General features: G+C 37.7%; 18 protein-coding genes and 2 long non-coding RNA genes across 66 annotated transcripts in view; 10 read left to right on the top strand and 10 right to left on the bottom strand.

Moving 5' to 3' along the window:
• Positions 1 to 14716, top strand: part of pdxkb (pyridoxal (pyridoxine, vitamin B6) kinase b) — a 17590-nt gene extending 2874 nt beyond the window's left edge. For both annotated transcript variants that reach the window (XM_079617412.1, XM_079617413.1), the window contains 10 exons: positions 5072 to 5176; positions 8565 to 8648; positions 9182 to 9216; positions 9341 to 9426; positions 9610 to 9655; positions 10680 to 10791; positions 11049 to 11185; positions 11273 to 11339; positions 12924 to 13604; positions 13946 to 14716. In XM_079617412.1, coding sequence (XP_079473538.1) covers positions 5072 to 5176; positions 8565 to 8648; positions 9182 to 9216; positions 9341 to 9426; positions 9610 to 9655; positions 10680 to 10791; positions 11049 to 11185; positions 11273 to 11339; positions 12924 to 13036 — 785 coding nt within the window. In that variant the 3' untranslated portion in view covers positions 13037 to 13604; positions 13946 to 14716. The remainder of the gene's footprint in view (positions 1 to 5071; positions 5177 to 8564; positions 8649 to 9181; positions 9217 to 9340; positions 9427 to 9609; positions 9656 to 10679; positions 10792 to 11048; positions 11186 to 11272; positions 11340 to 12923; positions 13605 to 13945) is intronic.
• Positions 14717 to 19020: 4304 nt separating this feature from the next.
• agpat3 (1-acylglycerol-3-phosphate O-acyltransferase 3) lies at positions 19021 to 40430 on the top strand. Of its 9 annotated transcripts, XM_079616876.1 has the most exons (11): positions 19294 to 19499; positions 23347 to 23383; positions 29102 to 29160; positions 29422 to 29660; positions 31107 to 31276; positions 32476 to 32637; positions 33728 to 33881; positions 35240 to 35342; positions 35963 to 36038; positions 36122 to 36320; positions 38120 to 40430. In XM_079616876.1, exons 4-11 carry the CDS (start codon positions 29483 to 29485, stop codon positions 38209 to 38211), a joined length of 1134 nt encoding a protein of 377 aa, XP_079473002.1. In that variant the 5' UTR covers positions 19294 to 19499; positions 23347 to 23383; positions 29102 to 29160; positions 29422 to 29482; the 3' UTR covers positions 38212 to 40430. The 9 variants fall into 9 exon arrangements, with proteins under 9 accessions (XP_079472998.1, XP_079473004.1, XP_079473002.1 ...); XM_079616872.1 differs by lacking the exon at positions 23347 to 23383 and having other exon boundaries at positions 19021 to 19499; XM_079616878.1 differs by lacking the exon at positions 23347 to 23383 and having other exon boundaries at positions 19236 to 19499; positions 29425 to 29660.
• Positions 40431 to 41323: 893 nt separating this feature from the next.
• Positions 41324 to 44128, top strand: dleu7 (deleted in lymphocytic leukemia 7). The gene is made up of 2 exons (XM_079616871.1): positions 41324 to 41978; positions 43352 to 44128. Exons 1-2 carry the CDS (start codon positions 41679 to 41681, stop codon positions 43556 to 43558), a joined length of 507 nt encoding a protein of 168 aa, XP_079472997.1. The 5' UTR covers positions 41324 to 41678; the 3' UTR covers positions 43559 to 44128.
• Positions 44129 to 109809: 65681 nt separating this feature from the next.
• On the bottom strand, positions 109810 to 118475 carry LOC306999899. The gene is made up of 3 exons (XR_013797933.1): positions 118298 to 118475; positions 110393 to 110576; positions 109810 to 109940 (listed from the first exon to the last, which is right to left on the bottom strand). It is a non-coding gene; the product is annotated as an uncharacterized lncRNA (long non-coding RNA).
• Positions 118476 to 118778: 303 nt separating this feature from the next.
• On the top strand, positions 118779 to 124012 carry spryd7a (SPRY domain containing 7a). The gene is made up of 6 exons (XM_079615004.1): positions 118779 to 118981; positions 120010 to 120811; positions 121213 to 121329; positions 121423 to 121589; positions 122553 to 122655; positions 123215 to 124012. Exons 2-6 carry the CDS (start codon positions 120703 to 120705, stop codon positions 123310 to 123312), a joined length of 594 nt encoding a protein of 197 aa, XP_079471130.1. The 5' UTR covers positions 118779 to 118981; positions 120010 to 120702; the 3' UTR covers positions 123313 to 124012.
• A 737-nt stretch (positions 124013 to 124749) lies between these two features.
• kpna3 (karyopherin alpha 3 (importin alpha 4)) lies at positions 124750 to 146146 on the top strand. The gene is made up of 17 exons (XM_079615102.1): positions 124750 to 125044; positions 132258 to 132302; positions 137293 to 137382; positions 137471 to 137500; positions 137651 to 137703; positions 138160 to 138255; positions 139541 to 139626; positions 139740 to 139826; positions 140364 to 140533; positions 141329 to 141373; positions 141791 to 141922; positions 142005 to 142133; positions 142313 to 142417; positions 143019 to 143090; positions 143176 to 143338; positions 143511 to 143605; positions 143933 to 146146. Exons 1-17 carry the CDS (start codon positions 124976 to 124978, stop codon positions 144029 to 144031), a joined length of 1566 nt encoding a protein of 521 aa, XP_079471228.1. The 5' UTR covers positions 124750 to 124975; the 3' UTR covers positions 144032 to 146146.
• Positions 146147 to 147067: 921 nt separating this feature from the next.
• ebpl (EBP like) lies at positions 147068 to 154413 on the top strand. Its single transcript, XM_079617416.1, has 4 exons — positions 147068 to 147507; positions 147602 to 147671; positions 151866 to 152004; positions 152178 to 154413. The coding sequence occupies exons 1-4, from the start codon at positions 147127 to 147129 to the stop codon at positions 152407 to 152409; spliced, it is 822 nt and encodes a 273-aa protein (XP_079473542.1). The 5' UTR covers positions 147068 to 147126; the 3' UTR covers positions 152410 to 154413.
• arl11 (ADP-ribosylation factor-like 11) lies at positions 154407 to 155735 on the bottom strand. The gene has a single exon (XM_079617417.1). The coding sequence runs from the start codon at positions 155573 to 155575 to the stop codon at positions 155045 to 155047; it is 531 nt and encodes a 176-aa protein (XP_079473543.1). The 5' UTR covers positions 155576 to 155735; the 3' UTR covers positions 154407 to 155044.
• A 2018-nt stretch (positions 155736 to 157753) lies between these two features.
• On the top strand, positions 157754 to 170939 carry rcbtb1 (regulator of chromosome condensation (RCC1) and BTB (POZ) domain containing protein 1). 2 transcript variants are annotated; one of them, XM_079616068.1, is made up of 12 exons: positions 157754 to 157930; positions 160175 to 160375; positions 160526 to 160676; positions 160892 to 161058; positions 165301 to 165459; positions 165577 to 165684; positions 166280 to 166422; positions 167548 to 167738; positions 167837 to 167963; positions 168055 to 168206; positions 169349 to 169479; positions 169713 to 170939. In XM_079616068.1, exons 2-12 carry the CDS (start codon positions 160250 to 160252, stop codon positions 169851 to 169853), a joined length of 1596 nt encoding a protein of 531 aa, XP_079472194.1. In that variant the 5' UTR covers positions 157754 to 157930; positions 160175 to 160249; the 3' UTR covers positions 169854 to 170939. The 2 variants fall into 2 exon arrangements, with proteins under 2 accessions (XP_079472194.1, XP_079472193.1); XM_079616067.1 differs by having other exon boundaries at positions 157754 to 157985.
• Positions 170940 to 171746: 807 nt separating this feature from the next.
• Positions 171747 to 186599, top strand: cdadc1 (cytidine and dCMP deaminase domain containing 1). The gene is made up of 9 exons (XM_079614651.1): positions 171747 to 171948; positions 172817 to 172917; positions 173327 to 173504; positions 174492 to 175073; positions 176159 to 176208; positions 176285 to 176454; positions 176812 to 177001; positions 177135 to 177189; positions 185741 to 186599. Exons 1-9 carry the CDS (start codon positions 171846 to 171848, stop codon positions 185803 to 185805), a joined length of 1494 nt encoding a protein of 497 aa, XP_079470777.1. The 5' UTR covers positions 171747 to 171845; the 3' UTR covers positions 185806 to 186599.
• Positions 186590 to 196865, bottom strand: cab39l (calcium binding protein 39-like). The gene is made up of 9 exons (XM_079614652.1): positions 196425 to 196865; positions 193341 to 193475; positions 191467 to 191631; positions 191050 to 191168; positions 190634 to 190802; positions 189231 to 189290; positions 189079 to 189144; positions 188862 to 189005; positions 186590 to 188257 (listed from the first exon to the last, which is right to left on the bottom strand). Exons 2-9 carry the CDS (start codon positions 193440 to 193442, stop codon positions 188078 to 188080), a joined length of 1005 nt encoding a protein of 334 aa, XP_079470778.1. The 5' UTR covers positions 193443 to 193475; positions 196425 to 196865; the 3' UTR covers positions 186590 to 188077.
• A 1848-nt stretch (positions 196866 to 198713) lies between these two features.
• mcf2la (mcf.2 cell line derived transforming sequence-like a) lies at positions 198714 to 267113 on the bottom strand. Of its 28 annotated transcripts, XM_079614622.1 has the most exons (35): positions 266824 to 267113; positions 266011 to 266157; positions 235223 to 235306; positions 230703 to 230817; positions 227363 to 227453; positions 218419 to 218538; positions 218187 to 218303; positions 216713 to 216862; positions 216469 to 216593; positions 214985 to 215099; positions 214469 to 214588; positions 213070 to 213261; positions 212580 to 212771; positions 212251 to 212410; positions 211695 to 211747; positions 211226 to 211305; positions 211070 to 211136; positions 210530 to 210645; positions 210372 to 210441; positions 210193 to 210285; positions 209430 to 209522; positions 209219 to 209344; positions 208916 to 209137; positions 208572 to 208664; positions 208367 to 208445; positions 207950 to 208006; positions 207706 to 207864; positions 206598 to 206690; positions 206261 to 206326; positions 205312 to 205389; positions 204921 to 204995; positions 201400 to 201509; positions 201200 to 201312; positions 200121 to 200224; positions 198714 to 200030 (listed from the first exon to the last, which is right to left on the bottom strand). In XM_079614622.1, the coding sequence occupies exons 1-35, from the start codon at positions 267002 to 267004 to the stop codon at positions 199951 to 199953; spliced, it is 3936 nt and encodes a 1311-aa protein (XP_079470748.1). In that variant the 5' UTR covers positions 267005 to 267113; the 3' UTR covers positions 198714 to 199950. The 28 variants fall into 28 exon arrangements, with proteins under 28 accessions (XP_079470748.1, XP_079470770.1, XP_079470775.1 ...); XM_079614644.1 differs by lacking the exons at positions 266011 to 266157; positions 266824 to 267113 and adding an exon at positions 261350 to 261832; XM_079614649.1 differs by lacking the exons at positions 266011 to 266157; positions 266824 to 267113 and adding an exon at positions 247773 to 248163.
• Positions 267114 to 268935: 1822 nt separating this feature from the next.
• On the bottom strand, positions 268936 to 292553 carry tubgcp3 (tubulin gamma complex component 3). The gene is made up of 22 exons (XM_079616069.1): positions 292264 to 292553; positions 291510 to 291617; positions 290759 to 290826; positions 290558 to 290641; positions 290248 to 290459; positions 287257 to 287423; positions 286251 to 286363; positions 282947 to 283072; positions 282680 to 282748; positions 281932 to 282064; positions 281635 to 281801; positions 280006 to 280116; positions 278547 to 278655; positions 275942 to 276131; positions 275675 to 275810; positions 275504 to 275572; positions 273350 to 273485; positions 273155 to 273243; positions 272946 to 273077; positions 272704 to 272844; positions 270820 to 270936; positions 268936 to 269597 (listed from the first exon to the last, which is right to left on the bottom strand). Exons 1-22 carry the CDS (start codon positions 292337 to 292339, stop codon positions 269436 to 269438), a joined length of 2715 nt encoding a protein of 904 aa, XP_079472195.1. The 5' UTR covers positions 292340 to 292553; the 3' UTR covers positions 268936 to 269435.
• A 1477-nt stretch (positions 292554 to 294030) lies between these two features.
• atp11a (ATPase phospholipid transporting 11A) lies at positions 294031 to 363091 on the top strand. 5 transcript variants are annotated; one of them, XM_079615864.1, is made up of 32 exons: positions 294031 to 294522; positions 322756 to 322878; positions 324509 to 324598; positions 324687 to 324767; positions 324862 to 324969; positions 327048 to 327176; positions 327706 to 327809; positions 328168 to 328218; positions 328817 to 328881; positions 329441 to 329522; positions 329988 to 330138; positions 330563 to 330760; positions 330849 to 331022; positions 331684 to 331850; positions 334356 to 334427; positions 335604 to 335677; positions 338002 to 338105; positions 340012 to 340193; positions 344361 to 344612; positions 344689 to 344869; positions 347102 to 347204; positions 347327 to 347472; positions 347763 to 347822; positions 348805 to 348932; positions 350609 to 350744; positions 351323 to 351346; positions 353896 to 353961; positions 354063 to 354166; positions 354260 to 354425; positions 358941 to 359062; positions 359800 to 359879; positions 361206 to 363091. In XM_079615864.1, exons 1-31 carry the CDS (start codon positions 294484 to 294486, stop codon positions 359849 to 359851), a joined length of 3534 nt encoding a protein of 1177 aa, XP_079471990.1. In that variant the 5' UTR covers positions 294031 to 294483; the 3' UTR covers positions 359852 to 359879; positions 361206 to 363091. The 5 variants fall into 5 exon arrangements, with proteins under 5 accessions (XP_079471990.1, XP_079471989.1, XP_079471991.1 ...); XM_079615863.1 differs by lacking the exon at positions 361206 to 363091 and having other exon boundaries at positions 359800 to 360319; XM_079615865.1 differs by lacking the exons at positions 359800 to 359879; positions 361206 to 363091 and adding an exon at positions 357461 to 357560 and having other exon boundaries at positions 358941 to 359081.
• A 29379-nt stretch (positions 363092 to 392470) lies between these two features.
• Positions 392471 to 394598, bottom strand: sox1b (SRY-box transcription factor 1b). Its single transcript, XM_079616128.1, has one exon. The coding sequence runs from the start codon at positions 394097 to 394099 to the stop codon at positions 393077 to 393079; it is 1023 nt and encodes a 340-aa protein (XP_079472254.1). The 5' UTR covers positions 394100 to 394598; the 3' UTR covers positions 392471 to 393076.
• An 18591-nt stretch (positions 394599 to 413189) lies between these two features.
• LOC307000691 lies at positions 413190 to 472698 on the bottom strand. Its single transcript, XR_013798058.1, has 3 exons — positions 472386 to 472698; positions 414586 to 414689; positions 413190 to 413686 (listed from the first exon to the last, which is right to left on the bottom strand). It is a non-coding gene; the product is annotated as an uncharacterized lncRNA (long non-coding RNA).
• Positions 472699 to 481180: 8482 nt separating this feature from the next.
• On the bottom strand, positions 481181 to 506783 carry arhgef7b (Rho guanine nucleotide exchange factor (GEF) 7b). 3 transcript variants are annotated; one of them, XM_079615870.1, is made up of 22 exons: positions 506140 to 506517; positions 504641 to 504721; positions 499449 to 499533; positions 498993 to 499126; positions 498561 to 498762; positions 495049 to 495137; positions 489047 to 489141; positions 488866 to 488961; positions 488638 to 488760; positions 488326 to 488464; positions 487499 to 487558; positions 487247 to 487393; positions 486862 to 486948; positions 486271 to 486349; positions 486062 to 486195; positions 485241 to 485462; positions 484932 to 485025; positions 484183 to 484272; positions 483208 to 483375; positions 482713 to 482812; positions 482513 to 482567; positions 481181 to 482402 (listed from the first exon to the last, which is right to left on the bottom strand). In XM_079615870.1, exons 1-22 carry the CDS (start codon positions 506302 to 506304, stop codon positions 482280 to 482282), a joined length of 2568 nt encoding a protein of 855 aa, XP_079471996.1. In that variant the 5' UTR covers positions 506305 to 506517; the 3' UTR covers positions 481181 to 482279. The 3 variants fall into 3 exon arrangements, with proteins under 3 accessions (XP_079471996.1, XP_079471997.1, XP_079471998.1); XM_079615871.1 differs by lacking the exon at positions 483208 to 483375 and having other exon boundaries at positions 506140 to 506783; XM_079615872.1 differs by lacking the exon at positions 495049 to 495137 and having other exon boundaries at positions 506140 to 506339.
• Positions 506784 to 507633: 850 nt separating this feature from the next.
• On the bottom strand, positions 507634 to 527321 carry eif5b (eukaryotic translation initiation factor 5B). The gene is made up of 24 exons (XM_079615600.1): positions 527148 to 527321; positions 523435 to 523554; positions 522266 to 522344; positions 521479 to 522133; positions 520115 to 520326; positions 519886 to 520036; positions 519709 to 519801; positions 519540 to 519626; positions 518768 to 518836; positions 518352 to 518662; positions 518160 to 518267; positions 517974 to 518084; positions 517175 to 517242; positions 516070 to 516211; positions 515863 to 515994; positions 514428 to 514610; positions 513294 to 513455; positions 513053 to 513184; positions 512765 to 512896; positions 511056 to 511132; positions 510811 to 510975; positions 510158 to 510296; positions 509882 to 510043; positions 507634 to 508804 (listed from the first exon to the last, which is right to left on the bottom strand). Exons 1-24 carry the CDS (start codon positions 527279 to 527281, stop codon positions 508697 to 508699), a joined length of 3732 nt encoding a protein of 1243 aa, XP_079471726.1. The 5' UTR covers positions 527282 to 527321; the 3' UTR covers positions 507634 to 508696.
• A 372-nt stretch (positions 527322 to 527693) lies between these two features.
• lipt1 (lipoyltransferase 1) lies at positions 527694 to 529634 on the bottom strand. The gene has a single exon (XM_079615599.1). The coding sequence runs from the start codon at positions 529454 to 529456 to the stop codon at positions 528338 to 528340; it is 1119 nt and encodes a 372-aa protein (XP_079471725.1). The 5' UTR covers positions 529457 to 529634; the 3' UTR covers positions 527694 to 528337.
• A 5871-nt stretch (positions 529635 to 535505) lies between these two features.
• On the top strand, positions 535506 to 572361 carry pnpla6 (patatin-like phospholipase domain containing 6). 4 transcript variants are annotated; one of them, XM_079615184.1, is made up of 34 exons: positions 535508 to 535574; positions 541109 to 541191; positions 545173 to 545229; positions 545966 to 546053; positions 546196 to 546373; positions 547054 to 547194; positions 547333 to 547492; positions 548492 to 548572; positions 548846 to 548974; positions 549065 to 549145; positions 549258 to 549387; positions 549932 to 550006; positions 551535 to 551638; positions 551845 to 552012; positions 552161 to 552238; positions 552917 to 553122; positions 553430 to 553561; positions 554164 to 554287; positions 554399 to 554588; positions 554805 to 554954; positions 555545 to 555608; positions 555689 to 555857; positions 556562 to 556744; positions 556849 to 556967; positions 557560 to 557716; positions 557836 to 557952; positions 558161 to 558230; positions 566501 to 566617; positions 567827 to 567975; positions 568149 to 568301; positions 568490 to 568606; positions 568702 to 568789; positions 568866 to 569026; positions 570708 to 572361. In XM_079615184.1, exons 2-34 carry the CDS (start codon positions 541147 to 541149, stop codon positions 570786 to 570788), a joined length of 4062 nt encoding a protein of 1353 aa, XP_079471310.1. In that variant the 5' UTR covers positions 535508 to 535574; positions 541109 to 541146; the 3' UTR covers positions 570789 to 572361. The 4 variants fall into 4 exon arrangements, 3 of the variants coding, with proteins under 3 accessions (XP_079471310.1, XP_079471311.1, XP_079471312.1); XM_079615185.1 differs by lacking the exon at positions 566501 to 566617 and adding an exon at positions 560061 to 560177; XM_079615186.1 differs by having other exon boundaries at positions 535547 to 535574; positions 545176 to 545229.
• Positions 572362 to 576716: the final 4355 nt, after the last annotated feature.

Raw genomic sequence — 576716 nt, 5'->3', positions numbered from 1 at the left:
TTAATACCATTTTGTGGCTCTTTAATGTGTCCGACAGATCGCTGTAGAGCATCGGTTAAAGCTGCTCATGAACCGATCATCTCTTCCTTCTAGTTCATTTATAGCATCAAATAAACATGAATGAACATAAGAAGAAATGTTGTTTTAACCGCGGAAAGGCGTCAGTACACTCCGCTTTTCAAGTTAAAATCCTCTCATGTTAATTTACTAACTCGCCTGACTGCTATGTCGGACAAAATGGCGGATGGCGAAGTATGATTGGGCAGATCGCCTGTCAATCAAACTCCCTGCGACGGGTCTATTACTAGAACCAGCTGGATTCTTTTTGGCACCTTCTTTTACAATAACAGTTGTGGTATTATCTGAAATAGATTATGACATGGTAAAACGTGTTAAACAGCGCAGTCAGAGTACAGGTGTGTGTTTTAAAATAAAGTTAATGTCACAATACAGCATATGCACAAACAGGCACTGAAGGACGAATCACTACAGATTTCAAAAACATAAGTTAATGTGTTGTTCAAGTTAATTTTCAGTTAACCTGACAGGCAGCCCCAAAGAACAGCTGCACTAACTGATCAGCCTATGAACATGTGATTAAACGCATAATTATAATCATTTTATTATTTTAAATAATTGGCTAATTTGCTGCTCTACAGTTTGTTGTGTGTAACATGATTTGGTAATACTTTACAATAAAGTTAATTAGTTAATGTATTAACTAACATTAACTTACAATGAGCAAAACATTTGTTACAGTATTTCTTAATAAAAGTTAATAAAAATAGAGCTGTTCATGTTAGTTCACAGTGCATTAACTAATGTTAACAAATACAACCTTTGATTTTAATAACATATTAGTAAATGTTGAAGTTAATATGAACTAAGGTTAATAAATGCTGCATAAGTACGGTAATGTTTATTCTTAGTTAACTTAGGTAGTTAACTAATTTTAACATTAAAGACATTTTTATCCTAACGGTAATTTATATGAGTTCATGAGTTTTAATCACTTGTCGGATATCACTTGTTTCAATGCACCCTAATGCATTTTCACATTCAGAGTGATTTTCATCTGCAAATGCACTGTAGTGCCCCTCGACCTGCTAATGACAAGAGGACAGAAACAGATGCTTCATTCAAGTGCTTAAAGCATATTGCATTCACATGTTGTGACAGTTCATTTTGGTGTGTGTGTGTGTGTATTTGGGAGCTGTTAAACAGACAGCTGATCCTTGTACCTCAGAAGGGTAGGCATGTTGTGATGTTTTCTTCTCTTTGGATTGTACTCTTCCCTTATGGTTCTTTAAAACATGTCCTGTTTTATTTTAATTGAGAACTTTTTGCCCCCAAGTCTTCTGAAGCAAGTTCATGAGTCTTTTCTGATTCATAAATTGCTATTTTGGGTTGAATCTTTTCAATAAATCACAGCTGGTTCACAAAATAGGTCTGAATGACTTCTGACTGATACAGTTCTTAACTCTTTCCCAGCCAGCGTATTTTTAAAAAGTTGACAACCAGCACCAGATTTTTGATTTTCTCAATTTCATGGCCCCCTGAATATTTTGTTGTATGAATATCTGAACATGCAAAATACATTAAAAATTATAACAAAGCCTCTGCTTTAAAAAACAAAAACAAAAAAACATGTTATTCTACTTTCATGCATATTTTTTTATGAATACTTGGTTGTGGGTAAGTTTTATTAAAAAAGCTAAATTTTGAACAGAAAGCTGAGAAAAAAGTGTTTTTGTCTGAGACCGAATCATTTTCAGGACGATGATCAAAACATAGGAGTAGATCCATAGACTGTAAAAAAATATGGACGTAGTGTCCGTGATGTCACCCGTAGGTTTCTGGAGAGCATTTTTTAAGCCCAAAGTGGGCAGAGCCGGCCGTCGCCATCTTGGCAGCATGTCACTCCCGGATAACTGAAAATGGTCAGAGGCGGGATTAGCTGAGGTGACGTGATGCTAACAGACAGCAGACAAACGGCTAGTACTGATATCCACCTGTCACTCAAGTGGTCTCGCCATTAATTATGAAGAACTTTAAGGCTTAATATAATTTAAAAGGTAGCAGGCTGTTAACATATTTGTTATAACATATTAGACTGTTAACATGCTGTAAAGTTGGCCATTTTAAAATGGTGGTTCTATGGGATTGACTCTCTTTTGGAGCCTGTCTCTAGTGGCCAGTCGATGAATTGCAGTTTAAGTCACTTCAGTGTTGGTTTCAAAAGAGACCAGAAGGATGCGGCTTGAGTAGATCGTGTCCATCAACCCCTCCAAAGCTTGTGCAGTCCTGTATCTCTTGGGTTTCACATTTCATCGGTACTGTTAAACCGTTTTGAATTTATATGCTTTTCAATAATGTTTGTTGATCGCATAATTTTACATGTGCATTGTCTAAAGCATTGCTCTATCGCTTGTTTCTGCATCTTCTTCTCCCGTGTTTTGATCCAGAGGTTTTGTACTATTTCAGAAGGTGTATAATAATGCCCCCTACCGTATAACAGTGAAAACATAGATTGCCGGAAGATTGTCAATGGCGGGAAAAGAGTCAATGGTCAATAATGACTTACATTTTCTCAAATGATATGTTACACAAAGCTATAATATGAAGGTGTAGCCAAATGTACCACTGTTTAGCTATTTTTCATAGGCGAAATCCAGCCATTTCAGTGGGAATCCACGCGAGCAACAATTTTGATTGACGGTGTAAGATTTCCCCACTCAGATTTTTGCAACTGGTTGAAGTTAATCGCGCAAATTTGCTGCGTTGACCAACTGAAAGCCACTGTGTTTGAAAGTGACTTCAATGTGAGCTGTGTTTCATACATCGCTACACTATTGATAATATGTGCCCTTTTTCCCCTGCAAAGTTTCACTGAAATTTTGCTAATTTAACCACACCTTGACTTCAGAAGACTTGGAATACAGTGCATGATTCATATAGGCTACTTTTATAATACTTTGCAGCTTGAAATCTCCATTAATTTACAAAAGATCACAAATTAAGGATTTTCTGTATTTTTTTTGTTAATTGTCCCTTTAAAGAAATTTGTGTGAGAGAGAAAAACCATTGATATAGTGCTATAAAAGTTCGCTCTGGTGACCCTGAACTGGTATATATGGTGTCACATGCTACATTTCTCAAACACTGTTTCTGGACCAGCTTCTCATAAACACATACCACGTCAAAGCACATAAGTTAGAGTAACCCTAACTGGCCTCGGATCAGTAGTCTAAACAACAACGTGGCACAACCCACTGTAGGCTGTTGCCCTGTGGCTGGCCTCCCTCTCCGCTCGGCTGCTTTCACCTCCTCAGCGCTGTAACATTGTCTTTATCCACTTGAGTTTGGGTTTATTAAGCCATTTAAGCCTATAGAAGGAGGGACACAGACTAATGCCTCTCTGGCTTACTTAGCATTCCCAAACCAGCAGCCGTTGTCAGCACAGCTAACCAAGTGCCAGGGGACACATGGCTGATTGAAATCATGGGTAACTGGTTTGAGGAAGCGGATGGTCAATTTGAAGGTACACTAGACTACAGTTGTATCGGTCTCTTTTGCGGTCTCCTCTTTTCTGGTGCTTTAGAGATGAACTCAGCGTATTGACGTATATTTATTTTATTCATTTATAAAGCACTTTAAGTGCTGTATTGATCATTTATATATATGGCCAGATACATTGGATATTTCCCTTCTCTATTAGTATGAACCTTTTTTCTAATTCAAACATAATACCTTTTTTCTATAGCATGTAATCTTTTTCCATTCTTCCATAATGCACATTAATGTTATGATTGCAAATATTCACTACCAACTATTACATTTTTTTGGTGGTTTAATTACTCTATATTTTTATATAAAAGGATTATATAGTTATGATATTAGCCATTTATTGATTGTTAGCCTTTTTTTTTAAAGTACCACTCAAATGTTTCGGGTCTGTAAGATTTTTTTGTTTGTGAAAAAAAGAAGAAAAAAAAACTTATGCTGCCCAAGGCTGCATTTATTTGATAAAAAATACAGTAATATTGTTAATATTATTCCAATTTAAAGAAATAACTTCTGATTTCAATATATTTTCAAATGTAATTTATTCCTGTGATGCAAATCTGAATTTACGGCATCATTACTCCAGTCTTCAGTGTCACATGATCCTTCAGAAATCATTCTAATATGCTGATTTGATGCTCAAGAAATGTATTGTCAATGTTGAAAACACTTGTGCTGCTTAATATTTAATTTTTTTCAGGGTTTGATATAGAGGTGACGGTGTGTTACAGCATCCATTGACCTTTGTCTAGTTAATGTACAAACATTTTGGTTTCAGAAATATAGGACTGAGCCATTTGTTTTCTTCAATCCACAATTAGAATGAATTTCTTGATGGTAAATAATGGCCATTTACTCTGTTAATCAGCATCTGAAAGTACATTCTTCCTGTTGAGGTGATCTGCAAAACTGGGACCTTTCCTCTAGGACTTTATGGTTTGACCTTGGAAATATATTTGCAGGTTGTGACATCCAGAGCGTTATCTCTGTTCGGAACATCGATGGGCGCAGCAAAGCCTTATGGGTAGGAACAGCATGCACCTCACACGGCGGCTTCTGAATGCTGATCGTGATTTGGTGTGAAATCGAGTATCTGCATGATACGTGCGGGTGAAGCGTTTGGGATTAGAGAGCTCTGTGGTTCCAGCGGAGAGGCGTTGCAGAGTTGCGGCAGCAGGAAATGATGACGGCAGACACCCGTCTTATCGCAGATTCCCCATCGCAGTCATTTTCTCCCCAAAACACACACATTAAGGCGACAATGATGCGTCTTTTTCATCCAGCCCCTCAGGCTTTCCTCTGTCCTGTTTCTTAGCAACAAGAAGCATGCCGGTGACTCACCTGAATTGTGACATCATCACAGCTCCCGCGGCAGCACCAATGGTCTCTGACGAAACGACGGGACTTTTTGTTCGTAACCCATACATGTGCAGGGGCAGACAGATCGGACTCTGGATTTTTGAGATGTGATTTGTATGTGTCTGACCTGTGATCTGTCATTACCCAGGTTACTCTCACTGGAAGGGGCAAGTGTTGACTGCAGATGAGCTTCACGTGCTGTATGAGGGGATCAAACTCAACAACGTCAACCACTACGACTATGTACTTACAGGTCAGTTCTTTGACTACCAGTCATGCCAGTGCAACTCTGGTCTGTCACACTTCTGTGGATATTATTTGCATGCTTAGTCATTTATTGAGCCCATAGGGAGGAAAAAAATTGTATGATATAGTTTCCTGTTGGCATCAGACTCTCATTTTCCAGCACTTGGAGCAATGTACATGGGTACATGTGAGGGTACAATGTACATGTGAGGCCCTAGAGGCCCCGAGGGCAGGTCAGCGCCGTATCTGTGCTCATAATATCATATACATATGAGAAAGGCTCTTTTGACTTGGAGCTGTGTATATATCTTCAGCTACAGGCTGGTTTGACTCTGTGGACTAGAGAGAGTGGGGAAAGTGTGTTTTAATAGTTTACATGCATCACAGGAGAATTCTGGTCTTGGTCAATATTTTCACACTTTGCGTACTATTTTGCATATTTTTTCAATATTTTCACACGTTTTGCTTTTAATTTGCATTATAATTTTACAATATTTTCAAACTTGGCTTACTATTATTTATTATTATGAATATTTGTTCAATATTTTCACACTGCGTAATATTTTGCATTATATTTGTACGATATTTTCACACAATTTTTCATAATTTGACAATATTGACATATTTCATCTCATTGTAACTACTTGTAACCAAGTGCACTAACTATTAGTGGCAAAATTTTTGGTTTGTGCTTAAAATGACACCATAGTTGTCATTTTTGTAAAATATTGATATACTCTACTGTTTAAAAGTTTGGGTTTTTTGAAAGAAGTTTCACCAAGGATGACAAAAACAAAAATATTGTGAAATAAAATAATTTTTCTATTTGAATATATTTTAACATTCATCTGATGTAAATATGAATTTTCAGCATCATTACTCCAGTCTTCAGTGTCACATGATCCTTCAGAAATAATTCTAATATGATGATTTGCTGCTCAAGAAACATTTATTGTTGTTATTATTATTATGTCATTGCTATTAATGTTGAAAACAGTTGTGCTGCTTAAAATTATTGTGGAAGCCAAGATACATTACACAAAACATTTTAATATGAAATTATGAAAATGTATAATTACTTAGCAAAGTTTTCAGTATGGGACAAATATTTTTATGATAGATTTTCATAGCTTAGACGAATAAGAATAAAACTATAAAATCTATGTATAAAATGTATTTGAAAATGAGCAAAAAATAAATAAAGATATGGTAAAGCGGTTACAGTTTTAAAATGTTAAAATTAGTTTTAATAAATATCAACCCCTGGATATAAAAGTGCCGGTCATTGAAGAAGCTCCAGGAGCAAACCTTCAACATTGGGGCATTGAGTGTTGCATATCCAAGCACCCATTTTCTTCAGAAAATGTAAGTCTTGTGTTGAGTTGTCTGGAGTGAGAGGAAGTGAACACATCTCTCTCGCTCTATAGCGGCGCTGCTAACAATCCTCACCGGGAGACCGTAGAGGACACATGGTCATAGAGTCACAGGTCTCGCACGAGCACCACAGACTGAGATGTTGTGCTCTGCCGAGTGTGTCTCTGGTGCACGAGCTCTCCTTTATCATCACCTTGAGAGTAGAGGAAAGCACAGAATGGGGAAATGGGGAATGGAGAACATGGGAATAGAGAGCAGTGAGGGAAGAAGAATTTATACATGCAGATCGCAGTCCAGTAGAGCCACATTTCACAACGAGTCGAATAAATGACTGATTTGAAAGAATATGCTTATCAGGATTATTTTATTTCTTGTCATTTTTGTTATTAGTAATGTTTATGTAGCAAGGATGCATTAAATTAAGAAAAAATAATAATAATAATTAAGCAGCACAACTGTTTTCAACACTGATAATAGCAATAAATGTTTCTTGAGCAGCAAATTAGCATATCAGAATGATTTCTGAAGGATCATGTGACACTGAAAACTGGAGTAAAAAAAAAAGAAACTTTGCCGTCACAGGAATAATAACACATTTAAAATGTATTAAAAAACATAAAATGTATTATCATATAAATAGAAAACCGTTATCTTAAATTGTAATAATTTCCCAATATTTCTGACCAAATAAATGCAGGCTTGATTATCATCAGAGACTCAATTCAAAAACATTTAACTGACCCCAAACTTTTGATTTTAACATCAAAATCATCAGACTGCTTTAAAATGTCATGTAGAAGTGTTTTTCTTGCGTTGACCGCTCTCTATAATGAGCTGATTTTGGTAGTTGTCAGTGTGCTCATTATTCTGTATCCAGTGACCCTCTATCATATCTCATGCCTAAGCACAGTTTATAATGCAATATTTCGAATGGCACCTGTAATGTTGTAACATGAGTTTTTGCAGTCTTCTGCTTGCCTCTCTTGCGTGTGGCTTGTGTTGTCGCAGTGCGATTTATTGTGTGACACTATGATATTATAGCAGTGAAGGTCAGATGCGTCACACATAGGATGCGTTTACCTGAGCCGTCACATGACCAATAGCTTGAGGAGTGGCCCTGGGAGTATCAACGCTGTCCCACCTCAAATAACTTTTGATATATTTATTGACACTTTCTCTGAGCATGCTTGGTGTGTTTATTGAGTTCCAAGTCTATCAATAACTAGGACCTATTATGCTTTTTTTTACATTTATCAACTTTATTTAGTGTAATGTTGCGGTTTGAGTATGAAAAAAGTCAGCAAAGCACAAAGTCACTCCAAAGGGAGTTATTATCTCTATGCACACTGGACTCCCTGAAACACCTCCATTTTAGTCTTGAGTTTTCTTCCTGGAAACGAACACGTCGCAATATTCCTCATATAAATAATTCCAGCCCAAGGCATATGCAAAAAAAGGTGGCGAGGCCTGGTTGAGTTGTGTTAGCAGTGTGTTGAAACTTACGGTTATCGTAAGGTGTGTGACATTTCTGAAACACACTTGAAGCGATTGACCAATCACAACACACCGATTCAGTTGACCAATCAGAGCACGTTGCGCTTTCAGAAGCAGGGGCTTCATAGAGATCGAAACTAAACTGAGCGTTACTGACAGACTGCAAAAAAAGGAGATGCTGCAAAATCAAGACTTTGTAAAAAGCCTCTTTAATACACACATTATTACAAGGTATATTTTGTTTTGGTCTGTCTTCTGAAATAAAATAACTTCAGCAGGATTGCAAAGTGTTTATGCCCAATTCTGACACACTGTTTCACCCGCAAATTGAGTGTATTGAGTTGTATTGTATTGTTTCCACCTTGACTGTTTTAAAGTTGTCAGGCAGAAAGAATGAGAATGAGCTGGTGCCTGTGCTGAGTGCTCAGTTTTAGTACTTCAGGCAGAATTTTGGTCTGGAACGAATGGAGTCTCAAGAGGAAAACTAAATTGTTGATAAAAGCTCTTTTGTTTCTCCATTACTGCAGGTTACACTAGAGATACATCATTTCTGGAGATGGTGGTTGATATTGTACAAGAGCTGAAGAGGGCCAATCCTAACCTGGTATATGGTGAGTGTTTTTCAGTCTCTCTTATCCTAGTAAAGATCAGTACTTTTTATGCATTATAAATGTTTTTTTTTACAGGCTTGTCTATACACTCTCGTTCAAAAGTTTGGGGTATGATTTTGTTTTTGAAATAAATTTAATATATATAAGAATCCTGGAAAAAAAATTATATCGCTGTTTCCTCAGAAATATTAAGCAGCAACTGTTTCAACACTGATAATAATAATAAATGTTTCTTGAGCAGCAAAAGAGCATATTATAATGATTTCTGAAGGATCGTGTGACAATGATGACTGGAGTAATGATGCTGAAAATTCCTTTTAAAATACAAAATAGTTATTTTTAATTGTAATATTTCACAATATTACTGTATTTTTGTAAAATACAAATAAATGTATGAGCATAATGCCTTAATGAGCATAAGAGACTTTCTTCAAAAACATTAAAAGATCATAACAACCCCAAACTTTTGAACGGTATTGTTCATTAACCGTGTACATTAAAGAATAACTTGTTTAACTGTGTTTCTCTGTCAGTGTGTGACCCTGTCTTAGGTGACCATGGTTCAATGGTAAGCTTGCTTGTGTTCTAGATCCTCTCTCGCTTTTTTTCTGTTCCATTATGTTCATTATGCAGGAAATAGAGTTAGGAGTAAGCTGATGTTTATTTTTCATAGTACTCTTTGTCTTTTGCAGTATGTTCCTCAGAATCTCCATCCTGTCTACAAGAATAAAGTGGTACCTGTGGCCGATATCATCACACCCAACCAGTTTGAGGCAGAGTGAGTAAAATACCCTCCACTCAACACTTTTGTGTGTGTTGTCGTGTGATTGGATGTTTCTGTGCTGCAAATGTCAAACCTCAGTGGTTTTCAGTCAGACTGCTGACATAAGAGTAATATTGTAGCGCCCTCTGGTGGTCAGTTGTGGCTTTACACTCTCTTCACATGTGCTCTTCATTCCAGGTTATTGACAGGGAAGAATATCAGCACAGAGAAAGATGCTGTTGAGGTAAGTACACACACACACACTCACACACTCACACACACAATCACACACACACACACACACACACACACACACACACACACACACACACACACACATATAAGAAATGGAACTCACAGTAGGCTTATTAAAAATGAGGGAAGCAGAAAGCAATGTCTGAATATAAATTAGATGCTCTAACTGCAAATGATACACAAACCACTTTAATTTCCAAATGTTGTATGTTATGTTATATTATTTGTTAATAATAAAGGTATGAAAATCATCATCATTATCACCAATAATAATACAAATAATAATGTTTTTAAATGATTGCTATATTATTATCTTAAAATTATTCATGTTTTATGTTACAATGAATAATAAAAAAATATTGTTATTATTAGGTGCTAATATTAAGGTAATAATAATAACATTATTATTCTTATTAATAATATTATGGTCCTAATATTTTAATAATTATAAATAATTATTACTAATAATTATTTTTGTTGGTGTTGTTACTATTATTATTAATCTTAATGTATGTGTGTGTGAAGAGAAAGGGGGATTATATGTATTATTAAAATGATAACATTTGAAAATTATTATTTTTATTAATATAGTAATTGCCTTAATATTATCTAATAATTATTAATATATAATTACTAATTATAACAATTATTTAACATTATTATAACCGTTATTTTGTTACTATTATTATTATCTAAACATTTAATAATAATAATTATTATTTTCTTTTAAATTACATAATATGTTATTAGTATATAATTATACTAATTATGGTTGAGCTTTGTCTCAATTTTCAAAAGGTCTCAAAAATACAGACAGCCTGTTTTCAAAGGGTTCACAAATGTTTTCCTAATAATAAAACAAATATTATTACTAGGAAAACATTTGTGAACCCTTTGAATACAGGCTGTCTGTATTTTTGAGACCTTTTGAAAATTGAGACAAAGCTCAACCATCAACACTATAATGGAGATCCAGTAAATGTGTGTGTGTGTGTGTGTGTGTGTGTGTTCAGGTGATGGACCTGCTGCATAAGATGGGTCCAGACACTGTGGTCATCACCAGCTCTGATCTGCCCCCTCGTCTCGGAGACAGATTCCTGGTGTCTCTTGGCAGTCAGCGCATTTGTAAGTGTGTGTGTCCATGTGTGCAGAACAGTGGAAGATAACGTGACAGATTTCGACAGATGACAAATCATGAGAGCTTATTGGAATGCATGTGAATTCAAATATTTTGATATTTATTTATTTATATATATGTATTTATAGCTTTGAACCACCTTCATGTGGTTGTGTAGCCTAGCGGTTGAAGATCAGGGCTGGTTCATGTGTGGTGAATTCTTGTGAAGAACGCAGACATGAACAAAATAGCCGTGTTTCCGCAGTGATGCCGGACGGTACAAGGAAGACCCAGCGGATCCGAATAGAGGTGCCGAAAGTGGATGCGGTGTTTGTTGGGACGGGTGATCTATTTGCTGCTATGCTGTTGGCCTGGACTCACCATTACCCAACAGACCTGAAGGTAAATAAATCATCATGTCATAAACGCATCACAGTGATCATGCAGCGCAGTAATAAAATGCTGATTCTGTCTTGTTCTCTTTCTCAGACGGCATGCGAGAAGACTTTCTCCGTCATGCACCATGTCATTAAGAGGACTATATCTTTTGCCCATGGTAACACAGCAGCCAAACGTTGTTTATGTTATATGTATGTGCACGTTGTTACAATGCCAAAATTTGTTATCAATATTCAAATTACAAGTGAAAACCGTGGCACAAGGCCTTTAAGTAATTGCTCAAGTAAACAGTCAGTAATAACACAAAAATACAAATAAACAAGCAGTGCGTGATGATTTCTAGGTATCTTGCAGTAGTATGAAGCACTTAAATCTTTTTAATATTTAATTAAAATGACAAACTCAATAAAACCATAGGATATTCACTCATATATTTGTTTGGTTTACTGTTATGGCCATTGAAAAGCCTAAACATGTCATTCATCCATCACTATCATTGTTTCATTACGTATACACTCTACTGTGCAAAAGATTTGTATTTTTATTTTATATTTTTAATGAGCAAGGACACATAAAATTGATCAAAAGTGACAGTAAAGAATCATGCAACTGAAGACTGGAGTAATGATCCTGAAAATTCAGCTTTGTCATCACAGGAATAAATTACTATTTAAAATCTATTTAAAAAGAACAGTTCTTTTAAAGGGATACTTCAGGATTCAGCATTAAGCTTTGTATCAGTAGAAAACCTGTAGTATTTTCAAATTACCGTGCTTCCCTCCCTCATGTCCCCCTGAGACGAGAGATTTATGTATTTTTTTGTCTGTAATAAATCCTCAGATGACGCAAAAATCGCCATTTTGCGTCATCTGAGGCTTTTTTGGCCAGAGGCTAAAAATTACAGCCAGTAAAAGGCGCTAGATCCGCATTTTTTTAACCCGCCCATAGAGGGTGGGATCTACCTCACAGAATGTACAAATAGTGTCAGCCATCTTTTTTTTGGAAGCTAAGCTAACAGGCTCTTGTTCTGTGGAGAAAGCTGAGTAGTAGCGGTTAGCATCCTCTTTTTCCCGGACATGTCCGGCCGTCGAGATCGTCCAAAATGTCCGGGATTCGGCTTTTGCTTTCTGCAGTCGCCATTCATTGTTTACATGCACACCTTTTGTTTCAATCTAACTGAATTCATTCCGATTGGTGAATATGAATGTAGTGTTTACATGAACGCTAAACAAGTGATCGGTTAATGTGCGTTTTAACATTGCTAAGAAAATTCCCGCTCCTCCGTGAGAGATACGAGACCGGCGCGTCTCACAGGTGTCGCTCATCAGTAATCACTCCACCGGCCTCGCGTCGTTCTCCCGCGGCAGACTTGTCACGTAGACTCACTAGTTAAGTAGCCTAGCCTAGTTGTTTAACTGCGCTCTTACCGGTATACCGCGTGGCCTCGTTGGGCAGTGAAGCAAGTGCATTCTTTCTGGGAGTTGTTGTCTTTCATCCACATGAGCCACAAATACATTTTCTGGCTTTTCTCAGTCTAGAAGGCTCCAAATTCATAAATAATTTCACATTTCTACTACATAAATGACCCATTTTAAATACAAATACAATGTTTTTACTGTGTTTTTGATCAAATATATGCAGCCTTGGTTAGCCAAAGAGACTTTCAAAAACATTTTTAAAAAAATATTATATTGAAATTGTTCCATTGAAATGCTTTCCTCTCTTTGTCTTGTATGTTCAGAAATGGCAGGTCCCGGTAGAAGACCCAGCCCGGCTCAGCTGGAGTTACGGATGGTCCAGAGTAAAGCGGACATAGAGGATCCAGCCATAGTGATGGAGGCCACCGTTCTATAGAGCCGCCACACGCCACGTCTCATCCACACACCTCACCCTCCGCTCACAACTGCACAATGTATAGATGTTGTACATTTTGATATGTAATGTGACATTGCCTTAGAATCTCAGCCAGAGCACAACCGTTTCCATTCCCAAGAGATTCAGCAGGGCACGGCCAAACCGGCGCGAGGGGGAGAGCGATCGCTTGCGCAGAGAAAAGAGAATGGGAGAGATGATCGGCCTCTCGTTCACGCTCTTGCAGTCTTCACCATCTCTGTCTCTCTCTCTCTTTCTCTCAAAGCTCCTCAAGAACTCCGGTTCGTCCTGCACATAATGCCCAGTCTCTGACATTTCCAGTCCAGGTCAGTTATGTACCTAAAACTGCCATCGATCTAGCGAGGACCAATTTAGAAATGACGTTAATATAGATGTGACGCTTTCTACACTCTATGATTTTGAGTCAGAGCTGTTCAGCAACAAAAATAGAAAACAAAACCTCAAAAACTCTCAAGAAATACCCGAGTCATGTTTTTACTCGATATCAAAAAGGTAAAAATAAGATATTTATTGCATAAAAGAAAAAGAAGTCTATTTTTAGGACCATTAAGTTTTAGTGCATTATGCTATTAGTTTTATGTCAGTTAAGTGTAATAATAAATAATATAATTATTTTATTATAATATTATTATTTTAGTGAGTTACGGGTATTTTTCTCCCCAATTCTCAGTAGCTTACTATATTGTGAAAAAATATCATTCTCAAATCTCTTTTTTTTTTAAATTATATTATTTTACAATTTTGTTTTGTTTTAAATGTATATAAATATTGTATCCGGAGAGGATGATTTTCATCATGACTATTACATTCTTTTCAGGGATAAAATGTGATTATTTGTCACAATACAAACAACATTGGTCCTAAAAATAGACTTTCTTCATGCAAAGTTTAATTCTGTATTTTTGTCGTTTGAGAATTACCCAGAATGCTTGGTCTTTTGCTCACTGCGGTTCGTGATAAGATATCTGTATCTGGAAAAGATATGTTGTGGCCAACCTGAAAAATGCAAGTAAGTTGTTAAATATGTATTACAGACCCAAAGCACTCATTTGTGTGAGAGTACAACTTGTGTTAAATGTGTATTTTATTGTTTATTTAGTTTTTTGCGACTATTTTCTCCCAAAAGGGGAGATTTTACTGAAGAGATGCGCTGCTGTATTTTGTGACTTGTTGATGTTTTTGGTGAGATGTACTGTAATCATTTTTGGCCTTGCTCATGTGTGTGATTTAGTTCTCTACTTCCATTGATTTCGTTTTGCATTGAGCATTTACAAATGCAGAACTTCTAGCATTTCACTTTGTTTGTTTGTCAATGTAACTAACATTATCATCTCATTTGCTTTGAACTGATTGTATTTGCATTGATAATCTACTTGTTGGTACAAGCAGAAGAGACTTTAAAAGTAGTTTTATCTTTTTATTTGATAGTATTTTCATATCTTAAAAGGAAAAGACTTGTATGAAGTCTGAAGTACTGGGGAAACGTCTTAAAATGCCTTGATTAAAAGTAGATGTGTGTGTGTGTGTGTGTGTGCTGGTCTAGTGACCTGCGACAGGTTCTCTCTCACTGTGCCAGAGAACATGCGGTCTCTTGGTTACAATGCTGTGAAAGATAATAAAAGGCAGATGAGTTATACATTTAATCAGACTTGCTCTCCTTTGTTTTGATAGGGAGATTGATTCAGGCGACGTCGTCTTTTCTTGTCTGTTTATATTTTGATTTCTCAAGTTTTATTTTTGCTTTAGTTTTGACTTCTGTTTTACACCTAACTAATGCTCTTCCAAAATTATTCACATTTCTTTAATCCATGGGTTCATTCTTTGATCATTTTTGAGTTGCATTTGTCTTCTAACCACTCAAAATTCCTTCTGAGTGAATCTCACGAAAACATTCGTGTCATATTTAACCCCATTCTCAAAAGAAGGAACGAGAAAGACAGAAACAGGAAAAAGTTGAAGAAAAAAAAAACCTATAACTTCACTTCTTTATTATACAATAATTGTTTACGTTTAATTGGTGGAACAAAAAAGTAGTATACATGTATACATATTTTATAATATAAATGTAATCATGATTATTAATACTAATTTAAATAATATATTTTTGCATTACCATAATGACATACTTGATTATCATGAAAATAAATAAAAAGATCATACAAATTGTCTAAATGTAGCATTTCAGGCCTACTAAAGTGCAAAAAAAAAAAGTTTTTTTTACAAATTCTTGTGACTTAAGTAGCCCTGACTCTTGACTTTAAGTTAGTGTTGGATTTATATATATATATATATATATATATATATATATATATATATATATATATATATATATATATATATAAAATAGCAATCATATAATTGGCTGAATTTTCTTTCAAGAAAATGTATCTTTTGTTTTTGGAGTGAAATATATGACCCAGTGTTGTTCTTGAGAGGTTTCATGAGATTCACCTGTTTTCATCCATTTCAACCACTATCTTATTTTCCATAGCAAAAAAAAAAAGAAAAAAAGTTGGCCATGTGCAGGACTAATCAGGGGTCAGCATTGCTCTGAGGGGCATGTGCTTCAGCTTTTCGTGAGTTCCTGAGCTGTTATCTAACTTCTTATGTGTACTTGTACATTGTGTACGTGTAAGTGTGAATGACAAAAGGATGGTTCTACTGTGAGCGTGCGAGTTTTGTGTTCTCTGAAGGAAAAATGAGGGTGTGAAGGGATAAACTGGGGGGAGGGGACATAAATAAATAAGAAGAGCCAAGTTTAGTTTTTGTGAATACTGACAGTGAGGTGGTATTCAGATGATCATGATATCACAGTCTCCAAGTGAACTGTACTGCTACCATTTGCTCTTTGTGTAACGGAGGCCAGCTATTTGGTGTCGTGACCCGGGTGGGAATGAGGTTTAGGGGGGTGAGTGTAATGGAGGCCAGCTATTTGGTACATTTGGTGCCATGACCCGGATGGGAGTGACCTCTAGGGGCTGAGTGTAACAGCTAGTAAGAGCTGCATGAGTAAACCTCACTTCCCTGGCCTCAAGAGGCGTGCTAGTGACTGATGCTAGAGACTGCAATATTTAGCGTCCTTGTAAGCGCACCCACCTCCCATGCCAGAAGTGTTGTTTCGAATCCTTCTCGGAGTGGGGCGAGTAGAACCTGAGGGGTTACATTTGGTGCCATGACCCAGATGGCAGTGATGTTTAGGGGGGTGAGTGTAACTGACGCCAGCTAATAAGAGCTGTGCAGGCAAACCTCACTCCCTTGAGCTCAAGTGGTGGACTAGCGACTGAGTCTAGAGACTGCGGTCTTTAGCATCCTTGTTAGCACCCCTGCCCCCCATGCCAGAGGTGTTGTTTCGAATCCTTCTCGGAGCGATGCGAGTAGAACCTGAGGGGTTACATTTGGTGCCGTGACCCGGATGCGAGTGAGGTTTAGGGTGGTGAGTGTAACAGAGGCCTGCTTGTAAGAGCTGTGCGAGTAAACCTCAATCCCCTGATCTCAAGAGGTGCATTAGCGACTGCGGTCTTTAGCGTCTTTATTTGCATGCCTGCTTCCCATGCCGGGAATGCCGTTTCGACTCGCGCTCGGAGCAGTGCGAGTAGGATTGGTTACATTAGCATTCGCGAAAGTGCAACTAAACAGGTTTAGTTAAGGGCAAAATGGCTACTTCTGCTTGAAGATGCCTTGGTGAGCAGTCGATCTTATCTTCTGCTGAAAAACATGCATGTTAACAATATTTAAAGATGTCAATGATGTGCTTACAATGAGAGCCTGCTTGTGTTTACTGTTAATGGAACAACGAGTGTGTTCTGATATAAGAAAACCTGTCGGAACCTCATGAAGACTAAAAAGAAAAAGAAAAAAATGGGTAGCCAAATATTTTGACTGTTATAGCAGTGATGTCTAGTACATTCCCTGAGGGAACTGTGGTGAAGAACTTTTGAGACGAACTACATTTTTGTTTGTTCTGTAATGTTTGTAAATTGTATATCGGTCTGTGGAAATTATGTGTTGTCTATTGTAAGACTGTGGATCAAAGATGACCAAATGACGCTGAGCTCCTTCTAGTGGACGGAGCTTATATCGTCTGGGGAAAAAACTATTCCACTACCATTATTTAGACTATAAGCAAAATGATCTTTAGTATGTAGGTCCCTTATTGCCGTTCTTTTTTAATCTGATGAGTGTAAACAATGTCCTGACTCCATATGATACGGTTATATATTGCTTGGACCTATACCTCATCATGTATATGTCATTTCCTGTTGCACTGAGTTTTGTATGATTAGCTGCCTTCCATCACAAGGCATTGAATGCCTTACAACATGTACAAACGCATTTCAGGCCTGCTAGTGCTCATCTGTTCTTCACGTTAGTTGCTGCTTCCGTAGCTCTGACTCTTGAAGTGAGTGTAGGATTTATATTGATAGTTTTTTTAAATGTCATTTTTGTTGAATTTCACTTCCACACAGACAGAATATTTCCAGAGGCTGTTTGTGATGTAGGATGAAACATCTCTAGAAAATGATGGAATTCGACAGAAATGATTCATTAAGTATTGGAAATCATTTCATTTGTAAAATGAGTGTTTAAAACCACTGTGCTTGCTGTAATGTACTCTTGTCCTCAACAGTTCTGTTTGATAGAAGATGCTACGGCAAGAGTACATGAGAATACACTTGAAAATGTGCCCTTCTCACAGAACGCCAAATATGAATTTCAGTGACATCATAATGGGCAGTATGACATGTTGCCAGGGCAACAATTGGATGCACCATTCTACTTCTCTGTAAATATGTCTGTCTCTCTTAACAGTTCTAATAGTGACATGTCAGTGCTTCACGATTCATTTCGATTCCCTTTCTGTTGACATGGTTGGTAGAGAAAAAAAAAAGTTTTTGTTCTTTCTTTAGTTTTCCGTTCTGAATGGGGTCAGAAAAGACAATAAAAATAAATGTTTGGTAAAGTTTTTAGTGCTTTGTTTTCAAATTCTGAATATTTTATAATATGTAACAATAAAGATTGTAGTGTACAAATCCACATTTATAATGTATGTATGTTATAATGCAATAAAGAAAAACAAAGTATTATATTAAATGTTGTCTATGTGTGTGTCTATGTCTTTCCACCATCTGCGTCAGGTTAAGGCTGCTCTGAGAAATGTCTGCTCACAATTCGGTGTAAAGACACAATGCATCATAAAAGCCATACTAAAATTTTGCAGCTCTTCAAACTTTTTTGTTGTCATAATGAGTGTATATTTCATTTTCATTACTATATATTCACAATTTCATGATCAGAAATTAACAATTTCCCCGCTCTGATGCTGCTTTGGTTCTGTCTAAATATAATATGCATCAGTGCAGCCTTAAACTTGGTTGTTGTCATCATGACAGTGTATATTACATTTTCATGTGTATATATTCACTATTTCATGATTAGAAATGAATAATTTTGCCGCTCTAATGGTGCTTTGGTTTTATATAAATGAAATGCAGCATCAGTGCAGCAAACTTTTTTGTTGTCATAATGAGTATATATTTAATTTTCATGTGTGTATATATATATATTCATAATTTCATGATTAGAAATTAATCATTTTACAGCTCTGATGCTGCTTTGGTTCTAAATAAATGAAATGCAGCATCGTGCAGCCTCAAACTTGGTTGTTGTCATAACAGTGTATATTTCATTTCCATGTGTATATATTCACAATTTCATGATTAGAAATTAATTTTGAAGCTCTAAAGCTGCTTAGGTTCTGTCTAAATGAAATAAGCTCTAAAACTTTGTTGTTGTCATAAAAGCAGCTTATATATATATATATATATATATATATATATATATATATATATATATATATATATATATATATATAAATGTCAATTATTTTTTCATTCGTATATATTCACAATTTCATGATTAAATTTCGAAATATATTTCCTGCTATTGAATCTCTGCGACCTGCGTAAATGCATATGCAGCCTCTGTGTGCAGTAAACGTACCTTTTTTTGTCCATGCAGGAAATATATGCAACTTCTAGTCGCCTTTGCAGTTTAAAGTCAATTTAAGGAAGACTAATTAAACGTCTAAAACACTTACAAATGTATTTAATTCTCCAGAATTGACTTTATTGATAAGGTCAGCGTCTTACAGCAGCCTGCTGAGGATGAGAGAGAGGAGTGGTGGAACTACAAAGCGCCATTGTTTCCAGTCGAAAAGCAGAGTAATCGGACAGGAAGTCCCATGGCTAGATGCAATGTGTAGAGTGTTGTGCGTGGATGGATAACGACACACGGACACAAAGAGTAGCGATCATCTGAGCAGTGCACCAGAAGCGAAGACACCAGTTTCTGACAGCACTATCGCATCGCATTAAGCGGAAGAGCACGAATCCTCCACGCAGATCCACTGATGACATTTAAGCAGGTAATGCACGCGCATGATGATGATGACTGATCTCTAAACCCGATTAATAACCACCCTGACACTGCTGTTATTGATGTTGACAGGCGGATGCATGCGTCCGCTTATTTTGTTATTTTGCATTTGTATTGCAAATGCATTTTTGACATTAGATATGTGTGCGCGTGCGAGCGCTCGAGGTGCTCCCTGTGCTGCAGTGGCCAGTTTATAGCAAGAGCGTGTTTATTAAGCTCCCTGCTTAGTAACCAATGCAAGGCAGTTTGACAGCGCAGGGAACACCCGTTTAAGACAAGCATCTTTGTCCATTTGCATTAGAGGGCATCTATCTTGTTCATTCAGCAATGATTTGCATTTGAATAGCTTTAGATTCGTTGAAGATAAGTGGTGTTTATGACTCGGTTGCCGTGTGTCATTCTCTTGAATGCCCCGACCTGCGTGCACGTCATTGTCGTGCGATTATCGGGGTTACTAGAGTTCAGATGCAATGCTGGGCTTTTGCCTTCAGTTTAGTTGCTGACTGGCTTTTACTAATGCACAGTAATTACCATTAGTCATGTTTTTATATCATTCTGGGAGTATTTTATTGGTGGTGGATAATATTGTCTGTAATATCTAAAGGCTTTTTTTTTTTTTTTTTACATTCAGAACCCGTTTAAAAATGTATATCAGAATTGCCTTGACGAGTGCTGCGCGATTCAGGATAAATAATCTTTATTTCATATTTTTTCTTTTCTTTTTTCAAATGAAGATCACGATTCTGAACAGACCACTAAACAAAATAACAAGTAATTTACCAGAATATTAACTGCTCCAGTATATATTTAAATAGTTTAATTAATTTTAATGTTATTTATTTATTTTAATCGGTTTGTATGTATGATTAAATTACACGCTCATTGTTTCATTACTGGATGAATCAGCTTTTTTTAAATGAATCTCTAAAATTATTAATTGACAAATACATTTTTAACGTCACTTGTCGCCACCTACTGGTGTAACGATGTAATTGATACAATCGTTACTTGAAGTGTCAAGTTACTTTCAAGGGGTGATTTTACTCTATGTTGGTCTCTGCCGTAGACGTCAGTGTTTATATCTGAACTATAAACTTTTATCCTAGTTCTACTGTGATCAATTAAATATTTGTAACAGAAAAAATACTGTGTGATTGAAAATATTTGTGAATCTGTTTCATACCTAGCCTAACTGCTCTCTCTGTCTCAGCGGCAGCACCAACACAGTTATATTTCTGTGTAAATTTGTCAAAGATTTAATGGGACACAGGAGAATGGTCTTGTAGGAATAAGATCGCGTGGTTATCTGAATGAAGATCGCGATCTTTAACTGATTAATTGTGCAGCTCTAGTTAACGGTTCTCAATCATGAATTACCGCAGTGACATTTAACAGGGAACGTTCTCTCAGAACTGTGGCTAATGTTTGGCAAGGTTCTCTCAAATGTTCTAAACAAACGGTATTCCAGTAACATTAAAGTCGTTTCACGATACAGGACTTTTAACAGGATAAAAGTCCTGGATATAGGATATTTAACTTGCTAAATAATATCTTTCGAGCACCGGCGTCTCATCGTCGCTTCTCCCAGATTGTTGGCAATTCAAACATAGCAATCATCACTCACGTGTACGAGCACTAATTTACTTCGCATTTGGCGGGAGATTTCCACTGTCGGCAAGTGGAAAATCAGAGCTAAAATCTTGTAGTGTGTGGGAGGCATTACGAAACGGGTTGGTTCCAGTGAATCAAAAAAACATATTAATCACCCAGAGCATGTTCTTGAATTATTTACTGAATCGCACATTAATTCTTTTATTATGTCTAATTTGAAATTAAATCGTTACTGTTATTTTGAAATTCTTGTGTCACTGACTTCTAGTATTTCACAATTGACAATTGTTTAAAATTTGACAAAAAAATTGTTAATGGAATATTTATATTATATCTATATTTTACTGAGTGTAATTAATTTATACTAAAGTCTTAATCTAGACCTGTCGTTCTTTGCCAGCCGTATATAACATGCACAATATTTTCGAATCCATGACCAGCACTTTTGCCATCCCTTGATGAGCTTGTGACATTTCTTTAATTTCGTGGTAAAGTGGGTAAACGCATCATTGTTTGCACTTTGCATTCATGTACTCTGTAATATTCATGTTTGTCTGTAATATTGCTGCTGCGTGAGATCCTGCAGCAATAATCACTCCAAAGCTGTGGCGCCAGTAATGAATTGGCTCTGAGATGTAATCGAATCAATTATGCATGATGCTTTTGATTAGGTTCAGTTAGAAGTGTACATGTATAAAGTTGTTTCAAATAATATATCATGTTTGTTTGTTTTTTTACAACATTTTGTTTGTTTCAGAACAATGTAACATATTTTTAAATAGAATATATATATTCATTATTCTTTTGTCCCAATGGGTGTATCCATGACACTGCTTTGTTACTGCGTTTTAACCTTACCTTTAATCCGATACAGCTTGTTAATTAAACCTAACACTATTACTTTGCACCTGAGGTAGATAACAGCGACCTCATCCACCGTCTTGATTGGGGGCATGTATTCACATTGTTGTTGGGAAACTTCGTTTATCTCGATTAGAATGTGGGTCAGAGGTTTTTAGCAGCGAAGCCTTGACATTATCCTCTTAACAGCTCTCTGCTTCCTTTGGACAGAAAACAGAGCGTATTTATCTTCTTGCTCGTGAAAAGGCCCTGAATGACATCTATTATAATGGCTTTGATTTTGTTTGTTTCAGCCACGGGAGTTTGTTTGTGATGTCCGCTCGTCTGTTTCAGGCTAGTCAAGTCTGGGAGGTTTTAGATACAAAGGAAGTAGTATTTTAGTGCGCTATCAGTTGATGTCATCTAACACTGTAAGTGGATCAGTGGTGAAAATAATTTGAATGCTAATGCCAGTTTTACTTCAGTTGTGTGTTCAATGAAAGATTCTTTGCAAAAGTCTATATCTCACCACAGCAACCCAACTGAAAGAGTTTCATCCAAAGTTTCATCCAAATCAGGGCCTGGTTTTCGGTGCGGGATTGCGCACGATTCTACTCTTTCTCGCAAGGTTGAAGCGCTTAATGTGAGAAATTCACACAAATATTAATTCAATATAGCAGTGTGGGTTGAATGAGTCAAATTAACTGCAATTTCACAAACAGCACAAGAATCAGCGACACTGCGTCCTGCACTGTTTTCAGTTTCCTTATTTGTTATTTGAAATTCAATTCAATGATTGCAATCAAACTTCCTTGTGCCATTGTATGTCGGGTAAGCACAAACTAGCATCCAAATTGAATGCTTTTGCATTTCAGTAAAAGAAATGGCTTCCTAACAGTATAATTATGATTAATGATTCAGCACATAACTGAATAATTGTCATGAAGAAAAAGGAGCATAAAAGTGTATTCTTCGAAGGGATTCTGTGAATCTACTTAAACTATCTATTTTAGAAACACAAATACTTTGAGTGAGCAAACATTTAGGTGAGATAATTGTAATTTAACCTCCCCCATAAGAATCACCTAAGGGGAGGATTTTTCTAAATGAATTTCAGGCCCTGCGAATGTTGTTGAATTGCTGCTGCATTGTTCACAATGTTGGACAGGCCAGTGCTAAGGTTGTTAAAGGGACAGTTCACCCCAAAACATTTTATTAAACCGTTCCAAACCTGTATGAGTTTCTTTCTTCTATTGAACACAAAAGAGTGACGGTAGCCATTGACTATTATTGCAGGAAAAAATACAATGGAAGTAAGACAATGGCTACCGACAACTGTCTGATAAACCATTATTCTTTAAAATATATTTTTATGTGTTCAACAGAAGAAAGAAACTCATCCAGGTTTGGAACAACTTGAGGGTGAGTAAGTGATGACAATTTCAATTTTTGGGTGAACTATCCCTTTAATGTGCTGTGAGTTGAGGTTGGGAAGGAAGGGAGAGCTGGATTGTGCAGTACAGAACAAGTCCAAACACATTTGTTTTTTTTGTTTTTTTGCTGTTTGCTACATAAAAGTGGTCTGTTCTAGCATTCTTGCGTGACTAAGAATTAAATGTATGTACAGAAGAAACTTTCTCAGCCTCATAAAGTTTGGGAAAATGCAAGATATTTTTTTTACTCTGTAATGTTGATAGTTATTATGATAGTCTTAGTTTGTCCAATACTGAAATCATTTTAGAAACTGTTTATTGCTCAATCAAGAATGTGTGCCTAATATTTTTAAAAAAAAAAAAAACTATATTTTACTATGGCAAATGGCTCTATAACTTTTTGGCTATTTAATGGTTTGAGAATATGTAAATAATTAAAACCTTTAGAATGGGACCGTGCATTATTAAATTGTGTCCTTAATTGGGTTCATAATAATATCTCCGTAATGTCTTCTTTGAAACAACACAATGGTGAGTAAATAATAGGTCAACTATCCCTTTTAGTAAAAAAGTGTCACCGCTTACCCTGCTCACCCCTGCTATTTCACCAGTTGTTTAAATCATTATTAGAAGTGTTTGTTTGCTTTTGTTTGCATGTGTAAGACCGATAAGATTATAGATTTAGACATCTTGACCTCAGTTGCAGTCCAGTAAGCTGCTTTGGTGCGATATGGCTCATATAGGTTTTATGCTACAAAGTCTGTAAAAGATGTCGAAGAAGGCACTTTAGCACCGGCTGTGCACAGGATGTTGCACACTAAAGAATGCATGGACTGAACTCTCTGCCAAGGTTTTCTCATTGATTACAGTACAGCAACAAAAGACCAACTCACAACACACAAACTTATGACAAAACATAATTACCACCATTTTCACATTTTGATCCATTGCTTCCCAAAAAAGGCCAATGCCTTCATTTATCTTTCTGGCTTTCTCTAGTAAGTACGACTCTTTTTCTCCTTTCTGTCCTCATATTTCCCAGGTGGTCATCGCATCAGAAAGGTGACTTATTCTTTGTTCTCTTTTCCCCCTGTTTACGGATGGAGGAGCACTGAGGTATTTCACCGAGACCAAGCCAAGGTCTTTCTTATAAGAAACCTCCACAAGTTCTTGGATGCAGTTATGCTGACCTTTCTGAAATTGGAAGAATTGAGGAATCTGAGTTTAATGCAGGTTTACAGGGTTCACCGGGATAGTATAATCAAAGACGGACGGACACAAAGATAAAAGCAGACAGAGGAAATAATGAGATAAAGCAAGCAAGAGAAACAGAACGTATAAAAAAGGAAGCACCCAGGGCTCTGTTGCGTGATGTGTAGGCCTGTGGCGCATTGTGTTGTCCGTTTCTGCCAGTAATGCAGAATGCCAGTATGGCTTTGAGCCACAACCTGCCTGATCATCTTTGTCACCATCTCATCTAAACTGGACTCAGGGTCTGGTCAACCTTGGATACCAAGAGCAAGTTCACAGATGTACAGTAGGCCAAGTAGAAGCTTACCCACCATGATATAACACCCACCACAAGACACCAGAACCACTACCAAAGCGTATCATGCCTCCTTGTACAAGCTCATTTAAATGCCGAAGGTTGGGCTTGTCCCTAAAGGCTCCTCCTGGTGGCTCACCACTGTCCTGTCCCACTTAGCTCAATCCCGTCCATCCCATTCTCGCTTGAGGTTGATGTAAATGCGATGTGACATATCCAGGGTGCTGGTCCAGAGTGCTAATCATTGGTAATCTAATCCAGAGGAGATTAGACGAGAGGAGGGAACACAGGATGCTGAGAACGGCTCTCTTTGGCTTAACAGAAGGCGGCCGCTATGTCCACGCTATGCTGTAAGATTGTCGCGTCTTGCTAAGGATTCGTTAACTACAACTGTGTTTGGAGTTTGGGATTGCAGTTGGTAACATCCAGTTGGAGTTCAGCATTGGAACGGAAGACTTTGTCACTTTTTTTCCGTGTGGTTTTGAGTGGCGCCGCCTTGTTTATGGGATCTAGTTTTGTTCCTGCTTGCATCATCATAAAAGTGATTGTCCTTCTGCGGGATTAGCATTAGCATGTGGCTGTAGCCACAGTGAAACCGATTCTTGCGCCTCGTTCAACTTTTTTTTATTTCTGGGGCTAATATTTCCAGGAGCACTTTCTGCAGTTTCACTGACCTGTCTCCAAGCTTGTCGAGAACAGAACTGTCGGTCCGTTTTTGAACAAAACCAGAGGAGGTCATTTCATAATTTACCTGCTTTGAAGGTCCCATCACCAAAAGTGGAGATGCTGAACCAGGGGGCTGTGATGATATTCACAGGGGTCTGTGGGGCGTTAGTGGTCATGGCAGTGGCCTACTACGCCTACTGGTGAGTCCGGCTAATAGTTATCCACCTGCTGCTTATGTAAAGGGTTATTGGATTGAGCACAGGGAAAGGTCAAGTAAGATACTCTTCGCCTAAGTCTTTAATTTGTTAGTTTGTAGTTACTTGCATGCCTGTCATATTTGACATCATTTCACTCACTATGATGACCACCTGTTGCTCAGTTGTATCTAGAACGACTGAAAGGTCACGTGGAGTTTTATTCTTTGTATCTTTATATTCTTTGTTTATATGACTTTAAAGCTTGCAAATTTTGGCAGATTGCAAATGTTGTTAAATGTATCTGAAAATTGGGCCACTGTGGAAGTTTATTTGACATCTAAAGGCTGAAGTACAAACTTACTTCTTATTGTGTATATTTTGAGGCAGTGTTGCTCTGTGCGTTATGTTCTCGGTTTTTCTTTTGCACCCCGTAAGCTTTTAAGCTTTGTAACCTTCTTTTTAGAGGCACATTTTTGGGCATCTTGGAAAAAGATGGCCCCAGGCTGTCTAGTGAAGCAGGCCAGACAGCTGTTTCCTCCAAAGCTGGTTGATCCCTCCATCTCTAATCCCTCCTCCCTATCTCCTTTTATATTGCTGTGTAGTCCTCTTGCTACAAAGTGAATGAGGAACCAGATATAAATCACGATGCATCTAGTTTATTTTAGTTAAGTGGTATCTTTACAGTAATAACAAAAAATGTAAGATCAATATTTTACCCAAAAATTTTCCCATTTATGTTCTTTCTTCCAAAGAACACAGAAGGAGATGTTTGGCAGAATGTTAATGCTGCTTTTTTTCAGTAAAATTGTGAAATATATATCTTGGAATAGGAGCTGTTAAACAAAGAAGCACCTTTTGATACACATGTTGGTTTTAACCAGGGTTTAGCCTGGTTGCAAAAGACTCTAAAATTGTGTAATTCACACTTTGTTTCACCAAATAGTTGTCTCGAAATATCTTTCTTCATCCAAGGGAACTAATTCCCTTGGTGCAGTAGCACACTCAGTGTGGCTGTCGTCTGTAGTGTTAATGATTTCAGTTGGTGGAGAAAGCGGTGTTTCTTGTTGGCTGAGCCAGTGCTCTGCTCCGACAAGTTGATCAGGTGATCCCTCAGATAGCGCGGACACACTCCCCCTCACACACCTAGTGCAACTCATTAACTCGCATGAGGGGTTTTGGGATTCAGAGCACTCTGCCGTTCCCTTGTTCTCAAACACACACACACACACACACATTTTGGTGAGATTCCAAAGTTTGCTTCAAGTTCGTGCAGTGGTGGCCAGGAGGACAGAGTTCAACTCTTTCCTTTCCCACCCTCTCTCTTTTTTCGTCTTTCAGTCAGTCTCTCTGTCCATACTAGAGTCACAGTTAACTTAGCACACTGCCAGTGGATCTTCATCTGAGGTTAGTGCGGTTTGTGTTCTGTTCGTCTTGGTTTATATGCTGGTAGAGGAACCAAAGCATTTTTGTCGGTTTAAACTTTTACTCGCTGGTCTCTTTCTGCCCTCATGTTGTAACATGATTGTTTTGTTTGTTTGAAATGGCAACACATAGATTTGGCAGATTTACTAGCTAAATGCTAATTCACTTTGACTCGATGACAGCTTAGAGATATTAGCTGGATTTATTACATTTTCTGAAGACATTCTGAGCTACTTGCCTGTGCAAAACTTGACAAAATACTAAGGTATTTTGGGTGGTTGCCTGGGGCATTGCTATATGGTTCTTGTCTTAATTTTTTCTTCGGTACTATAAAGGTACAGAATGGAGGTAGATTATAAATAACCCAACCACTTCCCCCATGTTTTACTTGCTAATGTATCAGATGTTTTTGCTGCTGTCATATGCTTTTTTATTATTATTAATGTTTGCACAAAGATACCATTTATTGCATTTTTGTTCGGGTCAGGCAGAAATGTGCAAAATTCGAATATATAACAGTGAAAAGTACATTCTGGCTACAAAATGCTTCAGATGGATATATTTTTTTTTTATCATTGTAAGGCATCATTCAAACTAAATCTTATGACTCCAAATCCACCATAACCTTTTTGCTTGCTACTCGCTCACAACAGGGGTTTTATTTTACACACACAAAAACACCATCGAACAGACTGTGCTTGTCAGATAATGTTGGACTGAAAGTATGGGCCATCGGGCAAAACCAATGTAATTTCATCATAACAGTATTGCACTTTGTAATGATATTAGTTATTGTAGTAGGATGGTTGACTGAACTGAACTTTGTTATCGGAGCAGACACAGATAACACTTTATTTTAGTGTCCTAGTTGTTACACATAGTTATTGTAGTAACTATAAATGATGCATAATTACATGCAACTAACCATAAACCAACCCCTATTCCTAACCCTGACCCTATAGTAAGTAGATGTAGTTAATTATCATTACTCAGTATTTAAATGTATATGTACTATGTTGTAACACAGACATCTTAAAAGAAAGTGTAACCCAGTCCCAGACACATAAGCCTACTAACAGAGAAAAAGTATAGTATTAATGGGTCAGACGGGCCACCGGCAGGTTAGCGAGACGGACAGTTCAAGTAGTTTGGGAACTTCATCCAGAGTATCAGATGAACGAGCTGAGCGACTGGTTTTCTGCATTAAGCTACAATCCTCTCTTTTCATTTGGTTAAGCAGTGCTTTAAAAGATTATTTGGGCAAATAAATTTGCTGAAACGCTTATTTTGTTGGAAGTATTTGATATTAATCCGTTGCTTTCTCTTGCAGTTGTTGTCTTGTTATCGGATTAAGCAGTGCTGGAATATAAAGCTTGATAAGCTTTCAAAATCAATTTGAAAGTGGAGACCTTTAGATCCAGTTCTAGTGTTTGTGAGAGGGAGATTTAGTACGTGACAAATCATGTTGAGATGCTGTCGTGTTATAAAAGAGCGAGAGATAAAGTTGGGGGGGGAAAGGAGCCGCAAAAACGAGGCAGTGTCAATGCGAGAGAGAGCGAGAAATTGGGAAAGAGAGAGAAATTGGAGGAGGTAACTGGAGCTCCTCCAATTGGGTGAGAGGGTGTGTGTTTGCGTGGGGCATGTGTAGTGCAGCTGTATGTGCGCACTGTGCTTCTGCATGTGGAATTTTTGGTGCCTAAGGGTCTGTGGTCATGAACTCTCGCCTACTTTACGCTGGATCTTCGTATATATCGGGACAGGATGTGGAAGTAAAAATACACAGGACTAAATGTGATATTGGTGACGGTTGTATGTACTCACGTCGACTGGGGCTGTCATGAAATCTCTAAATGCGCTCTGTCTCCTTCTCTCTCAGGTCGGTGGTACTAAGTGAAGGGCCGTGTAAAAGAGGGTTGTAGAGAAGAACCCACTGTGGTGAGTTAAACATCCGTTCACAATATTGACTCGTATAACTGAGATGATTAAATGTATTATTAAACATGAACACGAGAGAGTACCTGGATTGACTGGTACATGAGTTTATTTGTAATGCAAATGCTTGTAATGTGCTAATATGCATGCAGTTGTTCATAACCGCATGATTGTGAGTGTGATTTTTGATATTATGTTAATATTTTGTGCATTACTGTGTCTGCTGCTTAATGATCTAAGTAAGTTTGATTTGTTCTCTTTCAGCAGTGTGTGTGTGTGTGTGTGAGTGAGTGATTGAGCGTGTGTGTGGAAGGGGCTCTCAGTCATGGGTGTGGTGGCGTGGCTGAAGAGCCTGTTCGTACTGCAGCTCTTGATTGGCTTCGTGTTCGTTGTGAGCGGCCTCATTATCAACTTCACGCAGCTCTGCACCTGTGTGCTGTGGCCCTTCGACAAACAGCTGTACCGCAAGATCAACACCAGACTCTCCTACTCGCTATGGAGCCGTGAGTTGGTTTTGTCGCTTCACACATTTTGCATGTGTTTTTACAGACGTGTGTGAATGAGAAGTTATAGTTGCTTTTAAAGGCATTTATTCCAAATCTAGTATATATAGTATATTAATAATTAGCACTTAATGCGTTTTCTTTCCATTGTTTAAAAAAACAAAAAACATTTGTCATATCACTTTAGTGTTATGCTAAGAAATGTAATGTTGCATTCATTTATTTATTTGCTTTCATGAGTTGTGCAGTGCAGGTTACAGGAGAAGGAGCTAACAACATCATTCTTATGCAAAATTATGTGGCGTTATGGTGTTTGTTCGACACTTCAAACGCACAGACTTTTGTACATTTTGCAGGACTGGTTTTGCATGTTACATGTATGATCAGTGTTTCGGTAATACATTTAAAGGAACACTCCACTTTTTTTGGAAATACGCTAATTTTCCAACTCCCCTAGAGTTAAACAGTTGAGTTTTACCGAGGAACTGTGCTGCCGTACCAGCAGGCGCAATGATATTACGCAGCGCCTGAAAATAGTCACTAGCTCGGTAACTTCCAAAGTGACCGGCACTAAGTTTGTAATATCATTGCGCTGCTGGTACGTCAGCACAGCTCCTTGATTATAACGCAGGAATGGAAGTATAGTTCTAGTCATATTGGCCTAGAAAATCTCAACTTTTCATTTTCTGTCGGTCTTAGTACACAACGTAACTACAGAAGACTCAAGTTTTAAATAGGAAAAATATCGAAACTCTTTGGTCTTTTTCTTGAGAGAGATGCTAACGGTCTAATCAGATTCAATAATCTATGCTAAAAGTGCTAACGCCAGACCCAGAGATTGACTGAATGGATTATAAAACGGTAAAACACGTTAGGATGAAAACAAGTAGGTCTTTAAAAAAAAAAAATAATAATAATTCTAATTGGTGATTTAAATTCCTGTCCATTTATTTTTGTTTAATAGGTAAAAGTTTTAACGTTTATTGCTCAAATAAAACCACACCGATCAGCATTTTAAACGTTTAGATGTCCCAAGTTTTCCAGCACTCAATTCAAATGTATTTGCATTTACATTTACGTTTATTCATTTAGCAGACGCTTTTTATCCGGAGCAGCTTACAAATGAGAATTATATAACCCGAAGCAATTGATCCAAAGGAGGCAACAATTTGCATGCTGCTTTTTACGATATAGATCATTCTAATTCATCTAGCATCATTACATGTGTCGAATAATGACACTTTTGTTTTGTCTTCTGTAGAGCTGCTTATAGCTGAATTGAACTGAATCAACTGAACTGACATTTTTAGAGCTGCTTTACAGCAGAACTTGAATTTGTCTCCTGTTTGATGAAGCTTGCATCATTTATTCTGTTATTTTTCCTGTTTATATCTGTAAAGCTATTTTGACAACGGGGACGTGACTTTTATTCTACTTTCCTAACAGAGTTGGTGATGTTGTTGGAGTGGTGGTCTGGCACAGATTGCACTCTGTACACCGATCAGGCCACAGTGGATAAGTTTGGTAAAGAGCACGTCATCATCATCCTCAACCACAACTATGAGATTGATTTATTGTGTGGCTGGACCATTTGTGAGAGATACGGCGTACTGGGGGTGAGTCTCGACGAGCGGTGAAGACAGCAAGATGAAGGGTGGTGTTAGCTTTGAGGTGTAATAGTCGTGTAGACCTTTCGACTTCAAATGCATCCCAACTGAAGTGCAACCTCATAATGTGTGAGAAAATTGTGCTCATGATGCGCAAAGTTTTCCACACACGACACTTTAATTTGGATGTTATAATGTGGCTGAGATACTCCTATTAGTAAATAAAGCTTTAAATAAAAATTCAAAAAAACTCAAAAATGTTCATAGTTCATTGAAACTAGTATTGGGTTTCACAATGCATCGTAATATATTTTGTAATGAAATTTTGGCTGAAAATGTATTCATGAAAGAGCATAATTATGCTAAATGCAGTACAAGAGACATCTCTTATGTAGGGGTTTGGCCTGTGATGGCTATTAAACGATAACTCTAACTATATTAACATGCAATACCATAGATGAGAAAGACTTTACTAAAATGCAGTTAAAAAATAAAAACTTATGAGACAAAATATTTACAGACTGCGGTACAAGCCTCTACTACGAGCTTTATTGCTTGCGGTTGCCAAATGTCTCAAGATTAAATCCCTCCAATCCAAACTTTTCCTTTAAAAAGGATAAAAAAAAATGTAACCATGCGCACTTGCAGTCTAATAAATGCACTTGCGCAACTTCTGTGTGACGATACAAAGTCTTTTATGCTGTTGTGCGAAAGTGGAATAATCAATTTAACCAATATGCAGCATGATGAAACTGTGACTACGTTTTCATTGACTGAAACTAGACTAAAATGCCCAGGCATTTAGTTGACTAAAACTTGACTAAACAAAAACATGACAATGTTGACTAAATATGATGAAAAGTACATTTGACACAGGACTAAGACTAAATTCAAAAAGAGCTGACAAAATGAACACTATTGCCCGTGCAACTTTTCTAATATTCATATAAGTTTTTTTATAAAAAGATAAAATAAATAAATATACAACTTATTTATTTCAATTAATTAAAATGTTTTTAAATAGTTTTAGCTTTAACACTGCTTTGTTCTATATTTAGTAATCTTATGCTAAATCCCAAGAGATTAATTTGTTGGATGTTGGATTTAGTTGTTTTGATTGAGTGTGTGATTTGAATTTTTCCTCTATCCTCTCTGAATCCTTTTTTTGCATTTTCTATCCGCCCTTTATTTTCATATTTCGTATCCAGAGTTCTAAGGTTCTGGCTAAACACGAACTGCTGAAAGTGCCTCTGGTTGGCTGGACGTGGTACTTCCTGGAAATAGTTTTCTGTAAGCGGAAGTGGGAGGAGGACAGGGAAACTGTCTTCAGTGGGCTGAACCGTCTCCGAGATTACCCAGAATACATGTGGGTGAGTACACTGACCGTTCTGGATGCTCTAATGACCTGATAATCAAGCAGAGCTTTGACAAGTCACTAAAGTGATGTGTTCAGAGTATTTGCTTATTTGTTTATCACATTTGAAGCTAACCAAATCTCACTCACTCACAATTTTTTAATGTTTCAGAACAATTGAATACCCTTGATAGGCATATTTTAGGTAACCTGCGCTTTAGACTTATTGTTTTTCTTTGTTTTTTGGGGTGGTTGAATTTTTGGTTATCCTTTTTACGGTTTCCTTTAAACCATGCAATGTTGCAGTTTCTAATAAAATTACTTGACAAACCCAATTCACATTTGGAGCTTAGTGTTACTTTAGCTCAGTAAAGGTGCATTGACACATTTAACCAAGGCTCAGAGATTGCAGATAAATAACAGAAAGCGCAAAGAAGCGTGAATGCAAAGTAAAACTTTTCCCCTTACTCCATTCATAAGAAAAAGTTTCTCTCTTTTAAAGGTATATTATAATTATAAAACCTAATTAGAGGCACATGGCCATGTCTTAATTCTTCATTTATGATTCCTGGCATTCGTGTTTGGATTATGTAGTTTAGTGGGTTTATGTACACACGTTGACGTGATTGGTTACAAGCTAGTTTGTGACGTCAGAAACACCAGCGATTTCAAACCGTGTTTTTGAGACTGTCTTTGGATCACTGCAGTTTTAAGGAGAAAATACTCAGCAATGGTGTTGACTCGTGAATTTGCACATGGTTCGTCTTAAAGCATATTAAAAACACCACATAGACATATAAACAACATTAAAAGCTTGATTTACACCACAGGGGGGCTTTAAACATTTACCTATTTAAATCCAAACAGCAAATTTTTCTATGGCTGGGCAGTGTATGTTTGAGTAATACGTCAGTGTTACTCGGTGTATCTCCAGCGGTGAGGTCACTTATGACGTGTGGTACGATTGGAAGTTTCCGTTGGCCGAGATTACGAAGTGATAGGATTACTCTGTTTAACACTGACCTAAGGGTAACAATCCTCTGGTGTGTGTGCGTGCGTGTGTGGGTTGTGGTGTGTGTGTGTTGTGGTGTGTGTGTGTTTGGCAGTTCCTGCTGTACTGTGAAGGAACAAGGTTTACAGAAAAGAAGCATCAGATAAGCATGCAGGTGGCTGAGAGTAAGGGTCTTCCGAAACTGAAGTACCACCTGCTGCCCCGCACCAAAGGATTCACCACTACACTGCAATGCCTGAAGGGAACAGGTCAGACGAACGCTTCCACACACTCCATCACTGTCATAGAGATACTGTTTACACAGAGCTACTATGCGTTACCCTGTTAAAAGAGTTCATTGCTTCCTGGGTGAGCGATGGGCACCAGGACATGAGTTAAGAAAATCCAAGTGTCCCTAAAGTGTCCCAACTGAGAATGCTCTAAACCACAAATGTGCTCAACAAATGTGTTTTCTGGATTTTCTCCACCCTGGTGTCTAATACTAATGTTCAAGTACCAAGTATTCCTAGAATGTACATGTTCCCAGAAAGCTCTTTGACATGTTGCCATTAGAGAATTCCACCTCGGTGATCGAGAGACTCTTGTGTCTGTCACATGCGTTCTAAATATAGGCTGTGAGTGTAGACTATATTTTTAGCTGTACACTGCCGTTCAAAGGTTGCTCACTAAGGCTGCATTTATTTCATAAAACATTCAGGAAAAATTTAATGATTTTTCTGCATCATTACTCCAGTCTTCAGTGTCACATGATCCTTCAGAAATAATTGAAAAACATTTTTGTATTATTATTATTATCAATGTTGAAAACAGCTGCTTAATATTTTTGTCAAAACCTTGATACACTTTTGATCAATTTATTTAATGCATCCTTGCTGAATAGAAATCTTAATAAAAATAATTATAATCTTACTGACCACCAACTATTGAACGTTGTGTAAATAAGAAACTTAAATTATTAGGGTCCAGTATTATTTTGTCAAAAGTGTGTCCTCTTTAGGTATGAAGCAATGTCATGTCATCACTACACGTCATAATATGATGCTTATTACAATTATTTATGTTTGATGCATGTGCGATATTGGGATTTTGTTCCATGATGCATTCTAATTCTTCAGTAATTACTTTTATTTGTCGTCATTTGCAAATTGGTTGTTTCAATATTGTTCTTGTTCTAATGAGTTGACTGAAATGGATTTGTGAGCTTGTTTTGAATGCTGATGATGCATCATGAATGTGCAGCCACGCTTGCACTGGTTTTCATACCAATTATACTCTCTTGAGCTTCTTCCCCTCTTATCCTGCCATGAATACTACGCAGTGCTCTCAATCTTTAATTACATTAGAAACGTTATTTACTTTAAAGGAGTTGCTAAAAATTTGCCATTCATTGCTCATCTTCATATCCAAACCTGTATAACTGGTTTCCTCTGTGGAACACCAAAGATGATATTTTTGAAGAATGCTGGTAACCGAACAGTTTTGGTCACCATTGACTTCCATTGTATGAACAAAAACACATGAGAATGAGTGAATAATGACAGAATTTTCATTTTTGTTCAAAAATTCCATTACATCACATCTAAATGTATTTGTCCTGTTTCAACAGTAAAAGCTGTGTACGATGTCACGCTGAACTTCAAAGACAAGCAGAACCCAACCCTGCTGGGAATTGTTAGCGGGAAGAAATACAAAGCAGACCTGAGCGTCAGGTGAGTTTTAATTGGGTATAATACATTCGCTTCTTTACTTGCATAATCTGAGATTTTAACTGAGGGTGGATAAATCAAGATAAATGACTGTGAGTCTAAGATTTTCATTCTCAAAGTTTGGATTGTTTTTTATCTTACTGCTGCTGGCCTGAGATCTCCTTAAATATTTGGATAAAGGTTGTAACTAAGAGGATCTGCACCTTGTTATTAAAGGGATAGTTCACCTAAAAATTAAAATTCTGTCATCATTTACTCACCCTCAAGTTGTTTCAAACCTGTATGAATTTCTTTCTTCTCCTGAGCACAAAATAATATATTTTGAAGAATGTTGGTAACCATACAGATGATTTACCGCATTGACTTCCATAGTGTTGTTTTTCCTACTATGGAAGTCAATGGGGTCCACCAACTGTTTGGTTACCGACATTCTTCAAAATATCTTCTTTTGAGTTCAACAGAAGAAAGATTTAAAACAACTTGAGGGTGAGTAAATATTGACAGAATTTTCATTTTGAAGTGAACTATTCCTTTAACCGGGTTGTTCTGCATGTGGTTACAGCGCCCTCTATTGGTGTGTTTTATGTGCTGCTGTGACCGCTCACTGTTCTTTCTATCCGCAGGCGCTTCCCTGTGGAGGAGATTCCTGATGATGAAAAGGAGTGTGCTAATTGGTTACACAAGCTCTATCAAGAGAAGGTATGAAGCGAAGTCTTTAAAACCATAGCTCAAAATATATCGTTTTATATGAACATGCTTGAAACATAACCCTCTCCTTCAAGGATGCGTTACAAGAGCACTATGAGAAGGAGGGCAGTTACCCCGGTCCCACCATCATACCCAAACGTCGGATTTGGACTCTGCTGAACTTCCTGTTCTGGGCTACTCTCCTGCTTTCTCCGCTTATTAACTTTGCCTGGGATGTCTTTGTCAGCGGCTCTCCCCTCCTCATCATTGGCTTCATGATCTTCCTCATTGTCGGTCAGTTGTTTTCTTAATGGGATATCGGAGTTGTTTTAAAATGTTGTAGCTTATTTATAATATCCCCATGAAATAAAAATGATAGTTTACATGGGCTCTTAATCCATATCTGATAGCTTAGAGATCTGTGTGCTGGTGTACACTTAGATGACAAATGAGCTTTCAGTGCTAATTCATATTTAAACTAAACTATCTGCTGATTTTGTTTAAAGTAGTGATGCACCAAAATAATGTTTTACCAAAAACAGTGAAATTATTAATTTAGCTGAACACCAAAACCGAAAATGAAGTTTGGGTAATTATTAACTATAATTTGGTTATTATTTGGTTAACTCGTCATGCTGTTCAGGTTGTCATGTTCTCAGTTGAGACATGTAAATCAGTCGTAGTGTATATACTACGTTACACTGGCGGGTTTTTTATGTTTTTGAAAAAAGTATCTTATGTTCATCAAGGCAGCATTTATTTGATGAATATTGTGAAAGATTATTACAATTTAAAATAAGTGTTTTCTATTTGAATATGTGTTAAAATGTAATTTATTCCTGTGATGGCAAAGCTGAATTTTCAACCTTATTACTCCAGTCTTCAGATTCACATGATCCTTCAGAAATCAGTCTAATATTCTCTACATTATAAATATGCCTTTGTCTAGCAAAAATCCAGATTTATCTGTTTGTCCTCATTTATTCTGATTATTATAATATTTTTTTTATATTTTCTTTATTCCCACTCATTTATTGTTTACCGTAGTTTAGGGTCCAATTCTTACTATGAACTAGTTGCTTATTAGAATGCATATTACTAGGATATTGCCTGTTTATTAGTACTTATGAAGCACATATTGATGCCTTATTCTGCTTGACTACAGGTGAAACTCGAAAAATTTGAATATGCACAAGTTATAATTTTGATGATTATGGCTTACAGCTTATGAAAAACCCAAATTCAAAATCTCAGAAAATTAGAATATTACATGAAATCAGTATAAAAAAGGATTTTAAATACAGAAATGTCGGCCCTCTGAAAAGTATAATCATGCATATGTACTCCGTACTTGGTTTGGGCCCCTTATGCATGAATTACTGCCTCAATGCGGCGAAATAAATGAACTTTTGCACTATATTCACATTTTTTGAGTTTCATCTGTATATTCTACATCCCTTAATCCTACCCAATACCCAATCTTAACAACTACCTTACTAACTAATAATAAGCAGTAGGAGTTTATTGATGCAAAAGTCGTTGTTAATAGTTAGTTAATATTGAGAGTTGGGACCTAATCTAAAGTGTGACCAACTATTTTTGTTCACATCCTTTTACTTGGTGAAAAGAAATAGAAATGTAGTGTGTAAACTTTCTTTTTATGACCCAGGTAGATCGTACTGAAGACGTTGTGAGTTGGTAATATGATGGTAATGAGATTACGGAGATACAATGTTGTAGTTACATCTTCAATTAGCAAGTCATGAAATTACCAAAAAGTACCAATATATTACGCAGGCCTAACTGGTACATCGTGTGTTAGCTGGGAAGGATTCGCATGCAGGTATGAATGTTAAGTAAAGTGGCATGGTACTTGTGTGCGTGTGAACCATTTTTGAGAAATATATCAGCTTGGTTCAAATTCCTAAAAATTTGGGTTGCGGATTAATGACCATGGGAAAATGTGAGTCCCATGGCCAAACCATTTGAGATCCACAGCGGTATGGCATCAGTTAATGAGTTCTGGATGAGAGATAAGAGTGAGAAGTACACTAGTTAATTCTTTATCCCTGTCACTGTTTCTCTCTTCGCAGCTTCTGTAGCAGTTCGCCGGCTCATCGGAGTAACCGAAGTAAACAAGACCGGATCCAGCTACGGCAACGTAGAGGCCAAGAAGGAGAACTAAACATTTTCATCGTGTCAACACCATGTGGCCACTGTAACGCTCACCCTACGGTCCAGCCTCAGGCACAGAGCTGCCCTGTGTGCAGTTATCCTTCTTTTTACAAAAAAAAATCTAATAAAAAAGAAAAAAAATGAATGAAATATTAAAAATCTCTTCAATGCAGCATTGGGAGGTATATAGGGATATAACTATAGATATAACTTAAACACGCTAGTCTAAAAACATTATGATAATTTTTATGAACCAACTAAATGGGAAATAGAGGAGAAGAAATGCTCAACAGCTGCGGATCGATGCCGATATGCTTGTCTCCTCCGGCGGAGAAAGATGAGATGACCTAGACTAGAGAGACCAACCGCTGATTCTAGTCACCCTATCAGTGACTTTTACCTCCTGTTTAGCCCCGCCCATTTTCCCCAAACAAGCCCACTTGCTGTCCTAGTTCCCTATTAATATTTATCACCTCCGGAAGTGCTTTGTAACACTTCCTTCTCTGCATCTACACTATCAGCACCTCCATATCAGTAGCCGTTTCTTCACAACGTTTCTCTTTGGATCTTCACATGAGGAGTCACTCGAACTGATTTTCTATGCTCAGAATTTCACGTTACGGGCCGGCAGTGCATGCTGCAGTTGAAGAAGACAAACAGCCCAGCCAATCAGAGACGAGATGGTCATGTCACAGTCCCTAACTAACAAATGAACTGCTGTGGATCTTTGCCGGGTCTATTGCAGCTGGAGTGACATTGGTGGACAACTGTTATATGACCAACTTGACGTTAATAGAAATGTATTGAGCAGGGTTTCTAAGGAAAAGTATGTCTTCTGTAACTTTACCTTTTCACAATGGTGTCTTATCCCACTCCATCACCATTGCATTACTGGGTATACTGAATAAGCAATACATGTTTTCTACCAATGTACTCCTATATACCTAGAGCAGGGGTATCCAGGCTCAGTCCAGGAGGGTTGCTGTCCTGCAGGCTTTAGCTTCAACTAGCTGGACCCTGCAGGACAGTGGCCCTCCAGGAGCAGGGTTGGACAGCCCTGACCTAGGGCACCTCTTTAGTCAATTTGAATTTCCAAATAATTAAAGGCCCGTGGACTGAGATTATTTTGCCCACCATCTCTAGTCATGTGTAACTAATGAAATATAGGGGTTAAAGAGTGAGATACTGAGAGTAGCTGAATGACCAAGAAGAAAACGATCAGTTCTGTCAATAAACAAAGATTGTGAAACCTGTTTAGTGTGATCTAATGACACTAATGGTTTGTAAATAAACTTTAGAAGTTTCTTCTTGACCCAAACCCATCTCATTTAGATCCACTCCCTCTCCCCTCCCTTCCCTTCAATGTGCAACTTTCATGGCGCAACAGGAAATGACCCATGCAAGCCTTAACGGAACAGAACAGTGCAGCTTCTGTGTGCTTGGACAGTCCCGTGTGGTTGTGAGTCTCACATATTGTGCAGGTTTGCTGGTCCTCAAATCATCCTTCACTGTGAGATGCACAACATTCATGTAGGGATTTGAAGATGTGGAATTCATAAGATCTGTGGAAGATCTGCGTGACACAAGTGTAGCAGATGTGGTTTATAATTTCGGTCAAAGACCAAAGTTCATGAAACTAAAATATGGATGTACCAGGTTTAGTTTTTACCTGGTTGAAGGAATAGCGAGTTTACGTGTTTTTTTTATTTTCACCAGTTATTGCTGAGAGACTGAATTTATTAATTTGACTGAAAGCAGTGATTGCCACAGCTGAGTTTAGAACGTTTTTAGGAGATGATGCTTTTCATGTATCTGATTGGTTTGCGTAAAAAAAAAAAAACATGTATTAAATGGTTGACATTTCAGAGTAAGCTTGCTGATCTGAGATCAGTGATTATAGTTAAGACCACTACGGACAGGGTAGGACTCTGAGCCATGATCAGTTCCTGTGCTCTAATGCTGTTAATGAATGTGTTACCTGATCTGAGGCCAGAATTACCTCTGCTTGTAATAAATGTTGCTACTATATACTGCAGTGTCGGACTGACGAGATTGAGTTTGTAAAGTACAGACTAAATGGCCAGCTGCTAAACAATATAGAGAGTGTTTCTGACTTGCATTTAAGTTAAATCCCTTCTCGAAAAAGGCTGAGTAGAACTAGAATTTTAGTCTGTTAAAATCACCAACTTTTTTGTATTTTCTTCCAGATTAATTAAAGCATTCACTGTATGATTGGAACTGGATTTGTTTCATTTCATACTATGAATAACCAGGTAGTCTATAGGAATATAATATAATGAAAGATGCATTAACTGATTACACCTTGTAAAAAAAAAATAGAACTGGAAAAAAAGTCTTGGTTCGCTTATCGATTACTGGAATATGTCTCTGCAGAAGTATAAATAAACCAACAATCAACATTTTTGACACGCTTGACTGCATGTTATGAAATCTTTTGATCCAAAAGCTTATGCTTCAATGCCTAAAATAAGTTTTGTAGACAATTTAATTAGTGTGTTATTTCAAATGTGTAATGACATGAAATGTGTATAGTAGTAATAAAGAGTGTGTCCACATGTTTGACCCTTTAGTGCCTGGAAAAAAATGCTGATTAGGGACTTTCATTTCAGACGAAGTCTTAGATTTACGTTTTTGTTGTGAAATGCAAGCACTCCGTCTGTTTAGACATCGTCAGCTGTGATCTCTTCCTCCAAACGCGTGACTTTGGTTGCATCAAGTCATGCAAGTCTGCTTTTCTTCTCTTTTTTTTAGTTTTTGCGAAATAGAAAAAAATACAAAATAACAGTAGAGCCAGAACCAACAGCCATTGTTATTCATGTATTCAGCAAATATGCTGTTGCAAAAAAAAAAAAAAAGAGTAGGCCTAGGATATATTATAATTTAAAGGGATAGTTCACCCACAAATGAAAATTCTGTTATAATTTACTCACCCCTCAAGTTGTTCCAACCCTGTATGAATTTCTTTCTTCTGCTGAACACAAAAGGAGATATTTTGAAGAATGTCGGTAACCAAACAGTTATGGACCTCATTGACTTCCATAGTAATCACCCCACCCCCCTAAGAAACTGAATAAAATCATGCTTGGAACAACTATCCTTTCAAGGGTTTAAAATGCTAACTATGTTTCTTTCTTGTGTGTGTTTATTGGAAACAAACGGTTGTATCGCCCGTGTTGGTGTGTGAAACAACCTCCCCACCCCCCGTTAACCGCTTTCTGAGCAACTCAAATAAAGGAGGCAGGACTATCAGGTCACATTTGCATATGTAAGCAAGTGCTTATCACTCCAGAGACAAAACAATGGGGAAGTCGTTGAAGAAACAGTCTTCGCCAGCAAAAGAAAAAACACTTAAAACCGTCCATTTGTCACGTTGTTTCGACCAGAGCCTCGTATCTCTCGCATCATTTGTGTGACACTGCTCAATGCTGCCGATCTGTCGGTGACCAGGTGACAGACATGGGGCTCTGCTCTTTAACACATCAGATCGATGCCTTAAACATCCTTCATGAACTGCGAGCTCACGATACAGCCAGTAATGCAGATGGCGAAGGCCAGTGTTCAGGTGCTTTAGCGGCCGGTAAAGTCGCGGTTCGCCCGGGCGATGTGATGAAGGAGCCCCGCAGGATGAAGACTATCGCGGAGAGAGCTCGAGAGAGCTGCCTGACACGACTGCTCGAGATACTGACACAGCTCATATCTGTCGAGGAAGACTTTATAAAAGAGGTTTCCTACGAGAAGAGTTTGCTCAAGCGTAAGGTAAGATGTTTTTGTGTTTCTGCTGTAGTCTATGTAGTGTACATTTTGTGTTATAACGTCACAGTTGTTGTCAAATGATTACGTCTATCAGGATTAGTCGTTTATTTTTATCTAATAGTAAACCCAATGAACTATTAAATAACGCAGTGGACGTATTGGAATCAAATGCATTCGAGGCAAATGAAAAATATTTTATTTCAAAAAGGCTTTTTATACAGTAACGTTAGGTGTTTCCACACGTGCTGACTAGCCTACAGTATTTTGGTTGAATTGTGATTAAATATGGGCCTATACACTCAATATTGTCATCTACGGTTCCACGAATGAAGAATCTTTATGAACCTTTCCATTCCACAAAAGCTTCTTTATATAAAAAGTCTAATTCAGGTTATTAAAATGTTCACACCAAGTCAATGGTTCTTTTATAGCATCTCTGTGAAAATCCCCTTTTGGAGCCTTTATTTTGTAAGAGTGTGTGCATACAGGGGTGTAATTTGTGGGGGGGTTGGGGGGGAGATAACCCCCCAATCGGTCTTTGTCAGGTGACGTCACACTCGCGATACACGAAGTGCATTATGGGCGTAACCGCCATTTGTAAGGTATCGATGCTGGGGTATTCTGATGTTGGAGAATTGTGTTTTTCATTCTTTTTTCAAACTAAAACATCCTTAACATGACATTATCATCATCATCAATACAGCAAACCTATCTTTGCTATTACTACTGTGTCCTTCGGTGGGAATGTAAATAAATCCTGTACACAGCCGTTTATGAAATGTCCGTGGGCTTTAAGAGATTTATAGTTTTTAAATTGTTCACTGGTATATGCGCTTATACCATAAACAAGATAGTTGACAATGTCGAAGTATGAGGATGAGGAAAACAATTCGCGATCAGCACTCCAACTCACTGCAGTCAGCTCATATATGGATCTATGTTCTGAATGGATGACAATTTCTCCAAATAACGGTACCTGCCATATTTATCGAGTTTATTGCGGTACGACCTTTTCTCAGTTTTCTTGTGCTTCTCCAGTTTTGCGAGTTATTTACTTGTTTTCTCTACTATTGTAATCTCTTCAATGCTCACAGTCAGTAGCGATACCTCAAAAATGGCGGCGCGGTGACGTCACACACAACAAACCCACGTGTCTGACAAAGACCGATATTTAAATCTATGCATTACAACCCCCCCCCCCAATATTTATACCATGATCACATGAAAACCCCCCCAATGTTCAAACCAAATCTACGCCCTTGTGTGCATATATACTGTTTATAGTATGTGGATGCTAAACTCATCTGGCTTTACTTGAATGTGATTATATCTAGGCTCTTTTACTAATTAATCATATTTTTTGTCCTTTCTTTCAGGACAGTGTTGAGCTGAAGAACATATGCTTGAGAATGGCTATTGCAGAAGGTAGTTCTTGCTCTAATAGAGATCTGAGGGAACTTCGGGACTGTCTTCGACATATTGTCGGTAACCTGCTCGCATGTGTGCGAGATGAAAACAATCTGTCGTCCATCGTGACCACACGCAGACTGAGGGAGCTATCTAACTCCTTCCCTGATATCTGAAGATCGAGAGATTTGTGAATTCTAAGGAACTACCTCCAGCTCGTAAATAAGAACACACTACCTTTTCTTAGAAAAGAACCAAGCCAAGAACTATCTGTGAATCATCAATAAATGTGAAATCAGATTCTGATTGAAGGTGTTGATCTTCACAAGAAGTGTTTTGCGATGAAAGCTGTCTATATCTTCAGCTTTTTGAGAGTTGTCTTCATGTTTATTGTTTTGCGTCAGTTAGTACTCGAGCCTAAAAGGATGACAGAACAACATTCTCTCAACGCATGCCAGTATCATGAGTCTGTGCTCCGCTGACTGTACAGGTAAATCAAGTCTAATAGCTGCTAGTGCTGAATTCACTCTCAACTCGGCGTCGGCGGATGGAATGGCTGTCACACCTCGGGATGGTCTGGTGTGGCCGCCTTTGTCATCTGCTAAAAAAAGAGTTAAGGAGTGTATTGGGGTGGGGGAGGGGAGTGTATAAAATGCATGTTGTGTTTGTGTATTTGTTGAATTAAAGGATTATGACATTACAGTGTAATTATGTTACAAATAAAATAATTGTCAGTGTTACAACTCACCTTGTATGTCTTAAATATTTGATTATGAATTCCAGGTTTTACTTCTTTTTTTTTTTTTATCATTCCAAAAATGAATACACTAATCAGCCAAACCAGGACCTCCTAATATGCTGTTGGTCCACTGCGTGCTGTCAAAACAGCGCCGATCCTGTGGGATCTGGCACCAAGACGTTAGTAGGAGATCATACCAGTCCTGTAGGTTGCGAAGGGAAGCTGATTAACTTGTTGGTCCAGCACATCCCACAGATCCCACAGAGTTCTGGGGAATTTGGATTCGAGAGCTACACCTTGAACTCTTCATCATGTTCCTCAAAGCATTCCTGAACAATATATGATGTGTGGACAGGTGTGTTATCCTGCTGAAACAGGCCATATCCACCAGGGAACACCATTGTCATGAAGGGGTGTACCTGGTCTGCAACAATGTTTATGTAGGTGGCCCGTGTCAAATTCACAACCACATAAATGACCGGACCCAGAGTTTCCCAACAGAACATTGCCCAGAGAATCACACTCCCTCCACTGGCTTGTCGTCGTCCCACCGTGCATCCTGGTGCCATCACTTCCCCAGGTAAATGTTGCACATTTCCTCCCGTAACCATCATTGACATTTTGTGTGACTTGCCACAGTAGACCTTCTGTTGGCTCTGACCAGACAGGATAGTCTTTGTTGCCCTCGTGCATTGAGTTTTGGCTCCCAATGCCCTGTCGCCGGATTGTGGTTTGTCCATCCTCACCACTGTTGATAAATACTCACCACTGCTGACCTGAAACAACCCACAGGCCTTGCCGTTTCAGAGTTACTCTGACCCAGTCGCCTTGCTGTAACAATTTGGCCCTTATCAAAGTCCCTCAGATTTGTATTTATTTTTCTCCTGCATCCAAACACGTTGATTATGAGAACTGATTTACCATCTAATCTTCCCAGACCTTAATATTTAGCTTTAGATAGATGATCAACGATATTTGCTTCACCTCTGATATACCAGAGTATATACATAATGTTTTGGCTCATCTATATCATTTTGCTTTGTGAATCTAAGCATGTATTGAATCATGTCTTGCCACTAGATGGTGCACAAAACCAGCTTTATACTAATTTATGCTATCTTGAGCCCTAGTCTGAAGATTTGGGTTTTACATTTTACATACACAAAAAAGTATTACATTTTTACTAGTGCTGATCAATTATGTTACACTTATGTTGGCCTATGTACGCATTAAAATAATAAAATCTAAAATCAAGAGGGAATTACTTCAAAGAAATCTAGCAAATTATGTAAAATACTGTTTAAGAAAACATATTTCATGATGTTATGTCATGTAGTGTTGGCCTACATTTAAAAAGGACTAGCTAGTGAATGTATTAAAGGTCTAGAACAGTGTTTCTCAACCAGGGGTCCTCAGAAAACTCCACAGACGCCTCAGGATGGCATAAAAGTATATTAATTAATTAATTATTATTATATTATAAAAACTAGCGTAAATTAAACCTAAACTAACTGAAACTAATGTAAATGAAATGTGTATACATAATTCAGTCAAAAAGGTTGAGAACCACTTAGGATGATGAATATTGTCAGTATCAAGTCTGATCAATAGAGGGCGCCATTCACACATTTAATGTGTTTTGTGGTTTCACAGAATACGACTCAAATTCAAAATCTCTCAGATTTGGGAATTCATTATTAGAGGGAATCATGTGTCATCTGTTTCACATCTGAAATTGTGCGTGGAGCTGTAAAGATTGTCCTACTTGTGAGTAATGACAGCATTCTACATTAATTTCAGATTTTCCATCCAACAGAGGAAGTGTTGATGACCACTTAAAACTGAATTAAAAACAGCCGAGTCAATTAAACGGGCAAACTTCTCATTTTACCTTGTAATGTCCTTCAGTTTTGGAAACCCATTGAAGACGGTTTTCTACTAAAGATCTTCTCATCTGAACCACTCTTAGAAAAAAAAGTTCTATATAGGGTTCTTAACTCAATTTGAAAGAACCCTTTATACCAAAAAGGTATAGGAGAAGAAATGTCTTAAATTATTGCATATTCTCATGTTTAACAAGTATTTTTTTCTAGTGATAAAGTGTGTTTCTAAATAAACAGCCTATAGTTCCAAGTCAAAAGTTTAATTTTCTTCAACAATTTGTTCCCCCTTCAAAAAATCACAAACTTTCTGAGGAGAAAACTTTTCTTTTGTGCCCTGTCTGAGGCTGGTCTCTCACGACGTTGTTGTTTGCTGTTATTTAGCATCCACATCCACAAGACCGACTGAACTCGGCAACCCCAGGCTCATGGAGGTCTGGGTTGAACCACTGTGGGCTCCTGACAGGCCAATGGGGAGCCAGCGCTGTGACTGTAGACAGTTGGATAGCTGGGCTATTATGTCACTTCCTGGGACATGGCAGAGCAGACCCAGACAGATGAGTAAAAGGATGAGTGTTGTGTGAGAGGAAGATCAGAAGGCCAGGCGCTGTGTTGGGGGTCCGTAACTGCCTGTCTTTGTCTCTCTTTCGCCCACACTGTCTTTTTAGACATCGTCGACACTTCATTCTAATGTCTTTCTTGTGTTACTTGTGTTTGAGTGTCTCTCAAGCTTCCCCTCTTGCATCAACATTTTTTCCCTCATCCTTTTCCCTCTTTTTATCTCCACCTGATAGGAGTTCATACTAATTATTAAAAAAATATATATATGTAGGCCTATAGTTGAGACTGGGGCTAGTTGACACACTTTTTAATCTATTTCTGTTTTGGTATATACATTAATGGCTAGATCTTAAAAATACTGAACATTTCTACCATTATTGTCCACAAAATAAGATACAGCTGGGTACGTTTTGCCAATGTAAAGCTTATAGGTTTTTCTGAAAAATGTAACAAATTTATGAAACATCAGCAATGTAAAAAGTAATGATGCAAAATATTGGAGTCAGTATTTGACAGTAAATACTTTTATACTAAAAAAATCTATATTGAATAAAGGCTGTTCTTTTGACCTTTATATTCATCAAAGAATCCTAAAAATATGTGTCAATAAAAATACTAAGCAGCACAACTGTTTTTAACATTGAGAATAGTAATAAGTGTGTCAATAATAAGCAAATCAACATATTATGATTTCTGAAGGATCATGTGACACTGAAGACTGGAGTAATGATGCTGAAAATTCAGCTTTATCATCACAGGAATAAATTATATTATAAAATAAATTAAATTAAAATAGAAAACAGTTATTTTAAATTGTAAAAATATATGTAGGCTGTATATTTTTACTGTATTTTTTTCAGATAAATGCAACCTTAAGGTGACATCTTTCAAAAACATTAAAAAATATATTTTAGACAGTAGCATGTATTTTAAAATCTTGGACTTATATATAATTTCTACCTTTATTGGGCAGAAAATAAAGAAATGTAACTGGGCAAGTTGTCCCAATAGAAAGCTGCCATGAAATAGCATATTGCAGGTTTTTCAAAATAAAGCGAACAATTTATGAAAAATCAACAATGTTAAAAGTATCATACCTAAATATTCCATCATAGAAATTAATTAATTTATAATTAAATAAAATGTGACTTTTGTTTAAAATCTCTTTCATTATGTTCACAAGCAAATATGACAAAAATATGCTATTAGAATTTTAGTTTAGACAGAGTTCACAAATTATTCAACATTTATAAATTATCCAAATTTATTACAGTTTTGGTGTTTGGAACCAGCATACAAAACCATTGCAATGTATGATTGTTAGTGATTGTACAGTTAGTAAGGTACAGTCATTGTGACAACTTCCATCTTACATCAACGTGCCTTCGGTCTCCCGTAGCATCTTGTACACTTTCTTTTTTCTTTCCACTCTCATCTTCCTCCGTTTTCACATGGACATGATGTGTGTCTTCCTGTGGGGTCACGCTGTTCCCTCAACTTTTTCTTTCTATTCATCGCTCCCCTCTTTCTTTTCCCTGATGAGGCCAGATGAGGACTCTGGGTGGTTATGAGAGTAGTGGGTGACTGGAAGTGTGTGTGTGTGTGTGTGTGTGTGTGTGTGTGTGTGTGTGTGTGTGAGAGAGAGAGAGAGAGAGAGAGAGAGAGAGAGAGAGAGAGAGAGAGAGAGAGAGAGAGAGAGAGAGAAATCTCACCCTGCGAGTGGGTGGTGGGTGATGACCCCTACTCTCCAGCTCTGTGTGTGTGTGTGTGTGTGTGTGTGTGTGCGTGTGTGTGCGTGCGTGCGTGTGTGTGTGTGTGTGTGGTGGTGGTTTCGGCCCCTAGACGACTATCTCCGGGGCTCAATCTCACGCTGAATAGAACCTCCACTGTGTTTCACTGCGGGGCTTTCCCGCACGCTTCAGTCTCAATGTATGATTCATTATCCAATCAGAGGGAGGGTGACGCATCCGTGAGTGATCTTATCGAACCCTGGTGCCCACGTTCAGCCTTCCAGATGCTCCCTCTACTAAAGAAACCGAATTAATGGAGTTATTTTTAGTTCTGAGAACCTTAAAAATAGACTCAGAAGGGTGTGGTGGGACCTCTCACGATCACGGCCTGAAATGGGCTTGAAGGAAGTCACGAGAACCTCCGTGACTTGTGTGTTTGGTGGTTTGAGATTTGTGATGTTTTTGCAGTGCATTTCATTTTTTAGAACAGAAAAAGTGATCTCTCTTAGTGTTTAAGTACATACCATAACGTTCAATCTTTATCTTGTAGATATTAACTGTACTTAACTCCTTCCCCATCAGATTTTTGTTTTAAGTTGCCAGCCAGCACCATTTTTGATCATTTTCACAAAACTTTCATGGTCCCCAGAATATTCTATTCTAGCTTCATACATACAATCTTTTTTTATCAACACTTGATTGTGGGTAAGTTTCATTAAAAAAGCAACACATTTTGGATTGGATTCAGAATTATGATCAAAACATGGAGTAGATTGAGTCCATCAACACCCCCACAGCTTGTACATTCCTATACCTCTTCATGAGTTCGGTATTTTATTTGGTAACATTAACCAGTTTAGATTGATATGCTGTTTAATGTTGATGATCGCGATAGCTTACATGTGCATAAGCAATGTTTCACTTATAAATAACGTCAATGGCAATGAAGCATGGTGTCATAGAAGGCAGAAAATTCTATAATGGCACGGAAAGAGTTAATTACCTCTCAGGTCCGCATTAGAATGGCAATTCATGCTAATCACTTTCATTTTAGATGTTCATATTCTTATTATAATTTATTCTTTATCATCAGTCAACAACTGTACAATGATCTTTTACCTAAAACTTGATGTTTTCATATCATACTCTGAATATTATACCCTTTAGGAGAGCCAAATGGTGATTCAGTTTTTGGGGATTTTGTGTTCCTAAGCAACAAAACGGCACAGCACAGGTACAGTTGATGCCTTTTATCATCCATAACTATTTTGTTAGCTGTGTGTCACATAAGTTTCAGTTAAACAACATGTTTATTAAAGAAGCACCATTAGTTTGAGCCCCTTAAGCAATAGTATTAACATAACTACAGTCAGTCTCTTGGGCACGGTGAAGAATAAACACTTTTCAATGGTTCTTTGAAAGAACCCTCTTGCTATGAAGAACCGTATTTTTATATTCTTCATATTTTTTATTGTGAGACCTATAAGAGAGATTGTTTAGAATTGTGAACTATTTGTGTATTGTAATTATTTAGATGGTTTGTGTGTAACCGTGTTACAAAAAAAAACTAAATTCCATAAAGTTGTGACTCCTAAGAATTAATGTCATCATTTGCCATTTTTTCTTCTTCCAGTTTTTACACAAATTAACTTTAATCATGTTAACCAAGTTACAATTTTTTAAGATAAAGTTTCCAAAAGGGTTTTTTTCACAGTGAAGAACCATTTCCGGTTCCCTAAAGAACCTTTCAGCGAACAGTTCTTAAAGGAACCATGTTTTTCTTTGTGTGAAGAACCTTTTTCCACTATAAAGAACCTTTTGTTCCGTGGAAAGGTTCCATGGATGTTAAATATTCTTCATGAAACAATCAATGCCAATAAAGAACCATCATTTTTAAGACTGCATTGTAAGAAAAAATAATCAAACAAATATTTTCATCCAACTTATGTGAAGTTTATCAGTGACCCTCAAACCAATTTTTGAATTAAACTAGCTAGCCCTTGATTTAAACTCATTATGGTTTGAGTCGGCTGGTTCTTGAAGTTGTTAAATTACATTATAGGCTCGTCAGATCTATATTTGTTTCTGGGTTCTTTAAAGCACTTTGTGTAAGTTTCTCCTTTGACGTCAGACCCTTTCTTGTTGTTGTTGTTGTTTTAGACTAGCTATCAATACTTGCTTTGTGGATTTGAGTTTTTCCTTCAATCCAAAGCACACGTATTCCTCTGTGAAAGTTACGAGATAGTAACGTTCCCAATAATTATGCTATAGACTCATTTCCCATCAGAATGGCCTCTGACTCTTTTGTGAGTAAGTCGGTCATTATGAGAAAACAGGAAGCTGATGGCCAGTATTGTGCTTGGACTCGAGGAGGGTCGTCAAAACACTTCTGTAAATGTTTTAAAAAGGAATTTGTGGCTACAGTGATTTATTTGTTGTTTTTAAGAACAATTAAAAATGACTAAAGTCTGAGTTTTCAACTTCTAGTCCAAGTGGAATATACGTAGGCCTATAAAATGCGAACTAAATTAAATATAACTTTAATTCTCATGTCATTTCTAACTATCGACTAATCTTTAACATTCTACATAACGCTTGTATAATGTATTATTATATTGTTGAAGTTATTATCAAATATACTGAGGGTCCCTGTATCAAATCTGTCTGGTTAGGAGCCACTTTTTGAAATTCAAACTAATTTTTATTTTTGGGCTTAATAGCTTTTTTAATGGATATTCTTTTTTTCCAATTGGGATTAGGAGAAACCGAGTCTAAACTGCAGCCGTAAACTGCTTTCCGAGTTATTTGCTTCTGACTTGACTCCGTTTGTGAGGGTCGCACATTAACAACAGTTTGTCTTGTCCGTGTGTGATCGGTTTCATATTTGCATTATAAAAGCGGTGCACTAAAAATGCAAAAAGAACGACACAGTCATAGTCGCACAATTGAGATTCATTATCAGCGTGAGTCAAGCGTAGGGAAGAACCCTTTTCTTTGCTGGAGAATATGATGTAATCCAATTCTGAGGTCATTCCGTGGTTGCCATGACATCACCTTGGGAGCGTGAATTTGGGGTATCAAATCAAACTGTCAATCGGTTTCAATCAGCCTATTAACCTTCACTGAATCTCTTTATTTCTTATTGTTCATGTGTCTTGCGTTAAATTGAGCCTTCAGAACATCAAGAAACCTCATTCTGGTTACAAGATGTATCATTGTCTGACTAATCTGACCGCAATCCTGAGGTTGTGACTGCAAACTCTTGTTTTGAACCACAGACTAAAATTGAGCTCAGCACCTGTGAAGGGCTTGAAAAGTTTCCAGGCATCTAATTCAAGAAGAAAAAAAAAATGTTGTTTGCAGAATCCCTAAATGTCGATGTCGACTGGAGCTATAACATCTTCTACTTCTTGTCATTAGTGCTTTGTCTAAGTCAGAGTCTGATAAATACTCGGTTTCCATTAAGTTTCAGCAATTCGAGGCCTGTAGGAACACCCGTCCTACAAATGCAAAGTTTATCATACGCCGTTCAAAGTTCTGCTTTTACAACCGTGACTTATTTTTCCACCTCTCTCGACCATTGCCGTGTAAAGAAAGCAAATCAGGTTACAGCAATCCTCTTTTTGGATTATTTTCTTAGGGTTTGGGTGTTATAACTCAAATCACTCCCAGCCTCTCTCTCTCTCACACACACACACACACACACACACACACACACACACACACACACACACACACACCCGCAGGCTTAACAAACGTTAGAGTATAATTTATCTCACAGTTTATATTGCGTACACACCAGCGTTCAGGTGTCTGCTCTGAAATAAAGCCTTGGTGTCAGAAACGATTCCGGATGGGATTCTAACACACTCCATGTATGTGCAGTGCTGTGTTCACTTAACCTCATGCAAGAGCATTTAACTGAAGGCTTATGAACACTCAACATCGCCCCTTGCCCCTCTTTCTGACACAATTGGACCGGCTGAAGGTGTCTCCTGGGAGACATTAGTCAGTGAAAAAGCAAATACTCCATTTTGAAACCATGTTTTCAATTTGGAGGCACATGGTTTGAATTAGGGTCATGCTTACTGAGGTGGGTGAGTGGGAGGGTTAGCCTCGGGACAGAGGTGAGCGAGAGCTTCCTATACACCCACAGAAAAACACACCCACTTCTACACTTTAACTATCAGCTTTGTTTCAGTTTTTAGGGACTTCTGGATCTAAGACGGTTATGGTTATTGATTTAATTGAGTGGTGCAGCTAACAAATTAAAGGAATAATTCACACAAAAATCTAAATTCTGTCATCATTTACTCGCCCTCATGTCGTTCCAAACTTGTGTGACTTATTTTCTTCTTCTGAAAACACAAAAGAAGTTACTTAAAAAAAAAATGTTGTCAGTGAGAAACCCCACTGAAATGTAGAACGACACAAGGGCAAGTAAATGGTGACTGAATGTTCATTTAAACTCTTGTGTAAAAATCTGAAGTAAAATAAATGTTAACTATTTTATATTTTAAAAGCTTGCACTGCAATACGATATATAGATTTTATGTTTAGCACGGATTTGAAAACTGATTACTGAGACCCAGAAAAAAAAGCTTTGAAAAAGTTGTATATTTTTCATGTAATTACATTATTAAGAGCATAAGAAACAAATGGAATTTTTTTCATTTTGAAAAATGATATTTCATTCATATGTTATGCTATGTCCACTGTAGAGTAGCAATTTTTCTCCATTCACCAATACATTTGTAGGTTTCTGGATTCTTTCAAATATTTTTCTTTATGAAAGATATAATGGAATGAAGTGAAATACCATTTTACTTTATGCAATATGTGGGTAAAATGGCCATAAATGCCATTCCCATTCAATACAATATCCTGTAGCTAATTTGCATATAATGTGTTACTTGGGGCAACATGTCATGAAAAAATAAGTGTAATAATGGTAGTTATAATTGTAACATAATAATATCTAATATTTCATAGGAATATATAATTTCTTTCCCTATTCACTTGTTGTGTCACCAAAAATGCATGATTAACATGCTTTAAGTCCTGGTGTCCACTACAGCGAACATGAAATCAATGCCCTGTTTTGTAACAGAAAGTCGTATTTTGATTAGAAACCATATAACATTTTTCCTAAGATGTTGATTTATGACAAACAATTTGAAAATATGTCAGATTTAAATGATAATAACAAAATATGATCATATTTCCATAAGAGTGCTAAACTTGACCAGCACGTTAATGTCAGTCTTTAAGGAGAAGTTTTTTTTATGGTGAAACCGCCAAACATTTGCTATATCTGAAAAGCCCTAAACGTGCTCTTTACAGGACACTAAAATATAAAATACAATGTCCACTACAGTGATCAAAAGTCTATTCCTGGGTCCCAGGAGGATATGTAGCATTATTGTCCATGTAAGCTGCGCTATTTTGACTTGGTAAGTTGCTCCAAAAATCAGTTATTTATTATATAATGTTACATGCAATGCTGTATTCAATATACAATTTGATAAAATATCCAAATGAGGATGTAAAATGGTGTGCCATTTGAAGAGAACAGTTGTAATGACAGACCAATATCAATCTAGTGGTATTAAAGGCCTACATTTTATGTAGCTACCGTTCCAAAGTTCAAATGCAATTTCTATTCAAAGATATAAATTATAAACAATAATTTCCAGTGCATAATGCTATATTATTAAAAAGTTGCTGTAGCCTAGTTGCTAAGCCACCCCATGTTGTAGCCTAGTTTGTAAATCCAAACCTATTATTTGGTTTCCATGAAGATTTTCATTGCCTTTTCTAATTGGCAACGCAAACGCTTTTGGCATCTAGATTAAATTAAATTGAGGGATTAGTTGTTGTTGTTTTACCCTAGTGCTACTCGTTTGGAAAAGTTTTCTGATTCTGAAAATAGGAAAGAGGGGTAGTCTGGAATTCTTGGATTACATCATCCTTTATGATGTCATCACCATTGGGTGACTTTGGCACGTTACCGAACGGGTGAAGTCAGGCAGAGTTTTTGCTCTCGCTGCCCAGTGCACATCATTTAAAAACGGAGCCTCGGGGCGTATCAGTACGGGCAACTGTTAACCCCCATCCACTCTCCTTTCCTTTCATTACCTGTCTCTTCAAGGGGACGGTCGAGAGAGGGTGACGTCTTCGTTTTTGAAAAATAAAATGGCAAAAAAAAAAAGAAGAAGCCATTGTAAGCCTGCGTTTTTCTCTTGGGGCACATCATAATGATTTGATTTACTGGCGGTCATTTGATCAACAGCGCGCGCTCCACTCCCTAAACACACACACACACACACACACACACTCCTCCCAGAGAAACTCGCAGAAGGTACGCAGGCTGCCGGACATCTCGGGACTGGAATCACATTCATTCTCATTTCGCCGCGATAGTGTCAGCTGGAGGCAGGGGAGGCACGAGCCAGGGCCATAAAAACTACCTCACTACCTTTTCCCGCCATTACCTCATACAGATCACATCACAGCCAGTCAGTCCTTCTCCAGTCTCCGCCCCGCCGAGCCTGCGCGCTGCCGTATGTTTGTAATGATCCAAACGATTGATTGTCACTTTTTTTGCCGGTCCGGCTACTTGACAAATTAGTAAACTGGGAAGGAAATGGTTCGTCTTCAAACTTGAAACATACAGCAGTTTTCAACAGGTTTTTGGTTTGGGTGAGTAATTTGCATATGCATGTCAAGTTCATAAGCAAGTCTTCACGTGTCTTAAGCAACCAAAGTAGGCCTACACCTTCTGCATTTGCGTATCCTTCCATTAAGAGACAATGTTCTGCTTCAAATTTCCCTCTCCATCTGCCTTTTTAACCCAGGGAAAAATTCTGGTTAACCCCATCCATGTAAAATAGTTTTAAGTGATACACTTTAGGGTGGCAAATCTGTGTTTTTAAGAAAAACAACTGATTTTATATTTGACAATTTAGCCATTTTTATTATCATTTTATGCATTTTGCGCAACAAAAGCATTCAGTTAGAAGTATATAGCTTTGAAGAAATGTGTTTAAGGTCAAGAGAATATATATATATAAAAAATAAGCTGCATATTCAACACACTCATCATGGCAATTTATATGTTTTGGTGAATTGGCACCATATTGGTGGATAATTCATATGATGATCTCATACATTTTACTGTGATCCGCTCCCTTCACATGAATCACAAATTCATACAAAATCGCCACCTTGTAAAATAGTTATCGGGTTGCTTGGCATATTTAAAGACAACATGAATGGTATGGGAATAGGCATTCACATTCTAGAGAGCATTTGATTGGATAAAGATCAGTGCAGTGCAGGTTGAGTCATCTGTGTTTTTGTACAGTAGCATAGATGGCCTAAAAACATACATGGGCTAAAAAACATAGGCTACCTTTTGGAAAAATTATTTTCATAGGGTCTTCAAAATATAGAGCTAAATGAAACTTCAAAATAAATAAGCCATAAAAGAGAACCTCTGGTTACCACACAGGGCCGTGACCTTAAGGTTGAGAACCTCTGCTCTAACAGTCATCAGATCTTATTTTTTTTGCCACCAAACCTCTTATCTCCCTGTTATAAATCAATTGCTATCCACAGACGTCTAGTAAGCTTCTTATTTAGTTTTGTCATGGCCAGTTAGTGGCAGTTAACTGTGCACAGGCTTTCATTTGGCCAGCCAAACACCCCCCGCCCCATTTGGTCATTTGTCATTCACAGTAAATATTTTGTCAGGATGCTTTTTACAGATGGCTGTTTGTTTTACAGCGACAGCAGAGGTCAATAGAGATGGCTCCACGAGATGAACTGGCTCTCTCCCTCGAGACGTGCGTTCTCCGTGAGGCCCGGTGATAGATGAAGTGTGCGCGGGATCGGTTCGGGCCCGTGTTCAATCAAACTTCGTGGCTTACATTGGGTGAGGCACGGGCGCTTTATGGGACCTGTTTTATGTTCTATAGGTCGTGGAGCGTGGCATTGTTTGTATTGGTGAGTGCTTACTGGATATTAAAATCAAGATGATTGGTCATTTTGCATGTAGTAAATTCAGTGTCAGTTTAAACTGAAATGATTGACATATCTGTTGATTTTCCAGGAGACCATATCCATTTTCACATTGTCTACGCTTGTAGTTGGCGTATGTGTTTCAGATTTAACAGAATTTGGATTCCATACAATGAAATCTAATAGAGACCTCAGTTTAGTTTGTCCCCATTTAGTTTGTGTAGAAAAGAGCAGGTTCACTGAAAAATAGGTGTGGAAACAATTTTCATTAAAAAATCACTAGTAAATTGCAAAATTATTGACAAGAAAATGTATTGAATTAAATGGGAAATTGACTGAAATCTTGTTTTCTTGTAAAACATACTCCAATAATCTTTATGTAAAACTCTTTTATTAAAACTATTTTTTTATAGTTGGACATTGTATACAGTGGACATGTAAATGACACTTTTCTCTTGTTCAAGCTGCTTTACATCAGTGAATCATTATTTTCCTGTATATCACTGTGAAGCTGCTTTGAATCAATCTGTGTTGTATAAAGTGCTATAGAAATAACGGTGACTTGACATTGTGCCTAACCTCTCCTTTTGTGTTCCATGGAAGGAAGTAAGTCACGCAGATTCGGAACAACATGATGGTGAGTAAATGATAACACAATTTTCATTTTTGGGTCAACTTTCCATCTAATCTTTCTTTCATGAAAGTTTTCAAGGATATTAGCAGTACTGAAAAGACAACAGCAAACACTGCATAAATCAAATGAAGTAGTGAAGGTAATAAATTTAAAAACGTTTCTTTTCATCAGAACGGTGTTTTGCTTACTGATTTGATTTATCGTTTAGTTATCTTTCTTTCTGTCTCTATCGTAGACACACACACACACACACACTCACACACACATATACATACACACAAGCTATCATGAAAGCCAAACACACAAGACCATTGAGGTGTTTTTTGGGATCAAGCCACATGCAGTGATGTCACTGTGCTTATTCTGAGTCTTTGCTCTAATGTATGCTGACTTAAGCAGACAAGAACACACACACACACACACACACACACACACACACACACACACACACACACACACACAAACTATACCGTTTACTATAAAACTTATAGCTATATGGCATGCAGTTTAGTGGAAAGGCGGCCTTCTGAAATTGTTTTGAGAAGATTTGTGAAAATAAGTATGTTCAGGCTATATGTCTTTGTACTAGACATTTGATTATTTTGTAAGGTGGTCAGAGACCGCAGGGATAATTATAACACTTTTTTTAACTCTTTAGCCTTAAGCTAACATTTTTCTCCAAACATCAAACATTTGAGTAGTCATTACCTGTGTCAAACAAATTGTATTAATTAAACAATAAGTAGACAAAGGTTACTTTATTTTAACAGTAACTGAAATAGCTCTATAATGTAAAAATATTAAATTTGTACTGGTCTAAAGGAGACTAACAATCATACAGGATCATTACGGGTTTTTTTCTTGCAAATTCCTAACAAATTAGACCCAAAAATGTATAAATAAAATTGTGACCAAAAGAAAATTGCTTAAGATACTTTTACTCGATCAAATAATTAAAAAATATAAACTTTAACTGCAACTTTCTTCAGTTCTGCAAGGAAGAATTATGCATGCATATACCAATATGGTTACAGTAAGTGTATTCAATTATTGCTCAACATTTATTGAGCATTACTGTTATCCTATCATGGATTGTCCTTCTTGAGGATTTGAACCTACAATCTTTGAGTTACCAGCCCAGATCCATTACACAACCCCCACACAGTATTTCTTTCTACAGCCTTGCATATTTAATGCACATTTATGCTGTCTTACCAAATCATGTGGCATTTGTTTCATTGGTGCATGTATTGTGCTTGCTTCCCAGACACTGAAGTTAATTCCTGGCTTAGACTAACCAAAGTGTTTAAAGCACATTAGTGGTGGAGTATTTTAGACCAGACAATCACGTAATGACCAAAAAAGAAAATGATTCCTGGGAGGTTTTCTCCGTTTACCATTTCTTAACTTAGACAAAACACACACCATTTCATTTAAAGGGATAAGTTACCCAAAAATGACAATTATGTCATCATTTATTCATTGTTATGTTGTCTCTTATGTATTTGACTTTTTTTTTACTTGTGTGGAACACAAAAGGAGATTTGTATCAGAACGTATGTAAGCTGTACTTTTTTTATACAATGAATGTGAACCCCATCCACTTAAAGGAATAGTTCACTGTCATCATTTACTCACCCTTAAGTTGTTTCTTCATACAGAAGATAGATATCGTCATATCTGTAAATAGAGAAAAAGTTGCTCTGTATACTTTGTATGGTGTGGGAGTAGCATAGGGTAGTGGATGTCACAAATAGCAAGAAAGGTTGTCATGGAGCAGATAAATCTCGAATCACCCGCTTTAAAAAAAAACGCAGAACAAAGGAGAGTCTGCTGGCTAAAAGAGAACGTGAACGAGCTCGTAATAAAACCAGAATCAATATTAGCTTGGCTTTTTGGAGATGGCGAGAACTGAGGGATTTGAATTGTTGTAAAAGCGACACGGAGATGCAGTTTTTATTATTTTATTACTCGATGGGTGAGTAAGGTATTTTATTGAACAGATAAATATGTAACTCTCTAATAGAGTTCATTGTAAAGCATTATATTTGTGAACGGTCATTTAATTATGGTTGTTGTAACGCTGTGCTGGAATTTATTTTCAAGGAAGTACCGTGTCTATTAAAGTGTGTAGCAACAGTAACGTCTTCAGAGTCAGCTTGAGATCCTTTCCACCTAAACTAAACTGGTTATATCTCTCAATCCTATATGTTTTATAAGAAGAGCCGAAGCACAACCAAAACAATATTATTCCGCAAAATGCATGTTTAAAAATATATATATATATATATAATTTCGTAAAAGCAGTGCAAATGTCTATTGTATATTTTCTCTATTATATTACGTTAATAATTGATGTTTTTCTCAGTTGTAAAATCCATGTTACTGCAACTTTCTGTTAATCTGAAACGAGGAATTATGCATGCACATACTGGATATGGTTACAGTGAGTGCGTTGTGCTTTATTATTATTATTCAACATTATTTGAGCATTACAATTTCCCCCTACGTTTATGTTTTTATATATTACGTCCATAATTAAAGCTGGTAAATGTGCTTCAGTTGAAATGTTGTTGTAAAGTATTTCAGTAAAATATCAGTTGCAAGTTGTAATATTTTAAATTCTCTCTGTCGTTCTCATTCTTTGTTTTCCCAGCAACACTTGAATTTTCTTTTTACTGCACTTGAGAGTCCACATAACTACTCCAGTGGGAGTCGGACTCGCTGTATGTTTAGTCTACTGTATGACCAAAAATGAGACAACAAGCATGCAAACACTCACATATTTTATGCACAAATAGAAATTGGATTAGTACGTTTAATTTACCAAGACATTCACATTGTGCAGGGTAGTATTTGTGCATGTGTGATCAGCGCGTCTGGCTGTGCTGCATGTCTTTGTATTCAGAGGTGTGTAATGATGACATCATCCTCCCCTGGCCGGCGTTGTGGGGGTTATTTTGACAGTCTCCTGTGCTATTGTTGTCGCAACTGCCCACAGATTAGGGCATGTCTTCTATGGGCATGAACGTTGGGCACAAACTGCCTCATGTAAGAGGTTTTACTTTTTTGGTTGCTGTTATGTATCTATATATTTAACATATCTAATACAGACACACATAATTTACTCAGTGGTGCTGTGAGTCTGATAAAATCAGTTTTTATACCAGTCCGAGATCCAAACCGAGTCGGGGTCCTTCCCTCTGTTGTGGGGTCATGTTTGGCAGGGGTGGACAGAGGTTCCCTGTCTAACACTTGTATGCTGTAGGGTGGCCGCAGATGTGTCAGTCCCACGTATGAATCATAGTGATTTAGACGTGTCTTTTCAATCCCCCTGAGTGGCTCATTCAGTGAATTAAGAGCAAGGCGTTGAGACAATCAATTTTATCACAATGGGGCCCGTTCCAGGGTGACGTCACCGCCTACTCACGGGAGTGATTCGGAAGAGGGGAACAGAAAAAAAAGAGATTTTACCATGATAGCCAGAGTTTCAGCTAAAATACCATAGTTTATAGTGAATCTCAACTTTTTTTACTTCAAGGCCCCTCCATTGTCCCTTACACACACTCACAATTTCTACCCCATAAAATATTGTAGAGCTTTGCATAACTAGAAATATATATATATTCATTATAAAAATAATGAAATAATTAGAAATATATATATATTTTAGTTGTTTTAGCTTGTTTTCATGCTTGTTTTGTCTACTTTTAAATCATTTTAAGTCATCTTGAGGCCCTAGTGCCCGGCCCCCTGGTTGGAAACCACTGCTCTAAAGCAAGCATCTCTAGCACTTGCCCATATTGAGTTGAGGGATTTGAATTAAACCCTTAATCGTAAGTATTAAATATGGGGTGTAACTTATCCCACACCGTTTGTGTTACAGACATCTTTGATACCTCAAATTAATCCGCTTGTTATGGAGAAGTATACTTTTATTGTTTTGCATGATCAGACATACTATTTTTGCCTTCCAGAAAATCAAATCAGCTGGAAAAAAAATAAATAATATATATATATATATATATATATATATGACTTGAATAGCTTGGAGATTTTTAGATGGATTATATTGACCGGGGTACGTATATACACAGTTTCCACAAAAATATTAAGCAGCACAACTTTTTTCAGCATTGCTAATAATAAGTGATCAAAATAACAATACATTTAAACCTGTTATTTTAAAGTGTAATAATATTTGACAATATTACTGTTTTTACTGTATTTTTCAAATAAATGCAGCCCTGGTGAGCATAAGAGATTTCTTTCAAAAACATTTTAAAAAATCCTACTGACCCCAAACTTTTGATTTGTACGGTATATATAAATGTGGGTATATATATATATGTCTACATTTTGTCTGAGAGAGGAATAGGAAAATCTACAGCTCTTATTGGTGAGTATTCCTTTGGAATCCAGTCGTCGTCTCATTCATACTGCTTTATTTAACACGGGTCTGGAAAGCATAATGTCAGGGAAACATCCCTCGCGCAAGTTCTCAGAGTGTGTTATGACATCACTCCACCCCTGCAAAGGTGAGATGGGAACCTTTGTGTAGGACTAACGGGAAGAATGTCTGGAGTGTTAGTCTGGAAATACTTGGGATAGTTTCGCTGGCGCTGTTTCACAAGAGGATGGTGCCCAGCCGGTTGCATTGTTTGGGATGACCTCAGTGGAATGTTATTAAGGAAATAATTTTTTTATGTCGTTTAGGACATGAGAGATACCGGAGTTTGAAAGGTGTGTGTGTGTGTGGTTCCTGTTTGGACTGGAGTATTTAGACGGTTAGTCATACACGCCGGCTAAGACCTCACAGAGAGAGACCTAACAGTAGTATATTGAGATGTTTCATGTCTGCATATTTGAGTGATAAACTACTTTCATCACATTTCCATTCAACGTAGCTGTGAATCAGAGACTGGGGACTGTAAGGTAACGGGACGCTGCTAGACATCCAGTATTCTGGCAGACAAGGGCAGAGTCCTGTTCCTCAGCCCACGGAGAAAGCTCTTAGTCAGGCTTGGAAAAGCAAGGGGGACTCCCCACTTTTCAAAAACCACAACTGCAATTCCATTATCCCTGACTGCTGGTTTCTGAAGTCTTTTAAGACCACAGCAAACAGCAGGTCAGCGTAAGGCCCAGATTTGGCCTTTCTTATACGGCATGGATTGTGTTGATTCAGATGTGTTCAGTTATGTTATGTGATAGACTTTGTTCTTTCTTAAGTTGTTAACTGAATTAAAAGTGGCGTCACTAATCACTAATCCATCACTAATCCATATTTATAGACAGTCAAGTCAAATTGTTAGATATTTTTCTATTTTAAATCTACTTTTTATTTAAAAATGATTGGAACGATTACCGGTTTCACAATAAACCACGATAAAATGTACTGACGGTTAGTATTATCGTTTAAAATTTAATTATCGTTAAAACCGTGTTCGCTTATCGCGATTTTAATAACTCACTGTAAATCCTGTCCAGCCAGCAACAGTCTGACGTGGGCGCAGCGCGTAATGTTGGGTTTGTTTTATTCGAGAAGGAATGGCGGATTACAGTAACCGTGCTCGGGAGATTTTTCAGCCTTTTAAGAGAACCAAATCTGAGGTGTGGTCATATTTTGGCTTTTACGAAAGTCCTGAGGGAAACTTAATCGAGGATGGTCACCCTGTCTGCAGGACAAAAAGTCGCTGCAACAGAAACACTTCAAATCTGCCGAGTCATCTTGTGTGATGGTCACCCACTGTTGAGAACGCAAGGCAAGTTAACTTTGACCTCAATACCAAAACTACGTCTGGGAAATAATTGGGCACAAAATGTTGTTTTAAAGGGCACCTATTATGGAATTTTGAAATTTACCTTTCATGTAGTGTGTAACATAGATCTAAGTGAACAAAAACATCCTGCAAAGTTTGAAATATGAAAGTGCACCGTATATAAAGTTATTGTCTTTCAAAAGTAAGAGTCGACTCGGAGTCATTTTTATGAATCGTTAGAAGACCGAAGCTTTTTCTCTGACTAGATGACGTCAACTTGTCAAGTTATTTGAATACGATACGCTCACTTATTGCGCTCCAAGGCCAGGGAAACGTCATGGCGACGAGACGCTGTGTTCTGAAGTGCGACTCAAGTGAAGTCAGCATTTGAAGACTAAGTGGCTACAATTCATATATATAACTATACCACAGAAGTATAGTCCGAACCTTGTGCTTTGTTCGCGCCATTTTGAAGACGATTGCTTTACCAACTTAAATGCAATCAAGCTTGGATTCGCGAGCCGGATGATATTGAAGGAAGGTTCAGTTCCAAGTGTATTTGCATCAGCTTCCTCCTTCGTATCACAACCTGTAAGTGTTATTAATAATTGTTGCTTTTATGTTTTATGTAGCATGCTTAATAATTATTTTGTTTGTTGTGTAAGCACCGTTTAGCTTCTAGGTCTTCAATGACAATTGTATTGAAATATGTGAAGTGTTTGTCGTTGTTTTCGGAGTTGTCTTATAGAATAGATTAATACCTCGAGGCTCGTAGTAACATAACTGCATTTTTTTTTTTTTTTTTTGTAAAAACGTTATGTTTATGCATCGGGCTAATGCAAACAAAGACTGATTGTGCTTTTACAATATGAACTCTGGGCTATGCTCGCTAACATAACATTATATTCTTTATCTTATTTTTAGTTTTTTACTACAAACTAAAGCAGTGGACTATAATCATTATTATAACACAATTTAATTGATAAAAGCATCATTGTACTCCGTGTTAAACAATAAGTATTATCTCTGTAAACACTGCTGGGTCATCTGACCAATCAACGATTAGCGTCGCGCAAAGGCGGGGTTTGGAAAAATGAGTCGTTGAACGATTCATTTGGGAGTCGGTGAGCAAATCAGGTAAAAATAAATGCATATTATACGACAACAAAAGTGTTTTTTGTCATTGCATGCATGTAAAACTGTTGTTGGGGACTCCCTAAACAACATTAGGAACATTTTAAATGTCATAATAGGTGCCCTTTAAGTTAAAATATTTTATCTCACTCACTTAAAATAAACGTGAAGCTTCCGTGAAGAGAAGTTTGCAGCAGGTGGCTTTGAGCCTAAGACGAACGAACAAGAGTGACATAAGGGATAATAATAGATTCATTGTACACTTATAACACCGATATTTGTTATGAAGAAATGTCATGAACTTGTAATTCCAATGAAAAGCATGGTAACTTAGACACTTAGCTCATGGCAATTTATATGGAAACAAGCTTTAAGAGCTTTCCATCTTTACTCTCCCCATGTTACGTTGCATTCGGAGATCGATTACTTTTGACTGACAAAATTCCAACCACCAGAAACACTAACTGATAAAGTGAGTCATACAAAACATTTCTTTTTAGTAAACTTTGTATACACAAACAATGTAGTCAATGCTGGAGTTCATGTGTAGAGCCCCTGGTGATACTTCGAGCACAGTTTCATGTTGTGTTGAGCCGCCTTAGTGTTTTAAAAATAGCGATTTTGATGCTATCATAGTAATGCCCCTAGGCTAGCACTCCCATTCAAAAGGCATTTTGACCGAAAACGAAAATACGGTCAATCTTAAAAGTGGCGTTTCCATTTTAATTATGCTTTTACGCGAAAGTTTGACTCGGGTAGATTAACAAAAAGAGCCTAGGCTCAATTTTGGTGAGAGTTACCCTTTAATGTTTAGTGTGGTTGTGCTATTTTTACTCCCTGTTATTCTCCAATTTTTTCCGTCGTGGATTTATTATTAGTAAAAGATTGTTTTGATTCTTTGCCACCTTATGCGACAAAACACGGAACCCTAAAAGTGAAAAAAGATGGACTTAAGGCTTTCCAGTTGCTGTTTCTTTCTAGACCTGGCGTGCTTTACCACCTTCTCCGATCACTCCCTATGTCTGTTTTTTTAACTAGCCTAACTGTGCGTTCACACCGCCGGCGGCGAGAGCGTCAATGTGGCCGGAAGCCATTTATTTTCAATGAGAGCCGGCGGCGAGCTCCGTCGAGGGCGGCGCGGCGCGTCTTGGATATCGAGAGCGGCAAGAAGAGTTGAAATCAAGTCAACTTTATGGTAATAAGCTATGACGCAACCAATCGGAATGTAGAAGTCCTCCGCCTGAGAGGATACCAGAGAACACAATCCTGTAAACTTTGGTTCCGAGTCCGACCACATTAGTTCCTAAGCAAAATGGAGGAAAAGTTAATTACTTCTGTTGCGGGGTTCCCGTTATTGTACGACTTGTCCCTGTTTACATACAGGGGCATTAATAAAAAGAACAACGCATGGAAAATGGTGTCTGAAATTGTTGGGGGTTTGTTACTTTCACATTTAAAATATTTAATTAGGTTAACTTATACCCTACGTGTGGCCAGTTTGCACAAAATAGGATATTGATTTATGTTCAGTTCTTATTTATTTTGCGGCTCCTTTAAATAAAGTTTTTTTTTAAATCACGCATTCTAAAATCTAGGTCAGAGCGTCCCCGAATCTCACGGTGTCCGTGGCAGGGCGGCGAGAGTGAATTTTGCCGCTCTCGCCGGCGGCGGTGTGAACGCACAGTAAATGAGTGGAGCATAGCATGCATCCCTGGTATCGGTCCTCAAGAGGATTTAACCATGTTTGTGGAGTGGGTGTTGGTGAACAATGGATCGGCTTTCACCATCTGCCCAGAGGAGGACATCACTATCCCCACTCCAGACCCAGAGCCCAGCCAGACACCTTCCCCTCTCTGCACAGAGCGAATGCCAGAGGCCACTGCAGACAGAGAACCTGCCGCGATGTACAAGCCAGACAAGAGGACTAAGCCCAACATTACCCTGGACCCTGAGCACCACAGTGATTCTGACCTGGTGTGTGAGCCGGCAACATTGTCCTTCCCCGTGGGGCTGCTCGTAGTGTATGAGGGAATGGAGGAACGCCTACACTATACTGCCACTGAGTTTGAGCTGCAGCTGGCCTCTGAAGAAGTTTATCATTATGAGGAGATGGAAGAGGTTATTTCCTTGAGTCTCCCGTCCCCGCTGGTCCTGCCCAGCTCCAGCCGGTTGCATAAACATAGCCCTTATGTTAAGACTGTCATATTAGTATGACCTACTAGCGTTGAATCAAGGGGCAATCAGTCTTAGTTTCTATTATCAAATTAAACCAATCTACGTTTTTATATAACTGAACTTAAACAGTTATGAACAGTCTTAAATAAAAAATTGTGATGACGAAGTTGTAAGACTAGTATCAACCGTTTATGCAACCGGCCCCTGTGGTCTCCGCTGGTCCCGCCCAGCTCCAAGTCTCCTGTGTTTCCTAGGATCCTGCCCAGCCTCCCTCTCCCACCTCCTCTACCAATAACAGCCAGTTCCTCTTCCTCGCCTCCGCTGTTTCCCTTCAGTCCCTCTGACTCCACTGTGCTCCGTGGATCTGCCTCAGGCCTTCCAGTCTCCAGCTCCGCCTAAGCAGAAGAATCCCTTGGCTCCACCTTCAGCCACTGGGTCTATCACTCCACCTTGGTTCTGCGTCCAGTTGGCTCCACCTTGGCTCCTCTCTCCCTCGGCTCCACCTGGGAACACCACCCTTACAGCTCCTCTGGGCTCCCTCGTCCCTCCGGCTCTTCCTTGGTCAGACGTCACTCTGCCTATGCCACGGACTTATGGGTCTCCGGCTACGCCTCGACCCTCCACCCATTCGGCTCCACCTCAGACGCTTGTCATTCCGCAATGCCTTTGTCTCCTGAACCATCGGTGTCGTGTGGTCCCATCAACTCTCCGGCTCCATCTGGGTCTCCATTTCGATCGGCTCCGTCTATCATCCTCTTGGTGACGACAACTCCACCATGGCACCTTCCTCCCTTGACTCCTCAAAAGTATTTGGGTCCCTGCCTGGCTGCTCCTGGCTCCTCCCACCATCATTGCTGCTTTTGGTTAGAGTTCAACTATAACAGACAAGAAGAAGTCTTGGGGTGAACTTTTTAAAATATTTTTTACTTTGTCCGTTAAACAACCACTTTGCAACCACATAGTAATGGGCAAAATATAGCACAGTGTTTTGCATGGGCAAGCACAACTCACATTGTCTAGTGCTTAACAGACAATTAATGTATATGAATAGAAATGTTCTGAAACTCTTAATTCATATATTTTATTATTTAGATCCGAACTGATGTTTTTATAAATGTGTTTATGAAACTAATTTTCAGCATAATTTCTGTAACCTTAATCACCTTATACTTTGCTCAGATATTTCAGTGCGCATTGCTTCAGTATTGTCATATAAGCCAAGAAAATATATATGCTTATACAGGTTAATCCTTCACTTTTTCCCCCCCACAGAAACTATTTTTTACGATAGGAAACAACAATTTATGCACATTCAGCTGGTCTTTAAGATGTAAAAGACTGTTAACGCCATTTTCAGAGTTGGATAAAAGAAACAAACAACACTCTTGAAATGATTTGCGTTGATAGCATGTTTAATGACAGCATCAGAGTCTCTCTGCTCTCTAATTTTTGCAGTGCGTGGTCCTCTTTGCGTCTCCCGTGGGGCATTTGGGTCTGTTTGCTAGCACTCATAATTGCAGTGGTGAAAGAGAGAGAAAGAGAAAAAAACTTGCATCAACAGTAGACACGAGAGATGTAGAAAAACAGTAATTAGAGTTTGAGATGGCAGAGAGCCAGTTAAGACTTCAAGTCATTGTGGACAACATCTTTATGTCATATAGATGTACAGACGTATACAGTACATTGGTCGGTCAGTCAGTCTCAAGCCTCAAACATTTTAATCAAGAGGGAAAATCCAGTAAATACAATAAATAAATAAAAAATCGAGTAACTAAAAAAGTCAGTAACTAGATCTTGCTAAAAAAAGCATAAATAAATCTTTACATGAGGCTTCTAATAGTAGGCCACTAATACAGCTTTCCATAAAGTTACAGACATTGGAATACTGTGCATATCTTTACACTCTTAGAAAGCGAGAGAGAATGGTTGACATTAAGCACGCTAAATCTCAAAACTCCTCAGGGGAATAATGCCAAACAGAGGAGAGTCTGCTGGCAAAAAGAGAACGTGACAGAGTAATAAAATGAGAATCAACACTGGCTCGGATTTTCAGAGATGGCGAGAAATGAGGGATTGGAAATGTCGTATAGAAGTGACGTGGAGATGCATTTTTTATTACTCAACGGTTGAGTAAGGAATTTTATTTATTTTCAAGGAGATACCGTGTCTATTAATGGGAACAGCTAGTAATCTTCAGCTAGTCAGCTTGAGATCCTTTCCATGGTTATATCTCTTAAGCCTACACTGTAAACAATTATATGATCAAAATGTTATGACAACATATGTTTTTTACATTGCGTTAACTCATCATAATAAGTTAAGCAATTTTCAACTTTTATAATTTCAACTAGTAATTCAGCTTTTTTTTTACAGTGTAGTAGTGATTGTTTTATGAGCAGTCTCTCTCTCTCTCTCTCTCTCTCTCTCTCTCTCTCTCTCTCTCTCTCTCTCTCTCTCTCTCTCTCTCTCTCTCTCTCTCTCTCTCTCTCTCTCTCTCTCTCTCTCTCTCTCTCTCTCTCTCCAGAATATCAGTTATTTAATTTTTTTTAAACATTTGACCATATCAGACTGGCAATCATCAAATCAAAAAAATTAGTGTTTTGTTTTTACCGCTAAAGGGACAACATATTATATAGTGTACCTTTAATTAACACTAATTCCATAATTGACCCCTTAATGGAACCCTTAAGAGGTTCTTATTATGACAGAATCCTTTATGGAACCTTTTCATCTAAGAAAAGAATTAAGTTTGATCATGTAAAAAAAATCCATATTCCAAAATATTCACTTTTGGCATCACTGTTCATTCCCTCATAATAAAGTTATTTTTGGATGAATAATACTGGTCTAGACTTGATTAACTTGATTGTAGTATTGTCTATGATTAACTTTGAATTCAGTAGATGAGGTGCAAATTGGATGGAATCATTTTGCAGGCTTAGATCAATTTTGAACATTATTGTTCTTTGTTTCGTTTACACACATCCGATGGAAATTGCTACCTGCTGTATCCGTCCAGAAGAGCCGCTAACTGAAGTCTGTGAAGACATGACTCATCACCAATCTGCAGTCCAAGGTAAGTCATAAGTGAATGCAATATAACGCCTCAAAGAGTAACATTTGCCAAGTCCAATTCAAATATCATCACATTGATATATACTACAGCTCATAAATTTGGGATCAGTACGATTTGAAAAAAAAAAGAAGAAATTCTTACTTTTATTCAGCAAGGATGCATTGAAGTGACAGTAGAAACTAATAATGTTGCAAAAGATTTCTTTTTCAAATAAATGCTGTTCTTTCGAAATTTCTATTCATCAAAGAATCATGAAATTTGTTTTATATCACGGTTTCCAGAAAAATGTTCTGTTTTCAACATTGATAATAATAAGAAGAAATGTTTCTTGAGCAGCAAATCAGCATAACAGAATGATTTCTGAAGGATCATGTGACACTGAAAATTCAGTTTTACCATCACTGGATAAAACTGGGAAATAGAAAATACTTCAATTTATTTCACAATGCTTCTTTCAAAAACAGTTAGTTAAAGTCGGCATGAAATCAAAATTGACCCTATTTACTTTGTTAGCAGAAATTACTAGTCTTGTGGTGAACAATTAATCCGTGCAAGTTAATACACGGGAAAAAAATTGTTTGCCGAAGTTATCTTTAATCAAAGTCTGAAAAATTACTTCCGGGTCTGGAATGGTTCTTTTTCTGATGACATAGGCTTGACGGCTTGGGTTGGTTAATCGCTTAACCTCTCCCCTCAAACCGTTACTCTGCTATGGGCTATGAGAGATGGAGAGGAGGAGCGCTGAAGTAAAACCCTGCCCTCTCTTCAATATTCCCTTTCACTCGGAAATGCATCACAACACTTGAGAAAAGTCGTTTGCATCTTCCGGTTCACTTTAATAATCTTACCTCAAACTTATGAACATTATTGTGTATGTGTAATACGTTAAATATATGCAACTCAATTTTATATGAGATCTCTGACAAGCCTGATATGTTATGTGAGTCTCAGAGCTGCTGATGAAATAAGAAACATTAGTTTCATTGGGAATCGCACAATAAATAACTGATGCGTCAGCCAATGAAGAACGAAATCAGAAATGACTTCAAGTTCTTCTGTAAAACTTCTCTGAAACAATTTCACCTTTACATGATCATTCAGTCCAGCATGTCTGACCTTAAAGGAGAACTCCAGCGCAAAATGAACCTTTGGTCTAATTACACATTGTTACCTAGTCAACCGTTATCTGAGATTTGTTTTCATGATTATCGAATGTAAATAGTTTTATCTCTAAAAACAGTTTAGCCTATAACGCTAGTATAACGCTAGTATATGGGGCGTAGAGTAATGACAAATAAAAATCGCTTGTTAATACCACTAACAAGGCTCAAAAAAGCCCCACACTAACACGGCAGCATAATGAGGGTCCCTATCTTCAAACCGAAGCATTGAGAACTTTGACAGTGTCCAGACAGTTTAATAAGAAGATATTTTATACATACAGTCAACTTCACGTATACAAGCAGAAGCCATCTTAGAAAAACAGACTCGATCAGTCAATCAACGAAACGCCGATCTAAATGCGCTGGACCATATGAGATTCTACACAGTTCAGCGCATTTGGATCGGCGTTTCGTTGATTGACTGATCGAGTCTGTTTTTCTAAGATGGCTTCTGCTTGTATACGTGAAGTTGACTGTATGTATAAAATATCTTCTTATTAAACTGTCTGGACACTGTCAAAGTTCTCAATGCTTCGGTTTGAATGTAGGGACCCTCATTATGCTGCCGTGTTAGTGTGGGGCTATTTTGAGCCTTGTTAGTGGTATTAAAAAGCGATTTTTATTTGTCATTACTCTACGCCCCATATACTAGCGTTATACTAGCGTTATAGGCTAAACTGTTTTTAGAGATAAAACTATTTACATTCGATAATCATGAAAACAAATCTCAGATAACGGTTGACTAGGTAACAATGTGTAATTAGACCAAAGGTTAATTTTGCGCTGGAGTTCTCCTTTAATTACTGTTAGAGAAACAAAAAAGACTGACTCCAGATCAGTCATTCGTATTACTGCCACAGCTTGGTGTGTTTGTGATGAGTATTTCAGATACTTAGATGGCTGCAAAAATGTCAAAGGGCTGATAAACTGGAATGATTTAGTTAATGGCGTGGACTGGCTGCTATTTTGTGAAGGTGTTGTGGTGTAGTTAAAGATCTGGGCTGTTTGTAGGTTTGAACTCTGCTAGGGGCAATTCGTGAGCTGTCATCATTGTGCATGAGCAGGGCAGTAAACCCCAGGTTTCTCCTTTAATAAGCCTACTGTACGTCACTTTAGATAAACGTGTCTGCTAAATGACTACTGCAATGTTTATGTCCTTATATATACATTTTGTATTCAAGCAAAGGCTTTACACTGTAAGTATCCTCTCAAGTTGAACATTAGTTTATTGCTGTGACACTTGAAAAGCGACTAAGCCTTACTGGAAATGCGAGGTGACTGTTAGAGTAGCCGTAATAGAGGTCAACCATGTGGTTCAGATTGGCTTAAATACCTCACAGATGATTAGTCTAAAATACTAGACATTCTTTGTCAAATTGTCCTGATGATTTCCTGGCTGCACAGTGTGAAGCGCGCCACAAACACGAGGCCACAGTGTTACAAATGCATTAGCACACCCCCTCGCCAAGGGCCCCAATCAGCATTCCTTCCTAAAAACACTCCATTCTTCCTGCCCATGTTTGGGAGAGAGGGGTAGGGAATCCCTCGCGATGACTCATCGAGTTTCTCCGACTGTAAGGGGAATTCAATGGATGGAACCAACGGAACATGACTTGTTCATTTGTGAATTGAAGCAAACTCCCTGCTAAGTCATTGTGTGCATTTTTAAATGGTGACTGCTTGCTACGGCACAAACTTGTTTCTGTTGCTTTGTTGGCAGAATACAGCAGGGTCCAGTAAATGTCAAGTATTTCTAGTAAGAATTTAGTATGTAAATGTAAGATTTATCTTTATAGTATAACTGTATTAATCACTATAACTGTATATTATATAATACTCAGTCACATATGCAATATACTATAATACCATCTAAATCTCTTTAGTAAGTAATTTGATGCATGGTATAAAAAAAACTTTAACTGTAAATAATACTAGTTTATAAGTAAAATATATATTTTAGTGTGTATACTATATAATCACATGTTTTATATAGAATTATAAACTATAATTGTATTGAATTAGTATAGAAATAAAAAAATTATACATATACTCTATGGCGTTCAAAAGTTATGCTCACCAAGGCTGCATTGATTTGATCAATAATACAGTCAAAACCGTAATATTGTGAAATATCAATACAATTTAAAATGACTATTTTCTACTTTAATATATTTTAAAATGTATGCAAATTTTCAGCACCATTACTCCAGTCTTCAGTGTCACATGATCCTTCAGAAAACATTCTAATATGATTATTTGATGCTCAATAAACGTATTATTATCATCATCAGTTTTGAAAACAGTTGTGCTGCTTAATATTTTTGCGGGAACCGAGATACTTTTTTTTCAGGATTCCTTGAAGAATAGAAAGTTCAAAAGAACAGCATTTATTTGAAATATATATTTTTTGTAACATTATAGATGTCACTTTTGATCATTTTATGCATCCTTGCTAAATAAAACCATTAATTTCTTTTAAAAAAATCTTACTGACCCCAAAACATCATATTTTATATTACTAAAGTGCTAAAGTGTTTCCCCCCCTCGTACATATAGAAGTAAATATGGCTGGGAAAACTAGCCAAAACTGGAAAGCCAGTTTGACTTTTAGTTTACAGTTGTCTGCATTAGAGCACAGTGTTCACTTCAGGAGCAAATATCTCCAGAGGCTTTTATTTGTGAACATGATATCAATAACGGAGTCATATATTCTGTCCAGCCCTAAAAAATTAATTCCTACAACAGCTACAGAAGGTAAGTACAATCCTCCTGATTACTCTTATGTTTCTCTCTATTTCATTCTGTCTCTCTCCTTCTGCCTCTCTCTCTCTCATTTTCCACACTTCACTTCTTCCACTGTTAACCATAGTGGATTCAAACACAAACAAACAAGCAACGCTAACGATTGCAATCACCACTAATTTGGAGGCCCAGCTCTCCACCCCCACTCTTCTCCAGGACGCATATCATCCCACAAGCCCTTGGGGCTCCAGATGGGTGTAGTGGCTGTCGTGAAGGGGAGAAAAGGACAGAGGAGGTGGTTGGTGTTTCTGGAGAGAGTGCAGATCTTTTCTCTCTTTTCTTTGAAGCGAATGTTCATAGTGCAGATCTGCTCTTTAGATTTTATGACAAAGGCTGGTTTTAAATTAGAGATCTCATATAAGATCAGCCTTAGGATTGGATCAATGTTAAACCACAACAAAGCTCACTTTGAGTTTGCATTGTGTCATACTGCATGCGCAAATCCTGACCGGAGACCAGTGTAAAATTGCCCCAGCCAAAAGCATAAACAGAGGACGGAGGAGGCAACGGAGGGAGTGGCAGAAGTTGTCGTAATTGGTGTAAGTTTGGAGGGGTTGCAGCCACGCCGCTGGGTTTTGAAAGAGTGTGCAAACGGAGCCCTGTCATTTACCAGACGCCCGTTGGGCTGGGCTGTGTGAACGCAACTCACAACTGTTCTCTAATTAACTCCTGCTCAGAGAGAGAGAGAGAGAGAGAGATGAAGCACTGCTCTGCCAAAGCTGACTGAATGCAGGAGAAAAGAAAAACACTCAGTTTGGCTGCTGTTCGTTTGATTCAGCAAAGTTCACGGTGATGGTCAGTGCAGGTTGTCGGGTTCAGGTTGTTTTTAGTGGTTGTTTTCATGTAATTCTGATTCGGTTCTCACATAAGTGCAGCTGTGTTTGAACTTTAAACAAACAAAGAGTCACGGCATATTCTAGCATTTCTGGCCCCAAAGAGCTGAAAGAATGGCCACTAACACATTATTTTAGTGCACATGTTACATTTACTTACTATAGTAATAACAGTAAATTATGTATAATTATACGGAACTCACCCTAAATCAAACCCTAATCCTAACCTTGACCCTAGTAAGTAAATGTTGTTCATTAATATTACTCCACCCTTAAATATGTAAGTGCACTGTAAATGGACACCTTAAAATAAAGTGTAACCTAGAACAGGGTGCAAAATATTACTTGGTTACAAAATCTTGTATCTAATGAATTAGTGAATCATTGTGTTGAACTGGTTCATCTCAAAGTTTCATATGAGGATCATGTTTTTTTTTTTTTACTGTGAGTCGGAAGTTGTTTCAAATACTCGCTGGTGTCTGAAAGTGAGCTTTGAGCTGAAAACTCGTTTAAATGTCTTTAATGTGTAAGTTAGCTGATAGCCTGATATGAAAACATGGGAAATGAGCAGCGGTGTATGTTGACCCTCTCTTTAGACTCAGATAAACTCCGCCTTTGTTCATGACCACTCCTCAAGCCCCAGTTGGCCCGCTTTGGACCAAGGTATTTTTTTCAGGCCAAAAAGCCCTTGTTGTTGGCCCTGAGGACGCCTCGAGGAAGCCTGATCAAGCCTCAGAAGTGACAGTGGAAACGCGGCTGGCCCTGGCACGCACTAGCATGCTCTCCTTCAATGGAACGGCTATTGGAAAAAGTAACTTGTTATGGGAAAAGTGTGGCCTGGATGCCAGCAGAACTTAGCCCCGCCCACAACATTTGAGGTCGGGAAGTTCGGTCTGGACTTGATCCGTTGTGGAGCAAGTATGCTCGAACCAATCAAATTGTCAGGGCGGGCTTTATACGATGATGGACAGATGATTAACAGTAAAGTAATCATCCATGTCACCAAAAAGCGTTTGGGTTGAATTCGTCAACAACAAAGATGGCTTGAGATGTGTAGTAGATTACGCCATTGCGTTGGTCGGTTATAGAAGATATCGACAGCGCATTCATTTTAAAAGAGGAACAGAGAACCGCGATCAAGGCATTCAACATACGTCACTTACTCCGTTGCTCTGATTGGTTGTAGGTCTATCCAATTGAGTGCAGAGGCATTTTCTTTCCTGGTTCGGTTGAAACACGCCCCATAATCAAAGCCCAATGCAGGATCAGACTCATATTCTGACTAGCTAGGCTGAAAAGTGGGTTCTACCGAAAATGATAATTCTGTCATTATTTACTCGGCCTTATGTCATTCCAAACCTGTATGACTTTTTTTCCCTCTGCAAAAAATGAAAGAAGATATTTTGAATAATGTCGGTAACTAAACCGTTTCGGATCCAATTGACTTACTTCGTATTTTTTTTCTTAAAAACAACGGAAGTCAATGGGAACCGAAACTATTGGTTACCAACATTCTTCAAAATGTGTTCCACAGAAGAAAGAATACAGTTTTGAAACAACACGAGGTCGAGTAAATAATGACAGAATTTTCATTTTTAGGCAAACTGTTCCTTTTAGCCGAGAGTGAAGCTGAATCATATTTAGTGTGTTTTTTGCAGATCTGGCAGGAATCAGTTTAAGTCTTATCTTTCACACATGCACACTCTTCAGAGTGATGTCATTCCTGCTGGGCTTTTCAGCAACTCCCCTGGCCCATGTTAGGCTCGGGATCAAGCTGGCCAGTGTCAAGCTTTCGTCAAACGTACACGATATGCATTAACTACATCAATGAGGCTAAAAGCTGTTGAAGTCAAGCTCTGTTCAGCAGACAAATGAATCAATCCAGTTCATCTGACAGACACGGGCCTCTCTTTAAGAACTATTGTGGGACAGAGTGACAAGAAAACGCTTTGTGTTTGATTGACACAAGGCTCGCTGGCCTCACAATGAATGGAGAGGTCAGAGGTCAAACTCAGGCCTCCATCTATTGCCACTTGCAAACGAGATGAGCTCTGTCAGGGAACACTGTCACCACGGTTTTCGGATAGCGAAGAATGACCGTCTTTGTTCCGACACTGAGAGAAAACGCTGCATCTTTTTGGCGCATAAGAGGTCCTTAGTGTTCCTGTTCGAGCACTATCCCTTCTTCCATCTTTTTCACTTTCGTTCTTATCAATCCTCCTTGTTAACAAGAGCAAACATTTTCATATCAGAGTTTCTGTATGGATTAGCATTAGCATTGTAGCTCAGAAACTGTCTACGAGAGAGATATTTTTACAAGTGTCTGTAAAGGATACATTGTTTTTTTGACGGGACTGTTTATAAACGTGTGTGTGTGTGTGTGTGTGTGTGTGTGTGTGTGTGTGTGTGTGTGTGTGTTTATGTATGTTTTCAACCTAGTCATAAGTTGCCTTGAGAAGAAATGTGGTTAGAGGTTGACTAAATGAAAAACTAAAAAGTGTGGAAAAAAGTATTTTTGTTTGTTTGTTTTAATATTTTTTTTCTTAAAATTGTTTTCTTCCTTTTGCATATTAGGGTTTGGGTTGGAACTAATCATAAATAGCTTTATTTTTTAAACAATATACACCTTTGAAGAGTCTAGGGTCTGTAAGATTATTATTATTTTTTTTAAAGTCTCTTATGCTCACCAATGCTTCATTTATTTGATCTGCTGATTTGCTGATTTGCTTCTCAAGAAACCTTTTTTATTAATAATCCTGGAAAAATACATTGACACAATTGTTTGATGAATGCAAAGTTCAAAAGAACAACATTTTTTAAATATAATTTTTATTGTAACAATATATAAATGTTTATTGTCAAATTTGAACAATTTAAGGCATCATTGCTAAATAAAAGTATATGAATTTCTTTTCAAAAATAAAAAATCAAATCTTACTGACCCCAAACTTCTGAACAGTAAGTCTACGCATGTTATTGTTTTGGTGTTTGTATGAACTTAGCAATATGTGATCTACAATGACAAAACTAAGAATGAAGGAGGGGGTTTTCCAAAGAAATTCTAATTAAAAAAATCTATAGTCCATCCTTTATTATATTTACACAGATGTCTCATTTTGGCATTTCCATCCACAGACGAGACCAAAGCATTCCAGCAGAAATTCCCTAAACTCTTCAAAGCCTTGACCGTAACTCCGTGGTCAGAGTCATTTATACCTTGAAGAGTTTCAATGTTTTTGGAGCACTGCATATTAATGATAAATGCTTTAGTTTACTAGCTGCTTGTGTTACTGAACTTCAAAGCCGTCTGGATTACGTTCTCCTCCTCACTCCGTTCTCCTTCCCTCCCCTCGCCTTCCCTCGCTCTTCTCCTCCCGGCTGGAATTCTGTGTAATTAGCATGCCGTTAATGGTCCGTGCGATTAGAGCCTTTTAGATAGTGAGGTTTTACACATTGGCCCAATCTAATCACTAACAGGCGTGTGGATTCGTTCATTTGAACCATGTGCAGAAGTTGTGGAGACTGAGAGAGAAGGTCAGATGCTCTTTAGTAAAGTGTAGACATGGTTGTCCTGGTTTTCAGACAACATGGTATTTTTCACAGAAGAATTACAATGCAAGATGGAATTTTAAGTCTTTTCTATGGAAATTTCTGGAATCTTTCTTAAATTGAATGAACAGAGTGACACACCCAACATTCTGACCTGGTCAAAATTGTATCGTTCATCGGGATTATAACTATATATATATATAGTAGCTATGAGAGAGAGAGAGAGATGGAGAGAGAGAGAGAGAGAGAGAGAGAGAGAGAGAGAGAGAGAGATATTACTGTGACCAGGGAGAAGTGGAGACAGAGCAACGCTTCCTCACCGGCTGTCCCAACTATGAGGACATTAGAGGGACTTTTTATTTAAAAAAAATTGAAATACTTTGCCCTAACTTCACAAAATTAAAAAACAACAGAACACAATTTCAATATCTATTAGGTGAAAAAAGAGATTGTATCATAATAGTGGCAAGATACATCGATGCTTGTCACAAAAAGAGAGAGAGATGATGACTAATCAGTGATGCGCCCACACACACACACACACACACACACACACACACACACACACACACACACACACACAATCACTTACACACTGAATTCTAAATTGTTCACAGAATTCTGAAATGTTCATAAAAAAAAATATTTTTTTATGTATGTATGTAGTGTACATGTATGATGATTTACTATAAAAATTAGAAATGCTTTGGCAATAAATTCCATTGGCTTTCGGATTATTGCAGAGAATAAGCTCTGTGACTCTACAAAACTTCATGATGCTTACATGTTTTGATTCTTACAATCTCTCTAGTCCCATTTAGACACTTGTTAGCAACCGCCTTTTACAAGACAAGAAAAAACCTTACAGAAATCACAAGAGGGTATTTACTGATGTACAGTATAGTCAACATATCAAAAAAGTTCATCAAAATTGTCCTAAAACAAGACCAGGTATTGTTCAAAATTCATGTATAACTTTGATGAAAGGTTTTGATCCACTTCAAATGTTGACTACTGTATTTTATATCATAGAATAAGCATGAAAATATCTTGAGCTTGTATTCACCTCAGACCTTATTTGAGTCATTTAACCAAAAACCCTTTAAAAACCCATTGATTTCAGGAAGTGCTAAAATGCTAATTCGTTTTTTGGGTTATGGCCTACAAAAATACGTCATCCCTGCAGCTCTCTCTCTCTCTCTCTCTCTCTCTCTCTCTCTCTCTCTCTCTCTCTCTCTCTCTCTCTATCTATCTATCTATCTATATCAATAAGTGTTAAAATATTTTATTATGCCAACATTTTCTCAAAGCAGGATGGACATTTTCAGAGCAGCTTTGCTTCATTTACATTCATTGTTGATAGCAGATTTAATATTGGTTCCTTTGACTCAGGGTGACAGATGCTGTAGAATCAGGAGTCCTGGCAGCGATGCATCTCCCTTTCGTCCGCTCACTGTATCGCTCTCTTTGTCTCCCTCTCTTTTTCCCTTTTCCCCCCGTCAGTCCAAAACCTCCTGCTCCCCTGCTTGGCCCAATCTGGAGAGAGTTAGTGCCATCCCAATGGACCGGGTCAAGCAGCTCTTTTGTGCTGGTCTAGGATCAGCTGTGTTTATCCCAATCCTCACCTTACAGACTTGAAGAGAGGCCACAGGACTGATCACAAAACGGTTTCAAGCGAATCTCCGTCATGGATCAGCCGTTGCTCGCTGTGTCTCAGTGTCACACCGAGGAGGACAAAACGGACTCGGGTTTTTATTGCTTTATACTCCGTGTACTGCTTGATTTAGTAACTTAAGGGAATAGTTCACCCAAAATGACAAATCTGTTATCATTTACTCTCATTATGGTTTCATAGAAAAGGAGCCATTAAGCAAAATGTTCACACTGCTCTCAAATTCAATGGACACAGAAGCTCCGAACATTGTTAATAATCTATATTATTCAAGCACTATTTTCCAAGTCTTGTGAAGCCATACGATATCACTTTATATGAGGAACAGAGTGAAATTGAAGTGTATATATATTTTTATTTTTATTTTAGAAAATGTGCAGAGGAGGGAAATATTTTTAACTAATAATGGCGAAAAAATTCCTCACACACAGCTTCAGTAACACATGTTGTTTAAACTGCTTTTGTTGTACTTTTTATTGTTTTTTGGGTTGTTTTTGGAGTTTGACACCAGCCCCATTCGGTTTCATTGCAGAAAACAGAGACTAGGCAGAATTTAAAGGGATCACATAATTAAATGATGTCATCATTTACTTCATGTTGTTGACTCTCCTCTGTGTAACATATTTTTTTTTTTTTTTGGTCCATAAAATAGAAGTCACTGGTAACCAAAGTGGTTTGGTTACCAACATTACCACAAGTCAATTTTTGGAATTTCTCTTTTTTTGGGGGGTCAACTTTTAAATAAATTACACAATTGTATTATTTTTTTTAATTATTATTAAAGAATTGTTTCAGAAGACAGTGAGTGTGTATTCTCCATACAATTTCATAAACTCTGGAAATGTTTTATTTTTTTAATCAAATCTCATGATGATGACAATAACAACAATTACAGTACAGATGATCATCTTTATATTTTTTGTATCATTGCATTTTTCAGGATGTTTCATTGACAGTGTAACTGGCAGCAGATACTTCAATGTCCACAGGTTTTAGCTTAGCTGTCTTGTGTGTGTGTGTTTTTTTGTTGCTGTCTGTTTGTACAAAACTGAGGAAATGGTTAGCGAGAGACAGTATCACCCCTCCCTGTGCCTTGCTATGTGTGTGTATGTGTGCGTGCTTGTGCGTTTGCGCGTGAGTGTGTGTGCGTTTGCGCGTGAGTGTGTGTGTTGACTGTTAGTCCGTATGGCAGAAGAGTGGCACTGAGAAATGTAATTAAACCAACCCACCCCCTCCCCATCACTATCTCCAGATCTATGTATCCTTCTTGCTCTCTCCTTCTCCTGATGTCCAGTGTCTTCCCACTTTCCTGTCCTCTTTGGCATACTGGCCTCATTATCTTATCATTAGTTGTTTCTGATCAAACTTGGGGTTAGGGGACTTTTAAGATCCTTAAAGGGATAGTTTATTCAAAAATGTAAATTCCGCCTTAATTTACCCACCCTCATGTTGTTCTAAAGATATTTTGAAAAATATTTTGTTTTTTTATGTCCTTACATTGAAAGTCAATAGAGTTCACTGTTGGTTTGGACCCCATTGACTTTGATTATATAGACAAACACTGTTAAAACGTTTTTTTTAAAATATATATCTTTTGTGTGTGTGTTTTACTCACCCTGATGTTGTTTCAAAGATATATATAAAAAAAATGTTTGTTTTTATATCCATTCCATACATTGAAATTCAGTGCAATCCAATGTTGTTTTAGCCCAATGACTTTCATTATATGGTCAAAACCCGTTCAAATGTATTCTTTTGTTTTCACTCACCCTCGTGTTGCTCCAAAGATATTTTGAAGAATGTTTTCTTTTCCTTTTTTATGTTCATACAGTGAAAGTAAATTGAGTCCATTGTTGTTTTGGACCCCATTGACTTTCATTATGTATACAGAAAACAGTCAAACCAGTCTTCAAAATAACTTCTTTTCTGTTTCGCAGAAGAAAGAGAGTCATAGACTTACAATCAGGGACGTGCAGAGAGTTCCTCAGGGGCAGGGGCTCAAATATAAAAAGGGGCATATATATATATATATATATATATATATGTATGTGTATGTATGTATGTATGTATGTATGTATGTGTATGTGTGTGTGTGTGTGCTTTGCATCACAGAAATAAATTATATTTTTAAAGTATATTAAAATAGAGAACCATTATTTTAAATTGTAGTTTTTTTCTGTATTTTTGATCAAATAAATGCAGGCTTAAAGCGCATAAGGGACTTCTTTAAAAAAAAAAAAAGTAATGTGTGTGTGTGCAAAAATGTTAAAATAATAAATTCACCATTTAGTGTGTTGTTGTCAGGCAGCCTGCAGTAGGCCTGGGCTTCATTTAACAAACTATGATAGTTTCATAATGGTAAACGGTGTATCAATATAGACTAAATAGCCTACAAGTGACTTGAATATTATACTTACCATTAATGCTACTTTTGGTGCTGGTTTGTAGTCAATTAACATCCATTAGGTCAACGACGGAGATTCAGATCACTTTAATGTAAATTCGTCTGTCCATGTAATTTTCAAATGATTTATTTATAAATGACCGTCCAATGATATTTGAACTTCTTGTGCCAGATGACGATTGGTCGGTGTATTATGCATGACAAACAGGCTTCAGCGAATTAAGTAATATTTTAAAATATGTGTTATGTGGATTTTTAATTGAATCGACACGCAACCTTTTATTATAAAAAAAATAATAATAATAAAAAAAGCTTTTCTTTTTTCTTTTTCTGCCGTCGAGCCATACTCACTGAAAGACGCTCGAGAGCATCGGTTCCCAAGCAGACTGTGTGGGATACCTACGTGTACATTTTCATTTTAAAACGCATAACTTTTGCTACGGTTATGCCTGCCGTCCACACACTACTCCGGAGTTTTAGACCCTCTAAAAAGGAGACCGTCAGTCAAGACCGAAGCAAGACACGCACAACTTGACGCAAGTGACGCAACCCATAGCAACGCGTTATAGCAACGACACCTCAGACTGACAGAAACGTAAAAATAAACGTGAATTTAGGCTACTTTAGTCTTGTACACATTGTCATGTAAATTATAAGCAAATGCATTTTGTTTTATTGACCACAATATTATCAATGATATTTGTTTGAAAAGGGCACTTTTGATTAATTTTGAAAAAGGGCAGGGGCTCGAGCACCCAAAGCCCCCCCCTCTGCACGTGCCTGCTTACAATGAAGGATGAACAGGAGCTGTATCGACGGACTAGACAATGGACTCATGGGCCCGTAAACAACCATCCAGAACACCCTAGCAACACACTAGAAAACAGTCAGAACACCTTTGTAACAACATAGCAACGCCCTGGCAACCATCGACAACACCTGAGCACTGTGACAGTGACTTCTGCACAGGCAAGGACTAGTTCGCTTCCATTGTTGTCTTCTTTGTCCATTTCTTCCATCCCTCTTTATCTATCACTCTTGCACGGATGAGTGAAGCAGCACCTTCTCTGTTAGGGTGTGTGGAGAGAGAAAGAGAGGGATGCAGGGAAGGAGGGAGCGGGAGGAGGAGAGGGGGGCAGTGATGACACTGCATGGTGAAGTCATACTCCATGACATCATCCTCTGGAGCAGAGCCAGGAGAGCCAGCAGTCTCTCTCTCTCTCTCTCTCTCTCTCTCTTTACACGCTCTTTCAGAAGGAGCTGGAGTAAAACTCTAGGAGTCTTTTGTTCCCCCAATCCCCCAGCACAAACTGCAGCCCCCTCCGTCTCTGTCTGTCTGTCCGTCCGTCTCTTGTAGAGCCTCGGGGCTTGTGCTTGTAGATGAGTTCTGGCTGCAGCACGATCGATACAAACACGGCAAGTTGTGTGTCCCTGGTTTCCCTCTGTCTACATACACACACAGACACTCAGTTCATTTACTACTCGCTTTTATGCAACATGTGGTTTAGAGCTCAGCATTTTGTGAAGTGCTGAAGTTCTCGCACACACACTCTTTTTGTAAATGAAATGTCTGTGATTAATGTTAACGCTTCCTGCCTCGGTTTTCGGGAGATAATGCGAGCGAAGCTGGCCGGTGCAAAAGCCGCCGCCACAATGCCAGGGTGTTTACGAGGGCATTGCCAAAGGGTTCTGAGTGCTTGGACCATATTCAACCACACGGCATACACTTGCAATCAAATACCCAAGAAATATTAGTTCACAACAGTTAGGTTTTTTTCAGGCAAAATTTTTATATCTGCATGGTCGCTTATTAATATGATCATAAGCTCCACAGCACAAATGGTATAGGGTGAGTTACACACATAAGCTTAAACTTCGGTCTATAGTTTTGTTAAAACCATAATATGAGAAAGAGTGATGCATACGTGCCTAATAATGATTATTGCCGATGTATATAAAACAATAGATCTGCTTCTCACTCTGCATGTGTGCACACAAAGACATATAGATCAACATACTGTATAGTCAATTTTTTTTTCATATATCATGTAATTCAGTGGGTTTTGTGTGTCATGTTTATTGATATTGTTGATACTTCTCTGATCATTTGTCCACATTTTGTGCCCTTTTGTCTGCTTAATTACTAGAAGATGTAAATGAAGAGCTCATAAATTCGTTGAAAGTAAGGTAGGGTTACTTGTTACATTTACACTATAATGTCCAAGTTATTTTATCAAATAAATGAATAATGTATGTAATTGGTTTACTGACAAATGCAATTGAAATCCTCTCTTTTTCTATGTTGGGTATTATAGTTTTTTGTTTTCTGTTGATGTCCACATTAATGAGAAAAACATTTGGGTATACGTGAGACATTGTTTCTCTGATTTAAATTTTTATGTAAATACCCTTTCCCCATTCAAAAGTTTGAAAATGTATATTTTCAGAGTATAAAATTTAGTTTCTTGACTAAAAAAAAGTGTTACTTATACTTTGCATAAAAATAATGATTTCGAATAATTAGATACTTTTATAGTTTAGAAGGATGTGGGGGTTCATGAGGTGTATGCTGTTGTTGATATATTCAATTTGATTTCAGACATCATCAACAATACCCCTCTTTCCAAAATCCCACCCTCCAAAGACATGTCTTGATTCTAAAGAATATTGTGCTGCTCTGTTTTTAGATCTTTCAAAGGCGTTTGACACAGTTGACCACTATCTCCTGTCTCAGAGATTGGTGGATATTGGAATGTCTCCAAAAGTAGTCAAATGGTTTGATAACTATTTGAGTGGCAGAACACAAAGTGTTCATGTTGATGGTGTGTCCTCAAACTCATTACTTATACAAAATGGTGTCCCCCAGGGGTCCATTTTGGGTCCCATTTTATTTACTATTTATATAAATGACTTGTGTCAAAATGTAACAAATGCCGAGTGTCATTTTTATGTGGACGATATCATTTTGTATTGTTCTGCTCCAGCCTTGACAAGTGCGAGGATCTGCAATCTGCTTTTAAAATTATTCAGAAGAATCTTCAGATATTGAGACTTGTACTAAACTCAGATAAAACTAAAATGATGTGCTTTTCTAAATCAAGGAAAACAGAAGATGCTTGTCCAATTGCTACACTAGATGAGAAAGTAATTGAACGAGTATCAGTCTATAAATATCTTGGTTTCCTTTTAGAAGAAAATGTGTCCTTCAAACAGCATATAGAGGGTCTAACAAAAAAACTAAGAGTAAAGTTGGGTTCTATTATAGAAACAAAGGCTGTTTCTCTTTTAGTACGAGAATAACACTTATACAAACAACATTTATGTCAATGCTGGATTATGGTGATATTTTATACATGCATGCAAATAAATCTTCTTTGAAAATGCTGGCTTCAGTATATCATGCAGCACTAAGATTTGTAACTAATTCCAGTTTCCGTACTCATCATTGTAGCTTGTATGAGAGTGTTGGTTGGCCATCTCTGCACAATCGCAGGCTGGAGCACTGGTATATTTTTCTTTTTAAGGCCATACTTTGTAAACTGCCTCCTTACTTGTGCTCTCTTTTGACTCTTAAAGTCACTACCAGGAAATGTAATCTTAGATCATATATGGGCAAATCATGAAATCTCACAAACGCGAACTGTCTTCGGTGAAAGTGCCTTTAAAGTTTTTGCACCTTTTTCCTGGTATAAATTGCAAAATCAGCTAAAATTTGACTGTTTACCGACAATGACACAATTTAAAATGAGGATAAAGGACTATTTGAGTACTAAATGCACATGTGATGTTACTGAGCGCTGCTGGTGATTATGTTGAGATTATGTTAAATTGCCAAAATGTATTTTTTTGTTAAATGTTTGTATATGTACTTTTAATATGGAACTATTATTCTGCTGTCTTGGCCAGGACTCCCTTGAAAAAGATATTCTGAATCTCAATGGGATTATTTCCTGGTAAAATAAAGGTAAATAAATGTCAAGAAACCTGAACCTTCAGAGAGCAACAAACATACAGAGCCCTGAACTGTCACAGATGCATGTCATTTCTCATGACACTAATCAGGTATAGGATCGTTTTATGCATGATGTCAATACGGTTCTGTCAAATAAATGTTTGTTTTCGTTTCTATGGTCCACCTCTTGGTCATGGATCATGTCAATTTGACATAATGAGTAGCATGTTCACATTATCAGCACAGGGATCATGCTGTCAAACCTGTTCCTCAGAATGAACTTGCAAAACCAGATCACCAAGGGCACGTCCACAGAGACCTGCTATGACGATGGTCTCTATAGCAATACAGTCACCAAGCACAGTTTGTCTGATCATTTGTGTCACAAGATTGCAAAAGTGTTTTTGTTTTTTTTCACAGTGATGCCTTTTGGTTCCCCTTTCAGTGAACAGTTCGTAATAGAACCTATTTTTTCTTAGTGTAAAGAACATGTTATAATCTAAAGAACCATTTTCTTCTATAAAGAACCTTATGTGCATTGAAAACTGTCCATGGATGTTAAAAGTTCTTCATGAAACCATAGATGCCAAAAAAGAACATTTAAGAGAAAGTAAAAGAGAAAAAGGAAGCTATAGTGCACAGACAGAACGACAGCAAGAAGACATAATACAAATAAAGTAGGCCCTAAGTGATTAAAAATAAATGTATAAAAAGTGCACAATAGACAATGGGAATGAGAAAGTGTAATTTCAGACCAACCAGCCCTGTTTAGGGTTCAGGAAAATCATAAATGCATTGATCAACAAATATTTTATGCAAGGATGTAAGTGTTGTAGTGGTTTCTTATGTAGCAGGCTAAAAAAAAACTAAAAATTTGTCAGTGCCTCTTGTATAATGCTTTGTTTTCGCGTTACTAACATGAAGATGAACATTTTAGGTCTTGCATACCATTGGGCCTTTTGCTTAGAAAGTGAACCTGGTTAGACTGCGCTACAGGACAAACTCTCACAAACCTGTAATTTCATTTCGAAATGTCCGGCTGCTTTCTGCACATATAATGATAGAGAGAAAGAGAGAATGTGCTCAATGTGTCGTGTTTAAAAAGTAGAGCCAAGATCTGAATAAGATCACATGGGGGGGGAAACAGGCTCGAACACAGAGCTCATCAATAAAGCTCTTGTTAAATGCTCTGAAGCATCAAATAAGTCCAATTCTGCACACAGAACCGCAGTTATGAGACAGGATTACGAAAACCCAGATGTGCTTATGCACACAAAACAGAGAGCAGTAACTAATGAATGCAGACATGACGATTGTATGTGTGTATATAATGTAAAGTGTCTTTTGATATTACATATAAAACTTTTAAAATATTAGTATACAAATTAAGTTAGTTATAATAATTCAATGAAGTATATTGTAATTATGTGTAATAAAAATAAAATAATCTTTATAGTAATAATGGTAATACTAATTATCACTATTATTATGCATAAGTCGTTTACTGTATTATTAGTTCACATTTTAACTTGGTGTGATTCATTCTTGATGGTGAGTCAGAAAAGATATGTGTGGTACACACAAGAGCAAAAGAAGTCACGGCTAAAAAAAAAAAATTGTATTTTCACATAAATTTGGATGAATCAATAATGTAGCATTATAGCACCTAATTTATTTCCACTAATGTTTTGTCAAATTGAAGTTCATGGAAAAGCTTGCATTTAACATTCTTAGAAACAGAAAAGAATAGGGAACAAATTGTGTGTGTGCCTGTGTGTGTGTGTGTGTGTGTGTGTGCGCCTGTGTGTGTGTGAGTGACTCATTATTGATTGTGACTCATGGGTGCAGTACTTTTGGATGAAGAGCTTTCAAAAATACACGTAGACAGTGCTCAATCCATGTCACAGTTAACAATGCAACCACTCCGCATGTCGATGCATTTCTAACTTTTATAACTCAAACACAATTTACAGTCAGGTTGCAAGAGTCATTCATCTACATCTTGCATTATGACTGTTGTTAGACCGTCATTACCATGCTTCTGTAATTCTTCGCTCATAAACTTGTGACCGATTCATTTTTACGACACCAATCACAGCTTATCTCTCTGTTTGTGTCATATCAGCATTTTCGACCAGCGCCACCGGGCCCCGTGAATAAGCATATCCGCAGGTTCACACACTGTCTGGTCTCTCCTCGTGTTTTGGTGTGTTGGGTGCGTGTGGGAGGAAAGGCAACAGGGTGTGCATGTGACCAGCAGAAGAGTGTGTATCTGAAGTGCTGCTGGGCGAGTACAAAGGGACATTTACGCCTGTGTCCACCGAACACAAAGCAGAGCCTTCAGTCTGCAGGCTGGAGAGAACTCGCCCCCTCCTACTCTCAGACTCAGCACATCATCCACACCTCTCGCTTTCTCTCTGTTTCTTACGCTTTAATCCCTAATGTTGGTTCTGGTCCATCCGAGCATTCGCCACATACACACACACACACACACTCCCCCTCACTCCCCCATCCCTCTGACTGACAACACAAAGCAGTTGTGGACATTGTACACAGTGAGCGGCGGTCACACAACAAGACAATGAAGTGAAACTAGAAAAGTTCATCAGGATAATGTTGTCTTGACAAAACATACACTATATTCTGGGTTAAAGTCACCATGAAATCAAAATGTACTTATTTTTTTTAATAGAATATTGCAGTATTTATTATAAATGATTTATCCGTGCACATCTTTTTTTTTTTTTATGCATGTTCAGTCATAATCTTTAATTAAAATAACTTCCCCTCCGCCTTGCTGCAACATCTCTTCTCTGATGATGTGTTTACTGGCGTGAGGGCGGGGCAACCTGTCACTCACATGACATCACAGCAATAGCAAACCACACCCATCCAATCAATTCCCCATGGACAAAATGAAGTCCTGCCTGACATTTTTTCTTGTTCGAGAACAAATATGAAAAAAAAAAACATCATCGACTTTTTCTGTAAAATGGTATCCAGTTTTACAACTTCATTGACATGACAATAGTACACCAAAAATATTTAAAAAAAACTTTACATCTCAAATAACTTTTAACAAATGTAAGTGCTTTTATAAAATGGTAAGCTTCACATTTTAAATGATATTTGGCCCCATTCACTTTTTTATTTTTTCATTTTTTAAGATGATTTTTAGTGGATAAAAGGGTTATACAGACAGACAGAGGAGAACTAAGCCAGTACTGTATTTATCAAGGGAATCTGATCTGGAATCTGCTAGTCATTTATGCACGTGTGAAAGATACAACCAAACCCTGAGTCAGCCTGGTGTTTGTCAGAGGTGGTCTCACTGATTTTACCCACTGTCCTCCACATGGCTGTGCTGTGGGCTGCTGTTAACATCAGTATTGTGGTTCTGGAGCCACACATGCTGACCCTGGATTAGCCTGGACCTGCATGTGACTGTCCTTCCTGATCAGGAGAAACTAATCAACGCTGGTCACTGAGTGAGTATGAAAAACACACTTCATTGAGAGAAAACTCACTACTGACCACAGCTGTTCTCCATACATTTTGCAGGAACAGGACTTACACTCCAGTTCTGACAGATTGGCACATTTGGAAATTTGTAATCGAGATTAAAAGTGAGGTGTATTTAAGGCCTATAACACTTCCTTGAAATGGATAGTTCACCCTAAATGCAAATTATCTCATCATTTTGACCTTTATGACTTACTTTCTTATAAGAAGCATTATAGATAGATAGATAGATAGATAGATAGATAGATAGATAGATAGATAGATAGATAGATAGAGTTGTTTATGTGCATTCTGAATATTGTGTATATATTTTTCTATATATTTTATATCTATAGCCTATATTGTATATGTTTGATGTTTTGTTCACTTCATATTCATCAACAATATTATTGATCTGACTGTACTGACGCTGTTGTATGAGAACTGAACCTAGCTGGATGATGACATCATTTTTTGCAGAACTGATTTATAGATTAAACTAACTAATTTAATAATTGATGATCTTTACTTCGGAACTGAATCAACACTGAACCGACTTCAGCTGAACAACAGCAGAAATGCATACTTTTTCTGTTATCACTGTAAAGCTGTGAAACAATCTGCATAAGTGACTTTTGTTTTAAATTGTGTATAGCCTACTTTATTAAATATGAAAAAAACGATATTGCACTGTATCATGCTGTGACAATAAAGTGGTTTTATTTGATGAGTTTTAAGGCAATGTTTAATGCAATATAGTATGACCTCTCTGTACAGTTACAGTGGCCATAACTAGCCCACAGAGACCCTTCACGTACCATTATATAAGACAGGTTAGAGAATATATGACCTTTGACCGTATTCCTAAACAGTGGTTGTTTTGTTTTAATGGCAACCAGGCAAACTCAAAAGTCTGCCACTATAATTATCTCTCTCTTTTGTTGTGTGCTAGAGTGGGTTGCAGGCTGATGGAGGGTGATTCAGTCTGAACTAAATGACTGCTCTAACAGAACGGCACCAGTGACCTTATGGAAGCATCATCATCTCACCCTGTGGCCATCTGGTAGTGTGATCCTCTCACTCACACACACACACACACACACACACACACACACACACACACACACACACACACACACACACACACACACACACACACCTCGAAAGCATGCACACTCACACACACACTCTTACAACACACAGAGTGCTATAAACGTGTGAGCTCATATACATGAGCAAGAAGAAAAACACATGCTTACACACTATATTTTCCCTCCCCCTTGAAGGCAAGCACACACACACTTAGATAAATGTGCAAGAACAAAAACAAATGCTTATACACAAGCATAAAATCATACAAATACACACTTATTTACAAGTATGTAACTAAATATTGAATACCGAGGGTGAGCAAATGTCAAATCGTAAAGGAATAGTTAATTCAACAATGAAAGTGTTATTATTTACTCACCTTCATGTTGTTCCTATGGCTGTATGCTGTTTTTTCCGTCATGGAACATAAAAACAAAAAAATATGTTTTTGCATGGTATCAAGTAATATTGGATGAAGATAATAGCCTATTAATCAGACAAATTTCAGTCTGTTCCGTACACACAGCTATATGACTTCGGGTTCTGAAATTAACGGGGGCTTAGAGCAAAAATGCCACCAACATGAACATTAAAGTTCATTTTGTTGCAGAAAGTAAATTAAAAAAAAGCCCTGCACAATTAAACTAAAACGAGTAGGCTACAATTGTTACGATTATAGCGAAATGTGAAATTAATCAAAAGCGTTGATTGCAACGATTTGTATTTACGTGATGTTTTTTGCAGGACTGTACATTATAACCAATCACACATGTATCTGTTGAGCACGTGACTGAAATGGCCAATCAGAGAAGTTTAGATTACCTACCGGTGAAGAAGAAAACCACTAAACACTTCTGAAGTTTTTTTCAGCGTGTACTCTTGATTTATGCAGTTTCGCGAATTCTCTCATCATAAACATCATACGTGCAAATATGATGTAAACAAGAGATTCATTTGGCAGTGTAGACAGCTTCGGACTGAGGGAGGGAGGTCTTGAGAGAGATCAGATGACTTGTTGAATGTTGAATGGACTACTTTTACGGTATGATGATATTTTGTTCTTTTTGTCAATCCGTGGTCAAATTGGACGGTCGAAAATACCACTGAGAATTTTCTATAGAACTTTTGTTTTCTATAGATAGAAATGAAGGCATATGGGTTTGGAACAAGAACAACATGAAGATGACTTGGCCTAAATAATGACAGAACTGGATTTTTCTCTGAACAATTATATAGGGGTTCCACTTCTAATGTTAAAGGGATAGACTAGTTCACCCAAATTTTTTTATTCTGTCATCATTTAGGCTACTCAACCTCATGTCTTTCCAAACCTGTAAGGAACACAAATTAAGATCTTTTTGATGAAATCTGAGAGATTTCTGTCTCTCTATTGACGGCTACGCAACTAGCCTACCACTTTGATGCTTCAAAAAGTTCATAAAGAGATCGTAAAACTAATCCATATGAATCAAGTGGTTTAGTCCGAATAGACACAATCACTTTACATGATGAACAGATTGAATTTAGGTTTTTATTCACATATAAACATTCATCAACACACATCAGTTGTGGTAAACGGAAGATCAATCATGTTCGCTTGATGTGTGAGAGAAGAACCAATGAGGTTCATTCTTGTGTTACGCACTGAGCTTTCGCAAAAACCAATGAGGTTCATTCTCGTGTTACGCACTGAGCTTCTGCAAGAACCAATGAGGTTCATTTTCATGTTACGCACTGAGCTTTCGCAAGAACCAATGAGGTTCATTCTCGTGTTACGCGGCACATTTGAGCTTCTGCAAGAACCAATAAGGTTCATTCTCGTGTTACGCAGCACGTTTGAGCTTCAGCAAGAACCAATGAGGTTCATTTCCGTGTTACGCACAGAGCTTTCGCAAGAACCAATGAGGTTCATTTTCGTGTTCTGACTGAGCTTTCGCAAGAACCAATGAGGTTCATTCTCGTGTTACGCACTGAGCTTTCGCAAGAACCAATGAGGTTCATTTTCGTGTTACGCACTGAGCTTTCGCAAGAACCAATGAGGTTCATTCTCGTGTTACGCAGCACGTTTGAGCTTCAGCAAGAACCAATGAGGTTTATTCTCGTGTTACGCAGCACGTTTGAGCTTCAGCAAGAACCAATGAGGTTCATTTTCGTGTTACGCACTGAGCTTTCGCAAGAACCAATGAGGTTCATTCTCGTGTTACGCAGCACGTTTGAGCTTCAGCAAGAACCAATGAGGTTCATTCTCGTGTTACGCAGCACGTTTGAGCTTCAGCAAGAACCAATGAGGTTCATTTTCGTGTTACGCACTGAGCTTTCGCAAGAACCAATGAGGTTCATTCTCGTGTTACGCAGCACGTTTGAGCTTCAGCAAGAACCAATGAGGTTCATTTTCGTGTTACGCACTGAGCTTTCGCAAGAACCAATGAGGTTCATTTTCGTGTTACGCAGCACGTTTGAGCTTTCGCAAGAACCAATGAGGTTCATTCTCGTATTACGCAGCACGTTTGAGCTTCAGCAAGAACCAATGAGGTTCATTGTTCATGCGCGTCAAGCAGGTTTGGATGAGCTTCTTTTTATGTTCAGTTCACTAATCAATGTTTATTTGTGAATAAAAGCCTAAATTCAATCTGTTCATCATATAAAGCGATCGAGTCTCTTCAGAAAATTTGGACTAAACCGCTCGATTCATATGGATTCGTTTTACGATCTCTTTATGAACTTCTTAAAGCGTCAAAGTGGTAGTTGCGTAGCTGTCAATGGAGGGACAGAAATCTCTCAGATTCCATTAATATTTACTTGTGTTCTGAAGATGAATGACATGAGTGTAAGTAAATGATGACAGCATTTCTATTTTTTTGTGAATTAACCCTTTAACGGTGTGAGTTGTGCAAAGGAAAAATGGACTAAACCGCTCGATTCATATGGATTAGTTTTACGATCTCTTTATAAACTTTTTGAAGAGTCAAAGTGTCAGTTGGACAGAAATCTCTCAGATTTCATCAAAAAATCTTCATTTGTGTTCCGAACATGAACAAAAGTCTTATGGGTTTGCATTACGACATGAGGGTGGAATGGGTGAACTAACCCGTTAACATGCAAATGGGACAATCATTCATTGAGTATCAGAAAAGGAGATTAAAAAGGCGTATTAGAGATCAAGTTCTAATTATAGGATCTTTTACATCTACTAGGTGGTCATTTTTGTTTCATAATTCATATATTCATATATTAGATGTACACATGTACTATTCCAAGCAGAAGCTTAGTTAGAGCTGGCATGTACAAAGAGTCTCTGAATTCATTCATAATTCATCTTTCATTTGTTACCGCCACCTATGCGCTTCTGTCCAGTTCAATGGCTCCACCAGAGTGTCTGCAGCTAGTAAAGTGTCATCATGTCTGTCTGGGTTGAAAACATGTTCGCAGGGTTAAGCGTTGTGTGGTTGGCATGCCTCACCATCAAGTGCAAATGATTCGGATGCCAGGAAAGCATGCCCTGATCTGCACCAGACACGCAGACACTCTGATACATACACATGCACAAACACGCGTTCACACAGCAGGTGCGCAGACTGGGTCCAATGGGCCAGTGGATCAGGGGAGGTGAGAGAGGCAATATATGAGGAGTGTAAGTGTCTGGTATTCACTCTCATTCGCTTGGAAGCTTTGTCATGCAGTCAGACAGCAGCTGGGCAGGGTGCTTACAAACAGCAGTGTGTGTGTGTGTGTATGATTTAAACAGGACTCCTGTGAGTTCAGTTTTAATTTGGCCAGTTCAGTAGACACAATTCTGAGTTCGGAATTCACGATATGGCTAGGGCATTGGACACAAGTAGGACTTGTTCCTCTATTGACCTACCTCTATGAAAGAGAAAAGGACAATAGCTCACCCAAAAATGAAAATTCTGTCATAATTTAATCACCCTGAAGTTGTTCAAAACCTGAATGAGTTTCTTTCTTCTGCTGAAGACAAAAGAAGATATTTTGAAGTATGTTGGTAATCAAACAGTTGACGGGGAAAAAATACATGATGACAGACTTTACTATCCCTTTAAGCCTAAAATCCTAAAAGTTGAGGATATTTTTCTTTCAGAACCTGCAATTCCTCCAGAATTTCCTTCTATAATCAGAACCTCACTGAAGAGTAAGTTGATGTATTTGATTGTTGCTCATTTTTTTAACCAGAAAACTTAAGAGTTGCTTTTTTTTCTGTAGATTTTATTTACTTTTTTTACTGTTACAAATTGTGTTTGTTTGCATTAGTGCTAGGTCATAAGATGTCTGAGTGCAAACACACTCACTTTCTCCATAAACTCGTGTTGATACAAACCTAAAGCTTGGTCTGTAAACACCTGCTCTTACTTCAGATGTCCAGCAGATTTCAATTTAGGACAGTCTCTATTTCACTATTATTTTTGTTCTCCTCTTCCCCTCTTTTTATTTCTTTCCGTTTTGTCAGATGTTTTGCACTGTACTGTAAAAAAAAACACACACACAAAATTGTTCCACTGTTTCCTGACGTTTGCTATTACCTTATCTGACCATTAAAATGATTCAGATTTTTTATATTTTTAAACTGTTTACATTTATTTATTTATTTATGTATTTACTTGAATAAGCTCTGTTCATTGAAAAGTTATCAGTGACCATTTGGGCTACCAGTTTAATATTATTAAATATAATTATTAATATCTATTTCAGGCCCCGAAAACAGGAGGCAGATTTATGGGGTAATAGCCTACTCATTAAATTACTCCGAAAATGTACATAATGGCAAGTTCACAAACTCAAGATGAATACTTTCATGGGCCTTCAAACACAAGACCTGCTGACACCTCAAGGCCTGTCCTGACCCGTCTGCTCTTAGAGAAGCCAGGAAACTAGGTAGATTAAAATTAAATAAAGAATTAAATCCAATTAAAGGCATGGTCATTGAATGCAGGATTGGGATTTGCAGTGTGTTAGCATTTACATTTTTTACTCTTTTTTTTTTTTGTTTACTATGCATGTATATTTAAAAGTAAAAGTGAGGAGAATTCAGCCAATTGAGTCAGAATATATTTTTGGCCATAGTATTTAGTACATACGCACACACACACACACACACACACACACACACACACACACACACACACACACACACCCTTCTGAATTCCCCTCTGTGGCCATTTTCTTGTTTGGTTTCACAGGGCAGTCGAGAGAGCCTGGATACAGTGAGGATCTGTGAGAAGAGGCAGAGGGATATGTAATCGAAGAGGGCAGCAACTCTTTATAAATAGGCTTGGGTCACTATCATTGTAAAGTGAGGAGGAATCTGATCCTAGATCAGTTTGCCCATGACTTTCATGAACACGGGCACACCCAGGATGAACCCAGAGAGGTGCAGACAACCGTTTTGCTTGATGGTAAGAGAGAGACTGGGAGCATGAGGGATGGATATGAGGTTATAGATAGACAATCTGTGTGTGAGGGACAGCCTCACTTCTTTTAAATGTTCTTCTGTGACAGGTGTGAGACACTGAAAAGAGAGGGTGGTGCAAAACTTTTTGGATAAGATCACATTGAAAAGGTATGTCAAGCCTGTATACTTTAAATAATAAGTATAGTTTGAACTTAATGGATGAATAAAGCACCTAAAAGCAGATAGGTCTAGACCAGTACAGAAATGAATTACAGTTTCATCAATCCAACTTTAAAGCGGGAATCACTTTGGATAAATGACCTTAAGATGCATATTGCGCAACGGTTTTTTTATATATATAGCCTATATAGTTCGCATGACACTGCAAATATGACAGTGTGGACACAAAACAGTCAATGTTTTAAGCTTTTTGTAATTTCAGTGTCTTCCATTTTAACAAGCGGTAAAAAAAAAAATTTTTTACAACTGACTTTTTTTATTTAAAGCCACATCTGCATACATTTAGGTTGAACTGTCCATCCCATAAATCAATTTTGACTCGATATGAGGACATATAAGCCTTCATATAATTACACTGATCCATATACTATGCCAGAAATTATTTAATTGTTGTTATATGTTTGACTCAAAATGTGCATGCTTCTCGATGCAGCTGCCTAACGAATATAACAACATAAAATAGCGTAAAATATCACACGGATTTTACATTACACGAAGAGACGCATTGTCTATAGGTGTATTTACTTATTGTATTAATTGCAGTCACTGTTAAATCGCCGGAGACGGAAAAGTAGGATATAAACAAGCTTAATATCTTTCGATTGCTCGTATATCACATCCAAATCTTTACGACACTTCTAAAATACCAGTCTTAAATACCCTCAAACGTAGCTAACATGTCTTCGTGATTCAGCGTAAAATAATATAGTTTCACAGGGACAGACACGACATCATATTCATGGCATTCTCATTAATACAATTCCCTGCAAAACTAAAACTCATATTTATTTTAGCGGGCAAAACTCAATCATCTAAGTTCAATTATAACTAATAAACAAGTGAAAACTATTAATTTTTAAATGGGTTCCAAAAAGCCATTCATTTTGTAAAACAAACAAACATTATCTTAAAAACATGTTATTGTTTTAATCCACTGAAAAGTCCGTTATAAGTAACAGTTAGGCTATTGTTGCGACATGGTGTTCGTGTAGCAGAGAAGTTTCATAGAAATACAAAGCATTTTGACGTCACAGTCCTTCCGCAAAACGAATTCACTTTAGTTCGTTCAATTGGGCTATGACAGGAAAATGTAGCCTATATTATTTGTCTGAAAATACTGTTGGTATTTTTCACACGCAGATTTCTCACATCTGTCCAGTTCATTAACTAAATTATATACCCCGCTTTGATCTCTTCCTAAATAAATGCTGAACTCTAAACTTCGATGTTTGTCATTTCTATGATTTCATATTTTACATTGATGTGCATTTTTAAGATCCGATGTGACTCAGTTGTCAGTTTACGGGCAAACACGTTTTCATCATTTTTATTTATTCCAAAACATAGGGGGAAATGATCACATAGTTATGTTAAACTCATGTCAAACTTTAGAGATTAGGCTACAGTTTTCGTAAACTGCTGGAAGAACATACAATCTAAACGATCCTCTTAAACATTGGATGATCGCAAATTATATTTAATTTTCAATTTTCTTAACCTGTTGCATTAGAATGTAAACGACCAGCTATTATTGAGTATCACATAAGCATTCTTCTGCTGGGATCCTCGATACTGTGAGGCAAATGCAGTCAGTTTTATGTCAGCTTCTTTGGTTCTCCTCAATAAGTTTTCTAGCGGTCGCATCAGTTTGTTGTCTTTAGGTCTTTACCACCAAAAATGTTGTCAAAAGTATAATTTGCATAAAGGAACACGTTTGGTCCTTGGTTGTGCCCAGATGGACATTTGCGTCCATATCGAGACAGCTCTCTAAAAAGTTGTCCAATACATCCAATTTATCAGAGAACAATCTTTATTAAATGAAAGACATTTAATTGTTGCACTCCAGTATGAAAACTTTCACACTTCATTTCAAAGTGCGTTTTTTTAATTGTTTTCAGCTAAGGATCTCCATTAAAAGCTGTGAAATAACCTTGCGGCGTAAATTACACCTCATTATTGTAATATATAGGCCTATACACATAAATTGTTGTTAAACATTGTAAGGTTATAAATAGGCTACCCGAACTTTCTTTCACGTTTCTACCTGTATAGTTTTCTAACATGATGGACACCTTAAAAGTTGATCTCTGGGTAAAAAAAAAAAGTTCAGTCGCTGTTCAGATGCAGATATGTTTATGAGCTTACTTCTTGAGTTGTAAAATTTCTTAAAAAGACCCGGTGGCGCATAAGTTTTGGGCCAAGGTCAACATAGCTAAACTCAACAGGCCCTGGTACACTGTCCCCTCCTTAAATGCCCCCTGCTTAAATATGTTTTTTAAATCACTCTTAAAAAAAGAATAAAGGCTGACAAAATATAGTCTATTTGTAGAATATATTTGATCCATCAGCAAAATGCTTTGTTTAACTATCAACAACTCCTCACAATGAAACTGATGACAACACTTTGTGCAATAGCCTGAGCCAACACTCAACACACAGATTTCAAATAGCTAATCTGAATTAAATCATGAAGATGTCTTTGTTGGGTTTAATTACTTACATACAACAAATGTGTTATCCAATTGAGATAGCCTATCTACCGGACTCTTTATTGGTCGCGGAGCGAGGCAGAAAAGCGACAAGCAAACTCCGTGATGCAACTCTGTTGTAACTGGAGAAATGGTCCGGTTGATTCAGCTGGACACACATGCATCATACATAAAGTAATTCAATTTACAGCAAACTATACTGTATACATGCATGTATATATTGAAACTTTCTTTGAAAAGCCTAGCTTTATGAATACACCATGACAAGATTAAGGCGTTCCACCAGAACTTTGTCACCTACAACTGGATGGTCACCGTGCACTGACAGTAGCACTGATTAGCCTAAATATAAAAAACAACAACTGTAAAGCATGGTAAAAAAAAAAATTACGTTACCAAAACATGAATACATAGGCTATATTGTAAAATGAGGTATGCACATATACACGCATAAGATATCCGTTTTCTCTGTCACTGCTACTCGAGCTTTGTCATCACAGCGCTTTGATGAAGACTTGCCTGGCACTTCGCGCTTCCGACCCCAGCGCGCGCACATCTTGCCCCGTACGAGTTGAGCTGTACAGTGAGTGGGGGACACGTGATCTCATCTGATCCCGTCGATTTTGTTATAGGGTGGAGGGTCTGGGTTTTGTGTACATAAGGTCGTGTGCTGCTCTCTCTCTCTCTCTCTCTCTCTCTCTCTCTCTCTCTCTCTCTCTCTCTTACTCCAAGTGCCACCGCTCCGCCTCCTCTTTTCGCAACATTGACGCAATGTATAAATGCTGGAACAAAAGGACAACTTCCTTGAAGCTTGGCGTAATTGCAATAATAGAGATAGAGAAGGGCTTCAGTGACACAGTGATGGGAGTCCGGCTTTCTACCGGAATATCTTTACCGCGGCTTCTTTGACTCGACGTACACGTTAAAATGGAATTGCACTTTCCAGGTTATTCCAAGCCTGAAGTAAGTATCACAAACAAGCCTTTTCTTTTCCACATCCAATCTCTCCAGCTCCGCTCGCGCTGCCCTGCTTCATAAGAGGAAATACGACGGACCGCGCTTGTTGTTGAGTTGCCATTCACAGTGTGTTTTCTCTCGTGTTGGCTGTAGGCTACGATTTAAATGTTTGAGGACGAAAGTTGCCGTGTTGTTTACGATTAATTATCGGGCTTATCTAAAATGAATGTAGGCTATATGTATAAGCGGAGGTGAACAACCAAAGCGCGGGTCGCATAGTTATTAGGTCTGAAAAGAAAGGCGCTAGTTTTTTGAATGAATGTTTATTTGTGTTTCGCGAAGGGTTTCAACAAAAGGCGTTGGATGCGCTCTCGTTGGGGGGTGAGGGAGGGGGGGCTGAAGTAACTCGCTAATGTCAATGACACTTTCCACGATTAATTTCGCGGAATCGCAATGGTTGAATAGCATATCAAAAGAGCGATTGGAGCGCGTAGCCTATGCATACATCACCGAACACAAAAAGCTGTAGTGAAAGCCAAGCTGTGAAGTGCCGGGTTATTATATGCAACTACAATAAAGCTGCATTCCTCTTCCATTCCGCCGCTACAAAATTATACGAGGATGTGTTGTGTGTCTCAAAACCAATATATTCTCACATGTTGCTCATTCGTACAGCTGAGTATGAACAGGCGCGCTTTATTTCAGCGGCCAAACGATGCCTGTGCTATTGGTGTAATGCCGATCCGATACTTTGCGAACAAAGGACCGGGGGAGAATTTCGTGAGGTGGAGGACGACAGTAGAAGAACGGGTAGACTGTTTACAATAATAACAGGATAGCCGTGACGTCGAGTGATAGACAGCGCTCTCAGCCAGAGAAAAAACTTCTGAGGCATCAACAACATTCTAAATTTGGACAGGGGTTACATCATCGAAGTTAAAGCTGCTGGGGGGCGGGACTTCCGGTTGGATTTGAGTTCGTACCGCTGAAGTGGCTGCTGCTGTTTCTGTTGCGTCTTTGTATCTGTCGGTGTCTGCACAATCGCCTCCCTTTCACTGCCACAAACAGAGTAAATGGTTCATATTTAGTCCAGTTGCTCTGCTGACGAGTGTACAAAAATGTTTCGAGATGCTTGTTAATGGCTTATAATAATGTCGTGTATGTATTGTGTGGACCATACTCACCACATTCAAATGATCAAAACGTTAACGCAGTCTAACTTAAAAGAACTAATGAACTCATATAGGTTACACGACTTCAGCAGGGCTTTTTTTTTTTTGCATTGATCTGTGCATTATCTCTGTCAAAACGTTTCGTTTTTTTGCCGGTACTCTTCGTAAAAACCCCATAATGATAGATAGTGGCATGCATTAGACAGGGTTGATGAAATACCATGTAATGACTTGCTACAAAGTGAAGACAGTTCACTAACTATAAAATCACTGAATAAAAATCAATCTTATGTCATACATTTAAATAGACATGATAAACAAGATGTTAAATTTACTGAAATTGTGTTGCCGGTGCACACAACTACATGGTATAAAACGCATACATTTATATTTTATGTCTGATACGAAATTGTCCAAATACAATAGGCTATATATATTGCCAAAAACATAAGATGAAGTGTGCATGTGCAGAATGAATTGTTTGCTCTGCTAACAAGTTGTGAGGAATATACCTGACCTATTTGGTGTGCATGCTTTCTATATTGTATAAAGCCTTTAATTACAGAGTTTTTGTATTGTCTTGTAAAGCCATGTGATCAGAGACCATTCAATTTGGTAAGAAATCGTCCAGTTTGGGTCTCTAATAAATGAAGTTAAACCAAACAAACCAGCATGAGTCAGTGGCTGTGTCTTGTTAGGCCGGCCCACTTAACAGGGGTCGAAGGTTGCTGTTGTATTCTCAGACTTGACTTGCAGGCATCTATTGACTTTTGATGGATGTTGTTACTTAAGTGTGTAGTCTCTTGCCTCTGTAAAAGGGGGGCTGTCCCCTCACATGCTCCCACCCCCTCCCTCATACTAAAGAGATCACAGGGGTGCAGCTGCTTCAGACAGCTTTGGGGTGGGGTGGGGGTCTGAGACCCTTCAATGAGAGAACAAAACCCTTTCATAAACACACACACTCAAGTTCACCCCTTACAACTGCCCCTATTTTCACACCCCTACAAAAAAAAATGTTTGACAAGTGGAGGGTGCAGGAGTGCACTGGGTGCACAGCAGACGTACTTATACACTGCTAATTAACGAAATGTTAGGATCATGAATAAATCGAAAGGCAAGTTTTCTTGCCTTGCTGTATTTTACTGCATCAGCTTTATTTGGGATTAATTTCTTAACAGTCAGAGATTATCCAAATATTACACATGAATGAATAACCCACCGGGTCAATGATTTAATGTAGAGACTGTATAATCAGATATTGCATACCAAAAAAAAAAAACTACAACAAAAAACTCCACAAAATTTCTACTTTCAGTGATACAACAATTGTAGTGGGCCCATAGCCTATGCTGACTCAGCACATTTTCAACCAGGTTATTTCTTCTTTTACACTGATATCCTCTTCGACTTGTAACATCAATTGCCATCAAACTGAAAAAGATATTCTAATTCTAATCTGATATATTCTATATATAATAATATGTATTCCTGTTAAAGACAATACATATGCTCCTCACACCAAAAAGGTAACTCACAGAATGAGTTTAACTCACAAATAAAAATTCTGCATATTTTCATTGAAAGTATGTAATTTGCAGCCCTGTATTGTGTGTCTATTGTTAGGGGTGAAATGTGAAGGCAGAGGGTTTAATTTGTTTTAGTTTCAAACAATGAAACAATGAAAGAGGGTGTGTTAAAATTCAGTAGCAATATCTTTTTTTGTCAAAATGTTCTTGCATTATGAGAAAATTCACAATATGATACCAGAACCATGACAGGAGTCCTGAATTCAGAAATTAGTCAATAGTGAACTATAGCTATATAAAATGTGCGGTGAGACAGGGCCTTAAACTTCCAAAAGCATTTGCTGTATTTGGCTGTAATCCATGCTGAAACAGCCCTGTAATATTTATATAATCTATGTAACATTAATAAAGTTGAGGTCCATGATAAACTTGATTTTTGACACCTATTATTTAAAAAGTGGATTATGAATATATGTTCAAGCTATAAAACAAGCCTTTGGGAAATTATCAGTAGTACACATTTTTTGGCAGCACGGTGCCATGGGGGTAATGTAGATTCAGTCGGCTTATTTGAGACTTGAATGTTAGTTATAAATCACACAAGCTACAAGGAATGGGGTAACTCTTGTGTTGGTATGTCCAACTACAGAGTATCTGTGTGTGGATATAAGTGGGCAGCATTAAGATTTGGGCGTTCAAGTGTGTCACAAAGCAGTTGCTGAGAAAAAACCAGGTCATATCTCCCTCTCTTTCTGAGTAGAAGGATATTTTACAACACCACTGAGACTGAACTATCAGTTTGCATAGGGCGTATACAGAAGAACACCTTACATAAGTTTCTCTATAGGGAGCTGGCAGGGAAGTACTGGATGAAATAGCTTAAATGACATGCATTAGATAGCCAAGGGCTAGTATACTTTTTTATTTTTCGAGGCTGTATCTGTCCAGATTTGTGTGCTTCCCCTCAATTGGCAGATGCACACGGGGTTTCTATCTTCTAAATGCATACACGTCTTTTGTCGTGCACTTACAGAGAATAGCTATAAGATTGTTGTAGGATGAAAAAAATGTTTCTTCCAGTAAAATCTCTCTATCTCCCACCTTCAAAACCGCTCTCTAAGTCCATGTTCCCGGCATGCACATGCGAGCTGGGGGCGGCTCTTACCGATTTGAATGAGGAGAGTCACTTTTCGGCGCCATTTTCGAGTGAGAGGCGATAACATCAACACTGAGCGCGCGCACAGAGAGGCAGCACGCGACGATTCGTCTTAAAATTAAGACTTGTTATCTGAATGTAGGAAAACAGCACGATCGGACCACGTTTAGAGAGCAAAATCGCCTGCGATCTGATGCCGACGATCACAGAAGTGACCAGTACGGACCGATTGTGAAGGAGCCGAAGGAGAAAAAGGGGGGCTATCTTTCAGCTGCGTATATGGAAAACCTGCGATTTTTAAAAAATAATACGTAAAAATAACGCTGGATGCGGGGAAAAATATAGAAAAATTCTGGAAAATACCAGAGGGTCTTAGGATTGGGATTCAGCGCGGTGGTGATGAAGATTGTGTCATTTTGGTGTTTTTTCATGACGCTTTTTGAGCGGGAGTAACGGACGAGCTGCTGCTTGCGCAGATACACAGTGTTCAGTCCGAGTCTGATGATGATGCATCAGACGCTCAAGATTATAGAGAAGAGACATCAGCCATCGGATCCGGTAAGATGTTTGAAACGGTTTATTCATCGAGCTTGCCATAAAAATACTTTGATTATAAGTTTTTTTTTTAATTGTTGTGAAACTATCTCGATGCATGTTGTTTTAGGGGGGAATAATTTGCGCCATTTTATACGTCAAGACGAAAACCCGTGTTGATAAAAAAAAAAAAAAAAAGTTACTTGTGAGTTTTTTTTATCGTGACCAGACGCTGTCATAATGTAACGCTCGATTGAGATGGAAATAATGTTACATCTAGACTTAATGGACAACTATGGTATATGTGACTTTTATTAAAAAAACACACAAAAAAACATGACTTATGATGTAGATTAGAGTCTCGTGCTGACTTGCGTTACTACGTGGATCTTATAAAACGTCAAGTGTTGTGTTAATAGGGTATTTTGGTGTTTTTGTGTGCATCTGGCTAAGGAGCTAGGAGAGCAAAGGACGCGATTTGTCTGCAAGAGAAAGAGATTCTTGCTTTTCAGCTTTTTTTCCTCTCTTTTTTTATGAAATGTGAATTAGAGTTCAGCAGTGTGGTTGCAAGCACGGCAATTTCACCTTATGTAAGTTGGTAGAATTACGCACGGCTTTAGCTTATTATTATTATTACCCACGTTTATTCTTTCCCGACCTACAACAGAAATCTGCATTGATATGTTTATTGACAGTTTTCAGTAGCACCACTTTTATAAAAAAAATACATATTTTTCAACTTCTCTAATGAGTGTCAGTGTATTTGTTTTCATTTTTAAAACAATAAGTAAGTTTTTGTGCAGTTTTTTACTGAACTGGATGGAAAAGGAAGCATTGAACTACTGTGGGGGTGGAATTGAAAATGCAGGCCTGTTGAGAAAAAGCCTATGTCAGTTGCAGAATTGCTGAGGTGTGTGTTCCTCTCCTCACATTCATTCTGTGTGTATGTGTGTGTGTGTGTATTGGGTGTCTCTTGGAGGGTGTGCCGCACCTGGAGATTCAAATGAGCCAAGATTATCGGACTTTTTTCACGCATGGTTTTTAGTATTGGTAAATTTTGATAGTCATGCCATATAGGCAAACAAGCCATTAAACTGTACTTTATACAAGAGATAATTGTTTTGAATATTATTTTTTAACAGACCAAACAAAAAAAACCTACAAAAGCTTGCCATTATTTTTCCAGCAGCTTTAGACTTTGTCAAAAGTGTTATTATGAGCAAGACTTTTTGTTTTGTCTGACTTTAATACGGTGTAAGTTGTCCACCCACTGTAACAATATTTTTGAGGCCAAGTTTGACTTTATTCAGAGTCAGAATTGATATTTCTTCGGTTATTGACTGTTATACATTGTGTCAGAGTGACAATATAGCTGACTTGAATAACTTTTGAGTGGATTTTTCTTCACTCACTGGATTGTATTGCTGTTATGAATTATTGAAAGACAACATGCAATAAAAATAATTAATATTTCTGAATTCTGATAGTTTTAAGGAGAAACATTGATCATATATATATATATATATATATAATATATATATATATATGTGTGTGTGTGTGTGTGTTGAGCTTGAGCAGTAGCGTTAGCAGTATTGTTTTTATTGCAACAAAAAAATCCATGGTTTAATGTAATGTCATTGCATGTTGCACTGCTCGGTCACCAATGTTTTTTTGTTTTGTTTTTTTGCCAAAAAAAAGGGAGGAATTCTTTATATCTGTCAATATCTACTTAATTATATAACTATATGATTACTGTACACTATTTCGAAATTATAGTATGTTTCTGTAGTAGATTTATTGTAAAATTGGTAATAGTTCATTATTACACACATTCACTTGAAACTTAAATTCATTAAAACATGAACCCAAAATAAGACAATTAGCCTAAGTATATATATATATTTTTATAACAAGTGACAGTAAAATTTTCATGTTGTAATATGGCTTCCAGTGAACTAGATAAAGAATATGAGGAATGTATAAAACAGATATTGTCATGGCGGCATGTCTCAGTTACTGCTTGTCCAGCCACCACAACAACAACTATTCTTTCACGACTGAATACTGCGCCTGTTATGAACCCACCCAGTCTCTTCATTCACGCCCCATACAAACAAATAAATACAAGCAATTATTTACAAATGCAAACGAACAAAACAATAACTCACATTTGAATACATTTTCCACAGATATATATTTGAATGTCACACTATAGTAACTTGTTAGTGTGTGAGGATTGAAAATCCTTTCCCCCCCTTTTTGTGTGTGTTAGTAATTTCATGTCAGTGTGCAATTGTGGTCATGAGGTGATCCCTCAGTGGTCTATTGTGAACGAGCAGACGCTGGACATTATGACGATGACCCACTTAGACCACTTTACAGTGAGTTTGTCTTCAGTTTAGGACTAAAGGTTACAGCATTATACAGGGCTTCTTGCATTTCTTTGATATCAGCCAGCCTGTTATAATATAGACTCAAGATGTCTGCTGATGTGTGTTAAACAAACTACCTTGGATAATGATGTTATAGCTAAAGTTATAGGTGTTTGACATTAGATAATAAAGTATACAATAATTAGAGGGGCCTTTAAAAAAAAAAACAATAATCTCTTTAGCACCTTTAAATCCTGTTTTTCCATCTTTAAAAAAATCCACCTTTAAAAAATTCCTCAAGGCCAAAGATTGTATTTTGATTTTATTAGTCAAGCCTGTAAGTCATTTTTATGAAGGGCAGGCTATGTATTATTAACAGTGTTATATTTTGTAAAACGCTTATCTGTCCCTTCAAGATCCATTTGCAGTATTTTCACCCAGTTGCAACAAATTTGTCACAAAGTAGAAATTCTCCAAATTTTGCTGTGATAAACTTTGATCTTAGTGGGCGTTAGCTTGTTCCCTCTTGTGTCTCTGTCACCGTGACATATTAGTCAACCATGATAGTTCATTATGACTTGTACTAGTTCATTATGATGTATCGTTCTCACAATTATAACAGAATTTAGACATATATATATATAACCTCTTGGCCCAAGTCCACATGGAAATCCTCATGTGTATTTGGTGGCAGCAGCGTGTCTCATAGCTAAGACCACTGATCCTGTTGGTCCCTGTGATTTGCCCTAAGTGTTTAATGCCTTTTCTACGCCTTATATTAATGGTTATGTAATATTGCATTTGACTCAGACCCATCCCACACCATATTGAAAACTAGTAGGTGCAGGGCATGCGAGTTGTCTTCATGCTTTAATTTTTATTGGCTTCTTTTAATTTGGATGCCTTGAAATGGAACAGCTTTGTCCAATGGCCTCAACTAAAATGGAGGTAAATATTTCCCCCAGTTATTACAATAGGTTATGCCCATAGCATTTAGTATACTGTATGATATTTTTTTTGTGCTTTAAATTAATTTGAGGCATTATCACCGCCGGTTATATTACTCATGTTGATTATAATAGTTTTCACATTGTGTAATCCTTTGGTTTTTAAGCGAGACCATTTTTTTTAGTAGCAGCAGTATTATCGTGTCGATAATATAACCAATTTTTTTATATCGATGCCCCTTTGCTCTGAATATGCCTGTAAACATTGTATAGTGACTCTTTGAAGTACTGTAAATGCAATAGCAGAACTGGTCCCAAAATTAGTTTGAGGTTTCAGTTGTGTGTGTGTGTGTGTGTTGTTAGCTCATTTCAATGTGCCCACAAAGTTATCGAAGGGCCTCTAAGATTCAAAGAAGTTGGTTGATGATATAGTTACTTTCAAGTAGTAGCTTGAAGGGAAAACAAGACGAGTCACTTGGCTGTTTGATTATCAAGAAACCTGAATGTTGGGGTGTTCGCTTTTGATTTCATAGCTTCACTCGCTGGTAAACCGATGGGTATGAAAAAAGGTTTTTGGGCCTAACTCACAGGGCCTCAGTTTGTGTGTTTGTTTGCTCAGCGAGATCAGAGGCAGAGGACTCTCGATTCTTGGTGGGTGTGTATCTGTGCGTGTCCTTTTGTAAACGATCATTTAGATGCGAAACACAGAAATGAAAATCTTGATCTGAGTGTCAATTACAAAGCTATCTGCTAAGAGGAACACAGCGCCAGCCGAGCTTTCTGATGCCAAACAGCCAGAGCTCTTCATTGTAAGCTCTTCTTAGTACTACATGTGCTGCCAGGCCTGCTCCTATCTGACGTTACCAGGGCAAATGCACTTGTTATGGGGACTGGCACTGTATACCACCATTTAAAGTGCTTGGTGTGTTTTTTTGTGCTAAATTCATATGCTTATGAGACGACTTGCATGTTGCTTTTGTGCTGTATTGTTTCATGTAGAAAGGCAATATAATAATCTAAAGCTGCACTGCCCGTCTGCACACTTTGTAAAGAAGAAAATAAAAAATGAGTTACCGTACTTAAAAATACCATCTTTAGTGCCAATTAAGAGTCAGACATTCAGCGCCTTTAAGACAGACCAAATAATAAAATAGTGACATCTTATGAATTGTATACTTAAGTATAAATTGTGCAATAAAAAATATGTAGTTTAGTTAATATTGTATATTCAAGCAGGACGTCCTGTTCTTTATTTTGAAAAATAGTGACAAGTATAATTATTTACACTATTTTGAATTCATTTTCTTGAAATATTGTATTTTGTAGTAAATTGAGCATAGATGCTTTCATGAGTACACTCACAAAGATGAAAACTAAATGTCAGATTGTTTCCTTCTACCCCATTGGGCAGGTCTTGTGTGTAGAAGTGTGCTTTCTCTCTCACACACACACACACACACGTATGTGCTGCTTTGCCTGTTACTCTTGTAAAAGCAAATGAAATTATAGGAGCAGCTTCCCCTTTCTGTGGTAGGAAGTGAATGTTTCTCTGCTAACTTCTGGCATACGAAGTTACAGGGAACAACGCATCTAGCTGCAGCCTCGTAAAAATACACTAATCAGACTAACCCCTTCACGTCACCAGGGTATGTCGTTTTGGTTATCAAATAAATTATTTTGTTTATTGGTTGAGTATGCTGTATTTTGTTTAATCTAGGTACACATGTACATTGTAATGTAACGGTCAATATAAATGACTTGAATGTATAAATGAACTTTATTCGGATGGGCTTCTAGGTTTTATTACCCTACACGTTCAGTCACTGCGAGTCATTTAATATTGAGAGTGTATTTCATGAAAACCATCATTGAGCTTTATGCCTTTATGAATTTGCTATTGGTCTAGTTCTCATTAGTAAGTTAGTTTAAAAAATAATGAATTTATAATTATATGTTTCTCAGTAATTAGGCCGAAATGATTACTCTTTTTTTTTTTTTGTTACATTGCTTGAACATCTGTGTGCTTTCAAGATGTCCTGTAAAAGTTAGTTTATCAAAAAGTATGCCAGTATTAGAACAAATATTACATTTATATTTTTTGTGTGCATTATTAAAACTTACTTTGTGACATTTGTCCTTTATTTTAGATATCCTTTGTATTTTTGATGGAGATGTGTTGTTCACACACACACACACACACACACACACACACACACACACACACACACACACACACACACACACACACACACACACACACACACTATATATATATATGTATATAATTAAACCACAGATTTTGTGATTTTTAGAAAACATCTCTTCACAGCCTTGGTAGTGTTCCTGTTATTTGTTGGGGATGGTAGAAATTTCTCTCTCTCACACACACACACACACACACACACACACACACACACACTGAGAGAGAGAGAGAGAGAGAGTCACAAATCATGACACGTAAGAATTTATCTTAAAACTAGATTCTGCTGCATTCATTTAAATATTTTGTATAATATATAAGCACATAATTACACCAGTCCAGTAGAATAATACACTGCATGCTATACAGATGGTATGGTACACTTTCGTATTATTATTTTTTTTTACCTGAAATTATATTTTAAGAAACATAAGAGCCAAAATTTGTGCTTCATAAATATCATTTTATTTTTGTTTTCTCCAGGAAAGGAATGTAACGCACACGGCATGACAGTGAGCTGTAATAACGTCAAGTAACTGTAAGTACACCACCAACTGAAGTTCTAACTGTATTATTGGGTGTAAAAATACAGTGTAAGAAACAGGCGGATTTCTGATATGCAAAAAATATATATATAGAGAAAAACGAGTTTTTCTATATCCTCATGGATTGTCTAACAAAGAAAAAGCAACGATAAAGTGAAAGGCATACGGACAGAACAAACAACACAAGTAAATATTATAATGTGGGAGGTTACAGGCTTTGTCAGGGAATGCTTTTATTCCCCCCCCCACATAACCTGTAATTTTAGCCTTATAGACAGCAGATGCTCCATTGTCCTCTTGCTTGTTACACCATAAGTTTTTTGTCAGTATTGGCTCACCTGGTACAAAAGCACATGACCGTATACTGAGTGGAACAGAAACAAAAACAACTAACGTCAGAAGCAGAACATGAAAAATATTGTAAGTTAGTCATGCCTGAAGTTATTGTTATTATTAGCCCAGTTATTTTGCACTTTGCACACAAGACAATTATTTCTTACACTCATCACATAAGAGTCATGTCAAATATAGTTTGACAAAACATCAGAATGAAACCTGGTTCAGCTTACTCATATGGCTCTTTAAAAATGCATGTCTTGACTGATTTGAATTACATCTATGAATATACGTGTAAAGCTTATATTGAATATGAAAATATTTGTAGAAAGAAAATGCAGCTCAATTAGACTTCAGTAAATTGCTTTCTTGAATGAATACACTCAGTTCATATGTTTTAACAGTCACTAAAGGTTTGGATACAGTGCACTTTTTAATCATGGTGCACACTTACCTGGCAATCGTGATTTCATCAGTGAGAGGCGGGCAGGTTGTGTAAGAATGGTGTGAATATCATGTTTTTCTCAGAACAGGTACCGTATTATCACATCTGACCAGACAGTTAAGATTATGCAAATAGATTTAGTGCTGGGTACTTCTCCAGAAAAATCCACTCATCACCATAGAATAGAAATGTGCTGTTAAAAAAAGGAAGAAAGTTAAAAATATATACACTTATTGAGCAGGAATGTTACATTCATATAACATTTGTGAAAATAAAAGTTTGATATCTTTAAAAACAGATGCTCATTTAATTTGTGCATTTTTCAAACTCGAAGCTTTTCATGATCTAACTCTTTTAAACCTGGAAAACAATGCATTTGACCTTGAAATTAGACAGCTGCGTATTTTTAGGTTGCCAATTAAAACAAAAACAAAGAAATATCTTTACTTGACCCCTAAAACGTTTTAAAATGGATTACACTTGTACTCTTTTTCCACACATGAAACATGTGCATTGCAAAAAACCATACGTGAGACATAACAGCCCACATAAAAGCCTGAGGAAGTCTCACGTTTTTATCAAAATCGCAGCTTGTCATTTTATTCATATCTTTCTATTTTATATTCTAATGTTCTGAGCAAGCATGACTCTTTTTTTGTGTCAGTATCATTGTGACATCGTTTAATTACAAAATGTAACCACATTGACACTTATGACTCGTTGTATTTTTGTTGGTCCTGTGTTTTCAGATTGCGAAAGGAGGGCCGTGTATGTGCGGCTGTGTGGGCGCGCGCGCCTCGCGTGAGTGCGTGAGCGCGCGCTCTGTGCGGGGCCTGTCGGTACTGTAGCAGCACAGAATGGTTTGTGAGTTATAACGGGGGTGCAGGCCGTACTGTGCTGCGGCAAGAACAACAGGACAGACGCACACAAACGGGTGAAAAGGACAGAAGGAAGGTGAAGTAGGCCAGAACAACAGCAGCAGCAGCTTTACCACGTGTGCCAATGAGTCTCCTGAACTTGGCCGTGTGACTGACTGGCTGCCTGGCTGTAGCAGCACGTAAATATTGGAGTCAAAGCACTGGCGAATCCTCCAGTATTGACCGTGCTGCTGGAGTTAGGCGGGCCGTTTACCGTCTGTGCTTCGGGATCCAGGAGAGCACAAGAAGACTAACGACTGACTAATAACATGCTGTCCAAATGCCGGTGTTTTTATTCTGTTTGACGTTTTAATGCTTCTTTTTTATTTTCTCTTGAGAAGCGATGACATGAAATTTGATGAAGCTGTATAATTGTTAATGTATAATTTTTAATTGGTCCGATGCTTCTGTAAAAGTGATTTTGAGCTCGTTGATAATTTATGTACATTGGAAAATGCAATGAGAGGAAAATACAATTAAAAGCATTAAAATCACAACAATTGCATCACGCCAGATTAATTGCACAGAGCTGCGCCGCGCGCAAATTTAGTAGGTTTTTTTTCTCTAAACTGTTTAAATCTACCACATTTCTCAACACGTTTTAACAAACAATACATAGACTGTATTAATAAGTTCCTGATGACTGTTTTGCACGAAGCACATTGCTGAAAACAGTTATAAAACGTGTAGTATACAGTGTTAACATCATCACGTCAGTAAATGTACCTTCCATCTTTTCCACATTTTGAGTAACGCAGCATCGCCATCTTCTGGGAACTTTAGATGGCTGGAGGTTTTCATATCGCCCCTGTTTCGTTTTGAGTTCAGATTTAGAGAAGGGGGAATCATAAAGGGGGAATTTTGCACTTTTCGCTGGCTTTATTTCTCGTTTCTTTCCCTTTGTAAGGGTCGTTATAATCTAACGTATATATGTTTACGCTCCCTCTCCGTTAAAACGCTTGGTTTTCTCCTCAGGCGACATTGCAGAAACATCCTTCAAATGTCACTATTAGGCCAAGATTAAGGAAAGGTCGCGTTCATCCGGACTAATTGCACATAAATCTGTCAAATAAGCAAATGAAAGATGATAATGCGTTGTAAGAAATGCTTATCCTTCTAAAACTTTGGAGGGCACTTCCGACTCGAAACACAAAGTTGGCCTATAGCCGGGATACGACTGGACAAAACCCGCAGAGACGCGCCTGCCCTGAATACAATTTAGCCACAAATTCAATTAACTTTATTCAGAAGCGAGTTAAGAACACTAACTCTAATATCTGGCCACATTAACACTCGCTTGTGTGAATGTACCTGAACCTGACAGGGCTCCGCTATCTATCTCCAGCATACTTGAGGTGTTCGTTACATGCATGTATTTCTTAAAAGAAACCTTGATTATGTTGGACGACGAAGCGCAGTTTATAGGGTCCTCACATTTTTGACGACAGTTATTTCTGCTTAAAGATAATAATAAAAAAAAACGAACATGACCATACATGTGTTAAACACAGCATAACACACGCACACAGGCAATTTCTCTATCTATGAGCAAAGGCGATCAACTCATTTAAAATCGTCTGTGGCGTTTGTTTGAGACTTTAGTGAATATAACGTTGAAAGTTTAAACAGACCATATACTAGTATTTATCTTGTATCATTACACAAACTGCTCTAAAACAGCGGTACTGATTGTCCTTAATGGTTATGTGTATTAAAGTCGCACAATAAAGATAATCACTACTAATTCAGTTCGTAAAAATGAATAGAATTTGCCAAAAAGGGTAGAGTTAACGTTACTTGTGTGCATCACTGATAAACATACATTAAAACAAATTTATAAAAGCATTTTATCCTCATTGTGATTGGTCACTTGGTTATATAACCGATTTTTTTTAATACCGAGAAACTTTGGTGTTAAATGTGATATGCCTTCAACATAATCTAAAATGGATTCATTAGTCGAGAGTTGAAACAAACGAGATGCCCTTATTTGACACATTACGTGTACGTCCATTTACATTGTACATCGGGTTACATAAAAGCAGGTACGAGTGAAATCAATGAAATTGTCGAATGTCATCATACATCACAGACATTATGTGAACCGATAAAAAATAGGGCAGAGACAACGTCACTTTCTTCAGCTTTTACGTCACTCCCTTCTCATGTCACCGAGGTTGTTTTTTCCCTAGGCTGAGCTAGCCTGAATACTGTACTTCAGAATACGCACTGAACAATTTCTGAAGCGGAAATTTATAGTGCACCAAAAGGGCTGCACAACTTTTTCTTCTGAATAAGCTATTCTTGGCAGGTATAGGCAGTGGGCCAAGTCTGTTTTTCTCCTTTAGTTTTCGATTTGATAGATCTCCTCCAGGGAACTGGTTAATTTTTTATAACTGGCTTTATAAATAGTTGTTGAGCACATTACTGCTTGTTTCCAACGTCAATTGTTGCACATTAAAAATATAACGTAGATATAATCTCGCTAGCTAACCACAAAATGTTAGCCGGAGTAAGAACCAATCAAAGCTCGTGTTGTTACCTTGTCAACTTGAGTTGACCAATCACGTCATTATTTGAACCGGTGCCCGAAGACCCGGATGTGAACTGAACTCGCGGGCGCGGCGGCCGGTCAGTGGCGAGTCCTCCGTTTTTTGGCTACAGAGTGTATGGCTGCACCACACATCGTGGAAACGGTAGGTAACTGATTAGCACTAGCATTATCCGAAACATTGTAAAAAGTCTGAATGCATTGGTCTTGGCATATGTTCGCCGAATGCTACACACGTGGGTAATGCTAAGCTATTTGTCGTTTTAAATGTAGTATACGGCAAGTTGGCTAGTGTTAGCACCTGAAGTAACTTTGTATGGTAGGATCAGCTTTTTTTTCTGTGGATACCGCAAGCTAATTATTTATTTAACTGTGTGTTGTAAAGAGTTTATCAAGGGCTTATTTGCATTTGTCTTAAAATGTTGACTATGACGCTGAATTATTTATTTTTTTCGTCCAGAAGAAGAAAGTTTTAAAGTTTTTTTCCATCGTTCAGCCCCTTCCGTGTAACTAGCTAACAGTTATATGAATTTATCTTTATTTGAAGTGAAGCTTATGTACTGCAAGAGTATTTCCCAAACATCTCCAGGAGTAAGTTACACGATACACGTTGTCCTGCCTGTTTTAGATATCTCCCTGCTCCAACACCGATGATTTAAACAGCTTCCATAGTTCATAATGAGTTGACAGTTTGAATCAGCTATGTTGGGGCAGGGAGATGTCTAAAACATCTTACGTTATCTCCTGATTCCTGTCTAATCGCACATTGTATTTTGTATATTTTGCATGCGTTTCCTCTCCTGACGGTGAAGCCGACATCTGTAGGGCAGAAGGCAGACGCTCTTGGAACACCTCACTTGGGTGAAGTAGGCAACGTATTAACGGTATCTCCATGAGGCAACGTCCACGTTGGATTTATTTTGTATAGTTGGCTAATATTATAGTAAGGCAAACATTAGATAAAGGGTTTTCAAAGTCTGAGACTGCGTGCCTTCAAACAAAGCGTGGGAAACGACGTGCCCCCCACCACATTTTTAGTTTACTTGGTAAGTTTCGCTCAATTCCTGGATGCCTTTGGGATCATAATTATATATTTTTTATCCCATAGGCACTCAACATTTGAGCCAAAATAGCCTAATATTGCTGAACATAACTTCTTACTGCACCAAACAGTTATAAACAAAGGTCTGTCCTAAGGCATTTATTAGTTTCAGCCTGATGAGGGGAAAACTGTTCCCCCAAAACTACTGTATCTGAACTCTCACACATGTAGGCTATTCTGTGTGATCTCCTTTTGACAAGTAATGTAATAGTTTCACTTCCATTGATCCTCCCCTGAAACTGTTTGGAGGCCCGCCACACACTTTGAAAACCCCTGAGTTAGATTATCAACGGCTAACTAGGGCTATTTAGTGAATTTACAACACCAGACAAAAACGAACTTGAACCAGATTAACTTTTATTAGTGTCATGTTATTTAAAGATGTACTCAGGCCATGGCTGCACGTTCACAATGTTGTGTGTTTCATCCTTAGACAGCGTTGGTGCAGTTCCTACATATGGCGCTTTTCCACTGCATGGTACGGCACGGCACGCTTTGGTGCTTTTCCACGGCATGGTACGGCTCGGTACGGCACAGCACGCCTTGGCGCTTTTCCACTGCATGGTACGGCTCGGTTCGGTACGGCACAGCACGCTTTGGCGCTTTTCCACTGCATGGTATGGTACGGCTCGGTATGGCACAGCACGCTTTGGCGCTTTTCCACTGCATGGTACGGCTCGGTTTGGTACGGCTCACTTATGGCGCATTTCCACTGCATGGTACGGCTCGGTTCGGTACGGCTCACTTATGGCGCATTTCCACTGCATGGTACGGTACGGCTCGCTTCGGCTCGCTTTAAATGGTACCACCTCTGTTGAGGTTCCAAGCGTACCGTACCGATACTAAATGTGACGTGAAAACACTGCAGGTCACTGATTGGTCAGACAGAATCGTCACTTCAGCGTCATTGTATTTGCGACACGGGACACTAAACCCGCTAGATGTAAATAGCCAGACAACAGCCAATGCGGTAGCACCTGTTTTTAGAGTATTTACTTGACAAAAGAGGTTAAAAAAAAATCAAACAAGAAATGGCTGAATCGTGGTTAGTGGACGAGGTGCAGACGTTCCTCTCGTTGGTTGCTGAGGAGTGGATCCAGCGAGAGCTGGATGGGGCAACACGCAATGAAAAAGTGTTCCAAGAAGTAGCACAGCTCTTAGCCGCACACGGCTACCACCGGACCTACAAACTTAAAAATTAAAAAAAAACTAAAAAGTGACTACCGAGCCAGTAGAGGCGGCAACTATTAACGATCAGTCCCACCCACTTTGAAGCGGTACTAACTGCAGTGGAAAAGCAACCGAGCTAAACCGAACCGTGCCGTACCGAGTCGAGTCGTACCACGCAGTGGAAAAGTGAAGCGAGCCGAACCGTTCCGAGCCGTACCATGCAGTGGAAAAGCACCAATAGACACATGTCTGTGCATGGTAGCTGGTGCTTTCTACATGTGCAGTTCCCCCCCACACATTGTAATGCTTTGCACTGGCAATGCACAAGCTCCAAGACACTTTTTGGTGCTGGTGGAAATGTCATCCAATGATCTGCATAGAATTCCCCCTCGATCCTCCATCCATGCTGCATTGGGGGAGGTATGTCTGGCAGGCTTTGCAAACTTCTCCTGTAGAACAGAGGAATAGAAAATATTTTGGTATATATTCCAGTATGAATAGGATGAATTATCAGGTAGACAAATATGACAAAGAATGTGTTTATCAAAGGTGGTTAATTTTAATCTAGTAATCTCACTGTTTAGATTTGTTAGAATACCATGTAATGTCTTTGTTTCAAATAAAACATTCCTTTAAAAAAATGACTTTTGTGTTCAATTCATTGTCAACCTTACACTGTTCACTGTAATCTTATATTGAATATGCTTTTTGCCCTTGTTAAACCTCCAGCTTTTCAATAAATTTTTTAAGATAAAGTGTTCAAAAATATACATGAATAAAAAATCACTTTGTGTAGTTAAGATTCACTGGTAGTGTGAGGTTTATTTAACATACTTTCTTAAACTAACTACAATACACACATAGCCAAAGTTACACGATCAATACACAATTATTTTAATAGAAAATTTGCAGAATTTATGGATTTGATACATACCTTCAGTATCTTTGGCTGCCATTTCTCTCCTCCTACATGCTCTTGCAATGTGATCTTTATTGGTGAAGAGCGTGTAGCATTCCCTATGGAAGCCCACATTAACTGGCACATCTTGGGCTCTCCAGGTTTCTGTTAAATTGAATGTTGCTATGGCTTTTTCAGCTATTAAACTCTCAGCAGTGTTGAGGTTAACCCATTTCTGGGCACACTGAACAAATGATGCCCAACTTGTTTGAGAAAATAAGGTTATTGGGCTTTTTGCCCTAGAAGCAACATGTATACAGCACTTCATATTGTCGCACACCGGCTGTCAATCGCGTCCCGCTTTGTTATGCGGTCTATGTAAATTTCTATGTATGTCACGGGTGATCAATAACCTTAGAGGTCTTCTGACGGTAAGTGCACAATGTATAGTATAGCTCGTGTAGACAAAAAGTATATAAAGACTATTTAAATCGCAGGATTTCGTTATAAAGAGAGCAAAGTTACTGTATCAAATATGTTGGTTGTCAGGGAGACGTGACAGGTTGTCAAGGAGACGGGTGATTTGTTTACGTTTTCTGGCGCTACGATTTAGTAGTTCTACAAATTTGCCCGTTTAAAAATGTAAGAGTTTAAATCGATATCTTCATAAAATGTGCACACATCAACGTTGGAAACAATGATTACACTACTTATAAGAATTTTTACATGCCATCTGTAAACAAATCACTTAGTTCCTTGGCAGGGATCTGTGAAATTCACAATTTCGGGGTCCGGCCCACGGCCTAGTAAGGCGAGATCCTCCCCGGTAATTTCCACAGAAACCTCGTTTGTAGTGTCACAGCTGAGCAGCGCGAACGCGCAGGTTTATGGTGAAGCCTGATTGGGCAGTTCTGAAAATAACGGGTTTGTTGTCATTCAAAGAAGCAAAGGCACGCAGATAAGTGCGCTCATGTTCAGCATCTCGTTGCCGTTTCTAACTTGTTTATGCAAAAAGCATAAGTTACAGATCTCATAACATTACCTCATATATTATGTCATTACCTGCTGCACCTCATTCACAACATGTAGATTTCGGTAAAGTTATAAGTCTATAGCCTAAAAAAGTTATAAATTAAAATGTTCTCCCATATAAGACGATGGTATTTATTTATGAATGATAAAAATAGCGTAAGCTAAATCAGCTAAAAATAATATTTTTAAAAGAAATTTAAGGTCGACAGGGAGACCATGATAAAAAATATTGTGACTACTTTACCTTTTTTGGTCCATTTACCTCGACATCTGCTTACTAGTCACCCCAAAGGACAAGACCATGATGTTAGTCACAATAATTAGTTTCTACATTAATGCAATAATCCCATGAAAAGTAGGGATGTTGGGTAAAACAGTTCCACCGCATAACTGCGAACACATCACGCGCTCTTTTATTGGATAGAAACCGCGCGCGCCAGTTACCAGGGTACTCTGCAAACGCAATCATGGCGCTTGTTGCTGTGCAGATTTCAACACTAGCGAACTTCAAAAACAACAAGCAAAAGTTAATATATACGTCAAGTATTACACATGTAACAAGCTATTTTTTTCTTCAAAATGTTTTATTAAACCTGTCTTTGATGTGAGAGCAAATAATATATGAACACAAGTAAATATATACTTTCGTTTTTGAAAGAAGTTGGTCAGATATAGATACCCCCTTACTTTCGAGCGGTAAGGTTGTTGCTATGCAAAACTTCACAGCTGTAACTGAGTGGCAGAGAGCAGGTTAAAAGCTTTTAAGGTCACATCGATCCCGATCCTTCATATTTGCGCTCTGCCTCCTATTTTTTTTTTTTTACAGTCTATCTGCCTCGCACATTCTGCGTGCTCGAGCACACACGCATATCCTCCATACATGCACACATAAAGTAAAAGTAGCAGTAGTATCAAATTTTATTGCTAAGTTACTAGTGCTGGGTATCGATTCAAATTTCAAGAATCGATTCGATTCCGATTCTCAAGATCTTGAATCGATTATCATTATTCGATTCGATTCGATTCGATCCGATCCGATCTTATATTCTTAAAATATAAAATTTTCAAAAGTTTTAACTGTTCATGAACAAACAAGTGTTTGTAATAAATAACATTCATAAACATAAATTAATGTTGTAAAAATATATTGTTCACTCAATGTGTTGATGTTAGATAAGGCATTACGTAATATTAATGAATGGTATCTTAATGTAGTGTTACCAACTAAACAGGAGATAAAACGTGTTTTATTTGACTTGACTGTCCTTTTATTTAATCCAAAACTGCGTTCATATTTAAAAGGCCTTTTAAACTAGATACGACCGCACACGATACCACTTTATGGGTCGTTCACATATCGCGTTTTATACGCGTGCAAATTCAGTGAGAAGCACTTCAATGCATCTCAACAGGTCATGTGACAAAAACCAGCGGCCTTTCCGTAACAACATGGAAAGCTCGGCCGAACAGCTGATCATAGCTGTACAGGGCGGCTTTTTATTTCTCATCTCAATGAATATATCTAGTAGTAAAGCTAATGCAAGGGCTAGAAATCAATACATTTTTTGATGATACTTCCTCGTCATCATGGAGAGCGCAGTTTGCACCGCTTTCTCCTTTCCACAAGCGCGTGCTTTCCCGTTGCGTCTGTCGTTGCTATGCAACCATGAACAGAGGCGCGGGCCGCGCGGCTGGAAAACGAATTTGCACGCGCAAAAAACGCACTATGTGAACGGCTCTTTCCTCATTTCTGATCAACAAGTCTTATATAGCCTACTGTCTATGGTGGATTCAGAGAGACCGCAGCGCTGCCGGTCGCCATGTCTCAGTGTGTTTATGGGGAAAATATAGGCCTGTTATTAAATCGATCCTCTGAGTTACGGATCGATCTTTAGAAATTAATATGAAAATCGATTCAGAATTGGTGAATCGATTTTTTCAACACAGCACTATAAGTTACCTGTATGGTCTGGTAGTTGATTACAGCAAGCATGTTGTCTCCCAGAGAAAACAATGTCAAAATTACTTAACAATTATGTTTCGTTTGGTAACAATTCCGGTTCCCTTTCGAGAACGGTCACTTTGTATTGCGTAACGTTATTCTCTCAGGGAACGGTTACGGTAACCGAGTTTCTAGTCGTGGATTTAGATTTTCCCATAAAGGTATAATTAGTCCAAAAATGAAACGCTGTCATCGTTTACTCACTCTCATTCCCAACTCGTATGACTTTCTTTCACTCAAAAGTAAATCACAGTTTTGGCTCTTTTTCATAGTATGAAAATTGTGCCATAAAAGTGAGTCGTGCCTGAGGCGTCACCCCATAAAATTCTGCCTAACAACTCGATTTGTGTTCCACGTGGAAGAAATAAAGTCACACGGGTTTGTCACAATACGGGTGAGTAAATGATAATTGTTTTTTTTTGGCCCGTCGGTTGGTCACTAGAGGTCGCCATTGAACTATCCTGGAAATATAAAAAAAACCTTTCACGGACCGGTAGACTCTTTCACGTCATATCCTGTTAGCTTAGCACCAAGGGAGAATAAAAATGACCTCCTTCGATTTATAGCACGAATAACCCCGTAAAAGAATTAAATAGAGCTTAACAACATTATTTAACGACGGGTATTGTTGCGAGAGAAATACTATTATGGCGGCGGCTTTATTTTCGTGCTGTCTTGGCTGTTGCGGAGACGACAACAGTGGCCACGTAACACTGAAGGAAATGCCCACGGTTCAGCTGGACACTCATCACATGGGTGAGCGATGCGAGCTGACTTTTCAGACACATATATTGACGGAAAAGAGTTCGAGTCTCACAGTATGATGCACAAGGCTGTCCTTCAGAAAGTGCCTGTCTCCATTCATTAAACTGAAGTGTTGCGATCTTGTCAGTGTTGTCTGACTCGATATATAACAGTATGATCTTTGAGTTTTGCGTCTGTATTGACAATATGCTTGTAGATATAATTCACCGGGGATTTCATGGTATTTTTCACTAACGTTACCATGAAAAATAATCACCAGCAGTAGTAGAATGAAACAATATCTAGCTATAGCGTGAAAAGGATTAAAAATAGCACATGCATTAACGGTAGTAATCATTTTTGTTCTCTGTCATGCAATTACTCAGTAAATAATTATTTTTATGATATTTCAGGCACGGATGTTGTCATTGTAAAGAGTGGCAGACGCATATGTGGAACTGGTGGGTGCATTGCAAACGCCCCTCTCCATCAAAACAAAAGCTACTTTGAATTCAAGATTCAGTCCACAGGTAAGATGCGTGCAAGCATTTACTGTTTGTTAGACTAATCAATTGTCAATAGTTCATCTTAGGTGTGACTGCAGTGAACTTTGCCCCTTGCAGGTGTGTGGGGATTAGGAGTGGCAACTAAGAAAGCAAATCTAAACCAGATCCCTATGGGTAGAGACCCACACAGCCTTGTGCTCAGGCAAGATGGCACCGTGTACCACAACAACGAAGAAAAGAACCGATTGCCTGCGAACAGCTTACCGCAGGAAGGAGATATTGTGGTGAGTATCAGTGGCGATAATGTTAATGTCAAATTAATATGGGATTTGTTATCGATAAATAAATGTATTTGTGTGTGCGCTTCCATTCTGGACTGAATTTGGGATTCGCCTATAATGAGAACAAGGGTTCTTAAAGGGTTTGTTCACTCAAAAATGGAAATGATCCCAAGCCATCCTAGGTGTAAATGACTTCCTTCTTCCTTCCAGCCAAACACGGTCAGAGTTATATTAAAAAATATCCTGGCTCTTCCAAGCATTATAATGCGAGTGAATGGTGCCATAGATTTTGAAGCCCAAAAACGTGCATCCATCCTTCTTAAAAGTAATCCACACTGCTCCAATGTTTAATAAAGGCCTTCTGAAGCGAAGTGTTGCGTTTTTGTAAGAAAAATCTAATTTTTTATAACTTTATAAACTATAATCCCTGGCTTCCGGTGATGGCTGTACGGCTCTAGTTCCGGCAGAAGAGTGACCTCTGACGCGACGGATGACGTAGGAGTAACGTAAGCTTAGGTGAGAGTACACCCCTCTCGTGGTTCAAACAAATAGGGCTGGGCAACAAACTCGAGCTCCTCAGACGGTTCTCTTTTGTTTTGTTTCGCTCTATCCTCTGCGCTTCCGCGTCCGTCAATTGATACGTCATGCGTCGGGTCAGAGGTCACTCTTCCGCCGGAACTAGACTTGCGTACGGCCGTTACCAAACATCAACATTCATAAATGCTGTGTTTATTTGTGAAGATTATCATGATGAACAAAATGTGTAAGAATCATAAACATTAGTTGGTGTCAGAGCATATTTTCAGCAGTAATCCAAAAGCCAATAGAAAAATCCTATTGGGGAACCAGGGTGATGCCAACTTCCTGCTGGAAAGCCAAGGCATTTAAATGACGCACAACTCCTGTGCAGATTGTTCACTTTGTGTGTAATAACTTTATGTATCTAATTTGTTTGTGTGAATGTAGGGTGTTACGTATGACCACGTGGAGCTGAATTTGTACCTAAACGGAAAGAATATGAACTGTCCGGCATCAGGCATCAGAGGAACCGTTTATCCTGTAGTTTATGGTGAGTATTATATAAAATTGATTAATAATTATTACTAAACGCTAACATCTTTGTTTGGTTGTAAATGTAGTTTTGAGAGAAGACTTGTTCTGTTACTCAAGTACCGATAACACAATTACAGGATTGCCTTGATTTTTATTCTGTTACCCTGCAGTTTGTGAGGAATTGCACAGAAATGTCAATCATGAATTGTTTTAAATTAATGTTCTTTGATGCACAATATTTATATCTTTTCCCTACTCTGCTTTAAATATGTATTTTAAACTTTAAAGACAACCTTGCAACATTGTCTGAATTGGTAAAGTTCTGCTAAATATATGGTTGCAGCTTTTTTTTTAAGTACATTTTTTAAAACTTTTTCAAAGTAAATTGTAGGAAAAAATTATTTTGTGTATATACATTGAAAGGGCTGAGTTTGTTTATATGAAGAGTTCAAATAGACAACATTTTTTTTAACCAATTGTCAGCCTTTTGGTAATTTTTGGCAATGCAATATTAAGTATAAGTTTTTGTTCAGTAACACATCTAAACATGTATGCCTTTGTCTTGTCCCTCACAGTGGATGATAGTGCAATATTGGATTGTCAGTTTAGTGACTTCTACCATACTCTTCCACACGGCTACCAGAAGATACTTTTTGAACAACAGATCTTCTAAAGTTCATGACATATTGTATAAACACTAAAGATATGTACTCCACAGCCGGGATCTGAAGTGCTATGGTTATGAATAATTTCTAAATATTGTGTGGCTCAATTGAACTAATGTCATCTGTGACTTTGACTTGTGTAAATCTGGCCACTTCTAAGTCACCCTATGTTTTTAAGATGAACTCAGTGAGCGATATCATCTGCACACTTATCTGTGCACACTCCTTTAATTTGCACTTCGTCAAACACTGTACATTTACTGATGTATTAACAGTGCACAAATTACAGGTGACAATCAAAGCTTTATTCTTTCTACATTTCAAGAGAACAAAGTAATGCTGACTCAAGATGCTGATACTGACTCAAAATACGTTTAAAAGCTCTTTTCATTGTTTTTATTTGATTAAATATTGTTTTTGTATATCTGATGTTTGATCTGCAGCCCACATAACATATAGCCTACATAATGATTTTGATTGATTTAAGGCAAGCTCTAAAAATATATATATTTAGAATTCATATTTCATATTTTTACTTAGTCAAATGATATCTGATTGTCTGTGTTCCTTAATTGTCGTTTGTTGTAATTACAAAATATGTCTTAAACGAATGAATATGGAATGTGATGGTTTTTTTGTACTGACAGGTCTTATTCATATTTGTGTCTTGTGTCATTTAGTAATAAATGTTTTGCTTGTATCACCTGACATATAGACGCACTTGACGTTATCTGTTGTATATACCTTAATTTAAGACTTAAATGTTCCTGTTTATTATCAAAATGCAATTTTAAATTTCTACTGAACGACCATCATTTCACTGGCTTGTCTAGCGGGTAGCCTAGCGTACTGTATTGCGCGGTGACGCATCTTCTTTACGTACGCGATGCTGCTCATGGGAGCTGAGTGAATTGTCTTGCGCAATCTACGCACACTGACGCAAATCTACAGTACGGGTCCAAATGAAACACATTGCCTTAACTCCAATACTGTCAAATCAAAGCACACTTCACCCTGAATTGTATTCGCAAGACATATTTGTCCAATTTTTTTTTTTATAATTTATATATATATATATAATTATTTTTTAAATACATACTTATATATTTTTATCTATTTAAAAAAAATATATATAATTATTTTAACTCATCATGGTCACTAACATCCCACCATGGAATCTGCTCTAAAATGATCAAATAAAGCACACGCAATTTCATGTTCCAGTTCAATTTTGCATGCATGATTCAGCTCATAAAGTGCATACATTTCCATAAAAGAGCCTATTATTTGCATATACAATACACAATTAACTCGACAGATTTTTTTATTTAGTTTTAATAAAAAGCAACTAACATTAAAATAAAACGTGTTGATAAAACTCGTGAGAACATATTTTCACTTCCAGGACATTCTAGGCTATATGTAACATTTCAGAAAAAGAAGGTGCGGTTCAATGAGTCGGTGAGAACCGCTAATTGTGTGAACCAGTTCATTAAAAAAAAGAAGATCCGACTCAAATGACTGATTCATTCACGTCTCGGACATCGATACACCCCCCGCCCTCCTCCTCCTCTTCTTCTTCCTCCTCCTCCCTGAGCGGAGCTCCTCTGCGCGTCGGTCGGGACTCGGGAGTCACTACAGACACACACACATACACACACACACTGAGCCATGGCCGAAAACGCCGGCTTGGAAAACCATCGCATCAAGAGCTTCAAAAACAAGGGGCGAGATGTGGAGGTAAGTCCACCGGATACTTTGGACGCCGGGCTTTTCCCCAGTTCGTGTTCCTTCTCCCGAGTCTCTGTGGTTCTGGTTTTATGGTGTCGGATCGGGTGTTTGTGGACCCAAGCAAGAGCATCATGCGGAGCGGGCGCGGCCTACATAGAGGCCTCTTTAAACACACATTTCCCTTCAATATTCACGAGTTAATCACGGCTTATACTCGGATTTGAGCTGTTATAGCGCATTATTTAGTCGTGTAATATTAAGACAGGTTTATTTATTAGGTCGGTTGTGTGGCTCAGCTGTTAATTTTCTGTTTTAAATTGCGCTGGGCCAAAACATGCAGATTTATCGTGTTAGCATATGTGCTAGCTGCTAACTGGTTAGCAAGCGGCAGATTAATCGTCTACTAGTCCGTTTATTCGTGTGTTTTCTCACCCATAATTTTTAACATTCATGTATAGAAGATAAACTCCCTAAACATTAGCAAATAATCTTAAATGTAACTTGCGAACCAAATATATGCGACAGAGACAGGTATTTTAATACCGGCTTTAGCTAGCTCTCCTAAACTGAACCAGTGGCCAGTCATACCTCAACATCTGACCTCTTTACTGCTTGTTTAGTCACGCCAGTCTAGCAGCCCTGCTGTAGTTTGATCTTCATGATCTCATTGATTAGAACTGATTGTGGTGGTTTAATAAAGATGTCATTGTGAAATGTCAGTTGGTTAACATCTTTTCCTCTTCAATCAGATTGTCCTTTGGTGTGGTAGTTAGCATCTAAGCATCACCTGTAGGTATAACTTACCAGAGCTACATAAGCCTGATTTTATTACCTTCATACTGGAATGAAAACCTGGTAGTGCTCCTAATTCATACCCCAATGCAGGCTGCATAGAAGCGACCTAGAAATGCTAGTAAGCCAGGTTGTGCAGTAAAATGATGGATTATATAACACAGCAATGGGATTTTTCGTTCTTTGCCATAGTTGCCTTTGGCTTGCACACTAGGGGACTACAAGTATTATGTACTATTTACAGTATGTTATGTTTAAGCATGTCATGACTGTCAATTAAGCTCTCCGTTAAGCCGTCTGGTGATGGGCGATATGATTGAAATTTTAAACCTGTCCTGTCATTGATATGCATAATTTACCCATGGCAGTGAGAAGATCCCCTGAAATGTTCTTCCTGTCTAAACTCTTTATCGCTGAAGGTATGTTTTATAAGATTGTGCTGGTTTTAAACCTGTGAGAAACATTTTATTTTCAATTATCTTTTTTGAAGAAGTTTTTAACAGTTAACCCAAATATAGTTTGAGTTTTTAGCAAAAATTAACACCTGAAATTGTTTTACCATACATTTTTCTCGCCCAGAAAATAGCCATTAGAAGCTGGCATGGTGTTAAAAAGCAACAAACAAACCCATGGCAGTGATGCACCTCAACAAATAGTCATTGGGTTTGTCTCTACACCAAATAGTTGTAAATTGAACAAAACCTTTAACCTATAACTACTAGTATATCCTTTGATATACTATTTAGCAAATCTCAACTTCTTGATCACTTATTACAAAATGTAAACTTTGTTTTATTTGCCGGAAATATATTTATGTAGCACACCCGCATACAAAACACTTAAGTAAAGCGATATATACTCTATGCTTGGTTTATGTTGTCGCAAAACGTAAACTGTATTATCGCCAAACTCTAATCTGCCAATTGCGACTTAAGGCCTGTTCACACCAAGGTTGATAACTATAACGATAAAGATATAGTTCTAAAAATCCATCTAAATATTAATGATTGGCAGAGTCCACACCACAGCTATAATGACAACAGCACAGATAAACAATATCGTTGCAATCACTTTCAGAACAAATTTTCCCAGCTGATGAGCGATAAAAACAATGACAGCCAATCAGAACCCAGCAGACTTTAAAGAGCCAGAAGATATAAAGTATTAGACGAACAAACTGCAGTGTGCTTCAAATAAACTAAATCGTCTGCTGGTGTGGATGCTAACATAGCTAGTTTTCTTATAGCTATCGTTCTTGGTGTGAACAGGCCTTAAGGCAGGATGATGTTAAAATATTCTAGACTTTAACATCATGATTTTCTGCAAAGCTGATTTGTGTATTGTGAAAAGTGCTGTATAAAGTTGATTTGATGTCTGTAACCAAACACATTCAGTAAAATTAAGAAACATGGCTAACGCCATGTCTAACCCAGAGGACCACCATAATGAGTGTTCAAATGAATAGTATAACATTAAAGGTGAGGCGATCACATTTATGAACTAATTTACTCGCATAGCCTGTTGATATTAGACGTCATTATCATCTTCTGCCTTGAGCTCATCCGAGGAACCCCTGAGGCCTTTTTCAAGATTAATAGTGCGAAAATGACTGCAACTGACTATAGGCCGCTGGTGTGACTCAGCCGTCAGACACACATGGCTTTGGATGAAGCCAGCAAAGCTGTCGCCCTTCTGTAGCTATTCTGGGAATTTTCAAAGTATATTCAGATTTCTCATCTTGTGTTTCTAAGAGCGAAGGGCTCGTGCATGATCCATTTGATGTGGCCAGCAACGGACTGTGGGATACCTCGGCTCATTAGCTGCTAGATTTAGCCAATAACAAGGATGTACTTGTAGCTAACTGAGGGAATGACGAGTGCTGCTGTGTTTTGCATTGCTAAGTGGCTGTGGAAAAAGAAACTAAGCCATTTGATTCGTCTGCCATGTCACATACTCACTTGATACCAACCTCAAAAGAGGCGAAGGTCTAAATAGTTAGTTAAAATTTGCACATTATAATCAAAGAGCATTTGTGATTGGATTATGGGGCTGGGTATTGATTTAGATTTATTCTTGATTCGATTAAATTGGATATATATTCTTATAGGGGAAAAAAATCCCTAAAATAGTTTAAGATATTTCAGTATTGATACATATCGAAATGGCAATATTTTTGACAACATTCGTTCTAGCTACCTTAAGCTCACTGTTTTTTAACAGTTATAGTTTATTATATTGTCATTTACGTTTGTGTATCTTTTAATATATTTAATGTTTATTTTTTTAACTGCACAGGCATACATGCAGGCCTATAGAATGATGCATAAAACAAATTTATAAGGAAAACAACTGTAAATAATAAAGCATCTCCATTGCAGATTCCAGTGATCAAGGGCTTAGGGAGCTCCATTTAAACACATTGCAAGGGTTCTGCCAGTCGTGGGCACTCGTGCAACGTAAGCAATGATGTACAAAGCTTATTGCGATTTTTGGATGGCAGACTTGCTACAAATGATGTTTAGTGAAGTTTTGCTCATGCATCAACAAAAAAACGGCATAGATTAAGGGTATGTTTACATGACAACGCTGTACTAAAAACTGAAAAGTTTTTCCTTTTGTATTTTTTGCGTACAAATGACTACATTGTCAAATCTCAGTTCACATGGATCCGTGAAAACGATTGAAAAGCGTTGTATTCTGCTGCCAGGCCAGTAGTTGGCGATGTCACTCTGTAAAGTAACGTGTGCGGGCTATAGACTGAACACGCAATACACACAAGCATGACGTCACCGTTTTCACATAGTTTTTGTAGTTTACATAGAGACAACGGTATCGGTTTCAAAAACTAATTTGAAACCCATTTTCAGAAGTTTGCGTTTTTAGGCCCTGAAACTCTGTTGTCGGGTAAATGAACGGCCAAAATGCATAAACGCGGCTTTCCACACAAACAAACGTACATGTGTCGTCAGTATGACAAAAAAATGGGAAAATTCGGCCCGATCCGCACTCTATTAAGAATCACTATGGAGATCATTAAACGGTGTACAATTTATTTAGACTAGTCAACCCAGCCCTATTGAATAACATAAATAAATGTACTCAGTTAGCTTACATCCTGCTATATCGCATGTGCCAGATGGTTTAGCTAAAATATGTGCTAGTAACATTATAATTACACAACTTGCCAACTTGGTTGCATTTTCCCTAGGAATTGAACCCATGACCTTTTGTGTAGCAAGCATCACGGTCTAAAAATGAGTCAAGCCTGATGTTTGTGGCTATTGTGCAGTCAACCTATTTATCAGCATGCCGTGGACCTAACAGGAGTGAGACAGCATGTCCTCAGACCATGCTGGCAACAAGACAAGCACATGCACACATACTGTGTCATTATGCTGGCCTCAAGAGTGTCAAGCTGTCATGTCACCGGCGAAGCCTCTGTCCACTGACTCCTGGAGTGCTTCCTCTCGGCTCTGCCCTCCTGTCATTCTGCTGTGACTCATACATAACGCATGCGTCACTAAAATACTGCTCATGTTGCGTATTCAGGAATTCAGGAAAGAATTTCTTTCTTTTTTTTCCCAAGTTTAATCCTTTAAGTAGGTGGAAATGTGGCCTAGTGTTAGTTCAACATTAAGCCATGGTGCTTTTGCAGGTGAAACCAGTTCAAATCTGGCATCAATTTAAATATACAGCTTTAGACATCATGTTAGATAAATTGAATTCTAACAGGAACGGTGAGCATTTTGCAGGTTTTAAGATGTTTGATCTACTCTAGTTCAACTACAGTCCTGTTTACACCTGGTATTAAGATGCATTTTGGTCGATCGGATCACAAGTGGATGACACTAAAACTTTTGACCTTGTCCACTTTCAACCACTTCCAGAGGTAGTCGAAAACGCATTTGACCGGATTTCTTTCGTAGTGTAGATGCTCATTTTGTCGAATGTTCAAACAGCCACAAAAGACCTCCTGCTATCCGCCTACTGACCTAATGTATAAACATTATGGTAAGCTATGGCTGGGCGGTATATCAAGTTTGTATATTGATATATATTTTTGAAACGATATGGAATAAGGCAATACCATTTATATCCATACAGTAGTTTGATACGAGCATATCTGAAAAAATAGCGGAGGACGCAGTGTGAGTTGCTACATTGTAAGTACATAGTACAATTTGTCCTAAACATGACACAAGCTTATATTAAGGGCTTCAAAATAACTGGTAAGATATAGTTAACAAGTTTAAAGCAGCTTGCCCTGTCAGATGCTCTGACAGATACTGTTGCTGACTGACAGATACTTGCGCTGTTTATTGCGTTTGAGATGTGGTGCTTTCTAGAGGATGGATACCCGACCCGAGCCCGACGGGCCGGGCCAGGTTCGGACAGATATTTAGAAATGATGTTCGGGTTCGGGTCGGGCTCGGTCACATCAGCGCGATAAGGCATTGAACATTTTAAATTTAAAACAGCTTATTATGTAGGTAGCCGATGTGCCTGATGCTTTCACTTGATGCAAACGTTCGTTTTTGTGATTAAAATACATGTAAAATATTACCATAACATCTGTCTTCCTGTGTGCGGACATTTGTTTATGTAGCCGTGACAACGAAACACGTGCATAATGTGCGCGCGCCAGGTGTTAAGAGCGCTTGTTGCTCCGCGCGCTGATGCGCTTGTCCTGTTGACTTTTTCGATTGCCTTCCTACAGTTGCTTAATAAAAGCGGGCTTTCCACACAAACAAACATACAATTGTCATTAGTATGAGAAAAAAATGGGATTTTAACTGCCGGTCTCGGGTCGGGCTCGAACATAAATATCTTTATGCCTGTCGGGCTCGGGTCGGGTTCGGTTACTGCTCTGTCGGACGCGGGCCGGGCTCGGACTGAAAAATTCGGCCCGATCCGCACTCTAGTGCTTTCCTCAGTGCTTAACTTACATTTCACAGGTATATTCTCCCAACTGTAAATGTTAGAATGTCCATTTCACTGTCAGGAGAGGACGAGCCTTACCGAGTATGACATGAGCTGAGTCGAGATCTGAAAAAAAAAACATGCATTTACCAGCCCATAGTAGACCCTCCACTCGAAGAAATCGGGACAGAAGTGGTTGAAAGTGGACAAAAGAGAAGAATTAAAATACCAGGTGTAAACGGGTAGGCTATGTGTCTACCCTCGTCTATTTGTGATCCGATCGACCAAAACGCATCTTAATACCAGGTGTAAACAGGGCCTAAAGTGGAGAACGCTAGTAACACCAATGTCATGGTTTCATTTCCTAGGGAACACAAATTGATAAATATGCATTAAATGCACTGTAAGTCACTTTGAATAATTTCCTCGTAAAAATGCATAATTTGAACTCTTACTTTGAGTATTGAATAATTGAACTTCCTGATATGTTTAATTAGTCATTCAGAAATAAATGTTGGTATTTTGTCCTTTTCCGTTTCCCTTTCTTGTTTGTCGGTTTTGCTTCTACATCCTCTCGCTTTTCCCCTTCATGACTTTTGGATTGCATAAGGCATAGTGTGGGTTTGCTGTAACATGAACTAGTATGCCCAGTCACAAGATCAAATCCGATCCGTCCCACCATCCCCACCACACAGCATGTGAAGTCTTTGCATTGTTGGCTGTTGATGTTTTCACTTTTCCTTGTAGGCTGTATCTCATTGAAGTTGTATATTTAAGAAAATAAATAAATTAGGGAGCAGAACCATTTGCGAGAAGTGACCTGTCCATCTTGTCAAAGTCGGAATGAAATGAAAATTCTTCTTATATATTTAGCAAGTGCATGTTGTAGATCTTACTGTGAACAATTTAGTCCGCTTAAATCCTGTCCCCGAAATCTCACGTTCATCTGAATCTACTTTTGCATGTCATTCCCTACTCTACATTGTTTCTTTTTCGATAATCCATTACATTCTGATGTACATCACAATACGGAATAAAAGATCCATCTCTACTTCCATTTCATTGCGACCTGAATGTGCTTTGTTGCTCCAGATATATTCCGGCTGCTCTGTCTTGTGCAGATGTTTGTTCTGTTGGGTTTTATGGAACAGTTCTAATAGAATGGCCATAAAATGTGATTGTCTAAACAGAGGACTGAGTGACAGCTGAGTTCTGCCATCACCATGGTTACCGCGGTCGGTTGCCTCTTTGTTCTGTTGGAGTGGCAAGACTTTGGTTGGCATTTTGTTTGCATCATTACAGCCCATTAGAGGGTGTCACCGTGGCAGTGTGTGAATCACTTGTGGATTTGAACAAGTAGCTAAACCCTAGTATTAAACTTAAAGTAACCACCACCCACAATGCTCTGGTGTAACGTAAAACTCAGTTGTTTTATAATTTCTTTTTGTCACTCTTTATACCTCAGATATGTCATACTGTACTTAACCAACCTATTTCTCTTCTTTTTCAGACGATGCGAAGACATCGTAATGAAGTGACGGTAGAACTGAGAAAGGTAAGTTCACAATTAATGGCCCGTTATTGTTTCAGGATTATTTGCAGTCACTGATCATTTGCAAAAATTTTAAGTATTAAAGGATTAGTTCACTTTTAAAGTGAAAATACTTTCATCATATACTCACCCTTAAGTTGTTTCAAACCTGTATGAATTTCTTTCCTCTGCTGAACACAAAGGAAGATACTAAGAAGAATGTCAGTAACCAGACAGTTTTTGGTTCCCAATGACTGCCATAGTAGGAAAAAAATATACTATGGCAGTCATTGGGAACCAAAAACTGTCTGGTTACCGACATTCTTCTAAATATCTTCCTTTGTGTTCAGCAGAGGAAAGAAATTCATACAGGTTTGAAACAACTTAAGGGTGAGTATATGATGACAGAATTTTCATTTTAAAAGTGAACTAATCCTTTAAGGCTACATGTATTGCATCAGAATGCAATGTTCAGATACACATGTGACTCTTCAGAGAATGTTGGTTGAAATAAACCAGACTTACAAAATTGATTCTCACACCTCTTTAGTTTTTTCATTCCTAAATAACTACGTGCACTCTCACAAACAACATTAAGCTGTGATTCAGTGGGCATTTGGGGTTTGTATTAAGCGCTGCATGTAAGAGCTCTGAATAGTCCCACAGTCTTGTTTAGGGCTGGACTATAAAGCTAAAAACAAATGTCTTCTAGCAGTATGTATGCATTTGCTCTGAAATTTATGTATTTATTGAGCTTGTTAACTTTTAGTGGCTGACTTTTGAATTGATTCGCTGAAATGGTGTTTGAACTGATTCACAATAATGTAATATTTTGCTACTGATAAATGAGAGATTAAAACCCGTTTCAACTGCTGTGGGCCAAAATATTGAATTGAGGGTGGGGTTTTACTTTAGCGCATCTCCTCTCCATCCCTCGCTCATAGCAGACTGACAGTTGGTTTTGATTAAAGATTACCACGACAAACACATTGCTTCCACCAATAGTTTAGGAACTATGAAAGCGTTCCTCCGCTACCAAAGCCCCTAAAGTGTTGCTGCAGCGTTTTGTGAGATGATGTGATTGTGCGGGTACATCGCTGCAGGAAATAGAGGAGCATCTGTAACTTAAATGTGGCCTCAGCGTGGAGTCTCTTCATGCATTACAGTAAACTTAAGCAGGTGGTGATTGCATGTGATTGCACAGATGCTTTGCTCTTGCTTCAGGACGTTGCATTTAGGATTTTTCTGCCTTTTCTGTAAGACATGAGCACCGGAAGTAAGACATCGCAAATATAGTGTATAGTGACACATCTGATAGCGTAACCAAACATTTAACATAATGAATCAGATACCAGAGACCAAAGGATCCTGCTGCTGTGTCAAACACACAATCTGATCAACACCATAAGTGAGCAACTGAGCTGATAAGTCTTATGCCCGGTACACATTGTACGTTTTTGGACTGTCCCAGATGAAAGCTAACCAATCGTGGTGATTTCTGTGGTTGTGGCTGCTGAACGGTGGTCCTAAGTCATACAGTGAGAGAGGTTCAAAGATGGCCATTGTCACGGTCTTGCAACCAAAGATAGCCTGCGATAATTTTCTGACAGTGTCAAAAATGTAGCATGATCATCTCACAGTGTGTAGACCTGCGTCTACTGACTAGCCAATAAAAATGCAACTTGAAATGGTGTATTGATCAATGCGACATGGCGCTAAAACTTAAAACTATATAACTCAAGCTCCATTTGCAAAAATGGCATGCCAAGTTGGCCTCTTTTCCCTAGTCCATATTCTCCTTCTGAATTCAATGTGTCATTATCGTACAGTCTACATACCGGTACTATGTCGTACCCAAGTTTATTAGATCCATGTCGTACTGTGATTTGTAATGATCTTAAAGCATTGCCGAAATCACACAGTCTGTAGAAAGACATTAGAGCCACGATTTCACATGCTCGAGATATTTGCTTTTGTTACCAGTAATGTGTCATAACTTGTTTTTGTTTTTTTTTCAATTTAGCAGAAAACACGATTAATGTTATTAGTCCTTGTTATTAATGTTAACAGCAAAAAATGTCTTGTTATTGAAGCCTTTACATGGCTTTGTTCTCTCAGCTGGTGAGCGGTTTCTTTTGGAAATCTGGTTTGCGCTTGCAGTATTTGGGTCATGCCATCCATGGTCACGGGGCCCCTGGTTGGCTGCACCCCAAGAAGGAGGTTGTCGTGAGGGGCTTCCCTCGACACACTTCTCCCCTGCCCTCCTCCCTTTCTTTTGGCACTAGAGCTACTTGTGTATTTTATTGGGTTTTACATCTAATAAAAAACTGTAAAAGGTCCCTACTTGATAAAGTAGCATGTCATCACCAGAAGCCAAAGTGCCTTCAGCCTCTGACAAAGTCCATTATGACAAATGGCTACCGTGCTTTGTGACGCAGTCTTGAGTGCGTAGAAATCCCCTGTTGTTGATCTGGTCGGCCAGAGTTGATGTGAAGCAGAAGTTTAGTCCCACAGCCTTGATCTTGATGCATTTGGTGCTGGATTGGGTGACGCAGCATGTCCTGTCCATATTAGGCGGTCATACTGTCAGCCCAGAGGAATCGGACAGAATGCTGCTGTGCTCCGTGTGTGAGACATTCCTCTTTGCATTACAGTTTGCTCTAACATTAGCGTCACAGACCGCTCACCCTCGCATTATTTTATCACACAGCCTAGTAGTGTTGTCACGATACTAGAATTTCTAACTTCGATACGATACCTTGAAAAATATCGATATTCGATACCATTTTCGATACCACAGATACTGCCACAATATTAAGGGGGTATTTTTTTTATTTAAAGCTAAATATAACAAGTCTAGAACATGACAATGAGGTGTATTTTACATGAACAAAAATGTCCTGAGTTCTATCTGTTAATATTTTTTAATTGGACCAGGGCTAACATGACCTGTTGTATTTGTCTATACTGTTATCAAAGATTAAAATATAGCCTACTGTAATAAAAAAGCACTTAACAGTATCAAATTGGAGGATAGAGTGTCAGTAATGTATAATAATAAGATAAAACATAACATTTTCAGTTAAAGGCATTTCATTATTGAATTCAGAGATGCCACTGTCTAGCTGTTTTGTTTAATTAATATCTGTGTAATCAAATTGACGATAATCGCTAATGAAGGCAAATTGCAGAATTAAATAATAATTTTCTGAATAAAGTTAAATAGGCACAAGTTAATTTACATTTGACCACAGTTAAAATATTTACTTGTCTAAGATTCCTCAGTCAGATTATGTTAACTTTAAGAATTACGGTGAAAAAACGAGACAACACAGACTCATATCAACAACAATACTAGGCCATCTTGGTTAATGTTTCAGAAAAGTTAAAATGAGAAGAGTTACAGTGTTTCCTTTAGGATTTTTTTTAGCAGTGGGGAAAGGTCTGTCCAAACAACAAACACCCCTGATGCTGAGCCTATGCTTGCTAAATGGTACCCCTGGAGCCTGTTCCTTTAGTCTGTTTTCACCTATAAAAAAAAAAAAAAGATTGATGTGACGGATTATTGATTGTCAAACAATCTTTTGGGTGCCCGCAGCCCGCTCGCAGTGCAGCGCGTGTCTGCGCTATTCTCTGACATACCCGCTCGCAGTGTGAAGCGCGTGTCCGCGCTATTCTCCGACATGCCCGCTCGCGGTGTGTAGCGCGTGTCCACGCTATTCTCCGACTCCGACATGCCCGCTCGCGGTGTGTTTTTACGCGTGTCCGCGCTATTCTCCGACATGCCCGCTCGCGGTGTTCTTTATCAATCAACCAAAGCCGGTCGCGGGGGCGCCGCCCTCGCCATCTTTCCATTCACTTCACTTTTGGTATTTAGCCAGAGCGAATGAGACGAGTGCGTCACGTGTGGTGTTTGTCAACGCGCCTTTGGAGAGAAGTGAAAGTGACCGCTCGGCTAGTATCGATACTTCGGGAAATTAGTATTGGTACCGTTCAGATATTTCAGTATCGATATTTATCGAAATATCGATATTTTTGACAACACTACAGCCTAGAACCAGAAGGGACTTTCTGTGTGCCTTTTTTCAGTTATTTGCCTTTTTTTTCCTCAAGGGTTCGATATTGTGCTGTTTAATTTGATTTCATTAACATAAGCAGCAAAATATTCTATTTAAGGGTTTCGTGAGAAAATAAATGTATCTCAATTAGGCTTGCTGTGATAGTCAGTGTTACAGGTGTTACACAGTGCTCAGCCGCACACAGATTTTTACATCACTTTATAATAATAAAAATAATTTAGTTCAGTTAAAGAACAGACACTACTATTAAAAACTGATAAACCGGTGGGAAAAATAAGATTTTGTTGCAACGTGGGAACATACTGTACATTTCTTAACTAAAACTGAGAAAAATTAAAACACTGAAAAACTATCAAAAGCTGAAACATTTGCACATAACTGCCTGTATACCAACTTATTTGGTTTTTTGAATTTCCCACGCCTCTTCAGGTTGAGGTAATAAGGATGAAGTACTCCAGATGCTTGCTAAACGTCAGAACAACTAGCAAAATGTGCTAGTTTTTTCTGGCTGTATGTAGCACCTTCCGCTCTGCAGTTCCTTCTGAAGGATCCCAGTGTTAGAAACGATCAGCGTATGTTTATATTTAACAAAATATAAAAATAGTAATTTCATTCTGAATTCTTAGTTTGGGCAGCACATTGAACCCCTGTATTTAAGCAGAGGATTGTTGTATTAAAGGCACAGCAGAAAAAAACATACATTTGATTTTAGGGGAAAATTTTTAATATAACCGCTTTCAAAATGCTAGTTTATTAAAAAAATTAAAAACACCTTTATCAAATATACATGACATTAATTCACACTTAAGAGTGTATTCTATGATTTCCTCAAATGTATTAAGTCTGTAAAATCACAGATGTATTTGTTTTGGTCTGTGTGAAGTGCAAGTATTCACAGAGGACGTAATATTTACTTAATTTCTCAATCCGTACAGAACAAAAGAGACGAGCATCTCCTGAAGAAAAGAAATGTTCCACAGGAAGAGAGTCTGGAAGATTCCGATGTGGACTCTGACTTCAAAGGGGTAAGAGGCTTTCTACTAATTTCATCTCCATCCATATCTTCCGTTTTCCTTTACATAGTTGGTCTAAATTTTTCTCTTTTCTCCTCAGCAAAATGTAACGCTAGATGCCATCTTACAGGTGAGGTTTTAGCGTGGTGGTAAATGTCTGATAAATAACTGATTCGGAGGGTCAGCGCACACCGCAGCACTTCACTTCACAAAGTGTGGGTGTGAGCGACCCCTTCTTCCTCTCATTCTCCATTTCTCCTTTTTCTTTTTTTCCCTATAGAATGCCACCAGTGACAATGCAGTTGTGCAGCTCAGTGCAGTGCAAGCAGCCAGGTAAAGTGTTGGGATGTATGAAAAGGTTTGAATGTTACACATGAATGTCGTCTTAAAAACATCTCTCATAACCTCATGCTTCTAATAACCTCAAGTCAACATATTAGACTATTTTTGCTTTAATACACAACTCTGGTCTTTATGCACATGATTCATCGGTGCGTGCGAGTCTAAAGACAAATTTATATTCCTTGTTGAATATAATTAAAAAATGCATCCCATTTTATTGATGTTACCATTTTTTCTGAAGTAGTCTGATTAATGTTAAATCAGCTGAATGTGAAAAGCATAACACAAAGGAACAATGACGTACTCTGTCAATTATGCTTGTAATTAAATGTTTTGCTGGATTTGTCTCTTTGAAATGGATTGCATTAACACTGCTGATATGTATTTGGCGTGCCGGATAGTGAGTGAAAGAGTGCCTGACTATTTTTCTCTTTTCCGTCCTCGCAGAAAATTGCTCTCAAGTGACCGAAATCCTCCCATAGACGACTTGATAAAATGTGGAATCCTTCCAATCTTAGTCAAATGCCTGGAGAGGGATGACAAGTGAGTGTGACTATACATTGCACTAAGTGAAATTATTCAAAACTTAATGAAACCTTTTTAATTGTGCCGTTTGTGTACAAACATGCATCAGAGTTAATGAAGTTTTCAATGTCAATCTTGAATGATGGTAGAGAAAGTGAATGAGATAAAAGAATAAGGGATGAGGCAGAAGGTGGATGTTAGATGGAGATCCTCAAGTGAGAACACTGCCGTTCAAAAATTTGGGGTCAGTAAGATTCAAGATGCATGAAATTGACTAAAAGTGAATGTAAAGACATTTATAATGTTACAAAATATTTCTATTTCAGATAAATGTTCTTTGACGTTTATTTTCTTCAGAGAATCCTGAAAAAATGTATTACGGTTGGTTTCCACAAAATTAAGCAGCACAACTGTTTTCAACATTGATAATAATAATGTTTCTTGAGCAGCAAATCAGCATATTAGAATGATTTCTGAAGCATCATGTGACACTGAAGACTGGAGTAATGATGCTGAAGGCGCAGACAGTAATGCTTTAATGATTTTTAGGTGCGTTCAGTCGTGGCCTTATATTTTCACCAAAGTGTTATTCATAAAGACGTGCTAAATCAAACACAACTTGCCCGGATTTCTACAGCCTTATTCAGCAACAGCAAAACAAGTACAAATTTTAGTCAACTGGTGAGATTGCACAGAAATGAGTGTCCTTAGATGGGTGTCACACCTTTCTCCATGACCGGCCCATGCTTTTTTTGGCAATGAGAAACGCTTTCTTCCTGTGAATTATTGAACATGTTCAGATTTGCTGACTTGTTTGGAGCCCATATGGTCAAAGTTAGCAAAATGAAGTGGAAGTTACAGAATCTTTTAAATGCATATTTATGCGGAGAAATAAGGATTGGTACCTGATACACAAATGGAAAACCACCCCAGCAATACCTATAAAATCTTATAAGATCTTTGTTTTTTTTTATCATTCATGAATGGAAAAATCATGAAAATGCATCTGACAATAGTTGTGTGTGTTACAGTGGTCTGACTCGAATGGAAATCATTGCTTTCATCTTTATGTCTGACTCTAAATGAGCCAAGAACTGTTAGTGTGTTTGTGTACGTTTGAAAAAGTTTTTATAAAGGTCAGTTCTGGCTACAAACACAGAATCCTGTGGGAAAGTCCTGCTGAGCCCTTTTCAGAGTATCGCAGAAGGTCATTTTGTATTCAGAGTGGTCCGAGGTGAAGTGGTGTTTACCACCAGCGCAAAACAAATCTGAACTTCCATTTCTCCCTCTTTTTCTTCATCAGTCCTTCATTGCAGTTTGAAGCTGCCTGGGCTTTGACCAACATTGCATCAGGGACGTCTGCACAGACACAGGCAGTGGTCAAATCCAGTAAGTTGTTTGGACAGGCCTTCGTCTACTGGATCAACCAGTTTTGACTGTGTCAGCTCTCTCTGTATTTGAAGGCTCTGTCCCCCTCTCATTCTCTTTCCCTGTCTGTGTAGATGCTGTCCCATTGTTTTTGAGACTTCTCCACTCTCCTCATCAGAATGTGTGTGAGCAGGCCGTGTGGGCGCTGGGAAACATCATTGGTGAGTAACTGTGAAATGTCCTCCTCACACTGAATTTTGTAACTGAAAAGAACAAAAACAAGAATTTATATCGAAACCAAGGAGAGTAAGTCCTTTTTTCATTCTCCTGGCAACAAATACTAACCAACCAATGAGATGTGAACTTTTGGATGTCATGTCCAGAACAGCTGCTGCATGCATATTGGTGGCGTTAACACATTGAAAGCTGTTGGTTCTTCCAAAATTAAACGCCAAAGACACAATTTTATATTCAATTATTGTTGACATACCTCTCACAAACCTTTAAAGCTTTTCTTCCGTTGTGCCACTTATAGTGCTGGAGTATATTTCCAAAAAATGCTTTGTTTAATTAGCATTGGTTTCTTTTCTCATATAATTTCTGCTATTGCATTTCTTAAGTAGTGCATTGACAATTTAAACTTGTAAATGTATCCCCAAAAATCAGGATCCATATATTTTGAGAGTTGTAACAGCTGTGATACTCATCAGTAGTGTTACACTTTTTAACACGCGCTTGTGATTTATGGGCTTTTGCAGGTGATGGACCTCAGTGTCGAGATTACGTCATCTCGCTCGGTGTGGTCAAACCTCTCTTGTCGTTTATTAATCCTTCCATCCCCATAACCTTCTTGAGAAACGTTACCTGGGTCATTGTCAATCTGTGCCGAAACAAAGACCCACCCCCACCCATGGAAACCGTGCAAGAGGTGAGGAGTGTATGTGACCGTATGTACATTTAATACTAATTTCTTTTAGTTCGTAAAAATGATTTATAAATTGTTAAATTGAATATTGTTTAGTAAACACACACTGTTTTTAAATAATCTAAAATAACACTTGATCAATGTGAAGTTGTGAACATAGATTACAAATGTGTTTTTACCACATCACACTATTTATCTGCTCTCATTAAGTCGGTTCAAGCCTGACTGCTGAAGTGCATAGAAATGCAGCGATTTGATTGGATAAATTGATCCACTTAGCTGGCTGTTTGACTGATTGATATGCACAAAGCACTTTATAAACTGGCATTTAATCCAGTGAAGCACCACTGTGCCACAATTTTTAAATCTTAAAGAGTGTGCAAGATATGTGTATTTTCATTCTATCTTGCGTTTCAGACTAAAGCTTTCGTAATAATCTGAAGCCTGTCTCCTTTCTATTTAGCTACTATCTATTCAGTCATGGGTTGCAGTTATTATGCTGTATAATCTACATGCCAATATTTTATTAGTCTCTCTCTTTTGTTTTCTTCTCCTGTCTGTAATCTGGAGGTATAGCTTTGAGTTGAAGGGAACATATTGTGCCTCCTGCTGCTATGAAATCATTAGACTGGTGTTTTCTCTGTGTTTGTGTGTGTGTAATATAACAACTGTTTCATTGATGGCAGATCTAATGAATATTCTGTTGTCCTACAGCTGATTTCATGTTTACATGCTGTGTGCTTATTCTCAAAATCTGGTGAAATACCAGCTTCTAAAATATCCGTTTTTCTTTCACAGATTCTTCCTGCCCTCTGTGTACTCATATATCATACAGATATAAATGTAAGTACCAAATGTAAAAATATAAAGCAGAAGTGTTGCTCTTAATTGAATGAGTTAAGTAAATCTGTTTTAAGTGATGATGTACAACCAGCTGGTTATTATCTGTAGTTTATCTGAACCTCGATGTGACGCGAAGAGTTGTTGTATTGTCTTGTATTGTCTTGACTTTATTTGTCAATAATGATTGACTGACTGTACATTTATCCCAGTTATTGTATAGCTACTTATCAAATAATATACATTTAAACTAAAATCAATATTTTGTTAATGTATCTTAGCTTCCGCTAAGAAAGAAAAATAGTTCATTTGACCTCTCAGTACAACTATTGACCAATCTGAGAGCTGTGTAGTAAATGATAGAAACTGGGTCTTGACTGAGACTAATTTAGAATACTAAAATACATTTTTTTTCTCTAGATTCTGGTAGACACTGTGTGGGCTCTGTCGTATCTGACAGATGGAGGTAATGAGCAGATTCAGATGGTAATAGACTCAGGTGTCGTCCCCTTCCTTGTCCCACTGCTCAGCCACCAAGAGGTCAAAGTTCAGGTAAAAAAATAATGCAGATTTTTCTAGTTTCCGCTGAAACCCGAATCCGGTTTCTGATCGTGTTTGTGTATCCTCTGCTCAGACCGCAGCGCTGAGAGCGGTGGGGAACATTGTAACCGGGACGGATGAGCAGACTCAGGTGGTGCTCAACTGTGACGTCCTCTCTCACTTTCCCAACCTGCTCACACACCCCAAAGAGAAGATCAACAAGGTGAGACAAACGCACACATCCCATCGGATCCCATTTATGTGAAATGTAATCAAGCTGATGAAACCCAAACATTTACTCGCCTAATTTCTTAAATGACTCCAGAAATCTCCCCGTTCCCAGTGTAAGCGCTGTGGCGCATGTTTAGAGTACATCTGTGATGTGTCTGTTCATCCCTGCAGGAGGCAGTGTGGTTCCTGTCCAATATAACAGCAGGTAACCAGCAGCAGGTGCAGGCTGTAATAGATGCTGGTCTCATACCCATGATCATTCACCAGCTTGCCAAGGTAAGACTTTATCTGCGTAGCCGGCTATACAGCCACTGTTGCAGTTTCATTTTAGCATTAACACCACCTTGCTTCAGATTTGCAATACTGCCATAGGATTTATACTGTGAATCCAAAAGTCTGAGACCACATGTAAAAATGCTTCTATTTTGCGTTTGCCTATTTTATTTTTATTACAAATTATATACAAATTAAATATCTTAACACTGCAGAGTCTTTCTTATTAATTTTGTCATAATGCTGTTTCTTTAAGTCCTAAAACTTTTTTTATCAAGTTTAAATTATGTTTTAAATCCAAGCAATATCTAGGGAGTAAATATCCTAAAGACTTGGGATTGGGTCTTATTTCACTTGTGCCAATAAGCAACCACTCAAAACACCTTATAATTGACATGAACCACTCCTACTTTCTTCATAAAATGTAAAAACCTAGTAATACGATAGATTATTCAAAGTTAAAAATTATAGTATGGCTTCTGAAGTAAAATCTGAAGCCTGAATCTTGACTCTTGGAAGAGTCCAGTTTAGACACTCCCCTAACTAAACAGTGATTTACCTTGAATTTGAAGTCTAATACATGTATCTTGGTTTTCCCAAACAGGGTGATTTTGGGACACAGAAGGAAGCTGCATGGGCCATCAGCAACTTGACAATAAGTGGAAGAAAAGATCAGGTTTGAACCATTTGCAATGGATTTTAATCTTGGATTCAGAGCCACTTTCCCTTCATTTCATTGGTTATTTTGCTGTAATCGGCAGGTGGAGTACTTAGTGCAACAAAACGTGATCCCGCCCTTCTGCAACCTGCTGTCAGTGAAAGACTCTCAGGTGGTCCAGGTGGTTCTTGATGGACTGAAAAACATCCTCATCATGGCTGGGGAGGAAGCCAGCACAATTGCTGAGATCATTGAAGAGTGTGGAGGTAATGCATGCAGCGTAGAAATGGGTTGTCATGGTTCCTTCATATTTCGACTGGTTGTATTCTAAAAGATGACCAGTAGTCTGAAATTACCACACCTGTAGATTCACTGATGTTTTTACTTATTTATGTAGAAAAAAAGATGATCCGTAATAGTCTTGCTTCTGACTTTCAGGATTGGAAAAAATCGAGCACCTACAGCAGCATGAAAATGAGGACATCTATAAACTTGCATTTGAAATCATCGATCAGTACTTTTCAGGAGACGATGTGAGTCTTGTTTCTTGGCATGTCTCTGTATAGTGCTTGACAATAACTTTCAGTTTATAAAGCGAGGACTGCAGTTTTGTCGTCTGTCTCTTGAAATGCTTGAGCTCATTAATGTTGAGTGGATTTTGGATCATCAGCTGGGAAAAAAATAATTCTGAAAGTGATTTCTGCCATATCTTTCCTCTGTGGTTATCGGTATAGTTGTGGTTTGGACTTCCCTATTTTCATAGAATTAGAGTGACTATTGCAACTTTACAGTTGTAGTTATCATTATAGTTATTGTCCTTGGTTTAAACTGGCCTTAATTTGTTTTGGCTCTGCTTGTAGATTGATGAGGACCCCAGCCTGATTCCTGAGGCCACCCAGGGAGGCACATTTAATTTCGATCCAGCCTCCAACCTACAAACCAAGGAGTTCAAGTTCTAGACAACCAGAGCTTTGAACTCAGGAACGGTGGGTTTCCCAGCTGCTCCTCAACCCCTGCCACCTACTGACCCATCATCTACCAACCACTCACTAACCAGAAAAACAAACCAATCACCACGCTCAAACGACACTCGCTCACACAGAAGAAAATAGCACTGAAGGTTCTGAGTACCTGTCTCAACGCCACTCAAAACATGGATGGATCTCAACAACCGCAAGACATGGAAGAGAAAAAGAACAAGAACAAGGTTATACTGCAGTTGCCAAAAAAAAAAAGGAAAAAAGATATATATTTTGCTCTTTCTTTCTTTCACTCACTCACACACATAGGTGAGCATGAACAATAATAGGAACTTCTGTTGTTGTACCAGCCATCATATCAGCCAAGGAAGATGAAAGAAAGAGATGTTCCTGAAATAGAAAAGCAGGGATTTTTCTTTTGTTTCCAAGAAATTCCTTCCCTCAAAACATTGCATTTTCTGGTGATGATCTTCGAGTCTCAGACAGACGTCCAGCCTCTACTGTGTTAAGCCATCTGGACCCCCTCCCTCATTCATCTGAATCTGTGACCTAGCCTATAATGGGTTATTCCATGGAATATCATTCAAATGGGGGAAGGGAGTGTCTCTAAATATGTGGTGTGCAAACAGAACTTAAATTATCGCCACAAATTCTTGCTTTTTCTTCATCCTGAAATTATGGATATTTAAAATAAAAAAAACACTGAAGAAAAAAAATCACACAAACTTAAATGGAGAAAATCTCATCTGAGAAGGTCAAGCACCCTCATTTTGAGTTATCAAGTTCTGCAGCGATAGTGTAGTGGACATTCATTGTGCCGATCTTTTTGGTTTGCAATTGGACTGTCGGATGTGTCAAAGGAGGATCATATTTGAGATGATCATCAGTCGGGTCAATTTGGCCAGGACTTTTAAAGGGCCGCCCCAACCTTTGGAAGTTCATTGAGATCACCTTAACTGGTCTTTCTGCTTAACAAGTGTGCTCTGGCAGCGCTCTTTATTTTCTGGATTCATCTTCTCTACTTCCTGTCTGTAACCATAGTAATAAGTTCTTTGGGACAAGCCCAATTGTAACCGGTTGGAGGATATTTTCACTAAATCAGTACATTTCAGCACTCGGTAGTCAAAACCACAAGAAACTTTGCAACAGTGATTGGATTGTGAATTCTTTTTTTGTTTTGATCAGTGGAGCTTCCGCTTTTGCAGTTTTTTCCAGTCTTACGCGCACACTTTTGGGTTGTTCCCGTTTTATTGCTTAATGTAAGTGGAGAGCGATGTTCGCTTAATTTTGACTATACAAGCAATGGGAAAAGGAGATCCATGACATTGTGGGTCCTTTTTTTTTTTTTAGTTGGTTTTTAATCTTATTTCACTTGCTACAAAACCTTCTAAAATAATCGTACCAACTAAAAATAAAATTATATTTCTTGTTTAGGTATATAATGAGAAGCTACCACACTTAGGTCCACTAGACGTTGTTGGGACGCTACAGAACAATAATAACATTGTGATTATTGATTTACAGCCATTAGGGGTATCTTTTTTGTTTGTTTGTTCTTTTTGTTTTAACTTTTGTTATGGCAAATGATTGCCATTATTTGGAAAATGGGCTTTCTTACTGTTGTGACTGGACTTTTTTTTTTTTTGTTCTTTTTCCCTGTGCATTAACTTGTAAAGGGATGTATAGGGAAAAATTGCCGTTGGACTAAAGTAGTTGTGTTTGGGCCGCAAACTGCTGAAAAGACAGTAAGGAAGCTAAAGGCAGCCCTGATGATTTTTGAATTAGCCATTTATTGTTGAACAAAAAGAAAAAAACTGGTTTGAAATTCATGGACTTATCTAGACAACTAGAAAACGAGCCACTTTAAAGAAGTTTTGTCTTGTATCAGAAATGGATACAAGCTTATTGCTTGTTGCAAGATTTTTACTTGCTGAAGAAAAAAATTAATCTAAAAAGCGACAGATCGCATTTTGGCCTCTGATTGTTTGTATGTTTTTATAAATTTTAGAACTGAATTTCTCTTTAAGGTGGCTCATCAGTATTTTTTTTTTCAACTCTTGTGCATATTAAAGATAAAGAATGAGTTGAAATTCATTGTGCCTTTGTTTTTCATTTCAAAGCAACTAAAAAAGGTTCATAATGCCTACCACGTTGCATTGGAGCTGCTTATAATATGGGGTCTTTTGGGTGTAATATCTGCCTATCTCTGGACTTTACGATGAGATGTTCTCTGGAGTAGAGTATAACTCTAATTAAATTCTCCTCTAGTCTGCTGGCTGACTTGTAATTGATCCCCTAACTTGCATTCTGCTCCCTTTTCATTCTTTTCATATGGATCACAATTCTAAACCCCTTCAACACCCCCCCCCCCACCTACCTACCTACCTACCTACCTTTCTATGGCAACACATCTTTCACTCATCACTCCCTCAGGACGTGCTTATGTATCAATGAACCTAACCAAAATAAACTTGCTGTTAGCCATCCTTTTTATTGCTCTCTTATGATTGACCTTTTGATCCCTTTGTGTCTCTTGTCTTTTTCCCATTAGCGACCTTTCCTTGTCCCTGTTTTGTGTATTTAATTTGTATTTCTATGATTTGCTTTCTCTCTTTCTAATGTGCAATAGCTGTGTTATTTATCATGAAAGTTTTAAGGGAGAGATTGGTGCTAAATAAGAATCACACCTGTGTCCGCACCATGCGGAAATCCATTATAGGGTAAATTATTACATTGGTGATGTGAAATATGTAAGTTTCTAACATATTGCTACTTAAGAACTACAATTACCACAAGTATGATAGTTTATACCCACGATGGATCAGACAAGCGGTGTAGTCCTTATGGAGCAACTTACTCCCAACCTACATTTTTTAAAAGTTGGTTAAAAAAATATATATTTAAATTGTAGAGAAAAATGTGTAATTCTAATCATAAGTTGAAAATGTGTCCATGTTATATTCCAAATTGCATTCATGGCTAATTCAATTTCTTCGTTGGCCTACAAACTGACGCCATGACTCTGTTTATAGACATTTTCATGCTGTTCCAGCTGTTTTTAATATATCTATGTAATGGCGAAAAGATTACTCAGTGAAATAAAACATGATAAATTGGCGCTAAAACATGTTCAGTTCGGTGACGTGGACGGAATGAAGTGGAGAGAGTTCTGCGCGAGCCTATGGCTGCACACCGTTAGAACGATGGGCGGAGTCTGGAGATGTCATTCAACCACTGAGAACTTATCCAAACGTTCACCGAGTCTGACTCGATTACTGGATATAATGGGAGAAGCCGCACTTTTCACTAAAGTAACGGTTTATTCTCTACTCGCGTGTGTGGCTCAATTTGCTGTCGGGTTTGCTTTCGCGCAAAAATGGGGGAATAAATGTTCAGCTGTTGATCGGTGGGTCCTCGTGTGGTTATTTTACGACGCAATAGTTCATTTTACTCTGGTAAGTATAAAGGTGCACGTGCATACAAGAACGCTTTCGTTATGCCTGCCTGTGTAACTACCTGCTCGCCTCTTGTCTGTGTTTCACTGTGCAGGAGGGACCCTTCGTCTACATGTCACTTGTTGGAAATGTAGCAACTTCTGACAATCTTTTGGCAGAACTATGTGAGTATGCCGTGTTGCAACACTCATCGCCTAAAGGAAAATAACAGGTGATTCGCGCTGATTAAACTGTTTGCTCAGGTGTAGAGCCGTTGACTTGGGTTTAGTCAGGTGCAAGAATATGGAGCTTATATTATGACAAAATGATTTGAATTTGAATTGTGTAAATCTGAATTATTTGCAAGTGTAATCTAACAAAATTGAATTTTAGGTGGTAGTTTAAATAGTTCTGAATTTGAATTTTTTTAAACGAATATTGAACATTTGAAATTTAACAAATTGAAATGTTTTTATGGCTGAATTTTATAGACATGTATTTTCAAACAGTAATATTCAGTTTAAAAAAATTCAGATTCAAGTTTTCAAGATGAAGAAATTCAGAACTTCAAATTCAGTTTTCTAAAATTCAATGTCAAAAATTCAAGTTCAAAAATTCAGATCTGACAGAAAGTAGGTCACAGGTCATCCACAGGGAAGAGTAGATGATCTCAGAAAAGTCGAACAGAGCATTTTGGCCAATTGGGGACTGCGGAAGTTTTCCAGCGCGAACATGGTGGTGGTTCAAGAGGTTGCCACTCTCTGACTCTTGTCATGAATCGCCCGGAGGTCTATTACATGTACGACGCAGTCTAGACCGGACGCGAACGGTGCGACGCGACCCGTGAAATCCCCAACAGCACACGGATTCCCCATCCTATTTCTGACCTAGTCCCAGCTCTTTGCAACAGTCGCTTCAAGCCGTGTTGCGTCGCGCCGCTCGCGTCCTGTCTGTGTAACTGAGGTCTAGTAGACAAGGTGGCGTTCTAATCAATTTTACACAAAATGTAGGCTACTTTAAAACAAACACCAGAGACCGCTTAGACAAATGTCCCACGTGCTGAGAACGCTAACCTAACATATAAACACAAAATCATTCATGTTTAAGAATCTTAACGTTACCTCCGGGCGATACAAGAGTGGACATTCTAAAACGCTCACGTGAAAAACGCTTAACGTGGCTCACTGTACGAAGACAGTGATATTAAAGGACCAAACTCAGTACAAATCATATTAATAAACCATACTTTGTATAAAAAATCAGATGAGCCCAGAATACCTACGCAACGCGTTTAATTGTGCGTTAAGCATGTTCTTACCATAGAAAACCGTTATAAGAAAACGCTTAACGTGGCTCACTGTACAAAGACAGTGATATAAGGACCGTACACATCATATTAATAAACCATACTATGTATAAAAAATCAGATGAGCCCAGAATATGAACGCAATGCGTTTAATTACGCGTTAAGCATGTTCTTACCATAGAAAACCGTTATAAGAAAACACTTAACGTGGCTTAATAAACCTTAAACCTGATTTTTTTATACATAGTAGGCCTATGGTTTATTAAGGACCATTTAAGGTTTATTAAGCCACGTTAAGCGTTTTCTTATAACGGTTTTCTATGATTAGAACATGCTTAATTAAATGCGTTGCGTTCATATTCTGGGCTCATCTGATTTTTTATACAAAGTGGTTTATTAATATGATTTGTACTGAGTTTGGTCCTTTAATATCACTGTCTTCATACAGTAAGCCACGTTAAGCGTTTTCATATCGGTTTTCTATTAAGGAATTTCTATTAACGCGTTGCGTTCATATTCTGGGCTCATCTGATTTTTTATACATGGTTTATTATTATGATGCGTAGGCTACTGAGTTTGGTCCTTGTCTTTGTACAGTAAGCCACGTTAAGCGTTTTCTTATCGGTTTTCTATGGTAAGGAAATGCTTAACGCGTTGTGTTCATATTCTGGGCTCATCTGATTTTTTATACATAGTATGGTTTATTAATATGATGTGTACGGTCCTTATATCACTGTCTTTGTACAGTGAGCCACGTTAAGCGTTTTCTTATAACGGTTTTCTATGGTAAGGAAATGCTTAACGCACAATTAAACGCGTTGCGTAGGTATTCTGGGCTCATCTGATTTTTTATACAAAGTATGGTTTATTAATATGATTTGTACTGAGTTTGGTCCTTTAATATCACTGTCTTCGTACAGTGAGCCACGTTAAGCGTTTTTCACGTGAGCGTTTTAGAATGTCCACTCTTGTCATGAATCGCCCGGAGGTAACGTTAAGATTCTTAAACATGAATGATTTTGTGTTTATATGTTAGGCTAGCGTTCTCAGCACGTGGGACATTTGTCTAAGCGGTCTCTGGTGTTTGTTTTAAAGTAGCCTACATTTTGTGTAAAATTGATTAGAACGCCACCTTGTCTACTAGACCTCAGTTACACAGACAGGACGCGAGCGGCGCGACGCAACACAGCTTGAAGCGACTGTTGCAAAGAGCTGGGACTAGGTCAGAAATAGGATGGGGAATCCGTGTGCTGTTGGGGATTTCACGGGTCGCGTCGCACCGTTCGCGTCCGGTCTAGACTGCGTCGTACATGTAATAGACCTCCGGGCGATTCATGACAAGAGTCAGAGAGTGGCAACCTCTTGAACCACCACCACGTTCGCGCTGGAAAACTTCCGCAGTCCCCAATTGGCCAAAATGCTCTGTTTGACTTTTCTGAGATCATCTACTCTTCCCTGTGGATGACCTGTGACCTACTTTCTGTCAGATCTGAATTTTTGAACTTGAATTTTTGACATTGAATTTTAGAAAACTGAATTTGAAGTTCTGAATTTCTTCATCTTGAAAACTTGAATCTGAATTTTTTTAAACTGAATATTACTGTTTGAAAATACATGTCTATAAAATTCAGCCATAAAAACATTTCAATTTGTTAAATTTCAAATGTTCAATATTCGTTTAAAAAAATTCAAATTCAGAACTATTTAAACTACCACCTAAAATTCAATTTTGTTAGATTACACTGCAAATAATTCAGATTTACACAATTCAAATTCAAATCATTTTGTCATAATATAAGCTCCATACTAGAAGAAGAATTTGATTTTAGACGAATACAGTAGTCCGACATCTAGTGGTGTTTGTTTGTATTATGTTTAGCAACATTAGTGCAATGTTCAAAGTCCATTCATTCACTGATTATTCATTGAAAATAAATCAATTCAAAAATTGTGAAACTATTTTGACTTTAATTTAAAAAGTAGTTCTGCCTACAGTTAGATAGTCATCATGTGTTTGCACTGGTATTCCCCACCCCACACAAAAATAGATGTAATACACAGTGCTCTAAAAGGACAAGATAATGCACCATAATTAGTCTGCTACTTTTGTGCTTTATGTTTCAAGACTAAGCAATAGTTTGTGTCTTGACAACTATTGAAGACAGTAAATAGCAATTTTTTATTTTTGGTTGCTTTATTCCTTTAAATAATTGTATAACTAAGTTAAAAATGAAGTATACTTTGCCATTCTCACTTAATTACATTTTTTTTACTGCCAAATAGTTTCAGAATGTCCTACTTCCTGCAGCCATGCAGTTCCATAACTTTGTCTATTAACCATGGACATTTATGCATTTTTATTTACATTTTTGGGTGAACTAACCCTTTAAACAGTCACTTTAAAGGGTTAGTTCACCCAAAAAGTTAAATTCTGTCAGTAATTACTCACCATCTTTCGCACAGAAAAGGACATTAAAGACTTTCGTTCATCTTCGGAACAAAAATTAAGATATTTTTGATGAAATCTGAGAGCTGGCTCACTCCTTCATAGGCTGCTAGGTAATTGCATCTGCCGGCCCAGAAAGTTAGTAAACATCGTTAAAATAGTCCAAGTGACTAACAAAAAAACAAAAATAACGACTTTATTCAGTTTCCTTTGTCCGTGTGGTCCTCTGACATGAGTTCACGAGAACGCCACGCCGCATGTGCGAGAACTGAGAAGATGGTGATCACGATAATTTGATGGGAAAGTGTGAAAGTTTTGTTTTCTCATTGGTTTCTCATGATTCGGATATCCAAGGAAATACACTACATCGAGACCCATCTGCGTCATCTTCTCAGTTCTTGCGCATGCGTCGTGGCGCTCTCGTGAACTCGCGTCAGAGGCCCACACGGATGCAAGTACTAGCAGCCTATGAAGAAGAGAGACACCTCTCAGATTTCATCAAAAAATATCTTAATTTTTGTTCCGAAGATGAACGAAAGTCTTACGGGGTTGGGACAACATGAGGGTGAGTAATTACTGACAGATTTTTCATTTTGAGGTGAACTAACCCTTTAAAATACTCAACAGGGAAAGAATATGGCAAGGCAGATGAGCGCTGGTTATACTCAGACCCGACAATAGTATCTCTAGAACTTCTGACAGTGGTTTTAGATGGTTCTTTGGCCCTGCTTCTGGTCTATGCCATCATTAAAGACAAACACTACAGGTAAGTACAGTCATTTGTTTTAATGTAAATCCAATCCATGTGATGAGATCCATTATGTCTAAATAAGAATTTACCTAATTGTGATCATGCAATGTTTTGTCTTAAATTAATAACCTATTTTTAAACTCAAAATATCCACTTTATATATATATATATACTTTTTTTTGAACCAGGCACTTTGTTCAGATCACGCTGTGTGTGTGTGAGTTGTACGGGGGCTGGATGACCTTCTGTCCAGATTGGATAATCGGAAGCCCTAACCTGAACACCAGCAACTGGCTGTACCTGTGGGTCTACCTGGTGTTCTTCAATGGGATCTGGGTGCTGGTGCCTGGACTCCTCCTCTGGCAGTCATGGAGGGATTTAAGAAGAATGCATCAGTATCCAAAGAAGAAGAACAGATAAAATCAGAGCAAGCCTGATAACTAGTAATTAACCACAAAATGATTAGGGGCCAAGCACCGAAGGTGTGTAGCGTAGCTAGGCACCTATTGTAATCTTTAATGTTCTTATTCTTCTTCCTTTTCTTCTGCTCTGGAAGTCTATGGCAGCCCATGAAATGCTTGTGGGAAAGTTATGAAATTTGGCACACAGATAGAGGACAGTCTGAACTGTCACCATAGCAAATGTGGAATTTCAAGATGATTCGATTCTATGACGTAATTTTCCATCATGAATTTTTTTCCAAAAAGCCTACTTTTCCTCCTATTAGGTCGTTGCTTTAAAAAAAAAAAAAATCCAATCATCTTCAGACAATGCCAACAAAAAGTTATGGAATTCAAGTTGATTTGTCAAACCGTTCTTGAATCGAGCGCAAACAAATTCGGCTAAGTGCCAGGAAAAATGAACATGACCGTTTTGCTTATTCTGACCACACTTGGTGTGTTATGACAACCATGACCTGAGGCTACCTGCACAGTTTCGGTGCTGTGCCACCTAGTGGTCAGGAGATATCGAAAAATATTTTTTTTGCTTATAACTTCTGAATAGTCACGAAAAGTTTTCTTTAGATTCTGGGCAGCATGTCGAGTCATATGATACCCAATTTTCCCAATTCTATATTTTATGAACGCATTGGCGTGTCGTTACGAAACTCGGTATGTGTCTTCGGTACCATACTCATACCATTGATTGTACTCAAAAAGTTTCTGGCCAGTTGCACCTTGTGGTCAAAAGATACAATGAAATTAACCAAAAGGATAATAACTTTTGAATAAATTAGATTACTGGTATGAAACTGGTCTTAATGGATCCCTTGGGTCATGCTGAGAACATGGATACCAATCTTGCCATTGTCAGCCAAACTTTCTATCCACCATTTAGATTTTCTTTAAAAAAGTACTTTTTCAAACTCCTCCTAGACCATTTTTCCGCATCGACAAAGTTGATGCCATGGTGCCAAAACTACTCTTAGGCTGTATCTCTGCAAAGCTTTGGAATATTGACACCAAACTTTGCATGTGACAGTCGCCTCACTGTCCTCAGCGCATAAATTTAGTCACAGTGCCACCTGTTGGTCGAAAGTTTATTTGATTTAATAAACCATTAAATAAAAATTTTAGTGACTGTCTTTATGATATTTTTTTTAGCCATTTTGCCTAAAATCATCTTAATGTCTTTAATTGCTCGTTGTTACAGTTGGTCAACATTACTCCCAGCCATGTTGGCATGACTTATTGTGTTCTTTGTGTTTGGCCCTGATAATTGCTGCTTGCAGCGGTATTTATTATTGCAGTTATAATCAGCCTCTTAAACTCAATAGAATGATATGTAGAGACTGGGTGTGATGCAGTTGAAGTATCATACACATTTATTGGGTACACAGAGGAACGCTCGTTATCTTTGCATAATTGCCGTGGTAAAGACACAAAGGAAGCTCACACAAACCACTGACTCATTGACACATACTTTTTCTTGTACTATCTGCATTCCTGTCTATGACACCTAACACTGAAGCCCTTATGTCACAGTAGCTCTTTTACACCTTTCTAGGGCCACGTTTCCCTGCTAATCCTTACCAAACTACCTTATCCAGTCTGATAGAAACCACAAATTGATTCCAAATGAATATAAAAAGTTATGTCAGTTTGTTTCATCACACTTGTTTGCTTCTCCTTAATATAAGGATGAATCATGTTTCTTTGTACACATGACAGCATAACTATTTTCCTGCTGTATTTTGTTCATAGTCCGTTATATGCAGGTCTGAATTACTTCATTGTAATTTCAGATACTACGGTAACTTGCTACACAATTTAGGCATTGCAATTTCACTACAGCTTCATGTGTAAATAATAATGCAGTTTCATTCTTTTATAGATAATAGTGTGTGTACAATAAGGTTCCATTTGTTAAAATTAATTGACTACATCAGTTAATATGTCTGAACATGCCTAACATTTATTAATCTAATTTAATGTTAATTAAACATTTACTAATACATTAATAAAATCAAATGTTGTACCTAGTAATATTTAATTGAGTTGGGATGACCTAACAATGTTTTATTTTTAAACAAGAGTTAAAAAAAAATACTGTAACAAATACAGTGCTTATTGTAGTTAATGTTAGTTAATGCATCAACTAATGATAACTAATTAATTGGACATTTTTGTAAAGGGCTCCCCTTTTTAGAATGAAATTGCGTTTAAAAACCACCTCGTTTCTATGAATTGCGCTCAAGTTTTAATTATTTTTTCAAAATTATGTACAGTAAGACAATTGCACTACAGGAGACACAGGAACAGGACATTAAATTACATGTATATATATATAAAATAGATGCAGTGCAGAACATGAAGACAAGTAACACAACATAATATTTACAGGATACACAAAAACCATGAGTAAGTACATTCGTTAAATCGGTCAGTCGACTTTCCTCCTTTCCATTCTTTGTGTAGTTTTAGTATGATGGTACCATGATCAAACCTCTTAACTTTGCGTTCTGAGGTTTAAATTAAATAAAAGGAGACTGTCAAGATACTATAAGTTTGAACTGCATTCTTTGTATTCCATAGATAGTGAGATAGTACCTTCCTTACGCTTTATGTAGTAGTTTAGCTATAGAGAGAAAGGCTTGTTGGAGACCCAGTCCCTTCATGGCGCTGCAAGCTTGGATCTCCCAAACCCGATCTGTGTAACTATCCAGTCCCAGCAATGAAGACACCTCTCTAATAGTAATAGAGTTTGGCAGATCTTTTTTGTTGGCCAGCACCATCAGAGGAACTCCTTTCAAATGCTCATCACTCAGAATCTTCTTCAGGGCTTTCTTAGCTTCTCCCATCCTGGCCTGATCACTGCTGTCCACCACAAACACCAGTACTTTACATCCCTCCAGGTAGTATCTCCAATTGGGCCTCATAGTCCCCTGTCCCCCAACATCCCACACGGTCAGTGAGGTCTTCTTGTCCAACTCTACAGTTGCAACATTAAAGCCCACGGTAGGAGAGGTGTCCATCACCACTCCCCGCTGCTGTCTGTACAACAACGTGGATTTTCCAGCTGAATCCAGACCCATGAGGACAACCTGAGGAGTCTTTTTAAACTCTTTAGACTTAATGATACCCATCCTTGTTTGAAAGACGCGTTCCCGTTTAAACTTGCTTATCTCGGTACCTTCGAAATGGCATCTGGCACCAGGATCCTCGATTTCTCTCTTCTACTTCTGTTTTCCTGTGATGTCGTATGCAAAGTAGAAGCGACACTGAACTACTGTATGCAGCTGAAATTATAGCTCAGGACTGACCGTGTGATACTGCCAGACGAGTTGGTTAAGATTTTTAAACCGGTTTGTTAACTTTACATGCGGGCCAACCTGCTCGGGAATCCTAGAAACTAAACTGTACTGTAAATAATGTGAATGATCTTATGTCGCTATGCTTGAATGTACAGTCAATGAATGAATGAATGGGCAGGGAACTACTCTTATAGTTACAGGGAAGTCTACTCTTAAACTAAAAAGTGTACTGTACACACACACACACACACACACACACACACATATATATATATATATATATATATATATATATATATATACTCAACACTCTTGCCTCATTTAGTATACATGATATGAATATGCAAATGAGCCCCGCCTCCACTCACTCAGCATAAATATGTAACCCCTTAGGTCCTACTCACCCCACTCTGTGGCCTCGAACCTTAGTCTCTGGTGTGGGAGGCAGGCGCTCTAACAAGGAGGCTAAAGACCATACTCTCTACTAGCTGGCTTACATACATATATATATATATATATATAGAGAGAGAGAGAGAGAGCCTATCAGGACATTTCATGAATATGTACTGAAATTAATGTTTCTAAGCTTTTACCTTAACAGTATTATGGCGCTTTTCCACTACACAGTACCAGCTCGCCTCGCCTCGACTTGACTCGCCTTTGTTTGGTTTTCCACTGTGTAAAAGTTGTACCGGTACCTGCTTTCAGGTACTTTTTTTCGTATCAAAGGTTCTAAGCGAGCTGAGGCGATACTAAAATATGACGTGAAACACGGCAGACTGCTATTTGGTCAGAGAGAATCGTCACTATTCACTGCGTCATCATTGCACGCGCCAGACGGAGTATCCTGAATAACCCCGGCATTTTTAAATAGTTTTGCCAGAGATTGCGTGATATACCCATTACTAATATTATGTAAAACAGCATACACTTGATTTCCTCCATTGTCCTGTGTGTGTGTGTAGCTATGACGACCAGGTCCTATTGTGGAGGTACTATGTGCAATGGAAAACGGAGCGAAAAGCGAGCCGAGGCGAGTCGAGTCGAGCTGGTACTGGTAATGGAAAAGCGCCAATAGTCTTCTGCTGCTACCAGTGGTACTACTAAAATACCAGTAAATTATGAACTAAAATATAACAACAATAGTAATAGTAAATATATTTAGAATTTTTCTTTGCGGAAGTCTTTACAACCCAAATCCCGCCCCCAGCTCCTCCTCTTTCTTGTTTTTATTGATATTATTATTACTATTAACATGTATGTCGCTTTTTTACAGTCTACGTTATGCCCCAGTTTTTTTTTATTTCATTATGCCCCAGCGTTTATTTTAGTTGATTATGATTTCACTTTTCTAACTTAGTGTGTAATGTTGCTGTTTGAGCATCTGCAAAGTTACAACGCTCAAAGCAAAGGGAGATATTTGCTTTTAAAGAAATTGTTTTTTAAGGACTACAACAAAGGTAGGGATTACATGACATTCCTCACGGGTTAGTGACATCACCAACCCTAGAATTTACATAAACCCCGCCCCCTGAACACGATTTATAGATTATCAAGACAGAATATGCTAATCAATGACTAGAAGATAACTACACATCAGCTCCATAAATTCATCAACTAACCATTAAGAAATGTCCTGTTGCATTCTACGTGTTGTCACTTCTTGAGTCTCTCCATTATTGACATCATCTGACTCAATGAGTTTGAACATAAAAGGCTAAACGTTTTTGAAATTATCAATCCATATCTGTGTGAGGCAAAATGACGCAAACTGTTGAAGCTCCACCCTCTGTGCCGCGAGCAGCAGCTCATTTGCATTTAAAGGAACATTTTGCTGTTTTGTTTTTTCACTCTCAAAAAGTGACAATTTTAACATGTTATATAAAAATATCTGTGGGGTATTTTGAGCTAAAACTTCACATACACACTCTGAGGACATCAAAGAAGGGCATTATACCACCCATTTAATCCTTATACCACTTTATCTCCTGCCGACTCTTACTAGCCAGTGGAGTAGGAGTGATTTACATGAAGTCTGTGATTGGACAGTTGAGCCGTCGTTCACGCATCCGTAGCAACAGTGATCAGGAAACCATAGACCAACAAGTACGTTTGTTTCCTCGCTGACGTGAACGCGCTTCCGTGGGCAAATCCTGCTGGCGCTGCAGCCTGACAACATTTCTAGAGGTACTGGACTGGACAACTCGCTAATTACATGGTCTCGACGTCCTGTAGAAATTAGGTAGGTTTTGCTGCGTTGACTTGATGATAACCGTTTTTCTGCAGCCTGAATCCACCTCATGTCCTGATGGAGCGATCCCGTAGCTGTCAGGCTAACCGAGCTTTAGTAACGCGAGCCTGCAAGAAGATACGTTTAAACCAACACTGCTCATTTAGCGATTCCTTTAACATGGACATTAAACACAGGCAGTTTGTTTGTTTTGTTTTGTTTTAATGCAATTTGCTACAAGGTAACTTAGTGGCTGATCCCTCATCAGCTGTAAAAGTGACAATGGAAGCTGTAAGTTAGCTAACGTTAGTGAGTTTTGCAGCTGTTTCGTCGTTATATACGTTAATACGACTGTACCGAAGTGTTTCAGTGACAAAGAAACTGGCAAATAGGCTTTATGAACCATTAGTTCTGTACTGTATCACATACAAAAGCCTTGCTTAAATGGTGTAAGCATAGCTGCCAACTTTTGAGTTTAGCTTGGAGTGAGATTGGGGGGGGGGGGGAATGGGAGAAAAAAAAGGGAGAAAATTTCTCCCACATTTCTGTGTGTGGGAGAAAAAAAAACTTGCATCACAATAAGTTGTGATTGTCAAAACATTTGGTAACTTATTTTTATTAAGTTTACTGACAACATGTTACAATGTTTAGCTGCATGGTTACAATTACTGGCTGGTTACTGTATTTATTATTGCTTGACATCTTGATTCAATATCGATTCATTTTGATAATTATTAGTTACAGTAGATACATGTTAACAAATAAATCACTAATGCTGAAAACATAGAGAGCCCTATTTTTTTATTAAAGGTTAAAAATAACAACTTAAATAAAATATAATGCGTTCTTTATTATAACAACTTTAGAATATTTTAATGATATAAGTAAAAATATATGTAGCCTAATATAGTGGACATATTTAACAAAACTCTCTAGCTAATTTTTCCAGCCTATAAATGGTCATTAAATTGCTTTCCTGATGTAAATGTAACTTATGTGACATTGTTCTAGCCGACCTGTTTTGCAGTCCATTTACATTTAACATTTACCTGTTTTATTGACTTCTTACCGCGGTTGAAAAACACTGATTGATCCGAGGCATACATTTCGGTAAGTTCGGGTTTATTTACTAATATCTCTCAGCTGAGCTCAGATTCTCATCACCAGTCGTCGCGGTTTTCCGGTTTTCCCCGCCGTCTTTCCGTCTTTCTTGTATCTCTTCTTCTGTTACTAAGTTCGGGGTGCAGCGCATAGGGTTCAGTGACGCTCATCAGCGCCATCTATGGTCGGGGAGTTTTTTTTTTTTTTTTTGCGTGAGAAATGTGATGTGTGGCGTGAGTGCGTGTGAAAACAGGCAAAACCGTGTGTCACACGGCGAAAGCGTGAGAGTTGGCAGCTCTGTGTAAGTGTGTGAAAACTGTGGTGATATAGTGGTAAAAGACCTAGACTACTAGTGCATTGGGAAGCTGTCATTCTTGTTATTAGGCAATTAACTTCAGGTTGATCCAGGGAGGATGACTTGCAAAAACAGTTTGGAGAAAATATTTCATTGCAATTGAACAACAAAACCGAATTCTGCAGTGTAACATGCTATACCTCACCTGAAACTACTTTAAACTCTATACTTGCATTTTTAAAAATAAATATAAGTATTAAGATATTAACCGTTACATTACATATTATTACTGTTAAAAAAATCCATATGTCACAGAACTATTTAAGTGCAACTAAAATACTAAAATGTTATTAAGGTGTGGATTTCAATAAACACTACCCTAAGTCAACCCACCTTTATTCTATACCACCGTATACAATACATATTGTTTCAAATCAGCTTTACAGTAATAAACAGGAAAATAACAAAGTCAATGATGCAGACTTCACCAAACCTGAGACAAATAAAAATGTTGGTGTCATTATTCAGTCAAGTCAGTTCATTTTTGCTTCAGTTCATCAATTATGAAATTAGTTGAATTCAGCTATAAGCAGCTTTACAGAAGACAACAGTGTCATTATTCAGCTTGATTCAGTTTTGATTCACTAACATTATTGATGTTGCAAAATTCAGCAATTATTAAACAGTAGTTGATTCAGCTAAAAATCAGCTCTGCAGAAGACCGTAGTGTCTCCATCCAGCTCAAATTTTCTACTGATGCAGTAATGCCAGTGCAGAATCCCTGACATTTAACATCTGTGTCCAGTTTCAAAGGCACGCACAGCTGCCGGGTATCTTCAGGTGTCTTCTCGTCTCCAAAGCCTGTCCCCTGCACTTGGCCATGGTGGATGTGAGTAAGTGGCCTCTCTTCACCCTTTTGAGTGCACAGGAGCTCGCCTCCATTCGACAGGCATGCATCTTTGGAGTAGCTGCTAATGAGGCCATCTACATCACACACAATGACGAAGTAAGCTGATGAAGAAACCGATAGTATCTGTGTGGGTCTTGGTGGTGTAAGCTTACATGACCCTTTCAGTAGTTTGTAGCAATGGAATGAAGGTTCACAAAAGGCTTCTGTACCTTTTATATGAAAACTAATCTGAATGTCCTGGCACAGGTGTATGTGTTAGGTGTGAACTGCAGTAACTGTCTGGGCACAGGAGACAGCCAGAGCACCATTGTTCCTAAAAAGCTGGACTGTCTGAGTGGAAAGAAGCTGGTCAATTTGAGCTATGGCAGTGGTCCTCATGTTTTGCTGGCCACAGACGGTGAGTACAAGCGTAAATTCTTCTGTTCAATGTCTAAATCTGATTAAATCTAGTTATAGTGAAGGCGTAATGTGAAATTACTTGCTTGTCTCTTGATAAAGTTGTCAAGTAACATGGTTGCATTACAGTTCTATCTAAATATTTAACCACAGAAATGGGTACCGGTATGTATTTTACACTTTTGTCTTATTCAAAGTCCTTTTGTCTCCTTACAGAGGGGGAGTTGTATGCATGGGGGCATAATGGATACAGTCAGTTGGGCAATGGGACGACCAATCAAGGTGTCTCTCCCGTTCTGGTGTCTGCTAACCTGCAGAACAAGAGGGTGACAGAGGTGGCCTGTGGTTCTCACCACTCTTTGGCTCTGACCCATGAGGGTGAGGTGAGGCTTGGGAACTGTTTTTGCGAAATGGCTTGGGAACTGCATGAGAATGGAAGCCCATTTCTGGCACACATGCTTTGTTAAATCATAATGACCTCAAAAGTGGAAATTGAGAAGTAATTAAAGATCTACAGAAGTATAATTTGACATAATTTTAAATTATGATATACATAATTCTGAGAGAACAGTAAAAAATGATGACATAAAAACATAAAACAAGTGTCAAAATTATAAGATACAAAATCATAAGTATGACATTACAGGTCGAAATTGAGCTTCTAAGTCAATAATACGATAAAAATTATTACATTCTTTTTTATTTTTTTGATATAATTATGACTTTTTATCTCATACTTATAACTTTTTGTCTTAATTAATGGTGCTTGCCTATAGGCAAAGCAACATTAGTGTTCTCTTGCATACTTATTAATGGTGCTTGCCTATAGGCAAAGCAACATTAGTGTTATTGCTCATACTTATTATAGTTTTTCTTATTCTTATTATTCTGGACAAAGTTTGGCGCGAAACTCGCCCCGCACCGTTTGTCACAGACCCCTGAGTGAGGTGTCAAATCGACCGGCTCATTAAGGAGAGGTGTGCTATATCTTTTCTAAGCGATCGGGTGTACGATGTTCGCACAGCGGACGAAAAAGCGGCCAAAAAAGTCCCATTGACTTAACATTGCGGAATTTTCAGAAATTCAAATCCCAACTGTCATTTTTCACACACACAGACACAAAGGGCCTGACACCCCTGCATGTCTCCCCCTCTCTCTCCCTCAGAGGATTTATATTATCCAGCAGCCAATAAGTAATGGCCTAAAATCTTCATAGCCACACCATAGCAACCAGTTACAGCACCCTAGCAACCATAGGCTATAGGCACGAGGCCGCAGGCCTCGTGCACTCATTATAATGCACTCGTTTAATAGAGATTTTAAATACTCTATAAAAACTCACTCATAGGCACGAGGCCGCAGGCCTCGTGCACTCATTATAATGCACTCGTTTAATAGAGATTAAACTCACTCGTAGGCACGAGGCCACAGGCCTCGTGCCTGACCTTAGCCCTAACCCCATAGTAACCATCTGTGGTGCCCTAGCAACCAACCAGAACACCCTAGCAACTGCCTAGCAACCGCCTAGCAACCACCCAGAACACCCTAGCAACCACCTAGCAACCGCCTAGAAACCACCCAGAACACCCTAGCAACCGCCTATCAACCACCCAGAACACCCTAGCAACTGCCTAGCAACCGCCTAGCAACCACCCAGAACACCTTAGCAACCACCTAGCAACCACCCAGAACACCCTAGCAACCACCCAGAACACCCTAGCAACCGCCAAGCAACCACCCAGAACACCCTAGCAACCGCCTAGCAACCACCCAATACACCCTAGCAACCGCCTAGCAACCACCCAGAACACCCTAGCAACCGCCTAGCAACCACCCAATACACCCTAGCAACCGCCTAGCAACCACCCAGAACACCTTAGCAACCGCCTAGCAACCACCCAGAACACCCTAGCAACCACCCGAACAACATGAATAAGCCATATCTCAGCAGCAGAACATCGTACAGATATGGTTGTTGGCTCGTATGCAATCATGTACCACACTCTAGCAACCGGGTCGTGTTTTTTGCCACTGCAAGCACCATTCACATTTTCTTCTGGAAATGTACGTTCTAGTTATTCTTCTTTTTATAATTCTGGACAAAAGTTTGGCGCGAAACTTGCCCCGCACCGTTTGTCACAGACCCCTGAGTGAGGTGTCAAATCGACCGGCCCATTGAGGAGAGGTGTGCTATATCTTTTCTAAGCGATCGGGTGTACGATGTTCGCACAGCGGACGAAAAAGCGGCCAAAAAAGTCCCATTGACTTAACATTGCGGAATTTTCAGAAATTCAAATCCCAACTGTCATTTTTCACACACACAGACACAAAGGGCCTGACACCCCTGCATGTCTCCCCCTCTCTCTCCCTCAGAGGATTTATATTATCCAGCAGCCAATAAGTAATGGCCTAAAATCTTCATAGCCACACCATAGCAACCAGTTACAGCACCCTAGCAACCATAGGCTATAGGCACGAGGCCGCAGGCCTCGTGCACTCATTATAATGCACTCGTTTAATAGAGATTTTAAATACTCTGCGGCCGAGTGCCTAACCTTAGCCCTAACCCCATAGTAACCATCTGTGAAAACTACCAACCACCTAGTAACACCATAGCAACCACCAAAAATACCTTAGCAACTGCCCTGAACACCCTAGCAACCGCCCAGAATTGCCCTAGCAACCACCCAGAACACCCTAGCAACCGCCTAGAACACCCAGAACACCCTAGCAACTGCCTAGCAACCACCCAGAACACGCTAGCAACCACCCAGAACACCCTAGCAACTGCCTAGCAACCACCCAGAACACGCTAGCAACCACCCAGAACACCCTAGCAACCGCCTAGAACACCCAGAACACCCTAGCAACCGCCTAGCAACCACCCAGAACACGCTAGCAACCACCCAGAACACCCTAGCAACCGCCTAGCAACCGCTTAGCAACCACCCAGAATACCCTAGCAACCACCCAGAACACCCTAGCAACCGCCCAGAACACCCTAGCAACCGCCTAGCAACCACCCAGAATACCCTAGCAACCACCCAAAACACCTTAGAACACCCTAGCAACCACCCAAAATACCTCAGAACTCCCTAACAACACCATAGCAACCACACATAACACTCTAGCAACCACCCAAAATACCCTAGAACTCCCTAGCAACCACCCAAAATACCTCAGAACTCCTTAGCAACACCATAGCAACCACCCAAAATACCTCAGAACTCCCTAGTAACACCCTAGCAACCAACCAAAATACCTTAGAACTCCCTAGCAACACCATAGCAACCAACCAAAACACCCTAGCAACCACCCAGAACACCCTAGCAACCACCCATAACACCCTAGCAACCGCCTAGCAACCACCCAATACACCCTAGCTACCACTCAGAACACCCTAGCAACGACCCGAACAACATGAATAAGCCATATCTCAGCAGCAGAACATCGTACAGACATGGTTGTTGGCTCGTATGCAATCATGTACCACACTCTAGCAACCAAGTGTCGAGTTTTGCCACTGCAAGCACCATTCACATTTTCTTCTGGAAATGTACGTTCTAGTTGAATATCTTATAATTTAGATTTTTTTTATCTTAATGATTTATCTCATAATTTCAACATGCTGTAATTATGACTTATCTCATAAGTTAGACTTTTTATCTCAATTGCAACTTTTTATTCCATAATTATGACTTAGGATCTCATAATTTAAAAGTAAGCATAATTATTACTTTTTATGTCAAATAATGCTTTGGTAAATCTTCCCTTTTTATGAGTCAGAAATGGGTTTTCTATCCATAAGAGACTGCAGATTTAACCTAATATCGATTAGTCAGCCATCGTGACCCATCCGTGGCACAAGATGAGTATATGTTGGTTGACAAGTTTATCTACCGTGCTTTCTGGAAAATAAGTTGCACCAGCTCGTTTAGAATAATGTGAAATACCGGTAAATAACATGTCATGTTTACAAACATTATACACATGAAATGCCCAGATTTATTGGCCAACTTATTGAAGCACAGCCATGTCGAATAATTAGGGTTAAACTGATGGCATGCTGTGAATCTAGTGGCATTGACTAAAATAGTTTCAGAATATAGGAATATCTTAACTTTGCTCTGTCACATGCTAATCCCATAATCCAAGCAAAATCCTTCCTGTTTTTTTTTTTTTTCATATAACAATTTCCCTTTTATCAGTCTCTTTATAAACATTCCAGCAGTGGGTTAAAAATGTAGGTTACATATTAAAGGGTATTAGATGGATTTAGGTTTGACAAAACCCTCTTCTCTCCCCCCATCTGTTTAGCAAGTAGAGTTAGCCGCTTAGCCTCGTCGTGCTCGCTGTAATGAGGAGCATGTGACCTTTTTCACTAAGCTGAGAGGGCTTTTGTTCTCAGTGGAACTACCAAGATCAGCTTGGGTGTAACAGTGTGTGTTTGTCCGTAGTAATAATTAATATTCAGCTTCATTAAATCATCTAGATGTACAGTGAAATAGTATTTTGTATTGCTCATTTAAAAACATTGGCAGGCATTGTTCATAGACGGCCAGGCCGGCGTTTTTATGAATGAATATTTGTGACTTAATGTCCCTGCTAATTCTAAGTCGTCCTAGGTGTTTGCATGGGGCTACAACAACTGTGGTCAGGTGGGGTCAGGGTCCACTGCCAACCAGCCAACACCTCGTAAGGTGTCCCACTGCCTCCTGAACAAAGTGATGGTTAGTATAGCCTGTGGACAGACTTCATCCATGGCTGTGGCGGATAACGGTGAGGTAAGGGATGAAATGAACCATTCATACCACATTGTTTTTGTAAGCTTAAAACATTTAGTAGTATACATGTGTTGTGTCGCTTGCTTGTTAGAAGTGAAATGTGTGTTGGTGTTTCAGGTTTATGGCTGGGGTTACAATGGGAATGGCCAGCTGGGGTTGGGGAACAATGGGAACCAGCTGACTCCGTGTCGTCTGATTGCTCTACAAGGCCTCTGTGTGCTGCAGGTACGGACCAGAAGATCTGCTATCTTTTGAAACAGATTGTCAGCTAGACATGTAATATACACTACTGTTCAAAGGTTTGGTTTCAGTAACCAGTTTTTGTAATGAAATAAATACTTTTATTGAACAATCATGCATACATTTGAGCAAAAGTGTCAGTGAAGACATTTATAATGTTACAAAAGATTTAGCTTTCCAAAAAAAATCCTGTTTCTATTCATTAAAAATCCAGCGAAAAGAAAAGCAGCACAACTGTTTTCAACATTGATCCTAAGCAATGTATCTTGAGCACTATACCAGCATATTATAATGATTTCTGAAGGATCATGTGACACTGAAGACTGGAGTAATGATGCTGAAAATTCATATTAAAATAGAAAACGGTAATATTTGTAATAAAATTTGTAATATTATTTCACAATATTATTAGGTTTTTTTTTAGACTTCTTTCAAAAACATTAAAAAAAAAATTGACTATTTTTTTTAGATTTGGCAACAATAAAGCAAGCATTTTTTTTTATTCTGCACAACCCATGTGACTACGCAGATTTTTTAAATGTAAGGGGGTGTAAAATATGTGCTTGTGACACTTCTACAGGTTGCCTCAGGTTACGCTCATTCTCTAGCACTGACTGATGAGGGCCTGCTGTATGCATGGGGTGCAAACACTTACGGCCAGCTGGGCACCGGCAACAAGAGCAACCAGCTCAGCCCTGTTCAGGTCATGACTGAGAAAGAAAGGTAATGGAGTTTATGAATGAATATTTTTTTATGACCCATCTACTTGGTCACTCACTGACTCCCAAAACAGTATCGCCATTTTTAAAGGGATAGTTCACCCAAAAATCTGTCATTGTTTACTCGCTCTCAAGTTGTTCCAAACCTGTGTGAGTTTTTTTTTCTTCCTCCGTTGAACACAAAATAATATATTTTGAAGAATGTTGGTAACCAGACACTTGATGGACCCCATGGACGTCTATAATAGGAAAAAATAAAAACTAAGACAAAAGCACATACAATTAATACAACTAAAATAAAAACTCATTTAAATTAGTGAACAATTTAAAAGTATATTTAAAATTATACTAAAATAGCACATCTTAAATCCAATGAACTGCCTGTAATATATAGTGTAGAATCCTAACCTACATGGATCCTATGCTCAACTCTCTCCTAATCGTTTCTCCTGCACATCACACATGCTTCTATTTGATTTCAGAAGAGTTTGGCCCTAGCAAGTTGCTAAGCGAGCAATGTGATACTCAATCAGAGTTATTAAATAATATCCTTTCAAGCTTCAAAATCAGGAGAGCCATTCACGGCCATTATAAAGTCCAAAAAAGTGCATCCATCCATCATACAAGTAATCCACACGACATATTTAAAACTTAATAAACTAAAATAACTAGCTTCCGGCAGATGACTCACAGTGAGCTCACAGTAAAGAGCTCGTGTTGGTGAAAGCTGCATGATGTTGACATTTGCATTCAGTCAGTCCCATTGTTGATCTGAATAGTTGCATCCCAGGGAGATTTCCTGTTGGTCTGGTGGGAACTTCCTGAAAGTCATCCTGTTTTGAGTCTAGTGTGCTCTCTCATACCCTCGCTGCGGGGTCACTGCAGTTATCTCTGCTAGTATTACTTTGCAGAATCTGCATAATAATGGAACTAACAACCCAGTAATCTCTAATGTTGGGAGAATAAGACTCGAATAAGAATCTGGCTGATGTCTCCCTGCCCTTCTCTTGGTTCTTTCCCCTTTGTGCCCTTTCCTCCTGCATGTATCCTTCCTCGTGTCCCTGCTCTCCTCCACGTTGGCCTTCTCCATTGCTTCCTGCTCTTTGACTCCGCCTCCTCCCTGCTCCAGGATTGTGGAGATCGCCGCATGTCACTCCACACACACCTCTGCGGCAAAGACCCAGAGCGGCCAGGTGTACATGTGGGGGCAGTGCCGCGGACAGCCCATCGTGCTGCCACACCTCACACACTTCACCAGCACGGACGACGTCTTCGCCTGCTTCGCCACGCCCTCTGTCATGTGGCGGCTGCTTGCCATGGGTGAGTTTGTGTCGGCATCCATCATTGTTCCGATGTTTAGCTCAAAAACAGATCCTACAGTCTCTGCTGTTACATAACTGTGCTGTGTTTGTTATCAGAGCATGATGATTTCCTGACTGTGGCCCAGTCTCTTAAAAAAGAGTTTGACAATCCAGAGACCTCTGACCTCAAATTCAGCATCGACGGGAAGTACATCCATGTCCATAAAGCTGTTCTCAAAATCAGGTGATTACCTCACTTCAGTGTCATGACTAATAACTGGTGTATTCAAGGATCACTTTCTCCTCTTAATCCTTTAATTTCTGACTCATCGCAGGTGTGAGCACTTCAGATCAATGTTTCAGTCACACTGGAATGAGGATATGAAGGAGGTGATCGAGATCGACCAGTTCTCGTACCCAGTGTACCGCTCTTTCCTGGAGTTCCTCTACACTGACAGTGTGGATCTTCCTCCTGAGGATGCCATCGGTGGGTTCTGCTCCATTCTCACACCTGGTTTACAGAAAAATGAGTAAAAGAAACCAATAACCACTCTTTTTGGGGATTTTTTAACACCCCTTTAAATGGACCAAAACTAAACCAGGTGGAAAAAACATGGCCTTAGTGTGGACTCCTCTCATTTTGGTCCATTTTTGCTGCCGAGTTGCAGTCCACTTTCCATTCACACTATTGTTTTTTGGAATATAAATCACTAGAATGTTATATACCGGTAAATTAATGATGACTAATGATCCGTGTAGTAGTAATAATAATAATAATACTTGATTATTAGTAGTAGTAGCAGTAGTAGTAGTAGTATTAGTAAAAAAAAATATATATATACATATATGTAATTATTATTTACAATAACAATAATAAATCAATAATAATTAGCTAATAATAATAACTGCTAATTATGCACTATAATTATTAATGTGTTCTTGTAAATGATTATTATATTGTACATCATAATAATTATATTAACTAATGATGTGTTATATTTACTAATGATGTCTTATATTGAATACATAAATGATGATTAGTTATTATTTTAACATTGTTTTTGTAAATAATTATTATGTTTTTGTAAATAATTATTATATTATTGTAAATAATAATTATAACTGGTTATGTTCTTTATTATTAAAAATAATAAAATATTAAAGTCACCATTAAATCAAAATCAAAACTTTTTTTTGTTTTACATAATGTTGCAGTGTTTATTCTAAAAGACTTATCCATGCAAATTATTTCTTTGAAATTCATATGTCCTGACTGCTAACTGGCATTCATTTAGCAATTGGATTTCTACGATCCAATCAATTCCTGAAGGATGAATCCAGTCCCGCCCTACATTCGTGTCGTTCCTGAAGCCATTTCACTCGGCTATATATCGCAATAGTGAGGAAAAGACTTATCGCCGTTTCATGCATTAGTAATCTAGTACTGTATGCTTCTGTATATTTTGTATGCACTGTAACTTGTAACAACCAACAATATTTGGAATTTCACAATTGTAAAGTCAACCTTACATTCACAACGCATGTTAAACAACAATGCAGAATTCAGAAAGGTCAAAGCATTTGTTGTAGCCATTAAAAAGAATGAATGGATTTGGCTGTCTGTCACAGGGTTACTGGATCTGGCAACCTCATACTGTGAAAACAGGCTGAAGAAGTTGTGCCAGCATATCATAAAGAGAGGCATCACGGTGGAGAACGCCTTCTCTCTGCTGTCTGCTGCCATCAGATATGATGCTGAGGTAAAACAAAACCATCCTGGAGGCCTGGCTTACTAGAGCACCCGGTTTACTAGATACTATTAGCTCTTCTCGGTCTCACTTTGTTTGCTAGTTTTTGGCATTAATCGAAAAGTCAAATATTTTTGTAAGGTTATACAGAAAGCTAATGATAATCATAGATGGTATTATTGATTGTTCTTGCTCGCTTGTTCAGTCCCTCATAATTAAACATTCATGCTTTCTTTCATATGAAGGATCTAGAGGAGTTCTGTTTTAAATTCTGTGTGAACCACTTGACTGAGGTCACGCAGACAGCTGCGTTCTGGCAGATCGACGGCAACATGCTGAAGGAGTTTATCTGCAGAGCCAGCCACTGTGGAGCCTTCAAAAACTGACTCTGTCCACCCGCCTCACACACACACACACACGCACACACACACACAACCAGTCTGTTACTGCAGTCAGTCCTCTTCACAGCTAGTAGGCGCTGTTACAGCAGACGGTCACTGACACAGCGCCCTCTGTTGAGCACCAGAGAAACTCTTTCATGATGGTCAATGTCTGTGTTTATCTCATTCTCATGTACAACCATTTCACATTTAGGTTTTGCACGACTTTTTGGAAAAGACGTGATGCCTGCTACTAGTAACAAATTCTAGTGCCTCAGATGAAAATAGTGTTTGCATAATAAAGTCAGGGTGAGTTTGGGCCAAAAAGAGGCATAATTCCACTTAAACATGCACCACTTAAAATCAGACCTTATACTTTTTCCACAGAAAATAGTGAATAGAGGTCACTAATTCGTTTTTTGGTTTCTTGCTGTGATGCAGTGCATTACAGTTTGCTCATTTTTTTTAATTGTCTTGTCTTGTGTTGTACTGGCTGGGATCTGTAAATGTGCATTATATTGTCCTACAGTCAGCAGACCTTATTGATATAGCACACTCGCTCATTTTTATGTAAATGTTATTTGACCAAAATAAAAATGATTTATTCATTTTTGCTTAAGTTGAGTCTTAAAACCTGGGCATAGTTTTTCTTGTCTAACGTATCGGAAACCGTTTGCTATCGCTTAGTTTAGAAACTGTTGGTGCTGTGAATTACAGAAGCAGCATTTACAACAATGACTGTTGCACTTAACCAGTCTAATGTTTAAGATTTGCTAAAAATATATAAAAAAGTATTATACATAGTTGCACTAGTAGTTTCCTATACAGGAGCTGCTCATATAGGATCACTAGAGGGTTTGTATCAACTTTTGTTATAGGTGTGAATCACTTGTATGACATAATACTAATGCCTGTGGTAATTTTGTTTGTTACATATTAACCAACTGTATTTTTGTTTTTCACATGTACATACTGTACAGTTTTTGCATTAGTTTTGTAAATTAATCTGTGCGCATCACGTGTGCCACAGTCTCTCTTGTAAGTTATAAAACCTGAACCTTTAAAGTAAAATAAAGCTTTTCTTATAAGTTGCATTTGTTTGTTTTTTAATTGTGTGTTTAAATGTATGGCAGCATATTTATTTATTGTAGATATATCTGTTAAGACCTTAAAACTTGTAATATGAAACCAGTTCATTTTACTTACTAACATGAATCAGATGTCATTGTTTTTAATTGTTTAAATGGGGTGATTTATTATTAGAATTACACATTTATTTATTTTTTAGCATAAATTATATATATTTTCATTTTATTATTTTAATAATATAACATACATGCTACTAATTATAGTTCCGAAAGCCATCCTGTAGTTTAATTTCTCATTAAATTAAACAAAATGGTAATTTCCAGAATAGTTAATTCCTTGTTTGGTTAAAAAGTCTGTGTTAAAAGAAAGTAGTGATTGATACTCATTCTATGAAATTATTAAATGTTCAGAAATTATGTAGATGCACAAACCTAATTAATAGTGTGACAGTTCAGCAACACCAATTAGCAGTTGTGTGAAATCCAACATACAGTCTTTTATTCTTATAATTATATTTTGAATAGAGTGAGTCAGTGCTACTCTTACGGGATGTCATTAGTGAGTCTGATGTGGAAGAATCTGACCGGCCTGTCCAAGGCTCCATCATCACCAGACGACTGCGTGCAAGCTGTAGATAAGCTAAGATCAACTTCCTATTAATGTCAATGTTTGTAACACATGTCCATCGGGCACATTGGGTGTGGTGTTTGAGTCTTCACAAACTGTTGGTCATGTTGTAAAGCAGATTTCTGGGGAATAGAAACGATAGAAACAGGCGAGCCTTTAAGAGAAGATGCCCCGCCCACTAGTGACGCCAGAGCAAATAGGAAGATGACAGCATGAAGGCGGACGGGCTGTTGTCGTTCGGGACAGTTTAGTCAATGACAGGTCAATGTTGATCGCGATTGAATGGCAGCATCGGACAGTCGGTGGCCATGTCGGGATGGCGAGGGGAACAGATCTATTCCAAATGTGAGGGAGACCGGAGTGCAGACGGATGCCAAAGTACAAGGTTAGATTATCCTGTCAATGTCTTCTTGTGCTAACCAGATCCCAGTGGAAATGCAACTTTTAATTGCAGTGTGTTGCCAATGCTGTTTCATTTCTTCTTTCAATAGTGTTCTTTAATTTTTGCCATTGAGACATTTGCATTTTGTCCTTGCCCCGACTGGTTATTATCTAGCCTATTTTATATTTCCTCGTTCAATGTCTGTCAGCAACTTTCATTTTAAGAGCAGTCTGATGATATCATAAAGCCTGTTCTAATTCGAATTCTGAATCAGATTCTATAATTAACATTTTTCTATAAAAACAAAGCAGATTATTTTGTTAGTGTTCCAGTGCAGAACCGATTGTTTCTTTTCTGCTTTTTGACACACACACACACACACACACACACACACACACACACACACACACACACACACACACACACACACAAAAAACAGAACATCAATAATAAATATGTATTGAAAATGTTTTAATAATAATGATGTAGCCTACAATAGAAAATATTGCTAATAAGAGATAAAATGATAATCCAATTGACTATGCTTTTCCACTGAACCTTAGTTTCAGTTTCGTAAATATAATGGCATTACTAGGCTAATAATAATGATAAAAACAATCATATTAAAATATTCAAAATACATATGATTTTATTGCTCGTCAATGATTTTGTGCTTATTGTGTCATAGTGCAAATAAAACAAGTGGTTCCACATTTTGGTTATCCGACACTTAAACAGAAAAATAATATTGATTGTATGAAACAATATTGTCTGATCTCATATTATGCTAAAAGTAATTCTATAAGTAGTTAAGCAAATGTTTTTAGTTTTGTCTCTGGTCTTTTCACGTGACTCCTTTTCTTTGTTTCAGGTCAGGAACCTCGACTGTCCAAATCCAACCTCTTCACATTGTTGAGTTTATGGATGGAACTTTTCCCCAAGAAAGAAGCATCTCAGCGAGAAAATGATCCTGTAGGCATATTCGAATCTCCTCTAAAGTGATTCAGCGTGTTTCAAAGGCAGAGAGCTTACATTTAAAGCCATTTAAAATGCATTTAGGAAGGAATTAAGAAGAATGTGTTACAAATCAGACATTTTACACTGGTGGATAATACCTGTATTTATTTCTGGAAAGAAGCCTTCTATAATTATTATTGGAAAGCTGATTCCCACAGGACCGAGTCCCTGCTGTGCATAAAATGCTAATGCTATGCTAATGCTAATGAACTTATAGTGTGCATGAATTCGAAAGGCTGCTTCATCCTCTGATTCACGAGCTGTATGGATATGAGAGGAAAACACTTACAAGCTGCCTCAGTATCTGCTTGTTTTATTGATTTGTTTCTTGTATTAAAACGCCTGGTATTGTGTTTGCGTCCAGGCAGGAGACAGTGGTCTTGTGGTGGTCCATGAGCACAGGGTTCTGGGTCTGCATTGCTCCAGTGTGCAGTTGCATGCAGGACAGGTGGCTGTGGTCAAACACGGACCCCGACTGAAGGGATGTGATCTCTACTTCTCCAGAAAACCCTGTTCAACCTGCCTCAAGATGCTCATCAATGGCAAGATTAGAACTGCTCTCTCTCTCTCTCTCTCTCTCTCTCTCTCTCTCTCTCTCTCTCTCTCTCATATATATGTACACATTGACGGTCAAAAGTTTGGATTCATTTCGATTTTTTAATGTTTTTTGCTCACATAGGCTACATTTATTTGATCACATTTATTATCTTTTATAGATTATATTTTAAAATGTTTTATTCATGAGATGGCAAAGCTGAATTTTCAGCATCATTACTCCAGTCTTCAGTGTCACATGATCCTTCAGAAATCATTCTAATATGATGATTTGATGCAGAGTAAACATTTCTTATCAATGTTGAAAGCAGTTGTGCTGCTTCATATTTTTTTGTGGAAACTGTGATACATCTTTTCAATATTCTTTGATGAAAATAAGGTTCAAAAGAACAACATTTATGTTAAATATTAATCTTCTGTAACATAAATGTCTTTATGGTCACTTCAATCAATTTAATGTATCCTTGTTGAGTAAAATTATTAATTTATCATAAATTAAAAAAACTCACTTACCACAAACTTTTAATAGTAGCTCATCATGGTTTCCACAAAAATATTAAGCAGCACAACGGTTTTCAACATTAATAATAATAGTAATAAATGTGTCTTGAGCAGAAAATCATCATATTAGAATGATTTCTGAAGGATCATGTGACACTGAAGACTGGAGTGATGATGCTGAAAATTCAGCTTTTCATCACAGGAATAAATTACATCTTAAAAATGTATCCAAATGATTATATAGCATTGCTATTATAAATTGTAATGACATTTCATAATATTACAGTTTTAACAGTATTTGTCATCAAATAAATTCAACCTTTCTGAGCATAAGAGACTTCTTTCAAAAACTTAATTATTCCAAACTTTTGACCACCACCAGCATATAATATTTGATTTATTCATTCTATATACTTTATATTTGATTGCCCATCTCAACCCTCATTGCCTTGCCTTTCGTGTGCTGTGTTCAGCTGGTGTGAACAGGATCTCTTACTGGCCCGGTGATGCTGAGATCGGCTTGCTGTCGGGCAGACGTGACCCGGCAGACTCCGGTCACCAGGAAGCCCTTCTCGACGCCACAGCTGCAGAGCGACTGAAGTCCAACAGCAGGCCGCACATCTGTGTGCTCCTGCAACCTCTGGACAGCACCATGCTGCAGTCCGTGGACCAAACCTCCCAAACCTGCGACTTCCTCGGGAAGATTGCGGCGGACAATCCAACTCTGGATGTTGCGGACGTCTTCAGAAAGGAATGGTGGAACAACTCGGGTGAATTCTTGGAAAAGTTCTTTATAAATGATGAAGAACAGCATATGTATGTGCTGAACAAGATGGGACTGGAGAACTTTTGCGTGGAACCAAATTTTAGCAACTTAAGGCAGCATATGAGGAATCTCATCAGGATTCTCGCGTCTGTGGCCGCCAGTGTTCCGGTTCTACAAGACGAATACGGTTTCTTCACGAGAGAGCCTTTAGGGACGGGTTCTCCAGCTTTACCTCAGGATGTGATACGCCACTGTGTCATACAAGCCCGGTTATTGGCGTGTAGAACAGGTGAATTCTGTTCGATTACATTTACTTACCATTAACTTGCTTGACTATTTGAGTACCCTCCGTAGGAGTCATTCGGATCGCCTCCCAGAATCGACTCCATTTGCTCCATTTCAAAACAGGGTCAGCAATAAGAATATAAGATTGCCGTCATTATTACACACTTAATGTAGGCTATTCTTTTTTCCCCCGACACTAAACGTAAAACTGCCTTTATTAAAACGGTATACTTTTAGCGTGACTCGCCAAACGAGCCCAGTTTAGAGACGACATTACCTTGAAATGATGAGTATCATCACTCCTTTCCTAGTTGTTGCCAATATCTAAAGAAAAAATCCCTTCGAAAAAGAGTAGGGGTGTAATCCCGGCATCCTGGCTAAATTTCCGATTCATAATCATATATACTCATTGGCTTCATCACTGTCTCCTCTCCACCAAGCTGGTGTGTGTGGTGTGCGTTCTGGAGCAAAATGGATGGAGGCAGATCTGAATGCAAGCTTTTGCTGCTGATGGTAATAAAGGGGTGGAGTTTAAATTAAGTCCGGCATATGTCATCAGAGAAGTCTGTCATTTCACTGGAAGATCCAGTTAGTGTATAAAAATATATATAAAAATTAAACATGCATGGATGAATCGTTCACAATGAGATCGATAAGATGAATCGGATACGTAGCAAAATACATAGCATAAATTTCCATTTCATGCTGACTTTGAGCCAGTTGTAGGATGACTTTGAACTTCATTATGATTTATGAATTTACAAAATGCCAAGACAGTTATCAACAAGTTGTAAATAAAGTGCTGAAGTTAGCCATTGCTCTGTGAAGGATTGAGGGTGACCGCTAATATTAATATTTTTAACTATATTTTGAAATATTGATAAAATAAGTTCTTCATCAAACAGAATGGAATGCTTTAAAGCGATACAGACCAACTAATACAAAAAAAAAAACATCACTGCATTTATTAGTCCATTGCTAATCCTGTTGATTTCCCGCCAAAATGATGCCATTTCCTGGAGGAGGATGTCAGGATGCAAAGTTGAATCGAGGACATGTTTAAACTGTTTGTTATTTATTTTTGTGTAGAGGATCCTAAAGTGGGAGTTGGTGCAGTTATCTGGGCAGAGGGGAAACAGGTGAGCCAAAAACCACAATGAAAACTTGACTTTATGATTGTGTGTATTTCAATAAAGAACATCTTTCCGCTTGCAGTCACAATGTGATGGCACGGGTCGGCTTTACCTAGTGGGCTGTGGATACAACGCCTATCCAGTGGGCTCACAATACGCCGAGTACCCTCAGATGGATCACAAGCAGAAAGAGAGACAGAACAGGAAGTACCGATACATCCTCCATGCGGAGCAGAACGCGCTCACATTCAGGTGAGGCTCATGGGAAGAAGCTGTCAAGAAATGTTGGCAACAAGAAAAAGAGGTGCAGTCACTTGTACCAAATCCAGTCATTCCTCCAGGAATTCAGGAGTTTTCCGTGAAAGCCGCTTGATTTAATTGGCTTCTGTGCTTCTACACTATTAACAGAAGACAATAGACCTTTTTTTGCACTGAGAACTTCAGTAATCTGAACGCACCTACATTGATTTTCAACTCATGGTTTAGATGTGCTTTTATTATTTTAAATACACTGAATATCAAGCCATTCAAATGTTGTTCAAACTCGTTCATGATTCATTCATTTCATCAGCCACCCACCTTTCCCTTTTATTCCCCTCCAATCTGCAGGAGCGCAGAGATAAAAGAAGACGAGAACACAATGCTGTTTGTGACCAAATGCCCGTGTGATGAGTGTGTTCCTCTGATTGGCTGCGCTGGAATAAAGCAGATCTACACTACAGACCTGGACAGCAACAAAGTCAAACACGACATCTCTTACCTCAGGTTCGACAAACTCAACAGCGTCCAGAGGTTCATTGTAAGTGCAGATGAGAAATTATGAACTCAATGAAAATACGTAAATATAGCACTGTGGTGTGGTCTTTTTCCTCCTTTATACTTGAAAATGCACTCAAAATTGTCTCCTTTTTTTAACTTAATATTTTTTTCAGTGGCAACAGAAATCTGCCAGACATACTTCAGAACAAGCTGCTCTGCCTACAGCAAGTGAGTGTTTTGGGCCGTTTTCAACTAAAAACAGAAAGCGTATGCGTTTTGGCCGTTCATTTACACAACTGCGTTTTGGTGGCCAGAAAACACAAACTTTTGAAAACGATACCGTTATCGTCTGTGTGAACTACAAAAAAACGTGAATTTGTGAAAAAGAAGACCTCATGCACGTGCGTATTAATGTTCAGTCTATAGGCGCGTAGTGTTTCTTTACAAAGTGACATCGCCAACTACTGGCCTCGAAGCAGAATACATAGATTTTAGTCCTTTTTGTGGATCCGTGTGAACGGGGATCTTTTTGACAACGTTGTCCTCTGTACGCGAAACTTTGCAAAAATTTGAATGAAAAATGTTTCGATTGTCAAACGATTGTCAATTCTAAAACACACAAAACATGCCCACTTATCAAATCGTCTCACTAAATGGATAGGCAAAAGGTGACACGGCATGTTGTGGCAAAAATTCATCAAACAAACATCACTGCGTAAGGGAGACTCAGAGTCAAATTATAAAATTAAAGTATTTATTCTTGCAAGAAGGAGCAGTCTAATACACAGCTGTTACCCTGTGCAGAAGAGTGCCACACCCCCAGACAGACTGAACCAGCTTTTATCTAAGATTCAAGGTCTTCTTCTTCAGAGCCCTCCTCCCACAGTAGTTTTCCATCCAGTGGTTTTCCATAGACAAGGAAGCCATAACACTAGTTTAGATTCGTCACTAAGCCCCCCCCCTGCATCAAATGGCCTTCTGACATCTAGGTCAGAGGTCCTCGTTCGTCTGTTCTCTGGAGTGTCTCTCCCTTCTGCCTTCCCAGGTACATAAACAGAATCTTCTCACACTAACAAGTGAGAGTCACACATGTGACATTCTTTGAATCATCTATATTTTACTAAAGATCAATGAATATCATAAAACCGCCACCACACTCCTCACTTTTTATCATTATTAATCAAACATAATAATAATAACAACAATAATAATAAATGCAAGTTCAAGTCATTACATCACATCATAAAAATCACTCTCCTTGAACCTGTGAATAAAAAAAAGTTTAGGATGAAGAAGCATAAGGCTGTTTTTGTTGGGGAAAGCCCCATTAATTATTTAGCAAGCAAGTAAACAATTTACTAATGCCGGGCTCACTACCGCAGTCACACTAGTAAGGAAAAAAATAGTTATAAACAGTAGGAAAAACAAACAATACAATAAAATGCAAATGGTAAAAGCATTAAAAATTAAAAAAAATTAAAAAAACCCTCCTTTACATATCAATCGTTCTCAAAAAGAAAAGAAAATATCAACACATTTAACTGTAATCTCTACTTGAATCATCTGCATAATTTTGTTCATCCCCATCATCATTCAGATAGACTGTCATTTTCACCAATTGAACAGACATTCCAGTTTTCTCATATTCACCCATGAATAACAAAATTATCAGAATAACACATACAATCATAACTCATACACATTCAACATTTTCCCCATATTTTGTTCTTTTACTTTTAATTCAATCAGGCAGTGGTTCTACTTAATCAGCTTCAATAATAATCCTTATAATTTACATTAATTAATAGATCTTCTCTTCCTGAAAACATTTGCCTTAAATATTTTCTAATAAATCAGTAACCAATCAAATCATTTGTCATATACCAATATCAATACTAAACCCTATTTCGATATAATCAGATAAAATCCTCAAAATCATCACAAAACCACATTCTTAACCCATTAGTTGGTGCACATCCTCCTCCAGGCGTGTTGGTGTAGGTGAGCGGCTTGGACCCAGGTGTCACCTGAGATCACAACCACACCCCCAATGGAATGAACCATTTCCTGCTTGCTGTCACCTGTGAATGGAGACCTTAAGTATTTTGTTAGTGATTTGTCTTTCCCTCGTCCCATAGACCTGTGAAATTTTCAAAATCTGTTTACTGAAACATATTATCATTAGACATTTCTTGCTTATTAGAGTCGAAGTCCTTTTCCCCTGAAAAACACATATCGTTCACAAGTCAATATTCATACATTTGGAAAACAGAATCAGTTCAGCTTGATGCAATCCATCCTGACATTCTGAAAAAGGAAAATTTTAGGTTATGCTCTGTACAAGGTGTAGCACCTTTCTGCCACAATAATAACAATCAGGCCAGGACAGTTAGCAAAATTCATCCATAGCCATTATTCAACACATTTTGCCCTGTCTCCCAATTCTGCATGCTCTCTGTAAAGAAAAACAAATTTCGAGGTTATCATCAGATAGTAAAGTACGTATTTTCTTTTGTCTACTATTCTGCCACGGCCTTCGATGCCCTTGGAAACGTCCTGTTGAAACAATCCAGACAGCAATTTTGTTAGGCAGAAGAATGGCTTCTTTCAGGGCTTTTACCCAATTACCCCTAGTGTTCTCCCAACATTTATTCCATAAAGAATATAAAACCTAAAGCATCCCCCTTTTGATGGTCGACACAACTCGATCATCAATTTAACATACATTCAACATAGTGTCTACATTTAACACCCATACGTTGTCCTTCAGACAAATTTCCTCCAGACATCTTTCTCTGTCTCTGAAACAAAAATATTACATTCTTCACTTAAAGCCACACTTTCATTTTCTTATCATAGTATTTGAAGGGCAACGGCCCTCAGTCTAACCGCGTATCCTGCTTTTCATTCCTGTTGTTTTGTCTCGCGACCATTTTTAAAAGTCATCAGTAGTTTCATCTCGTCAGGTCGTGCTGTACAGACTTGGTCAATGTCAGTCAAAAAAACATTCTCCTCTTGTTTACGATAATCATATATGGCTCTCTGCATAATTTGATATTGACTTAGCCAATGTGTCACATCTTTGTTGTTGCTGTCAAATCTATAACATCTTCTTTTATTTCAACCCATGATCAACAACTCCACAATTCCAATTTATATAAATACCTAAACTTATCCAAAAGTAATTCAAATCCACATCATAAATGACAAAAGTAATTACTACCAGACACAGCGTGACGACCAATCAACTCGTCCCATGTTCTCTATCATCTTCTCATCATATTCACTCAGCATTTGCCTTCTTTACAATTTGTCACTTGCCTTAACACATCTGTAATGAAAAAAAAAAAAAAACACTCTCCAGAGGTTAAAGACACAATATACTCACTATTCAGGCGGAATAGCTGCCCTACACTAACACAAGACATAAAGTGCTGTCACCATCTCACACACTTATGCTAGACACACATACAGCATGTTAACTGCTCATTTACAATGTTCGCTTTTTTTTATATTAACTCTAAAAGTATAATATTTAAGGTTTAAATAAGATTTAAACTTCACATCTTTCTGTAGCTCTTATATAATTTTACATGGCCTTTCAAACCGTTTCAAATGTTCTATCTGTTCATTATTCATTTTTTCTTTAGAAAAGTCAACTGGGTTGTTTTGGTTCATTATCATTATTTTGTTTAAGCTTGCCTTACCATGCCTGATACCAGAAAGACAAACAGAGTACCAAATCCCTTCCTCCACTCAGCCGTCTCTCTTACACAAATAATATTTTCAACAGCCTCCTAAGACTGAAACTTAATTAATCATAGTCTAGAACCCTTAATAGTTCACAAATGTTAATATACAAATGTTTAACCATTACAATAATCTAAAATACATTATGCTCTGAGTATTTATAAGGTTATCTTTAGTTTGAATACTTGTATAAATTCTCAATTCACCTAACCTTTGTTATCCAAACTCTTACAAAAACTGTCTTAATCTTTAACCAGCACCATGTCTAACCTTCAGGAGTTAAAACCATCCTATAGACATATTAGTTCAAAATCAACTTCTTTAATTTTCCTTGCCCATAAGGCAACATGTTCCTGATATAAATTAATATATCAGGAATTAAAATAATGACAATCAGATGGTCTCAGCCGGCTCTTGAAAGCACATTTCCCATCAGCTCTTTATCTATAATTTCCATCAGACTTGTCACAGTTGAAAACAAGCCATACAGTGAATTGCGAGGGGGGGTTTTCTCTGGTGAGTGGTATAGAGGAACTCACATTTTCTCGGTCAAACAATGCTCTGCTGACCCCACAATGCTCTGCTGACCCCAGTGGCCTCTGGTAATCAGCGCTCAACTCTCATACCTTCTCACATATAACACCTCCATCCGGAGATGCAGTGTCCGGGACCCCCTGCGTTAGAATGTCTCCTGGCCAGGAAAATCATCCCGTCTTTGAGTAGCCACGTACCCACTGGTGACCCGCTCGCATCACACAATCAGTTTCTTCAACAGAACTCAGCTGTTTTTCTGGAGCTTAGGAAAGACACATTCAAGAGTCACCTCACCTCCACCTGGACTGCCTAATATTGTTAAGGGAGACAGGTTAATAACAACAGTATTTAATCACTCAAATCTGTTAGACATGTCTGAATCAACAAAATCACAGTGAACTTTATTCACATCCATCTATTCAGTGCACATCTATAGCATGGTCATAGGTCCTGTGTCATGGTGAAGGCTAAGATCAGACAAATACGTTACTGGTCCTAAAATAACAAAGTACAAAAATGTCACTTCTCAATTCAGGTCTACATTATTATTTTAAAGACTTCTTTAAAGTCATTCAGTTTTACAAATCTAAAATATTTAAGTACAAAATGCCCTCTGAATGGCAATGATTTCCTTTAACATGATTTCTTTTAACATCTGTGTCTATCATTTTCAACTGAAACACTGTGCTTTACTTATCGTCATGACAGGCTAAGATAACAGCCTTCTGACATTGAATGAGAGAGAGACTCAGGCCTTCAGGAGTTGGTACAATGTTTCTCATATTCTACATTTTTACATTTAGCAAGCCAGTGCTACGGTTTCTGCTTATCTGGTCTTAAATACAAATAGCCTAGTTATTCTATTTCTCAATAACGTTTCATTAAAACATCTACATTTTAGTTGTCAGGTTTTCAATTAAAATATTTCCTTATCTTTAATTTCACATTTACTAGTACTTTAGTTATTTTCCTTTTTAAAAGGATTTATTTACGACTTAAATCTTTCAACTTTCTTTTCTCTTTCAATCTACTTACGACTTCCATCTATCAACTTTCTTTTCTCTTTCAATCTACTTACGACTTCCATCTATCGACTTTCTTTTCTCTTTCATTCACTTACGACTTCCATCTCTCAACTTTCTTTTCTCTTTCATTTACTTAGCCCTGCATTCACATTCTTAGTTCTTTCTCAGACGAAAACTTTAATATCGTCTTCAAATCCTGTTCTACTTTCAAACCCACATTAATACACGTCACTTTCACATTCCATCAACTTTCTTTTCCACCTTTCTGAGTGGGCATTTACAGTTACTGCTAAATGCAGCTGACCACAATTAAAACATTCTCTGTCCCCTTGCCTACTGCACACTTGATCTCTCTGTGAGCTTTCAAAACAGCTCCAACTTACTGCACACACTTGAAGCAGTGTGTTCCAATCAGTTTGTAAACAGAGCTGATAAGCAGTTCTCTCTATTCTTTGACAGTCCACCAGTGGCGGATTCTATCACACAAGCCAAATCATAATCTTCATCATTATTGGCAGAACATTCATTTTCATAAACTGCACGGAAATGCATAAATTGTTTCTAAGTTGTTTTCACAAAGTTTCTATTTAACTTTAACACTTGTCCAGGGAAAATTATCCCCGACCCATAATTTCCTTTATAAAACAGACAATGTCTTTTTCCCTCAATGACTTAATATCAACCAAAATATCCGACATTTTACATTATTGAATTCCAAAATCTGTCTTTACATTTCTCTAATTCGCTATTATCATCAACAACACTGATTACAATAGCAAGTACACATTTAACACCCGGAAGCCGGGCTGAATAAGCACGCGCTGTTGCTGTACTCCCAGCATAGCTGGAGTCTTTAGGTTCAAAAGATAATGGTTGTCAAACCAAAAGTAAACATAATTTCACTCTTTATTTTACCACTAAAATATAGAATTGTTCCCCATTTTGCTTAATGAAACATTCATTATCTTAAATCATGTTAATCCCTGTTAATCATACTCAATACCTTATCATTATTATTTTTAATCTGAACCTCACTTTTCATACCATTTCTTAATCTGACTTAACAGCCGTTCATAAATAGTTCCATAACTTTTATCAGAAATGTTATTTTCATAACATACATTTTCTACAGTTGTTTTCTTCTCAAAATGGTTAGTCTGCAGATTCAACAAGTATTATCATTACTGTCTCTGTCCCACTTATACTTACTGTTTTTACAGAAACCAAAATATCATATTACTCAAATCTCAATCCTTCACAAAGAGGATCAACCTTTGTTACAAAAAAATCTTCTGACATCTAATGTCATGCATCCATCTAATGGATGAAAAATAAAAACCTTTTATCAGTTATATTCAATCTTACTATATGGAAATACATTCTACATCGACTCTTTTATCTGCTTCAAGCCAACGACTCATTGTCTTTTCACACTTTTACACACGTTGAACGCAGGCACAACAACTTTTGTTTCTCACTGCCCTGTTCAACTGATTCCAGCACCATCTTTTGGCGCTCAATATCATACATTTCTGCCCTTAATTTTATCTCATTTGACAAAACACCGGTGTACCAAATTTCGCAAGCTTGCTTTTGAGACTTCCCCATATTGCTGCTCTCTGTTCTCTGTGGATTTCTCTTTGCGCGCGTTCTCTTTATTTGTCAAGCGTCCCCGACAAACCCGACCTTTCTTTTAACCCAGTCGGACGGGTTACACTATTAGTGTCACTATTAGTGTCCTCCTAATTACGGTTTACCAACAAATCTGTTACGATTTTCTTGGCTCCCCCTAATTAGCCTCAGCACCCAAAAATAATTTGCTCCGTGGTGGAACAATTAATTTCCAGGTACCTATCTGTATGAAATGTCTTGGTCTGCCACAGTTCTCAATTAATTCCAGATTATTTATCTGCTTGAAATATCTTGTTCTGTCACAGACCTCAATTAATTTCAGATTATTTTCCTCGTATCTGTTTGAAATATCTTGATCTGTACGTAGATCTCAATTAATTTCAGATTACGTACCACAGAAAACAGTTCTCAGCCAATATGGTTCAATTTCACTCTTCCCCCAATTAAACTTAATTTAATTATGCCTTACCCAGAGATGCTGTTTGGAGCCACCTGAGTTCTTTGATTCCAGTGTCCGATCCTCCCGGGCTCTGACATCGGCCGGCCTCTCTCTCTCAAGTTTACGAGGTAGAGCTGGAACTTACTCAGTCCAGGTGGCCAAACACCGTCCGATCTCAGGTCCAGGAGGCATCGTCCAAGGAATCCCACTATTCTGACACCAAATTGTTGTGGCAAAAATTCATCAAACAAACATCACTGCGTAAGGGAGACTCAGAGTCAAATTATAAAATTAAAGTATTTATTCTTGCAAGAAGGAGCAGTCTAATACACAGCTGTTACCCTGTGCAGAAGAGTGCCACACCCCCAGACAGACTGAACCAGCTTTTATCTAAGATTCAAGGTCTTCTTCTTCAGAGCCCTCCTCCCACAGTAGTTTTCCATCCAGTGGTTTTCCATAGACAAGGAAGCCATAACACTAGTTTAGATTCGTCACTAAGCCCCCCCCCTGCATCAAATGGCCTTCTGACATCTAGGTCAGAGGTCCTCGTTCGTCTGTTCTCTGGAGTGTCTCTCCCTTCTGCCTTCCCAGGTACATAAACAGAATCTTCTCACACTAACAAGTGAGAGTCACACATGTGACATTCTTTGAATCATCTATATTTTACTAAAGATCAATGAATATCATAAAACCGCCACCACAGGCAGCTACTTTACCAAATGCAGTTCAGTATTGTTGGTAATTGTCACATGTCTGTTTAATTTTTTTTTAACCAAGATCAACAATTTAGGTTAAAATGTGCAATTAAAGTGTTTTTTAGACCCAGTGACTGGTCACCACATTTTCACCATTTTGAACACCTTTAAGTTGCAAACGATTTTTCTCAAGTGTTGTGACGTATTTCCAAGTGAAAGGGAATATTGAACAGAGGGCAGGGTTGTACTTCAGCGCTCCTCCTCTCCATCTCTGCTCATAGCAGACTAACGGTTTGAGGAAAGTAGTTTAAGCGTTTTCAACCCAAGCCGTCAAACCTACGTCATCATGACATCAGAGCCAGGCGGACCGCACTCGGACACTTTTCTAACCGGCATGCATCTCGCGCTGATCACCGGTGATCGGTTCTGCGCAGATTTTGCTCATCTCAAACAAGCCTTGTTTTTTTCTGTGTATTAACTTGCACGGATTAATTGTTCACCATAAGACTAGTAATATGCGCTAACAAAGTAAATAGGGTCAATTTTGATTTCATGTCGACTTTAACGGTAGTTTATTAATTTAACTTTGAAGTACCTAATATTAAAATATTGTATAATATTCAATGTAGTTTCTCAAATAAGTTCCTAAAAGCTGCATGATAATTACATGGAATATACCCTGAATGTGTTTTTTTTTTTTGCAGATGGCTGCATGAAACGAAGAGACAAGGAAACCCACTTTCAGTGCAATAAGAGACTGCGATCATAGAAAACATTTCGAAAGCTGCTCTCTTGTATGTATGGCAGCAACAGATGATGTTAAAGGAATAGTTCACCTCAAACCTCAAGTATGAAACCTGTATGAATTTCTTTCTTCTGCTGAACACAAAAGAAGATATTTTGAAGAATCTCGGCAACCAGTTGATGGACTTCATTGACTTTCAGTAGGAAAAAAATATTAAAAATACTAATGGAAGTCAATGGGGTCCATCAACTGTTTGGTAACCGAATTTTCATTTCAAGTGAACTATTCCCTTAAAATGTCATTAATGCATCTCAAACTCTTTCAGTTCCTGGTGATAATGAACATTTAACCTGCCATACTCACGCTGAATGATGCAAACAAACATGATCTTATAATTACAATACAGCTAGTTTTATTAGTTTAATAGGACAGCCCGTTAAAGAAAAAAATTAATTATATGCATTTTAGAAACTGGGTTATATGGTTTTAAAATTGCACACAGCACTGTTTTATAAATTTGTTAAATTGAAAGGACAAGAATAACTGTGAATAAATACAGAAAATGTATTTATTAAAATCAGTTCTTAATTTATAGTGTACAGATCTACACAGTACCCTATGAGCTTCATTTCTTTTAAAAAGGAGTCAGTGATACTGCCAGTGCTTCAGTTGTTCTTTATTGATATGGTACTATTCAGATGGAAACTGCAAATGTATATGTGTAGTAGGAAAAAATGATTCAAATTTTGAACTGTCAATGTCATTTCTGACAAATGTATTCAATAAATTTGGCTCAGATGGATATTTCAAATTTGAAACTTGTTGCCTAGAGTCCAAATGAATTTGATTGTGATGGTCCAATCCACCTAAACATATTTTATTAATCACATATAACTAAAGATGACTGTAAAAAAAAGAAAAGAAAATACTGAAATCAATCAACTGTAGAGGAAAAAAATAATGAAATTTAATGAATTTTCTTCAACAGCATAACTCAAATATAGTGAGTTAAAGAGGTTCATTGCTTAATCAAGCTAAATATGCTCAATGGGAACATATTAAAAACAAAAAGAAATTAAGCTCCCCCTTCCAAAATGTATTCTCCAAAAAAAAAAAAAAGTAAATTAACAACTCAAGAACAAAAGGCACCTGTTTTGTACATTTGCGTCCTCATTTCATCTGTTTTTTTCACCTATGCAACAATCTACTTCTGTCAAAATCATCAAAGACAGCTGAATTATGGGTTATAGCACAAAATACATACTACAGTAAAAGGAATACTATAGTATAGAAATGAATATCACACTACAGCTGCACGACAGTATAAGAAGTACTTTAGTATGATGTACTAAAGTTAACAAATTCAATAGCACTAAGGTAACTATAGTATAGAGCATACGATAGTAATGCCGAAGCACTATAGATTTACTTCACTGATCTACATGAAATCTACGAGTTGGAATATACACTTAGCGCCAACGTTGATTTTCCAAGATCCTTCTAAAATGGCAACCACCTTAAGAGCAAAATCAGCTTTAGGTAAACATCAAATAAAAATATATAAAACAAAACAGCGATGCTTTCCGATCAGAAAAAAACGGCCTGGCAGCAACTCAAAAATGTACATGGAGACCCACACATGCTCTTCCGGTTTCAGCTCAGATGAACAATAATTAAAATACTGATAAATGAATTCATCCTTCTAGATAATTCTTATAAAACACAAACAGAATAAAGAGAACAGGGAGGAAATGATCAGGTTTGTAGTGTTCTGAACAAATCAAATAAAAGCGAATGCAAGTCACACTGATGCCCGAGAAAAGACGACAGAAAGGAGGAATGCAAGAATGAAGATTAGTGCAGTTACAAGATATCGAGAGAGCTCGTAACTGATCATTTAGGAATCTCAGCGACATCCAAACAACACGATCTCTTCAGACTGTGGCGCTGCTGAGGAGTGTGGAGTGTCCAGAAACGGAAAATTAAAGTTTACCTGTACTTCCTCATCCGCGATGTGTCTTGATGTGTTCGTCCCGTGACTCAAACTGGCTGCGTCCTACTTTTAAAACATCCTATCATGGCACGAGAGTTTGCGATCAAATAAAAGGAGGAAGGAAAAAGAAAAGCAAATAAGAACAGAGAACATCAATGATGAGGAACCTTCTTTTGTACGCCTCAGAACTAAGAAGAGACACATTTTTCAAGATTTTAAATAGAATTATTATTGTTAATATTTTTTTTTTGTGGGGTTTTTGTCGTTTTTTTTTCTTTTCCCTAATACTGCAGTAGCTAAAGTTTAGGAGGCTGGTTTCTTTAGGTCTCGTATTTGTTTGACGAGGTACGTCTTTTCGTCGTTAAACTGCTCGTCGTCCGTGCGATCCTTCTGAAAGTTGCTAAGGAAGTCGATGAGTTTCGTTTGGTTCTTCAAAAGAATGTCTACGATGGGCTGCGTTTTATTTGGATTGGCCACAAACACCTGAGAGAGAAAAAAATAAAAAAGATTCTTACAATGATATACAACTAGGAAGCATACAATAAGTTTACTTTTCAGTATGATTTTTTTTCTTTTAATATTTCTATAATATGTAATATATATTTCATATGAACCACTTTTGATGAATATACGAGTCCCACTTTCTATTAGGTGTCTTTAACTACTATGTATTTCCATCTAAATGAATTGTAAGTACAATGTACTTATTGTGTTGTATTGCCAAACACTTGTGCTGCTATTGAAGTGGGGTACGGGTAATATTAGGACAGGTTTAGTGGTCTAGGTAGGTTAAGGGTGGGTTAAAAGGAAAGATTTGCGTAATTATATAGTGATATACATTAAAGTAATTACATGCAGTTTTTATTTTAAATATCAGTAAAGCAAAAACATGTACGTACACAAAAAGTTCACTGTATCAAATTATTAATCTAAAATGTGAGTCCATATGATGTCACATTAACTACTTTTTGATACTTTTATGGTGCTTTTTTGTCATTTTGGAGTTTGACAGCCTCGATCCTGACATTGTATTTTCCATGCAAGGAAAAGAAGGGGTAAATTCAAGTAGTGTCTCAAGTTTTTGTACCTTAAAGACATGGAAAGCCTCAAACTGAATGTTGGGGCTCTTGTCCCTCAGGAGATTCATCATGAGCTTCAGGTTCTCTGGTTTACTGATGTACCGTGTCATGACTGTGAAATTGTGTCTGTCGAGGAGCAGTTCACCCAGCAGCTGTCACACAAACACATGATGTTAATGACAGGACAGGCTCCAGACGACAGAAAGCAGATGTCAGAACACACACCTTCAACGACTGTCTCTTGGTCACATAGTTCTCAGAGTGAAGCAGTTTCTCATAGTTATCAAAAACCTGGAAGATGAGAGAGAAAAAAACTCAGGTTTTCACAATTCTATGAAAAAAATAATAAATTACAAAACAAAAAAAAAATATTTTACCGCATCATAGTTCTGTTCTAAAAATTCTGACACCAGAACCTTGTGTCTTGTGAGCAGATCCTGTAAAAAACAACAACAAAAAACAATATATTTAGTGTAATTTCCCATTTATCAAATACTTTATGCATCCAATAGAGCTGCAAGATTACTCATTAAAAGATTGCGATCTCGATTCAATATTACATAAGTACTGGGATAAAAGTTTATATATATAAATTATAAAAAGACTCATGTCTATGGAACAGATCAAAATAGAATAAATCACCCTGAAAGTAACTTCAAATAACGATAGTATCGATTACATAGTTACACCAGTAGGTGGCGACAAGTGACTTTAAAACATGTATTTGTCATTTAATCATTTAAAGAGGTGGTAAAAAGCCCTTTTCACAAGATGTAAAATATATCTCTGATGTCCCCAGAGAGTGTGTGTGAAGTTTTAGCACAGAATACCCCACAGATATTTTTATTTAGCATGTTCAAGTTGTCACTTTTTGAGGTTTTGAGAAAACGCACCGTTTTGTGCCTGGTCCTTTAAATGCAAATGAGCTGCTGCAGAGGGCGGGGTTTCAAGAGCTTATGTGTGTTAGCAGCTGCGATTACCTCACAGACACACTAATGATAGAAACTGTTCTGCCTTTAATGTTAAAACTGAGTCAGACAAGGATGGAGAGACTCAAGAAGAAGTGACATGTAGAATGCAACAGGACGTCTCTGAAAGGTTAGTTGATGAATTTATGTTGCTGATGTGGAGTTAACTATCTTCAATTAGCATATTCTGTCATGATAATCTATAAATCGCTCATATAGGAACTGTTGTGAGACGCACACAGAGTGACTTTTCTTTTGCATGTGAAAAGATGGATGCTAAAGTTTGAGCTGACTCACAAATGCACTATATATAACAACTCTCCCTCTTCTCAACATGGACTGTGTTCCCGGGGGCGGGGCTTATGTACATTTTAGACTTGCTGATGTCACTAACCCGGGAGGAATGTTGTGTAGTCCCTACCAGCCGTTTGTTGTAGTCCTTTTCTTTAAAAGCAAATATCTTCCTTTGCTTTGAACTTTGAAGTTAGAAAAGTGAAATCATACTCAACCACCCCTTTAAGAGATTCGTTCTAAATCTAATAATGAAATAAGTGAAGAATTTAAGAGCGAATCATTGATTCATTCATCCAAACCAATTTTAAATAATTTGTTCAGATTCATTTAACATTTTAAATATCAATTAAAATTGGTCAGAACCTTAAGTAAATTACATGTTATTTTGTTTAGTTGTCTGATCAGAATCATGATCTGTTTAAAAAAACACACAAAAAAACGTGATTCTCAATTTATCCAGAATCATGCAGCTCTAGTATAAATGAATAATGTAATATTTAATAAAATATAGCGCTCACCTTAAAGGTGGCAAATGCATCCGAAGCGATGTCAAATGTGGACATCTCCACGTAGCTGAAGAAATCTTTAAAGTGTTCAGAGTGGAGGACGATTTTGGCGAGAGGTTCATGCCGGATGCACTCGCGCAGCATAATCCCACAATTCAATGCCACCTGAGGGGTCTCATACCTGCCACGACATCACAGTAGAAATGTCACGTTCACACACACAAATTAATGCTCAACAGGGGCCATGTTCAGGTGTATGGAGCTTGATGATTGTAGATCTATTCATATTGATGCTGCATGCATACATTTATTGCTAAATGGATGGAGTGATGGAAGGAAAACTGCAACATTTAGAAGCCTTTCCATGCAGGAAGTTTATAAGTAACATGCTCACATGCTGCATTTCAAAAATACCCATCACTTCTCACCCTTTGAGTAAGATGAAAAGAACTTCCTGATGAGAGCAGAAATATTCCACCGTTGGGCTGCGGGTTCCGATCTGCCTGCGCAGGATGTTGTTGAAGATCTGGCAAACGTCCTTTTTACCCTGCACACACACATAGACGCCCACGTTATACCAATTATTAGAATCGTGAATAAAAAGAAAAGAGAGAAAAAAAATGCATGTTCAAACAACAGTAGAGCGAAATAGATGGATGGACAGACAGACAGCAACATAGTGTCGGCCCAGACCAGGCCCACATCTGGATTCCACACGTACCAGGTGTGTACAGACAGACAACTGACCCCAAAAGTTTGACTGGTAGTGTGTATATAATACAAACGTCATGTCTTCTGTAGTGCTTTGTATTATAATGTCACTTATTGTCTTAAAGCATCCTCACCTCAAAGTCGACGACCTGGAGGTTTTCCACCAGTGAGATGAGCAGGCCGCTGTTGTAGAGCTCTTGGGCCAGTTGGGCCACCGTCTCTGTGTGCGGCTCCTTATCGTTCGTGCCGTACAGGATCTCCTTCATCAACACCAGACATTTCGACACCTCCTCTGAAGCCTGACAAACACACACACAAAAATCACTTAAGTCTCACTTCAAAATATGCTGTCAATTCAAAACAACTCAGGCGTTCCTGAACATGTGTATGCAGACCATATGGTAACAACGCCACATATTGCTCTGAACACCTAAAAGGATTCTGGGTAATTTCACATGTAAGCTCATTATACAAAGACCATCATTAGCTATTTATCAGCTGCTGAAACCGCTCAGTCTGACAGCGTGGAGGCATTGTGAAGCATATGGATTTCCCTCCAGCTGGAAGAGCCCCAGGCCCTCGGGATAACAATCAGCAGGTTCCCAGCGCTTCAAACGCTTGACTTTAGCGGGAGGCTGCCGAAAAGGGCCTTAGCAAGCTGGTGAAAATGAGCAAGAGGTCGGGCAGTGGAGCGATATTCCCACCTCTGCGACATCTTTCTACTCTCGGCACCAACATGAGAGCTTCCAGGAAGGAATCCAACCTCTCGCTCATTTGGGTCTCTAACGGACGCTCTGAAAATGGGGTTCAGAACGAGTAAATTGACATTGAGATGAGCGGGCTAATTTATCTGAACTAGCCTAATTCAACAAACAACTACAATTCAAATGAAAAGCTCTTTTGGAAGAAAAAAAAGCTATGTCTTTAAAAAGCTAAGTGCAAATCCCAGTTTCAGACTGCATGTCCACATTAGACTGGTGCATATTGCTCACAAAACTCACATAGGCCATTCATAGACATTTCCATGTAACACTTCCCTTCAGATAATAAAAAAAAGTTGAGTAGACTTTATGCAAATTTATCAAAAGCGTGGCTAAACACAGTCATAGTTATCAAAATGAATATTTACTACGATAGGATTATTCATGTCCAGTGTCCACCGCGATCTAGTGCACTGATTTAAAACTCGTATTTGCCTGAGGACAGGCCTGTCTCTCTGAAAAAGCAAATGAAAAATGCAAAAACACAATGGAAAAGACACTCAGCAGTGGAAAGAAGCCTGATTTACAGGATATAACCGCTGATATTCTGCTACGATGTGTCTGAGGTTAAAGCCGTAGAGACCTAGGAAAACTTCAGCATCATCACTCAATAGTCAAGTTCATTATGCAATCATCTGAGAGATCTGGAACAACTGGAGTAGAAAATGGAATGGAATAAAATCTTGGGAAAAGAGTGGAAAAATAAGGGAGAAAAAAAAAATCTGACCGGTGGACCAAGGAAAACACAGAGTGGCAAATTCATTAAACCTTACAGTCACTTTTGTGCCATCTTAACCAGGCACTGGAACATTCTTTTTAGTGTAAACACACCGCACTCGATCCAAATCAGGCTTATTAAAGTGATGGAGTGATGTACTGTACAGTCCCAGTTAAGTATGCCATATTGCAGCGATCTGTTGATGTGTGTTCATGAGTAACATTGTATCGTTGACTACTATTTTGAAGTGTTGTGTAATGACGTAATGTGTGGAGAACAAAAGAGATAGAGTAAACAAGATGGATGAAGTTTGTTACTCCCGTCTCGTGTGCTTTATAACTCCCGACAGACACCACAGCTAGCAATCAGAAGCAGCTTGCATGATGCTCCTGACCAATAGTGCTCAGCGCTTCTTCTTTTTTGCCATGTCTGCACTGTTACCTGATATAATTCCTATAGTCAGGTGATAAACCCCCCCCCCCCAGAAACTGCCAGCAAATGCTGTAATATGACAACTTCAAACTCATACCTTCTCTGTCTTCTTGTCCTGCTTGACCAGGATGGAGAGGTTGTCCTTCAGGGTCTTCACAATTTCTGTGGGGTTCTTGTGAGATTTACCAAATAGTGGCATGGTAGCGGCCGTAGACTTCTAGCTGTAGAACGGCTGGAATAGAAAAAAATAAAAGTCGTCTTTGATGGCCCTCTTAAATGCTGACAACTAAACACAGAGACCGAAGAAGAAGTCTACCAAAGTTTAAAAGGAGATAATAGCCTGAAATATTTAAACAGGAAATTTTACATTAATCAAAAGCAGCACACATACTTGACTTAAATGTTTCTCATGATCTTGGGCTCTAATGTTTGTGTAAATGCTTGAAATTACACAAGTACAAAAAATGCCACCTCATGAATTTCTTTTAAAAATAAACATTATTGCTGTTATACGTTAAACTTTTGATGACTTGAATGAGTAGGTAAGTTCCTAGTAGTGCAAATGTTCCATTAAAACCAGTTATTTTAGTATTATTTATATATTATTATTGTATCTTTTATATTTATACTATTCATTTTAGTTTAAGTTTGTGTCATTTTGTTGTGCTTTTGTACATTTTTAATGTTAACATTAACATTTTTTGTTCTTTAAATATTTTTTGGAAGATTATATTCATTTGGTTTTACAGTAAGATATCAGTAGGTACAACAGACAATTTAGTCTGAAGAACAGATCTTTCCATTTAAGCTGCAAGTTTTTCATCTAATATTTACATTTTCTTTTTTTATCTTTATTTCAATCAATAAAAAAAAGACTATAAGTTCTTAACACCGATTTAAAACCATTTACATTTCACCAGAAATCTAAATAATTAAGAACAGTTATGATCTGAAACTCCACTTCAGTCTGTGAGTAAGTAGCTTTAATTATTATATAAATTAAAGACAAAAACTCCATTCATTGTTCCAGCCGTGAACTAACATGTACTTTGAATTAAACTAAATGATTATTCTTATTAATTTGATTCAATGACTCTGTTCACAGTGGAAACAAAGCCATTTTGACGGTTGACAGCAGAATGTGACGTGAGAGGAACTTTTCAACACACAATTATAATGAGGGGAATATTCACTGTTTTTCCGAGAGAACTAAGTGAAACTTGTGACTGGTAATCCTGTGATCTAAGAACCTAAGGTGTGTGTGTGTGTGTGTGTGTGTGTGTGTGTGTGTGTGTGTGTGTGTGAGAGAGAGAGAGAGTCCAAGAGTTAGAAATTTCCTGTTCCTCCACCTGTCAGCAGCTGATCTTTGAACAGTTTCCCTTCATATTACTGCTGCGTTCATTCAATACATCTTACAATCTTACCACCACCTGACCTTACGACAGATTAATGATTACATAAAGTATATAGTTTGATAGTACCTCCTGTAGAGGATTCTTTAAAGAAAATATTCAATAGTTTTTTTTAAAATACTGCTCATACTAGTCTTTGCACACTCTGCAATCTAGGTGTGGGAATAACCTATTATACAATAATTCACTATGTAAACACGGGCAGCAATAAAACCAACACCTGACTCGCGTCAGTCATGAAGTCATACCCGATCTCCAGAAACACATCCCACCCTCACCTCGCCCGTGTTTACTATCCCAATACCACCTTAACCATCAAAGGCCCATCGCTGAGGAATGTCACATGACCACATTTATTTAACAGTCAGTGAACAGGTCCTCTGTTTGCTATGTGACAGTTTTAGGATTTTTATATAGTCCTCGGCAAAGAAAAAATTAAGCGCCACCTTTGTTTACTAACTGTAAATACCACCTTCAACACCCTAGCGCCGCAATATTTGGATCTAGTCTGAAGCACTGGACATAGCCTAGCCCTAGATAAATGAGAGATAGATGGTGATGAGAAACCAGATTGAATTACTACCAAGGAATTGGGTACAAAACAAGAACAGAATTCCTAAAAAAATATATAATAAATGTGTGACAGAATGGATAGATATTCTGGGTTGCAAATTCAGCCAGCAGGTAGCTTGTTTGTGACCAAAAACTGAAAATTGTGCTTACTGATTAACTTATATTTCCATAAATTATAGAAATAATATTTGGTAACAGGGTTGAGTTAACACTAAAGTCAAGATTTTACACACACAAAAAAAAAAAACTTCCCGATATGATGAAGAAATTATTCAAATGATGTCACTCCTGGGGTGTGACAATTTAGGGAATGTGTCATTTTAGAAATATAAAAGAAATTTGAAAGAAATCATGATAAATAAATAAAACATTCAGTATCAGGGTTGTTTAAAAGTATGTGGGACACAGCTAAACATTTTGGTCATTAAAATTATTCGTTTTAATATATAACAGTTTTATTAAAAATAATAAAATTAATTTACAATGAGTTGAATATCTTTTAATCAACATATTATCAATAAATTATGTCATTAATTTAGGCATGTTTGTAATAGTTCTCCAAAATAAAATGCTTTTAAAAATACACATTATCATTGGACTGCAGACCACATTATAAAAAAACAAGGCTAAATGCCATTTCACCTTCAGGCGTCAGATTTGTGTGACAGAAATTCCATCAGGACTGTAGGGAAGCATCTGACAGATTTGATACTGGTATTGTGTGGAATCGTGCAGAAATGCATGTTGAACTGAGTGAGCAGGCCCTCCAGTGCATGATCTGCTTGTGTGTGAGAAGGCCTTGCAGTGGTGTGTGATCTGTTGTTTCAGGCCTGTTCACTCAATTCAACACAAACAGCAGCAGAATTACAGCGTGACACTGAGCGAGCTGCTCGTTACAATGTAACACGCGAACAGAACGTTGCAATCGAACAGAACGACAGACTGGAACAGCAGCAATGAAGCCCATCAGACGCTCGAGCTCAAACGCTCATATACACTCTCAGTTGGTCAACCATGTTACCAAAAACAAGCCCGACATGCGGAAAATTGGGCGTACGTTTAGCTTATTCGCTTGCGACACCAAAATAAAGGCACACAGCAATAGCCTGTGCGCTTGTGTTGGTGTTCGACGTTATATGATATCTAGCTATTATTTCGCTATCGCGTATGTAATGTATGAAATGTTGAATACTTACAGTGCTGCGATGTAATTGTGTCTTCTGCGGCTGCTGTGGTTTCTTGTGTGAGTTCGCGAGCAGCCGTCCTGATAACGCCAGCAAGACTGTGTGTTGTGTGTGAGCGCGCGCGCGCGCTGGGCTAAACGTCAGAGGAAAGTGTGTATGAGCGAATTAAACACTGACTGACTCAAACGCGTATATCTGCAGAAGACATGATGGGTTTGTAACACAAACTCCCTGTCTGATGCCTTTCCGCGGTTGAAGAATGATCTGGGATCGGTTCTGTGGCCGTCCGTGGCAGTTTAGCCTGTGACGTGCGAGCTGATCTCAGATCAGATGCTGAAAGCCTCCCTCCCGCACTGAGGGGAGGCGTCGTGTTACCCGGATGTGGATGTGTTCAGACTGTATTATGAAGAGATATACTGACTAAAATAAGTGCATGACTCATGATTTTGAATCACGACGTTTTATACTTGTATCGCGTCATATACCTGCATGAACTATTGAACGACACTGTCATAGCCAAAGTCTGCGTGTGCGCAGTGTGTGTTACTGAAGCAGAGACTCTGAGTCACAGACCAGCTCTTAAACGATCTGTGCATCATAAAAAATCTGTGCAATTCTTAAAGGTTAAATTGAAACTAAATCTAATAAAAAAAGATAAAAAAAATAAAAGAGAAGGTTATACTAACAATATACAATAGGGTGGGTTTCAAATCCTCTTGGATAAGATTAATTTCCCTCAGATTGTAATGCTCTTTAATGTTTTATCTTGCATTGTTTAACTTTATGTTTTCTTAAATTTAGAAAAAAATCCTACAATAGACTGTTAAATGGCAAGTTTTGTCACTATTACATATTTTTTCCTTAAAGGAATAGGCTAGTTCACCCAAAAATGAAAATTGTCATAATTTACTCACCCTTGTAGTTGTTTTTGACCTTTATGAGTTTCTTTCTCCTGCTGTACACAAAATAAGATAAGTCAAAGGTCTGTTTGGCTACAAACATTCTTCAAAATATCTTATTTTGTGTTCAGCAGAAGAAAGAAACTTATAGGGTTGGAACAAATTGAGGGTGAGTAAATGATGACAGAATTTTTTATTTTTGGGTGAACTATCCCTTTAATATTTATAAATCCAATTGTATTGAAAATGAAATTCTACCATTAAAAGTTCCCACCATTGTCTTTTATTATCAGAAACCAGATTTTCATGTTTAAAAAAATTCTGATAAATCGTTATTATTAAGGAAAATTATTTTATTTTATAGTCTTAATATTAGCTGTTATTATTTATAAATCCAGTTGTAAAAATGAAATTATATCACTAAAAGCATAACCATTCATCTTTTATTATGAAACAGATTTAAATTTTCATTTGTACCACTCTCTATAAAAATATTGAATAACAACAAATAGGGTGTGTGGGTTAGCTGCAATGAGATAAAGAGGCTACTGTGTTAATAGAAAGTGCTAGGAATGTGGGGTGGGGTGGGGAATGTGGTGTGTAGGTAAATTATGGTCAATTATGTGTAGGTAAATCATGTTATGTGCTATGTATTTTGTGTTGTATCTGTTATCTCGAATGCCCAAGATGAATTTCTCCGTCAGGAGACAAAGGCTAATCTAATCTAAGATTTAAAATTCACTGTAAAACAAAGTTGCTGCAAAGTTAAATATCCAAGTTGATTGTACTTAAAAATTTAAGTAATTTCAACTTAAATTACATTAAACTAACTTAAAAATATTAGTTGAATCTTGTATAACATAAAAAAAGTTGATAATGGCTTAACTTATTTTAATGAGTTCAATGCAAAAAATCTATGTTGTTATAACTTATTGATCATGTAATTTTTTTTTTTTTTACGGTGTATGGTAAATTAAGGGAAAAATATTTGATGGTCTTAATATTTCAAATCAAGTTTCACATAGAAAGTTCTATCATAAAATTTTACTCATTAAAATATTTTATGATTAAAAAAAAATTCTGATAATATGGTATTTCTATTATCAAGAGAAATGTTTATTTTGGTCTTGATATTAGCTCTTACTATTTATAAATCAAAAAGTTTCAGCATTCACGGTCATGAAACACATTTAAACATGACAATCAAAAATGTCAATAATAAATCACTAAGTAACATTTATTTGCAAAATTATAAAGTTGTTTGTGGTGCACGATGAAAAAGCGGATTCATTTAAGATCGACTTTACCAAAATAATGAAAAGGTCATCTTCAAAGCAGAAATGAGAGCAATGTGGCAAACACACTCAATATTCCCTTGACAAATCTGAGCCAGCAGAAGAGGACAGAATGTTTCAGTGAAGTTTATTTCTGCCTAAGCACTTTAAATTCATTCATCTCATACAACCTCTTAGATACATATTTACACATGTACATAGATACGAGTCTAATAGAGAAATATATTTTATGTCAAATGAGAACACGATAAAACTAGCATGAGATAAAACTACTGTAACATGCAGCAATGTGCCACATACAATTTAAATAGATATTAACAATGATTTCTGTATTGCTGAACACGTTAAAACAAACGACAGTGTGCGGTTCTGGGGACACTTGAGCACAGTGGTAATTCATCCTGGATTCAATCAGCCGTCTAGGATTATAGGTGAACTTGTTTTAAGTAATACTTCTTGACAAAAGGTTCTGACCTTTAAAATCAAGTCTTACAAAAGTTGAGTGACACGTCCAGACTACATTTTGAACCATCCAAATTAAACAATCTGTGGTGACGTACAGGAAAATAAATTGCATAAAATGTGAACACAATTGGTATGTTGTTACTGGAAAAATGTAGAACAGTAAAGTGACAAATACAACAAAATACAATTCATTGACGCACAACAATAGTGGTCATAATATACAATATGTATAGATATATATATATATATACTGTTTTAATGAAAAACATGAGATAAAAGTTAATATCTGTACAAATCTTTTACAGGAAATAATTTAAACTATACAGCTGTTTTAGATTAATACATACAGTGAACAGGACTTTTCACCAGGCATAACCTCAAGAATCTTTATCGTATAAAACAACATTTCATTGTCTTGCTGCTACAGCAAATCAGACAGGAGCTTTCATTCCAAAAAGACACTGACATTCTCAACGCAAGATCAATAAAACCAGTGGAAGCTCATGTGAGAGTCCTTGTTATGTATATTTAAAGACTTTTAGACCGCAGGCTACTTTGATGTTAATGCCGACTCGACCAAAAAACCCTTTTTCTCTTTTAATCTTTGTGGAAATGCATGCAGATGCGAAACGAACAGCATCACACGATATTTTCAAAGTTAATGAGAATGTGAACAGCAGATACGTTCTCTCTCTTATGAAGGAGAGATGGGTTGAGGAAGGGTGACGCTCTATATAAAATATCCTGAATGGCGCGTATTGACCGCAGAGGTCAATTCCTTTCTCGGTAGAGGAGGTTAAATACAGTACGAAGGCTCGAGGAGCTTCAGTAGAAAGTGCACTGTGTAGGAGCTGCCACAAGGCGCTGGAGCGGCGGGCTTCAGGTTTTGATGTCGGAGAAGCTCGTGTAGGTCTCGCTGCAGCTGGACGACGTGCTGAGGTTTCCAGACCCACTGCCTTCTGTGGGGAAAACACGCATACATTAGCTAAATTCAGAAAATATGATGGGGATTTATTGTGTGGTGGATGGGAAGCTGGAAGTTGTGTTACCTGAGCTGGAGAGAGATTGAGAAGATTTGGATTCTCTGATGAGAGTGAGCAAGTTTGCAGCAGGGACCCAGCCCTCCTTATTGGTCCGCAGATTACGTACAAACCTGAAAAAATTCAGGTTAAAAATTATATTAAGCCTATGAAATTAGGAGCTGGTTATGATGAGCATTATTTACTGCTTTACTGTTTAATTATGTTTTATTGCAGTGCTTCTCTAACGGAGCCCACTAGGGGGCCTCGGCAAACTTTCAAGTGCGCCACAGGATGACTTAAATGAATATATTATATTTTGAATATATGAAAATAATACAAGTATAACCTAAACACAATGCTAAAAGCAAACAAAATGCGAAATAAAATCTTTTTTTTTTTTCCCTCAATAATCATTGTTTGTGTTGAAGAATATACAGTTCTGGAATACAGAACGTCTTGAATCACAAAATGAATCGTGGTTAATTCATTCAGTATGTTAAAATAATTAACCACGTTAATAAAGAAAGAAATAAAGTGAGAATTGCGAGATTTAAACTCAATTGTGAGATTAAAAAGTGAGATAAAAAATGTTTTATTCTGTGGCGGAAACAAGCTAACTATAATACAAATTAAACTAAATTTAAAATGAAAACTGAAAATAGCAAAAATAAAAGCTAACTTAAAGGTGCAGTGTGTAATTGTTTTTCATCTAGTGGTGAGGTTACGAATTGTAACCAACAAAAGTTACGGTGACCGACAGGAAAATATGTCATCGTCTGATATAGCAGAGTAGCCAGTTAAGCAATGAGGTTTCTTTACAAAGATAAATTAAGAAATTATGTTTAATTATTATTCAGTAAAACGATGTGTTATTGCGAATATTATTGTTTATCATTGTGTCATAGTGTTTTATTCGCTGACTTTAGCTAGCTTCTTTGCACAAATTTGGAATTTATTTCAATTGGTTGATTAAACAGAATAAAAATATTAAATTGTTGATTTATTAAAAACCACAAACAAACGATTAATTGATGGGTCATAACGTGAAACATGAGGATGAGTAAATGATGACAGTATTTCCATAATCCCGAGTGTGTGAATCTTACCAGCGTCCGTCGTCTCCCTCTCTCACCAGCTCCACCGTGTCTCCGCTCTTAACCGTCAGCTCCTGAGGTCCGCTTTTCTCATGGTCAGCTACTACCACGTACTTGCCCGGAGACTAATGAAAAAAACAAACAAACACGACACCATCAGTGCTCAAACAAACATAGGAGGACACAAGGAGTCATGCAGCAAAGAGACTCACCAGCTTCTTCCCTCCCTCATCCTCAGGGTCAGAGTTCATGGGGTCCTCGGCGCTCGAGTAACCGTCGTTCTCCTCAGACGCATCCATAGACAGCGACGCCTTGGTGAAGCCTTGTGGAAGAGAGGACGGGTGAAACCAACGTGACATTTGGATCATGTTAAGACATCGGAAGAGAGGGATAAATGGTGCTCCACATAGATGGTGTGTGGAAGATGAAGAAGAGACTGGCTCGGTTTCAAAACGCAGTTAGCTCTTTTGCTGTCCACTCCGTGTGTATAGAAAAGCCGGATTCCTAACGGTCATAGAACCTTACTCTAGGAAAAGAACCTAAAAGAACCTTTACAGTCTATGATGTCATAGAACCTCACTCTAAGAAGAAAAGAACATAATAAAACTTTTACAGTCTATGATGTAGAAACTTAAAGTTCCTGTCAGGTGCTTCATATATAGAAACTTTTAGGGGCTCCCATCATAGGATGGATTTAGTTCATTTTATGGATTTAGTTTGAATTATTTTTTAAATTTTAATGAAATTGTATCAATTAAACAGCTCGTAAAAATACTTTATCAGTATAAAACATTGAGCTATCCCATTAAAAATTAACATCAACATTTATTATTGCGATCATTTAAGACTTATGCAATCCATTCTATTATTATGCAATAATTTAAGGGATTTCTCCTGAAATAGAATATTTTTGGCGTAAAGAATTCTTTAAAACTGAGTTTAAGAACCCAAGGGTTCTATATTGAACCCAGTTGAAACTTTTTTTCTAAGAGTGATTTGAAACGCTCTATAAGCAGAGGGTATACTATGCGCGTGACGTCACGTCGGCCGGAGTGACTGCGGTTACGCCCGCTGAGTGGCAATACTGAGAAAACAACACACTAAAACGAGAAAGCTTTGCGATTGACTGTACAACTAGATTTGACAAGGAATCTGAGGTATATTTTTAAAGACTGCCGAAAGCTACAGAACAGAGAAGCAAATGGTTTGCTGCGATTCACAGAAACAACTGGACTCCAGGCAGCGAAAGGTGTTATCATTGTGTGTCAATACTTGTGCCAATCATACCTATATATTGTATTGACAACTCATCAATTAAATATTTACCATTGTATATTCTGCATAATTAGACGTTGTTAAATAAACACTGACAAAAAAAACTATACAAGTTTTAAGGCTGGACGATATGACGATACAGGTGAAACTAAAAAAATTTGAATATCGTGCAAAAGTTAATTTATTTCAGTAATTCAACTTAAAAGGTGAAACTAATTTATTATATAGACTCATTAAATGCAAAGTGAGATATTTCAAGCCTTTATTTGTTATAATTTTGATGATTATGGCTTACAGCTTATGAAAACCCCAAATTCAAAATTAGAATATTGGGAAAAGGTTTTCATAAGCTGTAAGCCATAATCATCAAAATTATAACAAATAAAGGCTTGAAATATCTCACTTTGCATTTAATGAGTCTATATAATAAATTAGTTTCACCTTTTAAGTTGAATTACTGAAATAAATTAACTTTTGCACGACATTCAAATTTTTCGAGTTTCACCTGTAAGTATATAACATTGATATACAGCAAGTGATCACCCGGATTTAGGCCTACCTATATTGTATTTATATAAAGCGTTCACACACAGGCAAATTTGCTTTATGCATTTCCCTGGTGTCGAAATCAGACACGTGTAAAATGTCAGAAAACACGATTACTGGCTGCATGTCAATATCCATGGATTCACTGGATCTTTGGCAAGTTGTAAGGAACACTAAATCGAGTCAAAGTTTAAACTGATAATCGTTTTTTTACTCACGTTTTCGCAGTTCTCCCCTATTAATTCCTGTCACGCAAGCGGCTCTTTTGCCACTGTCGAGGAAGTGACATCAACGCATAACCACTATAGAGTTTGGCATTAGCATGTTGCGAAGCTAACAACACAATAGTTGTTATTACCCTAATTGTAAATTTGTTTAATCATATAGTTGTCATTTCTTTAACCAAATAAATTCACCACCTTGCATGGACGTTTTCACTGAGCTTGTCACAATGCATTATGGAGTTGATGTGAAAGGTGTATGAAGTAATAATCCCAATTCCTAAGTTTCAGAACAGATTTTGCATTGGGAGTGTGCATGTGATGCCCATGTAGGCAGCACACTAGGTTCTGAAACGGAGCCAGAGCCTCTTTATCTCATAATCCATTTAAAAAGAGGAACAGGTCCAGGCACTGAGCTAACAGCTGTTTGTGTTTTATGTTCAGGTTATGACCGTGAAGAAGGCATATGACACATTCGCAAATCATTCAAACCATGTTTATGGAGAGACGCATAAACATTTTTAGATCTGAATCAGTGGATAATCATGGAGCCCGGAAGAGTGTTTGGTAGAAACGGATCTGTGGTTTCAGAATTGTAAAAGTGAATCCAGAACTAGCACCGCAAACCAGCAGACAGGAACCCAAACCAGACACTCATGCAGCGTTACACTCAAGTGTTTCCACACCAAGGGAAGTGCAAATTGATTTTCTTGCACAAACTGGCTTATAAATGTACTATTTTAACCGATTCCCATAAATCGACAGTAAAAAAAAACACTGTATTTAAAGGAATAACTCAACCAGAAATTTAAATTCTGTCATCATTTACTCACCCTCATGTCGTTCCAAACCTGTTTGGCTTTTTGTTTTGTGGAATACAGAAAGATCTTTTCCATGCAATCACAACAAATGGAAACTAAAGTTTTCAAACGTCAAAAGGTGGGCAAAAGTATAAATATAAGCAAATCATATGAAATCATATGACAGCTTAGCCTGAAGAACAAGTCAAAACGACTTATTCACAGAAAATCTTCCTGAGAGAAATACTGTAGTTATCAGTCTAATTTGTGAATGAATCATTCTTTTAAGTAATTGATTTGGTTCACAAACCAGTCTGAATGATTCATTCGTGAATCGGACTGAACTGGTTCTCAATTTCAATTCACTGAATCAAAGATCAGTTTGCAATGATTTTCAAGTGAAAATCTCACCGGAGGAAAAGATTGTCAGTGAATGACACCCACGTCCATAATACTTTTATGGTGCTTATGCTTTGTTTTTGAAGCTTGAACCCTTTAGTCCTCATTCAATGTAAATGCATGGAAAACATCAACCAGCAAATTGTGAAACAATTCACAGAATTCTGTTACACAGAAGCAAGAAAGGCAAACTGGTTTGAAATGACATGAGTGTAAATAAAGATTATCAGATAATTTTTCTCTCTCCCGTTATACGATATGAACTGGGCTGGATTCACATTCTCCCAAGGTGAAGAGCTTTTTAGATTTACAATAGTCATTTATTGAGCAGTTATATCAGAGATGCCATTTAGCACAGTGATTTATCCTGCAAACCACCAATTACAGTGCAATAATATCATACCCTGTGGTTAGTGTTAGTCTGTTTGGAAGTTCGCTGTGAGAGAGCAATAAAGACGATAAAGTTCATTCCCACACCAGGCATCTAGTTACCTCTCCTTTTAGTCTGCAACAGACTAGAAGTGCTCATCCATCTCACTCGGGTAAGAGAGATGTGGGGACCTGCGTCTAAGGGAGAGGCAGCCGATAAGATTTCAAAGACTCCATCCATTTACCAAACACCACAGATCGCTTTTGTTGGTGGGGTATGCAGAACTAAAGTCAGTTTGTTTGGACTGTGAATGCTTAACACTGAATATTGAAGCGGTTTAGTTCATTATTACTTCAAGCTGATGTATGAATGATGGTGAAACCTAATATATGAAGGTGAAATAAAATGTGGAAACCACATAATATGATCAAACAAAGGCTTTGGGAGCACAGGACACTGGTCATGGCTGATGTTGGAGGAGGGAATGCTGGGTGTTTTTATGGGACAGTGTACCTCTGAAGCCAAACGGTGTAGGATCGCTCTTAATCTCATGTCTTTTAGTTTTGTGATCAGGACTAGGGGGGGAAGATCCTGGCAGCCAAAGCAAGGAGCGAGAAAGGAGAAAGAAAAGGATAAGAGGACAAATAATCAGGAAAGAAGAAAGAGAAAGCCTATAACAGGGTTCAAGGAAAGATATTATGAGGAACAATGTGGCTGTTCTACAGGGTGAAAGCCTCTAAAGTAGCATGTACAGTAAAGTCTTACACTGTGCCCTAACCATTTGCGATGTGACAAAACAACATCTGATAAAAGATGCTTTTCCCCCCAGTTTTGGCCTGTTACAGTAAACCCAGGAACATTTTATCAGTTCAAAATCCCACTCCCATAAAATAAATACATAAAATTTGCATAGCATTTTCAGTTTCAGTGTGGACAAATTCTAATAAATAAATTAAAACATTTAAATCGCAAAGAATTTTCAGCGAGAAAAGCAAAGAAACCAGGAAAAATTTTTTTAAATTAACTTTGGTTTTGTTGTGGACAAATTATTTTCCCTGGAAATAAAGTTGTATCATGCCTAGGGTAGGGCATACCAGTAAACTCAGGGAAATGTAACTGGTCCAAAATTTTTTATAATAATAATAATAAAATAAAGTCAAATTTGATTTTGTTGAGGACAAATTATTGTTCGTGGAAATAAAGTATCACGAAATGTAACTGGTCCAAAAAAAAAGAAAAAGAAAGAAAGAAATGAAATAAAATAAAATAGTTTGGTTTTGATGTGTACAAATTATTTTTCCTGGAAACAAGTTGTCACACCTGGTTAAGGCACAGTACAGAGCATTTAATTAATGATGGTTCTAAATCCTAATGTTACCAAGCTTGAACTCTGACGTTAAACTGCAAATCTAGACTTTCGTCTCTACACTAGAGTCTAGTGTATCCTGAGACTGCAGTGTACCTGGAGGGCAGAGAGTGATGACCATTGGTAGTGTGAGGCTTTTGCCACCAGAGGCTGCTATAAACTCTGCAGTGAGGTTCAAGCCAAAGCTTAGTACTTATTCCAGGGTCAACATTTTCCATTTATCCAATGTCACTAAACTATTTGTTTTCAAATGTATTGTAGTTAGAATTAAATATATATATATATACACACACACTAAACATTTTAACTTAGAAATTTCTACTAAACATGCTTTTGTCATAATGATTTTCAGAAATGATTTATCAATATGCAGTGACCCTGTTGTAAATGTAATGCCCGTGACCGTGTAAAGTGGTGAGCCCTCCTGCTGTACCTTTTTGGCTCTTGAGGTTACTGAAGCCCTGCAGTGTAAAACGCTTTTTAGCCACTGCAGCTCTCTCAGAGTTGGGACTGGTGACAGTCTCGTCTATTCTCCACAGAGACAGAGAGAAAGAAAGAGGAGGGGGAAATAATCAAGGCCGTTACAGGTTTAGTCAGAAAATAAAATAAAAAAACTAGGAAAAAAGAAACACCAGGGGTCACAAAGACATTTTTCACAGAAATTCACAGTCTAAGCAGCAAGAGGAAAGACAGCAGCATTCTGAATTGTGGGATAGATTTAGGGAAACGTCAGTCTGGGGTTAGTTTCACGGATTCATTGACCGACTGATTTCAAATATGTCCTGTGTAACTTCTGAAAGACGACCTCTGAAAATGCGTACACACAGACGCGGTGTCAGAAATCGAATACTTACCTACTATATATATATACAGGTGAAACTCGAAAAATTTGAATATCGTGCAAAAGTTAATTTATTTCAGTAATTCAACTTAAAAGGTGAAACTAATATATTATATAGACTCATTACATGCAAAGTGAGATATTTCAAGCCTTTATTTGTTATAATTTTGATGATTATGGCTTACAGCTTATGAAAACCTTTTCACAATATTCTAATTTTGAATTTGGGGTTTTCATAGCTGTAAGCCGTAATCATCAAAATTATAACAAATGAAGGCTTGAAATATCTCACTTTGCATGTAATGAGTCTATATAATATATTAGTTTCATCTTTTAAGTTGAATTACTGAAATAGATTAACTTTTGCACCATATTAATTTTTTTCGAATTTCACCTGTATGTATATGAAAAACAGCCCGCCAAAAAAATTATATTTTCGAATACATGGAATTATAAAAACAGTTTTTGAAAAGCCCACAGATGACCTACTGTACTACTTCCGCCAAGATTCTGAAGTGTGCATTCGATGGACACATTACAATCCCGAGAGGGATTTATAATGGGAAGTGAAACGACGCGACTGACGCCGGGAGGTCACGTGACAGTAACATGGCGGATGTAGACCCATATTCATAATATATAGAGCGTACTTTAATGGTCTCGGAGTAAATTCATTTTATGTTGTGAAGGGCTGACTGACCTTTGACCTTGTCGTTATTTTTGAGTACGGCAGGCGCACTGGGATCTGCCGCTGTGGGCTCAGTTTTCTTGAGGGTCTTTGGGTTGGTCTTGAAGGGGCTCAGGGTCAGACCGCTGCTGGTGGGAGTTAACTGATCTGTGCCCTTCTGCTGCCTCGCCTCTGAAACACAACATCACAACAGTATTGGACAACGACAAACATAACGTGCTCATAACGTGAAGCTTGTCATTTCTATATACTCTACCGTTCAAAATGTTGGGGTCGGTATGATGTTGGTAATGTTCTCTTATGCTCACCAAAGCTGCATTTATTTGATCAAAAATACAGTAAAAACAGTAAAATTGTGACAAATTACAATTGAAAATAATTGAATACATTTTAAAGTGTAATTTATTCCCGTGATGCAAAGCTGAATTTTCAGCATCACTACACCAGACTTCAGTGTCACATGATCCTTCAGAAATCTGATTTGCTGCTTTCTTATAATTATTCTTATGTTGATATTCTAACAGTTGTGCCGCTTAATATTTTTCAGGATTTGTTGATGAATAGAGGATAGAAATTTTTGTAACATTACAATTGTCTTAACTGTCACTTTTGATCAAATGAATGTGTCCTTGCTAAATAATAAAAAGAAAGAGTAAGGCACGGCGTCTCTCACCTCTGCAAGCCTTCAGTTGCCCCGTTAGAACCTTCCGGATCTCATTCACCCATGCCGTTTTGATTTCTGGTGTCGGCGCCTGAAGATAAACAATAAGATGACCAGAAAGGTGAGTGACAGGATTATAGATTAGATGCATTCAGTGCTATTTAAATAGACGTAGGATATTTTTACAAGGACGATTGTAAAATGTATAAGAGTTTACCTGTACGATATACACCTCCTCTCGAGAATTACACCAGATCTCAAACTTTTTGTTGTCTCCTTTTGCATTTTCAGTAATGCCTACAGCACTCATCTATCAGAGGACAAGATATGAACATAATCAGTCTCATACAGGAACCTGATATTCCCTGTAAATGTGCTCATCTTAATTAACCTTTATTTACATGCAGATTACATGAGCATTTCTTCTTTTTCTTGGTTAGATTACACTAAAAATGATAAATCTTCTCTTGATTTGCCGACTGATTTCCATGTCAGAGAAATAATAAATGAAAACGAACTACTTTAATATTTTTTAACTCCATTCAGGCATTCAGGACTTACGTTGAGAGAGTGTTTGAAGCTGTATGACGGGGCTTTCTCGTAACCTTCTCCGTTCTCCTCTCGTTTCTTACAGAAGAGCAGACACTTCTCGTGCAGGAAGAGGTGTCTCTGCATGGGCTTGAAGCGCGCCAGGTCTTTTACTTTCGCGTGACCCTTCTTATGCTCCGTCCACACGCTGAACGACCCCTGCATCATCAAGCGGCCCAGATCGCTGAGGTTGCCCTGGAAACACAGGTCAAGGGTCAACAACGACTCCAAAAGGTGTCTTGCGTTATTGATAACCGAAATAAAATGTGTCCTTACTTCATATCCAGTGATGGCGATAAGGTGCATGGAGTCATTCACAGCTTTTAGGATGCCTAGAATAGATGAGAGCGCCTCCTGCAGGTCTTCCTCACCGTCGCAGCCTTTACTGTACTTCAACAGTTCCTGATATAAACACGCATGAACACAGATGTTACCAGACAGAGGTGCAAATATAGGAATGCTATGTTTGGGTCTGGGTCTAGTTTACCTTGAGTAAAAGCTGGTATTTGGTTATTCTCTGCACAGGCTTGAGCAGGTACGAGTCCAAACCAAGTTTATGCTCCAGTTTCTTTTGACACTCCTGAAAATAGCATACACAAATTCTTTATTTTTCTTAACTATGAAAATAGTTTATGATGATGATTATTGTATAAATATTACTATTAAACTGTTATAGTATTGTATTATTTATGAAAATAGTAATAATAATAATTAAATTAAGTTTGGGGCAGTAAATCTTTTTTTAAAGAAGTGTGTGTGTGTATATATATATATATATATATATATATATATATATATATATATATATATATATATATATATATATATATATATATATACACACACACACACAGCATATTAGACTGATTTTTGAAGGGTCATGTGACACTGAAAACTGGAGTAATGCTGCTGAAAATTCAGCTTTACATCACAGGAATAAATAACATTTTTAAATATATTCAAATGGAAAAAAGTTATTTTAAATCGTAACAATATTTTACAATATTTCTGTCTATACTGTATTTTTGATCAGATAAATGTAGCCTTGGGGAGCATAGTAGGCTTCTTTCAAAGCATTAAAAAAAATCCAAAACCATTTAACAGTAGTGTATATAAGGTCCTATATATTGTATTCCTAAAATATTAGCTATGACGCTCTATCTATAATATGACCCTTTGGATTATAGAAAAAAAGATGTGCTTATATGTAACGTGGCTTAATGGTGTGTGTAGTTTCGCTGTAAGATGACCTGGAAGAAAGCGCAGTCAGAGCACTGTCTCCACAGAGACTCGGAGCGAGGCTTGTTCTGACAGTACTTCTCATATATCTGCAGATCCGTCATCTAACAAAACATGAACAAACACATTTGAAAAATCCATTTAATCACGTAATAAATCAGACCAGCACAAGATGTAACATCGGACTCACTCTCTCCAAGAAACACCGGCCCACAAGCTCAGGATAGTCTGTGTACGTCTCCAGTTCACGAAGAAAAGTCCTAAAATATATAGAGGATAAGAGGCTCTTCAGCTTTATAACATTACACAAGTGGAAGCTCAAACGGAGACAGAGAGGGTTCAACTCACTTCTTGTGGAACTGGTATATCTCAGGCATGTTGCCAAAGAGGATGTCCTTCTTGTGAAGCAGCGTGTTGGGGATGAGATGAGCCATGGCTGGATTGTCCATTTCTGCTGCATAACCCTAAACACAAATCACTGTCAAGTCAAATGCGCTAAAAGTTATTAAAGTCACTATGAAATCAAAACTGACAATTCTTATTTGTTCAAGGAATATTGCATTTTGATTATTATTATTCATGAGCCCTTGTAATCTTTCATCAAAAAAGCTTCCCCTGCCTATTGCATCTTCTCTTCTCTGATGATGCGTTTACTGGCACGAGGGCGGGGCAACCTGTCACTCAAATGAGATCCACCAATAGGAAACCACTCCAAGCTAATCAATTCCCAATGGACAAAATCAAGTCCCGCCCTACATTTTTTTCTTGTCCGAGAAGCCGTTTTACTTGGATACACGTCACAATAGGAAAGAAAAGACGATTGCAACTGTTTGATGCCGACTTTAAAACAAATTGATCTGACCTCTGAAAGGTGTCAGTGTAACTCACCTCCAGCACACACAGCAGCTCCTCCACATACGCTCTCTCCGTCTCCAACAGCTCGTTCATCACGTGTCTGTAGTGGACGGACATTCAACACATAATCAGTCAAATAGAACATGACACACAATAGCTCACTTTCTTTTTAAGTCGCCCATGACTGACCGTCTAAGCACAGCAAAGTTCTCCTCTTCATCAGAGACGGACGTGTGTCTGCTGCCTTCATTCTGTAAGTGCATCTCTCCCTGCAAATATAAACAACCATGCATTGATTTATACGTATATAACATGCATGCAGTGTCTTGAAAATGTGTTCAAACCAATTCTGTCATTTTATTAAAATCACACATATGGCTCAATGTTCAAAATCCACTCAAAGTAACGCAACATTTGTTAATTTGTTGCTAAGATCATCTGTAAAATTTTAATAAACAGTTAAAAATGTATACAATTAAAATAAAAACATTCAAAAACTTTAAGTTCACTTAATATTCAATTAACAAAAAGCTGAAGTGCAACGAATGCATAAGTGAGCAGTGCAGCCACTGTTGCTTCATTTATCAATATCAAAGCAGTATTATAAATATTACTGCTTAAAATAAATAAAGCATTTTTCTAGAGATAAGATACCTACTTTTCTGCAGTTTCCATTGATGATATCACCCTCTATAGACTTCTCCCTATGTGCTGGGGTAAAAAAAACATGCATAAAATATAATAATATTTTTTTTTTGTGGCAATGATCCCTGCAGTTTTCTATTATGAACACTAGATGGCAGAAGAGTAAAATAAGTGACGGAGTGTGTGTGTGTGTGTTTATATGGTTTATTATGAGGACACAAATGTGTATAATGACATGGGTTTTACAACGTACATGGTTAATGAAAGACACTTCCTGTGTCGTCATAAACCAAATGGCTTTTTTTGAAAAAGGTTCTGAGGATGTTAATGGTTCTTTACGAAACCATAAATCCCTTTAAATAACCTTTATTTATTTTTTAAAAGAGCATGGAGATAAAGGTTAGGAACCTGTTTTTTAATAGTATTACAGCAACACCGTGAATGTATATTAGCAGCACGTGTGGTTTGCTTTTGGCATCTGATGGAGCATTTGGACCTAGAAACAGTGACACGTTTCTGGGAAACCCAACACAACCCAACACACAAAAAGTCACGTTTAGGGGATTAACCTGGAGACAAGATGGGGGATTTGATGATGGCCTCAGGACGTGGGGCGACGGGCTGCACGGGTCGTGTCTGTTTGGCTGCTAACTTCTTCAGACTGACCCTCCTCTTCTCGAACATTTCCTGCATGGACAGCTGCTTCTGAAACACTTTGTCCACCTGATCCTGTTTTAGCACAGACAAAATATCCATTCAACTCAAACTCAAAGACATTTGACTAATAATTTCCATATTCTCAATAACACTTAAATAACCAATACATGTATAAATAAAAATCTACACACACGTATCATGGCTCAGTTCTGTTTTTTTTTTTGAGTCTTTTGTCTTTTACCCTGAAGTCTTGAGTGAGCACCGACTCATAGTCCCTCCAAATTGCACTCAAATCTGTCAGCTTGTGCTGATTGGCTGTATCCACGTAACGCTCAATCTCCTGCAGCGCTGCCTCCGCCCCATCCTGTGATTGACACTTATCCACAGGCTGAGACGCCAGCAGGTAGATCCCATCTTCACACCATTTAGAGGCCTGAGAGTGACGGAAGAAGAAAAAGAGTATATGTTTTTGTGGCTTTTAGTCCATGTCTGCTTGCTTTGAGACCATTTGTAATCTATTCCTAAAAGTTGACAAAGCCTCCTCCTAAATTATAAATAGAGACTGTGACCTAAACTAAAGGCTATTAGCTATTTAGCAATGTCCACTTGATATGTCCTGCTCCAACAACTTCTAGTTTCAAATGGAAATAAGTCAGCACAGGAGTACAGTTCTCTCGTTGACTATTTTCGAGGGGTCTTGAACAGCTTTGATGAAGGGGTGGGCCCAGTACCTTCTCTAGACACTGGTGTAGCTCCATGGCTTTGAGCAGATGAGCTTTCTTGACGTTCAGGACACCGCTGATCTCCTCACACACAACCCGCAGCTCAGAGCATTTGGGCAGGATGGAGTCCACAGCGTAATGAGACGCTTCGATCAGCAGATCTGCATCACACGCTAGAGACAGAGCCCGGTCCAACACCTCCTACAGACGGAGAGAAACATTTAATTTTTTAAATAATAATACACTTTTTGTTTTGTTTAAAAAACAACACATTTTTGTTTTTTGTTATTTTATTCAGCAGAACACATAAAATTGATCAAATATAAGAGTAAATATTATATAACTATACTTTCATTAGAAATGTACTATTACAAAAGATTATGATGATTTAAATTTCATACAAATGCTGTTCTTTTGATCTTTCTATTTAATAAAGAAAATTTAAATCCACAAAAATATTAGGCATAAATATTAAATAGTTTTCAACACTGATAATAAGAAATGTTTCTTGATATAATAATATGAATATATATTTCTTAATATATATTATAATATAATATATATATTTTATATAGTTCTTAATATAAATCATTTTATTAGAATGATTTCTGAAGGATCATGTGACACTGAAGACTGGAGTAATGATGCTGAAAATTCAGCTCGGCATCACAGGAATAAATTACAGTTTAAAATATATTCAAATAGATTTTTTTTTAAATTCTATTAATATTTTACAGTGTTTTTACTATATTTGTGATTAAACAAAATGCAGTCTTGGGGTGAGCATAAGATACATCTTTCTAAAACAATAATAAAATCTCCTTTTGAATGGCATGTGAATATTTGTGTTTTAATAAAGTGACCATGGCAACAATGAAAAACAAATTATGTTAAATAATGTCAATCTTTAAAATTCTGCTGTTGACGAAGGTGACTTCATTTTATTAGTCAATCTTTGAGTGAAACTTTTACTAAAAAAACAACAAAAAATCAAGTTTGCTACTTTGTGGCCACCCAGAACTCCCACAATCCCCCTGTGTCAGCAGAATAATTCCAGCGTAGTGATGGGTGATTTATCACATCGGGTAGAACACCCCCCTCTTCTCTCCGCAGGATGAGGACATGTGGGTGATTTCTGAAAGGGCCTCAAACTGCCGGGCTCAGCAATTTCATTAAGGAAGGTGAGATTTACATGCTTTATAAGACCATATGCCCGCATCTACAGTACACACACTAGAACATTATAAGGACAAATGAATGTGCGTTGGGTCTGGATAGAAATGAAGGAAAGAATTTATTTGATCCGTAAAAGATTTTTTGCAGTACTAGGTCTCATTTTGTATCTGAATAATACTGTCATATCATCAGGAAAAAAAAGAAATAAATTTGACAGCAGGTTAATACTTACACAAGCTCTTTCTTCATGATTGGTCAGCTCTTTCAGGATATGTTCAGCGTGGGCGGGGCTTATTCCTACTTCCGAGAAGCTTGATAGTCTTTCATACACCAGGTCTAAATGCGCTCTAACCTACAACACAGATGAACACATTACAACTACTGCTCATAAAGACCCACACACACACTCACTCCATAGGTGTAATGGTTTTTATACTGGACAAACTGTATATTCCATCCCCCTAACTCTATTCACATCTAAACATTAGATGAAAAATCTATAGTTATAGCGCTAAAATTTAAATAAAAATGAAAGCTAAATACAAAAACGAATAAAAATTACAAAAGCACATAACAATATGACTGACTGAAACAAACTAAAATGAAATGGAAAATATACAAATAAAAGCTAATTCAAAATATGAATAAAGATTATAAACGTAAATACAAAATAACAAAAAAACGAAACAATGCATCTCTACTGAAAACATGTTTAAGTGATACAGATGAACCAGTCTGTGTAGCTCACCTCCCTGTAGTCCTGCTCAAAATGCCGCAGTTGCAGACATTGCTCTAGCTTGGTATGGTGTTTGTCCCAAAAATCATCAAATGCTGTTTCTGTCTCATCTAATTGACCAAGCAACCTATAGAAAGAAAGAGAAGAATACTTCACCCAAATGGTCACCATTTACTTTCTTCTGTGGAACACAAAGAGATGTTTTAAATATCCAAGCTGGTTTTTACTATACATTAAAAACATACAGTGAACAGAGGGCAAAAAGTATCACAAAAAAGTCTGAATTTTGATGTCTTCTGAAATCTTCCGAAGTCATAAAAACCATGCCCACCATCATAGCTCTGAAATCTCATTCTGTATGTTTGACTGCATCCATAAATAAAAACCTTAAAGGGGTCATCGGGTGCAAAATTCACTTTTATATGGTGTTTGCATATAAATGCGTCTTTGCGGTGTGTGGACACACACAACCACCATACAAATCTCATGCTCTGCCCACGACCACTGACGGACTGTCCCGTATTAGCATATTTCCCATATTAGCATATTTCCCCCTCAGCATTTGTATACTGTCCGCCAAGGCAGCACTTTACGTGTCTTGTGTCGACACCCCCCGAGGAAGAGAGGGGTGGGGTGAGCAGTTGCTCATTATCATTTAAAGAGACATGCACAGAAACTGAGCTGTTTTTGGTGAGGTAAAAGGGTGTTGTTTTACACAACCATTGAGGAATTTTAACCAAAGTATGTTACAAACTTTACATGAACACCGTAAAGAATCCTACCAACTTGTGTAAAATGGGCACCCGATGACCCCTTTAAACAAATATAGCCACATCAAGATAATAAAGGCTGACAGCAGATGCCTGTGGATATTAACACACACAGATCCCAGAATGCTGCTTCAGTGTGAGGTCATACGAGTAGAGCTGGACTTCCTGTAAGTTAATGCTCTTTTTGCATGCGTGTCTGTAGATTTGCTGTATAATCTTCTCCAGGTGGCTTGTCTTGTTGTGTATGCAAAAGCACAGCTGACCAGAACAGCTTAATAAGGACGAAAACTGACCAAGGACACGCAACAGTCTGCTGCTGGATTGTAACCGCCTGTGCTCTCCTTTTTGCATTCCAGCACGGTAGATGGCATCACACACACACACACACACACACACACACACACACACACACACACACACACACACACACACACACACACACACACACACACACACACACACACACACACACACACACACACACACACACACACACACACACACACACACACACACACACACACACACACACACACACACACACACACACACACACACACACACACACACACACACACACACACACACACACACACACACACACACACACACACACACACACACACACACACACACACACACACACACACACACACACACACACACACACACACACACACACACACACACACACACACACACACACACACACACACACACACACACCTCTGAACAGTAGCCAGGTTCTCCAGTTCATCCTGGTTCATGGTGTAATCTGGATCTTTCACCAGCGGCTCATTGATGCTCTCCAGCAAACGTCCTCCCTGACAGAGAGCGATCCTCAAGTCATCCTGCACACACACACACACACACAAAATAAACATGCTATTCAGTCCGAATGATGAACATGAATTATTTATGTAAACTTAAGGTTTGTTTTTATTTGTAGTAGTTTTATTTGTTTTCTGACCTTCATCTTGTCCTTTTTCTCTGTGTGGATGGTTAGTAGGTTGGACGTGGCCTCGACATCATTGGGCAGTTCTGTCTCTGCCAGCTCTGTCCCGAAAGACTGGAGAGTCTGTGCTGTTTTCTTCACCATCAGAGCAAAGCCTTCAATGGCCTACAGGCACAACAACACAAACCAAGAGTCACACATGCTGGATCAGTGCAGAACTACACCAATCACATAACAGCAAGACACCCATACACACTAACACTAACGGCTGAGTGTGCAACAAATAAAACACATCCACAAGTGCACAGTGCTTAAGCACAGCAGCCACAGATCAATACGGACGTGCTGGAAATCAATTACTTAAAAGCAAGTACGAGGAGAACTGCAATTCATTTGCTTGAGATGAAGACCGACATCCTCCTGGAGGACTTGGTTTTTTTTTTTAAATACCTCATTATAATGATGAAGAACCAAGACTTAAGGTGTGTTTGGAAAACTATTGGATTTTATCATACTACTACTACTAAATATGCATAGTATGAAGATGAAAATTTCCACTTTTGCCCATGTACAGAATTCAGTGATAGCGCACTGCATAGAACTGTATCCCATAATGCAACTTCACATGAGTAATACATACACTAGGACATATACTAGGACTTTCCATAGACATAATGGTTTTTATACTGTACAAACTGTATATTACAACACACACACACACACACAGTAGCCAAGTTCTCCAGTTCATATTGGTTCATAGTGTAATCTGATTTTTAACCATGACTTTTAACATCTATTAAAAATGCCATGTGTAAATCAATGACATATTACCCTATCTACACTACCGTTCAAAGTTTGGGGTACGTAAAGCTCGGAAAAAAAATTATACTTTTATTCAGCAAGGATGCATTGAACGGATTAAAAGTGACAGTAAAACCATTTATAATGTTATAAAAAGTTTCCATTTCAAATAAATGTTTTCAGCATGATAATAGAAACGTTTCTTGAGTAGCAAAACATTATATTAGAATGATTTCTGAAGGATCATGTGACACTGAAGACTGGAGTGATGATGCTTTGCCATGACATGAATAAATAAAATATAACATAAGAGACTTCTTTCAAAAACATAAAAAAATCTTACCATCACTAAACTTTAGAACGGTAGTGTATTTCTGCAATTATCAATAGACACCTCACTGACATTACCCATGTTACATAAGAGGTCATGTGACAAATAGCATAGTTTGAAATGTTTATTGTAGTATAGTATACTACAGTAGTAGCACATACAGTAGTATACCATACACACCATATGCTATAGCATTTCCTTCCTTTCATGCTATTTTTTGTAAGCTTATGTCATTTACTCATTAAATAATTCGTTTTTTTGTTCAGTCGTTCCTTCATTGAGTGGCTCATACATCCAACCAATCCCGTCCCCACTCTTCACCCGTCAGTACTGTAGTGAAGCTGGATCTGTACTCACGGTGCGGTGTGAAATCCATTTCTCGTGGCAGTACTCCTGCGTGCCGCCCAGTTCCTGCGTGAGCTGTGTGCGGTCGATGTAACTGTGGAGCTCAGTCACAGAGCTGAGCATGATCACCTACACACACACAGTTCATAATATAGGCCACTTCTCTCATGTCAGCGTATAATCCATTTCATTACGCTCTTCATTAACCACACATGAGGCTGTGTGTGCGTGTGTGCGTACTTACCGGCACCTTCATTTTAAACTCATCCTTGTTAAACTTAAATAAGATGTCTGAGATAGTCCGCTGGAAGAGTGTTGTGGGTCTCAGTACCAGCACCAGCTGCAGGTTGCCTGGGAAAGAGCCCTACAAAACACACAAACACATAGAAAACTAAGAAAAACATCTAAAGGCAAGCAAAATAAATATTAATACCAAAGCTTATGTTAGTGAGCCATTACATTTGACTGGTACAGCCTCCCTCACACTGTCTGCATTGACACACACACACACACACCATCTATATTCTGTTGCCATGACAACTCAGTTTCTTGAGAGACTAGAAAGGCTAACAATGGTCTCACATATGCTTCCCTCCCTGAGCTCAATTTCTCTCTCTCCCTCCCTCTATTTCTTAGTGAATACATGAACACACACACACACCCCTCATGGAGTTGTTATGTTTACAGTCTCTTCATTAAAATGCCTCCCTACTGGGCACCGCGTCAAATCAAAAATATGTCCGCAGATCAATACAGAGCTGTGATGTTTGCGTGGACTGGGTTTCCTGACAGCTGAAGGGACAGTAGTGTAAATGACTGTGTGTGTGTGTGTGTGTGTGTGTGTGTGTGTGTGTGTGTGTGTGTGTGTGTGTGTGTGTGTGCGCGTGCGTGTTGGTCAGTAAGCAGTGAAGCAGAAAGAAGAGGCTTTACAATGTGATACTGAGAACTGATTTAAAAAACGTTGGTCCTGTATTGTGAATATATATCTGACCACTAAAAATTATAATAATTATGTTTATTCAGTCACAATAAATAATTTCCTTGATAAGAATGGAATAAAATATTAATTCAGTCTATTATCAACTAATAAATATAAACATTTAACATTTTTAATCTAATTAAAAAATCATGATGTGCCGATTCATTAATCTAATCAAATGACCCAAAAGGTAATTTAAAGTTGTATTGTGTTAAATAAGAAAAGCATTAAATAGACATTACAAAAAGTAGTTTTAAAATGAAATATTTTATTTGAGAAGACAAAATTTACACATAACCTTTAGGCTACAGTGGTCATGATTTTTTCATTTACAGACCATTTACAGTTTTTTTTTTTAAACATTCTTAACAATATTTTTTTTTCATGTTACGTAAGAGAAAGAAAGTCATACAGAAAGAAAGTCGTACAGGTTTGAAACAACACATGAAGACCTCCGATGCAAAAGCCTCTAAAAGCCACCCATGTCAAAACTGAGTGAATGTTATAGTAACGCACATAGTATACGTTCATCAAATACTTTCACTTCAAACTCACTAAATCCCAGCCTCAGCCCATTCAGAAATGTCGGTACTTGGGTAGAAAGAAACCTATACAGAGGAGCTTGATAAAAAATTTAATATTAAAGAAAAAAAGTTAGACGGACTTAGAGGTTTTTGCATCTGAAGTCTTCAAAATGTAAATAAACCACTCTCATTTTTGGGCAAACTACCCCCAAAAATATGATTTATTGTTTTTGTATTTTCATACTCTAAATAAGAAACTAAAACTGCCAGTAGGTGGCGATAAATGTGTCAGTCATTGAGTCATTCATTCATTCGTTCGTTCATATGGTTGATTCAGTCAGGAATCAAGTAAATCTGGTTCTCTTTACGAATCACCCGATTGATTCGCTCAAAACACGGATTCATTCGGTAATTGGTAACGATAACCAAACAACACGGTGTTGCTCGGGGCCGCACAACAGTTCTGCTCTGGCTTTATAGGTAATCATTTCATTGGCAAAATTGAGCAAAAATTTACAATATGCTGTCTAAAATTGTACAATTATTTATTGACCTGTTCTATAAAATCACATTTGCACTATTCGGGACAAAAACAGCACTTGTGTGATATTGCCCTGGTTAAATGTGTATATAAAAATGAGACTAAAGTTCATACTGGGGCATTTTTGCTCAAACTCTGCATTTTGTAGCACAAATAGTGCTGGTATAAACCAAAACCCCAAGTATATGATAGTAAATAGTAATACAAATTAAAAGTCAAATTTCATTAGCATGTTGCTAATGCATCGTCACTGCATTGAAACGCACCCAACTGCCCAGTCACTCCGTCCACAGATTTAAAGGGGGTGGCGAGATGCACAATCGGGATTTGTTATAAACACTTGAGCCATCCCAAGAATCACAGTCAAGTCCGTACAGCTCAGCGGGAATCTGCCAAACATGAGATAATCCTACAGTGGGCTGATCTCACAGTCTGCCACGCTGAAATGCCTCCAGCTCTGGGTTTCGAGGGAAATTTGTTTACCGTGCCCCCCTTTTTTTCTTGGACAGTGCTGTTGTTTGTTTGTATTCTCATCTAACAATTAGGAAAGAGTGAGATTCAAGGGCTAATGAGAATCATTAGAGTGGCAATTGGACGTTTGTTTTGCAGAGTGGACCTCAACACGATGAGATATGCTGATATGTTAACCTCACACCTGAAATTTGACATATTCGGCACATAACTCGTCATGATTTGAATGGATATCAAAGCATCTGGCTTGTTGAGCCAGAAAGGAACTACCTAGCAACCGCCAAAACACACTGACAACTGAAAAAATATCATTTATAAACATCGTTCCATAGTACTCTTTGTATACAATGTCCAAAGCAATTGTCAAATCCAAATGAGCAAAAGATTTCCCATTCATAACGCCCATAAAGACTCACTCAGTTCCATTAAAAACCTCATGTTTGATTGCTGACAAAGGAGTCTCCTCAAATTGAACCCCGCCTTTATATTACCATGACAATATCCTGTTCCTCTGAGGCAGATTGGCCATGCTTGTCCCAACCACGCTGGCAATAACCGAAGAGTCACAGGGGTCGGCTGTGAGCACAACAGGAAGTCGGAGAGAAACGCCCCATTATTGAGTCCTCCATTAAAGCTCATTCAAGCAGATGTGACCAACACAGATCCTCTTTTAGGAAGCTTTAGTAAACCGCTGTGTGTCTGTGATTGTATTACACGATTGCCTTGGGCCTCTCATAAAGACTGCAATTACAAGATAACGTGCCATTGGTCTCGTTGCGTTCAGAAAATGAATTGAATATGGTTACATACACAGTGCAAACACACACCCTATGTTTTCCCAAATTAACAACTCCATGTTTCTCCATGTTGCAGTGAAGATGTGGTCACCCTCCCTTCCCCCATAACCGCTCACTCACGGCATTATTATTATGGGTGTGTGTGTGTGCAAGGACTGCAGTAGTGTTTGTCAACACACATTGTCGATGCTGATAATGATACCTAGAGAGCAAGGATGTTAATGGGTCATACATCTATTTGTGTGTATATATAGAGATAAATGAATAGGACAAGCATCACTAACACACACACGCCACACTTTCCAGAAATGATACCGGAAAATAACAGGATTTTGATAGTGAGAACAAGTGTGAGACAGAGAAAGGAATTACTATGTGCATTTATGGGGGTGTAACTCAATGTTCTCCTGGGAAAGCCGTGTGTGTGTGTGTGTGTGTGTGTGTGTGTGTGTGTGTGTGTGGAGATGGAGAAACCGTGTCTCCAGGGAGCAGCTGCCACGACACTGATACACCACAGACTAATCAGACACGTGGCACGTGGAATTCAATTAACGTACACACACACACACCTCCAGTCCACAAACCGACTGCATTTCCTAATTCAATACACAATTCTAATTCAATTACTTTGCCCGTTATTACCAACAAAACCAGAAACATTCCAATAAATAGCAAGGAATCTAAATCCCAGTGACCCTAATGCTCACCTCCGTGACCTTTCACCTCAGGACTAACCTCATACACCCAACGTCACAGGTGAACCGCCTCCTCATCAGCGCGTTTCACTCTTAATAACCGTGGATGGACATGAGGAACCCAATGAGGTGTGTGTTGAGACACACTTACAGGGTACAAGACGCTGATGAAGTCACTGAGCGCCAGGAGAAAACACAGACGTCATAAAGCAGTTCTTACGACTGAAAAGCACCTAAGAACAGTTTTAGCATCATAAATGGTTGAACTTATCAGCTAGTCTCTCGCGTAGGGACAGGTTTAGCTGACATACACTCTTATAAATGGCATTGAGGATTTCACAAAGAAACTTTAACATCCATAGAACCTTTGCATTCCACAAAAGGTTCTTTATACATATTTAAAATGCTCACATTAAGACTTTATTTTATTTTAAGAACTGTTCACTGAAATGTTCTTTGGGGAATTTGACATTGATGCTTTAAAAGCTTTATTTTTAAGAGTGGACGTCAGACTGGAGTGAAACGCATTTTGTACGGCTTCAACGTCTGATTATGCACAACAAAAACCATTGCCTGATCCATATATATAATAAAGTCTGGGAATTGGCTACTTCAAAAGACTCTACCCGCAGGGTAAAAATGGACGTGGATGCTTTTTTTCCTCTCCTTTTACTGCAGATGTCATTGGGTAGACGCTCTCCTGTCTTTCAACACACGAGCCTCTTAACAACCTCCCTCGAGACGCCGGAGAGAGCACTGAAGGAGATGCCCATCCACGCTTTCAGGTCAAAGAAAGGAAATGTTCACCATAATAAAAGACCTCCAAACACAGCTGACGCGCTCCACCGCTGGATGAAATGAGAGGGAGGAGCGTATTAAATGCGTGTGTTATTCTTTCCTCAGCTGTTCATTGTGGAAACAACAGTTCATGCTGTGCATACACCCCTTAATAAGAAAAAATAAATCAAATGTGAGTTTTAGAAAGTGTATGACAAATAATGATCGTGAGATGTTAATATGGAATTTATATTAAATGTGTTTGTGTGTATGTGTGGGGGGAGGATCATTGGTCATCCATTGCAAATATAACAAGGTTGGTACAATATTTCAATTTAGCTACATTGAGGAAGATGTTTATCTGTGCCCAATTATCATACATTAGCATGCATTAGCACACATTAAAATGCCCTAAAGTGAATTAGATTGGGCCATACGGGGACTGGTTCCGTCAGACTTCTTTGTTCATTGGTGCGTGACGTAGAACGCACAAAATTGCACAAATCTAAATGCAAATCGATTAATAGCACCAATTCTAATAACAAAAAATACATTAATGAGAGTGTGCACAAGGGATTTTTTTTCCATGTTAAAAGAAATGAAGAAAGTGATGAACAAGCTTGCAATTAGGCCGTAAATGAAACACATTAAGAACATCATTAACCAATGTAACGCGTAGCACGAGCAAACCCGAACGGCAACATTTCTCCCATGATACTGTCTTATTGTTCTCAATTTGTTCATTTATGAAGCAACATCATTTGTATTTGAGTAAATATGACCTAAAAGGACTACAGCACACAATGGGCTTCATTTCAAATTAATTATTATGTATAATGTTACTAGGACTTGAATTGATTCCAGACACGTGTAGGAAAATCTCCTCTGGCCGTTCCACACCAGCTGCACTGCTGATAACCATTACCAATCAGCCATATGTGCTGTGACGGAGGTTACAGAAAGAAAGGAGTAGATTAAATGCGTGTGTGTGTGTGTGTGTGTGAGAGAGGAGAGAGAGAGAATGAGAAGAAAGGAAAAAGGGGAGGGAGAAAGTACTGTATGTTGGTAAAGCAGGGTAAAAGCTCCAATTTTTCCTGGTCACAAAATATGTTAGATGTCAAATGAAGAATTATTTCAATTTTTATTGACTATATTAATGGAGCAACCAAATTCCTTTAAAGCTAGACATAACATTAAGTAGATAACTACCAATTGAACCAAATTCAATAGTTTGGGGTAGGTAAGATTGTATGTTTTTGAAAGAAGCATGTTATGCTCACCATGGCTGCATTTGTGATCAAAAATACAGTACAAACAGTAATATTGTGAAATATTATTACAATTTAAAAGTGTTTGCTATTTTAATAAATTAAAATTAATTTATTCCTTCTCAGCATCATTACTCCAGTCTTCAGTGTCACATGATCCTTCAGAAATCATTCTTATATTATGATATGCTGCTCAAGAAACATTTTTTCATTATTATTAATATTGAAAAGTTATTTTCTGCTTAATATTTTTCTGGAAGCTTTAGTCATCTTATATTGATGACGAGAAAATTCAAAAGAACAGCATTTATTTGAGATACAAATCTTTTGTAACATTATAAATGTCTTTACTGTCACTTTTGATTAATTTCATGCATCCTTACTGAATATTCTTTAAAAAAAACAACAAAAAAACGTACTGACCACAAACCTTTTAAACAATGCCCTTTTTGTCATCATATGCAAAATACTGTAGATACAGTAAAATTTTTTATGTAACATTTTTACAGAGGAGGCCTCTCACCGGGTTAAAAACTATAAACCTGCAACCAATATGAAGATCTGAAGAGCAATTGACAGGAAGGTTAAAAAGTCAAATGAAGAGAAAGAGAGAGGGACATGAGACAAAGGAAGAATGATAATCCTGTTATTTCATTACTGTCAAACCTCAACCACTGCAGCAAAATGCATTATGTCTATGAAACAGAAAAATAAATTCCTCTCTCTTCACGGCACAAGATAATCCTGGAGTGTGACATCATTTCTCTAAACTAAAGTGTGTCTGTGGGGAATGTAAAATAACCCTCTCTATCATCTACACAACCGCACAGTAATAACAATCTGACGAGATGCATCTCCGATATAGATCTGACGTCACAAATACATTAAAGCCTGTTAAAAGACAAAAGTTTGACTCACAATAACGGTCTGACATTAGAGTATTTCAACATAAAAAGGTTCTATATAGAACCTTAAGGATTCAGTCAGACCAGATGCTTCATATTTAGAACCTTTTAGTGGTTCCCATCATGGGATCAGATTGTGGATTTAGTTAATTTGGTTTTAATTCAGTTATTATTTTGATTCAATTTTATGAATTAAATCGCTTGTAAACAATTTATCACTTAACATAACCTGGTAAACATGAACGTTTTATGCAATAATTTAAGACATTTCTCCTAACCTTTTGGGCATAAAGGGTTAACTCAGTCAAGATCTATATAGAATCCCAATTAACCTTTTTTTCCCCTAAGAGTGTCCAGTGATCATGTTTCAATGAGCATCTGCAGACTCTTCAACGACAATTAAATATTAAGAACATGTTGCTCATTACTATCACTTAGTAACACTATCCATTCACACCATTAAATGGACAGTAATGTAAATGTCTATTTTCTACATTGATCATAATAAAAAATGTTTCTTGAGCTGAAAATCACCATATCATGATTTCTGAAGGATCACGTGACACTGAAGACTGGAGTAATGATGATCATCACAACCTGCAATCCTCACAAAACACTAGCACTTGTTTCCCACTGCTGTATTACCTGCCCTACTGCAATAAAGTTAATTAATAATGCCAATAATAACAGTAACAGCAATAAAACAACAACCACAGAATGTTGTTTTTACAATGTCTGCCTTGCCAACACTGAAATTCATAGACAACTCAACAGTCAAGACCCAAAACTATAATTCAAATTTCATTTTCTTGATCACCTATTTGATTCCATAAGCGTTTTTGAGTGCTGACCCAATTAATCTGATTAGCCCACTGACCTCTCCCCTACTGACCATCATACACACACTTGTTGACAGCCTGAAGAGTTTAGGAACATAATAGACTGATGATCACTGCAATCAACACTCAAAAACTAGCTAATAAAGAACAGCTGCGATTGTTGAGCGAACATAACTTGAGATCATTTGTGCTTTCAGTGTGCAGTGTTTATACTCTTGTGGATGTCTGCAGCATGCGGTGCTGTGGTGCGCTAGACGTCTCTGTGGTGGATTAAATATTTACTGTTTCTATGAAAAGAACCGAGGGCCTTGTTTAGATGCCCTCCGATTTGGAATAACGCTGAAATTCTGACTAATCCACTCATGCAGCCTGAGGCACCTGCCTGTCAGCTCCTATTCTTCATACAGCATGGAAAAAACAACACACACATCCACACGCTAAAGTTTCCTCATCCATATGGACACGCAAAGAGATTTCATCTCGGAGTGTTGAAACACATGCACGTCATTTTGCTTTTGAAGTAATCATTTGTACTTGGAAAAAATGCAAAGTTAACAAGTCTTGTTTTCTGAATTTTGTTTTTCAAACTTAAGTGACTTAACACTTAAAGGGATAGCTCACCCAAAAAATAAAATTCTGTCATCTTTTACTCATCCTCAAGTTGTTCCAAACCTGTATGAGTTTCTTTCTTCTGCTGAACACTAAAGAAGATATTTTGAAGAATATGGGTGACCAAACCATTTTGGGACACTTCACAGTATGACAAAAAAAAACATGGAAGTCAATGGGGTCCATCCACTGTTTGGTTACCCTCAAAACATCCTCTGTGTTCAGCAGAAAAAAAATATTCATACAGGTTTGAAACAACTTGAGGGTGAGTAAATGATGAAAGAATTGTGATTTTGAAGTGAACTATTGCTTTAAGTAACTTTGCTAATGATATTACTGGAAAACAAGACAAAACTATTGAAACCAATAGCAGTGTGGAATTCTCTTAAAGGGGAAGTTCACCCAAAAATAAAAATTCTGTTTTTATTTTCTCACCCTCATGTCATTTCCAAAACTCATGACTAATGTCTATCTTCTGTGGAAAACAAAATAATATATTCTGAAGAACAGCTTTTGTCAGTCAGTCGGGACCAAAACAACATTGGACCCCATTGACTTTCACTGTATAGAAACAACGAAACATTGAGACATTAAGTTGTGTTCCACTTAGGAAACAGTAAGTCACACAGATTTGGGTGAGTAAATAATGATAAAATGGTAATTTTTTTGGTAAACTATCCCTTTAAATATAAAAGTATGATGTTCTCTAATCGCAATAAACACATTTAACCACATGCACATCCCATTTTTGATCTCTCACACACACACACACTGAGGGCTCACCGCGATCCGCAGCAGTGTCCCCTTCACTGATGCCCATCTGTCTTGCCGGCGGTCAATGACCAGGATGAAGCCGACCCCCGTCGAGCTGAGACTGAAAATCAGAAAGACACCATCACCATGGTAGCAAGGGCTCGCACACACACACTTCCAAAAATCATATACATTGACATACTGAAGATGTCACATGCCTTAAAAGCCATAATTAAACAGGTCTCTACTAACAAACAAACACACTGCAGTCATCCTTACACATCAGACTGCCAAATTAACCAGCACTCTGTATACAGCAAACATATTTCATTTATGAGGACACATCTGCATTTGTTGCCCCCACACACACTCAAGATGAATGCAAAATGTAGCCAAAAGCGTATTAATACACAGAGACGTACGTTGCAATGCACTAGCCCAGGACGCAAGCGTAGCGCAGAGATGCTGAGCTGGTTGCTACGTCCATCACCATGGAGAACGCCAGCAGAATCAAGCTGCTTTTTACTGACCGAGGCAGCGGAAAAATCCAATTGCACACTCCTGATATAAAAAAAAAGCAGCTTGAATGTGCAGAAACAACCCCGAATGCTGATATTCCAAGTGTCCTTCAGCAGATTTCGATGTCGTCAGATGGTTTTCTTTCTTTCCTTCAGTGCACCTTTGCTTTCAGCCCCTCTGTTTATGGTTCCATTTGAATGAGTGCCACCGTAGGCACAGACCGGGAGAACGGCAACATTTTGCCTCCCCCTCTACAGCGTCCAATCGTGCAGCATCAGGTGCTCCCTCTCAACCTATCAGAGCTCAGGAGGGCGCTGATGGACAGAGACCCGGAGACCAGCTTGAATTGCGAATACAGAATGTGGGTGTGAGATAGGTGCGGATTGATAATGAAAACTCCTCCCAATAGAAACTGGCACTGCAGATACTCGTGTATCAAATCTGCCGCCATTACACCGACACACAGATTGTGTGTCTCTTCTTCTGGCTCACGTTACCGCTCCCGCCTTCTCCACCAAATTTCACACTCCCATCCCTTTTCTCTCCTCTCAATCCCACCTCCCCTGTCCCCCCCCCCTCTAAGCCTCTAGCTGTTTTTCTCAGGAACGTTTGTTCTCCACTCCTTTCATAGCGAAGGGTGAGATTAAGAAGGAAAGGAGAGAGATGCAGGGGTTTTATCAGCTGAAAAAGTCTCTGTGTAGAGCCGCACTGACATTGACTAATGACCTTGAGTGTCTGTCAGTAATAAAGATCAGAAATCTGATTACAAACATCACTGTAATTATAACCTTCCATTCAAAGGCTTCTGGGGGGGTTCTAAAGCCATCGGGTGCTTCACTGCACGTGATTTATGGTCATACTGGTGCTTAGTCCATTACTGTTTTTAATTATTGTTCTGTGTTGTTAGTGCATTGTATTAAGAGTGACATGTAATATAATTTTTTATATTCTAGATATCTGGATGCTTTGAGTGAACAATGGGATGAAGATATATTCAATAGAAAGCATTTGCATTTTCATTGTTAATACACAAAATATATAACCGCAAGATATTTGGGTTTGACTGTAAATGGTTAAATTAATTAAAATATGACATTTTACATTGTAGAATATTTTAATATTACATTATTTTGCCAGAAACCACAGAGCAAATTCAGGGCAATGTCTTACAAATCTTTGGATGAATATTACAAATAAATTGTTTTGGTTATATTTAAATAAAAAAATGGGTTAGATTTCATAAAATAAAATGGCAAAAAAAAGATTTTAAATAAAATAAAAACAAAAATAAAATTGACTACTGGCATAATTTTCAAGCACATTTTTCCTGATTGCATTATGTGTCCAGACAGTAGCATAATGATGTTTTAATTTAAATTTAATTTTCTTTATTTAGTTTAATTTAATTTAATTTAAATTAGCATTAATTCAAGGTAGTAAAACCTTTTTTTTATTGCATTACAATACTTTGGGGCTAAAATGTACTTAACTGTCATGAAAATAATGTCACGATGCAATTAAAGGTTTTCTGGTCAATGGTTTTCATCAAGTAAAACGAGTTCCTATGACTTTCTTTTGTGCTGAAACATGACTATGGCAGATTCTTGAGGGTTTTCATGCATTCACCCCTTTATTTCATGAGCTGCTTTATTCTGCTCCTGAACTCCTCTCATTCACCAAATCAGAACCAAATTAAAACCCCATCAGCCATTTTCAGCATGAAGAAATCCATCTAATTACTCAATCACCCCCTCTCTCTATGTTTCTCATGGGAATAATGGGGAAACAAGAGATGCAGAGAGAGCGACAGCAAGCAAAGGACCAGAATCACTCTTTCATTAGAATATTAACAAGGGGTGTTCAATTAAAGAGGATTTCACAGGATCAGCAAATAGACCAATACACTTTCAGGATTAATATATATATATATAAAAAAAGATATACACATGCTAAATAATTTAACACCTCTTGGTTATATGATGGCATTTCCAAGTCAATAATAACAATAAATGTATTTCCCTGGGAATCTCATGTATTCAGATTATTCACAAACTAAGAATGCATATGTAACACAAGGGGCATTAAGATCACCCTGTTAACCATGTACATAATCAACATTCTAATTGAATATGCATGATGAATATTAATGAGACACGAGTCACACACAAACACAAGCAGGCAGTCTTATCACATATTCCTTGAATTGCAAAAAGCATGATGTTACAATGGGAAAGCATTAGTTTGCCCCCTTCTGTCCAATTCAAGAACTAAAACTAAACCCATTTCCCCATCCAGTCTCTCATATACAGTCCAGTGATTTGAATAAATAAAATAATATAATCATAAATTAAATACGTATAAAATTTTGGTTTTAAGATAGACTTTTTTATTCTAGATTGTAATAGATTTCTAGTTTTCTACAGTTTTAATAATTCTAACAGGATTTGCTGGATTCTAGATTGTAATAGATTTCTAGTTTTCTACAGTTTTAATAATTCTAACAGGATTTGCTGGGAAATGTATTGTTCCCACACTTTTTCACCAACGAACTTCAATGACACTTCCCATCACTGGATTTTAAATCATGTTCGATTGGGGCATGTCAGGAACACATTTTTGGAATTAGATTAGAGTATAAGAATACATTAAACACATGTCTCCAATAAAACCCTCAATGATGACTGAGGTTATCACACTGGTTTGCACACAAGTCTTCACTATCTTAAATAATGACTTTTATAGGTTTTAAGAAAAATATGAATTTTCACATTCCCTGATATTTCAGAGATTCGCTGGTTATTTTTGTGTAATTGCTGGAAATGACTGATCCCTCCACCTCGTGTTTTCTCACCTGGGAATGCTGGTCAGGTATGTCAGCACATTGTGAAACTCCTGTTCCTCCAGCTCACCAAACGCCGGGTACTCTGGGAAAATAATGATGGGGCTGCCATTTTGTCCTCGGCCACCTGGAAACGCAGGAAGAATGCAGCTGTTAGCAATTCTGTTTAAGACACAGCATGAATATTAAACATCTTTTTGTTTCATTTTGCCTTGTAATACACATTTGCACTGTTATAATATATGAAACCCTGCAGATTACGAGTGGACATTGTTTATAACCAGTGACCTGGAAGCAGCATTATCCTCCTGAAATCATCTGAACTCATTTATAGCCATGACTGACCTTAGATCTGAGATATTTGAAGTATCAACACTTATGCATTTAAAAAAAAAAAAGAAGTCTTCTACCCACAAGGGGGCACTTCCACATCTCCACATGTACAGCTCACACAGAGGAAGACAGAGACTGCATACATTCACAGAAGACTAATCTCAGCTATTACGAACTGCATAGATGCATCAAGGACGTGAGGCAATGTCAAGGGCAACGCAACGCAACGCAACGCAACGCAACGCCATGAGGACAAAACCTTCAAATCTCCTCTTTTCCGGTCACTGAGCTTTGAAATACAGATGATAAACATCATAACTGAGGCTTTAACTTTCACAGTCTCTCTCTCTCTCTCTCTGTGTGTGTGTGTGTGTGTGTGTGTGTGTGTGTGTGTGTGTGTGTGTGTGTGTGTGTGTGTGTGTGTGTGTGTGTGAGAGAGAAAGAGAAAGAATAGAGGGACAGAAAGGGAAATAGGAAGGACATGTTTGGTGCATTGTGTGCAGTGACAGAGGTCATGTGATGGTGTGTGTGTGTGTGTGTGTGTGTGTGTGTTTGGCTGCTACACTCTGAGATTAATAGAGCAGGATGGATCCACTGCAGAGCTCACACATATTAACACCTCTATGACAGTCACACACACAGGTGAACACACAAGGTGAAAAGGACACTGCTGTCACATTTGTAATCATAAGTAGAGCAAAACCAAAGTGCTTCAGTCCATCTGGACCAGGTGAGAGAGAAAGAGGGAGAGAGAGAGAAAGAGGGAGGGAGAGAGAGAAAGAGGGAGGGAGAGAGAGAAAGAGGGAGGGAGAGAGAGAAAGAGGGAGGGAGAGAGAGAAAGAGGGAGGGAGAGAGAGAAAGAGGGAGGGAGAGAGAGAAAGAGGGAGGGAGGGGGGAGTCATTCCATTATATTAAAACATGCTATACAAAAAGACAAAGAGGGTTTCATCATATTCTACACACAGTATTGAACAATGAAAAAATTGCGTATAATTTATTAGAAAAGGGTAGAAAAGAGAAAATAGAGTAGACTGGAGCATAAAGGGTTAAATAGAACATAGTAAAATAGAGTATATTAGAATTAAAGATAAAAGTAGAACAGAGTTGAATTATGTATAAAATAATAAAATATAGTCTAATTTGGTAGAATAGAATATAGAGTGGTATATTAACTACTAATTTGGTAGAGTAGAATATAGTATAAAGTTGAGAAGAATGGAGTATAAAACAGTAGACTAAAGTAGAATGGAGTATATTTAGAGTCGAACGGAGATTAATAAGGTAGAATAGAGTAGAATGTAGAAAAACAGTATATTGGAGTTGAATAGAATTTATATTGGTAGAACAGTATAATAGAAATGAATAGTAGAAGCAGAGCAATGTAAAATAGAACAATAGAGCAGAATGGTTTAAATTAAATTAGTGTATAATAGAGAATAGTAGAATACAGTAAATAATCAGAACACACAAAAAAACACACCATAGTAGTAAGTAGTACTAGGAACTACCCAAGTAGTACGAACACGAACACACACACACACGGTCAGAAAAAGATAAAGAGGGGAAAAAAGGAAAATGAAAACAGGAAATAAACAGAGGGAGTCTACAGAGTCTAGCAGTTGAGGTCTGTCATTAAATCTAGGTGGAGAACTGAGGCATGAGACCAGCAGAACATGTTCACCACAGGAACAAACACACACACACACACACACACTACATTAAAATCGCTCACTCGTTCCTGCATTCACAAGTCACCAAGTAGTCAATGCTCCATATAGTGCAATAAGGGGAGGTTGGTATAGTGATATAAGATATAGTGTTGGCCAGAGCACATCAGCTGTGCACTCTAGATGGAAACAAACTTTCCACTAAGAGTTCAGGCAACAGTATAAAATGGATGACACCCCTTCCAGTGCACAACACCACTGATAATGTTATCAAAAGTGGCAAAAGGCCACCAGTTCACAGAAGCCAGAGGTGCAATGAACACTGCTTCTGGTAATCATAGAAACTGCCATAAACAACACATTAAAAATGAACCATTATGCACTGAACTCTCTCTCTCAAAAGGTTGCAAATACATTCAGTATTACGAAAGTCCTATTTGTTTTTGTAAATAATTTTGTATGGAATATCCTTGTTTCTTTACCGACGCAACTTGCTTGTTGTTCACTCTTCTGGCACTATCGTGGTAAATGTTTCATGACATGTATAATGCATGAGTTCAGAGTCAGGTTTGTAAATATTCAGAGACTCTCCCGTAGATTTGATGCAATAAAAGCATGAGGGGGTTTTATAGAAAAACCTGAATCCCAATCTAATCCTCTTATTCAGCATAAAACACTTCTATAGGACTCACACACAGCCTAACTGTCATTCAAATATCCTCGCAAAGCACATCAGAACGGTGTTGTCAAGCGCATCGTCAAGGCAACACTGAATAATTAAGGGGCGTCATCCTGGGCAACCTGAGCCGGGCCATAACTGGGTTATTTACGGAGACTGGAGAGAGTTTCTGGAGTGTTATTAAGTGACTGCGTGTATATTGTGCATGTTCTGAATGAATGTTGCGTATTCACTTCTGACTCACATGGCACATGTGAAACCGGACACATAATACTCGGGATACTGTCAAAGCACTATAAATATAGCTCATAAGATCACATAATAAACATTGATCAGCAAACATAAACAGAAGCTCAAGCGTGCAGCGTAACACGAGAATGAACCGCATTGGTTTATCGCACATCAAGCAAACTGTCAATGGAGGGACAGAAATATCTCAGATTTCATTCAAAAGATCTTCATTTGTGTTCTGAAGATGAACAAAAGTCTAATGGGTTTGGAACGACATGAGTGCGAGTAAATGACAGAATTGTCATTTTTTGGTTGAAGAAACCCTTTAAGTGAGTTGAGAAACAATGAGAATGTCAGCATTGATTTCTGAAGGATCATGTGACACTGAAGACTAGAGTGATGATGCTGAAAATTCAGCTGTCATCACAGGAATAAATTAAATTTTAAAACATGAAAAAAAAAAAAAAAAAAAAAAGGTTTTACTGTATTTTAGATCAAATAAATGCAGCCTCGGTGTGCGTAAGAAACATGAACCGCAAACTTCTGAATGGTAATATAAGGTGATCTAAAACACCTTAAATTGTGTTCTTTCTTCAGGTTAAGGTCCATGTTTAAAGCAAAAACCAATCCGCACACAGATTTGTGCCTGTTACGTGGGGTCTGCCTGCGCTACATGACTAACTTGCTCCGGAGCAGCGTTTATTCTGGGTTAGAGAATTGCAAACCAAAACTGGACCAATCAGTTGTGAGCAAAGTGACATAATCTGACGCAATAAAGCCACTTCCCCTGTATCTCTCACTCCAAATTAAAGCGGTTTATGGTCATAACATTTTAGAGACAAATTGCCTATCATTTAATTATGTTTTATTAATTTAATATATATAATTATTATATTAACTGACAATTAATATTAAACTTTGCATTTAAATGAATATAAATACAAGCTTTTAAACAGATTAAGCTTACATACAAATTATTATTTAAAATTCAGTTGATACGGTTGCATTGATATAGTCCGATATTTTCTTTCAGCTGCCGTCTCAAACTTTGGCTGCAGCAGAAGTGTTTATTCCTGCCTTGTGAATACATTTAAACTCATGAGATTTCGCATTTGATCTCATCTTCAAACGATAAGTGAATTGCATGTCTCTCTAGCATGAAGTGAATTAAACTGACACTCTCCATGCTGCGTGTGATTGGCTGTTCGCAGTACATGACACACTCTTAGGTGCACGAGTTATTCACCAACTCCGGTTCAAACTCTGACAGAGACTGTTTATACCGAGCATTTTGAGCCCGCTGAACCTGATCTAAACCAGGCTGAATGTGTGTGGTTTTGTCAACTCTAAACATACACTGAAACTTCATGCAAAAGGCCTCTGATTTTGCTTATTCAATGTACATATCTATTTACGCTACTTGATGTTAAAACCAGAAGATTCTTGTTTTGAAAGGTTCTTTTATAATCAGTTATGTCTTTTTAACGTTATCAGTGTTTTGTTATACATGTAAACTCATTTAATGTTGATCATTTGGATGAAGCTTTCAGGATCTCTGACAGTCAGCACACAATGCTCTTTATTGGCAATGCATTCTGGGACTGATTGTGGAGGAGACTCACCTGACAGGAAGGCAAACTGTTTCCTGAGGTCTGGGCTGATGTCTGCGGCACACAGAGGACTGCTCTCCTGCTGCATAATCTCATCTGAATGACAAATAAAGAGATTCAGTTAGTCCACAGCGTCATTATTAAAAAAAAATATTAAAAAAAAGTTTACACTACACCTGTAAAGTTCCCCAATTATGCAGATATTACCTTACGTGCAACAGTGTGTAATAGAGTTGTTTGGTCTGCAAACTGTTATAGATTAAAGTGCACGATAAATTGAGTTAGTCTCCACAAAGAACAAACTGATTCTGAATCCTTGATCAAACCGTTTAGACACTGTGAGAAAAGTGATGCTGGAATGTACTGTATATTATGATCAAATTAAACCGTTTTTTGATGCGTGTAAACCTATTGTAGGAGACTCCAAAACAAAAATAGCATAATAGGGGCACTTTAAAATGGGAAAAAAATATGCCTTTTTAAAAGACTATAATTTATCCAAAAACCATCACACAATACCATAGACAGAAATCTGACTTCACATTCTTAATCCAGATGTGGGTTATAGTGAAGATGGCATGCTCTTGATCAGAGTTTGAGAAGAGCATATGAATGGATGGATTGATGGATGTGAGATTGGATGGAAGAGTAGTTGTATGGATGGAAAGATGGAAGAGCAGTCGAATGAACGGATTGATGGAGATGAGGTGAAAACAGAGAAAAACGAGCACATTTTCATGTGCATTAGGAGATGATGGATTATTGTAAGCAGCTTTTGAGAGTCTTGAGCCACTGCGGTGTGTGTGTGTGCGCGCGAGTCACTGCTGTGGTGTACCGCATCTCTCTCAGGCTCAGACTCTGTGACTTTAAGAGTTTAGAACGGATATGTTCTCATGGGTTGCAATCTGAACAGACGTCAATATGAATAAATTGAATTTAGACCAGTGTGAACATGAATCTGAAACAAAACAACATGATCCATCCTGACTAACCACTGGCACAGTGCCTATCAGCATGGATAAAGTCACTGGACAGCAGTCGGAAACACACACACACACACACACACACACACACACACATTTTCATCTGTCTTTCCTGCTGTCAGGTGCTTGGGACCTTAAGGAATCTCTGTTAGGGATCTTGAACTCAGCATATGGACATGCAAGTAGGTCACAGATAAACAGTACTGTAAGTGGGCTTACTGATTTCATCATTAATTCTCTTTCTATTAGTCTTCACAGCAACTCACTGAAGTTTACGCTGCACAACAAATGTTAGGAATGTTCACTCAAGACAAATACAGATAACATCCCTGTGTCCAGCCAACAACATCCATCTGTGCAACAGACCATCTGGGTCAACAACACAGAGGTTGTAATAAACAGATAGGATGGCTTTTGCTGCTTTAAATTAGCAACAAGTAAAATATTAATAGTTGTATGTGTCTGTGCAGTTGATCAGAGTCCAGAATTAACTTTATGCCATGCCTGCCATTCTCAGACAATTTACATACAATAAATGTCTTACTGACCAAGAGACTGTAAAGTGAATAAAAGATAAGTAAAATAAAAAAGATAAAATATTTGTTATTTACTTCCTCATTTTTATTTTTTTTAGTTTCATATAATTCCTCAATCCCATTTTTGCTCAAATTGACCCTGACTGTCATGCGCTTAAACAAGTTTACAATCACACATGATCTTTACCGTGATTTATACTACGTTACTTTTGATTATTCTTTGAGAATATATTGTCTGCCACAAAAAAAAAAAAAACAGCACAACCTTCACATCATCTGATAAAGTGGCATGTTAATATAATCTCCTCACACAGGAAATGCCCTGTTTAGGAAGCTGTGGAGAACATTAGTGGAGCCGCCAGGAGAATATAAGGCGTCTTTGAAGCCTGAAAGACAGTGATGTCAGGCACATTACACCATTATAGAAAAACACTCTAGCTACTCATCCTGTTATTAAGATTCTGTAAAGTTCAATGACATTGTGCCTGTTTTTTAAATGAAGGTTCAGCATTCCTCAAAGTGGTCATTTGTTGCACAGTCCCTTGAACCTCAAAGTTCAGCCCCCTCAGTGTCAATAACAACATGCTCCACTCAAACTGAACTATCTCCCCTTCCCTTTCCCACCGCTCCACTCACTACAGCCATGGTGAGCAATGGAAAGATGCTTGAGGATAAAGAGAGAGCTGTCAATCCTTAATGGGATCAACCCTGGTAACACAGACGGGGCTCACGCTTGAGAATAGTAACTGTAGCCGCCGAAAGTCGGGCTTGTTGCACAGATTGCAGACCACATTCAGATTAAGATGTTACAGGGATTGCTGATCTCAGATCAGCCGTTGACGCGTGACTTTAGAGACAGCTGCCACGGCCCAGGTTCAATCTGAGCTAGAGAGGTTACGGGAAAGATTGGCACAGTTGAGCAGAAGAGAAGCCATGACCAACAAAGATAACAATAGGGGCTTTTTGTCATTTTAAGTCCCCCTGTAGTCAATAATTGTATCTCGTAAAACTCATCTTTGATCAACAAAATGACATATAAAAAAAAAATCTTAAAAAAAATCTTCATGCCTTAAAATAGCTTGAATGTAATTACCGGTATATACCCTTGCCTCATTTAGTATACGCGGCTCTATGAATATGCAAATTAGCCCCACCTCCACTCACTCACACCAGCTCAGAGATCCACTCGTTAACGATCACATGTTGACGTGATTGGTTACAAGGTAGTTTGTGACGTCAGAAACACCAGCGATTTTAAACCGCACTTTTTGAGACTGTCTTTGGTTCACTCCAGTTTTAAAGGTAGGGTAGGTCAGAATTGTCTAAAAAAACTTATTCAAATTTGTTTAAACTGTCTTTATATACCAATACATAATTAAAATGCAAGTACTCTGTAATAGAGAGTATAAAAAAACTGAGTGACTCTAGTGTATTTAATCTTCAATAAACACAGATGTTCGCATTGTCTTTAAGAAGAAAATACTTTAAAATAAAATAAGGGGACTTTAAGCGTGGCATTCAACAATGCGAACATCATGGGTGCATCCGTTAGTTAGAGCAACTATGATTTTTTTTTTTTGCATAAGCCCCTAATGCTTTTCTTTTCTTTGACCTGGTCGTAATTCAGTGTAAGCCTTTGTGTCAGTACATCCATACTCAAAGTTCATCTCATAGATTCATCACTTGCTGCTTCAGGCTATAAGGGTTCATTCTACAGGTTGTGCAACATCACAAAGAAAATCTGATGGGAGAGAACATATATAAATAGACCTGCTTAAAAATAACAGGTCAAGGGATTTTATGGCCAAGCACTCCATGACAAGTTCCTCTGTGTTCCAAATTGGATTGTATTCCAAACACTATTATACATTTAAGCAATTAGGTATGAGAGGCTGTTACATTGTGAATAGTCACGGCTACGGGGCACATGACATAGACACAGAGGAATGCCAGCAACTCCTTCATCTGCGAAAATATTCACATTACAGCACAAACAAAAAAATGCCTTTTTAAAACAGCAACCAGCACAGAATATATTAATATTCATGTGGAATTATATAAATCATATATAATATATCATTTATATACACACACAATCATTAAAAAGTTTGGGGTCAGTAAGATTTAAGAAATTCATACTTTTAAATCAGCAAGGATGCATTAAATGGATCTAAAGTGGCAGCAAAGACTGCTACCTATTTTTTACTGGGCAAATGTTATGACACCAACATTTTAGATACCAGTCAAAATTCACAATTCTCTAAAAACTACTAGCCTAACTAACTAAAGACAAAACAGTAGTTTTAAAGTAGAGACATTGAATAAAGTAATCAGGAGTAAAATAACACTGGAAAGTCAAATAAACAATCAGAATAAAAAATTAAGGTTTCAAAAGTTATTCAGTCAAAAGCAGTGAGGGATATTTTCTTTGTCCTTTGTTTGATTAATATTAAAAACGCAAATTATTAGGATGCTGTCACTTTGAGAGTGAATTCACGGACCCAATAAACTGATACACATGCATTGTTTTTTTCTACCGTTTACGAGGATACTCGACTCGTCAAGATAGGCTTTTTTTTTACATATTTTTGCGTGAATTTGCCCATTCAAACGCAAGGAGGTGTGAAAGAGCTAAATTCAGTATTTAGCGACACATAACTTCCCACACGGCGTGCAAGTAATGAACTGAGTTGAGGCTTAAACTTTCGTGACGATTCACGGTCTTATTCATGTTCTCACAACAATGCATTGTTGGAATTCCTAAAAATAAAATTACAGAAAATATTAAATATTTAGGCCAAATTCTCATCAAGACAGTCTATATGACAAAAATAACTTCTAATAAAGAAGTCAGTTTGTGATTTTATCCCCAATCCAATAACCGGATGTGGTCTTTCGTTCACATTTATCCCATTGCTCCTGTTAAACAATAGCCGTTGAGATAGAGGGGGGCACGTTCAGTCTTGCTGTCGCCTCAGATGGGCTTCATGAGAAAGAAGCTTGAGCAAAGTCCAACGTTTCATTCACCATCTCATCTCTTGGTGTTTAATCAACAAAGATACGGCACAGAGCCTCCGCTCAATACAAAACATCCTCTCACATATCCGCAAAAACCAAAGCAGCAATAACAGGGCTATAGAAACGGCCCAGGGCCCGGCGCGGTCGCCAAGAACGCCAACCGCACACTGACAAAGCGATTCAGCGCCGGAGCACAGGGTGCTGGGATTCACAAGAACCGGGGGAAGGGCAGACGCTCTCATTTTAATGCCATTCAACGGATAGACGAGTATTCTTTACAAGGCCTTACATATTTAATGCCACTCGGATGGGTTGAGCCGTGACCGCTACCTCAATGTGATTGAAGATCTGGGTTTGGATTGTAACCGAAAAGATCCCAGTTATGAAAGACCCATATTCATCTCAGGAAACTGATAGATGCCTTTTGTTAAATGATTGTGTTAGCTGACAAAAGTAGAACCAAAGAAAGCATTGTTCAATGTTATGCATTACATTTAAAGTACTGCGTTACCTAAAGTCCCCCTGTGGTCAATCTTATCCCTTAAAACTTATCTTTGATCACCAAAATTACATATTTAAACATGTTTTCCTGTGATTTTGTTTTATTCATGCCTTAAAATAGCCTTATCACACCCTTTCTTCATTTGGTAAAGGATTTTTTTTTATGTTTGGAAGTGCTATTTTTTGTATTTATCTTTTTTGTAAGTCTTTATCTTCTGACATAGTGTGCATGCAATGACATATGACATACAATATACAATCTATACTATGACTTTTATGGGTAAAAGTGTATTTATACAGGCATCACAATTGAAGGAACGATTCATGAACCCAAGTGTTGCATTTTGACAATTTTCAAAATGTGCACAACCAATAAAAAATTAAAAACTAACTATTGTATTTTTCAGCATATAAATGAAAAAAAGAACGTTAGATTTAATAATAAAATTTAATATGATGGTGATATGGAGCCTTAATTTGATTATTTAAAAAAATTGTAATACGTTACACGCGACACTGGTCTTATTATCTGTCAAACATCCTGACGCTCTCCTCCTAATTATTATTAAGTCCACCAAATTATTCACTATTGCGTAAAATTCAGCCATAAAAATGTGCAATTGTGAGCCTCAAGATCTCACCTCTCTTGGAACTCGGTTTCCTGGTGCAGGAGAACAAGGACAGCATGTTTTCCGTGTATCTGAGGTTGTGTTCACTCTCTGCATTATTTACAGGCGAGTGTTGGGTACAGTGGCTTAAAAACCTAAGTATTACACTAAGAGCTCAGATGGAAAAACAAGACACATACTGACAAACACGCACTTAATGTTAACATGCAAGGCAAACATCCTCTTTGTTCTTCATGCCTGTGCAAGCAGCCCAGGTTAAACACATATTGCAGTTTGTTAAAGACCTCTTCGGCTGTGTCTTGTCCGAGCCTGTCTGAACTATAAAGAAACCAGGCCAGGGTAAAACACACGGGAGTGCATTACAGAAACCATTACTGCTACACTAGACAGTGAAGGCTAGGTAATACAGCAAAGAGAGGGTTGCAAACACACACATCTTCTTTCATATGAGAGTCACACCCACATCTCATTGTGATTTCCACAATAACTATACGTTTTATGTGCTCTAAACAAAGCAAAGATCATTGAACACATTACGGTAGCCAATACAACAGTTAACATACTGAACCACATTACATGATATTAATCACTTAAAGGAGTTTTCATCCATGGTCTATATCATCTTTGGGCAAGTCTCCTTGTAAGCCGTACGACAAAGGGATAATTATAAAAAGAAGTCTTCCGTCATCATTTAGTCCCAAATATTATTTAAAACTTATAACTTTGAAATAGAACTACTAACTTTATTCTGTGGAACACCAATTTAAAAAAAAAAAAAAATTTAATAAGAATTTCAGTGTCTTTTCTTTTGTCCATAAGTCAATAGGGCTTTTCACACTTGAAATAGTTAACCCTGGGTCATTCTAAACCCCTGCTAAACGTAATCCTGGGTTATCTTGCTTCACGTTTCACAGGATTCATGACAATTAATCCTGGGTATTCAGAAGTAATGTACCTTCCTAAACTCTGGATTAACGTTCTTATTTGCGTGGTCAGTGTCATTGATTGGATGAACGCAGCACGCAATCGGTTTACATAAAAGCACTAGCATCGCGCATCCTCGTATTGCCAACTGTACTATCGTGTTTCCTGAAATGGACATTTCGGACTATAAGGTAAGAATGAAACGGTCTCTTCTTCACTCTTCTTCATCCTGATGTACTCGTTACATCATAAGAAGAATGGCATCTACGCTAATTTTAGTGTCTTTGTTTATCCCGAGGTTTTCCCGCAGCCTGCCGGATCCAGGCCGTATCCAGATCTGATGAAGGACCTTCGCCTGGACCCGATGTCAACGCAGTGCTCAAGTGCCAACTAGCCTCTCCCTATGGAGGATCCCTTTACCAATCTACAGATAAAGCACTGTGGAAAATTTGCGTATCTCCCCCGTAGTGATAAAATAAAATAAAATTCTGTATCAAATTTATAGGCAGGACAAGTAAGTTGTTTAGGCTTGGTTTGTAGAGAATTACAAACATGCACACATATATTCAAACACGCATAACTATAGAATTAATTCTTGATGCGCACGTGAGCGCCATCAGCGTTTCTCACAGGTTCGCGTTTAAAGTCTGTGTAGAGAGAACGTTGTCGTCTTAGCGGCCCCTAATTTAATAACAAATTATCCTTTCGACGGAAGTGAATCAATCAAAACTAACTTTAGCTGGAAAATAACATTATTCAAGCACCGCTATAAAGCCAAAACAATCTGTTACCTTAAATTATACGTTTATCTCTGTAAAGCAGCTTTGAAACCATCTACATTGTTAAAAGCGCTATATAAATGAAGATGACTTGACTCAAATTGTTGCATTCTCTGTCAGCATTTGACATTTTTCCTTTCAAACGCTGAATTTACTGTAATTATAGAATGTGCAGTGTTTCCGTGACTGTACAAAGCATGCACATATGTCCGTAATTGGTTGACTGTTGCTAAGCGTCTAGCTTAAACATTTTAACAAGTTTGGTACGGTTTCATAGCCTGGTCCTACCAGACTCTCGTACATTTAATTTGTACAGAGAGTCTGGCCGCTCTCCATTGACAAACGTTAACTTCCTTGTATGCGGGTACTCTGTTGAAGTTTAAAACTATTGGGATCTGCCCAGAGTCACTCTGGATCTGCCATAACCAATCGCTAACGTTTGGTCCTGGCGAAACTTCCACTCAAACTAGCGTAGCGCACGACCTCAACGTCATCGTTGTCAGCCACTCCCTCTGTTCGCTGATTGGACCGCTAAAAAATTGACCGGAGAAAACCCAAGAATATACCACAAACCCAGACGACGTACAGAAGGAAAATGAAAATTGAGCGGGAGTACGAAGGAGGGCGGAGCCAGGCTAACGGTTTCATAACCCCTGGTAAAAAGCGGTGCTAATCCTGCTTCTAAATTACAAGTGTGAAACGTTCCTTTAGGGTTAAAAGCGGTGTTCAACGGTGATAACCCGGGGTTAAACAGTGTAAAAAGCACTAATGTGGTCCAATGTTGTTTTCAACCTCATGCATTATCATGTGGACAAAAACAGTTGAAACACTTCAAATCTTCTGTTGAGCTCCACAGAATAAAGTCAGTCATACAGGTTTAGAATGACATGACGGTGAATTTTTATTCTTGGGTGAACTAACGCTTTGATATAATTCATAAATTTGCACAGTTCAGATCCTTAACCACATATGTAGTGCTTTATACAATACAAATAGTTTCAAAGCAGCTTTACAGAAATAAACAGCTAAATCATTTTGTTGCCAAATTGATCAACACTATGAAATTACTACAATTTCAGCTGCTCTACAGAAGACAATTGTCGTTATTCAGCTCAATTCAGTTCAATGTTGATTTAATTAGTTCAATAACTGTGTTACAGTTTTTCAATTATGAAACAAATTCAATTTACAATTCAGCCATAAAGCAGCAACAGTATCATTACGCACATACACGGATTGCATCTGATCTTCACCACGCAAAACTACAAACCAGCTCATTATTTATTTCACAACATACACAAACAACTTAACGAATGATGTCCCACATAAGCCATTAGCACTGCACATGGTTGAGTGTCATGAGGGCACTGTAACCGCGTGTGTGTGTGTGTGTGTGTGTGTGTATGATGTACTGTATGCAGACATGTGGTCTGACTCCAGCTGCATGGACAAATGTGAACAATGCCGTATCAATTATACAATCACACCAACTGCTAACAAAAATGGCAGCTGCGTCTGTGCTGTCAGATATGTGTGTGTTCAAGACAGCAGATAGAAGAATTCATGCACTAACATTTGGCATTATTGCTGCACTTCACAGAGTCTCCATCTGCCAGGCTGGAACGGATAAGAATCAGAAAACACACGCGCGCACACACACACACACGCGCAGCCCCCTACACCAATAACAAATGGGCAGCAAATGGGTCAAATTTTCTACATTCCAATGCATGCCCATCCCTTTAACAATGTAATTGAATGTATCAGATCATTGTGGTCCAAACTGAACAAAAATAAAATACGGTCACAAAAGTTCAGTCTGTCTTTATAAACTCTCAGCAGTAAATAAATGCAGAATGTTACTGATTACGGGGTATGATTTTACAATTTTCTATTTTCTCTCTCAGTGATGATATTGGAGAGTAAAAAGTTTCTGGACTTGGACCCAGCAAAACCACTGTAGTTGGCCACACATAACAACCATACTGCACATATATAGACAGATGGTTACCAAGTAATCATCATAGTGAGAAAAATTGTCATGACAAACCCTGTGCAGTCAACCAGAACAGTGAGAAAATATAGCCGTCTGTAAACGTAAAAATGAGAATTCAGACATGTTTGCAAGCATCACTATTATGGTAGTGAAATACACTACCATTTAAAAATTGATCAAAAGTGACAGTAAAGACTTTAGAACTTTGTAAAGAATCTTGAACAAAACAAACAAACAAATGTATAACAGACAGTTTCCCTAAAAATATGAAGCAGCAACTGTTTCAACATTGATTATAAGAAACATTTCTTGAGCAATAAATCATATTAGAATGATTTCTGAAGGATCATGTGACACTGAAGACGGGATTAAATTCAGCTTTGCCATCACAGGAATTAACTACATTTTAAAATGTATTAAAATAGAAAAGTTATTTTAATCTGTAGCAATATTTCACAATATTACTGTTTCATTGTATTTTATGCAGTCTCTGTGAAAAAAAAGAGACTTCATATGTTTAAAAATATTTATGAATGGTAGCGCATTAAACTTTGGTGTGCAACCCATCCCATCCATTCGAGTTATGGATTTCTCAAATTGTTGGACTTGTTGAAAAGACAGGCGCTAAAAGTGATTTTTCGTCTGATGGATTATAAACAGGGGTGCACATAACTGGTACGCAGGTACGCATGCGCGACAAAAATCAGGAATGCGTAATGCCACTTGTGTTACTACGCGCCTTTGCGTACTTTAAGGGTAACTGTCACCAAAATGGAACCTAGGCAGTGTTTATATAATTTTTTCACAGACTCCGTAAAACTCCGTTTTAAATGACAACCGCGTCAACGAATAAAAACTAGACGGAAATTAGGGAGGGACGATTGGGGAAGAGATCCAGTCAGAACTGATTTGCGTTTGTGGAAGATGCGCACATTTGAATTGTAACGTGCTGATCTACCCGGCCGCACACGAGTTGGCATGCGCTTGATGCATGTCTCAAATCATTAAAAAATGTAAACGTTTGTGATAAAGAGACTGCAGACATGGATAGATCTGAATAAGAGTGACGACGAGAGCTTTATTCGGTATGTTTTTCTGTGCGAACACACACAGAGACACACACACACACACACATATACACGCACACGCGCGCGCGCGACCCGAAGCGTGCAGTTCTGCAGACAGCGCGCTGCGCGCAAGGACTGAATTGAGCTCTCTTTCGCGTCTGAATGGACAAATACACACAACATTATGTCTAAATGTCCGTTTTGGACAGTATTCACGTAAACACAGTCGGTCATGTCTTTACAGAATGTACAATGCATCAGTGCAGTTGGATCTGCACACTCGGTCTTAAAGTGACAGTGCGTAATAAACCTAATGCCTTCTGTACACTTAATATTGATCAAACAACAAAATAAAAAGAGAAAATTCACTGCTCTTTAATATCTTTAATAAGGATTCATTATATTTAATTTATACAAATAAATATATATGAACAATCAAATAATACTTTAAATAAATTTTTTCCAAAGGTGTTTAGCATTTTAGGGCGGGGTTTTTTTTTCACGGTGATATAAATTTAAGTGTTAAATTAGTTTGGTTTTAGTTAGTTATTTTATGCTATAAAACGGGAATGTGACGTCATGATTGACAGCTGTGGCCACGCTACATATGGGGTGAGTACCAAACACTATCTCCTGGTACTCACCTGAGTAACTCACTGAAAAAGTTATGTGCACCCCTGATTATAAAATATACATGTTGAAGGAGCAACTGCAGAGCAACATACTGAAAACCTTTCACCTTAGCAACTGCTCAGGAATGCCCTGGCATTTATCCACAACACTAGCATCGTGACGACGACTTTTGCGTAGGCAAACACAATTCAAATTTCATCCAGAAAATGTAAAACTAGTTAAAATCATGAAAGAACACATATCATCATATAGTGGATCAAATACACACTCTCTAGAAAGAACAGAAACGACTCAAATATAATAGAGACAGTCACACCCCACATACTCTTAATGGCAAACACACAGTGTGTTCTTGGACGCCACCCTATAAATGGTAAAAATACACCCTGCGCCACTCAGGTATCTGTGTTCAGGTTTGACATTTCCCTTATTAAAGCGGCTCTCATTTTGTTCAGCAACTTACATGTCTTATATAGCCTGAGGCCATAGTTACATTGAAAGCAAGCCAGTCTAGATTCAATGGCAAATATTTTCCATTACTTTGCATACACAGTGAAATTTTGTCCATGATGAGCATTCACAGCTAAGACAAAGCCATTATTACCACTGTGCATATTGACAGGCTTGAAGCAAAGCTGTTGAATGTAAAACAACACTTCTGGTGCCAGTCCAAGTGGGTTCTGAAAGTTGGCACAAACCCAGACCAACGCCAAAAGTTACCCATGTGTCCAGAGCCAATGAGCACGGGTGAAACTGTTACGAACCGTTGACCAACTAAACAATTTGCTTCTCACGATCTGAGAGCAAAAAAAGGAGGGAGGGGGGAGTTTACGTTCAAATTCAGGGTCGCAATTTAACTTGCCAGTCAATGAATTGTGGGAAAGTTGAACAAATAACCTTCAGATCAAGGCACTGTATACAAAGAGAACAAGAAGAGTGTGATAAATATAAGTCTACTCAATAGAAAACTGTTTATGTTGAATTGTAAAAATGAATGTTTCACAAATAAAAGCAGCCTTGGTGAGCATAATAAATGACTTTTAGAAAATCTGACATACTGTAAAAAATTATATGATCAACAAGTTATGACAATATATGTTTTTACATTGCTTTAACTCATCAAAATAAGTTAAGAATTACCTTGATTTAGAAGTTATAACTTTAAAAGTCAGTTTAATGTAATTTAAGTTGAAATTACTTAAACATCCAAGTTGATTGAACTTAAAATTAAGGCAGCAACTTATTTTTTACAGTGTACAAGGGAAATGTGCAAACATAAACAGTACAGGGATGTTTTAACCCAAAAAATTCCTAAACTCGCTCTTAAAGTTAAGAAGGAGCCTTACTGAAGTCTACATAGCTGAATTAATTCAACACGAACACAAAAACACCAGACAAACCCGAAAACAAAAGAGCAATTCACAGAGGACACGTCTGACCAGCTTCAATAGATTTAGCCCATTGATACAGATAAAAAGACCAGTTCAGGCCCCTACCTGTCATTACTTTCAGTTGCAGCCATAGTCTGGTAATGTCCTGACAGAGCAGGGACACTCGGTTGAGTTCCATCCCGCTCAGAGTGCACCTTTCCCGGTCACCCTCCTGCCTCAGGTGCCTCTATCTCTGGAGCTTCATCCTCACACAAGCAGCCGCGCATTACCCAGGCTAAACTGTCCGTCAACGCACTTCACATATCCTCATCTCCCAACAGACACGGACAGGCAGACACACGAACTCCACCGGCATCAGGTTACACCCCTCACACTCACACACACACACACAATGTGCAGGTGGAAGCTACAGACGGTGGAGTTAAAGGGAGAAGAAGCCCCAGGGCAGCCGCTTGAACAAACCAGAACGCAATTCTGTAGCGACCTGTGTGTGTGTGTGGGTGTGTGTTTGGTTGGGGGGGGGGGGGGGGGGGGGGGGGAGAGGATAAGCTCTTGCATACGCACACACACACACTCTCTAATCGTCCTGCCGCTAACAGGTTTGAGGGAGAGAGAGCGATGGGGATACGAGAGCAGTTTTCTCTGTTATGCTGCCAGGGACCTGTGGATTAATAATAGACAGCCAATCAAAATACTGTAGCTGGACTGAGGGGCGGAGCAACCAAATCACAGCCGTCTACATTTCTTCATCATCTGATGATGATACTTTAGTCTACTCCATTCAAGTGAATGAGAGAGAACGTTACTATACATTCAATATGTTCATATTGCCATTACAGTCATTTGTATATTTAGTCAGCTTTACTCTATCCCTTTTAATGTTGTATTCTTTTTTTATTGTTTTATGTAATAATTATTTTATTTGTTGTATTTTGTTTGTTTACTTAATATGCACTATTGTTATTTTACTCAATTTTAAATTCTGTTTTTGCCATCCACATAAATAAAGAAATTATAATAATAATAAAATTGAAACAGAAAATGACTACATGAAAGTTCATTGCTAGAATGATTAAAGTAGTTAGTCTTATTTTTCCATCTTGAATTGATCCCTTTTTAATAGTTTTATTATGTAGTAAAAATTAACTTTTAGTTCACTATTACAATTCAACATGAACCCTTTTTAATAACTCTTGGTTAGTTAATGTTATCTTGTTATTTATCAAATATTACATTGTACAAATAATATATTGGTAACATTTTACAGTATGGTCCTACATTAACTATAAATGAGCAATGCATTTGATATAGTATTTATTAATATTTGTTAGCTCAGGTCCATTAAATAATATCAACAGATTTAAAAGATTTTAATCATTTATTAGTTAAATGTTAACTAATCAATATATTAACCACCAATATTTTTTATAAATGTGCATTTTTTTTTAATTTTTTTTCCTCTGCACTGTTCTCACATATGGAGCTGCAGGGGTGCCACACACACAGTTCAACATCTTTTATATGAGAAACCTTTATAGTGTAGTGTCAGGGAGATCGGCAAGCAATCCATAAGAGCAGTGAATGGCCCTGTAAGTCTGTATTCACAAATAGCCTGGGAAAGAGAGAGAGAGACACACACACACATTTGTGGCTGGAGTCTGTGCAGAGAGAGTCTGCTGCTGTGAATTAAACAGCTCTATAGTTCTGCAAAGCCTTTGATAGAACTCAAAACCCTTCAGAGAGAGAGAGAGAGAGAGCGAGAGAGATTTAGACGCATCAAAACAAGCTTTTTATACTTATAAATTAGCAGAACAATAGCAAAGACAGCCAATGTTAGAAAAGTAAAGCTTCACTAAATACATTCTCTAGTGTGCGTACTCTATCCTTAGAGCATTGTGGTTCCTTAAACAACGACACCACGTCATGCATTTTAATGCGCTACACGCTCTTTTCAGACAATATCACAGATAGGTTTACAGAAAGGTGTCTCTGGGAAGGTTTACTTTCCCAGTAACTTTTGTGATATGCAATCTTCACCTCAAGGCTCTCTCATTGCCTGAAGGTCATAGGCCACACACAACAGGAGGACCTTAAAACTGCAGGTCAAGTTCAGACACTCACGCTGGAAATCCCCTGGCTCTCTCCTCTTAGATCTTGTGTCCGTCTATATATACACACTCCATGCTCGTCTGAGACACTCACACTCTACAGATTATTTAAGAGAGGCTGGCTTTCACTTTTAGACAGACATACACAATGTCCCTTTCTGTGCCTTATCAGTAACACTATGCCAGTGAGCTAGATCCCCTGGGCTTTAGTGTACGTAACATGCAAATCTACTTATAAACAGTATCAAATAATTGTAGTGAACTGGAAGTGAAAAACGGCATTGTTTTGTTGCTCAAGTGGCTGCATAGTGTAGTCGAATTTAGTCTATATTTCATAATATAATGAAGAATAATTTAAATAAAGATATCTTATTAATTGTTATAATTAATAATAATAGATTAGATATTATAACATTATTTTTGTATATTTCTAAATAAATTATTCTTAGATGAACTCTAAACTTGCATTAACTAAAGAGGGTCTGATAATTATGTAGCAGTTATTAACCAAAACATTTAAATTAAAAACTTTTGTTAATTGATTTGATATTAGGCTGAAACAAACAAAACAAATGTTGAGGCACTCAAATATCTAACTGGTAAACAAAACAAAATAAAACAATCAATTAAACCTGAATAGTAAAAAAAAAAAAAAAGACAAAAGCGCATAGCAAAATTACAAAAAATTAAACAAATTCAAAAGAAAACGGATCATATAAAAATATAAGCTCCTTTTAAATATAATAATAAAATAATTCTCACACTTCAGTGTAGACATTTAGCTGATAAGCACAGTGGGATTTCCATGTTTTATGTGGAAGTGAGGGTATAAATAAACTGAAAGGAGAAATGAGCCCTCAATGTTTGCTCTCTAAAAGGAATCAAACTCAATTTACTGCCCTTCACACACCCATCACTTTTAACCAAATACCCCAGAAAACATTGAAAGAGTAAACGGCACGAGTTTGGATTTGTTTGATCATGTGACCCAATCATTCTTTGAATTGTTCATGACTCGTTAAAATGATGCACCTCATATTATTCAACAAATTAATTAATCGATTGAATGTGAATGTGAACATATTGTTTAGGAAAACAAAAAAATTAACTATCCTTATGATCATGTTTCTACAAAGCCTTTTTCTAATGTGGTTAGGAATTACTAGCCAATCAGAGTCACACAACTGAGATGGCATCATATTATATCAGCTTCCCAAACTGCATATAAGAAGTTAAACTAGCAATAACGGCAATTTCTGAAGTCAAACTCTACACTTGCCTCATTAATGGCAGCACTTATTCTGAACAAGGAATAATCCGCAACCAGTCGATGAGTCTGATCTCATATCTACAGTAACAGTCTGCTGAACATACAGTGGGATGGGAGTAAAAATAGACTCAAGGCCTATAGATTCAGATAAACGTAGAGTCGAGCAGGAAAGGATACATATGGCCGTCCTTCATAACTCTACAGCACTGCAGAAGTTATAATGAGAAAACCAGAAGTTTGCGCAGACATCCTGTTTCTGGCAGACTGGTCTCCCTGAGCCATTCAGCCGAAAAAGAAACCGATACTTCATATATGCTATTGCTAACATTAGATAGATTGTGTGTAAATTAAATTATGCAACGCACTGTATCTAACAAATCCAGTGATTAGAGAGAGGGAAGCGTCTGATGATGGATTCACTGACATTGTATTTGCCTTTGTGAAGGTGACCAGCCCCTTTAATAAACATAAATCCTATATTACATTGCAGGAAAACAATTAGAAGCCTCTGCAGCAAACATGAAGAACTCCAAAGGGATTGTCAAGTGCCAAATTCACAAAAAAAAAGAAAAAAGGCATTTTAAATGGATAAAATGTGTTAAAAACTACAAGCTCAACCTTTAACCTTAATATCCTTCAAATTATTATTACTATTTTTATTAGTAAGAAACATCTTATAGTATCTATATTAAAGTAAAATACTATATTTCATCAACATTCAGTCCAAAAAAAAAAAACTGTATACAAAAAATTAGTCACCTTATTCAGTGAAAAAAAAAAAAAACGTAAATTTGCTGTAAATAGTTCAAAATGATTGACGTAAACATTAAATAAATCAATGAAAACAATATTAATATCCATAACATTTTTGGTTAGGCTATTAAATGCATTTAAATCATTAGTTTTAACCTTACTATTAATATTATCATTATTGTTATTTATTATTACCATCGGTATTATTGTTTATTATAAATATATTATTATTACAATCTGACTCGTAGTTTATTAGTCTTTATTGTGGCATTTCAGGTGCATGTTTAAGAACTTCTTTTAAACGACCTCTTGTGTTCATTTGAGTCACAAGGGAGCGATGCATTTTTTACTGAGAGCCACTTTTAGGAAAGCACATGATTTTTCGTATCTTAGGAGGAAACAGTCTTTCATAATAGATGTTTTCCTGTAATTCTTGTATTGCTGTAGAAATATATATATATTTTCCCCCTCACTGATCCACAGCCAGATTTCTCAACTCAACCTGAATCTAAAGCAGTTCAAGGCAGAAGGCATAAAAAAAAAAAAATACATTTTATCAGCAGCTTTCGGGAACAATCCTTAATTACAGTCAATCAGCAGATTTGAGGGAAACAAACGCTGGTGTGAGCATATGACTGCAAATTTTCAAATCACTCGAGAATGAAACTCGTGTCAGCTCAACACAGTGATCATCAGACACATTAAAACTTCCTATCAGATGATGTCGCTGGCAAATGTCAGACACACACACATGGCTGGTCATGTGATCACTCTCATCACTCTCTGTGGTGGCTATTTGCATGGGTTTGGTCACAGCAGCACAGCTAAAGATCAAACAGCAACCAATCAAACCCTCAGTTCACTGAGAATACAACAAAGATCAGATCCATGAGATAAACAAGTCTCAAACCACAAAAAACTCCTGGAATCACGTGCCTGTTGACACATACAGTAGATGTTAGTTTGGGGATAGTAGGTAAATGAAATGTGCAGAGCAATTGAAAAAAGAATTGCACACTCTTACACATTACAACAACAAACTATAGATACTTTTGGTAACACTTTACAATAAGCTCCCATTTGTTAACATGAATTAATGCAAAAACTGAACCTTAGAGAGGTGGTATAATGCCCTTTTCACAAGATGTAAAATAAGTCTTTGATGTCCCCAGAGTGTGTGTGAATATTTAGCTCAATATACCCTACAGATATTTTTTTATAGCAGATTAACTTTTTGAGGGTGAGCAAAAATGCATGGTATTTGTGTCTGTCCCTTTAAATGCAAATGAGCTGCTGCTCCCAGCACAGGGGGCGGAGCTTCAACAGCTTGTGTCATTTTACCTCACACAGACATGGATTGATAATAAATTTCAATGTTTATGTTCAAACCGGAGTCAGACAATAATGGAGAGACTCAAGAAGAAGTGTCAACAAAGCAACAGGACATTTTTTAACAGTTAGTTGATACATTTATGTAGTATCTTCTAGTCATTTATTTTTTATTGAGCATATTCGGTCATGATAATCTATAAATTGTGTTTCTATAAATGGTTTATGTAAATTTTAAACTAACCTGGGAGGAATGTTGCAGCCGTTTGTTGTAGTCCTTAAAAAACTATCTCTTTAAAAGCAAATATCTCCCTTTGCTTTGAACTTTGAGCGTTGTAACTTTGAAGATGTTGTTTGTCAAACAGCAACATTACACACTAAATTAAAAAAGTGAAATCATAATCAACCACCCCTTTAAACACAACCTAACAATTGATTTTTAAAGCATTTATTAACCATTGTTAATATTAGTTAATAAAAATGTTCATGTTAGTAAACAGCGCATTAAGAGGTGTGACATTTCTGAAACACGCTCGAAGCAATTATCCAATCAGAACACACTGGTCCAGCCGACCAATCAGAGCACATTGAGCTTTTCAGAAGATGCGGCTTCAGACAGGAACAAAACAGAGCGTTACTGACAGACTGGGAAAAGAGGTGGACACGGAAACTAGCTCTAACCGCTTCAAACTATTCTAGTAAACCCCCCAAAAAAGAAAAGGGGCATAATAGGTCCCCTTTAACAAATGAAACCTTATTGTAAAGTGTTACCATACTTTTTATTGCCAAAATGGTCCAAAAAACCCTGATGAACCAGTTTTATTTTGTGCTTGCTCTTTTGATCACCAAGCCTATAATGAAACAGGAAAGCTTAAATAATCCCAAAAGACAAAAGGTCGTTTTCTGTCAAGCACCTGCAAAGAAAACAACCATGTTGTAAGTCCCAGGAACACACAGAGACATGAATACAACACCGTCCATGGCTCCACAGGATATTACTATGACAACATGTCTGGTTTATAACAAAACAGCAAACAACAACAACAAGGATGCAAGAACTTCCTCTTCAGGCTCTGAAGCTACAAGGAGAGAGTGGAATTTCCTTTTTATAATTAAAGTAAAATCCCAAAGATGAGGAGAAAAGCAATGAAATGCTCTGTCATAAGATCAGGCATTTCCTTTGAATAACACACTAAGTAGTTTACCAATCTCTTATTTCGTCTAGTCTCACTTGTTTTTCTTGATTCGTTCCGTCTCCGGACATTCGGTCATGCCAGTGGGACAATCTCCCATCATTAACCTACATCAGTGTCGGCAGTCGTCACGTTCTCTGGCATGTGGACGTCTGGATGACCGTTAGCAGTAGCGGTTAGCTATACTCGGGGGACATTCATGTCACCACACCCCCTTATCGTCCAGATTTAATCAGCACAGACACTGTAACCGAATCACAGTCTGTTTAGGGCTCTGCTTCATCCCCCATTCCCTGTCTGAATTATCCATGCTTACTGTTGGTGGTTTAAAATGTACACAGTTTCACCAAACAGGAAGACTTTAGCAAATACTGTGTGTGTTTATATGTCTGATTTTTCTAAACCTGGAAAACTTTAGAAATCCATTGTCATCGTTTACGTACTCTCATGTCATTCTAAACCTTAATGACTGGCTTTCTTCTGCGGAACAGAAAAGATGATATTATGAAGAGAATCTCAAGTGTTTTAGTCTCCAATCAAAGTCAATGGGGTCCAAAATATCTTCTTTCGTGTTCGTAGAAGAAAGTCAGTAAATTATGACAATTTGTTTGGGTGAACAATCCCTTTTAATAATAAATACATTTCTTATTATGTAAAAATGTGCATAATTAAATTAATTTAAGAATAACAATACAGAAGTCCACACATAGAGATCTCCACGTAAAAGACGGGAAAGAAATGGGTAAAAATTGCCCTACAATTAATACAATTTATAGGCTGTTTAGGTATGTAAAAAGACTGGGTTGTTAAACAGAAACAAAATAAATAAATACATACCGGTATACATATTGATCAGCATTACAATAAAACCAAGTTATTTAAAAAAAAAAAACTTAATACCATACAACTAGTTATAATTTCAGACCGACTTCTTCAAATCAAACTGATAATGGGTATAAAAATAAGAGGATGCTGTTCAACACCTCACACTTATGAGGAAAACCCCAGAGCAAATGCAGAAATAATTAGCAGCTGATCGTGGAAAAATGTTGGTTCATCAACCACATGCAAGTCTGCGTGACACAAACACACACAACCAACAATAACGAGAGGAAAAATCTTTTAATGATTTCCTCTAAAATGACTGAATAACATTCATGCCTCTAAACACATTCATGCAAACAGTGAATATCTGTCTCTGAAAATCATAAAAGCCTAAGTGTGTGCACACACACACACACCAAAACAAGTATGAATTTGCAAGAGTAGCAACCATACGGAGGCCAGTGGCTCTAATACACACTGACAGTAAAGCCAAAGGGGACATGGTCATAAAGTCAATGAAAAATTATGACGAGAGGAGATAATGGGGACAGTGGTCGGTAGATTTCTGCAGAGTAAAAAAAAAAAAAAAAAAATGCAATTTAATAATGCTTTCTGCTATAGCCATGCATATATTGAATGATAGAACAAATTATATAGATAAACACACACATATATATATTTGTGTGTATATGTAAATTATAATGATGCCCACACAAATCTACGGACAGATGGATATTATTTAAATATCATTCAATCTATTAATGCTCTAAATAGTTCATAACGCTCATATTGGAGTCAGCTTTTGATCTGTCAGTGCTGGTGTCTGAAGACAGTAAAGCCCACGCAATAATATTTGCTTTAGTACATACACTACAACATTGGCTGTTTCGATAAAACAAGTATTGCGGAGTAGATGAACTTTAGAGAGGGCAGACGTTTACTCAGAGCAAACAAATATGAGGAAAAGGCTAATGGCTAAATCAAAGAGAGAAGGTCACAAGGCTACAATGCAGATTATATAATTTACTGTAATGTATAGTGGATTAGTACTGATCTGCATTACAGATACACGTCTAAAAATGGTACAAAACCAACTTGAACACAATTCACAGGGATTTATGGTCTTGTATAAGCATAGCTGCAGCTCTCTACAAAGTGTGTTTATTGGCAGTTTGTTGTTGCACTGCCTGTGTTCCCATGAGAGATGACTCCATAGCTTCAGTCTCTGGTGATCAGCAGTACAAATTAATGAATGCACTTGCACACAGCTCGCTCAACCAAGCCAGAATGGCTTAAACAGCAGAAACCACAGGCACATGCTGGATGCTCAGAGCCAAAATGGCCGACACGGTTGATTATCAGAGGCTTCATGAACCAGGCGAGCTGATCCAAAACAAACAGTGTAGACCAAACCTAGAGTAGTTTAAGATCAACCCTCCCTTCTGAACTGTGTCCTCATAACACTATAAGCAAACCTCACCAACCCCATAGACAAATAAAGACATGCTCTGGACTTGTATCCTCTTACCGCTTCAGTGGATCATGTGTGTTATAGAGGAGAGCTCAGTCTTTCCTTGTTTGATGTTGTCCCAAAGCAAAGGTTATGTAAATCACTCAAGCAACACAGAGACAGACCATCAGAGAGAAGAGAAGCCCATGGAAGAACCACACCCACAGAGGAACATGCCAGCAGGTGCATCTAATTACAATATCCTGTCTACAAATGTGTGGAATTGGGTGACAAGCGGAATGTCAGATGTTTCAATGGATAAGGACAACTTAGCTAGATAACCAAACTAAAAACATGTTATTTCTTAAAGTCCTAGTAAGTTTTAAAGGAACAGTTGACCCAAAATATTTGTCATTGAGGCTGAATGTCATTCCAATTCCATAAGCTGTTGAACACTAAAACATTTTGGACACTGGAAGAATTGCCTTTCAACAGAGTCACAAGGGGCTGTCGAGCTCCAAAGAAGGTCATAAATCGACTATCAAATTTGTAAAAATGGTGCATTAACATTATTGCCATGCCATCAAAAAGACATTGGTTGTCACATGTGTGGTAACCATGTGACGTTTCATTTTAAAAATTCTGGAAACAAATGAGAGCTTTAGGGGAGGGTCAAATGGGGGCAGTGACTATCAGAGGACTTTTTATTTTGTCCTTTTTTGGAGCTTACCATGTTATTGTTTAATAACACTAAATCTAAAATTATTCATTTCTTGTTAATTGAAATAAAGCTGCAATAAAATAAAATATAAATATTAGATGGAAAAACTTAATATTAAAAACTTTTGTAAAAAAAAAGTTGAAGTACTTAAATTACAAAAATATATATTTTTTAATAATTAAAAGGACAAATGTACATAAATAAAAAAACCTAAAATAAAAGTAAATTTTATCCCCTAAAAATAAAAGCTAATTCAATATAGTATAAAATTATAACAGTATATCATTAATACTAAAATAACTCTGTTGCTAAATATGGAGGATTGTAGTAAAAGCTATAAAAATAATTATTCAAACATGTGTAGCATATTATAGCAGCATATACTGGATTGGAACAACATGAGGATTAGTAAATAAAAAAATAATTTGTATTTTTAGGTAACTATTCCTGCAGGTGAAATACATTCAGCTTGTTAAACCTGACAGCGTATCATCATCACACAACCATGCGGATACTAGCACATATTCAAATGACAGATGCATTATCACACTAAAAACATCCCATGAAACATCACCACCGCCAACAACATCATGCATCATAATAATACAAGTGCCACACAAACACTTCTCATAATCTCAGCACATGACATAAGAGGAACTTACAGATCAGCTCATCGGAGCAAACAATGAACCTGTAGAAACTTTCCATTTCCTCTAAAGGGATCTTCACCACGCTCTTGCAGTTCTCCGGGGGCCGGAGCTGCGTCCCAGCCTCCTCCATCAGGATCATTTCACCTCCTTCACTTAGTCTCGATCTGCCCCGCTGATCTTACCTTCCTCAGTCATCCTCTCTTTTACTGTCACATCCTGTCTGTCCTCACATTGCAAATATCCCCTCCCTGAAACATCTCGATCTGTCTCTCTCTCTTTCTCTCTCAGGTGCGAGTGCTGCAGTCAGGAACGTGACACTGTTTTATAATCACGCCCATGTAAAACACAGGTAACGCCCCACAACAAAGCCATTCTGCATGCATTTACTCACTTGATCACAAACACACAACACATCTGTCTCTTATCTATGATTTGAGAGGCAATGTCATATCCATTTGCATTATCATCAGACTTTCAATAAAACACAAAATAATATTTTTGGTTGCTCCTTTGGGGGGCAGTTTACACTACACTGTTTTTAACTAAAAACTGTGTATGCGTTTAGGCCATTCCTTTACACGACAATGGCGTTTTGGGGGCCTGAAAACGCAAACTTTTGAAAACGGGAATCAAAGTGAAACGATACCGTTTCCATGTAAACTACAAAAACAAGAATTTGTGAAAGCGGTGACGTTCGGCGCGTGTTCCAATGGACAAATTTGAACTGTCAATAAATATCTAAAAATAATCAAATTAATATGTGGATAGATTTGAGAGTTTGAGATCGCTTCTAAAACTCTAGAGGAGATACTTGAGATTACTGAGGTATTTTTCTCATTTGAAATACATTATCAGTTTTTTATCTCTAAAAATCATACAGTAAAAATTTGTTTAAAAAAATCATACAGTAAAAAAACAGTAAAATTGGTTAAGTTCCCTTACGAGAAACTAAATCAGATCTAATGGGAAATTCCATGTCATTTTAAAGTCAAATACTGGAAGTGAAAAATATTTTGGAAGTAAAAATAATTCACAGTAAATAATTTACATCTTTAAAAACAGAAATGTTGCTACCATATTTTTTTTTACAGTAAAGTTCTTGCAACCACAGCTCCCATTTTAAAGTTATTTTATTTTTTTAAAGTCTAAAAATGTCAGCATGTCAGAATACTTCTCATAGCCTCAGAAGTCATTTCAAGGTCTCAGAGGTGAACCAAACACATGTACCTGATCGTGGGCTCTGCCGCGTGCACCTGGGTTGTGTCCTCCCAGGTCTGTGAAGGAAACAGCACACCGTTTCCATTTCTGACTATCAGGATCTACTTCTCACAGCAAACACACACACACACGTAAATGGACCCAGTACTGCTTCACGACTTTAACCGCTGTCCATTATACTTTGACCTCGCGCAAACCGCTCAAACCTGCAGCTGAAGTTAACCATTACCAGACACCATTACAACATACGGCAGGTTGCAGAACTCCACGTGGCTATGATTTATACAAAGAAAAGTAGAGCAAAACATGGCAGATCATCAAATATATCTCAAACTGTAAGTATGAGCAACCGGGTTATATAGTTCACAAAAACCAAACCCATAAAAAACATGTTGAACTACTTGAAATAGAAAATAAATGTTAACTGAAATAAAATAAAATATTTTATTTTAGCGGGTTGCCAGGGCAGCATTTCATTTAGTTTAACTTAAATTGAAATAAAAAATTAAACTATAAAGAGACAATAAAGACAGTAACTATTAAAAAACAACAAAAACACAACACAATTGCTAAAATTAAAATGGGAAATATAATACATATAAAAATCCAAATTCAAAATATTAATTAAAATGTTAACAGTGTCTCAAAAATGGTACTAAAATAATATGGATAAGCAGTTTTTATAGTGACGCTTGCCTTAAAAAAAAAATACACACAGGCAATCGCTGGAAAATTGGACAACTGGTGCTAGATGGGGTGTATAAACTTCATATTCTAATAATAAAAGACTTTGAAGACTATATGCTAAAGCTGGTCTGAGATCAGTCTAAAAAGATGTGGAGATCTGAATATGACAGATAATGAAGTTCAAAATAAACTCATCTGCATAGCGCTGATACGGAACAAAAGAGTGTGTGACAGCCTCACAAGGATGCCAGGAGTCGTTTCATATTAAACACACAGAAAGTCAAACATCAAAGAGCAAACACACACAGACACACTGAGACTTAAGCGGCATCCTATTAAGAGCAAGAAGCAGACACAGAGAAGCTTAAGATCAGATTTACTCACATTTCGGGATGTCAGACATCTGTTCCCCAGTACAGATAAACTGTCCTTGTCTTGTCTTGAGTGTGAGTGTGTATTCTCTAGTCTGTCCACTGTATTCTGTATGCAAAGCAATGAATGCACTTCTTCAGTTTGTTACGAGTCGGTATGTGTGTGATTTTTATTTGACAATATTTATACGTCTCTTGTGCCACGCATGTTCCCTAAATATGCCAGTTCAGCTCTGTGCTGAGACGCATTGGTTTACTGTGAAAACAAAACTTTTAGCACAAAGTGTCTGAGCGAGAGAGAGAGAGAGAGAGAGAGAGAGAGAGAGAGAGAGAGAGAGAGAGAGAGAGAGAGAGAGAGAGAGAGAGAGAGAGAGAGAGAGAGAGAGAGAGAGAGAGAGAGAGAGGATGTCTGTCAATGTGATCTGGGCAATGGGCCATCCACATGCATCTCAATGATGAGAGAGAAATCCCACAAGGAAACCACCTTTCAACTTCACACACACAAATAAATGGACAAATATTCACTTACATTGGCCCTAAAAATGATATGACAATTCAAATGTATACATTTCCTTTCATCAGACTTTTTGGGGTCACAGTATGTCCAAGAAATAGTTCACCCATTCTGTTCATCATTTACTCATCCTCATGCCATTCCATACCTGTGTGGCTTTCTTTTTAAAAAGGAGATGTTTTAAAGAATGTGCATGTCGATCCTTTCCATGCAGTTATAATCAATAGAAACTGGAGCTTTCAGGCTTCAATGCCTTAAATTTATAACCTAAATGCTTCATTTTTGAAGTCTGAAAGCTTCCGTTCTCATTCATTGAAACTGCATGAAAAAGTTCAACTGGTATATTCTTCAAAAATTCTGCAGTTGCACAGAAGAAAGACATATGAGTTGGGAATGATATGAGGGTGAGTAAATGATGGCTAAGGTTTCATTTTTGCCTGAACTATTCCTATAACTGTCACAAAGAAGTGTCCTCAAACTGAATGACTCACAAACTAACAGACTCAGTCAGCAATTTCCATCCTGTTTCCTCAGCAAAACCATCTGAAAGCAGCTACACCACACATGCACACACTGATATTCAGTTCTCTCACCGTTCCAGTCTCTCCAGGAGCTCTTGCGGCTGAAGGTTGTGAAAGGAGAGAAGGGGACTCCCTGTAAGACTGTAGCCGATAGGTTGTAGAGGAGCTGGGTCAGCCGGGACAGGATCCGCTGTGGGGCGTCCTGGCCCTCCTGAAGAAACTCGTTCAGAGACATTTAAACGGGTCCCTAAACCAGTCTCAACAGGTCTCGGCTCGGCCTGAACCAGCCCAAAACCAATTCAGATTGATCCACATTCGGTCTAATGCTAAAACAGTCCTGCGATCTGAACTAAGCAAGACCAGTAAAATCCCAAGCCAGGACGACCTGATCCAAGAGAACGCCGGGAAGACTACAGCAGTCCTGGTCCCAGATAGCTTCCTCTGTCAGATGGGACCCGCAGAGAGATGTATTTCGGACCTCCTGTTTGTAAGGAAACAACCCCGGCATTCATGCAGGCTGTCGCAATAAACACACGTATTCTTGCAGAGGAGAGAAGAAGAGTGGAAGAGAGGGGAGGGAGAGTTTTAGCACAAATCCCCTTCTGCTCTGCTAATTACACACAGACACACACACACACACACACACAATCATACGTAGACTCTAATCTCCAGCATTCTTGTGCGCCACTTAGGGGACAAACTGACTAACTTTTTCTAAACAGAAACAAAACCTCTAAATGAATCTTAACCTTTTCAAAACTAATGCTCTACAAACAAACATACAAACAAACGAATCATTCTTAAATACCAAATCTGAGAGTTAATTGTGGTACTAGAGGAATGAGAGAATAGTTGACTTACCAGCTTGTGATATAGTAAGATGTATAACGTTAGGTGAGTGTGTGTTTACTTCTGGGAACAAATATGACCAGAAGTAAGCTAAACCTAACAAAAGACAGATAGATAGATAGATAGATAGATAGATAGATAGATAGATAGATAGATAGATAGATAGATAGATAGATAGATAGATAGTTAGAACAATAGATAGTTCTCTCTCTCTCTCTCTGTCTGTCTGTTTCTCTTGCTCTGATTCTCTCCCTCTTTCACCCTTGTTACTGTCTTCAGAGAACACAGAGAAAAGAGGAGAGAGGGAGAACCCGCCTGCCAAGGTTTGGGCAAAGGCCTCCACAGCATGTAATTTAGGCCTCTAGTTTTCATCCTATTACCACGGTGGAAGCAACCCTACAGAAGAAAACAGCCTCCTCTTGAAAGACAACAGAACCCGTTACCACGGCAACCCTCAGACACTCTGCAGTATTTAGAGCCAATAAATACAGCGATAATAGAGGTAAAAGTGTATAAATGATGATGTAATATCATAAGGCTGTTAGTATTGTATTTTACGCTTCCGCTTGTGGCTAACCTGAGCTGGAACATCAATGCTTTTTAGAGGCAATTAAAAATAATGTTACTGGTAAAACATCTACCGTACTATTAAACAAAAACTAGATAGATGATTTGATGTTGGCTTGACAAAGTGGTCTGAATGAATAGTTTTAAAATAAGCTTGAGATTTGAAGGTTGTACTGTCAGAGAGACATAAAGTAAGTCAGATGAATTAAGGAAAACAAAATAAAATCTCAAACAGACCATTAGACTCCCAAGAAACCATATAAAAACCAGTTCTGTCCCTAAAATCCTTTTGAGACCCAATTAGACCTCATAAGATCACTAAGAAACCACATCAGACCACCCAAAATGACAATTAACCATCGTTTGATTATGATAAAAGTGAAGTAACCATGTTTTTTGGCGGATTGAATATCATTTGTAGGCTATAACCACAGTTTTACTACAAATACCATGGTTAATTTGTGGCTACCATGGCTTAACTTTTATTTGTAGTAAAGCCATGGTTAAATTCAGAGGTGGAAAGTCCAGGTTCAGAAAGTAAAAGTCCTCCTCAGTATTTTGTTCCAATCACCTGGATTTGCTAATTAGCACAGTTTTTCAGCCAGGAGATAGAACTAATTAGTGAAATCAGCTGACTGAGTTCATGGGTGGAATAAACATATGGCAGGACTTTTACTTTCTGACCCCTGGACTTTCCACCTCTGGTTAAATTACAATGTTTCTAGGCATTGGCAGATGTAGGTAACATGTTTTATTGTTGCTAACCTGTTTCTAGCATTCTTTAGCATTTTCTTAACATGTCGCTAGGATGTTTTAGCATGATGTTAGTAAGATGCTAGCATGCTTTATCCCATCCCCAGTACAATGCTAGCATGTTAACACACTGCTAGCGTGTTTTAACATGTTTTAGCATGATGTTAGTACGATGCTAGCATGCAATCCCATCCCCAGTGCAATGCTAGCATGTTAACGCAATGCTAGCATGTTAACACACTGCTAGCAGGTTTTAGCATGTTGCTAGCATGTTTTAACACATTTGCTGTTTCTCATTTCAAAGGCTGCGCCCTCCAGAGGCCACATCGAGGCTGCCTCATTTCAGATCCATTATATTCCACAGTAGGAAATAAATTACAATATTTACCTCAGGAATAACAGTGAATTTATAATGGTTACTTTTCTGAAATGATACATCCTCGATGACGTATGTCGACGACAAATGCAACCTCAGAAGGACGCAGCTTTCAAAATGAGATCCAGCTATTGCTAGCATGTTGCTATAGTATGTTTTAATGTGTTGCTAGCATAATTTAGCACATTGCTTGGATGTGAACATATTTTTGCATGTGTATAGCATACCGAGTCGGATCACCCTGAAGGTCTTTGTCAAGCCAACATAATATATAGCTGTGTGTAGCATTCACTCAAAAATGAAAATACATTTAGACAGTTATTACAATTCAGATCTGTGATCACCTCCTAATATAACTGTCACTGTGCGGGGAGATGTAGATTTCGAGATAAGCTAGATTTGCACAATGGGTGACATTTAGAGTGCAGGCGTTATGTCGTGTGTGACAGAGAAATTGTGAATATGAGCAGACAGCTGTGGGCCAGCATTAGCTCTTTGGCTAGACCAAGTTTTAAACACCTAATAAACACTAGCCAGTTCCTCTTGAAGTTTAAGGCACAAAATGGCGCAGTGGACAAAACTGCTAGCGTGGTCACACACAAACACAAGCTTTTTCCAAGTCGGCATTTCAACATTTGTTCATGGGTGAATCAACTCGGTTTTGCAAATTGAATCAATGGTTGATGTATCGCAACATTGGGTTGGTGGGGGCTTTCCATTTACTTCTACTGTTTTTAAACTGAACTGATGAAATTTTATATCCGTTAGCGCTAAACCTATAACTTTAATATAATCTTTCTGTATTTTTTAATTTCCAGGAAGACACAAAAATGTTTACAGCAATTTGGTCCGCACAATAGTTGGAATCATTTGTTTTGTTTTTCTTTTAAAAACATTGTGACCACAGCTGGAATCTTAAATTCGCTTCAATTCATTTAAAACAAAATAAAATCTAATAAATTAATGCTACCTCTGCTGGTTATATTATAACTGGGAGCTAATGATAACTCATTTTGTCGAGCTTCAGCAAATAAGTGAGTGTGGGAACATGCACAGGTTGAGTGTGAGTTCACCACAGTGTAAACAGTAACATGTATCTTTATACACCAGAACACTAAAGGCCAAAACCTCTTGACTAAAGGATGACCCATTTATAGACATATAATATTTTTGAAAGACCATGAATGTGAGAAAGGGTGTTACTACGCTTTGTGCGTTTGCTGCTTCATTGTGCCGGTGTGTGTTTTCAGCTCACTGCCAGTGGCAGACTGCTCAGATGTAGGGAAATAGGACAAACCGAATTCCTCGAGAATGAGAGGAAGAAGACATCATAAAAACACTGATAGGGTTACTCGTCATCACAGACATAAATGAGAAAGAGCAAGAGAGAATCTACTATTACAATTTGTAATTTAAAAAAAACAACTGCATAATTCTAACTCTAATTCAGTTTTCAAATTTAATATTTAAAATTTTAATTCAAAATTCACATTTAAAATTTGCGCATCACTCCGGGTCAGTCTGTGTTGCATTCATCAGTTTTTTATTTATGAAATATGAGAATACCCTGCCTTCTTCAAAAACAAGAATGCTTTGTTTTTGTGCTTTAAATATCCGTGCAGCTATAGCAGCGGATGACTATTATTCTTTTACATGGAACTGAGGAAGAACTGATGAAGGCACGGTTTGATCGTTGGTTGACCAATCAGTGTGTACTGTATGTATATATATATATATATATATATATATATATATATATATATAAACAATTGAATGCAACATACTAAATGTTTAGTTAAAATGTCAAAAAATCTAAGTCAGAATTTAATTCTAAGTTTAAAACAATCCCAAATACCAATTTCATATTCTAATTGAAGTTAAAATGTCATAAATCTAATTAGAAATGTTGAAAAGTTCATTCAGACTTCAAAACTCAAAATCAAAAAGGCATATAAGTGATGCCAATCAACAGCAACAATCCTGAGCAACGGAAAATAATAAAGGTCTAACCATTACAGCTGTTTTAGTTTCACAGGTTGGAAGGAATCGTTTATACAACTCGTTCTCAGCAAATATTTACTAAAGCAAAGACAAACAGAAGCTGCAAACAACCTTGAGCTACAGTTCCCATCTTTCTCCCAATACCATTGATTCACACACACACGCGCACACACACAGCTCCTCCTACCGATTTTCTGTACGATAACAGTGAGTCGTCTGATGAGCTCCTCCAGAGAGTCCTCTCCCATCTTCACCCACAGGATCATGATGAGCAGGACACAGAGAATCAGGAGCAGCGGAGGCACGCAGCACTGCTGTTCAGGAGAGAAGGATCCTGAAGAGGGGAGAGAGGAAGCCGTCTCGCTGCTTAAACCAGCCCTGCTGCAAGAGATGCTGGAGAGAGAGAGAGAGAGAGAGAGAGAGAGAGAGAGAGAGAGAGAGAGAGAGAGAGAGAGAGAGAGAGAGATGTGGCTCAGCAAAGAGGCAAGGATGAGACAGCAACACACTGACACACATACACGCACTCAAGCTCTGCATCAGCCATGCAGTCAACACACACACACACACACACACAGGTAAGCGAATATGAGTGAGTTTAAGGTCACTACATGATTCTATGGCAGCAATGCATGCATAGACTGTGAACATGCATGTGCTCTAATTTATGCATAACTCTCTCTCTCTCTGTGTGTGTGTGTGTGTGAGAGATATGTCATATTAATTTATTATCCTCTCTAAAAGCTAGAACAGAGTCTGAGATAATAACAAATCACATGTGATAGGACTGCAGACATCTGAGGGCAGTGCTTTATAAATCATCATTAAGGTCATGAAAGGACATTTGTGTTTATTCTGGGTTAATTCAGTTATTTTTTTATTCTGGTATGTTGTGAGCATATTTTAATAAATATTAAATGACTCACATTCTTTCCTACTGTTTAAAGCAAATATCTACATAAATGTAGCACAAAGAACCATGGATGAGTTAGTGCTGCATTACCTGTATCATGTCGTAGGTCTACCTCGAGAAGAGCCCAGATATTATCTGTAGTTTTGGAACATGGCGACATCTTGTGCTCGAGAAGCAGAATTACAAGATGAATGACATTGGCGTTTCCGTGGAGAGTCATTATTGCAAAATAAACCACGATAGAACTGCCGTTTGCCCGCTTATGATACATGCATATAAAACATTAATTTGTTTTAAAATAGTTTAATCTTACTTGTAGATTAGCCTTACGCTAAGTTAAATACAGTTACAGCTTTCGGCCTAGCAACAAGATCACTGGTCTGCAACATTAATACTAATCTGCGATCCAAGTTAGTTTATATGTGAACTAGTTAGTATATTAAGCTACAATGTGTCTAATATCTATATACTAACAAAAAGTCCCCTTTAGAAATATGCAAATTAGCACCGTTCGCCAGTCACAGCATCCTTAAAAACGCTTTAAACTCAGAACAGTGGAGAAAGGCATTCATCATAACATCGTAATATACATCACATACATAATTCACCCTCTATATTGCTATAATTGTACCCGAATTTCAAATCTTCATATCAAAAGAAAAAAATAGCGGGATACCAAGCTGGCTTCTCTTGAGACTCCCCTGCTTCCCGCCCGTCCGTAAGTTGATTTGATTGGTTACAACATATTTATGACGTATATAATTGGGGTGATTTCAAACTGCAATCTTTTTTTCACTGCAGTTTTAAGGAGAAAATACTCAGATATGATGTTGATGAATAAGAACATGGTTTGTCTTAAAGGGGTCCTATAATGCCCCTTTCACAAGATGTAAAATAAGTTTCCGATGTCCACTGAGTGTGTATGTGAAGTTTTAGCTTAAAATACCTCACAATATTTTTTTTATAGCATGTTAAAATTGTCACTTTATGAGGGTGAGCAAAAAAAGCGCCGTGTTTTGTGTGTGTCCCTTTAAATGCAAATGAGCTGCTGCTCCGAAGCTTCAAAAGTTAGTGTAGCATCTTCAATTACCTCACGCACACACACACACTGAAAATGTAAGAAACTTTTGGCCTTTTATGTTCAAACTGGAGTCGGACAAAGATAGGGAGACTCAAGAAGTGACAACAAGTAGAATGCAACAGGAAATTTCAGAATGGTTAGTTGAAGATTTTATGTAGCTGATGTGCAGTTAACCTTCAAGTTCTTCTAGTCATTGATTAGCATATACTGTCATTGCGTTCTGGGGGCGGGGTTTATGTAAATTTTAGGGTTAGTGATGTCAGTAACCCGTGAAGCTTGACAAGCGATTTCTGTAAAATAAAATCTCACTTTGCTTTGAACATTGTAACTTTTCAGAGGTTGTCAAAAAGACATAAAAAACAATTGTTTTGTTGATACTAGGATGAAGTTAAAACTCTTTAATATTACATTTAAGTCTTAAAAATTATTAAATTCATAAAATATCTTGCTTACAACTCTTTCGGCTCTTTGAATTGGACAGGAAATGGAAAGCAACATGAATTTTTTTTTTTTTCTATAAAAAAAGGTTTATTAGTTCAAGAAAAGAATGACAGGATGTTTGTTCATTTTGAGTTCTGCTTTGTACACATGTGCTATACAGTGCAGAAAGAGTTTGAAACCCTTTAATGGACAATCATTTGACTCCTTCACCCTCGATTCCTAGTGACGCATTAAAATACAGATAAAAACAGTTGCAGTGACACCTCAGTATCTTTTCCATTGAATCTACAGACAAAATTAATTCATCAGTCCATTTTCATCTTCACCGTGTAAGAGCGCACTACGGGGAAGGAGGGCGAGAGCGATTTCCCCCAGCTTTACCACTTCCATCAATACATTTCATGAACATGGGAGAGACAAGGAAAAACACTACAACAGCAATCTATAATCTTGCCCATTATGATCTGAAACTTCAGAATAGTAACGTTGTCCTCACAGTATCAACCTGAGGCTTAAGATCACACAGCATTGTGGGTAGTTGATTTTACATGTACGAAATGAGGCGAGTTTACAGGATCTTACAGAGGTCATGTAGTTAATTTAAGTGCATGTAATTTAACAGGTCCATTCATAAATTAAAGAACTGGTTGACATTTAAGGTTCCTCTTTTTTTTTTACACCCAGTACAAAAGGTCACAGCCTGTATAATTACAAACTTAACAACAACAAAAATATATATAATAATGAAAATGGACCAGGTGTGTCTATTTTCTTGACATCTGGAGACTTTGAAATGAAAAAGAAAGGGCACTAGAAGAAAAGCAAGACAAAAAAAAATCTCAATGGACTTAAATATTACCAAAAACATAAACACAAACAAATCTTTACACAAAAAAAAAAAAAAAAAACTAGTATTCACACATTAACTAAACAACTGAAAAGGAAGCACAACAGACCTGCGACCTTGTGCTACTGACAGTTACACTGTAAAACCACTAGACAGTCGATTGTGTGTGACTGAAATCATTTGGCCATGACACTGAAATAGGTTATTCTATAAACAATTTCCCTGTTAAATGAGTTTCTTACAGAGCGCCAGAAGAGTTCTGAGTAGCCCTATTAATAAACGGTCTCTTGACGCAGCAACCAAATAACATGAACTTTCCCAAAGTCTGCAAGGTCAGATGTTGGAGCTTCGTCTCCCCCTTGTGGCGCCTAGCGAAGGCCTCAGGCGTGGGTCACGGGCCTTATAATGCTCGTTGAAGTCCAGACGGAAACTGAGGAACTGAAGACTCTCATCAGAGCAGGTCATTAGCAGCCGCAGAAACTCCTGCACGATGCCCTAAAGGACAACAGACAGAAAGAAGGCGTTACGTCCAGGGCTGGAGCTTCAGACGCTTGTTTGTATAATATATCATGTGACGTGATAAAGTGAGCATTTCTATCTCTTGGTATCTTACCAGCCACCCAAGGACAACAGATGAAATGTATCTGTGCGCTAATAATGTTACAGTAAATATACTGTGAATTGTCCCTGAACTAATAAATAATTTAAATTAATTCAGCAGTGTATGATAAAATCGTTATTAATCAAGATTAGCAGTTTTGAAATGATTGGTATTGGTTTGCATTGAAAGCAGAAAATACCACGGCTTATTTTAAACATTTATTCTACTATTTTAATATTCATTAACATTTTTAAACTCATATGGACTCCACTGTAATACATGCAAATGACTATATAATACAGTTAACATCAGGAATAAATTTACAATTACAATCCAGTACAACTAACCAAACTTTTCATTCCAGTAATTTTTTTCAGGGCTAATCTGTCTCCATTTCCAATAAAAATAATTTTTTTATGTCAGGTTTCAAAAGGTTTACAAAAATATTTATCTTTTTTAATATAATTTTTTATTATTTATAACTCCTATAAACTCAAATGTAATAAATGCTTCTTTTTTTAACAAGCATTATATTTTTAAATAAATATATATTTTTAAACAGATTAATAATACAAAATAATAAATAAATAAAAATCAGTAATTATAAAAACGAAATTGTGTACTGTGCAAAGAAGCAAAAAAAAGTTATATCCACACATTTACATGAAAACTGATTAATAATGAAATCTGGGCATATTCCAATGATGTCCGTTTCATGTCTAGTATTTCCACAAGATTACAGTGAGAAACAAAAATGTATGTATTCGGATTACATTTATATTGCAAGAATATTCCAATAGCTCTAAAGCAAATATATTTTCAAGAATAAAGAGTCAACCAGAATATTGGCTTTGATCAGAAAATCATGCTCATATTAAAATGATCAATGTCCACATCACATTATTATCTAGCATAAAATGTGGCGAGTGCAGACCATTTAGTGTTTGAGCATTGCATATGTAGTGTGGATCAGCATAAAATGCTCTACTGAACACCATTAAGCATGTTCTCTCGCCGCTCGTACCTGCTGCTTCAGCACTTTTCCCACGCATGCATGAAACGATACGGGTTTATTGGGCGAGCACATTAAAGTGTATGAGAGGCTGTGTGGAGTACCTGATAGAAGTGTGTGAGTAATCTGAGCTGAGAGCACATTTTTGGTATGGTGTCTTTAAACTCCTGCACACGTCTGTTCTCTTCTGCCTCCTGCTCTGCTGTTACACCCCACTCGCCCTGAAATACACAGAAACACAGTTAGAAACAAACACTCTGGCACTCGTTCCACCTTTGTTTACTTTCACAGTAATTCAGCTGACACGAGGAGAGAAAGAGAGAAAAGAAAAATCAATGGCAATAGAAAATAAACACCGTCCCTGTAAAAGGAGCATCCACTCTGCTTTTGACCTACACATTTGCTAATGGCCACTTTCAAGAGTCAATTAAAAGAGTGGATTATAATTCTTATTTTCAGTGCTTGACACTCTGAAGATGTGACTTAACCATTAGGAATGCTCTGGCCTATAAGAAGCCTTGCTTTTTTTTTTTAACATAGTTATAGCAATGGTCACCTGTGTTTTTGAGCATTTGGGATCTGTCAAAATGTTTAACATCATTTATTTGACCAAAAATGAAGTCATTTCGAGACAATTTTATTAGAACTAAAAATAACTTTTCTATTGTAATCAGTGTTTAAAATGAACACCCGCCAACCTCCCAAATGCGGGTAAAAATCAACCGTGGCGGGTAACGCGGTCAAATGTGCGTGCTACTATGTTTACTCACTTTGCTGGGGAAGTTTGTGTAAGCCAAATCTGCACAAATTTAGCGCAAATACTCAACTCGTCAGTCATTGTGCTCTATTAAATATATAATTGCGTATTGCGCAAAATCTGCGCATATCTGGCTTATTTGAACATGCACGTCACTGCGCAACAAATAACGGCGCGCTTGTTCATTTGCATTGAAGGAATAGCAAAGATTAAAAAGCGTTTGGTTAACAGAATCAGAAAAGACTTCCAACATCCTACATGTTCTTTGTACTGCATTGATCGGTCCACCTAAAACACATTTTTGGTGAAAAGGATAATGGATGAGGAAGGGAGGAGATTGCTGGATGACAGGATTTCGTTTGAATAAGAAATTAATGTATGAAATATTTATTATATATATATACACACAAGCTGTGACGTAGTAAATCTGGTTAATTTGTTCTTTTTCTGTTGGCTAGTAGAAGTCCCGAATGGCCGGTAACTTAAATTTAGTAGCCAAATTGGCCGGTGGGTGAAAAAGTTAATTTCAAACCCTGATTGTAATGTACTGTAAAATGTAATTTATTCCTGTGATGGCAAAGCTGTATTTTCAGCATCATTAGTGTCAGTAAAATTATGTCACATGATCATTCAGAAATCATTCAAATATGATGATTTGCTGCTCAAGAAACATTTCTTATTAAAAATGTTGACATTTTTATTTTGGAAACTGATACATTTATTCCAGATTCTTTGATGAATAGAAAGTTCAAAAGAAAAGTATTTATTTGAAATTAGGCACCTTTGATAAATTTAACGTGTCCTTGCTGGGAAAAAAGTATTAGTTTCTTAAAAGCACAAATTAAAAAAAAATTGCCTGCAATTTGTTTTTTTATTTATAATTCTCTACACAGTGTTTATTTGTTTACAGTATTGCACGTACAATAGAAATCTTTGGTGCAAGGCCTTCTGAAGGATTAAAAACAGTAATGTGAAGTTCATATTTTTGTTAAAGTACTTTAGGTCTTTCAAAGATAATGATAATATATCATAGACAAATAATGCACAAAAATAATTGTTCAGTTTCATGGCTAGTAAGAAATATTTATGGCTGATAATGTACTCATTTCACCTGACAGAAAGTGTCAAAATGAATTCTGCATACAGCGAAAAGCAATGATAGCAATATAATCACCTTTTTAACTTGCATTTAATGTGTAAAAAAGCACTTTTTCTTTCTCTCTGTACATACCATCTCTACTCTCTGTCTCTTCTTGTCCTCGAATTGGACGCGTAGCTGCAGCTCTTCTAGAGCGGAGCGGTACAGTGTGTCCTGAGCGTTCTGGAACTCAATGATCTGATCAAACACTGCGCGCAATTGATTCAACAGAGACTGCGCACACACACACACAAAGGGAAACAGAGTTACGGAAATGAGGATAAGTACGAGGGATCATCATTGGCACACAATCACCCTGTGTAAGTGCATCGTACCCTGTTGTTCACATCCAGCAGGCAGCGAGAAATGATGGTGTCCAGAAAAACATCATGAGCTGCTATAATGTGATCCAGATCCTGAGCCTGCTGGACCTTATTCCACAACTCATCCCAAGAGCACTCCAATACCTACAGTGACCCGTGCACAATGCAATTAATAATACAGCTCAACTGTTTGAAAAAGTCAAACATACAGAGGGACATACCTCAAATGTGATATAATACTGCATCTGATGGATGAAGTGAACCATCTCGGAAGCGAGGACATGACATTGGTGCAGTACGCCAGAGAGCTCTGTGCAAATACACAACAGACATCTCAACGGTCTGCTGAGAAAGGTGGTTCTCACAAAAATGTAGGTTGGTTCAAAAACATCTAACAGAATGAAGACCGCACTCACCCGGCATGCTCTTCAGCAGTTTGGCGTTACACATTTGACCCTTCCAGATGTCGGTGAGGATGTACTCCATTCTTTTAGCCCTCCACAGGAAGTTGAACACACGCAGGTAGTGGCTCATACACTCACGGGTGAACACCTGATCCAGGTATGACACACATTGTGGTTAGGGATGCACTGTTTTAAACAAATATTGCCCGTAACGATATAACCAATTAAACCAAGGCTGATATTACAATTTTGTACTATTTTGTCTAAATAAATGAAAATCAATCATTTTAAATTCATTTTAAGTGAATTTAGGCATCAAAACATAATGGATAGTATGATAAATGTATAGTTTACATTTAAAGTGTTAGTTCACCCAAAAATTAACATAACCATCATGTCATTACAAACTCATGAGACTTTTGTTCATATTTGGAACACAAATTGAAGATATGAAGATATCAGATTTCTGTTCCTCCACTGAAAGTCTCACCCAAAATTCTGACGCTTCAAAATGTTCATATAGACATCGTAAAATAAAATCCATATAAATAGAGCGATTAAATCCACACTTGTGAAGAGACATGATCACTTAATTATAGAACAGATTTTAATTTAGGCTTTTATTCACATATAAATATTGATCAGCAAACATACATGGAGCACTCAAATATGGTAATCGGATGCTCAAGCACGATTGCTTGACCCGCAAGAACCATTGAAATTCACTTGTCACACCAGCGCGTTTGAGCTTCCGCAAGAACCAATGAGGTTTGTTCTCACGCGTCGTCAAGTATGAACGGTCAAGCTTCCGTTTAACATATTTGAGTGCTCTATGGATGTTTGCTGATCAATGTTTATATGTGAATAAAAGCCTATATTAAATCTGATCATCATATAAAGTGGATTGTGTCTCTTCAGAAGACTTTGATTAAACCATTTAAACCACTATGGATTTATTTTACGATTTCTTTATGAGAGCTTTGAAGCATTTTAGGTGAATAGACTTTCAATGGACACAGAAATCTCTCAGATTTCACTGGAAAAAAATAATAAAAATCTTCATTTGTGTTCCGAAGATGAAAGAAAGTCTTATGGGTTTGGAAACACACAAGGGTGAGTAAATGATGACAGAATTTTTCTTTTTGGGTGAACTAACCGTTTAACACACAATCCCAAACCGGCAAACTATTTCCGCATTCCGGGTGAAACGTAAGGTTATAAAATAGTTATAACCAAATATTTTTCAGACAAAAACCATATTGTATCTGATGAATAACTTCTCATTATACCATGGTCTGTCTAAATACTTGATTCTGATTGGCTGGAAGGTGTGCAATAAAACCGTATAACGCACAGGTAGTTCCAAGTCAGCTTAATCACTTTTAATGTGCTGTTTTCATTGAAAAACACATGCACGCACGTACGCACACACACACCTGTGACTTTTAGTAATAAAATAGCTTCGCTACTGAATCACTGTATTAAATTTCTCAGCAACGAGGGGGTTACATCGCTACTTTGAAGTAATTAAACTCTCAGCTTCATTGTTAATAGAGAGAGAGATGCTGAACAGAAGCAGGTAAGCATCTCTCTCGATAATTATTTAAAAAAAAATGCTATTATTCATTCATAATCTTACCATACTACTTTATCTCTGTCTCTGAACAAAATAACCGTCAATTTAACCCATTTGGCAAATGACCATAGCAGGATAATCCACAGCAGGCTGAAATTATTAAGCGATTAATAATTAAACGATTTTAATGCACTCCGCTTCGCACCAGCGGTTCTTTGCCTCCACACCGTGCATTAAAATAGTTTAATGCACAGCTAGCCGTGGATTTTCCTTTACTTAATGGATGCTGAATCTTATAAATCAATGCTGCAATAAATGTATCATCTTAGGTCACTGAAATGTATTGCCCGATTCTTGAATGGGCCTTGGTCAGGGTCATGAGTCACGACTACACCTCTGCCAAAAACTATGCAATATCTCTTCCAAACCAAAAATGACCGAATTAGGGTTAACAGTAATTAAAATATAAATGTTATATTATGTGTGCTGTAGATTGACAAAATGCATCTAAATGGGCTAGAACAATCTTGCTGTGTGCAGACGGTGTGCACGGACTTCACACTGCCTGTGTTGATGACGTCCACATTTACCGTGGCAATGGGCCCCTCTACATGATAATCCAAACTGAAGACGTCCCAACCAGTGTCCCCAGGAGAAACCTGGACAAAACAGGACACCAGACCCACATTCAGTGATACACAATTATGTAGTGATATTTGCCATCAGATATTTGTTTATTTGGCTCAGTTTCTTCTCAGTACCTCCAGTAGCCGGACATCAAGCCTCTTTAGTATCTCAGGACTGTCAAACTGGGCATTGGTTGCCCTGACAGCGGTCTCCAGGATACCGGTTAGATTGTGTTGGTAAAGAGTGGTGGCAGCCCTCACCAACTCTGGCCTGAGAGAGAGCGAGAGATAAAGAGAGATGGATGACTCCAAGAATAAACGTCCTTACTAGAGGAGAAAGATCGGTTATAAATCAACGATGAAATCAAGCACATTCATGTCAAGCTACGCAAACAAACGTACTTGAGAAGGTCCATGAGGTGCCGGATGAAGTCTCCCTGGCCCAGCAGAAGGTATCTCCTCATGGCCTGAAGATGTTCCAGCAGTTGGTAGTTCTTATTTAACACATCCAACAGATACTTACTGGTCTCAAAATATGCAGCATCAATCTTACTCTGAAAGGCCCCTTCCAGATCAGTGAACAATTCTGTCGCTGAGAAAGATATACAAGGGTGTTAAATGAAAGCAAGAGCATGAGAGAAAAAGAAGAAGAAGAGGAGGAATGAAGAAAAAGTCAAGAGGAAAAATGAGGCAGAGCAAGAAAGAAAAACCTTTATGAAAATATAATATTCTGGCAAATCCTTGCAGCAAACATGGCCAGATATTTATTACAAGCTTATATTTCCCATGCAAATGAGCAGGGTTATGATATTTTAAAATGTAGAAAACAGACTAAACTCATTTTTGATATAATAAATAGTGTTGTCACGATACTGGAATTTCAATACGATACCTTGAAAAACATCGATATTCGATACCACACGTAAAACCGTTCATATACATGTTTATTTTATTTTTTATTTTATACATGGCAAATCGTAACAGTAATGCAAATGATTCATGTGGTTTAATCCATGTCTTCTCAATAGAATGATCGCTTTATACGATGAACAGATTTTAATTGAAGCTTTTATTCACATTTAAACATTGATGAATTAGCAATGCAATTATCTCAGCCCTAAATGTCTGCACATTATATTGTTTGTATTAGTGTTTTTACAATGGGGTAATTTTGTTGCAATAGCATTACACACAACACAAGGAAGCTTGATTCCAATCTTGGAATTGAATTTACAAAAAAAAAGTAAATCGTCAGTATAATAAAATAACAAATGATAGCACAAATAAAACCAGTGCTTTAGGTTTTTCAGGTAGGTCTAACAGTAGCATTCTGGTACACAAGTAGTCTTCATTGTAAAAATTAAAAACAGATTAATCCTTACAATTCAAGTTATTCAGTCCAGAACAGTGAGTGATTTTCTTTTCATCTTTTGTTGTCTACTGAACATTAATGACAGACAACAGCAGGTTTATTAGGGTGCTGTCACTTTAAGAGTGAATGGACAGATTACAATATACTGATACACGCTAGCGGTGTAACGGTTCAAACGGTTTTAAATACGGTATGTGCTATGTTGAGGGGAAAAAAGGACTACTGTCAAATAAAAAATAAAGAAATAAGAACAAATAATATAACTACAAGCAACAGCAAAAATAAATCCAATAGAGCAAATATTTTCAGGTAGGTCTAACATTAGTTTTCAGGTACAGAATTTGAATAATGTACTCAAATGTAAAATAACATTGCATATTTGACTGTTTAAATTCAATCTAGAGCAGTGAGTGTTTAATGTCTTTTGTTGTTTGATTAACATTAAAAACACAGACAGGAGGAATATTAGGCTGCTGTCGCTTTAAGACAATGCCCGGATCCAAAATACTGATATTGTTGTCTGTCACACATGCGTCGTCTTTCTCGACTGTATAAGTTCACCTTAGGCATAAAATACTATGTCAGCTAGGATACGCAAGACGGGCATGTTGACAATTTTTGTGTAAATTTGTCCATTCAAGCGCAAGACTTGAAAGAGAACTCAATATCTGAGCACTGTCTGAGAGTGTGCGCGCTTCAGATGAGAACACACACACAGTCACACACAAACCATATTATAGATACGCTGTCAGATTTTAGATCAACCGCGGTGCAAGTGCGTGCCTGACCGTGGGTGGAGAACGGTACGGTACGTTTATTTTTTTTATTTTAATGAGAACCGTTAAACCCTTAATACACACGCATCTTATTTCTCAACTGTTTACATTCACTTAAGACATAATGGACATTTTGACAATTTTATTCCCTGGTTTCACAGACAAGGCTTAAGTGTAGTCCCAGACTAAAACAGATATGTTTTGTCTCAAGTTTCTTTCTGAGGCACGTTTATAAAAGCTGCTTAAATGCAAATGCCCTAATTGCACCAACTAAAAGCTTAGATTAAAAGTTAATTTCTTACTGGTATTACAAAAAAAAAAGTTTTTATACCTGGAAAATAGAAACTAATAACCTTGGTTGTGACTGTTTCTAAAAGGTTTACAGAATGATGGTGAACGTGACTGCATTGTTTGCCAGATTTGTGCCAATAAATAATTGAAAAAAATTTACCTTTGCAAGGTTATACATGTAAAGAGCAAACCACTTTTGATGAAAGAAAAAAATAAACCAGACAAAGTCAATGCGGAGTAAGAAAGAGAAGGACAGAACACCAGAAAACAAAGAACCTTCTAGAATCACACTGAAGGACAGAGATGTACGTTGGAGGCTAAGAGCATTGATTAGCCATGCTAGCAAAAGACGTTAAATACAGCCAGCGTCGATATGGACAAATACACCACAGACAGGCTGTCAAAAACTGCACTTTCCTCCACAACAAATCAATCCTTCTCTCTCCTCTTTCTCCATCCCTCACTTTCAGCAGGTTATTTAACTATTAGCTGCCATTATGGCCACAAATAATCGCATTAGCAAGCATAAATGCGGCTATTTTAAGCAACTACATTAGCGCTGGCTCACCATCTTTGGGAGAGTCGGTGGATTTGGAGGCGGGCATGATCTTTCCCGGCGGCGTCCTGTCGTGGCAAACCTGATGCAGGAAGTTGATGGATTTGCCAATGAGTAGCACCTGGAGAAGGGCAGAAAGGAAGAAAACGCATCAGATGGCATCATTATATGCTCGTTTCAATCTAAAGATGAATCACTGTTAGGTAATGTCTTGCATTAAATGATCAAACTGGGTTTTTGCTATTAATGAAGAAAATGTGAGTGCTGCTTGGCTGTGAAAAACTCAGCCACTTCCTCCCTAGTGTGTACTGTGTGGTTGACGTAGGTTAGGTGAAAAATGAGGAAAGGTGTGTTATAATATACTTCTATATATAATATAATATATAAGACATCCAATTTACAAACTTCACCTGGTGAGTGATAACATATACCGGTATATATGGATGTATATATGGATGTATATATATACACACACACACACACCGGTGAAAAAGTTCATTTATTTCAGTAATTCAACTTAAACGGTGAAACTAATATATTATATAGACTCATTACATGCAAAGTGAGATATTTCAAGCCTTTATTTGTAATAATTTTGATGATTATGGCTTACAGCTTATGAAAACCTTTTCACAATATTCTAATTTAGAAAATGGGGTTGTCATAAGCTGTAAGCCATAATCATCAAAATTATAACAAATAAAGGCTTGAAATCTCACTTTGCATGTAATAAGTCTATATAATATATTAGATTCACCGTTTAAGTTGAATTACTGAAATAAATGAACTTTTGCACCATATATTTTTTTTTTGAGTTTCACCTGTATGTATACACATACAGTATGTATATGTATTTTTCTCTCTCTCTCTCTCTCTCTCTCTCTCTCTCTCTCTCTCTCTCTCTCTCTCTCTCTCTCTCTCTCTCTCTCTCTCTCTCTCTCTCTATATATATATATAAAAAACTAGACCTGTTTTACAAATTAATTATTTGTTGTGCTCATGTTATAACAAATATATTAAAATAGATTTTGTGTATACATGTATATATATATATATATATATATAAATAAAATACAAAATATTGCACATCATACTTTTCACAAGTCAAGTGTATTATTATTTGTAATATTTTCAATTTGTAATATTTATAATATAAATATTTATGAATGAATAGCCACTTGAAACACCCAAGCACTGTGTAAAGAGCAAACCGCTTTTTATAATAAATACTAAAGCACAGACATAATATATTATTATTGTAAAGTAATACTTTACAATAATAATGTATATAATACCGTATATTTTATAGAAATAAAATACAAAATATTGCACATCATTTTTCACAAGTGTAAAATTATTTGTAATATTTTCTAAATTGTCTCATTCCTTGATCAATAAACTCTGATGTTATGCCATCATGTAAAGTACAATGTAAAGTACATGATGTGCTACCATGATATAAGTGCTGTACCTTCCTGGCTTGGTCCATTGTGATGAAGGACGGGATCATACTCTTCCTCAGGGAGTACTTGTCATGCCAAAGTCTGTCCGTCTTCACTGTTGGGTCAGAGGCTACAAAGAACTGAACACACATTTTGATTGTCAGGAGGATTTCTGAAAGATTTAAGAAAGTTATTTTGTTACGGCCTGTACCACGCATGCAGTCTCGTAAAGTTTACACTGATGAAACATCAGCTCTAAGACAAATAAATGACCTCCATCGACTGGTCAACTGGTCGCTGAAATGCAATGACCTTTCTGTGGTAATTACACAGACGGAGGGAATGAAAGTAGAAGAGCACATCAGTGCTTTCAACACGGCAACTATTAAAACGACTATTGCCGAGAATAACGATGCCGAGCGAAACGAGGAGCTCGTAAACCCTTGGACCAGGAAGAGAGTGTTTTCGATGGGTACATTAGTGATATAACCCTCTCTGTCACCTCCACCCTCAACACTGCTTGCACTGTAAAAAAAGCCTGTTACACTTCAGCGAGGGCGAGATTAAATCCTGTGATAACAGGCAAGAGCGTCTGATTGGTGCCCATGCGGAGGGGAAGCTGGGAGTTGATTGGGCGATAACTCTTCTACGCCCGGCGACTTCAGACTTAGTCAAGTGGGCATAGGCTAAGTAAAGAAAGATTCATTGACACCATTTGGTAATGGCAGAGGACAAGGAGAAGTAGATGTGAGAGTGATTGTGGGAGAAAGAGAGAGACAGAAGGCCACAGAGGAAGTGGAAGGAGAAGGGCCCATTAGCGCAGACTCATCTGTCCTCATCTGTGTGTCTGGGTGTAGGAGACTGTGGTTCACTGTGTCTGCACAACTTAAATCACACTCAAGTGCAAGCGGTTTTCTCAGTGCGCACAAGTCAACAGAGTCAATTTGAGGACACTGGCCTGAGATCAGCTTCCATTATGTGGTGGAAAATTGTATTTAATTATTAACTTTGTATCAATTAAGTGGCCATTTTTCACACCCCCACCAAGCAGACGCAAAGTCCATAAAGTAAGAACAAAAACTATCTAGTTGAAAATAATTAAGGCATGTTTTCTACAATGTTCTTCAGTAAATTAACTCAAAGAACAATATGTTTATGCATATAAAAAATGCATTTTGCCTAGTATATGTCATAAAGAGACTTCTACAAACATTTTACAGTAACGAATCGTTCAACCAGTTTTAAATCGACTCGTTAAATCGGAACGTCTGTATTTTTAGTAATTGAAATAAAGCTGGAAAAGAGACAAACTCTTACTGTAATGACGTTATTTAAAATCTGTTCTAACACTCTACTTGAGACACGAGGCTAATGATGATAAACTAGTAATGATACACTCTTCAGGACACTCAATGACTAAATGAAAAGTTCATTAAAGTCATTGCGATCATTGCATCACTTAACTCTATCCTGCCAGCAAAATCATAGTGAATATAATGTGAATATTTAGTCATGGCCTACATGAAAGGCACAGAGTAAAGACTAGAGTACATAAGTTTGCAGTGTTAAAGTAACTTCAACTATTTAATTACGGAAAGTTCTAGCAAGGGTATCTGGGAGTGACTCTGCAAAAAAGCAGTGTGTGTTCATGTCCTGACCTCATGGTACGTATCCTCCAGCTCCCCGTCATAGATCCAGCGATACAGGAAGTTGAGAATAGGGTGTGACACCAGACCGAGGATGTGCTGGATCAACGCTCTCATGTGGGGGTCACCCGTCTTTCCATACGCATGTACAGCTGTGGCCAGCTCTCCTCCTTTACGCCCTGTGAGAGAAACCAGGCTGAGGCTGATATCTTTGTGCTAAATGCATCTTTCACAATAAAATATTATGTTAATGCTGAATATATTTGAAGTGTATTGTGTAACTTTTAAATTAGTTGTATCATCACTAACCTTGGCAGTAATCCACCAGGGCGGCCAGTGTTTTCAGCCGAACCTTGGGGTCGTAGGTCCACACCAGCAGTCTCCTCAAAGTCAGACTGCTGTCCACGCTCACGTTTACACCCTGATCATCTTCCACCTGGAGCTTAACACAGACACACACACACAACCGTTACCTCGTTTTCACAGAAATGGTGCTGGTTCTCATACTTATTACTGACATATCTATTAAGCTGCTTTTAATGCGAGTCAGAAAGCGTATTAACTACAATTAATGTTTATTTCAGATTGGGTACGCATATATTGGCTGGAGCTCACCATGAATCAAAACTGACAATACTTGTTTTTTAATGGAATATTGCAGTGTTTATTGTAAACGATTTATCTTCTGTGCAAATCATTTTTTTTAATGCATGTGCGCTCATAATCTTTCATCAAAATAACTTCCCCTGCTTCTTGCTGTGACATCTCATCTCTCCTCTGATGACGTTTACTAGTGTGAGGGCGGGACAACCTGTCACTCACATGACATCACAGCAATAGCAAACCACAACCATCCAATCAATTCACGATGGACAAAATCAAAAAAAATTCTTGCCGTTTCACTCGGATACGTCACAATAGGGAAGAAAAGACTATCGCAGCTTCCGTTTCATGCCGACTATATTATCTTGCAGATTTCTCCAGCAGCAGAAAAGGGGCTTAATCAAATAAATGTTTCATGGCCAAACAGACACGTTCGCATTTGTCCCGGACTCACCTGTGCATGAAGTACAGACAGCAATCTGTAGTACTCCTTCAGCTCTTGATGCAACGCAGCACAAAAACTCTGAGAACGAAGGGTGAGAGGAGACAACCACATAAATGTAATAGTCTTTACTTTTGATCATTTTAATGCATGCTTGCTAAACTAAAGTATTCACTTCTTTCAAATAAGGAATATAATAAAGCATTATAAGATCTGTGAAGAAGTTAAGGTTGTATATGTATATGATGTGTTCACTGTAAGTCGTGTCACATTTCCTACCTGTCCGACTAGGCCAAAGGCTCGATCCAAGCTGTGGGAATCGGTGTATTTTCTAATCTTATTGTGGAGCCAGCCGAGCTCTGCCAGCCTGCTGCTAGTGTCTCTCAGAGACTTACACAGCGGCACCTACACAGCAAAAAATACAGTCAACATGCAGAACGGGTTATGATCACATAATAATGGACTACAAGAAAAACTACTGATTGTATTTATCTTTTAAATGCATGTTAAATATCTTCTGCAGGAATGCGTGTGAAATCAAAGTCTGCTTTAATGTATTCTGCCTGTGAACCGGCCAGTATGTAATCTGCCCATGTGACACTGTGGCAAAGACATTTCTATCAGTTTGAAGAAATGGCTTTAGCTAATCTTGACTGTAACTTATTTTGTGGTCTTTTGTGGGCTGCCTCGGTTCCATTCAACACAAAAACTCTTTAATAGCGTTTAATAAAAGGCCCATTTAAGTCTTTGATCAAATGTTCAATTGGAAAGGTCACCGAGACTCATTCAAAGCAAACGATTACTAAACAGACAACCAGTTCTTTTACATTTCTTCCTCAAAGACAGATGAAGACAAAGAAGCTACGACAAACCTCAGACTGAATACAATTAGGAAGAAATGATTCCTTTAATTCTATATTCCAAGGGAAATGTAAAATAGAGTCCCACAAACACTGTTATCCGTAGTATGGCAGCAAGATAACTTGCTCGTAGTTGATTTGAGATTCGTACGGACCAGGCACCACGGTTTGAAATGTACGTGATTATTAGATTAATTGCAAAGTCTAACCATCATAGAGTAAAAGTTATCATTTGCACACATTTAAGGTCCTGTCAGTTTAAACATTCAAGTGTTTTATGCCATTCGAGCGCAAGAAAACACGAAAGAGACTTGCGCTCTGTTTTTGTGTTTGAACGGACACATATATGCAAAATAATGTTAAAATACCCGTCTCGGTGAGTATCCTCGTAATCACAGTCACATATGGCTTACGTGGGGCTGTAAACGATTAATCGAATCCAAAATAAAAGTTTGTGTTTACATAATATGTGTCTATTGTGCATAATTATTTTGTATATATATATATAAATACACACACATGCATGTATATATTGGAGAAATATTTGCATTTATATACTGCACATATATTTTTATATGATTTATATTATAAATAAATATAACTATTTTATATATAAATAACAATTTTTTCTTAAATATATACATGCATGTGTGTGTATTTATATATGTATACAAAATAATTATACACAATACACACAGAAAAAGGATGCGTATCATTATATTGGATCAGTGCATTAGTTCATAAAGTGACAGCAGCCTAATACACCTGCTGCTGTCAGACATGTTAATCCAACGACAAAATACAAAGAGAAAATCCCTTTTGCAGCATTAAAAATAAATTATATTTAACTTATACAGTGAAGACTATGCAGTGTTATTTACAAGTGTAAGCGTTTATATTACTGTTAGACTTACCTGAAAATCAAAGCACTGTTTATTTGATTTGTATCTTTGTTCTATTGTGTTCATCTAATTCTTGTAATTTGTTTATTATTATCTATGCAGATTCACTCCCCTACAAAATCACCTCAATCATTCTAGAATGATCAATTCTTCCCAAATAGAGCTATTTAAGTCATCTGGTGAAACGGTTTTAATATTGCTATGTATATTGCAGAAAAACTAAATGTTGCAACATCAGTTTTTTCCAATATCGTATAGCCCTAAACCATAGATTATTTGCAATATATGAAGACATTATTTAAAATCATGCTATCTGGGTAAATGTCCTCATATTAAAATGGATTCTATGCTTCATATAATCATGTTGTAATACATACAAATTGACATTGATATGGAATTAGATTTTTAGTTTTTTATGAAATAAAGGCATTTATCTCCATCTGAGGTCCAAGGTTTTAACGTGTCACGTTCAAAACAAAAACAAACAGGTCTGGCCCATCAGAGTGCTTTTGATCCAGCATTCCTCACCGGACATAAAAAGCACATTGTTCTTTTCCAAACAAATGGATGCACCATTTTAAAAGTGTCACTTAAAAAGGACACCTGATCGATGATTCCTGGTCAACGTCTGCCAGGAATGTAAAAAAAAGCCTGGGGAGGCTTCTTGGCTCAAATGGATGGGCCACGTTAGTTCTAGCCAGACAGCTGATGATGAGATCAATGCTTCTACATTTCCCATTATGCACTTACAAAAGTGATAACAGGTGACCCTACTTAAGTTTGTTTATTAAGAACTCAATTAAATACACATTAAAAGTACTTTTATAAGCGCTATGCTAGAACATTCTGTTCATAATTCTGTTCCAGCATCTCAGTCTGACATGTAAAGTGTTTGTACTGTTGCCGAAGTGGGGAAATAAACTTAAAAAGCAAGAAAAAAAAGCATTAGCCAAAAAAATCTGAAACTTACACTTGCTTTGTTAAAAATGCACAGTCATTATGAATGACAGTGATTTGATTTGCTGTTTATTATGATTAAATAAAACTTTATAAGCGTGTTATTTATGGTGGCATTTAAATGTGTGGTAATTAAAACAATTGCTTAAGAACACAGCAAGCAAATATTATGAGAATGTTCTTATAAAAATGGCAGACTCCATTCATAACAATTTTACAATGACAATGACCTTGCAACAGTATTTCTTCATTTATCACTTTATGCTAATATATGCTACCATTCAAAAGTTTGGGGTTGGTCAAATTTTTCAACAAGGCTGCATTAACGGACCAAAAAATACCATAAAAACAGTAATATTGTGAAATATTATTGCAGTTTATAACAACTGTTTTCTATTTGAATACATTTTAAACTGTAATTTATTCCTGCGATGCAAAGCTGAATTTTCAGCATCATTACTTCAGTCTTCAGTGTCACATGATCCTTCAGAAATCATTCTAATATTCTGATTTGCTGCTCAAGAAACAATTCTTATCTTATTTTGTGAAAACCATTATACATTCTTCTTCAGGATTCTTTGATGAAGAGAAAGTCCAAAACATTTATTTGTAATAGAAATATTTTATAATTTATAATAATATGAAAGTATTCATTTTTTTTAAAAACTAGCACGACTTGAAGCTGTAAGTTTGCCAGTAGCTCACAATGTGCCAAGTACCGTTCACAAATTTTCCTTTGATTGTTTGAGGTTGCTATGCAACATACAGAGAGTTACTGTAGTTAACTTTAACAAAAATCAAAGAGAGAAAGAAAAATAAAGACAGAACCATAATAAAAGAAAGATACAGCTAATAAAGCATCACCTTTGAATCAATTTTGTAGCAGTTTTCTGGGCTGCACATCTTGATGAACTTTCCGTCTATTCCCTGGAAAACATAAAGAATGTCTCGGACGAGAGCAGACTCCCCGATCTCAGCTGGGCCAGAAGAAGAGATGGAAAGAATTGTGGAAAAAAAGAAAGAAGAGAATTTCAATTAAAGAGCTGTAAAGGTCATACTCATAAATCTGTCACAGAAAAAGGTGCTGTGTGGCCGACTGCATCTTAAACACCTCTGAGAGAGATTTCTTTTTCTCTACAAGAACGGAGAAAAATCTAATACAAAAGGCAATTAGCTATTCTCACTAGTCTTAAGCATTCTAAAACTACGGGAAAAACAAAGAGAAATATTTATGCCATCTATTGCATAAAACTCCCAGGCGTTTAGCACATTTTTAAACAATCACTTCTATACACATTTTTTTTAACCACCATAAAATGGATAATTCTAAATGTTTTTTAATGTAATAAAAATTAAAATAAAATTTACGGCCAAAACGGCTATTTTCAGTTTCGATTCAAAAATCAGTGACCGGAAACAAATGTTTAATTAGCTAAAAAGCTACGACAGTTAAACATGTCAGCAGTGTGGACACTAGCTCTGGATTTACAATATTAATTTCTCGATTTTAATCGATAATTATATGGTTTCTTAAATCTAAAATCTTTGAGTCTGTGCTGTTTTCTGTCGATGCGATTCTGTTTTCGCAAAAAGCTTTGATACTTTTAATATGAATTAAAGTCTCAACATTAAAATGAACTATACTATAGAAGGACAAAATCGAGTCTAGCCCTACATTTTTTCTAGTCCGAGAAGCAGTTTTACGACAATAGGGAAGAAAAGAATATCGGTTTCATCTTGACTTTAAAATACTATTATTAATGATTAATAAATACCTTATTAATTTTAGTATATAGTATTATTCACCCAATTGTTTCCAGAACTTATCATTTCCTTTAAGTAAACCGTGATTGTTGCTGCAGACACTCACCGCTGCCATCTCCATCCCGTCTCTGTCTTTGTGGGAGTCTGGGTGCCGGACTGGAAGAGGGTGCGCTGGTGGGACGAGGGGCAGCACCTGCCCCAGAGGGTGAACTGGACACTGGGAGAGTCCAGGCTAGACGAGACCCTCTCATAGACTCACCGACGGGCTGGAGTCTGAAAAACAAGCAGAAAATTATATACGTGGCAAAAGTTTCCCATATAAATACACTCATGCTTATCTGAAAACATTTGCACTTCATTTAACAGCTGAACTCTACAGAAGGTCAAACTCTAGGAAAGTGCTCAGTATTTTTGTGCCTTTTTCGCTACATAAATGTACCTCAATATTGATGTAATTTGACCTCTACATAAATATATCCCAAACGTCATTGTCTCGAGACGCATCCTTGCTGCCCATTAGCAATATCTGTGGGAAGTCACTCATTACCTCGTAATGGTGAGCTTTAACAAATAATGACACTGAAGTACAGACACTTTAATGATGATGTGGGTTCGACAGGTTTACTGTCAAATGGATCCAGCAATCAATTAATTCAGGGCTTGGAGTACACGGTCATATTTAAATATCTTAAGTGCTGCAGGCGCTAGACAGCGGTGTTAATAATAGATGAGCGTGTGGCAATTCAATTAAACATGCTGCAAATACAATAGCTGTGATTATTGAAAAAAAATACTATTAAAACGGGAGAGAAGAAAAAACCCATTTGACTGTTACTGGGCTAAAGGACAACATGAAGCAAAATAAAGCACTTCAAATTCAATTTTATGAAACATAGCATGTATCAACCGAAGGTTCATTGCTACGGGACACAACAGCAACTTAATGTAAAACAATAGTTTCAGTGAATATAATGACCAGTGTGTAGACAGACACTGAGCTTAAAAAAAATATCAAACCAAGTAGCGCCTGCAAACTAATTTTACCAGATCTTTTCTTAGAAATAGCTTCACTTTTTAGAGACCTTTTTGCAAATGTATAGTATAATATGAAGCATAAAGTGAAAACCACTTTACACGAGCACGATTATTTCCCCTGTAGACAAAGACAATTAATGAAAAAAAGAATAAATATGGGTGTTGAAACAAACCAGAAACAAAGAAATGGAACATATCTTAATGGATTGTAATAAAATTCTACCCATAAATAGACAATGATCTTTAAATGCTACATTTGCGAACAATATCTGACTTGATACTTCACATCATATAAGCCCTGAAAAAAGTATCAGGCGTTTTCATCATTGAAAATAAAAATAAATATTTCTCGAGCAGCAATTCAGCATATTAGAATGATTTCTGAAGGATCATGTGACACTGCAGACTGGAGTAATAATGCAGAAAATTCAGCTTTACATCACAGAAATAATTTACATTTTAAATGGGTCCTATTAAGCTCATTTACAGGTTCATCATTTTGTTTATGGGGTCTACTAGAATACATTTACATCATTTAATGTTAAATAACTAAAAAAAATCTTATAATTTACATTGTTGCAGCACCTGTTTTCAACCCCTGCCTGAATACTCTGTTTTACTTTCGGTTTCTTTAAAGTCACCATGAAATCAAAAATGGACTTTTTTTTTTAACACAATGTTTATTAGGGGTTCAAGCGTGAAATCGCTCATAACTCCTAAACAGTTAGGCATAGGCTCATTTGTCTTAGATGGTTGTGATCCTTGGCTCAAGACTGACAAATGCATGCCTCTGATTCGATCGTCGAACTATTACAAAGCTAAAAAAATAAAATATGTGTATATATTTCAGTTGTAAATGGCCTGAGTGCGCAAAATGTGGTCTTTTTTCTCTCTGATGTATGCGTTAACAGGCTTGATAAAGTAAGTATATGGTAAATTACCTGTATTGGCTGTAAATTGTCTTTTCTATCTATAATCTAAGTGGTTACATGCTCGCTAAATAAAACATAATACCTTTTGGTATTTGGTAATACTTTGTGGAGGGTGGGGGCGCTATATATCCTCCAAAAATGACATTCAGATCTGCCTCAGTTTAATTAGCAAAGCCCAACTTCCTAAACCATTCAATCAATTAATGAGAATGAAATAAAGTGCCGCCCTACATTTTTTTTGTCATTCCATAAGCCGTTTCACTCGGATATACATAACAATAGAGGGGAAAAAAAGAATTAATCGCAACTTCTGTCATCCCGCCTTACGAAAAGCGCAATCTGCTCTGATTGGTCAGTCGGCCCCAGTCTTTGTGCTTAGCATGCGTATCGGGAATGCAACAGCCCTAACCATAAGCCGTGAGTATCAGCTCCGGGGGCTTGAAAAAGCAGATCAACCCAAACCACCTTCACAGGCACGACTTGTGTAGGAGTGAAAAAAAAAAAAAAAACTCTCTAAGACATGGCAACAACACACAACCTTTTTCCCCATATGTCTTGGATTGGAATGATTTAAATGAGGGATATTGTGATGTGTATGTTCCAGAAAGAGAAATCAAGACTACAACCGATGAGTTTGAGGGATTCGGAAACAGTGTTTACTTCTATAAAGAATAACCCCATTTGAAATATGACTGTGCTTTGTAACTTTTCAGAGCTTTTTCATGGTCAAACAGCAACATTACACACCAAACACAGTTGAAAATAAGTTAAAAAAGCATAATAGAACCCCTTTAAAATGTATTCAAATTGAAAGAGTTTTCATTTTAAATCGTATTAATACTTTATTGGGCTGTGCTCGATACATCGATATATCGTCACATACTACTTGTCGATTCTGCTGAGGTGAAACGGTAGCGTGCGCATTGGTGTATTTAATTCACAATGGGTGTTGCAGCCATTCTACATAAATGTTGTCATTTCCCATTTGGAATTACTGGCTTCAAAGCAGATGCAACATGTGGCATAAGCAAATGATATGCTGATTTGTGTCCTTTTTGAAGCTTGACATCTCATGGTCACCGCATTTCTGCATTTAACTCTTAAATTGCAAGTCCATCACTGCCACTCACCCAGTAAGCAGAGACGGAGGGGTCGGTCCCGGCCCATTGATGGAGAACACCCCCATACTGCTGATGCCACTGGTGGCCATGCTGGAGTTATGCGCGGTGGCAGAGCGCTCTGGGTAGCTGAGCGGGAGGCTCTGGGGACGGGCGTAGTAGAACGGGGTGGAGTGGACGTCACGGGGCAAAGCCTGGGCAAGCAGAGCTCCATAACTACACACCTGTGGAAAGGAAAGAACATTACCTCTGCCCTTGTACATAAATGTCAAATGATTTTCATTATGTTATTGTGCAGAATAACTGGAGAGATATTTCATACAGGAACCCGGTTGGACGGCTTCCTTGGGTCTTCACAGAGGCTGAGCAGGAGGTATAAGATGGACCATCTATGTTTCAATACGCCCTGTTCACCAGACACAACAAAATCAACATGTGCACAAAACAATATGCAGTCCATGCATATCTAATCTATGCATCATGTATGGAAATATTAAGAAATCAATACATTGTGGATACTGACCTGGGTCTGAAGCTTTCTGTGCAACTCAGAGAACAGGGCAGCATCTGCTTCCCGTCTTTGTTTCAACACTACAATAAATAGGCAAAAAAAAGAAAGAGAAATTTTGCATTTGAATCACACAAGCCTGAAATATTAAAGAATTGTTGAAAGATCCGATTCAGATTATTTAATCGTCATATAACAACAACAAAAACATCAGCAGCACAATATATTAAATTAATTAAATTAAATAACAGGCAAACTAAACTAACAAAGTCTAATGTTTTCAAATAGGGAACATAAATAAATGACAAAGTATTGTTTTAACATGTTTATTGCTTGATGATTACATGCATAATTTTATGCCATGCAAACTTCTTGCGGTCTATGATGTACTGAAAATTCTGTATTCTGTAGAATTATTATATTTTAAATTTAATACATTTTAAGAATTGTTTGTTTTGTAAACATCAATTATAATGGGTTGAAAATGATAAACAAATCCCCATATAACATCATTTTCCTGTCAAAAAGTGCTTATGAATGTATAGCTGTTAATTTTGTACAAAAACAATAATGTTTAATGATAAACATTTCTTTCTGACATAAATATATGTTGTTACAAATATTTGGATTGTCAGGGCAAGTATATATTGGTCCTACTACCCAGAACAATCTGCAAACAAAATATATTATTTATTTCTATGAACGCCACCTCCTGAAATGATAATTGCTCTTGAATGAGGGAAGAACAGGGTTTCAGATTACTCACATTCTTTTTTAATTTTCTCAGACACCAGAAACTCATCCCGTTCAATAGTGGGTGCATAATTACTTCCGATGACCCTCACGGCGTACTGGAACTGATGAGCTACGTCAGCTGAGAAGATACACAAACAACAGGTGCATTCATAACTTAAGACATTAAAAAAAAATTTGAACACACAAAAGCATTTTCATACATATTCACAAGACACATTTCAGTTTAATAACAGGATCCATGTCAAAATCTACCCTATAGCCTATCAAGCATGAAATGGGTGTCTGGTTATACAGAAAGTCTTTATCTGATAGCAGGGATCATATTCCTGTAGGTCTGCTGTCTCTACTTCTACTAGATCCACTGATGAGCTGCTCATGTCCTGTTTCTGAGCTGTTTGTTGTGAGATGTGTTCCTGCAGATCAGGGTTTGATTCACACATACCACTGAAATATGACAGCACCCGTGAGTGAGCTAGATAACATATTAAATAAATAAGGGCTTAGGGTGTGAACCGGTTTGAATCATCAGGGTCTTTATTGATCTAAAGGGCCATTTGAAACAGGGGCCCTGTATTAACCAGCATCTCCCTGATGTGTTGCCAACCTGTCCGCTTACAGCATCTCATCGGAAGAGGAGACCCTCCATCACATTGTCTGTTTTCAACGAAACACCCCATATACTCATAGCTACACATACTGATCATGTTACTAAGCAGCTGTGTGAGTGTGACAGTGATGTAAACGGTTGAAATATGTTTCTTTACCTTCACTCTTGCCCGTTATCTTACAGCACAGACTCTGCAGAAGCACGTTGGGTGATTTCTGATCAAGAGCCGCCATTGCGCACTTATATATCCCCTCCCGTGCGAGCAGAAGCGGTCCGCGGCGTGCTTTTAACCGCTGTCGCTTTTAATACGGTGGGTTTCAGCTGGGAGCAACAACAGCGCCATTTTAACGGAACCCGCCGAAAAGCGCCCACATCGGACAGTAAACGGAAAACACGGCAACGGTGCGCAGCGGAAAAACATCCGGCTGTAAAGTGAGATTCCGGAAAGCGTTCCTCTCTACAAACGTTACCTAAACGCAAAATTCAGATGCGTTAAAAAAAACAATAAATAAATAAAAACATTTGGATATTATTATTATTATGTTGTTGCTGTATTTGTTGTCTTTTACTAAACGTTGAAACGGAGTAAATTATTATTTTTCTTAACGAATGAAAGAATGTATGAATGGTGCACAAAAAAGTAACTGAATACAAAACTCATATAGAATAGTGCTTTTAACTCGATCAAACGCGATTAAATCGTATCTAACATAAAAGTTTGTAAATATATTCACACACACACACACACACACACACACACACACACACACACACACACACACACACACACACACACACACACACACACTTCTATGTCATAAATTTATAATTTATGTAATATATATTATTCATTCATGTAATAAATGTAGTATTTATTATTATTATGCTGATTAAACTTAATGAGGAAGAAAAAGAACATGATGAAGAAATGTATTGAGTAAAAAGAAAAGAAGAAATAGTTTACCTGAATTGATTTACAGTAACTATTATATTTGACTCCATTAATAACAAAAAGTTGTCTTGGGTATGTAAAGGGATAAATGACTTTGATAAGCATATGAATTGTGCACAGGATGATAAACAGGTCCACAAATGGAAAAAAAGAAGAAAGAAAAACAAATAAAGTAACTCATGATAATATATATAAATGTAATATTTATAACTAAATTTCATTGATTTGAATAAATAAATATTTATACGAATTCATAATAACAGCCCAATAATTTAGGTCAAGAATTATTATTAATTGTTCTTGTTTTATTATTTATAAAAACATTATAAAAATATGGCTATTGTATTAAAACAACACATTTTAATAATAATTGATTCAATATGATATTTTAATTATAATGATCTTATAATTTGTAAATTATGTAATATTTAGTATGATAATTGTTGGTTTGATAGCTTCTATTACTCTCCTCATTTAAAGTCGCTTTGGATAACATATTCCAACATTTTTTAAATAATATTCCAGTCAGTCATCAAGTCAGCACACATAATATACCCTTGATACATCTAAATGGCTTGAGTTTCTTTGATAAAGGGATATTTCCCCCCCAAAATTAAATTTTGTCATCATTTACTCTCCCTAATGTTGTCCTAAACCTGTATGTTTTTGGAATGAATGTTGAGTCGGAATGATGGTAACCACCAGACAGTTGATGGCACCCATCCATGTTATTTTTTTCCTACTATGGAAGTCAATGGGTGCCATCAACTGTTTGATTACCAACATAGGCCTACTTCAAAATATATTTTGTGTTCGACGGAAGAAAGAAACTCCTTCAGGTTTGGAACAACTTGAGGGTGAGTAAAATCATTTTTGGGTGAACTGTCCCTTTAAATCTGATTGTCAGGGAGTAGCCGGAGGGCAGGCTGTGGGCGGGAGGGTGTAGCTGCGGAGTGCGCATGCGCTCATGACGCGCCAGACTGGTCGATCGGGAGTGCTCTACTACACCGAGAAGGAGAGTGAGTGAGTGAGAGAGAGTACGTCAGTACATCAGTACAGAACAGCCCGAAGGGACGCTCGAGAAGGAAGAAGTGGCCAGTCCCTTAAAATATCAAGACAAACCCTTGGAAAACGAGAGCTTGTTGTTTTTCCCTAGGTCAGTACATATATAGGTGACACCGGAGCATGTCACTATGACAACGTTCGGACTTTACATAGTAGCCTTCATCATCTCAGTAGGCGCTCAATAGATATATAATAATCGCACGAGTCGTTAAGGACTGTCAGTTGTCAATCCGAGAAGAAGATCGCAGAAGACATGGAACAGAGACTTGGTAGAATGATCAGCTAGCGTCTTATGTACCCAATCTACAAGATTAGAGGAGAAACCGAAGACAGCAGCACACCTGGAGCGGCTCGAGCAGAATGGATTTCAGCACCATCCGGAACCTCATCACCAGATACGTGAGTAGACACGCGACAACTTGTTGGTTTGGTTTGCTCCATTTCGAAGGGTTGCTGCTGCAGTGCTTGTGATACACATTTTTTTTGTACTTTAAATCCGCAAATGAAACGTTGTATCTTAATATGTCCGTTTACAAGGCGTGTGTGCATCACTTTTGAGCCTGTCTGTGAATAAATATGTATAAAGCTAGCAATGGACGCAACCGGTATTTACAGTTACTAATCTCAAGCGTTTGTAATGAAGTTTTCACTGCGGTTCAATTCCGACCCCGATTGACTGTGACCTGAATTCCCAAGCGAAGTCACTAATGTTATATTTTAATGCCTCGCCGCTGAGCTCATGACTGAGAAATCACACAGCTTGTGTTATGAAATATCAAAAATGGAAATTGGCCTCAATGAATGAAAACAGGCGCGGGCGGACAGGTGTTGGTCATTGAAAAAGAATCGTTTAGTGTATTTGTCAATATAAGACGTTAGTGTAACATAACGTAGGAAGCACCACATGAAATCCCAAATCTTATGGTTTGGTTGTAAGAACATGTTTGATTAAACTAAAATCTTGACAATCTAAAAAAATTAATAAAACAAATCTAGTTTTAACACATAAAGTGTCTAAATTTCCTCAATTAAAATGGTAATGTTGGCCAAACTATAGTGTTTTGCTTGCTTAGAACACTAATCAAATTCCTATTTTTCTTTAATTTTATGGAAATAAAACTTTATCAATAACTACAAACCAACTCTTGCTCCAAACTATTTAGATACCGCTTAATTTGGACTGAATTTGCTCATTTTGTTTAATTCAGTTTTTTTTGTGTGATAAATATAGCATTTAGTTGGACCTTTTTTATTATTTGTTTATAAAGGGGAACATCATTTAAAATATTTAAAACCTTATTTTGTACCCTGTTAATAAAGTGCTATAAAGGCTGAATTTCATGTTATTTTGTGCATCAGTAAAAAATGAGGAAAAAAACTAAAATTGTTGCTCTACATTGTTTTATTATATAATCAAATCGTTTTTATAGACGGGTCACGGGTTCAATCGATAGCTTACTGCATGCCATTCCTACACAGATTAGACCTGCTTTTAAGCCACTTAGCACTCAGTATAGGCAAGAGCACACGCTAAACCAACTGTCCAAAGCTGTTGGGGGTTAGAGAAAGAGATTTGCTCAGTAACTGAATCAAATATGTGCAGGTTATATGTGTCAGCATGTAAGGTTAAGGATATTTTACTATAGACAACATTCACTTTGAGCAGAGTGGCAACTTGTTAGTTTCCTAATTTAAAGACCCTTATGCAAGATACTATTTTTAATTTAGTATAAACCAGATTTTGTGGTTTAAAATCTATTGTACTATATGTAAATACAATAACTTGAGGATATTATGTAAAATCTATGTGTGCTTAGAGCTTAATGTTAGGACAGTTTCTGATCTTTGATGTTGTATTATGTTATAGATGCAATGGAACAACACTTAAGTCGTTTATATTCTAACAAAAGGCTCATTCATATCAAGGACGATAACTATAAAGATAACGATGAATATATAGTTCTAAAAATCGTTCTCAATGTTAAAGAATAGCAGAATTTACACCACAGCTATAACCAAAACGGCACAGAGAAACGATATCGTTGGAATCACTTTCGGAACGATTTTATCTAGCTGATGAACGATGAAAACATTGGCAGCCAATCAGAATCCATACTCCTGTAACGAGTTCAAGCATTTAAAGTGACAGACAAGCATGAGCTTATAAACTGAATATGCTGGTGTCGATGCTAATATAGTTATCGTTATTTATAGTTATCGTTCTTGGTGTGTGAATGGGCTAAAATGGTGAAAAAGCCTGTAAAAATTGCATGAGTATTTTGTTCCCCCATCATTGAAGGCCATATGAATGTTATTCTGTCACTGTAATCAAGCTGACATGTTGAGCAAAATCTCTTGCGCTGTCTAGACAGTCTGTAAAAAAAACCTGATGAAGAGTGTGTGTGCGATAAACATGACGTGAGAAATAATGGTCATGTCACAAACACCTCTCACCTGTCTGTTTATGTTTGTGTTTTGTTTGCTCAGGCTTTTACGGTAAACCATATAACACACATGTCTCAACAATAAGGCCAGGGTGAGAGAGTTTCGGGACGGAATGATCGCTTCAGTGTTATTTTAGTATCATTGGGATATTATGGGTTTTATATTTTGAATGACTTTTTATTTGAATATTTTCTGTTTTAATTTTAATAGTTAAAGTTTCAGTAGTTTTGTTGTGTCCTCACTCGTCTCAATGGCAAAAAGTGTCCCAATCAAGTTGAATTCACCCCATAAATATCTATATTCTTATCATTATAGATTGTTATTCATTTCTATTTCAGTTTAGACAGACAAACTAAATGAAATTTAGAAATGTTGCCTTGCCAACTAAACTAAAAGAAGTTTAATTTCTTGTCTATTTTATTTCAGTTTTACTTTTCTATAAGTGCCCCGCACTGCTTGTGTCAGTAAATATTAGATTTGTTAATCATATTGGGTTTTTATGCCTGGCAAAGATCATTTGACCAGCTCATTTTTTTTTTATACATGGTTATTCAATTTTTTTTATTGTTGAGTTCTGCACACAGTATGGCGAGGTTATGTCAAACATACAAAATTATATTTGCATCAGTGTGGTTTGAGAAAACTGCTTTGTTTGAAATGCAAAGCAATAAAATGCAAGTCTTTCTTTCTAAACTTATCCTGAGGAAAAGTTTAAACATTTATGAAAGGTAAATACAAGTCAATTTTGCTGGAAAACAAGCAGTTCATTTATCCCAGCCTAACCAATCATTTAGATAGAGTTGTGTCATGAGATCGGACGGAGTGTGTTAGTCACATGAGTTGTCCTGTGAAAAGCACAGCTCTTTGATGTAATGCATGGTAATGCAGGTTGGCAGTGTGAGAGGAGAAAGGCAAACGAGAGTACCGGGCAGAAGAGAGATGGAGCGAGAGAAGGATGATGGAGAATGAGATGGGTCAGAGAAGATGAGAAATAAGTCCCTGTGTGGATTTGACTGGCTCAGACAACAAAGGAAGTGACAGTGGAATGATTTGCTTTCACCTGTAGTAGCGCTCACTTCAGAGTCTGTCTGCTGAACGGGCATTTTCAATGTAGGAAGATATGAAATGGAAATGTGAAACCTGTTTTAATATGTAAAGCTCATAATTTTTCGTTACGCTAGAATAGAAAAATTGTAGGCTAATTGTTGTCTTCTTTAAAGTCCAGTGGAATGTGTCCGGATTAGATTAGAATGTGTAGCCTAGTGTTTTTTCCCCAAAATATTTCTAATACTTCAGTATTCAAATAAAAGTTGTCAGTTGTAGATTGATTCTCCCCTAGGACAAAGTAAAACTCTGGTGCTTTCAAAACATCCTAACATGGCAACATTTTCAACCAATGGTGGACGTTTGGGGGCAATCTTTTTGATCGACCAATGGCAGATGGAGGTAGTTTTTTGGAGACCGTTTTAAAATCAATCATTGAATTGAGTAATGTCTTTCTACTTGCTGAATATTATGCAGTATGCAAGTGAAATGGTACTCATTATTCCTCGATAGACATTTCAAATCTTAGTATGCTACATAACCAATGCATTTTGTGTAAAAATGCCTTAACTTTTAGATTGTTATTAAGAAAGAAATGTTAAAAATCATGGTTCTCTTGTATAAAATAGCAGTATTTTTGACAAATGTAGTATTCTACATAGATGTAGTACAAAAAAAAAAAGCTGCAATTTTCCCTTTTCCGGACAGTAGCGAATTAACTGTTTCTTAGCTGATCACTTTGACTTAATAATACAGAATAATTGTCTTAAACAATACGCACAATTATTTACATGACAGAACTGGTTTCCAGCCCGTTACTACTGCACAAAAAGGCAACTTCGTTCGAGCCATCACCGGCTTCTGAATAATTTCCATCCTTAGACAGGAAGTAGCATGACTGCCCATATCCTGTCTCAGGAGGCTTCGAGGTAATTTGAGCTCTTTGTACAGAGGTAATCTCATCGTCTGCGGGCCGGCGTCAGGAAAGACTTATTGGAAATCATCCTACATGAGCAGGAATATGTTTCTGCTGGTCAGACAGTGAAACAACATGCAAAGTCATCACAAGCAAGTCCCTACTTCAATGTTTCTCTTGTTCTGCATTTCATAAAATCCATTTAGTACGAGAGTAGAACTTGCATGAAGCATTATTATTTGGAATACATTTAAAATATGCAGCCGTCACTTGGCTGATGTCTTTGGCAAAAACTTTTCAACAAATTTTAACAAACCAGATGTGGGTATTTGCTGTATGTGAGTTTCAATCAGGTTGGTTTAATAAAGTGGTTTAAGAGTGATGCTGTTGTCAAAGTTAACACAAATGAAATTCTGTCATCATTTACTTCCCTCTCATATCATACTGAATTGACGTTTTTGGCACTGCTGGTTTAGACTGCTGAAGAAGATGTGCACGCGCACACGTACACATGCAGGCGCACGCGGTTGTTCGTCATTCATCCCGCTGACAACGGATGCTGACCCGTGAACCGTATCCTCGAATGATAAATGAATTGTTGGTAATCAATATGGGTGATGAAATGATAATCATTATCTTCACGCTTGACGGCACGTCAATATGGGCACCATCATAGTTCAACTGAAGTTCACGGTCTGCGCCCTTATTTACAGAGATGGGTGCTCTGTGATAAAACCACTATACGATTTTGGCAATAAAATGACTAAATGTGTTCTCTCAAACTCTTATTTAGACTCTTCCCATTTGAGCGGACGGCTGCATCGCATTCTGAGCGACTGATAAGTGACAGCAAACTGTCAGCCGAACCCTGGTCCCTCGGGGTCTGTCAAACAGCAGCGCCATGTGATTGTTTGCTTAGTAGAATGATCTAATGACTGTTGCTGTGGTCAAACATGATGTAATAATGCTGAGGTTTGTTCCCCAGTGTATGTGTCGCTGGATTTGAGTTCAGTAAAGAAAAGCGCATTCAAAAACTGGATGGGGGGGGGGGGGGGGGGGGGTTATGAGTAATAATCGTTTGATGTAGCTTTAGGGTGGAAACATGGCTGTGTGTGAGAGCGACAGAGAAAAATGCTGGAAGAAAACTTAATAAAGGTCAGAAAGACATGCTTATGTTTTGACAGAATTGTCACCTTCCATAAAAATATAGAAGTATCAGACTCTCATCTCTTCTCTCAAGCAGAAAATAGTGTGATCCAACAAAATCTTTGCATTTAGCACAACATAACACTTTCTCTCTCTCTCTCTCTCTCTCTCTCTCTCTCTCTCTCTCTCTCTCTCTCTCAAATATTAAATAGTCTTTTGACAATCATATGACTGTGACTCTGAGAGTCTGTGGTATTTGTGTTGGGTTTTCTGTACTTTCAGAAACAAGTAAATCTGAAGTCTTGGAACTAAGTTGTAGGTTAATGGTCTATAAAAAAAACCAAACCCTTTAGTCTTAAACTTTACAGCTGAAGACAAGAGTGTAGTAGAGACAATTACATTTGAAAGGGAAGCTCAAGATAGAAACCAGCAAAAGACCTTTAGTTTGGAGTTCTTGGGTGTAACCCTGTATTGAGTCTCTTCAAGTCCTAAGAAAAAAACCAACATGCTGCAACAAGCAGTGTTGTTCATTCATTACGGTTTTTCTTTTTTTCCAGGGGGGTTTAAAATTATTTTCTTAAGTGTTATTAGATCTATGTTAAAATTATGATTTAGAATTTTCAAAGACATTGAAGTTATTTTAGGCTATGTCCACTAGTGTGTTTTCATTTTAACACAGCGTTTCTCGTCCATGCTAGCGTTTCTACTGCGCTTCAGAAAAGATCTCTGACCGAAAGCACGTCATCACATGACCATTCATGCACAGTGGGCATGCGCATTCAAGTGTAAACTGTTGCCAATTGCTAATAGCTTGCCTCTTGCACATGTAGGTAGAGTCTAAAATGCAGTTTAACTGCACAATGGCTGCTAAAAAGGACAACAAAGTCAGCAAATCTTGCTGTTCCATCTTGATTATGAGATGATATTGATTATACGGTCCACAAGGCTGGTCTGTTATTGTCGTGTTCCGGTACTGTAATGGTCACATGATAGGGCAGTGACAAAACAGAGAAGGATACGCAATGATCCAGAAGACCCAATCAGGGAGTGAATGTGGGAATCCACGCCTTAGTTTTCAAAAGTCTCCGTTTTGGTCCATTTACACTGAAACGCAACCCCGGATATTCAAACTAAAACTGGGTCTGAAGCGTCTCCAAAAGTCTCAGTTTTCGAGGATCGACGAAAACTCAGAAGTAGTGTGGACAACAGGCGTAACCGTGGCAAACGTACATTTCCAGAAGAAAATGTGAATGGTGCTTGCAGTGGCAAAACTCGACACTCGGTTGCTAGAGTGTGGTACATGATTGCATACGAGCCAACAACCATGTCTGTACGATGTTCTGCTGCTGAGATATGGCTTATTCATGTTGTTCGGGTCGTTGCTAGGGTGTTCTGAGTGGTTGCTAGGGTGTATTGGGTGGTTGCTAGGGTGTTATGGGTGGTTGCTATGCGGTTGCTAGGGTGTTCTGGGTGGTTACTAGGCGCTTGCTAGGGTGTTCTGGGTGGTTGCTAGGGCACCACAGATGGTTACTATGGGGTTAGGGCTAAGGTTAGATGCGTTTTAAAACGAAAACGCACTAGTAAAAACTTTGCCTTAATGTTCACTCAGATTCATAAATCAACGATGTGTGTTAGCCTACCACTTAATCAGGTTAAGGAAGGATAAGAAATCAAACTTCAGACTGCTCAAAGCCTCTGCAAATGCCCTGATGATAACTCAGTTGTTGTAGACCTTCTGCTCCCATATAAAGTACTGTAGCTCTTGAGGGCTTACTGCACTCTTAATGCAACAGTCAGAGGAAAAAGCCACTGGAATAATGGCCTATTGATGGCTGTGAAATTGAATTGTGCTTGTTAAAAGAACACATGACCCTCCACTCGATAGCAATAGAGAAGTCTGAATGCCATTGAATGGGCTGGTATTTATTTGAAATAGGATTTTGGGCATTACTTTTAGCTTTAAGATGTGGAGGATTCATTCGAAACGGAACATGACCTTCAGTGGAACTAAAAGTTAAATTTTTGACTGATGAATACACAGTGATTTATGTATATAAATGTAAATGAAAAAGGAATCTGTCATCATGACATAAAAGAACAGCCTGCCATTCTCAAGAGATCCCTGCAGAAGATGTGTAGTAATAAAATGATTTTTGTTTTGAGTAATTCAACAGACAATCTTTGCTGAGTCAGACTGTCTTTATATGAAAGTGTTGTTGAGTTTATGCAGTGTACCCACAGATCGATAGAAGCATTTACAAGGGCTCAGCTGCTTAGATCCAGGTGTCCCTGCCTGCTGGGAATGGACTTTCACGCTGCATTTGTTTCTTTGCTGACCTGAGATCAGTTTAACACTCTGTCTGATGAACATTTTAGGCCCCGTTTAGTGTTTACACCTGGTATTAAGATGCATTTTGGTCGATGGGATCTGTTTTAGCAAACAGGTCAGTGGATGATGAAGTCAACATTGGACTATATCCAGCAACAAACCAGGGACTTATGCGAGGATCCTCTTTGTGGACTTCCGCTTGGCCTACTCCTCCAGACTAAGTTAACCCAGCTCTCTGTTTCTAGCTCTATTTGTCAGTGTATCACCAGTTTTCTGATAGATAATCAACAGCTAGTGAGTATGGGGAAATTCACATCCAACACCTGCACAATCACTTCTGTCCTTCGAGGAAAAGGTCTATAAGCTCAGCGAACGCTGTGTGTGTGTTTCGTCTTCAACCAACAAAGTTTAAATCCCGCCTGGCTAGTGCACTTCCTATATTGTTTACGCATTACTAGGTCAGTAGGTGGAGAGTAGGTGGCCTTTTGTGGCCATTCAAATGCATTTGACAAAAATGAGCGTCTACACTACGAAAGAAAATCCAGTCGAATGCGTTTTCAACTACCTCGGAAGTGATTGAAAGTGGACAAGCTCAAAACATTTTAGATACCGTTTACACCCGTGTTTAGCGTCGTCCACTTGTGATCCGATCGACCAAAAGCATCTTAATACCAGATGTAAACAGGGCCTTAGGTAGAGAATGGACACGCTAGTCCCAGTCAGATCATTGTGAAAGGGAATGTTTTCACAAGTTCTAAGCCTTCTATAGGAGATAGATTAAGTATTGTCCTTTTTTGTCCATGCTAAAAGACTGAGGGACATCCTCTTGAGTATATGCATTTAGTGAGGTTTTCGGTTATTGTACATACATATAGACCTGATTACAGCATTTCTTGGGCACTTTTTTGACATGGAAGTAATTATAAATTTTTAGAACTGACTTTGCATTTCTTGCAATCTTGAAAGTCCCATTTTTAAATAAATAGCCTGGAATTAATTCAAACATTTTCTTTTGTTGAAATGAGTAGTTAGATTGAAAGCTATTTTTAGCATACTGTAATGTTGTCATTTGGCTTTTCGCAGGTGTCCAGATGGAAGTTTCATAAATGTGAAACATAAGAGTGTTTTAATATAGCCCTTAATTTATCAAACACAATAATCTAACCTTCACTTGTCCTCATTCGCATCCCATCCCACCATCACTAGAAACACTGAATGCTCTAAAGGAGATTAACCTGACAGGAGAGTTCAGCAGATCAAGCTGCCAAAAGTTCTGGTCATGTGACCTCACCCCTGTCTGATCCCATAAGGCCCCGGGTGGTAAGAACCCGGCCAGGAAGGGAAAAAGAGATTTATTGGAAAATATGTTATGTTTATCGCAATTTTTAGTATCTGTCGCAGTGGAACAATAAGACACTTTTTCTAGATCAAATGTTTAAATTAATATTGTGATCAATGCTCAAAAAATATACTCTACCATTCAAATGTTTGGGGTCAGAAGAATTAAAAAAAAAATTATTAATGCTTTTATTCAGCAAGGATGCATTAAATTAATTTTATAATGTTACAAAAGATTTTTATTTCAAATAAATGCTGTATTCTTTCTATTCATCAAAGAAGCCTGAAACATTTTTTTATCACCGTTTTTCACAAAACAATATTAAGCAGCAACTGTTTTCAACATTGATAATAATAAGAAATGTTATTTGAACAGCAAATCATCATATTATAATATATGTTTGTCTGTCCAACAGTGAAACTATTTGAATAGAATAGGGGTCGAATACAGTAGACAACAGATTTATAAGACGGCCAATCAAGAAAGCTGCTATCATCTCACTGGCCTTCAGGCTGTGTGTGTGGTGTGTGTGTGTGTGGGTGTGTGTGTGTGTGTGTGTGCATCAGTCCCACACAAGCAGTCCTTGTCTGAGCGACTCACAAACGGAGCATGTGACGTACTGTGTTGGGGATTTACACAACAAGGGATGGAAACTGACAGCACAAAATGGACGGCCATTAACAGTGTGACCCAGTGACTTCCAGTTCCCCATAGACCTGTGCTATATCTTCTTATAATGAGAGAAAGGAAACAAAACATCACACTTTGTAACACAATATTCCTAAGAGACTCTCCACACGTTCAGATGATAAACGGCTTTGTGCAGGTGCAAGAAAAATAGGAAAGTATTGTAGATAACAGTAACACCACTGCCAACGTTAGACTGTGCTTATTCATGCAGATATAGCCACCGCACTATCACAAATCAACACCACACACACACACACACACACACACACACTTGATTTGTATAAAGCTATAAAATGCTGTGTTTTCAGGTCAGTTACATTTAAAATCCATCCATCCATCCATCCATCCATCCATCCATCCATCCATCCATCCATCCATCCATCCATCCATCCATCCATCCATCCATCCATCCATCCATCCATCCATCCATCCATCCATCCATCCATCCATCCATCCATCCATCCATCCATCCATCCATCCATCCATCCATCCATCCATCCATCCATCCATCCATCCATCCATCCATCCATCCATCCATCCATCCATCCATCCATCCATCCATCCATCCATCCATCCATCCATCCATCCATCCATCCATCCATCCATCCATCCATCCATCCATCCATCCATCCATCCATCCATCCATCCATCCATCCAATGTCAAGGTCATGGGTTTGCACATCCCACTAAATTAGTTGTTTTAGAGCACCGTTAAATGTAAACATGGCAATTACTGCCTGATTCCAAATTTCTGTGCCCATCAGGGTGCATTATGAAGACTAACATGTTTGTCTGCCTTCCTGCTGGTTTGCTTAATTATGTATGAGATCAAAGTCACGCATGAAGTCATGTTATTAACATGCCCAGAACTCGTGATGATTACAAGATTAGTACTCCCTGTGAGGAGGCTACTTAATGAGCACAGGGTAATTAGCCAGGCGCCACACTGCCTATTAGAGATCTCTACAGCCAAGAAAAGTTGATTTAGTGATCGCAGAGCCTGACTTGTTGCAATTTGCATAGTGCATCAGGTTATGGATATATAAAGTTTGTTTTTGAAGAATGGGCACAGAATAAGAAAGGTGACCTGGTTAATATAAAAATAGAAAATGAAACGGACTTTTTTGGTCAGTTTTACCCAAGCAGAGGGAGAATAATAATTTACTATTGGAGGCATCCACTGTTGCCAGATCTTCCCTTATTTTATGTCTTGTATAGGCATATGGCCAATACGATTGGCCGTCATTACACTTGTAGGAGCACTACTCGGATAGAAATTATAAAGCTGGCTGGATAAGAAGGTGTGAAGAAAGAAAAAGCTGACATCTTTTTCAAACATTTACTTTGAACTCTCCTCATTTGAGTACATGCTGTGACCATGGCCCATTTCTGCCCAGGAGCTCACAGGAGCACAGGAAGCAGAAGCATTGATTTATTAAGAGTTGGCAAATTAAACCAAACCTCACGAGAGCACCTGGCTTTTTCGGCGGCTCCATTTGCCAGCATGGCACATTAATGAATAGAGGGATAATAGTCGCCGCCGTCTGTGACTCTATTTGTCCCCAAGAGAATGTGTTCTTTTAGACTCTGGAATTACTCATGATTAACTAGTGGTATTGCGTGCGATGATGGCATTTGTCATCTTCCTTCGTGGGATATTTGAAAATTAACTTTTTTCCCCATGATGCAGTTCCTTAAGAACACAATCCATTCTTTTGAGTGGCCATTTCTTGTTTTGACAATGATAAGTTGTAATGGATGAGAATATTATTACCAGAAATTGCCTGTAGTCAGTTTAAATAGGAAGCTGCTTTCTTCTGTTGCTGATTACTAATGTTGGTAGGCGGACATTTGTACTCAGGATCATCACATTTAATATCCTGAACCCATCTGACCCACTTTAAGACTGGGAAGACACCAAAAGCCTAAAGCTACGTTCACACTACAAGCGACTTTGTCGGGTCGCTAGTGGGCGTCCCCGCTACTGGTTGCCTAGTAATGTTTGTGAGTGACATTCACGGATGTTTGTCCATGTTGTAGACAACAAATCTGTTTTCTTGCCACTACAAACAAACATTTTGGAAGGAAAATTCTAAATATAAATGGAATCAGTACATAACATGCATAATATTAAAGATGAACGAGAAACTGTGAGTGGTTTTTGCCATCGCGGCTATTTAATTGCAACAAACGGGCAAATACCGGTCTATATGGGTTCACAAAACCAATCAGGCTCTGAGTCAGTACTGTGAATACCACTGTATGTACACGGAGATATATCACAACTTATAGGACCGTTTCTGACTGCTAAAATCAGCTTCTCGTTCAACTTGCCACTGTCAGAGAGTGACGGATGATCACGCACGCTCTACTGACTTCACTCCTATTGGTTGTCGCTCCCGAAAGTCGCTCTTCATTTGCATAAAGTTAAACAAATCTCAACTTTGTCGCATCGCCAGACATGCCCCATCAGGTCGCCAACGGCCGCGATCGATCGCGCGTTTCGCCGGAAAATGCCCGCTCCCCATTGAAATGAATGGTAATAACGTGTCGCTTTGTCACTTATAGTGTGAACGCAGCTTAAAGCAACATCTTAGGCTTTTTACAGTAGTTACTTTAATTAACTAGTTTTCTGATTGTCGACACAAATTTTTTATTCATTTTTTAACTTGTTTGAATGAAGATTCTGGATACAAATCCATATTAGTCCTTTTTTGCACCTTTATTTGGAAAATATTTGTTTGACCAGGTATCCTGTACATTTAAAGCTCTGCAGAATCTTGTTCTATTGACCTATTTTATCTTCTCCAGGGGAATATGAGGGCCCAAAGATAGATAGAGTGGTTAACACTCTCGGATATTTGCTTGCGTATCTTCTTGTGGATAATCAAGCATTCTTACGTCTCGCACAGGAATGTCTCCACTTTCACTCTGTATCTCAGCTGAACTTACATTACAGTGCGAGCTGAAGACAAGCAAAGAGATTCGTTGAAGCGACAGTCGGATCAAGCGTTGTGTAACATTAAAATCACACAGGGAAAAGCCGTTAATGGGCACAACATAGAGCCAGGGACCTCATAAGACCCCACAATCCTTTGTGTCTCTGGATGATAAAGAGTGCGAATGAAGAACCGAGGAACAGGTTGAGACAGTTCATAGTGGTTTCATTGTGAAGTGGAGGATTAAGCCACTTTAGTAATGTTAGTCTGGGAGTAGAAATTGCCCTTCCTTGTGTTACCCAGTAAGAGGGTGTAGAGGACTCAATAGTATAATGACAATAATAGGATGATATAACAGTGAAAAGTCCACATAATAACGCTAAAGATTCTGCGATACCCCTACTGTATTTGTGCAGCTGTCATTGAGAAGGACTGCTTTACATAATTCATATGTGAGCGACAAAGAAGCATTAAGTGATGCGAAAAAAGATCAGAAAATAGAAAACAGGGCAGGATGTGTTCCTGAACAAATCAAGATGTTTAGTTGTTTACAGTTCCAACATTATAACTTGCCACATTAACATATTTATATTCATTAATAACCATTGGAACACTTATCCACAATTACAACCATATAATTAAGCAATATCTCATGAGCAAGACTGCTGATCATCAGCACAATTGCTAGCGTGATCTTGTTTATAGAACTGTCATATAAAAACTATAAGTAGGCTAAATATTGAATAAACGTACATTTACAGTTTCTTTGTGCATTTTTCATCCGTCAGCGGAAATGACAAAGCAGTGACATTTAGTTCCTGAATGAATCAGTGTTTTGATTGAATTGATTTGGTTGAGTGAATGATTCAGTGATATTAATTTGAGTTGAAGTAATTATACCTTTTAGTCTTTGTAAAGTCCCAATTTAATTAGAGAAATTATCAAATCTTGAGATGAAGTTTTTTAATTTACCATATTTCAACAAACAATATTTAGCCTAACTAATTCATTCATCTTTCACTTAAAATGACTATTATCAATATAAGACTTTGGCCATACCATAGCAGCAATACTCTCTTTTTGAAATGTTGTGGAGACATTTGGCACTCAAAGTGGGATTCTAATGGAGCTTTGACTTGGAGTCAGATGGCTTGAGGCTGTATAACCGATAACTGAAAGTCCTCTCAGATTCTCTTGAAGGTGCATGTTCTGCTTATGTAATGTTTGCCTATGACTTTCGGAAATGTTTTATTTTTCCAGAGTCTTAAATCGGACATCTTATGTTTTATTTAAGAGTCTGGTGCGGATGCATTCTCACATTCTGTAAGTCAGATGTCTGTTATTTCAGTGTATGGACACATGAGAACGTTCTGCGGCAGTCTATGTTAAACATCGCTAATGGTAGATTTCTGCCATACCCTGGGCTTACTGACCGTCACTGGCAGGTGGAAGAAGCAGACAGATTATGTAACACCCATTTTTTGCTGAAAGATAAAAGCTGAAGCTATATCACTGATTGCATGGGAATTGAATGGGATGGGGGCTGAGCAAGCTCGAATCAATTCAGTTAAGCTTCTAAGGTTCATCACCATTTTTTGATGTTGCCTGAGTTTTTGAATTTACAGCCAGTGATGTGAAGATGAAACTTCATGCCACAGCTCAATTTCATATTTATACAGTTTCTGAGGCGTCAGGGAGCATCTTTATCACACGTTTTTGAAACGCTCTTAAAGTGCAGAGGTTGTAGCCAACTTGATGGATAGATCTTATACTGTTCTGAATAATGTAAGGGTCATTATTGTACCTTATCCAGTTTGATAAGGGGATTTTTACAGTAAACGTTTTTTTTTTTAATTGTTTATGTTGTGTTAAGAAACTGATTTGTTTTGTTTTTTCGATTTCAATCTTAGTTAATACATTTTAGTACATGTTGGATGGAATATGAATATGCCTTGAATGAAGTGACAGGTTTGACAATTTTACTGTTATAATACAAGCATCGCCCTCAAGGTCATGAAAATGTGCTTCTTAGAATGAGGATTTAATGCGGATATATAATACAACTATGCACCTTTCGATTATTATTTGTAACAACAACACGTACGATAACGGAATACATTTTTTTTTTTTTTTTATCTCTTAAAACTTAACTTCCTAAAATAATGATGATGTCTTTATGAATTTTTTTGATTTGTTTATTTATTTAAAACCAAAGAAATATGGTACACAACTTTAAGTCATTTTAATAATACATTGTCTCAACTATCATAGATGGATGGATGGATAGATAGATTTAAATGTGTGGAATGTTTTCGGTATATATTGAGAGATTTCTCCACCAGTAAATCGACAAATCATGTTTACTCTCTCGTGTTTAGTTTGATCTATTCTTCCTCTGGGTTCACAGCGGGGGCAAGAGTGAATTATTCCACTGCAGTGTGCTGTCAATTACTAACCTATGACTCCATTTTTCAATTAGCTGGAAAGCAGGATCTCTGGCTGAGAGATGAGCTGAACATTTGATCCATGTCTAAATCCCATCCATCCATCCATCCATCCATCCATCCATCCATCCATCCATCCATCCATCCATCCATCCATCCATCCATCCATCCATCCATCCATCCATCCATCCATCCATCCATCCATCCATCCATCCATCCATCCATCCATCCATCCATCCATCCAATAGCCTTCTTGATTTTGAAATGTTCGAGAAGTTCTTCCTACAGCTGTGTTAGGTTCATTTTATAATATGAAGAGGCTAGAACAAGGATAGTTATGTGTTGCTTTTAAACACTGTAAATGCTTGAGAAAAATGACAGGTGAATGACTGTCCTTCATAAAGCTAACTTATAAAATAATAAATAAATAGTAATATTTTGTTCATTTCCCGTCTTGACTCTTAGTCCATTAGAGTCCTGATATACAGTATACATAAAACACATACTGTGATTGCACTCCTTAAGGCTCTTGTCTGTAGAACTTGCACACATTTATGTATATGAATGAATTAGGGGAGTGCGGCATTTATCGTCTACGATAATATCGTAATTGTCTTTTTAATGCAATGTGAGGTGAAAAACATGCACTTTGACACCAGTTTGCTTTTTCAGTCCCTCAAAATGTTATTGTCGTACAAATGAATGGCCAAAATGCATTAAAACAAATTCAGTTTATAGTTGAAAATGGTGTCGTGTATATAAACCCTTAGTTTCATATATTTATCCATGACAGGCCTAGACCAGCCAAGTTACCAGCACAAAAACAAACTCAGCATTGTCTAATTATCAATATCGAAAAAATGCCCCAAAATATCAAGATATATATATATATATATATATTTTTGTCAATATCACACACCACTAGTGTGAATTTGTTCATGTCAAGACATTGCACTACAGAGAAGTGAAGCCTAACAGAGCTTCTATATGACTCATTTGGTAAGTGGGTTAATTAGAGTGACCCACTAAAGAGGAGCAAACATGTGTTTTAATGTGAGGTTAATGATAAAAGTGCTTACTGCAGGTCAGGACCACTGAGAGCTGGTGAACTGAGAGACTGGATCCTTTACATTAAATGTCAAGTCAGATCAAGAAATGATCCCTTCTGTCTGGAAAATCATACACCGCTGAATATGACAGGTACAAATAATTTCTGGTCATCAAAACGGTAAAATATATACAGTATATGAGTGAATATACTGTACGATATCTATTTAATGGTTCCACAAAAAGTTGAGAAGTGGAATATATATATATATATTATATATATTATAATATGCATGTCTGTTCTCAGTGAGAGATTTCAAGGATATGGCTCTGTGCTGCTTCATAGAATTTTGTATGGAATGATCAGACAGACAATATGTTGAAATTTATTGATTTATTTTGGGCTATTTTGTAAGGTACTATACTATTACATCAGGCCTGCTATAGAGTAGCAACAACATCATGTGAGCATATGCGTGTGTTTGTGTGTGTGTTTTAGCCACACCTCTCGTGGTCACATTGTCCAAACATGACAGATTGGAGTGAGTTTGAGTCCACGTGGCTCGAGTTCTGAGGCTGGTCACATGCTGGCACAGATTGATTATTGTGTGGGGAGAGTGATTATTCTTCTATCATTCTGGAAGGCACTAGCCATTTATTCTTTCACAGACTCTTATATCGCTGACTCCCCGTGAGTGTTGCACATCTGGACTGATCAGCCGGTCGCTGTGAGGGCCTCTAAGCGTCTGTTTGATCCATACACACACTCAAAATAATGTGCTAAAATTGTTATTACACTCTAAAAAATGCTGGGTTGTTTCAACCCAATTTTGGGTAAAATATGGACAAACCCAAACTTTGGGTTAAAAATGTAATGTAAAAATTTAACCCAAAGGCTGGGTTTGTCCATATTTTATCCAAAATTGGGTTGAAACAACCCAGCATTTTTTAGAGTGTAATAATATATACATATATAATTTTTTCATTATAATAAAATATTTATTTATTAATTTACCTACCTTCCTTTTTGTATCTGAAAATACTGTTCATGTTATAAGGAATTACTAAAACTGCCAAAAGTTTCCACCTAAAATTATTATGATGGTGCGATATTACGTATGGTATATTATTACATTCTGTGTATGATGTGTCTTTATGTTCTAGCTTAAATAATAATATAGCCTACCTTGAACTTGCTAACCTCATTTATCCTTTCATGTCTTTTTTGTCCTTTCCATTAACTGCTTAATATGGTGATACACAAGGACAGGTACACTTTACGCTAATGGATACTAACTCCAGGCCCCTAAATATTTAATGTGCACATGTAGCACATTGGCTCGGCGTTCCCCATGAGAAAGCACATACCAGTGAGAGAGTCTTACCGTGTAAATGGCAATGGGGTTCTGTAGAGACCGTTGAGATTAAGCTTGGTGAGAGAAGAACATTATGATGACATTCAGATCTAGAAGCTTCCAGACCTCTCTGCTCTCTTCCGGGGGCGGAAGTACAGTAACAGATGGAGCGCATTTGAGAGCAAGTGTAGCGTTTACCATAGATACACCTCCACCAGCAACAGCATGAACCGCGATCAGCCAGCGAACATAGCATGATCTCTCCTCAGATGGAGAGTATTGTTGGTTTTGCTGAGTTTAATACATTTGCTTGCCAGCCTGTCTTTTATATTTCCTAAAAAAATGTGTACTTTCTTTTATGTGTACTTTTTTATGCAGTTTTTTTTCTAGTTATAGAAGACGTGTTAGTGATGTTTGATTTGTGAGTGGATTCTTTTTTTTTTTTGTCAGCTTTTTTTTAATGAATCAGTCAAAATTATATTACAGTATTAAACTGTTTAATTTTAAGGGTCAGAGAAAATGGTCATATAAATCTAAATTAATGTTTTAGGTGACTGAACATAATCAGTGGATCTTGATGTAATAAATGATTGAAAAACATATTAGTGAAAAGCAGAATAGTACTTTATACATCAGCAACAGAGACGGTGTAACACTTTGGTTAGCATTTCTCGCTAGCATCTTACTAGCGTCCTGGAGTTGTTTACCTCACACATTCTCTCTCGCTCTCTGTTGGCCTGTTTTTGGCTGAAGACTGATAGTTTGGCCTGTTGACAACCCTATTAATCTCAGTCCTGTACGGGCCTGTCTGCCTCCCCCCAACAAACTATATTTAAAACGCCTTTTGTGATGTAAAATGTTGTTAACCTTAAAGATGAGCCGACTGGACAAGCATGATAGCTCTTATCGCTAGCTACTTTTGTGGACAAACCATGAATTATACACAAGTGTTTAGCAAACGTTACCAGAGATACGACTGAATCAATGGCCAGGATGTGTGTGGGTTGTGTGAGAACGGCTATATTTCTGTCGTCCACGCTGTGCTTATAGTGAGATAAAACACATAAAGGTCTGTTTTTTGTTTGTTTTTTTTTGGACAAGAGCTGACTCAAGAACAGCCTGAGACTGAGTTTTACATTTGACGTCAACAGAGCCACAACAAAAGCATTTCAATTTTATGTCTAAATATTATATTCATTCATGTTGAAATTCACTTATTTGTGAATTTACTTTGTGAATCTCCGAATGAAAGACTTTCATTTTTGAATGTTGTTGATTTCTTGTAAGTTTTTCTGTTTGGGGATGCGCAATATAATTATCAGATTAAATTGGATATTTATTTGTGTATGCTGTTATTTTTATTTTATTCACATTTTTATTAAATATTTCTCCTTTTTTATGTTTTTACATTTTAGCTCACTTGAAGTTAATGGTTTAAATGATGATAAATAATAACCACTAATAATTAATAGCCTAAGTTAATTAAATGTAATCTTTTTCAAACATATAATGCATATAATGTTGTGCTGTAATGTTTATTGTTTTTATTTATTTCATATTTTGCTGTTTTCTTACATTTTTATTATGACATTGTTTACTTTATTATTATTTGTTTCATTAAATATTTACCCTATTTTACATTTTAGCTCACTTGAAGTTAATGGTTTAAAACATTTTATAATTAATAAGTTAATTAAATGTAATCTCTATCAAACATATAATGCATATAATATTGTGATGATAGCATTTAAAATTATGGATTTTATTTTTTAGTGTTTCATTAAGACAAAATAGAACAAAGTTTAAATATCAGCCATTAATAGGTTATCACTCATAATATGTAAATAATTATCAATATTAGCCAGAATGTGTCACTAATTAAAACAAATGCCATAGATAAAATTCATAGAAATCTTCTGTCTTTGGTGACTGGTGGAGAATGTCTGCCATAATGCAATTCAATGTTTCCAATGAGTCTCATATCAATAATTAAATAATATATTATGTCATCTATCCTCCTTCTCTCTTTGTATTACTTTACTTTACTTTAGAGAGGCTAAAAGCATTTCTTACTCTTTATTATATAATTGCCAAAGCTATCGTCCCCATGTGCACTCTTACATGAAATATACCCAAATAGACAGATGGATACAAACACACTATATTCCTGGTTCTCTCAGTTGACAAAGACAATAATTGTACAAGATAGAAAAGAGGATATATTGACTTGTTCCCCCACTCACATGGCAGTAGTCACACAAGTCTTATTAATAGCACAATTAAATGCATAAATGATGCTTATATTTGATCAGACCGTACTAATAATGATCCCAGTGGTCAGGGGAAAAAACACACCCACCATTGATTCTTCTTTTCTGTGCTTTTCTTTTCATCTAGAAATACTTTCCAGTAAGTATTAATATAGAAGACACAATATTATCCAAAGCAATTTACAGCAGTATTAAGTGACAGTCCCACTGCAACCTGGGGTTAAGTGTTCAATCCTTACGGGATTCGTATCCAAACTCCCCCTGGATACTAACCCTCCCTGAGCTTTTACCACTTCACCCACACATCCTTGTTGTGTAATCCAATAGCAGATTTTATCAAACGGATCAGAATTAAAAACCGGTTTAATGTGACAGACATCTCTGTAATGCACTCTTTAATCCAGACATATTTAAAAGCTAAAACCAGATCAATAGCAGAACCACATTCAGTGATGTCCACTTTAGCTATGAAATTAACTACTGTGCTTTTATTGTCCTTAAATGCATGAGGAATATTGAGCTTTTAGTCTCGCTTAAGGCTTGCCTTGCTAATTGTATATGGTATGGCTCGCTGTATAGCAGAATGTCTTTAATACACACGCATTTACTAGAATAAAGATCCATGAAAGCACATTCATCAGACATAGAAGGCAATCATATTTTTCCTGGTATTTTATTAGTGTTTTAAGCATTGATAAAACGCACTGTATCAGAGTAGGGGCTTTCAGATTAATTGAAAAGTTTGTAGAAATGTAATCTAACAGATTTTCTAGGTTATATAACTTGCCGTGCGCTCCATTGGTCAGTGTAGCATATATAATGAAATGTTCAATCATGTTATTAAAATCCACACGCTCATGCCGCGCTGTGGATACCTGCTGTCTGCTTTTATTCCAGTCATAAAACATTGTTGCCATACCACATAAAATAAAATGACAGTAACTGCTCTCTTTTAAGTAGTTACATTTTAACCATTACTGCACTGCAACAGCTCAGCGAGATTGCGTTTACATTGCAGTTGTGTCTTATGATTTTCTTTTTCTTTCTTATTTTTTTTCAGCCTGAATAGACAAATAATATATATATCCTTTTCCCACTTAAAGTTATAGTTCACCCAATAGTTTTTGTTTGGAGCACAAAATATATGTTTAGCTAATGTCCATACAATGAAAGTATTAAGCAGCACAACTGATTGCAACATTGATAATCATAAGAAATGTTTCTTGAGCAGCAAATCAGCATATTCGAAGTTCTGAAGGATCATGTGACTGAAGACTGGAGTAATGATGCTGAATCAAATAATAAATGCAGCCTTGGTGAACTAAAGAGATTCCTTGCAAAGCTTTTTGAGATGTTTGATGACAAATGCAGCTTTTGAGAGTCTGCACAGACCTATTGACCCAGATCATTTTACCAGGAGAAATTTTGTTCTTCTATTTCTCATCTATTTAGTTTTAATATAGCTGATGTTAAGGACAGGTTGCATCATCACAACATATAAATAAAATACACAACACAACGGATAACTTGAATGACTTGGACTTTGGATTACAAACCTATCTGTTCAGAGTTTTCTGGTAATGGTCAGATCTTTCTCTTTCACAGATTTATTTTTGGCTATTTCTGATTCTCAGAGCGATTTCCACTGGAAAACAGCGACGTTCAATCATGCTGCTATTTCAGCCTTGTTGTTTTTGCAGTACTTTCATTCTTTCACTTTCCCACAGAGAAAGCATTTTTCCCAGTCTCACCCTTCCTGCCTGCTTGGCGTTGTCGTTGTACTAGTAGTTTCTATAATTGGCTCTCCCCTTAGCATCGCCATGTGTCTTAGCTTTACAGTTAATCCGTTATAGATAAGATGATTCGCCAGCTGTCTGCTACTCTTAAGACTGAGCAACATCTGAACCACCTCTCTCAAGGCCTCCAAGCGTCCTGTATATGAATATTAATTTAATACATTCACTTTAAGAGATGTCTACCACAGTATGTTCTTTACACTTTTGACATATACCGGTACTTCAGGCTCAGTGGCGGGCGGCCCATTTCTTCTTCTTTTCTTTATTGATCGATTCAGTAATGCTCTTGGCTCTAGATGGACCACCCACAAAACATTCATTCACATACCAATACATATTGTATACTGTACAAAAATTGTGTTTCCTTCAGTCTGAGGATGACCAGCTAGCACTTTATGGTGCACAAGTCTCTTATATTAGGCATTGATTTCAGATTTACACACCCTTAGACGTCACCTACGCTAAACAAACTGTGGTTAGTCGCTTTATTGGCCATTTAAGCGTCACCTTCCTGTCGGTTTGTGATCTTAAACAGCGCAAAATGAACCCGAATGTCAAGTCTAACAGTAGTATTTTGCATAATATTTGAGATGAGTTGTTCTTGGTGTTCTGTTCTTGCCAGGTTGATATTAAAAAGGTTTTTGAGTTCAGAGTCAGCGCAGCATTAAACATGCAATTATAGTCGCCAAATGCAAAATGCATAAATGTAGTAATTTACCACTCAAAGTTAAACCCGATTCCCTCCTTCTCAATGGCCAGTTACTTCCATGAAAAGGTCTTTATGCTGTTATTTTCTTGAAAGGGCATGTTTTTCCCCGTGGAGCGGATGTGTGAGATTGTTTGTGTGATAAAAGTTGCTGAGTGTGTGTGTGTAGTGTAGAGGGAACAGCCTACCAGGCACAATGTGTGTGTGTGTGTGGGGGGGGGTTTATTTCTGGCATTCGCTTAAGACAACAGGTTGCCTCCGTGTAGAATGAGTAAGAAAGGAAGCGGGAGAGAGAAGGATACGAAATTAGAGTCCTCCCACGGAATATTTGAAATGCAAACAAATGTTCTCCCACTTTGTTTAGAGGAGAAAGTCAGCAGATGTTTGTCCTTTTAAAACCCTCGAAGCTCCAATTATCTCTGGAAAAAAAAGAGGAAAAGTCATTAAAAACATATTTTTCTCTGTTTCTCCGTACATCTCCTTCTTGTAAACAGCAATTGTTTATTTTCAAGTTTATTTTGGCTCAGGGGAGGAAGTTCCCCTTCTCTGTTTTCCCTTTGTTTTCTTCGTGAGATGTACTGAAGCGACAGGACATTTGGATAACTGACACACATGTGACCAAACAATAGCACAGACAGAGATACTTGGACAGGAGGACAGGTTGAGCAGGGGTCAGAGAGAGGTCGAGAGAAGTACAATCTATAGTTCCAGTTCCAGTTCACACTCTAGCACACAATCTAGATTGAGTTCAGAGAGGTGTGAACAGACAGCTGACTGATCCAGATTCAGCTCCACTTCACTTTTCAGCCACAGTTAGACGGGTAGAAACTTGTTAGACTAATTTTGCATTCAAATGTTGTTCTTAAAATAAGGGGTCAATGACATTACTTTTTTGTCCTAATCAAATAATGTATTAAATTAATTACATTAATATTGAAATTAATTAAATTAAGAAATGTCATGCAGAAAAAAAACCCAGAAAACAGGAAATATATCATAGAGCCCACTGACATTTGTTACTATGTAAAGGTCAATAAATCACTTGCAATGTTAAATATAATTTGACCTTTATATGACATTTAGTTCAGGTTGAGTGTAAAATGTTGAGACTCTTCAAAATTTCATTGAATTTGAACTCCTTTTTTTAACAAATTAATAATGCATGATATTTATCAAATATTTTTTTACCTTGGAGAATATAAATTAAAAAACTTATTTGGAAATAATAATAAAAAAAAATTAAAAAAGAGAGAGAAAAAACGTTTCACACCATGTGACATGTTTAAGTCATATTTAATTTGTTCTTAAAGGTATAAAAGTTTTTCGAAAATCATATAAAACCAACATGGATACAAATATTACATTAATAAGAACTTGACACATAAGTTTCAAACTGAATTTTTAAAACCTTTTTCCCTTTCTTTATCATGGACACTCTTACAGTGTACAGTTTGACATTGACTTATATGTGATTACAAATTTTAAGTTTTCCCTTGTACGTTTAGCAAACAAGTACACACATGCTCTTGTTACACTCCTCCTTCTGTTTTTCTGCATTTCCATCTTATCTCCACATCAGTCTCCTCTCAGGACACTACTGTCCCACGCTTAAACGAGAGTCATTAGATGCTGGCTTACAGTTCATGTAAGCTGACGACAGCCTGAGTTATTACTGAATATGACTCTATTCAATTATGACCACTCAAGTTGTTTACTGGTGCATTTTGCCAATATAATAATTTCCTAAGTCAGTTTGTGAGAACCATCAGTGTTTTAAGAGTTCCTGTCGTGTATTTAATTATTTGCATGATGTTTCACATGCGACAGGAATCATGCAGCAGAGCTAGTTTTTACCCCATGCAACTTCAACGATGCCTTGAAGCGCTTTAAGAGTGTGTGTAGCAGTTGTAATCATAGTTCACGTTTTCCGGAAAACTCTATTCTTCTGCCCTTTTCCTCACACATTTATACTCACAGAAACACTCCTACCTGGATCAGCTTGTAATGGGTTGTAACTCCCTCTGGCATATTTTTGTTTATATTATGCAAAATAATATTTATAATAAAATGTTTTTGTTTTTTTTATAAATGAAAGCCAGTATAACATGATGTATCTTTATTGATAAAATAATCTTTATTTATTATGCATTATAGTAATGAGATTTTTTTTTAACCTGAATTTGTTTGTACTAATTAACTCACTCTGACATTCCTTTGTTAATATATGCCTAGTGATATAAATAGTATAACAATAATAAAATAATATAGTTTCGAGTTTTTTAAATCAACATAAATGACAGGAGATATGATTTAAAAATATATGTTTTTTTAAATTAATATATCATGTATTTTCTCATTTAATAATTATATAATAAATAATAATTATTGTTTAGTTTTTGCACTTATTAACTGGTGTTTTTGTATTAAGTTATCTACAATGTTAGACTCCCAATGTACCATAACATCACATATAATGATCGGCTGGAGGAATTTTCACCCGTTGTTTATTCAGAGAGTTGGCGACTGTGTGTGTGTGTGTGTGTGTGTGTGTGTGTGTGTGTGTGTGTGTGTGTGTGTGTGTGTGTGTGTGTGGTTGGGTTACTTGAGCTATTCCTCGGGAGCTCAGGCACGAGTCGGCCGTGAGATAATCCCTTCGACTAGTGACCAGACTACTGCCACCTCTCATTCCTGTGTGATTGTTTGCTTTTCAGGAGGTTGTGTACTTAGTTTTCATGGGAGATAATGCAATGATTTTGTTCTGATTTCTTTTATTATTCGGAACAATCAGTCTTAGTTCACCCCAAAATAAAAACTGTCATGATTTACTCACACTTAGAACAAAACGAGGGCGTGTAAATAAAGACTAAATAAAGAGTAACAGATAATATATATAAACTGCTGAGGATGTCGGGTTTATATGGGTCATCCCAGATCCATCAGTTGTCTTGAAGAACACAGAGCAGACTGGTTTGTTGTTGTGAGTGTGTTTTAGGGCAATGGATTAGGTGTGATTATGGGGGCTCAGGGTTCACTGAGCCTTTGACCAGCTGCTCAGTGTCGTCTGCTGAAAGCCACCTCTCCATCACTGAGACGGAGAGAGTAAGAGGAAATCAGAAGACTTCTTCGTGTGATTTCAGTCTGTTTATACTGTATTTGAATTGTATCTCTTGCCGCATTAAATGAGTCACATTAATGGAATTATGACTCATTTTAATCATTTTCTAGCACATTCTGTGAAGCAGCCTTATATTTTAGGGTGAATCTCATAAAAAACTCCCCACAATTAACCCCACAATTAAAAATAAATTAATACATTATTTGATAAAAAAATATATAGCTGTTGTAGTGACGTTATTTGAATGTAATTTCAGCACGTTTTCACATTACTGTAACTAATCTGGTCCTTTTTTTCCCAGTGTCAGTGAGAGAGAGAAAAAAACAATTAGAACTAGATTCCTATTAAAGATGTTATTTTTTATAAAATAATAATAATTTTATATATATATATATATATATATATATATATATATATATATATATATATGTAGTTCAGTCATGGAACTCTGAAGGGTGCAGGTTGATTGGTCCTTTATGCAATCACACCATTACCGCTTGGCACAAGCTGATTGGCTTCTGCTGATCCTGCAGCCAATGAGATTGCTTGCTCAACATTTAAATAGACTGGTTCAGTGTTTGCTGTGTTGGCTAATCCGGACTCCTCTAAAACCCTCCACCTCCCCCAGCTCCACCTGCCTAGATCTGATGTGGGGATTTATGTACGTCTATTTGTGCAGCAGCAGCATATCTTACATGCTCACTGCAGCATGTCTGTGTATCTATTAGCAGTAGCAAGTACATACTTGCTCTGCAGCAGCAACAAATCTAGTCCGCCAAGACCAAATACATTAACATTGCCATATTTAACAACATGCTAAAACTATTTCAAGAGTTGGCATGATTTACAGTACACGGATATGCACATATAATATATTTGAATTAACAATTAAGCTTAAAAATCCAAATTATAATTATATAAGTGATTCGTGTTCTAACAACAATAAAAATTTCACAAAGAGAAAGAATGAGTTTTTTGCATTACTGATAATAATTGGAAAAACTATCCTTTTAATCATGAAATTGTCTCAATTAAAAAAATGATTGTGGTTAAATTGGGTTAATTTTCTTTAAGCATACTATATTGTTTTCTTCTGATTTTGTATTGTGAAAGTGTTTTATGAGATGTATCCTTGAATTGGTTTTCTTTGAATGTGCGTTGTCATTTTAGGGGAGCTGAAAGACATTTTGAGTAATTTGTGTTAGTGTGGATGGTGTATGAGCTCACTCTGCAAGGTCAAAATCACCCTGACACACACAAATACACACAAATACACAGAGGCATAGAGATGCATGAGTCACAAAGAGAAACTTCAGACTGACTTCCTGTGGGTCTCTTAGGATTTTCCATGATGATCAAGGTGATGTGAGGAATTTGACATTGCTGGGGTTCATGACGTCAATGTGAGTGGTTTAGGATTTAATTTGTATAATTGATGTTGTCAACAGTTGACCTCTGATGCGTTTAAATCCCTGCCGAAACCTAAAACACTCAAAGCCAAACGCAAGAACATCTGACATGTTCTCAATGGTAATATGACAGATATCTGCATGCATGTCCTGTTGCATGCAGTGCTGGATACTGGCGGTGTTTGAAGTGGTAATGGCTCGTATTTCTCATCTTACGTAAGAGCTTAAGAGGCTCCAGTGGATTTAATCCCGCCCTGACGGACAGGGAAAGGCGGAGCCACGCGCCAGCCAATCCCATCACGGCCATTGACACTCGCTGCGGTTGCAGACAGGTTGTATGGTGCTGGGATGTAAAGACACTCGGTGTTAGGTGCCTCTCTTCACCCTGATCCAAGATCAGATTTCCCTGCATAATCCAGACCTGCTATTAAAGCTATGAGAAGTCAGCAGCAGTAGTAAGAGCAGATGCTTCAAAATTGCACATGTTGAGTGAAGTATGAGTAATGAAAGAGGAAAAGAGAGAAATTATGATGTGTGCAAACCTGCCAGGATGAACATTTCACGCTGTTGGTTTTATTACCACATAGTTTTCTGCTTTTTGCTTTTAGTTATACAAGAAATCGATGTTAAAGATATAGCAGTGGGCATCTTTTCTTACTATATGTCAAATTCACCCCTATATTATCGACACTTTCCTTCTTCTGTGAAACACTTCTGTGATTGATATATATATATATATATATATATATAAAATAACAGTGTTTAGTATTATTTATTTATTTATTTATAGTGATAATATTATTATTGGAATGGTCTTTTCATGATTAATTTTTGTTTATTTTTTAGTAATTTTGTTATGTGCTTTTGATATTTTTATTTCAGTTTGTTGTTTTAGTTAATTTATTTCCAGTTATTAAAATTTTAGTGCTTCAACTTAAACTTATTTCTGTACATTTCTCATTTTTGTTTATTTTATTGGTGCATATCAATAAATAAAATACAATTTTCAAAATTTTTAATAAAATGTAAAAAAAAATACTTTTTTTTTTGCCTAATAGGTGATTTAAAACGGGTGAAAAAAACACACGGAGTTACACTGAAGTAGAGACTCAAGCCAGAATATCATACAGAATACCACCAGAACACCTTAGCAAATGCACAACTTTGCACTTAAAACCACTCAGAACACCTTAGCAACCACAAAGCAATGGACTGGCAACCACCGTAAAGTGGTCTTCTTCATCTTCAGGGCGAAATGTAAAAATCTAGTATCATAATGTTCTTTCTCCTGTCTGTCTGCCCCCCCTCTCTCTCTTTCTCTCTCGCTCTTTGTTATGAAACTACGTTCGCTCTGCCTTTGAGAGTCAAATCAAGCATGACGGGAACCATAAGTTCTGTATCTGTTCTCTTTCTCATCAGAGCAAACTCTATAGTTGTAGCCGAAAGCTGGTTCCTCATTTTGTTCACCTTGTTTTCTCCAATGGTTGGGTCTGACCTGTGCACTCGAGTCAGGCCGGCCGAATGTGTCAACACTGATTAAACAGTGGGCTCTTCAACAGGAAGTAGTCACATGGATGGATGATGCATGAATATCTATGAATGACTAAATGAACCGTCCACTCTCTCCGTCTCTTTGTTTCAGTGTACAGGAGAGGAGAACTGGGTGGACAGCAGGACGGTTTATATTGGACAAAAAGAGCCTCCGCCAGGAACAGAAGCGTACATTCTGCAGAGATTTCCTGACAACAGAATCGTCTCCTCAAAGGTCAGATGTGCTCCACGGCCAAACAGCTATCCGAACCAAAAACAATACGTTAGGGAGGATGTACTGTACAGTCCGACAGTCATTATTGCAAAATAAACAATGAAAGGATGGTCAGGACATACCATGGTCTTGTATCAGCATAAGCGGCGGAAGAAAAACACATTTTCTTAATCATTATTTTCGTTTTATCTTCCAAGATATATATATAAAAAAGTATAAAATAAAATCTGAATATTTGCTATGATATAAAATATAATAATTTCATTAGGAAAAAAAAAAAAAAAAAATATATATATATATATATAGATTAAATTAAGTTTCTTACATTGGCTCGTTTTTTGCTTGTTTTAAGCATAAACAACAAAAAATTACATAAAAATATTGTCATTGTATAAAAATTCTTGAGTGCTGAATTATAGGTTAGGACCTTTTCACTCGGAACGCTGGTTTTGTTCTGTTTTGGTTTAGTTTAGTTTCATACTAAGTATAGTACAAATCTATTAGCATATTTACTGACATATCGCTTGAGACTTACTGATATAAATATAATTAAACTTCATTTGGAGTGCTTCTTTTTTGCACAATGCACATTTCTTAATATTAAGCCTAAAATAATCACATATCACCATTAGGAAGGATAGCACTGTATAATATTAGTCTTTAAATGCAAGATATTTGAAGTGTACCTAAAGTATACTTGCAATCATCAACCATACTTAAGTATATCTTTAGTTGCACCGAAGTAATATTTCTGGATAACTAAAGTGCATTGAGTACCAAATTTGTTTTTAAGTGTATGCATTTACAGCAGACTTTTAAAGGAACACGGTGACTTTTTGGGACTTTAGCTTATTCACCGTATCCCCCAGAGTTAGAGAAGTCCATACATACACAAAATAACGCCAATATTTTCCTATTTACATGTTGTGATTTGTATAGTCACAGCGTGTACAAATAACAAGGTCACATGAGACACAGCCATCTTCTAACCGTATACATACTGGGAACTATATTCTCAAAAGGCGAAGCACTGCTACTTGGGCGGAGCACTTGCTACTACTGCTACCTTGTTATTTGTACACGCTGTGACTATACATATCACAACATGTAAATAGGAAAATGTTGGCGTTATTTTGTCACTTATTGGGAGCAGTATGCTAGCTGGAGCCGTTTACCTCCAGTCTTTGTGCTAAGCTAGGCTAGCGGTGGGCTACGATAGAGTTACGACACGCACGGAGATGAAAAGGGCATGTATGGACTTATCTAACTCTGGGGGATACGGTGAATAAGCTAAAGTCCCAAAAAGTCGGCGTGTTCCTTTTAAGTGTATGAATTTAGTATGCCAAAAGTACAATTGCAGGCTATTTACCGGTATATTAAGTACACAAATATGTAAATGTATTTGTAGTATACTTGGCATAAAATAAATGTGTTTCAGATACATTTTGGTATATTTATTTTTCACTAGGGTAGGCATTGATAAAGGTCACATGTAACTGAAACGTTTGACACTTTTTCATTTAAGTGTTTCCGGTCTGCGCACCTCATTTGGACAAGGCGCGGTGAATTCTTGGCTTTTTTTAAAAGTTCTGTCTGTTTTGCTTTCAAACATCTCTCTTTCTCTCCACAGTATACTTTCTGGAATTTTATACCGAAGAATCTCTTTGAGCAGTTCAGAAGAATCGCCAATTTCTATTTTCTGATCATCTTTCTAGTGCAGGTGTGTGATGGTGTCGCTTATGGAAATGGTCCTATTAGCATGAGTTGACCTTTCTGTGACAGCGTGATGTGTGATTTTTCCCCTCTAGCTGATCATTGACACACCCACCAGTCCTATGACCAGCGGTCTGCCTCTTTTCTTTGTCATCACTGTTACAGCCATTAAACAGGTGAGAAAAGACCCCTGACTTTCCTATCTAATTGGTGTTATAACTGTGACGTCACTTCTTCACTCATCTCTCTCGCCACACTTCTTCTCTGCAGGGCTATGAGGACTGGATCAGGCACAAAGCGGACAACGCTATAAACCAATGTCCAGTCCACGTCATCCAGCATGGCAAAGTCGTACGCAAACAGAGTCAAAAGCTACGGGTAAGCTAAGCACATGTAAAATCTGTCCGTTAAAAAAAAAAAGCCTGTTTTCAAACAGGTTTCCCAACCAGTCCTCTTCGTTTTTCCATTGGTGAAGAAAACAGATGCCCCAAACTCATCCCATTTGTTGAGCCATTGTTGGGCTGGTTGAGACACTTAAAGTCCCCCTGTGGTGAAAATCAAGTTTTTAATGTTGTTTATATGTCTATGTGGTGTTTTTAATATGCTTTAAGACAAACCATTGTGCTAATTCATAAGTCAACACCATTGCTGAGTATTTTCTCCTTAAAACTGCAGTGAACCAAAGACAGACTCAAAAACGCGGTTTAAAATCACTGGTGTTTCTGACGTCACAGAAACGAGCTGGTGTGAGTGAGTTGAGATGGGGCTAATTTGCATATTCATTGAACCACGTATAATAAATGAGGAAAGAGTGTAGAGTTACATTCAAGCTAATTTAAGGCATGAAGAATTTTTTTCAAGGAAAAAAAAAACATTTAAATATGTAATTTTGGTGATCAAAGAGGAGTTTTAAGGGATACAATATTGACTACAGGGGGACTTTAAATAAACAGCAGTGTTGTGAAATTTCCACAATGTTTCCATTTTTCAGGAAAATTAACCTATAAATGGCTTACTGTATCTATGCGAGTATAAGCTTTAGATAGCTTCTTTGGGGACCAGTTCACATGCATGATCTGTGTTATTTGTTTTATTTCAAGTGCATATGAGTGTGTATGTGAATAAAATATGTATTCTCCTTAAAAAAGTATTAAGATGGCATAAGAGAAAATATTTTAATTAAAAAAATGACACACCTCAAGTGTGAAAATTAGTTTTCGTTTTATTCTCAGAGAAATAAATCAACAAAGTTTCGCTCTGCTAACCAGCATTCTGCTTACACAGCCAGCTTGCTGTTTGGAAACAGAATGTTGGCATGTCAACAAGCAAAATGACAGTGTGCCCACGTTACCCACAATGCCCTGGGAATCTTTTGTTATTTAATGGTGGAACTATTGCTCTCCCACTCTCTTTCAAAATGAAATAATCAGTATTTTAAAGTTATAAACATTATTTCTCTTAAAATGTTTTTATTAGTTTAGCCGCCCCCCCCCCCCCCAAAAAAAAACTAAAAACTAAAACTAAAACAACCTGTGATCCAGAATTCATTCTGCAATTATTCAAATAATACTTGAAAAACACAAAAAGCTGCGACGATAAAGAAAGAATGTGCTTGAATACTAAACCATTACAGCTTTTCCTACTGATAATCCGGCCAGCATCTGTAATCCGTTATGCAACACATGCAGACAGCCAGGCCAGCGGGAACAATTACCAGGATCAGGATTTTCATTTATGTAGATTCAGGAATACACAGTCAAACCTAAATTTATTCAGACACCTTCAACATTTCTTACATTTATCACAGTTTATTCGCTATAGTTTATATGACAACTGGTTTTGGCCATCCTTCTGTTAGACTGTCTCACAAGTGAATTTGGTTGAATAGCTGTCAGCTGTTAAACTGAAGTACACAATTAGATAATACCAATTTAGGTCAACCAATTACCAAGCAATGCTTAATTTTGTTCAGTCTGTGTTGTAAAAAGGTCGCATTAGCAATTAAAGAAAAAACACTTAAGCAAAACATGGTCAGGTCAAAGTGTCTGAATAACTTTTGGTCCCAAATGTTTTATATATTTTACTGGTAGTCCACTGTATGAAGAATTTTTGGGTTTAATTTGTCACAGTTTACTTTATTTTGCTATCCTCACTTACATAAATTACCAATAGTGCCCTGCACCCACTAGTAAAAAAACATCAACAATTATATCTGGGGTCTGAATAATTTTTGGTTTGACTGTATATATTCCACTGTGTTTCAACCGATTATCTATAACTAATTATCAACTCATTACTTTAGTACTATAGGCAACTAATTGTCTTTAGTTGATTTGTTGATATTGGTGTGACAGTATATCTGACTTTATTCAAAATCTCTGCTGTAAGGATATGTATACATGATCTGTACCACATGAATGTTGAATTGAACCCTTTCCTGCTCTTTGACCTTTCAGGTGGGTGATATTGTCCAGGTGAAGGAGGATGAGACGTTTCCGTGTGACCTCATAGTGCTCTCCACCAGTAGAGAAGACGGGACATGTTTCGTCACAACAGCCAGCTTAGATGGAGAGTCCAGCCATAAGGTGATTGGTCATTTTATAGAAATGCAAACATCACTGTTATTATTCCTAAAACGTAGGAGTTTATTGTAAACTTACAAGTCGCATTTACATACTGTCACATTTATTCATATAGCGCTTTAAGCAATATAGATAGTTTCAATTTGAAGCTCAGTGATGCAAAATTCATCAAATATGAGACGGATTCAAGTTCTGCTGTAAAGAAGCTCTGAAATAGACGATTGTGTCATTATTCAGCACAAGTTAGTTCAGTATTGATTCATTGTTGATGTTGCAATATTCATTCATTATGAAACAAAGTCGCATCAGCTATAAAGCAGCTCTGCAGAAAACAGTAGTGTCATCTTCCAGCTTAGTTCAAGTTTTGTTCTCATACATTGCAACTGAAATGTTATGTGACTGAAATGTGTTGGTCGCACTATACAGCACACTGCCAGTTACTCTCATTAGATAGGAGGTTGTAGAAATATGTGTGAGAGTTTTTGACCTTGGAATGTCGACTGGTTTCTCTCGTGCTCTCCTCTACACAAAGACCTATTATGCAGTTCAGGACACAAAGGCATTCAACACAGCAGAGGAGGTGGACACACTGCATGCCACGATAGAATGCGAACAACCCCAGCCGGACCTTTACAAGTGAGTAATACGCACTTATATCAGCAGTAGACGCATAAAACAAACCCTTGCTTTCTCTTACAAACACATACTATGCATAGGACTACTGTTGGACTGACACAAGCATGCCACACACTCCAGATACCCCACACTCCAGATACCCCACACAAATATTCTCACATGGTGTCTTACACACACACACACACACACACACACACACACACACACACACACACACACACACACACACACACACACACACACACACACACACACACACACACACACACACACACACACACACACACACACACACACACACACACACAAAGCCCAGACTAGTCATTAATTTCTGTCTTTTCTTCCTCTCCCGCTGTAGATTTGTGGGACGCATCAATATTTATTTGGATCGCGACGAACCTATCGCGAGGTAAATCTATGCTCAGGAAATTGACTCTTAATTAAAGGGCCAGTGTGTGTGAAAGATTGAATTCAGGAGGGACAATTTATCATTTTCATAGAACGGCTCCCTCTTCCAATTCTGATTCTTACTTAAGAAATGCTCCCATTCAGATTTCCTTGCAGTCCACTCTAATGTTAATAAACAATTTTGTAATTTGGTACAAATATGTAAGTAAATGTAATGTAATATTATATATTTCATGTTATATAATAGAAATAATGAAAATATTGGTATCTTGGTGCACTTCAAATATGCAAATATGTTAATAAATATAGTATTTTATATAAAACTGCAGCTTCACAAATATTTATATTCATATTTAGTTCATGAATATTAGGTTAGTTGATGCATAACATGAATGTTTTAGGTTAAATGTATATGTGCAAACGCTGAATATAGTAAAGTTTTTTAAAGTAAAACTTTTTTTTTTAACCTTAATGTTTATTTCAAATGGCCCTGCAGTGTGACTTATAATGTTGCACTGCAGTGTGTTCACTGTCAAAAGATGTGAGCATCATGTTTTCATCTTTGTACTGCTCACTTTGATCTTGTTTGATTATTTTAGACCCCTGGGTTCTGAGAACCTGCTGCTGCGTGGAGCCACACTGAAAAACACTGAATACATACATGGTAATAAAATCCACACTATATATTTACATATCATTTAAGCGCATACTCATTTATATTTATGCATTTGGCAGACTCTTAATCCTGAACATCATGCAGCGCATTCAAGGTATATATTGTGTTCCTTAGGAGCGCTGTTTAGTCTAAACCTACTGATGTCAATGATGCCAAGAGTTATCACTATAACCCGGTACAATGCATATGTGATCAGTGTTTTAGGCAAAGGGAAGGCAGGAGAATGAGAGAAGAGTTGCTGGTTGAGTCATTTTGTCACTCTGTTCCCACTGTAATTAAATGAGTCACTGAGGCTTGTGAGATCAGAGAGAAGTTCTTAATTGCTAGAGAGAGAGAGCGAGGGAAAGGGCGAGAGAGGGAGATGAATGTCACATTCTACACGTGAGGATTGTCTAATGTTTAACTTTGTTACAGCGTACGGTAAGACAAAAAGAGCTCAGTTATGTAACAACGGGTTTCACATCGTCATAACATCAAAGAGGCCGTATAGAGATGTTCATATGAGAATTGTGTTCTCAAAATGCTCTTCGTCTTCTCGTTTCTCTAGCTGTGGCCATCTACACAGGCATGGAAACCAAGATGGCCCTCAACTACCAGTCCAAGTCTCAGAAACGCTCCGCTGTTGAAAAGTAAGACACGATGATAGGATTTCGATCGGTTTATCTTGCTGTCAGCATGTACGGCGTAATGCATTTAGTGTCCGTTTTGTAAAGCAAATTGCAAACCTCTGTGTTTGTTGTCACAAATTGTATCAAGTTGCGCTCACATGTGTCTCGCTGACAGTTCTGTCAGACAGATAGATGCAGCCATTACGAAAATACATCAAATCTGTTTATATTGAATAAGCAGGTGTACTTTCAGAGATCTGCTTTCAAAAGGTTGGAAATCATTGACTTCTTCAATCAAATCAATGTTGATTTTTTTTTTTTTTTTGACCTTAATTTAATATCATAGATGTCATACGGACAGGATACGTGATTCTCAGGGAATGGATGGATTTTGTCACCCTGATGTAGTTTGATACTTGTCAATGATACATGATTATGCATATACTATACGGGTCTGAGATCATCTCATCGCTGTTTGTCCTGCAGGTCAATGAATGCCTACCTGATTGTGTACCTCTGCATTCTGATCAGTAAAGCTCTGATCAATACACTCCTCAAGTACGTGTGGCAGGCCGACCCAAACCGAGATGAGCCCTGGTACAACCAGAAAACTGAGACCGAGAGGCAGCGGCATGTAGTATGTGCTATTATCATAAGAATCATTTTTATTTTTAATTATACTTTATTATAGTTTATTATATTATTATTATTATTTATTATATGTTTATGGTTTTATTTTATTTAAAAATAAAAAATGGAGATATTTATATATTTAATAAATTAATATAGAAATGTCTAAATATAAAATATTTTGTACTACTATGTTTTTATATATAGACACTATATATATATATATATATATATACACACACACACACACGCACTATATATATATATATATATATATATATATATATATATATATATATATATATATATATATATATAATATATACACACACACACTATATATATATATTTCATATTATTAACACAAAGCAAAGCAAATGCTCAAAATGCTCAAACTCAAACTATTTAATTCCCTTCATCTGTCTCCTCAGTTAATCCGGGCATTCACAGATTTCCTGGCCTACATGGTTCTGTTCAACTACATCATTCCCGTGTCCATGTACGTAACCGTGGAGATGCAGAAGTTCTTGGGCTCGTACTTCATCCTGTGGGACGATGACATGTTTGATGAGGAGCTCGGAGAGCGACCGCTCGTCAATACCTCAGATCTTAATGAGGAACTTGGACAGGTGCGAAACCATTTCAGTGCATTTCAAAACTGTCCGGGTCAATATTTCTTCACTTTCTCTCTCTCTTTTTTCCCCTTCCCCATTACAGGTGGAATATGTCTTCACAGATAAGACTGGCACTTTGACAGAAAATAACATGGAGTTGAGGGAATGTTGTGTGGATGGGCATGTGTATGTGCCGCACGCCATCTGTAACGGGCAGATCTTACCTGGAGCTGCAGGAATGGACATGATCGACTCCTCTCCAGGCGTAGACGGAAAGGTGAGCTTGTTGTTTCATCGCTCTCTCTCTCTCTCTCTCTCTCTCTCTCTCTCTCTCTCTCTCTCTCTCTCTCTCTCTCTCTCTCTCTCTCTCTCTCTCTCTCTCTCTCTCTCTCTCTCTCTCTCTCTCTCTCTCTCTCCTTCTCTCTCTCTCTCTCTCTCTCTCTCTCTCTCTCTCTCCCTCTCTCTCCCCCTCTCTCTCTCTCTCTCTCTCTCCCCCTCTCTCTCTCTCTCTCTTTCTTTCTTTTTATCTCTCTGTCTTTGTCACTTAATCTCTCTTTAGTCTCTCTTTTATCCTTTCTTCTGGTGTGTGAGAAAACCGATGAATGAGTCTGTTCTTCTGAGCTGATTTTTAAGTAAAGGTAGTGTCACATAACACGTGTGTGTGTACTGTACACTACTGGTCAAAAGTTTGGAACATTTTTGAATAAAATATATTGAATATATATTGAAGTTGCCACAGCCTTGATAATACAGTATATTGCTGTTTTAAACACTTTTTGCTTTAGGAATTGGAAACTTACACCGTAAATACACCATATTTCAGGGCAAACATATTTATGTCTTCTTGAAATTATCAGGGATTTAGAACCAAGTGTCTTTTTAATCTCTCGTAGCGTGGTGTCATTTCTGACTCTTGGTGTGTGTGTGTGTCTCATCAGGAGCGAGAAGAGCTGTTTTTCCGTGCATTGTGCCTGTGTCACACAGTCCAGGTGAAGGAAGAGGAGACGGTGGACGGCATTAAGAGAGGAATCCATCAGGGCAAATCCACCTCCTTCTACATCTCCTCTTCTCCAGACGAGGTTGCGCTGGTGGAGGGCATGAAAAGGCAAGACGCATACATAAACTCACACTCATAAACTTGCACTTACATGGACACACTTTACAATAAGGCCTCATTAGTTAACATGAACTAACAATGAGCAATATATTCTTACAGCATTTAATAAAGGGAGGGTAGGCAATTTCGGAGAGGCTAGCAATAGCAAGCTAGCTTTGAAAGTTTGAGATCCCATTCCCCCTCTTTAGAGCGTCTGCAAAGCATCACAATAAGAGAATACCATATTACAATAATTACAGAGCTCTTACTTGTACCAACTGACTGCTGCAGATTATATTTGACGTTGATAGTGTTGACACAGAAACGCATAAATCCGAGTCTGAGGACGTGAACCGCTCCGGTTAGAACGTCACGGGTTGACATCTCATAATTACGGTTACGGCGTGGTGTGAACCCAGCAAAAGCTCATTGATTTGGTTCAGGAGGAACTGTATAATGCGGCTGCTGTTTGTTCATGGTGCTCGGTGACTGTCTACCACTCTGCATATCCTTACTGAACGCGCTGATGATGTGTGATGTCTGCGTGGGCAGGGTGTCGCGGAGATATTGAAATACATATGACCATAATGAGCGACATTTTTTGGTCCTGAGACATTCACAAAGATATATGTACATGTTTTAATATTTAGACCACTTCTATTATTGATTGCTATCAGGATGTGAAGAGAGTTTCAACCAGTATAACAAAAAGTGTTTCTAAATAAATTGCCTACTCTACCTTTAACTGTTGTTAATGTTAATAAAAGGGCACCTATTATGACATTTAAAATGTTCCTAATGTTGTTTAGGGAGTCCCCAACAACAGTTTTACATGCATGCAATGATAAAAAACACTTTTGTTGTCGTATAATATGCATTTATTTTTACCTGATTTGCTCACCGACTCCCAAATGATTCGTTCAACGACTCGTTTTTCAAACCCCTCCTCTGCGCGACGCTAATCTGCGTTGATTGGTCAGATGACCCAGCAGTGTTTACAGATAATACTTATTGTTTAACACGGAGTACAATGATGCTTTTATCAATTAAATCGTGTTATAATTATGATTATAGTCCACTGCTTTGTAGTTTGTAGTAAAAAACTAAAAATAAGATAAAGAATTTAATGTTATGTTAGCGAGCATAGCCCAGAGTTCATATTATAAAAGCACAATCAGTCTTTGTTTGCGTTAGCCCGATGCATAAACATAACGTTTTTACAAAAAAAATAAAAAAATAAAATGCAGTTATTACTACGAGGTATTACTCTATTCTTTAAGACAACTCCGAAAACAACGACAAACACTTCACATATCTCAATACAATTGTCATTGAAGACCTAGAAGCTAAACGGTGCTTACACAACAAACAAAATAATTATTAAGCATGCTACATAAAAGCAACAATTATTAATAACACTTACAGGTTGTGATACGGAGGAGGAAGCTGATGCAAATACACTTGGACCTGAACCTTCCTTCAATATCAGCCGGCTCGCGAATCCAAGCTTGATTGCATTTAAAAAGCAATCGTCTTCAAAATGGCGCGAACAAAGCACAAGGCTCGGACTATACTTCTGTGGTATAGTTGTATATATGAATTGTCGCCACTTAGTCTTCAAATGCTGACTTCACTTGAGTCGCACTTCAGAACACAGCGTCTCGTCGCCCTGATGTTTCCCTGCTGGCCTTGGAGCGCAATAAGTGGGCGTATCGTATTCAAATAACTTGACAAGTTGACGTCATCTAGTCAGAGAAAAAGCTTCGGTCTTCTAACGATTCATAAAAATGACTCAGAGTCGACTCTTACTTTTGAAAGACAATAACTTTATATACGGTGCACTTTCATATTTCAAACTTTGCAGGATGTTTTTGTTCACTTAGATCTATGTTACACACTACATGAAAGGTACATTTCAAAATTCCATAATAGGTGCCCTTTAATAAAAAATTGTAGGTTAGTTCAAAAGTGCTTTAAGTAAGGGTTAATGCCCGACGAGGTGTCCATTGTCAGGTTTTAATGGACGACGGCGAGGTGTGAACCGAGGACGGTTGCCTCCGCCGAAGTCCATTAAAACCTGACAATGGACACCTCGAAGGGCATTAACCCGCTTATACCATGGTCACTTGCCAAATAACACATTTTTAAAACATTAGTTTATATTTTAATTAGTTTTACAATCGAAATCTAAAGTTACAAGTTACAAACAATAACTTGGTTTCCTTGGTTACGCCTGACAGTTTATTTAGGTGTCCTCTATCACTTTTTAACGGACACCCTGCAGCCAATCAGAATCGAGTATTCACCCAGACCATGGTATAACTAAAGGTACCTAACATAACTTTTGATCTTAAAAAATGTGTTAGTTAAGGTTGAGTAACATTAACTAAGATTAATAAATGCTGTAAACGTTGTTGTGTGTTTGTTATATTTGTAAATGTCTTCATTAGATTTTCTAAGAAAAGTGGATTCATTATGACATGAGGTTACTTTCTCTTTCTCTCCCCTGCTCAGGTTGGGCTTCACCTATCTCCGTCTGAAGGACAGTCACATGGAGATCCTTAACAGAGATGATGAAATGGAAAGGTGAGCCATCTGGACAACAGCATGAGTGCAATGACCAACAGGAAACTAGCAGCATTTGGATGTCTTTTGGACAGTTAGCTCGGTCAGAGGAAGGGTTTTTTAACTAGTTTGTAATAGTGTTATAAAAATAATAGTAAAATGAACTCAAGACTATAAAAGTAAAATATGAATAGAAGAATATGTTTAAATATAGATTTGCATATGATAATTAACATGTTATATTAATACTTATATTATATAATAATACATATAATTGCTCATAAATATAATAATAAGTATACATATAATTGCTCATAAATATAATAATAAGTATGCAGATATTAAGCAAATCTATATTCTAAACCTCACACACTGCAAATCTATACTTTATTTATCATATGCAAATCTATATATTTTTTTATATATCTTTTAATATGATAATTAATACTTCTTACTTAAAAACAAAATTAATGAAAGTAAAATTAATAGTTAGGAAAATAATAGCTTTTTTAAATAATAGTAAAAAAAAAAAAAAAAAAAGTGTGTGTGTATGCGCAGACACATACACACTTACACTTATGCATTTTAAACTATATTTGATTATAATAAAATAAAAAACATTTAGCTTCATACCATTACCATTGGGCGGTGCTGCTAACACCCCTGTGGTGATTTTAGCTTTAATTTTCTTGTCATGCTATGTAATTTTCCCACATGTGGTGTGATAAAGAAAGAAAGAAACCTCAGCAATGGAACAGTTTGATCTGTAATCATCTGTGTATTTACTCAGCAGGTTGTCATATTAATATAGTTGTGTGTTTATTAAAATAACACTGTTATACAGTATGTTTTGGGAAGCAGTGCGTGTGCGTGTGTGTGTGTGTGTGTGCGTGTGTATGTGTGTGTGTGTGTGTGTGTGTTTGTGTGTGTGTGTGTGTGTGTGTGTGTGTGTGTGTGTGTGTGTGTGTGTGTGTGTGTATGTCCTTGAAGGACAAGGATCAGCCATAATTAGTGCAGCTACACACTGCCCTACTGCTGAGAACATGAGGGTCAGCACAGTCACATAAAAACTCTATCTGTCTGTGATGAAGATGCATCCCAAAGGACCCAGTCAGCGCCTCTGATTTATCTGTACATAGGTATCCTTTTAAATCGAAATACTTCCTACGTTATCTGGTTGTGTTTATGTTTTCACAGATTTGAGCTGTTGGAAGTATTGAACTTTGATTCAGTGAGGAGGAGAATGAGTGTAATCGTGAGATCAAGCTCAGGTATGATGAAAACACACACACACACACATGCACGATCACATTACATAAATTTACTTTATTTATTTACTATTACTATTTTTATACCACTTTTTACACATGAAGATTTAGCTCACTTCTGGGTACAAATTTGTCCCTAAAATTAAGTAGGTGTACACATAGAGACACACAAATGTACTAATCTAAATGAGGACGTGCCGTACACTTGTGTTGTTTTATATAAAGCTAAATATAATTATTATATATTACTATAAACTATAGGAAACCTTGATGCCTTTTTCTAATATAAAAAATATATATAATGCCAGTTTAACATGTTAATGTTAGTGTGATTTATTATTTAGAAAGTGATCAAAATTGAAAAGTTAATCATGCCTCCTGACCAGTAATCTAATCCCATACTTTTATACAGTTATGTTTAATGAAATACAAATAAAACAAACAATATATTAACTTATAAAGGCACTTAGTCATATCTATTCAATGTTTTATTCTGCCACAATAATGTAATGTCTTTGAATTATCTCTACAAATATTGATGTATTGGTTTACATTAGATTAATTTGATAAAGTTTTCTGCAAATAATGTAATTCATTTTATTAGCATTTTTTGAGATTGGCAGCCCTAATTATTCACTTAATTTATGAATGATTTTCCCATATGAGAACATACCCAAAGGGATTTAGCTAACGTCTGGGGATAATTTTGTACTCAAATCATTGCTGAGTAAACACCACACACACACACACACACACACACACACACACACACACACACACATTCTGGAACAGCAAGTGACTGTTGCACATTCCAGTGAAAGTGTCTGAGTCACCATGTGTGCCCAAATTGAGGAGCCAGTTAATGCAAGTGGGTCAGTGTGCTACTAGCATACAAATGACAGCTAGATTTAACATCTGTATGATTCCTGAATACATTCAGTCACATACAATTGACCTGATAACTACTCTTTTAATTAAAAAAATTCAGATAATCTTGAATACACTGAGAACCTGACAGCATAACTAATATGCTAATTTAAAAATGATGCTCGCGACCAATTTTACTACCATATTGTGATGTATGATAGTTTTTCAGGGACAAATAGGATATAAAATAGGGTCACATTTTATTTCATGTTGACTTGAAGCATTAATTACATACTTTATTTTTGCTACAATTATGAATTAAAGAGATAGTTCACCCAAAAATTATCTTATTTACTTTCCTTCATGCCATCCCCAATGTAAATGACTTTCTTTCTTCAGATAAACACTAACAAAGATTTTTCGGAAAATAATCCATCCCTGTGAGTCCATACAATGCCATTGAATGCGTTCATGATGGTAATCCATACAACCCCAGTGGATGAATCAATAGCTGCGTTTACATGGACCCTAATAATACGATTGTAATCGGACTACTAGCACAGTCGGAATCAAAAAGTCACATGTAACCATGTCAATTAAATTGGCCAAATCCTATTAAAATTGTAAGACGTGGTTTACACCTTTTCTAATCTGATCGAGACGACATGTACAGTAAACACTTAATTCATGTGCACAATTCACGCGCACGCCATCCTGATCTCTGTATTTAACGTTCATGTAAACACTTTGTTTGGTTTAATCAATCGGAATGAATTAGTTCAGATTGAAACCAAAGGTGTCCATGTAAACGTACCGTAGCTAATGTCTTCTGAAGCAAAATGATAGGTGTAAGGAAAATGCTAATATATTACACTCTTTTAACTATAAACTATCGCTTCCAGCCAACTTTCCTAGGTGCGTTCACAAGTTCAACTTGACATAAATGTAAATGCGAGAAGTAACATGGAAGCACAGAGGACCGCCACTTCTCGCGCTAACTTCACAACGGCCTCTCATGAATGCTCATATAATAGTAAAGCAGAAGCAATTATTAATTGATTAAAAAGTGTTAAATATTAGTTGTTTTTTTTTCTCACACACCTATCGTTTCGCTTCAGAAGACATTGGTCCATCCACTGGGGTCGCATGGATTACCATCACAAGCGTTTTGTGTGGGTTTTGAGGTGTCAATCGAGAGGCACCTATTCAATGGCATTGTATGAACTCACAGAGATGGATTATTTTCTTAAAAATCTTTCTTTGTGTGTATCTGAAGGAAAGTCATATACGTAAGGGATTGCATGAGGGTGAGTAAATGATGAGAGAGTTTTCAGAACTATCCATTTAATACCTATTATGAATTTATTGAAAGCATGCAATACCTGTGCTTATACCGTTTCTTCTTTAAAGTTGTTCCAGTTGAATGTGTTCATAACTGTTTGTTTGTTTGTTTGTTCTAGGAGAGTACTACTTGTTCTGTAAAGGTGCAGACTCCTCTATTTTCCCACGGGTGGTTTCTGGGAAGGTGGAGCAGGTCAGAGCGCGAGTAGAGCACAACGCTGTGGTGAGCAGAAATCGGAAATATCTTCATCGTCTTTCTTATTTTAGCAGAGCTATTAATAGGCCACAAAAGCACCTTTTTAGATCTTGATGTAAAAACGCTCCTCTCAGATGTGTTTGCTTGTGCAACTTGTTTAGCATGAGCATCCTCCTCAAAAGAAAGGCTGAGAGAGAAAAGTACCCACAAGTATAAGCATCACAGAAAATGAGAAGGAAACCAGAAAGTCTTTATTGCCTTTCTATTTATGTATTTGCAAACTGCAGCCCAACTCTGTTCTCATTAGCTTTCCTATTACAACTGTTATTAGTTTAATATCTTTATGTACCTATAGCACCAGAAGTCATTTGTACGTTTTGCTGATATTCTAATGAATATAATTATCTTAAACATGTCAAATATATGAAACTGTTTAAAGAAAATTGATATAATTATGGTCCCAGGCATAAGGAATGCTACTGTCATAGATTGACACAGCTCTGTTACTTCATTATGTTACTCACAGACCTGTGTCAGGAATTACATCACTTTAGAAAGGGTTTGGTTGTACTGGCATCCGTGCTGATTCGTGACTTTGGTAGCAGTAGTGAAAATGTTTCTGTAGAGGCAGACGAAACAGAATCTTTGTTTTAAAGTGTAGGAGCTTAAAATGACAGTTCTATCAGTAGTGTTTTATGAACAGTCATAGTGGGAACTTTTCAACTAGAGCATTTTTTTCTTTCAATAATCTACGTTTCAAAGGATTTGTTCAACAACTGAAAATTGTGTCATTTGCTCACCATTGTGTAGTTTTAAACCTGTATAGGGCTTTTCACACTTGAAATAGTCAACCCTGGGTTATTCTAAACTGTAGGTAAACAGAATCCTGGGTTATCCTGAATTATCTTCATGTTTCACACTGCTCATACTTTACCAGGTGTTAACAATTAATCCTGGGTATTCATAAGATGCTGTTTCACACTCTAAAACTCACACTCTCACATTTCTAAACCCGTCCTATTTGCATTGTCATTGCCATTTATTGGAAGAACGCAGCGTGCAACCTGTTTATATAAAAGCTTTAGCATTGCACATACTCATATTATACATTGCCGGCTGTACTATCAAGTTTGTCATGAATGGACTTTTTGGACTATAAAGGTAAGAATGAAACGGTCTTATGCGTTTTTCCTCATCAAATGCTGAAAAAACTGTAAATACAACACGCACATTCTAACACTCCAGCACTGCATTGTTTCACACTGTACGTTTTGCACCACAAACACTCCAGAGCAGGGTTTGATAACCACGGGTAAAAATCGGTGCTAACCGTTCCACGCTTTCTAAATTACAAGCGTGGAACGTGAAAACCTAGAGTTTAGAAGGACGGTAAGCCGGGGTAAAGTCCAGTGTTAAAAGCCCTTATGACTTTCTTTCTTACATGGAAAATTCTGAATGTTAATGCTGCTCTTTTGCATACACCTAAAGCCAGTCAAGTTTCAAAAAAGACAACAACAAAAAAACATAAAAAGTACAATTTTATTTTGAATATTGGCCTTTTTGGAGCTTGACAGCTTGTGGTCAACACATACCGGTAATTGATTCTATGGAAAAGAGCAGCGTGAGCACTCTGCAAAATATCATTGTTTTTCCACAGAAGAAAGAAAGTCACAAATTTGGAACAATACAAGTGTGAATAAATAATGTCAACATTTAATTTCTCTTTGCATTGATATTGTTCTTTCCATTTATGTTATGTAAACCTATATTTAGTTATATCTAAGATTAATGCTGTTTTTGGGACAAAGAATGAATTCTGGTGTTGAATTTTGGCTCTTTTTGCAAATGAATGGACCTGGTAGGCTAAGCTGACAACTTGTTTCAAATCCTGGGAGGCTAAGCTGACAACTTGTTTCAAATCTTCCCCTTGTAGGAGGGTTTACGGACTCTCTGTGTGGCTTATAAGAAGCTGACTCATGAGGAGTATGAGAAAACGTGCCGTCTCCTCAACAGCGCTAAACTAGCTCTGCAGGAGCGTGACAAGAAACTGGCTGAAGCTTATGATGTCATCGAAAAGGATTTCATCCTGCTGGGAGCCACTGCTGTGGAAGATAGGTGAATCACCGGCTCCTAAGTTTGATTGACTTGTTTAAAAATTGTGAATCAAAGTTTCGATTTTAAAGTTTACAAATTAACAGAAGCTGACAGGAACCCAATTCATTTCATGTTCAGTATTCCCTTATCAAATCCAGAATGCAAATACAAATAACTCTGCCACTAAGATACAAATGTCAACCCACCAGTGGAACTGGTTTTATTTAGCATTTTGTAGTTAAATAGATTGTTTGTTGATCGTATTTGCATAACAAATTGAGTGAAATGTTTACTTGAAACAATTCTTTGTATTGTTATCCAGCATCATTTGAAAATGTGCTTTTATCAACAAATTATCAAGTGCGCATTATAATTTGAGGGAAAATTGGGAAGAAAAATTCTCAGTATTGTTCTCCAGCATGATTTGAGAATGATCCAAAGAGAATCTTGTGTTTCAGTGGAAGCAATAACATTAGTTAGTAGCCTAAAAATAGCCCAGAATCAAATATTTTCTGTTTACTTTAAGGTTTAAATTAGTTTTTGAATCCCAGATTTTCACTGTGGTCTAAGAGTTTTAAACCCCAGTGTACATTCCCAGAAACTGACAACACTTTGTAACTACACCGGAGTCGCTATAGAGAATCAGGCTTTAAGTCGTTCATCTATATGATCTAAATATGCAGATTACGCTCCCATTCCCTCTTGCTCCAACCCACTGCACCATCAAAAAATCCATAGTGTCGGGATATATGGAACCATGACGTCTGATGCATTTCTGAGCAAGTCCGATATTGCTTTCCAGTGTTTATGTTGCCAAGTAAAAACATCAGCATGTTAATAATAACCTTGCGTTTTCAATAAAGTGAGTCATGCATTTCCCTAAGTAAACAAGAATCGTTGTACATTTTCCCAAACTAAAATTGATCATAGATGTGCATTAGCAGTATTAGATTTTTAACTGGCTGAATGCCAAGGTTCCAATTGGCCCAATATCTGGGTGGGAGAGTTACAGGTCCGGCGTCCAGTTGAAGCGCACGTGACCACCCGCGGTCCAGTGTGAGTTAACGTTAATTGCACAGGCAATCAATAGAGTCCATCCATTAGGCTCCAGTGTCCTGATAATGAGCAGCTAACGTAATTAGACCCCCTCTTGAATCAATCGGGGGCCGGCAGACGCGGATCTGATGAACCACTGTTTTGGCTTATGCACTTATGGAGGCCGTCCAACCCAACGTTATAAATAAACACATCAATCCATGTCGACCGCCTTAATGAATATGACAGAGCAAACAAATAGTGATTACTGGACGGGAACTTATTTTGTCAGGCGGTGTTAATTAGATGCAATCACTGCCCCGTAGGCACCAGCCTGTTTGTGTCTTCAAGAGGTCACTCAAGATGATGTGTTATAGTCAAAAATTCACAAAGCTAATTTGATAAGTCATCACTGGCTGTTTGTAACAGGATTGAAAAAAACAATATGCAAGAAACATTCTTGCTCAACTGAAACGGCAAATGCAAACATTAGTGACCACGCCTTTTCCTTTCCCAAATTTCCATTGTGTAGCGATATATGAAGCACAACTGATACAAAAGTCACTTTCAAACTGAAAGTTCATGTGATCAACTTGAACCCGTTGCAAAGTCTGCGCAAGGAAATCTTTCGCCCACATGCGAAATTCGCATTTGCATAGATTTCTGTTGAAATGATTGGTTAATTTCGCAGAACATATGTAAATGTGGCCTCACCTTATGAAATGTGTTTATGATTGAAACAGAATATTCAACAAGAAGAAAAAAAGGACCGGAATTGGATTTCATAGAGAAAAGTGGGTGTTCAGTACGAGAATAGAGCCTGACTTGAATGTAAGACTGCAGTGGAGTGTAGAGGGGATATAATTAATGTTACATAAATGTTAACCGACATTAAATTACTGTTAACTATTGCTAAGATTTTAGAAAGGCTGCATTAGATAACCGATGCCTTTAATGGCTATTTGTCCATTTTACCCGCCCACTTGGCCTAGGTGACATCATTTGAAAAGGAAAGTCATTTCAGAGGTGGAGCATATTATTATGAAGACAAATGTTTGTTTGTGTTTCACAATAAAGTGCAGGAATCATGCTCAATAATTCTGCTTGCACACAGTCAGTGACTTTGGTGCTGTGGCTGGTGGTGAGGTCGCTAGTGGGCGTTTCCACTACTGTGACATTCGCGGATGTTATTCCACCGAATCAGTGTTCTTGCCGCTAAAAACAACGATTTGGGAGGGGAAATAATAAAAATAAATGCAACTGGTACACAAAATGCTTAATATTAAAGATGAACGAGAAACAGCGAGTACCAAAATATATACACAGAGACATATCAGATTCATAAATTATTGGAAAGTTGCTGACCTCTAAAATAACTTTACCTCCATTACTCCTATTGGTTGTCGCCCCTAAAAGTTTCTCTTCATTTGCATAAAGTTAAACATATCTCAACTTTGTCACGTCACTGGACACGCCAATGTCGCCAATGGTCACTATCGCTTGCGTCGCCGGGAATCGCCAGCTCTCCGTTGAAATGAATGGAATCATGTCGCTGCGTGTTACAAAAGAATTCTATTTCAAATAAATGTTGTTAGTTTGAACGTTCTGTTCATCAAAGAATCCTGAAAAATGTATCATGGTTTCCACAAAAATAATAAGCAGCACGGTTAGTTTGCAATTAATGCAGTCTAGGTAAGCATAAAAGACTTCTTTCATAAAACAAATTTCATGTAGACTTTAAGCCAACGTTTTAGATTCTTATGGAGCCAAATATAATGTTGGGGAAGTAAGAAGGAATGTTATGAATTATTTAGAATGTTGGAATTTGTTTGACTTCAATAGAATGCCGCTGAGTGAAATGTGAATGTTTAATAAGGAGTGTAATAGAATGTCTTCCCGGGAGTCTCTGTGAGAATGTCACTGGTCCCTGCATGGCTGGGCTGTGAGTGAGGTGCAGTCTTAATGATCTGGCAGCGGTGTGGCACTGTGAATCCGGACTGCTGGGCTGCTTAATTACTGAGTGAAGTGGGCTGAGACATCACACTGCCGTATGAGACCTCCGAGCCATGCAGAGCACTGTCCATTAACTTTCACTCCAGCACTGCGCAAAGAATAAAGCACACAGGATTGCTACAGTACATACTGTGCCAAAATTGTGCTGCTGCTGCCTTACAGTTAAAACAATTGGGCTGTCAAAGCAACAATTGCATAATTGTCACTTTGGATATTTTATGCAGTACTTTGGATACTATTTATGTCAATGTTTGACAGGTTCACTAGATTTGTTTTTAAAAAGTGAATTTCAAGCTTTACAGAATTTGTCTGATTTAACTAAATTGGAGATTCTTTTTATGAATATTATTCTTCTGTGAGCTTGACGTAATAGTGACATATAATGGAAATAATTGTATCTGCTGGTTGTTTTTACAATGCAGTTCAAACGTTTAGGATCAATACGATTTTTGTAATGTTTTTGAAAGAAGTCTCTTATGCTCACCAAGGCTGCATTTACTTGACCTAAAATACAGTAAAAACTGTAAATATTGTGAAGTAACATTGTTAAAATAACAGTTTTGTATTTTAAAAATGCAAAAAAAATCCTGTGATCCTTCAGAAATCCTTCTAATATGCTGATTTGCTGCTCAGGAAACATTTATTATTATTATCAATGCTGAAAATGGTTGTGATGGTTAATGTTTCTGCGGAAACAATGATGCATTCTTTCTAGGATTCTTTGAAGAATAGAAAGAACAGAACAAATGAACAGCATTCATTTGAAATACTTTTGTAACCGTTTAAAAGTCTGTACCGTTTTGTTTTAATCAATTTAATACATTAATAAAAGTATTAATTTCTTAAAAAATCTTACTGCCCCCAAACAATTGATTGGTAGTGTAAATCATCAAATTACACAGGAACCTGATTAAAAACTGTCGAATTCTGTATGTAGAATTCAGGACTTAGATAGACGTACATTAGAAAGGAAACATTAGTGGATGTCAACAGTTGCGAGGTTCATTAGCATGTTTAAGGCAGAGCTAGCGAAGGTTTGTTTATATCAGCACCTCAACTTGCTCATTATACCAGCATTGTGCTAATCATGCTAATCATGTACATGAAATGCTTAAAAAAAGTTCTTATTTTATGTTTCAGGCTGCAGGATAAAGCGGCCGACACCATCGAGTCCTTGCACAAGGCTGGTATGAAGGTTTGGGTTCTCACAGGGGACAAAATGGAGACGGCAGCAGCCACATGCTATGCTAGCAAGTTGTTCCATCGCAATACACAGATCCTGGAACTGACAACCAAGCGGACAGAAGAGCAGAGTCTCCATGACGTCCTGTTCGATCTGAGCAGGACTGTCCTGAGACACCATGGCAGCATGACCAGGGACACTTTCTCAGGGTGGGTTCAGTGGAAATGTGTACATGCCCTCATGTTTACACACAGACACCTTCACACACATGTTTCGTCCACACAGGCTCTCAGGTGATTGCCAAGACTATGGTCTGATAATCGATGGGGCAACACTGTCAGCTGTACTGAAGCCAACACAGGAAGGAAACAGCAGCGGAGGGAACTACAAGGAAATTTTCCTGGAAATCTGCAGGAACTGCAGTGCTGTTCTCTGCTGCCGCATGGCACCCTTACAGAAAGCACAGGTAATGCAGCACTTCAGACACTAAGAGTGTACACTACTGTTCAAAGGTTCGGCAAGTCTCACCAAGGCTGCATTTATTTGATCAAACATAGAGTAAAAGCACTAATATTATAAAATATTATTACAATTTAAAATAACGTAATGTCATTTATTTGTGTAAAGCAAAGCTGAATTTTCAGCATCATTACTCCAGTCTTCAGTGTCACATGATCCTTCAGAAATCATTCTAATATGATGATTTGCTGCTCAGGAAACATTTCTTATTATTATCATCAATGTTGGAAACAGTTGTGCTGTTTGATATTTTTGTGGAAACTGGGATACAGGATTCTTTGATGAATAGAAAGTTTCTAAAGAAGTTCAGCATGTATTTGAAATGGAAAACTTTAGTAAAATTATAAATGTCTTTACGGTCACTTTTGATCAATTTAATGCGTGCTTGCTGAAAAAAAGTATTAATTTATTTGAAAGAAAACAAAATCTTGCTGACCCTACATGTTTAAATGGTAGTGCATCAGATCATTTTATAACATCACTTGTAAAGGATCACAGGAAACTCTTTGTCATATACTGTATGTCTCCAGTTTCAAAAATTACTAATATTACTGGAATCGTTGTAATAAATGTTTTTATGTGTCTTTCTATTGTAAGAATATATTCATGAACAACAGTTCAATAAAAGTTAATACTAAGTAACTTACATTTTAGACACAATACATATTGGCAGTTACTTTATGATGAAAACTCATCCATGCAAAGAATTAACGTTTCCAAGCAACAAACAGTAGTGCCGTTCCTTAACAAATCTGAGTTTTTGAATAAATCGGTTTAGCAAATGATTATTAAGTAGCTGGGTTTCCATCCAAACGTAAAGCAAATCTTTGAAAGTTCGCAAAAACAAAACTAACAAAAAAACAAATGCAAATTAGGTGCGTTTCCATCAAGTTGTTCGAGCAGATGACGGTGGTATTGGTAACCTGGTAACCAACGGTAAATAAAACACCATCTGCAGAAACAGCCGATTAGTCACTTGGGTTTAACGTTCGCCACATCAGAATTTATTCGGCAAATACGTTTCCATCTCCCATTATTCGCATTAACTATTTTTCGCACAAGTTAAAAACCACCTCAAGCCAGCATAAAAACGTATTTTGCAAATTAAGGGATTTTTTTTCATAAATTTGCCGTTTCCATCACTCGTTTCTGATGCGATACTTCAAAATGCGCATAAAAACAAGGTAATGGAAACATAGCTAGTGACTATTTCAGGGGGTTCTCAACTCTTGAGATCTACTTTCTTGCTGAGTTTATCTCCAACCCTGATTAAACTTTCTAGTAGTCCTGAAGACCTTTATTAGCTTGTTCAGGTGTGGTTGAGCTCTGCTGGAAAGTTGAGAGAGAGAGAACCCCTGACTTATTAAATCCTGAATGAATCAGTGTTTTGAACAAATCGATTCAGTGAATAACTCAATGACTCCCTCATTAAATCCTGAATGAATCGGTGTTTTGAACAAATCGATTCAGTGAATAATTCAATGACTCCCTCATTAAATCCTGAATGAATCGGTGTTTTGAACAAATCGATTCAGTGAATAATTCAATGACTCCCTCATTAAATCCTGAATGAATCAGTGTTTTGAACAAATCGATTCAGTGAATAACTCAATGACTCCCTCATAAAGACAGTTTCATTCAAACGTTATTTAGTTTGTTTATGAAGCCATTTTCAGTGACTATGGATGATTTTAGGCCTTGGTATCAATTTGGGAACATTTGGTCCCCACAATGAGGACAAAACCTGACCCCCACACACACACACACACATACACAGCCACCTGCCAGAGAACGGTTGCCCTTGTTCCCTTATTGTAATCTCTCAGTCTGTGAGTTAGACGACGCAATCAAAAGAGACTCTGGTCTATTTCTCTTTCTAATTTACTGCACGCTAAACCTGTCAGTCACTCTGCTGGGAAAACCAGAGACCGTAAAGCCAAGAAGTGAGAGAACTCACAGTATTACAAGACCATTACTGACCTCAAGCACACAATAAAATCCAGTGTAATCAATGTGTACTAAAAGCCGAACTGATATTTTAGTCGTTTCGAATGAGAAAGCGTAGATAGCTGATGATGAGTATAATATTATCCCGTCTCCTCAGCCAAAAAACCCTGATTAATAATCTAATCTCTCAGTTGTTCTGATTTAACCTGTGGAAATAAATCTGTTCTTTCAGATTGTTAAAATGATTAAAGCATCAAAAGAGCACCCCATCACGCTGGCCATCGGGGACGGAGCCAATGACGTCAGCATGATTCTGGAAGCTCACGTGGGCATAGGTGATTTCATGCTTGCATGCAAAATTGAGTCGTTTTAGATATTAACTCTTCTCCAGTCCTCTCTGATAGACTTGTGTTCAACAGTATGTTACATGCCCACTGACTGGTTATTCTGCCTCTAGGGATCATGGGTAAAGAGGGGCGGCAGGCGGCCCGTAACAGCGACTATGCAATTACCAAGTTCAAACACCTGAAGAAGATGCTCCTGGTTCACGGGCACTACTATTACATCAGAATCGCTGAGCTGGTCCAGTACTTCTTCTACAAGGTGAACCCAAACTAACAAAATGTGTAGACACAGTAAGATAATCACAAGCAAAATAGCTGATGATCACCAGCTGACACAACACGAACACAAACCACATCGCCTGCAGTTGTAAACATGGAAAAAAAGGTTGCTACTTTTTCCCCAGGAGTTCTGAATAACCCACTAAACAATCTTGTTGAAAATGCAACTCAATGCAGCACTATTTATAGCATATAACTGATTTCACACACACACACACACACAAACCAGTTTAGTTCATCAGGCACTGAGGGTCTGTTTTCTCTCCACAGAACGTGTGCTTCATCTTCCCTCAGTTTCTCTATCAGTTCTTCTGTGGCTTCTCTCAGCAGGTAAACGCATATCTCAAAGGTCACTTTTATACTGTTAGACTACTTTTGAAAAAGAACATTCTGTCTTTGTATTTTCTTCAATTATGCGCCTTTAGAAAATAAACTTCTCGCTCTGCGGTGGACATTTTGGTGGTGGGAATGATAGTTTAAACATTTATGGACATCAAATTTCAGAATCTTTTCTTTTGCTTAGAGTTATTTCATAGGTAGCATTTCTTAAAATGAAATAATTTGAAGATTGCAACTTATATTTACTGCTATTTTTTATTATTAATTTGATTAATTAGTACTTTTATTCAGCAAGGATACAATAATTTGATCAAAAGTTACAATAAAGACTTCTATGTCGTTATAAAAAGATATCGATTTCAAATAACTTTCTAAAATGTAAATTTTTCCACAAAATAATAAGCAGCACAATCATTTTTAACATTGATAATAATCAGATATGTTTCTCGAGCAGCAAATCAGAATATTAGAATGATTTCTAAAGGATCGTGTGACACTGAAGACTGGAGTAATGATGCTGAAAATTCAGCTTTGCATCACAGGAATAAATGACATTTTACGATATATTTAAATATAACTTTTTTTTGTTTGTTTGTTTGTTTTTGCCTTGGTAAACATAAACATAAGAGACTTTTAAAAACATTACAAAATCTTACTGACCCCAAACTTTTGAACAGAAGTTTAACTTTAAAAATATTACGATGCTTTTAAGATTTTAAAATTAAAATCCTGGGTCTGGGAAAAAGAGTAAAAATATAATCAAAATAAAATAATATATTCATAGTAAAAAGCTAAATGATGGAAGCATGGGAAAAAACTTAATGACCTTGATATAACAAAAATAGAAAAGTATTAATCTGTTTGTAAATCAACACCTGCAACATGAAAGTGCAAATATAGTTTAAAAAAAAACACATTTCTCTTTTGCACTTCCACTGTACATTTACAGTAACAATTATTGTTCCCTCTGCAGCCACTGTACGACACGGCATATCTGACCCTGTACAATATCAGCTTCACCTCGTTACCCATCCTCCTCTACAGTCTGATGGAGCAGCACATCAACATGGACATCCTCAAACGGGACCCCTCTCTATACAGGTGAGGAATATTCTGACAAAACACTCCTGTGTCAGGCAATAATTATCATTTAACTAACAATAAGAATCATAAAATGATAGTTCACCCAAAAACAAGAAGTATGTGGTTAATTTAGAGGGTTTTTTTGTCTGATATGATGCGTAACGTGATGCATCTCATCACGTGTGCGGGGAGGTTTTTGGGAGCAGCGCGTTCACGATCTTCTATTTCTGGTTCCCTCTTTGAGACCTACTGATAAATCCCTGTCTACATGCTGGCTATTTATATCAACCTTGGCCTCCTTTTTGCATGACTGTTGGCTCATAACACACATTGTTTCATAGCCTGACATTTGTTGTCACCTTTTTCCCAGAGACAAACTGGCACTATTTTTATTACAGTATTTTATTTTTATTGTTATATTATTAATTATATGATTAATATTATTGTTATATGCTTTTCAGTTATTTGAAACTCTGGGTCTAGGACAAGAAAATAATAAAATCATAAAATAAAATGTATACATAGTAAATGCATTTGAAATTGCAAAAAGTAAATGATGAAGGCATGGGACTTTTATTATTATTTATATGTATTATTATGCTTTTCTGGCTGACCCAGTTGGACCAGTAGTTCAAAATTATACATTTTGTGTGTGTGTGTGTGTGTGTGTGTGTGTGTGTGTGTGTGTGTGTGTGTGTGTGTGTGTGTGTGTGTGTGTGTGTGTGTGTGTGTGTGTGTGTGTGTGTGTGTGTGTGTGTGTGTGTGTGTGTGTGTGTGTGTGTGTGTGTGTGTGTGTGTGTGTGTGTGTGTAACATAACAAAACCACAGCAACATAACAAAACTACTACATTATCAAAAAGTTTTGTAGTAGTTTTGTTATGTTGCTGTGGTAAGATATTTAATCAGCAAACTTTGTTTGCAAGGCATAAAAACACATGTACATCATAAACTAATGCACGTCATAGTGACGGCACAGCACTGGTACATTTGGATGGTTTAACTATTAAATATGTTTTTTACAACTTTTATTTTCCTTGCGTCATTTTTGGATCTAATGAACCGCCTGATGTAGCCCAATCTCGCTCAATCTCGCTCTCTATATTTTCCTCTTTAATAAATGTTTTTCCTGATTGTAAGCCTCCAGGTATTCTCACTTAATCACACGAACACACTGCCACCAAATACAAGTCTGCAATAATTGGACCGTTCAATCAGCTTTTGGAAAACATATTTGCACTAAACTCAATTTACACACAGCACTGGGCAGAAATACTGTAAGAACCACTCTACGTTTTATCAACAAATGTCCTGACACTGCAAAAAATGTTCCCTCTTATTCCTCTGCATTGCTTATTCAGTATATACATTATACACAGTGTTTGCTACTGACACACAGTGCAGCACTCGTAGCCATCAAGGACATAAAAAAACTGGATGGAAATGCAAAGATACACATAAAAAAAAGCGCAAGTTACTTTCAAAAGGTGATTTACGCTTCCATCGACATCATTAAACTTTTATCCCAGTTTGTCTGTGATAATATGAATGTTCGTAACAGAAATAACAATAGGTTTAATAGACACTGGAGAATTGGTGTCATTCAGGAATCGAGATGTTTTAATGATTCACCGATCTTTTAACGATTAATGTATACTTTATACAGTCTTTGAATATATATATTTGTATGTCTACAGAGATATTGCCAAGAACTCCCTCCTGAGGTGGTCCACCTTCATCTACTGGACATTTCTGGGGGTGTTTGATGCCATGGTCTTCTTCTTTGGTGCTTTCTTCCTTTTCGACAACACAACCTTCACCAGCAACGGACAGGTAACGCAGTCACCGTCTAAACCATGCTTTTCTTCCTACGTTTTTTTCCTGTGTGTGTTTTGTTTAATGGACTTAACCAGCTGTTTTTTTTCCTTTAGTTCGTTTTGTTCTCAGTCAATTAAAAGTCGCATACAGATTGAATGGGTGGCCGATGCTTGTCGAGTGAGTTAAAGTGGATATTTGTGGTTTAACTGATGTCTTGATCCAGCTTGCAGACTTTTGTCTGTCCTCCTCTGCGTATGTTTGAAGTCATTACAGGTGCTTCTCCATTCATTGATGCGACACAAAGCATGCTGGTTAATCAGTCAGATCAGACATCTTTCTCTGTGCCATTAAGTTAAATCATAGTAACCTTTTTGGATTGCTTTTTTTTACCTGTTTGATTTACTTTAAGTTATAACATCCTAATTTGTTTCTTTACTTTCTTGCTCCCTGTCCCCTCCCTCTCCTTCTTTTCTTTCGTTTTTCTTCTTTCTCTCTCTTTCTATATCTCTCCCCTCTCTCTTTCCTCCTTTTACCTACCCCCCCCCCCCCCCTTTTGCCTTTCTTTTCTTTTCTGCTTCTCTTCCTTTCCTCAGCTAATGGCCACCAACACACAGATGGTAAGCCTGTCCCTATCTGTTTCTCATCCTATTTTTAGTTTTAGTTTTACTGTTTCCCTCCTCAGCCCCTCCCCTCATCCTAAAGCCACCCCCACTCACATAGTGTCTACTAACACCAACCGTTCACTGCCATCGTAGCTTTCAAACAGTACCGTACGACATCCCAGTGTCCCCTGAACCGAGGACCAGGCACCGTAGGTATAGAGTAGCGAGCCCCCCACCTCCCCCTCCCCCCGTCCATCTTCCTCTGTCTATCATCTTGTGATGGAGTAGGAGTTTGTGTTCGCCCCGTGTGTCACGTTGCGACTGTTTGTTTTTTTGGCAAACACCCGGGTTGGAGGGGTGTTGTCACACTCATCCTCATCGGCCCGTAGGATACATGTCCATCCTCTCATGCCTCACTGCAAGGGCAAATGAATGAACAAGAGGAAACGTGGATTAAGCATTTCGCTTCATTCGGCACATGTGGAGTGGAAGGGAATATATTCAGAAACTTTTAATTAGAAGGTTGTTCCACAAATAGGGTACGCTTCGGTGTCGCGTTCGCTTTTATAAATCAATCGGAGGTTCAAATATTATTTTTAGGATATTTTTTTATTAGATTTAAAGCATTTGACATTTCATAATGTCTTTATTGTAAAAAATAATGGTAATACTTTACAAGGTTCCAATTGTTAACATTAGATAACTATATTAATGAACAAACTAATGATAAAAAATTGGTTTATCTTAGTCTGTTCATTTTAAAATGTACTAATACGTTTTTTAAATTAAAAGTTGTATCTGTTAATATTATTTAATTGACCTGAGCTAACTTAACTTTACAGTGAAGTTAACAGAAATTAATAATTGTGATGTGTATAGCTCATAGAAAATGTGCAAAATTGCACCAATAATGGTTTTAAACGTCACTTAATTACAATGACAGGGTTGTAAAAATCGCAAACCTTGTATAAAATGAACAGAAAATAAAATATCTCAGACACAACTTAGTTCAACCTCCTGATGTTCATGTTCAACCTCGTTTCACTGACCATTTGTTGAATAAGATGAACGAAATAAAAGACCTTATTGACCCTATTCGTGGAGAGTGGCAGATACTCTAACATGATCAGATTTCATTATTAACAGATTAAAAAAGAAAACAAACCTCGCAACATCCTTAAATATCATTTGCCCTTGACAAGTGTTTTTTTAACTACATTTAATTTTGATTGCTCATCAAGGTAAGTTAATACATTTTTCTATTGTGTGTTTTTTTGTTTTAACTGGTTACTCATCAACATTGTATTGTTCACTAAAACCATTTGGTGCTGTACAGTCTTTGACCTGCTCGTGTTTTGCTATGGCTTGTTGATTTTGATTGTGATTATTATTATTATTTTTAAAGGTTAACAGCGAGTAATTTTATAAAGAGCTTTCATTATAGTGTCGATGTTGTTTTGCATAGTGTCATCAACAGCGTGGCCGGTCCGCAGACAGAGGAAGGTTCTAGAAGAGATATCCATTGTGTCTAAATTCAACCATTTGCCAAGACTGTAAACAATGAGGGAACAAATCCTCCCAAAAAAAGAGAAAAAAACTATCACATGGAAAGGCTTACCGCACCCGAGCTGATGTTTATTGAGCCTAAGTGCCAATGCTGGTTCCATTATAACATTTTAAGGGACTATCTAAGCTCACTATTTATTTATGAAGCTTTTATAGATCAGATATAAAATTCATTTGAGTTCAGCGAGTTCCAGACATCATTAATAATCTCTGTAAAACAATATAGGATGACACCGAAATGCTTTCAATTTACAGCACCATTAAAATATAACGATATAATGCTACTATTTCTTGCAAATTATTCACGACAGATTTTTTAAAAGGAACATTTGATGAGTGTCCTGTGTATATATGTTATGCTTCTGAGAATGCTGTATTAATGCAGAAGTTTAGTTGAGAGATGGACTAGAGATATAGATAAATATAATTATTAGGTACATTTATTACTTTCTATAGGGTTTACAGATGTTCTACTTCTAATATATTGTATATATAATAATAATTATATAAATTCCTACATAAAAGAATTAAATCGGGTAATTACCTTTATTTATTTTTGTACATTGTACATGTTTGTATACATGATTCAGGTAAACACCTCTTCCTGTTATGTTGCATCTTTCTTTCTTTTTTTAAAAGTATCTTGTGCCATTTTAAAACCTCGTTAAAATCTAATATTCCTTATTCAGCTATTCCTATATATAATATTTCTTGCATACTCTTTTGGTAAACTCAGTATTGGCCCAAAATTCCTTTATGAAGAAACTGAAGAAACGTTTTTATTATTAATACATTTATACTGGATAATTCAAACAAGTCGTTTTCTACCAAGTGCTAAATTGTTCAAATGAAGGCACATAAGCTTTTAACATGCGTAACTGCAGTGTATGGCGTGTTTGTTTGTATGCCGACAAGAGGGTGAGCTGTTTTAACATCACATGGCTGTTTATACATCAGTGTCAATCTCTTTTTGCCTTTTTTCAATATTTCTGTTCCAGATGTTTGGAAACTGGACCTTTGGGACACTTGTATTCACTATCCTCGTGTTCACGGTCACGCTAAAGGTAATACATCGGACGCACGTGTTATGATCTTAGCTGTTGCCAGTTGGCGTCAACTTAACCGTCTTTATCTTCCTATTTCTCACTGTGTCTTCATGCTTCAGCTTGCCCTGGACACACATTACTGGACGTGGATCAACCACTTTGTCATATGGGGGTCACTGCTTTTCTACGTCATCTTCTCCCTCCTGTGGGGAGGCATCATTTGGTACGGCCTGCCTAAATATACTGTACACTTACTACAAAATCAAATCTATTTGAATCGAACGTGATTTATCTGCTGTCTTTCTGTTCTTTATAGGCCTTTTCTGAACTATCAGAGGATGTACTATGTGTTCATGCAGATGTTGTCCAGCGGTCCTGCATGGCTCAGTATAATTCTGCTGATTATAGTCAGTTTGCTGCCTGATGTGGTGAAGAAAGTGCTGTGTAGAGCTCTATGGCCCACCACCACAGAGAGAATACAGGTACGACACCAGCATCTACATGTGCGTCGAGATGCAAGGATACTGCTAGTTTAAGTCTATGTTTCATTGCAGTAATAGACAGCTGTTTAAAAAAAATATATATATATATATATTATATACCATGATTATTAGTTTGGGTAGATGCCATGTTTAATTGACTGCAAATGAAAACAAAGTTGTGAGGGATGGACATATATATATTTTTTTATTATTGTTTAAAGCCCCACGTCCTGTAATTTCCACAACCTATGTTTTCGGGATGGTTTGTCAAGTCATCTTTATTTATATAGCGCTTTATACAATACAGATTGTTTCAAAGCAGCTTTACAGTGATAACAGGGAAATTATGCAGACAGAGTTCACAGCAGCTCTTAAAGAAAATAGTGAAGTCAGTTCAGTGTTGATTCAGTTCCACTGTAAAGATATCATCAGTTAATCAATTTTGTAGTTTGTAGCTGAATTAATTTGTTTAACTCTTTCCCCGCCATTGATGGAAATTTTCGGGCTTTCCGTGTTTTTACTGTTATACGGTAGGGGGCGCTATTAGGCATGTTCTGAAACAGCACTGAATCTCCGGATCCGGGGCCTCATTTATAACCGTTGCGTACGCACAAAACAGGCCATGAAAAAGAGCGTACGACGCATAAGTTGTGATTTATAAAAACAAACTTGACGGGGAAAAATGCGCACCTGCACTCTGACCCATGCGTACGAACGTTTTGGAGATGGAGCAGTTTGGCGACACCGATGGTGAGCTGGAGTTAAATGTCTTTTTGGTCACTTTTAGACAGAAAATCGAAAGAAAATTAGACATATACAGAAAGATAATACAAATATAATTTCACTCACCAAGCCTATCACTTGAAGCAAATATCCATATGCGTCAGTTTATATTATAAACAAAATATTCCGGGGTCAATGAAATTTTTGCAAAATGATCAAAAACGCTGGCAGTGGCTGGCAACTTTTTCTTTTTAAAGCTGGCGGGGAAAGAGTTAAGATGAAGTGTATTGAACTGATTCCACTATCCATAACAGCTTTGTTTTCATTCACATCAACTTCAAAATCTACCTAAAACAGTGTCTACCCCAACTAAGAGCCATTTCTTCTGCATCAATACAGCCATTTAAGAAACATATGAGTTATTTTCAACCAAATGATTGTTGATCTGAACCAGCTCAATAGTTTGTGATAATGGCTACTAACTGGTCTTCAGATTTACACTTGCATCGGACTGCTTCCCAGTGTGCTTGATGTAAGTGAATTCTGGATGCAGTTCACGATTCTCTTCTTTACGTTGGATGACTCTTTAAGCCATTCAATGGTGTCATTGGGTCTGTTATTGGGTCTATCTGTGTATTTTACTGTGTTGGCACACATAGTATGTCAGCATACTATGTTGAGAAATTTCAGAAGGAAATTTAACGTGTGTGTGTGTGTGTGATAAACTGCCTTACCACTGGTTTAACCCATGTTTTTCCTCTCACTCACCTTCCCTATTAATCTCTAGAATTTTCCAGTGCGCTAATGTTACTGCCACATTAACGCCAACATGAGCCGTCCATAATGTGACACATTTCTAAGTTTGACAGGATAAACAGCAAAAAAATCAAATGTAATATAATTTATAAACAAGATTTTATCCTTCGGGAAATGACTTTAGGATCTAACTGTAGAATATGATACTTCAGGAACACTTTACGTAAGGTTCAAATTGTTTACATTAGTTAAAGCCAAAAATGTACTCATCCTCAAATTGTTCTAAACCTGTACGAGTTTCTTTCTGCTGTTGAACACAAAAGAAGATATTTTGAAAAATGTCGATAATCAAACAGTTGATGACTTCCATAATATGAAAAAAAAAATACTATGGAAGTCAACTTTTTGGTTATAGACATTCTTCAAAATATCTTCAGAAACTCATGAAGGTTTGGAACAACTAGAGCGTGAGTAAATGATCTCGTTTAATGCCTTCATGGACTAACAAATAAACACATTTATCAATCTTGCTTAATGTAAATCCATTTTTCTATTGTTTTAATTATATTCTTTCAAATTTTATACATGATTAAATGAAAATCAATGTATTATGAAGGAACATGAATAAATACATTTTAGATAGATAAATGCTTGAATAAAAGCTGTAAAGATTGTTATTTCATGATGCTTAATGAATGGATGTACTGTAATCGACTGTTGTTTTAGTATTATTTAGATATTATAATATTTATTCATAATTTAAATACATTTTTATTTTTATATTTTAGTTTGTTTAGTAGTTTAAGTTTGCCATTTTTTTTTATTAGTCTTTATATTTAACTTAATTATATTATATTTAACAGTAATTTCAGTACTTTAAGTTTTTCAATTTAAATTTAAAAAATATATATTTTTAATAGTTTTAACTAACAATATCAAAACTGGTTAATAAGTTGAACCTTATTTTAAAGTTTTACTAATAATTCTGCAAGGGGAAAAAAAGTGAAATATGCACGCTGAAGTTCCTTTATTAATCTCTGCGGATCGGTCCGGTTGTTAACCTCTCTAAACCCTTTCTGTTTTTATTCCTCTTCCATCTCTCTTTTTCTCTCTGATGCTTGACCTCCCCCCTTCCCTGTGTGTTTAACCCTTGGCCTGTGACCTGTGGTAACGGCAGACAAAGCGTCAGTGTCTCACTGCCGAGCAGTCCACCATCTTTATGCTCTCCCAGACCTCCAGCAGTGTCAGTTTCTGAGGCGGAGGTGAACCTACACACCGTCTCTGCATGTGCGTGTGTGTATCAGTGAGGATCACGAGCCACCCGACATGCCAATAGCATCCGTCACAGAACCCTTACGTTCCAAGCTTTATGTTCCGTCACTCTACGTGTTTGCATGCATGAAACGTGCACGTTTATGTTTGCGTATGTGTATTTTACGTTGCAGATCTGAAATGCGTTTTCTGCTGCTGTACTTCAGTGTCAAAACAAATATTCTGCACATGGGTCTGTTATGCCACATTTGAGTCTGTTTGTGTGTGTGTGTGATGTTTCACAGAGAATGAGGGCTGACAGGATCTTTGAAAGGGTTGAGACAAACATTCATGATTCACTGCTAGATGGGGTTCAGAACACCACTGAGGCCTAGCGACTCTATGGTAAAGAGAACGTGAAGTTGAAGACTAAAGCCAGAGAGAACTAATCCGCACTCGACCCGAGTGGAGCTCTAGAGTTCTCAGATGAAGTGTGCGGTTCTAGAATCAATCTGAGAATTGTAGAATCCTCCAGTGAAAGCACTCGGGATTAAAAAGCCTTGCTGCACCTGTGTGGGTCTGTTGTTTGGTGTGAAACCTACTGACTGGTTTGGTTTGGTTTTAAAGCTTCAGATTGAAGGTGTGCGGTACTGTATATGCCGCTAACAGGACATGGGGACTACGGGCTCTGACACGCACACAAATACACACAGCAGACTTGACATACAGTTTAACATCTAACACTCTGGCTTGCATGTGTATTTTTACTTGTCTATTGAAAAAATATTATTTGCACATATTTCTAAATGTCCATTCCTAGAACATGCTTATGATCATTTCTGTTACTGAGCGAATCTCACTTTTTTCTCAAAACAAAGAAACAAGAAATTATATTTTGCTTAAATAATATAAAGCCTGTTTTGGCACCATTCAGTTTTTTTTGCATTCTGTGAAGTTGCAAAAAAAAAAAAACATCTGTAATGATCAAAAATACATAAATCAAAACTATTACTGTAATTTTTTCTGCACATTTTTTCACAGTATTACAGTAATGAGAATTGTAATGACCTTGGATCAAAAGTGAACTGTTATGATGCATTAATGTAATTAATAATTACAGTAATGATGCATTATGATAATTAATAATTACAGTAATGATGCATTATGATAATTAATAATTACAGTAATGATGCATTATGATAATTAATAATTTTCAACACTACATGTTTTTTGGGGTGGATTTGTTCTTCAAAAAACATGTAATTATGAAAAAGAAAATTAAATTCAGTTTTACCAGCACAGGAATTAGTTGCACGTTTAAAATATATTAAAATGGAAACAATTATTTTAAATTGTAGTAATACGTAATAGTATTACTGTTTTTTCAGTATTTTTGATCAAATAACTGCCTTGGTGAGCAAAAGAGACTTCTTTCAAAAAAAATATACCGACCCCAAACTTTGAACGTTACTGTAAATATATTTCATGTTAAAACAACTTTTTCACTGGCCTTAGCTTTTTTTCCCCAGCAGTTTTTATCTTACAACACCTCAATCGATCAGTTTTGCATCTTCTAGGACTGGGCTTGTGCATGTGGTAAACATCCGATACGTGATCTTGTGAAGTATAATCTTTTGTATTTTTTTGCACTGCTTCTTGCTGGGGCTTTGGATTTGTGTTGTTTCAGCTTGTGGTGTGACCAATGCCTGCATTTACATGCTTGTATATGATGCAATCTGCTAATTCACTCTCTTTCTCTCTCTGTTCCCTCGTTCTTTTCTCCAGGATGCTGATAAGTTGTATAAGGGCCACCTGTCCGAGTTCACCCCCCTGTCCTCCCTCCATGCTCCACCTGCGCGGAAACATGACAGACGGGCCAACGAAAGCCAGAACCACACGCACCGCAGGTCTGACTCCTCCCCTCCCAAAAAACTCATGTGTACCTACTGGGGCGGCAGGCCTGACTACTGCACCTTCAGCTCCTTTCTCCGCATAGGAGAGAACCCAAGATTCTCTGGGGCAGCTTACGCCTACAGCACACCGGGTCCAGAGACGTCCGTATGATAGTCTCTCTAAAAGAAACGGTCTGGTTATCTAATCCAATTCGGCCTCGCTTATCCCAGGGTCAAGATTGGGACACTATTGGGAGACCAATCTTGACTTGTCACCCTTTATCTGAAGCAAAAGCACTGAAATTGTCTCTTGTGGTGAACGCTAATGGGCGGTAGTGGTGCTGCGTTAGTTTTTGGAGCTGGAGGAAGGCCAAACATGATTGGCCGCACCATCTGCAAGTGTTGCGTACTGCGCTAAGTGGCCTTGGGACCTATTTACCTTGATTTTTGTGTGTGTGTGTACGTGAGAGCGTGTTTCCTTTACACTGTGGGTTTACGTGTTCGCTCACCTACCCTTGTAATCCTTCATGTGAAAAATTACTTGAAAACAACACTGGGCAGTAGTAGCACAAATCTTTCCATCTCAAACGCAACCACTGAATATGATTGTGGATGACAGTTAAAATGGCCTCGGATGCTCTTAAAACTGACTGTCCTGTTTTTTTTCTTCTTCTTTTCTTTGTTCTCTGTCGTCTCCCCTTCCCTTTTTTTATCCCGTGCTCCTTCTCTTTTCTCGTCCTACTTTTTTATAGAACAAACTGGTGTTGCTTTTGTGCAAACCTGTTATGGAGGAACACTCCATAGGCTGCGATTGTCTTTGTCCGATTGCATTGTAAGTGGCTGAATTTGGCCATTTCTGCTGCTGCACTGTACTAGAGTGAACTAGGTGTGTGTGTGTGTGTGTGTGTGTGTGTGTGTGTGTGTGTAGGCCTTTGTTAGAACAACTATGAAAAGACAAATTGTAACTGGACTGTCATTATGTTTCACCCTTTACCTTTCAAAAAGGTGGACATCCACTCGCATTCTACTCTTCCAAAGTTTTTAAAACCATTGACGCTGTGTCATCATGACAACCAGTTACTCTGTCCAGCTGCTTGACGATTTGCTTTACAATTCTCTAGTTCCCTGTTAACCAGTCCTTTAGTTGTTGTTGTTGTTGTTGTTTTTTAGAGTAGAACCAGATATACAACTCTAAAGGCTACGCTAGCCATCTTAGCTCAACTGCTCTGCCTTAATGTTAATGTTTCCCATCTTTCACACCACAGTTTGGAACCAAAGGTTGTTAACCAAGTCGAATACGGAGTATATAAATGTGTGTTAGTTGCCTTATGCTTAAAGAGAAAAGGAGGGAAGGTGTTTGATGGCATTCCCAAGAATCCCACCACACTGCCTTAAGTTGACATTGCACCAGCTGAGGATGGAGAGCGATAAATGTAGTGTTCGACATCTTCCAGTGCCGCCAACACACAGCCCAGGGCTCCTGAGGGGGGAAACAAAACAATGAAATGTAACATTTCTGTTGGCGTGGACGTCTTTGTGCGTTCACAAAGTACAAAAGACCTTTTTTTGTCTGTATTTTTATGATTGTAACATCCATTTCGACTGTTCCCTAAAGCCTCTTGTCTGTATTAATGGAACTGCTGGAGCCCTGTGCTGGGTTGCCATCACTTTCTTTGTTGCACATTACTCATTTATGATTCTCTGATATAAATAAGTCAGATGTAATTAGCACGTGCGACTGTTCACAAACAGCTCATTAAACTAACAGTCCGATCAAGGTCAGGGTAACAGATGGCCTATCTGGGGCACTACATTCAGAGAAACGGCTCCTCTCTAGTGTGCAGGACGAGCCGTTTAAAACGAATCCCAGGAAATGTGCTTTCATTATCATAACAATCTTGTGAAGTGCGTTCAGGTCCATCTCCGTCGAGTCGGGGAATTCAGATTCGCGTTGATTTGAGTTGAATTTGAATTCAGTTTGAATGCAATTCGGATTAAATTCCAGTTGCGTTGTAACACGAATGAGACGGATATGGAACTGAAGCAAAAAATCAACGTGTTTGGTCATCAAAACCACGAGCCTCTTTCCCTGCTGTCCTTCACATTCCATGCTTGTTTTTCTTGTTTTGTTTTTGCTTGCGTCGATTCTTGAATGTAGTTTTGCTTTCCTGGAGCATCATCTCTTCTCCGTCTCGACTTCTTTCCTGGGACGAGTTTCCTTCTCTCACCCTGTCATTCTGTTCTCATGATGAGGCCGGTCGCCCATTTCACCATTTTAACCATCATCCATTAAAGAGAGGAAAAGAACGTGATGTCAAAGACCATCAAGGTCACTGTTTTGATGGTTACTCCCAAGTTCCTTGTGAGTATAGGTGCCTTCTGGTGCTTCTTAACCTCAATGTACAGTCATGCGTTGCACACACGTGTGTTTTAACTGCCCGTCAGTTGGCCTGCAACAGAGAATGTCAGATTAAAGAATTGCATTATGGGTATAGCTAGTTTGTTAAAGGGTGTAAGGATTATTTTTGAACAAAGTTGATGAAAAGTCACAGAATAGTAACCGAATGTCCTTTTTCATGCACACATTATATCTAAATATAGACTATATACAGTATATTGATGTCGAGGTTTACAAAGGCTGAGTGGATGGATGAGTGCATAAAAAAATGATCTAATACGTCAACTGAATAACTTTGTTTGTGGTCCAAAAGTGTATTTCATTTGTATGAATGTAAAGTCTGTCTAAAAAAGTCAAACACTGTCTATTTTATTGATCATCGAAGTCTGAACTTTGCATGCCGAAGTGATGGACCAACCACTGAGCTTTATCAAGCATTTATGAGTCATATTCTTATTTATATAAACCACTCTTTATAACTTCTGTTCAAACTTCCAGTCCAGTCCAAGTGATGCACATCTAAGTGCGAATCAATGCTGGCGAATCTGAAACTAAACAAGAATGTGCTATGATTTGAAGTAGCCAAGACTAATATAGGGGTACATTAATGCATTATGTGTTTTTTAACTGTATTTTTATTTTGCATTTCACTGTATTTCCTGTTGTGTTCACTATTACACTATCTCTGGCTTCCTGAATGTAACAAAAAAGAAAAAAAAGCCACTATTGTGCACTAAACAAAAATTGGATAGCCGCAAATGCCGACTACAAACTACCACAGCTGGTTCCAGAACAAATGTCCCTTCACAAATGTGTTTTCTTCTCGTTTCTGGCATACTGTTGTTTTGAATCAGAACGATTTCCTGTAATATAAGAATAATTTGATCACTGAACGCTGTCTGCCTCAGGGGTGCGTTCAGGCACTGGCGAACACTGTATTCTGTCTGTCTAAAAAAAGGCTATATGAAATAGGTATTTTGTATATCGTGAAGAAAAAAAAGAGTCTTTTGCTACTTTTGTATCTAGAGGATGAAGAGAACTTCTTGGAATGTTCTGAGAGTTAGAATGTTACTGTTCTGTTTTAAAAAACAACAACCAAATTTAAGGTCATGGGAGAAATCAACTTCATGAAAGTTTGAAAAAAATAAATAGCTTTAACAGTTTGTCGTTGTTGTTTTTTTGTTTTGTTTTTTATAGATGATTTTAAATATGTTTGAGGTAGTTTTTAAGATCATGTGCATGGTCATTGCTCACACTGACTATAGGAAGATGAAATACACACTGTTTTTAAAGCAGGTGTGACCAAATATTTGATGATTAGATGTCTACTGCTATAACTGAAGGCTCTAGTGGGGCTTCATCTGTGCCAGCCTATTCAGATTAACGAAATATCTATTGCTTTTTGTTTTATCTGCACAAAGCGTGATGTTGCTCATACATTTATTATATATATATGTATACTACTGTACACTTTGCAGCATATACAGTATGTAGTAATATTCATGTACAGTTTGGGCTCATTTTGTATAAAGTTTTTAAAAGATTGATATCTGTAGATATGTGGATTTTTGCCAGTTTTTTCTGTAGCTATTAACAGCAAGAACATGTACATTTGCTTGTAATAAAGAAAGAGATTGTAATGTTTGAAAGCCTTGTGACTTGTATCTTTCCTCGAGACAGAAGAGATTGTTGGCTAATAAAATATAACCGCGACTAGTTGTGTACTTCACATTAATAGGATGTTTCTTCTGGTGAAAATGGCACAACCGCTGTAGTTCTATATCACGACCTCAAGGTGGCAGCATATTGTAACATATTGAGGATGCTTCAACTCGCCTCTGCTACTCGAAATCCAACAGGACATTACTGATCATTACTAGTAAATATAATACCTAAAAATAACAGAAAACTATAAGAATCCAATTTTACGAGGCATATTTATTTTGGTGATTAATGCGTTCACCTCCAAACATTTAATCATTTACATTAAAAATGTATAATTAAATTATTAAATCCAAGAAAATTCATACAAAAATCTATAAGGTCTATAATATTATAGAGAAACCCTTCATTCATAATTTGACATAACTTTGACATGAGCCTATATTCCAAAATTATGACCTCACATTGTGTGCAGAATCGCGACACACTTTTATGTCTTTCTTCAGAGGATTTGTTAGAATGTTACCTTGCCAACAGTAATACTCTTAACACATCATGTGAAGATAACTAGACATTAGCTATAGACAATTTGCATTAAGCCCATTTTACTTTGAGCTTTGTAAGATCATATTGACTTTGGGATATAAATCTGTCGTGTCATAATCCATAATGATATTGACACGTAAAGTCTAACTGAGGCCATAACGATAATGTGTTAATGTATATATATGGTGATATTAAACGTATAGTCCTTACAGACTGTATACCTCCTTGAATTTATAATGATGTTGAATTTGGAACTCGCCAGTGTTTGTCATAAACGAAAAATGAAAATTCTATCATTATTTACTCACTCATGTCTTTCCAAACCCATAAGACTTTTGTTCATCTTCAGAACACAAATTAAGATCTTTTTGATGAAATCTGAGAGATTTCTGTCCCTCCATTGACAGCTACGCAACTACCACTTTGACGCTTCAAAAAGTTCATAAAGAGATTGTAAAACTAATCCATATGAATCGAGCGGTTTAGTCCAAAAATCGTTTAAGAGACTTGATTGCTTTATTATATGATGAACAGATTGAATTTAGGCTTTTTTCCACATATAAACATCAGTTGTGGTAAATGGAAGCTCTTTATGAATAGTTTGAAGTGTCAAAGTGGTAGTTGCTTAGACTGTCAATGGAGGGACAGAAATCTCTCAGATTTCATTAAAATCTCTTCATTTGTGTTCCGAAGATGAACAACAGATTTCTGGGGTTGGAAAGACATGATGAGGGTCAGTAATGAATTAATAATTTTTGGGTGAATTAACCCTTTAACAGTTGTATATTAAGCAGATGTTACCAGTCAACACTCAACAGGTCAGTTTTAAAATATTATAATTGACCAAGTCATTAAATTAAAATGAATCAGGATAAATAAGGACTGTGGTCCACAAGCACTGCTGGAGGTGTCTTTAAAGTTGTAATCCTCTAAGTCTTCATTTAAAATGTTTAATGGGGTGTACGTTTGTGTTCTTAGGTGTGTGTAAATGTGTGTGTGTGGCTATGCTCACTGGCTTGTGAAATCGCTCTATTAGATGTGAAATTGCTGTTATTTGCTAATATTATTTATGAGTCATTTAACTTTTTGCGCTCTCTCTGGCAGTGGTTTGGTTCATTATTGATTTAAAATGTCTTTCAATGGTCCAGAACACACTGAGGTGCTGCTGAAGACCTCTTGATTTGGGTTGGACGTCTAAGATGTGACGACAGACACTTCTGTTTGCTTTGTGTGGGGAACACAGTGGCTCCTGGAAGGGAATTACTGTAGGCTATATGTTTACAAACTTTTTTTTATCCATTTTATCTATGAATAGATTTTAAACAAAGCTCTTTCTCGGCTGATTTACAGTCCCCACTCTGTAAACAAAACCACCCTCATATGCAGAATATGTGGAACGGAATAAGCCCATTATAATTTACACACTAAGAATGCTTTAAATGTGATGGAAGCCAAGAACTGTGAATTCTTCATAGCCATTAAAAATGTCAGGTTACATGCAACAGGCCCACTCCTCTCACCCCATCTTCACCTCTTCATCTGCATGGCAGAACGCATGTCAAACGACAGTGAGGATTCTGACCCTGCCGTCACCGCCGTAACCTCACGACTGCCTCCAGCACTGACCTTGAGCAATGAATGCAGCAGAGAGCAAAACGAAAGAGAGAAAAAATAAGAGAAAGGGCGAGTGAGCCGTCAAACTGTCCCCTCTTAACCTCTTATTATAAAAGAACAAATTGCACTGGAATTTCATTTGATAGTGTACCTAGACTTCTCTCCGAGGTGCGCCGATGAACAAGCTCACTGAGGTATACTCTTAAAGCAGACAAGACAAATCATGGCGTGAACCACAACTCTGCAATCTACAGAAACGGCTGATGACGTTAAAGGTGCAGTAAGTAACTTTTTTTTTGCCAAAAACAAAATCTAGCCAATCAGAAATATTACTTGCATTTCTCTCATTTTGCATGCTTGGGGTTATTTGATGTTGGTTGACATATTTTTGTTTAAAACATAAATCCCACCGAGAAAACTTTTTTTTTTATCCACTGCGAGACAAGTAACGAATAACGACAAGTAACGTGTTACGTAAACGGATTACTTTTTTCAAGTAACTAATAATGTGATGCTTTACTTTTACATTAACAATAAAATATCTGAGTTTGTTTTTCAAATACTTAACGCAAGTTGCTTTGTTTTCCCATTTATGGACTGAAACCTCTCCTATCCCCATGTTGAGAGAAATCGTGAGTAAGTGCATGAAGCGTTGTGAGCGCTTAGAAAAGTTACATGAAGCTTATTGTAGTTCTAGACTAAATGCTAGCAGGCATTTACTAATTAAACAGTGAAATGCAAAAAGTGTTACATAAAGAGTATTACATATAGTCTAACATTATAATTAAATATGTTAAAGGGTAGGTTGATTATGATTTCACTTTTCTAACTTTAGTTGTGTAATGTTCCTGTTTAAGCATAAAAAAAAACATCTGCAAAGTTACAATGCTCAAAATTCAAAGCAAAGGGAGATATTTTCTTTTGAAGAAATAGCTTTTTAAGGACTACAACTAACGACTGGTTGGGACTACACAAGCCAAGCTTCCTCCCAGGTTAGTGACATCACTAACCCTAACATTACATAAACCCCGCCCCCGTGAACGCATTTATAGAATGCAAGACCTAATATGCTAATCAATAACTAGAAGATAACTACACACAAGCTAAATAAATTCATCAACTAACCAGTCAGAAATGTTGTCTACACTTGAGTCTCTTTGTCTGACTCCGGTTTGAACATAAAAGGCTAAAAGTTTTTTACATTTACAGTGCATGTCTGTGTGAGGTAAAATGACACAAGCTCTTGAAGCTCCGCCCTCTTTGCCACGAGCAGCAGCTCATTTGCATTTAAAGGAACAGACACAAAAACAGTGCGTTTTTGCTCACACTCAAAAAGTGACACTATTAACATGCTATATTAAAATATATGTGGGGTATTTTGAGCTAAAACTTTACATACACAGTCTGGGGACATCAAAGACTTATTTTTACATTTTGTGAAAAGGGCATTATACCACCCCTTTAAATAACACAAATATACTTTATGTATTTAATCGCACTGTTGGCTGCTGACTTTCAATTATCCAATACAACCACTCAAATATGTATGGCTTTAATGACTAGATAAACGTTTGTGTTTCATTTTTTAGTTTTTCCTATTCTTCTGCAATCCAGAAATGCAGCACAGCTGAAGGTTTGTTTGAGCTGCACCCTCTACTGTACAGGCATGAATTCACACTTCCATCAGCACGAGGCCTATCCTTTTCACTTTTGGTGTGAAAAGGCCTTCACATTTGCTTAAAATATAACTTTTTTGTTATGAAAAACAATTCAGCAAACATCTAAATTTCATATACATGTTAATATTTACGCTCATGAGTTTTAAATAAATGTATGAGGTGATGGATTAATGCTCAATAAAATTACCATTGTTTATACCCTACATTTTGTTTAGAGAGTGTGCAAACATGGTGATTTGTAAATGTAATAAAAAAAAAATATATATTTTTCCAGTATATCTTTAATGTTGATTATACATGATTAAATCCAGCCTATGTCATTCTAAAGACAATCAAATACAGCAGTTAGAACTGCACCTCGGTCATCTAAAGACATGGAAAAAAAATCACATGCAATATTTATTTATGTTAAATACAGCATCATTTGGTGCCTATAAAGCCCTGGACTAAAGAGTGTCCGAGAGGTTCTCCTCTGATGAAGAGAGACATGCAGGTTTTGCACTAAATTATATCAGAGGATTACAGACATCACTTTCAAAAGCAAGGATGGATCAAGTTGAAAGCCATCTTGATTTGAAAGCCACTATTTGCCTAAGCAGACTTTAGAAGATTGAATATCAAAAGAAGAATATGCTTTATTATATTGATAGTATTAAAGGGCCAAAACATGTAAGTGTTTTTAAAGACCAATATAGAAAATGAAATCCATCCAGCGGAGGATATTACAAAGTCTCCGTCCGGTCTCTGTGCTAAAACAGGAAGTTCCGGCTCTTTTAATTGGCACAGACACTGTATGACATTTTCAAACTATATGATTGAATTTTTATTCTTTAGCCCTAATAAAATAGATTTATTTTTGACAGATGCATTATTTAAAGCAGTGGGTTTGATCAATAACAATCTGTGTTGACAGTCTCTAAATATGCTCCTGTGAAAGACATATGAGCTACAGTGTGCATTATAACACATAATTACCTATTATTGATCTTACAAATGATTGAACTAACAGGCGGTTTCTCTTTCAGTCGAAACATTTCCTTTCAAGCATTGCCAGTGGAGGACGCTCTGCTACTGACAACCAGCGTACGACATGTAATGTGTTAGATATGAACCAAAAAATGAGAGACCTTTGTTGTGATTCTAAAATGATTATTTTGCAATGAAGACAAATGCTGATTGTTCATAGTATTGCTTGCCCCTTTTATAATGCAAGCACACAGGGACAGGCTGTTGTTGAAACTAATATTAGGCCTATAGTTTTTTTCTCTTTAATCTTTTATCTAACTGTCATCACGTCTGAATATAGTGTGTTTTTGAATTGATGACCTATCCATGATAGAAGATGATGGACACATTTCTCTTGCATAAGAGGATATACCTATTCCTTGTAATAAAATAATTTGGTAACAATTTACAATAAGGTTTGTTAGTTAACATTAGTTAACTACATTAGTTAACTGAGAATGAACAGTAGCCTATACTTCTTCAGCAATTATTCATCTTAGTTAATATTAATTTCAACATTTCCTAATACGTTATTAAAATCAAAGGCTTTATGTTAACATTAGTTAATTCACTGTGAACTAACATGAACAAACAATGAACAGCTGCATTTTTATAAACTAACATAACAAAGATTAGGCCTAGGCCTAGCTACTATAACAAATATTGCTCATTGTTAGTTCATGTTAGTAAATACATTAACTACGGTAATGTTAATTAACCTATTGTAAAGTGTTACCAATAATTTAATGCAAAAAAGTCAGTTTGGTCCATCAAATTTAACAGTTGTGTTTGTTGTGAGCATAAACCAGTCCTCTAATTAGGCCTACTGATAGAAGGGCTTCCGAAACGTTGCACCTTCGATTTTAACATTTACGCCTAATATGAGTGAAACGACGTGCAATTGAAATTCATTAATAACGATCATTCGTTGAAGTAATTAACATCCCCGATGATAAACACGGGAACAATACCCTAATCAGCGACCGGTCTGAATGTGACTACCCACGGTGCTCCGCATGGTCCGCGCGCAGCAGGCCTGCTGGGCCGTGTGTGTCTGTGGAAACACTGCGAGCCTAATTACACGGAGAAATCCTTCACCCGCCCGAGCGAGGCATTGTACGGTGTCGCTTTTCTTCCCGTCAGTCTTTCAGCGAGGGGCTAGATTGGCGCTGGCCCCGGGGTTTGTGGGAACCGGGACAGCCCTTTCACGCAAGCCCTCCTCAGGTCGACATTATTACACGGCCAATTAAGCCAGTTCAACGGGCTCGAACTTGAGCAAACAGCAGGGGCGATTGTTTTCCGCAGCCCTCCCCAGCTAGCCTGGCTAATTACTCCTGGACTGCACCTAACCAGGACACAGGAGGGGTCTGACCACCTAATTATAACCTCAACCTCTCTAAAAGGAGTTCAAACGAAAGGTTGGTGGGGTCTTAAAACTTAAAATTACAGTTAGGCCTATAAGCTATCTTGTGTGTGTGTGTGTGTGTGTGTGTGTGTGTGTGTGGTCCTAAGTAAACCCTACATTATGGGGACCAAATGTCCTCACAAATATTAATACCAATCATTTTTTACTTTGTGGGTGTTTTTGGGTATATGAGAGAAACAGCTTATAAATCAAATAGAATCATGTTTTTTATTGAAAATCCAGAAAGTTTTGTGTGATGTGTAGGTTTGGGAGTTAGGATATAGTTTGTATACAGTTTGTACAGTATAAAAATCATTATGTCTATGGAAAGTTCCCATAAAACATGGAAACCCGTGTGAGTGTGTGAGTGTGTGTGTGTGTGTGTGTGTGTGTGTGTGCGTGTGCATACAACCATATTTTGTGGACAAATTTGTTCCCAGAAGTGAGCTAAACCTGACAGAATCTCTCAAATCCTTCTTTTTGGGGATGTGTAAAAAATAAAGTATAGTGTGTGTGTGTGTGTGTGTATTTTTCAATCTGTCTTTATTTCACATCTGTAAATTCGCAAAAAAACATAAGCATTAATTTTATATCTGCAAAATAGATGCTGGGATGTAGGCTACAATGATAAAACGCAAGCACTGTCATTATTAAATGTAATTATTAAAATGTCTCTTATTAAATGATTAGTTCATTTTATTAGCTGTTTTTCCTCAATTAAAATGTATTGACTGATTTTATCAACTAAAATATAATGAGCAGAAGCGATGTTTGCTTATGTTATCTGATCAAATAAAGGTTTCCATTACAAACAGGCCCTGAGGTGACCAACTTAAAACAGGTGACTCGTTTTTGCGAGGAAAACAAACACGAGAGGGGGATTCGTGTTGGAGGCAGCTGTGGATCCTGCACGCTCAGCTGGTGCTGCACAAAGAAACAGGTGACGGGGTAGAGATGTTTGCCCTGCGAGGGTGCCGCCGCGTGCTGCTTTCCCCTGGAACCGGCCCTCTCGGTAAAATCCGCACCTGGCCTGGTGGTCTTGGCAACATCGGTCAGCCTCTAGCAGATGTTCGTCTCTCTTTTGTCGCTGACTTCGTGGTGGCTGCTCCACAAGACAAAACTGCGGTGAGAGGTGCTCCTGCCACAGAACGCTAATCAAAAGATGACTAACATTCTTCCCCCTTTACCCCACACTTCCAGAGAGTGTGAGAGGCCACTTTCAGAGTGGGGAGCTTGGATGGGTAATTGTGCACGATTAGCAATTTTAATTACCAGGTGCTCGGGGTCCCGTCTGAGAGAGTGTAAACAGGATAGCACTCACAGCTCCTTGAACATCCCACATGACCGTGCGTGTGTGTGTGTGTGTGTGTGTGTGTGTGTAAAGTTACATTTCAGGCTGTGACCCTTTTGGTTCATTTCATTTTTGTTTAGTGTCCCAGAGTGTATTGTTAGTGTCATTGCACTGAAAGCAAACTGGTGCTTGCAAACTTTTCAGAAAAAAAAGGCAGCCATGAGCACAATCCAAGGAAATTGTGATTTCGCTTTAAAGCGGCTCTATTCCTTTTCAGGTCTGTAAACCTTGCAAATTCTACCGTTTTTTTGTTTTGTTTGAACGACACAAGGATGTCTTCTCTGTAAAAGACTTGTTTTCATAGCAAGTTTCTAATAGAGAAAATGGGTGACAGTTCTTTGTTAAGGAATATCTTTCTTTTGAATCAAAAGAGCGAAGATTGCACAAGGCTGAGGTGACTCTTTAAGTGAAAAGAAGTACCGTCTCACGCCGCCGTTCGCATATCTAATACGACATGCATAAAGAAATGTGAGTGTGTGTGTGTGTATTGACCCAATCAACAACTTGTTCTCATTTAGAGCGGGAGCATAGCCTTGAGCGCCATTCAGACCAAGGTACGGTACACTACCCAGACAGCATGTACCAGATGTGTCCCGGATCTGGGCTGACACTATGTTGCTGTCTAGGTATCGACCGGGTTTGCTCATCAAAGACAAACTCAATTTATCAACAGAATATGCAGAATTCATGTATTTGAGCTCTGCTGCCAGAGATCACACATTGGTCAAAGCCTCTCCTTTTCTCACCGAGGTCTCTCTGACATAATAACTGTTCTCAAGGACCCGAGAGAGTCTTTTGTATAGCAGTCCAGTGAATACAGGTGTTTAAAAATGAAGAGAAGAATGTAAGAGGAATATTTGAGGATTTTCCTGGAAACCAGTGTCCTTGCATTATATTGTGATTTTTCTTAAATAGTATTTTTCTCTATAGGTGCTCATGTATTATTGTGCTCATTATATAGCTCATGTATTATTATATAGCTCATGTATTATTGAGTATAACTGTGTGTTTGTGTGTGCAGGATCATCTTGTGAGTCCCTCGGCTGCAGCGATCATACGTGATGAAGCTTTACTCGGTCACCTGATCCGGGATGAAAGTTGCCCTTTGGCTGTGTGACAGACAAGAAGAAAGGGACACTCACGCTAGTCTAATGGTATAGTGAATTAACTGAACAATACAGGTCAAATTAAAGGCTTTTACTGCATGGAGTCACTGACAAAGTACACACAAACACAAACCTGCATCAGTTCACATACAGGGAAAGCATGCATGCATTACTTCTACATCATATACAGTACTAATGATGGACTGATATATTGGAAAGACCGATTAATAAGACATTCTTTTTTGAGATTATCACCCACTTGATTAACAGATTTGGTAGAAATCATTCAATTAGATTTCAGTTATTGTAATTTATTGACAGTCTTGTGAATGCATTGCAGTGAATTTTGAGTTCATATTGTTTAAAATAAGGAGTGATTTAAATTGAAAAAGATTTTTTGAGACCCATTTGCCTGGGATTAAATTGTATCATGTACACTACCATATAAAAGTTTTATTTTTTTAAGTAATTTTTTAAAAAATCTTCATTAAGTTTCTTTTAAAGAAAATAATACTTTTATTCAGCAAGGATGCATTAAATAGATCCGAAATTACTTTAAAGACATTTATGATGTTACAAAAGGTTTCTATTTAAAATAAAAACTGTGTGTTTGAGCATTCTATTCATCACAAAAATCCTTGAAATATGACAGAAATCTTAATACTTTAGCAGAAATCAGTTTTTGCATATAATATTAAGCAGCACAACCGTTTTCAACATTGATAATAAGAAATATTGCTCACACTTTAGTTTGGGGAACACATATTCACTATTAACTGACTTTTGCCTCAACTAACTCATAATTTACTAACTATTAATAGTTAGTAAGGTAGTTGTTAAGTTTAGGTATTGGTAAAGATTTAGGTATGTAGAATATGGTCATATCATACAGAATAAGGCATTAATATGTGCTTTATAAGTACTAATAAACAGCCAATATGCTAGTAATATGGAAGCTAATAAGCAACTAGGTAATAGTGAGAATTGTTCCCCAAACTAAAGCATTACAGAAATGTGTCTTAAGCGTCAAATCATCATATTAGAATGATTTCTGAAGGACCATGTGACACTGAAGACTGGAGTAATGATGCTGAAAAGTCATCTTTGCCATCACAGGAATACTTTAAAAAAATATATTAAAATAGAAAACAGTTACAGTAGTACAAATATTAGACAATATTACTATTTTACTGTATTTGTGATCAAATAAATGCAACTGGTGTCAATAACAGACGTCCACATGTTTGAACAGTGTACGGTACCGTGATCAGCAGTATATTGGCCATCAGCCTCTGATGGTGATCATTGACTGAAGAAGTTTTGTTTTCTACATTTGGAGAATAGTTTTTGCGAGAGACATGTTAGCAGTGGCCTAAGATGGTTTGACTGAGCCCAGTCTTGAGTCTGAACGGCTGTTTGGGTTGTGTTAGTGCCGATGGCGTGTCGGTCTAGGGCTCATGCTGATTGCTAATGGCCTAATCCATATCACATTACAAACAGGATGATTAAGTGCTGTCTCACAGTAGGATTATCATGGGATTATTATGGGATCAGTGATATCTCTGATCTGTGAGACACTCTCTCTCGTCAAGTACCCTCCCTGAGGTACATCGTATCGCATCAGATACACATCGACTCGAGAGACCTGCAGACAGAACATTCCCATTGCTGTCGTAATTGAAACTGGCGATTGTGATTTATGGAGTATTTGGTGGGTGACATCGTAAGACATGTTTGAAATCATAAATTGATTTTGAGGATTTATTAAAGGAAATACACATGTAGAGAATCCCAAAATCATCCAGCATTTTAAATGTGTCAAGCCATCAACAGTAGAATTGTAAAACAGTGGCTCTCTTGGTTGCATTTTGTCATTATTGCCTCCCGTAAAGATTTTATCGGTTTCATCAGAAGGTTAACGTGAGACGGTTGATGTTTGACTTCAGTAAATGCTGAAGGACGCTTGGTGCCGTGCAGATCCATAGATCCCAAAGCAACCAGAACATGATCCCTGGAACCCTCCTGTTCTCATGTTGGATTGGTTTACAGATGATTGACATCTTTTGGCAGGCTCCCAAGATCTTGGGGATTCTGGGATGCGTTGGCTAGTGACTTGTCGCACATCCCAGGTCTATGTGATGTTTGTATTTGTTTGTACCAACAGTTAATCTCACCCGTCACCGTGGAGCTGCTGTCCGCTCCGCTGAACACAATAGATTACGAGGAAGTTGACTGACAGGTTTTGCAACATATAGCTTTTAATGTGCGCTTATACTACAGTTCAGATGCATTGTATATTTGAATAGATCAAGACTTTTATTGCAATTAACTTGATTATATACAGTATTTATATATAAGAAACAGTAATATTGTTAAATAGTATGACAATTTAAAATGGTTCTTTATATGAATATATTGTAAACTGTAGTTTATTCCTATGATCAAAGCTGAATTTTCAGCATCATTACTCCAGGCCTCAGTGTCACATGATCCTTCAGAAATTATTATAATATGCGGATTTGATGCTCAAAAAACATTCATCATCATTATCAATGTTGAAAACGGTTGTGTACATTTTTTTTTCAGGATTCTTTGATGAATAGAAAGTTCAAAAGAACAGCATTTATTTGAAATAGAATCTTTTGTAACATTAATGTATTTACTGTAACTTTTGATCAATTTAATTAATCCTTGATGAATAAAAGTTTATTGTTTATTCTATTCATTCCCCCCTAAAAAAAATGTTTTATTACTGACCCCTTACTAAACAGTGTTTAATGTTACAAAAGCTTTCTTGGAAATAACTGCTGTTCTTTTGAACTTTCTATTCATCAAAGAATCCTGAAATAAAAATGTAAACAACTGTTTTCAACATTGATAATAATGATGTTTCTTGAGCGTCAAATCATCATATTAGACTGATTTCTGATCATGTGACACTGAAGAGTAATGATGCTGAAAATTCAGCTTTGTTCACAGGAATAAATTACACTTGACTATATATTCACAAAGAAAACAGTGGTTTTAAATTGTAATAATATTTCAGAATATTACTGAGTTTTTAATCAAATAAATGAAGCCTTGATGAGCAGAAGAGACATAAAAAATCTTGCCGGTCCAAAACTTTTGACTGGTCGTGTATAAAAAAACGAATTATGGTACTAGAAATAAACAGGAAAAATAAGTATTTCTGAGCTGGTTGATATTCATAAAAAGCCTTCTGGAAAATCTAGGAGCACACACAGACTCATGGTGTATTTTTAGGTTCCAGATCAAGGGCCTCTCCACTCAAAAGGGGGCACTGTTACTGCATTACAGATCACACATTAACAGCACTACTATACACTTTCATGTAATACAAATGTTTTTTTAATACCAGGCCAATCACTCCAGCCATTGAAATATGATTCCACGGTAGCCATTAGGACTGCTTGTCCCATCCTCCAAAGGTTTTACACTGTTATTATTTTAGCCAAGCTGAAAAGTACAAAGTGAAGAGAGTAATATTTCATTTACTTCTCAGGTAAAGGCTGCGCACTATGCTAGTGTACAAAACAAAAGTGAATACTGTAGTTAAATAATCGCCCCATTTTCAGGTAGTCCTGAAAACATATGAAAAGTACATAATGAAAGCTGGCTTTAAAATATATAGTGCTGCTTATATATTGAAAATGTTTAAAATCACATGTTTTCCTTAGCAGAACTGATATTTTCTTTTTCTTTTAATTGGTGAGTTGGACCAGATAGATTTGATTTATTAAACTATTTTTAATTCCTGTGGTATAATAGGCATTATTTGGAAATAATTGATTCCAAGGACACTTTTAAGTGATTAAACATGACAGTAAATCTGTCATTCTGATAGTAATTCTGTTTTGGTAACTTTCCATTACACAGTCAAAACAAAAATATTAAGCAGCACAACTGTTTTTAACATTGAAATGTTTCTTGACCTGCAAGTCATCATATTAGAATGATTTATGAAGGATCATGTGACACTGAAGACAGGAGTAATGATGTTGAAAATTCAGATTTGGATCATATAAAATATATTACAATAGGAAACCGTGATTGTAAGTTGTGTATTTCACAATATTACTGTTTTTACAGTATGTTTAATCAAGTAAATGCAGCCTCTGTGAGCTTTAGAGATTTCTTTCAAAAACATGAATCTTACAGACCCCAAATATATAAATGAGAGAGAGAGCAGAAAGAAGAAATGAACGAAGATGTATAAAAACAGGAAAGAAAGGGGTAAAAAGAGAAAAAAAGCTGCCAAGAAACCAGCTTTATATAGCACAATTGTTTGTCTCCTCCTGATGTTTCTTGCAGTGTGTCCTGGGTCGCTGCATATTCCTGTTCGCCTGACATTAGGCCCCGGCTCAGTCCCAAAAGCTGCCTGCACCCTGCTGGGTTCACTCCATTAGATACTCCCTACACACTTTGTCTGTCATACTAAAAGCCAAGCCTGGGGAGCAAGAAGAGGTTAAAAGGTACGAAAAGAGCAGGTGATTTAGGAAGCTGATTGCTCTGATCTGATTGGCCGGGTGGTTGAATTGAGGTGTCTCTTATCTCACTGTACAGTATATGGTTGGACTAGATGATGAGGTTCAGGTCATTGTCTTTACTTTGAATGTAAGTCATTATGAGTCCATTTAGATGTTTCCTATTGTTATGGAGGTAATTACGTCCTACAGTACCTGACTGCTTACAAGTGAAGGGAAAAAAAGATGCCCATCAATGTCTAAAACCTGGGTTTGTGTGTGTGGTTCAGATATACCTTACGTTATGGGGACAAAATGTCCCCGCTAAGATGGCAATATCCGAAATCCTTGTCGGGACATTTTTTGGTCCCCATGAGGAAAAGTAATGTTATAAATAGATGGGGTTTTTTTTAAATGTAAAAATGCAGAAAGTTTTCTGTGATGGTTAGGGGATATAATATACGGTTTGTGCCATATAACATTTTTGGGGTCCTGAAAATGCACGTTTTTTAAAACGATAAAATTTCGTTTTATTTTACTACTAAGTTTCCATGAATCAATGTGAATGAGGATCGCTTTGACAACCTTGTTGTAAACGTACCCCCATTTATGTAATTTATTCCTGTGATTAAATCTGAATTTTCAGCATCATTACTCCAGTCTTCAGTGATCCTTCAAAAATCAGTATAATATGATGATTTGATGCTCAAGAAACATTTATTATCAATATTAGAAACTATTTTTCTGGAATTTTCTATGAAATTTTCAAATTGGTATGTCAAGCTTGACTTTTAAAAGTAAAATTGAACTAAAGTTTGTGAACATTCGGTTATAATGGAAACATCACTGAAACACAGATTAGAGCCTTATTTTTTGTTTCCATCTTTATTGGAGAAGATCGTAGCATTGCGTATACATTTAATCAGTTGGTGCATGCATTGCTACATGAACTGTGAAGAAAGTAGTCCTGTTTCTATGGAGTTGCTATGGTATCTGGAGTGTTTTTGTGTGTTTCTATATAGTTGTTTGGGATTGGAGTCATCTTTGATACTCTGGTCGGCATGGATCCTTCCTTCATAGCAAACCTACAGACTGTTTTTCTGTTTCAGACATTGCCAGGTGAAAATTGCCCAGTCACTTAGAACAGTAATAGCATCTCCTCAGCAAGCCACACAATGTGAGACGTCATTCATTTTCACACCACAAACGGTATAGGACGAGTTACACGGTGAAGTTGTTAACATTTCTAAACATAGCTGAGCAATAGAAGTGTTGATGATAGCCTTACTACAACATCATATTCCTCCAGCTCATGCGGGACAGCACCCGGTGAATCATACGGGTGATAGAGAGGTCAGGGGCGGATGGAGATAGAGGAATGTGTGTGCTGGATCTCACACGAAGACAACTACTGCTTTCCCTGTAAAACAGCCATGTGATGTGAAACGGTTTCACAGCCAGCCAAACTCCCTGAATCCTCTCCTGTGGAGAGACGCCAAAACCACAGAAGAGAGAATAAGGGAAGCCAAGAAGAAGAGAGAGAGAGAGAGAGACAGACAGAGAGAGCTGAAAGAGAGAGATAGAGACAGGTGAGGAGTGAAGAGAGTGTGTGAGAGTGTGTGTGTGTGTGTGTGTGTGTGTGTGTGTGTGTGTGTGTGTGTGTGTGTGTGTGTGTGTGTGTGTGTGTGTGTGTGGTCTCTAAATTGTATTACTGTATTATTCACTTTCAAAGCTCAAGAAGCTTAATGAGTTCTCAGTTATAATTTTTGTCTAAATTTTAGATTTTAAAAATGTTAAAGTCTTCTGAAAATTTAGATGAGACCAGTGGGATTGCTGAAAGACAGATGGTGCCAGTCTCCACTTGCTCTGTATAATCTAACCCCGTAAGCTTACATATTTTTTCATATTTAAGTTTGCATATGTGTTCAAATCAGGCTTTTATGGCTTATATAGTTTGCTAAACTGCATCCAAAATCTTAATTGATATCCCACAATCCTATGTGCTCCATTGGGTGACAGTTGAGCTAGAAAAAAATCTGGCATCTGAAAGTTGCGTTTTGTGGCAAGTGTGTGTGTAAATGTAAATTTTTGACCAATGCCATTTCTAGCGAGAAATTCTCGTTATTAAATGTTCGCTTAGTCATTAAGCCGCTACGTTACCCCAGAAGTCTGTCTGAAATCAGTTTCGTAAGACACTTTCAAAGGCAAACGCTTTCTTTCGGACGCAGCCATTGAAACGGTCAGTGTTCTGAGAAGCACGTTTATGACTGCGCATACGCATTGGCCGGTCCAGCCTGAAAAATGCAGGTTTTTTTGTCATAATTTGAGTGTTTAGAAACTAAATGTATCAGTTATCAGTCAGATTTCATTGATGAATTCAAAGATGAAATGTAATCATATGTTTGGTGAACAGCTATGGAGAATTTGATGTTTCCCCATTCAAAGAGATAGGAGTTGTGTTTGCATGACTGAAATAGCTGCACGTTTTAAAGATGGCCGCCGAGTTCAATGACTTGCCTTAAAGGGACTTTGGTATAACAGTCTACTTGCATAAAACTCATATAAATATGAGTCATCATCACTCTATATCTTCCTATAATGTCTAGTAGTATGATTAGTATGAATCAGGCATCAAAAAGCATGTATAGTAGTTTGTGTACTTTAACCGTTTAGATCATGTTGATGATTTAGACTAGCCTTAGAAATCAATATGATACATATTCATAGAGCTAATTGCTGTATAGGGGAAATATTGGAGATATTAAAACTCATCTCAGTTGTGATTTTTCTGTCCTATGGCCAGTATATCAGCACAGAAAGAGAGAGAGTGTGTGTGTGTGTGTGTGTGTGCGTGCGTGCGTGCGTGCGTGTGTGTGTGCGTGTGTGTGTGTGTGTGAATAATATAACAGACATATCAGTGCTTTCAAATAAAATCATATGCTTAATGTTTTTGTATGCTCCCTTAAGTAGGGGGTCTGTGAAGAGAGATAATCAATAAAACATGCTGAATTTTCATAAAACAATCAACTCTTATTCATTTATAACTTTCTTTATAATGAAAGTAGCTTTTTTAATTCCTGGGTTAGCTGAGAGACTGGGGGGTCCTGCAGGGGCCATACATGCATTGGATTTGCAGTAGGCCTAGTTGATACGGTTTGTTTTGATGTAGGCTGCTATTAGAGCTGACCAGTAAATAACTAAGCAAGGGAAGAACACACAACAAGCTGTCAAAATCTTCCCATTTTATTGACATTTTTATAGCGCGCCAGTTTATTAGAGTCTGAACATTAAACGTGAAGAGGAAGGGGTAGAATATGAAACAGCCATATAAAAATAATGGCTAATGTTTCAGAAATCTTCCACCGGCTGAAACACATGTTGATTACAGAGAACGGAGGGCAGCCGCACGCAGAGTTCAATTAGTCAATCAATTAGCGCTGGTCCGAGCGCGGCGGGTGCGCGCCTCTGTGTGACCGACAGGTCTCACCGTCACAGCCCTATAGCGTCCTTAGCCAGCTTGATTTCTGGGGCTTCGGTGGGCAGTCAGATGTTATTATCGAGGTCTGGAGTCAGCGGCTTAAAGTGGCGGCCATGGTTTAGATTCGAGACGCACGCGGTGCAGCGGTGCGCGCGAGTTCAACGCCATTTATCGCCTTCTTTTCTACACCCCATGACGCTTTGCGCGAGTCACTAACGTTAAACCGTAAACAATCAACGAAATGAAGTTAGCAAAAAGCATTTTCAAAAACTGGGTACAATGAGATTACATTATTCTACTCTCCTTCAACCATAGGACGTTAAAAGAAAATTAAAAGTATAAACATTAATAAATCACTACCACGGACCTAACCTGCTAAAATATCACTGCTGTAACATTGTCTTATTTAAAAAAAAAATTGTCTGTTATATTGTTTATAATGAATTGACAGGAATAGGCCTACTAAGAGGGTCGATGTCTAACTTTAAAAAATGAATGAGGAGGAGGGTAGTGAATGAAGTCCCGGGTCACTAAAGACCCGCGGTATGCATTTAAGGGTTAATGGGATATATCCTAAATTAGATTGGGAGAATAGACTACAAATGTGCAGTAGGCTATATGTTGTCCTTTTTCATGTTACAGTGGAATACAAAGCTAAAATAAAATAATCAGGAGGAAAAGAATAGCCTATGGCGAATGAAAAGAGCTTTTGCCATATAGGCCTAGCCTAAATATAATAGGCTATGTTACATTAAAATACTAAGAGTTACGTTATTCTTGTCTGAATATGACAGCATGCAGGAAATTTTATATAGCTCATTCAGTTAAAACGGACAGGTAAGGATTATTTGTAGCGCAACCTAATGATTTTGAGCCCATTTGAGTGGAACTTCCCCAAACCGGAAGTGCCAGCCATTATCTAAAATGCAGTGGATATGGGCGACAAATGTGGACTCGAGCGCACGCGGGTGTGGGTTCACTTCTAATAAAGACCTGTTCACACCAAGAATGATAACTAAAGATAAATGTAAAGATATAGGCTAGTTCTTGAAATCTTTCTAAATACAAAAGATTGAGTCCACACCACAACTTTAACGATAACGGCTCCGAGAAACGATATAATTGGAATCACTTTTAGAACTATTTTTTTTCCAGCTGATAAACGACAAAAACAATGACAGCCAATCAGAATCCACCCAGCTTTAATGGGCTCGAGCATTTAAAGCGGCAGACGACAAAACTGCAGCATGTGCTTAGCAAAACAGCATCAAAGGGTGCATTTAAAATTGATTCACATCGTCCAATCCCTATTAAGGAGTATTAAACGTGATCTCTTATAAATACATTGAGTTATGTTATTTCTGTAAACGAATAAAATCTCTAGGGTGGACATTACAGAAACAGGTCACATTTCACCAGAGGTGGACAAAGTACACAACTTCCTTACTTGAGCTAAAGGACAGATACTATTGGACAAATATTACTCAGTTACAAGTGAAAGTTGTAAAGACCTATTTTTACTTAGGTAAAAGTACAAAGGTACTCGTTTTTAAGAGTACTTCAGTATCAAAAGTAAAAAGTAAATGTCAATGCATTGTTTTTATTATTGTTGCAGTGTTGTATGTAATACTTACAGTACCTTATGCCTCTGAATCTATGCCTGCCTACCTATACCCTCATATCAATATCAAATTTATTTCTAGAACACAGTTCCAGTAGTGGGATTGAATGTGAGATTGAATAAGTGCACTCAATAACGTCCACAATGATTTCCGACACCCAAATGTCTGTTCCCTCAAATAGTCACCTATGTAAAGTGTTTTGGCTTTTAGTGAATATGTTAGCCTTACTGTTATCTATGCATGCTCCAAAACAATGACACAATTCTCATTTAGAAAACCAAAACCAACGTTGAAAAAGAAAATCAGGTTGATGTCAAAAACCAACATCTGTCGGGATCTGACGTCAACTCGACTTTCATTTCCAACCAAAATCCAACGTCTGTTGGATTTTAAAAGTTAAGTTGTGAAGTTAAAGTAAAAAGTTTCCAGAAAAAATAATACTCAAGTAAAGTACAGATACTCAAAAAGTGTACTTAAGTATGAAGAACATTTTAATAATCTGAGCTGTAAAGAACCTTTTGTGTAATGGAATTGAAATTCCTTGGATTCTAATTCTTCACGGAACCACACATGCCAATAAATAACCTTTATTTTTAATTGTATAATAAATATTCAATATTAAACACTGAAAACAAATAAAGTATTTGTGCTATTAAGATTGTGATGTTATTTTCACGACAGTATTTCCCATTCACACTATAGGCTGCAGCAAAAAAATAAAAATAAAAAACATTCAAAAAGTCATTTAATGTGTTTCTTTTTTATTTTATTTTATTTTGTGATTATATATAGACAGGTTTTGTGAGATCCACCCCTTCATTATAAAAACTGTTTAACTAAAAACAAATACTACCAAAATACATTTCAAACGTGTACACTTTCGGTGTGCACTACTTCTCCACCATCATGGCAGCCGACTCAATGGGAAAACAAAGGTCAGAACTTTTAGGAAATGTCACTCATTTCGTCTCTCACCACTTAGTGGTCTGTTTGGCAGGAGGGGGCTTGGCCTGGTCCCGGTCACCGGGGGCAACGGAATAATGAATCACCACGGCAGCGAGGCTCGGCAGCCAGAGCAGCACGGCGGGACACTATTGTGCCTTGGCCTGAACTATAGGCAAACCAAGCAGGCAGGAGGTCTGGAAATAGTTACAGTCAAATAGAGGCATATACTGATCAAGAACACAAGAGGTCTGCTATCCACATGGGCTAGAAGATGGTTTTCTTTTGCTTTCCCCACCCCTCCCTCTTGCTCCTGGCCCCCTGATCAGATAAAACATACTGTAACAGCACTTAGTGTTTGGCAAATTGACGATTGTCACAAATTTGAAGAGATGTCAGTCATCGTATTGAGGCTGTGTAAGGGATAATGTACATCCAGCCGGTTGTTCTCTGCCCCCCCCATGGCAAAACAGATTATCATTACTTGTCGCATAAATAGACAAAATATTGATTTGAGTTTAAATATTTTATTAGCTCATTAAACACACAGCTTCCGTTGACGAAAAAAAAAAAAAAGGTACAAAAGTGGTCACTGGGATGGCTGGGTTGTAACTGATTACATGTAATCTGGATTACCGTACGTTATCAGATTCCAAAAATTAAGTACTCGTAATTAGATTATATTTCATTTTAAAATACTCGTAATCAGACTATATAACTTTTCTATTGATTACATGACGCACTCTCAGAGGAAAAAAAAGGTACAAAAGCTGTCACTGGGATGGTCCTCTTTCAAAAGGTACACCTTTGTACCAAAAGAGTGCATATTAGTACCTCAAAGGTACCAAAGTGCATATTAGTACCTAAGTGGTTCACATTAGTACCTTTTTTAAAGGATACCGTCCCAGTGACAGCGTTTGTACCTTTTTTTATTCTCAAAATGGCAGATATGTATTCATAAATCATTGATTCTACTTTTTTTTATATTTAAAAATGTTCTTTCTATAAAAGCCTACTGCTTATCGGAGGTCAGAGCACCGGTAAGATGTGCCAGTATGCATGAAAAAGTGAGGAGATCATCACTGTTGTTTATATAGGCCTATATAATTCCTAAAAAAAATGGGTCGGGGCTTAATGACCATGGGAAAATGTGGGTCCCATCACGGCCAAATCAGTTAAGAACCACTGTAATACACCATTTAGGCACTAATATGTACACTTTAGGTACTAATGTACCCTTTAGGGATAAATAAGGTACAAGTGAACCTTTTGAAAAGGTACTGCCCTAGTGACAGCTTTTGTACCTTTTTTTCTGAGAGTGATAAGCAAGCAGCTTTGAGCCTTGATGAACGAATGAAGAGGATAACAATGAACAATTGAAGCCATTTTAAAATCGCATTCATCATCTTCTAATCTAATCCATTAGAGTGCACAAAACAATCGTTCTAGCAACAAGACAGACACTTTTAACACTATAGGCCTACTATTGACACTGAAGTATGTTAGTGTTGCAGTAGTTTTTGGTGTGGCAACTTTTGTTTTGAGAAAACAGTAAGTCAGTGGAGTGGTGACAATGATAAGGGAGTTAGGTTGTGCCAGCTCAGTGCTCTTTGTTTTGCCCCAGGTGAGGGCAGACTGATCAGATGATTATTTCTGAAGGGGTAAACAGTGTCTGAAATAGAGCCGCGGCAATTACCTGAGTTTCAGGTAATCAAGGTAGAGCTGAATAAAGGGCGCAGTCTGCGTTCCTCCACCTCGCCTCAGACTCCATTACCTGTTCTCTTTCAGACAGCATAATAAGAGCAGAGTAACCCAAACCAGACTCTCGGCAGGAAAATCTGGTTGTCTGTCAAGTTCATTGTGTCAAGCAGCTCAGATATGGTTCCACTGCTCTGAAACAAGACCCTGGGTTTGGGGTTTAAAGAATCAAAGAGCTTCCAGATTGAGACTTGACCCCATGATCAGGGATAAACTGTGTGTGTCTGTGTGACCTGAACATCACTTTAAAGCGTCATGATTTCAAATCCCCGTGTTTGAGTATGAGGGTCAGACAGTCAACATAATTCACATTGTAAATGTATTTTGTGCATATACTATTTATTTTGATATATATTAGGATTGTTGACATTGGCATCATTTTTTATGACAATCTATTGTTTCAGTTTGTAATTCATCAAACTTATTAAAAAAAGAGCATAAATGAAAGGATATACAGTACTACTATGTATACATATTTCACGTTCACACTGTTGTCATCATGAAAACAAAAGAGTAGATGGCTCTTTAAAGGTTGGACATGTCAAAGATGGACCTCATGGATAACTGCTATAGTCATGCACACTCTTCTAACACTCTTTGCCTTTGTTGTCTGCTTTTCCACTCTTTACATTTGTTTAAAAGTATTTTAGAAAGTAAACTGCTAGGAAATATAGCAGCATCTATATCTACTGTAAGTAGCACACATGTCCTGATTTTAAGTTCAATTTTAAGTTTCCCCCTTAAAGACCATGAATTTGTAGATTGAACCAGTTAACTAATTCACTAAATATTGCTAATTTGACACACAGCTATAAAAATAATTAAGAGAACACTTACAGTCAGCATGAAAGAAAAGTTGTGATAGATTTTTTTTCCCTATTGTGACTTATCTTTCCCTATATCTGAGTGAAATGGCTTCTCGATTAAGGAAAAAAGTAGGGGGCGGGACTTGATTTTGTCCATCAGGAGTTGGACGCTATTGCTGTGATGTCATGTGAGTGACAGACAGGTTGCCCCGCCCTCGCGCCAGTAAACACATCAGAGAGGGAGGGGAAGTTATTTCTCAGAACTTTCAGAACTTTAACCATTTGGCCACATCATGCCAGTTTAGATTAATTTCACTTAGCTCAGTATGATGTACGTTGTGTATCTTGTTAGGGAGAATCTCAATAACATGCATGTGGTTAAGTAAATCCAAGCTGAGGATTTACATACTGCAGAACCCCATGAGATGAGACATTCAAGAAACATGCACACGTCACAACTACCCATACACAAATATTCACGGGCATCATGCCCATTGGCCACAGTTGGGTGTGTGCCACCCTAAACTCCATCCCAACCAAGAAAGCACCAAATGGCGCTACACGAGAGGAAGACTTTGACTTCATCTCATGATTAAGTGGTTATTATGTGCTAATGAACTGCCCCACGGGGCAACAAAATGTTCCGTCTGTTTTTTTGTACCCTCACCCACTGGCACTTCATGGGAAGCATCAGTGAATTGCACAGTAGGCATCATAAATTGGGCTAATTTACAGCCTTTTATTTTTTGGCAGCTCTGACCAACCAAAGCCAAAAGCCGGAGGAGAGGTGAGGTTTTGCCCACCAGCCAGCTGCAAATTGCAGTCAATTGCAAACGGTGTAAGGGTGAGAGAGAGAGAGAGAGAGAGAGAGAGGGAGAGGGAGAGGGAGAGGGAGAGGGAGAGGGAGAGGGAGAGCTCTTCACAAAAAACGTCATCGGTTAATGGAAAATCTAGAAATATAACTGCATACAATTAAAAATATAACTGCATATAATGTAAGGTAGAACATAATTACTTTCTCGTGCCATAAGTTCAGACATTTAAATGTGTGTTGCCTTTTTAGACTATTCTCCTGCAGCCATAAAAAATGCTATGCTCACAGCTAAACACAGCTATATATCATATTTTTGTATTCAAACGGGAAGGTCACATCACACATGGTCCACTCGACAAAAAGTGATTTTTTCCGCAATTGCTTTTGGATTGAAAATAACCTCTGTGACTCAACAGAGGTTTATAATTATTACATGTTTTTTTCACCATGTTCATGATGAAGCCTAAATACAATTGCCAGAAATAAAAAGATAAACTATAAACAAACTACATACGGTTACATGAATTCAACGTCACCACCATTAAATTTTTTCAGTCATTATTTCAAAGGACTTTTCCAGACAGTTTGAGTTACTATAGTTTGCAAAAGCATGGTTATATAAACACAATGAGGCTGTAAAAGCGGACTAGTGAGTAGATGATTTTATTTGTTCGGCTTGATGATGTTTAATGTCCCTGACAACCTACAAACAAAAAGTACAAACAAACAAACAAAAAAACACAAGGGGGTATTACTGATGTATTTTAGGTAGTAGAATAAAATGTGAAAATGTTGCGCTTTTTTTTCCCAGGCATTTAACCAAAAACACCCAATGACTTCAGGACGATAGAACGTTTCTAAGTTTTGGTCAATAAAAATAAGTAATTCCTGTAGCACTCTGTTCTGATAGGTGGAAATTAGTTGATACTTATCCAGAATCACTACTTGAGCTGACATTTAAATATGGGTGACTTAAGGGTGACTGGGACATAAGGTCAAATAGGACAGTATAACTACAGTGTTTATTTTATCACCTAATGAGATAATTTTTTTAGTCCTAGCTGTGAGACCACATAATCAAAATTGGATGCCTTCACTGGTGTGACATCATGTAGGCTAGAGGGGCGGGGCAGGCATCAAACAGGAAGTTGACCCTGAAATACACTTTTCAATGACTTTTGGAGTTCAAGCCTTCTTTTAGCACTATTCCATGTGTTGTACACTGTAAAAAAACGTTTCATGATTTGTTATCACAACTTTTTATCTTTTGTCAAATCAACTTCGATAACTAATGTGTGAAGATAACATTTTGAGTTTCTGTTTATTAAACCATTCTTCTTCATTGTATTAACTAAAACTTTTAATTACAACGAACTCAAATTTTTAAGGCAACAAGGTAAATTGCTTTTTTAAGTTAAACCAACATTTTTCTTTACAGACTATAGCCTTCTGTGAATTTTGGATGAATTAATAGTCTAAACGTTGAAAAATAAAAAGTGAGAAATAAACATGGACTCTTAATAAAGATAAACAGAAAAGGAAAATCTTGCATATGGATTTATATCAAAGTATGAACTAACTTGTGTAGGCTAATGAATATGCTTTCACTACTAACCTAAACCAATGTGCTGTCCTAATCGCCCAATGGTCGTGTCAATCACCCAACTGAGGTTTTGGCTCAGTTTACATAAAAGTGTATGTCATGCATCCCTATATTATAATATGACCTTGTTTCCTGTTCAAGTGGATAGGTAACATTTTCAGAATCACAGAAATGCATCGTGTTGGGCTAATGTTTTTCATTTATGACAACACAAGGCGGAAATTAAAAAACTGTCCAAATCACCCTTAATTCTGCTACTGAAAACACATTAACAGCAGGCCAATTCTGTAGATAGGCTACCACCTGTAAAGTAAAACATACACCTGGTGTAAGGAACTGCTCGTTTGATGATTGAAACCTTTGTAAGCCACACCTTTCAGCATGTTGGGTTTCAGCACCTGGACAGCTCCGCGCGCACTCACGATTGGTCGGTGTGACACTCTAAGGTTCCTTTTTATTTCGTTTCATTCTTCACATTTTCATATTTAGCCTATGTATGCCGTACCAGTGATGTTAAATCTTTCCACTTGTTTAACTGTTTCAGATGTCTGTTTAAATGAGACATTTTAGGTTTCTGCTCGCGAATGCAAAATAGTGTCCTGGGTGACTGCAGCTGCGCACGGAAAGCTGTGGAATCCACCGAACAATTGAGAGCAGTGTTCGCCATCTTCTCGCCTTCTCCGGGCTATTTGCATAGTCCGTTCTGGTTGACTGGCTGCCACAGACCGTCCGGGAGACCTCTTTTGTCCGTTAATCAGCAAGTGACAGCGGGGTGACAACTCTCAGGTGACGGGTCTCCCTTCGAGGAACGTGAGGAAGATTCCAATCTCGCGCTCCTCTTGATTTGAATGGCTATATAATTCTGTTCTGAAAACGTTTCGAAAGCAATCTGTTATTTAAACCACGACACGCACATCATTCTGGACATAAGTAGCATTCTTAAGGACAGCAGCACAAGACTGCTGTCAGCCCTTCGAAAAGTGGGTTGGATGCTAAAATGATAAACCTATAAAAACTACAGACGTGAGGCTGCTTAGACCTTGGATTACAGTGTAAACAAAAGGTGTCGTATTTGGACTCAGTCTAAGGATATCTGAGGTTTTTTAAAATCTAGAAAATCAAAACTAACTTAAATATTTTTAATCCACATGTGTATTCAAATGATTTCCAAATCAAGGTTGAACAAAACATTCCTAAATGAATGAAACATTCACATAATATTAATATAAAGCTCATCGAAGGACTGTTAAATGATCTTTCACCAGTACTATTTTAAGTCTCTCAATCATACAAATATTATTTATTTTTCAGAAATCGTGTATATTTTGCTAAGATAGTTTCCATTTTCCAGTCTTTTTTAAGTTAGTGCACTTCTTCGCTTCAGATAGGCAGTATCTCACGGTCTGATTGGGTGAGGCTGTTTTGGATGTTCACAACTTTCAGCTACATCCGCGCATGTTCCTGCCGGGAACTTACCCTCTCGTGCACCTGCATCGCCTCTCATTGCCTTCAGGAATTCGCTGATGCTTGTAATCAGCTTTGTAAGGCCAATGAGTGCACGGATGTGCGACACTTCCCAACTGCACAGTGAGTCGCGCAGGCCCGCTGAATGACAGTCAGCGTGGGGCGCCGTTCCAAAGCCGCGCGCTGCCAAATTCCAACAGAGTCTCTCACAATCACTTCGCCGCAGGCCCTCGCACAGGCGGACAGTAACAGGGGAGAGTAAGAGTTGTGTGTGTGTGTATGGAAAAAGAGACTAAGAGAAAGAGATAACTCGCTAACTACCAATGCTTCCCGAAGCGCTGAGCAGAACTTTAGTCGCATGGGCACGTTTCGCGTCTTTGCCTAAGTAGCACGTAAAAACGTTCGTAAATTAAGAAGAGTCTCTGACCACTCGTAAACCAATTACATGAAAAGGGATCCTTCTCTTTACCTTCAGTTTGTCATAAACAAAGGGACACTTAATAAATTATGCACATTTTAACTCATTGCAAACTACAAAGCCATTTTACACTACACTCCAAAATGCTATTGGGTCAATAATGGACAAACCCAAACGTTGGTTTAAATTAACCTATAGGATTAAAATGTTTAATTTAAACCAATGGATGGTTTGAAACAAAACAGCATTTTTGGTGTGCAGGAGTACTGTAAAAAAAGTATTGTTGGTTTAACATAAAAAAGTAAGTTAGGCTATGGTTGCCTTCAAATTTTGAGTTCATTGAAATTAAACGTTGTTAAAACAATGAAGGAGACTGGTTTAATTAACAGAAACTCAAAATATGATGTTATCTGAAGTACCACATTAATTATAAGTTGATTTGACAAAAGAAAAAAAAGTTGTGATAACAAATCACGAAAATAGGCTATATATTTTTTAAATACAGGCTATTTTAAAAGTGTTGGTAAAAAAAAATTTGCATATGCTGTTTTTATATGACAAACGAAGGCATTACTTTGTGCAGAACGACTTTATATTATATAATAGGTCTATATGAAATTAAGCTTATATTAAATAACAAGTGAGTGTGTTAAATGTCTACATCTTTCTCCCCAATGGCAGGTTTAGATCTGCTCCATGTTAGTCTCATATGTTTCTGAGGATAGTTACAAGTGCTGTGCTTATAGATCTCAAGCCGGATGATTTCAACATTATTTGGACACATTTAGTATGGCGCAGGGAAAGATGATTTTAAAAAGCCAGATTTGCAAGGTTATCGTGATTGACGTTCAATAAAGAGTAGACAAACACAAATGTGAGAGGAAAACTATAGGCTACATTTTTTTATTTCTGCCAATTTAAACAAAAGAAAAAGAAAAGTTGCCCCTAATATTTTGTGGAACATTTAGGTTTTAGTCTATTCGGTAAACATTTAACCAAGTCTAAAGCGACTGTAGCACATAACGTCTCGTGCCTCTTGGAGGTTTGTGGATTAGGAAAAAAAGACTGCGAGATTGTTAAACATGTCAACGTGTAATAGCACGATAAGGCCCGCGCAAGGAATTTATTGGCCCAGTTGCTGTTTCTATTCCCCGCTAATCTGGCGCCGCACATTCGTCCTCTGCAATCTGTCTCCGTAATCTTCCGTAGCAGAACGGCAACCGGCTTTTTTTTCTGAAGAGGCAAGAAAATATGCAGGGGTATGATAAACCCGATGCTAATTATGAACATTTATGACAGCGAGTGCAAAGGATCGTCGGTTTTACAAATTAAAAAATATACAAGCCCATTTTTGACCATTTCATTTTAGAACATGGCGGTGTAAAGGTGATACAGGTCTGTCTAGTTATTATAGATGTATTGGGGGTATGTGCGGTTGTATTCTTTACTTCTGCCAGGAAACGGTGAAGGTGAATAGGGTGAGATTTGCCAGTCTGCTGGACTGGTGCCCAAGCTGGGCTCACTCTTTTTGTTTCTGGATGCAAATCCGCGTTGCCAAGAACAACAATGTTGTGTAGTATTGCCCTATCCTTGTGCATGCGGCGACAGAGTTTATTTCAAAATATATGTTCTTTAAATTAGGAAAATGTCTATAAAATGATATAGTATTTTTAGTGTCCTGTCCACTTAAACAGAAAAAAAAGCAAAAGTTTTAGCCTACATGTCGTTCTTTAAAATAAAAAAAGAGTTAACGTTATTTGTCCTCAAACTAATTTGCTTTAGTTCTATCCATTTTTGTAACAAAGATTAAACTGAAACGTCTTCGTCGACATTTTTACGGTCGTCTGTAGAGTTCAAATAAAGAAAAGAACTGAAGTTGAAAGAGCTCCGTGAATCCTGCTACTTGTTGCGGGAAAGCTCCCGCGTCACGTCACTCTTCCGGTGGGTGTCATTGTAATAAGAATGTGACTTGTCGCTGACCCGGGGGTTCAGCTTTTAGGGCTGTCTAATCCTCCTCTTTCCCTGACACAAAACACTCTCTGCCACGCACTCTGCATTCATCTTAATCCCACTGACACCCCACGGAGGATACGAGCAACATTTGCTTGACGGCCCACCACTGATTCAATTATAAGAAAATTAGGTTGTCAATTTTAGTAAAAGAAAATAAGCCACAAGGCGAACAAAAAAAAAAAAAGAATTCTTCTTAAAATGCATATCAAAAGTGGAAATAAACAGTAACATTTTTAATTCCATTAGGAGATTTAGAACGCAATTATTCCATATCCGGTAAATATAGTCATGAGTGGCTCGCGGGAACCCAGGCGGATTTAATTGAAGTGGAGCGGATTTAAAGCATATGTCTGCACAATCCGGGGCTCACAGGGAAGAAACAGGGGCTGGTCCTTTGAACAATGAATAATGTGGTTCGCTCTCTATTTGCTGTTCTTCGTTTTTCATTGGACACTCTTTATTTTGAGAGGTCTTGAACTTTGACCTCCATCATATGCATCAAGACACAGCAACAACGCCACGGAAGGCTTATTGAAAGAAACAAAATACAGAAGGTTTGCTTAGCCTACTGTAAAATAGCTTTATCTCAATTAAAGCAGCTGATCACAACAAAAATAGTGGCATCAAATAAATAGTAATTATCAAGCGATCTGAAGAGGTTTCATTTATTAGTCAGACAGTGTTTAGGATACGTGTATAAAACTCGTTTAAAACGTTTACATTCAATAAAGTGATATTCATTGAGTAATATAGCCTATTCATCACGCATACTAAAATATCCCAATGGCTTTTTAAAAATAACTTACCCGAGAAAATGTAATAGCCTATCAATGGAAAATTATTTAGAAATTATGAAAACGTATAATAATAATAAACACAATTGCACGTGGTCTTACATATGCGTAGTGTCCCATACAATTTTCAGTCGTTGTTTTTTTTTTTACCTCAGTTAAAGATACAAATATATGTTTCAATTTTACATTTTATATCTGATAGCCTTAATGCTACACCTAATTAAAATAGCCTAATACTGTGCTGAAAATATTTCCAATTGAATAATTCGTTCTTACATTGTTTTGTCCCAATATTTTTTTTAAAAAAAGGTTCAGAATATATCAAGCAGAGAGTGACTAAATTTAGTGGTTTATACAGACATACAAACGTTATCACATTTAGAATATTCTATTTCCTGCTGCTTAATCGCGAGGTTCGTGGGATAAAAAGCAAAACAACACAGCAAACTAACTTTCCAGAATCAGAGCAAAAGCAAATTTATTCTTCTCACATCAACGCAAAACGTTTCCTCTTTTTCCTGGCAAATCCGAATTATATTTACAGATGTGTATCAATCTTCTCTGTAATATATTCACAATGTACAAGGGAAAAAAATACAACAAACAAATAAGGAATAGAGCAAATACAGTAACTCACGTGTTGACAAATCAAAGTGTGATAGAGAAAAATCTTAGAAAACTTTAAAAACATCGTATTGTGACTATTCACTGTTGCCACCACTCTTTTTTAAAACATAGTAGCCTACCATCTCTCTCTCTCTCTCTCTCTCACACACACACACACACACACACACACACACACACACACACACACACACACACACACACACACACAAAAGAATAATTAATCCCTCGCAAATGTGTAAAGCTCACGCATATGGTGTCATTCCGGACAAATTATTCAGACAACATCCCGAGGACACCCTTCAGTTTAAGTATTAGCCTATAGTTAAATAAAATCACCTTCAAATTTACAAGAACAGACATTCTGTACAAAAAAGGTAGTTATGCTCTAAAAGAGGTACATATTTGGTTATTTGAGTCTGAATGCGTAGTTGCGAATCGGTTCATATGTGTGTCAGTGGAACGGTTCCGTTTACGCTCGTCGTGGAGCTTTGATAGTGCTGCGGTACAGCGTGAAGTCTGCTCTGAACGGACGGGTCCCCTCCCTCCGGCGTCGGTAAATACATGCTTATCATCTCGCGCAAGTCTCCGGGACAAGGGGCTCGAGCGTGAGCTGTAACGGGAGGGCTTACGCTCGGCTCCGATTTGACCAGCGAGCCCAGCGCGCCGATGGCCCCAGATGAAGCCACGCTGGAGTTTTGATGTTGCGCGTAGGATATTCCCCCATAGCCTGACGGCGAGGCGCTCATGTAGCTCTGAGAGTTTGAGATGGGGCTGTACTGGAGAGCCGTCATTTCGTAGCGGTGCATAGGCTGGGGGTTGTGTGGATGGTGGTGGTGCCCGTGGTGGTGATGCGCTCCGCTGCCTGGGTGCTGACTGTAGGCGAGCTGAGCCTCCTGCATCATTGCGGCAGCAGCCGCGGCAGCCGCCACCTGGCCCGAGTACGCGCCGTTGGTCCAGCCGTTCATGTGCGCGTAGCTCGCCGCGGTGCTGCCACCGTGACCCACCGGACTGTCTAACCTCTGCCCGACCCCCGCTGCACCCATCCCCATCCCCAGCCCCATGCCGCCTCCGCCCCCTGATCCAGCGAGCAGGCCACCCGCCAAAGAGTACTTGTCCTTCTTGAGCAGCGTCTTGGTCTTCCTCCGGGGTCGGTACTTGTAATCCGGATGCTCCTTCATGTGCATGGCGCGCAGTCTTTTCGCCTCGTCAATGAAGGGTCGCTTTTCCGCCTCAGTCATGACTTTCCACTCCGCTCCGAGGCGCTTGCTGATCTCCGAGTTGTGCATCTTTGGATTCTCCTGAGCCATTTTTCTGCGCTGACCCCGAGACCACACCATGAACGCGTTCATAGGTCTCTTGACGCGGTCTTGGTTAACTTTGCTGTTGGGTCCCGTGTGGCCCGTGTTTGTGTTAGTCTGGGCTCCTGGAGAATGCAAGTCCGTCTCCATCATCATGCTATACATTCACCCGGCTTTAACTTACTCTGCTCACACACAGAAACATTCACACGTCCCCGTTCGCTGGCAGGCGCACACGCGTAGAACCTCCTAATAACAAAAGAGGCCACTCGAACAGGAGATGGGTACAATCCAAACAGAGGATGATGGATAGGAACTTTGCGGCAGCTCGTCTCCCTTTTGTTTTATTCTAACTTCCTCTCGGGGTGATTTTCACATCCAGTGCCCTGCAGAATTGTCTTTGAGCTACTTTCAGCGGCGGGCTAGAAAAGTTAGTGGAAGAGCGGCCATATGATGCGCTTTGACAGGGAATAAATGAGTGAGAGAGAGCCAATGGCGTTTGAGGACGGGGCTGATTTGCATATGGCTCGCGGTCAGGTGACGAGCAAGGGAGAGATCGCGCGCGCCACAGGCGCAGCTGAAGGGTTTTTCTGCGGCACGCGGAAGGTAAACAGTTGGCTACAAACCTCTGTTGACACGTTATTTGAGGTAAATTTTTGCACTGGAATAAATCTTTTTTTTTTTTTTTTTTTTTGTGGCTCTAATGTTTACTGAACACATCACCTTTTTTGAAACGCCGGAGACTGAACTTCAAACATGTGAGCAATGGTTTTTATTTTAATGTAGCTGATATGGTTTTCTATCAGAACAATTCCTGTTATGTGAACCGCAATAATTATTTTGAAACACTATTTTAACTAGGCTATTTAACCACATAACAATACAAATGTCCCAAATAAGAATTAAATAAACTTCTCCGCAAACAGACTGTTGTGTAAAAATATTTTTATATATGGATTTGCCCTCACACACGTTTCCAGTATCTTTTCCATTATTTGTAACAGTTTTTATCACAATCCTTAAAAGTCCCGTATTTTAATAAATTGATGCCACAGGTGTTTTCATGTTGTGACGGTTGCTAAGAAACAGGTGACTCACGCCCAGTGCATGTGCCATGTGAGGCCTTTTGTCATCAAGTGCAGAGTGGGGAACAGCTCAAAAATGGTTAGTGTGCAAAAAAAGAAAGAAAGAAGTAATAATTGGTGTAGTAACCTGCCATGTTATTCTTTTCACCCAACGCTGCAGTAGCCATACCTGAATTGCCTAGCACCTTTTTGTATTGGTATCGGAAATGTTGACTTAAACGAATAGGCTACAATATGACAAGTAGCTATAAACTCTTCCCAATGAATAAATAAAAAATAACTCCCCAATTCCAGTTCAAAAACACGTAAGCTAAAAAAATCCCCGGTTCGACTTGACGTTATCAGTGTAAAACAAGATCAAACACATTTACGAAGCCCATTGGCTTTTTTTTAATCGGAATTCTAATGATTTTGATCCACAAAATGTGCAAATGAAAAGCAAAATGTGTCACCTCGTGCTCTACATTAATTTAGAGTGTGATCGCCGTCTACTGGACGTGCACATACGAGGACCAGCAGCGCACTGTCCAACTGAAGACACTCTGCTTTATAAGCTATATAGGCGACATGTATTACTCGAATCACAGCAACAAGTTCTTTTCCCCCACATATACTTTCACTGTTTAATCACAAATTTGTACGTGCGACTTTCAATCTTTTAAATAGTTATGGAAAAATAGAAGAAAACCTTAGAAATATTTTGAGTTTCTCCAAATACCTTTTTTTAAACGTGACAATGTGAGGTGCATGATATTGAAGGGACTGGGAGGCGTTGAGGGAGTCGCTCAGATTTCACACAAGACTTGCTCAGAATATCTCCATTAATTGTGAACCGATGCGAAAAGTAAATATCGCATCGGTTAATGTGTTAATCATCACACCCATCAGTGGAAGTGGAAAAGGTGTTGCCATCAGTCAATTATGCCTTATTTGTTGAATTACACAAACTGGTTTAACAATGGTGTCAAGATACAGATATTTAAATTAATAAATGAAAGAAAAAATTGTAAGTGTCCATCGAATCAATCTCCAGTCCAGATAAAATGACAAAAAATGAATACACTGAGCTTTAGAAAAGACCCCCCCCCCCCATTTAGAAAAAAAACATTATTGAAGTGTGTGCTATTTTATGTTCCAAAAATAAATAGGCATACATGCATTTGAGTGTCAGCTAAATTATTAAATGTAGGCTTACATATATTTGTAATAAAAAAGATCAAATGTTCTAATGTGACCATTTGAAAAAGAAAAATGTAACAATAGGATATTATTATTTATTTTACAATATTTTACTTTGATTTAAAGATAATGCACATCAGAGGTCCTGAATGAGAACCACGGATATAGGAAGAACACAATAAAGTGCAAGGAAACAGAAACCCAATAAAGAATATAATGGAAATCACACTATAAGCTTGGTGAACTGCAAGTGCCTCTACCCTGATCTGAGCTTTAGCACTAAAATCCTTGTGTGTTGGTCTGTGTTCCAAAAGCTCAGTAAGTGGCGTCGCTCCGTTATGTCCCGACTGCAAAGTGAATTAGAGAGTCTCTTGAACTTGTGAGAGCGAGCAGGGTTTAAAAATGGTCAACATCTGTCAGGTGCGCCTGTTCTCGCTCTCCACCGCGTTTTAAACATAATTGGACAGGAAGGGAGGGGAAACTCGAGCAAGGGCTGCATGCGTGGGGGGAGAAGGGGCTGTCTCCACACACATATTTTCAGCTTCATTTTCAATTTCCAGACTTATTTCCGTATGATTTACACGTTGACACTGACACTCTGAGAGGACTATAAAGGCATGGGGGGATGATAGGGTTGTGCTCAGGAGAAGCACACCTATGACCCTCGTCGAATCAACAATCATACAAAGTGTGCAACATCCATTTTACACAATTTCTCAATATAAATCTCTATATTATACAGGATCTCCTAAATGCATGGGGTTCTATCCTAGTACAAAGCTACTGGAGTCCATTATAAAGCATATGGGAGTTGTATATTAGTCTCTTGTATCTCTCAAAAAATGTCAAATAGAAGGGGTTAGACCATATTTATCAAATTCTTTAACAAAGTCACCTAATAAGGGCTAATTACATGTTTTCAGCAATAGTGCATAAACTCGGATGCTCCGAATCAATGTCTTGACAGACGAGTTTTGCACTTTTACATGCTGTCAGATGCTCCTCTAGGCTGGAATGCTTTCAATTATACAAGTAAAAGAAGGGGAAGGTGTAGGAAAGAATAGAAAAAAGGCCTGGCCTTATCACAAAACTCTGGTCTGAGATGTTTTGGGTATCAAGAACACAACGGTGACAGTTTTCATTTAAATAAATGTTTTTAAATGCCAGGTATCAGGATCAGGAGGTTGCACAAGCTTAGAACTAAGGTTCAGTTGATCATCCATACTTCATTTTTTAAAATCATGAATGTGAGTATGACATTTTGAGGATTATTTGTACATCTCTTAATCATCACTGTATTGCATTGCATTTTATGTTTTGCCCCCCACAATACAAACTACAGAATTTAATCATAAAACTAATCGTTTAAATATTACCGTACTAAGTCATACTATTGGTAGTGCAACTGATATTTATATGCATTTTATATAGCCTACTATACTGCTAAAAGATCTTTGGGCCTCTGAAGAGAATTGATACTCAACAAAAACATATGAAAACTATTTATGTCTTCGATATTTAAAACATGTTTTGTCTAAATGTTCAATAAACGGTTCCATTTTAGATTTTTCTGACTATTATTTCATATTTCAGGCTTTAAGGGTCATGCATTAACTTTCACTGAGAAAAAAAAGGAGAACTTATTTTCCCAAATATCTTCTTTGGTGTTCAGCAGAATAAAGAAATGCATGCAGGACGCAGGATTGGACTGACATGAGGGTGAGTAAATGATGTCCCTTTAAGAGTTTAATTAATTAGTTGCCATTAGCGACACATGAGCGTAATGTGTGTTCAGAACATGACTCTCAAGGGGGTCCAACAGGATAAACAAATCAAGGGAAATGATGGAAACATGTTCACACACCGTGTTGCTAACTGACTGGCCTTGAGACCAAATTAGCAGCTCATCAGAAGATCAAAGGTTGTGCAGAAGAACACACACGCACACACACACACACACACACACACACACACACAGGCTATGATCACTGTATGGTTTTCCGCCTGCATGCGCACATCTCCCTGCTGTTAGCACAGGAATCTCTAAGCCCACAGTTGTCTCCCACCACAGCCGGCTTCACAGGATCAGCTGAAGCTTCTAGAAACAACATGTTAGCGCGCCACAGGGGCTAATGGTATCAAAGGCATTCCTTTTACAGCAGATGGCTTGCTTAAGCTATCCGTCACACTTTCAGTCAGCGCTACTGTATGGGCGGAAGGTAAAAATCCCAATGCTTCAACTACAGTTAATAGTAATCGATACACACTACGGTGTATCTGCATGAAGGCTTTAAGGATCTTTAAAAACCACAAAGGAAAAACGTAAGATGATGTTCAGTGGCCTCTGTGAAGAAAGAATGGGTTAATATTCAGTATCAGCACGTCTTTGAATCCTTGTAATATAGGAAATGTTGAGGAAAATCAATGTTTTAGGGGTTTTAGACTGACCAGGGATTCATATTGAGTTTGCTGCTGAATGATAAATGGAGCATTACATGATCAATTGTTGACTTTTTGCTAACATGGAGATTGAGCACACACTGTTGATTTACATATGACATTGTAATAATACAAATCAGCAAACGTATCCTTTCAAATTATATTAGGAATATTGATATATATTAATTAATAGATACAGTATATTAATATCACCAAATAATGAGTATCTAAATTATGTCATCATTTACTCACCCTCGTGTTATTCCTAACCCATATGATGGACAAATGGATACTTTTTGACCAAAAAAGGGACAAAAAAAGACCAAAAACAGCATAAAAGTATCAGACAAGAAGTTGTACTGCAGTCTTCAGAAGCCATTTATATACAAGTTATGATATACTGTATTTAAGTTTTAAAAAAATCTGAAAATATTGCCTGACAGTCAAGTTCACCATTTACTTCCACTGTATGGAAACGAGCAGCTTGAACTTTCTGCTAAATAGGTTTAGGTTTACATTTTGTTACGTCATGAAACTGATAGCTCTTGTTTTTTATGAAATATTGCAGTATTTAATGAATCCGTGCCCTGGAAGTCTTTATTCAAAATGTTCTCTTCTCTGATGGAGCGTTTACTGGCGTGAGGGCGGGACTACCTGTCACTCAAATGACATCACAGCAATAGCAAATCACAACCATCTAATCGATTCCCCATTGGACAAAATCAAGTCACGCCCTACATGTTTTCTTGTTTTTCATACACAATAGATTAGAAAAGACTATGCAACTTCCGTTTGATGCTGACTTTAAGGTTCTAGGAAAATCTAAAAATAATACCAAAAAAAGAGTCAAATACTGATGCTTACTATTCTGTGACAAAATATCCACAATAATCCAGCACAGCAAGCCATTTAACAATTAACCAAGAAATCCCTTCAAATCTTTGAAATCCATTTGGACAGATTTCCTTTCTTCTTCATTCACCGCTTCTATTGATACCCAATAAGCATAATGAGCAGTCAGCAGATCTCACTCAGGTTACTGTGTTAATATCTGTGCTTACTGTACTCAACAGTCAGCTTGCACATAATTATGCTCAGGCATCATGTGGTTCATTAGAGGGTTATGATGGTGTCATTCTGATGGGGGTTTGACAAAGCACAAGTGTCTTCATACAGTTTCCTGGCTCACGTAGTGAAATAAAGAATGGAAATGGCTTTTTTTTGCTCTACACAGTGGTTGCTATGCACCAGTAAAGAGAAAGAAAGGTATCTCTGGTTGACCATTTTGCAGCTGGGCCTTGTTAGCTGATTGTTTTTTGCCAAAGGTGGATTACAAATTAAATAAGGACTTGAAAGTGAGTAAGAAAAGGTAAAAAGTAAGAGTAAGACTTACTCTTTATAGGGAAACATTATCTTCAGATTATTAAAAATGTACTTCACATTAAGAGAAAAAAAAAGGTTCTTCTATGGCATCGCTGCGAGTGTATTGATATTTTAAAAGCATTTTGATGATATTTAGGGTTAAAAGTCCATAAACAAATGCTGACCTGACTGAACATTACTGGAACTTTTCCGCTTTTCGACTGATTTTTCTGAGAGTCCTTTTGGAATATACTCGCATTTGAATTGAAATGTATCTGGAGGTGAGAAGTAGCAGTGTTTCTTCAGTAGCAAACCTCAAAGACGCCTCAGATCAATACCCCACTTCTCGCAGCCATAGCGTGTTATTACCCATAATCCCTCTGTAATACATGTACAAGGGTCACCCATCCTTGTCCAAATAGCTACAATCTCATTACGCCTCAAATAAAACTTTCATATTTATCTACAGATTTCAAATGAAACTAATAAGGCTCTAATATACCCCTCACACCCCCCTCCTTCGCTCTGCGCCATTCCAAAACCCTAATTATATTTCTCCCTATCTGAAAGCAATCAGTGATTGTGTGTGCCACGGTACGAAACGTGCTGACAATACCAGCCAATGGCGCAAGTGCCAGTGCAGCTGGACTAATTAAATTAAATGTGAGGCTGCCCTGCCACTGCGCTGCTCAGTGAGAGAGAAATGAGCCGGAGCAATAATGAGTACCGTAGCCGAGCAGGAGGAGGGAGATATTGTACTGGAGACTGGACACTTGCGGTGATTTCCACAGCTGATACTTACAGTACTTAAGTGCTGAAGCATAGATAGGTGTTTCACAAATAAAGCACATCATACCTCCATATTCTCAGTAGGGATGATGTCTCTGGACAGTTTACTTGTGAGTTATTTGTAATTCCCATCAATATTAAAATGAATGCTATATATATATTGCTATATATAAGATATATTGTTTCTTTACAATGAAAAAAAATACCATTCAAAAGTTTGAGGCATGATTTTTTTAAATAAATTATTTGATTTTAATTTTTTTTTTGCAAGGATCCATTAAATGGATCAAAAGTGACAGTGACGAGTCACAACATTTCTAATGTTACAAAAGATTTCTATTTCAAATAAATGTTTGTTTAACTTTCCATTCATCAAAGAATCCTGAAAAAAAAATCTATCAGTTTCCACAAAAGTATTAAGCAGCACAACTGTTTTCAACACTGATAATAATAAGCAAAGTTTTCGAGCATCAAATCATCATATTACCGGGTAGAATGATTTCTGAAGGATCATGTGACAGACTGGAGTAATTATGCAGAAAATTCAGATTTGCATCAAATTAGACTTTAAAATATATTCAAATAGAAAATAGTTATTTGAAATTGCAATAATATTTCACAATATTGCTGTTTTTCCTGTATTTATAATCAAAGAAAAGCAGCCTTGGTGAGCATGAGAGAATTCTTTAAATTAAATAAAAAAATTATAAAAATCTTACTGACCCTATACTGATAGTCTATCTCTCTATATTTTTATTATTGTCATGGAATTCAGCAGGTTGATTAATAGTCATGTGCTTAAGTGCAAAAAAAATAACCTCAAAATGCAAAAAAAAAAAAGTCTATATGTATATATTCTTATTTATTTAGATTTTGGGCTGAAACATGACCTAGCAATGTTCTTGACAGGTTTTGTGAGATTTGCATCATCCAAAGTACACTAAACAAATAAAACAGACCTACCCTATACATTCAAAGCTATTTAAAGATAAACATTAGACATATAAAAGTCATTAGAAAACAATCGAAGCAGAAATGAAAGCTACCCTCTTTTTTTTAAGAGACCTCCTGCTGAGAAGGAAAAAAACAGCTGACTATTAAACGAGGGTGAAACGCGGGCGGCAGCGGAATCTGGTGAACGTGTGTAAAGCTGCTAATCTTATTTAACCCTGCCTTGTAAGCCCTGCAAATTGGACCTGACACGCTAACAACACTCATAAAACAGTCCTTAGCCTCAAATGTCAGACCTCAGAGGAGCCCCTGACCTCTCGTCTGTCTCTCTCTCTCTCTCTCTCTCTATTACTCACTTACTCTTTTCCCTCCAGCTCTTTCTCTGAATCTTTCAAGCATTTTGTACATTTGCCACAGTCTCCCTTGCTGGAAATCTCGCCCCTACCTGCCACCATCTCAAACACTTCACCCACAGTCCTCCCATGGGCCACATTATTTGGCCTCCCTCCCTCCCTCTCTTTTCTTTCCCACCATTTGAGTGGAACTTTCAGTGGACCTCTTTCTTTTCTCTTTTGGCAGAAAGGGCAGGGATGAGGGGACCAGACCCCCATCTGAGGCTAGTTTGGGCCCTGATCAGATCCGAGCGGGGCTAAGTGTGAGCTTCTCAGCGGGACGGCCCCTCTTCAAACTCCCCTCCTCTTCCTCTTCCTCTTTTAGTCATTGTAAATGAGGTCATCTCTTCTGCTCCATCCAGGCTGATGCCCAACGGTGCTCAAAGCCAACCTCTCACTACCTGGCCTTTCCTTCCCTTTGTTTTGTGTCTCTCAGAGGTTGTCCATTAGTCCCTTTATCTCCCTCTCTCTTTATCTCTCTACCTCTCTCTCTCTCTCTCTTCATAAATGATTTCTTGTGCTACCACAACTTTCTGAGATGTATCTCGAAAGAAAATCAGAGGTAAAAAATGTCCCGCCGACTTTAATAGCCCACTTGCATTAAAGATTGTATTTATAAAAACTGACATGCAAACATTAAAAAGAGAAAAATATAATATTTAAACAGCTAATCCAAATCCAATTTAATCACAGAAAATAATCTGTATAAAAGCGAACACCTTCTAAACTACAGGCACAACTAAAAACACATTAAACCTCAGTACAGATCAAATTCAATGACACCATTATTCATATTCCTAAAAATGAAGGTCAGGTGTAAAGGGTCACTTTTAAGCTCCACTTGCACCTGTTGCTTCTACATCTGTATTCAAAAAATTAAAACAATAACATGCACTGAAAAAAAAATTGGTGTAAGGTTTACCTCAAAACAATTTTCACTTAGAAATGGCTTGTAGACTTATAAGTAAGAAAAGGCAAGTCACCCATTGAATTAGACATGAAAATTTGAAGACTGAAACAACCGTGAGCCTACAATTTACCTATTAAGTGACCTCCAAAAGAGACTGTGTGATTACAGCTCCTATAAACAAGATCACATACACCGTGGAGTCTGCAATCTCAACAAAAAGCAAAGAAATTCCCAAGACGCCCTCATAGCATAAACACTTCCTGTATTTTGTAGCATTTGCATAAAACCGAGTCTAACTCTGAGTAACTCTTCCTCTGTCATGGCTGCTGTGCACTTTTCTCCTGAAATGTCTTCTTCCTTCAGATAAACCCCTTTTGTCCCCCCAACAACTGCCCCAGCATCCCACGACCCACCTCGGGGTAAAAAAAAATCCATGCCCCGTACCTGCTGCCCTTTTGAGGAGGGGGGCTGGAGGAAGGAGAGAGCTCCTTTGTCCACTGGAGAAAGAGGGGTGGGTGGGGACCCTCTCTTCACTCCCCCCCCCCAACCCCCCATCCACTCCTCATCCTCCAATTCGTCTCAAAGCGCTTGGTTCGTTCAGCCTGAAGAGCCACCAGCGAGGTGGAGTAAGCCCAGCGAGATGCGCTCTCTCCCAGCGTGCTCGCCTGCCCCGCTCCCCTGATCCTCGCAAACTAGCCTGCTTCAGTCCGGGCCGCAGCCTCTTTAGGCAATGGAGTGGTTTATTTAATTTGCCGCTATAATGGAGAACTCTGAATGAGGCGCCGGGGAAAAAACGGCGAGAGAGAAGAGAGAATGCGGGGCGGGCGCGAAGCAAATGAAAAAAAGAAAGAAAGAGAGCTAGAGGAGTGAAAGAAAAGAGAGAGAGAGAGAAAACAAAAGCTAAAAGCTACCACTATTTTGATTCACCCGTCCCTTTTTTTTAAAATTACTTCCAAAGTGTGATATCTATTGTAGGGGGAATAATGCAGAACAATGCAAGCGGGGGTCTTGGCAATATTCAAAGGGGCTTATTCAGAGCAGGGCCGGTGGCTGGCTGTACATTCAGGCCCAGAACACTCCCATACAAGCTCGTTCGGCAGCCACTATAGCGCTCATTGTGAGGGCAGTGTAAACAAAAAGGCGCCCCAGAGCACGGTGGGATGTGGGAAAAAGAGAGCAGCTTTATTCCCCAGAGGTCCTGCATTATTATGGGGTTAGAGCGTGTTGGTTTTGTCTGGTGTAGGTCCGACCCCTCGCAGTCAGGCTGGCATCACACTGCAAGAGTATTTAAACGGAGGCGAGGTACAGAAGGGAAACTTTCAGCTTTCAGGTTTGTGGTTGGTTTGGGCTACAAACTCCACATCCTATCGGTTCTAAGGCAAAATGTGAACGGATATATGGGTTAATTGAAAAGTTGAATTGTAAAACTGGGAAAAAACCTAGACTGTTCCTGCCTTAATTTTTAAGTACAATCAACTTGGATTTTTAAGTTATTTCAACTTAAATTACATTAAACTGATTTAAAAACAAATGAGTTGAACAACTTAACATAAATAGTATAAAAAGTATACAACTATTACTAAGTACTTAGTTTTAAAAAACTAATTAACTTTTTCAAAAAAGTTGAAAATTGCTCAACTTATTTTAATGACTTAAAGCAATGTAAAAACATTTGCTGTCATAATAACGTATTGATCATATCGTTTTTTTTTACAGTGTGGTAACACTTTGCAATTAGTTCATCTTAGTTAAAGGTATAGTTCACCAAAAAAAATTTGTCATCATTTACTCACCCTCAGGTTGTTTCAAACCTGTACGATTTTCTTTCTTCTGTTGAACACAAAAGAAGATATTTTGAACAAATGCTGGTAATCAAACAGTTGATGGACCCCATTGACTTTCATAGTAGTTTCATTCAATGGCTACCGTCAACCGTTTGATTACCGACATTCTTTAAAATATCTTCTTTTGTGTTCGGCAGAAGAAACTCATCAGATCAAAAGTTATCGTTTAGCCTAATGGATCTGAGCAAACATGAACTAGAATTGTATTTTTATTGAGGCAAGACAAGCAAAACCATTTTGTGATTTTGGCTATTTTGCTTCCATTTTTCCACAACACGCCTTCTTTCAGATTAGTGGAAAGAAAACATCCCAAATGCACATTTATGTGTTTTTATATTACACTTTTGCGTCTTGTAATTTTAATGACTTTCCCTTTTTTCTCAGAATAATTTTTTTTTTTTTCTCATGCACTGAGCCAGAAATCCCCAAGCACTTTAGCACTTACAACACACTATAACTACACATATACAATATTATTATTTTTATTTATTTAATTTTTTTTACAAAAGCTGTCTGGATGGTACTTTTTCAAAAAGTACACCTGTAAGGTGCATATTAGTACCTTAAATGTATACAGTATATACCTAAATGGTACACAGTGACAGATTTTGAACCTTTTTTTTTTTTTACTGATTTTTTACAGAAGTTTTTACAGATGATATTTGTTCATATATCATTCACTGGTTTTTATTCCTAATGGTAGGCTACCTTTATTTTTCTGCTCGTTGACAGTATTTTCTAAATTTATGAGTGATGAAAAGAGATATCCAAACTCCCCTCTGTAATAGTCGTAACTTTAAATATGGCAACACAATCAAACAATAATTTTGAAACTGGCTTTATTCAACGGTCAGATTTATGTGCTGGAAATGTACGCAAATTAGTGTATACATAAAGTTTTCAGAAAACGAATACAAAACAGTTGTCTTAAAGGTGCATTAAGCAACTTTTCATGTTAAAAATACCAGTTTTCTAACCCATACATGCTTAAACAATTGCCTGATGGGCTGAATGAGCCCTTCTCTGATCACTAAGATTGTCTCTATAATCCTGTAAAGTAAAATAAATAAGAGGGATTCGGCCCGGAATTTCAAAAATCACGGCACGCTCACATAGCTATGTCTGGCAGGTTTGTGTATTCGCCGGCATTCTCCGTAGAAGATGGATTGTAAGAGACCTGCTTGTAGTTCATTTCAAACACCAACGCAAACTCCACCTAAGATAAAAAAAAGAAAACTTTTGTCTAGTGCGTGCACATCTCTGGCTGCAGTTTCGCTTGCCACTCAAAATCTTGCGCTATGCACCTTTAATGTACTGTGACTAATCAACTATCTTATATAGTGACAACAATTAGTTAAAGGGGTGGTAAAATGCCATTTTCACAAGATGTAAAATAAATTTCTGATGTCCCCAGAAGTGTGTATGTGAAGTTTTAGCACAAAATACCCCACAGATATTTTTATATAGCATGTTAAAGTTGTCACTTTTTGAGGATTTGCAAAAACGCACCGTTTTGTGTCTGGCCCTTTAAATGCAAATGAGCAGCTGCAGAGGGCGGGGTTTCAAGAGCTCATGTGTGTGTTAGCAGCTGCTATTACCTCATGCAGACACACTAAAATTACAGAAACTGTTCTGTCTTTAATGTCAAAACGGAGTCAGACAAAGATGGAGAGACAACATGTAGAATGCAACAGGACGTCTCTGAAAGGTTAGTTGATGAATTTATGTTGCTGATGTGGCGTTAACTATCTTCAATTAGCATATTCTGTCATGGTAATCTATAAATCGCTCGTATAGGAACTGTTGTGAGATGCACACAGAGTGACTTTCGATTGCATGTGAAAAGATGGATGCTAAAGTTTGAGCTGACTCACTTCTGTGACAAAATACTATACAAATATTACAAATACAAATATTTGACTTGTTCCCTCAACTGCGTGTTCCCGGGGGCGGGTTTATGTACATTTTAGACTTGCTGATGTCACTAAACCCGGAGGAATGTCGTGTAGTCCCTACCAGCCGTTTGTTGTCGTCCTTAAAAAAACGATTTCTTTAAAAGCAAATATCTTCCTTTGCTTTGAACTTTGAGCGTTGTAACTTTGCAGATGTTGTTTATGCTCAAACAGCAACATTACACACTAACTAAAGTTAGAAAAGTGAAATCATACTTTACCACCCCTTTAACAACAACATCTCTTCTCTTCTCTGATGATGTGTTCACTGGCGTGAGGGCGGGACAACCTGTCACTCACATGACATCACAGCAATAGCAAACCACAACCACCCAATCAATTCACAATGGACAAAATTAAGGCCCACCCTACTTTTTCCCCGCCATTTGAGAAGTCGTTTCACTCGGATAGGAAACAAAAACTATCCAAACTTCAGTTTCATGCCAACTTCAATGTTAGTTAACACATGAATTACCATTAACTAATAAGGCCTAATTGAAAAGTGTTAGCAAAAAAACCTAAATCAAATGCAGAGGAATGACTAAAGTTCAAAGGAAGTCAAAGGAAGATGCATAAATGCAACAGTCAGACTGTTGCTTTTTTGTGAAGCCTGAAAGGCTGGAGCTTCTGATTGCAGCCTGTTTCCACAGATAGACTCCTCTCCCATTCACATGGACCGACACACACGGCTCTCCGAGACCTCACTGAGACTGTCTCATTCATACAACTCCACCTGAGAGACGCGCTCGGTGTTTACACAAGATTATATTCCCCATGCTCAACACATATACAAACACACGCGCACGGCAGCCAATGCGAGCACTAAACAAACAGCCCCTATGCACATAGAGAAGCAGACATATCATTATGCCACATAATAGAGCCGGGCCTTGAATATCAGAAGTCTGTCTGTCTGGGATGTCAATCAAAACTCCCTACACAAGAGCCGAATGTTTACATACACTCTTTAGCATTCAGCTAAAATGGAGAGATCGGATATCGTTTTATTACATAAATAAAAAAGATTCAAATGTTGATTTTATGTGGAATAAGCATCTGACAAGGGATATCTGATGCATTTTAGCCGCATTGGGTGCAAAACGTGAATTATTTCAAAACATAAAGCACATTCAAATGCAAGTGAATCTTGGTCTGTGGCATTTAGACAGAGCCTGTTTTTTAAGGTTCATCTATGAAATGTTTATATGTATAAACTGTCCATATTAGTTTTTAAGAAGTTTTTAGGCTAACAGTTCAAAGACATTTAAAACCCTTAATGACCAAATCAGGACACTATACCTCTGACAACAGTCATTCATAATCATACAAACTATGAGTACCAGATCAAAGACTCGGTGACATAAGATATATACCAATACATAACAATCATTTGTGGATAAGACAATTAAAAGCTTAGTGTTTAGCTGTTTCGAGCTTGACACACACACACACACACACACACACACACACACACTTTGGCGGAAAAAAAAGGGCCAAGCCCAAAAAGACTAAACACTAAGCTTTTAATTGTCTTAACCATAAATTATTGGTGAGGAAATTAACAAAATTTAAGCAAATGCACTACTTAAACATCAAAGACAGAATTAAGTTTTTGGCAGAATACAGGAAGATGTGTGTGGAGTGATGAATCACAATGAAATATAAAATATGACATATGAAATATATTTTTAAAGGGGGGAAATTAATTTTAGTGGTTTTGAAAAGTTCTTATGGTACTTGAAATAGGCATCAAGTTAAAGGTAATATTTCCATAAAAGTTTACAAATATATATTCTCACGTTTTTTCCCAACAAATATCATTAATTTTTCATTTTTAATAGTATAATGTTTGCCCTAAGTGATATTTTACAACCTCGCCTTTTATAAATGATCTAATGATCTTGATATATGTTGATATGTACCATGTCTGCATTTATTTGATCAAAACTACAGTAAAACAGTAATATTGTCAAATAGTCTTAACAATTAAAACTGTTTTGCTTTTAATCAGCACACATTCAATTTAGCAAAAAATATCCACAAAAATATTAAGCAAAACCAGATTTCAAAATTTACAATAATAATAAATGTTTCGTGAGCAAATCACCCAAAACAAAATCTTAAAGATTCCAAACTTTTGAATGGAAGTGTATATATGTATAGATAAATACACCAAAATAATAAGAACAACATATTTGAACAGAGAACTTGTTAAGGAATATCTTGTTTCTATGCATTGCCTTAACACAATAGGTTGATCGTTCTGCTGAAAAAGGACTAAACAGAGCCAGAGAATAGCCAGGATGTTTTCCGCCTACAGAATGGATTAGGCAGGCAGTTCTATACAGGTTTCCAGCAGGCATTAGAACCAGAGCCTGCTCTCCAATAAAGAGAACAAAACAGCGTGTGTCAGAGTGCTGTCACAGCAGACAAACAGACAGAGACAGAGAGAAAGTTCTTTGTCATTCATCAGAATAGAGAGTCAGCACTGGGGGAAAAAAAAGTGGGATACTGGTATTTACCTGCGCAAATAATGCAAATAATAAAACCTTTCCACGTGTGAAGCTGACATGCTCTCTCTCTCTCTCTCTCTCTCTCTCTCTCTTACATACAAACACACACTGGATTATACTGGACAACTGTCACGCCAAAGACGTTTTGTTTGGTTTTTACAGATTCTTCTAAGCCAACAAAACATGTCATGGGCATTATGCTAACATTGCCAAGGATGTGTCTTATTAATTCTTCTTTTTTTTCTTTTTTTTCGTGGTGGCAAATTATTAAACTGCTGTGAAAAGTTCAATTAAAATTTTCACAAAACACATTAAACTGTCAAAAATGTTTTGTTTTGTCCAACAGAATCCCATATCTGGTGACTACCACAAATATTGTCTGAGTCGCCATTGAATTTCCACGATTCCCAGTGTCTCGCGCCTCGTCTACGTCAAAACAATTTCAGCTTTTTTTTTTTTTAAAGTCGGGTCAGAATAATGCTGTTTCATCCTGTGATTTTTTAAGCACTGCTTAATTAGTCCTCCCTCCCTGCTCCTCGCTCGCAGTTAATTAACTTGAAGGCGCGAGTAATTAGCTGGAGACGCTGAGTGATTCACGCGCTGTCCCTCCTATTAAACACCTCGTGAGAGCAGCGCACGAGTCTCGCATGTGACAGAGACATAGAATCAGACACATCTAATAGGGGAAAAACACTAAATTTGCAACTATTCATTGACAATAATGTTGCATAATTAATGTCCTGCAGAGCTGTAGCTCCAACATGTCTGGACAACACACTCAATAACTATTTTACATTTTGACAAATTGGTGGCCAATATGTATGAATTTGTGCAATCTCATTCAACCTGCAAAGGTTGTTTTCATACAATCTGCTTAAATGCCCCATCGCCGGTTATGTTTAGGGATCGACCTTTATGCTAAAAATCATGTTTCCAACTTGCCCCTACACACTAGTCAAGTGTGTTGAGTCGACTGACACCACTCTCATAGTCTCAGCCTCAGACGTCACGCCCACCGAACGTTGGCTAAACGTCTGATGCATATGGTACACTTAACTGGAAACACTTCAGGAATGTCGAAGTCGTCATCTGATTGGTTGAATTTTATCGGATTTCCGGGGGGCGCGAGTGTCGCGTTTATTTTCGGTCCGCCAGGAAACAAAGCGCAGACGTGTGATTGCGGAAGAAAAACTGTTGTGTTTACATGAGTGACAATGAGCATTTATCAAGATCAGCTAAACGTACAAAGTATGCGAGGTTCACGGCATAGACTCTTTAAGAGATGTCCAGGAGTTTTGTTTGAGGCACATAGTTGAAACTTGTTGCACGCCGGTCTGTTGTTGTGGGGACATTTCCACGCCCCGAAACGTGACGCTGAACGAAACGAACTGTAATTGGTTGTTTGACATGTCGGTCAAACGGCCTTATGGGCGGGCCTTGGCCAAAGAAAGCTGCTATGAATTCCAGACCTTCAGTCGTCAGTCTGAAGGTCTGGCTACGCGAGACTACCACTCTCATGGCAATATTGCAATTCTTAACTATTTTACGTTTTGGCGAACTGGTGGGTAATTCGTATGATCTTGCACATTTTCTCATTTGTACTTTTTAATAGAACCTGCTTATACCCCATAACTATACAACCTACTGTATCATATTTGACACACATTTCTAAGACCTCAAAACTATACATGGACTCTCATACTTACTTTTAAAAAATAAAAAAACATATGATTACATGCGAATCACATTGCACGAAATCACCACTTCGTAAAATAGTTACGTTTTCTCATGAGATCAGGTTGGTCTGGAAGTCTCTAGGCCTGCATCTGAACAGGCACACTTATACGAAAAAGTGTGAAGTATGTCTGAAATCACAGTATTCAACAGTGGGCAAAAAGTTACAAACACCCTTGTAACCAATCACGTCAACGTGTGGATCTCCGAGCTGGTGCGAGTGACTGGAGGCGGGGCTAAATTGCATATTCATAATAAGCAAGGCTGTGGAGTTACATTCAAGCAATTTTAAGGTATGAAGACATCTTTTTCAAGGAAAAAACTTTTAAATACGTAATTTTGGTGATTCATGAGTATTAAGTAACCCAATCTCATGGCAAATTCGTACATATTTTATGAGGTGGCTAATTCGTATGAATTTGTACGATTTTTGCTAAACCGTACATATTTTACGAGTTGCCATATGAATTCGTGCGAATGACCTACCCCTGACCCCGCCCCTAAACCTACCCATCACTGGGGTTTAGACAAATCGTACGAATTAGCCAACTCATACTCAATCGTACGAATTGGTCGTGAGATAGCGTTGGTTTTAAGGGATACAATTATTGACTACGGGGGGACTTTAAGAGAAGAGAGTATGCAATTTCGGATGCAGTCTCCTTATCGTTGATTAGCTTGTTCAGGTGTGTTTAACTGGGTTAAAGCAAAAACACTGCAGGACAGTGGGCTGGATTGGAAAACATTTCCCAAACCTTTTTGGACCACCATTTCTCTGTCTAATAAGTTGCAGGTAGTTTTATTAGATGATATGCATGTTCTTATACAACATGCCGAACAGGGCTATAGTGTATGTGTGAGACAGAGACTGTTTGTGTGTCAGAGAGATAATGTTGAGAGAATAGGGTCGTAATGGGGTCTCTATTCTCAGTCTTTGAAGGTAACGATATGCTGTTACAGCATCAGAGGGTGAAGAGGAAGCAAAGGCTATAATCACTACAATTACCAACCGCTCTCACCTAGACCAGCACTCCTCAGCTCTCACTTTAATACAGTCACTCACTCACTCTCTCTCTCTCTGTCTTGTCATTCTGAAACACTCTTTACACACAATTTTAAACTAAAATGTGCCCGTTTCATGAGTTCACATCTTGTGAGACTGGCGTTTAGCAAAATAGAGGTTGTCTTGCTTATTAAAAAGACCTGCAGAAATTGATAATGGGGGAACTGATATAAGAAACAAAGACTTAAAAAAAGAGTTGCCGCATCATAACATCCCTCTGACAGCTAAGTGCCAACTCTATAACCTACTGTCTCATATTTGATATGGAAATTTATAAGGCCTCCAAAATAACAACATGACCAAAACTAAACTTTTAGTATAAAAACGTGAGAATCAAATATAACATATCAGGCTTTCGAGGAATGTTTGTTTGAACATCTCTCAATCATCAATTTCAATATATGCCTATTAAATATCTAGAAATTATTCTCAATTTATATATACAGTAAACAGCCTCTCCAAGCGGATGTGTGATGGAGGCAACGAATGGAATTGGAATAGAAACTATCTATAATTTAAATAATAATATATAGTAATATATTGTGTTTTGTGATGTTTCAGATTAGCTAGTTACATTTTCCATGGAACATAATAAAAGTATAACTATATTTATATATAAATATAAATTATGTTGAATATAAAAAATTAAGGTTTTTATTCCCTCAGATGAAGCAGAAACCGCTGCACAGATGAATTATAGTTACAATCTAAAAACACACAGACAGACACGCATCGATCTTCAGTCTGTTGGTATTTCTGGAAGATTTCATCGCATCTGAAGGGAAAGCGCAGTTTGATGGGCGAATGACAGATGATGTTTGAATTGGATTGAGTATGACATGCTTTCATGGAGATGCGGTTCTGTGCAATATATGAATAACTGGTTCGCATGAGCTCTGCTGAAGGTGTTCTGTGAATTGAAACCAAGTAAATTACTGTAAGTAACAAAGCAAGCAAATCCATATGTATTTAACTTGCAATTTACATTTTTCACCTTAATTATAATTAAGGTGAAAATCATATGTCGTTCTTTTAACCACTTGGGTCCAGTTTCAGATTTTATTTAATCTACATTACTGTCAAGAAAAACATGCAGGAAAAGGCATAGTTTCCCTCACAATATATTATTTTACAAACTCCGTTATCATCTTTTGAAGTAAAGAGAGAACACTGCAAAGCATTCTTTCACAGTCCATGACATTGGAAGGAGATGTATTGTATTGTCCAGCGCTTAATCATGTACACTGTTCTGAACTCAGAAGCTCTACACAAAGTACACATATTAGTTAGTTACATTTTACGTGGAACATAAAAGTATAACTTTTTGAAGAATTCCTATGCAACTCTTATCTTTTACTGAGAGTTCATACTGACCCGGGACTGTCAACCTCAAAATGCAGGAAAAAACAACAATACCAAAAACGTGGTTACATACAGTTTATATATGCTAATTAAATTACATTTTTATATAATTTTTTTTGGTGTGTTAATTTTGGAGTTAGAAGGACATGGTTGCTTCGAACAATCTTCTTGGAACAGCTACATTGAACATGAACAAACCAAAATATAAGTCATTATTAGGGATGCGCCGATACCGATAACCGATACATTTTTATATTTGAAAGCCGATAACCAATAAACCCACATTTTTATATAATTTTTGAGAGCCTGTTTACAAAAACAAAAGTCTCACTATTAAAATCCATGTCCTCCCAAGCACACAATTATAATGATGTTCTCATTATAATTTTATGTTGCCTGTATGACTTGCGCTGCACATGTTGCACTTAACTGTATTTTCATTTTTTAAGTGATTCCAATCATATTTCAAGCCATCATCATGGTGAACTGCCTCAGCTTAAGCAAATAATACATTATTTATCGGTTTTAATAGATCGACCAAATTTTCTTATTGGGATGATAACGATAACATTAGATATATCGGGCATCTTATAGTCATTATTCAATAATAATCATGCAAATTCAAAAACATGTTGTGTCAGTGTAACTGTTTTTGAATTCTGGATGTGAATATAGGCCACACGTAAGATTATGTGCAATTAATAAAAAATCTGTTCAGTAATACAAACAAAGCTATCATACAGCTTCAGAAGACTTGAAATAGAGCACCATTTGTATGTTCTTCTTATATGATACTTTTAAAGTGTTTTTTTTTTTTTTGCTTGACAAATCTGTGTGAAAATTTCTGAAAAAAAGAAAGAAAAAGAAAAAAACCTTTTTGTATTCCATAATTATAATAACAGCAGCGTGCAGGTGAGTAAACACTGACACAATTTTCATTTTCCTTGGAATTTCCCTTCCAGTGAGCTCAATCGAGCTTTCCTGGAAAAAATGTTCCTTGACGTTTAATTCTCCGTATTCTTTTGTCATCCTAAACTTTCTCTTCTCTCATCCTCACTTTAATCGACCACGCTCACCTTCTCCTCCGCTGTGTCTTGCTCAGTTCACGCTTTGTCTCTCCATTATTCTTTCTCTCTTAGCTCCTCTGCCTCTCCAGGTTCACTCTCATCTCTCCCAAGGTCTGCAAGCACAAAAGCCAAACAACAGATTAGCATTTTTTCTCCACGATGTGCGTTTGACATTGTGTGAGAGAATGAGCGCCGCTTCTCTAGGCCACTAACCTTGCTATACAAGGCTAATTACAGTCTTCACAATTAGCACGCTAATGCTAGTCGCAGCATGAATGTCATTCACCTTTAATAAAGTCGCGGCCTTGCGGCAAACTGCCTGTGAGCCAGTGTATTATCCCATATTATCCATTCAAGCCGTTTGAAGCTAATAAGCTTTGGTTTGTGCGAGATTGGATGTAAAAGGGATTTGATAACCTGGTCAAGCAGGCTTGCCAAGTATGCCAGCGTAGACCTCCATTACTGGAGGCCCACCAGTCAGTCTCCAAATTCTGAAAAAGCCATGAAAAAGCACTCCACATATCAAAATTACAATCAAATGAAATCCCTGGGACCATCAGATAAGCAACACAGAAGGAAAAATTGGACTTCCTTTTGTGAGGAGAGATACCGCACGGCGCATCACACTCCTAAATGGGACCAGCTTTGACAATGGCATTACAAACTGGATGACAGTTGTGACCTAAACTATGACAGATGGAGGATTGATGGGCAAACCAAGTTATGTCTCGGTCCCTCTGTGCCTGAAACTGATTCAGTTAACCCTCCGTCAGCTGGACATTAGCACAAAATCGACACATCAGGCAACAGACTTGTGTTTCTCCCATACATCACACTTATCTTGAGATGAAATGAGTTGGGTGCTTCATATCTGTGGTAATTTATTACTGTCTGGTTGGATTAAGGCACTTTAAAAATGATTTATTTTGGGGTGTCTAGTAAATTATTATTTATCAGAATTGAAGGGCTTTTCATTAGAGTTATGCTTCAGCAATGCTTTTCTTTTTAGAATTCAGAAAATCATGATTTTTTTTTTAAAGGCTGTTAACAATATTTTCTTTAGCTGCTGTGGCAACAAAGCCTTTCTGTACCAAGGGCTCTCAGCACGATCAATAACGTAAACCAATTAACATTCACACACATTCTACTGAGCTGCTCCAATAACAGCTGCTCCTTAAAATTCAGCTGGACAATTGTTCAGTTCACTTCTATGACATGTTCAAGTCATGACAACACTGAACCAACATTTGTTTTGTAATCTAATTGTAATATTTGTGTATTACATTATACTTCACTTTTAACATTACTTTAATCATGCTATTATGTTTTGTACACTAATTATATTTCTATTCTAATAGAAATAACTCATTTGGTTCTATCAAAGAATCCTGAAAAAGTCAAGTCAAATCAAGTCACCTTCATTTATATAGTTTCAAAGCAGCTTCACGGTGATACATAGGAAATTAAAGTAACATATATTGTTTTGGCTTTACAGCAGCTCTAGAATAAAGTTGTCCAGCTAAAGTTAATATTTGATTCGGATTCACTTCATATTTGAAATATTTCACAATATCACAGTTTTACTTTTTTATCAAATAAATGCAGCCTTGCAAGCATTAGACTTCTTTCAAAAACATAAAAGAAAAGAAAACCGTTTGACCACTAGTGTACATATGTAGTTATGCAGCTAAAAGTTAGTTTCTTTTACAAATTATACCATTGTACATAAATGTTGATATGGCCGTATAGCGGTTAAAAAACAAAACCGCATGCATTTTGCGGAAGTTTTGGCTGTGCTTCGGCTCTGCGTGACATGTGCGGATGAATATGTTTATCCATAGCCTACACATAAAAAAATACTACGAGATTTAAGAGATATAACCATAGGATATAACCAGATTAATTTAGGTGGAAAGGATCTCAAGCTGACTAGCTAAAGACGTTACTGTTGCTATAGCCAACTATAGACACTTTCTTGACAATAAATTCCAACACAGCGCTACAACAACCATAATGTAGGCCTATGAGTAGGCTATATGACATGACCCTTCATAAATATAATGATTTACAATGAACTCTGTTAGAGAACTACATAGCCTATGGCAATTGATCTGTTCAATAAATACCTTACTCAACAGTTGAACAATCAAAACTGAATATCCGCGTTGCTTTTACAACATTTCAAATCCCTCAGTTCTCTCAATCTCCGAAAATGCAGACCAATGTTGATGTTTTGTTAGGAACTCTGCCGCGTTCTCCAGCGGGGTCTGCCGGGGGGTCATACAAATGACACAGTGAGACAGTTTTAAGTTGCTAGATGTAAGGAGAGTGTCCAGGTAGGGGTTTTAAGTTACTTAAAAAAAAAAAAAAAAAAAAGTAGGGCGAGAAAAGAAACGCATGGCCGAGTGACGTAACCTACTGTACGCAATTTCCCGCGAAAACCACCCTGTCAGGATTAAAATATAAACACTTATAATAGGCTTACCATCGTGAATCAGGGTAATATAAAAACACGTTTTGGAAGAAGTATTGATGATTTAGTTACTCAGTATTAAATTTTGTTCATTTTGAACACAAAAAGTTATATTAGCTATATTTAAAAGGGTTTAGCTACAACATAGGCTACATGTAGGCTACAGTATATCACTTTCCAATGTTATATGTGCTTTTATATGCTGTAGGCTAGATGAGTTTGCACCTAACCCAGGTTTCTCACTTTCACAGACAAGCTCCACTCCTGATGTGACCTTTATAAAATGCAGGTACATCGATGCTGCATGGGGGAAAAAACACAGGGAAACAAATATTTTGGCTGCCCGAGAAACATCTCAACTTTGCCTCCCCATAGTGCAATCTGCTGACAAACAACTGTCAACAACTCTCTCATTTTGCAGAACATTTTAATTAGACAAGGGCTCTCTGGATGTAAAGAGAAAGTTATGTAAATCAAGTACGGCACTGCTGTTAAATCAATTTAATTTTGTCAAACAGTGGCACAGCAGCCGTTCCTCTGAGGTCTACCATGGTACAGGACTCAAAAAACAGCAAGGCCTCTGAGGAAAAAATGCAATCACATGCAATCCTAAAGCATCTGAACTTGAATTGAAAATATGAATGGCTCTCCTCACAGTGTGTATTAAATATGAGTGTAACTTTATAATAGTGACCTTATAAGTATCTTACTTGGAATTGTTTGTAATGTTTACAATGATTTGTTGACTAAGTATCAAACTTATAAAATTAAGTAAAACCTACTCTACTTTCTGGTACAGTGTTCCTATTAGGGTGTAATTAATAAGGTCTCATTTTTAACTGTTTTCTAGTTGTATTTACACTGTTTTATCGTAGCTTTTGTTGTTAGGTATAGTAACTTGCTGTTTTTTGACATCTTGAGTTCATTTTCTACTCAAAATGAACCATTCTCAAAAAATTTCCATTGATTGTTACCGTTACCAAGTCTCTGTGTGCTGAGTACCTCATTATCTACATTATGTTGTTGTAATACAAAGTGTAGCATAACAAGAAGTCTATCACTGTAAAAAAAATATTGTTTGTAAAAGTAAGTAACCTAGTTACTTCAAATTTTAAGTTCATTGAGTTAATACAACAAAGGAGACTGGTTTAATCAACAGAAACTCAAAATATTATGTTATCTGAACTACATAAATTATCATAAAGTTGATTTGAAAAAAGATAAAAATGTTGATAACAAATCATGAAAATAATTTACAGTGTGTGTTGTTTACTTAAATGTTTCTAAGTAAACCATACACTTTAAAAGCATGGCTTAATTCAGTTTGAGTAAAATTTACAAACAAAGTTTGAGTAAAATGTACTTGAAACAGAGTATTGCAAAGTAAACTTTAAATGACTATGTAAAAATTACTCAATAGACAGGCCAAGTTAAATGGACTTTTTCTCTTTGTTAATTTTACTTAATTTAGTTAAAGGATAATTCCGGTATTTAACACCTTAAAGCTAGAGTAGGTAATGTTGGAGAGCTAGCCAGATTTGAAAGTGGCACCTCTTCTAAGCTCCGCCCCCTCCTGTCAGTGCTCCGTCCAAAGCTACAAACATGAACGCGCATCCACATTTGGAGTCAGCTGCATGTACCTACCAGTGATGCGCGGGTTGATCCAAAATGAGCGGGTGCCTGCGCCCGCGGTTACGAGTCATCCAAAAATATTTTTAATGATATTCGGGTCGCGGTCGGTCGGGTCGTTTACCTTTGTAATTTAGTACTAGACACAATGTTCTATGAAATACATAGGTCTACACTTTATTGGCTGAATGCGCGAGGATGACGCACGAGCAGTCTGCAGATGAAAGTGGGAAATCCTTATTTACCTTTTGAATGTTGAGCGCGTTATTAACTTTTGAATAAAAGCTGACGCGGGACAAAATGCCCGATTTCCCAACGCGTTGAACTGAGCAATGCCATTGTGCCATTTTAATAGGCTACTTTTAAACGCATATAGCTCAGTAATGTCAGTTTTATGTAGCCTATTTGCTGAGAGGGGGCGGGATTTTTGTTGGGAAAGTCCGCACACGTCGATTAGACTGGATAAACACATGCAGCATCTTAATTGTTAAGAAAATGAAACGAAATAAATGAATAAATCAAGCCTTTATTACAAAACACTAGGCTATATCATACAGCATTCAGAAAAATGCGCACCCCTAATTCCTCCGTCTAAGCGGGCGGGTTAGTTGAAAACGTCGGTCGGGTGCGGGTTGTTTATACATTGACCCGCGCATCACTGGCACTGCTGTGCACGCAGTGGTGCTCGGGCACGAGACATGAAGGCATCTGATTGGTTCTTTACATTCGCACCGAATGGCAGTGATTGGTCAGAGTTTTTACTGTCCTACAGCTGCTACAGAGGTCAGATTTTTTTCATTCCTTTTTCTGAACACATAATATATTGACTACTATCAGAATGGAAGGACCATTTCACCCAGTATAATAAAAAATGTTTCTGAACAGGATTACCAACCCTACCTTTAAGTCTATACTGTAGTTTGTTTTGGATGAACAAGAGTGGTGGACAACATTTTTTTTGACAATGGTTCCTCTCTCGAGTTTTTGACTATAAAAGAATTGGCCATGGACCCATTTAACATTGGAGTCAATGGGCATGTCCGAAAATGTCATTAAAACAACCTTTAACATTATTTTTCAAAACTGTGCAACTCACCGAGTGATTAGTGATGTTAGTTGATGTTCCAGAAACAAAAAGTGTTGCGAAATACAGTTTCTGTCGTGTTTTATTCGTCATTTTGTAAAATCCCATTGTTGAAAAAATAGTTCCACTATAGCAAAATAAACGGATTGGAATCATATATTGCGACGATATATTGTTTATAATCATCAACAAACACCACTAACCACTCGGTGAGTTTAACAGTTTTGTAAACGAACATTATTGGCTGTTTTAATGACATTTTCGGCCATGCCCATTGACTCCAATGTTAAATGGGTCCATAGCCAATTCTTTTATAGTCAAAAACTCGAGAGAGGAACCATTGTCAAAAAAACGTTGTCCACCACTCTTGTTCATCCAAAACAAACTACAATATAGACTCAAGGTGTTAAATACCGGAATTATCCTTTAAGTAGATTTGACTTAATTCCATTCTCATGAAATTTACTTAATAAACAAGAGTAAATCGTTTATATAAATCGTTATATGTTAACTTTGAAGGTTCTTTGGGGAACCAAAATGGCTCTTATATGGTATCACTGCGAAAACCCCCTTTTGAAACCTTTATGTGAAGTGTGTAGTGTGAGGAACATTTTAATCATCGAAAGAACCTTCTTCCACAATAACCTTTTGAGCAACGGAAAGTTCCATGAATGTTAAAGGGTCTTCGTGAAATCATAGGAAAGAATCTTTTGTTTTTAAGAGTGTAGGTCATGCTAACCTTCCAATGCAAATAAACTGAAATCTTTATTGCCGGTTTCTTTGTTTCAGAAGACACCGGCCATCCAGTCGCAACTCTTTTGCTGCCAGCTCTAACACACCGAGGGTTAATCAATGAGACAGTCGCCTCATGTTTGATGTAAAAACCTAATTACAAATGACTCGTATTAGTGTCTGACAGGGTCAGCGGGCCCTCTAATACGTCTCTCCTCGCTTTCACCCTGTTGCTCACTCTCCGGCTCCACAGATGTTTTCAGACATATTAAAACAGCATCAGTAAATCTGCCGAATGGCCACCCTCGATCCTGCCGACACCAAGAGTCGTTTCATCACCTCGCCTGTAATGAAACGACGGGCCGGCGGAATCCGCTCAGCACGGCATTAATCAGAGCTTTCCTACTCCATGTGAAATATCAGACCTCTCCTGACAAAGGCCCCCCTCTGCATGAACAAGCCGATCATTATCTGCTCCTGTAGGAAATTAAATACGGGGCCCTCCGCCTGTAATATGCGGATATGCAGATTGGCAGACAGAATGGAGGGACGAAACTGGCCAGTGCCAGGGCGACTTGATTAATATGCGTGGTATGAATACGAAATCAGACAGCATGTCTCATGTTGTTGGGGGGTGGTGGTGAGGGTGGCAAGACGACGACACCCACATTAAAATGTCACCACTGTGGCCGCACTCACATGCTGATTTGGATGGAGAAGCTAAAGATCGCATTTAAAAGGGCACACGGGGGGTGATTAAAAGAGCCTTGTTTGCTTGTATTTGTGGTCATGGTGAGATTTTTTTATTGTCTTCAGGTCAGTTTTGATCTGTCCTCTAAATACCACTTTTTCGAAATTAAACAATAAAGTTGGTAAGACATTACAATAAGGTCAGAGAAGTTGATGTAAGTAAATGCATTTACTAACTAACAATGCAAAATACATCTTTATATATTAGATTATATTAGATGTTTATTATAAATATCAATCTTTGTTAACACTAAAAACACGGTCACACTTTAGTTTGTCAACTAACTACAACTTTTGCCTCAGTAAACTCGGAATTACTGCAGTGCTTATTAATAGTTAGTAATTTAGTTGTACAGTTTAGGTATTGGGTAGGATTAAGGCATATAGAATATGTTCATGCAGAATAAGGCATTAATATGTGCTTCATAAGTACTAATAAACAGCCAATAGCCTAATAATATACATGCTAACTTCAAAGTGAGAATTGGAACCAAAACTAAAGTGTTACCAAAAACACAACTGTTTATTGTTTGTTCATGTTTGCTACGGTGCATTAAATAATATGAATAGCTACAACTTATGTTTTTAATAATGTATTAGTAAATGTGAAAATGAACTAAGATTAAAAAGTATTTATCATTGTTAGTTTATGTTACAAACCTCATTGTAAACCGTTACGTTTTTGTTCCAGTTTTAGGCCCAGTAATTGTCTTTCACCTTTGACCTGTCAGCATGTTAAAGCCCTTTCCCAAACACAACAGCACTTAGTACCGCAACAAATAGTTTTGCACAAGTATGGAGGAAAAGATTTGGTTATACTTTAAGGTGATGTCATTACATTGTACTTTCTGCATTCATTATTAGAAATAATACAAAAGTTGTCGTCAAATATGTGAGATATTATGAAATGCCAAAAGTGACCGGAATTAAGAAAGCGGCACGGCTTCTTTAACATTTCTGTTACACAACACAAACTGTGCACCAGTATTCAATGTAGGTAATATTAAAGTAATATAATGTATTCTATTGTAATACAACATTTACAAACCACTCAAAAAGTTATTTAGGGGAAATTGTCCCCTAACCAATCATTTCTTTGTTTTTTCATGGGTCACATTTGACTCAAGCGTCACAGGCACAGTAATGCTCTTAAAACAATATGAGAAGAGTTTGATGACTGAACAGTGTCCATCAGTGAAAGACAAGCAGGAACAAACCAGAAAATAATTCAGCATAGCAAGTGAATCATCATTGATGTGCAAATCTGAAATTAAAAAAAAAAAGGTATGCTTTTAGAAAAGAAAAAAAAGATACATTCATGAGACACTTCCCTTGTTTTTCTCTTCTGCACTCTCACATTAGAAGCACAGTGATTTTGTATGAGAGGCCATTTCTCTCGCATTGTTATTAATAAGGACCTGCACTGACACCTTCGCCAGACCTGATTGTGGGGCTCATCTGCATTGTATAGAGAAATAGGGGGGATTCTGCAATATTACCAAAGCTGTAATTTCCTGCAATATCATTTCGCATTCGTCCTCTTTTCTAGTCTTTTTCCACCGCTTCTCTTCTGGCCATTTCTACCCTGTTGGAGTGTAATTAAGAGTCCTGACCCCGTGACCTCCCGGTTTTAACAAGCCATTTGGAAAATGCTCTGAAAAAAGCAGATCTTTAACAAAATATCTCCCCCTCTCATCTCTCCCGCTCTCTCAGGGGGGTTCAGCAATAGAATAACATGATTAATCCAGTAATTGTATGGCAGGCAGTAGTGTATTTCTCTTTCTGAGTGCTGGTTTTTCCCTCTTTTTCTGAGAGGGTGATTACCTGAGGAAGGGATGTCCCATGTTATGGGCTCTTCTGAAAAACTATCCGCAGGGGGCATGATTATATTATGCCAGCTCATACTTCAGAGTCACAAAACTCACAAATGGAGAAAAGATGGTGGGAAGAAAAATAAAAAGCATAGAGGAAAGTAAATATGGTAGCACTTTATTTTACAGGGAGGGAAAAATAGGCACTTTATTTTACAGTCATGTTTCACATGTACATTATTACAAAACTAGTCCTGAACATATACCTCTACCTAATCTTAACCCATGTACTTTATATTATTCAGAACTTTCTAGGCAAATATAGGCTATCTCTGGGGTATTTTGAGCTGAAACTTTACAGACACTCTGGGGACACCTGAGACATAATGGTTGTATAATAAAGCGTCAAAATGGGTCCCTTTTAATGTAGTTAACTTAACAAATGAAACCTTATGGTAAAGCATTACCAGGAACATCAATATGATTTGTACACTATATTCCAAGTCTTCTCAAACGACTTGGTAGTTTTATGTGAATCTGGAGAGTAAATGATGACTAAACTTTTACTTTTAATATAGTATGGAATCCATTAAGCTAAACAAACAAAAAAACATACTACAATAAACATAATTTGGTTTTCTAGTCTCTAAAAACAGCCTTTTATGGTTCAACGTTTAATACGTGCAAATAAATATTTCTTGTTTAAATCTTTCTACACGAAATCCCCACTTATAAAGAATAAGAGTGTGACAGTGCTGTGTTGCACCGGACACCGGAGGCTGGTGGCGTCAGGGAGAGTTAGCTGAGCAAGCAGCAGTGCGGAAGAAAGCCTCTCTGGCATTCAGTGTTTTTAAAAAAGGGATCGAGGCAGAGACAACACGCTGACACCTCACACGTCAATGCCAAGAACACGCACAAACTCTCTGCTCCTTTGCCCGTCTCTTGTGAAACTAGCCATTGTTTCGCTGAAGCACTGACGTTACCCAAACTTTTGACTAAAGAATATTCAGACTTGAGAATTTCACTTTTTAAAGAACTTTTCTAAATTCACAACAGGTTACACTTACTATCTACACTACCAAAATCCAAAACCTTACCAAGCGCAAACTTTTAAAGTGCCTTAAGCTTTTTTGAATATTAGCCTACCTTTCATGCAGTGTGTAGCTGTCTGTGAAAACAAATGATAAGCAAAGTTTCACAATAAATAAAGATATTGTCTCTCAAAAGAAAGAATGGACTCTGAGCCGCCTAAACAAGTCGTCAGGAATTCGAATCCCACTTTGTAACGGGTACACATCACTAGGTAACACATTTGCCTAATGCCCACCTATGTTACTACATTGTTTGTCCGCCCGAGAACAACTTGATTCACCCTCAAAAAAGATGCTTTTTTCTGCTCTACAAAAGCGAATTCTCTTTGTAAACTCTTCCAAAGGATGAGGATGTGAAGAGTCAGTGGTTAAAATGACCACAGCGATACAACAGCATTAGCCTATAACCTTTTGACGATTGATTCTCAAATCTCAGTGAGGTCCAAATGGGGTTTACAAAACCCTCATCCATTAAAGATGGATCAGTACCCACTTTATTTGGACCAACTTGCTCCTCAGAATCACATCCTGTAAGTACAGTATGAATAATTCTTGATGTATATATTTTCTACCGGATGTTCAAAATACGTAGTTTTGTATTTTATATTGTATAACTTTGGCTAACTTGTTTGTTTTACAAACTTTGTTACATCAGTCATTCACATTAATGCTCGGCTAACGTATGCACCGTTATTGATAATTTAGTTCCCGCATGTGCACCACAATAAATTAGAAATAGACACATCGGTTTGTTGATGGACATACTAATGCTGATGGTGAGGAACTACAGTTGCAACATCTCATAATGTACCTCAAACGGAGTAGCGTATTTTTGAGAAACATCGTCGTCCTTGCGATGGAGGTTCGGGTTGAATAACTAGTTCTTCCAATGTTTCATCATCGGACTCGCGCTCAAATTGATATGGTAAAAATCGACGCCATCGTTCCTGTCTTTACTATGTGTACAATTGCTTTAGGAATCCTCCAGAGCTGAAATTCAGTTATGGTAATGGGCGTTTAGCTTCCGACACGCGCTGTAAGCGGTAGACCAATCACAAGAGACTGGACCGTCTGACCAATCAGAGCAGAGTAGTTCGCGGAAAGGACACATTTAGAGAGACTGATTCATGCGACGAGTCCTTTGAGAATCACTGAAAAATGAAAATGAAATGAAAGTGTTTTTTTTTTTTCTTTGATGCATGTAATCCTGTTGTAGACCTCCAAAACAACATTAGGAACCTTTAAAATAGCATAATAGGGACACTTTAAATATATTAGTGCTGACTCTAGATATGTTTTACAACCCTAATTCCAGGTCTTCGGGAGTTCTGGGTAAATATAGATTGTACCTAAACAATGTGTAAGAAACAATGATTTACCAACAGATTTCTCCATCACACCAGTCACCAATCCATCTTCATCTAGATTTAGAGCAGAGGCATCGTTATGGCAACTGTCAACAGCATTCAAGAACATCTGTTATCTCGTAACTCTGAATCCTGCTTTGTCTTTCACAGTGCTCGAGTGATCAGCCTCTCTCCCATCCAACACAATGTACTATAGACGCTAGCAGTCAGGACTCCCTATAATGAGCATGCTTGTTTGCCTGTGATAAGGGCCAGGCAGTGATCTAGTCTAGTGGGAACAGTGGTGCATGTGTGTATGTTGGTGTGTGTGTGGGTTAAGGTTAGGGGTAGCACTGTCGCCTCACAGAAAGAAGGTCCTCGGTTCCTGAGCCAGGAGAGGATGGATGGATGGATGGATGGATGGATGGATGGATGGATGGATGGATGGATGGATGGATGGATGGATGGTTGGATGGATGGATGGATGGATGGATGGATGGATGGATGGATGGATGGATGGATGGATGGATGGTTGGATGGATGGATGGATGGATGGATGGATGGATGGATGGATGGATGGATGGATGGATGGATGGATTTGGTGAACAAAAGAGACAACAAAATTACAGACCAAAGTATCAACAACCGATATATATATATAAATTTATTTATGGATATATATATAGGTACAAATGTGCACCGTACCGAAAGTCCTTTACCGAAACGGTCCGGTACGAATACATGTACCGTTACACCCCTAATATATATATATACATAAATAAATAATGAATAATAAAATTATGTTGTCCATAAGCTACAGGTTCAGGTGGTTATTGTGGAATTACTGAGAAAATATGCATTCATCTTAAGCAAATAACTATGATGGTCCTCTCAACTCTAGTGCTCCAGAAAATAAAACAAATTTAAAAAAATAAATGCATTTGCAATTTTTCCCTTTTCTGTGATGTGAGGTACTCTTTCTCTCCTTCGGCATCAGACACAACGGCCCTCATTTCTGACGGCTACTTGAGTCTGAATGCACTGTTATTATAGGCATTATATGAAATTGGGTGTTTTATGTGAAGGCGGATTATGGATCAATAACGGTGTTGGATGTGGTTGGGATAACTGGCCACTGTCACTTCTGCTCTATTGCTGCTGTCAGGGCTGATTTATAAAGTATGTGTGTTTGTGTGTGTCCTGCTTCTTTCATTTATTCCACATCACTCACTTGAATGGTTGTTGCAGTGTGTCTCAATTTGCTCTGGAAAAAAACCTGATTTGCGAAAGACGTAAATGCACCTAAATGGGAGGGGACAATCTACATGTGCTTATAGTGGTTGCCCCGTGTGTGTGTGTGTGTGTGTGTGTGTGTGTGTGTGTGTGTGTGTGTGTGTGTGTGTGTGTGTGTGTGTGTGTGTGTGTGTGTGTGTGTGTGTGTGTGTGTGTGTGGAGGAAACATGAAAGTGAATTTATACCCAGAATGTCTTGAGTCCTAGGAGACCTCTCACATAACACAACACACATTTGGAAAGTGAGAAGACATTTTTTATTCTATCGCATTCAATTTTATGATTGAATGCCATAAGATTTCAGCATAATGAAAATCCTAGAATGCATACATAATTTTCACACGTGAAATATGTCTTTTCATCTGACATTCCTGAAATACTTAAATAAAGGTGTCTCTGATTATGTGAACTAATTGTAACATATATTTAAAGAGTATCCTAGTATTCACATTTTCATACATTACCTGTGGAATTGCATTGGTATTTCCCACCAGTTATCTATAACCATTATAAATATGTAACGAAATATGTTTTAAATTTATAATCAGCAAATAAGCAACTTGTACAGATTCTTCTTTCTAAAGCAATTTACAGTAAATGATATACTTACATTGCATCACAGGGTCAAAATGATATCATAGTGTCATTGGTAACTTAAAAATGTCATAATAAATCATAATATTTGAACAGCAAAATGTCATGGTGGTATAACATTTCGGATACTGTCATCCCATGTTCACATTATTGTACTTTTCATTTTCATTGGCAAAACAAGTAGTTTTATATTATCCTATATGTATTTGAATCATGTATAATCCATATGTAAATGAATAAATTGTAGAATTACTTTATGCCGTAATTCTTTTGACCCAAAAAACTTGCTAAAAGTCCAAATATCTCTGTAAAATGTCACGATGACCGGTGTAGTGTGTGAGTCTAAATGAATTATTTAGTCATAGAGTTTTTGTGAACGTGGATCTATGTCTGTGTGAATGAGTTACAGGCAGACTGTGTGACAGAGACAATGTCAAAGCATTAAATAATGTTAAATTATCTTAAATAATACTAAAAAATGTAGTGAAACCCTGTCTCCTTCCAGGAGGAGCTCTGCCCCCCAGTGGCTCAAATAGACAAAGCCAAACTGAGAAGTTCAGCCTACCAATGAAAATGCTTGTTTAAAAAGGGTGATGACATTTTCATGAGCATCTAAAACTTTGTCTGTTATGATATGGAAAAGTTTAAAATATTCATGATATTTACGGATTTAAACTATAATTTTTTTCAATGAAGGAATCTCAATAGCTGATACTAGCCACGATATAGTGAAACTCGGAAAATTTGAATATCGTGCAAAAGTTCATTTATTTCAGTAATTCAACTTAAAAGGTGAAACTAATATATTATATAGACTCATTACATGCAAAGTGAGATATTTCAAGCCTTTACTTGTTATAATTTTGATGATTAAAACCCGTCTTGTTTTGGTTAAAAAAAAAAAAAAAAAAGCTTTATTATGGCGGATATAGGGAAGATATTTGCTAGGCCGTTTAAGAGTTTCAGTAAACAGGTTTATGTTCTATTATTATCCAAACAGCAAATCAATAAATGTTTCTGTTTTCAGAGTTTTCTTATAAATGTTACATAGACACTCTGAAATCATGGATTATTTATTAATTTATTGAACAACAGCAATGACACCAAACACTTAAAAAGCATCACTGCTTAAATGTTGGTATTTGAATTTTTATCTTGTTTTTTCTTTCTTTTTTTCTCAGCATTATAAAAACCTCTCCTAAAAACAGCTCGAATTTATCAATTAAAATGCAAGAATGAACGAAAAGCAAAGTTGTGGCTTGTCGTGGCTGGAAAGAGCAGCGCATAAATTGCAGCTGAAATAAAGGGGAAGGCTCCTCTCTATGTCACTTTTACATAAGACCAAAATATAGGGGAACAATAGCAGCAATTCTCCTCCGAGTATATCGAGCCTGGATGCCGCTTCCCTTTCGTTTCAGTCACACAAGTAGGAAACAACTAAATTATATGGCACACGAGGACAGTAGCGCCCATAATTTCAGGATCGACAAACCCTGCAATAGAATTACCCAAATTACCAGCACATGAACAGTGTGAAGTGGCATAACCCTTTGATGTTACTGACACTGCTGACTGCACAAACGTCCAACTGCCCTGGATACACACACTCACACACTCTCACTCTCTCTCTCTCTCTCTCTCTCTCTCTCTCTCCTGGTACCATCACTTTCATCTCTCATTTTACATCCTTCTGCATCCATATCTTAATAACAGAGGCCGAATACCAAATGATGCAGCTAATTTATGATGACATTAAGAAGTCATTTATATTATTAGAAGTCAGTCAAGATTGGTAAGATTAAAGTTATATTAGACCTTGGCAGTGCTGGGCAGATTACTTGCAAATTGTTGCCGGTGATTACAAATTGTAGTTAGTAACGAAATCTACACTGTATTTTTTAGGTAACTACTTTTAGATTACTTTTGACCTAACTTGTTTATCACTTAGATTTGCACAGGATATAATATATTTAACAAAAACACAGAGAAAGAAAATATTTAGGAATCCCTGCATTAAATGAACAAACAATAATAACATTACACAATTAAAGTTTTCCAGGTTTGAAATATTGTTGCCCAGATCATTAATTTGCGAAGGTCATTGGGTATGATGAAGAAGTGTTTCGTGTTTCGAAACTTGCACAGTTATTCATGGTGTAATTGAAAGGTGCTTTTGTCCCCAAATTTAGAAGTATCACATATTTATTTACATGATATTTACATGGCCATTCTATATAGAGAGCCTAAGTCCCGCCCCTCCGCTTCCGGCTCATGGGACCTTATTTCGGAAAAAAATATGTATGGAAGTCAATGGCGAGAGATAACTTATCTTTTTATTCCGTCTGAACTGTCCCCTGAACTACACATATGATGTTTGTCAATTTAAAAGGTAAATATGAAAGTCAAGAAAGTCGCAGTTTGTCATAAAACAGAAGAGTAACGTTTAGTTGTATGTGAAAATCGCTCGATGAACTACATCTCTCGTCTCGCACTATGTAGCCTACGTCACAAGATCCGTTGCTCGTATGTGTGTATTCTGGCTCAAAACACGAGTCAGGCATGACGGCGTAACGTTAGGATTATAATGTAAGACTATAGAAAAAATGACAGACGTTAGCTTCAGTAAAGTTAGCTTCATTCATTGAGAGAAAAGGTATGACGTCGCATGTGCGCCTTCTGGGTTTGTAGTCTTTGTAATTACGTATTTTCACAGTCTTATACCTCAACAGTTTTACATCAAACTGCGACTTTCTTGACTTTAAAATGTATCTTTTAAATTGACAAACATCATATGTGTAATTCAGGGCACAATTCAAACGAGATCAAAATATTTGTTGTCTCTCGCCATTGACTACCATACAATATTTTTCCGAAATAAGGTCCCATGGTGGTCGACCGGAAGGGGAGGGACTTAGGCTCTCTATTGTGAATATAGTCAAAGCCAGAGATGTCGCCGCTATGGCTGTCACGTGGTTCATGTAAGCCCCAATAGTTCCAAAACTTACGCTGGCTGTCATGTTCTTATGGGACAGACAGCAGCGATTGCATTATTGAACGGTAAATATTAAATAAAACACACACCCAAGTACTTTTTCAGGCAGGGTGACAACAAAATACTGTATATTACTTGGATAAGTTTTAGGCTATATTTTTGGAGGGAAAAGCTTAGCGTTCATGTTCGCATGGGTAGTAGTAGCACTGGCTTTAGCGGCTCGAACTTAACTTTTCCATATCATTCATCTGATGATGGACGTCTCATGATATTTATTTTAGCCAAACTTGACAATTCAAAAGAGGTCGATATTTCAGAAACTTAAGCCTGTTTTATGCTTCTGCGTCAACTCCACGGCGTAGCTACGCCGTTACGGTACGTTCACACGGGGCGTGAGCGTCAACGCTTCCCATTGACTTTGAATGGGTGACGTCAAGCGTTGCCGAAAAGGATTGTGGATCCGTCGGCGGCGCTTCACTGGCGTTGCTCGCGGCAGAAGTTGAGAATTTTTCAACTTCTGCCGCGAGCAACGCCAGTGAAGCGCCGCAGACGGAAGCGTCAGCCAATCAGGATCGCTCTATGCAAATACAGTAGCCAGGCGGCAGCCAATCACGTTCTTCACGTTCATCCTGTCATTCCTGTCTAATTTCATTGGCTGACGCTGCTATGACCATGGCGTCTGCCAAACTTCAGCCACGCCTTCCGTCAAGCGTTGACGCTGAAGCCCCGTGTGAACGTACCGTTACTCCTACGGCGTCGTGGCCGTTTTATGGTTCTGCGTCGGGTTGTGTTGCACTGAACGCTAGGGGGGCGGTATCACAGCCCTTGTGGTCTGCGTCGCCTCGACGCGTAGTTACAATTTTCTGGAGGTGCACGTCGAGCTACGGCGGAGAGGGGTTTGCGTCGACGCAGAAGGGTCTGCGGGGGTACGCCGTCGATTCGACGCAGAAGCATAAAAAGGCCTTTACGTTACCTCTGGAACAACTCGACGTGCAGCATTCACCACTCCAACTCCAACACGTCACTTAATGAAAAGTTAGTATATCCCAAAAATTAAATTAAATAAAAGTTGCTATAAAGGTGGTAGCGATTCATTACCGAACTAATTAGATGCTACCTTCGCAGCTGGTGAAGTCGCGCTAGCTAACTAGCAAGCAATACTAGAAAATTGGTTGAAACAACCAAGATAAAATATAAATAATTACGCTGTGCATATACAAATGAAGAGCAGTATAAGCATCGCAATGGGCCTCTGATACAATATAGACAGTTGACAATTCAAAAGAGGTCGATATTTCAGCAACTTACCTCTGGAACAACTCAACACGCAGCAATGTAAGTGAATGGGGTCCAACGCCCAAATGACAGTGTTTGGAACTAATCCGATCTTCAAATCCCGAAGTAGACGGTTAAAAGCACCGCCATTTTTTACAACGGAGGTCTATGGGAGTGTCGCAACTCTTTCTCTCTATGGTCAAAGCTAAACGGTATGGTAAAAAAGAAGAATTAGAGAGAATCAATAAGTTATGAATCATGTGTAATAATGTGTAATAATCAAGCAATCCAATTGCAAATACTACATTTTTAAATCTGATTACGTAATGCCAATTACATGTGATCTACCATCACTGCACCTTTCCCTTATTAATTAAAAGCTTCTTTTTCTTTATTCCTTTTTTTATTTATTTACAATTTTTGTTTACATGCTTAATTAAAATATATTTAAATTAATCTTAATTATCATAAAAATGTCAAATACAATGTGATTAAATCGATAACTTAATTAAAAAAGATATTTTATTTTAATTTAGTTTATACTTTAATTTCTCTTTTAAATCAGAGAAATTATGGTGATGTATACATTTATATTCTAATAAAAGAAAGCTATATTTAGCATTATATAAACACAAAAAAAGGATAAAAATGGAACACGGCAGCTGACAAAATCTTGTTACAGTATTTACATGAATACAGTTACATCACAAATATTACTCTTCTATCCCCTGCATTTCATCATTTCATATTTCTATCATTGTCTCACATGGTGTTCAATCCAGATCTGGTCACTGGTTTAAAGCAATTTTACATGCATTCCATATTGAAGTAATTTCAGAGTGTATATGATTTAAATAACGTAAGTATGACCAAGCAGAAAGTAGTAGACATGTGATACTAATACATTTGGGATAAATGCACTGATTAACCATAATGGACCTTATTTAAAAAAAATCCATTTTCCAAAATGTAATAGACCATTTTAAAATTTAGAGACGCTTACTAAATACAAATGCATTTTCATTACATTGGTTTAGGAACATTTTTAATATGGAACAGAATCCACCCAAAATCTTGGCCTACACCTGCAAACTACCTCCGTACACACAAATCAAGCTCAACAGACAACAATGGTAAGAGCACAGCTCTTTTATGAGACCGAGTATCTCCTAGAGCAGCGACGCCTGCTTTCTTTTGAGGGAACACCGCTGTGTAAACAATAACAGCTTGAAACCGCGAGGATTTCTGTTTAGCGCTTGCGGCTACCGCAGATATGCTCTTGCATCCTCCTACGGCAAGAGGGAGGGAAGTTTTAAATGACTAACAGAGACAACAGAGGAGCATGAGAAAACAAATGAACCTGTCAGCCCCTAAACAACACGTCAGCACGCCACACTTGACATGTGATACTAATCTTTTCAGTCCCTGTGGGTGAAACAAACAAAAATACAGAAGACATGATTCTCTTCTGAAAACACTGGCTGTTTTTTCATACGCATAAAAGAGAGGATTGTGCGTTTCTGATGAGGACGTTTCTGATCAGTTCTCTGGATGCTTCATTTCATACATTCATTTCAAGGTAGCGAGTCTTCTGATCAGCTTTATAAAACCTTAAATGTGTTGAAATATGCAGGAAAGATCATCACATAATTATTTTCTTGTCATTTATAAACACTGTTTTTAATGCTTCAGGTATAGAAAACAAACCACAGCAAATTGCTTCAACGACAAAATGCAAATCTCAGTCCAAATTGCTATAGACATGCTGTTATAATGCAGTGTTTTATTTAGGATGTTGGAGCCTGAATTCCACTGCTCGTGTTTTCAAAGGCTTAAGCGAATCTTCCCTTTACACTCCTCCGTCTCAAGACAAATGAAACATTTAAAGACGTCCCTTCTTAGAAAAGCAGTCGCTGTAAGATTCTGATCAGAGGAAGCGAGAGCACATAGCGATAACACTGCTATCTTGTAGTCTTTTCCTGTCACGTAGCCCTGCCCCCATCTCACAATAAATATAAAGGGTAGCCTCACGACAGCTGAAATTTAAGTAATTATCCACTTGTCAGATTATGGGTCAAACCTCTCTCCTTAATTTTGTCTCGTCTCAGAGCACTTTCATTCACTGGTCACTTTTTAGTCTGTTGAGCTACATATGAAGCATAAATTCATTTTAGTTTAGCTTTTTATAGAGGAGGCCGGGGCTAGTTGTCACACGGGAAAATTGTCAACAAGGGCTACAGTATATCTCAGTCACTGAAAGGATTTGCCTAAAAAGTCGGATTACTTATTCTCTAACAGTGGGTTTTACGTAAACCGTCCTGGCAAAAATTCAGACAAGAGTCGGTATATTATAAAGGTAGATTTTAACCTAACAGAGAAGCATTGGTTTCATAAATATCATGGTCTGGAAGGTTTTGATTTTATCTATCATTTGCAATTTTTGTCGGGCTTAACAATTTGCCCTTTACGGAGCCCCTAAAGGTACATGGTAATGGAAAAAAGATGAGACGCATGGGAAGAAAAATGTATTTCAATGTTTTCGCGATTGTTTGCAAAAGTTTTGCGTTCCCCGAGAAATTTTGCGTTCCTTCACAAAGGTTTTGTGTTCTTCGCGAGTGAACGCAAAATATCTTGGAGAAACGAGAAACATTTTGCTAGCGAATGCAAAGTTTCTAGGAGAAACGCAAAAGATTTTAAGAGAGAATGCAAAGTTTCTCGGGGGAACGCGAAAATTAGCGAATGCTAATTTTGTCAGGAGAACGCAAAACATTTTGCGAGCGAATGCAAAGTTTATCGGGGGAACAAGAAGATTTTTGCGAGCGAATGTAAAGTTTGTCGGGGGAACAAAACATTTTGAATCGAATGCTAAGTATCTCTGGGAAATGCAAAACATTTTGTGAGCGAAAGCAAAGTTTTTGGGGGGAACGCGAAACATTTTGCGAGCGAACACAACGTTTTTTCTGGGGAACGCAAAACATTTTGTGAGCGAATACAAAATTTCTAGGAGAAACGCAAAAGATTTTAAGAGAGAATGCAAAGTTTCTCGGGGGAACGCGAAAATTAGCGAATGCTAATTTTGTCAGGAGAACGTAAAACATTTTGCGAGCGAATGCAAAGTTTATCGGGGGAACAAGAAGATTTTTGCGAGCGAATGTAAAGTTTGTCGGGGGAACAAAACATTTTGAATCGAATGCTAAGTATCTCTGGGAAATGCAAAACATTTTGTGAGCGAAAGCAAAGTTTTTTGGGGGAACGCGAAACATTTTGTGAGCGAATACAAAATTTCTAGGAGAAACGCAAAAGATTTTAAGAGAGAATGCAAAGTTTCTCGGGGGAACGCGAAAATTACCGAATGATAATTTTGTCAGGAGAACGCAAAACATTTTGCGAGCGAATGCAAAGTTTATCGGGGGAACAAAACATTTTGAATCGAATGCTAAGTATCTCTGGGAAATGCAAAACATTTTGTGAGCGAAAGCAACGTTTTTTGGGGGAACGCAAAACATTTTGTGAGCTAATACAAAATTTCTCGCCGGAACTTGAAACATTTTGCGAGCGAATGCAAAGTTTGTTGGGGGAACCCGAAACGTTTTCTGAGTGAATGCAAGGTTTGTGGAACGCAAAACATTTTCCCGAGCGAATGCAAAGTTTGTCGGGGGAATTGAATCGAATTTTGAATCGAATGCTAAGTATCTCGGGGGAATGCAAAACATTTTGTGAGCGAATCCAAAGTTTGTTGGGGGAACCCGAAATGTTTTCTGAGCGAATGCAAGATTTGTCGGGGGAATGCAAAACATTTTTGCGAGCGAATGCAAAGTTTCTCAGGGGAACGTGAAACATTTTGCGAGCGAATGCAAATTTTGTCTTGGGAACACAACACATTTTCCGAGTTGACGCAAAGTTTCTCAGGGGAGCGAGAAACATTTGCGAGAAGACGCAAATTTGCGTTGACAAGTAATTTTTCCCCCCCCATCTCATATTGTTTCCTTCACCGTGTCCCTTTAGGGGCTCTGTAGCTCATTATATTTCAATTGTTTTGCATTTCATAATTGTTTTACTGTCTAAATTTAGCTGAAAAGTCATAACAGGCTGTTCAATGACAGGTTCTCTTGCATGTGAGAAATTACACAGGGTATGTTGTCACAAACACAGCAAGTGCTCAATAAACTATATATTCAATAGCTTTTGTAACCATGAATTCTGTTTTTCTATAAAAAACATTGACTAAATAACATGATAAATTCACTAGAATACAAAGTGTGACAACTAGCCCCGGTCTCCCCTATTAGGCTACTTTCTTTTCTATATTTCCATTAGGGACTTTTACATTATTTTCATTCCATCTTTGCACTCAAGAAGCATTTTTTGCCACCTAATTAACCCAGATGCACCACATTAATGAGTTCTCTCTGGTGGCATACCTTCTTTAAAAGGAGAAGCCTTGCCTACGATCTCCACAGGGCCAAACCATCAGGACATTGTCAGGGCAAACAATAGCCTTATCTGGCTCCTATTCAAGACACCTGATTAGCTGAGAAAAAGGGGAAGAGAAAGAAAAGGCCATGTCCTTGCCCAGTAGCTGTAAATGTCAGCAAAAGGCCAGGGGACCCATCGCTTCTTTATATACGTTAGCATATTTTACAGACGGCCAGTGGCAGGACGGCCACCTCACAGGAAGCCCTACCGCTACACGGATGACATGCGGATCTCCATTCAGCAGTGGTTCGCAGCTGGTGTCACTTCAGACACAGATTTTAGTGGCAGACCTATCATGCAAAAGTAATTAAAGCTGTACTTAGAATCAAACATTAGAATTATTAATATTACAATGAACAGCAGAGGCTCACAAATATGCATTAGTGATGGGAAATCCCATTCATTTCAGTGAATCAAATCTTTCTAACATTCATTCATTTCAAATAACCGGTTCAAAAACGTTTCAGTGCCTGGAACAGACACACATTGTATATGGATTTTTGAGTCCCAATTCAGTTTATTGCATTTATAATTAAATTAAACTAAAAATACCTTGTATTTACACTGAACAATACTGACATTAATTTAATAAAATCAGTGTTTATTAAAACCAAATGTGTTGACCCGATTCGACAATTGGTTCATGATTCTAGTAGAATATTTGCAAACTCTTTATGTGATATCATTCTTCTGATTACAAGTAACTTTGTCAACTTATTCTGCTAACCTGAACCCATCACCTAACCCTAACAATCTACTGATCCTCATAGAGTTAGTTGACAAAGTCAAAACAGTGCCATGAAGTGAAACGCACAGAAAACGCTTGCTCAAAAATAGTATCGTAAACTTTATTATTTTGCATGACACAAATCTATGTGGCATGGTTTTGACTCCATAGTTTTGCTCATTAAATCATAAAACATTTCAAGAAACCTGTCCATGCTGGCACCTGTCTATTTTGGCTAGTTGAATTTGCATCAAAATACCATAGATTTTAATTGGAATCCGAGTATTTGATATCGACTACAAAAAAAATATCTCTTTCCTTCGAAAATTTGATAGGTCTGTTTAATTATGCACAATTATATGGCTTTTATTATTTGCATTTAGCATCGTTTGCATTAGCAGACCTGTAACTCATTTTTAGGTCACAATCAATCAACCACTGCCACACTATTGCACACTCACAGTATAGGCCTAACACTTGCATACAAGTGATCAAGAGGAAAGAACAAATTGAATGCAGAACAATTAGAACACATTGCACTGAAAATGAATTTCAAATTAATGTGCATTGATACATTAAGTGGTTTAACCAATTGAACATTTATTTTAAAAGGTTTTATGCGATTTCCAACCATTAACAGGTTACGTAAAAGTGTACACTGGTAAGTACTTTATTAGAGAGAGTTGGTGTAGCAGCTGAAGACAATTGAAATGGTATACTTTATTAACAGAATTAACAGTAGGGAAGGGGGAAAAAAGAGTGAGAGAGACCTGCATTAACCCATGACCGAGTGATCATCCGTTCCTATGATGGAACCTCAATTAACATAACAATTTAGGATAACAGGCCATTAGTAGGACACGAATTAGGGGATTATTAGCAGCTAATTTTCCACCAATTTAGCACATTAGAGTGTAATTAGAGGGCACTGGAGTTGTTCTAACTCGTCTGGAGGGAATTTCTGTACTGAGTTATGGGAGCAATAGGTCAGCACTCAAAGTCTCCAAGAGATGAAGTAGGGTCAGTTCAGGTATGACTCTACTGAAGTGGACTCAACAGTCAGCCGCTTACTGTTCCTATACCTCAGAGCAAACCTTATAATCAAACCAGGCGAGTATCCTAAAATTTCACAGCTACACTTTACGTTTGGCTACAGCTGCGTTAACTCCAGGTTTCCACACTGGCAAGCTCAAAGCTTCAATTCTCTGCACACTACGCCATTCACTGCCTAGTTAGCAGCTCAATTACTAGCGCTAGACCAAATTCCCAGGCTAAAGATGGGGCCACCCACAAACCACCATCTAACAAAGACATCTCTGTCTGCCCCGTCCTCTCGGCATGAACCCCCTCGAGTGGACAGTCAACATTGGACGCCCCGCAGAGATCATTCAAGCGCGGAGGATTCGCTACAAGCTATACCACTAATTATTCCACCAGATTAGCGAGACAATTATTATTGCACTTGTGGTAATTAGAAATTATTTGAAGCATTTGTAAATTAGTCCTTACAACCTCTGACGGATAGGAGAAACTCATTAAAAAGACTAGCATAAAACAGGAGCCCAGGAGGAGAGCTACCGGTTAACCACTGCTGGGAGGAAATAGATATTCTGTAGAAAATGTAATACGAATGTGACAAATGTTATTATAACAGATATATACAGTACTACCTGAGGAAAGTTTGGAAGTCTGCGTTAATTTAAGTTACATTATGATTTACATTACATTATAACTACAGCTATTCAGCTGAACTACGTACTGAAGAGTCTAGTTAAAAGATAGTTCACCCAAAAATGAAGATTCGGTTTTCATTTACTCACTCTCATGTTATTTCAAACCTGTATGGCTGCCCGTTAAAACATCACACTCTTACTTGATCTGGACAAACTGAGTATCATTAGAAAGATTAAAAGACTCCTATTTTCGATATTTGACCACTGTTTATGATAAAACTATAGGTTGCAGTGACATCAATTTCTTAATTTATGTCAGGAGTGCAAAATAATCAATCTGTGACGCTCTCTCATTCGCCGTACAGCTGTCAATCATCTTACGCGAGTCAACGTGACCATATTCCCTGCCCTTCTGCATGCATGACCCTGTCCTGTACGCTTTCCGATCCTGTGCACCGTGAAAACCAAAGTACGGTGCGGCTGAACACTCGTTATTGCGGTGCATTATGGGATTGAAAGAGAGCACTCGATAACATACACCACTATAAATGTCTGTCCCCCAAAAAGTGTCCTATTAAAGGGTATAGGGGGAGATTTCTGACAAAATCTGCAGACGGGCTCTCACCTTCTCCTCCTCCAGAATCAAATCAAATCAGAGAAAAAAATCTGGCCAAAATTTGTGAAGTGTATACCAGCCTTTTTTCACACTTGGTTCAATTACTTAGTCTGAACCCAAGTTTGATTCCACCGCCTCCCCATTGTATAGAAAGAGATCTGAAGAATATGAGCTGATCTGCAAAGGCAATTTATTTGGAGACAAGGAGCTTTGAGAAATGCATTATACTATAATGAGTGTATCAAAGAAGCAACTTGTGCTTCAGCAATAGATTCACTTCTGCGACTGAATTGATTTAATATTAAAGGAGAACTCCGGTCAATTTTAACATTGAGCTCAATTTTTAGTAAATTTGGAGTGCTGTCAATACAGAGAACAACGACAAAAATCTGTGTTGCCTACACCGTGTTATCCTCTTTTTAAAATTTACACCCTATTGACTTGAATGGGGCAAGTTTTAAACTTAACCAGTTCTTAGTCTTATCATCCTTGATGTGTCATTACAAGTGCCCAGCCATGTTGAGTGATTCCTTAAGAGTGAACACGAGTGAATCTGACTGCAGTAGATGTGAAAGATATGAATAAAAATGATGTTATATCAGCCAGCGCAAATACCTGTATTTAGTTCCTGTTTTCGGTCGAAGTCCAAAGTAGTCGATTGTCGAGTTCACGCGCATAGGTTTAGTTACCATGATCACGCGCGTGAACTCGGCAATCGACTACTGTGGACTTCGACCGAAAACAGGAACTAAATACAGGTATTTGCGCTGGCTGATATAACATCATTTTTATTCATATCTTTCACATCTCCTGCAGTCAGATTCACTCGTGTTGACTCTTAAGGAATCACTCAACATGGCTGGGCACTTGTAATGAAACATTAAGGATGTTAAGAGGCTAAAAGCAGGTTTAAAACTTGCCCCATTCAAGTCAATAGGGTGCAAATTTTAAAAATAGGATAACACAGTGTAGGCAACACCGATTTTTGTCGTTGTTCTCTGTATTGACAGCACTCCAAATTTACTAAAAATTGAGCCCAATGTTAAAATTGGCCGGAGTTCTCCTTTAACTGCAAACTCTCCTGTAGTCTACACAAACAAACTTGAATGCACACCGGCAAACTTTACCTAGGTTTAGGCAACCGCTTCCGATCAAACCCAATGAATCAAAACAAAAATGGACGGCAGCAAAAGCTTGAGTGTGAAAGCAGCACAAGACACAGTCTTTGTTTTGCATGTTTTTGGTTCTAACTTACGGAAGGACTCTTAAACCTTTTCCACTGTATTCAAAGCCCAGCTGCCAATCACGGGAGGAGATTTTGGGTGCACAGTGGCTGCTGAAGGGGCTTGAAGAAAAATGGGAGGGGGGGAGGGGGGCATAGAGGAAAACCCTAGCAAGGCTGGAGATTTCTTTAGTAGCGTCCTTTATTACTACAAAAGGGCTATGATTAGCGTGGCTACAATAAGGGCGGTCAGGAGAAGCATACCAATTAGGTTACTGTGAGCACTTTGGGTCGCATTGCTATGGAAACCAGCCCCACTATCTCACAAACACACACGCACACACACCGCCCAAACACATCTCACATACACTCTTTGTGTAATTATTCAAGAGGAGGGTAGAGTGGTAAAATCAGAAGCCTCAGTGTTGCCAAGCTCATAAACATAAGGGATATCAGATAGGATATATTCAGTCAGCTGCATTTGTATTAAAACACAACCATGGAAACATTTACAGGGTCAAAGGTCATCTTAGAAGGGTCAAAGGTGAGAAAAGACATCTGACCTTTAATCAATTACTACATCATCAACTTAAAAATCTACTGTTACCAAGTTTTGGAAAAAAAGTCCATTTGAATAAAAAAAATGGCCCCATTTACTTTCTTACTCTCAATCAATGATTCATATTGGGTAGTGTTAGCCAATAGCCAAATGCCTATTTAGTCACGGTTTTATCAAACTCGCATTCAATATGACACCATGCTGTTATGTAACACCCACTTTCAATAATTTCACTCAGGATAATTTTAAAGGGATAGTTCACCCAAAATGAAAATAGTCATCATTTACTTATTCTCAAATTCCAAACCTGTATGAGTTTCTTTTATCTGTTGAACACAAAATAAGTTATTTTAAAAAAAGAATTGATGGAGCCCATTGACTTCCATGGTATTTTTTTCCTACTATGGAAGTCAATGGCTACCATCAAATGTTTGACTGCCAATATTCTTCAAAATATCTTCTCTTGTGTTCAGCAGATAAAAGAAACTCAGGTAAAGGTTTGGAACAACTTACGGGTGAGTAAATTATGGAAAATCTTTAATTTGTGGGTGAACTATCCCTGTAAGCCCCATCCAACATCTTTTCCAACTGAATGCACTGTTGTACTCAGTAAAATGGTTTGAGATCAGCAAATTTACTTGACCATAAATGTCCCACATAAACTAATGAAAAGGTACAATACTGAACATACAGGTTCAGCACAACCTCATTTTAAAGGTGTCAAGCCTTAGAATTATTGGTCATGACTCCACTATTAGGAATATATATAAATCTCATTATTAGCATACAGACAGGGCTTGACTGATTGATGGCGAGAATGTCATTTTGTGTGCTATAAACAAACCCACTTCTCTCACCTCTTTTTTTTCTTTGCTCCATCACCCCTTTGTGTTCTCAAAAAGGTGAAAAGCTGAGCCAACATTGGTACTCCGTCACCTCACCATTAGTATCCCGTTTAATCACTTTAATTAATTTTCAGCCTCATAGTGGTAAACTAATCAAGCAGATGCCAAAAACAATGACATGCCTTTGAAAGATCACGCTGAAGAAGCGGTATTCCATCATTCCACGCTGCAGACATCATGTGCAGGGCAGACAGGAAATATATGAAACACATCAACATCAAAGTGAATATTCTCAAGAAAAAATATATTAAGAATATAAAAGTGACAAAAAGCTTCATTATCTAAATTATCTATCTGGACCATCGAAATAAAGTGATATCTAATAATACAATATAACTACAGTAAGGTAGTTGAATTTGGCAAACCAAACCTCGGGTAAACTACTGAAGTCATACTACAACAGGACCTTAGTAAAATTACGAGTCACTTTGGGGCCAGATTTACTTCACTAAAAAGTGATCAGTTGACAGAACTTAAAAAAGTGAGGAAACCTGTTGCCATAATTATTAAGTAAACAAACTTCATGCGTAATTGAAAAAATTAAGTTATGTGGAATTGTCAAGTTCATATAACTTAATTTTTTTACGTACGCACAAAGTTGATTTACTTAATTTTAAGGCAACAGGTTTTCTCACTTTTTGAAGTAAAGTCAACTGATCAGTTTCTACAGTGTAACAGCTTGCGGCAGCGCAAACTGTCAGGATTTACAAAAGACGCGCAGTGAAAAATGAGCGCTGAAAAGGCGTGGACACAGTTATTTTTGCGGCTGACTTTAATGCATATGCATTTGTAGGAGTTTCCATTTCAGATGCAAAATTTATGGGAGGAGAGTATTTAAATGAATAACTTAAGGTGATTTACTAAGGTTTGCACTAGTCAATTTATTGGTCTTTGCACCATTATTTACCGCCCCAGGTGTCTTAAACTACTATGTACTTACATAAGAATTAATTGTTAGGTACAATGTACAGTATTGCGTTCATGTTGTATTGCAAAACACATTTGCTACAATTTTCCCTGGTAAAGTTATATTTTACTGTGATTAACAAAAGTTATGACTGAAATATATTCCTTTGGAAAACAACCTTCTGATTAACTTAATTTTGGGTTCATGTAAAACACCTTTTTTCCTTAACAGTGAAAATACAAAGCCAAACATCATCACCATCACTTCAAAACACTGAATCCTAACTCCAGGATGCAGCTGGATTAAGGATTTTCGTCCATAATCTCTGGGCACTCTGGCTGTTAAACGGATGCATGCTTGGCTTTGTGTGGCGAATAAATTTAGCTCTCTGAATTTCATTCACTGGTGCTCCAAAAGCATCGATTCCTCCCTCTTCACCACCCTCAGCCGGCTGCATTAGTGCCAGCACGAATAATACACAGTTTTAGAGCTCTGAGACCCTCCTCAGGGCAAAAGATTAAACCCTTCCACTCCTCAGAGGATCAGAGCCATACACACTTCACAGCACGCACACACACACCAAATAAAAGACAATCACACACATTGCATCAGCAACAAGCTAAATATTTACACTGAGACATACATTGCCAGATGCACGCATGCACATCACAAACAATTACACTTGATTCAGACACAATCAAATTCAGAGGGAGAATTTTGCACGAACCTCACACTCAGTAAAGTACTCAAGATTATTGTTAGAAACAGCAATTTAATCTAACTCAATCAGTTTAATTTGCCAAGCAATGGCGAGTTTGAGAGAAAAGTTTGGATAGGAATTGACTACCCCTTCAATGAGGTTGTCTTCACAGTAATGGGTTTACTTGAGCTAGGCCATAATGATGATCCTGGTTACAGACATTTTTTTGAGTTTGATTCTAGGTTGCATAAAATCACATGTCAGTGGAGACTAGAAGAACAAAACTGTTGCCAACAAAACCAGAGATTACATTCTAAAACTGTTGAATTTTGCAATATACCAAGTCATCAAGTTTAACAACATTGGAGCATCTAGATTTTCTTCCTGCTTTCCCAACTGATGAATACCGAACAGCAGAATACAAAGCAGAACCTTCTATAACTAAGCACTTAGTTTATTTGATTACACACAATGGCTTCATTTAGAAAACAATTGTAATGTCTATTGACTGGTCAGCTGGCTTGTTCTGATGGACAGGATTCAGCTTTGGAAATGGTACATATTTGCTTACAGTCAAATCAAAATTGTATTAATGCTTATGTGCAGAAACACAATACGATATCTCACCAAGATTACAACACCACAGTTAAGCAATGCATGCTGAACAAACCCATTCATCAAGCATACAACATTCCTTGAGGGAGATGTACTGAAGATGTATTTATTTACATTTATTTATTTTACAGTCATTTTAAAGCAAGTTCATTTACCAATTTGACTTGTTGTCTTTTGTGTAGCACAGTATAGAAAATCAGAGTTGCTCTTTTCCATACAATAAAAATTATGGCCACAATTGTACAGCTATTTTGATTGAATAACTTACATTTTAGTCTGTTCCTCACACAAAGTTTTTGATGGATTCAGAAACCTTGGAATGTAATGCATGAGACTAAGGTGATTTTACGGTGCTTTGTTGTTCATTTTGGAGCTTGACAGACGCTTGTCCCCATTAATTTTCATTGTATGGAAAAGAGTAACTCTGGCATTCTGCTAAACCTCTCCTTTTGTGTATCATGGAAGACTTGAACCTATAAGAGGAAGAGAACTGTGAAAGTTGAGCAGGTGACAAAACTGTTCCCAGTGCCTCAGAAACACAATTTCTTCTCTATCACTCACATTTCTGAGTGTAAAACTTATTTAATAGCATTATTCAATAGCTTTGTGAATTTGGCCCTAATTGTGCTGATGAGGCGGGGAGGAGAGACATCTCTCAATTGATTGCTGAGGATCAAAACAATGCTAATTGGGTTTCTGTAGAGTCTTTGATCATAATTCAATTGAGTGGTCGTAATTAATTTAATGAGAATGTGACTGTGACTGGAATTGCAGCTGACAGTTTGATGAAGATGAGGATGAAGAAGGGGCGACAAAAAGAACGAGTATGAGAAAGATGAAGACGAGGTGTGCTGCAAGAGTGTTTAAATTTCGATGTTTTTCTCTTGCCTTTTGTCTGTCAACTATTCCAGTGCTTGTTGCTTTACACAGCGAGACCCATTTATACCGAGATATTTCTATAGGTTAACTGTTCAGAATTTTTCCTTGCTTAAAAGTGAAGCACGCAAGTTTCCACTTGCCACAAAATCACAGAAATTATATTTAGTTTTCTTAGAGTTTAACATAAGAATTAGTCAAATTGTGAGAAACAAAGATGCATAGTGAGATACAATATAAAGTCAAAATTATGAGAAATAAAGATGCAATTATAAACAATAAAGTCATTGTGAGAGATATGAAGTCACATTGTGAGATAAAGTTGCAATCTGTGAGATTTAAAATCACAATTATAAGGTAAAAAAAATTCCAGTTTTGAGAAATAAAGTCACATAGTGAGATATAGTAAAAATGATAAGAAATACATTTGCAGGTACATGCTATAAAGTGAAATAAAATCCAGTCACATTGTAAGATACAAAGTTGCAACTGTGAGATAAAGATGCGATTGTGAGAAATAAAGTCCCAATTACAAGCAATAAAGTCATATTGTAAGATAAAAAGTTACAACTGCTTTGATTATGACATACAAGTCACAATTATGAGATATAAAGTCATATTGTGAGATGTCACATTGTGAGATACAAAGTTGCAACTGTGAGTCGCAATTACGAAATATGCAAGTCTCAATTATGAGAAATAATGTCACATTGTGAGATTTAGTCGCATAGTAAGAAATAGTCAAAATTATGAGAAATAAAGTTGCAATTACAAGTAATAAGGTCACAAGAAGTCACATTGAGCAACTCTGAGTCGCAATTACAAGAAATGTCACATTGCGAGATTTAAAGTCGCATTGTGAGAAATAATGTCACAATTTGAGAAATAAAGATGCAAGTCATAAATTAAGTCACATTGTGAGACACAAAGTTGCAACTGTGAGATTTAGCCATGAAAAGTCGCAACTGCAAGAAATAAACCCAGATTTTAAAAGTGAAGTGACAAATAAAATTGTTTAACATGTCTAAAAAAAATTGTCTGTAGAAACAGGCATCCGCACAGCACTACGTTTAATTAAATTATCTGACCTCCTTTTAATTGAATGTTTAAATCTAGAACCACAGTAAAGAACAAAACAACAAGAAAGTGGTCTTGCTGTACGGGAAATCTGCAAATGAAAGATCCCCAGGCAACGTTACATCGAAACAACCCTGAATCCAAGAGACAGTGATCCACACTGTGTTTACCTCCGATACTGTCTGTTTATCTCCCTCTCTTCCCTAATCTGGATATAAACAAGAGTCATGCAAAGTACTTAATAAAGGAGTTGGCTTGCTCCAATATGACAGGCCAAACTAATAGGATTTAATGACAGTCCATTTACATGTCAGTTTGTGATGTTGTGAAAGAATGAGAGGGATAGGTTTGGGGGGGAAGGGAGGAGCGAACGGGGATATTCTGGGCCGCTTTTGACGCTGACAAACGTAATTACATTAGACGGGTTGCGTCTTGGCGGAGTGTTGCAGCATGTATCTGTTTTTAAAAGGAAGGAGCCTCTTTACTCTGGATCTTGTCAAGTCTCATCTCTTGCATCTATCCTCTTAGGTAAAGAGAGCTCATCCGCTTTTGTGCGCGTCTCACTCGCCAGCCCGCCCGCTCGCGCACACACCGCTAAGGCCGAACGCCAATTGGCTTCCATTTCTCGATTAGCTTTGATGTCGAAGACGCAGCTCATCTCCAAATGCTTCCATTACTGGTATCACATTAAAGAGGGAGTTCAGCGACGGATCTGAGTGTGGTACACTTTCATGTGCATTCTCTTCATGTGGAATACTTCACCTCTCTCACCGCCACGTGTAATTTCACATCTCTTAGCGTACGCCGTCCCTGCTGCTCTGGAAACTCGGTTCAAATGGAGCAAGTATACGGTGCTTGAGAGGAGTGTGGAAGATTGTAAAAGATGAGCTTCAAAGTGTAGCTGGAGAGCAGAGGGCAAGAAAGAAATGTGATGGAAACAAATCCCCAGAGCTCCAAAAAAAAGTCTAGAAACATCCCAATGCCGTCAACAGGGTTTTCCAATGATTTAAAAATGCAGATTGCCAGAAAGCTGTCGTTTTAACCAATCGGCTCATTGTTTCAAGAAGTTTATTGTGTATCCCTCCCGTACCTCAACCTCACCATCTCTTCAGGTTGGAGAACTTTGATCTTGAGTTCAACAACAGGGGTGCAATCTCTTCTATAGCTTCAACCGCAATAAAACGCAGGCTTATTCCTTCAGGCTTATTTGAAGACTACAGCACAGTTGGAACCAAAAACTGAGTTTTGAAGCCCAGCTATACAGGGTCAAGGTTTAACTGGTTAAATAATTGCCCCTGCTGGAAGATGTTGTAACTACAAGATCTGGGTCTAAGGCCCTGTTTACACCTGGTATTAAGATGCGTTCCCGTTTACACCTGCTGTTTTAATCTGTATCTTGTCCACTTTCAACCACCTCTGTCCTGATTTCTTCAGTCTATGGGAGGGCAACAGGGTTTTTTCAGATCTTTCGATCTAATGGACGAAATAAGCTCACACAACTTACATATGAACACGACTGGAAACAACGTTAAAAACATACGGAGAGCATCAGCTTTCGTTTCTGCTCTAACAGCCGCAAGACCAGCCAAACGCTGTGAGTGTGTGTTAGAAATCAGGAATGGTGCTTGGTTCGTTTTTTGTCTTCAAACTAAACTTGGATCTTCAGCTGACAAAGTTTAAATCCCGTCTGGTTAGCACACTTCCCGTAGTGTTCATGCATTAGGTCAGTAGGCGGAGAGAAGGGGGTGTTTTGTGGCTGTTCGAAAGCATTTAAACACATGAGCGTCTACACTACAAAAGCAATCCGGTCAAATGCATTTTCGACTACCTCTGGAAGTGTTCAAAGTGGACAAGCTCCGGATGTTAAAGACCCCGTTTACACCTGTATTTAGCGTCGTCCACTTGTAATCCGATCTACAAAAACGAATCTTAATACCATGTGTAAACAGGGTTTAAAAGACTCTTTCTGGATAGACAATCCTTTAAAATTAGCACGATATTCTGACCTCTGACCTGAATTAACTGGAATGCTTTTATTTCCTGGCTTAAACAAGATGTTTTACTTAAAATTCATAAAAAACTACATATTCATGCTATAGATTTCCTTTCCTTCAGATACTGTGAGCCAAATTCAAATGTGAGTAAGGATTTGTTCAGCACTTTTATCAGTTTTTGAAGCAGAGCAGAATAATAATTTTGTTTCTCATTTCAAACCCATACAAAATTTTAAATCATACACTGGTTAAACAATAGGAATAATTTGATCTTTGCTTTAATTAAATCTTCAGATTAAAAAAGGCAAGAAATAATTATTCGGCAGGACACCGTTGCAGATTATCTTTGCCACTAAAAATCATAATTAACGCATTATACATTATTTCGGAATCCAATTTCCATAACAAATGCTGAAATGTGTTGCTCTCCAGTACTTTAATTGACTTTTTAAACCGTATAGTTGAATCAGCGAATCACAAGATTGCAAAAGTGTCAAAAACACATCTATAATTTATCAACTATATAATTTATCTGATAATCTGGTTTAAATACAACAAAGTTAAACTTGTAAGAAAAATAAGTAAAATAAGGACAAAGATGACTGATTCCGTCAGAGAGGCAGATTTGGAATATAAAGCCTCATTCTCCAAACCTCATTAATGCTTCCAGACGTCAGGCATTGTTCGGAGAGTAACACAGCAAATACTGTTTGAGATACTGCCATTAAACACACCATTTTTGGGCTTCAATATGTTTAGATCTGGGCATTAATAATATATTAGCATTCAGTATGTTGTTGTTTTGTTAAAGACATTCATATTTTTATTCAACAAGGGCGCATTGCAATAATATTAAGCAGAACGACTGTTTTCAACATTGATAATAATAGGAAATGCTTCTTGAGCACAGAATCTGCATATTAGAATGATTTCTGAAGGATCATGTGACACTGAAGAGTGAAGACTGGAATAAATTAAATTTGTAAGAAATATTAACAAAAATTATCGTGATTTTAACGGTAAAAGATGCTACAGTAAAAAACTGTTAATTGGTTAACAGAAAGTTTCCTGACTATATACGGTAAATAACTGTGATCGATCTAATGGTACATTTAATGTAATTTTACTGTAAAATACTGTTAAATTTACAGTTTTTGAAAGTGAAAAAGAACAACTCGTATAATTTACAGTGAAAAAACGTAAATTGACATTCCCACAATTCCCTGCGTGACACTTCACATTTGATGTATTTTTGTTGAAATAACTATGTTTTTTCATAGTTTTCTTTTCTTTTTTTTAATCAGTCATGTACGTTAGGGTTTTATGTTATGTTGTTAAATGAATGTTTATTGCATTTTTTTAATTTCATGCGTGTTACCATGATGGTGTTTAATGTTTGTGTGAATGACACTGTGCAGCTTCTATATATTAATAACTTTCCAGTGGAAGAGCTACTTGTGATGAGCTTTGATTAATCATGTGACTCATCACTGCTGTGATTTGTTGGTTGTCAGTGTATGGTACAAAACAGATATTAATTTTTCAATAGGTCAATTAAATTAACATTATATCAGATAATTAAATAAAGTTTATTACTGTAAATTGAAGTCTGTAAAACCTAAAATGTTGCTACCATATTTTATACGGTAAATTACTGGCAACCACAGCTGCCGGTATTTTACCGTAAATTTAACGGATTTTTTTTTTTTAATGGTAGTAATATTTCATAATATTCTGTTTTTTACTGATCAAATAAATTCACTTCTTTCATTAACTTTTGATATATGTTAACCTAAACTTAATAAACTTGTGCATATATGTTTATCTGTGTGCACCATTGCCTACATCCCAGAAATATTCCCCTCTCAGCATTAACATGAAATTTGTTGTTTTCCCCTCTCTCCTTCCCCCTTTATTATTCCCATCACATGTTCTATAATATAACTTTGATGAGTATACGTTAAAGGCCCTAAACTAATAGGGCTCCTAATACTGGGAAACGGAATTAGACTTGATCGCTCTAATATCATGACGAACATTCCCCCCCTCCACCGTCTGTCAATTTTCCTCTGTCCGCTGTGATCGCTAAATTGTCGTTTAGAAGACAAGACGGGGCCCTAGGGACGGCACAAAAGGAGCGTGGAGCTGACCAGCGCTCAGGTGGAATTGAATTGGAAATCTTCCACAGGGTTGTTAGCATAACAATAGGCCTCGTTGCTTTAGACAAAAGCAGGCGGTTTAATGTAAAAAAAAATCAATCTCTCAGAGGAGGGAGGTATTGTGCAGGCAGACGTACAGGTGTTCCTCTACCGCTCCTTAATCAAAAGTGTCAAAACAAAGTTGGAAAGTTCTCTTTTCTCATGCCAGCAGAAGTGGCACGCGTGTGCAATCGCAAAAGTGTCCGTCTATTGTTATAAATCGCAGAAAGAGAGTTGGGTATAGGTACCAATCTGGGCACCCAGGGGAATTTATGAATATACATTATGAATGTATGAATGGGAACTAAAAAGCAGCTTCAGCAAAGGGCACAACCCTTATGGATTTTAACCTTCCATATAAAAATGACACTATCAAATAGATTCTTAACGCAGCTAAGCGCTTACAGCTGCAATAGTGGCAACTTTTTTCGGTGGCCTTGGGATAGGCGTCATAGTTTTTCAATGCATGTTAGAAAAGATTCCAATCAAAGAGTTGAATGAAGACCTTCAACAAAACCAAAGAGCTCGAAGATAAACCGCATTACCACATTTGATTCAAAGCAGAAAGTATTTCAAAAAGGTACAAAAATAATGTTGAATGAATCCCGTAAAGCATTAAGCAATGAAAATGAATCAATAATTATAATAATCATTAAACTATTAAAACATAATTTATAGTATGATATTATATTCTAGTAGTTGCATTGGATGATTAATGTATTTATTGATGCATTGTCTAATATACACTTCTGCTCAAAGATTTGAGGTCAGTAAGATGTTTTCTTTTCTTTTTGGAATAAGATCAATAGTCTTGTTCAGCAATGACACATTAAATCGATCAAAAGTGACAGTAAAAGCATTTAGAATGTTGCAAAATATTTCTATTTTATATAAATGCTGTTCTTTTTAACTTTCTATTCATCAAAGAATCATGGTTTCCACAAAAATATTAAGCAGAAAAACTTTTTCAATATTGATAATAATAAGAAATGTTTCTTGAGCATCAAATCAGAATATTAGAATGGTTTCTGAAGGATCGTGTGACACTGAAGACTGGAGTAATGATGCTGAAAATTCAGCTTTGCAACACAGGAACAAATCATATTTTAAAATATATGAAAATAAAAAACGTTATTGAAACTAGCTAGTTGATAAAAGGAAAAAAGAGGGAAATGTGAGTCTTAAGTCTCCTGCTAACAATACAATTTTTAGGAAATCTAAGATGGGAAGAAGTTATAGAAATAGAAAAAAGCATGTCAAGTGGAAATTCCAGCGAGAGATCTTCACTTAAAGGTGTTTGTGAAGATAAGGTGAGTCTTCATTTATCAGCTCACCCCCAGCCACGTATTATCATAAAAATGATTTAAAGGCTCACTAATCCCCTCAAGTTAATGAACATCTTCATTTTCCCAAGCCAGGGAAAGAGGAAGTCGCGGGTGTTAATGCGCGTGTCTATCCACCAGGTCTGGCAAGCCGTCCCGGTGGGATTGTGTTGTGTGTGTGTGATACCCAGAGAGTATGATGGGTAATTTTCCAAATACGCCCCTATCGTTCATCCCCATTCACGTTCCCACATTCAGCGCATAACCCTTTCCTTTTGTCCCCACAGCCACACATGGATAATTTACCAGTGTTTATGGGCATTAACCTGCACACAAAAAGCTTACTATTCACGCTTGCCACCATCCATACTGCTTAACTGCACCATAAATAGTTTTCTGGAAATCATTGTCGCTCCCAACTTCTTGTAAAGTGTCTGAATGCGTTAAATGCTAATGCCTTTGTGTTGAATCAAGCTAGAAGGTGAAGTAAACCACCCTAGGTTCCCTCCTCCCATTTTGGCCACCCAGTCAGCTGTGTAGGAACCAATGGCCCCTTATTCTCTGGGGAAGTGACCCGTGGGGACTCCATATGCAAACCAGTTGATTAAAAAACAGTTAGCGAGACACTCAGCCAGAACGGTATGCAGAAGGACTGAGAGGGGTTGACGTGGAAACGGGTGTCAAATGACTCGATGCCGCAAATGTTTCATATCTCCTTACAGCTTGAAAGAATTTCAACTGATTGATTAATGGGCCTGATGAAAATTTAATGATTTTGCATGATGACACTTTCTGAAGAAGTGGCAGGTTCACTCAAGTTTAAGCAGGTCTAAATCTGAGTTAAAGGGATACTTCACTCAAAAAAGAAAATTCTGTCATTACTTACTCACTCTCATGTCATTTAAAACCTTTATGACTTTCTTCTTTTTCACAGAACAACTGTTTTTGTTCATAATGGAAGTCAATGAGGTACAAAACAACATTGGACCCCATTGATTTTCATTGTACACTATTAAAAAAAGGTGCTGCTTTAAACATTCAAGTTGATTGTACTTAAAAATGTAAGTCATTTCAACTTAAATTACATTAAACTCTGACTTAAAAAAATTATTTTAAAATTAAATTATAAAAAAAGTGTTGAAAATGTAGCTTCCACTTTCTCAAAGGCAGAGAAAGATAGCAAAATCTTGATTTACACCGATTTAAATTTCTAGAAACTTGAGGACCATATACAGGCTAGGGGAACTCATATTAATGTTAAAAAACCTCAGAAAGTGAAAATTTCATGTCATCTTAAACCTTTTTTGAGGAGTTGCAAAAACGTATGCTGTCATAACTTAGGCTATTGATCACATTTTTTTTTTTATGCAGCGTATGGACAAAATGTAAAGTTCTTTTCAAATGTTAAACTCTAAAACACTAAATCTTAACTTGCGCACTCTGTATTTCTGTAGTGCATGATAAATCATAAACATGTATAATATTCAGCCATTGGCAAGCAGGTGTCCTTTAGTTTTCTTGCCAAATGACCCATCAAAATAATTGATTTATTTTCTTTGTTTTATCAAAATAGGTGCACAGCATAATACATATATCAGAAATATATAGCATAATAATTCCCCACTTGAAATTCCCGAGCCACAGTGTTTGGATGACCATAGCGGTGTAGGGATTTGTAATTGGGTTGACTGGAACATTCAGTGGATTTTCTGGGTTTTAGCTTGGAATGCTGAATGGCATTCCAGAATTCGTTGGCAAGGGCCCTTGTGCCGTGTAAAAATAAACTTGGCTTGGGTGATGCAGGCTGGATTAAGGATTAGGTTTAATTGTTCATTTATGCCATGTAAAGTTGGAGAACCTTGAGCTTCGTTCAAACAGACGATTCGGAGATGCTGATGTGAAAGATTCATATACAAACCGAGATTATCTTGTCACTTAAATTTGGTAAACCAAGTGAGGTTTCAAGATAGTCCAGCCAACACGGATTACGATTTGATTTAATTACAAGTACAGCGAAAACTGTGATTTAAACATTGAGAAAACGATTCAAAGTGTTCGCCGCCGAGAACAAAGCCACCTTAGCGAAATCTGTCCTTCAAAATCCAGCAAAGTCTGCTCTGCGTGGTGCGTTATCTTTTGCTAACGTGCAACTTGCGTCCTTGTCCAGCTCAGACAAAGAGACAGACTGGCAGCACAGCCCTCCTTTGACATGATTCTTATGGAATCCATACTTCAAGGCCCGTCCTTCATCATTGTAAACATACACAAAAGAATCGCATCATACACTGGAGCTGCAAAATATAGCAGGCTTTCAACCTCAATTACCTCCTCAGGGTTTTTGACAGGGCCAGAGAACGAGAATCAATCTCTAATAAATTAACCGTGTTGTCTCACAAAGACGGTCCATTTTTGACATGACAGAGGCCTCATTGGCCCGGCAACAGCTGTGGATGACAAGGGTGACTTTGCATTGGTCCCCTTGCCTATCAAGAGCAGATGGCGAGCCACTTCTTAACTCAGTTTCATCTAAACTCCAATGCTGTGCATATGAATCAGGTTTATCCCATCCCAAATTCATAAGTCAACACCATTGCTGAGTATTTTCTCCTTAAAACTGCAGTGAACCAAAGACAGTCTCAAAAACACGGTTTGAAATCGCTGGCGTTTCTGACGTCACAAACTAGCTTGTAACCAATCAGCGTCAACGTGTGATCGTCAACGAGTGGATCTCTGAGCTGGTGTGAGTGAGTGGAGGCGGGGCTAATGTGCATATTCATAGTATATATATGAATTCACGTATACTAAAAGAGGCAAGGGTGTAGAGTTGAATTCAAACTATTTTAGGGCATGAAGAATATTTTTCAAGGATTTTTTTTAAAAATATGCCATTTGGTGATCAAAGATGAGTTTTAAGGTATACTATTATTGACTACAGGGGCACTTGAAGCTCATGTCATTCCTAGTCATTTGACTTTTAGTTGGTTCCTCACACAAATTACTTCTATGAGTCATATGGACCAGTTTTATAATATTTTTATAGTTATTTTGCATCTTTTATGAAGCTTGAATGCCCCATTTATTTTAATTGCATGGAAGACAGAAACTAATATGGGTTCGAAAATACTTAAGCAAATAGATGTCAATTTACATTTTTGGGTGAACTAATCCTCTACTGTAATCTCAATATCACCTGTTGAGAGAGGCCCTCTTGTAATATCGCAGACAGATATGCAAACAGAGGACAAATCACTTAATACGCAATGTTTCCCAGAAGACTACGCATTAATTGAGGGACGAGTCAATATTGACAAAGGGAAGAGCGGTCACGCCATCTCTCCTCCCTCGTTCCTCTCGCTCTCCGCTTTCTGTTTCTCTCTGCATTGGATAATTGGATGCTGACTCCACTCACATATTCACTACCAGGTGTGTGTGTTAAAGACAAATAGTGGTCTCTCGAAATGAGGTTCCAACAAATACTACACAAACAGATCTCCGCTCCCAGAGCGCAGTATAGACGCAATCTGAGAACTCACTGTTCCTGGTCAAATACAAGAAGAGAATCAGGATAGCTCTTCTTCCAAAATGTACCCCGTATAATACCTTTCAATTCATACAGATATTTTCCAAATGTATCCTCTGATATGAGAGAAACTCTGAATTCTTGTTGAAAAGTCAAGTTAAAGTTAACATTTTCATGCGTGCGGTTTGCAGACCGGCAAGACATTATTAAAAAATGAGGTACTCAAAAAAAAACTTGAAGGCAACCGTTTGTATGGCTTATTTTAGAAGGATTCGTTCATTTACTTTTAGTGAATTTTATCTGCCCTCATTATTACATTTACATATTTCAAATTTAACAAGCTCTAAACTCAATTTGCAGAATAAAAAAAAAAATTATATTCAGTTTAGGCCTAATTGGAAAAAAAAACATTAATCAAAATCCCCACATACAATTGTAGGTTTTCGTATCAATAAAAAAAAAAAAAAAAATGCATTACTTGGTGTTTCTGAAAGTTAAAATATACAATAATCAAGTAAATTACTGTTTATACTCTTTTCCCCCCAGCATTTTTCACCTGATCTAATAATCTTTTATTACAGTGAGTTGGTGATGTTCGTTGACCAACATGGTGCAGTCTTTCTGGTTAAACCAGTTGACCAAGAAAGTCATGATGGTTAAGTGAGGTGAAAAGCTGGAAAAGGTACAATTAAGGAAGATAACTTAAAAAGACACATCCCACACCTGAAGATAAAGCCATGCTGGAAAATGCGAGTTTTAGGAGAAAGACAGCAATAAGGCCTGCTGCCAAAAGGAGAGATGCAGAGAAAGATAGAGGACCTTCCTCTTCATCACCTTTGATCTGTTAGTCCTCAAAGATCAGAGGGTAAAAGGTGTCAGATCAATCCCTCCTGTCGTAATAGAGCATAGCAGAAACGTGTTATTTTAGAGAGGGCTGACCACAAACCCAGAAAGGAAAAAAAAGTAATTTACTGTGGAGGAGAAAGATCAAAAAATGGGTGTGAACTGGTCCATCTCACAGAAACCGGATTTTTTTGCACAAGTATGTCTCGACGACCAACATGCATGAAGCAACATGAGTATGAAGAGTGTACGGTGAGTAAAAATACAGAGAAAGCAAAAGCATGCAGAGAGTCTGTGATTGAGCCACTCTGTAATAATAGGTTCCCCTCTGACTAAATGCCAATGGCGATTTGTGTCTGTCTCTCATCGCAGCGTGTTTGTATCTGTGGTGTTGTTGATGCCTGGCATTTATTTCCAGTATTCTGTTTGTTATAATCAGTGCAATGGCACTGGCCAAAAAGAACAAAAACACACACAGACATACACAGAGAGCCAAACAGAGAAATTGCATATCATCACCTTCCTAAAATAATTGCCCAAGTCATTTGAAAATGAAAATGACTTGGGCAATTATTTTAGGAAGGTGACGATATCAGTCTGGAAAAGTTCAGCTAAAGCATGACTGCCAGAAAATATAGGGTATTAGTGAGAACATGTGCAAGTACTGTGGATGTGTGAGCAAACATAGGCAAGGAATGGTGAGAAATGAAACTCTTTATGAATAAATGGTTCATCTGTGGGTCAAGACAAAAAGGATTATACAAATGCTCTGGAGAAAGACATTAATTTGTGATTAAAGGAAAATTTAAGTGTAAAATGTTTCAAATGCACTGCACTTTTTATTAATACACCACTGTCTAAATGTTTGGGTTCATACGATTTAAAAAAAAAATAATAATATGTTTAATAAGCAATGCATCAAATTAATCAAAAGTGACAGAAAAAAACCCCGAATTAAAATAAATGTTTTTCTTTTAATCAAAGAGCAAAAGTCTCCAGAAACAAATATCACACTTTCTACACAAATATTAAGCAGCACAACTGTTTTCAACATTGATAATAATAATAAATATTACTTGAGCACTATATCATAATTTAAGAATGATTTTGAAGGATCATGTGACACTGAAGACTGGAGTAATGATGCTGAACATTCAGCTTTACCATTACAGGAATAATTATATATATATAGCCTATATATATATATTAATAAAGAAAATTGTAATTGTATTATTTTAAAATATTAATGTTTTTCTGCATTTTTTTAATTAAATAAATGCAGTCTTGATGAACATCAAGAATTCATTAAAAAACATTTTAAAAATCCATACAAACCCCAAACCTTTGAACAGTTGTGTACATTAGTGTGCGTGTCTGTGTGTGTGTGTATATAGTGTATATATATGTGTGTGTGTGTGTGTGTGTGTGTGTGTGTGTGTGTGTGTGTGTAATGTATAATATATGCTTTGCTTGCTTATGAAAGCTGATTGGTCAGTAAAAAATAGCTTAACCCTGCCTAAACTGGTCAGCTTGTTTTTAGAGGGGTTTTAGGCATTTTTCAGCTGGTCAGACAAACTGGCCGAAATGTCACCTGAAAACCACCTGAAGCTAAACCCGTCTGGGAGATGAAATTAAACTAAGACCACCTTAAACCATCTTTGGCTGCAAGGTCTAAATTGGGTATATTCACAATAAAGCAACGCCATTTCACTTTTTACAGTATTGTATTGATTTGTGAATTGCAATTCATGACAATGCTGTTTTCAAAAATGTTGCCCTTAGTGTGTGAAGATACATAGCGACAATTATGTAAAACACAAGATTAGCCTTTAGCTCTTAGCTTCAGTTAAAGCATTGTGTTTTTGTTTTCATCTGCACATGAACTGCTCTGCCTCCAGCGGTTCCTAAAAAAAGGTGCTCGTACATTAATTAGCCGAATCAAACACACTTTCAAATGGGTTCTTCTGACACACAAAAACACCATTGACCCTTCTAAATGGTGTCTTAGGCCTCAACAGCCATCTTTCTGAGAGACACGTACGCACAAAATACCGCACCTCCGCCCTGGCATCATGCCACTGATATGCCCCAGGGGCTGCTGGGAGCTCAGCAGATACTAAACACAGACAGAGCAAACAAAACACTGGCACCAGGTGGCGAGACTCACGCTGATCCAGGATCAGCTCGCTTTACCAAAACATTCTCTATCTAGCCTTTAAACATAAAAACATAAACTGACTTCAGAACAGCACTTTCTCACCAAGCTGCAACGGCTATTAAACTCCATATTGAGTCATCAGCGTATTGCCGCCATGCTCTGGAAAGACAGAGAGGGCTCTGGGGAGGCACTGAGAGAGAGAGAGAGGCCTTCAAATGCTGATTATTTACCTCCTAATTGAAACGCTGATGGAGGGATGCCGATCTTCTCCTTCCCTGGAGCGTCTGCCCTAGTGATAGCTGGATAATTGATTTCAGCGAACGCAGGTTAAATGTGACACACGAGGGTTTTAATGAAAATCTGCAGACCGCGAGTCATTTATCATCTGCTTGTGCGGGGGGGAAAGAGTGGGGAAAAGGAGGTGGCGGCTGTTGACAGTTTGGAGAGGATGAATGAAACAGTTTTAGGTTCTAGGGAAGGAAAAGAGCGAAGTAAACTGCACACAATTTTAAGATTATGTACTAATAATGGACTTTCTTAAAGTTATATGTACTTTGGTCCATGACGTGACTATACATTTTTTCGATAAAAAAATAATAATACATTGACTATGATGAAAGTGTTTTTAATTTCTGAATGAAAATTCATTTTGATACTTTGTGGGGCTTACAACTAACAATGTTAATTAACAATATATTAAACAAATTTATATATATATATTATATATATACACTGTAAAATCTATCTTTTGTCAAATCAACTTAGATAATTAATGTGGTTCAGATTACATAATATTTTGAGTTTCTATGATTAAACCAATCTCCTTCATTGCATTAACTCAATTGTTTAATTTCAATGAACTCAAACTCAAAATTAACCAGGTAACTTACTTTTTTAAGTTAAACCAACAATCATTTTTTTACAGTGGGCTATATAAGTAGTTTTTATTTTAATTAAAAAAAAACATGCAGTGAAGTGATTTATAATTTTTTTTTTTTACTATTTTGTGTACCCAACATGCATGCAGCCATATTGTTGTTGAAAACCATAAGACAAAAAATATATTACAGAAAATAAATGTTTTTATTAATAATAATGATGATGATGATAATGGTTTAATAAAAATATAAAAATGCAAGGTTAAATGAAGTATCCGCAAAAAAAAAAATGATATTCTTTTTTATTCGTTATATTAAACAAAAAACGCTTTTTACTTTGAAAAATAATGTATGTTTGAAAACTTTTTTATTACTTGCTGGTTACACCACCTGACATTTTTACAAGCGTTAAATCAAAATATTGAAAAAATGTATGAAACTAGCAAAGATTACATTTCTAGGAACTTTAGTGTATGTGTAACTGTGCAATCATCATTAACATGTCAACATCTTGTGTTTATTAGAGGTTTAGAGCCAGTCACAGAAACGGCTTCACTCCTTTTAAAAACATGCAATTACTATGCATACATTTACACTCCTTTAAACTACATTGACAGAGACAACAATGGTGATAACCATAAATGCATCTCTGTCCAGTCAATCTGTGATGGCATCACATTTACACCAAACATGCACTGGCTCAGCTATCATGCTTTGCATGTGGAAACACATGCAAATAATTATTGCCTTTATCATGTGAATGTAGGCCTATGCATTTTTCTGTTCATTGTATCTAATGTGAAGAAAAGGCACACAAAAAAATAAGGTATTTAACAGTGTCCTTGTTACATGTAGTCAGTCACTGTAGTAATAATTACAAATTATGCTTAATAACACGCAACTAATCCTAAACCAACCAGTTTATTACTCAGCACTTAAATGTATGATCACACTGTAACAAGGGCACCTTCAAATAAAGCGCAACCAAAAATAGACAAAATCTTGAAGACCTTGAATGAATGAACCTTTCTTCCCTTCATTGTGCTATCCCCCTCTCTCTTTCCCAGTTTTATTTCTGCAATATATAATGGTGCCTAAATTAAAACTTTGAGTCTGGTTATTAATGCGCCAACAACAGATTTGACCAGAGGAATTAATGTCTGTCACATTCAATTGTTTTTCATTCTTCTCCCCTCAATGTTGTAGGAAAGAGAAATGGCGGTCCTTAAAGATGCATCAGTTACATATTTTCTGATTTTCATCAGGAAAATATGTAACTAGTGCTTTTAATCTCAACTGATATATACTAAATATCTAATGGACCTGCTTTTTAAACTGTAAATGAATAAAACTCTTAAGCAGTATCGATATGAATCCAAATATTCCTAAATTAGTCAACTGAATGTCAGTGCATTTAATGCAATGCATCAGGGTCCATGAAGAGACTGAAATTCGTGAACCATGCACTTTACAATCCTAGTGAAGGGATAAAAAGAGTGAGTGAGTGTGAGAGAGAAAGAGAGAGAGAGAGAGAGAGAGAGAGAGAGAGAGAGAGAGAGAGAGAGAGAGAGAGAGAGAGAGAGAGAGAGAGAGAGAGAGAGAGAGAGAGAGAGAGAGAGAGATCACAGATGGACACTGGATTGCCTGTGAATCCATCAGGACACCTTAATTGGCGTGCAGCTTGCAGGGTTGCACTTGAAGTCTTTAAATTGTCCATTTTTTTTCTATTGGGGTCATGTTAAAGTGCACCCCCAGGCAAATGGGCAGGATGTCAATAGCACAAGCCTGCTGTCTCGTTGCCTCTTGATAGACTTGCAATTACACACTGCATCGCTCACTGTCATTTTCTGCCCTTTTACTCATTACTACTCCATCTTTCACCATATCATCATTAGTTAGTATGACTACTGAGTGTATTTCACCTCACTTCTCCAGTGACTGCTTCATAACCTGTGTGAGAGGCTGCTGTAACACTACTGTGAGAAACAGAAATCTTAAAGGTGGAAACAATTATATAAGCACAAGATTCTGTGTGTTCTAGACATTACGTGGCTGAACAATGACCCCCGGCCCAATGAATGACCACAGCATTACCCATGATTCAGTGTCCTGCTGCCCCTGTGAAATCTGCATAATGTGTGGTCGTATGTCAAAGAAAGTGTTGACCCCTCTCCATGGTTCCCACCCCTTTTGACCAATGAATTTCCATGGCTTTTCAAGTTGCTTATTCAGTAAGAATATCAAAAAATATTTTTCTGACCAATAGATAACAGAAAATTCTATGTGAATTCAGACTTTGAGACTTTTTCAGTTGTTTATTTAATAAGGATGTAAAAAATATTAAGTATATTTTAGAGCTGAACATAACTAAAAGAATGTGTGAATTCCTCTATAAAAAAATAATGTAATATAATTATTTTTAAGATTTTAATTTCCATGATTTTTCAAATTACTTATTAAATAAATATTTAAATATTTCTAGTTGAGGGGAAAAAATGTTAGAGCTGATACAAACTACAAAAAAATTGGGTGTACTATCGTTTTCTAAAGAAAATGAAAAGGCTATAGTAATAACATTTGTTTTTTAGTCCTGAAAATCACAATTTAAAATAATAATATAAAATTCACTGACATTTCCAGGCTTTCCACCTCTTGCTCTCTCAGGCTATAGGACATATCGTGACCCTGGATGACAAAACCAGTCACATGGGTAGGCTACATTTTCTGAAATTGAGATTTATACATCACATGAAAGCTGAATAAATAAGCTTTCCATTGACGTTTGGTTTGTTATGATAGGACTATATTTGGCCGAGATACAACTATTCGAAATCTGGAATCTGAAGGTTCAAAAAAATCGAAACATTGAGAAAATCGCCTTTAAAGTTGTCCATTTATGTTAGCGATTGTTCTGCATTCACGGTAGGAAATTTACAAAATATCTTCATGGAACATGATTTTTTCTTAATATCCTACATTTTTAGCATAAAAGAAAAATCGATCATTTTGACCCAATGTATTGTTGGCTATTGCCACAAATATACCCGTGCAACTTGTGACTGGTTTTGTGATCCAGGGTCACATATGCCATTATTTATATTCATATTTTTTCACCAGCCTATTTCCCCGTTTCCTTCCTCTTTTTAGGCATTTTATCAAATGTTTTAACTTGATCAACATTGATTAACAAACCATTGACTTTATGTGTGTGGCAGACAGTGACCAGACCAGTCTTTAAGTTACATGAGTCTATCAAACATGAGCAGGTGACAAACGCCGCCTTGCCGTATCCCTCTCCGTGATGCTGTGCGCAACAGTAATAAACACGGAATATTTAGCCAGTCCTCAGTGTTTGTACAACTGCCCCAGGTTGCCAGATCCCCATTAGCATATTTGGGCTTTGGTCTTTGTTTTACTTTGACCTGTATAATAAATGTCACATCCACAACACAACAAATCAAACGTTTGTTAATTTCCCTGGCTTTCCTCTGCAGCTGCGGGCTCCCATTGTGCCACCAGTTTTTAATTAATGTGATAAGTAATACTTGCAAGGCAGCAATGTGCTTTTTTTTCTCCTCTTTTGCTTTTTAATTGGGTGGGCTGAGAGGAAGGAGGGGACACAAGGAGGGCCGAGCAGGGGGGGCTACGAGCAGTTTTTAGAAAGTAAACGAGAGTAAATCTAAGCCATCGAATGTTGTCCTTTTACCTGAGGAGGTAGAGATATGCACACAATGAGGCTGACATGATTTCCTGTGGTATTGTGTAAACTGATACGCTCAGAATTGTGTCTCATAATCTAGAGGCGTTTAAACAAGGGCTCAAAATGCTTACAAAGAGCACGGAAGCTGTCTCACACACACACACACACACGCGTGCACTCGCAGTCTTGAAGAGACAGCTGACATTTTCCCTCCCCTAAGAGCTTCTCTCCACAACACTCGTCCTCATTTGATTTTACACACACACACACACACACACGCACACACACAATTTATTTATATCCATCAATCTGCACTCAGCTTTATGAAAATGTAAAGGTTCTACAATGATTCTCATAAGCCGAAAATGCATGTATATAACAATTCACTTTCACAATTCATTTGTCAGAGTAAAATAGAAATAATCTCAACAAAATCCATAAAAAAACGAGTTTAATAAATGTGGTTCTCAACCTATAAGACTCAAAGGCCTGCCCCAGTTTCTAATATATAATATAATAATATCTATAGTACATAAGGTAATGTATTTTTGACAAAACTATGACAAAGCTGCTTGTTTTCCAACTTTTTAACAGAAACTTGGAGTATTGATAGTAGGTATATTAACTAAAAACAATTCATTTTGTGATTTTAGAAATTTTAAGAACTGCATGTTAAAAAAAAACACTATTAATCTTAGTTGTTGAGGGAGAAAACAAATAAACATCTTGTATGTTTTAGAAATTTAAATAATTCTAAGTCATCCAGCGGCCCTCTTAAAAGTTTGCTGAGGCCCCCTAGTGGGCCCCAGGTCCTTGTGGAGAGCCAATGGTTGAATAATGATGAAAATGGTGCCGCCCTCTGGATGCAAGCAAGAGAAGTTCACTCAGAAAAACCTCATGTTCTCTCAGACTAATGAAACGCAAAATAATAAAAAGAAAAGAAAAATAAGCTGAGCCATAATACAGGAACTTAATAATATATTATAGCCCACATATATTTGGTGGTAAGTTAAATAAACTGGTCTATTGGTTCAATCCTGTCGAGAGCTCCTCTGTAATAACAGAAAAATGCCTCACTAAGAGTCACTCTATGGTTGGAATCACCACTTCTGACTAACAACGGCAATTATCAAACTCTACACAAACTACCACCGATCTCTCTTCAGGTAGGGTTAGAAACAAGTGTAACCCACTTATCAGGAGGGCTGTTGATCACAACCACAAATCATTGAAGAGGAAGAGGAGGACTCACCCAAACAACAGACCAGTACTGCAGAACTACTGATGCATTGGCAGGCCCTGTGACAATACTGAGGGGAAATCAGTGCAATGGATTTAAATGTGGTGTGCATGTGTTAAATAGAGCCTGCACTCACATTGAAAGATAAAAGCATAATACAATTTGCCTAAATATTTAACAGATAAACATGCAAAAAAAAAGGACAGGGAATGTGTAGACTTTTTTGAATGGCAGGCCTTTTCGATTTTGCACAAACCAAGTTCTGCAGACATTTTACCCAGATAAAGGACATAGGCTAGAGGAAAGACTATTTTGCCAAAACACTAAACTGTTCATCTGATTCAGGTGAAGGCTAGCAACGAGTCATTAAAAAAAGTCCTGTAACAATAATATTAATAAATAAATGATAGGGTAAAGATAATAATAATATGTGAACCCACTTTTCTAATCTCGACAACGAGTGAATATCAGTAGCCTAACTGATATAATATCAAAGATGGCGACGATCATAACATAAACAAAGTAGGTCTTAATTTAAGACGAGGACACACTTAACGACTAAATGTTCAAAAGACTGAACTGAACACACTTACAGACTGTTTCCAACGCCGACTGAAACACCGACTGAACGCAACTGTCTCTGACTCATTGCGTTTGGCCATGAACAGTCGTCGTAAGTATCAAATTACATTGATAATCGACCTTACAGTCGTTTAAGTTCGTTAACGCAAATTCATCCATTGAAACTTAATTAACGGACAGCGGCTTCAAAAATATTTTATTGTTACCTGATTGTAGAGGCTACCGTGTTTGGTGGAGCACCTGTGGCTGAAGACGGCGACTGTACAGGGACAAAATAATCTGGTAATTTACCAGTGCTGAAGAAACGCAACGTTATGTCGTTATAACGTGTGTGCGCTCAGTATCAAACCTCAATATACATTTTTCTAGAGTAGCAGAAAAAGGTGAAATGCAATTGCTACTGAAGACATTCTTTTACTCAATGTCTGTCTGTCTGTCGTTGTACCTATCGTTCTGCCTATTTTTAGCCTACACAGTCATTGATAATTGTATTAGGCCTAATCATTTTTTAATTGTTTTTATTATTACTTTCATTGTGTTATTGTTGTTGTTGTTATTATTATATGGCCTATTCATTCTTTTTTTTACTGCTTCATTGTGTTATTGTTTTTATTATTATTATTATTATTAGGCCTATTTTTTTGTTCGTTTTTTTCCAATGCTTCTGTTTTCTGTGTTAATACTTTGGCATTAAGAACTTTGAGGCTGAAATTTGCATGACCTACACAACTAGTTCAACAGGCAGTCGAGTCCTGAAATGTAATGGTGTCAGTTCTGTTATAAAAAGCGATTGTCACACTCACTTGTAAGCGAACTGTGTGAGAACAACCCCGTTTGGCACTCTAAAAAATGACTGACAACCCGTATTCTGCTGCTGTGTGAATGTGGCCTCAGAGCGATCTTATTGACGGCTCTCGTGCGAAAAATGCCTCATTCGTACAATTACACCCGGCCCTGAAACACTATCACACAGCATCTTTCAGCCGTCAGCAGATCGTCCCGTCGACCCACCAATAATCAGCTCAGTCTATTCCATCTCTCCTCTTCAGACCCCATTGCCCAGGTTGGGCCACATCAATGGCAGGATCAGACTGCCGCGCTAATCACCACTGTCAGGATGAAAGAGGCAGGGTTAATGTCCTCTGACAGAGGCATGTACACCAGCCATCTTGATAAGAAAGAGGCCAGTGTTATTGCCCCAAGGCTGCCCATTTCCTAGTCACGGACAGGGTATTGTGGAAGGCAATCGATGTCACAGAGCCCTGGTCATGTGTCTTGTCCGTAACATGTATATCTCGCCCTTCAGATCAGCCATTGAGGATACAGCGAGATATATGTGTAGGGTTTGGGTCAAAGAAAGACAGAAATAAAAGCGCTTTGTATCGCTGCCAAGGCCTCTTCAGATTTATGATGCCCAATTACAAAGGAGTGTGCGACCACCTTTTTTCCATTAGCCTATCAAAATCTTTAGTGCTTGTTTGTGAATAGGTTATCAAGCCTTTCAGAGGAGACAATGAATTTATAACCCCCTCACATTCCTCAAAGAGGGACGTTTAATACTAGGTCTTTGAACTACACATCTCTCTCTCTCTCTCTCTCTCTCTCTCTCTCTCTCTCTCTCTCCTATGTTGCACACACATTCACACTCACTTAAAAGGACAGGTAATGTGCAGATGCTAAGCTTAAACAATGCAACCTTTAACTTTATAATTTGAGCCATATTCTGCGACAAGCAAGGGAATAATTTTTGTTTTGTTTTTTGATCTTAGCTTTTCAATGATTCTCACCACAGATTGGCTTTAGAGGCACAACCAACAGTTATTGTGTATTAAATCTAACCCTTTTAAACAAAGACTATCGGCCACTTAATCTGTTTTTCATTTCCTCTACGCCGTCTCAAGAGTAAGAATTGTTCTTGGTGATTTCAGTAGCAGATCTAGTCCGTCCTGTTAAAAGAAGTCGAGCTGATCTTATTCTGTCATGTTTGCTGGCAAGTTGCCCTCGGTCTATGACAGCTAAATAACACGGCAGAGGAAAATAACCCAGAGAAGCGGCACCTGCTCCAGAGGGAGGAGAGCTTTACCAGACATACATGAAGAGCTGCATGAACACTATTTTTCAGGTTTCTTTGCATCATATGCCTTACTTTAAGATGTGCATTTTGCTTTATGGAAAGAACAACATCAGCTTTCAAATGAGAAGTGTTTGCAAGAAATCAGATGCATTCACTTTAAAAGACGAATTTTGTAGTATAATATTTTTTCATACCACTGCTTCAAATAGATATACACATGCAATACGGTTTCCACAAAAATGTTAATCTGTTTTCAACCTTGACAATAATGAGAAATGTTTCATGAGCAGCAAATCATTAGAATGATTTCTGAATGATCGTGTGACACTGAAGACAGAAATTTCAGTTTTGCCATCACAAGTATAAATTACATTATGAAATATTTAAATATTTCAAAACAGCTATTTTAATTTTTAATCATATTTCACAGTATAACTATTTTTACTTTACACTGTATACATTTATATGATCAACAAGTTATGAAAACATGTTTTTACATTGCTTTAACTACGTTTTTTTATTCAGTTTAATGTAATTTGTTGAAATTACTTATTTATCCGAGCTGATTGTACTTAATTTGAGGCAAAATAAATGCAGCCTTGCTGAGCAGAAGAGACTTCTTTCAAAAACATTAAAAAAAAACTATATTATTCCAAACTTTTGTCCGGTAGTGTAGATCTAAACTAAATATAATATAATATATTTATTAATAATATATTACTATATAATATACAGTGATGTGATGAAATTTTGGAGACCTTATGAAATCAGAGACAACAAAATGACATGTGTTTGAATAACAGTGACTAGGCGTTTGGCATTTAGATACCCGTTTCTCTCGCATTCACAAAAATGTGGAGTGTGTATTTTTTTTTATGATGGGGTGAGGGGGGGGGGGGGGTGAAAAGGCAGAGCGGGTGCCTGCGGCTGTCATGGCAACCGATGGTAGAGTTTTGGGCATGCTTTGTCACGGCCATTTCTCCGACATGGTTTAAGAGGCTCAGTGGTTGGTCACATCTCAGTTTTAGGAGTTTCTTTCATTCTCCTCCCCATTGTCCCTTTCTAACTGCCACGTGTTGTCAGGCAATCAAAACCCGAACAGGGAAAAGTGCCGAGACGGTGCAGGAATTCACAGGCAGCTCAGAGACGGCACTTAAACTTCAGTAGGCCTGTCCATTCCTGCCCGTTTTTTAACCCTTCCGGGTGGATGTGGCAGACCCACACGGATCAGCTAATTGTGCTGGATCTATAGATCAGGCAAGCGGCTGTCCGCGGGGATAATTGAGCTAAAAGTACTGTGCTGTTTGCTCCCGCTGCTGCGGTCCACTATGAAAGCACCTTTTTTGCACATGCAATTCAAGCCAGAGAGTCTGTCGAAAACAAATGCGCTAGGGTCACATTGTGTCAGGCATGGTGTTTCACCCGCAGTAATAAAAACGTCTGATTCTGCTAGACGGCACCGGTTGGCAGCGGTGGCATCAGACCAGTTGGAGACTTGTTTACAGTAATCTGTTTACAGCTCTTGCATTTGCGCACAATGTATAAAATAGTAGGTCGTCTGATGGCGGCCAATTCTGTGGCATTCAATGGAACGCTGCACGCGCTTCCCGCGCCTGTACTTTTCCTGTTCCAAGTCACAATAGACGTCATGTAGCGCGTGCTGCAGCAAGTCGTGGTATTATTAGCATTGCATTTGAAATCTGCGCAGTGAGGTTATATTTTATTTATTTCAGTTTACTGTCTGCATGGGCCCATAGTTAGAGGTGTGCTGCCCAATAGATAATTGTATTATTGATGGTGTATAGGCCTACATGGTCTCCTTCAAACAGACAATGTCACCAAAAAGGAATTATAGGCTACAAGTGACACTGAGGAGACCATGATCTCTATTTAAAGCTGCAAAATGAATGCAAAATCACAACAGATGTCATCAGACAGCACTGCGAAGTGCAATTTACTTGGTAATTGACACTCTAATAAAGCTAATTTCTTAGAGCTGTACAGTAGCTATGTCAGATTGTAGGCCAACCCGAAATTCGAATGAGTTCCCTCTGTAATTTTTTTTAATATCATTTTTTAAATGGAAGCCTTAAGTCGTTAATTTGAAGACCCTTCCACGTTTTATTCTAAGCAATTAGTCAAGCATTTAGACTCACATCCATGTAATAATTTAGTCCTTATTTATCCTACCATCTTGTCAGTGATTTAAAAAAAAACTTTCAAAACGTTCAAAATTAATGTTTGATGTTGATTTTGTTGAACAGCAGTGTTCAACATAAATACGTTGTTTTATTCAGAATAAACCGCCATTTTAAACATCCACGGGAAATGTGTATAAGGTAGCCTACCGCATGCCTAAAAATGTTAATCCTCGACAGGTATGGGAGTAAGTGCAATATATGTGACTGCACAATTATCTTGCTTGGTACCTACATTTATAATGTAATGAAAAAGTTATGCGCTAACATCACCAAAGTAATGTAGCCTATTATCTGTTTTAAAGGGATTGTTTGTTTTAAATGTTAGACATTGATTAGCGTTCAGAGACAGTTCTGCTGTCGGCTTTCAGCTGTGATATTTCACACAGAGCTATGGCGCCCTCTTCTGGTTCGGTGACATTATTGAATCACAACAGGGCAAACAGTTAGCCCTAGCGTGTGCTAGTGGTTAATAAAGTCAGCCATTTAACTTTTGAAACTTTTTGGCAACATACCAAAACCTTGATTTGACCGTGCGTCTTAATATGACATGTGACATGCAGTTCTGATATTTTAATGTGACATGCAGTTCTGATCTTTTAATGTCATTCTTATTAGATTTGATCTATTGGTCTTAATATTTGCTTGCTCGTGAATGTGAAATTCCTTCCCTCAGTTAGCGTTTAACGCCTTATTGATGCTAGAGGTCAGATGAGAATGGCCAGACTGATTCAAGCTGATAGAAAGGCAACAGAAACTTAAACAACCACCCGTTACAACCAAGGTCTGCAGAAGAGCATCTCTGAATGCACAACACGTAGAAACCTTGAAGCAGAAAAACACACCTGTGACACTCCTTTCAAATAAGAAGAGAAAACTTAGGCTAGAATTCACACCGGCTCACTAAAATTGGACAATAGAAGATTTGAAAAACGTTGCCTGGTCTGATGAGTCTCAATATCTGCTGCGACATTCAGATGGTTGGGTCAGAATTTGTGTAATGGTGTGTGGTATTTTCTTGGCATACTTTGGGATCCTTAGTACCAACTGAGCATTGCCACAGCTTACCGGAGTATTGTTGCTTACCATGTCCATCCATTTATGACTACAGTGTTCCCATCTTCTGATGGCTACTTTCAGCAGGATCACGCAACATGTCACAAAGTTCAAATCATCTCAAACATGACTCTGAGTTCACTAAACTCAAATGGCCTCCACAGTCAGCAGATCTCAATCCAACAGAGCAGCTTTGGGATGTGGTGGAATGGGAGATTCGCATCATGGATATGCAGCTGACAAATTTGCAGCAACTGCCTGATGGAATCATGCCAATATGGATCAAAATCTCTGAAGAATGTTTCCAGCACCTTGATGAATCTATGCCACTAACAATTAGGCAGTTCTACAGGGAAAAGGGGGTCCAACCCGATACTTGCAAGGTGTACATAGTGGCCGGTGAGTATATATATATATATATATATATATATATATATATATATATATATATATACATTTTTTTAAATTAAATTAGTACATATTTCCTAATTCCATCCTGACACTGAGCAAGGCATGGAGGATACTGCCATCTTCTGGTCTTACACTTGAGTTAAATGCTTACAGTTCAAAGAGGGTTTGAAACATTTCAACCTTATCTTTGCATTTAATACTTTAACAACAAATCTCACATATTTTTTTATTTATTATTATAAACTTGGCAAGATCCATTTAGAAGCTAAATTAATTTCTTTAAATTATATATATATAATTCTGGTGTGGTTGCATCATTTGATGCATCAAATCCACCTGACTATCTTCAAATAATAAATATTTTAAATATTTTCATTATCTCAAATAAAAATTGATTTATTTTTAAGTAAGCATCAGTCAAATGTTTGAATGCCTCTTTCAGAGTTCACTTTTTAAAACTTGCCAAGTTACATTTAGAAGTTAATGACATGAAATTAATTCTGGTGATTCTTCTCTATTAGTTCTTGATGTTTTGACATGACTAGAAGCTACATTTCCTTGCATACGTAGTAACAAAATGTATAGAACTCCTAAAATAGTGCCATATTCCTTAACAATTTTTTCCCCACGAAGAGCAAGTGTCTGCGAGACGAGCGTGAATGCTCTACATGCTCTAAGTTAAAGAGGACAACAGTGGATCGATTGATTGATAATACAAACAACCCAACCACCATCTGATCACTTCCCTGGAATGCAGTGACATCAGATGAATGCAGAATCTTTGGTGTAGTAGATTCACTGAAGAATGTGATGCTCTGTTTATTGCTAACATTACTCTAAAATACAAATACAAACACTTCTTACACCCTGCACCCTCTCTCTCTCTCTCACTTTCTCAAATGCATTTTCTCAGTTCTCTCAGGGACAAGTGAAAAGATTACTTCTCTAATCACAGCCTTCCCCTTTCTACTCTTTCATTCCCCACTCTTTCTCTCTCTTTATTCTGTTTTCCTCAGGCAGTCATCCCTTCAACTTCCTTAGTCCTGACACTGATCCTAAAATAAAAAGAAAACATATGATCAGACAGACTAGTCTAGAAACCAACACTTTTTTTTTCTCCTGAAAGGCGAAAAGAGTCTATTGATGGAACTCAGCTGCATATATTTCCATTGACAGAAGAAGCAATATTCATCGTAAAGCAGATTGATGCATTCCCATTGGAGGGAGGAGAATGTCACACTAGTTTATAGGGGTGGTTTTCTCTCATCTGACTCCTGAAACACTCACTTTGAGTCATTTACCCCCCAAGAAAGAAAGCTGATTATTGCCATTGTGTAAACAGGCCACTTACCTCTATATACAGATATGTGCCTTTGCTCATTGAGGACTGTTGTATGATGCAGAGGACTCTAGACAAGAAAGCTTATTTTAGAGAGATCAAGTGCAGGATTCAGTCCAACATTCAGGTGCGATGTTTTACTGATGGAGACAACATTACACACAAGATGTGCTAAAGCATCTATCCATTTTTTTGTCAGTGATGTGCAGTCTAACCCAACTTAAAAATAAGTATTGTACAGAATTCGTTTTTTTTTTTTTTTATAATTAAAGACTTAGCGTTCAAATAAAATCTGGGGAAAATTTAATAAGAAAACCAGAAATAGAAAAAGGAAATGCTACTTGTAACAGTCATTAATGCAGCAATGACATCCAATAAGCATCCAATCTGACAATATTAAGCCATCAATATCACCAGAGCATGTAATTAGAATCAGGCATAGGCCTATTATAAAATATGTTTTATATATTTTTCATACAAATAAAATATGCATGCAAAACTGATAGGTGTCATACCTAAAATGCAAATAGAATATGAATGTGCAAGGACTAAAATGTAAATCACAGAGCTGTCCATGCAAGTATGTCAATGAGCCATCAGGAGGGACAGTGCAGGGAAGTGAATCAGACCGATTGAACTGCTAAACTAGCCACTGAACTTCCTCTGCATTACTTTTTTCCAAGCACCCAACAGTGTTAAGGCAAGAACAAGCCAAAGCAGTTTTAGACATTATATCACAGCAGCATAAAGAAAGATCAATTTTGCAATGCTGAAGTTAATTGCTTCCGCCGTGAATTTTGATTGTGTTGTCAGACAGAATTTCTCATGAAGTTCATAGACACGTGAACAGCTGTCGAAATCAGTTCCTACTCACCATTGGTCTCAACAGAGATAAAACTGTAGAAACTTTCACATGTTTTCACATCTGAGAAGTAAAGTGTCCCAAAAAAACATCCCACAAAAATTCCCCTTTATTCCAGCGAAAACATCCGATGTCCGCGTTCTCTCAAAAGTCATCCTGTTTGTAAACCACTTTCCTTTCAAGCTTCTGCTGCTCCACGCTGAGAGTTGTGTGTCCAGTCCATCACTGAGCTCCCCTGCAGGTAATTCATCTGAAGCACCTTCTGCCTGTTCAACTCACTACTTCTGAAGACCCACTACTCTGGTATTCCTGTCAAACACCACAAGCCAGTGACGAGGGAGTTATGGAGAGAAAGATTGTGGCCGAGAGAAAATGACAGTGAGAGGCAGAACGAGAGAGAGAGAGAGGAAGCGAGAGGTGACACAGAGTAACATCAGTTATTGCTCTGGCAGTTGAGACGCACAAGCCAAACCCCTGTAGCCCTTTATTCACTGCCACACTGCCTCTCTCTCTCTCTCTCTCTCTCTCTCTCTCTCTCTCTCTCTCTCTCTCTCTCTCTCTCTCTCTCTCTCTCTCTTTTCCTTTCTCTGAGAGCATGAATATGTTATTATGCTCACAAAAGCCTTATGTATTGTTTATGAATTACCAGCTTTCCAGTCAACAAAGGCTATTTTCATAAGAAACCTCCATTTCATTTCAGCTTCAATTTGATTACCAGCTAAAGAATAGAAGCCCTTCGGCCAAACCCCCAGCGGCTCCCCTCTGTTCTCCCTGGTTTTATTCATGCCCATTGAAAGACCTTTATTGCTTTCCTTTCATACTGACAGAGGGAAAAGCTTTTAGAGTAAACCATTGACAAAAAAAAAAATATTGCACAGCTATTTTGCACAATAACCATGAAAGAGAGCAGCCAGTGTATGCGATGTACCCTGCTCTTCTTTCTTTCTCTGTTTTATTTATATATTTCAATATTGTTAAGCACAAGTACAGAGAATGAATGGCAGTTTGTTCAGAGTGACGAGATAAGGTGTCTTGCGGTCCCACAGAACATGTCATTTTGAAATGATTGCTATCCAGGTCCAGGGCAGAGAGCAAGAGTTTGGCGTAGGGCAATAGGTTTATAATGGAGCCGGTGAGTTAAGCTGTCTGGCTATGGAGAGTGTAGAAGGTCCACTGACAAATACACCTTGGTGGTTTTGGAAAGACTGAACCAATGGCTTAGAAGAATCACGCTGGGTTCCCCAAATAACCATTTAGTGAACAGTTTATTCAGTAAATAACATTTTGTGCAATGGAAAGGTTCCATGTTGAAGGTTCGATAACACTTTATAATAAGATCCTATTACTTATAACTAGTTAATGCATTAAAGGTAGGGTAGGTAATTTCGGAGAGGCTAGCAATAGCAAGCTAGCTTCAAAAGCATAAGATCCCATCCTCCCTTCAGCGTTTCCATAGCCAATCCTCCTTCCAAACACATGAACGCAGGTCACGCACAGCCTGAGCAGAGTCTGCAAAGCTTCCCGATAGATGGCGTTAAACTACTGGTTTCTCAAAGCACATAACATTACAATAATAATGAACATAAACAACTTACAGAGCTCTGACTTGTACCAGCTAACTGCATAAATCCGAGTCTGAGGACGTGAACCATTTCAAGTAGAAAGTCACAGGTTGCCGTCTCGTAATAATTACTGTTAAGACATGGAGCGAACACAGAATCAGCTCACTTTGCGTACGAAATCGCGTGCTGTCTGAGTTCTACATTTGAATTTGATTTTACTTCGCGACCGTTAAAAAAAGTTTCCTCTATATAATATGAACATGTAGCCTGGGAAAACCCAGACCACTTCCGGCAAATTTAGATTTGCTCTGCAAGTGGGTCTGGCAACGAGCCCATTGAAACCCATTTCCAATCCGTCGAAATCGCGGCACCAATTCAGAAACGTTGGGGCGGGCTTTACACGATGACGACAGAGCAGAGACGGTGACGCAGATTTTGTACATTACAAAGATGGATGCCGCCGTGGAACATCACAACATCACTCGTTCGAATCAGCTATCGCGTCTGTTTCAAGCGATTTAAAATTGTCATTTTCGTTAACACAAACAGAGAATTGCTGAGAGTCTCGAGATGTTTTTCCGTCGCTCTGCATACGTCATGTCATTCATCGCTCTGATTGGTTTTAGATCTATCCGACGTCCGTTGGTGACGCCCCTGTGGAAATGAATTGTCTATGGAGCTTTGCCAGACCCTTACTCAGTTACAACTGAGAGTGGTCTGGGTTTTCCCAGGCTAATGAACATGGGTAGTATGCATGAAATTTGGATGTACTACTTCCGCCATGTTGTTACTGTCACATGACCTACTAGCATTCATAAATCCTCTCCTGCGGCCTCATGGGAGTAAAGTGTCCATCGAATGCACACTTAAGAATCTCGGCGGAGGTCATCCGGGGACTTTTCACCCACTGTTTTTCGAATACTTCGGACATACTACTCTTTTGATGTAGGGTAACATTGGGTAAGATTCCCCCCTTAAGATCAATGTGCATTTACCTTTAAATTGTAACACATTTAGATATAGGTTTGCGTGTGCAAGATGATGATGCATCAGCCAATGTGTTATTGCAGGAAATAAATAAAAACATTTGCTATTTAGTTGTTATAGGACAAAATATAAAATGATTCAAAGAGGCCATCTTACCCCAGTACTTTGGTGAGTTGGCCCCCTACTTGGGGTTTTTGGTCAGTTTTTGTAGATTGACTACATCTGTCTCCATTCAATTTTATTGCATGGAAAATATTCCATAGCATTTTATATTCCATGAAAATTTTGCAACTTCGGTTTGAAACAACATGAGGCTGACCAAATTTAAAATCTCCTTAAAATCACAGAGGTCTTTACCCAAAACCCCATGTGTGCGCATATCGGACTCTCTTTAGCCCTTTGCTTCTGTGGAAGGGTTAACAAAAACCAGGCGAAACACGAAAGACAGCAGTCAGGGGTAAATCAGACGTTTGTTCCAGACACAAGAGATAGGAGCGAGCACAAAGGTGTTCTTCATTCACCTGTCTGTCGTTAAGAAAAGCAGACTCTGCGCTGAGTTATCACAGCGTTTGATCTGTGCGTTAAAAGATGAATTAGATGCTCTTTTATGCGTTTTATGAGTCTTTGTATTTATGTAAGAATATTCAGCAGTAGACAAAGGTGACTGATCCATTATTCATCCCTGGGCTAAGGCAGGTCTGGCAGTTTGAAAAGAGGCTGACATTTGAGCTTTTTCACCAACATCTGCAAAATTATATCCATTCCATTGTGAGTCAATGAGGGGCAGTCAGCGTCCATAAAAGAATGAAATTTGGCCTGTCACTTTCATAAGGCTGGAAGTACAACCTTAACCCTTTTGTGGGATAAATGCAAAAGAGACAGAGCTTTTGTCTTTCATCTAGCGTTGCTCAGTCTAATAGGGTTTAAGATCTGATCTTAAGAATTTCTTAAACGCAGCGTTCTTAGTCAAGCAGAAATACAAAGAAGGCCACCATGGGATATAATCAACTTTTTAACCTGTGTGTGATGTATTTAAACATGACTGAGATCAAATTATGGACTTAAATTGTTTTAATATAAGAACTAAGCTACTTTAACTCAAGGTGAACGTAGCTTCTTGGATCAACATCTTTGTTGATCCTGGAGCAACATTCCATTCAACCAGTCGGATTTGAGGGACAAGTTTACAGTTTGTGTCAAGTTTCAGCTTACAACCAGGGTTAGGTGCTTCTACATCAGTGTTTTTTCCCTCTGATTTTAGGGAGATGTTTTGGGAAGGGTTAGGTTTAGGGATAGCGATAAGAGTAGGACTACATTTTTTAGACAGGAATGTTGTACTAGAATCAACAAATTATGTTGATACAACATACCTTATTTGGCTAAATCATAGTCATGACCTATAACTCACAATGCCATAGGTGGGTGGTTGCCAAGGCATTGCTATGCAGTTGCTAGGGTGTTCTGAGTGGCTAATAGGGTGTTGCTAAGTGGTTGCTATGGTGCTCTGGGTGGTTGCTTACTATCCCAAGGCTATACTGATACCTATGGCTTAGAGCTGCACGATTAATCGCTAAAAGATCGTTATCTCGATTCATACAATCACGCGATCTCACTCCTAAATGACCACGTTTTTTTCAAATAATGAATTCAAATTAATTAAACATTTTAAATAGACTGCAGCAGTTAACATTTTGTCAGAACGTCTAGCAAATTATTATTTTGTTCAGTTGTCTCTTGTCTGTTCAGAATCGTGGGAGTATCGTGATCTTTATTTGAAACATGAAAATCGTGATTCTCAATTTATCCAGAATCGTACAGCTCTACTATGGCTTAGGTCTTTCCATCAGTGTAAGTCTATTAAATTATAAGCAACATAGTGCCGGCCCACATCTGGTACGCATGGAATCCACATGTACCAGATGTGGCCCGGATCTGGACCGACACCATGTTACTGTCTGGGACAGTCTTAACATCTTAGGTCAGGTTTTACAGACAAAGGGCCAGATTTACTAAACAGGGGAAATTAGCATGAGAGCTAAATTCCAGAACAGTGCAGGAGTGGAAAGTTCTGCACGTGATCCACTAATTACGCATAAATTAAAAACCATAGATGCAGCCGGATCATTTCCATAATGACCAACACAATCTACCAAGAGCAGCGCAAATTAGCATCTGGTTTAAGACATGCTTTTTTGAGGTGGTAAATAATGGTGCAAATACTAATAAATTGACTAGGACAAAGCTTGCGTGATTAATTTTTAAATACTCTCCTCCCATAAATTTTGCGTCTGGAAATATCCTACAAATACATATGCATTAAGGTCAGGCGCAAAAATAACTGTTCAAGCCTTTTCAGCGCTAATTTTTTATTGCGTGTACCACGCCAAAAGAGGGTTTGCGCTGGCTCAAGCTAGCCTAGTAAATCTGTCCCACATAATTTAGACAGACACAGTTTCAATGTTTTGAAACACTGCAATCAAATCTTTTTGTAATGTCCATTTATAATATTAACCAGGTAGAATAGCTGAACATAGGCCTACTTTGAAGTTTAACAAGTAAAAATACCACAGTAAGCCAAAATACACTTGTTTTAAAGATACATTTAAAACAAGTCTTAATATCTTTTTTAGATAATTAGACCATTTTTAGATAATTATTAAGCAGCACAACTGTTTTCAACATTGATAATAATAATGAAAGTTTTTGAGCAGGAAATCTGCATATTGCAATGATTTCTGAAGGATGATGTGATCACTGAAGACACTAATGATGCTGAACATCGGCTTTGCCATCACAGGAATAAATTAAATTTTTAAAGTGTATTAAAACAGTTTAATATTTAATATAAAATATTACTATTAAATACAGCCCCAATAACCTATAAGAAACTTCATTTAAAAACATTAAAAACTTTGTGTAGGCCTACATCCCACAAAGCTTTTTCATTCACACAAGATTAAATGTTGTCTATCCTATAAGGCCGTGACAAGCATAATTTTGAATAGCATAATGTGAATAGAAATGGAAGTGACACTTGCCCTTGTGTAAAGACTCTATATATGTGGAATATCTTTCTGCCATTCATCACAGTCTGACAGTCCATGTACAGTCAGTGTAGCTGGGAATTTGATTTGGTTAACACAATTAAAACCTTTGAGACGCACAGTGCTGCTCAATTAAGTGACATTTAACATTTTCTGTCTATCTCTGTACCATTCTCTTCAGTTCTCTGGGCTTTGTCCTTATGTAAATGTGTCCTGAACGTCAGTCTTTCTCAAAATGTCAAAGTTGCCTCAGTTCTGACACAAAAGAACAACCTGCCTCCTTCTGCATGAGCCTCAGCCAGTGATTAAATCTCCCACAATGCCTTGCTGTCCCTGAGGATTGTGAGTCTTTGGAAGCGTTTGGTGCGAGTCATTGTTTGCCATAATAGGGTGGAGGTGCAGGTAGCGATGTTGGAACACACACACACACACACACACACACACACACACACACACACACACACACACACACACACACACACACACACACACACACACACACACACACACACACACACACACACACACACACACACACACACACACACACACACACACACACACACACACACACACACACACACACACACACACACACCTGTGGGTTAAAATAGTGCTGTGCCAACATCTCAAACAATGCTAAAGGCAGTGACATTTTCATCATAATCCAGATATTCTTTCTTACAATACACAGAAGTAAAAGAAACAGCAGAGGAGACGTCAAGCCAGGAATTTAGATTGCAAATGAATATTGAGTTTGGTCGGAGAGACAGCACAGAAATAACTTCATGTGGAGAGAAAGAAAGAAACATTTGAACACCCATCACATTACCGGTGTACACAAAAACAGAAACCAAAATCCACCCACTTCTCTTGAGTTTCAGCCTTTTCTGTTCGGCAGCTTCCATGTGCATCTGTTGCCATCTCAGCCCTGGATTATCACAGACAATGGGAATGAAACAATGGAGGAAATAACAGAAAGAAGGTTTGTGCCATGTCTGTTCTGTGGGCAGTGCATAGTGCTATAGGCTATATTTAATAAATGAGCAACTGAAGTTTGTCATGCCATTTTGGCCTGGCAATTGACTGACTCGCTTAACAGGGAATGTTCTCAGAACTTTGGCTGAAATTCTAGCAAGTTATGAACAAACATTTGTTCAACATTTTGTTTAACATGTTCAAATGCAGATTAAAATCCAATGTTATTTTAAAATCATTGTAAAATAACATTGTCTGATAATAGCTACACTACCGTAAGATAAGATTTATCATTAAAGGGGTCCTGACAGATTTTTATTATTATTATTTGAATGTTCCTCGATGTTCACTAATGTTAATAAAGTTTTTTTGCGCACGCGCGCACACACACACGATTATTTCCAACTTTCATAAAGCCCATTGTAGGAAACAACAGCCACTAGCTATTGCATGAGAGTAGCCCATACATTTTGAAAACATGATATAAAATGGTCATCTACATACAAAGCACTAGGCTATCATGTATGTGGTTTGTGATGTAGCTTCTGTCAGAGATCCAATAATTGTCTGCTTCATCTTCCAACAAAAGTTTCTTTGCGAACTCTCCATTACACTGTGCCTCGTTTACAAAACAAAATGTTCTGAACAAACACGTAATCCTCCAAAGCGATCCATGATGCCATTAAAATAAACCATCCACTTGTTTCCAAGCTGGGATCCTTCTGTAGTCTGTATACAGAGACGCAAATGAGCGGTTTAAACTGGACTTGTCAAAGACTCTTCCATTTGTCCTCCTGTCGACAGACTCAAGTGCGTGGAGTAGGCTATGTCAGAAATTGAACTTGCATTTGCATACTGTATTAAGTATCAGTGAGTATAATTGGTTCTATTTTTAATAGGCTACTTTTGACAGGCTGCGTACGAAATCGCATACTCTCTTGAGTAGTACTTATTTTAAACAAGTACTTCACAACCGCTAAAAAGTACGTTCAATAGTAGGCCTACATTTATGCTGCCTTCACGTGCTGTGGAAAAGATGATATTTTCCACTTGTGAACTGGTATTTACCAGTGTGTTGTGTTCAAGTGCTTTTATGATATTTTCCACTTGTGAACTGGTATTAACATCTGCTCTGGGTAGGTAACACCAAACATAACTTTATTTTTAAAACTGACACTGAGTGTTAACGCATTATATTACAATTGTTAATGACACAACATTGTATAGGCTACAAAAACAATCCGCTAACAGTAGCAAAAAACGTTTAGTTGTGTACAATGTTTACCATTCACAACGCTTGCGTCGCTCTCCGCCATGTTGAAAAGGTCAAAGGTTATCTCATCTCGGCAACTCGTGCATCAAAATATTCTACGAGTTGCCCAGTGGAAAATACCACATGAGGGGGTGTTCATGTGCATTTTCCACGTCGGCTTTTGGTATTTACCATAATTACCATAGCACGTGAAGGCACCGGATGTACTACATGCGCCATGTTGTCATTATGATGTGACTTACCAGTGTCAGTTACATTGCTTCCATAGACAGTATATAAGAGATTGCTTCACTGTGATTCATAAATCCACTCTACCGTGGCCTCATGGGATAGTAAAGTGTCCATCGAATGCACACTTCAGAATCTCAGCAGAAGTAGTAAGGCATCCGGTTTGTCACACGCTGTTTTTCGCCTACTATATAATAGGGAAGTATGCGATTTCGGATGCAGCCCCAGTGTAGGCAAATGTCAGCAGTTAAACGACTGAATGCTAATGGGCAGGCCGGGCCTATGGTGCGATGATGTGTAACTATTTGTCAAGGCTTTTTCGACTTGAACCGACGCTGCACAGACCGATCGGCGAATTACATCAAAGTACCGCGAGAGCGAATTGAGTAGACGGCTCCTTTTGAATTGCTCTCACGGTACTTTTATGTCATAAACCGATCGGTCTGTGCAGCGCTGGTTCAAATCGAACAAGCCTATTGACTTGCTCTGGAGGCAGTCATATGCAAATGTGTTTGCCCATGTGACATCATTGGTCACCCAATATCAAAACAAGCTGTTTTTGGAACTTGTTTAAATAAATGCGTTGTTTATAATGAGGACATTTTAAGCTATGAAACTTCCAGGATTTTTTTTTTATGGTACAGAGACCTCTTAGTACATGTCAGAAAATCAAGGCATATCTGATTTCTCATGTCATGACTAATAGTGCAAGAAAGCAATGAGACAAGCACAAATACCTTTTAAAGAGTCACAGTAAGAATTTGTATTTATTTAATTAAATCAGCAAGAAATATAGAGTAAGACAGCGAGAGTGCTTTGGGAAGAGAAAGTAGTCGAGGTTATCTGGAAATTTCACAATACAGTCATTTTGCAGTAGACAATATTTCATTTAAATACATAAATTAGACAGACAACATAGAAGACACTTAATCTGTCAGTTCCTACCCACAGATTCAGTGTTCATTTAAAATAAGTCTTGCATACGGTTTTCTTACAAAGGTTCTTTGAAATGCTGACAGAGCTAGAAATGCTGACAAAATTCTGGAAATCTCGTCTTCCAAAAAAGGCACATTTCTGAGCATTAAATACAATAAAGGATTATTTCTGTACAAAACAAAAATCTGTGAATGCACAATTAGGGTTAAAGGACCATAATAAAAGTAAAAAATAAAAATAAAAGATACAAGCTGCAAGGTGCAAAAGATCAACAGGACGAAATTAAAACTGAGGTTATTGTAAAAGCAACTTTGAAATGTAAGCATTTAAGACTAGTTCCCTCAGATTTGTCTCCAGTATTGCATTGCAAGGTTTTCCATTGGAAAAATTCTACTGAATGTCATCACTTATTGAACATATTGGCTAATGATTCTAAAAGTCAGAGGACGCAGGCAGTGATGCAGGCCTGGCAACATTTGTAGGTACAGTGTGTCTATCATCCCTGAGACTCCCAGTTTTAGACTAGGAACCAATGACATCTGTGACGGTGATCTAAGACTAAGTGATCGAACTGCAAGAAGTTTTTTTGGCAGCTTTGGCAGACCACATCTGATCCGGTAGAGACGAGAAGTATGTTTCTGCTAGATGATGTCTAGCCTCAATACATTTCCTTATATTATTAGCATATCTGAAAATGGGTTCAACTAGATACTTGGCACTGGCAAACAAAAAAAAGGCTTAAAAAGGATCTGGTTTAAAAAAAAGGCATACTACTGTGACTGAGGGGATCAAGTCCAATTTTGTCACAATATTTACAAGCATTTTTGGTCAGGACTTAGGAATACACAGAACACACAATTATCAGATGCGGTTTTCATTTCTAAATGCACAGATGGGCTCACAAATTGGTCTCGTCCCAGGACGGGTCGTTCATACTCTTTAACACTTTCCTGACGATCTTCTCCAGCTCTTTCCGTGCCTTTTGTTCTTCTTCAAGAGTTCGCTTCATTCTCTTGTTATCCTGGAGATGTAAAATCAGAGCATCCGGGTCACGGCACCAGATTTTGACTTTCAAGGAAATGGCATCACATTCAGAATAAAGGAACGTTTGCGTGTGGCATGTGGACTGACCTGCTTAAGTTCTTGAACCTCATCCCTTAAGGCATAAACTGTATCCACCAGACTCCTGCGAGAGAATGACAATTAACTTTTTTTGATGTGCAGCATTATTGTAAGATTAATCATGATAAATGATTGCATTAAACTGAGAGCCCTAATGACAATATAGCAATATTTTAATGCAAATAAATTGCATAAAGCTGTGATCAAACCTTTCTTCGAGTACGGTTTGACCGTTGCTCTTTGTCTCTTCCACAATGATTTTCTCCTCCTCAGGAAAAAGCATATGTGGCCCTGGCTCCTTCCTTGATCCTGAAAGAAGTTTAACAATGTAAGGTTAACAACTGAACAGTAACTGGTTAACAGACTCATTGACAGACTGTGTCAATTGTACATATATCTTTATAGATTTTATTATCTTTTTTTCAGTTTTAGTTAACTATAGTAACTGAATCGTACAGAATTTTAGGATGGGGCACTAATAAATGTGAATGTTTCTGTCCTATGAAAGCCATGGAGCAAAAGCAACATGGAGTGAAAACATCTTTCTAGCCCTTTCATGTCAACCGTCTCTTCAATATGTTCCCAACTACAACTAACTTGTATTTAAGCCCTCAAAAAGAGCTCGTCACTTTCAATGCAAACAAAAGAAAAAAAAAAAAAAAGTGTTTTAATTTTGATGTGTATATACGAGCAGCAGCTCTTACGGGACATAGAACCAATTCTGTTAGTGTGAGTTATCCATATAGTGTCATAGTCCGAGTCTTCGGATTGGTCAGAGGGAAATCCGCTGCTACGACAACCCACAGCATCCACATACGATTGGCCAACATCAGCCAGCACATGATTATGCATCAAATCAGTGCCCTGCCATGCTAATCAGGGATGGGGAATCAAACCAATCATATTGGAGAGGACGGGTGGGTTGGGAGGATGGACCAAACCAAGATGAGTAAAGTGAGGGACGCCCAATAAATTATATATAAGTGACAAAATGAAATAAAAAAATATAACAAAAAACAATAATAATGGTAGGACAACATAAGAGAGAAATGGGTGAAAAAGAAAGGAATGAAGGAAGGGAGAGGAAAAGAGACAAAGATGCATGTTAAAAGAGCAGAAAATATTAGATTGAGCAACATGGTAAAGAGTTGTCAACACACATTTAAATAGAGAATGCCACAAGAATTTTAAAAAAACTATTAAAAGATGTTGCAGCATTTTACAGACATATCGAAGAATGTTTATCAGAGACTTCTATTCAGTAGGACTTAAAATATGGGCCTTCTAGGCCAAATACACTACCGTTCAAAAGTTTGGGATTGGCACGATTTTTTTATAATGTTTTTGAAAGAAGTCTCTTATGCTCACCAAGGCTCTATTTGATCAAAAATACAGAAAAACAGTACCGTTGTGAAATATTATTACACATTATTTAAAACAACGGTTTTCTGTTTTAATATATTTTAAAATGCAATTTATTCCGGTGATGGCTAAATGTTATTTTTGACAACTGATGACAAAAATAATTTTTCAGCATCATTACTCCAGTCTTCAGTGTCACATGATCCTTCAGAAATCATTCTGATATGCTGATTTGTTGCTCAATCAATGTTGAGAACAGTTGTGTTGCTTAATATTTTTGTCAAAACAGAATTTTCACACACGTAAAGAGTACATACTTGAGTTGAGTGTTTGCCGTGTTTTAGCGCTTGTGCAGTATGCTTCGATCACTTTCAGGATCTGAGCATCCTCCTCCAGAGCTGCAGTGCCTTATGGGAAACAAGAAGAGCACAAAAGATGTAATTGATCAGGTAACACTGTGAGTTGATTGTAAAGGGACTGTTTTCTTGCAAACAGTAAACACAGAAAGCAATGCATGTGACGTGTTAGTATAATAAATACATCACATGCATATGTGAAAACTAAGGGCCTGTTTACATCTGGTCATTTCATGCGTTTTCTCGTGAACATGCGTGAGAGCATGTTATAGGCTATATGACACGTTATAGCCAGATAACGCATCGCCACAGATGAGCAGCTGAGTATCTCTTCAGCAAGCCAACGTGTAAACTGCTTTACAGTAAATGAAATCTCGGACGCTAAACAAAATCATCTTCATTAAAAGCAGTGAGCCTAAATGATCTTACCAGTGCTGATGCCGCCCTCTCTCCTATTGCGGTCTGTAATCTTGAAATTAACTGACGACAAATAAAATGCAGTTGCTTTCGTTGACCTGAACTCCATTAAATTTGCATATAGCGCGGGGTCAGATTTATATCCGTTTTGCAGAGACGCATTTATGTGGACAAGTGTAAATGGAACCGTTTTAACAAATAAGATCACTATCCGATCAGTAAAAGCACGAAGTGACCAGGTGTAAACAGGCCCTGAAAGAAGTTATTAAACACTTCATTTTTGAGTGTCATACTTTTTCTCACAGCAAATTCCTCATCAGATGGCTTCCTCTCAGATTTTCTTTTGGGCAGAAGCTTCTTCATGCTTTTGGGACTTTTACTGAGATCCTGAAGACATACGGAAATTAGATGCAAACACGCAAATTAAAAAAACACCTCCGTACAAAATATGTTTATTTAATAAAAAATGGTTAGCTAGTACATAATTTGTTTCATTCACAAATCCAGAGTGTATCATATGTGAATCACTGTACACATATTGGTTTATAGCTAGTCTTCTGTTAGAGTTGCTGTTAGTGTGTTAACATACAAATAACATCTACCTCTTTGTAACACAGTGCGGCTGAGGGTTTTAGGGGTGGTGCAGGTCGGAGGCAGCTGAGACTCCAGGGCTTCTGGGTTTTGGGGGGTTCAAGGGGTCCCCACATCATCCCACTGTGAGGAGTTCCAAGTGAAGAGAGATGAGGGAGAGTGTGGTAGACCGGAGATCCGCTTGTACTGCGATTCTCGGAGTGTCTGGACGGGGTGAGAGGGTGAGACGGCAGCTGAAAGGGAAGGAGATCACATGAGTGACTGAATATCACCGATATTTCTGTCATTTTCAATTTAGGTAAGACTTTGAATTTTTTAAAATAAATTATTCTTTTTATTCCTCAAGGATGCATTAAATTGATCAAAAGTGACAGTAAAGACATTTATAATTTCCCAAAAGATTTCTATTTCAATGTTTCTTTTTTTTCTTTTTCTCATCATCAAAGAAATGTATCACGGTTTCACCCTCAAAAGTATTAAGCAGCAAAACTGTTTTTAAAGGAACACGCTGACTTTTAACACTGATATACTAATAAGAAATGTATCTTAAGCAGCAAATCATCATATTAGAATGATTTCTGAAGGATCATGTGACACTGAAGACGAGTAATGCAGAAAATTCAGCTTTGCATCATAAGAATAAATTACATTTTATAATATATATTAAAATAGAAAACAGTTATTCTACATTGTAATAATACTGTACTGTATTTTTGATTTTAAATGCAGTCTTGGTGAGCATAAATATTTTCTTTCAAAACAGTTAAAAGATTTTACTCAGCCCAAACCTTTGAACGGTAGTGTATGTTTGTGGAAAGTGCATGTTTCTCACCGTATGGCAGGGAACATTCTGTGGTTTCAAGTTGCTGGTTGAAGTGCGTTTAGTCTGCCGGTGTAGATGATCCACCCAGTCCTGAAGATCTTGCTGGTTATTACAGATTACCTGGATCCTCTCGATCATACTTCCTGCATGCAAAAAACATCATTAACTATCAATATTACCACGTAAAAACCATGAGGACAACTATCTGGGAAACTTACCAGAGATTTCAAAAGCGTTTTTTGTCGTATCACTGTCCTCTATTTTATTAACAGCCATTCCAGTCAGAGGAAGCTTCCCCTGTGGAAGTCAATCAACCAATAAACTGTCAACATTGTAGAGCACACATGACCAACTAAACAGACGACATTCACTCTGATGGAGTAATATGAGACAACAGCGTAACTAATAATAGAATAATATGTACTCTGAGATCCGGTCCCTCCAGGATTTCGCAATCTTGTGATGAAATGTGAATTTATTAAATTCATTACAATATTTAACTGGATACGCAAGTTTTACATTTTTGTGAACGCCATCATGTAAGCTGTGAAGATTGCAAAAACAATATTACAGTAATAGACAATTTTTATTAAAATTAAAATTTTATTAAATAGTCAAAATATGTAATAATCATTTAAAATATACAGTGTGTACAATTTGGTATTTTCTAAAAAAGCTTTATCAGGAATATTTCTAGTGTCACCATTTGACTTATGCACGGCAGTGCCAGGACCTCAAGTGATTTCAGTAATTATGCAAAAAAAATTATAATAATAATTATTTATATATATGACAGCAAAATCATTTACCTGGTAAATAAAACCACTCATTCGAGGACTGGCAGACAACATGAGGAGAATGTGAGGAAACATCAGGAGGTATCGCTCGTTTTTCTCCTGAGGAAGCAGAATATTACAATAAAGATTTCCTTTTGACTTTACCATTTTCATTTTACTGAATTCCAAATCAGTAAATAAAAATATTTTATAATACTCTTATTAATATGGATTATATCTGGATCCTCTTAAACCAAGTTTTTAATTCAGGGGTCCATAAAGAAGATTTAAAACAGTTTGAATACTGTACATTTCTAACTATTAACTAACCAATGATTTGTTAATTACTTTAAATGTAAATATAGCTTGTTACACTGATATTTGTTTGAATGCTTAAAGATTATTTGATGACGTTCACCTCAGCGCCGTGGTTCTGGATGAGGACTTGAGACATGTAGAGAACAGAGCCCAGGGTCTTAATGCCCTCCCCTTCCCAGCCCCGAATAGACTCCATCAGAATCTGCAGCTCAAGCTCCTTCCTCTTCCTCACTTCCTGACACTGGGCCTGAAGACACAACAATAAAATAAGTGTCAACAAATAAGCACAGCATCCCATTCTGAAAGACACTTTAACACTGAAAATCCATGATGTTGACCTTATAATACTCACCGAGAGATTTTTAAACACTGTCATGCTCTTCTGAATGTCTGGATAATCGGGATGAAGAGCCTGGACAGAACAAAGGAAGAATATGAGCAAGTTAAACTGGTTTACTCTATGTTTATTCACACTACCAATCAAAAAAAATTTGGGGTCAGTGACAGTAAAAGCATTTAATGTACATCACATTTGTATCTTTATATTGCGGTTCGTTTTCTATTCATTAAAGAATCCTCTAAAATTGTAATCATAGGTATGTCAGAGTTTGAGGTTTTTTTTATACAAGTAATAACTTTATTCAGCAAGGACACAATAAATTGATCAAAAGTGACATTTATAGGCCTGGTTTCACAGACAGGGCTTAGATTAAGCCAGGATTAGGCCTGAGACAAAACAATGGCAGTAATATATTTTAAAATACGTTAGTGCAAGTTGCTTTTTAGTTAAACCAATTAAAACATACATTTAGTCTGGGACTAGGCTTAAGCCCTATCTGTGAAACCGGGGGATAAAGTTATGAAAGATGCTGTAAATACTGTTTGTTCTTTTGAACTTTATATTCATCAAAGAATCCTGAAGAAATGCATCAATGTCTGCTGGAAACGCAGCTGTCACCACAGGAATGAACTACATTTTAAAAGATATTAAAATAGAAATCTATTACTTTAATGGCAATGATATTTCACAATATTACTGTTTTTACTGTATTTTTGATCAAATAAATGCAGCCTCGGTGAGCATAAGAGACTTCTTTCAAAAACGTCTTTGAAACAATCTGAGCAAGCCCAAACTTTTGAACGGTAGTGTACATCCAGACAGTGAGAGCGGTCCAGTACCTCCATGTGCCGCTCCATCTCTTTCAGTAGTGTGGGGTATTTCTCCAGTCTCAGGAAGGGTTTGCTCAGGCCTGTGGTGAGTGTGAGGATTCCAGGGGTGTTCGCACCTTTACTTTCCATAAACTCTCCTAGTTCCTCACTGAAACATACATAGATGCAAGAAGCCCCAGAAGTCATTCGAAATGTTTGACACACAAAAAAAACATTGCCATATGTTAATCATCAATGCACTGTGTCTCTGAGTGTGCATACATGTGGCTGTGTTGTTTGTGGACATTACTAGCATTATGTGCATTGTGTTGTGTTACGCACCCGTGTTGTGTGAGAACGTTAACCGCGGATGGATGGTTGGAGCAGTAGGTCACGTACAAACTCCTCATCTGAGGAATGAGGGACAGGAAGAAGCCTCCTATTCTCTGCTGACTATCTGGAGCTCTGCACACAACACACACCTCATTTAGAAATAAATAATGACAAAGCTGAATTCATAACTACCACTAGATGTCGCTGTTGACTGATTAAATGAAGGAGAATTCTTACTTGACGCTTTCCTCCAGTGAATGCACCAGTGTCTGCTGGAAAGAGCTGATCTCCTCTAGATTTCCCATGATGAGACTGATATCTGACACGCTGAGCCTAGAAAAAGAGAGGGAGAGAGAGAGATTCAGTATTCACCTACTGTCATCTCTGTTTATGTTGGACTCTTGGTTTGTGTTCTTACCTGTCGGTGGGCTGCAATGCTCTCAGATATGTGGAGAGGAGAGTCTGCAGCTCTTTACAGTATTCGGTCTCTGTTTGTACAATATTCTGAACCACCTGTGCGTTTGACAAAAAAAAAAAAAACAGTTACGCATGTAGGACAGCTAAAATTAATATTTTAGAATTTTTAAACTATTATAATCGCAACAATTTAATGAGATAAGACAAGTACAAATGTCATACAAACATTGTGCATCTATAATAAGTAAACACTGATAGATATTAAAAGTTGTGCAAACAATATTAAATGCCTAAAATACCTAATGAAAGCAAATGACAGTGAAGTAAACATACATGCATTATATAAATCTATAATAAATATTCTGAGGGTTAAAAGCATCAGCTTCCAGGGAAAAAAGGGCTAAGTATATATATGATTTGTCTCTTATTCTCATCCCAATGCTCAACATTCAGACAATGATATGTGGGAGACTGAATATTATGCTGGTAAACCCTTAAAAAGGAGAAGCACTTCACACTGCACTTGTAGAACTGACCGGTCAAAAGCAAAGAGACGCGAGTCCATTTCAACTCGCTCATTATCCTCGCAGACAAAATACTACAGGCACACAGAGGACAAGATGACAGAACTGGGCCAGTCCTTGCAATGTCATGATAAAGTCTGATTTCAGTCTAACGTAAGATTTAAAGACATCTCTGGTTGTGCTGAGCTATTTGACCTCACTGAATATATCCTGGCAGTTAAAACCTCACAATGTCACAATAGAGCTTAGATCTGTCCTCAAACAGACGGAGGATGAACCTTGAAATGCAGCCAATAACTGACACAGCGAAAAAATCCACAAAGCTGAAACAAATCAAACATTGAAACTTTTTTTAATTGTTAAAGTTTTGGGTGATATATTCTGCAGGTTATCCAAGAATGGTAAAAAAAATATTATTATTTATTTTTTTATCCTGGACCAGTCCATTAAATACATAAAATACATTAGAAATGTTATTTAAAGAACACATATATACATATGTTTTAATTAAATTAATCCATAGTGATATTTGTCTATCAACATATTTTAGAAAATATATCCATGTTGATTTTTTCATCCACTTAATATTACCCACTTGACCAAATGAATCATGTATTTTCAATAAGCAGAATTTGTTTAAAATATTTTTAAGGCAGAAAAACATTTACAAGATCAACCAATGTAAGATTTAGTTACAATGCAGCCATAAACTAGCTAAAATATTTAATAAATAAAGATGTAAGGGATGAGAAAGGCGTCGAACTTCTAACATCTAAAAATCTTTCATAAGAGATCTGCTTCCACATAGTGTGTGTGGGCTTGATCAGTAACTACAGATACAAGAAATATGCTTTTTATGTTGCAGGATTAGATACATTTTAACAGCCTCATCTTGACAAATTTAATTTTTACCATCTGTACCTCAAGAATCAACCAAGACCAAGTCAAAGTTTGTGTGTAAACACACACACGGAACAACCACTGGCATAAACACTGGACACCTGGAGACGACAGCGTGACAGTTACAACCATTACAAACTGTGTCTTTAACATGAATCTCCTCCCCTAACACTGCTGTAAAACACTGAACTCTGCCTGACCTCAATCTCTCGTCCACACAGACATACACTCTTCATTTTCAGCCAATCTGCCTTACGCAGTCTTTAGGAGAGTAGGGTCCGTTAAACATGACACGTAACCAACACAGACACACAGACACAGACAGCGCAGGGCCTCAGGCACAGCTGTTCCCCTGGTCAATGAGATGGAAAAGATGACCTATATTACAGCACGACAGAGAGACAAACACACACACACCAGTGAGAACTGATAACCAAATACAGACATTCATAACAACACATTTACATATGAATATGCAAACACCAGCCCAAACACAGGTTTTCTATATCAACACCTCCAAAACACACTCACAGCAGTAATGCGTTCACATATTTGTTTTTCTATCATAGTGGGGACTTTCCAAATTGACTTCCATTGTTTTAATACTGAGCTAATGATATGATTTCTACCTCCCGTACCCTCTAAAAGCTATCCCTCATACAAACCTTTCCATTTTCAATCAGATTTTTTGTTTACTAAAGGCTGGAATACACTTCACAACTTTTAAAAATCGGAACAGATTTAAAAATACTTGGCATCACACACTTGCCGATTTTGTAAATGGTTTAAGAGAAAAACTGGTCATCTTCGACTAAACGACTGAGGATCACACACTTCCGGACTTTCAAGTAGTCCCAAACACAGCAAACTCACACAGAAACACATGCACGCTGCTATGAAAAGCATGACAGATGAGAAAAAACACATTTTGGATGCAGTCTTGTGTGGGTAGACTCGGTCAGTATGGACTCCAGCTGCCCAAGATCTGCCAACTGTTGTCGACTCATCTAGACTGCAAAAGTCGTATAGTGTATTCCAGCCGCAAGTCATTTTCTTCATGCAGATTGTGGACTGTTAACATTAATGAACATGAACTAACAAAGAACAGTTTTATTTTTAACAACTAATTTTAAAAAAGTACTGTAACCAATATCTTGCTCATTGTCAGGTAATATTAGTTGGTGAATTAACTAACCTTAACTAATTGTAAAGCGTTACCAAAACATTATTATAAAACCAAAAAGCTAACAGATTTTTTTTTTTTTACTACAACGTACAGGTGACACTCTTTTTGATTTGAATATGAATATGAAATTTGAATATTGTGCAAAAGTTAATCTATTTCAGTAATTCAACTTGTAATTTTGATGATTATGGTTTACAGCTTGTGAAAACCCCAAATGCAAAACTAGAATATTGTGAAAACTGGTTTTCATAAGCTGTAAGCAATAATCATCAAAATGATAACAAATAAAGGCTTGCAATATCCCACTGTGCATGTAATGAGTCTATATAATATAATAGTTTCACCTTTTAAGTTGAATTACTGAAATAAATGAACTTTTAATATTTTGTTGGGTCATCATTTCTTTTTTATGGCAGCCAGGCCAAAAATGATGTCTGCACAATTTGGCATGCCTCACTTTTGGCCATTACTGTATGTCTAACTTTATCCGCATATATGTAGTATCCTTGAGTAGCGTGATATATTCTACTGTATATAACATTTCTCAACTCCTTTATTGCTTGTATCTTCACAAAATGTAAACTATTTGATCGTCCATGTCTAATCTGATAAATGCGACTATTAAGGCATGAAGAAGATAATAAAATAATATAAACATTACCATCACGATTTTCTGTAAAGCTATACAATCCTCGTGGTAACATTTGGTCCGCACAATTTAGGCAAAGACACACACACACACACACACAATCACACACACAAACACACACACGGCTCATTGGGTTTGCAGAGACTCAGAGGGAGGCTGGTGGGACACGTCTCGCAGGAGGAAATGGAGCACAAGAAAGGAAACGACGCGCACACACACACACACACATAATGACCAGAAATTACATTCATTAGCAGAATTGTCATTGTCAGGATTTTGAACTTATGTCTCTCTTAGTTAATGACATAAATCAAGACCAAACCCGGAGTAGCATCTGCTGGATGGTGTTTAAACTTGGATTATTAACTCTAAGTAACTCTGGTTTGGCAAGGCTTTTAAACCCAGATTAAAGCCTTATGACTATAAATTCAAGGATTAGTCTAAAGCTGAGTCTGGGAAAACCAAAAACGCTGCTTCAAAATGACCCTTACACAAATCGAATATCCTCGCAACACACTGTTTTATGCACAACGTGACTCAAAATTCAACACCATTCAAAAGATTGTGGTCAGTAAGATTTTTTATAAGCAGTAATATTGTGAAATATTATTACACTTTAAAATAACTTTTCAATATTAATATATATATATATATATATATATATATATATATATATATATATATATATATATATATATATATATATATATATATATAATTTATTCCTGTGATGGGAAGGCTGTATTTTCAGCATCATTACTCTTTAGTCACATGATCCTTCAGAAATCAGACTCATTTTCTGATTTGAGGCTCAAGAAACATTTATTCTTATTATCAACGTTGAAAACAGTTATGCTCCATAATATTTTCTGGAAACAGTGAAATTTAAATCTTTTGTAACATTATAAATGTCTTAACTGCCACTTAATTTCTTTAAAAATATATCTTACTGACCCCAAATGTTTGAATGGTAGTATATATATATATATATATATATATATATATATATATATATATATATATATATATATATATATATATATATATACATACATACATACATATACATACATACATACTTTATAATAGGCATATTGATGTTAATGTCAATAAGAATGGAAAGAGAAGGATTAGTCAATAGTATTTACTTAAGTCGATTGCACTCCAGTTTAAGTCTAAATTCATAATTCATATCATATTACCCTGTTCTAACATTTTGGGTGTGCAGTGCAATGTCCTAACAGCTCTGGGGAAGTCCAGTTAAACAGACATAGGGATGTTTTATAAAAGTATTTGATGCTCAAATTGTCTTCCATCATGTGCAACAAGTTACAATCAGGGTTCCTACACATTTTCCATTTCAAAATTCCATACTTTTCCAGACTCAAATTTCAAATCTTCTCTGTAGATTTTCAGACCATATTAAAAGTGCCCCTATTGTGCTTTTTCAAATATTCCCTTTCATGCTATGTGTAATGCAGCTCTCTGCAAAGGTATGCAAATGAAAGAGCACGCAATAAATTAAGTTATTGTTTCTCAAAAGAAAGAATCGACTTTTAACCACCTAAACCGAGTCATCAGGAATTTGAATCCCACTTCCGTGACGGCTACACGTCACTGGGTAACCAACCCGGTCACACTAAATGCGTCCCTAGCACCTATTGTGTTTTTCGTGCAATTTATACGTGAGAATTAGTTTTTACGTGGATAGGACACGCATGGGTAGGTTAGGGTAGGTTTAGTAGTGGTGTGGGCTTCCGACAAGCACTGTAAGTGGTAGACCAATCACAGCAGAGTAGGCTCGTGACAAGGAGGGATTTAAAGAGACTGAATCATCAAACCTGTGTGAGAATCATGAAAAATCTGGTGATGTGCAATGTATATTATGAGAAAATTAAAGCGTTTTTTGTAGGAGAACTCCAAAGCAAAATTTGTATTTTCAGTCCCCAAAAATTATTTTAAGCCAGTTATTTATATATTCTGCTGTAGTGTCAGTAGACATAGGTTATATATAAAACTAGAAATTGTAATGCGCAAGCATGCAAAACAATTCACGTGCACATGTGAATAGTTTCTCGAGGGCACAAAAAAGTTTATAATATACACTACTGTGCAAAAGTCTTAGCCATGTCAGTATTTTCACCCCAAAAAGTGGATTTAAGCCAGTATCACGTCCGTGTCCCATCATGACAGTTTCACAGTATCCCTCCACCACCCCATCACCTCACTCTTGGCTGGTTTTCTATCCCAGTCAAAGAGGGGATAAATTACTATATCTGATTTCATGTATGTGTGTGAACTCGTGAATGCACAGCATTTTTTTATTATTATTATTTTAAATTCTTTAGATTTTCTATTATAGAAAACTAAACAGGGGCAATAGTCTGGAAATGCAAATATTTTTCCATACTCTGCTTTCTTTTTTCCATACTTTTCCAGACCTGGAAAGTACTCAAATCAAATTCCATACTTTTCCAAACCCCGTAGGAACCCTGTACAATGTCCAAAAACCTGACCCTTTAAAAACGACTCATAAGGTGGCTATAACAATCGCATTGTGATAGCCTCCATGATTTCTAATATCTTTAAACCTTAGTCTTATCTGTCAGGTATAGTCAGGGTTGGTGGTGTACATGCCTATTTGGTTAGGGAAATACTGGTGCAATACAATATTCTGCTCACAAATAATCAACTGGTTCCACATGTGAGGCGTTACATGCAACACTACAGCACATCTCTCTTACCACATTATAGTAAGTCTTGCAAAAGTTAGTGGTCTCAAGGCCCTTGGGCGGACTCTTCAGTGTTCCAGACTTGGGAGACACAGGTTTGTCTGTTTAAGAGAGCAAAAACAGAACAAAAGGTAAGAAGGTCACCTTAGACCAACATCTGGAAGCATTTTGTTTCTGTTATTGGATATTAAAGTACATCTCTCCTGCAGTGAGCAGCAATATTAGATTTAGATATCTAGAGGGGAGGGGGGGGGGGGGGGGGTCTGGGTTTACTTTACAGGAAAACATTATACGTCAGTCTGAACATTTCAATCCATATGGTTAATTTACACTGATATAAGTAAGATAATGTGTGAACTTCCAGGAATCATCAAAAATATCAACATGAACATTCCTCACCATGCTTTTGCTCATGCGAACAATCAGATCATTAGCTACGTTTTCATCCAAACTTAATATCGCATAAAACATTTGCGAATAAAGCAGCGTTTTCATTCCATGTGTTCAAGAGAACAAAATCGCCACTTCCTGGGAAATTGATGCGAAATATCTGTAATAAAAATGGCAGTTGCTGCAATCAGGTGAGCATCATATTTTAGAGTTAGAGATTTGAGCAAATCTAGTTTTAAAGGAATAATTCACCCAAAATTCACATTTTTGTCATCATCCATTCATTTACTCTCATGTCGTTCCAAGCCTGCAGCCATTTATGAGATTACATATGAAATCAATACACTATTAATGTCTACTACAAGTGATGCATTGACCACAAGTAAATCATATAAAAGAGTCTGGATCACTAAGTGCTCAGAGAGTGGAGTAAACTGGAGTGTGAAGCCATATTCAGAGGAAAAGGGAAATGGTGTCTTCTGGCCGCTGCACTTCCTGTCTTTGTTGTTAGATTGTGTTTCCTTCCCGTTCAAGCTCTGGATGTTCAAACTCTGATGTCATCCTAAACTATTTCCATTCAAGCCGAGTTGAATACACATTGAGGCCATTTCCCCATGCATGCGAGGGAAGCATCTGTTTGGCATCATGATGTGTATATGCTATTTATGTTTGGACTGGAGAGCGAGGGTCAGAGGTTCTGTTTATACTACAACATGCATACACTGAGATGAGGCTTCGTGAGAGCTGGTTATTTCAAATATACAGTACTACCTACAGACATTAATACTTTTATTCAGCATTTAATTGATCAGTGAAGAATTTATTTAATTTTAAAAGATTTATATTTCTTTTTTCTTTCTATTCTTGAATGAATCCTGATAGAAAAAGTATTAGTTTCCACAAAAGTCCCCACAAAATCAAAATTGACGTTTTTTGGCATTTAGTGTGAATATGTTAGGCTTACTGTTATCTATCAGCTAGTGTGCTCTAAAACACTGACAAATTTTGCATTTAGAAGATATAAGCATTAAAAAATTACCGTATATAAAAAAAGAGATTTTTGTGGGGGAAAAAAATCTGGTTTTCAACAGAAAATTATTCTCTTTCTCTCTCTCTACTTCTCTAATTTTACATTAAAGTATAGCCGAAATCACAGCACAGATATTGTTTTTATCTTATGTGTATTTGATTTCATCAGACGACGGCTCGATTATCAGGATTTTTGTGGAGATTAACATCTTGGAAGGGAAAGCTGGTTGTCTTAATGGGTCGCGTTTCAGTCACTATTTCATATTAATTCCGTTGTTCATTCTTCCGTTGTTCAAAAGGGGAGGAGCTGTTCAATATGTCCCGCCCTGTCTTCCTGTTTCAGTGGACACATTGAATAAGGCACTTCAGTGGGCCTTTAAAGGGGTTTTGTCACATTATTACATCATAGTGTGAGGAAAGAACTCTACATTGATGCCTCTTTAGCCCCACCCAACTATATTTGACTATATTGGATCTGACAGTAATGTTGCAACACAATGTTTTTACCATGGGTCACTATTGCTTTGTCTGATATAGATCGTTTGATATGTACTGAATATTTATACTGAAGCGCCTCAGTCAAACTGAATATTTGTGATTTGCTGTTCTTTCCTTTGCGTCGGTTTATCGGATACGAAAGAAAGCACACAGAGAACGCTGCTCATTATGGTTTTGATTGAAGTCATTCACTATAATCCTGAATAAAAGGAATATAGTGATTTTTAAAAGTCATCAGGAAGACATTACAACCACACGTTTCATTTTATTTAAAACACAACACTGGAAATGACAATGTATAAATGTTTAACTTTATCGAAAAGGATGAACTGTGAATATAAAAACGACGGTGTGACAAACAATGGTACATTTCATTCCTAATTCCGTTTACACGAAACAATGGACGTTATCACTTTTCAACTCTAACCGTGGTAACGAAGTACTTGAACAGGATAGAAAATAGCTTATTACTTCTAAATTAGGATTTTTTTTATGTAAAAATCTTGATAACATTATAAGTGGACCTTAGAGAACATTATTTAAAACATGCAGTTCATGGGCCCTAGCACAACTGTTCAACATTGATAATAATAGTAAATGTTTCTTGAGCAGCAAATCATCATATTAGACTGATTTCTGAAGGATCATGTGACACTGAAGACTGGAGTAACTGCTGATGAAAATACAGCTTTGATCACAGGAATAAATTAAATACTAAAATATATTAAAATAGAAAACTATTTTTAAATTTGTAAAAAGAAGGTCACAATATTACTTTTACTGTAGTTTATATTTATCAAATAAATGCCTTGGTGAGCATAAGAGATGTCGTTCAAATCTTTTTTGGAGGGAATGAACATTTTTGCAGGGAAGTCAAATCTAAAGTACTGGCACAACTAGATCAGCAGAATTTTGTAGAATTTGAGTAATTTTGGAACAATCGGGTCTTCAGATGAAGCGTCCTACCATTTACTCGTTTTATTCTTAGGTTGCTGCATTGTATCCAGCACCTGTACATGGAATGGATGAGCACACATTTTCCCCAAGTAAGCCTGTAATGGTCACATAATCTCACAGTTTTGGCTTTTGCAGAGAGCAGCCATTCAGTTCTCTTTTGGCACATTTTCATTAAGCCTGTAAGTCCTGCTTTAATCGCCCTTTTAATGGCATGGACCTGGACAGATTTTACGTTCTCAACTCGTAGTGCCTCGTAGAGTCTCCAGATGAGACTTAAAAAAAAAAAAAATATCACTAAAATATTTTAGGCTGGTTAAAATGTTGACAGCCCAAATGCAGCTGCCCATAGCAATTTTCTGATCTATACACATACTCAGCAGGTCTTTTCTGAAAAAATATTATGCTAACACTAGGACACAGAAGAAAGGTAAATGGGGTCTACAAAAGTTCTTCTGAAAGTTCCCTTATCATCTCTTCTGCTTTTCTTGGCAGTCTGTGAGAGGAGTATGAGTAAGACAAATTCCTCTAGTTCACTTTGCTTGTCTGGTCTTGCAAGAGCCTATATCTGTTGTCTTCCCCTACAAGAATTTGTCAGGGTTCAACTTCGGCAACTAAAGCTTGTGGAGGTATTAAAAGTGTCAAATACTAACCAGAGCCTTTGATCTCTTTGACATAGTTGCTAGGAAACCAGCCGCTCTTGCCATTGAACGACCCCTCCCACCAGCCGCCATCTTCCTGCCGCATCACCTGGATGATGTCACCCTTACTGAAGGACAACTCATCCTCATTGGTCTGCTGGAAGGTAAACTTAGCTTTCACCAGCACCTGAGGGACACTGTTTTCAGACATATCCTAGAGAGAAAGAGAGGAGAAAATACAGAGAGCATTTTTAACGGTTTCTCATTCAGCGCCTTTGTGTGAGGTTTCAATTTGCTGGCGTACAATGTCGTTTTTCCACTCAAAAACATGTTGCACGCAGAGAATTGAACAGTACCTTCGTCAATCATTCTTAAAATAATTTCAGTCTGTTTTCCAGGAGCTTAGAAAAGGCATTTTGTGTGTTGAGTGGTTGGGATTCTCACCAGACTGCGGTACTGGTTGTACTTGTGTCTGGATGATCTCCTGTTATTGGACGAACAGTTGAACGAGTCAAAGGACTTGATCCGCAGAGAGGACGAGTGACGAGAACACACAGAATTACTCCCACCACCGGACTCTACAACCAGAGAATAATGATCACAAAACACACACACATATTTAAATGGGGATATTCCAAAGAAATTTATTGTTTTGTATTATCGGTTATCAGTATCGGACAAAATTTTCATTTCAGTGCATCCCTAGTACCTCCTCAAAAGGAGGTTTTGAGATGTTTTGTTAGATTTAGCTCACAAATTTGTACCAAAAACATGGTTAAGTAGGCAGGCACACACACACACTTAAAAATGACGGTTCTCACACACATACACAGCTAGGCAATGCTGTTAATAAACAAATTGACTCATTTTGTAGTAAACTTCCTGTCAGACAGCTCTCACCTGAAGTTGCTTTGTTGAGTGCAACCAAACAATTCAAGACCTTGGAGAAGTTCTGGCCCTGAAACAAGTCATTGGCCTCAAACACCTGCAGAGGGAAAAAAATGCCACGATTACACATGCTAAAGACAAAAACACATCAGCTCAAATATGAAATGAATGAAAGTACAGAATCTGCTACTCTTAGGTCATGCTGACAATCTTATCCTAAAGTAAATTCAATTATTTAAGTAGATGATGGATTGTAATGCATGTCATTTAATGCTACATATGGAAATCCGGACGCCATATGCAAAACCGCAGAACAGTAACACTCATTCATAGTCAGCGCATTACAGAAACTTACAAACATTTAGCCTATGATGAACAAAGAGATTCCCTATCAATTTTGTCTGGTTCACTGAGGGAATATGGGAAGGGAAGGTGATTTTGCTAAGCTCAATGTTTGTGTGTGGGTTTCTGGCTCTTAGACTACCTGCTGCTCTCTGGGCCATCTGGACACATAAGCTCATCCCAAGCAAAATTAACTTCCCCAAAACTGGCCTGATCCGACACCAGCTTGACTTTAGCTCTTCAAAAGATACAAGGTAATAAGATGGAGATGGAATGGGGTCCTTGATCTACGTCCACACGCAGATCCTGTTTGATCAGCTTGTTTGCATTTCACTATGATTATTAAAATTTAGGAAACCATACATTTTGGTAAAAATCAACATATGAATGGTTTACATCAATACACAGCTAGGATATTTTGATATCATTTTTTTAGTTTTTTAAATGCTGTATGCAAACCATTTTACTTCCATACTTCCATGTAAAACAACAATGAAACACTTGATTGATAATTTTTTTTGGCATGTATTCAGAATGTAATTTGGGTTAATTTGTCTTAAAAGTAACTTGTAACTTTATCAAAACTAGTTTTCTGCTATGTTGATTGGAGAGATTTTGTTTAATTTCATAAAATGAATAGGCTAAACTTTAAAAGCTCAAAAGTTTGGGGTCAATAAGGTTGTTTAAAAATATTTATATTTATTTATTTATTTATATATTAATTGTATTCAGCAAGGACACATTAAATCACCAAAAGTGACAAAGACAATAAAAAAGTAACATTTTAAATGTTAAAGATTTCTATTTTGAATAAATAATGTTCTTTTTAACTTTCTATTTATAAAAGAATCCTGAAAAAATATATGATGATTTCCACAAGAATATTAACATCAAGAAATGTTCAACATCGATAATAATAAGAAATGTTTCTCGAGCATCAAACCATATCAGAATGATTTCTGAAAGATCATGTGACACTGGAAGTAATGATGCTGAAAATTCAGATTTGCAACACAGGAGGTCTGAACTACATTTTAAAAATATATATTAAAATAGAAAACAGTTATTTATATATAAATTGTAATAATATTTCACATTATTATCTTTTTTTTTTTTTACTCACCAACCTCAAACTTTTGAATGGTAGTGACGTAGTGTACATTAATTAACTGTTTGGAGGACTAAATTTGACACTTTTGCTCTATGGGAATGTAGCAATCTAAAAACAGTTAACAGTTATATTTAACATAAGGATGAATCTATCAGGATAAAGTTTCTTTCATCAGTTCGTATCACTGAATTAAGAAATGTTTATTTGCTCAAATTATTTGGGTGAACCTCTCAAAAAAAAAAGGACACAAAGACATTTCATTAATATTCAGTACTTGACACAAGCCTAAAGTCCAATCCCCAACACTCAAGCTCCATCAACAATCAACACACACATCTGAGTCTACATTACATCATCTGCCGTCACTGTAATGGAATTAAATTCCCTCCTGCTATTTCTTCTTAAACCAGCCACACCATTTGAAAAAGTAGTTTTAGTGGAGTGCCTCTCTTCATCCCGGCCTGTGCCAAACCCCACAACACCATTAATGAGCTGGCAGCTCTGCCATTCAAACACACAACTCCATTCACCACAATAGAGGGCTTGTCTGAACCTCTCACAGCTGGCTAGAAGAACCGAAGACACTGGCACTCATGAAACGCACAGTTACTTACACACACACAGAGCCATAACCGTCCCACACAACAACACTCGTATAGAGAAACAAATGGAGCACATAACAACATACGCAGACAGCACCTCTGTTTGCTGAACGATCTCAGTTACGCGATCACGCTGCCAAACATGAAAGGCTGATAATAACTATAGTTCTAAAACTCGTTCTACCACACAACAAACAACTCAGGCCCGTCAACAAGGGGTGTGTGTGTAGGGGGGGATTAGGGGGCAGTTTTTCTCAGAATTCACCTTCCGCCTGTGATCAGAAACGTAATATTTTGTGTTTTGTTGTCGTTTTAATATAGAATTTGGTCTATTTCAGTTATATTAGGCTAAATACCGGATGTTATTGTTTTGGTGACTGTTTTGTAGACCATAAAAAGTGTGCCCCTCATGAAAATGAAATGGCCCCCCATGTTCTGGCGATGGTCCTGACACAACTATAACGATAAAGGTACAGAGAAACGATACCACTTTCAGAATACATTTTTCCAGCTTATGAATGATAAAAACATCGACAGCATATCAGAATCCAAGATGCGGTTTGATCGATCGGATCACAAGTGGACGACGCTGAATACAGGTGTAAAGGGGGTCGAAAACATTTTGAGCTTGTCCACTTTTGACCACTTACAGAGGAGGTACTCGAAAAACGCATTCGACCACATTACTTACTTAGTGTAAACGCTCATGTGGTCGAATGCGTTCGAACAGCCACAAAATTCCGCCTTCTGAGTCTGACCTAACGTGTAAACGAAAGGTGTGTTTGACTTGAAGCGGCGCTGCACAGACCGATCGGTGTATGACATCATATGCGACGAGACAGCAGACGGATTCGTATTTGCATCGCTCTCGCGGTACTTTGGCGTCATGCATCGATCGGTCTGCGCAGCACCGCATCAAGCCAAACACACCTATTATCAAATGATTCTCACTGGACAGCTAAATGACATCCAGCTCTACCTCTCTGGACGTCATGAGTTGAGCTTAACCTCTGTGGATCTAATGGGTGGAGGGATTTGGGTTATTGTTAGGGTGTGGTTGGACCTTCTAGCTCATTCTAGCTCTAGCACCCATTTACACCCCAAATAACATCTAGAGAGGGGAGCTGGACTTCACACTTCACCCATGGCTCTGCAGTGAGCAGCCTCTCAACATTATGGAAACTAAAGCGCATTAGTCAGATGGGATTTAAACTTTGTCGGCTGAAGACCCAAGTTTGGTGTGAAGACGAAAAAAACGTACCAAGCACAATGTTCTCTTAGTTACCATTCCTGATTTCTAACACACACTCACAGCGTTCAGCGTGGTCTTGCGGATATCAGAGCAGAAACAACAAAACAATACAACTTTAAAAAATTCAAAACAGCTTTTATTGACAAAGAAGCAGTGAAACTAACAAGCTACCATATTATATCTGAAAGAAATGCATTTCGTAGACAGTGCCAGACTTCGGGCATTGCAGTAAATCAAAGGTCATGTGATTGCACTGTAATGTGAATAATTTATGGCTGCATACTGTGCTCTGTATGGCACGCTTTTTCAAGAAAAGACGTGCAATCGCATGTACAGACATAGAGAGCTGCAGGAAAAATGGGCAGAGCTGGATCTGAATCCAACCTTCAGCCATAAAAATAGGTTCAACAACAGCACTGCTTCAAAATCCAATAAAATAACAGTGTGTGGGTGAGGGATCTGATCCAATCTCACACCAACACCTAGTGGATGTGTGTAAAGAATGAGCTGCCAGAAAACCATGTTTACAAACATACAAACTGTTATAGTATATCAACAGCTATTTTTGTTACAATAAACTGCAATTTTCAGCAAAGCCCTTATCTTGATAAACAAGTCTGGACGACTCAGGTTCAATTTTAACTGGCATTGAGAATTGTCAGAAGCAACACCCATTAACAAATTACTGAAGGGAAAGTGTTCATTATGAAATGTTAAATATTAACAGGCAGTCCCTGTTAACAACAATTTCACTAAGATCATGTTTCCGTTGCAAAATGTAAACTATATTATTGCACAGCTCTACATATAAATTGGATACATCCAACTTTATCTGGATAAATACAGTACAAGCTACAATATAGCAAATAAAGCTACTGCTTGATTGTTTATTTTCTTGCAACATTTAAACTATATTATCGGACAGCAATATATTTAAAGTTGGATATAGTACATCCAACTTTTATCCACAAACATACAGCATACTAACGTAAAGCGATATTTACTCTAAAGAAAATATTAACTGCTTGATTGTTTGTATTTTTAGGAAAAAAAAAGAAACGATGTTATCACCCAGCTCTTATCTGTTAAATGCAACTATAAGGTATGAAGATATTAAAATATTAAAATCATGATTTTCCGTACAGCTGCTCTGAAACCATGTGTATGGAGAAAAGCACTATACAAATCAAATTGACTTGATTCACATCGTTTTTTAGATTAAGGTCGACTTTCTGCTTTATTCTGAAAAAGATTTGTACAGGTAAATCAGCATATTGTGAATAAATTAAGGCATGTACATTCTTTTCTTGAAATACTTGCTCTTGGGATTTATTTCCACAATTGCGTGTAATTTTGAATAATCACAACTCAATTAATTCACATTCACATCCTTAACGATAAAACATGAGTACTTGCAAACTGCAGGCCACAAGGCTCTATTAAATAATTATTTGATGATGATTTTTATTTCAATGTTTATTTATTATTTATAAAATCTATCTTCATAAGTTTGTGTGTTCACAAATTGTGCCTGTAAACACAAAGTACAGCAAGTTACATGGACATCTACAAATGAGACATTCCTCTGCAGAAAGAACATGAATGCAATTTTGCATAAATCATTTAAGGAATTGTCATGGTCACAAATAAGTCAAGATACCACAATAACACTAAACGCCAGTGTAAACGATGTAGTAATAACTCTAAAACAAAAACACACTTTATTGTCTGTAAACACACAGGATTAGTCTGTTCTCAACTACAGCTGAGACTCAGTCTGGCGACCTGATTTACTTCAAACCACACAAAGTCACTGAATCAATACCAGAAATATACATGTGAGCGTGCAAATGAAATGACCAAAAAAAGAGCAGCGCAAACATCATGCAACACTCACCTCTACTTGATATAATGCACAGCCTTTCACAAACTCTCTGATATTACTCAAACACTCGTCCTTCCTCGGGTCCTGGTAGATCTGAAAATGAAGCGAACAGATCAATCCTCTCACGAACCGTACTTTTAAAAAGGTTTGTCAAGAGGTAAACAAAAAACGTATGCGATTACGCCATTTGTTTATATCACAGATCATCGCCCCGTTCCAGCAAAAAGCCACTTATTCTCCACAGGGAAGTTGGCGGAGGAATAGCGGAAATGACGTGCTCTAATAGCTTGTGGTTGGGTTCAGTGAGAGGGGCATGTTGGCACAGGCAAACATTACCTGACCTGTCAGAGCAAAGTCTATCTTCTTCTTCATGATGGGCTGCCTGTAACTATGCGACATATTGTTTATACAACAGAACGTTTTCAACAATAGAACTGAATATTTTAGAGCAATATTAAATTTTCACAGAGTAAGCATCGAAGATTGTGTATTGCAAATACATTAGAATACATTTAGCACACTGTCAAGAAGACTGTGGTTGATATAATTCACAAAACGTTTGTGAATTATTAATTTAAATACAACCACTTAATCATTTATATCATAGCATGAAAAAATAACCTGCAAAAATAAGGATGCTCAACACACTCAACAATTATTGTTGAAATGTGCTCAAATGAAATCCAATTATCTGCTTCCTTAGCAGATTAATATTTATAATAATAAAAAATTCGAATGATAAATATAGTTCCATCACCGACACGTGTTAATAGAAATATTTAGGAATAATATTTTAGGCATGTTTGAATATTATTTGTTCACTCATCAGTTCTTGGACATGTCCGAATACGGTTCGATTCAAAGAATCAGATTCGTGAACGATTCGCTGAAAAGATCCAACCCAAAATAATTATTTCACAAACCGGACATCGTCGTTTCCTCAATCCCCTCGCTCTCTCTCTCTCTCTGTCTCTCTCTCTCTCTCTCTCTCTCTCTCTCTCAATTCAATTCAGCTTTACTGGCATGACAAAAATTATGTATTGCCAAAGCATTAAAACAACATAGAAATGGTAAACATTTCTATATTTAGTAAGTTTATAGAGAAAATAATAATAAGATAATAATAATCTCGCTCTCTCTCTGACAGAGTCAATGGCGGACGACTCGTATGGACGAATCCCAAGGTTAATTTCCGTTGATATATTTCCTGCCACACATCACGTGCGTTCATTATTCCTGTAATCTCTTATCACCAAAGATAACACGAGGGCTTCTTTACATATTTTCTATTGGTCCCATTTCTCTCATAGTTAGATATAAATAATAATAAAAACAGTTTGTTATGGTGGTACACATTTACACTGGTTCATCATAGCGCGTACAGTGAACACAAAACGCGCGCGAGAAGACAAATACATACAAAGGTCTGTGTGTCACGTCTGTGTTTTTGTGTAACTGTGTAATATTTACTCGAATATGAAACTGCCTTCATGAGCACATTAACAGCTTACCGTATACACTGTACCGGGTCGCAGTCGTTCCAGTAGTTTACACAAAACCACTCCATCTCTGAGAGATGCCTGCAAAAAGCCTTCAGGATCCGATAATGTCTTTTTGGGTGATTCCAGGACACCCAGTGTTATTAACCATGTGATGGTCTGTTCAGCCGAATTCATGACCTCATGCGTCCAAAGCTCAAACGCGATAATCCACAAGCAGTCGAATGTGAAAGCTGTATGAAATGACAGCAGAAATCCCGAGTAGTCCACAGCAGCAGCAGGACATTAGGAGCCAGGGCTCTGGTCCCTCCTTTTCCCTGGATGTTAGGGATGACGATTTGTTTAGGGTTATCTGGCAGGTCCGGTTTCCCTCGCCTCTTCTTTTCATCTGGCAGGATGTCAGCTAGTGTTAAACCAAAATCAACAACCCACAATTGTTTTCCGCCACATGACACCCAGTTCAAGCAGCCTGGGCCACTGAATACATGAAAGACTTCAGAAACAAACACACTATGAATTATGAAAGACAAATATTTTTTCCATCACACGCCCAGAGGTGGAGAAAAACACAAACTATTCTTGAGCAAAAGCCATAGTGTATTGTCTACAGACCATAAAAGGCAGCGCTTTGTTATAAAAGACGGATCAATACGTCTAAATTTATTCAAAAAAGGCGCTGATGCCAAGTATTATTCCATTAAAATCCAAATGTACCTCTAGCGCCCCCTGCCGGATTCCCAAATCTTTATTTTTTTTAACCTTTTTAAATTATTTACTTTATCGGAATGGTACGAAACTTGGTAAAGGTTTTGGCACTTGCTGTGTGAACACTCACACACACACACACACACACAAATTATGGGCATGACTCGAAAAGGTCCTGAAATAAATAGTCACAGACACTTAGTTGTTCGTGGTCAAACATGACCGCATTGGAAATTAATGGGAGACGAATTTCATCTATTGGAAACGTTTGGTATTGCGCACAAACAAATTCTTACTGAAAGCTTTTTTGACATATCAACCTCAAATTTGGAACACTGCTTGTTTAGATTTATGGCTTTGATTTTCTCAGTTTTAGAGTAAAACGTGTTTTGGAAAATATCTAAATAATAGCCTATAAACATTTCATATAAAATTTTAAAGTGGGCCTATAACTTTTTTCCAAGTTCACTTTTTTTTAAACTTTAGCAATAATCTGCTACGTGTCGTCTTTAAAAAGAGACCAAATTGGATTCAAGACTTAGTTTAGGAAATTTCATTTCTAGGGTCCATGCTCAAAGTGAATAAATGTATTATAACTACTGCATAAATATAATTTAGTACCATTAAATAAAAAAACATTATCATACTAAAATATAATACAACCATTTCATTGTACCAGAGGGTTAATAATACAAAACATTCTATGTGCTGTAATGAAGTGACTGAAAAAAAAAAAAAAAAAAATATATATATATAATAAATAATGCAAGTATAAATTAAAAAGCCTACAACAAACACTATCATGATGTACACTTATTTTTATTTCACCTTTTCAACATTACAGCTGGTTATTGACATTTTGGGGGGGGGAATTGTCACAAATCTTTGTTGTCCTCAGAAAAAGGGCTCTTTTTCCATTAAGCAAAATATAATCTAATATCCATTTTGTAAGCTTCACCTGTGCATTCATTATCACCAAAAGCAAAACAAAAGGACAACAATGTCTATAAATAGGCCTTCTCTTTATTGTTGTTGTTTTTCACATATCAATCTCTGAAATGACATATTCAAACTGATTAAGGGAAGAGCCTTTCATTCAAGTTCACACACCCATGAGAGGGAGAGGAGGAGAGAGTCCATCTCTGGCTGGAGGGGGATCGTTTTAAAAAGGTCCGTTTAAGAACTGTACTCCAAAAAGGAATGGAAAAAGCAGGGCAAAATGAAAATACTGATAAGGTGACTGTCTTTTATATATGTATCTAAAATCCTGGTGTAATCTCCAGCAGTCATTCACGAAAGCCACACGGTCTTCAACTTATACCTTTCGATTTAAACCTCAGCCTAAACCTAAGGTCAGACCTCAGGCCCAAATCAGCAGCTCAAGTTTAATCCAGCCATACAGTGAACTTTGAGATGGTGAAAACCATGAAATGAAAAAAAAAAAATTTGATCAGAGAGAACAGGCACATTTGGAATAATTGTAAAGGTTGTCTAACATTTCCTAACATTTGTCACTGTTTAAAACAGTGGTAATAGTTTCAGTTTCTCACAGAAAAACATTTTTTTCCTTGCTTTTTTTTTTTTTCTCCATCTTTTTTTTTTTCTGGTCTCCAACACTCCCCACCACGCAAAAACAGCTGGAGGAAAAGGGTAGTGGTGTGAGTTTTTTCCCATGCACACACGAGGATCAAGTCCTCGATACGGGACTGTGCAAGGCTGAGTGTCTGAGTACGAATGTCCTTAAATGTATGAGCAACACTGATGACTCCATAATCACGTGACCTTTAGGAGTGTACAACGTATAGTGTTTGTATGTGTGCACGGGGGTCGTTTGAGATCTAGAATCAGTCGGTCGCTTGTGTGTTCAGATGATTTCAAAGGTTTTCTTCAGTTCCATGATTAACTGCCAGTCTGATTTCTGCATCTCGTCTCTGAACCAGTTCTTCAGAGTGTCGATTGACTGACGGGTGATCTACAAGACACAGGAACAAATGTGCATCAGATAATCAATACCAATCACGTTTAAGGGGGCAGCAGATTGAATACAGTCACTATTTTAGTAATATTTGTATACTATTATATAGGGCTATAAACGATTAATCGCATCCAAAATAAAAGTTTGTGTTTACATAATATATGTGTGTATTGTGTATAATTATTTTGTATATATAAATACACACACATGCATGTATATATTTGAGAAATATTTGCATTTATATACTGCATATATATTTTTATATAATTTATATTATATATAAATATAACTATTTTATATATAAATAACACCTTTTTCTTAAAGGGGTCATGACATGTTTTTTTTATTTTTTATTTATTTATGTTCCCTTAGGTGCAAATATAGTATTACTATAGTTTTTTTTACAAAAAACTTTTAAAATGTAGTGATTTATGACCTTTTCCCACCCTGTTTCTCATCCTCTGATTCAAACAGTCTGTTTTGGGGGTGTTTCCCCTTTAAGAGTTCAGTGTTAACGCCCCCTGTTATGATTGGCTAACGTTAGTGCCTATGCATCAATTATTAACGCCCCCAGCCAGAACATTTGTGGATTCAGCGTATTTAAAAAGTAGTTTAAAGTTTTAAACACATTACTTACAGTTTGCGTCGTCGTTGTTGAGCCCAGAATAGTCGGCACGATAGCCATGCATGTGTGTGTACTTATATATACAAAATAATTATACACAATACACACACATATATATTATGTAAACACAAACTTTTATTTTGGATGCGATTAATCGCAATTAATCGGTTACAGCCCTACTATTATAGTATTTATTCATATTTTGAATAAACTTTTATATAATCCGTTTTCATTTTCCTATTATACCATTTTAAAGGCTTCTAATTTTGTCTTGGAACAAATATACTGGAGGCCATGAAATTGTGAAAATGATCAAAAACGCTGGCGGTGGCTGGCAACTTTTTCTTTTTTTTTAACGCTGGCGGGAAAAGGGTCAACAAAAACAACACTATGTCTTGGCATCACATGAACTCCAGTGGCTTTATTTCAGGATGTAGGAGAGAGCTTACCTTGCTAACAATGAGGTCTACAGCCTCAAAGTGTCGGCCGTACATCTTGGGTGATTCTCCAGGAATCGGTTCTATTTTCACACAGATCTCCTGTCCTTTCTTAGCGATGTCGACAGTTTTGTGATTTATTTCAATACCGGTCACAATGCCAATGTCTACAAACTGAGAAGGAGAGAAAAAATTATGCAAACAATAGCACTACATATTTTATAAAATAAAAAAAAAGACAGTAGAGGAAAGTGAGCATATAATGTGTAAACGGTCTAAATGTCTCACCCCTTTGGTGGGCACACACACCGGAGTGCCTGTTCTCAGAACCCCGGCGTCCACAATGACGCCCATGACGATGGGATCTCTGGAGTTGAAGATGAACTGGGGCAATATACGCAGCTTACAGGGAAACACGGCTAGTTGTCTGAAAAAGAGAGATACTTTCAAATATTCAGACGGCAAACATTCAGGAAAAATGATCTGTTCTTCAAAGTAACAACTTTGACACAGCCTTTAATGTGAGGAGTTAATGTTAAAACGTACACTACTATGGGCTATAAATCTATTTTGCTCGCCAAGGCTGTGTAAATGGCAATATTGTGAAAAAAGTGTCACATGATCCTTCAGAAATCATTCTAATATGCGGATTTGTTGCTTAAGAAACATTTTTTGTGAAAATTAATGTTACTGCATAATACTTTTGTGGAAACGGTCTATTTCTATTCAACAAGGAATTGTGAAAAAATACCAGTTTCCACAAAAATATTATGCAGTACACAGCATTTATTTGAAACAGAAATCTTTTGTAACATTATAAATGCCACTATTTATCAATTTAATGCACTCGTGCTAAATAAAAGTATTACTTGTTAGTATGAACTAAAATATTAACTTTTGAAATGTAAATAGGGTGAGGATGAGGGCAGTAGATAACGCACTTGAACTCATCCTGTTTCTGTTTCTTGTAGTCTTCTCTGTATTTGGTGAAGGCGTCAAACAGATGGTAGATGATCTCGGCGCTGAAAATGCGCACGCCGAGACTGTCGGCCATCTCCTGAGAATCTCGCTCTATTTTCACATCAAACGCCAGGATCACTGCATACCTACAGAAAGTAAGAGAGAATGATTAGCATGATATAATCTCATAACAGGAGATAAATTATGCATTACTCAGAATACATACTGTTGATCGTGCTCCAACATAGTAGAAGCTTTCATGACGTCTTTCTTGTGGACGGGACCGATGTTGATGCCAGCATACTGAAGGACAGAAAGAGAATCTAAGTGGAGATGCAAACAACTGAAACACTACAGCTCAATTACACTTTATCAAGCTCAACGGAGAAAACACAAACAATGATTATGTTGGTAATCAAGTAATCGGTTGATATTTTGACGATTAATCGAGTAACTTTATAATTTTTTGGGTGGTAATACAAATAGACCTAATAACGTGTAAAATGACTTGAAATACATATACAATAAGGCAATAATTATTGGTTCAAATAAAGTATCACAATCAAGTAATCATATGGTTTTAACTGTTAAAATACATAATGTAATATACATAATATTATAAACAATCAACTTATGTATATTCCCTTTATTTGATCAAATTTCTGCAGAGGGCGCCAACTGATTGTGATTGTTGTCATATATTTAGAAATATTTTGATGTATTTGATAGGTTTATGTTACAAATCTGGTGAAATAGCGCACGTTGTGTTCCCAGATGAATGTTATTCTGGGACTTAAGACTTAATATACGTTCCCAAACGCACGTTATTGGAAACCCAAACAAACAGCACATGCAGAGACTGAGTTCGTGTGGAGCAGCTTTTACAGTGAACGGAGCCGATCTGAGATACACGTAACCTGCACATATGTAAATAGTTAAAGCATAGCGCTTCACCAAAACCCGCAGTGCATATACTTATTTAATTGAATCGCATACTTTGTGATTTCACAGTAGCGCTATGCTATGATTTTTAAATGGTTTCAATATATCGTACTTTATATATAATATATAAACTGTCTTATAACGCCGTTCATGGATTCCTGTCCTTGGAATTAGGTCCACTTAAATCAACACGTAATATTAAAGATGACTGTGAATACGTGTAGGGTAAGTGCAAACGCGTGTATAATCTAAGCTATCAGGCTAATCGGGTATCTGTATGCTATTCTAGTACATAGGCTAATACAGACATTAATGGTCTTTAGAACAGTTCAAACAGCATTTATCATAACGTGATTTTGTAGGAATTGTAATAAGGCGATAAAGAGAGTATCGCTTGGAGTCCTAACAGAGACCCGATTTCAAGGGAGGACCTGATTGGTCACCACACAGGTTAATCGAAACAGATAAATTGCAATCAATAATTTTTTTTAAATAGAGTACTTTAATCATGGTGATAGCCCTAAAAAGAATACTTTAAGATGGCAGCCAAGATGAGAGAAATGCTGATTATAAACATATTTGCATTTAATACTTTATATACTGAAGTACATTATATATAATCTAATTAAAACTTGACTACTTTGACCAATATTTGTGCACCATGTATTGCTCATTAGAGTAAGATGTTCCCATCAAACTCGACTAGAATCAATAGCAAATCTGGAATCTTTCACGTGCTTCACGTGAGAAGAGAGATTTGTGCGTCACACAGAGTTGCCGACAATTTAGGGCGCACTAACTCACTCAAACACACTGCCACGACAGACAGGATGTGGCCTTAGAAGGCAACTGCTTATGTAGGCAGCTTGCTTGGTTTTGAAAGAGCTTAGATACAACATGCATCGCAAAACCATAATAAATCCAAGCAAGTTCTTCAATAACAGATTTATAAAAAGGGTTTTACGAGAGTGTGTGAGGTGTTTGAAGACTTACAGGCACTTTGGATGTACGCAAGTACTCCAGTAGAGCCTCCAGAGAGCCGAGCGTGGAGGCCTGCACATACACACCCTTCTCCTCCAGCTTTATGGCATTCAGAGTCTGTTTCAGCTCCCGGATCAACTCGTCCTACAAAGAGCAAACATCAGGTTGCAATGTAGCAATTCGATTAACAGTTATTACTGACTTGATTATTCTATGTGCGAGAAAAGAGAGGAAAGAAAAAAAAATGCAGCATGTTCTTAAAGGGACACAGCTGATTGGTTTGTAGAAGAACATGGTTACCCTCAGGACTGGAACTTCATCCTCTTTATGAGCGACGAGGAGAGGCAGACCTGCCAGCGTCTTCTCCAGATCTTTCCCCAGGATCTTCACTCCCTGAGCCGTGGACACTTCTTTATGCTTCTCATACGGATTCTGTACACAGAGAGAAGAAACATTTAGCATGTGATCAAGTGAGACAAGCTCAGAGCTCAATCGCAACATAACGGATATGGCGAATTAAATATATAACTGGACATGAGACCTTCACTCGGAGCTCTTTCAGGGGTGGAGGGAGGAGCAACCCTCTGATCTGAGAGACGATTGGTCCATCCACACCAGGGACGATAATGGTATCGCCCTCCCGCAGACAACCATTGATCAGGATCACGTCTATCGTCGTACCCATGCCAGGCAGAGCCTTTACCTAAGATATAGGAAATGGACCGCAGAGGTTATATTACAGCTTGAAAAAAAAGTACAAGAGACAAAAATCAACTTTTCCAATAAGGGGCAAATATTAGCTTTTTTTCTTTATAAGGGCAATGTTTAGGTACTTGGTTAAATTTACATATTTAACACAAGACAACACAATTACTTAAAATCAATCGGAATACTATAGTATAGACAGTTACCAATAAAATGATCAACATCAACAAAAAACATCTTTACACTGCAAAGGAGGAACAGAAGCTGCATCAGATTCTACAAGCGAAATCAAAAAACGGACTGGTGTGACATCATTTAAAATAAAATCAGGCCAAAAAACAAATGTTTGTTTGGAGTTCATTTCAGCAGTCTGAACGTTCTGAAAAAAGTTTGAGGGGTAAACTCCTTCAAACTACCATTGGTCTGTAGTGGACACTGGACAGCGATTACAATATTATGACAAAAATCATTGTTGTCAATCATAATAAGAAATAAAATATATTTTAAAAAGTTTTGTGTTTGGGGAAAGGCACATCATATTCTGGCTACACAGACAAAACAAGCTAAAGACTTCACATTGGTGATTTTAGTAGCATAAAAAACAAAATAGCTAGTCAAATTTGGAATAAATTATATACAGAAAGCAAGCAAAGAACATCTTTATCACTGAAGCGGTCCGTGATTTCAAGCGGTCTACACTGCAGAATGAATGTACTTGCATCGTATCTGCACTTAGTTGTTTATTCACAATATAGGATGCAGTTATTAAGGGCGCACACCGAACAAAGCTCTGGCATTTTCAGCATTGACTAATCTAAATGCCTCTGATTGGCCATTGAATTCATATACTCAACAGAAATGTGTGATTGGTTATAATGCTCAATGCAGCAAAAAACGTGTAAAAGGAAAGTCGTTGCAATGTGGTCAAATCTAAATGTAATGTCATAATCAACTCATTAAAGCCGCTTACCTCCATGACCTGTGCCCGAAGTTCGTCACAGTGAGCCAGTCGGCGGGCCAGCATGGTTTGAGTGAGCTCAACCAGCAGGGCGATGAGGTTCCCCATCCCGTCACCCGAGTGGGCCGAGGTGGGAACCAGGGACACAAACGTACGAGGATCTTTGTTCTCGTAGAACAGGGCGGCATTAAGACCCTGAAGATTGAAAGACACACAAGACAACATTGAAGTTAAGCTCACTTCTTATACATGTTAAAGTCAACAAGAAACAGCATTTGCAAACAACATTAAAGGGTCATGAAACCCTGAATTAAATTTTCTGAGATTTTAACGGAGGTATGTGTGTTTAACACCATTGAAGACAATGTTAGCATCTGTTAGATTTAATAGTGGGGGAAAATGGTTAAATCTGATTTTTTTTTCCGCTATTTTCATCTTCGGGGTTTAAAATCTTCATTGTGTCCAGAGCAGAGCACTGTAGTACTTTGATGACTCATCGGTGTCTCATAATTATTAATGAGACTTTTCATATCCTATGAGAAGACACTGTCTCTTAATTATTCATGACACCACGTGGATCTTTCCAATGACAGACATGTCAAACTGTGATATCGCGTAGGCTAATAGACAAGAGAGGCAATCACGGGACGCAAGTGTTTGTTTTCGTGCTGCAAAAGTTCCAGTACGTTGCATATGTTTCCCTGCAATGTTGCCAGGGCTGGACTCTGGCTCCGGGCGGTTGGTTGGCCATAAACCACGGACAAATCTAAACTATCAACTATGTGTGTGTAGCAAGCATTTTTATCGAGAGAGCTTCGAGAATGGTGGACTTCAGCCTTTTTCACCAATGCAGGTTGCGTCTTGCAAGTGATGCGGTAGGCTACCAAGTCCCGGTGACTTTTCTATCCCTCAGAGCAGAGGTGTGTGTGTGTGTGTCTGTCTGAAATGTTACCCTGACCGTTTTATTTGCCAAATTTCTATGTCACTGTCCATCTTTATTATGGGGATCAGGGGGTGCGTAGGCTATGTACGGAACGTTTTTTTAAGCGGAAAATGTATTATTTTAAAATATAGGCTATGCATTTATAGTGTATAAACAAATATATATTTTATAATGACATTATAATTATACATTCATATGTTTTGAATAGAATTATGATTACTGTAGGCTAATATATGTAGCAGGGCATTCAGTTAGCCTACTTTTGAAAGTGTATTTCATTGTACTGGCCGATGACAGTTATCCCCCCCTCACCTCTCCTCTCCCCTGCCGTGCCACACTACACCCACTCCCCTCCCTTATTCTCACAGCCATCCACACCCATTTAAGTTGCATTTTTCAAAAAGATTGTGAGCTAGACTTGAGCAGAAAGAGGGGGGTTTCATGACCCTTTAAGAAGAAAGGTATATAGGACTATACAAAAAGAAAACGATAGAGACAACAGACCTGCTGCGCGAACTCTACGATGACAGCTTTAGCCCTCTCATCAAACTCATCCTTGGTGTTCTTCTTCTGTTTCTTCAGTGTGGCCACCACGTCTGTTTCTGGACTCTTTTTCCAGTCATACAGACGGTCGATCTGACAAAGAAACATTCGTATTCAAATACTTGTTGTAATGATCAGTATGAGCATTCAGTAGGCACTATCTGGTACCTTGTTAAGCGCTACTATGAAGGGGCATTTCTTCTCCTTCAGCAGGTTGATGGACTCGAGTGTCTGTGGCTCTAAACCGTGCATGATATCCACCACCAGGATGGCGATGTCACACAGAGAACTACCCCTGTTCCTCAGATTACTGAAGGGTGGAGGAGAGTGCCATTAAACATACAAATACTATAAAACTAGAGTCTAAAAATAAAATAAATAATATATTATTTAAATACAAACATACACAACCATTCAAAAGTTTGGGATTGGTAAAACATTTTTTGTAAGTCTCTTATATTCACAAAGGTTGAATTTATTAATCGGAATAAAAATACTGTAAAACTCATGATGTAACAAAAGTGATTTTATGACTTGATTACCCTCCTTGTATTTTACGTATCAGGGATATTTGTCTGATATTTCTTATATTATTTTGTTTCCACTGATTTCTGTATATTTAAATGTATACCATACTTTTTGGACCTCACGTTGGTTGAAGTTTAAGCCTTATCAGAAAACTAAACAATCTATATATAAAAAAATACAGTGAAACAATTTATTACAATGTAAAATAACTTTTTTATTTGAATTTTTACATTTTTAAAAAACATTTTTTTTTTAAATGTAATTTTATTTCTGTGATGGCAAATTTTCAGCATCATCACTCCAGTCTTCAGTGTCACATGATCCTTTAGAAATCATTCTAATATGCTGATTTGCTGCTCAAGAAACATTTACAATTATGCTGCTAAATATTTTTGAGGAAACAATTATTATTTTCAGTATTCTTTGAAGTACATAACTTTCAAAAGAAACAGCATTTATTTGAAATAGAAACATTTAAAATCTCTTTACTATCAATTTTATACATTTAAGGGATCCTTGAGGAATAAAAGTATTAATTTTATTTATTACACACACACACACACACACACACACACACACACACACACACACACACACACACACACACACACACACACACACACACACACACACACACACACACACACACACACACACACACACACACACACACACACACACACACACACACACACACACACACACACACACACACACACACACACACACACACTAGAGTGTGTACCTGAAAGACTCGTGTCCAGGTGTGTCAATAATGAGCATGCCAGGAATCTTCACACTCTCCATCTCAAACTGATAAAAACACACAAACACCAGGGTTCACACACATCTTTACCAATACATTTCCATGACTTTTGAGGCAATATTCATGACCTAATGTTCCATGAAAGTCTACGTACACAATGTAAAATAAGAATACAAATCAATGTTCAAATTTATCATAGTACATCTGAACTAAAATTAATGACTATTAATGCTATTGGTTTGCTTTCTATTTGTTTTAATAATAAGAACAAACTGCGTGCAACTGTCCCAGATGTTACTCCACACAGATAACATAACGTCACGTGCCTGAATGCCCGAATCCTGAGTATTGTAATGTCCCCCCTTATTTAGACTGCTGTCACTTTAAGACCAAGCAAGCATTCTGGTATACATGCATATATTTCTTAACTTTTTACATTCACTTAAGACAAATCTGATTTTGTTTTCACAAAGACATGCATTTTGACCATTTTTTTTGTGTATTAGGGCGTTTAAGCGCAATATGCCACGAAAATAACTCAATTTGACACTGGCTTTTGAGACTGAGCTTTTTTCGAGGCGGCTTAATCTCTTAGAGAGCAAACACGGTACAGCTGAATCACACACACCGTTTTCAAATTACTGATTTGATCTAATATTGTGTGTGGATTCATTTACCCATCTAACCTACATGCTATGACTGTACAGACCCTGAAACACGTCTTAAAAAAGAGGGGGGAAACTGAGTGAGAGAATGTGCGTTTCATAAAGATACTCACATTTTTCACCATCTTGGTTTGCTCTAATATGGTGTCCAGGGGCACATTTGTGGCTCCGATCTGCTGTGTGATACCACCAGCCTCACCATCCTGAACATGTGTGTGTCTCAGCTGATGGACAGAGAAGAAGACAATAATAAACACACAAAAACCACACAAGTCCACATCAGTCACTTTAAAACGCACCTTATCCAGGATTTTGGTCTTCCCTGTGTCCACATGACCCAGTACACAAACCACAGGAGATCGGAGCTTGTCCAAATTAATGTTCTTTATGTTTTCCTGCCTTCGTTTCTGCACACAAAGGAAAACATGATTGATTTCAACTCCACTGACTAAAATGTGCGTATATCTGTACAACACACTGAGTATCTGTACCTCGATGCGCCTCTTGGCCTTGTCGTAAAGTCTCTCCTCTTTGCTTCGGTCATCATCCGAGTCGCTCTCGCTGCTCGACTCTGAGCTCGGCTCTTTTCTTGCTTTGTTTGTGGTCGTCTTGCTGCTGCGGTCTTTGTTGTCCTCCTCATCCTCGCTCTCTTCCTCTCCTTCACCCTCTTCTTCTTCCTCCTCCTCATCATCATCCTCCTCTTCATCATCCTCTTCTTCCTCACTGCCATCCTCCTTGTCTTCGGCAGGTTTTTGTGTAGCTGTAGTGGGTTCCTTCACCTCGATGTGAACCTTCTTCATCTCTGCGTGCACAAATGTCAAATTAATCAGGGTCCGTGGAAAACTACCACGAAATGACTTTGATTTTAAAAGATATGCATCTGTTGGACAGGTCGCTTTAACCCCACCTTTCTCCTCATCGCTGGCCATGGCCTCCCAGTCGTCCAGATCAGCAGCCTCTGCCTTTGGCTCCTTAACTGTAACAATGAAAATTACAATTTTAAGAAGCCATCATACTTCCTTACAGGCATACATTTATGAACAGTCAATTTTACTGTCACGGAATTTAGCAAATTTTGGATTAATAACTCAAGAGAAGGGCTGTAAAATGAATCATATTCAAATTGCGATATGGAATAGTGTCAGTAGTTATTAAACCACAAAAATTGCTATCTGCATGTCAAAAACTTAAAGGACAGAATGAAAAAAAATGAAAATATGGTTAACATGAAATTGCGATAGAAATATATTACTCTTACTAAAATGTACTTCTCAAAATAGTACTAGTAGTAATAATAATAATAACAACAACATTGATTTTAGATGATTACTTCTTTTTTTTTTCAATTGAGGAATAACAAAAACAAGATTTTTAAGTTTTAATTTATATTTTCGTTTTGTTGTGCAGACCTGACAGAAATAAAAATGCTATGATTTATTGTAAATTACATTTAAAAGACGGATTCAAATGTTACATTTCCTATTTCAATTGATCAAACATGCCGTTTAATGACTAAAACACAGTTAAACCATTCAAATAAAATAAACAGAAAACAGAATTTAGGGGAAATAATAAACAGATTTTAAAGGGCCCTACATTTGAGAAATCAAAGTCAAGCTTATTACTTTTCATATTAAACCCGAGTAAAACTAGCAGAGCTGGCTGTGATTGGTCGTTACCTGGCTCCGCATCAGGCTTGTCTACTTCCATCTCTGTTGTGATTGGCTTAGGAGCCTCTGGTGTAGGTGCTGTCACTTCTGATGTTTCTAATATAAGCCAACAACAAAAAAAAAATCTTAGGACATTTAACCATCTTTGATTACAGCAGGGAGCAAGTCAGGATCTAACCTTCAGGAGTTTGTGCTGTTGGCTTCTTTTTTCTCTTGTCTGAGTAAACCGGCTTCTTCTTTGGCATTGCATCTTTGGATGGCACTTCAATACCTGAAAGGAAGCCAACGACACCACCAGGTAAAAAAAAAACTATCATCATAACTTCCCCATAAGCACTATCAGTCATGTTCTCACCCTGAGCCTGCAGTGCTCGCAGTGTGGCTTCTGCTCTGGCTCGAGCCTCTTTCTGGGCCTTGGTGAGCAGTTTTCCCTCCTTCTTTAGTCTCTCCTTTCTCTCCTTTTCCTTTTGCTTCTTCTTCTCCTTCCTCTCGGTCTCTAGACGCTCCTGTGGATGAAGGTTTCAGAGTTGAAGGAACCAGAATCATGACAGCATGATCTTGAGTGGCCGTGTCTTTCCACTGACCTGCTCCAGTCTCTGAGCCTCCATCTCCTCCATCAGCTTCTGTTTCTCCTCCTCCTCTCTTTTGATTCGTTCCTCCTCTTCCTTCATTTTGGCCAGGGCCTCCTGCATGGCTTTCACCGTCGCTTTGCTGGGACCCTTTTTCTTGTCTTTCTCCTCCTTTTCGCCTTTCTTCTTCTTCTTGTCCTTTTTCTTTTTATCACCCTCAGCCTCCTCTGTAGAAAAGCAGAGGAAGAGGGGGAAATTAGTTGGAGAATAAAAAAAACTGTAATCATGTAGGCTTGAAATAACCCAGATGAGCATATTTGAGATCAACCAGTGTGGCTCAGACGTTATTAACTAATTTATGATCTTAAATCTTAGGACTTTCACAATCATGATGGCTTTCATCATCTTTTTAAAAGTTTCCTATAGAGCATGTTTTGACAATTTATCTTTAATAGAGTTTGATTTAAACTTCAGTAGCAAAAATGGCTATATATTAAACTTCAATAATTTGGGTTCAGTACGATTTTTTTTTAAATAAATTATTGTATTCGGCAAGGGTGCATTAAATAGATCAAAATTGACAGCTAAAGACATATAGGCCCGGTTTCACAGACAGGGCTTAGATTAAGCCAGAATTAGGCTTTAGTTTAACTAGGACATTTAAGTGTTTTTTATAAACATGCCTTTGGGAAAAAAATACTGCTGTGCATCTTGAGACAAAACAATGGCAGTGACATATTTTAAGATATATCCGTGCAAGTTGCTTTCAGTTAAAACAGCTCAAAAATGCATTTTAGTCTGGGACTAGCTTAAGACTTGTCTGTGAAACCGGGGGATAATGTTACAAAAGATCATTATTATTTCAAATAAATGCTGTTCTTTTGAACTTTCTATTTTTAAAAGAATCCTGAAAAAATGCAAAAAAGTAAAATAAGCAGCAATAACGGTTTTCAACAATTGATAATAATAAGAAATGTTTCTTGAGCAGTGAGCACCAAATCAGCATCTTAGAATGATGATAAAATATATTCAAATAAAACAAAGTTATTTGAAATTGTAATAAACATTTGGCAATATTACTGTATTTTTGTAATAATATTTCACAATATTACAGCCTTGGTGTGCAAAAGAGACGACTTTCAAAAAAATATATACATTACTGACCCCAAACCTATTGAACAGTAGTGTGTGTAATACAAATATTTTTTACTGTATTTTAAATCCTGCATTGCGCATTTAATAAATGTTATCACTGAGAAAAAAAGTAATAAAAAAAAAAGAAAATATCTGAACACTTGAATATCTTATATATACAGAATATATTATAATACACATATAGAAGCACTTCTGAGTGGACAATGTACTATGGAAAATCTGACCTTCTCCTTGGACATCAGCTTCATCCTGCTCCACTGAAGCCGCTGTCTCTAACGTCTTGCTCTCTGTTGAAGGTGTGGTGACCGGTTTCCCTTCATCCTTTTTTGACGCCTCTTCCTCTTTTTCTCTCTTAGCCCTCAGCTTGGCCCTCTCCTCCTCTTTCTTCTTCTTATCCCTCTCTTTTTTCTCGGCTTTCTTCTGCGCAGCTGTCTTCATCTTGAAGGACGGGTCTTCTCTTTCGTCTTCCTCACTCTCTGCTTTGGGTCTGCCTTTACCTTTCTTCTTCTTGCTTGAGGTTTGAGAGTCATCATCCGATTCGTCATTGTCGGCCGCTCCTCCGCCCTTCTTCGCACCGCCATCTTCATCATCATCCTCCTCCGAGTCAGACGCGCCCTTTCGCCCGGCTTTCTTTTTAGCCTTGGGTTTCTGTCGTGACTGCGAGCCCTCGTCCTCAGAGTCTGAAGCAGGACCAGCAGGAGCGGGAGCCGGAACCGTCTTTGTATCTTTCGTCCTGTGCTCGTTTTCCATGTTGTTCTGACCCTGATCTTCATCACCTTCCTCATCCTCCAGATTCGCCTTCTTACCCTTCTTGGCCTTCTTCTTGTCTGCTTTCGTCAAGGTGGGCTCAGGTTCAGGCTCGTCTACTGAATCGGATTTCTAAGAGGGAAACACACGCAGGAATTGCTTTCAATGGCAAATGACTCTACTTATAGTATCTGCACTATTAGACGAGGGAGGAAAGAAGATGTGTGTTGAACGTGTTTATCGGTGTGTGTTATTAAAGAATACCTTTGCCGTTTCTTTTTCTGGTTTTCCTGCTTTCTCTTCTACTGACAGCCTCTCTAGTTCTTTCTGGATTTCATCCTCACTGCAATAAAAAAAGGTAATCAGTCATTTCCAAACATTTACACTACTGATATTTCCATGTAAATGAATACTTTTATTCAGCATTTTAGTCACATATTAAACTGATTAGTGACAGTAAAGACATTTATAATGTTCCAAAAGACAACCGTTTAACTCTGATAGTGTTTCTTGAGCAGAAAATCAGCATATTAGAATGATTTCTAAAGGATCATGTGACACAGAAGACTGGAGTAAGGATGTGGCGGGGCTCCAGACTGACATTTTGGAAACTTTTCTTCCCGGTGCGAGTTGCCCAACTGATAAGAGCTTCCATTTCTGTTGCATATGAAAAACATCAAACGGCAAATGAAAGGAAAGCAGAACGAAACCTTCTCGTTTGAGCTGTGCAGCGCGGAGAGTTTATCAGTTCAGATCAAGTGAGAAAGTGTTTGAATTCTCCGCAGAGATGTAGTGAGAAGCATTCAAAATCTGCGCAGAATTCTTTGTTATAAACCATAAATATCAGATCATACAGTGCTGACGTGGAAAGTTATAGAAGTTTTTACAGTCTATAAAATCACTAACATTCACCATGGATTAATGTAGCAATGCTAACTGTAATCATGGTATTGTGGCAGAAATAATTGAATGTTTTTACATTATTCATCTCAGGGTTCGTACAGTTGTGGTCAGAATTATTGGCACCCCTGGTTAATATGATCAAAGATGGCTGTAAAAATAAATCTGCACTGTTAATTCTTTAGATTTTTCATTCAAAGAATTCGCAAAAAGAAAATCTAACCTTTCTTTGAAGTAAAAGAATTGAAAGTAGGAGGTAAATCACATTATGAAATAAATGCTTTTCTCCAAAACACATTGGCCACAATTATTGGCACCCTTTTATTAAATATTGTTTGCAATAATTTTTCAAGATAACAGCTCAGAGTTTTCTCCTATAATGCCTGATGAGTTTAGAATGGCAGAAGCTTTTAACAATATTAAATAAATCTTGACCCTAAACTATTTGAGCAGTAGGTTAACTGTATAGCCTGGGAAAATCTCTTTAGGCTTATCAACTGTGTCAGTGTTTGAGGAAAGAGACGAAGACTTACTCGTAGTCTTCTTTCTTTACTTTCTTTTTCTTGCTCTTTGATTTGTTCTGCTCCTTGCCTGCTCCTGCTCCTTCAATCTCTGCCGCAAGTGCGTCGATGTCAACCCCGTCGTCTTTGGCACTATGAAATTCAGAAAAAGATGAAGAAAACATTCAATTTGACTGAGGACGGGGTTTTTTTTTCAAGTATTTAAACTTTAAGGTCTTCTACATGGTGGCGTATTTCTAAAAATTGACTAAAAAAATATCATCAAGCACACACACACTTAACATTTACAGTTTACCTCTTCAAGGACATTGGACTATAACTATAACTTTCACGAATAAGATGATTCCCCCTAATAGTAATCTTCCTGTTTGAACTAGGGCTGCATAACGATTAATCGCAACTAATCGTTTGCAAATAAAAGTTTGTGCTTACATCATATATGTGTGTGTACTGTGTATAATAATTCTGTATATATAAATACACAAACATGCATGTATAATTTAAAAAAAAATTTTTTATATATTAAGATTTTTATAATTATATATAATATAAATTATATTTAAATATAAAAATGTATATAAACATGTAAAAAAATATATATATACATGCATGTGTGTGTATTTATAAATACATAATTATTTTACACAGTACACACACACATATATGATGTAAACAAAAACTTATTTTGCAAACGATTAGTTGCGATTAATCGTTATGCAGCCCTAGTTTGAACAGGAAACATCTCTACAAGAATAGATTTCACAGGGTCTTTAAATGGTGTACATTTAACAAAATATTTTGCATTTAAATAAATGTAGAAATGTTATGAGAAAGCGAATAGAAATGTACATAAAATTAAAAATATTTGATGAAATCAGGTTAACACACATGTACGGTGCAACAAAACAATTAACCTCTGAGTAAATGCAGACCACCAGAAATGATTAACTAGCAATTGGCCAGGAAAACTGTGACTTCACATCATACTTTCACTAAAAAGACTACCATTATAGACCAGTGCTGTAAGAAGACAATATATTTCTGACAAACTCATCAATCAATCAGCATTACAACCGCAGCACAGATGCATATTACACCCCAAAAAAAACACTCTAGATAACCAATGAAAGCACATAGCAAGATTTACAACAAGATTGACAAAAACCGAGCATATTAAACTCCTAAAGACGTGCACCTTACCCGTCAAGTCAAACACAGCAACGAGGAAGTGAACTTGTGCTGCTGCTTATATAGTGGAGTCTAAAGCCCTCCTTGCATGCTTGTTGCATCAGAAAGGGAAAACGCACCGTTTAGCACCCTCACATCACAGGGTAGAGCCCTCTCCCGTACATAAACCTGCTGACCTTCAGCAAACACCGAGCAGATGATGAAAGACCAGCTAATAGACAGTTGGACAAATTACTTGAATGAATGAAGGAGAGATCGGGGGACGTTTAATAAACTCAAAAACGTGTTTTAGCAAACCAGTTCTTTGATGCAATGCAAAGCCTTTTCAAAAGTCAGTAATAGTCACAGGTAATCTTGTTTTGATGCAACTGAAAGTGCAATAGTTCATGGTTGGATCTCATGACATCATCTGGGACTGAACAGGGAATGACAGAGCAACCAGCACTGAATGGTTAGCACAGGTTAACACACTCATTAGGGCACTTATCTACTTAACCACCTCCAGCGAGGCCAGAAGAGCATGAATCTGCTCAGCATCAGACCCGGCTAAATTTAGACCTTCAAGCGACTATAAATCGGAAGGAGAAAACAGGTCAAAGCAGGTGAAACTACTGTCCCACATTGCCCAGTAATACAGCGAAACACAAGAATAATTTCAACCTAACAAACTAGAAACAATCCACAGCTTACATTACAGAAGAACATAAAAGATTAGAGTCTGACATAAAAAATACAATCATTACCAAACTTCAGATTTTGATAAATTAATTTCTAATAATATATAAGGAATTTATGTATGTATGCATATATATATTAACTCAAGGGATATTGGAATATTAGCAATTATTATTATTATTCATTATAAATATTATTACTGTAATAATACTGTGTTTATTTTAGTTTAAATAATCGGTATAGCCTAATTAACTTAACAGATATTGAAATATTAGAATTTATTATAATATTATTATATATGCGTATAACATTAAAATAAACATGTATTCATATTTTCCTTTAATATTTATAATGGTAGTATCTGACATCTGCATTTGAAGGGTATTGCTTATATATATATATATATACACACACACACACACACACACACACAATGTATTTTAATTGTTTTATATTATAAATATATATATATATATATTAATTGAAATTTTAGTATATTCATTTATGAATATATTTATATTCATTTAATTCACTCTGAACCGGTTTAAAAACATCAAAACAAATTATTCACCCTGGATTCACCAAAATCACTTTACTCTAACCAAAAACAGTATGTCTATGATTATTGAAGGTTGCATGACATTTAAAATGATACATTGAATAAATTATACACTCAATTAAAATTATATATGTGAAAATTGAAAGAACTGTCATGCCACATTTAGTATATCACTCTTAACCAATTACTCAAATCATCAATGAGGTGTTAATAATTTCTCATTCCACAACTGTGGTGAAAATATATGCAATAAATGATCACTATGTTTACAAAACATATGATCTTATAGGTATAGACAAGTAACGTTCAGACAGATGTTGCAGGAACCCTGACAAAATGCACACACACAAAAAAAGTTTATCTTAAAATTTTAAATACAGCCTGAATCATTTTTTTTTAATTATCATAAGCTTGTCTAAGATTGACAGGTGCAGTCCATCCATTTCAACATTGTCACAATCACACCCCTTGATCTCAGTGGGAAAGCCCAATCCAGCTGGTGACAGACCGTCACAGTCCTGCGAGCATTTTAACATTTCCACAGCTCGAGATTTCTAACGGTTACAGTTGTTGTGCCGAATTCGGCCCCCCTCCTTCAGATGCTGACCCCCCTGAGTGAGTCCCAGGTACAAGGTAGGTTCAGGATTAGGCAACCAGGTAGCGGCCTCAACGAGGGGGTAATAATTTCGCAGGGAGTTCAAATAAGGCACAGCACCGTTTCTATATGAACAAAGATCGATGGCATCCCATAGAAGAGCGTTTTACCGAAGACAATGCGAAAGGCAGCACAATGGAAACGGATGATGTTGCACTGTCGGACGAGGAATCAGACACTGCGTGTAATACACAGAGGCCACTCTCCTTAAACACTAGTGTCTTCTGTGCTCGGACATTGTCTGATATGATATGACAGCACATCATGTGAAGTGCATCTAATCTAACACTCACAGCTGGAGGACCTCGACTCAGGGGGGCTGGTCAAACCTACTCGCGTCTCATTTTAAAGACACAAACGCGATAAATAAGAAATGCTTACAATAAATTACCCAATCAGCCTCGTGTCTAGACCTGTATTAGTGAATGTCAGTGATCTACTGATGATATTCCTCTTTGGTAAGAGCGTCAGTATGGTAATGATCAAGACAGGCCTAGTTACAGCGGCACATGAACTCATGCCCATCAGAAGCTAGCCAGGTGGCTAACAGTGTGTCTCCTTAAACATTAACGTTACCCTGTCAAGATTATAAACAGCACAGTAATTCACTGTAGTCCGTGTTACGCATTCGCCCGTGTTCTGACTTACCCGTCATCTCCCTTATTTTTCTGTTTCTTTCCCATTGTGTGTGAATTACTGTAACCTCCTCGTTGCGATGCAAGTGTAGTCGGTGTTAGCCACGCAAGTTGGTCGTGCTCGTATTGCGCATGCGCACTTGACATTGAGTAATCGCGCACGGCGGCCTCAGCGCAGACCTTTAGCGCTTCTGGATAGTCCATTCATTCTGCTACATATTAAAAGAATCGGATGTATGCTATTTTAATGAGATTTCGGGGTCTTTGACTCCAAAATAATGCCGTTCTTGTCATTTTTCTCAAACAAACCGCATAAAAGACAAAAATAAAAAGACTTTATTTAAATAATAAAATTAAAGGCCATCTACATGACATACTAATCTGCGCTAAACTGGCGTCAGGAACAGGCAAACGCGACAGGAGCGCCGCGCATGGCAAGTATGTTACCAACAACAGCCAAACCTATGGCAAAAACATGTCAAAAAAACATTTTTTTCAACAAATAAATAACATTCATAATTGTTAAAACAAATTTCAAAGTCTATTTGAAATGTCTATCTATCTATATGGAGAATCTATTTGGATGGATGGATGGATGGATGGATAGGGAGGGAGGGAGGGAGGGATGGATGGGTGGGTGGATAGATAGATGGATAGATAAGATAGATAGATAGATAGTTAGATAAAGATAGATAGGGAGGGATGGGTGGAAAATAGATCGATAGATGGATGGATGGGTGAATAGATTGATAGATAGATAGGGATGGATGGATAGATAGATCAAACAATATATAGATGGATGGATGGATGGGTGGATGGATAGATAATTTTTTTATGGGGGGGTTCGTTTTTATTAATATTTTTTTTAATTAATATTATTACTTTTAACAATAGTATTTTTTATTAATATCTCAAACTAAATATTCATCTAATCTAATACTATTGCCCTATTAATATGTACAAACACTAAATGGTTTAAATAATTAAAATATGCTAATTATATCTGCAGTACTAGAATCTCTGCCCAATTCTTTAAATTTATTTAGGTGGTTTCATCATAGAATTAATAGCAGTATTTGTGTTTTTCATTTCAAATCTCTGCATTTGTGGATAAAGTGTGACTGTGCAGGAAACAACTTTCAAAAGAATGTCCATGGTTTTTGAAACAAGCAACATAATGTTTATATCGGACTTCATTTTTATTCACATTACTGAAAGCACACCTTCACACAATCTCTGAATCTTCCCAGCAACACCCGCGCTCATTGACCGAGTCCTCACGAACGCCGCCAGCAGCACTGCAGCTTCATTTGGACAGTATTTGCTGCCATTGAGAGTTGATGTAAACTCGTTCACCGTCTCTGGAGGAAGCCAGTCTTCAGGGATTTCCACAGCACATTGTTCTACAATCCCACTTTTGATGTCCATGTCAAGCTTAACATTCACATCATCTACCACTAAAGATGCGCAAACGCTGAATTTTGGAGTTTTGCCATAAATCCACTCCCACATTTGAATATCCTTTGACATCTTATGAATGCCAGGCATGAGAGCTTCATGAGCGGGGTCAACTGTGATGACTTGGCTGTCAAAGCCAAATTCATTATTATACTGGGAAGCAATAGCCTCCATGATAGTATCGGAGTCAAGAGTGGGATCCACATCCGAAAGGTTCTTGACAGGGGAAGGAACGCTTGGGGTGGCATTGCTCCTGATGACTTCAGAAGTGTTACTCTTCAGAACTGAGGACAATATTGAACGATCAACAGAACACAGCAATGTACAGTGATGATAAGCTGAGGTTCTGCCTAATTTCGCAGCAGTGCCTGATATCTTGTAATGCCCATTCAACAAAATATCAAATCTGTCTGTTGCAGTGACATCTAGATCGGGTCTGAGTGCTTTCAATGCACTGGTAACGACTTTGAGATTTCTGTGACGGTCGTATTTCTTCTTGGAGGTGAAGAAGGTCATGTTGATGTTCCCAAAATCATGGAAAACCGTCCCACCTCCACTGCGACGTCTCGCTAGCGGGATCCCCAAGCGCCTCAACATGGGAAGGTTACACTCCTGCCAGGGGTTTTGATGTCTGCCTATGACCACCACTGGGGAATTTCTCCATAATAACAATATGCTTCTGTTTTGCAGATCAACGTGATCGTGAATCCAGTCTTCTAAGGCTAGGTTCTCAAATATCCCAGTAGACGCAGATTTTAGGATGATACCAGCTTTTCCCGTCTCATCGAAGCAGGTGGACAAAGTGCTTTTGAGGCGAGCTGACCCAGAAAGGACACATGCCCTGTTTGACAGTCTCAAAATCATCACTAATCGCTCGAAATGTTGGTAAGGCTCTAATACATCACAGATTATTTGATTCTAATGTGTTGTGAATACTTTCGAGACAATGTGCCAAACAAATCTGTACAGTTTACGTACCGCTTATTCCCATGCCTGCAGTTAACATTGACAACCGGGTCAACAGGATCACATCTCCTGGCAAGTCATAATAAAAGACACGACAAAATTTAATACAAAATTAGAATATAAAATATAATGTTAAGTAAATAATGAAAATATTTCAATAATAATATAAAACGATTCCTCGGGTAATTTCTTAATAATTTAATCACAAAAAAGTATTCGTGACGGACTTTTATTTTGACTTGTTTTTCTAGAGCCAGGCGGCGTGTTGCACAATGTTCAAGAGGCCAAATGTTTTAGGAGGTTGTATTTCTTTGAGTTTTGTTTATAACAGAGGATACAATAACACACAAACAATCTTTCAGACAACAAGTTATGTCTCAATATTCAACAAGTGAAAATATTTAAAGAAGCCTAATTAAACTATTGAAAAATATTTCTCAAGAAATGTAAAAAATAAAAATAAAAGATAAAGAAAAGGGGGAAGGGGTACAAAAAATAATAAAAGCATATTCTGAAAGAATATTAAACATGACACAAATTCTAGATGTTTTAACAGACATTGTGATTGTATAAAATACAAATTTAACTATTTGTTGAAAATGTTAAAGCGGGATTTACTTTATACATATTTACATGCATGGATAGAAACTTTCCAATTAATAAAAGGTTTATGCAAAAACTTGCTTTGATTAGATTATTCTCATCAATATTAAACCCCCAAAAGAATGAGTATATAAGATATGGAAAAATCACAAAAGTTGTTGCTGTATTGTATTTCCACCAAAAAAACGTCTGAAGTAGAATTGGAACTAGCCTATTGAAAATGTTTTTAATTAAGTTGGCTTGTGAAAGCCAATTTATTGAAATCCTATTTAAACTTATTATTAAGTTGGCTTGTGAAAGCCAACATACTGAAATCCTATTTAAACTTATTAATGGTGCTTGCCTATAGGCAAAGCAACATTAGTGTTATTGCTCATACTTATTTTTATTCTTATTCTTATTATTCTGCCGCTTTTTTGGCGCGAAACTCGCCCCGCACCGTTTGTCACAGACCCCTGAGTGAGGTGTCAAATCGACCGGCCCATTGAGGAGAGGTGTGCTATATCTTTTCTAAGCGATCGGGTGTACGATGTTCGCACAGCGGACGAAAAAGCGGCCAAAAAAGTCCCATTGACTTAACATTGCGGAATTTTCAGAAATTCAAATCCCAACTGTCATTTTTCACACACACAGACACAAAGGGCCTGACACCCCTGCATGTCTCCCCCTCTCTCTCCCTCAGAGGATTTATATTATCCAGCAGCCAATAAGTAATGGCCTAAAATCTTCATAGCCACACCATAGCAACCAGTTACAGCACCCTAGCAACCATAGGCTATAGGCACGAGGCCGCAGGCCTCGTGCACTCATTATAATGCACTCGTTTAATAACACAACCACTCAAAATACCTTAGAACTCCCTAGCAACACCCTAGCAACCACCCAAAATACCTTAGAACTCCCTAGCAACACCATAGCAACCACCCAAAACACCTTAGAACACCCTAGCAACCACCCATAACACCCTAACAACCACCCAAAATACCTTAGAACTCCCTAGCAACACCATAGCAACCACCCAAAATACCTCATAACTCCCTAGCAACCACCCAAAATACCTCAGAACTCCCTAGTAACACCATAGCAACCACCCAAAATACCTTAGAACTCCCTAGCAACACCCTAGCAACCACCCAAAATACCTCAGAACTCCCTAGCAACCGCCTAGCAACCACCCAGAACACCCTAGCAACCACCCAGAACACCCAAGCAACTGCCTAGTAACCACCTAGAACACCCTAGCAACTGCCTAGCAACCACCCAAAACACCCTAGTAACCACCCAGAACACCCTAGCAACCAACCCAAAACATGAATAAGCCATACCTCAGCAGCAGAACATCGTACAGACATGGTTGTTGGCTCGTATGCAATCATGTACCACACTCTAGCAACCGAGTGGTGAGTTTTGCCACTGCAAGCACCATTCACATTTTCTTCTGGAAATGTACGTTCTAGTTATTATTATTCTTCTGACTAAAATTTACAATTCTATCTCCTCCTAGAGCTTTAACTCTACAAACTCCAAACTCGGCTCAGACACTCAAACTGTTCTGACTCGGTATGCTATATCTTTTCTAACTCATCGGACTTACGGTTTTCCTATAAATGACGATCAAACTCGGAAAAAATCCCATTGACTTAACATTGCGGAATGTTCAGATTTTCAAACTCCCCAACTGCCAAAAATTCAAATCAAAATCCCTTGAAAGCCTAGACTAAATCAAACTGCCATTCTATACACTATATGAGCCATTGAGACTCAATTAAACTCATCTATCTGTCTACCTCAAACTATTTTAAACTTCAAACTAATTTAAACTTTAAACTAATTTAAACTTTTTATGAATAAAAACTATAAAAACTGGCTCGTAGGCACAAGGCCGCAGGCCTTGTGCCTCACCTTAGCCCTAACTCCAGGATGCTAATATACACTAAACTCTGAACTCTTAGACTCATGTAAACTCATAAACTCATCTATCTATCCACCTCAAACTATTTTAAACTTCAAACTAATTTAAACTTCAAACTTTAAACTGTAAACTACTTTAAACTTAAATCTACTTTAAACTGCTTTAAACTTTAAACTAATTTAAACTTCAAACTACTTCAAACTTTAAACTTTTTCAAACTATCTGGTCCAAACTTTCACAAGCCAACTTAAAGTTTGTTTCAACGAACTTTTTAATCTAGTTATTCTTCTTCCAAAACTGTTGACTCTATCTCGTCCTAGAGCTTTAACTCTACATACTCCAAACTCGGCTCAGACACTCAAACTGTTCTGAAGTTAGTTGCTATATCTTTTCAGACTGATCGGACTTACGGTTTTCCTATAAATGACGATCAAACTCGGAAAAAACTCCCATTGACTTAACATTGCGGAATGTTCAGATTTTCAAACTCCCCAACTGCCAAAAATTCAAATCAAAATCCCTTGAAAGCCTAGACTAAATCAAACTGCCATTCTATACACTATATGAGCCATTGAGACTCATGTAAACTCATTAAACTCATCTATCTATCCACCTCAAACTATTTTAAACTTCAAACTAATTTAAACTTCAAACTAATTTAAACTTTTTATGAATAAAAACTATAAAAACTCGCTCGTAGGCACAAGGCCGCAGGCCTTGTGCCTCACTTTAGCCCTAACTCCAGGATGCTAATATACACTAAACTCTGAACACTTAGACTCATGTAAACTCATAAACTCATCTATCTATACACTTCAAACTAATTGAAACTTTTAACTAATTTAAGCTTTTTATGAATAAAAACTATAAAAACTCGCTCGTAGGCACGAGGCCGCAGGCCTCGTGCCTTACCTCAACCCTAACTAAACTCTAAACTCAAAAACTCTTGACTGTGTGTGTGTGTGTGTGTGTGTGTGTGTGAGCAAGTTAGTGTGTGTTAGAACACCCTAGCAACACCATAGCAACCACCCATAACACCATAGCAACCATCCATAACACCATAGCAACCACCCAAAATACTTTAGAACTCCCTAGCAACACCCTAGCAACCACCCAAAATACCTCAGAACTCCCTAGCAACCACCCAAAATACCTTAGAACTCCCTAGCAACCACCCAAAACACCTTAGAACTCCCTAGCAACACCCTAGCAACCACCCAAAATACCTCAGAACTCCCTAGCAACACCATAGCAACCACCCAAAATACCTTAGAACTCCCTAGCAACACCATAGCAACCACCCAAAACACATTAGAACACCCTAGCAACCACCCATAACAGCCTAGCAACCACCCAAAATACCTTAGAACTCCCTAGCAACACCATAGCAACCACTCAAAATACCTTAGAACTCCCTAGCAACACCCTAGCAACCACCCAAAATACCTCAGAACTCCCTAGCAACACCATAGCAACCACCCAAAATACCTCAGAACTCCCTAGCAACACCCTAGCAACCACCCAAAATACCTCAGAACTCCCTAGCAACACCCTAGCAACCACCCAAAATACCTCAGAACTCCCTAGCAACACCATAGCAACCACCCAAAATACCTTAGAACTCCCTAGCAACACCATAGCAACCACCCAAAACACATTAGAACACCCTAGCAACCACCCATAACACCCTAGCAACCACCCAAAATACCTTAGAACTCCCTAGCAACACCCTAGTAACCACCAAAAATACCTAAGAACTCCCTAGCAACCACCCAAAATACCTTAGAACTCCCTAGCAACACCCTAGCAACCACCCAAAACACCTTAGAACTCCCTAGCAACACCCTAGCAACCACCAAAAATACCTCAGAACTCCCTAGCAACACCATAGCAACCATCCATAACACCCTAGCAACCACCCAAAATACCCTAGCAACCGCCTAGCAACAACTCAGAACACCTTAGCAACCCTCTAGAAACACCCTAGTAACTTTAAACTACTTCAAACTATACTTTAAACTATTTTAAACTTTAAACTACTTCAAACTTCAAATCACTTTAAACTAATTTAAACTTCAAACTAATTTAAACTTTAATCTACTTTAAACTATTTTTAACTGTAAACTACTTTAAACTTTAAACTACTTTAAACTAATTTAAACTTCAAACTAATTTAAACTTTAATCTACTTTAAACTATTTTTAACTGTAAACTACTTTAAACTTTAAACTACTTTAAACTAATTTAAACTTTAAACTAATTTAAACTTTAATCTACTTTAAACTATTTTTAACTGTAAACTACTTTAAACTTTAAACTACTTTAAACTTTAAACTATTTTAAACTTTACACTAATTTAAACTTCAAACTACTTTAAACTTCAAACTAATTTAAACTTCAAACTATTTTAAACTGCTTTAAACTTTAAACTAATTTAAACTTTAAACTTTTTCAAACTATCTGGTCCAAACTTTCACAAGCCAACTTAAAGTTTGTCTCGACGAACTTTTCAATCTAGTTATCATATTGATACGCTGTAGGTTCAGAAAAAAAAATTTGAACCGAATTTAAATTAATTAATTAATTTATCATCATCATCGTCATCCTTTTTTTCTATGAATATGTGTGCGAACTTTAGTTCAGTTGTTTGTCGCACTGTGGGAAGAGTCTGTATATTTAAAGATCACCACTAGGTGGAATTAGATAATTCCGGATGCATAATTCAGTTTGACAGCTGTAATTTGATCAATACAAGATCCATGTTACTCTTCTCAAAGTAGTTATGATTAAGATTCAGAATGAGATGAGAACACTAAATTCAATCAGAAAGAAAGCATTTTGATAAATGGTGTGCATTTTGATGCAGTTGATCAAGCTCACCAGTGTCCTCTTAAGTTAATATCTGACTTATTCAGAGAACTTGATCTTCTTGGAAACAAATTGCACTTATCTAAATTCGGTTCCTGTCATAGATCAGAGTTAGTGATATCATGTACCTGAAATTTAGATTTAGCTTTGATTACGCTTGATTAAATGGTATAGCTATTTTGACCAGAGGCATTTTACTTCACAATAAGGTATATTCAAACATTACAACTTTTAGTTGGTTAATAACTTTAGTTAATCGTTTTTTGTTTTGTTTTTAAAGATGACGCGATAAGTCATAGGGAATGTTTTATGTAGTCTCAAAAGCTGCAGATCATTTTAAATTTAATAATCAGTTAACCATTTTTCATATTTTCTGTTTAGGTGTTTATGTTAAGGTTAAATCATTAAAAGTATCAAGTAAATGTTATGTGAGAGTAAGCCGAAGACTAAAAACGTTTTGTAAATAACAATGGGGGAGTGATTCGGTGAAAGTCAATTCTCTGAAATCTGATTGGTCAGCTTCTCATCTCTGATTGGCTGTTGCACTGACTGAGTGGAATCTACGCAGAGCTCTGAGCGGATGCTTCCGGTATGACCGTTGTTTGACAGACCGGGACGGACCGTCGCTTTCAGGTAGGGTTATCAACGAAACACCATGTACAGTTTTACTGGTCATCCGGATTATGTGACAGCACGTTTTATATCTAGTGTAAGTTTATTGTGTGTGTAAGGTGAGAGTCTCCCGGTTGAGGTCGCAGACGGTGCTGTGTGTTGATCTGCTGAGGTCACCGCACAGCATCACCGCAAACTGCAGCCCGCCGGACGGATCACTTTACAACACTGAACGCAGAGGAAAAACACATCAAGACACTACGGCTGAGTCATGGGTTCAGATCTGGAATCACTTTCTTAAATGCATGCGTTTAGCTGTTCTGCCATCCAGGGCTTGTTTGCTGACATGTTTTAACCCGTGATCAGCTGATGAGACCGTCCGTGTGATGATGCTGTTTCATTATTCCAACAACTGAAGACATGTTCTGCTTTTCATGGGAATGAGCATAAATGATGTATCGTGGACCCTGACTTCTCAGGTATAATGTGCTATAGTAGCATGTGGCCTATAAAGCATGTGATGGAGTTTGGGCAGTGGAAGACACAGACCTCTATGCTGGACCATCTTCATCTGTGTCTGACACTTTTAATGAATATGGTACACTTGAGTGTCCCATTACCGAGCAAAGGTGCTACTTCCATTAGCTATCCGGTGTTTACTGTTAGACAAACTATTAATGTAGTATGAGAAGTAGCTTGTTTTACGTCAAATTGTGATTTGTGGTCCATCCTTCCTTAGAGGTCTTGACTGCCTTTACTGTATCTGATAATTAAATATTCAATAAAATATTTGTATGTAATAATACAATAATATGCCGAATTGACGTTTAACGAATGTAGTAAAACATTTTGAATGACAAAACATAATGTTTAGCACTGTTTAGCAAAACACAACCTCTTGTCATGTTTGCCAAGTAGATCAATATAGGCTATACAGTTCAGTAGTCAAAAGTTTGGAAACATTACTATTTTTAATGTTTTTGAAAGAATTCTCTTATGCTCATCAAGCCTGCATTTATTTGATCAAAAATACAGAAAAACAGTAATATTGTCAAATATTATTATTACAATTTAAAATAATGATTTATATTAGGGCTGCATAACGATTAATCGCAACTAATCGTTTGCAGAATAAAAGTTTTTGTTTACATCATATATGTGTGTGTACTGTAATTATGTATTATTTATATACATTTTTATATTTAAATATAATTTATATTATATATAATTATAAATACACAATATATAAATAGATTTTTTTCTTAAAATTATACATGCATGTTTGTGTATTTATATATACATAATTATTTTACACAGTACACACACATATATGATGTAAACAAAAACCTTTATTCTGCAAACGATTAGTTGCGATTAATCGTTATGCAGCCCTAATTTCTATTTTAATACACTTTAAAATACAATTTATTTCTGTGATGCAGATCTGAATTTTCATCAGCCACAGAAGTGTCCTTCAGAAATCATTCTAATATGCAGATTTATTATCAATGTTGGACAGTAAACAGTTGTGCTGCTTAATACTTTTTTTATAACCTATACTTTTTCCAGGATTATTTGATGAATAAAAAGTTGAAAAAGAACAGCATGTATTTAATATCAAAATATTTTGTAACAATATATACACTAACGTTTAAAAGTGTGGGGTCAGTAATTTTTTTCTTTCTATTTTTTTAAATTGCTGATCAGTTATTTATGTATTTATACATTTGATCTATTCTGTGTGTTTATTTAATGTGTACTGCTAGAAAAAACACAATTTTAAACTGTATTCTAGTTGAACTAGTTGAAGTTTTTTTTGGTCAAGGTGAAGTGCATCCACTGCGCTGACATGTTTACCTGTTGTAACTTGTCATAGTGTGGACATAATATATGCAGACACGGTCAAAACGGTCTGTGAAGCGCTAATATTTCATTGTTTCGGTCAGTGAAATTTCAATTTTTGACAAAGTTAATGAAAATACTTTAAAAAAAAAATCATATTAGGCCTTGGCTAGTAGTACTAAAGTAAACACTAATAAAAATGTCAAATCCACTTGATGTTAACTGGCAACATTGTCTGAAGGTTAAGCACCTCCTTTCACTAACCAGTTAATTTTAATTTCATTTTGAAAGCGGTTTTAGGCCCTATTTTTGTACTGTATTCATGAAAAGTGGCAGAAGTTGTTTCCATCAAAGTTTCTGCTTGAGTTTCTGCATGAGTTGTCTTTGTCACAGCAGCAGCATCTGTATGCATAACATTTGAAATCAATGTTCACAAATTAAATGTTCATGTTTAGGCTGTTGGTCACACTTGACCGCTGAACATGTCCAAGTGCAGCTTAGTCTGTTTCTTATTAAATCGTTGAGTGTTGCATTTGTCAGTTGGGGGCTTTGAAACAAAACTGTGTCTGTAAGTGTGTGTGTGTGTGTGTGTGTGTGTGTGTGCCCATCTTTTCTTGTTCTCTCATGCTTAAGGGTGCATACTAAGGGCATTGTTAACTGAGGACAATGGCCATTAGAAGGTACCCATTAGTGAGTAACAGGCATTTCAGCTTTTCTTTCTCTTTTCCCCTGTCATTTTTGCCCTGTCGTTTCCATTTACTCTCTTGTTATTCTAGAGTGTGTTATTGAATGTCAGAGTGTTCAGTGTTCAAAGCTATCTCTGTCTATAATCAATCTGAATATGATACAATCACCTCTTTTATTTGTATAAGCAGTAAATCTCTGATAGGTGCACCGTAAAAATACTGTAAAATGTTAAACACATTTGAACAACCTGTTAATTTTACTATTTAATTTACACAACAACAAAAAACTCCTGTTAAATCTAACCTTTTCTGCTGAATAAGCTGCCACTAAAATCTGTTTTTGGCCTTTACCATACTGACACAGGGATGTGATTTATCCGTATTTAGATCCACTATTTTTACGGATTTTCATAATTTCTGACCTGAAAAGAATGACCGAATGTGAATTACGTTAATCCGAGGGTAAAAAATGGTTGTGGGGGAGGGGGTTTCTGGTTACTGTATGATGAAATGGCCAAATAAACTGCAACGTGTTACTTTTTCTGATACATTTATTTCATGTGCAGATTGCTTATGACAGAGCTGCATGCTGTCTGGTAACTTTTTATGAATTTTGACAATGCATGGTTGTGAGAATGTCATATGGCTTAGTGCATCAAATTGTGACGGTTGTGATGTAGTCATATAAATATAGTCTGACATGCTGCGTGTTTCATTGTAAAGCACAGCACTGTCAAGTTTTCCTTCTTTTTTTCTTTAGCTGATCACATCCACCATAATCACACAGGGGCTAAAGAGAAAGACATGATAAATCAAATTTCATCACAAGCTGAGAGAATAGAGATTGTGTACGGTGACATGCACACATACAACATCATGGTAACACTCATGACACTAAAATAATGCAATAAAAATTAATTGAACAAGATGTAACATAGAACATACAGAAATAAGATGTAACATAAAACCCTTATACATAACTGAAAAAAAAGAAGAAACATAATTTTTTTTAATGTGACGTGTTAAGACTTTTCACACCAAGAACGATAACTAACTTTAATTAATGATATATATTAGCGTCCACACCATGGACGACATCTTTCTGTTTATTACACGCTGCAGTTTTGTCGTCTGCCGCTTTACATGCTTGAGCTCTTTAATGCAGGACGGATTCTGATTTGCTGTCATTGTTTTTATTGTTTATCAGCTGGATCCTGCTTTTCCAGTTAAAATTACAAACATTTTTACAGTCATCTCCAGTACCAGTGCGTTTTATACACGCTAACAGTCAGATATGGATATGTGGATGAATCCCTTTATGTCTGGTGTGATCTCGGTAATCTAATCCTCTGTCCACCCCCATTGTTTTCAGTTGTTAGCCTCCAGACACTGTGATGACATCACTGAATGGCTTTAGATGGACTCATGCTCAGTATTATTTTTTATGGGGTTGATGGGAGATGCAAGTAAACATGCAATTTTTGTTGAAGGTTTGGTCGTTGCCTCCGTCTCACGCTATGAACGTGCTTATGCGTGTAATGACTGTGAAGGGCTTTTATTGTATGCTGCAAAGGTCAGCAAAATCAGCGAGCGTGTGGTTCAGTGTACATGCAGTTGCTTGTGCAACCCTGGCTGTCTGTGAAAGGAAATAGTGAAGATGGAGTTATGTTTGGTATAGAGGAAGATCAGAATGAGAATTCAATCATGCTGTAGTAAGGCTAGACGTGTGTGTGTGTGTGTGTGTGCGTGTGTGTGTGTGTGTGTTTGTCTGTTAAGGATGATGGCATCTGGGGAGTTTCCTCTGCTGATTGTGATCATTGGCAGACCTGTTTTTCAGCCCTGTTTACATTAACATTACTCTCTTATTAAAATAATATTTACATTATTTAAATTGTATTTGTTTTTGTGCATTTGTTGGATACACAATAAGGGATTGAATGTTATAATAATCTTTATATTTATTATAATTAATTGTTATTTTAGTATTATGTGTATGCTATTATAGTATTTATTCATATTTTGAATTTTATATTTTCAGTTTTTATTTAAAATGTTTTTTTATATATATTTCTATTTAGCCTTCATTTCTTTTTATTCCAGTTTTAGTTTTAGTATTTTTTTACTGTAACTTAAACATATGTTCTTTCTGTTACAAATATTCAAATTATCACAGAAGTGCTGGGGTAAAAGTTTATAGTTCGGATAGAAACACTACAGAAAAGCAAATCCCCTTTTGAAAGTGACTTGACGCTTCAAATAACCATTGCATCATTACACCAGTAGGTGGCGACAAGTGACTGTTAAAAATGTATTTGTCATTGAATCATTCATTCAAGAGTTTCGTTCAAAAACGCAGAGTCATCCAGTAATGAAACAAGTGAAGTCTTTGAGTGAGTCATTGAATCTTTTTATTTTAGATAATTAATTCAAATTAATTAAAAAAAATTTAATAGACTGCATCAAATTACATGTCATTTTGATTAGTTGTCTGTTCAGAATTATGGAATCAAAAAAAAAAAAAAATCATGATTCTCAATTTATCCAGAATTGTGCAGCTCTAGTTATTAGCCAAGGCAGTAACTAGAGCTAATTTTAGAGCTAATTAATTTGATTTAAGTTTATGTATGTAATATTTATATTTTTTTGGTTTCAGCTTTGTCAATTTGTAAAACCCTTTTTTATTTCGTTTTTACAATAACAACACTGTAAAATGATTAATGCATAATTTAAAATATTGCACAAATAGATAAATATGACACACATTTTTATAAAAAAAGATTTTCTATTAATAAAATTGCGTGCCATAGCTGTTATTTTAGCATGGCTGGGAAGCTGTATTGACCAATCATCATCCATGATCTGCTTTTTAATCTGGTGCCATTTTCTTTATTTTAGTAATCCATCCAGATGAATATGCATGGCCTTGAACTGAATATGACCTTTTTTTCAGCCTGTAGTGACCCTGGTTGAATGTGTGATGGTGATCTTTGCATGTTGCATTAAGCCTGTTGTCTTGCTGTGTTGCAGTGCCTGTTGTTGATGGCCCAGCTGAGCGTTGAGGTAGAATGGGACAGAGCACATCGAGCCCCGAGTCTGCAGAACCTCCAGAGGTGAGCACAGCCACCATAATGCTTTCCTTATCCACAATATACAGAACTTTACCTTCTCAGTCTGAGCTCATCAGAAGCTTCAATGTGAGTGCAATGGAGTACCTAAATTCTGAGTCCAAATTAAACAAATTAGCCCAATTTCCCGAGCTTTCTTTGCATGTCTTAGATTGATGGCAGTTATCTATCAACATCTAACCCAATCTGCTTCATGTATAAAGGGTGACTATTGGGCTTTTTACATTTGAAATTGTTCATTGCCATTTTTAGCCCTGTTCATACTTTACTCTGGGTTAGTATTTAATAGTGGACTTTTAAAAATTTCACACTGTTTGTAAACCAATGGTTAATGTTCTCATTTGCATATTCAAAAGGTTAAAGGTGGGGTATGTGATTTGAAAAACGGCTGGCAGATTTTGAAAAATACACAACTCAAATGGTCCTACCTTCTTTCCTTTGACTCCACCCATTCAAAGAACATGGACATGGAGGGGGGGATGGTGCGACCGATTGATTGACGCACTTACTGTCCAATGATTCTAGGTGTTCTTGGAAATGATTGGCTGGAGTTTTTCGAGTCCTGCCCGTTCCACAGATGATTAAATTGCTTAATTTTTATTTCAGTGCTTCTAACTCAGTGGCTGTAAGTGGGTTAGGAATAGGATTTTAAGTGATTTTGAAAAAAATGGCCAAAAAAGAGAATTGCATACCCCACCTTTAATAGCATTGATTGGACATGGATAGCACACAAGAAGCAAGCTGTCTGTTTTTATAACAGTTTGTTGGCCTATGGAAAAGTCAATATGTAAATACGCTGTGTAATAAGTGCATGAATATTTTAGAGCTATTTTATGAAAGGTTGTGTTAAACAGCTCGCCGTTACGTTTTAGTTACACTGTACATTTTGTGATGCTCGATCATGATTTTTCATGGCCAATTTCGAAGCTGGTTGCCGAGTTTGCTCTATAACAGGCAAACTGGCTTTACAAAATATCTGTAGCCATTTTAAATTAAAGGCAACCACTGCATTTTAGTTATGATCAAAACAAAGATGCTACACACGTGATGTAGCATGAGCAGTTGTGTAATTTCAAGATTTAAAGAAAAAACAGAATGGTCTGATTTTAGATTTGTGAAATTATGCTACATAAGACACCTGCGCAAAACGACAACAGCAGACGGACTGAATGAGAATGCAAATTCACTCTCTGACAGTAGGTGGCGCTTATGTGGGGGGGGCTTATGTGTGCTTATAAACGCTTCTTTATTCGGAGGTAAGAGGGGGGAAAAAGCCATCGAAACTTTTCTGAAAACAGTCAGTTCCCTTCAGAGATACGTTCATATAAACCCCCACCCCCAATTCAGTATTTAGATTTTTCTTCCAATATTTCAAGCATCGCGAACAGTGAGCATGCTGTGCCTGGTACAGTATCAGAGCTCTCATCTTCATCTCTGGCCTGTGTTAACATCCTGTTTACAGACTTCGTAATATATTTCCACACAAATTACATTTTGGGAAATGATTGCGATGCAGTTTGTCCGGAATCGGCTGAAATAAAACTAAAATCCGATTTATTGACGCTCAATCAGTGCATCTCTAATACCTTTGAATCCACAACTGCTACAATTACTAGTGTAAAGCGTTTCTCGGTCCTGAGTAAAAAAAAAGAAAAAGTAATTTACTATAGTTCAGCATAATGTGAATATCCCTCAAGTTTTGGACTATTTTTCTTTGCAGAGTGTCTTCATTCACAGATACTACAGATAAACAGCTCCACTGCTTTCCCATCATGCACCTTGCACCTCATTCACGTTCCTTCATACACCCAACCCCGCTTTCACCAATCTGTTCACGTGTCAATATCAATTTTACCACCTACTTTCTAATCTGACCATGTGCTTTTTTAGCTCTGTCATGATGAGCAAAGTGAGAGTTTAGAAGATGCAACTAGATTCCTGGTGTAGGACTGCAGAATTGCACAAATCCATATCTCGGTCCAAAGATTACAAATCGCAAGGGTGTATTTGCTTACGAAACATGAATCTGAATGTTGGCCTATCAAAGCATTTCAAAGCAAGTATATAAACAGTTTTATATTAAGGTATATTACAGGTGCACTAAGTAATAATAATTTCAAATCTTTAGTTAAAGAAATGAATAGTAATTTTGGAAAATATGATTCAAATGATGTGCATCAATTACTCACTCCCATGTTGTTCCAAACCCGTAAAACTTTCATTCATCTTCGAAACACGAATGAAGATATTTTTAATGAAATAAGGGATATTTCTGTCCCTCCATTAAAGTCCCCCTGCAGTCAATAATTGTATCCCTTAAAACTCATCTTTAATCACCAAAATTACATATTTAAACGTTTTTTCCTTGAAAAACAATTTCTTCATGCCTTAAAATAGCTTGAATGTAACTTTACACCCTTGCCTCATTTAGTATATGCGGTTCTATGAATATGCAAATGAGCCCCGTCTGATCACATGTTGTCGTGATTGGTTACAATGTAGTTTGTGACGTCAGAAACACCAGCGATTTCAAACCACGTTTTTGAGTCTTTCTTTGGTTCACTGCAGTTTTAAGGAGAAAATACTCAGCAATGGTGTTGAATTATGAATTTGCACATGGTTTGTCTTAAAGCATATTAAAAATACCACATAGACATATAAACAACATTAAAAGCTTGATTTTCACCACAGGGGGACTTTAAAAGTCTATTCAAACTAAAATAGACACTTCAAAAAGTTCCTAAAGAAATCGTATAATAAATCCTTCCGAAGTCATGATTTACATTATTTAATTTAGGCTTTTTTTTCCACATATAAACATTGATCAGCGAACATAGATAGAGCACTCAAATATGGTAAACCGACGCTTAACTGTACTTCCTTAACTTGCGAGTCTTATGGTTTTGGAACGACACGAGGGTGAGTAATTGATGACAGGATTTTCATTTTTGGGTGAACTATCCCTTTAAGATGAGAAGTGCATTAATATCAGTGGCCTAGAAAAGGCTATTTTTATTGTACATGGGGCATTGTACTGATGAGATCACACTACCCACTCACTATATTTCAATAACCCACAAAATATTTTTGAGAGAGATTGTAAACTCTGCACACTCTGAAGTCACACATTAGTACATCTTGATAAAGTCAGAGGATGTATGAACGTCCACATGGTTATGTGGTTTGCAACAGACACCCTGATCAAATCTACCACTTCTGTTTTGAAGCACTTCGACATTTCAAAAGAATGTTGCACTTATTACTAAGGTAATTTTCATCATTCTCACTGCAACAAACACCCTTCTTCTTTCCCACCCACAAACATCCTTATATGTAAACATCCTTAAACGAAACGTAGCACGACTGCATAAGATATTAAGAATAGTTTATTTTTCTTAGCCCATTGGGAAATAGTTTACCCCCCTTGTTTTAAACATAATTCAAACAAAAATCTGCAAAAATTAACAAGAAAAATCTGCTTAGTTAAAGATGTAGCTTCATAGTCTTTTTATCGTAGACAATTTGTCTTCTCAACTGATCTTGTTTTAATGATGTTGAGATATTTTACAGGAGAGCAAGAAAGTGATTCTCGCAGTGTGTAAGAGTCATTATTATTCAGAAGCTAGAAACAGTTCTGCTGTTCACTTCAGATACACTGTGGGCCTTAACAATGCTTTATTGAAAATAAATGAGCCGAGAAAGAGCGAGGGAAGGAATGAGTAGAAGAGTGACAGTGTGGGAATGCTTGGAGAAATGACGGCACGAAGGAGAGAGACGGGACAGGAAAATATGGGATTATCTTGTGCATATTTCTCTTCCTGTCCCTCACTCTTTCATCATCTCTCTCCTCATGAGCCAGATCTATAGCTCGTCTTTCTTTCTTTTTTTTATGTTCTCACTTTTAACCCCAGCAGTGTTGTGTTCTCATCCAGATCTGGTTATATTAACATCCTGTGTGTTTTACAGCAGGACGGATTTGGAAACCTCAAGAGTTTAGTGGAGGATCAGCTGCAGACCAGCATGGTCAGTACACACGCATTTAACACGGTTATCATAGATAGTCTTATGATTAGTCTTAAATAATTCATCTTTCACTATGAATTACCAATAAACATGGTATCATACACATGACATATGATGTATTTCCTGAAACCTTATATTATTATTTTGGTCTGTTTAAAAAAAATAAAGAATTCTCCATTATTTGATTAAAAATATCGTAAAACAATAATATTGTGAAATAAATATTGTTACTATTTAAACTAATGGTTTTCTATTTTAATATATTTTAAAATGTAATTTATTCCCTTGATGGCAAAGCAGAATTTGCTCAAGAAACATTTCTTATTATCAATTTTGAAGATGAAAACAGTTGCTGCGTAATATTTTTGGGGAAACCGTGCTTAATTTTTCAGGATTTTTTGATGAACAGAAAGTTCAAAACACCAGCATTTATTTGATATATAAATCTTTTGTAACATTATAAATGTCTTTACTGTCACTTTTGATCAATTTAATGCACCTGGCAGAATTAAAAAAAAATAAAAAAATTGACCCCAAACTTTATTGTGTATATATATTAAACTAACTTTGATTTTTCAGATTCAAATTTGAAGTCATTATCAATTTTGAAATGTAGCCATAATTAAAATGTATTAAAAATTGTGCCCAACCTTGGTTTCATGACACATAACTCTTACTGTACCTCATACACATATATCTCATACTAAACATCACTCTTTCTTCTGTTTCCGTACAGGTGGTGGGAATCATAATCGGCGCTGGAGTCGCCATCCTTCTCATCGCTGTCCTCATATTTTTTGTCCTGCGCAGGATGCAGCTCCGAAGTTAGTTCTGAAAAACGAATTAGTGAAATTAATATTTATTTTATAACTTTTTTCCAAGCTCTTTAAAATGCTCAAGTAATCTCGATTTATAGAACAGTCCTATCTTATTTATCTTGTTTGTTTGGTTGGTGTGTTCTCTCAGAACTCGAGGCTCAGGAAGCCCCGAAGTATCGTTTTCGTAAAAGAGACAAAGTCTTGTTTTATGGGAGGAAGATTATGAGGAAGGTGTCTCAGTCCACCTCCTCACTGGTGGGCTCCACCTCCTCCTCCTCCAGGCCCCGCCTCAAAAAGAAACAGAAGATGCTGAACATTGCCAAAAAGTGAGTTTCTGTAGTGTCTTTATGACGACCGAACCCAGATGACTAATTCGCCAGTGGTTCCCTCGAGATTTTCCTATGGGATTTTATAATGGGGTTTTTCAATTTATGAGTAAAATGAGGCAAATACAAATAACTTGCGATACTTGAATGTTTCGCTCTACAACGTAAATTGCACACACCCATATTGAAAACGCAAATTTGGATGCTGTTAGTTTTTTTTATTTATATATAAACCTACAGGTTCGAAAAATTTGAATATGGTGCAAAAGTTTTTTTATTTCAGTAATTCAACTTAAAAGGTGAAACTAATATATTATATAGACTCATTACATGCAAAGTGAGATATTTCAAGCCTTTATTTGTTTTAATTTTGATGATTATGGCTTACAGCTTATGAAAACCTTTTCACAATATTCTAATTTTGAATTTGGGGTTTTCATTCGAGTTTCATTGTAGAACAAAATGTGCAAGTATCGTCAACTTATATTTACCACAGAAATACTTTAATACACAGAAAAAAAAAATTTACTCATAAATTGAAAAACCACATAGGAAAATCTCAAGCGGACCAGTCGCGAATTAGACTTTCGAGTTTTGACGTTATCCCTGCACTGCACTATTTGGTTATTTTTATTGACTCAGAAGATTCCCAAGCCTCATGTCATGCCTCTATCCTTCAGAATCCTGCGCTTTAAGAAGGAAATGCCCACTCTGCAGATGAAGGAACCTCCTCCGTCAGTGCTGGAGGCAGATCTCACAGAGTTTGACGTGGCCAACTCTCACCTGCCGTCTGAGGTGCTCTACATGCTCAAGAACGTGCGGTACGCTCCCATTGCAGTCGTCGTGTTACATATGAGTTTTCTTCACATCGAGAGTGAAATTAGACACTGGATTATACTGTCAAATATGACATATAATGTATGTATTCGGTCTTGTGTCTCTGTTTCTCTCTCCCACAGCGTGTTGGGTCACTTTGAGAAGCCGTTGTTTCTGGAGCTGTGTAAACACATGGTGTTTCTGCAGTTCCAGCAGGGTGAATATGTCTTCAGACCCGGTCAGCCTGATAGCAGCATATATGTAGTACAGGATGGCAAGCTGGAGTTGTGTCTTACTGGACAGGTGTGTGTGCGTGTGTGCGCGCGCGTGTGTGTGTGTGTGTGTGTGTGTGTGTGTCAACACTGTTGTGGAAAAATTAATATAAGGCACTCCATCTGTATATGTGATTGTTTGAAGGGTTCGTACAAGGTGCTTAAAGTGCTTGAAGTAATTAGTTTTTAATTAGTTTTCGAAAAAACACAAATACAATGTTTTCATGCAAAATGAACACTGCAGCCCGTTTAAAATGGATATTGAGCCATTTCTCATGGTTATGAGTGTGATATTGCACATATATTTCCAAGTATATGATACAGGTTTCCTCATTCAATCAGATTTTTTCCACATAAATATGATTGACCTATATTTATGGAAAAAAATCAGATTGAATGAGGAAAGCGATATCTTTTTCATAGTATCCATTCAATGGTTAAAGGGATTTTTAAATCCTATTCAAATCGCATTTCTGGAATTCCGTTTCAGTCTTCGCGCTGTAGTCTTTTTAATTGCAGTTTATTTTTACCATTTCGTTTTACTAGTATGTTTTGTATTTATCTTTTTTAGAATTTGAAAGATAATAAAGATATTGTTTGATAAGTGAGATCTCTGATTGTAGTCCTTGAAAACCAAAAACAGTAGTGCTTGAAAAGTCCTTGAATTTCATTTTACAGTATCTGTACGAAACCTGTGTTTTGTGTGTGTGAGTGTGACTTACCCAGTGTTATTTTAGTATAATTTATATACGTTGTACTATTATATATTTTATTTATATTTTGAATTAGTTTTTATATTTATATATATATTTTTATATTGATATATTTTAATTACAGCTATAACTAGTGTTGACTCTTCCCTTCCCTTTTAACCCGCCCTTAAACCTACCTAAACCTGTCCTAACCTTACCCACATCCCAGTGTTTTGCAATACAACATGAACACAATAAGCACACTGTAATTTAACAATCTCTCTCTCTCTCTCTCTCTCTCTCTCTCTCTCTCTCTCTCTCTCTCTCTCTCTCATTAGGACGGGAAGGATGGAGTGGTCAAAGAGGTTTACCCTGGAGACAGTGTTCACAGTCTACTGAGCATCCTTGATGTCATCACAGTGAGTCACACCCACAATTCCTTTCTCTGTGTAACATAATTATTTTATAAAATGCATTAAATGACCATTGTCTCTCTTTTCCCGTATCCTTCACTGTTCCTGTTTTTTCTTTCCCTTTCCTTTTAAATATTCCCTTAAGAAGGTCAAATAGAAAAGAAAAGCACTTTACAAGGAAAAAATGCTCACATGAGATTACATATTCTGGATATTATGCATAATTCAAGGATGAAAGTGGTTTGAACGTTTGTGTGCATGTGTGTTTGTGTATTTCAGGGTCACCAGAGACCGTATAAAACCGTCTCTGCGAGAGCGGCAGAAGTGTCCACTGTCCTCAGACTGCCTGTTGATGCCTTTCTGTCCATCTTTGAGAAATACCCAGAGAGTCTTGTGCGAGTGGTTCAGGTCTGGCTTTATGAAACCGCTCAGATGATTCTGTTGTTAAGAACACTGGATGTAAGTGAGAATATGCTTCCTGTTGTGTCATCCCTGCAGATCATCATGGTACGTCTTCAGAGAGTGACGGTTCTGGCCCTGCACAACTACCTGGGGCTCACCAACGAACTCTTCAGCCATGTGAGTCAGCACGCATATACACTCGATGCACACACACTTTCTTCCTCATGATTGGCTGTATTGTAAGTGTCTTCAGGTGTTTTTCATTTCCTTTCTGTCTATCTTCCTTTAGGAAATGCAGCCTCGTCCCTCTCCTCTCTCTCCTCATCCGACACGCTCCAGTCCCGTGCGACACAGCAAACGCTTCGGCAGCCTCACCGTTCCTGATAAACACCGTGAGGCCGCTGTCCAGAATACTGCTGGTGAGGCATAATATCATAATTCTCCCTTATTTACATGTAAACTTTGTTTTCTTTTACTTTAATGCAAGTAAATATTAATATATATTACTTGTATTCTCTACTGTGTATCAATTAATGAGAATCTAATGAATAATATCACAATGCAAAACATTTTACTAGTCCTAAAAATAGATTGATTAAAAAAGTATAATATTTTGAATAAAATTATAATATTTTATTTTACTGTAAACTACTATAATATAAAAAATAATACGCTCTCAAAAACGTAAATGTTTGTATATATGTTTGTTGCACTTTATTAAGGAAGCCTCACACTAATAGTTCTGTAGATTTCGCACTTCTGAAAATCAGACCATGTGATAGCGGATTTTGTATGTCATCAATCTTGATAAGCATTGGTTTGTTCATTTGTTTAAGAATCCTTCCCTAATTATGTAAAACACTTTGCAGTGTGAGTCGGGCTTTATCTAAATGTTTGTGTTGAGTGATATTAGGCCTTTACATTTGTTTCACAGTGATAGTTTTGATGCACCCCTGTCTGCAGGTGGGGATCACGGGAAGGATGGCGGCACTATACCAACCCTCAGTAGGACCATATCCATGCCAGTTGACATCGCGGGTAAGTGCTTGTGTTTTACAAAAATAATTCTAGTTCAAATTAATTGGCTTTCGATTCATCAAAGAATCCTGAAAAACAAAAACATTAAGCAGCACAACTGTTTTCAACAATGATGAAATGTTTCTTGAGCAGCAAATCAGAAAATTAGAATTTCTGAAGGATCATGTGACTGAAGACTGGAGTAATGCTGAAAATTCAGCTTTGACATAACAGGAATAATTCACAATTAAAAAATATTCAACTAAAAAACAGTTTTTTGTTTGTTTTTTAAACTATTATTTAATTGCAATAGTATGTCACGGTATTACTGTTTTACTGATCAAGAAGATGCAGCCTGGGTGAGCATTAGAGACTTCTTTAAAGGGGTCATGACATGAGAAACCAAATTTCCCTTGATCTTTTAGTATATAAGAGGTCTTTGTACCATTAAAACGTCCTGCAAGTTTCATAGCTTAAGACGTCCTCCCCATTATAAACGAATCATTTATTTAATCAAGCTCTAAATACAGCTCGTTCTGGATTCATGGTAAGAAGTGACGTCACGGTACGAAGTGACGTACCAGCGTTTGCATATGACCGCCTCCAGGCACAAGACAGTTACGCTTTAAGCGCAAGGCAACTACGCTCATTTCGTATCGTTGTCGCGCCCGCGCGCCGCGCGCCTCACAAGTGTTCAGTCGACGGACAGCGCGAGTGGGTCTGTGTACAGGGAAATGGATGCCGCAGATGTGCTGTTCCTGGCTGTGGACAAACAACATCTTTGAATACGCTGCGAAAGATCCAGTCGTCAGGGAAAAATGGATGCACTTTATTTTTTTGCGGACGTCTCAGTCACGGCAGTGTTAGTTTAAGCGTTTGTAGATACATTTGAAGGATGACCGTTTTGAGAACAAATCCCAAAATGATGCTGGCTTTGCCAGAAAACTGTTGCTCAAAGATAAGTCCTTGCCGACTATTCTGGGCTCAACAACGACGACGCAAACTGTAAGTAATGTGTTTAAAACTTTAAACTACCTTTTAAATACGCTGAATACGCAAATGTTCTGGCTGGGGGCGTTAATAATTGATGCATAGGCACTGACGTTAGCCAATCATAACAGTGGGCGTTAACACTGAACTCTTAAAGGGGAAACCCCCCCAAAACAGGCTGTTTGAATCAGAGGATGAGAAACAGGGTGGGAAAAGGTCATAAATCACTACATTTTAAAAGTTTTTTGTAAAAAAAACAATAGTAATACTATATTTGCACCTAAGGGAACATAATAATAAAATAAAAAAACCCATGTCATGACCCCTTTAAAAAACATACAAAAAAATCTTACTGACCCCAAACTTTTGAACGGTAATGTACATTATAGAATGTATAAAATAAAAAAATGTATATGCATATGTATATAATTTATACAATTATAATGTAAATTTATATAATATAAAAACATGTATAGAAATGTAAAGTGTATTGTGCTTATGTTGGTGTCATACTTGCTGAGCTTTTCATAACCTCTTGTTGTATATTTGTGTGGTACAGGAATGCAGAAGAGTCTGCGTTCAGATTTCGACATGGCATATGAGAGAGGCCGTATCTCTGTATCTGCCGAAGATGGTGCTCCCACTCCGCCTGCTTTCACACGAGTGAGTTTTTTACACATATTTGAACATATTAACAACATATTTTGTATTACAGTATCGGGAGTCTAATGAGAATCATCATTGAGATGATCAATAAGAAGTAGAAAAAAATTGCATCTTTTGATTTTAGGTTGAAATGTGCCAGACAAAAAGATTTAAAACAATGAGAGTAAAATGTAAAGACATCATGCTTGTTTTCTGTGTCTCAGGAGCAGCGTGAGAGGAAGGTGACGGTGGACGAGGTTCCTTCAGGTGTGTATTTGTATCCTGAGGAGGAGTCAGGGATGGAGAACATTTTCTGCCCGTTTCAAGGACGACCTAACGCTACAGTGTTCGAGGAGGCCCAGAAGGAGATTCTCAAACTCATGAAGATTGAGGTACATTATATCTGTGTTTGTGTGGTACAGTTCATTGTCCAGTAAAACGAAGCGTTCTCACGTTTACTTTAGTTTTCTTCTGATTTCTGACGGTCACACCTGTGTCTCTTTTGACACTCTTTCCTCATATGCTCTCTTTCATCATCAGGACCCTACGCTGCTCAATGGGAGGGTGACGTTTCATCATGCTAAAGCTGGATCTGTGTTAGCCAGACAGGGAGACCAGGTGCTCATCCTCTCTAATCTCCTTTCCTTTCTTCCTCTGTTGCTGCCCAATTTTGTTGGTGAAACTTAGATCTGTTGTATTGAAGAATCAAATGCTTGTATTTCCTTCCAGCCTAGGACTACGTTCACACTGTCAGTCCCAGTCCGATTATTTGTGTATCGGATATGAATCTGATCTAAATGATTGACTGTGCACACTGTGTATCGCCGCTGTTCAGATCCGATTTGTGTGTCCCGTGGCGCTCCTTCGTTTTCCAGGATATCTGCGTTGGTTTCTATGACAAGTGCTTCTTTCAAGTGTTTTATATCTTTATTTCTTTATTTCTTTGTTCTTTCTCGACCTGCACATCATGAACAACACAACTTTGTTTCTGCAAAGACATCTGACATGTTTATATGAGAAAGTAACATAATAAAATAAAAAAAAACAATGCAAAATCCAATCAGAGCGGTCAGACTGGAATGGATTTCCAGAAATTAGGTTTGATATAAATTTAGCTTGAAACTGATTTGTAAAAATCTGATGGTTTTTTTTTTTTCATTTAACACATATGATCTGATGTACACAAAAATCTGTATTTGGACTGACAGTCTGAACAGTCGATTGGTCATCTTTATTTAGTTCCACATTATCACCTATCTTCTTTGTGATCCTGTTTGTTCCTCTTCTCTTCTTTAGGATGTGAGTCTGCATTTTGTCCTCTCTGGCTGTCTTCACGTCTTTCAGAAGATGATCGACAAGCAGGAAGCAGTGTGTCTGTTCGTGACCCAGCCGGGTGAGATGGTAGGTCAGCTGGCTGTACTCACAGGAGAGCCGCTCATCTTCACCATCAAGGCTGAGCGTGACTGCACCTTCCTCAAGATCTCCAAATCCGACTTCTACGAGTGAGTGTTTCCATACAGTCCTGCAGCTAATTGGTCTCTGTCAGTCAATCGAATGGCACTCTAGCTATTGCAAATCTGGGAGAACTTTATTTTACAGTCATGTTCTGCATGTACATTTTATGTACTTATTGTAGTAATGACTAACTTGGTGCTATTCCTGAACCAACCTCTAAACCTAACCTTGACCTGTGTAGTTGCATGTGAGTACATTGAATGTGCATGTGTAAAATAAAGTGCAACCGTGAATCTTATTAGAACAAAGAAGCAGTTTTGTTAACATTGTCTGTGTTTGTGCTGCCCCCTGTAGGATCATGCGTGAGCAGCCTAGTGTTGTTCTCAGTGCCGCTCACACCGTGGCTATCCGTATGTCCCCGTTTGTACGACAGATGGATTTTGCCATCGACTGGATGGCTGTTGAAGCTGGACGGGCCCTTTATCGGTACCGTCGCTCTCTCCTAATTATTATTATTTTATTTTACTGAACTGTTATTAAGTTCAGTATAATATTATTTTTTTAGCTGACAACAATCACAGTTAATAGTGCAAATGTACTTTGTAATTGGTTTTATTATTAATTAAGTTATTGATTTGATAATTCAACTTTTTAATCTTCAGGGGTCCTAGCCCTGAAAAACGTTGAAGACCACTGCTTTAATAATATCTTCATCCGCAATCAGATTTTATTTGAATATATTTTAAAATGTAATTTATTCAGCATCATTACTCCAGTCTTCAGTGTCACATGATCTTTAAGAAATCATTCTAATATGATTTGCTGCTCAAGAAACGTTTCTTATTACTGTCAATATTGAAAACAGTTGTGCTGATTAATATATTTGTGGAAACCGTGATGCATTTTGTAGGATTCTTTGATTAATAGAAATTTTAAAAAAAGAACAGCATTTATTTGAAATAGAAACCTTTTGAAACATTATAAGTGTCTTTACTGACACTTTTGATCGATTTAATGCATCCCCACTAAATTAAAGTAATAATTTAATTGGGAAAAAAATCGGTCATTAAATTTGTTGTGTTCTGTAGGCAGGACGATCAGTCTGACTGCACCTATATAGTTCTGAATGGACGACTGCGTTCCGTCATTCGAAAAGCCAATGGGAAGAAGGAGCTAGTCGGAGAGTACGGACGAGGAGATCTCATCGGAGTTGTGAGTCTAGAGCTCTGACACGAACCCTAGTTTTAGGGTCTCAGCTAGTCTAAACTGGATTTAGGATTGCTAAACAATGGCTAACCCTAAGTTTTGCATATTTCCTCTCAGGTGGAGGCATTGACACGGCAGCCTCGTGCCACCACGGTCCATGCCGTCAGAGATACTGAGCTGGTGAAGCTTCCAGAAGGAACGCTCAACAATATTAAGAGAAGATACCCACAGGTGGTGACGCGCTTGATCCATCTTCTGGGGCAGAAGATTTTGGGAAACCTCCAACAGCCCCGTGGACCTTTCTCAAGTACGTTTATCCCAAAAACCAAACGTTAATCAGTCAGCTCGCTTCAAAAGCGTCAGTACAGTTGACCTTAGAGAAGAAACATATTCTTGGGAGAGAAAAGGAGAGGAGTTATGGTCAGGTCACATAATTTTAGATAAAACTAGTAAGCCAATGAACATGAAGCAGAGCTTTTTTGTGTGTTTAAACAAACTTTTAAAATGTCTTTCCTTTCTCTAGGCACTGCGCTGGGTCTGCCAAGCATGGCGTCCAGTCCGGACGTCACTAACCCAGCCAGTAATCTCTCCACTGTGGCCGTGCTTCCTGTTTGTGATGATGTGCCAATCAATGCCTTCAATTTGGAGCTTAGCCACGCTCTCAGCGCCATAGGTACACTAAAGCAGTTATTGACATTTAAAGCCCATGATCTAGACACATAATCTAAAGGCACTGATATACTCACGGCGAAGTTATTCGTTTTTCACTTGAAAAGTTTGTCACTTTTCACGTTTTTCACTTAGCAGCGGTATACTGTTAGTGAACATGTTTAGATGAATAGGTAAATATGTGCTGCACACTTTCTTCTTAGTCATGTCACGTTTATATATAGTATATCGTTTATATACACTTTATACAATATAATTTTTTTAAAGCAAGCTGTTTTACAGTATTAAACATGAAAAACGATGTCAGTGCCACTTTGAAATAGAATTACAGCTTCAATTTCTACTATAAAGAAGCTCTCCAGTGTGTTCATGTTTTACTCATGTCTGACCTCAACGGATTGAACGAAAGAAATGAACCAGAGAAGATTTCCATGTCAAAGATGGACCAATGGTAGTTCGAAGGCGTTTATCAGTTGGCAAGCCTTATTGAACTCCTGAAACTTCATGTTTATTTGAAATGACTTCACGCAAGTGCATTCTTCAATTTCACTTGAAGTATATCTGGGCCTTAACACATTCTCATTCTTCAATCAGGACCAACCCTGCTGCTAACCAGTGAAATCATCAGAGAGAGACTTGGCGGTTCTGCTTTGGACAGGTATATATATATGAGATCAGAACGTCTCGTTCTCATATCTCATTCGTTCATTGTAATCTGAAATGTGTCTCTTTCTCTAGTATCCATGAGTACAGGTTGTCAGGTTGGTTGGCTCAGCAGGAGGATATTAATCGTATAGTGCTGTATCAGACGGACAGCGGTATGACCCCGTGGACTCAACGCTGCATCCGACAAGCTGACTGCATCCTCATTGTGGGGCTTGGAGACCAAGAACCTGCACCTGGAGAGGTATTTTGTCGAATCTTGTGTTGTTTCTGTCCACATTCATGTGAATGTGTGAGGTGGTGTACTGGTTGAAGATCAGAGCTGGTAACGCAATGTCGTTGGTTCAATCCTCACAAGGAAAGATTAGTTTCACATGTCTCCTCGAGCAACCAACTTCAGGTTGTGCAACTTGGCACATTTGATATACCACCAACATGTGACTCGTCTGTCTATAAAGCATATTTTGTTTGAATACACTGCTTTAAATGGCACTAGGCAACGTTTTTACTCAGAAAGTTTACTAATGGGTGTTTTCAAAAACATTTCACCAGGAATATTCTTTCTTTCTTTTTTTGATCAAGTATTGAAAAGAAAAATCTTACATAATGTTTGTTATGATGATGAGGTGGTTGTCAGTTGTTGTTTTTAATTATTACTGTGTTACTACTATTTGTTTCTTTTAAAATACATTGATCTTGCCTTGAAAATAGGCATGCTGGTATGAGAATTATTAATATTAATATCGAAGGTGTGGTCACTAGGGGTGTAGCGTGGTGTAAAAACTAGGATTTGTGAATTTAATCGATTTGCTGTCAAAGATTCACACCCCTAGCGGCCACAGATTTGTGTTCGAATAGCTTCAAACATGGATTATCCAATCAGAATTTAGATTCAAACTTAATGGTAAAAGGGTCTGTTTTGATTCTCCCATGTTCTTACCTTCTCAGTTGGAGCAGATGTTGGAGAACACAGCGGTACGGGCCCTGAAGCAGTTAGTTCTGTTGCATCGCGAGGATGGGCCGGGTCCTTCGAGAACCGTTGAATGGCTGAACATGCGAAGCTGGTGCTCTGGACACCTTCACCTGAAGTGCCCCCGTAGAATCTTCTCACGAAGAAGCCCCTCTAAACTGGTAAAAAAAAATTAAAAAACATGTTTAGGTTTATGTTGATTTACAGAACAAATATTTTTAGTAACCCTTGTGTTTGTCATGGATGTGGTTGTTGTGTTAAACAGCGAGAGGTATATGAAAAGGTTTTTGAGAAGACTGCAGACAGACACAGTGATTTCTCCCGGTTGGCCAGAGTACTCACAGGAAACAGCATCGCCCTCGTGCTGGGCGGAGGAGGAGCCCGGTGAGCCACATCAAGCAATCGTTATGCGGCCATTTAAATGCAAACCAGAAAAATGGACTAAAGAGCTTTTTTTCTTTTTTTTCACTTATTTTCAAATTTGTCTTTGTCAGTGTTACTTTAGTCATACTTGTATTCTATTATAGTTTTTTTAATACTTGGAATTAGCTTTTATATTTATATTTTCAGTTTTTATTTAAAATTTAGCTTAACTTTTAGTTAGTGATATGTACTTTTGTCATCTGCATTTTTTTATTATTATTACTATTTAGATATATTTTTTTCTTCAGTTTTTATTCCCAATTGATCATTTTAGTGCTTCAACTTAAACAACATTTCAAATTTTTGTTTAATTTGATTTTTTCCATCTATATATATATATAAAAAATCATTTCAATTAACAAAAATGTTTTTAGTTTTAGTTAATGATAATAACCCTGTTTGGGTAACACTTTAGAATAAAATAAATACTGTAACAAATGAATTGCTCATTGTTAGTTCGAGTTAGTTAATGCATGAACTAATGTTAACAAATGAGACCTTATTGTAAAGTGTTAGCGTTTTAAAATGGTCAACGTTATGTTCAATCTTGCAGGGGCTGCTCTCATGTTGGTGTAATCAAAGCCATGGAGGACACGGGAATTCCCATTGACATAGTGGGAGGAACCTCCATTGGCTCTTTCATCGGTGCTCTGTATGCAGAGGAGAGAAATGCTGTTCGGGTCAAGCAGAGGGCGAGAGAGTGGTCCAAGGTAACGTCGACTCTATCCGCCCCCTCACACCTTGCTTTGAGAAATTAGAGAAGATATAAAATCTTGAGTTATTAATCACTGAAATTTCAGTTTGTTTAACCTATTTCTCTTGCCCTCAGGCCATGAACTCTGTGTTTAAAACGGTACTGGATCTTACTTATCCAATCACGTCCATGTTCTCTGGCTCTGCCTTCAACACCAGCATCTCCAAAGTCTTTGAGGACAAACAAATCGAGGTGAGAGGTCACCACAGCTCTTTTAAAGTGCATCGGTTTCATAAATCTAACCCAATGTTTCTGAAAAGCATATTTTGCTTTATTTAATTGCTCTATATTAGTACCGTACTTAATTTTTTAATCTTCAAAATAACTGATGTAATTAATAAGGGTGATTGTCATATGCATGACAACTTTAACATTGTGTTTTTCGTGCTTGTATTTGAAGGACTTGTGGCTGCCTTACTTCAACGTGACCACAGACATCACAGCTTCTGCTATGCGTGTTCATAAAGATGGTGAGTGACGACTGAACTGTGTCCTCTTTACTTTCAGCTTTAATGTGGGGTTCCACAGGGTTCCATGTTAGGGGCATTTGACTTCTTGAATATAAAAAAATATTTTAGGAATTATTAATCATTTAATGATTTAATAATATATGAATTTAATAATTAAATAATCTTGGCTAATGACAATGTCAAAAAAAAATGTTTAAAACACTTTACAGCAGTGATAAATTAAATAATATTAAAACTTTACTCTGGTAAAAGGCTTTTCAAATGTTTAGTGTTAACTTAACCTTGACAGAAATATGGGATGTTCTGTCTGTCTGGTTATGAATTTGTAATGATCGCATGCATTAAGTAAGAGGAGTTGTTGCATGTGTGTTGTGCAATTTGCTGAAAGGTCTGAAGTAACGTGTTGTTTCTAAGAAAAATCAAGAAAACTCCCATTTCATTTTGCCTGTTAACTCGCATTTACACAAGTGAGATGTCAATGCAGTGATTAATTTCCCTCACTGTGTTTGTCGAATGCATAAACACTAATATGCATTTTGGGATTGACCAATGGCATCCATTATCTCTAAATTCTGGGTTTGGTCCACAAATTCAGTCAAACATGTATTAATCAGGGAAAAATATCATTACATACCTGTAATATCAGGTATGTTCATGTTAACAACACTGACTACAGTTTAGAGCTGTAAAATGCTGGATTTGGAGGCCTTATAATGGTCATGTGGTCACCCCTGTTTGCCCAAATGGATTATGGGATAGAATTTGCATGTCTTACTAACTGCAAGGACAAAGCTTGTCTCTGTTTTCTTTCCCACTCAATCCCTTCTGTCTTCCCTTCTGTCCTACCTTCCGTCTTAACCTGCTTTTGTCATAGAAACGGCTAATCTCACATTCATTCCCGTCCTTTTCACACATCTTGATCTCACTGTTTTCTTTCTATTATATTCTAAATGCCCATCATGTCAAAGTAAACCCCATTAGCTGTCGTAGAAGGTAAAACCCCTGTTAGTGGTGTCTGTAGGATCCAGAACGCATTACCATTTGCTTCCCCCTGCCCTGTTAATGTTGTTTCCTCTTCATTCTGCGGTTGTGGCATTGCTTAGGCTCTTCTAATTCTCACACTGCACAAATAAGGAATTACAAGTCCAAACACTTTACTGCAACATTATGCCTTCCCTCAGCTGTGGATGTTGGTCAGGTTGTGCCCATGTGTTAAAAAATAGAATGTCTTCTTATATTCAAGCAGTTTCTAAATGTAAGAGTGAATAATTGAATATCAGGCCCCCTGTCTTTCACCTTTGTGTCAGTGCTTATAAATCAAGTGACCCTCAAGAAACACAAATCACACTGTTGTAGTTTTGTAAGAGGTTCACAAAACAAGACAAGCTGCAGTCAACATGATCGTATCTTCAGTTTCACGTCCTGTGTGCCATAATACTTATAACAACCTGCATATCTCTCACCCTATTTGTGCTCTTCCACCTCTTCTGCCTCCTTCTCTAATCTGTTTTATTTGTCCATGTTGGCATGGCTTAGATTGTCATCTCTCTAATAAATGCAGTTTCAGCTTTCCGCTTTCTTTCCCTCTTTGGTCAGGAATCTACATTCAAGTTTGTTTTTCTTGTTTAAACTGATTAGAGAATAAGATGTCCGATTGGCAAAGCCAGATCTCAACGTGATGTCCATGAAAACTACAGAGAGTTATCTGAGAATTTTGGGTCCCCCTCTCATTCTCACTCATCTGTTTCCTGTTGTTTACTGTCCCTCCCTCCTCTGTCTCTCTCCACGTCTTGTCCAGTTTTGATTTACTCTCCATCTTCATTTTGCCAGGCTGTGTTTGGCGCTATGTTAGAGCCAGTGCCTCCTATACCCCTTATCTGCCTCCTCTCTGCGACCCCAAGGACGGCCACCTCCTCGTGGATGGTTGCTATGTTAACAATGTCCCAGGTCAGGATTCTGCCCCCTTTCCCCCCTCCACCAACTTCCAGAAGCCTAAAGGAGGTTATAAAAAAAAAATATATCCCTGCGACAACCAACCACTCAGTTACCCTTTGCTTTTTATTGTCTCTTGTACTGTTTAAAAAATAAATTAACCCCCTGCTTACATTGGGAACCCATGGCTTGGAAGGAATATGGGATAGTACTCAATGAGAGAAAGAATAGAGGAGAGAGACTGTGCTTTCACAATCACGATAGACATTACATTTGGCTGAATCTTACGAAAAACATGTTCAGGTCTCATTGTATCCCAATCAAAAGAAAAGATACTTTATTTTGCATTAATAAAATGGGTTTTTTTTTGCATTGTGGGATAAATTTTTTTATGGCACAATTATCCCACATATTCTCATGACCATAGTGTTTCTGGATGTTTTATGTAATTAGGGGCCAAGCACTGAAAGTGCGGAGGCACCTATTGTTTTTGTTGGCGTTCTTATTAGGGGCCAAGCACTGAAGGTGCGGGCACCTATTGTATCTGTTCTGGTTCTTATTCTGCTTCTTTTTCTTTTTCTTTTTCTTTTTCTTTTTCTTTTTTTTCTTCCGACTGGGCGTCTATGGCAGCCTATAGAACCGTTTGCGGGAAACTTATGAAAATTGGCACAGTGATAGAGGACAGCCTGAACTATAGCCATAGCAAATTTGGAGTCTCCAACTCATTCCCTCTAGCGCCACCAGCTGTCCAAAGTTGCACTCATGTTTATGCTAATAACTTTTGAACCACACGGGCTAGAAACAAAATTCTTTTTTCCTCTGATTCCTGAGCTCATGACGACTTGCCTGGACCCTATGACGTCATTTTCCGTCATAATAGTTTTCCCGCCATTTTGAATTTTCCGAAAAACCTACTTTTTCGAACTCGTCCTAGACGGTTTGTCCGATTCTCACCAAAATTGCACCAGATCATCTTCAGGCAGTGCCGACAAAAAGTTATGGAATTCAAGTTGTTTCGCTTAACCGTTTTTGATAAACGTACAAACAAATTTTACATAGCACTTGCGAAAACAGACGTAAGGCTGTATCTCCGCAACGCTTTATTGTATTCAGACCAAACTTGGTACATGTCATCATAAGCATGACTTGAGGCTACATGCAGCGTTTCGGCGCAGCGCCACCTACTGGTCCGGAGATATGAAGAATTTATATTTTTGCTTATAACTTCTGAACGGTTTGTCCAAAAATCACAAAAGTGGTCTCGTTAGATTCAGGGCATCGTGCTGAGTCGACTGATATCCAATTTTCCCATATCGGCCATTTTGGCTGTCGGCCATTTTGAATTATGTGCTAAAATGCTGTATTTTATGAACGCATGAACGTATCGTTACGAAACTCAGTATGGGTCATCAGTACAACGCCCTAAAAGTACTCAAAAATTTATGAGACAGCGCCACCTTTTGGTCAAAAGTTATAATGAAATTTCCAAAAATGCTAATAACTTTTGATTAAATTTGCCTATAGTAATGACACTGATCTCAATAGATTCCTTGGGTTATGCTGAAAACATAGATACCAATTTTGCCATAGTCAATCAAAGTTCCTGTCCGCCATCTTTATTTTCTTTTAAAACCTACTTTTTCAAACTCCTCCTAGACCGAACGTCCGATTTTCACCAAAATCGGATCGTGTCATCTCCAGACCGTGCCGAGTAAAAGTTATGGATTTCGTGTCGATAGACGAAACCGTTTTCGTATACCGCTGTGGCAAAGTTGAGGCATGATGCCAAAATGACTATTCAGGCTTTATATCTGCAATGCCTTGACATATTGACACCAAACTTTGTATGTGTCATTGTCACTTCACTCTGACCACATCACATCAGTTTCGTAACTGCGCCACCTATTGGTCGAAAGTGATAATCATATTTTTAGTTATTGTATGTGATTTTTCAACCATTTTGCCAAAATTCATCTTCAAATGTCTTTAATTGCTCCTTGCTGCAGTGGGTCTCACACTCCCAGCCACTTTGGCATGTCTTGTCGTCTTGCTTGCGCTTGGCCCCGGTGATTGCTGCTTGCAGCTATATTTCTTCTTTTTCTTTTTCTTCCGACTGGGCGTCTATGGCAGCCTATAGAACCGTTTGCGGGAAACTTATACAAATTGGCACAGTGATAGAGGACAGCCTGAACTATCACCATAGCAAATTTGGAGTCTCCAACTCATTCCCTCTAGCGCCACCAGCTGTCCAAAGTTTCACTCATGTTTATGCTAATAACTTTTGAACCACAAGGGCTAGAAACAAAATTCTTTTTTCCTCTGATTCCTGAGCTCACGACGATTCGATTGCACCCTATGACGTCATTTTCCGTCATAAAAGTTTTCCCGCCATTTTGAATTTTCCGAAAAACCTACTTTTTCGAACTCCTCCTAGACCGTTGCTCCGAATTTCACGAAAATTGAACCAGATCATCTCCAGACCTTGAAGACCAAAAGTTATGGAATTCAAGTTGATTCGAATTACCGTTCTCGAATACCGCGCAAATAAATTTTACGTAGCGCTTGCGAAAACAGACGTAAAGCTGTATCTCCACAACGCTTTATCGGATTCAGACCAAATTTGGTACATGTCATCAAAAGCATGACCTGAGGCTACATGCTGCGTTTCGGCGCAGCGCCACCTACTGGTCCGGAGATATGAAGAATTTATGTTTTTGCTTATAACTTCTGAACGGTTTGTCCAAAAATCACAAAAGTGGTCTCGTTAGATTCAGGGCGTCGTGCTGAGTTGACTGATATCCAATTTTCCCATATCGGCCATTTTGGCTGTCGGCCATTTTGAATTATGTGCTAAAATGCTGTATTTTATGAACGCATGAACGTATCGTTACGAAACTCAGTATGGGTCATCAGTACAACGCCCTAAAGGTACTCAAAAATTTATGAGACAGCGCCACCTTTTGGTCAAAAGTTATAATGAAATTTCCAAAAATGCTAATAACTTTTGAATAAATTGGCCTATAGTAATGACACTGATCTCAATAGATTCCTTGGGTTATGCTGAAAACATAGATACCAATTTTGCCATAGTCAGCCAAACTTCCTGTCCGCCATCTTTATTTTCTTTTAAAACCTACTTTTTCGAACTCCTCCTAGACCGAACGTCCGATTTTCACCAAAATCGGATCGTGTCATCTCCAGACCGTGCCGAGTAAAAGTTATGGATTTCGTGTCGATAGAAAAAACTGTTTTCGTATACCGCAGGAGCAAAGTTGAGGCATGATGCCAAAATGACTATTCAGGCTTTATATCTGCAATGCCTTGACATATTGACACCAAACTTTGTATGTGTGATTGTCACTTTCACTCTGACCACATCACATCAGTTTCGTAACTGCGCCACCTATTGGTCGAAAGTGATAATCATATTTTTAGTTATTGTATGTGATTTTTCAACCATTTTGCCAAAATTCATCTTCAAATGTCTTTAATTGCTCCTTGCTGCAGTTTGTCTCACACTTTCAGCCATGTAGGCATATCTCGTCGTCTGCTTTTGCGCTTGGCCCCGTAATGGCTGCTTGCAGCTATATTTTCCATTATTGTTATTAGATTTTTTTTATTACTGTAATACAGACTTTTTTTCTGTATTAAAAAGTACTTTAAAGCTACACTGCGTAGGAATTTCTCCCATCTAGTGGTGAAATCGTATATGACTACCAATTGAATATTACTTTCTAGCCCCTCCCATTCCGAGGGCGTTTTAACTCCTACGGTGGCATTTCAAATCTGCCGGCAGTCGCGAGTAATCTCCCCCTCGCATTCGTCACTTTGGTAATGGTCGTGGAATAGGGTTCATTTTCTTATTTAATTTTCTTTTAGCAAAATATATATATTTTTTTTATTAGGATGAAATATGACCCTCATATTTTCAGGTTCATAAGATTCAGCCATTCACTCTCAGGAACACTAGGTGCAAAATGTACATATTTCTTTTCAGACCCTCCCTGGGGTTTCAAACGTTTTGTAAAGGACACTTTTTTTTACACACATAGACTCCTATCCTTGGATTTCAAGTGCACACTGTCATCTCATGCTCTGATTTCCTTTGCTTTCTCAGCCGATGTACGGTTACAAATGTGCATATATTGGTTATTTTTACAGCGGCATTTTTTTTTATTTGATGTTTCAATTTACATTAATAGGTTAATGGTAGGCTTCTGGAGAATATGGCACTGTTAAATTTAGAATGATTTTTGCTGGGGTTGTCATTCACTGAGATATTAATAAGGACTCTGTGTCAGGATAGTTGGTGAATATTGTTTAACAGTCTCTGGTGTCAGTTGCTCTAGCTAAACCACTGCATGATTATATTGATTTACATTAAAGGTTGTATCAGCGATTTCAGGCCCAAAAATAAATTATCACATTAATCTAATCTTTCCTAACGATCCGCTAGCTGCCCGCCCCATAAGCAGGCTGTCAAAAAAACGCGTCTCTGTAGGCAGCCTAGGCTCTGAGATTTCCACACAAAAACAATTGCCTTTACCAACCACTCAAAACCAAAATAAATAGTGTTCAACCAATCACCGACAGGGGCTGGGTGTTGTGAGGGCTGAGTGCACGAGCGCAAAACCTCACAACACCCAGCCCCTGTCGGTGATTGGTTGAACACTATTTATTTTGGTTTTGAGTGTTTGTGAAACTGATTGTTTTTTTGTGCAGATCTCAGAGCCTAGGCTGCCTACAGAGACGCGTTTTTTTGATAGCCTGCTTATGGGGCGGGCAGCTAGCGGATCGTTAGGAAAGATTAGATTAATGTGATAATTTATTTTTGCGCCTGGAATCGCTGATACAACCTTTAAGCTACAACCAACATTAATGCTGCGATGTGACTTTTGATGTTGACAAGGTTAATGATGGCTTTTTTTTTTTTTTTTTTTTGCCTCCTGTAGATACTTACGTCATAGTTTTCCTGTTCAGGCTGATGTATCTTCCCCGTGCCCTTCTATCATACACACATCACATGCACTCGTCCCGTCTACCTTGAGCTTGGCTGTCATCAGCACACCAAACACACTTTGTGCATGTTGTTGCATGTTTATCTATTGCAGGCCGCTATTCTACATGTATGAAGTTTTATGAGGTCAAGGGTCACTGGGAGATGTTGTTCTGGATCCTACAGCACTGCTAGCTACATAGGCTAACCTATTAGGAATTATTAGGAGATTCCTCAACACCGCCCCCCCACCCCACCGAATTTTAACCGAGGGGACCCAGAAACAACCTGCTCCGGGAGTACCGGCACTTTTTCCCCACTTCACTGGGAATGTCACAATTTTAAACAGACAGATCTTTTTATGTTGTTTCACCTTTATCAATGGGCACTCTTTTGCTTTAAAGTAGTTCACCCCAAAATTTTAAATCTGTCATTATCTACTTTATCAAACATGAAGGTGAGTAAATAGAGTACTGAAGTGATGACGAATTGTTTTTATAGGCCAGCCAAGAAGTTAAGCTTCTTGCAATTCTTTCAGTTTTCAGTTAGCCTATTTCAAGACAAGTAAAAGGTTTAAAAAAATCACAAGGAGGTATTTGTGTCGAAGAATAAAACGTGAAAATATCTTAAGCGTGTGTTAACAATGCATGATTTCAGGCATTTAACCAAAAACTTCAGGATGATGGAATTGAACTCACTAAAATGCAAACTCATTTCTGGGTTTTGGCCTATAAAAATGCATCGCTCTATAGTGACAGAATTTTCATTTATGGGTGAACTATCCCACATGCTGAATGCACTTGCCTCTCTCGATTTATCTCTCTCCTTCCAACCCATGTCACTGTCACGCCTCTCCTAACACCTGCTGGTCGAGTCTGGTACTGCAGGCAGGAACAGGCTGGCATTGCCCAATATGTTTACTGACTTGTCTTTTAACTCTGTCTTCTCAAGGCTCTCTGCCCTAAAAATACATAATTATTGTCATGGAATAATTTAAGATGAAAATCGAATTCGAATATTGGCATAGGTTTTGCAAATTAGAAACAGAATCAATGACAAATTGAACATTTTTGTTCAAAACAAAGGCAGAGTCGAAAGATAAGTCAGCCTTACCTCATGGGTGTTTACTCTACGTCTGTCAAGGTCGGGTTCACTGTATGAGGTAGGCCAAACTAAACCACCGCACACCGTCCTTGGGGTGACCATCACTGTATCTCCCTGCTGGTCTGTGCGCTACTAACCAAAAATGTGACTTCAGGGTCACCTCCAAACGCTGCTGGGGCATTACGTATACGTTCTTTAGACGTTATTAAGAGGTTATTGTCCCCTCCCGGTGTGGTAGGCTCCCTGTGGCGCTATGTCAGGGCGAGCATGACCCTTTCCGGGTACCTGCCACCTCTCTGCGACCCTAAAGATGGGAACCTGCTCATGGATGGAGGATACATCAACAACCTGCCAGGCAAGTACGCCCCAGAGAGAGGGCCACTGGGGCCAGAAACACAATCTGGGTTGGACAATTACTTAATTTTTTGGCTTTAAAGAGCTATGTGGCTCTAAGTAAGTATAGTGTGATTTTTCTTTGCAAATTTGAGGGTAGAATGAGTGGTTTTGCTTTATCCATTTGAACTCAGAATACGTGTCTATCTTAATTTGTTAATTGGTCAATTTGGCATCTGGGAGATTTCCAGTACATTTTAAATTGTTGTTGTATTTTGGATGAACAGTTTATGAATTGTTCAGAGACAAATGGATAAAGTTTTGCAGGGATTGGGTGGTGTGGACAAAGATGGTCAGTTGTTTGACCTCTAGTCTTCACCAGCCTATTAAAAACTTGAAATTTGATCAGATTGTAAATGTCAGTCATTGTAAGTTGATGATGTTGTCTGGTGTATGATTGGTCTTTAAATGTGATTATAAATATTTGATGTCTCTTTTTTACAATATAAGTAAGTGCAATTTAATACATTTAAATGAGAAAAAAAAAGAATAGAATAGAAAAATGGCCCTAAACATCACCAGACAGCAACAGCGTAAAGTCCTTGAGTTTGCAGTGCAACATGATAGGAAGAAAGACAAAGTTCACATAGTTCAGATGTTGCATTTCAACTTGGGGCATCTTGATTAAGGGGAAAAAGACAAGATTTTGCATGTGACATTCCATGTTATCATTTGATCTGATATATTTCGCAGCAATCGAGCAGTTTGCACTGCCAAAGACAAAATTATTCCTTGCATGAAGATCACCTGTGTTTTATCCCTCTGAACATATAAAGCTAATTGGAAAGATCAATATTTTGTAATGTACAAGTTACTTTTTAATTGGGTCATCATTGATTGTCTTTTTCCATCCTTTGTTTCTCTTGAACACCTGCAAGGCTGTTTCACCACAATTCACATGCAGCGAAAGCTTTTAGAAATCATTACGTTTTAAAATGTCTTACTTTTGAACATAGATGTTTATTCGGTCATATTCCTGATGAAAATAGCAGCTTTCCAATTTTGGGTTTGGTAAAACAGTGTTGATCGGTGATCAGTTATTACTTGAAGGATTTTGTCTGAAATATTAACAGTACTTTGATTCTTCCCGCTACCTTGTGGATGTCTGTCTTTGTGTGTGTGCGTGCGTGTGCATTTGTTTGCATTCAACTGGCATTGTAACGCCCTGCAGCGGACATAGCTCGTAATATGGGCACAAAAACAGTCATCGCCATTGATGTGGGCAGCCAGGATGAGACTGATCTCTGTAACTACGGTGACAGTCTTTCTGGCTGGTGGCTGCTATGGAAACGAATCAACCCGTGGGCAGAGAAAGTGAAGGTGAGTCAATATTGTCAAAAAATGTATTCAATACCGATAGACGATTACTCGGAATGATATCTACCGATTCTGATTTTGTTTAGGGGGGAAAACCTCTCCAAATGAATGCTGTAAACTGTGAACCCTCTCATTGTGTACATTACTGTAATAATAGAGGTTCCTCTGCCTTTCAGGTGCCTGACATGGCTGAAATCCAGTCCCGTTTGGCCTACGTATCCTGTGTACGACAGCTGGAACTTGTGAAGAAGAGTGCATACTGCGAGTACATTCGCCCACCCATCGACCGCTTTAAGACTATGGACTTTGGGAAATTTGATGAAATCTATGTAAGAAATCAAAAGCCCATATCTACAAGAAACATGGGGAGATGGGGGGGCAGTTATTCTATGTCGTCTTGATACAATATAGTTAATAATAGTAGTAGAGTATTTATTATAGTGTGCATATAGCTGTTATTCCGAGTAGTAAATGACCTCCCACAACGGCATAATGAAAGTTTTCCGTCATCTTTCAGGATGTGGGTTACCAGCATGGTAAACTGGTGTTTACTGAGTGGGCTCGTGGGGACATCATTGATAACATGCTGAAAGACCATCGCTCAGCAGACTATAATGACAGCAAGAAGACCGATGTGAGTTTTCTTAGTACTCATTTAAACAAGCCATCATTCAATCACCCTTTTTTGACTATTAATATCATTCTCTTGTGATTGGCTGTTTGTTTCAGTCGTGCACGTGTCCTAGTGCAGACTTCACTGACCTAGCTGAAATTGTGTCCAGGATTGAGCCAGTACAGAGCTACTTAGCAGCTGATGGTCAGTTACCCAAAGAGCATTTCTTATGTACTTGCTGTACATTGTACTTCTGGTTAACTGATGTTTCTGTGTCTAGGAGAGGAGTCTGACTATGCGACAGAGTACGAGGAGGATGGAATGGACACAGTGAGAGAAGAGGAGGGTGACGGTGAGGGTGAGGAAGAAGAAGAAGAGGATGCTGAAGACACTGAGGACCAGTCTCCTGGAGAATGGGGACCAAATGGGATCTTCCCAACAGTGAGCATATATATATATATATATATATATATACACATAACCTTTTATACAGTGGGGAGAACAAGTAATTGATACACTGCCGATTTTGCAGGTTTTCCTACTTACAAAGCATGTAGAGGAAATCAAAAATCCAGAAAATCATATTGTATGATTTTTAAATAATGAATTAGCATTTTATTGCATGACATAAGTATTTCACCTACCAACCTGTAAGAATTCCGGCTCTCACAGACCTGTTAGTTTTTCTTTAAAAAGTCCTCCTGTTCTCCACTCATTACCTGAATTAACTGCACCTGTTTGAACTCGTTACCTGTATAAAAGACACCTGTTCACACACTCAATCAAACAGACTCCAACCTCTCCACAATGGCCAAGACCAGAGAGCTGTGTAAGGACATCAGGGATAAAATTGTAGACCTGCACAAGACTGGGATGGGCTACAGTACAATAGGCAAGCAGCTTGGTGAGAAGGCAACAACTGTTGGCGCAATTATTAGAAAATGGAAGAAGTTCAAGATGACGGTCAATCTCTCTCGATCTGGGGCACCATGCAAGATCTCACCTCGTGGGGCATCAATGATCATGAGGAAGGTGAGGGATCAGCCCAGAACTACACGGCAGGACCTGGTCAATGACCTGAAGAGAGCTGGGACCACAGTCTCAAAGAAAACCATTAGTAACACACTACGGATTAGTAACACACTATCATGGATTAAAATCCTGCTGCGCACGCAAGGTCCCCCTGCTCAAGCCAGCGCATGTCCAGGCCTGTCTGAAGTTTGCCAATGACCATCTGGATGATCCAGATGAGGAATGGGAGATGGTCATGAGGTCTGATGAGACAAAAATAGAGCTTTTTGGTCTAAACTACACTCACCGTGTTTGGAGGAACAAGAAGGATGAATACAACCCTAAGAACACCATCCCAACCGTGAAGCATGGAGGTGGAAACATCACTCTTTGGGGATGTTTTTCTGCAAAGGGGACAGGACGACTGCACCGTATTGAGGGGAGGATGGATGGGGCCATGTATCGCGAGATCTTGGCCAACAACCTCCTTCCCTCAGTAAGAGCACTGAAGATGGGTCATGGCTGGGTCTTCCAGTATGACAACGACCCGAAACACACAGCCAGGGCAACTAAGGAGTGGCTCCGTAAGAAGCATCTCAAGGTCCTGGAGTGGCCTAGCCAGTCTCCAGACCTAAACCCAATAGAAAATCTTTGGAGGGAGCTGAAAGTCCGTATTGCCCAGCGACACCCCCGAAACCTGAAGGTTCTGGAGAAGGTCTGTATGGAGGAGTGGGCCAAAATCCAGTGTGTGCAAACCTGGTCAAGAACTACAGGAAACGTATGATCTCTGTAATTGCAAACAAAGATTTCTGTACCAAATATTACGTTCTGCTTTTCTGATGTATCAAATACTTACGTCATGCAATAAAATACAAATGAATTACTTAACAATCATACAATGTGATTTTCTGGATTTTTGATTCCGTCACTCACAGTTGAAGAGTGCTATGATAAAAATTACAGACTTCTACATGCTTTGTAAGTGGGAAAACCTGCAAAATTGGCAGTGCATCAAATACTTGTTCTCGCCACTGTATGTGGTGTTAAAAGTTAACCCACAGTTAACACTAACTAACCTCATAACTGGTGAAATAAAAAATATTTTGTGTAGGATGAAGAGAAGACGGTGCGTCAGAGGAAGTACAACACAAGGGACCTCAACATGGACTTCTCTGGAGTGTCAGATTCCTGAAAAGGGAGAAATGCAGGGTCCGGAGGTCAAAGGGCACTGGAAAGAGATGCAGAGACTCGCCAGTGGCTGAGGAGTTTAAAGATAGATACAGAAGAAAAGACTTCTGAATTAATAAGATTGTGGGGAATTCACCAAAGATACTGTGATTTAGACCCATCAACACTACAATACCCACAACTTGTCACCAAAACTGTGACTCCTCTATTATCGTTGCGTTTTGCCTTTTGATTTTTTGATTTTTTTTCGGCTCAAGACTGCAACAACAGGGTCCAGGAACTGTGGGGGCCCACTTAGGCAGAGGAATCACTCCTTGAGAAACTGTGCCACTGAAATTAGGGGCTCTATATCTTTTGAGATGTTCTGGTATTTTACATCTTAAATGTCTAAAAGGGAGTTTCATGAGAGTAATGTCTAGAGTGGCAGCCAGTGTACCACTATACTTAAGTTCTGGTCTGTTTCCAGACTATGCCAGTTCATTTGAGAGAGTGTGTAGTGTGTGCCTGGTTAGTGATTTTAATTTTATTTTATTTTTTTGTGAGGGTGTATGTGTGTACGATCACAACCTGAACATTCATTGGCAACTTCTCCCATAAAACGTCTTCTAGACTGAAAACGGTTTTCCCTGGATACATTGTTAAATGTCTGAAGCTGAGAAGAGATGGTATATGCTAAAAAAAACTTCAGAGGGAGTGATGCTGCTTCCTGGAGTCTTATCATTTTCATTACAACGATCAGATTGTAATGGTAGATTAGTTTTGATGGTATTTGATGCAAGGTTGCCATGCTTGCATGTTAGTAGGAAGTGAGAGCGGCAGAGAGTGAGGAAGTGAGAGCGGCAGAGAGTGTGGAAGTGAGAGCGGCAGAGAGTGTGGAAGTGAGAGCGGCAGAGAGTGCGGAAGTGAGAGCGGCAGAGAGTGAGGAAGTGAGAGCGGCAGAGAGTGAGGAAGTGAGAGCGGCAGAGAGTGAGGAAGTGAGAGCGGCAGAGAGTGAGGAAGTGAGAGCGGCAGAGAGTGAGGAAGTGAGAGCGGCAGAGAGTGAGGAAGTGAAAGCGGCAGAGAGTGAGGAAGTGAGAGCGGCAGAGAGTGAGGAAGTGAGAGCGGCAGAGAGTGAGGAAGTGAGAGCGGCAGAGAGTGTGGAAGTGAGAGCGGCAGAGAGTGTGGAAGTGAGAGCGGCAGAGAGTGAGGAAGTGAGAGCGGCAGAGAGTGAGGAAGTGAGAGTGGCAGAGAGTGAGGAAGTGAGAGCGGCAGAGAGTGAGGAAGTGAGAGCGGCAGAGAGTGAGGCAGAGAGTGAGGAAGTGAGAGCGGCAGAGAGTGAGGCAGAGAGTGAGGAAGTGAGAGCGGCAGAGAGTGAGGCAGAGAGTGAGGAAGTGAGAGCGGCAGAGAGTGAGGCAGAGAGTGAGGAAGTGAGAGCGGCAGAGAGTGAGGAAGTGAGAGCGGCAGAGAGTGAGGAAGTGAGAGCGGCAGAGAGTGAGGAAGTGAGAGCGGCAGAGAGTGAGGAAGTGAGAGCGGCAGAGAGTGAGGAAGTGAGAGCGGCAGAGAGTGAGGCAGAGAGTGTGGAAGTGAGAGCGGCAGAGAGTGAGGAAGTGAGAGCGGCAGAGAGTGTGGAAGTAAGAGCGGCAGAGAGTGAGGAAGTGAGCGGCAGAGAGTGAGGAAGTGAGAGCGGCAGAGAGTGAGGAAGTGAGAGCGGCAGAGAGTGAGGAAGTGAGAGCGGCAGAGAGTGAGGAAGTGAGAGCGGCAGAGAGTGAGGAAGTGAGAGCGGCAGAGAGTGAGGAAGTGAGAGCGGCAGATATGGAGGAAGTGAACAGGGAAGAGAGTGAAAGATGAGTGACAGTGAGGAAGCATGTGAGACAGTGAACGCAGAAGGCAGGGAGCATATGCTGTGTTCACGCCCTGTCACAATTACTGTAGGCTCAAGATGACAACACGTGACGTTCTATTCGGAGCTGTTCACGTCCTCGGACTGGGAATTATGCGTTTCTATGGTGACACTATCAAAACCTAAATTAATCTGCCGGGCTCAGGTGGTACAAGTAGGAGCTCTGAGAAAAGTCCCATCTTACAAGCTGTAATTACGAGCTCTACAAGGACGTGAATGCTTTTCACAAGTTGAAACCTTGAAATGACGGTAATTTCAACATGGTGTGAACGCACCTATAATGCCAAAAATATCTCATGTGGATTTGAATGGATGTTTGTCTTTTTACAGTGTTTTTTCAGCCTTTCAGAAATGCAGAGCTACTTGTGCTTCAGGTAGACGAGGTGGTTGCCTTATTTTGTTATTGCACATTCACAAAGCAAAAAAAAGAGAGAAAATGAACAAAATGGATACCTGTAATATTATACCAGACATGAAGATGTAAGGAGTTTAAATTGTTATATTGCTGAATGAGTGCTAGGAATGCAGTGTCTAGTACTGGACCAGATTTTTCTTGCAATCCAAAGCCAAATGTCATCCTTACCATATTCACCAACCCAAATGTTGTCCATAATCAATGTATATTTCCCTGAAACCTCACTAAGATGTACAAATTCCTTAATCCTTGATGCTTTTGCTTTTTTTCAGTCTTTTATGCTGAGACATCTTTGTTTTATATGTTTATGAGAACTGAAAGGATTGCCAACTACTATTTAATTTATTTGTGTTACCACTGGCTTTTTTTTAAAAGAGCTTTTTAAAACACTTTAGAGTTTGTAGAGAAAAACGGTAAACATTTTATTTAGCTTGATTAGCATTTTTGCACTGACGATAATGAAGAAAAAATTATGAATGTCTAATATGAGAGGCTGTTGAGGGTCAGACAGGTCACATGTGTGACCGCTTCAAGCCTCAGAAATAAAGACGGAATAACGAAATAATGATTAATAAAATCTTATTTAATGCTATGCTGACTAAGTCCCTTTTTGAAATAAGATGTCATGTTCCTGAGTGATTTATCAGTGGCCTAATAGTTCTCTTTCATCATCTCGTGTTCGAGATCCACCTATGGGAAGGGCATCCGTACCTGACCTCTGCAGAAGCATCCAATTCACCTTTGGCTAAGCCACGCCCTAGAATGTATATTGACCAATCACAGCGCAGCCAAGAACGAGCTCCCACAGAGGCTCCGACACTTTTTCACGGCGCTCCATTGACTTCATTGCAGGCGGCTCATATTTTTGGTCTCGGCAGGCTATTACGTCGTCGTTTTATAAAAAAATATGGTTAAACGTTGTGCCTGGGGCATTTGTAACACAGATACGCGTTTCCCAGAGAGGTTGGAGGGGGGTGTCCGTTTTTTCCCCTTCCCAAAACCGAAGTTAAATACTGACAAGTGTCGTCTTTGGATTAAACTGTGTGGACGTCCTTACAGTCAGCGAAACCCCTCAAGATCAACAACACACTTTTGTGTGCTCTAAGATACATTTAGCTTTTAACCTTACTGTGAAGTTATACTAGTTAGACAGTTTTATGCTGGTTTAGATTTATGATTTCGGTTCTCTGCCCTAATTGTTGATACGCGAGCACACGCTGCTAATAAATACAACGTTATACTCGCGTAGTCCGTTTGCTTTGTAAATAATAACGATTATAGAAGTGAATAGAGACCTACCCAGCTTTGCATGAACAGTGTTTCTCCTGATATTGTGAGTCACAGCCTCCGTCTCGATTAGGATATGCGCTGGGTCATTTTTTGACTGTGACCGTTATGCTTTTGCCTCTATTTGGATGCCTTGTTGTTGCTCGCGTTTCACCGTATGTCTTGAATAAAGCCTTCAAACGCACACTGCAGACACTTTTGCCTACTTCTATCGGACACTTTATTTGCTGCTTTATAAAAGTTTGATAAAATTTCAGCAGGAAGAGCCGTCACAGCATAAGCCATGTTGATACCAAACCAGAGCCCAGATGAAGTTGTCGGAGGTAGCAACAGTAACTAAGGGGGGCGGGGCTTAGCCAAAGGTGAATTGCACCAAGTCTGGCTAGACAGACAGAAGCGCGCAGCCAATGCCAGGTAAGGCCCCGCCCCCTTACCTAGTGGCATATAACGCCTGCAAGCGCTGCTATTCTCCAGTTGACATTCGCTTCTCGCGATCTCTGCACTGACACAGTTCGGTTGGATTACGCTGCTCACTTTCGTGTCTTCAGGAGGACATATCGCCTGATCAGCCTCCGTCAGACGTGACAGTCGTTTTTTCAGCCTTTCTGCTGTGTTCTGCATTCGGAGCCGCCCGCGCTCTCGCTGTTTTTCACCTGCTCCTCCTTCCACGGCTGCCCGCTACGGATTTTTCCGAGTTCTTCTCCGGAATGTCGCTGTCTAAACCTGCCGCTTCTCCGGGGAACAGCCTATCACGGGCCTGCCCGGCCGCGTGTGGTGCGCTCATCGCCGCTAAGGACCTTCACCCGTTCTGCGTGGTCTGCTTGGACCTTAAACACGCTCAAGAAGCCTTGGAGAACCCGGAAAATTGCAGTCACTGCCTTATGCTGCCCAAGAAGCTTTTCCGACGTCGTCTGAAAGTTGCAGCGACCCAGTGCTCCGAGCTCGGCCTCTCTGACTCGGATGGGGGACACGGTGACGACGACGCGCTACCGGGGGACTCCCGGGGCGCCGCCTCTCTCATTTGGGCTGACCAGCCCAATCCCGCATTCCCCGAAGAGGACATCTTCGCGGGCAACCTCACGCTCGTCGACGAACCGGCCGGTTCCGGCGATGAGGATGACGCGGCCCTTCTTGGGGTCTCAGAGGACGAGGAGGCCATCCCGCCCTCTGGCTTTCCCCAGGCTAACGCCCACACGGCCTTGCCTCAGTCCATCCTCCTGGAAGTTTGTGAGCGAGCGGCCGCTCGCCTCAACATGGAATGGCCGGCTCCACAGAGCGCCACCGACCAGGAGAGGGATATTTACGACGGGAAAGTGCTGGGACCCCCTCCCGGTCAGAGAAAACAACACTTCCCCGTCCTTCCAGCGTGCGCGAAGCACATGAGGCACAATTGGAGCGACCCCCTCGACTTCAAACACGGTCTCATGGGTCTTGAGGTGAAGGACATGGCAGCTCATGGTATGGGTGACCCCCCCGCTATCAAGCCTTCCATCGCCAGGCACCTTAACCCCGCTCAGGGAGGGCTGCTCGCTCCTCCGAAGCCGGTCTTGCCCAACAAGATGGACCGTTTTTCTGCCTCAGTTCACCAGGCCGCATACAAATCCTCGGCCTTGGCTGTCAGGGCCCTGAACGTCTCTTCACTCCTCTCCGCTTACCAGGCGGAGATTTTGGACGAATTAGGGCAACAGCTGGAAAAGGGAACTCCTTCTCTAACCTTGTGGAAGGAGATCCTCACGGTGAACGACCTCGTCCTCCGTAACGCTCGGCAGGCCGTCCAAGCCTGCGGGCGCTCTATGGCGCTTTCTGTGGTGGGAGAGCGCGCGCTCTGGCTTAACCTGTCGGGCCTTCCTGACAGTGAGAAGCGGCGCATCGCGGGCGCGTCGGTGGAGCCCGGCCGGGCTCTCTTCGGCCCTGCCGTCGCATTGATGCAACAACGGTGTGACGACAAAAAGAAGGAGGATGAGGCCTTCAAGTTATGTCTTCCTAGGAAGGCGGCCCCACGCCAGGCACCCCCTGCGCGTTTGCCTAACCCACCTGCCATGGGACGACATTTCCAACAGGGCAAGGAAAGGCCCCGCAACAGACCCCCCGCCCCACGGCAGAATAACCCACCGCCTGCTAAGCACTGGGGAAAATCTACTCCCGCCGCGGCCGCGGCTGGAAGACCATCTAACCCTACCCCCACCGACTCGAAACGCAAGCGGCCTGCCTGATGTTCGGCCGGTGGGGGCATCGAGTCCACTTTCACGGGCTACGAGCCCTTTGGACTCTCTTCATGTCCAAGAACCCCTGTCCAAAAGACGCAGGGTCTCTCGCGAGGCTGCCCAGCCCATGTGTTTGTTGAACGTGTG

Source organism: Phoxinus phoxinus (genome assembly GCF_949152265.1).
Source record: "Phoxinus phoxinus genome assembly, chromosome: 6".
In the NCBI taxonomy this organism is placed as follows: domain Eukaryota; kingdom Metazoa; phylum Chordata; class Actinopteri; order Cypriniformes; family Leuciscidae; genus Phoxinus; species Phoxinus phoxinus.
The sequence above is the reverse complement of the archived record's forward strand: the minus strand, read 5'-3'. Positions and strand labels throughout refer to the sequence as shown.

Excerpts from the sequence above, each read along its gene's own strand:
- agpat3 (XM_079616872.1), top strand. The coding sequence starts at position 29,483 with ATGGGTGTGGTGGCGTGGCTGAAGAGCCTGTTCGTACTGCAGCTCTTG. Across the intron at positions 31,277-32,475 it reads AGAGATACGGCGTACTGGGG|AGTTCTAAGGTTCTGGCTAA; the intron begins GTGAGTCTCGAC and ends TTTCGTATCCAG. Across the intron at positions 32,638-33,727 it reads ATTACCCAGAATACATGTGG|TTCCTGCTGTACTGTGAAGG; the intron begins GTGAGTACACTG and ends TGTGTTTGGCAG.
- dleu7 (XM_079616871.1), top strand. The coding sequence starts at position 41,679 with ATGGGGCTCTGCTCTTTAACACATCAGATCGATGCCTTAAACATCCTT. Across the intron at positions 41,979-43,351 it reads AGAGTTTGCTCAAGCGTAAG|GACAGTGTTGAGCTGAAGAA; the intron begins GTAAGATGTTTT and ends CCTTTCTTTCAG.
- spryd7a (XM_079615004.1), top strand. The coding sequence starts at position 120,703 with ATGGCGGCGGCTTTATTTTCGTGCTGTCTTGGCTGTTGCGGAGACGAC. Across the intron at positions 120,812-121,212 it reads GCTGGACACTCATCACATGG|GCACGGATGTTGTCATTGTA; the intron begins GTGAGCGATGCG and ends ATGATATTTCAG. Across the intron at positions 121,590-122,552 it reads CGCAGGAAGGAGATATTGTG|GGTGTTACGTATGACCACGT; the intron begins GTGAGTATCAGT and ends GTGTGAATGTAG.
- kpna3 (XM_079615102.1), top strand. The coding sequence starts at position 124,976 with ATGGCCGAAAACGCCGGCTTGGAAAACCATCGCATCAAGAGCTTCAAA. Across the intron at positions 138,256-139,540 it reads TGCCTGGAGAGGGATGACAA|TCCTTCATTGCAGTTTGAAG; the intron begins GTGAGTGTGACT and ends TTTCTTCATCAG. Across the intron at positions 142,134-142,312 it reads CCAAAGAGAAGATCAACAAG|GAGGCAGTGTGGTTCCTGTC; the intron begins GTGAGACAAACG and ends TCATCCCTGCAG.
- ebpl (XM_079617416.1), top strand. The coding sequence starts at position 147,127 with ATGGCGAAAAGATTACTCAGTGAAATAAAACATGATAAATTGGCGCTA. Across the intron at positions 147,508-147,601 it reads CAATAGTTCATTTTACTCTG|GAGGGACCCTTCGTCTACAT; the intron begins GTAAGTATAAAG and ends TTCACTGTGCAG. Across the intron at positions 147,672-151,865 it reads CAATCTTTTGGCAGAACTAT|GGAAAGAATATGGCAAGGCA; the intron begins GTGAGTATGCCG and ends AATACTCAACAG.
- arl11 (XM_079617417.1), bottom strand. The coding sequence starts at position 155,575 with ATGGGTATCATTAAGTCTAAAGAGTTTAAAAAGACTCCTCAGGTTGTC.
- rcbtb1 (XM_079616068.1), top strand. The coding sequence starts at position 160,250 with ATGGTGGATGTGAGTAAGTGGCCTCTCTTCACCCTTTTGAGTGCACAG. Across the intron at positions 160,677-160,891 it reads TGTTTTGCTGGCCACAGACG|AGGGGGAGTTGTATGCATGG; the intron begins GTGAGTACAAGC and ends GTCTCCTTACAG. Across the intron at positions 168,207-169,348 it reads TCCTCCTGAGGATGCCATCG|GGTTACTGGATCTGGCAACC; the intron begins GTGGGTTCTGCT and ends TGTCTGTCACAG.
- cdadc1 (XM_079614651.1), top strand. The coding sequence starts at position 171,846 with ATGGCAGCATCGGACAGTCGGTGGCCATGTCGGGATGGCGAGGGGAAC. Across the intron at positions 175,074-176,158 it reads GTTATTGGCGTGTAGAACAG|AGGATCCTAAAGTGGGAGTT; the intron begins GTGAATTCTGTT and ends ATTTTTGTGTAG. Across the intron at positions 177,002-177,134 it reads ACAGCGTCCAGAGGTTCATT|TGGCAACAGAAATCTGCCAG; the intron begins GTAAGTGCAGAT and ends TATTTTTTTCAG.
- cab39l (XM_079614652.1), bottom strand. The coding sequence starts at position 193,442 with ATGCCACTATTTGGTAAATCTCACAAGAACCCCACAGAAATTGTGAAG. Across the intron at positions 189,291-190,633 it reads ATGCATTTGCCACCTTTAAG|GATCTGCTCACAAGACACAA; the intron begins GTGAGCGCTATA and ends TGTTTTTTACAG. Across the intron at positions 188,258-188,861 it reads AGGCTTTCCATGTCTTTAAG|GTGTTTGTGGCCAATCCAAA; the intron begins GTACAAAAACTT and ends TTTCTCTCTCAG.
- mcf2la (XM_079614622.1), bottom strand. The coding sequence starts at position 267,004 with ATGTATCATAAGCGGGCAAACGGCAGTTCTATCGTGGTTTATTTTGCA. Across the intron at positions 208,446-208,571 it reads AGGAGGTGTATATCGTACAG|GCGCCGACACCAGAAATCAA; the intron begins GTAAACTCTTAT and ends GTTTATCTTCAG. Across the intron at positions 206,327-206,597 it reads TAACCTCAAGAGCCAAAAAG|AGTTTATAGCAGCCTCTGGT; the intron begins GTACAGCAGGAG and ends ACCTCACTGCAG.
- tubgcp3 (XM_079616069.1), bottom strand. The coding sequence starts at position 292,339 with ATGGCGGCTCTTGATCAGAAATCACCCAACGTGCTTCTGCAGAGTCTG. Across the intron at positions 282,065-282,679 it reads TGTCTGTACTTCATGCACAG|CTCCAGGTGGAAGATGATCA; the intron begins GTGAGTCCGGGA and ends GTCTGTGTTAAG. Across the intron at positions 272,845-272,945 it reads TGCTGGATGTGAACAACAGG|TCTCTGTTGAATCAATTGCG; the intron begins GTACGATGCACT and ends GTGTGTGCGCAG.
- atp11a (XM_079615861.1), top strand. The coding sequence starts at position 294,484 with ATGGATTTCAGCACCATCCGGAACCTCATCACCAGATAC. Across the intron at positions 322,879-324,508 it reads ACAGAATCGTCTCCTCAAAG|TATACTTTCTGGAATTTTAT; the intron begins GTCAGATGTGCT and ends TTCTCTCCACAG. Across the intron at positions 351,347-353,895 it reads TGGCCACCAACACACAGATG|ATGTTTGGAAACTGGACCTT; the intron begins GTAAGCCTGTCC and ends TTTCTGTTCCAG.
- sox1b (XM_079616128.1), bottom strand. The coding sequence starts at position 394,099 with ATGTATAGCATGATGATGGAGACGGACTTGCATTCTCCAGGAGCCCAG.
- arhgef7b (XM_079615870.1), bottom strand. The coding sequence starts at position 506,304 with ATGAATTCGGCTGAACAGACCATCACATGGTTAATAACACTGGGTGTC. Across the intron at positions 498,763-498,992 it reads ACAACCAGTACCGCAGTCTG|GATATGTCTGAAAACAGTGT; the intron begins GTGAGAATCCCA and ends CTTTCTCTCTAG. Across the intron at positions 495,138-498,560 it reads CAAAGAGATCAAAGGCTCTG|ACAAACCTGTGTCTCCCAAG; the intron begins GTTAGTATTTGA and ends TCTCTTAAACAG.
- eif5b (XM_079615600.1), bottom strand. The coding sequence starts at position 527,281 with ATGTCAAGTGCGCATGCGCAATACGAGCACGACCAACTTGCGTGGCTA. Across the intron at positions 512,897-513,052 it reads ATGAAGTTCCAGTCCTGAGG|GACGAGTTGATCCGGGAGCT; the intron begins GTAACCATGTTC and ends TGCTCTTTGTAG. Across the intron at positions 508,805-509,881 it reads TAGACCTCATTGTTAGCAAG|ATCACCCGTCAGTCAATCGA; the intron begins GTAAGCTCTCTC and ends TGTGTCTTGTAG.
- lipt1 (XM_079615599.1), bottom strand. The coding sequence starts at position 529,456 with ATGATTTTGAGACTGTCAAACAGGGCATGTGTCCTTTCTGGGTCAGCT.
- pnpla6 (XM_079615184.1), top strand. The coding sequence starts at position 541,147 with ATGGGACAGAGCACATCGAGCCCCGAGTCTGCAGAACCTCCAGAG. Across the intron at positions 554,288-554,398 it reads GAGGAGATCTCATCGGAGTT|GTGGAGGCATTGACACGGCA; the intron begins GTGAGTCTAGAG and ends ATTTCCTCTCAG. Across the intron at positions 568,607-568,701 it reads ATGACAGCAAGAAGACCGAT|TCGTGCACGTGTCCTAGTGC; the intron begins GTGAGTTTTCTT and ends TGTTTGTTTCAG.